The 441,498-nt window shown below is 38.9% G+C and overlaps 2 protein-coding genes, 2 long non-coding RNA genes and 1 pseudogene across 16 annotated transcripts; 2 read left to right on the top strand and 3 right to left on the bottom strand.

Annotated features, from left to right (window-relative positions):
• The first annotated feature begins 2,865 nt into the window (after positions 1-2,865).
• On the top strand, positions 2,866-272,074 carry EML6 (EMAP like 6). Of its 10 annotated transcripts, XR_008995844.1 has the most exons (44): positions 2,871-3,099; positions 3,868-4,594; positions 102,783-102,942; positions 106,309-106,407; positions 109,020-109,088; positions 116,322-116,507; positions 118,118-118,253; positions 140,729-140,930; positions 143,475-143,612; positions 145,343-145,599; positions 147,565-147,777; positions 151,731-151,898; positions 152,812-152,918; positions 157,202-157,320; positions 159,310-159,496; positions 160,890-160,995; positions 177,923-178,016; positions 188,032-188,132; positions 189,420-189,622; positions 192,021-192,132; positions 192,410-192,537; positions 196,730-196,871; positions 199,719-199,871; positions 200,037-200,168; positions 207,039-207,127; positions 210,852-211,028; positions 221,404-221,605; positions 221,704-221,830; positions 248,300-248,378; positions 250,849-250,978; positions 252,380-252,478; positions 253,079-253,099; positions 253,466-253,639; positions 259,276-259,484; positions 260,278-260,435; positions 261,396-261,510; positions 263,046-263,234; positions 264,569-264,741; positions 265,180-265,342; positions 266,855-266,958; positions 267,652-267,805; positions 268,169-268,269; positions 269,899-270,081; positions 270,447-272,074. XR_008995844.1 is itself a non-coding variant. In XM_036925951.2 (43 exons), the coding sequence occupies exons 2-43, from the start codon at positions 4,398-4,400 to the stop codon at positions 269,921-269,923; spliced, it is 5,898 nt and encodes a 1,965-aa protein (XP_036781846.2). In that variant the 5' UTR covers positions 2,871-3,099; positions 3,868-4,397; the 3' UTR covers positions 269,924-272,074. The 10 variants fall into 10 exon arrangements, 7 of the variants coding, with proteins under 7 accessions (XP_057353187.1, XP_057353188.1, XP_057353189.1 ...); XM_036925951.2 differs by having other exon boundaries at positions 269,899-272,074; XR_008995845.1 differs by lacking the exons at positions 269,899-270,081; positions 270,447-272,074 and having other exon boundaries at positions 2,870-3,099; positions 266,855-266,908.
• On the bottom strand, positions 79,782-100,559 carry LOC118932473 (ribosomal biogenesis factor-like; annotated as a pseudogene).
• LOC130682592 (uncharacterized) lies at positions 202,854-243,641 on the bottom strand. The gene is made up of 2 exons (XR_008995847.1): positions 243,145-243,641; positions 202,854-203,772 (listed from the first exon to the last, which is right to left on the bottom strand). It is a non-coding gene; the product is annotated as an uncharacterized LOC130682592 (long non-coding RNA).
• RTN4 (reticulon 4) lies at positions 271,947-344,498 on the bottom strand. Of its 4 annotated transcripts, XM_036925959.2 has the most exons (9): positions 343,677-344,498; positions 317,779-317,835; positions 314,692-317,088; positions 286,335-286,542; positions 282,316-282,454; positions 274,060-274,129; positions 273,502-273,548; positions 273,239-273,297; positions 271,947-272,884 (listed from the first exon to the last, which is right to left on the bottom strand). In XM_036925959.2, exons 1-9 carry the CDS (start codon positions 344,233-344,235, stop codon positions 272,842-272,844), a joined length of 3,579 nt encoding a protein of 1,192 aa, XP_036781854.2. In that variant the 5' UTR covers positions 344,236-344,498; the 3' UTR covers positions 271,947-272,841. The 4 variants fall into 4 exon arrangements, with proteins under 4 accessions (XP_036781854.2, XP_036781855.2, XP_036781856.2 ...); XM_036925960.2 differs by lacking the exon at positions 314,692-317,088 and having other exon boundaries at positions 343,677-344,469; XM_036925961.2 differs by lacking the exons at positions 314,692-317,088; positions 317,779-317,835 and having other exon boundaries at positions 343,677-344,467.
• Positions 344,499-404,728: 60,230 nt separating this feature from the next.
• Positions 404,729-418,555, top strand: LOC118932512 (uncharacterized). Its single transcript, XR_005032812.2, has 3 exons — positions 404,729-404,987; positions 406,457-407,595; positions 418,461-418,555. It is a non-coding gene; the product is annotated as an uncharacterized LOC118932512 (long non-coding RNA).
• The last annotated feature ends 22,943 nt before the right edge of the window (positions 418,556-441,498 follow it).

The following is a 441,498-nucleotide window of genomic DNA, read 5'->3' as shown; positions in this document are numbered from 1 at the left end:
TGGGTGAGCTTTGCTCTGTAAAGCATCACCTATTTTAATCTTCCTTTTTCCTCTGCATATCTTAATTTCCAGTATTTCCTCCATACAGGTAACTTGATTTCTAGTTTTTTCTATTGTTTCAAACATATTAAATGCAAAACTGTGTATATATTAGATTATTTCTTTAGGTTGGCTTTTCTTTTTAGTATTGACCTTTAAGGCCTTGGTATTTTGAATTTATGTCATAACTATGTTCTTATCTGGTAGAGAATCTGCTTCTTTGACATAAGAAATTTTCTTTCAGATGGGGTTCTCTTGCAAATAGTGTGTCTTTTAGGTTTTGGTTTGCTTTTGCCCTTATTTTTCTTGTGCTTACCTCTGATGGGAAAGCTCCTTCCAAATAATTTACTCTGATACATTGTATATGAATTCTTGACTTTCTGCCCACCTTAAGAGCTACAGTTTGGTGACTAGGCATTGCTTTTTATCCATTTATCTATAGCCTAATATTGGAAAAGGGTGGAGTAGGACAAAGGGTGAGAGCTATTGGAACTGAGTATAGACTGTACTAGGGGGACAGGCCTTTGCTCTTTCTTGAGATCCTATGAAATGTCCACTTCGAGAGCCCATTCCATGCATCTGTAAGTGTATTTCACTCCTACATATTTGGCTTATTCCCTTGACTTTGCACAATGCACTGATGATGGCAGATCCTGGTGAAACTTTCTATTTCTGCTCAAGACCCAACATAAAACAACGGGGTCGTTTCCTCTGAAAGAATCCCTTCCCCCCTCCTGTACTGTGCACTTAGCCTATCATTTTACTTTTATAAATTGAAGTATTTTATTGAGAATTTTCATGAGTTGTTCAAATTATTGTATGTCTGTCCTAAGTACTGTTTCTTGAGGCCATTTTTCCCCTTCATTGTCTTAGAAACTTGGAGGAAAATTCTGTAATTATCCTTTTACTCTGCTATAGTTTCTCATCAATTGTTTAATAATAAATAGGTCTATGTCTTGGATTGAGAAGTATAACCCAAGTGGTTAATAGTACTAGCTCTGTAGTTGGACAGACCTGAATTTTGAGTTCTGGTTCTGTCACTTATTGTGCAATTTTGGTTAAATTAGTTATTCTCTCGAGTTCTCAACTTTACTGGGAGGATTTAGTGATTTGCTTAAGGTAACATTCTAAGTGGCATACCCAGAACTTCAACTTATTTAACTTAAAGTACATTCTGGTATAGCATGGTGCTTAGTTATATTAACAGTAACTGAAGAAAAGTACATGTCATGTTACATCCATTTCTATTTGTTTAGGGGATTCAACATACATTTGCATACTCTCTGGAAGATGTCCCTTTCTGGACCAATCCTACTACCTCTAATGTGATAGCTCAAGTACTACCTCAAGCTTCCGTGGTACCTCAAGTACTACCTCATGTTTTGACTACTACTGTTTTCACTGCTATTCCTCTCTTCAAAAAAATAAATAAATAAATCAATGGTTCTCCATTATTTTAAGGATACAGTGCAAACTTCTACATCAGTTCCACTCACAATCTAACCTTTCAGATTTACGACTCTTTCACATTTTACATGAATTTTCTCTTGCGCTAATTTTCTACTTAGTGTCTTTAAATCTGTTTTATTCCATAGGCCCCTAGAATGTTCTTTATCTTTACTTATCTCAATTCTACCTGTATTTTGTATTGCCTCCATGGAGTGTTTCCTAATTTATTTTGGCTGGAAAAGAGCTTCATCTTCTGAATTCTTATATAGAATTTATTCTCTATATAGTTCATTAGCACTGTTTTATGGTATGGCATTATTCATCATTTATACTTTTGCTTATGTCTCACATCTTGTTAAAGCCATGTTTGTTTTTATTTATGTTTTTGGTAGTGCCCTTATAGCTAGCACAATGCCAACTCACATATTTGTAGATTCCTGTTGCCCTCAAAAGAACCTTCAGAGCAACTCACATCCTCTTTATTGCTGCAGGCAGCAACTGCTCATTCAAACTCTAGCACTTCTAATCTGGAAGCTTTCCTACCATTCAGAGGGCTGTATTAAAGCTCCAGGTAGTTGAAGAACTGGGTAAGCAATTACACTGAAAGCGTGGAAAGGACATGCTCCTACTATCCCTTCTATCATTCTTTTGCAGCGTTTGAGTCACTGGGATTTTGTAATCTCTTGCTACAGGTCAACTGTGGCCCCCATTTTAGTTGAATTCATTGTTGACTTCAGCAGTTTTAGGAAAAATGCCACTGGCTTCTACATTTGAGGTTAGTTATTCATGGCGTGAGCACCTTCCTGTTTTCCAAATCTGCCTTAAATATCCAAGTCCTCTAACTTAAGAGGCACCTCATGGGAAGGAGCTGGCTCTTAGGGCAAAGTGAAATCACATTCCCAGCATTTTTCTTAAACGTGGCAGCACTGCACCTTAACATATTTGAACCCACTGAATAAAAAGGAAAACTGAAGGAGGTACAAACTTGGTCTTGAGTAGGCTACAGTAATCTTCGGGGCGGGTGCAGAAAAAATTTTCGAGGTGGGCCGTAGAGATTGCCTTTAGCCCGAACCCTCTGCTCTTTTCCTTAGATACAAACGCACGGGTGCCTGCAGCCTCAATGTCTTAGGTAACGCAGGGCGCTGGCGAGCCATCACCCTCGGTCGCCTTCCTCCGCTCAGCGGGAGAACCGCAGGCACTGGCGGCGCCAGTAACGGCCTCTCAACGGCCCATTCTGGGTGCGCGGAATTCTGGGACTTGCGCTCCCGCTGCGCGAGCTAGCACCCCGAGCCGGCGTTGAGAGGACTACACTTCCCAGGATGCATCCGGGAAAGGGCTAACTTGGGCGGAGAGGGAGGGGCGGCCCCATCGCTCTGGGGCGTCTCCGTTTCTAAGCGCCGCGATCTCGCCTAGTAACCAGCCGCCACCGGTCGAAAGCTGTGCTGTGGCCCCGCCCCCGGAGCCACCGCTGGAGAAGAACCTGTCTTTCGCGGCGCTCCAGTGACGAAGCCCATCCTCGGGTGCGGGAGGCGAGTAGGGGAGGGCAGGCAGAGGATTTTGCTCGCTCGTGCGAGAACCGGGACGTGCAGGCGGCGCCCGCTCCGAGCAGAGGTTAGAGGCCGATAGAGCGAGGATGCTCCGCGGGCGAGGCTGGATGTGGGAGGAGTGCAGGATACCAGCAGGGCGGCAGGGAGCGCGGGCCGGGGTGTGCCTGGGCCAGGCATCACTCGGAACCGCGGCGGCAGATGCGGGGTCTGTGTGTGTGTGTGGGACTTGCAGTCTCCAGTGGTTCCGCGGGCGTTCCCCGCCCCCTTCCCGGGGTAGAGGCGTGACCTTTGAGCCCGAGGGGGACCCGTAGTTAGCGCACACTTTCCTGGGGAAAGGTACACTGTTTTTGCCACTTGTTAATTATTTAAATTCTTCTGGAACGGTAGCATTTGTAGGTGGCGCTTTCCTGCCTCCAACTGCACTAGTGTCTTGTTTCCTCCGATTCAGAAAAAATCGTATGACACTTGCAATTGGAGTTTCTGATTAATGAGAGCTGCTAAGTTCTTTATGGTTTGCTCGGCCAAGAGAGGGTTCACTGAGGATGTGAATTTTAAACACATACACGATAACTAATTGGCGCATCTAAAAAATGACCATTGCACCTTGGCTTAATGGGACAACAGCAAATGTTCTTCAAATCGTATCTGCAACCACTAGCCGGCAGCATTTAGAACATAATTTATATCATTAAGGAGATGGATGACAAGAGAGGAAGGGGGAATAGTTGTCTTTAAAAAAAAAAAAAACTTGGTTTAGTTTGGGGATCATTTTCTTGGACTGGGTGACTTATGCAAAAAATCTGTTCCTTTCCTCCTCGCTCTTGCATCCTAGATATAGACTGTCAGTTTTGGATCCAAGGATAGTGATGGCAAAGCTAACCCCGGCTCCCTGTCAAATCAAAGCTGTCACAGAATAAATCCCGCTGCCTGCTGTGAAGCCCCCGCGCACTGCAAACTTCAGTGAGCAGACTGGGTAATCAGTGTTTGGATATGCAGATCCCTGATTTAAAAGGCGGGGTGACCCCGCCAAGAACCTCTCCCCGGGGCCGAAGCCCGCAGGTGCAGTGAGGCGTGCGCGCGGGTGCTGGCGCCCGCGAAGACTCCTTGCCCGGGGAGAGAGAGCCGGGGCGCCCGGCGGGGTCTGGCGGCCGCGCACCGGCGGCTTCTCTCCGGCGGCGGCGGATGATGGTGGCGGCCGGCGCGCTGGGCTGTGTCTGTGCGTCGCCGCGGAAATCAGCGCCCGGCGCTGCACGCTGAGCCCTTGCAGGTCCTCCGCAGCCCGAGCCTTGGCGAGGACAGACTAGGGGCGCAGGGGCCGCGGACCGCGCGCAGGGGGACCGGGGGCGCTGGGGTCGGCTTATCATGGCGGATCGGACAGCTCCCAGCTGCCAGCTCCGGCTGGAGTGGGTGTACGGGTACCGGGGTCACCAGTGCCGCAACAACCTGTACTACACCGCCGGCAAGGAGGTGGTCTACTTTGTGGCTGGGGTCGGGGTGGTTTACAACACCCGCGAGCACAGCCAAAAATTCTTCCTGGGACACAACGACGACATTATCAGGTAAGGAGGTGGCTTGGGCGGTAGGGAGGGTTAGGTGTGGAGGTTGGAAGGGTGGGGAGAAGGATGACCAACCGGCTTTCTTGGGGTCACCGGGAGCCGCATGGAATAAAGGATTCTCTATGGAAACGCATGGAATTACAGAAGGGCTGCTGAATCTAAGGCCAGGGCAGAAACAGGGGGGTGCCGGTGGGGAGGAAGAGATCTCTTTTTTTCTTTATTCCTGTGGAAGGCTTTTAAATCTCTAAGGAGTTACGTGTCCTAATGATTTTTTGGTGTTCATTCTGCTACAAGTGGAAGGATCCTGGGTAACTATCAAACACTTCTCCTTCCTTCCCTCACCAGGTAAATATAGGACCAATAACCTGAAATGTGGGTATCATCTTTGGGAGGCTCCTCAATAGGTTCCTCAGCAAGCAAGAGCATTAAAAACAATGTTTAAAAGAAATTTTGCTACAGGTAATTTGGAATCTTCATCCCAGATGCTTTGAAACTGGGAAATTTCTGCAGTGGGTGGGGAGTTTTTTCTCTAATATTTCACTTGGCAGTGTTTTAATGCCAAAAAGCATATTTATACACCAAATGGAAGCTTCCACAACATCACTGAGGTTATAAAAGGCTGGCACCTGCTGGACTACAAATCCTAATGGCCAGCCCACAGAAATTACCAACATCTGGTAGTGGATGGCCAGGACTGAGTAGAACAGAATTGGATAAATAGCCATTTTAGGGGCCCTCCCCTCCTAAATAGTAGAGGGGAATATTTTGATTCTTGGCTTGTCCTCTCATCTTTGGATCAGATGCATTTTCTTCCAGCCCTTGTCAGCTTCTTGTGTGACCAAACAAGGTGTGGTCCAGATGCTGTTCACAGGGAATCCCTTTCAGCCTTCAGCAGGTAAGGAAGATTTCCATGTTATGGGAGCCTCAGCTCACAGGACAAATGACTTGCTGAGGATTGACTACAACTGACAGACCATATTTGTACCTTCTAAACTTGTGTGTTCCTTGATGTAGAACAACTTCCATCACATTTTCAGAATATTGCCACTTGTGCTGTAAGTTTGCCTTTCATAATGAAAGAAATGGTCAAGTAGTGTTGTTAATGGTCTAATTTATCTGTGGGGAGAATGATTTAAAAGATTAGCACCCCCCACCTTTAGTGTTGTGCTTATTCTGGAATCTTTTTTTCCCCTGAGCCCTAAAGTTGAAAAACTGTTGCCGAAAGTAAAAACTTAATATTTGAAAATACGGTAAGATATATATTTTTAAAATCTTGACTTCCAGAAGATGGAGATTTTAAGTACTAGGAGCTCTACTGTTCTCAGGATTTGGTGGAATGGTGGAACTGACATGTAAAACTTTTCTTATGTCGCAGATGCCCCCCCCCCCCCCTGCAAATGGTAATGGTTGTGATTAGGGCATCTTTACCTAGTTCTGTGCTGGAGATTTTGCTTCTGTGATTGTGCAAATGATTAACAGCAACTTCTGTAAAGGTTAGATGTTTAAAAATTTGAACTGATTATGTTTTTGCTATTCTGTAATGCAGTGCTTTCCATTACACCATCAAAATAAGATGTAGTCCTTTGGGAGAAGAGAGAGAGTGGCAATTAAACAGAAAATTCCCTGGGATTAAGTAATATTAATGTGACATTTCACTGAACTACTCTGAGGATTTGAACCCCTAATCTCAACTTTTCCTCTAATATGAAAAAAAAATTAAATACCCTATTGAAACTGGAGGTGGGGTTGCAGTAAACAGTTGTTATGATAGGGAGCTGGACTATGGAAATGTGATGATATATGGCATAGTCAAAGAAACACTCAGATTTGAGGAAAAGGTCAAGAATTATTTTCATAACTGGACTAGCAGGAAGCCTCAATTGATGAAAGGAAAGAAAATAAGACCACTGAGCTTCTTGTCTATTTATTTATTGAACAATAATTGATACACGATCTTATATTGGTTTCAAGTGTATATAGCACAGTGGTTCAACAGTTACCCCCACATTATTAAATCCTCACCCCAACTAGTGTGGTTATTATCTGTCAACACAGGAAGATGTTACAGAATCATTGACTGTATTCTCCCATGCTGTACTACCATCTCTGTAACCAACTTATATTATTATTGAGAATTTTTGTGCCCCTTTATCTCCCTCACTTTCCCCACTCACCTACCCCAACCCCTCCCCCATGGTAACCATCAGTCATTTCTCAGTGTCTGTGAGTCTATTGCTATTTTGTTAATTTTGTTTTGTTTTGTTCTTATATTCCACAAATAAGTGAAATCACATGGTATTTGTCTTTCTCCACCTCGCTTATTTCACTTAGCATAATACTGTCTAGGTCCATCTATGTTGTTGCAAATGTCAGGATTTCTTTCTTTTTTATGGCTAAATAACATTCCATTGAGTATATGTACCACATCTTCTTTATCCATTCATCTATTGATGGACACTTAGGTTGCTTCCATTTCTTGGCTATTGTAAATAATGTGGCAATAAGCATGGGGGTGCATATATCTTTTTAAATCAGGCAATTTGTTTTCTTTGGTTAAATTCCTAGAAGTGGAATTACTGGGTTGTATAATATTTTTATTTTTAGCTTTTTGAGAAACCTCCATACTGCTTTCCACTCTGGCTGTACCAATTTACATTCCCAACAGAGTAGGAAGGTTCCCTTTTCTCCATATCCTCACCAACACTAGTTGTTTCTTGTCTTTTGGCCATTCTAACTGGTGTGAGGTGATACCTCATTGTGGTTTTGATTTGCATTTCCCTCATGATTAGTTATGTGGAGCATCTTTTCTTGTGCCTGTTGGCCATCTGTATTTCTTTTTGGAGAACTCTCTGTTCACGTCTGCTGCCCATTTTTTAATCAGGTTATTTGTTTTTTGGATATTGAGGCATATGAGTTCCTTGTATATTTTGGATGTTAACCCCTTATCAGCTAATAGTCTTTTCTTCTGCTGATGGTGTCCTTTGCTGTACAGAAGCTTTTTAGTTTGATGTAGTCCCATTTGTTCATTTTTTATTTCCCTTCCCTTGCCTGAGGAGATGTGTCCAGGAAAAAAGTTGCTCATACATATTATGTTCAAGAGATTTTGCCTATGTTTTCTTCTAAGAGTTTTATAGTTTCATATCTTATATTTAATCTTTAATTCATTTAAAGTTTACTTTTATGTATGGAGTTAGGCAGTAATCCAGTTTCATTCTCTTTCATGTAGCTGTCTAGTTTCCCAACATCAGTTACTGAAGAGACTCTTTTCCCCATTGTATATCCATGGCTCCTTTATCATGTATTAATTGACAACATATGTGTGGGTTTATACCTGGGCTCTCTATTCTGTTCCATTGATCTGTGGACCTATGCTTGTGCCAGTACCAAATCATCTTGATTACTGTGGCTTTGTAGTAGAGCTTGAAGTCAGGGAGCATAATCCTCCCAGCTTTGTTCTTCTTTCTCAGGATTGCTTTGTCTATTAGGGGTCTTTTGTGGCATCATATGAATTTTAGAACTATTTGTTCTAGTTCATTGAAGAATGCTGTTGGTATTTTGATATGGATTGTATTGAATCTGTAAATTGCTTTGGGCATAATGGCTGTTTTGACAATATTAAGTCTTCTTATCCATGAGCATGGGATAGAGCTCCATTTATTTATGCCTTCTTTAATTTCCTCATGAGTGTCTTAAAGTTTTCAGAATACAGGTCTTTCACTTCTTTGGTTAGGATTATTACTAGGTATTTTATTCTTTTTGATTCAATTGTAAATGGAATTGTTTTCCTGACTTCTCTTTCTGCTAGTTTGTTGTTAGTATATAGGAATGCAACAGATTTCTGTGTATTAATTTTGTATCCTGCAAATTTGCTGAATCCAGTCTGGTCTATTTATTAAGGTAGTTCTATCTTTATAATGAATAGTGATGTAGTAGTAAGCCTGTTTTCAGAGAACGGACTTTATTGCTAAATTTTCCATTATGTTTGATAATGGAGTATGTGTAGGTGAGCTGAGTTTTTAACATCCACATATATCTTTACACATAGGAATAAAATTATAGTCCAAAGGTTAAAAAACACAAACTGCAGATCATTCTGTAGTTAAAAGCTATAAAATTAGAATGTTTATGCTGTTATTTTGCTTTATCTTATAAATGTAAATCTCTTATTCTAGTGAAAGCAGTGCACAAACCATATTTGTTGTTATCCTTAGTAATTGGGACTATGAAGTGCCATTTCTTTCATAATTTTATTCCCAGAAATATATTAGATGTTTGGTGTTAATTTGGTAAAGTGTTGGGATCATTTGTGTATTAGCTGTATATATGGACAGGAAAATTGCATTCTTTCATCTTCCCCTCATTTCTGTATTTCCCAGTTATACTACTGACTTTCCACTTAAAATATTGTAGTTTGTCATCGAATGAGGAAGACTATAGCTAGGGTTTTAGTGGAAAAATGTTTTGCTTTTTTGGAATCATTGAGTGAATATTAAAACTTCTAATAAGATAATGTAAGTAATTGCCCATTTATGTTCTACATTAGTTTGAAAGATATGTTCATAGTGCATATAATTCCTACTGCTTACTTATTGTGCTATTTTAACCAGAATATTAACTAGAAAGCAGTCCAAAAATATATTGGTACCACTTTCCATTTTATAAAAGCTTGTGGTCTCTGAGATAATGATGAACTTTAATAATGCAGGATTTGGCACAGCTCATTAGAGCTCACACGTGTCCTCTTGATTTGACTATGTGTTTAAGTCAGATTTTTAAAGATGTTAATATGTGAAGTGTAGTGTAGTGTGATTTATTGGATGTAGAGTCTTAGTTTTATTCTCTGGAATGATTACCCTTCAATACAGAAACAGATTAGAAGATGATGCCATATTTTATCCCTGATATCATTATGACAGGACAAGAAAATGCTTACAGCAGTATTTGCTGTTGAGCTAACAACAGGTCTCAAATCGGGGCTTGAAGGCAAGGACAATAATAGAGACTGGATTAATTACTAACTTGGTTTCTACTTTGAGTAGCAGATTATAACACAGAAATGGAACAAACGAAAGAAAAGGTCACAAACACATTTGTTCTCTGTCACCTCCCTTCCATTTTCACTGTGACTTCAGTTGGGAGATTCATCTCCTTACTCTGGATCCCTGCATTGTTTCTAACTAGTTCCCTGTTTTCATTTTTCTGTTCCCCCTTTTTTTTGTCTCTCTTTCACAAGGGAGATTTTTCTGTAATACTGTTTTAGAGGAAAAGGCACTGACTTTGACCTCACACACACACTCGGCTAAGAACTGTACTGTGTCATTTACTAGACCCATGGGAGTGAGTAGCTTGACCTCTCAGGGCCTTGTTTATGTGTGAAATGGGTGTAACAATACCTAAATTTCAGAATTGTAACTATTAGCAATGATGTATGCAAATGGCTTAGCATGGGGCCTGGCCCTTAGTTGGTGTTCTTATGCTTTTAGTAGTGGTAGTAGTAGTATTTAATTAAACACACACACACACCAAAAATAAAACAATGATTCCTCATTATCCACTGGCTGAAGTTCAACTTCCCTGTCTTACTGTTCACTCTGGCCCTAACCCACCTCTTTACCATTATTTCCCTTTTTAAAAAGACAAATCATAAATTATTTGCCTCCTACTTGCCATACAGTAAGATTACTCTGTTATTTTCTGTCTCATGCTGGAATGATTTATGCCCCCCTTACCCTTCTCCCCCTGTACTCAGTGGTGCAGTGGTGGGAGCATGGACTTTGGAATCAGACATAGGATTTTGAACTTAGAACTGCCACCAGTTGGGGATTTGTGGAAATCACTACACCTCTCTGAGACTCACCTATCTTCAGTAAAACAGCTTCTTTTCCATCAAACGGGGCTTAGAGGTATCTATCTTGTAGCTTGTGGAGATTTTATACAGGTGCCACAACGTTTGGCAAATACTAATTGCCCACTACAGGGGCCCTCTTTGTATCCCATCCTGCAGGGCCCTATCTGCTTCAGTCCCACCTCTCCCATGAGACTTTCTACCATCCCTAGATGAAGGAGTTCCTTGCACTCCTGAAGTTTTGCATCTTTTGTGGTCAATGCTGCTTACTTGATATGTATCATTTAGTGTCAGTCATTCTTCCATTTTGAATATTTTCCTTTATAAATGTATATAAGATCTTTGAGGCTGAGAATGAATTTAATAACCATCACCGACATTTCCTGAATGTAGACTCAGTGCTAAATGTGTGTACAGATTGATCTCATCTGTCCTCTCAACAACCCTGTGATGATGGTAGTGTTGCTGGCCTTAGTTCACTGGTGAGGAAACAAAGGCATAGCGAGGCTAAGGAGATTGCCCATGGCCACGGTTTAGCAGACTGGAGCGTGGGGATTGGAACCCAAGTTTGTCTGATTCTAAAGACCAAAGTTACTGCTTCAATGTTTTGTAGACTCTTATTTTTCTCTGTCATTGTTTTTCCTACCACTGTGCCTTGTTTCTAACCAGAATTAGTGAGCTTGTTTCTCCTTATAACTCTGTTTCTTAATCTTGTGCTTTATTCAATATACAAATATTTAAGAATATTTGAAGGAAATTGCTAGAACTCAGTCTAGAAATGGAGCCATGTTCAAGTTCACTTCAGGAACATCACTGCTTTGAAACAATGACCTGAAACAATAATCTGCTAGAGATAGTACAATTTTTTTAAGTCTCAGTTGTAACATGGCTAAAATAGTCTGGTGCTGCACATACAGTTGAATTTGTTGAATTTGAAGAGAGGGATCTAACAGCTATGGTGGGCCTGGAGTGTTGGGTAAACAGGTTCACATGAAGGCCTGGAGGTGTGATTTCATTTTCTTTAGCCTCTTGACAAGTTTGAGTAAAGGAAACACGGGAAGAACTATAAAGAATCAAACCCATGCGGAGTTGAGTACCTGCTTTGAACCAGACACACACACACACACACACACACACACACACACATCCCACCTCAATAAAATCAACTCTTCCCCAACTCAGAGATATTCTTCTCATTTTACAGGTACAGCTGTGAGAGGTAAAGAGATTTAATCAAAGTTACAAAGTTACTTAGTGGTACGTACATTGGATCTCACTGTGTTCATTGACGAGTATGTAGTGAAAGGTTTTGATGAAAGCTTATTGCCTGTTCATAAATTATCTTACTATTATTAATAAACAATAGCCTATATGTCCAATGACTTAAGATTGATTTATTCTCTAATTTTTTTACATTTTATTCCTTCTCATTTGTTTATTCCTCAAAGACTCATTTCCCATATAGAATGCATCAGTGAACATGACCAAGTTCTTGCCCCCATCTGGTGGGGAGGCCAACAATGAACATGAAAACCGGGTGAATGTGAATTATGATGAGTAATAAGAAGGGAATGATCATAGACAGGAGCTGTGCTGGGTAGGGGTGTGGGACCTACCTTATGGTTTCCAGAGCAGCTCTCCAGGGAGATGGCATTTACACTGATGTAAAGGGGCAGAAGTGAAGATGTGACAGCAGTGGAGAGGTTACCTGCAAAGGCATGAGAATAGGAAAGAACTTTCTATACCCAGAATCCTGGTATAGATTCCCAGAAAATAAGCAAGGTCACCAAATTCTCATCCAGGTCATGAATGCCTCATGGGTGTTGGGACCATATGTCCTAGCTTTCCCAGGACAGTCACAGATATTCCATTCATTTATTGTCATGGCTACACTTGTTCTTGTCATACCATGGGTCTGTTTTTACTTCAGAATATATGACCATGTTTTTATTTGCAAAATATGGTTACTATCTAATGGGTCACTGCTTGAAAAACATTTCATTGGAGTGTACTCTCATGAAGTATGGCATTGGCCCCACCACCAATAGTTAATCAGTGTGTAGATTATACTGTGGTGAGTGACAACTGTTCTACGGCAGCATCTCTAAGTGGAGGCTGTCCTGGGGGCTCTCCTACCCACAAGGATGTGAATCTGAACACTTTTGCAATGTAGGTGCCATTTTTGCTACCAAAAAAGAAAAAGGAAGCCACTGGGAAGGCTGACTCACTGGCGCTGCTTCTGGGGCTGCCTGTTCCTCCAGCAGACGGGAGCCATACAGAAAGCCGTCCTTTAGCCAGCAGACTGCATCTTCAGCAGTCAGGTTCCTCTTGTAGGTTTGAGTTTGTCATGTGTGGACTGGTCTTAAAAGTAACTGAAGTGTTTGAGAACAGTTTTCTCAAATACTGTATATAGGAGCCACCTGAGCACTTGGTAAAATCCAGATACTGTCAGTGAGTCTGGTGTAAGGCCTGACATTCTGAGTTTCTAAACCAGCTCCCAAGTGAGGCCGGTGCTGCTGGTCCACAGGCCACTCTATTTGAAAAATTTTAGGGACTTCGTTGATATGTTTCAGAGCTAAAGAGACCAGTGTTTTCTTCTACCCAAAAGATACTGCCAGCTAGTGAAGCAGACTTTTACTAATATGTGTATTTGTGGTCCATATATTTATTTAATTCTTAAACTAATGGAATCAGTTCTTTTCATTACATTGACACCTATTCCAGTGTTCTTTCTTCTCCAGAAAGAATCACGTAGGCACTGGCTGGAACAAGTTAAGGAGATGGCAACCCTGTCCCTGTGGGCAGGGGAAGAGTGTGTCCACAGCCTTTGTCTCTTGTTTTCTAGTTTCTTGAGTATATACTTAGGAGTCAAATTGATGAATCATATGGTAACTCTATGTTTAACTTTTCGAAGCACTACCAAATTGTTTTCTAAAAGAGCCACACCATTTTACAATCCCACCAGCAATGTATGAGGGTTCCAGTTCCTCCATATTCTTGTCAACACTAGTTATCGTCTTTTTGGTTACAGCCATCCTAGTATAGGTGTGTGAAGTGGTATCTCACCGTGGTTTTAATTTACATTTCCCTAATGACTAATGATATTGATCATCTTTTCATTTTGCTTATCATTTCAATTTATTGGCCATTTGTATATTTTTGGGGAAATGTCTATGCAAATCCTTTCCCCATTTTAAAATTGGTTTGTCTTTTTATTGTTGAGTTGTAAGAGTTCTTTATATATTCTGAGTATGTCTTTTATCTGACATATTATTTGCAAATATATTCTCTTATTTAGTGAGTTCTTTTCACATTTTAGGTGGTATCCTTTGAAGCACATAATTAAAAATTTTCATGATGTCCAAATAATTTTTTTCTTTTGTCATACTTTTTGTGTTATATCTAAGAAACCATTGCCTAATCCAAGGCCATTATGACTTTCTCCTATGTTTTCTTCTAAGAGTTTTATAGTTTTAGCTCTGACATTCAGGTAGATGAGCCATTTTCAGTTAATTTTTATATGTGACATGAGGTAAGGGGTCCCACTACATTATTTTGAATGTGGATACTCAGTTGTCCTAACACCATTTCTTGAAAAGACTATTATTTTCCTATTGAATTGCCTTAGATGCCTACAGCCTCTTAATTCTCCTAGAAGGGTACATTCCTCTCACACAGAAGATATTGAACATTTGGGTGCCAAGATATTGAAACAGTCACTAAAAATATTGACCTAGAAGGCATAGAAATCTGAGGGTTTGTTGCTATCCTCTATTTGTAAAGATGCTGTTAGATCCTATGAAAGATATATAGATTTTTATATTTAAAGAATATACAATTTATACTTTGAGAAACCAGTGCCATAGTTAGTAACTGCTGGTTCAGAGACCAGCAATAGTCTATACATTGGTTTTGTTTACTCCCAAAGATTCTTGATTTTTAAAAATGAATTTATAGCCTTCTATCTTGCTTCTGGAGACAAATCTATTGAGGCTGCTGAAGGGGTAGAGGTGGTATGGAAAGCAGAGGGAGTGGTCAGAGAGGGTGCCTTTTCACCTCTACCCCTTTATCAGCTCATTCCTTTCTTCCTCCAATGAGAGGCAGGCACCTGGATGGCCTCATCCCAGAAGTTGAAGGTTCCAGGATCACCCACTGGTTCTCTGCCACTCCCTTTCCCATCAACATGAAAGAGGGAAGCGCAGACCAGCTCTACATCCCTGAGGTGAGAGAAGCCTTTTCTGGACTGGTAATAACATAAATAAGCTGGTCAGAGAATTATTCTAAGTCATTTGAGAATTACTTTAAAGCATGAGGATTCCTGTTTAGTTTAACTGCTGTTTAATAATGTCATTAAAATATTTTTTCTGTGTTCATTGTGAATTGATTTTATGGGTAAGAAGAAAACAAGATACACAAAGGACAGGATACCTTCTAAGTAATAGATCATCAGTTGCAAGAAACTGAAATTTTTTTAAAGAAACACAAGGAAGGGATTATAAGGTGACAAAAGGATCTTTGGGAACCCAATTACAAGGAGTATGGCTGGCCTCTCAGGCCCTGCATGGTTATCAGGCAGCTAGTCTTTCCCTATTTCTTTTTCTTGCAAGTGTTCCCATGCATCACAGGGAGTCAAAGTTCTGTTCTCTCTGGATAATATATACTTTGATTTTCTATTACTGCAGACTGGTTTCTTAACTCAGTGATTCATTTTGCATATAGCCACAAAAAAGAAAAAGAAAAAGAAAAAAAAAATCTGTCTCTGCCCCTCAGCACATATGACCATTCAGTTTGATCCAGCAAAACCAATTGAGTCAATCTTTTGAGTCTTAATTCCAAATTTCCAGAAAGAGAATCTAATTGCCTTAGCATGTGTCAGGATGCCTACACAGTCCAATCAACTGTAGCCTGGAAGATGGGATCATGTTTCAAAGGGATGCTTCTTTAAGGAAAATTGTCAAGGGAGGTATTACTGAGAAGGAGTGAATGGCAACTCTGTTACAGGAGGTGGATTAGAAAAAGAAGGAAGGCAAATGATTTCTTGATGGATAGAAAAAAGCAGGACAATCATGAGAAATAGTGAATTGAGGGCAAGAAAAGGTAAGGAATGGGATATTAAGAGGGCTTAAATACACATATTGGTGGTTATGAGTTTTCCGTACTTATAAGATGGCATGCCAGGGTGTCTCTGGGGAATGCTGGCCAATGACTGGTGGCTGCAGCCGTGGAGGGCTAGGTGGACAGCCAGCATTTGTCTATAGGGGTGCTAGTAAGGGCATTCTTTCCCCTGGGGTCTGGTAGTAGGGGTGGCCAGCAGAGTGGAGCATGTAGGAATGGAGTCCAATGCTAGTAGACACCAGGGAGGTGGTCTGATGGCACTCACGGGAGATTTTCTGGGGCTGGTACACTCTGCCAGCATGATCTGGGTGGGCTCAGGGGCAGCAGCTATTTACCAGCTGGTGAAGTATTTCCATACTTTACCTGGCACAAATACCAGCGCATACCTGCTGCCGACCAGCCACGGCTGTGAGTGAAAAGGTTGCATGAGTGAACCCTTGGATGATTTAGTGAGCTTAGCCATCAAACAGTATTGAAAATGAATCTTCATAAAGCCAGACTTAAGAATCTACCAAAGGCTCCCCATTGCTTGCAGGATTAGGTTCAAGCTCATTTAGCAGGGTCTCCAAGGCCTGATGCCATCCGGCCCCTGACTCCTCTCCCAGCTTGATGGCCCCTCCCTGTGTCTTGCGTCCTCCACCACATCAAACTCTGCGGTGTCCTGCACCCAGCATCCTATTCTGTATGTCCTCATCCTTGCACATGCCATTTTGCCTGCCAGAAGTGACCCCTCACTTCTCAACTTGTACAGTCTTTTTCTTCCTTCAATCTCAATGCAATGTCTTCTCCCTCTGAAGTCCTACCTGACAGCTCAAACGATAGGCCTTCAAGACTTCAGGCCTTTCTTTCTCTACCCATCTAGTAGGTCACAGTGCAAGTTACCTTCCTTCTATAGTCATTGCATAGTATTGTGTTTGCTGACTTACCCATCTCTCCGCTTGATCTGAGTTCCATGTGTGTCCCTGTGCCTAGCACCTGTCGTGTGCATAGTAACACTTAAAATATTTTTACTTGTTAGTTCTTCATATCTTGAATTATTTGGCAAGAGCATGATGTGAAATAGGGATGATATTTCTATAGAACTCATTCTATATATACTGTCTGAGGAAAAAATCCTGAAAATATATTCTCAGCTAGCACTTAGAGACAAGAATGAGAATCTCTTAGAAAAATATGTGGATGGCAGTAATGACCAATTACTGCATTACTCCTAAGTCAGACACCAAATTCTATTTGGCTTCTTCCTTCTACTGATCTCCTGGCCTAGATGGAAAATAAAACCACTGAAGACATGTTTTTCTATTGAAATACATCCCTGGGTCTTTCAGTGAATGGAGCACACTTTTTGAATGACTTAAAATTTTTTATTGTATTATAAGGAAAATCTTGATTTATATCCCTTTACATTTAGGAAACATGGGGGTCTCTTCAGCAACTTTTGAAAATATGATGGAACATTTGAAAGAGGAATATCTGTAGAGATTGTAAGGTAACATCTGCCAACTCTAAAAGAATTTAAGTCTTCCTTGGCTCAGAAGAATTTCACCCAAAGATATAGAAGTAGGTGTTCGAGGGCAGGCTTTCTGGAGGAAGTGAGTTTTGAAGGGTGACTAGAAATTTGGCAGGCAGGTGGAAAGGGAATAGGGGAAGGAGGGAAGACTAAGGAGAGAAGAGCTTGTGCACAGGCTCGGTGGCGTAAAAGCAGGGTGTCCCGAAGGGAGAGTTATAAGTAGTCCAATATTACTAGATGAATGAGGATATTGTGGGAGATAAAGCTGGGTAAGTGGGGCTGGGGCTAGATCGCTTAGAGATATATGGTTTATTCCACAAATTATGGGGATCAGTCAGTGGATTTACTTTTTTGTCCTTGAGGTTGTAGTCCCTGGTTTTCTCTTACCTCCCTGCCTGACCATTGCCTCCTCTCCTGAGGCCCACCTTTTACATAAGGGGCTCCTCCACATAGCTTATCAGGTTTTCCTGGAAAAAAATGCATGGCCTGAGCTAATCACAAGGAAACAGACCAATACAAATTGAGAGGCATTCTGCAACACAAAACTGGCTGGTACTTGGCAAAAAAACGTCATTTTCATAAAAGACAAAAGAGACTGAGAAACTTAAATGAGACTAAGAGATACAACTAAATGCAATCTGTGCCCCTGGATTGGGTGGGAAGGGATTGTTAAAAATGTCAGTATTGGGACAATAGGTGAAATTTGAAAATGGAACTATATAAAATTGAATATGGAATAGGGAATAGCATCGTGTCAGCATTAAATATTCTGAGTTTGTAGCAATGCAGTTATGTAAGAGAAAATACTTGTTTTAGGAGAGATGTGCAGAATATTTAGGGAAGGCTGCATATTGCTGTCAAATGGTTCAGTAACAACTGCAGCAACAATAATAATAACAGCGTGTCTGTGTTTGTCTGTGTGTATATGTATTTGTGCTCCTCATGGCATCTGTTCTCTCCTCTTCTCATTCCAAGCTCTTTCCTCAAGACCTTTTACCCATTGCCTCCATCCTGCTTCTGTCCTTGTCCTTCCGTTCTATTCTCAACACAGCAGCCAGTTGATCTGCTTGCAACTTAATTGAGGTTGTGTCAATTCTCTTCTTAGAGCCCTCAGAATAAAAGCCAAAGTCCTTAGAATGGCGCTAAGTCTCTGTGGGGATTGGCTTCTTACTGCCTCTGTGATCCAATCTATTTTTTCCCCATGCCTTCCTCCACTTCAGCCACCCAGCTCCTAGCTGCTGCTTGAATAGCCAGCCACTCTTCTGCCCCAGGGCCTTTGCACTTGCTGTTCCCTGTCTCTGGCTCCTTCTTCCCCCCAGGTGTCTATATGACTTTATTCACCTTTTATAGGTCCTTCTTCAATGTCATCTCAGTGAGGCCTTCCCTAACTAAGGTACTTAAAATTCAGACCCCGCCCCAACACATTCCATATTACCTTCCCTGTTTTATTTTTCTCCTTAGTTGTTACTTATTTTGATCCTTGTCTCTCTTCACTAAACTATAAGCTCCATTTGGGCAGGGCTGTTTAGTTCACTGCCCTGCCTACAGTGCCCAGAATGTGCCTGGTGTGTAGAAGATACTTAATAAGTATTTGTTGATTGAATAAACGAATGACTTACATGTGTTGACTTTGGTTTAAGAAAAATTTCTGCTTAGAAAAGGACTTTTTGGGAGGTCCGCTTTGACAGGCTGTGAAGCTTATGGGTTCCAGCTGAGAATAATAGGTTTGTTTGTTCTGTTTTACCCTTTTAAGTATAATATAGATACAGAATAGTGCACATATCATAGTGTACAGCTGAATAAATCCTCACAAACCGAATGCACTGTAACCCTCCCTGGCATTAAGAAATACAACATAACAGCACCACTGACACTGCCTTGTCCCTCTTCCAGGTACAGACCCCACTACAAGGGCAACCTCTGTCCAGACTTTGAATAGGGTGCCTTAGCCTAATGTTGTGCCTTTGAAAGGACCAGTACAGTGTGCACCCTTTTATTTCTCACTCCTGCCAGTCCATATTCTGTTTATGAGATGCATCTGTGCTTCTACATGATTCATCTCAGTTCCATATTTTTCACTGTGTAGAAATACCATAATTTATCCTTTCTGCTGAAGATATGTATTTGAATGGTTTCTAGTTTTTTTGGATGCTATCAACATTCATTACAAATGAACATACACATACAATTCCACGTCCAAGTGGTATTTCTGGGGCATGGGGCGCACACATGATCAGTTTTGCTAGGTGCTGTCATGTAGTTTGCCAACGTGGATACATCAGCTTATACTCCCACTGTTGCAGAATGATGCTTCCTAATGCGTAAGATAAAATACATAAATAGGATTATAAAGACAGTTATTTTGAAACATAGTTATAAAAAGCTTTTAATATGTTGTGATGTATTATGTGTATGTCTTTATTAACTCACACAATGAAAGGTTTAGCAGTTTTAGTAATTACCATGATTTCAAAGTAGTGATGAGTATACATGGTGTTTGAGAGATCTGCAGTAATTGTAATGTGATATGAAAATACCTGTGACTTTGTTGGTCTCCAGGTTACAGGTGCTGCCAGTACTGCTACGGTTTGCTGCCTACGTTCTGAAAGGCAGGAAATACTAAAGTCTGTTACAAGTTAGTTAAAATAAAGATTTTTTAAAGTAATTTTTATTCCATCTAATTACATAAACCCTCCTGAATTCTATTAAGGGTTACATGGGCTCCAGGTTAAGAACCTCTGGCTTAGAGGAACAAAAATGACGGAAAACAAAGATTTGTTGGGTGTCTACTGTCACTGTATGTCATACACTGTATTAGGCACAGGGAACCCAACAGCAAACAATATGCATCTCCTCTCAAAGAACTTCCCATTGTGAGGGCAGAACTCATAAATAAATGAGCAGCTGGATATAGTGTGTTTAGATCTACAGTACTAGCCCAAGGTATAGGAGAGCCTCAGGACATACACCTAACCCATTCATGGGAAGGGGTGGCAGTCAGAGAAGACTTTCTGGAGGAAGGAGCATCATTAGATGCTGTAGTATGGATAAGAGATTGTTGGAGAGAGTCTGGAGGCACTTGAAGTAGTGCTGGTGTAAGATCATTATGGCAGTATGCAAGGAGAGCAATGAATATATTCTGGAGATTCTAGACTCCTGCTGATTGGATATAGATGGTTGGGGAGAAGGACAGTGTAAGGTGTAATGGTCAAGTTTCTGGCATAGTCAGTTGACTGGATGATTGTCATCATTTGCTGAAATCAAATGAGCATGTTCAAGGTCAGGAGGTGATGAGTTCAGCTTTGAACACTTAGACTGAAATGTCTGCGGGACATCCAAGTGATGATGATATGCATATCTGGGTCTCCTGCTAAGGAGAGAACCGTGCGAGTTGCTGCGAGCATGTAGAAGTAGATGAGATAACCCGGAGACCTGGAAAGAAAAGGCCAGGGTTAGGGCTTTGAGGAAAATCAGCTTTTAGGAGATCAGCAGAGAATGAGGTACCTGTGAAGGATGGGAATAGTCACAGGGCAGGAGGAAATTCAGGAAGTGGAGTGCCCTGGAGGCCAAGAGCAAAGAGGGTGTCAAGGAGACCTTCAGCAGTTATCAGTGAAGTGTGACGGTAAGTCTGGAAAGGGCCCAGTGGATTTAGCAATGAGAAGATCAATGATGCATTGCTTTTCCTACATAAACACTGTGAATGGTTATTTTTTTCTCAGTTATACTTTTATCTGGGTTCTAAACTTTCTGTTATAGCAGTTAGAATTCCAAGGGTCATTTCCTTTTAGCTTTACTTTCCTTCTTACATCTCCTTTCTATATTTTGCTCATGCTCCAGTGAGTTTTATGCTGCAGTGAGAATAAGCAGTCATCTCAGCTTAATGACTTTTATCTCTCGCAGAGTCTAGTTCTTTTTTTTTTTGAAAATAAGAGGTGTAGTTACAGACATTGCTTCTTGGTAAAAAGACTTCTAGGTCTGTTATTCTGTATAGAGGTGAGCACAATGACTTTGGCCAGACCATGTTTACCAGTGGCGTGAGCCTACCCTGCTGACAATGAATTCTCAAATCATTTTTCTTGCTTTGAGTAACACTCAGCTTTTAGTCCATATAATAACATATAATGGAAGAGATATAAGTTCTCACATTTTTTATAATTATTTTCTTCTCAGCATGTCACTTGGATTTTTATACAATCTGTATGAGAAAAGTGAGATGTTCAGCTAAATAAGCATGTGTTCAGTGCTTACTATATGAATGGCAGCATGTAGGCCACAGCAATGACAGTTACCCAAGCAGGAAAGATTGAGTGCCCCTCACATCCTCCCTCTTTCACCTCCATTACCAGTGAGCCCTGAGACAGTGGATCATGTCCTGTCCATTTTGCTTCTTCCGTCCTACTTCATACCCCTGTTACCTTTTGCCCAGATGGTTAGAGTAGCCTCCTAACTGGTCTTCCTACCTCTATATTGCTCCCCAAGTCAATCCTCTATTTGAAAACCTGGCTAAACTTTTGAAAATACAGATTTATGAGCCCACTCCCAAAGATTCTGATTCATTAGGTCTAGCTCTGAGCCTCAAATCCATATTTTAAATGATGTTCCCATAGAAATGCAGATGTAGGTGTATATAAATGTGCACACACATGCATAGTTCCTTTGCTATGTCCATTGAGAGGGCCGACAGGGAATGACACATCAACAGCAGGAACACAAGCAGCACCCAAAACTTGTTTTCTGAATACTATTCTCCACAAAAAAAGGATTAGAACTCCTTACAAAATGGTTGATTCCAGACTTGGGGCAGGGAAAACACAATATGAGTCTGGCATAGCTTCTTGTGCTAGATAGTATAGCAATGCTCAAAGAATAGGGGAGGTATTAAAATGACTAAAAGTCAACTTGCAAGGGCTTTCACCGGCCATATCTGGGATAATCTCAGCATGATTTTTAATCTATTGAATAAAATAAAATTTTTATGCATCTATAGTGAAATAAATAGCTAATGGGGAAAATAGAAAGCTCTTCCTTGAGTAGAATGTCAACTATTAAATATAGATGGAATGATGGAGTTAGAGAATCAATGGATGCTATAACTAGTTTGTTGAGGAACATGATATTTACATAGTACTTCACTACAAGATACTTACTAATTACAAAGGACAAACAGTAACCACAGTGGAGAAATCTGGCAGACACTACCTTAATTAAATGATCAAAGTTAACATTTGTAATAATGGGACAAACCAAGTCATTAAAAAAAGGTTCCCCAACTGGTTCTGGGTTCCAGAATCCCTGCACTCTGCTAGCACTGGGATTAGCTTCCAAAAGTACAGATCTGATATCTCCCTGCCCTGCCTGAAAACTTCCTGGCTCTCTTCTTCTGGAATGGTCTTCAAACATTGGGGCATGGCCCCATCCTACCTTTCCGCCATCGTGTGCCACAGCTCTGTTCCCTGCCCTTCCCCACTTTTGCTACCATCCCACCATGCTCCTTTCAGTGCCTTTGACAGTTCCTCCCTCTGTTCCCTTACACAGCCTGCTGCTTAGAATGTCTGCCCTGCCTGGCTGTGGGGCAGATCTGTGTTATCCAAGAGGCAACTCTACTACGCCATCTCTGTGAAGTCCTCCCTGATTTTTTGAGGCAGAATCAGTATCTCTTTCCTTAGTACCCCTACAGCATTTTCTCCATGCTTCTCTTACAGTTCTTTTTACATTATGCTGTATACATTTGTGTGTCTCCCCTCCCCAGCCAGCCAGCCTACTGGCTACTCTGTGTCCTGGAGGCACTGTATATGGGGGGAAAAGCTAGGGCTTTAGAGCCAGTCAGACCTAGATTTGAATCTGATTCTACCACTTATTAGATGTTACTCAGTCAGCCTCAGCTTTTTCCTCTAGACCTACTGGTAGGTTATTGTGCGAATTCAATTAAATAAAGCATGTAAGGAACTTTGCGGAGTGAGTTAAGGAGAAATGAAAAAGAAATCTCATCAGGCTCTGAGTAAGTTTTAAAGAAATATATACATATGAATATTTTACATATATACAATTTCCCCTGTAATCTTGCAAAAATTCAAAGGTATAGTCACATAGCTAGTAAATTGATAGACCCAACTTTGAATCCATTTCTATCTGAATCCAAAGCTGTGCTCTTTCCGTTAGGTGGGGACTATAAAGTAGGAGGGAGAGACAGAGCCACGCTTACCTTGAATAAGAAGCCCATTGTGGAAAATGTTAAGCTACAGTCATAGTCTCTAACCCATTCCTGGAGGAGGTAGTCTAACCATTCATGGGTGAGGAGTGGTGGTCAGAGGTGGTTGGATGGAGATGCATATGAGATAGTCTCCTAATGGGTGGTTGCCAGAATGGACAAGGATGAGATTCATCTCACAGATACCGGGTGGCTGCCAGGACACACTCCCGGTGACTGGCATGTGTGTGAGATCGAAGGAGAGCACGTGAAGTGGAAAGGACAAGTGCCTGAGAGAGCCCTGGGATTCACCCTCACCTTGAAGATCTGAGGAGAGAAAAATGAGCACAGAAGGGCTCAAGGCAGGAAAAGTGGAGGGAGTGCAGGGACTTGGAAGGCAAGGGAGGGACCAAACATCTGTCTCTGGTGTGTTTGGTGGGGGAGGGATCCACTGCGGAGCCCCCTAAGCGATGGACCAGACTGGGCTGAAAGAGGTCGGGAAAGAGCATTTTCATTCAAGTAGTGCAGGGGCAGAACTCGGATTGCTAGAACAGTGAGGAAGAATGAAAATGTGGAGGTAATAGGAAACTGTAGCCTAATTAGGGCAACAGTCCTGTGTATTTGGGCAAACGCTCCCGGATATCTGGAAGATTTAAAAGTCATCTTGCCCATAGGCCCCATCCTGGGAGGTGAAGCGCCGCAGAGACGCAGTCTGTCCCAGCGGGGAATACTGTGAAGGTACAAGGCAGCATCAACGGTGCTCTTCCAATCACCCCCCTCCCCCGCCCCCCGAACTGTTTTTAACCAAGAGGCATATCTGCTTTCATGGAACAACAAATCAGAGGTTTGAAAATCCATTTGTTGTTTTCCTAAGAACAGGCTTGTGATTTCCTCAAATTTCATAGTGATTTATTATTTATTTTCAAGACTTAACACAACATTCTATTTAAATGCTTGAGAAAAAAGAGAAAAAAGAAAGGAAAACAGGTTTTTTTGTTGTTAAGTCTTAAAGTCTATCACACAGCAAAGACTAAATTATGAGTTCAAATTTCACCTAATTCAGAGCTTAGTTTTCTGAGCCAGAGCACTTTAAGTGATTTTTTGTTGTTGTTATTTTGCTTGTGGAAAATGATTATCTATTTATAAGTATATTTAATTCCACATGTGTTCTACTTTCACGTAAACCTCTCTCGAATCAGAGAAGCTAATTCGGCAGCTAGCTTTTTCCTTCTGGGTGCCACAGAGAAGTGGGAATAATATTTCTAGCAATAAATAAATCAATGAACGTATTGAGCTGTGCATGCCACAAGTGATCATGCAGAGGTGCCAGGAGACGTTCCAGAAGTGCTTACAGGTTGTCGTTTGCTGGAAGTCTAAGTTAGTCTCCTCCTGCACCGTATGTATGCACTTCAGAGAGACTGCAGTATGAGCACTGTGTATTTACTATAGCCGACTCTCATCTGAAGTGAACACAAATCCTTGACATTTTCACTTAAACATCCTTAAGAATTTTAACTATGAGATTTAAAAAATCCTTTGTTACATATTGAGGAGACATAGTAACATTTTAGTAAATATGTGTAAAGTATAAAAATTAATTTGAGAACTTTACCAAATGTATCCACTCTGTTGGTGGATAAATGTTTCACTTTTTTCATAATGAGATCACCCTAGACAGTGAATGGACAGTCTAAGGTCTTCATATATTCAGCGGAGGCACTTCACTTTCCGTAACCACAAAAGAAACAGAACTAGCAAAGGGCACCTGTCTTTTCGTTCTAAGTGTGCTTTCTGGATAAAGTAAAAACTCTGCTAGATTCATGTTTGGGTGGTAGCAAATGAAAATAAATAGCCAGACAATACACTGTAACAGGACAAGATCCTGGAAGGTCACAAGTTAGTGACGAGACCTTAAAACTCTATTCAAAAACAAATTTAGATTAGTCTTGTTTGGGGGTTTTGAAAACCCTGATACAGGAACTAAACAAGTATTTGTGAAATGACAGAAAATGAAAGAGTTCTCTATTACATTTCTGCTATCACCCTGCTTGTCATCATGCTATGAGAAGACTAGCATGTATGACTGAAGCCCACATTAACGAAGGAACTTAATTATCATTTAAGACTCAAATGTCAATAAAAAATGGTAATTGTAAGCGGAATTAGAACTTAGTAAATTTGTTTCAGGTTCTTTGTTTTATTTTATTTGGGCCCCAAGCAAAACTACTATACTAATTAATGTGATTGATTTTATGGCATGTTTTTTATCCTTGAGATATGTGAAATTCTGAAAAACAAAAGAATAAAACCTTTAAAGTACATGTGGAAGAATGTTAAACAGTTCTTGCATCTATTAGTATATTCATTTTAATCTTGCTTATACATAACTACATTATAGAAATTTATCTAGGATTACTACTTTATATTAATACTTAGATTACAGAACTGAGCCATTATTGCTCATCTTAATTTTGTACCTGGTTATATTTTTTATAACTTAAAGGTTAAGAAAATTTCACTTTAATATGTGCAAGGTGTTCCAGTAATTCTAGAGGAAACCCATTCCTGTTAGTACAATTTATTATAAAAACTGTAAAGGGTAGAATTGTTTATTGATTTTTGGCAATCCACCAAAAGAAATTATAGCTATTTGACACAAAACTCAGGGGAAATAAACAGTAAGATGACACAAGAAATTATCAAAACTATGATTATGTGGTGCCAAAGAAAGACTCAATAAAGATTTATTTCCTTTTCATACAAAAGTTTGCCCCAGTGCTTTTGGTGGGCATAATTTTAAAATGACCCTTAGTTGAGGTATAAACTAAAAATCACAGGTATTATTTACAAAATCTCATAAGAACCTACTTGGATTGGGAGAATTTGGAATCTGGTTTTGGATTTTTTTCTCCTGTCTAAAAGGCCATAATCTGGCTTGTTCACCATTTTCCTCATATGCCCAGTACAAGGCCTGGCATGGGGAAGACACTCAATAAATCTTTGTTAACTTGAATTGACTCAGAGGCCAGTGTTTATCTACATGTGGTTTTTTGGAGGAACACCTGGACTTCTAGTTTGTCAGCTCAGTGTCTGTTCTGTGTTTCAGCATTATTATGGATGGGGACTTGGTCCAGTATTATGAACATTACTGTAGGAGACATTCTTTTTTATTTTTATTTTGGTATCATTAATCTACAATTACATGAGCAACATTATGTTTAATGGACTCCCCCCATTATCAAGTCCCCCCAACAAACCCCATTACAGTCACTGTCCATCCGTGTAGTAAGATACTGTAGAATCACTACTTGTCTTCTCTGTGTTGGACAGCCCTCTCCATACCCACCCCCCACATTATGTCTGCTAATAGTAATGCCCCTTTTCCCCCACTTATCCCTCCCTTTCCACCCATCCTCCCCAGTCCCTTTCCCTTTGGTAACTGTTAGTCCATTCTTGGGTTCTGTGAGTCTGCTGTTGTTTTGTTCCTTCAGTTTTTGCTTTGTTCTTATGCTTCACAGATGAGTGAAATCATTTGATGCTTGTCTTTCTCCACCTGTCTTATTTCACTGAGCATAATACCCTCTAGCTCCATCCATGTTGTTGCAATTGGTAGGATTTGTTATCTTCTTATGGCTGAATAATACTCCATTGTGTATATTTGCCACATCTTCTTTATCCAGTCATCTACTGATGGACACTGAGGTTGCTTCCATTTCTTGGCTATTGTAAATAGTGCTGCGATAAACAAAGGAGTGCATGTGTCTTTTTCAAACTGGGCTGCTGCATTCTTAGGGTAAATTCCTAGGAGTGAAATTCCTGGGTCAAATGGTATTTTTATTTTTAGTATTTGAGGAACCTCCTTACTGCTTTCCACAATGGTTGAACTAGTTTACATTTCCACCAGTAGTGTAGGAGGGTTCCCCTTTCTCCACATCCTCGCCAACATTTGTTGTCGTTTGTCTTTTGAATGGTGGCCATCCTTACTGGTGTGAGGTGATATCTCATTGTGGTTTTAATTTGCATTTCTCTGATAATTAGCTATGAGGAGCATCTTTTCATGTGCCTGTTGGCCATCTGAATTTCTTCTTTGGAGAAGTGTCTGTTCAGATCCTGTGCCCTTTTTTTAATTGGATTATTTGCTTTTTGTTTGTTAAGGTGTGTGAGCTCTTTATATATTTTGGATGTCAACCTTTTATCAGATCTGTCATTTATGAATATATTCTCCCATACTGTAGGATACCTTTTTGTTCTATTGATGGTGTCCTTTGCTGTACAGAAGCATTTCAGCTTGATGTAGTCCCACTTGTTCATTTTTGCTTTTGTTTCTCTTGCCTGGGGAGATAGATTCATGAAGAAGTTGCTCATGTTTATGTCCAAAAGATTTTTGCCTATGTTTTTTCTAAGAGTTTTATGGTTTCATGACTTACATTCAGGTATTTGATCCATTTCAAATTTACTTTTGTGTATGGGGTAAGACAATGATCCAGTTTTATTCTCTTACATGTAGCTGTCCAGTTTTGCCAACACCAGCTGTTGAAGAGGCTGTCATTTCCCCATTGTGTATCCATGGCTCCTTTATTGTATATTAATTGACCGTATATATTTGGGTTAATATCTGAACTCTCTATTCTGTTCCACTGGTCTGTGGATCTGGTCTTGTGCCAGTACCAAATTGTTTTGATTACTGTGACTTTGTAGTAGAGCTTGAAGTTGGGAAGCAAGATACCCCCTGCTTTATTCTTCATTCTCAGTATTACTTTGGTTATTTGGGGTCTTTTGTGGTTTGGTTCCATATGAATTTTAGAGCTATGTGTTCCAGTTCATTGAAGAATGCTGTTGGTATTTTGATAGGGATTGCATAAAATCTGTAGATTGCTTTAGACAGGATGGCCATTTTGACAATATTAATTCTTCCTAGCCAAGAGCATGGCATGAGTTTCCATTTGTGAATGTCCTCTTTAATTTCTCTTAAGAATGTCTTATAGTTTTCAGGGTATAGGTCTTTCACTTCCTTGGTTAGGTTTATTCCTAGGTATTTTATTCTTTTGGATGCAGTTGTGAATGGAATTGTTTTCCTGATTTCTCTTTCTGCTAGTTCATCATTAGTGTATAGGAAAGCAACAGATTTCTGTGTATTAATATTGTATCCTGCAACTTTGCTGAATTCTGCTATTAGTTCTAGTAGTTTGGGAGTGGAGTCTTTAGGGTTTTTTATGTACAATATCATGTCATCTGAAAATAGTGAGAGTTTGACTTCTTTACCGATCTGGATTCCTTGAATTTCTTTGTGTTGTATGATTGTCGTGGCTAGGACCTCCAGTACTATATTAAACAGAAGTGGGGAGAGTGGGCATCCTTGTCTTGTTCCTGATCTTAAAGGAAAAGCTTTCAGCTTCTCACTGTTAAGTATAATGTTGGCTGTGGGTTTGTCATAATGGCTTTTATTATGTTGATGCACTTGCCCTCCATACCCATTTTTTTGAGAGTTTTTATCATGAATCGATGTTGAAGTTTGTCAAATGCTTTTTCGGCATCTATGGAGATAATCTTGTGGGTTTTGTCCTTCTTTTTGTTGATGTGGTGGATGATGTTCATGGATTTTCAAATGTTGTACCATCCTTGCATCCCTGGATTAAATCCTACTTGATTATGATGGATGATCTTTTTGATGTATTTTTGAATTTGTTTTGGTGATATTTTTTTGAGTATTTTTGCATCTACATTTATCAGGGATATTGGTCTGTAATTTTCTTTTTCTGTGGTGTCTTTGCCTGGTTTTGGTATTACAATGATGCTGGCCTCATAGAATGAGTTTGGAAGTATTCCCTCTTCTTCTACTCTTTGGAAAACTTTAAGGAGGATGGGTATTAGCTCTTCAATAAATGTTTGATAAAATTCAGCAGTGAAGCCATCTGGTCCAGGAGTTTTTTTCTTAAGTAGTTTTTTTGATTACCAGTTCAATTCCATTGATGGTAATTGGTCTGTTCAGATTTTCTGTTTCTTTCTTGGTCAGCCTTGGAAGGTTGTATTTTTCTAGAAAGTTGTCCATTTCTTCTAGGTTATCCAGTTTGTTAGCATATAGTTTTTCATAGTATTCTCTAATAATCCTTTGTATTTTTGTGGTGTCTGTAGTGATTTTTCCTTTCTCATTTCTGATTCTGCTTATGTGTGTAGACTCTCTTTTTTTCTTGCTAAGTCTCGCTACGGTTTATCTATTTTGTTTATTTTCTTGAAGAACCAGCTCTTTCTTTCATTGATTCTTTTGTTTTATCCTTCTCGATTTTATTTATTTCTGCTCTAATCTTTATTATGCCCCTCCTTCTACTGACTTTGGGCCTCATTTGTTCTTCCTTTTCTAGTTTCATTAATTGTGAGTTTAGACTGCTTATATGGGATTGTTTTTCTTTCCTGAGGTAGGCCTTTATTGCAATATACTTTCCTCTTAGCACAGCCTTGGCTGCATCCCACAGATTTTGTGTTGTTGAATTATTGTTGTCCTTTGTCTCCATATATTGCTTGATCTCTATTTTTATTTGGTCATTGATCCATTGGTTATTTAGGAGCATGTTGTGAAGCCTCCATGTGTTTGTGGGATTTTTCATTTTCTTTGTGTAATTTATTTCTAGTTTCATACCTTTGTGGTCTGAGAAACTGGTTGGTACAATTTCAATCTTTTTGAATTTCCTGAGGCTCTTTTTGTGGCCTAGTATATGACATATTCTTGAAAATCTTCCATGTGCACTTGAGAAGAATGTGTATCCTGCTGCATTTGGGTGTAGAGTTCTGTAGATGTCTGTTAGGTCCATCTGTTCTAATGTGTTGTTCTGTGCCTCTGTCTTCTTACTTATTTTCTGTCTGGTTGATCTGTCCTTTGGAGTGAGTGGAGTGTTGAAATCTCCTAGAATGAATGTATTGCATTCTATTTCCCCTTTTAATTCAGTTAGTATTTGTTTCACATATGTAGGTGCTCCTGTGTTGGGAGCATAGATATTTATAATGGTTATATCTTCTTGTTGGATTGATCCCTTTATCATTATGTCATGTCCTTCTTTGTCTCTTGTGACTTTCTTTGTTTTGAAGTCTATTTTGTCTGATACAAGTACTGTAACTCCTGCTTTTTTCTGTTAGTTGCATGAAATATCTTTTTCCATCCCTTCACTTTAGTCTGTGTATGTCTTTGGGTTTAAAGTGAGTCTCTTATAGGCAGCATATAGATGGGTCTTGTTTTTCTATCCATTCAGTGACTCTATGTCTTTTGATTGGTGCATTGCATTCAGTCCATTTCCATTTAGGGTGATTATAGGTATGTACTTGTTGCCATTGCAGGCTTTAGATTTGTGGTTACCAAAGATTCAAGGTTAGCTTCCTTACAATCTAAGAGTCTAACTTAACTCACTTAATATTCTATTACAACACAATCTAAAGGTTCTTTTCTTTTTCTCCTCCTTTTTCTTCCTCTTCCATTCTTCATATATTAGGTATCATATTCTGTACTCTGTCTATCCCTTGATTGACTTTGGGGATAGTTGATTTATTTTTGCATTTGCTTAGTAATTAGCTGTTCTACTTTCTTTACTGTGGTTTTATTACTTCTGGTGAACACTTCCATCTATGGCAGTCCCTCCAAAATACACTGTAGAGATGGTTTGTGAGAGGTAAATTCTCTCAGCTTTTGCTTATCTGGATATTGTTTAATCCCTCCTTCAAATTTAAATGATAATCTTGCCGAATAAAGTAATCTTGGTCAAGGCCCCCTTCTGCTTCATTGTATTTAATACATCATGCCACTCCCTTCTGGCCTGTAAGGTTTCTGCTGAGAAGTCTGATGATAGCCTGTTGGGCTTTCCTTTGTATATGATCTTATTTCTCTATCTGACTGTTTTTAGTAGTCTGTCTTTATCCTTGATCTTTGCCATTTTAATTATTATATGTCTTGGTGTTGTCTTCCTTGGGTCCCTTGTGTTGGGAGATCTGTGGATCTCCATGGCCTGAGAGACTATCTCCTTCTCCAGATTGGGGAAGTTTTCAGCAATTACATCCTCAAAGACACTTTCTATCCCTTTTTCTCTCTTCTTCTTCTTCTGATACCCCTGTAATGCGAATATTGTTCTGTTTGTATTGGTCACACAGTACTCTCAATATTCTTTCATTCTTAGAGATCCATTTTTATCTCTATGCCTCAGCTTCTTTGTATGCATCTTCTCTAGATTCTTTCATTTATTGTATCCTCCACTGTATCTAATCTGCTTTTAATACCCTCCATTGTGCTCTTCGACAATTGGATCTCCGACCGGAATTCATTCCTGAGTTCTTGAATATCTTTCCTTTCCTCCATGAGCATGTTAATGACTTTTATTTTGAACTCCCTTTCAGGAAGAGTCATGAGGTCCATCTCATCTTTCTCAGGAGTTATATTAATTTTACTTTGAACCAGGCTCCTTTGTCGTTTCATATTTGTATATTGTGCCCTCTAGTGTCCAGAAGCTCTACTATCTGGAGCTGCTCAGCCCCTGAAACCATGTCGGGAGTTGCAGGGGAGTGGTATTGGTGCCTGGGTGGAGGAAAGAGCTGTGTCCTGCTTCCCAGCCGCTATGCCTGTCTCCACTGCCTGAACCAGTGGGCCGAGCACATAGGTATAAGCCTCTATGCTTTGTGTTTGTAGTTGCTGTAGACAGCTCTTCCCTCTAGCTGGCCTAATGCCAGGGTAGGGTTTGCAGGTTTGTGAGCCAGGTGGGGCTGGCAGGGATAAAGGCACAGTGGGCTGTGTATCATGGAGGGGGTCCTTGGAGCTGTGTAGCCAGCTAGGGAGCTGGAGCACCTGGAAATTGTGAAAGCTCCCAACCTGCTGTGCAGACTGCACTCAGACAATTTTGTCTACCTGTCTCCTTTCTCCTGAGCAGTAAGCTCTGTGCAATCCTTGCCCCTTTAGCAGCCCTTTTGCAAAGGGCTTCCTTGTTAGGAAGTCTCTCAGACTGCCCGCCATTCTTTTGTCTCAGAGCATCTGGATATGGATCCCTGCTTTCCACAAGTGGTTGGAATCTCAGTCTCTCCAGGAATTCTGCCTGTCTTAGCATTCCAACCCCCAAATCATGAGAGTATCATGCAAGCACCATGAAATGTAGGTTTGTGCTCCCAGAGCAGATCTCTGGCATTAGGTATTCAGCAGTCCTAGGCCTCCACTTCCTCCCCACTCTGTTTCTCTTCCTCACGCCGGTGAGCTGGGGTGGGGGAAGGGCTTGGGTTCTGCTGGGCCACAGCTTTGGTACATTACCCTGTTCCGTGAGGTCTGCTCTTTTCTCCAGGTGTATGCAGTTTGGTGCAGTCCTCTTTCCTGTTGCTCTTTCAGGATTAGTTGTATTAATTATATTTTTGAATTGTATGTGGTTTTAGGAGGAAGCCTCTCTCTCACCTCTCATGCCGCCATCTTTAATCCTCTTGAGACATTCTTATGTATGCTTTCTAGAGGGTTTCATGGGTATTTCTGTAGCTGATATTTCTAGAAGTAGAATGGCTAAGGTCAGAGAATGTATGCATTTTATATTGTGACAGATACTGACAAACTGCCTTCCAAAAGAGATGTACCAGTGTATGTGTAGGAAAGTGACACTCCTCAGCAGCTTCTGCTGATTGGGTATCAGGTCAGTTTTAACTCCCCTGAAGTCAGAAGGAATGTGGAAATTCTATAATTTAAGAAAGTGAGGCATTTATGGATAAAGTGTCTTCTCTTCTGTTTGGTCCTTTTAATGATGATACTACATCTATACATGTAAAGACTCACAGAAATGTGGCTCTCAGAGTGATCCCTGCTGACAAATCTAGGTTCTCTTCTAAGAAATTCTGCTTGGTTCTAGGTCCAGATCAACTTTTTTCCTTGATGGGTCTGCTGAATACAAAGGTAACAATCCCATCACCTGTCTCTTGAACAAGATGGGACCAGTTACTTTACATGGAAAAGACATTAGTTCTGACGGCACTGTGCTTCAGCACAGAGCAGGGCCCTGCCGAGGGAACTCCAGGACTGTCCGTGGCTCACTGACACCACATTCTCACGGCCCGGGTAACCAGCTTGGAAGCCTGGTGTCTGGCTTCTGGGTGTGGTCCAGAGAGAACTCGGGTGATATGCAGATTGGTAATGCTTGGCTCCTGGGAATAGATTTGCTTTGTAGACCTGGAATAGTTGACCTGGAAGTGTACCATTCAGAATGGCTTGATGGCTCCTTATTCACCAGTCAGTCCACACCCTGAGATTCTCACTCTGCTGGTAAGCCATAAGCAGTTGGTGAGAGCAGCTAGCGATTGGTATCACTACCACTGCCAGTTTTTGTGTTTTAAGACTTCTGTTTCATGGTAACAGAACCGTTTAAACTGGCCTGAGGAAACAAAGGAATTTAGTGACTTCTGTCACTGGAAAGTTTCAGATTGGTGCTGACATCAGGTACTCAAGCGGCACTCTCGGTATTCTCTTAGACTGTCTTTCTCCATCTCTTGTCTGTGTTTCCCTCTGGTCGTTGGCCTCATTCTCTCCTTTTGCTGATAGGTTTCTTCCAGGCTAGAGCAATGGGTGGCCTAGTGCTGCCATGGCCATATGGCTGCAGGTTTCCAGCCTCTTTCCTAGAGACCTCACAGGAGACAGAGAGCTTTTCCAGCACCAGATTAAAAGATTCCAGGGAAGCACTCTGACTGGCCTTGCTTAGGTCCTGTGCCCATCCTTGGGACCTACCGCGATATCACAGTTGTCTAGCCAGTGTAAGGGATGGTGATTAGCTGTGCTCTCAGAGCCACAGGGAGGGGGAAAGGTTAACTCTCACCAGAAGAGAGAACGTTATTGCCAGAAGGAGATAGGAATGTTGGGATTCATAAATCAACAGATATTCCAAAGTGGTGGGCACAAGAAAGCCTGGGAAATGATAGGGCATTGAGTTTGAAATATTCACAGCAATAGATACCTGTTTATTATCCTTTTGAATGGCACCTCTCCAATATCTTTTCAGGTTGAGACTCAGGGCCATTTTTATGGTAACAAAGACAATTTACTTGGGTCAAGGGCAGAATAATATGGGACATGTTAAATGTGAACATGTTAAATAGTTAAATAGCATGAAACCATTTTGTACCATTACAGTATCTATCTATGGTTAGCTTACTACTGGGGTGGAGGGCAAGGATTTCTTCTTTGGTTTAATTCCTGAGAAACATACAAAGGCATAGGAGTTTGGCAATAAGCTTGTTCTTGTCGTGGAGGACTGTAATGCAGCATAGAAAAAATGGAAGCTTCTGAACAAAAGATTTCTTTTCAAATCCTGAGTAGAAGTTTCACAAGGAACTTTAGTTATTTTATGCAAAACACAAGGGAACAGAGAGGATTAAATTAGAGCTTCTACTTCTAGGAAAAGAAAAAGATAGAATTACCTTTAAAGAGAGAGAACTTTACAAAAGGAAGGACAAAGGCTCTGCACACTTAGTACACACATCTCGCCCACTCCTGCCCATCCCCAATCTCACTCAACTTTAGAATAATTTAAAAAAAAATCAGTGAAGTTATTTTGTGGAATTATATTTAAAATAGATTTTTTCAGTTTGACAGAACATGTTTGTCCATGTTGTCACACTGTAGCATGTTTTCCTGGTTGATCATGCAAGTTTGGCATGCAGAATATATTGTGCCATTTATTGTCATTTTTTGGCTAATAAAAGCCTTCAGTTTGCCTAAGGCAGGAGGAGGGTATCAAAACCAGGATGCATGTTTTGTAATCAAATTTCAAGAAATAAGGGCACTAGCCCTTGGGATGTCATAATCATACCTGAAATGCTTTGAAAGTTTATATATGACACAGTCAACTATTTTGAAGATAAACTTCAACAATTTGTAACTTAGGCTTCTAAACTTTCTTTTTTTTCCCGACCTTAAGTATGAGTTCATGCTAGATGATCATTTTCAGCATGTCTAGCAACCCAATGTCTTTCAGTTACACTGTGTTTAAATTACACACTGTACTTAGATTTGTTGGGAACCTCACAGAATTTCAGTTCTGCTCTTTTTTAAGTTGTTTTTTTCCCCATTATAGTACCTATATATGCTCATTAAACAAAAATTTGAGAGAAAATTGCCCATATTTTTGGATACCAAATCTCTGTTCACATTTTTATAAACTTTAACATTCAAGTATACATCTATGAAAAGCACACAAATTGTCAGTGTTCAGCTTGACAAAATTTAGCAAATTGAGTAGACTTATATCTACCACACAGATAAAGAAATAAAACATTACTGCATTCCAGAACCTCTTACTTGCCACCTCCCAGTCATTATCTCCTCTTGAAGATACCATCTCTCTTACAGGTAAGTTTGATCTGTTGGTGAACTTTATGTAAACAGAATCATACAGTATGTGCTCTTTTGTGTGGGATTTGACTTGTTCTGCAGTCTGTCTTTGAGATTCATGCATGTAGAAGTAGTTCATTTTTTATTGACATATAGTATTCTATATTATGAATATAATTTACTCTGTTCACTATTTGACATTTGGTTTGTTTCCAATTTGAGGCTACTATAAATAATGCTTCTCTGAACATTCTTATACATGTCTTTCAGAGGATGAATATGTGATTTTCTATTGGTATGCATGTAGATCATAGGGAATGTACATGTTTAGCTTTAATAAATATACTACTAAATAGTTTCCCCAACTGGTTGTATTAATTTACACACTAGCAATGTAAAAGATTTCTAATTCCTACACATTCTTGGTAACACTTAGTATTGTCTTGTCTTTTTTGTTTTAACCATCCTCATGGGTAGTAGTACATTGTGTTTTTGACTTGAGCTTCTCCCATGATCAATAAGGTTGAGCACATTATAGTCAGAATAATGCCACCCAAAGATGTCCATGTCCTAATCCCTGGAACCTGTGAAATATGTGACTCTATGTGGCAAAAGGGACTTTACAGATGTCATTAAGTTAAAGCTCTTAAAATGGGAAGATTGTCCTGTATTATCGAAGTGGGCCCAATGTAATCATAAAGACCCTTGTGGCGGAAGAGTTAGTGGAGAAACTACCACGCTGGAAGCAATGATGGGGCCTGAGAAAGACTTGGCTGGCCATGGCTGGCTTTGCAGATGGAAGGGGCCCGACTGTGGAGGAATGTGGGCCCTCCCTACAGGGTAGAGAAAACAGGGGAACAGTCTTCCCTCGAGCCTCCAGAAAGAACACAGCCCTGAGGAGATCTTAATTTTTTGCCCATTGAGGCTGACTTCGAATTCCTGATTCCAAAACTGTAAGATAAAACATTTATATTGTTTTAAGCCACCAAGTTGGTAGTGATTTCCGATTACAGTAGCGACAGGAAGTGAATACTGACACCTTTTCATGTGCTTATTGACTGTTTGGAAACCCTCTTTTGTGAAGTGACTGTTCCAGTCTTCTGTCCATTAAAATAACTGACTCACCTGACTTTTTATTATTGATACGTAGGGATTGTGTGTATATTCTGGATATGAGTCCTTTGCCAAATCTATATTGCAAATATCTTTTTCCATTTTGCAGCATACGTTTTTACTCTTAACAGTACCTTTTCTTAATCAGAAATGAAGCCCAATTTATCAATCTTATACTTAATAGTTAATGCTTTCTGTGTCCTGTTTATACAAGTTTGGGTTCTGATTTTGTATTGTTGTATACAACATAGTTTCCTTAACTATTATCCTTATAGTTGTACATTTGGTTGTTGCCTTTTTGTTCCTTTTCATAAATGATGCTTTGATGAGTGCTTTTCTGTAAAAATTCTATTCTGGATTTGTGATAATTTTCTTAAAAAGTTGAATTGTTCATTTACAGGCATGCCTCATTTTCTGGTGCTTCCCTTTTTTGTACTTTTTAGATAAGTGAATTTTTTTTACAAATTAAAGGTTTGTGGCAACCTTGGCTCCAGCAAGTCTATTGGTGCTGTTTTTCCAAACGGCATTTGCTCATTTGTGTCTCTGTGTCATATGTTGGTAATTCTCACAATATTTCAAACTTTTTCATTATTCTTACATTTGTTATGGTGATCTGTGATCAGTGATTACAGCTTGCTGAAAGCTTGGATGATGGTTAGCATTTTAGCAATAAAGTATTTAAAAATTAAGGTATGTACATTTTTTTATACATAATTCTGTTGCATACCCAATAGACTACAATATAGTATGAACATAACTTTTATATGCACTGGAAAACCAAAAAAGTTAATTTGACTTTCTTCACTGCTCTATCTGCTTTATTGTGGTGGTCTGAAACAGAATCCAAAATGCCTCTGAGATCTGCCTGTATTTCTGTTGTTTCTTGTTTTCTCTAAAGCTTTTAGGAACTTCTCTTTATTCCTGGCATACTGAAATTTAACAACAACATCTATTGTTCTAACCTCTTTTGGGGCCTTTCAGTCTGCAAATCCATGAGCCTTGTTTCTAGAATGTTTTCTTGTATTGTTGCTGGGATAATGTCTTCCTGTCCATTTTCTCTGCTCTTTCTTTTTCAAAGTCCTTTTAGTAGTTTTGGGACCTCCTGGATTGATCTGTAATTTTAATCACATTTTCCATATCATTGTTATGTTTTCCATTTTCTAGCAGATTTTTTTCAATTTTATTTGAAGTGATGTTCATGGGATGCTTTTCCTGTTTTCCCACTCCCTTTATTCTCCCCCAGTACCCTGTACTTCCTCCATCATAGTACTTATTACCCTGTAGTAGTCATGCATTTACCTCTCACTCTCTTTTTCTATGACTAAACTAAATTCTGGAAGCCCAGGATCATATTACTTGGCTTGCTATTAAATACCCAGAAGCTACCAAAGTATCTGGCCAACACTAGGTGCCAGTAAGTATTTCTTATATAAATGTAATGCTGTATCTTGCTTTAAGGACTTTTGCAGAGATGGATTACAGGTTGGTCTGAGAGTATTGTTCTTTGTCCTGGTTTTGCTGCATTCCAGGTGGCCCTCCTTCAGAGAGTAGTATGGGGTGAGGCAGGGATGCTGCTTCCCACATGGAATGTGTGCATGGTTAGTAAGTCTTCTCTGAGAGTGGCAGAGGTTCTTCCTGTCATCATTTCCACATATAATATGTAAATGGATCACATTCTTAAAAACAAAAAATTATGATGGAATGCTTGGTGCTCAGCATACGACACAGCTCCCTCTATGGCTCGGGGCTCATTCTTATACACAATGAAGCAGCTTCCATTAAGTGAATATTTTCAGTTCCTCTTTCATTTGTCAAATGTGTGACTATAGAAAAGCTGTGGAACAGTCTGTTGTACCCATTGTGCCCTCTTTTCAGGTAGTAAGACCTGACAAGTTCATATTGGATCAATGATAATATGCATACCTGATTAGGCCCCTAGTTTACAGTGGCTTTGACTAGTATTTCTTGTAGCTACCCTCACAATTTGAGTGTAGGAATTTTTTGTTTTTGTTTTTGTTTTGTGTGTGTTTTATAGCTAAATGAATGAGTGACTGTGGTTTTCTGGAGTATTTTCTAGAATGAAGAATAGTGGTGGTAATGTAAGACTGTGGGGAAATACTATAAGGATTCACTTAATTTGGAAATAGCAATAATAATATTTGCTAATGTTTATTGAGTGCTTACTATGTGTAGGCACTCTTCTGAAAACTTTACATGTGCCAACTCATTTAAATCCAAAGAAAAGTTGAATTTGCATCAGTAAATCTTCCTCATCAAGCTGTTAGATGAAGTCTCAGAAGAGAGCATTCTGAATCTGTTTGGCATTGGATCCATTTTAATTATATCCACAGGTTAAGCTGTGCTAAGGTGATAATTACCACTATAATTCTCTGACTGTTTTTGAGTGAACTTGCTCCTAAGTTTCCAGTAATGCCTAGTATTGGCCAGCTAGGTAATTTGGGCCATTTCTCCCAAATGGAAAAAGGCAATTGCCTGTACAACCACAGCTATATAGTTGAAGACAACTGTAAAAGTTAGATGAAATGTAAAAATGAAATCTTCTAAAAAGCATAAAAAAGATAGTAGAATAGTAAGTGATTGCCAGGGCTGTGATTTCAGAGAAACTGAGAATCCAGAAAGGGAGGCTGTTTTTTCTTTGTGGTGTCTCTAGAGGAGGCTGGGAGGCTAGGCTTTGAGGCCCTGAGGGGTTAGGCTAACCAAAGCTGGGCTTTGGTGTGAATCCATGAATCCTGACATATCAATCTTCTGCACTGAGATGCACCCTAGGAATAAAGATGACCTGGAAGCAAAATATCCCTCATGTAGCTTGAGTTCTGGATTACTGTCATTTAAGTAATTCAGAGAAACTTAAGTGAGGAACTTGGCTTGATAGGGTTTCTAGAGACTTAAGAAGAAGCAAACAAAAATTCTCTGTGGAGAGCAATAGCATCCACACTTCAGATTACTTCTACAAATAATTTTCAGAACAGTGTCCAGCCACAATCAGAGATGACCAGGCATGTAAGTAAACAAGATACAAGGAGCAAAAGTCAACAGAAATATTTAGCATGTATTCATTCGGTGACTCAAAAGAGCAGGATGTTGGAGAATAGGGGTAGTAGCAATATTTGAGGATCTAATTACTGAAAATATTCCAGAACTGATACAAGACATTAATGCCCTCATACTTAAGAGGCCAAAAGAATTCTAATCAGGATAAACAAAAAGAAATTCACACCTAGACATATAATAGTGAAACTGCAGATAATCAAAGATGAAGAAAAAAATTAAAAAAGCCTCTAAAGAAAGCAGAGAGATTACCTTCAAAGGAGAACAGTTGGACTGATAGGGGACATCTCAATAGGACGATGGAAGAAAAAGGGGAAATAAAGACATTTCCAGACTAAAAAACAGTATTTACCTCCAGCAGACCCACACTAAAAGAAATTCTAAAGGATATACTTATTTTCCTATGGGTCTGCTAAGGGTAAATCCTCTCAATTTAATTCTAAAGGGTGTTGTTTAGACAGAAGGAGAATTGATCCCAGTTGGAAAGTCAGAGGTAATGGAAAAACTAGTGGTAGATATGTGGATAAATGAATGCTGACTACATAAAACCACAGTAATAATATCTTGCCAGGTTTCAAAAATGTATGATATTTTACAAATGCATAACAACAGCAGCATTTAAGTTGAAAGGTACTAAATGGACAATGTGCTCCACATTCTGTGTGGAAAGATGCTAAAGTATGGATTTACATTAAGCTTTTAGAAGCCAAGAGTATATGTTATAATTTCTGGGGTAACCATCAGAAGAACTTACAAATTAATATATAAAAGTAATAATAAGCCTTTAGTAGAAGATAAAAAATTGCCAGCATAGCTAGCCCTCATCTCTTCCTAGTGTTACTTCCTTTTGCATTTAAGGGAATAAACTTACATATATGAAAGAACAGTTCCTTAACTTGTACTAATTAGGTTCAGTGCAGGTTGCAAATTATTGCATCCAGCTTTTCTCACTGGAAGTTACTTTTATTTTTATTTATTTATTTATTTTTTTTTTTTAAGGAAGTTACTTTTAAAAAGTGGATTCCTTCATCTTGCTAACTGCCTACATGTCCTGAATATACTTCCTAGATTTTGGGGTTTCCATATTCTTTGTTGAAAGAGTTGATATTTTCAGAGTCTGGTATCTTCAAGGTCTCTGTAGTACAATGTCTTCCCCTCCACCTTTTGTTTTGTTGTCTTATTTGAAATCAGAGAATTTTGAGAGAATTTTCTGTTGATATTCCTTTCCTACCACCCAAATTTTATTCATGATCCAAGACTGAAGTTTGAAGGCTGACAAATAAACATAATACTTGGAAATACTTCCCTTCCTTCTTCCCTTTCTTCCAAATGGTTTCCTAAACATTCTAAGTGTAGATGAAGAAATAAGGTAGTTAACTCTCTTTAGGAATCAGTAGAGTCATTATATGCAGCATGATCAAGATTCAGACTGATTCTGGGCCATTGTTCTGATGTATTAAAAATGTTAGTAATTCAGTCTTAGCCTAGTTACCAGTATTTCTCAATTTCCATCATTTATAGTCAAATTGATCTCTGTCTTAGATTTACTTAATGTTTAAATTGATACATATTTTTCTCTGAAAATCAATTTTTAATTACTTAAGTAATGAATGAGTACATTTTCCTTTAAATTTTAGAACATCCCAGATAAAGCATTAGTTTCCATTCCTGGGCTACCTCCATAATCCTCAGAAGTTAATCACCACTATAAGTTTGATGTGTATCTTTTTAGATCTTTATATTTACATATCTACCCAAGAATTTATACAGTATTGTATGTGTTTCTTCTCTTTTAAAATAAATTTCCCTGGTGATAGATGTTTGGATTCTTCTGCTTTTTAAGCAGTGTTTTGGTAAATACTTGCACACAAGGGGAAGTGTCTTTCTAGGGAGATACTTAGAGGTGGACTTTGTTGGTCATAACTATGCCCATTTTCAGTTGTAATACATTCAGCAGAATTGCACTACCAAGAGGCGGCTGGCTTGAAGAGAGCCTGTTTCCTCATGACCTTGCTGGTATATTATGCTATCAGATTTAATTCTCTCTGTCAAATGTGATTCTATCTGCGTTTCTTTTCTTATATGGAGAAGTTTGTGAGTGTTCCATCTTTTCCTCTCACAAGCAAACCGTGACAGCTAATTGCTTAATCTTGCCCTAGAATTTAGAAGATTTTAAAGACGGTAGAGGTGTACATGACAAATACCCCCCCCCCACCCCCAGCCTCTTCCTACTGCTTTAAAATGAAGGGGATATATTCACTAGAAAAAAAATCTGGGACAGATGGAGGTACCCTCTGTCTGGGAGAGCCTAGGAATACAAACTTCCTGAATATGAGGGGTGAGGCTTAGCATGATAGATGGTGATCAGTGATGTATTAATCTGGGAAATTCTGAGCTCAGTAATTAGTGCCTTGAAGTTTATGCTAGTGAAGTTAATCTCGAATTATTTTAAAAACTAGATTTTCAGCTTGTTGGTTTTATGATTTGAATTTCTACTTTATTCTCATTAGTAGTACGGCTGAATGACAGTGTGTCTCAACAATGAAAATTGAGAAACCGCTTTCTATACGGTTATTTCATGAGAATATGATTTTGAGTGGATTGTCATCAATACTCTTAGTTTGTGAAGTGGACTTGTTCAGTGTTATGAATTTGAATTTTGCATAATTTTGTAAACTGGGGAGAACAGGAAATATTGTGTTTTGTTTTTTATAAATGTTTAATTGAAAAAAACATGCATTAAGTACCTGCTTCCCCTAACTTTGGTGGAAGTAGCAGGAAATTTAAAACTGTTGGTACTTCCATGTTTATAGTTACTAATAAGAAAGTCAGATAAGGTATTTTCTATTTTCAGAGCAGTTTACTAGTTTTATCTAAAATATGCTTTAACTGTAAGTGTAATTAGTTAAAATATCAAATATTTTGTTAATCATTTTGAAAAATCACAAAGGCATGGAAGTAGATGTTTATGAATCACATGTAGTTTTATGAAAGTACTTTCACTAACAAATGATAAACTCTGTGGGTATAGCTTGACTTTAATTTGTCTGAAATATAATATGTAAACATTCAAAATGGCTTAAAAAAACTAGTTGTTTGTACCTATACTATAAATTCAAACTATAAGCTATTTTTCAAATTTTTTTTATTTTGGAATAATTTCAAACTTACAGAAAAATAGCAAGAATAGCCCACAGACTTCATCCATCTTTAGTCTGACACATTTGCCTCACCTGTCATCCTCTTTATAGATATACATTATACTGCTTTTTCCTGAATCATTTGAAAGTACGTTGTATACATTATTCACCTTTACACTTAATACTAAAACATGCAACTTTAAGAATCAGTATATATATAAAACCACAATAGTTAGTAAATTCAGGAAATTTAATATTAACATAGCATTATTATCTAGTCTATATTCTAATTTAGTCAGTTGTCCCAGTAATTGCTTTTAAGACACTTTTTTCTTATATGGGTTCTAATCCAAATCATGTATTAAACTTAGTTGTCATGTCTTTTTAGTTTTGTTTCATCTGAAAAAGTGTCTCAGCCTTTTATTGTCTTTAGAACATTGATATTTTTGAAGAATCCAGGCCAGTTATTTTACAGAATGTCCTTCAAGTTGGGTTTATCTGATGTTTCCTTGTGATTAGATTCCGGATATGCATTTTTTGCTGGAGCACCTCAAGAGTGCTAGTGCATCTTCTCAGGCATCACAGCCACACGTGCATCACAGTTGTTACTGGTGATGTTTTGATCATGCTAAAATTGATTATTAAAGTGCCTTCCATTTTCTCTGTTGTATAGTTACTATTTTTCCTTTTGTAATTAATAAGTAATTTGTGGAGAAATACTTCAAGACTATATAAATATCTTATTCCTCATCAACCTCCTCCCACCCCCAGATTAGCATCCATTGCTACTAACTTATTTCTGAGTTTATCATTTTTTAAACTCTATTATTCCTTCTATATTTATCAGTCAGTATTCTGCTTTAATGAAGTGCTTCCTGCTCTTAATTTTTTCAAATTATCCCAGTGCCAGTAGGAGCCCCTTTAAGCTATTTCCTGTGTCCTTTCAACATACTCATACATTTTTAGCATTTTATTATTTTTCATCATAATTAGCTGTCCCAGGTCTATCTTGTACTTTCTCCTCCCTAACCATGGAATCAGTCATTTCTCCAAGGAGCCCTGATTCTTTTAAAACCCAAGATCTGTGGTCATTGCTGCACTAGAATGTCATTGCTTCTTGACCTTTCCAGCAGACAGAGCTGGGAAATAACGTATACCTACACGTTCTCCTAGATAGAGTTAAAAAGATGGAGATATATTATTTTAAAACCCTGAGTTTATACTGACCCTTCCAATGCCAGCGTAGCCCCCCAGCCTGAGTCTTCCTTGCCTTCCTCCAGTCCTTACTTGCATCCCCCTTCTTCCACAGTGAGAGGCCTGGCTCACAACAAATAGTAATACACTTACTCATTTTATCAGTCTTGCAATACAAATAAAATAGTTTCAGGATTGCTACACCCAAGGACTATGAAAAACCTAAAAAGAGTTCAACATTATTTTGCAGTTCTTTTATTTTTCTTTACATTTAGAGTACTGAGAGTTCTGTGTTCAGAAGTGAACTTGGATTAGTTCTGTTTTTAAAAACTCAGTGAGGTAATATATTCATTTTAAATGTAGTTGGGTTCATTGAGTTAACATTCAGTTTTAGGATCCCACCCCATCCTTGTGGACTTAATTTTATTTTTTTGAATATGTAGAATATTAAGATGCTTCTAAAATTCAAGACTACAAAACAAGACTTACTCAGAGAAGTATTTATTGTAAGATTCTTTTATTTTTAGTAAATAATCTGCTATTAAAGAATATTGATAGCTTAAAAATCCAATATAGTATATAGCTAGATGTGTTGTGTTGCTTTTCAGTGGATATGCATGTGGATAGAGGATATCAGTGTCTTTTCTTTAAGACATAGAAAAAAATGTAGAAGTGAAATGCCAGCAACCTAAAGAGTGGATGTAGTTAAAAATGGTTGAGGTGCAGATTGGGAATAACACTGATTTCTTTGGAAAAAGGCCTCAGCAGGCAGGGGGTGCTCAGAAGGGTGGTGGTCTTCTCCCTGCATTTCACTAAAGGGACACACTGGCTCAGGTGCACCTTCAGGCCTCCTCCTCTGCCAGGCTGAGGCTGGGAAGTGAGGGTCCACACCCTCAGCCCTGGGTGCCCCCTGAAACTGTCTTGGTGGTTCTATGCCGTCTTAGGGTTTTGACCCAGGAGTCAGGTGGAAGTTGAGAGAGAAAGGTCATCCTCAGGCTTCTGGTTTTCTCCTTTTTAATCATATCTTCCTGCCTTTTTAGTCAAGGTTTTATTTGCTTTAGGTTGGCAAAATGGCTAATTGTTAAATAACATGTCCAAGGTCATACTTTAAACTCTAAGCTGTATACTTCATTCATTCTGCCATTGGAGAAATGTGAAGAGCAACCATGTATACTGTGTGTCTATCTGCATGTTAAATAAGATCAAGGTCATATAATTTCTTAATGCAAAACAAACTGGTGCAAAGTGGACATGGTGGCAATATTATTAGTCACACATTATGAAATCAGAAAATTCAAATGAGAGCCAGTTAAAGTAAATATGGAATTAATGACATTAGACCAAGAAGAAAAATAGTTGAACTGATAATTAACTCCACATCTGATCCCCCAAATAATCACAAGTAAATTCCTTATGCCTATTGCTTGTGAAACCCTGGGGCACTCCACTTGTATAAGGGGTCTGAGGTGCATTAACCTTAAATTGCACTTGTTTGCCTCTTGTTGCTTATGTAGGTTTATTTGCATTGCTTACATTAATGCTTAGTTATTCAGTGGCTAAAGTTATATTATCCAGCTGTAAAATTCGATTGTTCTCCCTCATCAATAAATAACAAGGATGAGCTGAAAGATGAATTGATTTTTAAGAACATTACCCATCAGTGCAGTGATTAGTTAAATGATATTCTGCCCAGGGCAGAATCAAACCCAAGCTGGGGAAATGTTTTGCTAAAATTTCCCCACAAGTGCTTCCATTAAAGCTTTTAGTGCATTTTCTTCATCTGAGATAGTTGATATTTGATTTGCAGGACATGGGTAAGTCACACACGTGAATTAGCTAATATTTGTGCTGGCAGTGTATATTTGTTTCTATTTCTTTAAAAAAATTTCCTTTCTTTGCCATCATTAGAATATTTTTTTCTATTTCCCACTTTATTATAATAACATTTTCTGGATATCTTGCTTTGAGTGGAAAACTGCCTGTATTTCAAATCCAAGTGATTATAGAAGTTTTGGAAGCAGTAAATATTTTGTTATATTCAGCCTCTAAATTCTTGGGTGTAGTTATATGCACATATAAGCACATCTTTAGAAATTATTTACAAGCTTATTTGTAAAAAGAGAAATACTGATGGATCTTGTAGATTTGCTTTGGTTTGTCATTATTTTACATTGGCTCAGAATTGTTATGAATCATGCAAACCAATAATATTTAGCATTTAGTTATATATCTGCTATTTTGAACTGTTCTCTGATTATTTTATTGTATTAGTCCTTTCTTTTGTAAATTTAAGGGCAAAACATTTCATATGTTTCTCTTAGTGTAGTTCATATAGCATCCAGCACTATCTATCACATAATAGATGTTTAATCATCAATTATTATTTTTAATTTTTAGCAAATGCTTTCACCATTCTTTATATACTTTCTTTTTTAGTTTACCTATGACTTTGAAATAATTTCAGACTTATAGGGATTGTCCAGACGTGGTCACTCTAAAGGTTGACATCAGTGCATTTGGGACCACTTGCTTTCGTGTTCTGTACTTGGTTCCTGTTAAGTGACAGGCTGTGAACTCTACTGCATCTGGACATTGACTCTAAATGAACTGGTGACTAATTCCTTTCTTACACGTTGCTTTTTCTAATATGGAATCTGCAGTAATTCTTAAGGGAACTGGTTAGCATTCAGAGCTCAGACTAAGTTTCTTAATTCTTAGTGGAAGAATTGTTCAGCATACCTCTTTCTACTCCTCACTTATTGTTCTCTTCTCAGTCAGCTCTGGCTGGGCTTCTCTTGCCACCACTGTACCAAGCCTGCCCCTAGTAACATGGTCAATGACTTCCATGCTCACGAATCCAGAGTAGTCATTTCTCTGCTCTTGTTCGATATAGTTGATCATTCTTCTTTCTTAGAACATGTTCTTCCCTTTATTTCTGTGACCCCACACTTTTTAGGCTTCTCCCTGCCTCCCAGTGTTGCCTTTTTAGTATCTCTGCTTGAGCTCTGCTGTTGAACCCCCAGGGCTCTCCTCTATCCACAGTCTCAATTTTGTGCCTGTAATGATCATCTTCATGTTGACGCCCACATTTGTATCTTCAGTCCTGATCCTTCTGAGCTCAAGACTCATGCATCTAACTGCCCACTTGATATCTTCACTGGGGGATATTAACATGACAGTCAAAACAGAGCCTTTGATCTTCTCCAAACCTCATCCCACCTTAAACCCAGTCCTCTTCCAGTGTTTCCATCTCAGTGCATGGCACCACCATTCACTCACTTGTTTAGGCTCCAAACCCAGCAGTCATCTTTGATTCCTTCTATTCCCTCCTTTCCCTTCTTTCCAGCAAGTCCGGTCAGCTCTAACGTTCTGTTCACTCCACTGCTCCCCCTCTAGTGCAAGTCACCATGATCAGTGGCCTAAGCTTTTTCAGTAACTTTCTAAGGTGTCCCTGCTTCTTCTGCCTCCCTGCAGTCCATTTTCTACATAGTGGCTAGAGAGCTTTTAATAATTACTTTTGGGTTGCTCAGACTCTGCTAATGGCATCACAATGCAGATAGGGAAAAAAAATCCAGACTCCTTGCATGACCACCTGGCTTTCTGTTTCTCCTCTTCTTTTGATCCCCTCTGGTTTGCTGTATGCTGACAACTCTTTGGTTTTGTTGGTCCTCAGAGCCACCAAGCTCCCCCTGAGCCTTTGCACCTGCTGTTCCTTCTGCCTGGGTCTCTGCATGATTTCTTTGCATGACTCCTTCATGTTCAGGTTTCATCCTAATTTTATCTCCTCAAAAAAGCTTTTCTTGCCTTTAGGTAGCAATAGTCCCCTTCCAAATCACTATTCATGCCATTGCTTCATATACTTTCTTTATAGAGTATATAAGTATTGTCATCTCCGTCTTCCTTGGCCTACTAGAATGTTAATGTCTTACTGGCTAGCAATCATATCTTTGGCTTACTTTTCATGACTCAGCACACTTGTTTCTTGTTGAATAATTAAACAATGGTCCTATGATCAGGATGACTTGTGTCCTAGGCAGCTCTGCAACATCATGAGGGGCTAAAATTTTAATTTCAAAACCAGCACTGTTTATTGTTCTGTCTCTATCTGTTTTATCTTCTGTTTAGCTCTGCATGTTCTTCCTGCTTCAGGCCTTCATAAGCTTTGTACATGTTTTTCCGTGTTACCAAATCTTTACCTTCTCATGATATTTATGTGGCAGTTGGCCCATTTGTTAAGAGACCATTTTATGCTGTTTGCTGGATGAAACTAGTCTAAGCACCCAAGTAGTTGCTTCAAAAATGGGTTTCTTAACTCCCCTTCTCTCTCCCTACAGAGGTTCCATGAACTCACTGCTTCATGGAGATGACAGAAGGAGTGGTGAAGATAAACTGAGCCCTGTCATCCAGCCTATGTAATTTACTGTGCAAATAATCTGCGTGATACCTACAAACTTTTACAGTTATAATTACATTTTGGGTTCAGCACCTTCTCACCAGATTATCTTAAAGCCCTTAAACTGGACTGGCTAGAAAAGTGCCCTTTGGTATTCTGGTATCCATTCTTTTTTTGTGCTCTGTCTCTGTCATCCTCTGGGTCATATGTCACCTGTAGTGCCCCAGGCAATGATTTTTACTTATACCAGAGCAGATATATTAATTGGCAATATCTCACATTCAGTCTGCAGTTATGTAAAAGCCAGTCTTTAAATAATACAGCTTTTCTGCCTCAACTAACCTTCAACTGTTCATCAGCTGTATTTCTATTGTTAAGTGCATAAACAAATGCAAAGGCAGATAATTCTGGATGCCTTCTGTAAGGCATTCTGAAAATGAATTCTGTAATGCCATTTTCAGAATGCCCACTACAAAGTGCCTTTCACATACTTGTGTTATGTATGTATATGTGTGTTTACATCTGTAATAACATTTTCAGAATGTCTGCTACAAAGTGCCTTTCACATACATGTGTTGTGTATGTATATGTGTGTTTACACACACAGGGCATATGTTGTTGGAGTTGAGACTGTTTTTCATAGTTGTCCAATGATCTATTGACAGATGCAGTGTCCACATAGTTTCTTTGATGTAAAAAATGCCTGTACCCTGGGCAGCAAAACTGTAGCCTGTTTTTCTACTCTGATGACTTCATTTGTGTTACCTCTTCAAGGTGAGGATTTGAATTAAATTGACTAGGCAAGGGAAGCTGAAAATTGAATTAATTTCAGATTTGTAATGAAAAATGGGATCTCTCCTACTCAGTGTTAACTAGAACCCTGTGGGCTATATGAACTAAATTGATAATCTCTCATTAAAATGATATTTTATCCAGTGAAATGTACTGGCATTAAATAGTCTCTGAAATGCTTTGTGCTCCAAGATCACAGCTGCTGATCAGGATTATGGGACTGAGAACAGTTTTCATCAAACCCATATAAGCCACAGCACTTATTAAATTCAGTGCAGTTTTTCCAAGTATTTATGGAATTCCTACTTTATGTTAGGCACTGTGCTGGGCAATTAAGATTAAGGAAGAATAACTCATGATTCTTGTCATCAAAAGCCTTCCAGCTTAATAGCAGAACCAGCTATACATGAAACCAAGCTTCAGGTGACTAGGTTCTTATGTGAGAGAAGTCATGTACAAATATGGATGGAGAGGGGAATAATTTCATCTGATTGGTTTGGCAAAAAAGGAAATAAGTGATAATCAGTGTGGACTTTGATGGATTTCACCAAGCAGAGAATTATCATCCAGGACTGGAAAATACAAGGCATTTAAAGTAAAGCAAAATATTACGTGACCAATTCAATTTTAATTTTAACTACGTTGTTAGGAGACTTTTTTACTTTTAAGGATATTTGGTAATTTTATTCTGAGATAAAATATTTTCCCTGGACTGAGGCTATCGTATTGTTCAAGAGAACAGCAAACATTTATTGAATATCTACCGTGTGCTGGATGCCTTATGCCCATTCTCTGCTACTACTCAACAGCAGCTCTGCAGTGAAGGGAATATTATCCTAATTTGGATGGGTGAAAGGGTATCTCGCCGCGACCCTCGTTACCCAGAATGACTCAGGAGACATGGGCCTACGCAAGAGATTTTATTATCTGAAGGAGAAAGTGGCTGCCCCAGAAGGGGGGGTGGGGAGAGAGAGAGAGAGAGAGGGAGAGGGAGCAGCAGAGAGAGCAGTGGGACAGAGAGAGCAGAGAGAGAGGGAGAGAGAGCAGGGAGAGCAGAGGGACAGAGAGACACAGACAGAGACAGAGACAGAGAGGGCAGCAGAGAGACAGACAGACACACAGAGACAGAGAGAGAGGGCAGCAGCGTGGTGCCTTTTATTGTGGTGGATCCGCTAGGCCCGTTGCCTTGGGGGAGGGTCGGGATGTTTAGAGATAAGGTGGGGTAAGCCCCAGGCAAGCCCAGGCATAATTCTCACCAGCTTATGTGCTTGGGACCATGGGGCAAATGGAGGATATATTACTATATTCTTACAATGGGCAAGGTCAAGAGATGGGCTTGTGGTTACACAGCTAGTATAAGGCAAGCTGGGCTTCACACTCAGGTCTGTTCAACTTCAGGGACCACGTTTCCCCCTCTCAGAACCCTGTCTCTTTCACACACAGCTGCCACAGCTGTGACTGCTGGTTGGTGAAGGTGGTGATTTGGCAGAGTCCATGTGTATTATTTGGGATTAATTTAACCAAATGTTATATTTGGGCAAGTTTTGGAACCAGGCATCTTTCAGTATTTTGTTGGCTCGGTGATCTGAAAGCTCAGGTGCAATGGCTAGCCCAGGTCAGGACCCACTGGCCTGTTCCCTTGTCCCCTTGTCAGAGGGGAGCTGACTCATGGAAGATGAGGCCCAAGTGCTCAAGAGAGTCGAGAGCCCTTCCGTGATCCTGGACATGCTGCCTCAGGAGGGGTTGGCACTGGGCAGCCTCCGTGAGCTAACTGTCCAGCTAGAGGCTGTGGCTCTTCCCTGACATGCTGATGCTGCAGGCCTCTGGCCATACGAGGAGAAATCTCTTCTCTCAGGAGGAGCCAGAGCTGTAGTAAGTAATGCTAGTCCTTAAGGATCTGAAGGCACCCCTTAGCAATGGAGCCCCGCATGTAGCCCAGAGCTGGGAGGACAGACCACCTCAGACAAGCTTCAGGACTGCTTTCACTGGAGCTTCTCGTGTGCCCACCTCTCTCTGTCAAGGCTCTTGGCCAGGCTGTCACAGTGCTCATCTCAGATCCCAGCTGAGTCCTGGGCCAGTAGCCTGACTGGTAGAAGATGACCATTTCTCCCTTCCTCCCCATTGCAATGGGTCACGCCTGAAGGGCTGAGCTTTCTTCCTGCCCTTGTTGTTCAAGACAGGAAAAAGCATTGCTCTTAGTTAGAAAGGAATTGCAGGGCTGGAAGGAGATTTGTAAGTTGACATGTATAAGCTCTTGGCAAAGCATTGCTACATAATTACTTCCCATTTACATTATCTAATTTCTCACATCTCCACGGAAGGAGCCATATCTCTCTGTCCTCTCTTTAATCTCCTAAAATATTTACAACTGGAAATTTCTTTCTTGCAGCTAACTTAAAGTCTGCATACTCTATTTGAACATCCATATCTCCTTATTCTGTGCTGAGAAGAGATGGGTAATATAATTTTCACTTCTCTTAATACAATTATCACTAAATTTTCTCCCAGAGGCAGCTCCGTGTGGTATGAAAGCATAAATTTGGAGTCAGATCTGGATTCAAATCTAATGCTGCTTACTATCAGTTTGATTGTGGCCTCTGGCTTAACTCTGAATTAGCTTCTTCTTTTGTAAAGTGGGACAATATTACCTATCTCACAGGATTAAGTATAAAATGACCCCACTGATGACTGACACAGAGCCTTCTTGTATCTTGTTACTTTGCCATCCCCAAGAAGATGGCTGCTCCCACTCCAGCCTTCATTTCTGCATTCCAGCCAGTAGGAAGGAGAAAGGAAGGGGAAGGGCCCTTCTCTTCTCATTAAAAACACTTCTTGGGAATTGTGCAACTTCCATTTTCATCCTATTTACCAGAGCTTGGTTGCATGGCCATATCTAACTGGTTCCAAGGGAAGCTAGGAAATGTAGTCTTTATTCTTGACATTTATTCATGTGCCCTGCTGACATTTGGATGTTCTGTTTCTGAGAAAGAAGGGGAGTATATCATCTCATAGGTTGAATTTCCCAGGAAGCAGTCTCTCAGACAGCTTGCAGGATATTTATTCAGGAGGGCTCTGTGGAGCAATGGTATTGGAAGAGGACAGAAGGATGAGCCAAGCTTTGATGCAGGCCCCCTCAGGTTGCTCTGGAACTAAGATGGCCAGGCCTTTATTTTCCTGTATTGATCAGTCATTAAGTATGGGCTGGCCTGGGAATAGGTGTGACCTTGAGCAAGGCAACTCTTGGCAACTGAACTGACCCCTGAAGAGACTGACATCTGGAGGCTTTCTGCCGACAGCAACTGGGCCAGCATATTCTACATGGAAGAGGATTCTAGGTGATTCATCTTGGTGTCCATCACAGACGGAATATGAGAGCTAGCATGTTTGCCACACTACATCACACAGTGGTTGTGAAGATCAAATAAAATAAAAGGTAGAGAGCTTTTGCAGAGAACCTGTCTTATGGTAAGTACCCAATCAGTCTTAGCTGTGGTAGTATTTCCCAGAGTTATTTTAATGGGATAGTTTTCTCTTAAAGTATTCTGTGGGACTGAAAGAGTTAGCCATTCCTAATGTAATGATCAAATTTAAGAAATATAGTGTTGTAAAATCTTAAAATTTTCTTTATGTCCGTTGATGTTCAGTTAAGGCCTCTTCTAATGAGTTGTATTAGAAAAGATAGTGCTGACATTGCTTTTGAGTTTGGTTTTCACCACAGTGGAAATATAGAAAGTGCCTTCTATACTTAAGATTCTGTATTATTGGTATTCATTATTTCTGTTAGGAAATGTGTCACATAAAAATTTCCTGCAAATAAGATTAAGAAATGAAAAAAGTCATTCATCATACAAATATTCATTGAGCACATGCTCCGTTGGTGGGCCCATCCCACTCAGTCCAAGCCAGCATTTCTCACCTGTGCCTCTGCAGGAGTCTCCTAACTGGTGTCACTATTTCTACTTTTGCTACCTCTCCAGTCTATTCATTACGGCAGTCAGAGTGATCCCTTATAATTTTTAAATGTTTTATCATTCCTGTTAGTCTCAATCCTCCAGTAGCTGCCCCGTGTATTTGTAGTGAAATACACAGTCCTGGCCATCCCTTGCCAGGCCCTGCCTGCTCTGGCCGTTTGCCAACTCTTTGATCTCATTTCTGTCCCAGCCATTTTTCTCTAGCCATATTGGATTCTCTGCTGTTTCTCAGATCTCCAAGAAAGTTCCTGGCTTAGGAGTTATGGAATTGTTCTTCCTGGTGCCTGGCGTGCTCTTATCTAGGTTTGTGCGAGCCTCACTCCCTCACTTCATTCAGATCTCTTTGCACCTGCTGCCTCACCAGAGGGGTCTTACCTAACTCCTCTATCAGAAGTGTCGCCACTTGTCTATCTGTCTGTCTCTCTCAGCCTCCTTTTTCTTCATAGTCTTTATTACTACTTCAAATTGTATATTTATGTGTTTATTTTTAATTGTCTGTTTCCCAACCACACTGTAGGATCTGAGAGAGCAGGGCTTTGCTCTTTGGATTCCTAGAAGTGTCACTGATCCGGAATTCAGTACATTTTTGTGAACAGAGGAGAGAGTATGTTAGTTTCTGGGAATACAGTGATAAATAAGACAGTCATGGACTCTACCTTTGTGGAATATATAGTCTACAGTTAAGGTGCAGTCTGTGATGAGCATTTAGTAATGTATATAATTGTCCAATCATTATATTGTTCATCTGAAACCAATAAAATATTGTATATCAACTATATTTCAATAAAGAAAAAACTTTTTAAAGAAAAAAAGACCCATTCCAATAGGAGATACAATAAACATGACAGATTTTTCTCTTTTAATATAGTAGTAGATAATTATGGTAAGTGTGTAATGTTGAACTCTCCTTGCATTCTTACGACAACCTTACTTGGTCATTACATAAAATTTTTCTAATATGCTGTTCTTAAAATTCAGTTGTTATTATGTATTTTATTTAGTATTGGCATGTAAGAATTGTTTTCTGTAGTTTTCTACTGCCTCTACCCAAGTTATGGTTATGCAGCCTTACAGGAGGACTTGGGGTGCTATCTATCTACTTCTGGAGCTACTTAAGTAACATAGGAATCCCTGTTTAATCTAGGTTTGGCAAAACTTGCCTGTCAACCTGCCTGGGCTTGGTAACTTCATGTTGGGTAGAAGTATGATTATCATTTTAATGATTTTTGGTCTATTCAATTAGTTTCATTTTCTTGAGTAAATTTCTATAATTTTATTTTCCAGAAAATCTCTCATTTATCTAGATTTTCAAATATCTTACAAATAATAGTTTCCTTAAGTCTTCTTATATCTGTGTGTATCTCCTTTATCATTCCTAATATTGCTTATTTGTATTTTCTTTCATTGGTCTTAAGCTTGACAAAGTTTTATCTACTTTTGTGTTTCAAAAACCACCTTTCATTTTATTAATCAAGTCAAGTTTGTTGTAGTAGTAGTAGTTGTTTTACTCTGTTTCCTTGGGGACTCTTTATTCAGCCACAATTGTGAAAGTGAAGACAGATGTACTTCAGCATGCGACTTTGCTGTCTGCCTCCATCTCTACCCTGTGGAGACCTGGAGTTATCATAGAGTTGAACTTGCTTCTCTTTGCCCTCAGCACTTACTTGGAGGCTCCCAGCTCTGAAGATGCTCCATTTGGTGTACATGTTAAGGCTTTAGCATGGAGCCAAACGTCTTTGCACTATTAGCTAATTATTCAGGTGGAGGGTGGGAGTTGTGATTGTGGGTGATGGGGAGAAGCCTGTAATTGGTCTAACTATTCAGCAGGAGGTTATCTTGATTCTTCTATTTTTTGACTGTAAGCTTGGGCTTCTATTACAATTTTCAGGTTGCAGGTTTTTTGCTATTTAGGTTCCATATACATTTGAAACTTCTGTTTTCTATATTCCAGATATACCTCAAAAGTTTTGATCTGTTAGCACCTTTTCTCAGTCTTCATCAGCAAAAGAAGACTCTAGTGTGATCTTGACAGTGCAGATAAAGCTCTGGAAGCCAGAAGCATAATTATTATTTTGTTTTGTCCTTAAGGGACCCTCATTTAACTTCTGAATGTTGTAGTTAACCATCTGGGAGAAACAGAGTCATTAGCTCCATCCAGCACTGGAATCCTTTCCTCAGCCTGAGATGACAGTCTGTCCTCAGCTCAGTGATTCCAGTGACAGGAGGAGCCCTTTCTAAGTTTGGACATTTCAAAGTGGCATGAAATGTTATATTAATGAAAGTTCACTTGAAAGGATCCACATTTTCTTTAGTAAAAAATTATCTTAAGACTCAATAAGCAAATTATTTTATAATATGATTTATTTACAGCAGATTTCTATTGCTTTAAGTATACTTTCTAAAATGAATTTAATAAAATTATTGGGAAATATTTACCTGTCAACAAATACTAGTACTTCTACTTTCAAATCTAAGTTTGTAAAGAGGGAAAATAAATAAATGAATGAATGTTTAAACAAAAAATAATGTAGGCATTTATCACCTAAACATTCAAAGATTAGAATTTTCAATTTGACTAGACTTTCTCATTTCTCCCCCACTGTTTGGGGCCATTTAGTCATGTCAGGGTAGGAGTTCTTTTCTATTTCTATGTACCTGTGAATCTTTCAATGTTTGGTTTCTTTGGGATTATGTCAGAGTGTGCAAGTCCAGAGTTAATTCTCAAAAGAAAGCGAAATGAAATCAGTTTAAGATGACAGGTGAAGGATTTGTATTAGATTCCAGTAAAGCTTATTAAGTGCTAAAATTTATTACTAAAGAAAGCTCTGAAGCTTATGCTAAATATAGAGAGATGGAGAGAGGAAGAGTGATAAGAGGAAGAATATAGAGTGTTCCTTCTGGGATGATGAGAAAGTTCTATAGCCCCTCTCAAATTGGGGCTGAACTGTAATTCTGATCCCTAAAAGCTGTCACATTTCCAAGTAATGATTATGATCACTCTGCCTGAGATGCTGAAGTCATGCACTAAGTCAGGTCCCACATACTTCTTTTTATCATGGTAAGAAAAAGAGAAAGAACTGAAATATGATTAGAAGTGTGTTGGAAAGAGTAAAGTTTATGTATATTAAATATATATATATAAAACTGAGTAGATATTTTAAATGACAGAGACAACAGGAAGGGAAAATGATTTTTGGCAACAGTCTCATGAACTTGTCAGTGGTAGAACCAGAGAAGAGAACCCAATATTTTTGACATGTTTCTCTCAGCCCTGTCTGACATAGCTTTTTCTTTTAGAATATGCTTTAAAAATAATAAATCTTTACAGAAGTTGAAAAGGTGGAACAAGATGGTTGTAAAACTTTCAAATAATACAGAAATGTAGAATGTGGAATGAGACTCCCTAATCCTGCTTTCTGAAGGTCACTATTGTTATTGTTGGGTACACATCCTTCAAGACTTATCTATGTAGACACAACACATGCATTCAACCAACTGAGAGATACTTAGTTGTTTACAGTTTTTCTTCGTTATAAATATTACAAAAGTAAGTGCATTTTAACCCAAATAATGCAATATCTATTGAAATGTAATTTGAAATGAATAATTAGATATAATCAGAATGATTTCACTCTGTACTCTTATATAAATCTAAACAGTTTACTAGACTGGCTTGTTTAAAATTGTAGTTCAAAAACTAAAGCAATTTTAAAAGTTGGAAAACCAGAGTGATTTAATATCCCCTAGTGTTTAACGTGCATTGGCAAAAAAGGTGTTTGTAATTTAGACTTGCACAGGTTGATGGCTGACTGTCCAGGAACATAGTTGACTTTCAGTGCAGAGATCTTTGCCTGTGCTTGCTCTGCAAAGATGGCAGCACTGGGGTGAGTGGTTATCCTATATCCTCTGTTTACTTCTCCCAGCAATTAAGGAAACTATAATATTGGAGATCTGGAGGAGAATTCAAGGCTAAAAAAATATACAATGCTTATGTCATTCTCCAAGATGAGATATAGCAATTATAATTCTTTAGGGAAATACCTCAAATGTACTATACAATTTTCCAGTGGAATAATTGCACTCTGACTGTAGCTATGGAAAGGGAACTTGAACAAGGTGTTTTCATAGAAACATGATTAAAGGATAGTGCTTAAGAATAAACTGCATTTTTGCTTGTGCATCATGTGAATAATAATTTGAATTTTATGAATTCTGGAATTGCTGTAAGAGGATGATAGATGGTTCATTCTTGCCACTAAGCATTTGATATGCTACTTAATTATAAAGATTCATAGCCTCCACTTTAAAATTTTTCTTTGGCAGTAGGAAAGGAATTGTTATCTCTGGTATTATGGGTTTATATGTAAAGTTTTAAAAGGTCATACTAAACTACAGTTTTCTATATGTGAGGATATAGTACTGAATAACAAAAACAACAATTTACCTTTATTGGGTGCTTGCTATGTGCCTGCACTACTCTGGGCTCTTAAACATTGAATGATCCCAGTAATCTTACTAGATTTACCTATAGTTATCCCCATTGTACACGAGGCATAGAAAGGGTAAATATCTTACCCAAGGATATATTGCTAGTGAGTGACAGGACTGGCCTAGGTGTTGAGAGATTTTTCCGGTGGTGATGACAGATTTGTAATAAGCCAGCTATCCATTCACACATTCTTAACCAGATCCTTCTGTGGCCCATGAATGGCATGGGATTTTGAAATAAGTGGTTTAGCTAACAAGATGCAGCTTGTGGCTGTGGAATGGGGAACATTTTCATTCTCATATAATTGACTCACACAGAAATTAAAATATTACCACCATGCTAAATGCTAAATGAGTCACTTGCCCAAATTAACAATTTTCCTTTACTGGTGAAAATTGACAATTTTCCTTTACTTGTGATAATTCTGAAATGTAATTGTATCTAGATAGTACTGATAAATTATTGGAGTTAGACAATCCTAGATATGTTTTAAAGTTTCGACCTAATACTAAAAAAGCATACAAGTGTTACACTGAAATACATGTATGAATTTATAATACATTTTTAAAATTTAAAAATTAGTTACTATTGAGGTATCTTTACTACTTTTAATTTTAGTACATATAAACACAAAGGTTTATGTATTTTATGCCAACCAAATTACATTCTGTATTGCATAGAATTAGGCATAAAATAATAAAATATTTTAAATAAATCTGTGGTTTTACCAAGTTGTAGTTTAAATTTCTGCCATCATTTTTAGGCACTTGTGTTAAATTTTAACTGAAATATTAGGTTTTCCTTCATTGCTAATCTTTTTCAGTGGTTAATTCCTTTCTCTTGATATTTCTCTAATAGTAAGCAAACCTTTAAAAATATTTACAAAATGTCACTTTATTTCTTATGAAATATTACTTTGTGTTTTTAAAGTCATATATTTGGGAAGCATAATGAAATTAGATTTTAGAGTAATTGACATAGTATTTTGAAGTGCGAGGAAGATTTCTTAGGGAAATTGGAAAAAAAATCCCAATTCCTAAATTGAGATTATTTTGTTTTTTTTCATCAAATTCATGGCCTTTCTTTTAAATTCAAAGGCCCCGTTCTTTTTGCTTCCAGAGCCCAAGTAAGATATATGATTACTTTGATCTTCTGAATACTTTTTTTTTGGCTTATAAATAACTCACTGGATCAAGTTAAATTATTATTATTTTTAGTAAGTTCTACTTCCTGTTTTCTGCAATATGCTTCAGCATTCCTACCTTCATTCCTTGCTCATCCCCACCACCATCTCCATTTTGTAACCTTGTACTTCTTGATTTAAAGCCATAAACTCCACTACTGAGAATGTTTACAGGGGTTATTAGAGGGTTCTGATTAATTGAACTTTTCATTTAGTTGAGGGCTAATAAAAAAAATCTTATTGGAACCCAGGGTTGAAGTTGTTCTAAAATGCATTTTCACATTCCCCACCCCCGCATCCCCCAGAAAGTCTATATACTGAATATAAGCATAAAGGTTAATAACTGTGGGGTCAGACAATATCATATTTCAGACCTTCACTACCACTTGTTTATTGTGTAACCTTTGGTAAGCCCCAGGTGTCTCATTAGTAAAGAAAAGATGAGTAGCACTTGATTTAGGGCTGTTGGGATGATTAAATGAAATAGTCCATGTAAAGGATTTAGCATCCTGCCCAGTGCATAGTAAAAGCCCAGTACATTATAGATGTTTTTATTGCTGTCACTGATCATTACCTTTGTACCTGTGGATTATTCTATGTGATGAGGAAGTTAATATTAATATACATGATACACTGTGTCAATCGGTAAGTCACAACTGATAAAAGTGATATAGTATCACATCCTGCATGAAAAGTGCTTTTACAATGCTGAAATATTACTGACTTTATATCTTGTCCCATGAAACAAGAAATTATTCATATTCCATGGCAATTTATATATATATGCATGTTTCTTTTTATTGTTACAGATATAAGTATGTAGTGGAACAGTGTATTATATTGCAAGCCAAAACCAAGCTTAAGTCTATGTTTTTAATTTAGGCTTTAAAATCTTTTTTAAAGAAATCTTTAGTTACTATTTTAAATAACCCTCAGAATATCACAAATAGTTTTCTGTATTACCATATGGTCAATTTGTACCCAGTCTGTAAAATCCTTTCCCACACCTGGAACAGCATTATATTTGATTCTAGGAGCTTATCTAACCAGATAAGGAGGTGAAATAGGGACATACATCTCTTCTCAATCTGATTTTTTAAATGTAGTTGAATGTGAATACAGAGAAAAATGTCTATGAAGGTAGTTGTAGTTTATAATGAATGAATTGAGGCTAGCTTGACCCAGCTATGACAGAGTTATATATACTGAAAAATTTTGAGGCTTGATTTAAAAATAAAATTGGGGGAAGACCAAATTTTTAAATATGAGATAAAAATCACTCATTTTTTCACTACCTTAAAAAAACTGACTTTTTCTTTTTGTATAACATTATCTGTATTAGTATGTATCATAATATAGTTGTAATGAAACTTCACATGCTATTTTCATGTATAGTATAGAAGTAAATTCACATTGCAATATAATACTTTAAATATCTACATTCTAGTCTATCATGTTCATGTTCTTCAATTTATTGAACTGTTTCCTTAATGTTCCATCTTTACAGTAATAAACTTTTAAATCAATCAGCAGGCAGTTAACTCAATTTTGCCTCTTTTATGTTAAATTAGGATAATACTGATGACTAGAATTACCATGTAAACGAGTATAAATAGTAGTAAAGTTTTCACTACACATTATCATATTTCTAAAAGTGCTGTAATGTTTTACTGTTCCACTGATAGTGAATATGGATAACCCTGCTTTGTCAAAATTGGGTGTCAATGTTTTTTGCAGCCAGGAGTGTAAGATGGCATTTACACTCTAATTTTACTGATAGGAAATAAAAAGATCTTCAGTGCTCTTTTGACCTCTCCTTGGGTGAACTGTTTATCCAACAGCACTATCACCTTCAGAGCCAACATTCCCTGAGTCATTTTTTTTTTTTTTTGTATTTTTTACCCCATATTCCTGAGTCCTAGCACCAGGTATGGTGCTAATGCTCTCAACAGCTAGGAATTTTTATGTTCTCATTTTACAGACAAGGAAACTGAGGCTGAAAGAGGGGAAGTAATGTGCTCAAAGTCACCTAGCTAATAAGTAGTAATTAGAGATTTGAACTCAGGCTATAGAATTCTAAAGTTAAAACTCTAAACTCCTCCTCTATATAGTACAGATTGTGACATTGATTACACTTATACAAGTATTTCCATCAGTCTTTGTCCTTTTAATTTTGTTTTTTTCCTTATTCTACTGTGGAAATGTTTAAATGCATTTATTTTTGAAACTCTCCATTTTAACCTCTTGCTCTATATTTGTCACTTGCTCATGTTTATTTCTTGTTCTGTGATTGGTATGAATTGGACACATGTAGACTAACCCATCAATTTACTACACAGTTCATTATTGCTTTTAAAACTATCTTGCTGAGTCATGGTGAGTTAGAACCCTGGAACTTTTTGTTATTTTAGTTCTATCACAGTATTTATTGAGTCAGACGGAAGACAACAGGATGGTTTAGCATGTCACTGACAAAATTCTGTTACCTTCCTTCATCAAAGATGGCAGCTCTCCTCAACAGGAATGAAGGGTAAAGGACAGGGCGTCTGACACCTGGATACCCCTTACTACATTGTCTTCACTTGTTCCAAATGAGGACCAGAGGAGATGACACTTTCCATGGCAGGTGGGGTGAGAACTGACCTTTGAGAGAGCTCTGCAGCAGGGGTAACACACAGACCTTGGACTGGCTAAAGACAGGTTTGTTTGCAAAGACAAGTTCAATTCTTAAGTGCCTCACTTTTCATAAAGTAAGACATAAATACCATATAGTAGTTATTTTGATTCTATTAAGCTAAGATCATAAAGGGATGAAGTATTATAAGTTTTTTAGGGGATCTTCTATGATTTCATATAATTTTACCTCAGTTTGTGTATTTTGTTTCATCATGATTAAGATCATTAAATCGTTGTATGGGATTACTACATATCTGTGTCATTTGTAAAAATAAGCTATTGAAGCTGTAAACTGAGAATAACTGTTGGACTTAAAACCTGCCTCTACTTGCTGTCCTGTCTAGACCTCTTCTCTACCACCACCCTTCCAAAACAAAACCCAACTCCAGAAGCCTTGCAGAATAATGTAAGCCTTGTTACAGCTTCCCTTGAAGGGATTGCACAGGGGTTTATGCAGCCTATCATTGAACAAAATATCCTAAAATTCTACGTCGTTCATTCAAAGTCCCAGAGTTCTTCCCCAGTCTTGACCCTCTTTGTTTACCATTCGTGTTCATTCCTAACATACCTTCTCTCTCTCTTTTTTCCTTCCTCTCCCTCGCTCCATTCCACCTTCCTTTTCCTCCTTTATTTCTACTTCCCTGCAATTCTCTTCTGACTCATAAACCTCCCTGCTGGGTGCTGCCCCCTGGGAAGTGCAGTCTGGTTTCCAGCTTGAACTGCTTTTCTCCCTGGAAGAGCAGAGCAAAAATCCTGGTTAATTAAATCCTCTGTTGTATTATAGGAGGTGACAAAGAACAATAATGAATATTGAAGGAGCCTTGGTCCTAGAAACAAATAGCCCACATAAGGTCAGTTGTGTCCAGAAAGAGGCCAGGGTGGTCATGAGCAGGAGCATCAATAACAGAGACAAGCTGCCTGTGGCTGTGCAGTGGGCACAGGGAGTGTGGGCATCGTTGGGGGTGTGGAGAGGTTCAGTGGCTGTCCAGAGTGCTGTGGTAAAGGAATTAGCCAAGAACATTCATCGTAGGGAACTTTGTATGCTCTCTAGGATAAATAATTTGAGATGTCCCAAGGTTGGCAACAGAGTGGATGGATGGCTGGACCTTGTGGCTCCTCTGCTTTTCCTAGCTCGCTCTCTGCTCTGTCTTTAAAGAGTGCGGCTCCCTCTTTAAGGCTTTGGTTCAAGCCCTCCTTAGCTGCTCTGGTCTTAACCACCCTAGGGCAGCAGAGAATGCCCTGGGTTGAGGTCTCAAGAGTTCTCGGCAGCAAACAGAATCTACTCTAGGTAGTGTAAGCAGAAAAGTAAAGTGTATTGGGACTTCACCATATTTCTAGGAGAGCCAGAGACCATACAGCCCAGAACAGTTCCCCATTCAGGGGCTGTACTGTACCTCTCCCCACTGCTGCAGTGTGTTGTGGTGAATGAAGAATCTGCTGTGGTCTCTTTGGGGACATAGTTAGGAGGTAGGTGAATGGTTCACAAAAGATAAAACTACAAAACACACATCTCAAAATCTTTGGATTCCTTACTCTCCATTATACTAAGTAGTTTCTGGTGAATAGCATAGGTCACTACTGAGCCCAGATTTCAATGAAGAAATGGAGCAAACAATTATAATTGCTGTCAGTTGCTTGAGCTTCCCTATTAAATCCAGCTGCTCTGTTAAGACAAGCTGATCTATAAAACCTAAGTTAAAATTATGTATGCTCTTCCCTTCCCTCAGAATCCATTGCCACACAAATTTCCCAGGTTTATACTGGCCAAGTGGAACTTGTTAACTTATGTGAGTTTATAAGTTTGCAAAAATATCACCATTCTTTTAGCTTGTAATCCTTTTTCTCTCTGGTTCGACTTTTTCTTTGGTTCCCAGTGCAGCTGGGATCTGACTCTTGTTATGGGTCTGGAAACAACTGGGCAGGTGGAGGTGGGACATGAGAAGACAGGTTCCCCTTGTAAGTACCTCAGGTGAGCTCTTACCTTATCTCCAAGCAAAGCAGGTGTTATTAAAGGAGACTCGGCAGGGCTCCAGAAAGTCATAGATTCTGGATTGTCGGGAGGGGACATTGAAGAAGGTCATTCAGAGGCTGGTAGTGTTTCAACTGACCAAATGCTCTTATTTTCTCATCAGTATCCTTTCATGTAAAAACTTGATACATCCAGGGTCTAGGACTTGTCAAAAAGAGAGGGGAAAGAAAGAAATAAAAATTATTTGTATCTAGACATCAGGTTTGTTTGTTTTTTTAAACATGTTTTAGTGCTGCATTTTTTTTCTTTTTTCTTTTTTCTTAAGGTATTATTGATATACACTCATATGAAGGTTTCACATGAAAAACAATGTGGTTACTACATTCACCCATATTATCGAGTCCCCCTCCATACCCCATTGCAGTCACTGTCCGTCAGTGTAGTAAGATGCCACAGAGTCACTACTTGACTTCTCTGTGCTACACTGTCTTCCCCATGATCCCCCTCACACCATGTGTACTAATCATAATACTCCTCAGTCCCCTTCTCCCTTCCCTCCCCACCCCTCTCCTTTGGTAACCACTAGTCCCTTCTTGGAGTCTGTAAGTCTGCTGCTGTTTTGGTTCAGTTTTGTTTCGTTATACTCCACAATGAGGGAAATCATTTGGTATTTGTCTTTCTCTGCCTGACTTATTTCACTGAACATAATACCCTGTAGCTCCATCCATGTTGTTGCAAATGGTAGGATTTGTTTTCTTCTTATGGCTGAATAATATTCCATTGTGTATATGTATCACCTCTTCTTTATCCATTCATCTACTGATGGACACTTAGGTTGCTGCCATATCTTGGCTATTGTAAATAGTGCTGCAATAAACATAGGGGTGCATTTGTCTTTTTAAAGATGGGATCTTGTTTTCTTTGGGTAAATTCCTAGAAGTGGAATTCCTGGGTCAAATGATATTTCTATTTTTAGTTTTTTGAGGAACCTCCATATTGTTTTCCACAAAGGTTGAACTAGTTTACATTGCCACCAGCAGTGTAGGAGGGTTTCCTTTTCTCCACGTCCTCACTGGTATTTATTGTTCCTTGTCTTTTTGATGTTGGCCATCCTAACTGGTGTGAGGTGATATCTCATTGTGGTTTTAATTTGTATTTCCCTGATAATTAGCGATGTGGAGCAGGTTTTCATATGCCTGTTGGCCATCTGAATTTCTTCTTTGGAGAAGTGTTTGTTCATATCCTCCGCCCATTTTTTTAATCGGGTTATTTGCATTTCAGGTGTTGAGGCATGTGTGTTCTTTATATATTGTGGATGTTAACCCCTTGTTGGATGTGTCATTTACAAATATATTCTCCTATACGGTAGGATGCCTTTTTGTTTTGCTGATGGTGTCATTTGCTGTACAGAAGCTTTTTAGCTTGCTGTAGTCCCATTTGTTCATTTTATCTTTTGTTGCCCTTGCCCAAGGAGATGCATTCAGGAAAAAGTTGCTCATGTTTATATTCAAGAGAATTTTGCCTATGTTGTCTTCTAAGAGTTTTATGGTTTCATGGCTTACATTTAGGTTTTGATCCATTTCGAGTTTACTTTTGTGTATGGGGTTAGACAATAATCCAATTTCATTCTCTTGTATGTAGCTGTCTAGTTTTGCTAACACCAGCTGTTGAAGGGGCTGTCATTTCCCCATTGTATATCCATGGCTCCTTTAACATATTAATTGACCACATATGCTTGGATTTATATCTGGGCTGCCTAGTCTGTTCCATTGGTTTTTGGGTCTGTTCTTGTGCCAGTACCAAATTGTCTTGATTACTGTGGCCTTGTAGTAGAGCGTGAAGTCAGGGAACATAATCCCCCCAGCTTTATTCTTCTTTCTCAGGATTGCTTTGGCTCTTTGGGGTCTTTGGTGGTTCCAGATGAATTTTAGAACTATTTGCTCTAGTTCATTGAAGAATGCTATTGGTATTTTGATAGGGATTGCATTGAATCTGTAGATTGCTTTAGGCAGGATAGCCATTTTGACAGTATTAATTCTTCCTCTCCATGAGCACAGGATGTATTTTCATTTATTGGTATCTTTAATTTCTGTCATGAGTGCCTTGTAGTTTTCAGGGTATAGGTCTTTCACTTCCTTGGTTAGGTTTATTCCTAGGTATTTTATTCTTTTTGATGCAATCGTGAATTGAATTGTTTTCCTGATTTCTCTTTCTGCTAGTTCATCATTGTGTATAGGAATGCAACAGATTTCTGTGTATTAATTTTGTATTCTGCAACTTTGCTGAATTCAGATATTAGATCTAGTAGTTTTGGAATGGATTCTTCAGGGTTTTTTTTATGTACAGTATCACGTCATCTGCAAACAGTGATAGTTTAACTTCTTCCTTACCAATCTGGATATCTTTTATTTCTTTGTGTTGTCTGATTGCTGTGGCTAGGACCTCCAGAACTATATTAAATAAAGGTGGAAAGAGTGGGCATCCTTGTCTTGCTCCCAATCGTAAAGGAAAAGCTTTCAGCTTCTCTCTGTTAAGTATGATGTTGGCTGTGGGTTTGTCATATATGGCCTTTATTATGTTGAGGTGCTTGCCCTCTATACCCATTTTGTTGAGAGTTTTTATCATGAATGTATGTTGAATTTTGTTGAATGCTTTTTCAGCATCTGTGGGGATGTTCATGTAATTTTTGTCCTTCTTTTTGTTGATGTGGTAGATGATGATGGATTTTTCAAATACTGTACCATCCTTGCATCCCTGTACTAAATCCTACTGATCATGGTGGATGATCTTTCTGATGTGTTTTTGAATTCAGTTTGCTATTATTTTGTTGAGTATTTTCGCATCTATGTTCATCAGTGATATTGGTCTGTAATTTTCTTTTTTGTGGTGTCTTTGCCTGCTTTTGGTATTAGAGTGATGCTGGCCTCATAGAATGAGTTGAAGTATTCCCTCCTCTTCTACTTTTTGGATAACTTTAAGGAGTACAGGTATTAGATCTTCACTAAATGTTTGATAAAATTCAGTGGTGAAGCCATCTGGTCTGGGAGTTTTTTCTCAGGTAGTTTTTTGATTACCAATTCAATTTCATTGCTGGTAATTGATCTGTACAGATTTTCTGTTTCTTTGTGGGTCATCCTTGGAAGGTTGTATTTTTCTAGAAAGTTGTCCATTTATTCTTGGTTATCCAGTTAGCATATAAATTTTCATAGTATTCTCTCATAATTCTTTGTATTTCTGTGGTGTCCATAGTGATTTTTTCCTTTCTCATTTCTTATTCTGCTTATGTGTGCCAACTCAATTTTTTTTTTGGTAAGACTGGCTAGGGGTTTATCTATTTTGTTTATTTTCTCAAAGAACCAGCTCCTGCTTTCATTGATTCTTTCTATGTTTTGCTCTTTTCTATTTTATTTATTTATGCTGTAATCTTTATTATGTCCCTCCTTCTACTGACTTTGGTCCTCCTTTGTTCTTCTTTTTCTAGTTTCATTAATTGTGTATTTAGATTGTTCATTTGGGATTGTTCTCCTTTCTTAAGGTAAGCCTGTATTGCACTATACTTCCCTCTTAGCACAGCCTTCGCTGCATCCCACAAATTTTTCAGTGTTGAGTTATTGTTGTCATTTGTCTCCATATATTGCTTGATCTCTGTTTTTATTTAGTCATTGATCCATTGATTATTTAGGAGCATGTTGTTAAGCCTCCATGTGTTTGTGGGCTTTTTTGTTTCCTTTGCACAATTTATTTCTAGTTTCATACCTTTGTGGTCTGAGAAGCTGGTTGGTACAATTTCAATCCCTCTGAATTTACTGAGGCTCTTTTTGTGTATGTTATCTATTCTTAAAAATGTTCCATGTGCACTTGAGAAGAATGTGTATCCTGCTGCTTTTGGTGGAGTGTTCTGTAGATGTCTGTTAGGTCCATTTGTTCTAATGTGTTGTTCAGTGCCTCTTTCTCCTTATTTTCTGTCTGGTGGATCTGTCCTTTGGAGTGAGTGGTGTGTTGAAGTCTCCTCAAATGAATTCATTGCTTTCTATTTCCCCTTTAATTATGTTAGTATTTGTTTCACATATGTAGGTACTCTTGTGTTGGATGCATAGGTATTTATAATGGTTATGTCCTCTTGTTGGACTGACCCCTTTATCATTATGTAGTGTCCTTTTTGTTACTTCTTTTTGTATCTTGTTACTTTCTTTGTTTTGAAGTCTATTTTGTCTAATACAAGTATTGCAACTCCTGCTTTTTTCTCCCTATTATTTGCATGAAATATCTTTTCCCATCCCTTCACTTTTTGTCTGTGTATGTCTTTGGGTTTGAAGTGCATCTCTTGTAGGCAGCTTATAGATGGGTCTTGTTTTTTTTATCCATTCAGTGACTCTATGTCTTTTGATTGGTGCATTCAGACTATTTACATTAAGGGTGATTATCGCTATGTATATACTTATTGCCATTTCAGGCTTTAGATGTGTGGTTACCAAAGGTTCAAAGGTAGCTTCTTTATTATCTAACAGTATACTTAACTCACTTAGTATGCTATTTTTAACACAATCTAAAGTTTTTTTTTCTCCCTTTTTTTTCTTTCTCCTCCAGTCTTTATATATTAGGTGTCATATTCTGTACTCTTTGTGTGTCCTGTGACTGACTTTATGGGTAGTTGATTTAATTTTGCAATTGCTTAGTAATTAATTGGTCTACTTCCTTTACCATGGTTTTATTTTCTCTGATGACAGCTAATTAGCCTTAGGAGCATTTCCATCTATAACAGTCATTTTAAAATGCAGTACAAATATGGTTTGTAAGAGGTAAATTCCCTGAAGTTTTGCTTATCTGGAAATTGTTTAATCTCTGCTTCAAATTTAAATGATCATCTTGCCAGGTGGAGTATTCTTTGTTTAAGGCCCTTCTGTTTCATTGCGTTAAATATATCATGCCACTCCCTTCTGTCCTATAAGGTTTCTGCTTAAAAGTCTGATGGTAGCCTGATGGGTGTTCCTTTGTATGTGATTTTTTTCTCTCTCTGTCTGCTTTATATACTCTGTCCTTGTCCTTGATGTTTGACATTTTAATTATTATATGTCTTGGTTCTGTCTTCCTTGGTTTCCTTCTGTTGGGAGATCTGTGCACTTCCATGATCTGAGAGATTATTTCCTTCCCCAAATTGGGAAAGTTTTCAGCAATTATTTCCTCAAAGAGACCTTTTATCCCTTTTGCTCTCTATTCTTCTTCTGGTACCTCTGTAATGTGAATATTGTTCCATTTGGATTGGTCTCAGAGTTTTCTTATTATTCTTTCATTCCTAGAGATCCTTTGTTCTCTCTGTGCCTTGGCTTCTTTGTATTCCTTTTCTCTAATTTCTATTTCATTTACCATCTCCTCTACCTCATCAAATCTGCTTTTTAATTCCTCCATTGTATTCTTCATTTCAGATACTGTATTTTTCAAAGTTTCTGTTTTTCTTGAAGTCCTCCCTGAGGTGTTGAATATTTTTCTGTAGCTCTGTGGGAATGTTTATGATTTTTGTTTTGAAATCTTTATCAAGAAGACTGGTGATTTTAGTTTCAGGTAACCCTCTTTCTTGTGTTTGAGGCATTTTGGTTTGTACAAGATTCTTTCACCATTTCATTTTCCTAATGATTACTATGGAATAATAGCTTTGTTTAGGCAACTCCCTCTAGTGCCCAGAAGCTCTACTCTCTTGAGCTTCCCAGCACCTAGAGTGATGGCAGGGGTCAATGGCAAGCAGTGCCAGTGCCTTCCAGGAGGAAAGAGCTCTTTCCTGCTTCACAGCTGCAGTGCCTGCCTCCACTGTGAGGGCCTGTGGTGTGAGCACACATGGAGGAGCCTCTTAATTATGTCCCTGTAGGTGCCAAAGGTGAGGCTGCCTTCTGGCTGGCCTGGTGCAGTGGTGGGGGCAGCAGGTTTGTGAACTGGTGCTGGCCAGGAGGAGTGAGTGGCAGGCTGCATATCACAATGGGGGGCCTTGACATTGCATTGCTAATCAGGGGGATGGAGTGCCTATAGCTCCTGAAAATTCCCAACCTGCTGTGCTGAGTGTGCCAGGATGATTTTGTCTACCTGTCCTTTCTTCTGAGCAGCAAGCTCTGAGTAATCCTTGCCTCTTTAGCAGCCCTCTTGCTGTTGGAAAGTCTTTCAATGTGCCCACCTTTCTTTTGTTCTGGAGTGACCAGTTTTGGGTACCTGTTCTCCTCAAGCTGCTTGAATCTCAGTCTTTCTGAGTATTCTGCCTGTCTTTGCTTTCCAACCCCACTAATCTCCAGAGCACCATGTAATGAGGGTTTGTGCTCCCTGAGAAGATTTTCAGGGGTGGGTGTTTAGCAGTTTTGGGCTTCTACTCCCTCCCTGCTCCGTTTCTCTTCCGCCTGTGAACTGGGGTTGGGTGGAGGCCTTGGGTCCCACCAGATGGCAGCTTTGCTACTTTACCCTTTTCTGTGAGGTCTTCTCTCTTCCCTAGATGTAGGCCATCTCTTGCAGTTTTCTTTCAGGTTTGCTCTTTCAGGATTAGTTGTATTTGCTGTATTTTTGTAGTATATGTGGTTTTGGGAAGAGGTTTCTGCCTGACCTCTCATGCCGTTGTCTTGTTTAATCTCCCAGGGATTAATTTTAATAATACTAAGAGTCTAAGCATTTTTACAATGTCATATTTTACAGTGTCAAATTTGTCATGTTTAGTATATGCCTGAAGGAGGGTTATGGCAGATGGATTTTCAGCTTCAGTGGGTTCTGTACCAAAGTCTGGCCCTGTCATTGTGACAATGACTGAACATTCCAGAATGCTGATTCATTTGTTAATTCTTTGACCACCCCATCTCCCACTGACCTACTCTCCTTTAAGTTCTTTTCTCCTTTACCCTGGAATTTTGCCAGGTCATTTTACTATTTGGCAGCATTTCTCTAGTTTGGTTTTCCTTCTTCCACTAGGTTGTAAGCTTCCTGTGGGTAGACAATTAGTGAGTCTCATTGACCACAAATTTACTTCACATACTCTGGAGAAAGAGAAGATGGGATGGAGAGAGAGAACAGTGTAAAAAGCATTCCTGGGCCTCCTGCCTGTCCTTGCAAGGAGTATAAGCCTGGAAGGACTGTCTAGTTTTCTCAGTGGGCCTCAGTACTGTTCAGAGTCACACACGCAAAGATGGTGGCCTAAGGGACTGACCACAAGCAAATTGTAGAATCCAACCCCTCATGGAAGATGTGACTCCCCCATACTTAGTACCTGATAACTGAGTGAGCCCATGTCCCTGGTCCCATAGAGAAAAATGATGAAATACAGAGGAGCAGGTTAGGGAGGTACATCTTCAGCATTTAAGACAAATGTTATTCATTTGGCTTCAGAAGAAACTGCTTCTGTGGAATTTGCATAATTTGTATTTCACGATGCACTTATTAGCAGGGTACAATTATTAGCATTAAAAAGACAGTTCCAAAATCTAGATGAGATGCTCTCATTATCTAAATTTATTAAAAAGATTGGACACTAAATAAAATTATAAATAAATTAAACTGCAATCTTCCCATGTGAGAAAGTTTAAGGAAGTAAAGATTTCAAAAGAATTTGAAAATGAAAAGGCAAGTATGGTGCAAAACTCATCTAGTGTATAAATAAATTCTCTAGGATATCATATATCTATCCATGACATCTCTATATTTAATTTTAACTAAAAGAAATCCCCTTGGGAATCAGTCTGATTAATGGATTATAAAAATAACTGATGAGAGGGAAGATACTTCCTCCTGAATTTCCCTATTCTATTCAGTCTTAAGTTACTCTATTCAGAATGACACAGTAGGAGCATAAAGAAGCTAAATGACCTATTTCTAAGCTAAATATCCTTATAGAAGAGGTAAAATATTCCCACTTCACGTGAAATTCATATTTATGTAATTTGTGCTTTTTGAAGAGCATTGGTTATATTGAGGGTTTTACTTTGGTCTTGGTGGATTTTTTGTAAATAAAATCCTATTCTAAATATGCTTGGAGAGTTCATTAGTTTAAAGGAAGCCTAATTATTTCATAATGAAAACGGAATATATTAAGTGAATGTGCATTCACACATGCAAGCACACACACACATATTGTGGTGACATGAAGTGAATGTGTGGAACAAGTCATTTTAGAGCACTACCAGGTCATATAAGATTAAGTGCATGAGTAAGTGATTCAGTGCTTCTTGCCTTGTAATGCTCCTTATCTTGAAGCTTAAGTCAGGAGGGGAATCTTTTTAAAAGGTAAACTCTGATCTTGTAGGTCTGAGGTAGAGCTAGAGGCTCTGCATTTCTAATAAGCCTCACCTACTGTAATTCTGCTGGTCTGAGGACCACACTTTGACTAACAAGAGGCTAGTGTTAGAACAATAACAACCACAGGAGTTCAAAGAAGGGAGAATTAATATGGTCTGGTACAGAGACCTCTCTCTAACCCTCTTTATCTTTAGTAATATGTGAATAGCATATCTTAATTTCTCTGCTTAGTATATGCATACACATTTAAGCAGATGAATTAAGGTGTCATGACTATATATAGTCTTAGGCCTTAGTATAGTCTTAGTCTCTTTGGGCTGCTATACCAAAAATACCATAGACTGGGTGGCTTATAAACAACAGAAACTTACTTCTCACAGTTCTGGAGGCTTGGAAGTCCAAGACCAAAAAGGCAGTAGATTCGGTGTCTGGTAAGTGCAGACTTTAGGGTTGCAGACTGATGACCTCTCTCTGTATCCTCATATGGCAAAAATGGGAAGGGACCTCTCTAAAACCTATTTATAAGGGCATTAACCCACTCATGAGGGACTGCCTACCTGACCTAATCACCTCCCAAAGGTTCCACCTCCTAATACCATTACCTTATTGGTTAGGATATCAATATATGAATTTGGGAGAGGAAAAAACATTTAGACCATAGCATATATATATATCAAATAGGTTATACACTCTTACTTCATAATTCTTAGGAATAACTCATTACATGGAAATTTGGGGGCAAATTTTGGAGGAAAATTGCAAAATTTTTAGTAAAAAATTTTTACATAATGACACCTATGTAAAATAGGGACTTCTAAGTTTGGGATGAGTATAAAATCAGTAAAGCAGTGAACTTTACATTCTAAATTAATTTTTTGCATTTGTACTGCAGTTGACTTTCTGAAAAATAACCATATTTGATTTCCCTATTTTTTTGAAAACCATCTTTTTATCAGTCACTTTTAAACCTGCATTTCTGCATTACGTAGCACAATCTAATAGATTTGGGTGTCTTGTTTACTTAATGAGAACAGATTTGGGGAATCTTTAAGTTTACAGGAAATCATTTAATGGCTTAGAATTTTTTTGAGTGTTGTTTTACAGCCCAGTTGTCAGTATTCTGAAGTTCCCTAGAGACTGTGTCAGGATTTTGGTCATGTCCACATTTAATTATCTCACTGAATGACTGTTTTGGAGAGTGCGTGGAGTTTTAGGCTCCACTGTATGGTTAGAGGGTACAGTCTGCACACAAGATCATCCCAAACTCTAATACCAACTGCAAGTTTGGGGGTTCCCTAGACTACTCTCAGTTTGGATAATTAGCTAGAAATATTTGCAGAACTCAACTGAAAGCTGTTGTACTCACTGTTATGGTGTATTACAAGGAAAGGATACAGATTAGGATCAGCTAAAGGAAGAGAGGCATAGGGCAGACCCAAGAGGGTTCCAAATGCAGAACTTTTATTGTCCTCTCCCATGTAGTTAGGACATGTCACTCTCCTGGTATCAATGTGTGGCAATACACACCAAGTGTGGTCAACTAGGGAGGCTCACTCAGTCTTCAATATTCAGTTTTTACTGGAGCCCTATAATTGATTAATTGTCTATATGTTTGATCCCAGAGGCCAGATAGACTGATACTGTGTGACTTAAAGCCATATTGTCAGTCTCCCAAGTGTGGTCAACCACTACCCTAAGTCCTATTACGCTTTCTGCAGGATCCAAGGCCCCAAGGCAAACAAAAACTTTCTTATCAGGCATGACATTCTAAGGGTCCATAGATTATCCTCAGAAGCAGAGGACAAAGGCCAGACTTTCTCTTTGAGCAAGACCAAATTTTTCACTACACCTGGGAGTGTTTTCTCAAACTGCTGGGTGAGACCCATTAATGGTAGTGATATCAATTTAAATAGTCCCCACTGACAATTTTACCAAAAGGTCACATTTAAGAACAACACATTTGAACAACACTGGCTTAGAGTAATTAATGTAAGTGAAATTGGATCTGCTTCACTCAACTCCTTCAGGTGAGATGCTGTTGATTCACTCAGCAGTGATCACCCCCTTGTATATGTACCTTAGGGTTTTTGTTTTCCTTGTTTTGATAGAGCTTATCCATTTTTACTAGGGCTTATGCTTTAAGATCTTTTTGTTTTTTAAAACAAAACATACATTGATCTTTACTGTAATGCAGCAAAGATATAAAAAATAAGAATATAAAAAATTAAAGGCAATTACAAATACACTCTGTGAGCAACTCATTTGCATATGTATATGTGAAAAGAACTCAGTAAATTGTAAATAATTTACACATTTTAGTGATTATTTGGTATCCTATGGCTTGGTTCATACCAAACAGCTTATTGCAGTTGGTTCTGAATTGAACCAGTGTGAGTTCAAATTCCAACCCTGCTACATTGTGTGACTTGTACAAGTCACTTATCTTCTCTCAGCTTCAGTTTTGTTATCTGTAAAATTGGGATAATAGCCGATTTTTTGGACTCTTGTGATGATTAAATATAACTAAATTGTTTAACACAGTGCCTGTAGTAGTGTAGTAGATGCTTAACAAATGGCGGCTATTATTAGCATCATAATTTGTTAGACTGTTAATAGGAAGGGGTCTATGGGGAGCAACTGGTTCTTAGTGAGACTGTGCTATGGAGGGGCAGTCTGTGTATTGGGTATAAGCATAAGCTCTGGAACCTGACTGCTGGAGTATAAATCCCATCTCTACCACTTAGCAGCTCTGTGATCTTGGGCAAGTTATTTAGCTTCTCTGGACTTTGATTTCATTGATCCATTTGTCTATCCTTAGGCTAATACCCTATTTTCTTAATTACTGGAACTTTAATCTTGGAATCAATAGTGAGTCCTCTTAAGTTTTCAGGATTGTTTTGGCTATTCTATGACCTTTGTACTTCCATTTAATGGTTTGTATCAACTTCTCAATTTCTAACAAAAAGCCTGTTGAAATTTTCATTAAGATTATAATGGATGAATTTTGGGAGAATTGACATCTTAATAATATTGAGTTTTCCAATTCATGAACATGGTATATGTCTTCATGTATTCTGTAGTTTTTCAGTGTGAAGGAAATGCACATCTTTTGTTAAATTTATTCCTGAGTACTCTATGTTCAATGTAATTATAAGTGTTTTTTTTCCCATTTGTTCATTGTTTGTATATAAAAATAAAATTGATTTTTGTATATGATTTATATCTTATAACCATATTATTTCTATTAATATAGAAATACTTATTATTTCTAGTAGGTTTTTTGTAGTTTTATTAGGATTTTCTACATAAACAAACATATCTTCTGTAAATGGAGACAGGTTTACTTCTTTTCCAATCTTTATGCCTTTTATTCCTTCATTTTTGCTTATTTCACTGCTAGGACTTTCAGTTCAATAATGAATCCAAGTGATGAAACTGACATCCTTGCCTTGTTTTTCATCTAAAGGGGTGCATTCAGTATTTCAACTTCCAATGTTTTAGCTACAGGTGTTTCATAGTTGTTCTTTATCAGGTTGGGAATTTCCATTCCACTCTTAACTTCTGACAGTTTTTATCATGAATGTAACATTTTGTTAAATCCTTTTTTTGTGTGTATCGAGATAATCATATTATTTTTCTGCTTTATTCTGTTAATAAAGAGATTTACTAAGTCAACCTTGCATTTTTGAGACAAACCCTACTTGGTTGTATATTTCTAGATTCAATTTGCTAGTTTTGAGGGTTTTTTTGCATTTATGTGCATAAAAGATATTCATTTATAGTTATATTTTCTTAGATTCTGTTTGTCATGTTTTGGTGTCATTTTTGCTGGCCTCATAAAATAAATTGGGAAGCATTTTCTCCTCTATTTTCCACAAGAGTTTGTGAAAGAATGGCATTATTTTGAGCTTGTTTTAGCTATTCTAGGATCTTTACATTTCCATATGAAAGTTTGAATCAGCTTGTCAATTCTATAAAATAGCCTGTTGGATTTTTGACTGGGATTGCATTGACTTCGTCAGTGTGGGTTACAGTTCATCAGTGAAACCATCTGGGCCTAGTGTTTTCTTTTTGAGCAAGTTTTTTTTATTGTGAATTCAATTTAGTACACATAGGGCAATTTAGATTTTCTCTGTGTGTGTGCATGTGTGTGTGAGAGAGAGGGGTGGGGATTATGGTAATATGGAGTTTTTCCATTTCATCTAAATTGTTAAATTTATTGGCATAATGTTGTTTTTAATATTCTCTCATTATTCTTTTTAATTTCTATACGATCTGCAGTGATATTCCTTCTTTTATTCTTGATGTTGATAACTTTTTGTTCTCTCTTACTCCTTTCAAATCAGTATTTCCAGTGGTTTACCATTTTTATTAATCTTTCTGAAGAACCAATTTTTGACCCTGTTAGTTTTCTGTATAATTTTTCAGTTTTCTGTTTCTTTGATTTCTGCTCTTATTTGTTACTTCCTTCCTACTTATTTTTGGTGTAATTTACAGAAGCCACTTTTGATGGTAATACAGACCAATATTTTCAATTCTTTTTTCTGGCTTTGATTTGACATTTAGGTGGGTCTGAAAATTTGTAACTTCCGAGAGCTTTTTAGTTTTCTAATAGGTTTGTCCATTCCTGCTTTAAGGGATTATTGTCTATTTCCTGGACACAGTTTAGATAAGAAAAAGTAGGCTTTCTCCCCCCTATTTAAATTAGCATTTCAGATAAAACTCCAGTGAGTGAAAAGATTTGTTTGATAATTATGTAAGACTCCTACATATTTTGTTTTTCTGCAAATGGAATCATTAAAGAGAGTGCAGTTATTGGAGAAATGCAGTGAATAAGAAGCTTGGTCCAATATTAGACTTTATATGTCATGATAATTCTGTGTGAATCAGTGTAATAAATTATTAATCTTTGCTATTAACATTAATATTTAGATTAGAGTTTAAAAGAATATCTTGAGTTCATTTCTAAATTGAGTTAACTATAGCTTCAGTCAACAATCTGTAAACCATCCTTCTGTGAGTTCCTGTTGGCCCTTCTTTCCCCGTCTGCAGTATCTATGTTGCAGACCATATCTAAGTTCATTTCATCCTCTCCTTGCAGACCCTTTTGGCTTAGCCCCTGCAACAGCTCTGCTGGAGGTAGATCTAGGCCCTTCCCTGGCTCCCCAAACCCTCTGCCTATGGGCTTGTGCATTGTTCCCCACTTCCATGCATGTGAATTGAGGTTGTTACTGAGCTCCATATTTAAGTTCCCAGAGTCTCTGAAGATCTGGGGTTTGTTCTGCTCTTAACTAGTTACCTTCCCTAATGCCAGGGCCTTGCTCTTGGGCCTCACCTAGTCCTGGGGTCTTGCTCAGCACAGGTTATTCTTCCTGCCTGCCTTGATTCTGGAGCATCATGCCTGGCTGTTCTTTATCCATCTCCCTACCTGCAAGGCCACAGCTCCCAGGGAACCTGGGTTTCCTCTCCTTTGCCTGAGGGTCTGTCCCCTGCTGTGAGCCCCTGCAGCCCTGTCTGTGAGGCTCTTGGCCCATCCCAGTGAAATCCCAGGCTGGTTCATACCTTTCTGCCCAACTTATTCACTTCAAGTAAATGGCAGTGCTTTGTCACATCCTGAGAAATGATTGTTCCAAACTGTATAACTTTAGAATTTTGAAACCTAATAATATTCTTTGATAGTGAAATTAAATATGTCAAATATTTAAAAGTATTTATACTGATTCTGTATAATCTTTTCATGCACATTAGAACTTAATTTCTGTGAATTTTTTTCAGGTGTATAAACATCTGATGCCTGTACCCAAAAGAAGTATTCAATAAATACAGTTTATTTTCATTCACTTTGTTATGTGAGGCAAAAATGTCTCTCAGGGATTTCTAATGGATGACAAATCCCTTTTCATCAAATACTGTTTTATTTAGATTTTGTCAAAATATAATAAAATACCTTATTCAAGCATTGTCTAACTCAACGTACTAGTCCTATCAAATCCACATAGGCTCACAACTTTTGAGGTAATGTTAATAATACTGAGTTAATTGAGAAGAATTGATTAGTCCATACATATTCATTATTGGAGGAAAAATATATCATTGTCATCTCACAACATATCATAATCTTCCTGGCTTACTGAGAGAGAACATGCTCCAGAGCCAGAATGCTTCCCTGTGCAGTGAAAGTGTGTGGGTTGAAAAAATAGTGCTCTAGGGGCTCCTACAACCAGGAAGAGAGTATCTGCTATGGAATAATTTAAGGGGATACTTTAAGGATGACCACAAAGGAGAGAGGCAGACCTAGGAATACTGAAATCACCGAGAATGTTGAAACCTGGCAGGCAAGGCTGATGAGACTGAAGACGCATCCTTTGGCCCTGATGGGGTCTTATTATGGAGCTTACTTATCTGTGTCTTCAGCCTTAACCTTTCTCCAGAGTACTGGGCTGAAATTGCTAACCCTTTGTTAGACTATCTAACGCTGCCTAATACCACATATCTGAAATGGAAGTATTCATTACTCGAGCAGTTACTCACTGGGCCCACTGTATGTCAGGTACTGTGAACCCAAGAGACATGGTCTCTGCCTACAGTCCATCTTCTCTCCCCAGTGCCTGTCCTTCCTGGGTTCCTCCCCAGCTCCATGCTGGGAGTTATCCCCCTGCCCCTTCTACTCCTCCTGCTATCCTGTCACTTGGCTGATCCTTTGTCCTTGGTTTACCTCCCTACCGGTCCTCTCCTGTGCAGCCCTTCTAATACTGCCCTGGTGCAGTGGCTTCCTAATAGCTTCCTTTTTTTTTTCTTTTTTTACAACTGTGGTAAGAACAGTGAACATGAGATATACCCTCTTTACAAAGTTTTAAATGTGCAGTACAGTATTAACTGTAGGCACAATGTTGTGCAGTACATCTCTAGAACTTACTTATCTTGTATAACTGAAATTTTGTATCTGTTGATTAGCAACTCCCCATTTCTCAATAGCTTTCTGAAAGGTCCCAGCAACCCCTCTTGCTTCTCCATTCTCCTGTGCTATGGTTTGCTACATGCATCCCAGAACTCATTGTGTTTGCTTGCTTGTATCTCTCCTAAGGACACTCTGAACCATGTGGGATTACAGGCTATCTTATTCATTAGTATATCCTCAGCAACTACCACAGTGGCATTTAGCGGATACTTGTTGCAGGATCTTTCCTGGAAGGTGGGGATGAAAATGAATGAATGAATATAGAAACAGTTTGAGTCATGCTTTAGAAATGTGTTTTAGTAAATATAGCATCAGCTTTAAATTCAGGCTCCCTCCTTCCCTTCCCTGTGCTGTGACCTAGGGCTCAATTTCCTCGTATTTTCATGGGTATATCAACACTGTATCTTGTGAGGGTTAAACGTAGATAGCATCATTCAAAAGATTATCAAACTACTTAAATGTTGTTATTAAGGCACAAAGCATTTTTTTCAGTGGCCTCCTGTTTTCTTAATTGAAATTTATATGTATAGTGTTTATGCTCAGTGTGGTTGGACCATTCAGGTTCTTCTCTGTCCTACATCCGGATGAGCTTTCCACATACTTCCTCATTCCCTTCTCCTGGCCCCTCTGATGCTCACAGGGTTGTGCCCTAGCACCTTTGCTTACCTTGTTCCTCAGCCTAGATTGTCTACCCACCCCCGAGTCTTCACCTATCTTAGATCCACCTCAAGTGCCACTAGTCTTCTTGAAGCCCCCTGTGTCCCAGGCAGATGTAATCATCTTTCTATTCTCCAACACCATTCAGTACCTTGATTATTTTTCCTTTGATTATACAAAAATTGTTTCTGTGTTCACATTAATGCTATTCATTCATGAATACTCTCTCCTACTGGCACATGGTAAAATTGCATATCCCTGCCCACTCAGTTAGGTGTAGCCATTGACTTGCATTAGCCAATGTAATATGAGTAGAAGTAATGTGTTGTTTAAGCTTTAAATGCCAGTGCATTCTTTTTTAAATTGTATAAAACATTTAATTTATTGGTCTTTTGGGGGAATTTGATGCATCACCATGTATTACAACTGAGCCAATCATCTTATAGCTTCATCAACATTAACTGGTTCATTTTCTGGACCCTGCTGAGGAATCAGCTGTTGATGCAGAGGTTCAAGAGAAAGACCTTTTGAGAAATGTGGAAGTTCCTTTTGTATGTCTATAAAACTTGTATTTTACTCTGTTAACTTTTCATCATTCACAATGTTTATCTTCTTAAGATTAGTGGTAACTGTTTTTGCTTTGTTTTTAAAATTTTTTCGGCTTGCTCTATGAAGCATATTGCTGGACATCTGCCCTTTAGTTTGATCCTGGCCATTGTCTTTGCTACCCTCATGCAGCAGCTCGAGCTCCAGCTGATGCCACTGGCATGCAAAGGATCCAGGGGAAAAGCCAGTGCATTCTTCACCATGTCTTTTTTTCCCTTTGTCTTGTTCAAGATAGTGACCACTCTGCCAGCCTGGGTCCCTGAGACAGCCCCTCTGCTAACTCACTATGGCCATATCGCTTGAAGAAGGAATAAGCCACCAAAACTGTGGGCTTCTTGGTTATTGTGGCATAATCTAGCCTAGTTTATACAGTTGTTTACATGCATGTCTTCCTCACTTGATTACAAATGCCTTAAAAGCAGGCTCTGTGTCTAACTCACTTTGTACCCCCACTCTCTTCTAACCTCCTTACATCTAGTGATTTTATAATTTTACTTGAATCTTCCTAGAATACTAGAGTGAGATCTTGATTTGGGAAGCACTGAGAGTGAATCATATCTTAGAAAAACCATATTACATATATTGGAGTAAATATCCCATTTCAAAACCTTAGGAAGAAAGAAATTTGAGGAAGAGCAACGGGTTAGGGCCATAGAAATAGACTAACTCTGCCACGGACTCATGCACCTTTCTGGTGGTGTCACTGACGAAGGCTGATTTTGTACGTTTTAACATTGGCAAACAAGTTCTAAGAAGACATATATTGAAGCTTTTGCTTTATCCCTACATATATTTTGTGAAGTTATGAAATACACATGCCACATTATATTCTCTTGCTTTTTATTTCTAAGTACATTTTTTTCATTTATAAGCAATCAGTGATTTGCAGTGACTTTAAAATCATTAGTAGGAATTAATGAACTAATGCCATATTGATAGTTTTTTCTAGATTTATTAATGAGATGTCTGTTTTAACATTGATTTATGGAGGTATTTTTTTTTAAATAAAGAAAGGCAAAGTACCTGAGGTATTCCAATTAGATAAATGTACAGTTTCAATAGCACAAATGGAGATACTCATTTTACTGGCTTGAAAAGAAGACGAATGGTTTATATCATATGACTTTCTTAATCAGTCATATCTATGATTCACTAATATACCTTCCCAGCAGCTGGATTTGGGCCTCCATGGCACAGCTCTGTAAGTCCATTTTTCCAGAAGAGGAAACACTTTCAAGGAGTAAAATTCTACTGCCATAACTCCTGCCCCCAGCATTACAGGAATGCACTGTAGCTTCCCCCCACCCCTCTCCCTCTCTCCATCACTGAACTCATGTATATCAATCATATTTGTGATTGATAACTCCCTGGAAGATAGATTTTTACTAAAAGGATTGTGGAATTTATTTTTAAATATCTACAGACTCTTTATTAGAAATCCAATTGATATTTTTAGTTAGAAATCTATTGTTTTTATTTTATTTAAATTTACTCCTGTGCAGTAGAAGTACATGGACCATGATGTCATTATCCATTTTCTTATGGATAGAAATATCACTTTTTTCCTTTGTCTTCTGGTGCAGGTAAACCAACATAGGTGCAATGCCACAATATGATGTGGAGTGAAAGAATGATGTATATGAAGATTGGAGACTGACAAAAATTAGGCTTGGGGTGGAATAATGATTGTGCATTGAGCATTGACTCCCCTATACAGAATTTTATTGTCGTTAACAACCACTTGATCAATAAATATGAGAGATGCCCTCACAAAAAAAAAAAAAAAAAAAAAAAAGAAGGACAGACTTCCAATGGTAAAATAAATTAGTAACCGGGATGTAATGTATAGCATAAGGAATATAGTCAAGATATTGTAACAGCCTGGTAGGGTGATAGCTGGAACCTAGAATTATGTATATAAATGTTCTACCACTGTGTTGTACACTTGAAACTCATGTAATGTAATACTGTGTGTCAACTACCCTTCAATAAAAAATAATTATTAATAAAAAAAAAAAAAAAAAGAATGATGTATATGATAAACACCATTTAAATAAAGTTCAAACACAAACTTATATACATGCATGATAAAACTATACATTAAAAAGACTAGACAATGATAAAGACAAAATTCAGGATAGTGGTGTTTTCACAGGGAGGGAGGAGGCTGTGGCTTTGTGGAGGATATGCAGGGACATCATTGTTTGGAAATGTGTTTCTTAAACTGGATGATGGGTCCATGTATTATTCATTTCATTTTATTTTCCTTTATGCCTTATATATACACATTATATGTTTGCATTAGTGTATATTTGCATTTATATGTTTGAAATGTTTTATAAGAAAAGAGTTGTTTTCTCTTGTAAGCCATGTGTGCTCAATGTCAAAATCATGCATTTTGGTGCTGAGAAGTAATCATTTGATAAACTAGATTTCTAAGAAGAATTCTTAATTGACTGTTGGCATCTGGTAGGTACTAAAAGAAGGATAATATATCTTAGAGGTCGGCAAACAATAGCCCACATGCCAAATTTGGTCAACCATCTGTTTTTGTATGGCCCATAAGCTAAGAATGATTTTACATTTTAAAGTTCATTTGAGTGAAATTTTCACTTTAAATGCAAAAAATCAAAAGAAGCATAGTATTTCATGACCTGTGAAAATTATATGATATTCAAATTTCAGTGTCCCTAAATAAAGTGGTAGTGGAACACAGATGTGTTCATTCATTTACATATTGCCCATGGCTGCTTTTACACTGTATGGCAGAGTCAATAGTAGTGGTAGCAGAGACACTGTGGCCTTCAAAGATGAAGATATTTACTATCTGACCCTTTACAGAAAAAAGTATAATGGAAAAGAAACTGATGTTAGGTAAAATTAGCTCTAAATTTTTAGAATCAGGCAAACCTCCATTTGAATCTTTGCTCAACTCCTTACTAAACAGAGCTCTCTGATCCTCAGAAATTATTTAAAGGACACTGAATGTGAAAATGCCTAGCAAACCAATTGGCATACATTGACAACTTGTTTCTTTTTGAGATCAAATTTCTGGCTTATATTAGCCCAAAGGATCTGAGCAAGACTTCTCTTTGCAAGTTTATTTCAGTCATGTTTGGATAACTTGCATCTATGGACTGAGCTTAGACAAGTCACCTTATATGCTGAGCCTCAGTTTGCCCATCTGTAAAGTGACAAAATAACTATTTCCAAAGGTTAGGTTGAAGATTAGTAATAACAATGGTTGTTACTGGTACTGGCTCTGATCCCTTGCTTACAATCTGGTTATTTATGTGGTAGCTTTCTCCAGAGAACATGATTCTCTTTTGAAATCCAGCTCCTTTTTTGGGGGCTAGCAACAGAGCTGATCTAGAGGCCTAGAGGTCAAGCTGATCTGGAGCTCTGCTACAAACTGGGAGATTCTAGGCATCCCACTTAACTACTCTATGCCTTACTTTTCTTTTGTATTTGAAGGACCAGATAGCTTCCTAGAAGGATCAAAGTTTGGGGCTTAAGTTTTAAAGGTATCACCTACTATTTCATTAAAATGAAGCTTGAATTAAAGAGTACACTTTAGACAGACTTTTTTGGGGTACCTGTTTTAAAAATATGGACATTTTTCATTATTGAACATGTCCTAAAATAATAAATGTCTCAGAAACCCCTGCCACATGAAAGCTTTCAGTATTTTTCTTAAAACTCGCATGAACTGACTCTGATGCTGGCTCAAGGACATAATCTGTCCCTTCAGACAGGAAATTCTCCTGGGTCTGCAGACCCTGGCCACAGCCAGTGTTCTTTGTAGCCTCAGTCCAACCCCTAACATATCAGATATTTGAATGGGTGGATGAATGGACCACCTTTCTAGACAGTGTAATAATTTTGATTCCCAAGCAGTTTATTTATTTATTTATTTCTATTTTTTCCCTTCAGTGGATTAAAACAAATATGGGGAATGAAAAAGGGAAAGAGGTTATTACTTACCTCTACATAGTAGTTGTGTAGGACCCTTAGCTCCAACCCAGCTAGACCTTCCTGGAGGTTAAATGTGATCACATATACAAAGTCTTGAGACAGGAGCTGGCAGAGGATCCCGTTGCAATAAGGGATCAGGAGCTGGAATAGTTATCCTCCATGTACTCTGTTTCCTTGGATTAACTTAACCCTGGACATTAATTTCTGCTGTTTAATAGTTTCTAATTAGAGTTGAAAATCATTTCCTATGACATGTCTGAGAATATGAAGCAAAGTAAATGGCTAAGTCGGCCTGGGCACTGAAGTGTTGCTTACATGAATTTCCATCACTGGAGGAATACTAGTTTTAAAGTGAAGGTTTATTCATGCTGACTCCCCAGCAGGATGTCAGGACTGTAGAAGACGTAATTCCATGTCCTTTTATGTAGGATAACAGAATAGAGATAAAGCTTTTCCCTATGAAACCATTTGTACTGAACAAAAATGCAAAGGAAAATCAGTGACCTTGAATTAGTCTTGTTTGCAGTGTTCTAGGCTTTCAAAGAACCTTTCTTCATTTCTATTTAACATTTTCAATGTACAAACTATTATAAGAAATCTAATCCATAATTTTTCAAAACCAGTATCGCAAATACGGTTTTTATTTTGTACCTAATTTAGAAGAAAAGTATGAGGCCCTATGAATTAAAATGTTATGCCATCAGTCTCAGAATGGCACTTTTAAAAACTGGATTTTGAACTTCTGGTTAATTTTAAATAAATATTTGTTGGTAACTATTAATATTGAGTATAAATGGCATTTTTCATGGTCTTTCTTGTCTGTAGGGTTCATGACAGGATTATGTTCAGGAAGGGTGCCTATATTTTATAATGTGTTCTTTAATCCATCTTATTCAGATACTTGGAGCAATGTGTGTTTACTTATTACTCATTCAACAAATATTTATGAAGTATCCATTAGATGCCAGGCACTATGCTGTTCTAAGGTCATTGATGAAAAAAAGCACTAAAATCCCTACCCTCTTGTATGTTTACATTTACTATTCTTTAAAAATCCTTGTAGAATTAGAATTAATGACCCCAAGGAGAGAAAGAGTGAGGAAGAGATAATCATTTCAGTTTTACTTTGCATATCTAAAAATAAAAATAAATAACTTATCTGGTGTGCTTAAGGCTTTAAATTCAATTCACTTGGTAATAAATCATTTTAGTTGTGATGCTAAAGGCCTTGTCACTTACAGGTAGTATTTGTTAGGCACTCACTGAGTCCCAGACCCTGTGCTAAGTGTTTATATTTACCCCATTTGGCAGATGAAAAAATTGAGACCCAGCGATACAAGTTATATCTTATAACTTCCTATAGTCAGTAAATGGTGGCGTTGAGATTCACACCAAATGCAAATCTATAGGACTCCAAAGTCAGAGTTCTTATCTATCACATACACTCCCTTCAACCATGGTCTGGAGCAGAAATCAACAAAGTAACAACATGTACTCAAAAGAAGATCCCTGATGATGGCCAAATCCAGAAACCACAGAGTTCGCAAAGATAATAATCTAGATGTAAGTTAGACATCAAAAGTTGAAGATATGAAAATGAAATCTTATTCAGTTAGGCTGCATTAAGTATTTTCTGTGTGAGGTGCAGTGCTATGCAATGTGTGTATGTGGATGAAAACACACTATGTCTGAGGGTAGATGGGTGAGTGTGTGAGTGGATGAGTATGTGTGTGTAAGTGTATGGAAGTTTGTGTGATTGTGTGTGTGTGGTGGAAGGTGGCACTATGAAATAATAATTTGCAAATCAGACTATTTGTCCTTAGAAAGAGGCCTAAACTACAGAAGTAGTAGTGGGATTGTAAAAGAAGGGATGAGCCTCATATTTTTAGTAGTGTGCAAGATCAGATAACCTGAACAACCCTCCTGAAAAGAATAATTTAAAGGGCTGGATAAAGTATTGAAAATATATTTTATAAAATTCATTTCTGAGCTAATAAGTCAAAGAATGCTTAGAGGCCAAAAATGAAGTGAAGGTGAAAACCTAGAATGATCAGTCAGTCCTCAAGATGGCCTTTGCTCTGGGGCTTGTGCTGAATGATGGTGTCTCTGGGCTTCCATTGGATAGCCTCATGGGGTGTAGGTGACAGGAGATAAAACACGACATCTAACTCTAGGTGCTGGCATAGCTAGAACCCCGAAGACCTGGATCCATATTGTAATAGTGACCTAGGTAAAAAAAACAAGTCTCTAGCATAAAGGATTAGTGAGGAAGAAAGAAAGAAACTCGAACATTTATGATCACAAGATAGCTCGCATATAGGCCTGCAACACAAATTTAGTCTGCCTGTGTGCTCTGACAAACTCCACACAGTGATTCTTGGACAGTGGTAACTCCAGGTGCCCAGAGAAGCAAATGCAAGTCCTCTGGAGGAATGCATTTTTACCCTGAGTCTCTAAGAATTCCTACAGATAAAATTCGCAGAAGCATGAGCCTTCAGTGAAAAGAAATCACAACATATATAAGAAAATAAGACATCATAAGTGGAAGCAGGAGAAAAGTAGGCAACAGAATCAGGTCCATAAGGACTTTAGATATTTGAAGTGAGCATGATTAATATGTTTAAAATAGTAAAAGAAGGGATTAAAATATGAATTAGGAGCAATGCTATTTAAAGTAATTAAGACTGGAAAAAACTAAAGCTTCAAAATAAGTAGCAAATTAAGCACAATTGAAGAAAGACTTAGTGAATTGGAAGATGTATCTAAATACATTGTCTAGGACAGAGAGGTTTAAAAATATGGAGTATAGAGTGAGGTGCATACTAGAATTATGTATCTGGTGAGAGTGTATAACAAGAACAAGGACAAAATAATTTTTCAGGTAAATAAGAATTTTTTCAGACCTGCACTAAAGGAATGTAAGAGATATATATACTTCAGGTGTGAGCAAAATGATTCCAGATGAATATCTAAGAGGCAAGAGAAATGTGAGTCAAGTAATTAGATAACTAAACATTGGCTGCATGAAACAATAATAATGTCTAACTTGTATGTTAAAAAAACAAATAAAATAGTGGTGGAATTAGAATGTGAGCCAGGAAAGATAGGAGTTAAAGTGTTCTCAAGTTCCTACAGGGTTAAGGAGAAAGATACAGATAATCCTTAGATTTTTATAAGAATGCCTGTTAACATTTCTAGAGTAATCACTGAAAGAATACAAAAAGCACCAACAACTTTTAAACTAGTAGAATGGAGAAATAGAATGAGAAGAAAATAAATTAAAAAAAAATAAAACTAGAAAAGAAAAAACAGGATAAATAATGTATAAAATAAGTGGTAGATGTAAATCTAAACATTTCAGTGATTACACTAAAAACAAATAGTCTGAACTTTTTAGTTAATGGATACAGCTTTTCATTTAGGATTAAGAAAGTCCAGCTCTATTCTTTTGTAATAGATACCGCTACAGGTTAAGAACACAGAAAGGTGGACAGTAAAAATATGAGAAAGATATACCAGAAAAATTCTAGCTGAAAGGATGCTCATATAGCCCAATTAATATGTGATAAAATAGATTTTAAGGCATGACCAAACACTAGAGATAGAGTAAGTACATGATGGTAAAGTTATTTACCAGGAAAATAAGTTCTAAGCCTGTATGTAATCTAATAACATACCCTAGAAAATGTAAAACCAAACTCAGCAGAACTACTTGGAGAAATTGGTCCATCCATAAATGGTGGGAGATATTGGTACTCTTTTCTGTGGTTGATAGATATAGCAGTCAAAAAAATAAGCAAAGGCAAAAAAAAAACCAGCTCAAGAGCCATTTCAGAGGTCAGAGCACAGTTGGGAGGGTTCTGCTCCCCTCTTCTCTTCTGGCACAGCAGTTTTTGGGATCACAGATTCTTCCGTTACCATAGGGCACTGGTGATTACAAGGTAGATGAACCCCACTTTGATCTTTCCAGCTGTTGCCTACATGGCACTGAAGGTGTCTGCAGTGAAGAAAAATGGTGGTGGAAGGGGCCATTACTCTGTAACCATTTCTGCTCAGTGGAAACACAGAGGCTCTTACACAAGTGGAATCTTAAAAAGATCTTAATCATGGGGGGAACTTGGTGATGGGGGGAGTCTAGTAAACATAATGTTCCTCATGTAATTGTAGATTAAGGATACCAAAAAAAAAAAAAGATCTTAATCATCTTTATGAAGTTCAATAACATTTTTACAAAATTGAATCATTTGTGCTAGGCTCACAGCACATATTCCACAGATATAATCCCAGCTGTTCAGAACTGAGGGTGGTGGTCAAGAGTCAAGCATGGACTTCCAGTTCTGGCAACATGTGGGACTGAGGTTGATGCAGGCACATACCTTTCCACCCTCCCTACTCCTCTCCAAACACACATAGATGCCGGGTAAATTATAACACCCCAACATAAAGACAGAGAAAAAACTGAAAGGGAAGGAAAGAAAGGAAGGAAGAGGAATGAAAAACAAAGGAAGAGGAGGCAGGTACTAGTAAGAAAAGAAAAATAAGAACCAAAGTTCTAAGTGCAAGAGTTACCATAGTATGGCACCTCTCATTCCCAGAAGCCCAGGCGGTGGCTTTGGAAGAAGCAATCTCAGGAATACAAACTCTATCTGATCACAATGAACTAAGTCAGTCAATTAAACGTGCAAAACTGGCCTGGCTTAGGAACTGTGGGGCTTCAGATCAACTTAATGCTTAGCCTTAGAATAAACTTGATGGGTTGGACGTTGAGAGTGGCAATAAAATGTCAGGCTCTTTTCTAGGCTTCATCTTTGTCTCATACTTTCATTAAGCCACCTCAGCCCCTCCAGCATCTCCAAACCCCCAGTATCACTTGGATTTAAGCATTTATCTTGGACATCAACAGGTGAAGTGACTCTATTAAAGTTGCCATTGGCAGTGCTTTATAGAATACCTTGCATTTTGGCCCAGCTGGTTAGGGAACTGGTAAATCAAAGGTTAAGTCTGCACAAAGAACCCAACAACTTGAAGGTTGTTATTTTAAGGCACTCTCACAAAGCCCTGCAGTGCTGTAATTTAAAAAAACCAATACTGGCCACTTTTCCATTTAGGTGACCATCCTCAGGGAGAAAGCGCTTTCAGGGTTCTTCTCATTTGGACCATTATGATCTCAAGGATGTGAAATGCAGCTGGTTACCTTTCCCGGTAGCTCTGACTGTAGTCAGAAACGGAGCACCTTCTGAAATGTCTGATGTAGAACATTCTGAGGAAAAGGAAATGATGAAATCACATTGCATTCAACAGTAGAACAACAAGGCATCTAATGGAGCCTTGAGATATTGTGGCTCAGTTGGCATGGTATAGCACAATTGTTAGGCTTGCCTTCCTCCTTCTAGATCCCTTGATAATGTAAACTAGCAAATTAGGACTTACCCTGAAAAGAACTGCGTGCTCTTCTACAATAGAGGTAGAATATTGCAAGAGCAGAACAGATAGAGGTAGTAACATTTTGCCATCTGGCAAGCCACTAGACCAGATGGATTCACTAATGACTTCTCTAAAGTATTGAATCAGACCTGACTGAACTACATGACTGGCATATTTAATTATGCTAAATTAACAGGACTTCTGCCAAATATAACCCTTGATGCTTGAGTCATGCTCCTTGCTTAAAGAGAAATAAGAAAGAGATGAATAGCTCCAGAAAGTTGGGCTTCACGTAGACCCCTTTCATTAGTGAAACTTCTCATTACTGAACTGTTGTTGCCTTACAGTCTTAAAGCAGTATTTCTCTTTTTTCAGAGAATGAACTGTAAGACTAGCCATGCTGATTAAATTCCTTTTATCAGTAACAATTATACTTATTGAGAACATCTGGGAGCTGGTAAATCTGATTTAGTCATCAGACATCCTTTCCTACTTCCTGCCTGTGGAAGACTTCTAAACCACCAGATACATTCATTCTTTTTGCATAAGTTAATCAATTTTTATTTAGCTGTCACTATTTTTTTGTTTGAATTTTTCATTTTTATCTAAGCAACATAGATACACCAGTCAAAAATTACAGAAAGCCTTACAGTGAAAAACTGCCCCTGCCCTGTCTTTTCCTATCCCCAATCTGTTTTTCAAAGGAGCATTTTTAATTTTTATGACTGTTCTTTCTGGTGATTACCTCCACATCTCAAAACAATATGATTAATTGCTATTTCTTTATTAATCCATTGTAGATATCATTGACGTCCTTTTATGATATATGCCAGTAAGTAGAGGAGATAAGCTTCAGTGATATACTGGTAATTGTTTAAAAACCAGCTCTCCAGGAGAAAAAATGCAAGCATATGTGTTCAAAGGTTTGTTATAAATTTTACTGATATGATATGTAGCACACAATTTACAAATAATAATGCAATATATAATACTCTTTATTGTAAATTCCATACAGCAAATCAATTCTCATAGAATGCTTTCACTGATTTTTGCTGAACTTTTGTGTCTGTGGCCAACTTGTGGTTGCATTTCAACCATGATTTGACAAAAATCAGACAAGGAATAAATGCTTGATTGCTATCTGGTTCAGAAAATAAGTTCCTCACAATACTGACAAATGAGTGCAGTTCTGAAATGAATGTTGGTTGAATATTTTCATTTATATTAATAAAATAAAACAACAAAGACATATATCAGAATTAATTATTTGCCAATGAATGTGAGAGACTTCTTTGCTGAACTAGATGATATTTTTTAAATACTGGAGAAATATTTTCTCAATTTTTGTGTTATTAATAGTAATAGCTACAGACATGACACACTTTTAGGTTATTCCGCATTAATGTTTTTATTCTTCTATGTCTTAAGTTTAGGCAATCAACAGAACAGTATATCAAGCCTGATTTGTAGTATTTGTTGATTTCCATGATCTAAATACTTCTACTAGGGTTGACTTCAAACCACTAATAGACATTGAAAACAGAGTTGCAAAGAAAGGGGCAGTAACACATCATTCTATAGTAAATATACCATAGGAATAGGAGAGGATTAAATAAGCTCAAAATTATAGATAATAGTAAAATGTAGTAAAATAATTAGGAGGTGAGTTTTAATATATATTGCCTTTGTTTTTTTAAAATTTATTTATTTATTTTATTAAGGTATTATTGATATACACTCTTTTCACATGCAAAAACAATGTGGTTGCTACATTCACCCCTGTTATCGTGCCCTCCCATACCCCATTGTAGTCACTGCCCATCAGTGTAGTAAGATGCCACAGAGTCACTATTTGCCTTCTCTCTGCTACACTGTCTTCCCCATGATTCCCCCACACCATGTGTGCCAATCATAATACCCCTCAATCACCTTCTCCCGCCCTCCCCACCCATCCTCCCCCACCCCTCACCTCTGGTAACTGCTAGTCTCTTCTTGGAGTCTGTGAGCTGTTGATGTTTTGTTCCTTCAGTTTTGCTTCATTGTTATGCTCCACAAATGGGGGAAATCATTTGGTACTTGTCTTTCTCCACCTGACTTATTTCAATGAGCATAATATCCTCCAGCTCCATCCATGTTGTTGCAAATTGTAGAATTTGTTTCTTCTTATGGCTGAATAATATTCCATTGTATATGTACCACATCTTCTTTATCCATTCCTCTACTGATGGACATTTAGGTTGCTTCCATGTTTTGGCTATTGTAAACAAACATATGCAATGTCTTAGCTATTGTAAATAAACAGAGTGCTGCAATAAACATAGAGGTGCATATGTCTTTTTGAATCTGAGAAATTATATTCTTTGGGTAAATTCCTAGGAGTGGAATTCCCAGGTCAAATGTTATTTCTATTTTTAGTTTTTTGAGGAACCTCCACATAGCTTTCCACAATGGCTGAACTAGCTTGCATTCCCACCAGCAGTGTAGGAGGGTTCCCCTTTCTCCACATCCTTACCAGCATTTGTTGTTCTTAGTCTTTTTGATACTGGCCATCCTAATTGGTGTGAGGTGATATCTCATTGTGGTTTTTATTTGCATTTCCCTGATAATTAGCAATGTGGAGCATCTTTTCATGTGCCTGTTTGCCATCTGAATTTCTTCTTTAGAGAATTGTCTGTTTATATCCTCCACCCATTTTTTAATCAGGTTATGTGCTTTTTGGGTGCTGAGGTGTGTGAGTTCTTTACATATTTTGGATGTTAATCCCTTGTCAGATATGTTGCTTACAAATATATTCTCCCATACTGTAGGATGCCTTTTTGTTCTGTTGATGGTGTCCTTTCCTGTACAGAAGCTTTTTAGTTTGATGTAGTCCCATGTGTTCATTTTTGCTTTTGTTTCCCTTGCTCGAGGAGAGCATTCAGAAAAAAGTGGCTCATGTTTATATTCATGGGATTTTGGCCTATGTTATTTTGTAAGAGTTTTATGGTTTCATGACTTACATTCAGGTCTTTGATCTATTTCGAGTTTACTCTTGTGAATGGGGATAGACAATAATCCAGTTTCACTCTCTTGCATGTAGATGTCCAGTTTTGCCAACACCAGTTGTTGAAGAGGCTGTCATTTCACCACTGTATGTCCATGGCTCCTTTATTGTATATTAATTGACCATATGTGGTTGGGTTTATATCAGGGCTCTCTAGTCTGTTGCATTGGTCTGTGGGTCTGTTCTTGTGCCAGTTCCAAATTTTCTTGATTACTGTGGCTTTGTAGTAGAGTGTAAAGTCAAGAAACATAATCCCCCCAGCTTTATTCTTCCTTGTCAGGATTGCTTTGGCTATTCAGGGTCTTTTGTGGTTCCATATGATTTTTAGAATTATTTTCTCTAGTTCATTGAAGAATGCTGTTGGTATTTTAATAGGGCTTGCATTGAATCTGTAGCTGCTTTAGGCAGGGTGACCATTTTGACAATATTAATTCTTCCTATCCATGAGCATGGGATGTGTTTCCATTTACTGGTATCTTTTTAAATTTCTCTCATGAGTGTCTTGTAGTTTTCAGTGTATAGGTCTTTCACTTCCTCTGTTAGGTTTATTCCTAGGTATTTTATTCTTTTTGATGCAACTGTGAATGGATTTGTTTTCCTGATTTCTCTTTCTGTTAGTTTATCATTAATATATAGGAGTGCCACAGATTTCTGTGTATTAATTTTGTATTCCGCAACTTTGCTGAATTCAGATATTAGATCTAGTAGTTTTGGAGTGGATTCTTTAGGGATTTTTATGTACAACATCATATCATCTGCAAACAGGGACAGTTTAACTTCTTCTTTAACAATCTGGATGCCTTTTATTTCTTTGTGTTGTCTGATTGCTGTGGCTAGGACCTCCAGAACTATGTTGAATAAAAGTGGAGAGAGTGGGCATCCCTGTCTTGTTCCTGATCTTAAAGGAAAGACTTTCAGCTTCTCACTGTTAAGTATGAGGTTGGCTGTGGGTTCATCATATATGGCTTTTATTATGTTGAGGTACTTGCCCTCTATACCCATTCTGTTGAGAGTTTTTATCATGAATGGATGTTGAATTTTGTCAAATGCTTTTTCGGCACCTATGGAGATGATCTTGTGGGTTTTTGTCCTTCTTTTTGTTGATGTGGTGGATGATGTTGATGGATTTTCTAATATTTTACCATCCTTGCATCCCTGGAATAAATACTATTTGATCATGATGGATGATATTTTTGATGTATTTTTGAATTCAGTTTGCTAATATTTTGTTGAGTATTTTTGCATCTATGTTCATCAGGGATATAGGTCTGTAATTTTCTTTTTTTGTGGTGTCTTTGCCTGGTTTTGGTATTAGGGTGATGCTGGCCTCATAGAATGAGTTTGGAAGTATTCCTTCCTCTTCTACTTTTTGGAAAACTTTAAGGAGGATGAGTATTAGGCCTTCACTAAATGTTTGATAAAATTCAGCCATGAAGCTATCTGGTCCAGGGATTTTGTTCTTAGGTAGTGTTTTGATTATCAATTCAATTTCATTGCTAGTAATTGTTCTGTTCAGATTTTCTGTTTCTTTCTGGATCAGCCTTGGAAGAATTGTCCATTTCTTCTAGGTTATCCAGTTTGTTAGCATATGATTTTTCATAGTATTCTCTCATAATTCTTTGTATTTCTGTGGCGTCCATGGTGATTTTTCCTTTCTCATTTCTGATTCTGTTTATGTGTGCCAACTCAATTTTTTTCTTGGTAAGTCTGGTTAGGGGTTTATCTATTTTGTTTATTTTCTCAAAGAACCAGCTCCTGCTTTCATTGATTCTTTCTATTGTTTTATTCTTCTTGATTTTATTTATTTCTGCTCTAATCTTTATTATGTCCCTCCTTCTACTGACTTTGTGCCTCATTTGTTCTTCTTTTTCTAGTTTTGTTAATTGTGATTTTATACTGTTCACATGGGATTGTTCTTCTTTCCTCAGGTAGGCCTGTATTGCAATATACTTCCCTCTTAGCATGGCCTTGGCTGTGTCCCACAGATTTTGCATTGTTGAATTATTGTTGTCATTTGCCTCCATATATTGCTTGATCTCTGTTTTTATTTGGTCGTTGATCCACTGATTATTTAGGAGCATGTTGTTAAGCCTCCATGTGTTTGTAGGCTTTTTCATTTTCTTTGTGTAATTTATTTCTAATTTCATACCCTTGTGGTCTGAGAAGCTGGTTGGTATAATTTCAGTCTTTTTGAATTTACTGAGGCTCTTTTTGTGGCCTAGTATATGATCTATTCTTAAAAATGTTCCATGTGCACTTGAGAAGAATGTGTATACTGCTGCTTTTGGATGGAGAGTTCTGCACATGTCACTTAGGTCCATCTGTTCTAATGTGTTGTTCAATGCCTCTGTCTCCTTACTTATTTTCTGTCTGGTTGATCTGTCCTTTAGAGTGAGTTAGTGGAGTGTTGACATCTCCTGGAATGAATGCATTGCATCCTATTTCCCACTTTAATTCTGTCAATTTTTATTTCACATATGTAGGTGCTCCTGTGTTGGGTGCATAGATATTTATATTGGTTATATCCTCTTGTTGGACTGACCCCTTTTTCATTATGTAATGTCCGTCTTTGTCTCTTGTGACTTTCTTTGTTTTAAAGTCTATTTGGTCTGAAAGAAGTGTTGCAACACCTGCTTTTCTCTCCCTATTAGTTGCATGAAATATCTTTTTCCATCCCTTCACTTTTAGTCTGTGTGTGTCTTGGGTTTGAAGTGAGTCTCTTGTGGGCAGCATATAGTTGTGTCTTGTTTTTTTATCTATTCAGTGACTGTATGTCTTTTGATTGGTGCATTCAGAGCATTTACATTTAGGGTGACTATCATCAGGTATGTATTTATTGCCATTGCAGGCTTTAGATTCGTGGTTACCAAATTTTCAAGGGTAACTTCCTTAGTATCTAAGAGTCTAACTTAACAGTATATTATTATAAACACAATCTAAAGGTTCTTTTTTTTTAATACCCTCTTTTTTTCCTCCTCCATTCTTTATATGTTAGGTATCATATTCTGTACTCTTTGTCTATCCCTTTTTATTATGTCTGGTGACAGCTATTTAACCTTAGGAACACTTCCATCTAGAGCAGTCTCTCCAAAATACACTGTAGAGATGATTTGGGGGAGCTAAATTCTCTCAGCTTTTGCCTATCTGGAAATTGTTTAATCACTCCTTCAAATTTAAATGATAATCTTGCTGAAGAAAGTATTCTTGGTTCAAGGCCCTTCTGCTTCATTGCTTTAAATATATCATGCTGCTCCCTTCTGTCCTGTGAGGTTTCTGCTGAGAAGTCTGATGATAACCTGATGGGTTTTCCTTTGTATGTGATCTTATTTCTCTCTCTGGCTGCTTCTAATAGTTTGTCCTTATCCTTGATCTTTGCCATTTAATTTATTATATATCTTGGTGTTGTCCTCCTTGGGTCCCTTGTGTTGGGGGATCTGTGCACCTCCATGGACTGAGAGACTATCTCCTTCCCCAGATTTGGGAAGTTTTCAGCAATTACTTCCCCAAAGACACTTTCTATCCCTTTTTCTCTCTCTTCTTTTTCTGGCACCCTTATGATACGAATATTGTTCTGTTTGGATTGGTCACACAGTTCTCTCAGTATTCTTTCATTTGTAGAGATCCTTTTTTCTCTTTATGCCTCAGCTTCTTTGTATTCCTCTTCCCTAGTTTCTATTTCATTTATTGTCTCCTCCACTAAGTCGAATCTGCTTTTAATACTCTCCATTGTGCTCGTCAATGATTGGATCTCCGTCCTAAATTCGTTCCTGAGTTCTTGAATATTTTTCTGTACCTCCATGATTATGTTTATGATTTTTACTTTGAAATATCTTTCAGGAAGATTTATTAATTCAGTCTCACTCAGTCCTTTCTCTGATATTGAGATTTTGCTTTGAACCAGGTTCGTTTGATGTTTCATATCTGTATGTCGCACCCTCTAGTGCCCAGAAACTCTACCCTCGAGCTGCTCAGCCCCTGGAGCGATGTTGGGGTCTCCGGGGAGTGGTGCTGGTGCCCTGTTCCATGAGGTCCACTTTTTCTCCAGATGTAGGCAGTCTGGTGCAGCCCTCTTTCCTGTTACTCTTTCAGGACTAGTTGTATTAATTATTAATTATATTTTCATATTATGTGTGGTTTTAGGAAGAGGTCTCTGTCTCACCTCTCATGCTGCCATCTTTAATCCAATCATTACCTTTGTTTTTAATATAATTTATTTGGTTGTAAGTTTATATAATTTAACATGTAACAGTGGCTGGGTTTAGCAAGAAAATTGCTAAGATTTAATAGTTCTTTCTGGTTAGTCAAAGTTGGCTCTTGCATGCTACTGCATGCTTTGATCCCAGGCAGTCAAACTGTATGTTCTTAACCAACCACTCTTTTCTATGTGGTATTAAGGTATTGCTAGAATATAGTTCCATACCAATACAGGGATACTCAACATGCAAGGAATCATATCACCTTAATTCTCATTAGATGTAGTACTTCCCATTAAGGTTGTTGAGAAGTTCAACTTGGGGGACCACTGCTCAACTGTAGATTATATATGGCAATGGACTTGGTAGTCTACCCACATTTCAGTTACTTGCTGGAAGTTACTTCCCCCACCTGGAAGGCAGGGCCCTCTCCGTGGTGTCAGATGAGATTTCAGTCAGTCCCAATTGTGGCACTCTACTGCCCAGTGCAGCATTTGGACCAGGACTAGAGCATAGCCATCCCCATCTGAGGCCATGTACCTCCAGGCCACTGTGTTCAAATAAAGCTATCCTTTGCCTTTTCTCCCTCACAGGTGAACATCCAGTGAGGTTGGGACTCTCCCTTTTCAACTCAGAAAATAGTCCTCCTTACCCACCCACCTGAGTTCATCCCAATCCCCTTGATACGTGTATGTCTCTAACATGAGAAAACTTCTCTTAGTGTTTTCTTCAGGGAAGGGATGGAGAATGCTTTCCTGATGAGACTATTTAAAAAAAAAAAACACTAATGTATAAAGTAATTACTGAGAGAATCACTGAAGCAGCCTGGGCAAACATGAAATGCAGCTTTAAAAACTAAAGTCAGAATTATGAACATTTTTTAAATGCTGTACTTGGAACAAGTACTCAAATATAATTTTTTGTTTTCAGGAATCAAGAATGATTAGTGTTGATAAATGTTTTCTGTTTAGCCTTATAAGCAAGGCTACTTCTTTCCATGACCCTATTAATTCTCCTTTTCTCCCACACAACACATTTGGAAATCTTCTTGATCACATCTGACATCAGAAAGACATGCTTTTGGCCTCTTGGCATGTTGCAGAAACAAATCAATTTCTTCTCCCAGACAGGGTGATGAAGGTCCTTCTCTGCAGTGCTTTCTGTTGCTATGGTAACAGAAGATGGGATTTCCCAATGGGACTAGATTTATATATATATACACAGAGAAAAGCAGTTCTTTAAAAGCTTGATCCCTTTTTTATTGCCATATGCACAATACAATCAATGCAATAAACTGAATACTAAGGAAAAATAGAATGACACTAATCCCTTTTATGTGAGTGTAGAATGAGACCTTCATTGTATTGAGACCCTCAGTGAAAGGGAGTCAATTTTAAAAGTTTTAAAATTATGATATTGTTTGTATAGTTGTAACTATCATAGTTTGTAAAATTTGCTAAGTGCAAATTTCCTCATAAAAGCAAAGAAAAGATTTGGATTACGGACTCTCAAACAGCAGAGAGACTTAAAATATAAGTAAGGAGTATCAATACTTCTGGTCATGAAGACTCACAACACCATGCTCTGGTAAAGAAAATGATGGTAAGTCCAGAGTGGAACAGATATCTTGTGTAATGGTGGTGCTTTCCACTTCCATAATTGTTCCCCTGGAAGTACACAATAATTAGCCATTTCTGATGACAGCTTATCTGAAGGAATTCAGGGCACATGATTCTTACCATCATGGCCCCTTAATGGGATAAGGGGACCCAACCTCCTTTAACCTGTTGGTTGGTCTGAAGGCACCACTGTAGTGCAGCTTTGTAGGCTCAGGGCACTTCTGTGGAAGGAGCAAAGAGCAGTTTTGAAGCATGCAGCAGGGGGTGGATCTGATTTTATATGAGGGAAATACATACATATTATATACCCCTGTCACTTAAATGCTTATGAACTAACATTCTAAAGCTGTGCAGGGATGTGGGAAGAAGGATATACCTTGACGGTAGCTTCAAACCTGCTTATTAAACAAATGCTTCTTTACCCCATTACTGATACCTTAAATTATGCTCTTCCAAACCTGGTGATTAAAGTTTATTGTTTTTTTTTTCACCCTCTCTTATGAGGTTTAAAAAGTGCTATTGAATTGTTTTATGACAAATTTAAAGTAAAAGTAAATGTCACTTGGCTGTGCTCCAGAATGTGCACGGATACTGTCATTCTGTTAAACAGATGAAAGGAGTGAGGTTTCTGCGGAGCTGAAAGGAAGTAACAACTGGCAAAGTGAATAAAGGTTTTGTTCTCTGTTCTTCCTATTCTTGACATGGACGTGGGTAAATAGGAACATTCTGAGTCATTTTAAGCAATCGTGTTGCATGTGAGCCAGAAAAGTGAGGTCAGAGACTCTGGGCTTTTAAGAGGAGAAATAGATAGCATTGTTAATGTATTCAAATGTCAAAGGAGGAACCTGATCATTGGGGTTTCATGGGCTGGGTGAGATGATTTAAAGAACAGGGTAAAGGAACTTCTGAAAAAAAAATAATTTCAATGTGAAATTTTTAATATATATGTTAAATTTATGAACTTTAATATGAATGAATAGAACAAAAATAATCGGGGTAAAAAAACTTCAAATCCATTAATAGGATGTTTTTGGTAACACTGCTAATTGAGTAACAAAGACTGATAAATTATCTTGACATTTGATATTATTTTGATAAGTATTTTGAAGGTGTCTTTAAAGATTGTTGAAAGCTATTTCATCCCACTCCATCCCCATTCAAGGAACTGAGAAAAGTCAGAAATCATGACATTATAGTAAGAACACTACTCCTGAAACAGCAACTTTTAAAAATTCTGGGTGCTTCAGAACCCCAGGAATTGACTAAATATCTCAAGCATTTTTAAAAAGAAGCTGTGATCACAGCATTTATGTCTCTTGAAAGTGTCTCTGACCATCTAGGGGAAATGTGCTCATTCTTGTTTATTTTCCAGACCCTGGGAAGACCCTGTTTTCCTGTACCAGTGGGGAGAGACAATTAAGCAACCCTGATTGAGGGTGTCATTCCTCTGTGCTCAGCAAACACTTACACTTTGATGTTTGCTATAGTGTTCCAGGACCTGTGTACAGTGATGGAAACAGCCCCTGCCCTCATGGACCATATGTCCAGTCAAATGCTCTTCCTCATAACCCTTAGGACTGCAGGCGTGGTGTGAACCCAAGTTTCCCCACTAAAAACTGGGCAGAGTTAAGGCCATCTTCTCCCAGAAGCAGGCTCATAAGCTTCAGACTCTCATGCTACCAAGCTCTGTGAGTTATAAACCCAAGCAAAAAACTTCTGTCAACTTTGTCATCCTCAAGCTTTTCCTTAGCCTCCAATATCCTAAACCTTTTTCTCTCTTTTAACTAACCCTTTCCATCCCCTCTACCCTGTCTTTCCTCACACTCTCTTAGCTAGTCCCCAGCTGGCCTCCCTGTCTCCACTCCTACCACCTCTCACCCACTTGTCTCTCCACTCCACCTCACCACTGCTAGGGTGACCTGCCCAAAATATGAATGTTCATGTGTCCTGCTAATAATTGTCAGTGATGCTCTAACTTCCTGGCCTGCTACCAGGGCTTTCAAGGCTGCCTGGCCTGCCTGCCTATCTCATTTCCCGCTGTTCTCTTTAAGAGACATTGAACTAGGGACTTTGTCTTTCCACATGAATGCCCTTTGTATCTTGTCTTTCAAATAAATTCATATGCTCTCTAAAGTCCTGGGCAGCTGGTCACAACCTCTTCCATCTTTCTACACAGCTAAAGCCACAAAGTGCACCTGTACCTTGCTGGCCTTCCTGGAACATCCTGCAGGTCCTCCTCCCAGCCCAGACCAGGCCCAGCCCACGCCATTGCGTAAACCACTATTATTCAAAAGAGGAGCCTGTTGGAAGGGCTTGGGTGAAGAGGCCAGCTGGCCCGTCACAGGGTGCTGGCAGTGGGGCTGTGTCACGGAGAGAGCAAAGCCCTTAGACTGTTCTTCAGGGGAAAGGCTCAAGGAACAGGCAGAAATGGTGTCTTGCAATGGGTTCTAGACACCTTGCTGCTGTTTGGAGGAGTAGCTGGCCTCAGGGACGCGTGCAGTGGAGCCACGGATTCGGTGTATTCAGGCTGCTGCAGCTTGGCAGATGTCACCCTGGTTTGCAGGGGCCACTGCAGAAATCAGTGACTGCCCTAGGTCTTTCCTCCTCCAGGAAGGTGACTGACTGGTGACCTGTGTATGTGCAGCTCATTCTCTGGTTCTGGCCTCCAGCAGCCCACCCCTGCACAGCCTTTGGGCTAGCATGGGGTCCCCAGCAGTTGGCCGGGCCCTCGGGTAAAGTGTCCCACACTGTGACTCTGGGATGGGCAGCGAGAAATGTGGAGGAGGTTTGGGGTTGGTTTCCAGACTGCCAGACTCTTTACAGATGAATCTGGAAAGAGGGGCCTCTGGCATTGGGAGCCCGGTGTTTCTCATCCCAGGACTCCTGTCCTGCGCCCATCTAGCTCCAGACCCCATGACCTGGGGCTCCTTCTGGGAGGAGCGGTCACGGCAGCAGCCAGCAGCGTCTGGGGCCTAATTCCACCATTCTCTCTGAGCTGCCTCTGATCCTCAGCGCCCATCCCCTCCCTGCCACTCCATCTGGGCCTGCACTCACTGTCCCCACCATCACACAGCTGAAGCCACAAAGTGCACCCTTTGGGTTCCAGCTGCACTCTCTTTGCCTCAAAAGAAAAACAAAAGCGTGAGGAACCAGCCCGCCTCTATGGGTGAGTGCAAATGGAGCGGGCCTCCAGCTTCTGCGGCTGTGCGGGACTGGGAACGCAGAGTGGGCCTTTGGGAACTCCTGGGCAGACCAGCCGCACTCCAGCACCAAGCGCAATGGCCAGACAGGGGATGTCAGTGGGGCGTGTAGTTGGGCGGGCTGCACGAAAGAGGGCGCTAGGCTTGGTGGGAAGCCCCGGAAGGGAGCACGGTGGGAGGAGGGCTGTCGTGACAGCCTAGCCCTGCGGGACCGGGACTACACCGGAGCTGGGAGAGCAGCAGAAAATGGTTTGTTTCCTGGAAGGCAGGCACACTGTACCCACAAAGACATGCATATATTGGTTGAATCAGTATGGTGCCAGTTACACAAATGATAATGAAACTTGAACTGACTGCTTACTCTGGGCCAGGTACTATGCTTAAAATACTCTGTATTCATTATATCATCTATTTTTATATATTATCTCCATTTTATTGATGAGCCCGAGGCAAAAGAGATCAATTAGCTTTTTATTGTATAAACAGTAATCTAGTTTTCCAAAAAAGTGTCCTTTTTTTTTTTTTAAATTCCCAACACCTACTTTCAGAAAGGCACAACTTCTTTACACAGTTTAGAACATTAATTTCTGGGAATAATAATGATAACATTTCTGCCTCTTGACTGCTATAGACTTCTTGAAATTCTGCTTTGTATTTGACAAAGTTTTATTTTGATTGGACTACAGAGAAAACATGCTACACAACCACAAACATACGGATCTGTGATTCTCTTGGTGTCACACTGATTTATGTAAAATACAAATTTTTACTTAAAATACATCCACAGAAATGGCATTTGATTCTGAGACTTCTCCATGCTGTGAAATCCTAATGAGGATGGTAGCCAGAGCTTCTGTAAACAGGTTTAATTAATTCTGAGAAGCATACTTTCTCCTAGCAACAGTATTTTTTTTTTCAAATTAAAATGAAAAGGTAACCTGAAAGTTGAGTAATATTTTCCAAATCAGTAAGTATGACATAAATCAATTACAGAACCATATAGAAGGTTTTCTAGTCATACAATTAGAATCACAGTAGTGTCTGATTTTCAAGGTAACCAAGTGGGTAAGATCGGATGAAATTATTGTTAAACTGTGCTAGGCCTCTCTTTGCCAAAGTTGAACATTTCTGTTAGACCAATCAGGTAATTATTTTGGGGTCAGTTCAGACTCTTGCTCCTGAGATTATTTTATTACATGATAAGAATGAGAAACAAATGTGGGTAAAAGATCAATATTTTCCTAAACTTCGTTCAGTAGGAGAATGTGAAAAGAGGCCTTTTTCTTTTTCAGCCTTGCCTTACACCCAGATAAAACTCTCGTTGCAACTGGCCAAGTTGGGAAGGAGCCGTATATATGTATATGGGATTCCTATAATGTCCAGACTGTGTCTATTCTTAAAGATGTTCATACACATGGAGTCGCCTGCCTGGCTTTTGACTCAGATGGACAGGTCTGTATGTTTTCCATTTCTTTTTCCTTTAATGACTTCTCATAAGTCACTTAGAATCATAATATGCCTAGCATATAGGTTCAGAAAGTCCATCAACCCTTGATGTCTCCCCTTGGCAGCCTCTGAGAATCCTCACCTGTTAGACAATTTTCCAAACTGTGGTCCTGATACCACTGCTAGGAAGGCCCAGTGTTGGTTCTCCCACTCTCACCATCAGGTTAAAAGTCTCCAGGAAGAAGTCATGGCTCAAGCTGACTGGGTTCATTGTGACTCAGCAACTTCGCTTTGTCTTCTACTGTTAGCTTTATATTGAATAGGGCTGGACCAAACCTTTTTCACAGACCCCAAGCCCCAAGCATCTCCTTGGTTCTCTTGCCTGCAGAAGGTAGCATAACCTCCCAATAATCCACTGAGGAGATTCTCTTTGCCTCTTTACCTTGAGGTCACTTCTGACTCCTCCCTTCCCACTCTCCCCAACTCAAGTAGTCACTGATTCATGTGTAGTCATTAGTTTTTTGGTTTTTTTTTCAGTATCTCTTAAATTTATTTTCTTTCCCATTCTGTCTGCCACCATCCTTTAAGTTCCGAATCCGTGTCATGACTGCCAATTTAACCTCTTAACAGGTCTCCACACTGTCAATTTCTTGCTAATACATTTCACCAACTGAAAAGTGTCAGAGTGTTGTTTAAAAACAACAGCTTGGAGTACCTATTGAATGAAGTCCACACCGTGTGGCTGGGCATTCTAGTCCAGCAGACTTCTCTAGTCTTATCTTCACCACCCCCTTACAGTCAAATGGGACAAGTCAGATTCCTCTACCAGGTCTTGCACTTGCACACCTCAAGACCCTTGGTCATACTGTCCTCTCCCACCCAAGTGCCCTATGCCCCATCTTTGCCCCTTAGAGTGTCTCATTTTTCCAAGACACTTCAAGGGTCTTCATGAAGCCTTCTCAGACCCTCAATAAAGTCTCTCCCTTTCCTTTGGACTTCCACTTGGCAGAAAAGATTTGTTAATACATTATGGATGACAATTACATCTCAACTTTAAAAATATTAGAGAGGAATAAAACCATACAGGGGTGGTCCCTGGCTTCCACTGCAGCCCCTCCTCAGCAAGGCTGTGCTTTCCCCCAGGCCCCTCCATGTTCCCAGGGCACCCTTCCTCTGTCTCCCATCCTCTATATTTCTGCCAGTTAATTCTGTCAGTCCCATTTTTGGCAAATTTCTGAGTTAATTTTGTAAGTCCATGCTGTGGAAAGACCTATTCATAGGGGCTTAAACAAACTGAGAGTTTGTGGGGTGTTCAGTGGATTAGAAGACTTGATCTGGTTTGAGTCACATTTTAAACAATTAAAATTTACTTATTTTTTCTGCTATTTTGAGCAAGTTGTGACCATTAACTACTCTTTGCTTTCTAGAACTAGACACATATGTAGACCCCTGGCATATATGTTTTTTTGAATTTACTTTGTAATCTCAGTTAGGATAATGCATACCCTCCACTGCGTATCCATGTCTAAAGAGAAATGGCTAGATAGTGACATTGGTTCAGACTTGTAGTTATTGACTTCCTGACTAAATTGAATGAATGTGTCAGAATGCATATGCAAGTAAATATGTGCTTAGATGTTTACTTATATACACATTCTCTGGTTTTGTTTTTCTAGCAAGCATTCTTCATCAGTTTTTTTCTATAGCATCACAAGAAAAATATAATGCAGCAGAGGGAAATCCAGCTTTCACTCTTCATGTGTTTTGTTTTAGAATCCTGGCTGTTCTCTTTTAGGTTCATTTTGAAGGGGACATGGATTAGAATGGACTTAATGCCACTTAACTGTCAGTTGAGAAAAATAACCTTTCATAGCTTTGATGCCTATTGCTTCAGGTCTGCCTTACTCCATGGACAGAGTTCACTGAATTCAAGTGATATTTAGAAAATGACAAATGGCCCATCACTTCTCAAGCAAAAAAAGACAATAGAAATGCTTTTTAGGTAGCTATGGGGCTTGTCAGTACAAATGAACAGAATAGATTTCTTTTGGATTTTTCTCAATCAAAAAAATGTAGGTTTTATTTTAGTGCCCATGTTTCTGTTAACAGCTTTTTCTATTAAAAAAAAGAATAAACTGAATGGAATTTACTGACTTTGAATTTTCTTATGTGGATAAAAATGAAACCAAGTTTTACGATCATTTCCATTGCTGGAACCTCAATTAAAAATTATGGCAAAGACCCCCTTTCTTAAGGGGCACATTTTAAAAATCTCCAACTGTGTATTTTTTATACTAAATATTCCTAACAGAAGCCATCTTTAGTGAAGAATCCTAAATAATTCCTGCATAACAATGCATGTATGCATTTAGCCATGTCTGGCTATCATTCTGTAGATACATGTGCATATACACATGTGCACACACGCACAAATAAATATACTTGGTGACAAACATAAGCTCAGATATTCATATTTGGGCAATACAATATTTTCAAACTCTTTCACTTAAATTATTTCATTGGCCTATTAAGCAATCCTGCTAGGTATTGTACATGGAACAAATATTTTGCACTCATATTACAGATGAGATAACTGAGATCTGAGGAGGTTAATTTTCCAAGGTCTTTTTGGCTACTTAGAAAGTCAAAAGAGAAGCCAAATCTACTCACATCTAGTCCAGACCTCTGCTACAGAGCGCTGTTTCCCTAGGAGTGGCATCCTGCTAGAAGTGCTGATTTTGGTGTTCCTAATACGGGTTTTTGATACTTTTTTGATTTTGTATATACTTAACATGTGTTGGATTTTCTTTTCCCTTTGAGAGTAAGTTCTGATCTAAATCCAAAGAATTTAGACTGGGAGATGAAGTCCCAGATTACTTCTATTAAAATTATATACCCTTCTTTGGTCATTTGAAATGTTTGTGAAATTATGAAAGTAATGTTCATTTATGGGATTTTTTTATTATGTGCCTGTCAAACCCTTTAATTTTAGCAGTTTGGTGTGGCTCTTAGACTATAGAATCCTAGAGTCTCTTAAATATGACATTAAGATCTTAAATTTAAAAATTAAAAAATTTGAACCTTGCTTCACATTGTTCCTAGGGTTGCCACTGATTAATCAGAGACTTTGTTTTCTATGTTTAAGAAGGACAGATGAGTTGGAGCTTTTAGGTTTTTGACATTTTGGTATATGATAATAATAGTTACCTACTGTAATCTCTTTTGTTTGGGATTTAAGATGGAGTTTGAGAAACATTTTTTTCATATGCCTGGCCCATAGTGCGTGATCAGTAACCATTTGTTGAAAAAAGCCGTGGATAATAGGAAATCTCCCTGGCGTTTCAGATATTAAGTTACTGTTCTTACTCTCAGCGTTTAGCCTCTGTGGGATTGGATGCCAAAAACACAGTCTGCATCTGGGACTGGAGGAGGGGAAAACTTCTGGCTTCAGCCACTGGCCACTCTGACCGGGTAAGAAGGACTTGTTGGGTTAAGCCATGTAGAGTTCATGACTGGGGAAAATATGATATAGCTTCTCAAACTTTCAATATTGTAAATTTGCCACATATAGATTTTTCCTGTGTAGTCAACTTAAAAACTTAGTCTTTAAAAATTAACTCATGATTAATAGCTATGTTGGCATGATCTATTCTAGTGATCAGATGCTTTATTTAATTGCTACTACTTTTCATAGGCAAAACAAATTTTTGATACTGGCATTTAGCATATTCATTGAATCAAAATAAAATTGAATTTGAAAAGATGTGAATATGAAATTATATTTAACGTTTAGATATATTCGTTTAGAAATGGAAATAGTTGTAAACATTTTGTGAATATTTCTAAGGGTATATAATTTTAATTTCAGATGAATGTAATGACAACTGTGAGATTCTTTGTTATATTTGAGAATCTTGAATGTAAATTGTAGCCTACTTATCATCATATTGAAGTCAGTGTGATCAGAAATAATTCCATGTAGTCATAGCTGTCAAGATAGGATATGAAGTAGGCTTATGTATGAACTAGTCAGTATGTATTTCTCTAGTATCTTGCATAATTAAAATAATTCAACTAATTTATTCTGATTTCCTAATTTAAAAATTCTTAATCATTCCTAGTTGTTTTGTATTTCTGTGCAATATAAGTATCTATGCAGATTAGGCCTGAATTATTAAATTCAAGGTCTCTTGCTTAGAGTGAACTCTAAAAAATTTTTAAATGTGAATGATACATTCATCTAGGGAAAATTGTTTTAAGGAGATTCCGTAATTGTTGCTGCATGTTTGGGCAAATTGTACTTGAGGATTAAGTTTTCGGAAAGTCCAAGAGTGACTAGTAATGGAACTTTAGTGTTGGAAGAGGTCTGGCACCCTCTAGTCCAATGCTTCCCACCCCTGGCTACATGTAAGGGAGGTTTAACGGCATAGTGATGGTTGGGCTGTACCCAGGTATTGGTATTAACTTCCTGGCATTTAATTGATATTAACTTAGTACCGAATGAACAGGTTGAAAATATTTGTGATGCTTACATTGTGGATATTACTGTTTCTGCTTATGCTCTGACCCCATCATATCTGGTAAAGTAATGAATCAGAACAAATCTTTACTGCTTTGTTAATGTATTGTACACTTTCCAGTTAGGTGTAGATTGTAAAAAGTGCAATGCTACCCCAGTGACTTCTCTCATACTGAGAACCTAGAATGTTTTAATGAAACACTGTTCTTTTAGAACACTGTTCTCCCAGACCCCATAATTTGTACTGCACATAGTTGGCTCTTTATTAGTGATGCCATTATGAATCATTATTGACTGCTTATGGGCAAATGATTATCTTCAAGATTATTTTAGTGGCTAAAATACTTAATCCCTAGCACTCATTTGTATAATGAATGCTGTATAACCTGTCAAATGATTGTAAATACATTATTTTAATTGACTTCATAACAGAACTGAGGTGTTGTCATTTTAGAGATGCTGAGTCCTTTCTGATCTCACATAGCTAAAATGGGTACTTGGCCCTCATGGGTACTTGGTATTTGGATCAATTACTGTGTTCTTTATGTAGTTCATAGTTGCTCCTTTCTATCTAACCAACTGTTGTCAGTCCTTCATCTCTCTCTGATGAAAGGGCCATATTGCTCCATCCTATGTGATGAGAAATTAGCAGCCTAAGCCCTTTTTCTTGTCTAGACTCTGGCCCTGACAGTTGGTTCTTCTATTAGAGCTTCACAGAATGTGATCTTTGGACCACCTGCACAAGAATCCCCTGGGGTCTCTTTAAAAATGCAGATGTCTAGACCTAATTTCAGACCTAGTAAATCAGAATCTCTCAGGTGGGCCTAGGGAATATGCATTTTAAACAGTTGCCACCGGTGATTTGACACTCGAGGTTAACAAAGAGTTTTCTCTTTCCTGTTCCCCAAATGCAAATAAAACTCCTGCAAACTGTCTGATAGCTTTTCTTAAAGAATAATAAATTGTATTGGCAGATATGTTTTCAGTTCCTTGGAGGACTGAAAATATGGTCAGGTTAAAATGATGACCTAAAGCATTATTTTTGGTAGGCTAAGTTAGTGCCAGATCAGTGCCTGTGCCTTATGTATAGGAATATTAACTTCTACAATTATGAGATCTGTTAGCCATATTGAATTGCAGTTTATTATTAAACATTCTCATACTTAAAATGAAGCATTTTATAATTCTTTTAGTTTTAAAGCTATCTCAAAGTGTCTTATTAGCATTGTGGAGAACTATAGAAAATTAGATTTTAAAAAACTGACCCTAAATCAATCACAGTTTGTTTACCCTGAATGGGTAATGAAGTTAAAAGTATGACACCAGTTTGTTCTCAATGACTGTGGTTAATTGTGACCTCTCTATTTGACCTAAACTATACATGTGTTGATGAAACATTTGTTAGCAATTCCTGACTCATACCTAGAGCCAAATCTTCCACTTTTCATTCTGAGCAGGTAACATTGTGTTCTAAATGTTAGGATAGAGTCTTGGCAATTGGACTGGTATCTGAAAAAAGGCAAAAACACATAAATGACTAACAAAACTTTTAATTTTTTAATAGATTTTTGATATTTCCTGGGATCCATATCAGCCAAACAGAGTGGTTAGCTGTGGAGTAAAACATATAAAGGTAAAGTAGTTATTTAAAAAAATTTTTTTGTACTTTGTGTGAAAAGAATTATATATATAAAATTTGGTATTGAGAAATTGCTTGACTACATTTTTTTCTTTGTTTTTCATTGAAGTATCATTGATATACAATCTTACATTGGTTTATAGTATACAAATATACAACACAGCGGTTCAGCAGTTACACATATTTTTAAATCCTCACCCCCACTAGTGTGGCTACTATTTGTCAACATAGGAAGATGTTACAGAATCACTGGCTATATTCTCCATGCTGTACTTCCATCCCTGTGACCAATTTATATTATGATTGATAATTTTTGTACCCTTTTATCCACCCACCCCAACACTCATGGTAACCAACAGTCCCTTTGCAGTGTCTATGATCAATTTACATTTTTTCCCTTTAATTTAGAGACTTCTTACTTACTTCTCTGATCTTGGAGGAAGCTGACATCAGCTCATAAGGCTGTCTTTCAGAAATGCAATGTAATGCAGTCAACTGACATGCTTAGCAGGCAGCTGAAAAAGAAACTTTATGTGAATTATGTACAAGTTGAAGACTCATACTTGTAGGACTGCATGTTTTCAAAGAGTTCTGATTTTAATTTTGTGAATTAAGTTTTTATATTATGATGAATGCTTACACATATTGCATGTCAAAACTTTTTTTTTTGACATGTTGCTATGTTCTCTTAGTAGAAAGGTGCTATGTTGTGAGAAATAGAAGGTTACTGGTACAAACCAACAGAGGCAATTGGTTTTTAAATGCCTCTGTCTTCCTCCAGACTACACAGCCTGAAATATTACTAGTGGCCCAGGACCTACCTATGGCTATTAACTTCTTTCTATTTTGTTACACAGGTAGCAAAATCAATACCATCAATATCTTTGGCTCTGACATAACAAAAATTTCTCCTGAGTCCTGGGATGTGACCCAGGATCTTCTGTCTATAGGTTTGTAGATAAGATGAATTTAAGTCCATGAGTAAGAGTGTAAGGTTTACTTATATTTCTGTGGGAACAAAAATGGTACTTTTCTATATGAACAGAGTAGATATCTATATTATTCTTCCAATCAACTCCTCGTTTCCCAATTCTTTTGTTCTTTTAGTCTAATTTTTCATTATCCTTTGTATTGTTCCTCCTTAATGGTGAGAAAGGGATAGATGAGGAAATGCTCAAAAATAAACATAGCAATAAACATGCAAGTCTTACTTAAAGACTATTACAAAACTTTACAGAGGAATATAAAAGAAGACTTGAGCAAATGGACACACAACCTTGATTCTGGATGTGAAGTCTCAAAATTATAAATGCAAATTAATTTATATTTAGTACTAGTCCAATTAAAATGTCTTTGTTGCTGCTACCTGACATTTTCTCTGTACATAACTCTAAATTAATCTGGAAGGATAAAAGAATGACAATAACCAAGAACTTTGGGATTAAAAAAGAATTATAAAGAATCTGAACTATTTACTAAAGCATTTTATGAAATTGCAATAATGAAAACGGCACTGTAACTGAATGCAAAGGGTTCATCTCTTGGTGACTGTTAGCTCATAAGACTTAAATGAACCAGATTACAAGAAAGGAAAATTTATTACCTGCACCAAGGGAAATACTAGGGGTAGCCCCCATAGCAGTGCCTCCCCAAAGTACAGGGCTGTTCCTTTATAAGAACAAGCCAGTTCTCACTTAGGTCCACCATGCAAATAAAGTGAAAACTCAGTACACTTCTAATTGGCACAGGATTATGCAAATAAGGTGAAAACTCAATGCATTTCGGATTGGTGTACAGAAGAGGAGTAATGATTGGCTAAATGTCTCAGCCCCTGGCAACAGGGAGGGGTTCTCAAGGCTGTAGTCAGAGGAGCACTTGCTCTCCTGAGACCTGAACATCTTGTTCTGCAAAACAACTAAGCAGAGAATGTTAACTTTCCCTCTAAGTTCCCCATTAACCTTTTTTCTGCCTAACTATGTGGTCACAGTGTAAGACTGGGATAAGGATAAACGAGAAAAAAAAAGAAAGCTGAGAAATGGACCTTAATATGTATGACAGTTTAAAATATAATAGTATCTCTGACAGTGGGCAATAGAACAATTTACCTATTTGGGGGGAGAAGTAATATATCATTACTATATATACCGTATACTAAAATAGATTCTTTAGGCATTAAAGAGTTAAATGTTAAAAAAAACCCTGTAACTAAAGGAATATATCAGTAAATGTTTAACTGCTCTAAAGTTGTAGAAAGACCTTTCTAAATGTAGAAGCAAAGAAAGATACCATAAATTATAATGTAGATTCAACTGAATAAATGTTATTCTACCTTGCACTCCCTGCCCCCATCCCACCCCACAAGAAACAAGAGGCAAACCTTGTTTCCAGCAAAGTAAGCAACAAGCATGCTTATTCTTAAAATGTAAAGACCTCTAGCCAATCTGTAGAATGGACAAAGAACATAGATAATTGACAAAAACAGAAGTATTGTTTGCCAAGTTCTAAATCTCATTTATTTTAAAATAATAATGTTAATCTATCAAAATTATGATTGAAATGTACCCACTGCTGGCAAAGATTTAGTGAATAAACAGTCTCAAACCTTGCAAGTGGAAGGGTAAATAAGTATCAGAAATGAGTATTTCTGGTCTTTCCGTCTAGAAATTTGTCAATATCTATCAATAGCCTTAGAAACGTTGATACTCTTTGAACCAGTAATTTCATTCCAATTTTAGTACATGTGCTATCAAAGTGAGCAAAGACAGTACGGTATCTTGGAATTCAGCCCAAGGAAATTATTAGGAATGTGAACCAAATGCTGATTCACTGCTGAATAACTTAACAACAAATAAAGCCAAACAAAAGAAGACCTGAAAACACCTAACTGCTCCCAGGTGGTGAACTGAAATATGGTATATCCATATGGAGAAATACTATGCAATCATTATAAATTGTGTTTTAAATGATGATTTAATGTTATTAGGTCAAGATCTATAGTCTCCTGGGTGGGATAAATTTGTAGCTTTTTGTTTTTGTCTTTAAAAGTTTAGTATATTTTTGTGTAGGAATTAAATTGCAAGGATATCACAAATTGGTAAACAGTTATTTCTCGGTAGCGAGTTGATGGATGATTTTTAAATTTTCCCTTTTTTAAAAAATTACTTTATGATAACATGTATTACTTCCAAAATAAGAAAAAATAAGTAAGGAAAAAGCAGGGGAAAGAAAGATAATTCTATAGGTTCTACTCTTCAAAGATATTCCATGTCCTACCAGCACCTTAGGGCTTCAAAAACACCTTGTAATCCTTGTGCAAAGACCTGAGAGTATGCTAGCTGAATATAGGTAACTTTTTGCTGTCAGCAGCAGTTGAAGGATCCTTTCTTATGACTTATACAGTCCAACTGAAAGACTCATTAAATTTGATAAACATGAGTTGAGTTTGTACCCATGTGAAGGTATTAAAACTGACCCTATTTTTAATTTGCTGGAAGTTTATCAATTAAAATATTAGAACATTCTGCAAGAAAGACAAAACCACAATTCTCTAGGGATAAAGTAGTGATCCACTGGTTAGAGAAATGGTAAGTGTTCCAGAAAGGGGATGCAATTTGAGCTGAGCCTTGGCAGGTGGGTGGGTTTGGTAGGAGGGTTTGAGAGGCAGCAGAACCAAGGGGAGGGGTTGCACTTCCAGCAAGAGTTCCCAGGAAGAGATTGGTCACCCATGGACTCATGGACTAAGAAGCAGAAAAGTCCTTGGTCCATAGTATGTTCAAAGATTATCAGTGTTTTCATCACCAAAGAACTTCTTTTCTTAAATTTCTTTCCAGGGAACCAATATTTTGAAAGATTTTGGCTAGTAAAATACTCTGCAGCTATTAAATAATAATTCCCTTAACGACTTTTATTATTCAAAGATATGTCTGTCAACATGGGTTTCTGATCAGACTGATGTATAGCAAAGGCACTGCATTCTTTCAGCCACAAGCAGAGAAATACATGAACTCACAATGAGCCAGATTTCCATTAGGCTGTGGCTGCTCCCTGGAATCTGGGACCTTGACCCCAGAGCCACCATCCAACCTGCCTATTATACAGTGCAGGAGCCAAGACCTAGGAGGCATTCGACTTTGAATCCTGATTCTAATTCCCTCTTCTTGATTCTGAGAAAGCTGTTTAATCTCTCTGAGGATAAATTTCTTCCTTTTTTTTTTAAAAAAAGGAGGGGTGTGGGATGATCACTACCTTCTAACTTTGAGTTACATTGAATGATGTGTGGAGCCAGTTGTGGCACAATAATGTTAATTTCTGTCTCCATTTCCTAGAATCACGAAAATGGAGGCACAGAAAAGACTTAAACTCTGGCTCCTGGTGTAGAGCTTTTTCTACTTCAAAATTATTTCTTTAATGACTTTATCTTGGTTTAACTTTCCCCCCACCCAAACCCAGGTTATTATAAATAATAGATTAGCTGCTTAATTGATATAATCTCCAGCTTCTTCCCTGTTTCTTTCCATCTTCAGTTAACTCTTTCAGTCAGTTAATTCTAAAAGCAGAGACAGACAAAGCCTGGAACTTCATTTGAAAATACAAAGAGCTGCTTTTCCTGTTAAATTTGCTAATTGTGTTTTAGCTGACTAATACATTTTTTCTAAGCAAAAACAACAATTTTTACCTAAAATGGAAGAATCTACAAATGCCCATTTAGCCATTCTTGATTAATTTTGTTAAGAAAGAAATCCACAACAAATTTTAGCAGACTTCAACAAATTATTTTCACTCTATTTTTTACATCCAGTTCCATCCCTATCTTTTTTCCAAAACCTGACTTATATATGCATAATTCCAGCCACAAGTTGACTGCAAAAATCTTTGATGCGCTCCAAGAAAATATTTTTCTGTGAAATTTTTGTAGGTAGGATGAAATCCTTTCTGGTTTTGCAAATCTCCAGTGTTTGGCAAACAGGCAAATGACAAGTACCTGAAGTGAATGCTTGAAAAACGGTAGCAGTTGAGTATTTGCTTGGTTGGTTCTACAGCAGATGAGTCTACCAGGTTTGTGGATATTGTTGGACCTTTTCCAGTCTTGAATCATAGGCAGAAGGGACCTTTGAAATTACCTAGGGCCAGATGAACTCCAAGGTACTTGCCAGTTCTCACAAAATTTGCATTACCATCTGTGAATGGAGACTGGAAAAGATAAACAATATCTCTTCATTTGATGTGGATTTAATATGTTGCTACTCTAAACCATCACTGTATTCCAAACAGAAAGTGCTTCTCAAGAAGAAAGAACATTTTGGTGATTGTCCACTTTGTGCAGAAAGTCTTGTACCTCTCCTGGCATTATATCTATATATGCCTTTTCAAAGAATCATTTGACTATCTGGAATGTAACATATTGGGTATTTTACCATCTGTCTAGGTGATTTTATCAGAAACATGTGTGTCTGAGAATAATGGTCTCTATTTTTGTGGTTACCCATCTAGAAATATTGCAAGAACTCAGATCAGAAAGTGCACATCACAAGTTAAAGGGATAATAATTACAAAACAATTACTCTCCTTTTACTCTTTATGGGGAGATATAGTGAGAAAGGAAAATGCCTGACTTAAGTGTCACCACAAATAGCAAGTTCTTTGGTATGTTTGGACAACCAGCATTTGTTTGCATCTAATAGTTGGTTCAGGTTCAGTGTTAATATTTAAATGTTAAATGTGTTTCCAAAGCTTATAGCTATTTTTTCCCCCAGACCTTCTTATTCTTTCCTTATATACTTTAATGCCTTTTCATATAAAAAATAATACCCCAAGAAATGAATCACTGGAAATGAATGACACATTCCTCCTTAAAGAGAAAAAAATCCTATATTGTCTCAAATGGTTGCACAATTGCCTGTCATCCTCCTTAAAGGCCACCTCCTCCTCAGCTGTCTGAGTCCTGGTCCTCGGGTGGTACAAACCTCCCAGTACTGATTCTTTGATCCAGCTCCTCTGAGAGGACCACCATTTTTCTTCTACTGCAGGCACTATTAGGGCTGTCACTGATTTTTTTCCTTCACACATTTCCTGTCACCTGGATTTGCCTAATCCCACTGTCCTGAACTCCAGTGCAATTTCTTTTCTCATAACTGATCCAAATAGTACTCTTGCTCATTCCAATTAGTTCAACATAGTTCTCTCTCCTTGAATTCCCTTGTCACTCATACGTAGTTTGAATATGTTGCCTGAAAAATATCTCTGGCTTTATATGTATCTTCTTAATTCGATTTAAAATTCTCAAGGCAAATATCAAGACTTCAGTATTTTCTCATATATACCTCCCTTTGAGCCCTTACCCTCTGTAAGCCACTTAGCCTTTCTCCCCTAACTTCCAAAGGGATAATATAGCCTATTCTCAACGGTTTTATGAAGATCAAATAAGTGTAAAGGGCCTTAATATACGTGGCAGTAAAGTCATACCAGTGTTACATTTTAAAAAACTGTCAGAGCAAATATTTAATGTTTCTATAACCATGGTAGTCTCCCTGCTGCCTTCTGTAACGTAGCTCAAGCTTCATGCTTAAGGTCTTCCACATGATAAATTATGCAACTCAAACTAAGTCAGTTATTTGGCTATGTGGAAAGGTCACTCATATCCAGAAACATATTTTCTAAATAACATTTCCACAATGAAGATGCAAAACATTTTTAGTTAGGAAGAAATTATTTCTGTATACATCAACAAATTCCTAGAAGATATATCAATGTGTTAATCGGAGGTTGTGGATAATTTCAGTTTTCCTCTTTATGCTTTTCTGAACTTGAACTACATTTCTATTTCTGTATTTTTAAACAGTGAACTCACACTGGTTCTATAATTTGACAAAGAATAAAAAATGTGATGGTACATCTACTTTATTCCAACTCTGAGAACATTGGTATTTTGTATTAAATCGCCAGTGAACAATTAGCAAAGGTTTGGAATTTGGGAACTTCAGAAGTTATTAAAATATATATACAGGTTCTTCTTATGCTGCTTGTAATTGGCTAAAGAAGTTCTGCAGTTCTCTGTTGGTTGCAGCGACACAAGTTAAATGATGTGTGCCTAGTTCAGCTATTATATAAGTGCGCCTACCTAGTTCAAAAAATTATGTAAAATGTACTGAAATACAGGCAAACAAATACCAATAATGTAATACATCAGAATACTCTATCTTTGGATCTATTTATTTAATTCCTTTCTAGTTCTGGACACTATGTGGAAATGCCCTAACTGCAAAACGAGGGATATTTGGCAAAACAGGGGACCTTCAGACCATCCTTTGCCTTGCATGTGCCAAAGATGATATCACCTACTCTGGTGCTTTAAATGGTGACATCTATGTCTGGAAAGGGCTCAATTTAGTCCGCACCATTCAAGGAGCACACAGTGTAAGTATTCCCTTATGGAAATCTGGAAATAATTTGTTAAGTAAGGTCACAAATCTCTATTTTTTCCTGTTGCTTTAGGATTGACAGACTCTGCTAAACGCTCCCTAAACATTCACAAAAGATTTTCCAAATTATTTTTGTTCATCTAAAATAAATATTTCAAAAGCACAATAATTTAGTTAGCTTTCCCCTCAATTATTGACTGGCTGGTTAGTGTTATTAAAATCTGGAAGACTAGTACTGTTTCATCTTGTAGACAAGCACGTTTCAAACTGTAATGTGCCTATGAATCTCCTGGGTATCTTGTTAAAATGCAAATTCTGACTCAGTGGTGTGGGATGGTGTCACTGCTACTGGCCTGTGGCTCATAGTTGAATAATAAGGGTGTAGATAACTATTATTTTCTCATTAGGTAGTAGGATAGATTTTCCTCATGGAATGAGTAAGTGTCACCTTCATGTCTGCATCACAAGCTCTTAAAATGCAAACAAACCATAGATAAACTCTTTCAACGGTCTGCTCTGTAAGAACAAGGGTGAACTTCACTTCTGACAACTCAGCTCTTTTTTTTTATCATATATGAAAATGGTTACATTGCTGTATCTACAGATGGTAACATGGAAATGCCCAGAAGAATGGGAAGATGATATGAGAGCTAAAACCTGTTGTAGTAACTGGGAATTTGGTAATGTTTTTGGAAACTCAATAGACCTTTAGCTTATTGTCTCCAAATTGGCCACCTATTACTCTTAATGTGAAGAAAAGTTTAAGCCACTTATAATGAAAGAGCTATGACATTTTAGATCTTTCACTGTCTTGTATAATAAAGACCAATTTTCTTGGCTTCACCAATTATGAAACAGCTTTTAGGACAAGAAGTCAGCGTTTGTCCTTATGCATAAAAGCAACTGCTTTAGAAACCTAATTTCTCTTTATATTGGATCATATGTCAACATTATACTTTTATAACACTTTTGAATGGGCCAAGTAAAAGATTTTCCTGTGGAAAAGCATCTTTATGATTTGAAAGCTATTTCCGATGTGAAAAAGCATATTCAAAGGATGCTTAGCAGGTTAAAACAAATGTGATTTATGCTTTTAATTAGGCTTGGATAGTGCCTTCTTGGGCTCATTGAGATGCATTTCAGGTACCTTTGTACCTGAAAGGGTGTTTATGTTCCTAGCCTACATATCTTTACTTGGTTATTTTTGGCAGCAATTTATTTATTAGCAATTTATACAAGACACCTCCATCATTGTCTGCTTTTCTTAATAAGGATCAGTTGTCATATAAAGGAATTTATGATCTTCATACCTGATTTAATCAAGGAATTCCTGAATGATTTTTTAAATTTACAAAACTGCCACCAGTTTAGTGATGGCAAAGGAGCACTTGAACTAGTTTGTTTTGGTAGTTATGATGAATTCTTAACCTAAATAACTGATATTGTAAGTGGCTACTTGTTCTATTAGGATTTCAGGAGAGAACAAAGGGTTCTTATGCATTTTTGTTTTGATTTTGCTTTGCTTTGCTTTTAATTCTCAAGACCCAACTCTAATGACTATTTTGAATGACTGTAGCATTGAGTATTATCTGCCTTAACTCACAGGCTGGAATCTTTAGCATGTATGCTTGTGAAGAAGGCTTTGCCACTGGTGGACGAGATGGGTGTATACGATTATGGGATACTGATTTCAAACCAATAACCAAAATTGATCTCAGGGAGACAGAACAAGGATATAAAGGTAAAATATATATTAATACTTATGCATAACCCTGAGTGTTAAAAACAGTGTGAAGTACTGTATTTATATTTGTTTCTCTGTACTCCACCTTATTCCATAAAGGATTTAAGGCAGTTGACATAAATGTGTTGAATGCAAGATAAAAAATATGTTAAAAATAAATGGATACCCCTTTTTCCTAATTTGCATGAAAGTATCTGTATGTACTAGCAATGATCCTGCTGCAAAGATAAATGATATAAGGGTAAAACTACTGAAAGGTATCCTGGGAGATGGGGCTTTCAGTTGTAAAACTGGAAAGTTATAGGCAAATTGGTTACCCTAAATATAACTGCACCCAGCCTCTGAGAAGAAATAAGGAAATAAATAATTGGTGAGAAAACAGGACAAGAAAATTATTTTTAAAAAAAGTTTTAAAGTAATAGTTAACCATAGTTGCAGGAGTTATGAGCATGGGCTCAGGTCACAGGGCCTTGGGTTCAAACCCAAGCTACACCTATTACAGATTTGAGACCTTGGTCAAATTTCTTAACATCTCTGGGCCTCGGGGATACAAAACAGGGATAATACTAGCACCAACCTCACTGAGTTTTATGAAGGTAAAATACACTTGCAAAGTAAAATACACTTGCCTAGAATCGTGCATAGTCAGCACTCAATAAATGTTAGCTATTATTAAAATACATTGATTATGTGTACCTGAGAATACAAAGCAGTTTATATACTTCTTTTTAAATTCCTAAGATGATAGGCTTATTATCTCATTTTCACAGATAAAGAATTTGGGGGTGAGAGGGTTTCAAATGGAAATGGAAATAGGAAAGGCAAGGTGAAGTCAGGAGTGACACCAGCTCACAAGCGCTGGCAGGGAGCCCTGTCCACTCGCTTCAGCTGGGCCCTTGTGCCTTGTGGCTCCTGCTATCAGCACTGGGGAGGGTGTGCTCTGTGCCGTGGGGCATGGTGGCCACAAGATGAAAACTACCTGCTGCTCAGGTGAAGGAGAGTTACGCCCAGTGCTGAAATAAGAAATTTCTTGAGAATCTTGCTAGAGAGGACTCTGACATGAGACCCAAAGGCATCAAAAGGCCTGAACTGAGCTGTTAGTCACTGGGTGGTTGTTCATGAAGCCTGTTGATGCAGGCTGGTGGCAGTGTGGCCACAGAGGTTTTTCCACAGGCCAGATCATGCATCTGTGTTTGGAGCTCTCTTCTGGCCTGGGGTAGATTCCAGAGGACTGAGAGAACAATGCACAGACTACCTATTTTTCAGGCCATCCTCCTTAAATAATGTTGTTTTTAACCAAACTTTCTGTATAATTAAGCAACAGGGAAGTGAACTGGATATTGTATTTCCTACATGTACCAAGAGTCCACCTTCTGTAAATATCTGTTAAATACAAAAAAGTATGTTTTCAGCCAGCCAATCTGGAGATTAGATGGCTGTTTTCTTAATGGAAGCTCAGGATTGTGGGGTGAATATACTTCTGAACACCAGGCATAGGGGTCGACATAGGAAGTTGTAAAATGTAGTGTCCACTACAGTGCATTGACAGGGAGACAGTCAAGGCCTTTAAGTTCTTGGCCAGAGAGTGTGGGCCAGTGTCACTTTATCCAGAAAAATACCCAAGCAGATAAAGCAAGCAAGCACCTATAAGAGCAAAGTAAAATATTAGTAAAGCAACCAACATTTGGCCTTGAATCAGAAACTCCTTGGTATATCCTTTAAGGTAAACTGGGAGCAAAACATATACTTAGATAATGGATGAGTGAAATTATTGGATGGGATTATAGGCCATAAACTAGCTAGATATTGGGGAGCATGAACCAGAAATTGTTTCCTTTTTTGGCAGTCACTTTATCCAACTCATCCAAAAAATTGTATCATATAACTAAGGCATAAATTTTAAAGTCTGGGGATCAGGACAGAAACCATATTTACCCTGCTATACTTTTCTACTTGATACAATATCCCTGATTTTAGGCTCTCAAAAGACAGTTCAGGAGCTGGTTCAGAATGAGCATCTATATACCCAGGGGTTTGTATTGTTTGCACACAGCTAACCCCATTGCCACCTCCTGTTCCCAGGGTCAAAAGAAGACATCCAGGGACACCTTCCATTTTGTATCAGTCTCAGCAGATTCCCCCACACGCTCTCTTGCCAAGATCAAAGCAGGTACAGGGTACACAGCAGACAGGCTAGCCTCATAGATGTAGCCTATAGCGCCTAGGCCTACCTCATCAGGGAGGGGTTAGCATGCATTTTTGGATGGATGACCAGCAGGACAATAGCTTTTATTTCCAAGGGAGTAATGGACTGCTTTTAAGAGGTCATACCAACCACCCTGCAATTTGAGCCCACGGGAGTCATGAGAAGGGGTGCCATTCTCAATTGGTTTTGTTTAGTTCTTCCATTTGGAATGTATTCCTCTGTCTTCTCATTCTGTCTGACTTGTTATTTCTGTGTATTAGGTGGGTCAGCTACATCTCCTAGTCTTGAGGGTCATGGCCTTATGTCGAAGATGTCCTAAAGGGCCCAGAAATGCAATTCCCCCAGTCACCACAACCAGGAGCTGCAGGGGTATCTTCTGGGCCATGTGTGCCCTCCTGATGTGACCAGGCCACCACTGCTGCAGGAGCCCTCTTGCAGGCTGGGCCCCCACCGCAGTGAAGGAGTTGCTTTGGAGGGGTGCTGTCTCAGCTGAGGCTGCCCACTAGGTGTGGTGGGGTGGAAACTGCTTTGGAGGGATGCCAGTTTTGACCAAGGCCACCGGCCAGGTGTGGTAGGGGAGGAGCTGCTTTTGGAGAACCCCCTGCTAGGGCAGGTGGGTAGGGTGGGACAGGTCTGTAAAGTAATACCAGGGTGTAGCCAGGAGTGCTAGCAAGGTAGATGGAGAGGGTCAGAACTGGAGCCTGCCAGTGTCAGGTCAGCTAGGCTGAAGGAGGGTAAGAAAATTGGTGTCTGCCAGCACTTCTGTTCCTGAAGGAAGTTTCTACAGGTACCTGCCCCTCCAGCACATGCCCTAAAATTTGTCAGTAAATCTTCATTTATGGCCCAGCACTTTTTAAGCTGCAGCCTCTGTGCTGGGTTTCAGAGTGAGTGAGATTGTATGCTGGCCCTTGAAGAGCAGAGTCTCAGTTTTCTATAGCCCTCCAGTCCTCCCAGAGTTCAGCCCTGCTGATTTTCAAAGCCAGATGTTATGGGGGTTCATCTGCCCAGTGCAGATCTCCAGGGCAGGGTTGCCCCATGTGGGGCTGGAACCCCTTGCTCCTTAGGGAGGTCCACCACACCTGTGATACCACTTGTGGGTAGCTGTGCTGGAGGTTTGGTTCCTGACCAGACTGTGTCTCTGCCCTTCCTACTCTCTAGAAGTAGCTTTTTCTTTCCATCTTCAGCTGTGGAAGAGCTGTTCTTCTAGTCTTGAAGTCCTTCTCAGATAAAGTTGTTCTGTAGGTAGTTGCAGCCGTGGTGTCTGCCTGCAAGGAGGTGAGCTCAGGAGCTTCCTGCTCCACCGTCTTCCGCTCACTCTGAGAGCAGTGTTTAGATGAACTAAGATGAACACTAAACTCAGAAAAACATTAAGTGTTACGGTTTTATTATAGAGAGACAGTATCAATCAGTTCTCTTATATCTTTATAGTTGAGGTTGAGCTAATTAAGACATTTCACTTCCAGTGAAAACAATTAACCCTACTTTAGACTGAGTGTCAGCCATCTTAGAGATGAGTCATGCTCCCGTTGACGGGGAACTGCAGGGCCAGAGCTGATTCTCAGGGTTCCCTGGCCCCTCCCCAAGTCTTAGTCAAAGAAAATGGCCTTTATAAGCCAGATGGATCGTTCCTAAATCAAGGGAATACTAGTGTTTTATTTGCACTAGTGACTTGTACACCATTTGTGAGTTACTAGATTTTTGCTGACTGGTGAGTCTGCAAACAAGTTTTCACCAACAGCACAAGTTGATATAAACAGGTGACCTAATTCACCTAGGATCCTGCATTTACAGTTCTGAAAGCCAAAAAACTCAGAGTGCCAAATATTTTTTAAAGAGTAACCAGCTTTTTTTTGTGGTGGGGGGGAAGTATACATAACAAAATGTAATGTTTTAACTATTTTTAAGTAGACACATCAGTGGCATTAAGTACATTCACATTGTTACACAACCATCATAACCTTCTGTTTCCAAAATATTGTTTATCTTCCCAAACTGAAACTTCATAACCACTAAACAATAACCACTCATTGCCCTTTCCTTCTGGCCCCCGGCAACCATCATTCTATTATTTGTGTCTATGAATTGGCCTATTCCAGGTACCTCATATAAGTGAATTATATAGAACTTGCTGTTTTGTGACTGGCTTATTTCCCTTAGCATAATGTCTTCAAGGTTCATCCATTTTTAGCATGTGTCAAAATTTCCTTCCTTTTTAAGGTTGAATAATATTCTATTATATATATCACATTTTGTTTATCCATTCATCTGTCAATAGATATTTGGGTTGTTTCCATCTTTTGGCTATTGTGAATAATGCCACAGTGAATGTGGTGTGCAGATATCTCTTTGAGACCCTGCTTTCAATTTCTTTGTATATATATCCAGAAGTGGAATTATTTATTCATATTGTATTTCTATTTTTATATTTTTAAGGAACTTCCATACTGTTTTGCACAGCAGCTGCACCATTTTACATTCCAGGTTCCAGTTTCTCCACATCCTTACCAATACTTTCTGGGGTTTTTTTTGTTTTTTGTAATAGCCATGTTGATAGGTGTGAAGTGGTATCTCATTGTCATTTTGATTTGCATATCCCTAATGATTAGTGATGTTGAGCATTTTCCATAAAGTTTTTGGCCATTTGTTTATCATCTGTGGAGAAATTTCTATTCAAGTCCTTTGCCCATTTAAAAATCAGGTGTGTTTTTTTTGTTGAGTAGTAAGAGTTTCTTTATATATTGTGGATATTAACCCCTTACCAGATGTGATTTGTGAATGTTTTCTCCCATAGGTTGCCTTTTCACTCTATGAACTGTGTCCTTTGATGCACAAATGTTTTTAATTGTGGTGTAGTCCAATTTATATGTTTTTTTCTTTTGTTACCTATGGTTTGGGCTCATATCAAAGAATTAATTGCCAAGTACAATATATCATAAAGCTTCTTTCTTCCTTTATTTTCCTAAAAGTTTTATAGTTTTAGCTCTTACACTTTGTTCTTTAATCCAGTTTGAGTTAATTTTTGTACATGGTAGAGGCTAAGGGTCCAGCTTCATTTTTTAAAAATATTTTTTAAACTAATTTGTCAGAAAAACTTGAACTTAACTTATGAATCTGTTTATTGTCTTCATACATATGAATATTCATATACTTTACTGCAGAAATAGTTGATTTCATGGTGCTGCCCCAGATCCCATGCTGGATGTATTACATGAGTCTAAAACCAAAAATTTATGAAACAAGATTTAACTGACCCCAGAGAATTTCAGATACGTGGGATATTGGAACCCCAAAACATTCTTCAGTTATCATGTATCCATGATACTGATACAGGTACATGTTAGTTACCATGTAATGTAGTTAATGCACTATCAGTTATTTCATAATATCAAATTCTGGAATTTTCAAGTTGGGAGAGATTGAATGTGTGTGTGTGGAGCTTTCACCTTATGGGTGAGTAGAGAGGCTCAGGGTCACTGGCATCAAGGTAATTGTAGGTTTAGGGCTCTAACTCATATCTCCTAACCAACTCCATGACAGCACATTTTGAATCTGATCATTTTTAAGACACATGTATGATCTGGGTAAAATAATGACACTTAAACAATTTATAGTGGTGGCAGTAAGAGCCAGAAATAATCCTTACAGCAATGCAACCAAAATGAATTTACATCTATGGTGATAAAATACTTTGAATTAATGGTTGTAAATGATTATGTCTAAAGAAACACAGCAATTATTCACACAGTATAAGATGCATTATTCACATATTTATCCATTCTTTAAACATTTATTAAGCATCTGCTAAGTGTCAAATACATGCCTAGGAACTGGATAGGCTATTATAAAAAGCATCCTTTATACATTTTATCAGAGATTTTGTGTGTTTATTAGAACTTCCAACACATATTTGTTGAATTGTTGCTGTGTCTCATGAACTATAAACTGAATCCAGAGGTAACTTGCCTGAGGTCAGGCAGCATTCGCTTAGTGTTGAGCAAGAGCAGGAGGCTGAAGTCCTCAGGATACAAGAGGCCTCTTCTTAGACTCCCCACCCCCCCACTGCCCCCTCACTGGTCTGTACCACCATCTTTCACATAGATTACTGCAGTTCCTTTATACCTTGTGTCCCTGCTTCAGTTGTTATCCTCAGGATAGTAGTTTCAGGGATTGTTTGAAATTTACATGTGCCAGATAGCATTATTCTTTTTTTTAATTTTAATTTTTTTATTAAAGTATCAATGATATATAATCTTATGTTGGTTTTAGATATACAACACAGTGGTTCAACAGTTACCCATGTTATTAAATCCTCACCTCCTCTAGTGCGGTTACTATTTATCAGCGTAGTGAGATGTTACAGAATTGACTCAGATAGCATTGTTCTTTTCTTCAAAATCCTGTAATGATTCCTATTTTCCTCCAAAAAAGACTCAAAGTTGTTAGGATGGCCTTCCAGCCCCTTCCCCCTCCTGCCTCCTTCCCTCTGCCCTGGAGTTTCCTGTCTGCTCCAGTCTCTGTACCCCCAGGCTGCTGCCTCTCCCCAGGAGTCTGCATGACCACTGCCTTCCTCTTTTTCAAGCCTTTGCTCAGATGAAGCTGCCCTGATGACCTTATTTAAAATTGCAATCCATTCTGCCTCCCCCATCCCAAGCACTCCTGATCCCCTTCTCCTAGATCTACTTTTCACCTTGTAATGAGCAACATTGTTTACCTGTTTATCGTGTTTATGGCTGTTGTCTGTTTCCACAAGGGCAGGAATCTTTGCTCATTCTTGCCTCCCTTGTGCTTAGAACAGTGCCTGGCATGTGCAGGTGCCCTGGAAGCAACTGCTGGTTGAATGAATGAAGAGTGTGTTGTGTGACTGGTGTGCCAAGCCTTGTGGAGGAGTGCAGGTGACAAGGTCGCGGAGGGAGGAGCGGACCCTGTCCTTTGTGTCAGCCTGCTGCTTTCAAGCTTCACCTCCAAGGGCCAGAAACAGCCACCCATAGAGAAGCTCAGGGGGCCAGTGTCATGGTCAGATCTCCCCCAGACAGACTTTGCTGCCCCGGAGCAGGGGTGGACAGGAGTAGGGCAGGCCTGGAGGTGGGAGCCTACATCATTATTCCCCACTCTTCATCCTGGTGGTTCTTCCTCAGCGTACACTGAAGGTCATGTGGTGCAGTTGCCCCATCATGGTTTTTTCTACAAGAGACATTTGGCATTGTCTGGAGACATTTTTTATTTACACAACTATTGTAAGATAAATTCTAGCTGGAATAAGCAGGCAAAGAGAGGCAACAAAGGGCCAGGTAATTTATTTAAATACGCCCGGGTGATGTTCTTGCAGCCTGGGTACTACGGAGAAGTCACGCCCAGTTAGGGAGGTGGGGCTCTTATAAGGGGTTAGGAGGGGGAGGAGTGGGCAAACTATCCAGAGGGGTGTTGAGAGGTATGATTGGCTAAAGGTGACATAATAGTCAACTAGAAACTTTTTTCCTTCCAAGAGGGAGGAGGCTGACATCTGGGTCTTGGCACATCAGGTTGGAATTCAGGAAGAGCTGTCCCCTTTCCATATATGGCACGGACTTTGGGGTCTGGTCTGTTCTCCCCCTATGGCATCTCTCTGTTCTGTTTGCATGTCCTTGTTTTTCCTTTCTCCAGCCTAACAACTATGAGGTGCTACTGACATTTCTGAGTAGAGGCCAGGGACCCTGCTAAAGACCTTACAGTGACACCTTGCAGTGACAGCCACCCCAATTAATTCTCCAGTGCTAAATGCTAACAGTGCTGTGGCCGAGCAATCCTGGTGTAGATCATTCAAAAGAGCAACCCTCAGGTCTGAGAATACCCTTATTCACGGCAGGGACGGTGTGCACACTCTTCACACTCTTGTTCTCCTGGTCCCTTAAGTGCTTTTCTTACTCTCACTCCCGTCACCTCTGTCACCTCTCCCACTGCCTGCCCACGGTTGCTCTTCAGGTCATGCCTCCTGCCTTAGGTCGTCCTGCTGAGAAAGTGGGACCGTGCGGGCCACTGGAGCTGTGGGTGCTAGTGGTAGAATGTGGTGCCAGACAAGCAGAGGCTGGCAGTCTGCTTCATTCTGGGGTTGACTCCCCTGCAAACACTCTTCCTGAGCCAGCCTTTCGTACAAACCAGCCTGGGTGTTCCTTCCTTGGGGTGGGAAGCTGTGGGTTTGGTGGTGTGCTTCTATCTTTTGAGGTCCTGTTAGGCTGGGTAAGATGCTTCAGAGTTCGTGTGGCTGTAGGATTTTGGATCCATGGAATGAGTTTTAAAATAGCCAGGGATCTGGTAAACAGTAACTTTCATGATGACTTCTGCTGGAAATTCTCAGGCGAGAGCCCTTGAAAGCAGCAGGCCCTGGCCCTTCATGCTGCAAGTAACCTGCACACCAATTTAGGACTAGCCCCTGCCGGCCCATGAAGAGACCCTCTGGCTCCCCAGCAGCTCCCGGTACTGAATGGCTGCTCATGGCAGCCTCTGTGGTAAGCACTCTGCAGGTAGGACCACATTTAATCCTGGGGCCCCAGGCAGGACCAGCTGCTGGACGAGGTCTGTGTAGTCACACAGGGCCTTGTGCTCAGAAGGGCCCTGCGCTTGCTTTGTTCTTGCCACTGTGAAATTCTTAATTACTTTTTAGTGAGGGTTCCCACATTGCCATTTTGTACTGGGCTCCTCAACTCATAAGGTGAATCCTGTTCTCCAGCCACTTGTGCTCGCGAGTCCCTGGGATGCATGTCTTCCCATCCTCTTGTTTCCTTCAGCTTCCCAAACTGCCTTCAGCATCACCCCTAGGCCACCAGAACTGCCGGTAGGGCCCGGAGGCACCTGCCCAGCCTCAGACTCTCCAGGGGGCCTTAGCCACCCACCCCCCGGCCCCAAGGGGAGGCAAGGGGGGGTTATTCAGAGGTCCTGCTGGCCTTTCCACACCCTCTCCCAGCACTCCCTGTTCCACCTGAGGGAAATCTCTGTCCCACTTGCTTTTTCATCTCCTTTTAGCTCTTTACCCAGGGTGCTCCTTAGTGCTGCATCTGTAATAAGGTTAAGGTTACAGGAGAAAGCCATCACCTTGTCTTGTCAGTTTCTGGTGCCGTGCCCTGGCTGCACGTTCCCAGAGACGGGGAATGCGTCTGTGGGAAGAGTGCTTGTGCAGACTTGCACTGCCTGAATCCTCATTTTATCTTCTGCTTGCTCACTTTGGGACTTTGGGCAAATAATGTAACTGTCCATATTGTATTTTCATTATTTATTCAGTCGGTATTTGTATCCCCATCTAGAGCCTGTGGTGTCTGTGGGGCCCATCCAAGTTGCTCAGAGCATCCCCAGGTGTGGTGTAAAGTGCTGGGTGTAGGGCCAGTGATGCTGGCAAGGATCTTTCCTGCTCCTTTACACGGCTTGCTTGCTTGGCTCAAACTGACTTCTCAAAGTTGCCCTTTCTTTTTGCCATCTGCTCATCAGGCCTTGGGCTCTCTGTTCACCAGGACAGAGCTTTCCAGTATATGGCGAAGAGCCACTGTGTTAGAATCCTGGTAATGCAGCCTGGAAATCTGAATTTTCAGCTTTCTGCCTGAGAACACACACTAGCTGGAGAACAGCCTGAAAGTGGTTCTCAGCCCTGAGGCACTAAAAATAGCTCTGCCTAGCCCCTCTCTAGACTAACTGAGAGGAATTTCTGGGTGGGCATTTCTGGGCATCCATATTTTAAAAACACTTTTCTTGTAGATACTGATGCAGAGTAAGGGTTGGAGCAACTGCTCCTGACTCTTTGCTGTGTATCAGGCCCAGAGCACCAGATTTGAGAACAATAGTAAGTACCAGTCCCTTCTGCTGCCAGTGCTTCCTTCTCAGGCCAAGTAACTGGGGAAAAGGCCATTTTATTCTCAAATGGTTTGTTTCTCCTTGTGTGTTGGACCATAGCCTTTCCTTTTGAGAATCTGCAGTGCTAGCACCTCAAAATGGTCATGAACAATAACAAATAAGTGGTAACCCAAGGAAGTAACTGAGACTCAAGGGAGAGTACATGTAGCAACTTCTTCATAGTTGACCCTTCATGCTGACCCTTCTCGGGGCTGGAATCTGACCATATAGACAATAAGGTATTCTCTACTGAGACGTGAACTTAATAAAAACCTGCTGGTTAAAATAACAACTTTTATTTATTGATTAATTTCCTAAGCACCAGACACTGAGTCAAGTGTTTGAATATATGATTACATTGAATCCTCATAGCAAGGCTGTGAAGTGTGGGTGCTAATATTCTCTCCACTTTACAGATAGCTAAACTGAAGATTTAAATGATTCAATAGCTTGCCGTATCCCAAGCTGGGAGGGGCTGGGGCTGTAATGTATATCCAGTCCATGTACTTAACCATTGAATGACCTAGTAGAAAATAAGCAATGTCCTTTAGGTCTGTGTTGATATTCATGAGAACTCACAGGGTACATCTTCCCATGTCCAGATTTGAGAACTGATATAGAGAGGATTAGAAGGCCTCCCACCCTCTGTTCTGAATATAAATTCTGGGCAAAGGTTGTTGAGAGTTTGGCCTCAGCCTTAGATTTTTATGAAGAAGGTGGTTGCTCTTTACTGCCATCTACTGGCTGTCTGGAACAAGCACAGGCCAGAGTGCCGCATTTCTCAGCAGAGTTGGCAGGGAAGGCCACGGTGCCACCTTCATCAATTCAGCAAAATGCCTTCAGTTCATAATATCCATAATATCAAGATATTCCAAAATATGCACTTTCCCAGAAGAAAAGAGCATTTCTGTGGTTATAAATAATTAGGATGGTGTTTTCTGGCTCTCTTTACACTATTGAAAATAACATATTTTTCTGACCCTCAGAGCAGAAGATAAAGAATAAAAGCTAGCTTAATTACTTCCCAATGCAACGGCCACTTTGGCCAACCCAGCTAGGAAGCCATTACAGTACTGTTCTCTGCATTTGCATCAGGGAAAATAAAGCCTGTACAGACAGGAGAAGGGCAATCCTGTCAAAACCTTGTCTGAGATCTGCCATGCACTATGGTTTCTCCAGATTAAGCCTAGAAGAGAGAGTGTAGTTTTCTTTAACATCTTGTTCGCAGAGCAATTAGATTTAGAAATGATGAAAACAGGACATTATTAGGAAACTTGAAATAGTTCTCTACCCATTGAAGTGTCTTTAGAAAGTAATTCCTATTTAAAATTGTTATCTTGGAAGTGAGAGTGGTTTGTGCCCTACCTATCTTTGTAGGTAGACCCCTGGGGGTTGACTTGTCTGATGTGACAAAGTGCAATTTATCTGTTCCAAGAACTGAGAATTTGTGGAGAGCCGCAGTTGGTCTCTGGGAGAAAATGTCCACAGCTCATTAAGTTTATGTTGTAAACAATGAAAACGTAACAACTCCATCTTCTCATTCTCTCTCCCTTTCTGACCCTGACTATATTAAGTCAGAAATAATGTGTCACTTCAACTTCATTGCCTCTGCCATGTGTAAGCTTCTCCCTTAGGTTGGTTAGTTCAGCGGAACCCTTTTTTCCCAATTAAGCCTGCTATAAAACACGGATTGTGAGGTGCTGAGGGAAGAGCAGGGGCAGGATCTTCAAACTCTGGCTCTTGGTTTCTTGTCCTGGCCCTCTCCTTCCCAGGCCCCTGAGGCATTTGAAGATTTCCAGGACACAGTCTGAAAACATAGCGAGGTGTTGTATAACTTTGACTACTTATCAGTCTTGGCTGAGTTGGATGGTTTTTCTTTGTTCTTAAACCTTTTGAAAAGACAAAGCCAGTATTTAAAAAATGTTAACATTTGTCAGTTCTACATGTTGGGTTGATTGCTACAATATTCTTGTACCTTTCTGAATTTGTTCCTCAAAACAAGATGGTAAAAAATAGTAGGGAGGAGGAAGAAAAAAATGTTTGTACACTGGACCAAATACAATGACAAATCTTTGGGAAAAATTTTGGTCTTCAAGCTATTTTATTCTATGGGTCTGGGTGTCCTACTGGAAGCCATGGGGAGAATTGGCATGCTCATGCTTATAGTGGAGCCCTGGATTCCAGGCCTGCTTAAAAAAGGGTGAATCTTTAAAACAATGGAATTACAAAGGAACTGTGGTTTGAATATTTTGATAAGTTATAGTATGTAACACATTACTGATATATATGTGTATATAAATCTGTATACATGCATGTAGATGTCATTTTATTGAAATATAATTGACATACACTAGTTTTTTCAGGAATGCAACATGATTCAACATATGTTCTATTGCAAAATGATCATCACAATGAATCTAGTAATATCCATCATACATAGTTATAGTTTTTCTTCTTGTGATGAGAACTTTTAAGATCTACTCTTTTAGTAACTTTCAAATATACAATACAGTATTTTTAACTACAGTCATTATGCTATACTTATATCCCAGGATATTTATTTATAACTGGAAGTTTGTACCTTTTGACCACCTTTGTACACTGCCTCTCCCATCCCCACCTCTGGCAACCATCAGTCTGTTCTCTGTATCTGAGTTCAGGTTTTCTTTTGTTTTGTTTTTAGGTTCCATATATGAGCGAGATCATAGCATATTTTTCTTTCTCTGTCTGACTTATTTTACTTAGCATCATGCCCTCAAGGTTTACTCATGTTGTCCCAAATAGGAGGGCTTCCTTCTTTTTTATGACTGAAAAATATTCTATTGTGTTTATATGCCACATTTTCTTTATCCATTCATCCATCAACGGACACTTAGCCAAATTATTGAAACAACCTGTTGTAAATAATCCTGCAATGAACCCGGGGGTACATATATTCTTTTGGGTTAGTGTTTTTGTTTCCATCCAAAAGTGGAATTGCTGTATCACCTAGTGATGATTTTTGAGAAACCATCATGCTCTTTTGCATAATGACTGCACATTCCCACTAACAGTGCACATGGGTTCCCTTTTTTCCATATCCTTACCAATACCTGCTGTTTCTCGTCTTGTTTTATAGTAGCCATTAGAACAGCTATGAGATGATATCTCATTGTGGTTTTGATCTGCATTTCCCCGATGATTAGTGATACTGAGCACCTTACATACCTATTGGCCATCTGTATATCTTCTTAGGAAAAATATCTGTTCAGGTCCTCTGCTCATTTGGTAAATGGATTGTTTGTATTTTTGCTATTGGGTTATATGAATTCTTTAATATATTTTGGATGTTAATCCCTTTTCAGATACATGATTTGCAAATATTTTCTCCTCAGTTGATAGACTCCCTTTTCATTTTGTTCATGGATTCCTTTGTTGTACAGAAGCACTTTAGTATGAGGTAGCCCCACTTGTTTATTTTTGTTTTTGTTGCCTTTCCTTTTGGTGTCACTGCCAAAAACTGATGTCAAGGAGCTTACTGCCTGTGTCTTCTAGGATCTTAATAACTTCAGGTCTTATGTTCAAGCTTTAATCCATTTTGGGTTAACTTTTCTGTGTGGAGTAAGATAGTAGTCTGGTTTCATTCTTTTGCATGATGCTGTCTAGTTTTCCCAATACCATTTAATGAAGAAACTGTTCTTTCCCCATTGTATATTCTTGGCTCCTTTGTCATAAATTGATTGACCATATATGTATGGGTTTATTTCTGAGCTCCCTATTCTGTTCCATTGATCTATGTGTCTGTATTTATGCTAACACCAAACTCTTCTGGTTACTGTAGTTTTGTAATAGAGTTGGAAGACAGGGAGTGTGATGCTTCCAGTTTTGTTCTTTCTCAAGATTGCTTTGACCAATCCAAGTTTTTTGTGGTTACATTCAAATTTTGATTGTTCTGTTTCTGCAAAAAATGCCATTGGAAATTTGATAGGAATTGCATTAAACCTATATATTTCTTTGGGTACTATGGCCATTTTAACAATATTCTTCCAATCCATAACACAGAATATCTTTCCACTTATTTGTGTTGTCTTCAGTGTTTCATCAATGTTCCCAGTGTATAAATCTTTCATCTTATTAGTTAGATTTATTCCTAGGCATTTTATTCTTTTTGATGAGTTGTAAATGGTATTGCTTTCTTAATTTTTCTTTCTAGTAATTTGTTATTAGTGTATTGAAATGCAACTAATTTTTGTATATTGATTTTGTATCCTTCAACTTCACTGAATTAGGTCTAACAGTTTTTTGGTGGAGTCTTCAGGGTTTTCTGTATGTAATATGTCACCTGCAAGTAGTTTTACTTCCATTCCAATTTGGATGCCTTTTCTTTCATTTTCTAATTTCTGGCTAATTGCTCTGCTTAGGGCTTTTAGTACTATGTTGAATAAAAGCAGTGAGGGTTGACATCTTTGTCTTGCTCCCAATCTTAGAGGAAAAGCTTTCAGCTTCTCACCATTGAGTATGATGTTAGCTGTGGGCTTTTCATATGTGACTTTTATTATGTGAGGTGCATCCCCTCTATATCCATTTTGTTGAGAGTTTTTTTTCATAAATGGATGTTAAATTTTGTCAGTTGCTTTTTCTGCATCTTTTGTGATGGCCATATGATCTTAATCCTTTCTATTGTTAATGTAATATATCACATTGATTGATTTGTGGATATTGAAACATCTTTGCATCCCTGGAATAAATCCCACTTGATCATGGTGAATGATCCTTTTAATGTATTGTTGAATTGGGTTTGCTAATATTTTGTCAAGGATTTTTGCATCTGTGTTCATTAGGGATATTGGCCTCTCATTTTCTTTTCTTTGACATCCTTGTTTGGTTTTGGTATCAGGGTAATGCTGGCCTCATAAAATGAGTTTGGAAGTGTTCCCTATTCTTCTGTATTTTGGAAGAGTTTCAGAAGGATTGATACTAATTCTTTAAATGTTTGGTAGAATTCACCTGTGAAGCTATCCTGACTTTGTTGGAAGGTTTTTGATTATTCATTCAATTTCCTTACTCATTATTAGTCTGCTCATATTTTACATTTCTTCATGATTCAGTCTGAATGGACTGTATGTTTCTAGGAATGTATCCTTTAAGGTTGTACAATTTGTGGATGTATAATTGTTCATTATAGTCTTTTGTGATCCTTTCTGCATCTGTGGTATCTGTTGTAATGTCTCCTCTTTCATTTCTGATTGTATTTTTATTTGAGTCCTCTTTTCTGGGGATGAGTCTAACTAAGGGCTTATCTAATTTGCTTATCTTTTCAAAAAAGCAGGTCTTTCATTGATCTTTTCTATTCTCTTTTTTGTCTGGATTTCATTAATTTATGCTCTTATCTTTATTTCCTTCTTTCTGCTAACTTAGGCTTAGTTTGTTCTGCTTTGTCTAGTTCCTTTCTAGGTATAAAATTAAATTGTTTATGATCTTTCTTGTTTCTAAATGTAAGCTTTCTTGTTTCTAAAGACTGGGCATTTCAATAGGCTGCCTCTGCCCCTAAAGTACTAAAAGCCCTAAGCAGAACAATTAGCCAGAAGTTAGAAAATGAAAGAAAAGGCATCCAAATTGGAATAGAAGTAAAACTACTTGCAGGTGACATATTATATATAGAAAACTCTAATATCTTGAGTGATCTTCTTATCACTATGAACTTCCCTCTTGAACTGCTTTTGCTGCATCCCATAAGTTTTGGTGTGTTGTAGTTCCATTTTCATTTATTTCTAGGTAATTTTTATTTCTTTTTTGAGCTATTTGTTGTTGAGTAGTATGTTGCCTAATTTCCACATACATGTGAATTTTCCAGTTTTCTTCTTGTGATTATTTTCTAGATTAATACCATTGTGTTCATAAAGGAATCTTGATATAATTTCAGTCTTAAATTTAGCAAGACTTGTTTTATGACCTAACATAATATATCCTGGAAAATGTTCCCTGTGAGCTTGAGAAGAATGTGTAGTCTCTTGCTTTGGATGGAATGCTCTATAATATTAAGTCCATCTGGTCTAATGTACTATTTAAGGTTTATATTTCTTTATTGATTTTCTGTCTAGATGGTCTATACATTTACAGAACTGGGGTATTAAAGTTCCACAATATATAGTATTACTGTCTATTTATACCCTTAGGTCTGCTATTATTTACTTTATATACTTAAATGCTCTTATGTTGGGTACACAGATATTTATAAATGTTAAATCTTCTTGTTAGATTGACATCTTTATATATAACAACTTTCTTTGTCTCTTACTACAGTCTTAAGGCCTATTTTGTCTGATATAAGTATGGAATATGTTTTTCTATCCTTTTACTTTCAGTCTGGTGTATCCTTTCATTTTCAGTAAGTATGTAGGCAGCATACTGATGGGTCTTGCTTTTTATCCATTCAGCCATTCCCTGGCTTTTGACTGGAGAATTTAGTATATGTACATGTAAAGTAACTATTAATACATATGTACTTATTGTTATCTTGTTAATTGTTTTCTGGCTATTCTGTAATTCCTGTGTTCCTTTCTTCTTTTGCTCTCTTCTTTTGTGATTTCATGATTTTCTGTAGTGGTATGCCTAGATTCCTTTATCTTTTCTGTATCTAGTATAAATTCTTGCTTTGTCATTACCATGAGGCTTACATGAAATGACTTATATTTATAACAATCCATTTTAAGTTGATAACAACTTAAGTTTGAATGTACTCTAAAGCTCTACTTTCTAACTACTGACATAATATTTTTAATGTCACAACTTACATCTTTTTATATTTTGTATCCCTTGATAAATATTGTAGTTATAGTGTTTACTACTTCTGTCTTTTAACCTTCACACTAGCTTTATAAGTAATTAACCCACCGTGTTTACTACATTAAATATTCTGAATTTTACTATATATTTACCTTTAGCAAGGAGATTTATACTTTCCTGTTACTAATTAGTGCCCTTTCTTTTTAGGTTAAAGAAGTCCCTTTAACATTTCTTGTAAGGCTGTTCTAATAGAGATGAATTATTTTAGCTTTTGTTTAACTGGAAAACTATCTCTCCTTCAAATCTGAAGGACAACTTTGCCAAGTATAGTATTTTTGGTTTGTATTTTCTTCAGAACTTTGAATATATTATGCCAATCCTTTCTGGCCTGCAAAGTTTCTGTTGAAAAATCTGCTGATAGTCCTGTGGTGGAATCCCTTATATATAACAAATTGCTTTTCTCTTGCTGCTTTTAAGATTGTCTCCTTGCCTTTAGCTTTTGATACTTTAATTATAACGTGTCTTGGTGTTGGTTTCTTTGGGTCATCTTATTTGGAACTCTCTGGGCTTCCTTCATCTGGAAGTCTGTTGCCTTCCTAGGTTAAAGAAGTTTTCAGAAATATTTCTTCAAGTAAGTTTTCTGCCTCATTCTCTCTCTCTTCTTCTGGGACCCCTGTACTGTGAATGTTGGTCTGTTTGATCTTATCTCATAATTTTCCTGTAACTCTGGGGGGAAAATGGGTTCTTTGAAAAATAAATCTTTGAAGCCAAAATCAGTCAAAAGGAGAAATAAAGTGGAAGAAACCCATTTATTGTCTACAAGCAATTGTCTACTCCTGCTTGCTGGTCTCTCTCACTACCTGGCTGCAAAAAAGACCCTACCACACCTCTGCGGTCCTAGTGCATGCTCGCTCTCCACCCACCATCTAATCACCTATTGATATGGAGATGGACTACTTCTCTCCACCCCTTGGAAACACCTGTAGATATGGAGATGCACTAAGGCCGGGTGAGAGATTCTGGAAATACTATGATTTCACCCATATTTCCTTAGGCTATTTTCACTCTTTTTAATTTTCTACTTCTTTTTGCTGCTCTGATTAGTGAATTTCACTGCTCCTTTTTTTTCTGCTTCATTTAGTCTGCAGTTTGAACTCCTCTAGTGTATTATTCAGTTCAATTACTATATTCTTTAGCTCTGTGATTTCTTTTTGGTACTTAAATTTTCAATCTCTTTGTTGAAATTCTCCCTTTGTTCATGCATTGTTCTCCTGAGCCCAGTGAACATCTTTATGACCATTATTTTGAATTCCTTATCAGGTAAATGACTTATCTCTGTTTCATTAAGGTATTTATTTGCATTTTTATCTTGTTCTTTCATTTTGAACATATTCCTCTGTTTGTTTACTTATCTCCATTTTGTTAAAATCAGTTTTTGGAGATTTATCTTGTTCTTTTGTTTGGGACATACTCCCCTGTTCCCTCATTTTCCTTGATTCTCTGTGTTGCTGTCTATGCATCAGATAAAATAGCAAAAGTCTTGAAGAGGTGGCCTTATGTAGGAGATGAGCCTTATTGTCCAACCCTGCCTTAGCTCTTGGTTGTTCTCAAACCTTTGTGATTGTCTCAGTACCTACTTTGTCCTTAATTGCTCCTGATAGTTGAGGGTATGTCAAGACCTTTCAGTGTCCCAAAGGTGATGATCTCAGTCAGCACCTAGTTTGAAGGTGATTTGAAGCCAGATCCTCAGACAGCAGCTTTTAAAGTGTGCAAATATACTTCATTCAGGAGGAGACTGGGAGGTGGGCATTTTTGTTTTGTCCCCCTGCACTGAGCCCTGGAGTGATAACCAGTTAAGAATTATTTCTTTATTTGCTACTGTCCTACTGAAATTGTGAACAGAAGCCCTCCTGGTCACTTGAGCCAGGCTGTCAAGGGATGTGTCCTCTGAGTGGGAGCCTCAAAAACCAAGGTGCTAGATATGTGTACAGGCCCCATTCTTGGAGACACCAGAACCTGGGGCAGGGCAGAGGGAGAGTGAAGATGGCACCCACTGGTCTCCCCAGTCTCTGGAGAGGTTTGCAGTTTGTACTTAGATGTGTATTGAAATATAAGTCTGCCTCTTAGGCCATAGCTATGAAGATAAGTTAATAGGCCTCTTGCACAGAAAAAAATCTCTGTCTGCTGCCTCTCTGCTATGCCCTGGGGGATAGCTGGTTATGAACTGTTTCTCCATTTGTTACAGTGCTGTGGGACCCAGACTATGGGTACTGCTTTCTACCAGAACCAGATGGTGAAAGGGTGACTCCTGGGCAACAGTTACAAAAACTGGGGCACCATGCCTGTGCACACACTCCTTTCTGGGAGATACTGGTGAGCTGGAATGGGGCAGAAGGAGAACACAAAGATGGTGTCCTCTGGTCTCCTTGGTCTCTGGAGAATATCTCAGTAGGCCTCTAGCTGTATGTTAAATTAGATGCCTGCCTTTCAGGCCAAGTTTTAAGACAAGCAGATGGACCTCTTTCACTGAAAGACTAGGCATTTCAGTAGGCTGCCTCTGCCCCAGGCCCTGGAGTATAGCTGCAGTGAGCCTGCACAAGTCCTTTGAGAGCTGCTCATCAGTCCACTATTGCCTTGTGGGTGTGTGGACTCAAGCCCTGTTGGGTCTCAAAGCTAGGTGTTCTGGGGGCTCATCTTTCAGGTGCATGTCTTAGAATTTGGGAGCCAGACATAAACCTTTCACTGCTCAGGGAGACGCTCAGAGCTGTGAGTTCCCTCCCAGTTGTGGTTTGCTGTGCCAGAGAAGGGGTTTATGGCAGATTGTGTCTCAGCCTCTTCTACCCAATTTGATGTGGGTTTTTCTTATTTCCCTGATTTGTAGAAATCATTGAACTAGCTTGGAGGGTTTCCTCTGTTGTCCAGCATTTTATCTGCATTTTGTTCAACAGACTTAATTTTTTTAGAGCAGTTTTAGGTTCACTGCAAATTGAATGGAAAGTATAGAGATTTCTCACTTACCCTCTAACCCCACATATGCTGTCTGTCAACATCCCCCATCAGAGCTACATTGACACATCATCACCCAAAGCCTACAGTTCACATTAGGGTTCACTCTTGGTGTTATACAGGCATACTTCATTTTATTGCACTTTGCTTTATTATGCTTTGCAGATCCTAAGTTTTTTACAAATCGAAGGTTTGTGGAAATACCAAGAGACCTAGAATTAGAAATGGAGACTGAAGATGTGACTGAATAGTTGCAATCTCATGATAAAACTTGAATGGATAAAGAGTTGCTTAGGGATGGATAAGCAAAAAAAAAGTGGTTTCTTGGGATGCAACCTACTCCTGATGAAGATGCTGTGAAGATTGTTGAAATAACAACAAAAGATTTAGAGTATTACATAAACTTAGTTTATAAAGCAGTGGCATTGTTTGAGAAGATTGACTCCAATTCTGAAAGAAGTTCTATTGTGTGTAAAATGCTATCAAATAGCATTGCATGAAAGAAAATTGTTCATGAAAGGTAGAGTAAATTGATGTGACAAACTTCACTGTTGTCTTATTTAAGAAACGGCCACAGCCACCCCAACCTTAGCAACCACCACAGTGATCAGTCAGCAGCTGTCAACATCGTGCAAGACCCTTTACTAATGAAAAGATAATGACTCACTGAAAGCTCAGATTGTGGTTAGCACTTATTAGTACTAAAGTATTTTTTTATTAAGGTGTGTACATCATTTTCTAGACATAATGAATTGCACACCTAATATACTACAGTACAGTGTAAACATAACTTTTATGTCTTGGGCAACCAAAAAAAGGATTTTACTTGCTTTATCACAGTGGTCTGGTACCAAATCTGCAGTATCTCTGAAGTATGTGTGTTTATTTTGTGGGTTTTGATACCTGTATAATAATATGCACCCATTATTATAGTGTCCAACAGAATAATTTAATTGAATTAAATAACCTCTCTGCTCTGCCTATTCATCCCTATGGACTTTTCATTTCATAAAAAAGTTTCAAATAATTTTATATTTGAAAATATTTTTGATAGAGCTATTTAATAGGTCTTTTAACAGAGTAAAACTACTTTCCTGATTAATAAATATTTCAAAAAATTAAATTTTTTTAGAGCCTACTTTTACTTTCAAAGGGGCCCCAACTTGGATGATAAATTACATGGTCTCTATAATTATAGTCTACATTTTACCAGGAGAAAAACTGGTCCCCAGAGAGAGACTCCCTCATGTGTCTGGCCAATCAGGTATAGAATAGAATTAAAGCCTGGTGCTCTGGATTTTTGTAATCTCTATTCCAAAGACACGAAACCCACTGAGGAGGTAACTCAGATCTCAAGGCTTATGACATCCTTACCTTGTTTAAAGTAGTTATGAAAGTGGGATTGCTTCTATATTTCTAATTCAGGCATGAGAAAATTCACTGAGTAAGTAAATAATGTACCAAATAAGGAACAGAATAAATTGCAAGAAGTCTAAGAGATCACAACTCAGTCAGGCAATTGAACACCTGCCTACAGAAGATGGAATACTGTGGAATGGAAGGTTGGATTTAAAAAGGGTACAATGCTTTTAGAGAAGATCTCACAAATGTTTGATGGTATTTTGAGGCTGAAATTAGAGTTTCATTTGCATGTTTCTGGTATGTCTGTTTATCCAGTAAAATGAGTCTAGGTTCTGATCAAATGCATACTAAACTTGCCTAATATGATGATTACAGACTGTAGTATCACTGACATATAAGTTTAACACAGTGTTAGCATCCAAAGATTGAAGTACTTACTAACTTTTACATAACAGATCAGAAGTAAGCTATTTCAGAGAGGGTTTGGTTTTCATAAGGACCAATTTCTCTTATATTCATTTAAATATGTATTTCGAATACATTCTCCTGTAAAAACACATTGTCATTCTAAGACAGGAAAGAGTAATTACTCTTTTGCCAAACAGATCAAAAGGGTAAGGGAAATGACCAACACATGAAAAGAAATGGTAAGTAACACAGAATGGTGTGTGGAATTTATTTTCTACCCCCAGGAATTTTAAGATGTGTTGCTGTTCTGCTTTGGGGAAGGTAGAAGCAAACCAACCCCCAAAGGCCAAGAGGCTGTGAGACCAAAGAAAGAGGCTGACAAGTCCAGCTTGAGTTCTGCATAGGCTTATTGAGGGGATCTTACCCACACAAGTTTGCCCTGGGAGGCCCCAGGACTTGTGGATCTGCACCACTTTGGGTTTAGGGAGACTCAGTTTTAGAGGCAAGGGGAAAGGGCCGACATACAAGGGTGGCGTAGAGGAAGGGTCTCCGAACAGGGCAGCCACCTGTGTGCTCAGGAAACAGGCTGCTGTCCCAGTATTATTGCTAGAATTTAGAACAAGGAGTCCTGCCCCAGGGAATGTTATTAATTGTTCCAAGCTAGATATTATCTAAGGAATACTTGTGTGTCAAAGGGAAAGGAGTGTAAAGGTGATTCATCAGTCAACGTTGCAGATTTGACAAGATGGCTTTCTTCTTGTTCACAGAAAGGTGCATAGATGTTATCCTGGTGAAAGGGAATTTACTTCAGATGTTCTATTTGTACATTGTATGAAGATGTGTTTTTATTTTACTTATTTATTTTTGTCAGGCCTCTCTATCCGGAGTGTGTGCTGGAAAGCAGACCGCCTCCTCGCAGGGACCCAGGACAGTGAGATATTTGAAGTGATCGTTCGTGAGCGAGACAAACCGATGCTGATCCTGCAAGGCCACTGTGAGGGGGAGCTCTGGGCTCTGGCCCTGCACCCCAAGAAGCCACTGGCTGTGACAGGTAGTGATGACCGCTCTGTCAGGTGAGGCCCCAGCATTGGCTGTCATCATGTCACTAACTTGCTAGGGATAACAGATTTATTTGGCCCCAAATTTGCTTGTTACTTAGGAGGAGGATAAACCACAGTGCAGAACCATACAGTTTCTAAATGCAATGTAAGGCATTTGGCTCAGTAACAGTTGGCTTCCTGGTGTACTGTTTTTGCTATCTTTCTTTGGCTCCATCATAAGTGGTGAAAATGCTCTTTGAAGTGAAACTACAATACTACTGGTGAGACTGGCTTCCACTAGCCCTGCAGTTGAAGATATAAGCTAAGCACCCCTCATCTGTGCTAAGATCCTGTCTCCTCCTCCTGCTTTTGGTCCTCTGCAGGGATTGATTCCACAGTTTAGTCATAGACATTCATTGCCATTCGAACTGAAACTCCAATTTTCCAAATTGTCCTCAGCTTTGTTACATGAGTAAATAATTATTTCCTTGTAAATGCCCAAATGGAATTTTGAATATTGTCCTCAGTCAACAGGAAGTGCTGGTTCTTGAGAAAAAATGTGGTTTTATTAGGGCCTCAAGGGTTCTTGCATTTGTTATTCTTGGATAGCAGGACATGCATGAAATGAACAAAATGAGTATGCTTCCACTCTTCCTCTGTTGAAGGACTGAACATGTGATTTAAAAGTGTGAGATGGAGATAACTACACGTGTAGATTTCAGTTATCTTTACTACTGAGTTTTAAGTGTGCTCAAAAAAGGCCAGAAAGAATGAATGATGTTGAAAGGAAGAAACTGATTGATCAAGCGATTGATTACTGCTTTTGGGTTGATAGCTAAAATAGAACATTGTAAACTACTAGACGGTTATTGCCTCCCCCCACCCCTGCCCTTATCGTGTATGTTTGTGACTCTAAGCAAGAGACAATCAGTATACTCATTAATACCGTATATATCAAAAAATAAATCCATTTTTTAGTCTCTATCAAACACTAAAACCTCATCAAACTAAAAATCAGTGGAAATGATGACACTTGTCTCCTCATGTGATGTAATGTTTATTTGGTTTGCACTTCTCTTTACTCACTTCCTCCTCTTCTCTTCCTTTTTCATCCATCCCTCTGAGCTTTCTCTTTACAGTTAGAACAAGGCCAAGTTATCCAAGCACCTGAGAAACTCAACTCATACCCATCCAGAAAGAAATGATTTTAAGAAAGTCTTTGGCTTTTGTATTTTAACAACTGTGTTGAGTCTCAGCATTATAATCATCAGCCCTGACTTCCAGAATTTGTCTGATTCCCCTTAACTATTAATTTGGCTAAAATTTTAAATTTAATTTAAATGTAATTTAACACTGAGTATTGAAATTTAGGGCAGGCATAAGTTATGATTTCTTGAGAAAGGATAGTATGGTTTGCTGAGGAGTGATGATTTTTTCATGCCAAAAGAGCCAAGCTTACATTACTTAAAATAGTACAAGGCTAAAACAGCATGAGATTATGAATAATGGACAAGCATTGAAAGAATACCATAAGCTTTAGGCTGAGCATTGCAGGCTGTCTAGGGGATCAGCCAAGTACTCACTGGGCAGCTCTACATTGTGAGGAATGTGCCCCCAGCCCTCCTGATGGCAGGATGCATTTAGAGAAACTGTATTGCATGTGACTTATTCTTGCCCTTCTAGATTTCTCAGCACCCCTCACAGATACTATTGATTGGGTATTAAGAGAAGATTGTCTTAAAAATCCTAGCAGACAGAGGTCAGATACCACAATTGCAACTAATGTGTAAACCCTTATTAGTATCTTTGAATATTTGAATATTTAGTTCATATTCACTCAGTTTGAGGTACCTGGATTATGTTCCAGGAGCTGCTGAAAACTGTGTTAACTGCACTTGCCCCTTGACCTCCATGTGTCCAGCAGTAGCTGTGCTCCTCATCTGGGGGCACTGAGAAGTCTGCCCAGACCAAGAGTGGACCTATCTGCAGGGGGGCACCGGGGGAGCTTGTGAAGAATGACAGCAGATGACTGTATACAGCCAACTTTGGAACCCTCCTGGGCAGGGTTATCATTTGCTCTTCGGCATCTCAGATACATTTTCTTTCTTGTGAGGTCAATAAATGGAATGTGTATTTCAATCTGTATGTGTTCAAATAACACAGTTACTGGAAGAGTACTCATGTTTTTTAAAAAACTAATAATGGTAGCATTTTGTAGTACTTCTTATCCTATGAGTGTTATTAACAACTATTGGAATAAAGAAAAATTTTTAATTTCCAAAGAGAAAAGTAAGATTTTCTATGAAGTAGAGTTCAATTTTCCCTTATTTTATGAATCTCAGTATCTTTGGAAATGTTACCTCCTTTTATATTTCTTGCTGGCTATTTCAATTGATGAAAGTAAATCAAAGATAAACATCTTCCCAGATGCCCAGACATGCCATGAGGAAGGACACTAGTGTGAAGCTACGGTGTCCTTTCTTATTATCAGAGTAGTGAGCAGGCCTTCCAGCCTTGGGCTGGCTGATGACTGAGAAGTTGGTTTCGTTTTGTATTTTACTTTGCTCTTATGCTCAGGCTGTGGAGCCTGGCTGACCGTGCCCTGATCGCCCGCTGTAACATGGAGGAAGCAGTTCGCAGTGTTGATTTCAGCCCGGACGGATCTCAGTTGGCCTTGGGCATGAAAGACGGCTCTTTCATTGTTCTCCGAGTCAGGCATGTACTGATATTGAAAATGATATTAGAGATGTTCTTCTGTTAAAATTAATTTTCCTGGTCATGTCTGCTAGGACGTCAGGAAAAATGCATTTAGTCTTTCAAATAGGAACAGTATAGATTCACAGTCTTCTATCTGCAGTTTGAAAACCCTAACCCTCTTATGAAAATCCACAGCTCTATGATAACCTATTTGGCAGCACAGCCTGACGCAGTGAACTGATGTGAGACTGTTTAGAGTCTATTAATCTCTTAGTAGGAATAATCATATGTCATGGGATTTACTGCAAAAACATTAATGTGTCTAATACGGGTGCTTCCTTATCTCCCACTGAGGGTGTTACATAATATATCATATATGAACTTTCCAAAACCCAATGAATAATGAATTCCCAAGCTCATCTGGTCCCAAGGGTTTTAGATAAGAGATTGTGGGCTTGTTGTAAACCAAGAAAAGAGGAAGAAAGAAGAAAGCATCCTCCAACAGCAGCAAATTTTTAGAGCCAAGTTTGAGTGAAAGATTTCTTCCACCTACAATTGACAATGAAATGGAATATTTTGTATTTATTAACATCTTATTTTTACTGAACAAAAATTATGACCCACACTTGTAATTCCTCTGAACACATCGGTGGTTGTTTTGGCTTACACATTTTGTCATTATAGGAAGGAAATATAGCTGTAAATTAGATACTGCATGTTTTGCACATAGAAAATTCTGTGTAGCTTTGAAAAAAGCTCTTGGCATGGTTTATTACACTAAATTCACATTATCAGCCACACATAACTTATTACTGAATTGGTGGGTAACATTTTTTTTCTCTGGTTAGTGATGGTATAAAAAGATGGTTAATTAATAGATTTTCTTTTCTTTTTTTTTTTTTTTATGGATTCTCCCCTACAAAAAAAGTTCCCCCCACATCTATTTGATATTTATAGTGAACTATAATGCAATCAAAAAATGCTAGCAGGTGGACAGGAATTATTATGTAGAAGCAAACATTTGACATTATTTATGCCTTCAGTTTGTTTTGGAGTTGATGAAGGCATTGTTACTGGCTCAGGGAACCTGCTAGTCTTAATTGTGTCATGGTTGTAGGAAAAGAACCTCAGTGAGCTGTCAAATGAGGGCAGAAATTTTTACCAGAATCTGATCAGAGAGGATGCAAAGTATTTCAGTGATTTGATGTATGCATTTCTGATCTTTCATAATAAGAGTTAAATAATTACATAAAAATTAAACATTAAAAATATAATTTTCCTCTTTTTGAATTTACTCTTTTTATAGCAATAAGTATCAAGCTTAATAGTTACTGGTTTCTTGTTCATAAAGTATCAAAAAGGTAGTTAATTTTTTTGTTAGCCTTGGTGTATTTTACCTTTCTCCGTGACATATTTTTAATCGTTTTTATAAACCCCAATTTTTTAAATGAGATGACTTAAGGAAAGATAATATATAATTGACCATGAAAGCAAATGCACATTTCATTCAACTTTATTGTTTTTACTTTGGAAGCCCCAAATATTATTTAAAATGTTTATGAATTTTTCCTAAATTGGCCATGAATTAAATAATATTTTGTATCTTTCCTCAAAATTAATCCTTTTATTCATGTCGTTCTTTTCTACCTTACAGAACAATTTTCTCTCCCACACACAAAGTTTAAAATGTGAGTTAGGGTTCCTCTTTCTAAATTTGCTGCTTATCACTTTACTTTTTATTCCTTTAGAGACATGACAGAAGTGGTTCATATCAAAGATCGCAAAGAAGTCATTCATGAAATGAAATTTTCTCCAGATGGATCTTATCTTGCAGTGGGGTCCAATGATGGCCCAGTAGACATCTATGCTGTTGCCCAGCGGTATAAGAAAATAGGAGAATGCAACAAGTCTCTTAGTTTCATTACGCACATTGACTGGTCTTTGGATAGTAAATACTTGCAAACTAATGATGGTGCAGGTGAACGACTGTTCTACAAAATGCCATGTAAGTCCCGCAGGCACTGGGCATCTGTGCAGAGCAAACGTTGAACCACAGATGAGGCTGTCATGGTAGCCTCAGTGCCAGGAAGGTTTTCTGAAACAAAACCCCCAAATCACAAACTCAAAGACAAGATCAAGCAATTAGAACATATTAAAATGAGAAATTACTGCACAACAAAAGATCTCATGAATGAAAAATACAAGGCATAGCCTGGGCCTATACATTTACAACTGTTTCATGGACAAAGGATATATATACCTAGAACATACAGAGAATGAGTAAAGATAAATGAAAGGGAAAGTACCTTAGAAAACTATTTAAAAATACTAAAGACTTGAGGGATCACAGTCCTCATTTACTGTAATGGCTGTAGTCTCAAATCTGTGCTTTTCGTAACTGAAAGCCCTTATTATATGATTATTTAGTGAAATGTGCTAATTAGGATTAACAAAAACACATTTTAATTAGTAAATAATATAACTTTTATAAGAGATTCATAAAAATCTGACTTATATAACACTTATTAGTAGCATTTAGTTTGTAATATTAGTCATAACTAAAAGATTAACTTCGATATTATAACTTTTGATTAATGATTTTTAATGTAAAAGGAAATATCTAATATTGAACATGAATCTTGTCCTCATATAATTGTATCTTAAAATTTTTATTGAAAAGTTTATTTTATCATATAATAATGTATATCATATAACTTAAGCTTTTTAAAGAGTCTTTGATCTATAAAATTCATCAATGCACCATCACTAGGTGCATATTTCTTTCTCTCTACTTTCTTTGCTTGATATTATTTCACATGTATTGTCCATATATGAAAAAATATGGAATGCACATATGTAATTTGCAATAACAAAATAACATCCTGCTCAGTGATAATATCATAACTTGATTTCTCATTTTCCTGTTATTGGGCATTTGGGCTTATTTCCAGTTTCTTTGCTGGTATAGACAGTGCTGCTCCAAATATCTTTGTACAGGTGGGTTTTCCTCTTCTGAGTAACTTGCTTGGATTACATTCTCCAGAGTGGGAACACTGGGCCAAAGACTGTATTCCAACTATCAACTCTCTGATTTTATGGTCTTTTTAATGAATTTTTATGAAACTCCGTTACAGTCCAGAATTTCTGGGTGCTAATTTGACAATGCACAGTAATATACAAGAGCGTCTATTCTCACTGATTCATTATTTGAAAATAAATATTTATTTTGAGGGGGGAAGTATTAATAGTACACTTAATTGTCTCAATTTTGAGTTTTAAAATCATGGTTACCTCTTTCCCAAGCCTTTCTTTATCAGTGTATTTCTTCCTTTGTGGGCTCCGTGGGGACATCCCTGCCAGCTACTGGCAGGACCTGGGCATTGCGCCCTGCAGTTGAGGACAAGCGTAGTACAGTTGTTGGGCCTTTTTCCTTAATCAATTACATTTATTTCATCAAAATTTGGTGGTTTTTTATTGTCTAGCATTTTTTACATTTAAATAACAAAATTCCATTAATTTTTTGCACTAAATTTTGAGCTTAATTTTAAAAAACCACTCTTTGGTTCCTAATATGAATACTAGATGTTCAGAATAAAATTTTTAAAAAACTTGGCAAGATCCTGGTAACTATGATAATATATAATTTAGTAAAAGTCATTTCATCAGTAACACAGAGCATAATATCCTTGTATCTAAATAAAGTCAGGTAAATTTTAGCTTGAGACATTACATTTACTACCGTGATCATTTTCTTGCTCATGTCTGAGCTTTGATCATGTTCCTTCTGAAAAAACTAATGAATTGGTTAAAGAGAATCTATTGTTTACTTGGTTTATAGAAGTTATTTTTTAAAAACTAAAAATTTTAAATCTAGGTAAGAAAAGAAAAAGAAAAGTAAATTAAACTTTTAAAAACAATATACCTTGTATTTAAAAGTAACATTATGTTAACATTTATTCATTATTTTAAGCTGGGAAGCCTTTAACAAGTAAAGAAGAAATCAAAGGGATTCCCTGGGCCTCCTGGACATGTGTGAAAGGTCCTGAAGTGAGTGGAATTTGGCCAAAATACACTGATGTGACTGACATCAATTCAGTGGATGCAAATTATAACAGTTCAGTGCTGGTGTCTGGAGATGATTTTGGACTGGTTAAATTATTTAAATTTCCTTGTCTCAAGAAAGGTAAAGCTAAAAGAAATGTTTTATTGAATAAAGAGTAAACCTAGAATTATGTGCAATATAATTAAGGCTTATTTTCTCTGTGTCTATTCCTGAAGGCTATTCATTTTATCTTTATATTTGTTTTTACTCTTCAGTACTTTAAAATAGAATGTGTTATTAGTGTCATTTTCTTTGACGTTCTAAAATATGTGGTTTTGCAAATTTAAGTCAGAATGTGTTAACAGTTATTACTCACCATTTTGTGATTCATAAGCCTCATGTTTCACATTTTAAACAAGTCATATTATTTATATTTATATAAATAACTATTCATAATTTAAATTACTTATATTACATTAAAATACTGTAATTAAAATTATTTTATGCTTCACAACCAATTGTGCTTATACATGGAAATCAAAGCAAATCCTTTTAGACATATTTAAAATAAACCTTGAAAGTGATTGTTCTGATGGTAATATAGTTTGTGAACCTCTTGTCATAGCACTAATTTTGCAAACCAGATTTAAATAACTGAAATTGTTGAGAGAGAAGTTTGTTTCAAAACAGCCCCTTCTGCCCCTTGCATTTTTTTTTTATTGTTGTTAAAATTTTGTCACTTCAATTTTTGTGACACCTTAAGGCTTTGTAGAAAGTGAATTAATCATGTAATAACCTGGCCTTCTTTGTTCAAAAGTTTAGGCAATGTCTATTCACACATTTTTCTGAAACTCTGTGCCTGCACCCTGAGAATCTGATCTTAGGAAAGTCATCAGTAGGGACATGCTGTTGCCTGAAAAGTCACCTGAACAATTTTTAGATTAAGCAAGGAAAGGGATTGAAAAACATAATCAAAAAGTCATTTTCAGCTAACTGGCAGTTTTGAAGCAGTGACAGTAATGGTACAAAACTGAATAGCAAAACCACCATCACTTATACTTGACAAAATGACTATCAGTTTAAAATGCTGAAGGCACAAAATTACCTCAGTGTGCCTAATTCAAACTCTTTTCTTTCTCCCTAATGGGTCTTTTGAATAATAGGGCATATCTTGTTAGATTGAGTAGTAGACCTGCAGAACATACATTAGGCAATCAAAAGGTATCTGGGAATTCAGATTTTGTAAGAAACAGCATTGAGGTCAGAAGCAATATTATTGGTTGCAAGTCCAATGCTATTAGTCAGGCCTGGGAATAAAGTTAACTCAGTGAGATTTAGCATGTTGTATCACCAAGCCTTGTAGTGTCTAGAAAATAGCAATGTCTGTCTTGGGTTTGTTTATTAGAGTGGGGGTGAGGAGGCAGGGAGTGAGTAGTGCTGTGTGTCAATAGAAGGCTCTCTTATATGTAAAACAACCCTGAGGATGACAGCACACGAGACATTTGAATGAGCAAGGAAAGGTTGACAGCCAGAGAGACAGTATGGGGGGAGAGTAATAATACCCACCTCAGCAATCTGCAGAAGTATACATGTACGCATAGCAAATTGACTTGTTCTACTTTTCATGGCATATGGTTTATAAATCCTGCACTTTCCTTGAATACATTCAGAATTTTGTGACCTTTATGTGCTAAAACTACTGGTGGAGAAGTTTATAAAAGAGTGTTGTTAATGAGAATGGTAACAGTTGGTAAAACTTGTTTCCCTCTAACCCAGGGAATCAGTGACAAGTATTCCCCCCAATTTTTGAACCTATAAACAGCCAAGTATGAGCAGGGGCTAATGATTATGAGAAAATGTGGAGACTGAGCAAACATTATAGTTTTCTATATATTGTAATTAAACAGAACTCAAATCAAGTTAATGGACACATTACAATTATATGTGTATAGGATTCTGTTGCACAGTAATAGGCAGAAATGCTGTTCTGCAGTCAATGAAATGATTATAATTGGCATATTGTTACATAGGCAAACTACTTTGTTGTTCTCATATCATATTGACAGGTTCCAAATCTTAAAATAACTAGGATCAGTACTAATAATTTTCCCTGATGTTGCTTAAACTAAGTCCTGTTTGACCATCACCCCACATACATTGACACAAGGTAAAATCCAAAGCCTTGCACATTCACATTTGCCATGTCTTAACACCCTTGGCACCCACCTTTCTCCAAGAGGAGCCTTGAGGCTAAGGATCTCTATGTTTTACCTCTATGCTGCCTTCCCATTAATCCTTCACATGTGCATATGCATAGTCCTTGCATAACTGTCTTCCATGACAAGTGTCCTTAAACAGAGTAACGGAAGGAGAAAGAGGGCAGAACAAAGAGCAGAGAGAGAGAAGGCCTAATTTTAACGATAATGCTTTTGCAGGTTCTAGGTCCAGCCTCCCAAAGGTGTATTAGCTGACTCTTGCTGTATAGCAAATTTCCCTCCCTCCCAAATTTAGCAGCTTAAATCAAGAAACATTTGTTATCTCACAGTTTCTAGGAGTCAGGCATTCAGGAGCAGCTTAGCTGGATGAGTCCAGCTCAAGATCTCTCATGAGGACGCAGTCACCTGAAGGCTACACTAAGGCCAGAAGATCCACTTCCAAGACGGCTCCCTCACACGGCTCTTGGCAGGAGAACTCAGTTCCTTGCCATGGGAGCCTCTCCTTAGATTGCTGGACTGTCCTTAGCACCTGGTGCATAGAGATCCAAGAAAGAGAGTGGGGAGGAATCTGTAGTGCCTTTTATGATCTCCTCTTGGATGTCACACACTTTCACTTGTGCCATATTCTATTTCTTTTAATTTGTATCAAAGACTTTGTGGACATATTTTTTTCTTTCTTTTTAGCCTTATTGAGATATAATCAATAAATCACACTGTGGGCATATCTGTGAACCACTATAGAAGAATACATTAAATGATCTCCAAGGAGTGTATAAAGGTCAGAGCAGCAAAGGATAGTCTAGCAAGATCCATAGAGATATGGAAAGAATATACTTTGTTTCTCAATTATCAGCCAGCATTTACAGCTGACATTAGTTGGAATCTGTTTGACTTTATTAAATTATCAAAACTGATCTAGACAACTCTTTGAAATAGAAAAGGTTGCTTTTGAGACTCTGGGCTTTCCCCTGCCCTCTGTAACAGGATTTCCCTAGTCTTTGGAGGCCCTGATATAATTGAACCTGACCTGGTCAGTACATGCTCTCAGGAAAGGGTCATGAGGCAGTCATTTTCAGCTTCATATAAATTGAAATCATTACCTCTACAGGGGGTATTTGAACTTTGAATGTGATAGTTGAACAGATAGCCTTTTTCCCCAGTAAAGAGATTTCACTTTAGAGGGACTGTAACAGGTAGGAGTGCTTCTGAAGGGAAGATGGAGTCCTTCTTGGCCCCTGAAATTGCACCTAGTCTTTGGAGTACTAGTCCTCTCATAAAATGGACCCTGCTTATTTCCATGAATGCCTTGATACTGCTGTCTACCAACCATAAACTAGGGACTTTACTACTTCAACCACAGATATAAATTTAAATAGCTTTTCCATCACATTCACTACCTGGGTGTGTTGCTTACTGAATAAAGCAATCAAGAGGAACAAACTTCATTTTCCATCTCTCCACCAATATGACCCCAAACAATAATTTGACTCTTTTTCCATGGATTTATTTTCTGTTTCCCTGTTGCAAAAGACTGCCTGTTTTATCTTGTACTTAGATAAGAATGTGTAAGATATTAATTCTTTAGCACTTATTTTCAGAATCAGTGAAGCAATAGGCATTATTTTGGAACAGGTTAGGATGTATCTTTACCCACGGGGTTTAAATTTTAAGACACATTCTTAGCTTAATCCATATGGGAATAATTGACATATCTTTTGGATCATTTGTCTATTCGTTATGATATATAAGACTGAAAATGATTATTTTCTAATATAGTGAAAGATTTTATTCAAACATGAATAGAAATATAATTTTCTTAACCAAAGAATTCTATTTTTTTTCACGTTAATAATATCCTCCTCAAAAATATCTTTTCAGGAGCCAAATTTAGAAAGTATGTGGGCCATTCTGCACACGTCACAAATGTCCGCTGGTCCCACGATTTTCAGTGGGTATTAAGTACAGGAGGAGCTGACCACTCCGTTTTCCAGTGGAGATTTATTCCAGAAGGTATCAGCAATGGCCTGTTGGAAACTGCACCCCAGGGTAAAACCATTTTTCAAAGTTGGTTTATTATTTTTTTTTTAATTTCAAGAAGGTTCTCTTTTGGAGATAGTCAAAGCAATTTAAAAAATCATTCTTGTAATAAATTTTAAAATAAAAAAAGGACAAGAAAAACTTTTGAGATAAATATGAATCAGTTGGATAGTTTCCTTCAAAGGATTTTGCTTATGCCAGATAGTTGAAGTTTGAAGGTTTATATGAAGAATTAACATTTGAAAAATACATGAATGCATACGTTTCAGCCTCCTTAGGATGATTGGAACTGTCGTGGGTCAGGCTTTGGGGTGACAGAGTAGTGACAGAATGAGGCTCAAAGAATTGTCCACAGTTGGGACTAATGTGTTCCAGTTCAATGGGCATGTAGTCTTTTTACTGATTGTGTTGCCAGCAGAAATCATCAGACAATAAAATGAAAAAATACATGAGGAAATGTTTTCATTGGAGAGGTTCTGCAGTTTTTGACCATGGCAATTACCAGTCAGTCTCTATGGGGACGAAATTGGTGGGCATGTTAAAAGGCTGAACAGGATATTTACTGAACTAAGTGGTTAGGTTTCCTTCTGCTCCTATCTTCTCTTTGGTAAAACCTTCCCTCTTTTTTTGCCCTTTCAAAGCAAGATTTAAAAACCAAAGATATATTATACAATAGTGTGAAAATAAGAAAATAAGTGTCTGTTGGTGAAGGGGGTAGAGGGAGGGGAGTTGTCCTAATCTGTTAATGCTTCCTGAAAGGGGATGGTGGTGTGCTGAATTTAACCAAAAGATGAAAGAATCCACATCAAATGAAGTCTTTGGTGTGGTTATTTTTTATTTACTTTGATAGGTTAGAAGAAAGAAAATATTTTAAGTAGAACTTTGAGCTATTTAGTGTCAGGATTTTTCCTTGTTTCTGCAGAAGGTGGCTCTGATTCCTACAGCGAAGAATCTGATTCGGATTTATCTGATGTGCCAGAGTTGGACTCTGATATTGAGCAAGAAACTCAAATCAATTACGATCGCCAGGTCAGTAAGCAGGGAGTCTCAAACAAATGCCTGATAACCCAGGATATCAACCTCTGGATTTGGCTATTGAACTAAAAATGGCTGGTACTTAGGCAGAAGAGAATCAAGGCAAGAGTAAGGAAAATTGCCTACTTCTTGTCTTTAAATACTGATTAAAAATAATATAATTACCTTATCACAAATCATAGTTTTTTTAAGTGGAAGATAATAGCAAAATTTCAAAACTGATTCCATGGCAATCAGAGTTTTCTGCCTCCCTGGCACCTAAAATTTCAAAATATTTCTTTGCAGAAAAATGTGTTTAAGCTACAGGATTTTTAGTTTTCTTAGTAGATCATGAAAACATGTGATTTCTTTACAGAATAGGTAGCCTTGGAGCTGTGGTAGTTTGTTTGCAGGTGAACTGTTACCCTGGTTTCCCTCTTAACTTATGGAAACCCTTATCCGCTTAAAGTAAAAGGCCAAACAAAATGCACATTATCTCTTCAGTCAAAAATTATCTTTAGTAGAGAAGTTGGGCAATTACTACAAAACCGGGTCCAATTTTTGTAAGTAGACATTTCATTTTAGCACTGAATGGTGAATGTTTAGGAGAGCAATTCTTCAGAGGAATCTGGACACATACTACTTTTTTATGGTGATAATTAGAGATTTTGTTTTCTTTCTGGTCATTTAACAAAGGTATGTGAAGCAGATTCTGTACATGAATGTGAAGTGAATAAGATTTCAGGTTTCAGACACAGCAACTGTCAGTGTTGCCCATGGAGAATTATTTTATAGGCCTATGGCAGCTGCCACGGATCAAGTGTCTCTAAGGGCCAGATACTTTGCTTTACAGTTACCAAATTCAACTCTACAGTAACCCTAAGAGGTTAAGTAATTTGCCCATGTCCACATTGCCTGTAGTATTAGGATAAGAATGTGGATCCGAGCTCCTCTCCAAAGTGCACATTTTATGTACTACTTGGCTTTGCCCCTTAATGAGCTCTGAATTTACCTTTTCTCAGATGATGATATTTTTTTTCCAGCCCTTAGATATCACTCACTGATTTAGTGTTTGAAAAATTAGATTAGTACAAAGGCACTCCAACTGATGGTTTGGGTCAACTTCATGACTAAATCAATTTGACTGAATATTGATCCAATGTGTTATATAACAAAACTAAAGATAAGGATTTGAAAGAAAATTATCAATATGGAAATATCATATAAACACAACATGATACTTTTATACCAAGAGGAAATGGAACTTAAGCAAAATGAACATAGAATTTAGGGAAAAAAGAAGAGCAATTTTCTTGAGAATTTTTTATTTAATAAAATATAGTAAGAGAATGAAGAGGCATAACTATATTGAAATGTGTGCCTGGGACTTATCTGTGCTCCCTGACATCCTACTTTCTAAAACTTTCACCTGTATTACTTGGTTTACATTGTTAATGTTTAATCCTGAGTTGTTCCTGAGCAGGGAGTTTTATTCTGTTCTACAGTTGGGAATCTGAGGCCCACAGAAGTTATGAGACTTGTTCAAATAAGCAGTTAGAAATGCCAGGGTTAGAATTCAGGGCTGTAAAATGGTTGATGAGCTGATGAAAGCATCATGAATTCAGATGAATAATTATCTTTAGATTGTAAAAGATTAGTTCATTGCATCTATAATAGAACAGTAATAAGATATCTTCTGAATTCCTTTTAAAAAAAGATTTCTGTAATTAGTAGTGTAAAACCTATACATGCTTAAGTTACTCTATAAGAAGATATGTCAAAGAAATAACCAATCTTCCTATGTTTTCTTCCGTCTGCTACTTCTATAGCTTTTCTTCTTCCTTCCTAATTACAATCCTTAAATAGAATTAGTGCCTCATATAGAATTTACCGAGTATCATAATTCTTCCAAGTGGTAAAGATACCTCAAGGCAAATGCTGGGCATAGAAGCCACAGGGCATAAATCTGCAAAGAAGTAAAAAGCTAACCTTTTCAAACAATATGGCTTCTCTCTCACTTACCAACTTTACATTTCCCTGTATGGCACCTGGAAGATGACTGGTTAGCCAGAGATGGGTAAGATTCCTCAAGGGAGGAACAACCTAAGACAGGCACAGTCGCAGGGGGGCCATCAGGTGAGAACTTGGGGATCAACAGAGGTGAGGCTTAGAACCTCACCCCCCCTGTTTTGAGAGAAATCTTCTGCATCCGAGGATGTTTTATTGCCCTTGTCTAGCTTGGATTAATAACTTAGCCTATAGGCACACACCTGATCATCTACATTTGCTCTCTTACAGCACTAAACTATGTTTTCTACCTTTATCTTGCATCTACCTACCACTTCAGCATTTTATTTAAAAAAAATAATAATAATAATAAGGGAGAAGTGTGGTATCCACATATAAATCAAGTATAAAAACCAAACAAATATTCATATCTGACCTGATTGTTTGTAGTTCATAATGTGTGATCAAAACTGAAAGTTTCTGTGATGACTGCCCTTGTACTGTTCACCGTGTAAGAACTTACTCACTATGTAAAATTTGTTCACCATGTAAGAACTTGTTTGTTGTGCTTCAGAAGATTGGAGACTGATGAGAATTAGGCTTGGGGTGGATTAATGATTGTGCATTGAGTCCCCTGTACAGAATTTTATTGTTGTTAACTGTTAACAACCATTTGATCAATAAATATGAGAGATGCCCTCTCAAAAAAAAGAAAAAAAAAAGATTTCTGGTCAAGTCCTAAACAGGGACTTAATCACAGTATTTCATAATTATTTTAAAGCAGTATAGTTTGATCAAATGAACACTTTCCTTTATGAAAATGAGAAATTAATAGATTTATTTCATTTTGAATGTCTTAAATTCGTATCCCTTGATAGTAGGGCATAAATGCCTGGTACACAAAAGATTGATTTTTATCTACATTTAAGTTAAATTTTAGGAAACGTTCTCTCAGCAGTACATTTTAGGTTCTAGGTTAGACCAGGAGCTTTGCTTTGCTGTGCATCTCAGAGTCTGATCTGTTATGATGCCTGAGATTATGAAAGGAAGATACTTCCAAGGAGTGATCACCATGATTCATGAGATTCACATTTTGCATATGTCAGAATCATCAAGAGATGTCTTGCCTTAGAATAAATTACAAGAAAATAATTTATTTATACTTGATTATTTCATTTAAAAATTTCCTTTATTTACCAGATAATTAATGTCATATCTTCTGAATATAAATTAAGAAACATATTAGCAAATTAAGAAAAAATTTAAATCCCAATGATTTAAAAGTCATTTCAAGCTTTACTAGAAGAAAATAAAATATCTCATGTCTTCTGTTTTCAATTTTGTTCTTTCAAATGAAACAACTCTTAGTTTTGTTATTCTTTTCTATTGCTTTCCTATCCTCTACTTCATTTATTTCTGTTCTAATCTATTATTTCCTTCCTTCTGCTAAGTTTGAGTTTAATGTGTTCTTTTTCTAGTTTCTTGAGGTGTAATGTTGTTTCTCTGAGAGTTTTTTCCCCTTAATGGATACATTTATAGCTACAGACTTTCCTTTTAGAACTATTTTTGCTGTGTCCCATAAGTTTTGGTATGTTATGTTTCCATTTTCACTTGTCTCAAGTTTTTTTATTTTAATTTCTGTTTTGATTTCTTCTTTGATCCATGGGCTGCCCAGGAGTGTTGTTTAACTTCCATATATTTGTGAATTTTCCAGCTTTCATTCTGTTGTTGATTTCTAGTTTCATACTATAGATAATTAATGCAATTTCTATCTTCTTGAATATATTGAGACTTGTTTTGTAGCCTAACATATGTATTCTGGAAAATGTTCTGTGTTTGCTTGAGAAGAATATATTTTGCTGCTGATGGATGGAATGTTCTGTATGTGTCTGATGGGTTATTTGGTCTGTAGTGTTGTTCAAATCTGCTGTTTCCTTATTGATTCTCCACCTGGATCATGTACCATTGTTGAGAGTGGGGTTTTATAGTCTGCAACTATTATTGTATTGATGTCTATTTCTCCTTTTAATTGTGTTAGTATGTACTTGTCCTTCATATATTTAGGTGCTCTGATGTTGGGTCCATAAATATTTACAATTGTTACATTTTCTTAATGACCCCTTTATCATTATATAATTACTTTCTTTGTCTCTTGTGACTATTTTGGCTTCTTATGTTTTCAAAAACTTGATTCCTGGCAATGAAAGTTTTCCTGAGAATACCAAGCTATCAATGTTTTTGAAACATGAAGAAAAAAGAGTCTCAACTAAATGTTTCTGTTGTGCTTTAAGGTTTACAAAGAAGACCTACCTCAGCTAAAGCAACAAAGTAAAGAGAAAAACCATGCAGTGCCCTTCCTCAAACGAGAAAAGGCTCCTGACGACAGCTTGAAACTCCAATTCATACATGGGTGGGTGGCCTGTCACCAGACTTATCACCAGGCTAAGGGGGTCTGCTCTTCCTGGTACAATCCCACTGCAGGCTGGCTATTCTGTACAGTTTGCACTTGCCTGTGGTTAATATGTTAACCATGATTCTCTGTCCAGTTTTCTCAGTTGATGTCCTGTTGCCCTCACAGTGTGTTTATCTGCATTTTCCATACTCATGTACTTCTGTGATATATATGTTATTGAGGCTCATTGTTATGTCATTTTCTCCGCCATCTCTGCTTCTTGTATCTCCACATCTCCTACTCTATTTAGGTGGCTCCACCTAGGACAATATTTTATTCAAACATTTTGCTCACAGATTCCCAAAATAATTTTGCATTTTGAAAATCATGAATTGAAAAAATTTTGAATTTTTAAAAATCATTTTAAGTTGATATCTAAAAATGTTCAACATAAGTTTAAATGGCTGTAAAGAATATAATTCTAGTGTTTTATAAACACACATATCATTCATTTAGATGGGCCCAGTGGAAACTAAATGCCATAAATATTTGATTACGACTATCACCAATTTTAAAAATACATAAACTTGTATTTCTATTCTACTTCTCCCACAGAATTTTACCCTAATGTAATATTTTTATGCTTGAAAGTTTTTGCTGGTCATCCAACTATACCTTCTGCAAGAGAAAAAATATCTGTAAGTTCAACTTGAATTTAATTCCCTGTGACCTTAAGTCTCAGCCTGTCCAGTAAGGCATCTACTTTTAGCCACTGAGCACTTGAAATGTGGCTAGTCTAAATTGAGTTGTGCTGTATGTGTGAAATACACACTGGATTTTGAAAACTCAGAATGGAAAAAAGAATTTAATATATCTCAATTAAATGTTTTACATTTCTTACATGTGGACATAATATTTTAGGCATACCTGGTTAATTGTTAAAATAAATTTCATCTGTTTCTTTTTATTTTTTCTTAACATGACAGTGACAAAATTTTCCATTACCTATGTAGTTCATGTAATATTTCTACTGGGCAGTGCTATTCCAAGTGTTAACAGTTTTTTTCTGGGTTGAATTATTGATGCAGATATTAGTACACAGCTGACCAAATCAACAGAAACATAGTATGAATTCTGATAAAAGCTATTAAACAGGAAATTTTATTGGAAAAATTCTTTTAATATAGAATTTTTCAACAACTTCAGATATATGTGCATATATATTACTTATTTCTAGAATGTGTCAGAGTTTAGCATTGAGTATATTCCCATTTTTCATTTTTTAATAGATGCAAGCATGAGAAAGCTCACTCATGTAAATAGGTGATAATGGAAGCAGTTTTATCATAGTGATATTATTGAATTCTTTAAGCTCCTCTTGAGTTATAAGCCAAATATATAATTTTGATATATCACACAAAAATTTGGTTTAATGGTCTTATCTTGTGACAGTTCAATTAAGTCACTCTTGTGATTTTGTTAAAAGCAAAGAATTGGAAATTACTTGACTTGCAGAAGGATCTCTTACCCCAGTTGTTGGAGTGGTTCATTTTCAACATCCACAGCATATTTGTTTTGGCATCCCTGGAAGGTTCAACACTCCAGGAACATGCACCCTAGTAAGAGTCCAGATGGGTGAGAGGAATGACTTCCTACTGTGGGAGGAAGGTGATTGTGAAGAGGGAGGTGAAAAAGTAAACATGCCCCTCATCACAGGTATGGTCTTAGCCTGATCAGTTTTAAAGGAAGAGCACATACAGTAGTTGAGGATCTGGAAGCAGATTCTGTTAAAATTTTCAGTGTCCATTTATCCCTTAGAAAGTCATCATGTGATCTCAAAGGTCCTCATACTCCCACTGAAGATCATGTCCTAGGCAACTACTGAGACACCTGCAGCTCTACTTGTGCATGTCCATATCAGCATGTTAGCTTCCACTTCTGACAACTCTTGCTCTGTTCATTTATTGTTTATTCAACTATTGTCTATTTCTTGGATCTGTGTTTCAGTTACAGAGGCTATGACTGTAGAAACAATCTGTTCTACACACAAACTGGAGAAGTGGTCTATCACATTGCTGCAGTTGCTGTCGTGTACAACAGGCAACAACACTCCCAGAGGCTGTATCTGGGGCATGATGATGATATACTCAGCCTGACCATCCACCCAGTGAAGGACTATGTGGCCACCGGGCAGGTAGATATTCCTCCTCTAAGATGGCGGTCTTGCCAGACATAAAGAGGATTTAATTTTGAATGCAGTTCACATATTAGAAATTCAAGAAATACTTGGTAGAAATAAATATCAGGAAGGAAGCAGAAGATTCAGCAAGTGCTGAATTATTTCATGACAGTGGGAGAATCAAACAGTACTTGCTAGCATTGTTGGGAAGCATCTGAGGGATTCTCATCCCAACATGGTGAGATCTATGAATAGGATTAGCTAAAATAATGTAAATTCCATGAATGCACAATCTTAATGTATTTTCCACATCACTATATGCCCAACAGCTGGTATATCCTAGGTACTCAATTAATATTTATTAAATGAACCATCTTTTACTACAAGTGTATCATCTAGTGTAGAGTTACTTCTGTAAAACCTAAAGCCATGTGGGAACTTTGGCTAATTTATTATTTTATGTTTTTGCTGTTCAAAAAACTAAGTTTTATTGGAACAACTTTGGAATGCCTAAACTTTGGCTTGAGACTGTAATTGAAAAGCTTTTCAAAATGCAGCCTTGTATTCAGTCATTTTTTGTGGGGAAGGGAGATCCCTGAGGAGATACCATACCACACTCTCTACTGTAATTGGTGGGAGGCAAACCAGTGACGAACCAGTATGCCAATTGCCACCCCAGGGGTAACTGGGCCTCCAGTGTGGGAGTTGGCCAGATTCCACTCAGTTATGTCAGTGGTTTTTATGCCCATTTTCCCTTTTAGAGATATCACACCCAACAGGGTTTTTTCCTATGTATTATATGTTTACTATTATAATCATTTACTATTATAATTGTAACTATAATTACATAATAACTATTTACTACTGCAATTTTCTCTATTCTTGGGAATTAGTGTGATAAAAGTTCATATCCCCTCCACCATAAGACAGAGTTAAGTCATGAAACTGTCATTTTCTAGGGGAAGAAGCAGAGCCAGGCCTTCTTAGGTGAGTAGAACAATTGAGATGGGTAAAAGAACTCAGGATAGTGCAATGCACAACTGACTTCCTTGACCAAGAAGTTGAGTCTTGTGTGGAGTTGATAGGGCAGGGAAGGGAAAGACAGAACTAACTAACAAAGACAAACCACAGTGGACATTTGAAGTAGAGCTTTAAAAATCCCTTAGCTGGGAGTCAGGTACCGGGTTAGGCTCTACTGGCACCCAATTTGATGCCAGAACAAACCTCTTGGACTCTTCTTGTCTCATTTTCGTCATGTAGAAAATGATAGAGTTGGGCCAGATAATTTCTGAGGATCTTCCTATTCTGCAAACGTGTTTTTTGATTTCTGAGCAGCATTCGACCTCTAAGGAACAAAGTCATTCTTATAATTTAGAAGTAGTTAATGATACTCATCCTGTTGTTTAAGGTTGGAAGAGATGCTGCTGTTCATGTGTGGGACACACAAACTTTGAAATGTTTGTCGCTATTGAAAGGACAACATCAGAGAGGAGTATGTGCGCTGGATTTCTCAGGTAAGCATGTTTTCCACTGGAGTCACTGACAGACAGATCTACATTTACTTAGGGATCTTTTTTAACATCCTCCTAATTTAATTGAGTTCTGTTTGTAATGAGGCTTTAAGTAATCTGTACATCAGTTACCTGATCTTAGACTGAAAATCAGATATTTGAATACCTCACAAAAAGATGTGGCCTTTTGATTGATTACGCTGTCCTTTCCTTATCTTCGTCAGTTACTACCCAGCCCTTGTACCATGTATTGCATTTGCTTCAGTGATTTGAAATTAGGGCAGCTGTTGCTGTTGAAAGACTTAGTTGCAAATGTCTGGAAGTGACTCCAAACATCAATTTCATCTTTCCAAATAAGTGGAAGCTCAGCACTTGTGACTTAAGATTTAAAGAACTAGAGGGAAGGCTGCAAATTCTCTGCAAAGGGCCATTGTATAAACACTGATGTTCTATAAATAAGTTTAATACTGAAAAAATAGAACTGAAGTTTCTATCACCTTAATTTAAAATTTGAACACAGTACCACTAGAATTCTAACTGATGAATAGAATTTTCTTTAGGGTAAGTTCATTTCTTTAAGTTTGAATTGGGGAATGAGGACACAAAAGGTATTTTTACTAGACATTTTTAATAATTCCAATTGTAGAAATGAGATCAGTAAAAATATTCTAAACTTTCTGCAGAAAATTGATTCTTTATTTGTTCTAAATTCCATTCAAATGTTTGATATGTACAAGATATATTAGTCATGAAGTTCCATGACTCCACAACTGTAATCTCTCTCACATGTCCCTCCCTCTCTACTCTCCTTATTTAAGCTCCAACTCGCTCTCATCTGTGTCATAATAGTCATGCCAGTCACTGATTCCATCCCCTCTTTGTCTAGTTCATCCTACCCACTTCTGGAGTCTTCTTGAAGCACAGTGACATTGCCACTACATGGATTTCCCATAGGTGGCTGACTCAAGGCAGGGCCCTTGGTTGGACATTCATGGCCTCCCATGATCTGGCCTCAACCTTCCTTTGGCCGTGTGTTCACCTACTAACCCATTCTTGCTCTACAACTACCTAACAGTAGGACCTAAATGTCCTCTGTCCTTTTTGCCTGTGTTGCTTTGCTCATTTTGCTTCCATGTGTCTGTTGAAATTCTACCATACTTTTAAGACCATGCTGAAAGTTTTCTTCTCCATCCTTACAGGTTGAAATACCTGTCCCTTCACGCACTGTCATTGCTCTTGCCTTATCTGTTAGAGTCCATGTAATGCGGTAGAATTGTGTCAACCTTTCCTCTGCCCATCTAACACTGTAAACTTCTTGGGTAGCAGAGCCCATCTTGCTGACCCCATTGTACAGGTTGTAGTGCTGTGGACATGGAAGATACACCAAAAGTGTAAATGAATGAGATTTTGCTTAAATGTAGTTCGTCTTGCCTTTCACTATTGCTACCAGAACATGACATTGTAAACTAAGCTAAAGTGAAAATTACCTCTACTTACTCTCTGATCAATAGCATGGTAATTTTTTTATTTTGTGATATGGACATTCTCACACACTGTAAACTAATATCCAAATCTGAGTTGTTATATTAATGTTAGAAGTTATTCAGTACTGTCTATAGTTATTGAATTAGTAAATATCAAGGCCAAACAGTTCATACTGTATGCTGGTGGGCATGTGAGGTGGAGAAAGCATGAATATCGAGGGAGAGGGAACTGCTCAGCATATCACCTGCCAGTTGCAAGCCCAGATAATACACCCAATAAAAGAGTGAATACAAAGTCCTAAACTTCCACAAGTTTGATGGGCATACCATTTTTAAATAGGTGTGCAATGTGTACTTGATAAAGCAGTAAAATATAAAAGGAAATCATAATTTGAGTTAAAATATGGTTCTGCTCCAAAAAGGTGAATGAATTTTTTCTGCCCTTTTTTATAGCTCCATTCCTCAATGACTAAACTGCCTATTTCCTAAAATTAACTTTGCTAACAGATACATTTGAGTATACTTAATATAAAAATTATACTAATAAATATGCTATAGAAGAGTGGTAAGACACCCATTACAGTTGTAAAAATAAATACAATAATAAAATGTAAAAGTGTACTAGATTATGGAGAATTCAATATTCATTTTTTTAATGACATTAAAAATTGGCTCAATAATTCTAGTACACAGTTTGGCACCATACAATAAAAGCTATAATTAAAAATGACAACTGTGTGAACTATATGTATTTCATATACATTTCTAGGTATCAAGTGAAAGAGAAAAAAATCGAACTCAAAATAGCATCTATTGATGCTATTCTATTTAAATGGAAAATGTGTGTATGTGTATTAACATGTAAACAGTGTAGCAGGAAATTTTAAATAATATAGTCAGGTCTTTTTATAGACTTAAGTTTTTGGATTTTAAATTTAGAAAAATCTAAAAAACTGTTGTTACTTAAATACCTTTAGAGAAGGGATTAGAGGAAAGTTGATCAAAGATATTAATTATGAGTTAGTAGCAACAAGCTGGTACCAATAACTTGATCTATGCATTTCTGAGAGCTCACATCTCTTCTGGACTTAGTAGTTTTATAGAAGAAAGATCAAGAAATTAAGTGAACTTAGGAATCTTTCTCTTGTAATCTAGTACCTCACATCATTTGGGGATAGAGAAACCAGAATACTCTAGGAAAAGTTTGAGAAGCTGATTCTGTCACTGCTTCTAATTCTTTTTTTTGGGCAAATAAGTATCCAGATAAGAAATATTATCTTCATAAAAAGGATATTTCAGTTTCAATAATACATTCTTCATTCCCCAGGTAATAATCACTGGGGAAGAGCCCATTTATTCAGCAAATGTATTATTTTTGATTGTGGAAAATTACATTTTTGTCTCAGAGTTTAGTACAACTTAAATGCAGAAAGGAAGCTACTTGGTAGTTTTGGAAAGCACTAATATTAAGGACTATAGAGGAAGAACTTTCACTGTATCTATTGTGCTTGATTCAACTGCTATGAGTGCTTACATGTATATGAATTGTGGTTGATTGTTCTTTGTGGTCTCTATGGTGCTTCCTGAAGGTGTGGGCTGAGGCCACTTTGGTTTAATTTATGTTGGTAATATTTGTGTTATAATGATATAACTTTAGCTTTTGTTATATATATTTGCCTTGGTTTTTATTTATGTTTTTATAATTTTATTGAATTATAGTTTATATACAATATTATATTGGTTTCAGGTGAACTTAGTGATTCACCAATTATACGCATAATTAAATGCTCACCATAAGTGTAGTTACCACCTGTCACCAAAGATATTACAATATTAAGAGCTTTTATTCCCTATGCTATGCTTCAGTCCCTGTGACTAAATTATTTTATAATTTGGAGTTTGTATCTCTTTATCCCCTTCACCTGTTTCAGCTGTTCCCACCCTTCCCATGGTAACCAACTGTTCGTTCTTTCTCTGTGTTTATGAGTATATTTCTGTTTTGTTTGTTCATTTGTTGTATTTTTTAGATTCCACATATAGGTTAAACCATAAAGTACTCATCTTTTCCTGACTGACTTATTTCACTTAGCATAATACCCCCTTGGTCCATCCATGTTGTTGCAAATGGCAAGATTTCTTTCTTTTTTATGGCTGAATAATATTCCATCATGTATATGTACCACATCTTCATTATCCATTCATCTATTGATGGATAGCTGCTTCCATATCTTGGCTACTGTAAATAATGCTGCACTAAACACAGGGGTGCCCATATATTTTTTGAGTTAATGATTTTATTTTCTTTGGGTAGATTCCCAAAAGTGGAATTGCTGAGTAGTATGGTATTTCTATTTTTAGTTTTTTTAAGAAACCTCCATACTGCTTTTCATAGTGGCTGCACCAATTTACAATTGCACCAGCAGTATATGAGTGTTCCCTTTTCTTCACATCCTGGCCAACACTTGTTATTTTTTGTCTGTTGATATTAGCTATTCTGACTAATGTGAGAAGATACCTCACTATAGTATTGATTTGTATTTGCCTGATGATTAATGACGTTGAGCATTTTTTCATGTGTCTGTTGGCCATCTGTATGTCTTCTTTGGAAAAATATCTATTCAGGTCCTCTGCCCATTTTTTAATTGAATTATTTGTTTTTTGGAGTTGAGTTGTACAAGTTCTTTATATATGTTGGATATTAACCCTTTTGTGCTTACATTAACCCCTTTGTGGATATATCAGTTGCAAATATATTCTTCCATATGGTAGGTTGCCTTTTCATTTTGTTGGTTTCCTTTGCTGTGCAGAAACTTTTTGGTTTGATGTAGCCCCACTAGTTTATTTTTGTTTTTGTTTTCCTTGCCTGGGGAGACTTCCAGAAAAAATTTCTAATGACAATGTTCAAGAATGCCCTGCCTGTTTTCTTCTAGGAATTTTATGGTTTCAGGTCTTATATTTAGGTATTTCATCTATTTTGAATTTATTTTTGTATATGGTGTAAGACAATGATCCAGTTTCATTCTTCTGGACATAGTTGTCCAGTGTTCCCAACACAATTTAATGAAGAGACCGTCTTTTCCCTATTGCGTAGTCTTTTCTCTTTTGTCATATAGTCATGGGTTTATTTCTGGGTACTCTATTCTGTTCCATTAGTCTATGTATCTGTTCCTTTGGCAGTGCCATACTCTTTTGATTATTACTATAACTTTGTAATACAGGTTGAAATCAGGGAGTGTGATACCTCCAGCTTTATTTCTCTCAAGATTGTTTAGGCTATTTGAGCCTTTTGTGGTTCCATTCAAATTTTAGGATTATTTAGTCTAGTTCAGTGAAAAAATGCCATTGGTGTTTTGATAGGGATTGCATTGAATCTGCAGTTGCTTTGAGCAGTATGGCCATTTTAACAATATTACTTCTTCCCATCCATGAGCACGGAAGAGCTTTCCTTTTATTTGTGTTGTTGTCAATGTCTTGCAGTTTTTGGAGTATGGGTCATTTACCTCCTTGGTTAGATTTATTCCTAGGTATTTTATTTTTGATGAAATTGTAAATGGGATTGTGTTCCTGATTTATCTGTTACTTCATTATTTATATATAGGAATGCAAAAGGTTTCTGTCCATTGATTTTTCTATCCTATTAATTTACTGATTTCATTTATTCTAATAGTTTTTTGGTGGAGTCTTTAGGGTCTTCAATATTTAGTATCATGTCATCTGCAAATAGTGACAGTTGTACTTTTTCCTTACCAATTTGGGTGCCTTTATTTCTTTTCCTTTTCTGATTGCTGTGGCTAGAATTTCTAGGACTATGTTGAATAAAAATGGTGAGAGTGGGCATCCTTCTCTGGATCCTGATCTTAGAGGAAAAGCTTTTAGCTTTTCACCATTGAGTATGATGTTAGCTGTGGGATTTTCATATAAGGCCTTTATTATGTTGAGGTATCTGCCCTCTATACCCACTTTGTTGAGAACTTTTATAATAAATGGATGTTGAACTTTGTCAAATGCTCTTTCAGCAACTACTGAGATGATCGTATGGTTTTATCCTTCCTACAATTTATGTGGTATATATAACATTGATTGATTTACAGATAACCATTCTAGCATCCCTAGGATAATTCCTACCTGATTTCTATGAGTGACCTTTTTTAAAATTAAGGTATCATTGATATACAATCTTATGAAGGTTTCACATGAGCAACATTGTGGTTACTACAGTCACCCATATTATCAAGTTCCCCACCAAACCTCATGTAGTCACTGTCCATCAGCATAGTAAGATGCTGTAGAGTCAATACTTGACTTCTCTGTGCTATACTGCCTTCCCCATGACCTACCTATATTGTGAGTGCTCCTTAAACCCCTTCTCCCTCCCTCCACACCAACCCTGCCCACCCTCTTCCATTTGGTAACCACTAGTCCCACCTTGGAGTCTGTGAGTCTGCTGCTGTTTTGTTCCTTCAGTTTTGCTTCATTGTGGTCCTCTACAAATGAGTGAAATCATTTACTACTTGCCTTTCTTCACCTGCATATTTCACTGAGCATAATACCCTCTAGCTCCATCCATGTTGTTGCAAATGGTAGGATTTATTTTCTTCTTGTGGCTGAATAACATTCCATTGTGCATATGCACCACATATTCTTTATCTATTCATCTGCTATTGGACACTTAGGTTGCTTCCATATCTTGGCTATTGTAAATAATGCTGTGATAAACATAGGGGTGCATATGTCTTTTTGAATATGGGACCTTGTTTTCTACAGGTAGATTCCTAGGAGTGGAATTTTTGGGTCAAATGGTATCTCTACTTTTTAGTTTTTCGAGGAACCTCCATTTGCTTCCCACAATGGTTGAACTAGTTTACATTCCCACCAACAGTGTAGGAGGGTTCTCTTTCTCTGCATCCTTGCCAGCATTTGTTGTTCCTACTCTTTTTGATGTTGGCCATCCCAACTGGTGTGAGGTTATATTTCATTGTAGTTTTAATTTGCATTTCCTTGATTATTAGCATTGCGTAGCATCTTTTCATGTGCCTGTTGGCCATCTGAATTCTTTCTTTGGAGAAGTGTCTGTTCAGATCCTCTGCCCATTTTTTAATGAAGTTATGTGCTTTTTTGGGTGTTGAGTCATGTGAGCTCTTTATATATTTTGGATGTTAACCCCTTATCAGATATGTCATTTATGAATATATTCTCTGATATTGTAGGATGCCTTTTTATACTACTGATGGTGTCCTTTGCTGTACAGAAACTTTTTAGTTTGGTGTAGTCCCATTTGTTCATTTTTGCTTTTGTTTCCCTTGCCCAAAGAGATATATTCAGGAAAAAGTTGCTAATGTTTTTATTCAAGAGATTTTTGCCTATGTTTTCTTCTAAGGGTTTTATGGTTTCATGACGTATATTCAGGTCTTTGATCCATTTCAAGTTCACTTTGTATGGAGTTAGACAATAATCCAGTTTCACTCTCTTGCATGTAGCTGTCCAGTTTTGCCAACACCAGTTGTTGATGAGGCTGTCCTTTCCCCATTGTATATCCATGGCTCATTTATTGTATATTAATTGGCCATATATGGTTGGGTTTATATCTGGGCTCTCTATTCTTTTCCATTGATCTATGGGTCTCTTTTTGTGCCAGTACAAAATTATCTTGATTACTGTGGCTTTGTAGTAGAGCTTGAAGTCGGGGAGCATAATCCCCCCAGCTTTATTCTTCCTTCTCAGGATTGCTTTGGCTATTCAGAGCCTTTTGTGTTTCCATATGAATTTTAGAACTATTTGCTCTAGTTCACTGAAGAATGCTGTTGATTTTTGATAGGAATTGCATTGAATCTGTAGATTGCTTTAGGAAGGATGGCCATTTTGACAATATTAATTCTTCCTAACCATGAGCATAGGATGTGTTTCCATTTATTGGTATCTTCGTTAATTTGTCTCCTGAGTGTCTTGTAGTTTTCAGTGTATAGGTCTTTCACTTCCTTGGTTAGGTTTACTCCTAGGTATTTTATTTATTTTGATGCAATTGCGAATCAATTGTTTTCCTATTTTCTCTTTCTGCTAGTTCATCATTAGTATATAGGAATGCCACAGATTTCTGTGTATTAATTTTGTATCCTGCAACTTTGCTGAATTCAGTTATTAGTTCTAGTAGTTTTGGGATGAACTCTTTAGGGTTTTTTATGTACAATATCATGTCATCTGCAAACAGTGACAGTTTAACCTCTTCCTTACCATCTGTATGCCTTTTATTTCTTTGTGTTGTCTGACTGCCGTTACTATGACCTCCAGAACTATGGTGAATAAAAGGGGAGAGTGGGCCTCCTCGTGTTGTTCCCAATCTTAGAGGAAAAACTTTCAGCTTTTTACTGTTAAGTATGATGTTGGCTGTGGGTTTGTTGTATGTGGCCTTTATTATGTTGAGGTACTTGCCCTGTATACCCATTTTGTTGAGAGTTTTTATGATGAATGGGTATTGAATTTTGTCAAATCTTTTTCAACATCTATGGAGATGATCATGTGATTTTTGTCCTTTTGTTGTTATGGTGTTTGATGTTGATGAATTTTTGAATGTTGTACCATCCTTGCATCCCAGGAATAAATCCCACTTGATCATGATGGATGATCTTTTTGATGTATTTTTTAATTTGGTTTGCTAATATTTTGTTGAGTATTTTGCATCTATTGTCATCAGGGATATTGGTCTGTAATTTTCCTGTAATTGGTCTGTGTTAGAGTGATGCTGACTTCATAGAATGAGTTTGGAAGTATTCTCTCTTCTTCTACTTTTTGGAAAACTTTAAGGAAGGTGGGTATTAGGTCTAATTTAAATGTTTGATAAAATTCAGCAATTAAGCCATCTGGTACAGGGATTTTGTATTTAGGTAGTTTTTTGATTACCAAATCAATTTCATTGCTGGTAATTGGTCTGTACCGATTTTCTGTTTCTTCCTGGGTCAGTCATGGAAGGTTGTATTTTTTTAGAAAGTTGTCCATTTTTTTCTAGGTTATCCAGTTTGTTAGCATATGATTTTCATAGTATTCTCTAATAATTCTTTGCACTTCTGTGGTGTCTGTAGTGATTTTTACTTTCTCATTTTTGATTCTGTTTATGTGTTTACACTCTCTTTTCTTCTAGACAAGTCTGGCTAGGGGTTTATCTATTTTGTTTATTTTCTCGAAGAACCAGCTCTTGCCTTCATTGATTCTTTCTATTGTTTTATTCTTCTCGATTTTATTTATTTCTGCTCTAATCTTTATTATGTCCCTCCTTCTACTGACTTTGGGCATCATTTGTTCTTTTCCCAGTTTCATAAATTGTGAGTTTAGACTGTTCATTTGAGATTGTTCTTCTTTCATGAGGTGAGCCTGTATTGCTATGTACTTTCCTCTAAGACACCTTTGCTGCGTCCCACAGATTTTGCAGTGTTGAATTACTGTTGTCATTTGTCTCCATATATTGCTTGATTTCTGTTTTTATTTGGCCATTGATCCATTGATTATTTGGGACCATGTTGTTAAGCCTCCATGTGTTCTGGGCTTTTTTTTGTCTTCTTTGCATAATTTATTTCTAATTTCATACCTTTGTACTCTGAGAAGTTGTTTGGTACAATTTCAATCCCTCTGGATTTACTGAGGTTCTTTTTATGGCCTAGCGTGTGATCTATTCTTGAAAATGTTCTATGTGCACTTGAGAAGAATGTGTATCCTGTTTCTTTTGGGTGGAGTGGTCTGTAGATGTCTGTTAGGTCCATCTGTTCTAATGTGTTGTTCAGTGCCTCTGTGTCCTTACTTATTTTCTGTCTGATTGATCTGTCCTTTCGAGTGAGTGGTGTGTTGAAATCTAAAATGAATGCATTGCATTCTATTTTCCACTTTAATTCTGTTAGTATTTTTTTCACATATGTAGGTGTTCCTATGTTGGGTGCATAGATATTTATATTGGTTATTATCCTCTTGATGGACTGACCCCTGTATCATTATGTAGTGTCCTTTTCATTACTTGTATTTGTCTCTTGTTTATTTCTTTGTTTTGAAGTCCTTTTTGTCTAATACAAGTACTGCAGCTCCTGCTTCTTTTTTTCTCCCTATTATTTCATGAAGTTATTTTTCCATTCCTTCTCTTTTAGTCTTTGTGTTTGAAGTGCATCTCTTGTAGGCAACATATAGATGGGTCTTGTTTTTTTATCCATTCTGTAACTCTGTGTCTTTGAATTGGTGCATTCAGTCCATTTACATCAGGGTGATTATCAGTAGATACATACTTATTGCCATTGCAGGCTTTAGATTTGTGGTTACCAATGGTTCAGCTTCTTTAGTATCTAATAGTTTAACTTAACTCACTTAGTACACTATTTCAAACACAATCTAAAGGTTCCTCCCTTGTTTTTCTTCCTCCTTCAGTCTTTATGTATTATTTGCCATATTCTGTACTCTTTGTGCATCTCTTGACTGACTGTGGGTAGCTGATTAAATTTTGCATTTGCTTAATAATTGGTCTACTTACTTTACTGTGGTTTTATTTTCCCTGGTGACAGCTATTTAGCCTTAGGAGCACTTCCATCTAGAGCAGTTCCTTTAAAATACACCATAGAGATGGTTTGGGGGAGGTAAATTCCTTCAACTTTTGCTTATCTGGATATTATCTAATCCCTGATTCTAACTTAAATGATAATCTTGCTAGGTACAGTATTCTTGTTTTGAGGCCCATCTGCTTCATTGCATTAAACACACCATGCCACTCCCATCCGGCCTGTAAGGTTTCTGCTGAGAAGTCTGATGATAGCCTGATGCATTTTCCTTTGCATATGATCTTTTTTCTCTGGCTGCTTTTAATATTCTGTCCTTGTCCTTGATCTTTGCCTTTTTAACTATTATATGATTTGGTGTTGTCTTCCTTGGTTCCCGTGTGTTGAAAGATCTGTGCCCTTCCATGGCCTGAGAGACTATTTCCTTCCCAAGATTGGGGACTTTTTCAGCAATTATTTCCTGGAAGAGACCTTCTATCCCTTTTGCTCTCTCTTCTTCTGGTACCCTTATAATGCTAATGTTTTTAAATTAGGGTCGGTCACAGAGTTGTCTTATTATTCTTTCATTTCAAGAGATCCTTTTTTTTCTCTGTGCCTCAGCTTCTTTGTATTCCTGTTCTCTAATTTCTATTTCATTTACTGTCTATGAGTGATCTTTTTAATGTATTTTTGAATTTTGTTTCCTAATATTTTGTTGAAGATTTTTGCTTCTGTATTTATCACACATGTTGGTTGGTATTTTTATTTTTTTATAGTGTCCTTGTCTGGTTTTGGTACCAGGGTGATGCTGGCCTTATTGAATTTGGAAGCTTTTCTTCCTCTTCAGTTTTTTGAAATAGTTTAAGTAGGAGAGGTATTAACTCTTCTTTAAATGTTTGGTAGAATTCATCACTGAAGCTATCTGGTATGGGTTTTGTTTGTTGGGAGCCTTTTTTATTATTATTACTGATTCAATTTCATTACTAGTAATTGCTCTTTCAAATTTCCTATATCCTCCCGGTTCAGTTTTGGAAGATTGGATGTTTCAAGCAATTTATCCATTTCTTCTAAGTTGTCCGATTTGTTGGTGTATAGTTTTTCACAGTACTCTCTAATAATTGTGCCTATTTCTGTGGTGTTGATTGTAACCTCTTTTATTTGACTTTATTTATCTGAGTCTTCTCTCTTTTTTTCTCATTTGGGGCTCTCTCTGCTTCCTAGACTTGGATATCTGTTTCCTTCCCTAGGTTAGGTTAGGGAAGTTTTCAGCTATTATTTCTTCAAGTAAATTTTCTATTCCTTTCTCTCTCTTATCTCCTTCTGGGACTCCTATAATTCAAATGTTTGGACATTTGATATTGTCCCAGATGTTCCTTAACTATCCTCATTTCTTTTTTCTTTCTGTTTGTCTATTTGCATGCTTTCCATTGCTCTGTCTTCCAAGTCACTGGTCTGTCCTGCATCCTATAATATGCTGTTTATTCCCGGTGGTGTAATTTTTATTCATTTGTTGTATTCTTCATCTCTGATTGGTTCTGTTTTATATATTCTCTCTTGGTAGAGGTTTTCACTGAGTTTCTCCACTCTTCTCTCAATCCTGTGAGCATCTTTATAATCGTTAATTTGAACTCTTTATCCAGTAGATTACTTAACTGTTTCATTTATTTCTTTTTCTGAAGTTTTGTCATGTTGTTTTGTTTCGAGTGTATTCATCTGTCTCCTCATTTTATTTGATTTTCTGTGCTTGACGTTATGAATTAGAAAGGGCCATCTCTCTCAGCCTTGAAGGATTGGCCTTGTAGAGAAGGTTCCTAGGTAGAGTGCATATGCCTGGTATTTTTCCCTGGCTGGCTGGCTGGAGGCCTGGTGAATATAGGCCATGGTGTCCTGATGTCAGGGCTTTCAGGGTGAGGTTGGAAGGGGGTGCATGGCAGAGGGACCCAATTAGAGGGGCTCCTGAGTAGATACCAATGGGGCCCATGCAGGTGGGGAGGCAGTGGGCCTAGGCATAGTCTCCAGGAAAGCCCTGCCTCTGCAACTACCAGCTCCATGCCCTCAGTGCAGGAGCAGCTTAGAGTACTCTCCAGGGATGAGTGAATAAGCAGTTCTGTACCTGTGGCACAACCCCCAGCCTGGTACAGCCCCCAGAAAAGCTCCACCTCTGCAGCTTGAGGCCCAGTGCAGCAGCAGTCCAGGTGCTCTCCAGGGGTGGGTAGCAGCCAGCTCCACACTGGTGGTTCCATCCCAGGCCAAGGCGCAGTACCTAGGGAAGGCTTGTCCCTACTGCTGGATGGAGTGCGAGTCCCTGGTGCAGCATTGGCTGGGAGCACAGTGAGAACTGGCTCCAGGGCAGCCCCACCTCTGCAGCTACTGCATGGGAGGCTGCAGTGCAGCAGTGGCTAGCGTACCCTCTCCAGGGGTTGGCACCCACTGGCTCTGTGTCCTGGGGCAGCTACAGCCTGGATGTGCTCTCCAGCTAATGCGTCTGGGTATGGGTGGGGGCTGGGAAGCTGCATAGGCCAAATCCAAAATTGGTGTGTATACCCCACCCCTGCTCCTCTGAGTCACTATAAATGTGGGGAAGGAGTGCAAAAAATGACGCTTGTCAGGTCAGTGATCTGGAGAGAGTTCCAGCCATTCCTTAACAAATGGTGGGTGCTTTGATTCTATAAATCAGTTTTTTTTTCATTTATAGTCTAAATGTACTTTAAAACATGGCTTTTTTTCTATGCCCCAAGGAAGGGAATCTGTCCAGATCCCTCAGCAATATCCCTCCTTCTGCAGGTCATTGCACTGGGGTGGGATTCCCTCTGTTATCACATCTCCATCTCTCCAGCTGTTTTTTATGTGGTCTTTTTATCCCTCCTTGTGCAGAAGGTGCTCCTGCAGTCCTGTTCTTCCTCAAAATGAACTGCTCTGTGTATAGGTAAAGATTTGGTGTGAAGTTGAGAGGAGGTGGGTTCAAGCTCTTGCTATGTGGCCATCTTCTCCCAGAAGTCCTAACTAGTCTTAAACAAAGCCCTGTACCACTTCACAGGCCAAGAATGGAGATCAGAGAGTTGGTATGGTGGTATGGTTGGTGGTATGGGTGGGGTAAAAGCCAAACAGTGGCAGACTGAGAGCTAGACCCTAAGTCTCCTAGATTTCAGTCCAGTGAGAAAGCTGCCAAGCCTGGGCTGTGAGCTGGCAGCAGCTGTGCTGTGCATTCTCCCTCCTTGGCCCTCTTACCTTCTCCTCTCCCTGCCCCCAACCAGGGCCAGTGAGAACTTCTAGCACAAGAGTCCTACCTGGTACACTCAGCATGCTCACTTATGTCTTCACTCTTTCTACCTAACAGCACATGTCTCCGGCTGCCGCATCCCCACTCTCCAGGATAAATGTGGAGTGGGCGTGGTGGTGCACAGAGACGGGCACGTGCCTCAACCCTACCCCATGAGAGGAGACCCCTGTCCTAGAACAGCCCTGAACACACACCTATACAAATAGGAGCAGGAGCAACCATTCTTTCCTTTTGGAAAGTGACAGAAAAGTGCCAAACTGATGGTCATAATGCCAAGAGAGGGGATTATTTAGATTTCCATGTTTAACCATCTAAACAGGCCACCAACATTGGTTATCTAGCTGGTAGCCCCGTCTGGGTGCCTCAGTACCCTCATGTCCACTTATCTCTTACAAGTCAGCTCATTTTTGGGGTGTTGTGAGGACCTACTGATAGTATATTTGTCTCTTATTAGAGAAAGAAATTGTCATGGAAATACAAAGCAGTCAAATGATGAAAACTACACAACAAGTAAGCAGTATACAAAGGGATTTAAATTAATTATTTTTGTCACTGTTCCAAAGCAAACAGAATGAAGACATTTTTAGTCAAAAACATTTCTTACAACATAATCCATAATTCCAAATTGTGTATACAGGAAGGGAAAGAATTTATAATATTTCACTTAATCGAGCAAATCTTTAAATGTGAATTTATCCTCACTGTCTAGGGATTTTGTGCTTGCAGTAAGGAAAGTACTGCCATGTGAATAGAAAACCTGATTAGAAGGAGAAAGTTTCAGCCACATAAATATTTTCTAGTCTAAATATCATCCTCATATTTTTTAAAACCTTCATTGAATAATACTGATTTCCACAAGGGCACCCTTAAGGCTAATTTGATTTCATTGTATTCAATTCTGAAAACTTATGCATTTTTTATGAGCCCTGAATGCAGGCACCAACTTGTAATTGAGTAAAAATTTTTCTCATTCTAATTTGCCCTTTGGTGTTGACATTAAGTGCCTTAGAATTATTTCTGGACTATGTCACACCATATCCATAATTAATACATACTGTGACTGGAAAGATTTGAAAGGACGTTACTTAGACTCTAAAAATATGACTGATAATCAAAAACTCCAACTAACTGGTCAAGGAACAATGGATTTTCAAAACTAAGGTCAGGCATCTATGGGGGGAAGTGAAAACTGGGAAAAAATTAGAAGGCAGCCAGTTATATTTCCAAGCTGTGTGATATGCAGAAATAGTCTATACCTGCAGACTTCACGAAAAGTCACCATCCTAAAGAAGTATGGTTGCTGAGGCACCTCTGGCTTTGTACTGTTTCTTCATTGCTACTCATAGTCATGAATTGGGGTAGAAAGGTGGTGTTACTGTTTAGAAATGTTGATTGGGCCTTGCAAAAATTCTATAAAAAGAAGCCAAAATCAACTTACCCCAAGGCCTTTGTCAAAAGTACCTCCTTAAAAGGCCTTCTTCAGAAAATTTCCATTTTAAGTGTATGGATGCTTGTATTCTAAGGAGGACATATTACTATAGCTACACAGGTTACAAAAGAAAATATTAAATATGGACTTAATGAATGAAGAAAAGATACAATAAGTATAGTCTTTTTGAAAGGAATAATAATTAAAATAATTAGAATTTTTATAGCTATATAACATAGCAGAGTGTCTTTCTATTAACACCATCCATAGGTATATTCCATCTTTATGTTCCTTTTCTATGTCAGTGTCATGAGTACCATCAGCACTCACTGAAAACCAGCTCTGTGAGGATCATGAAGGAAATGTGATATGATTACTATAAGCCTTAAAAGAGGTTATAATCTAAAAAGAGAATACTCCAATAAAAATAAAATCACCAAGCACAGAGGCATGCTAATATAGAAACATAACCAGGTGATACCAAAAGATACAGAAAAAGCAATATTGTTCATAATGAATAGGAAGTCATTACTAGTCTCTTCGCCCAAATGCATAAAAAGATGTCTTGCACAATTTAAAGCTTGGTAGCATTAAAGCATGACAACATGTCATTAATTGTGATTCAGAGGACAAATTTATTTATGGTAGTCACCTGGTGGTGGTTCCGCCCTTTAGGAAAGTGTCACGTCTTCATAGTCACTCTAGCCTAGTAGCTGGAAGGGTTACTGTAGCTTTCACAGCCTTCCTCAGACTTAGTAGTAGTGGAGGACTGGGGAGGATTCGGTTTGTTAAGCCAGACTCTTCCTTTTGTTTCTCTCCTTCCTCCTCCAGAAAAGGAGCACACCACTGTCCCCAAAATGTTGGGGGAGGGTCTCTGGCACAAGTAAGGGCACTCAAAGATTGGGCATTGGGGTGGGTTGTCAGATTTAGCAAATAAAAATATAGGAAACCCAGTTAAATTTGAATTTCAGATAATTTTTTAATACAAGTATATCTCATGCAATGTAAGTTTAAATGTGCAATATAAATAAATATAAATATTGCATGGCACATACTTACACTAAGAAATCATTCATTGCTTATCTGAAATTCCAATTTAGGCTTCCTTTAGTTTTCCTGACAACCCTCCCCAAGCCTGTCTTTGAAAATATCAGTTGAGACCCTGTCTGGACTAGGGAGAAACAGCAGTTTATCACATACTTGTGTGTCTCTGCCCCAGTATTGGTTCCCTCTGTAATTAGAGAAGATACCCTACTAAACGGATGCACAGTGAGATTGGTTGCCTGTCTGCAGCCAGCATGAAGCCAGGGCTGAACTGCTGACCCAAGACATTCCTCCTGTGACCCCAGCTTTGGGAGGAGGCAGCAAAGGAAAGGCTTATTGACTGTACCTCTTCTGTCTTGAAGGGAAAAAGTAAATTAGCTATTTAGATTTTGAATTTTATTTTTGAAATTATTTTGGGTAAACAACCTAAATGTCCACATTATAGTAATCATTGATAATATTATAGATAATATTTAATACTAAGAGAAAATGTTCTGCATATAAGTAATGAGGAAAGATTAGATAATAGTATGTTCATTGTCACCCTGACTTTGTTTTTCGAAAGAACATTTATATAGAGAAACAATTGACAGGATATACATCAAATGTAGGCCTAGAAATTTGGATGCTTTTTAAATTCCCTTTACTCACATTTTGTAAATGTCCTATAACAATCAGGATGTCTTCTCTGACTACAGAGGACTACATTTGAAATAGTAAAACTAAGCAAATAAAAAGTTTTAATTATAAAATCTTTTGAAAGGACTTTTGAAGATATGTTAGTTTCTGTAATGCTCTGATCATGGAGGGTTTAGCAGAACTGAGTTTTTTAGAGCTGAAAATAGAGTCACAAAGCAAAATGGCTCTTCCAGTAAGTGTCATGAGATTTGTCTGTCACAAAATAGGCAAGGTTTTCATGACTTACCTGAGAGACTCCCCACTAGCTCTGTGTCTCAGATTGGAATGCGGTTCAGTGATTAAATTCAGCAGCCAGTTACTATGCATTAGGAAGCTTAACTATCACTAGTTTTGTATTCATCCAGCAAAGTCCCTTTAGTATATAATACATATAATGTTTTGAGCCTAAGTAATATCCATAAGGTCAATTTCTTATTCCTCTTTACTGCATATAAAATGTTTGGAGTTTCATCAAAGAAATGAGTCATTTGACATTTTTGTTGTTTTCATACAGCTGATGGAAAATGTCTGGTGTCAGTTGGTTTAGAAGATTGTCACAGCATTGTGTTTTGGGACTGGAAAAAGGGAGAAAAGATAGCAACAACAAGGTAAGAAGCTGCCAAGGTCTTACGGTGTCCTGCTGATTATCACACTTCAGTAAAGGTCAATAGTTTTCATTTTCGGGTAAGATTTCATCTTCAAGCTGTGATGAAATTCACATAGAAAGCTTAATACCTTTCTATGTTAAGGTAAAAATACATTGCAATATTTCAGGATGATAGAGCTGGCAGAGCAGTTAATGTTTGTTTTGGGGAACTGGAAAATTCTGAAATCCTTTCCAGAGAGGTATTCATCACTTTGCTTTTAGTAACATATGCATTATCTGTATGAAAGCTTTTTACCGGCAGTAGAAAAGCAGCTTTTCTCAGGCCTGTGCCTTGCCTCTTGCTTTTGCACTGCCTAAGCATCTGGTGAAGGATTGTCAATGTCATTGGAGTCAGAATCACCGTTTGTCATGTGGCTGTGGCATGCTGGAGAGGGGGCACCACCGTGTGCATCTGCCACTTGCTCTCAAAGCAGGCAAATTGCTTCCTTAATCTCCCTGTCTTATAAATAGACTTTTCAAGACCAACTGCTGTTTATAGACCACCTGTCCTCCCTTACCCCAGCCTCCCTCCCTGTCGAATCAGCCTTAAGTCTGAACATTACTTTCTACTCCTACTTACATTGGTCTTAGCTGTTTGCCCAGCCATGGTCAGAGGTCAAAATAATTGGCAGCCAGGACCTAGCAATATAATTTGTTGCCCAAGGCATGTTATGATTTTACTTCTTTACTAGTTCTTCCCTGTATTAACCACCTTCCTTTCTATCTTGCAATATAAAATCATTTTTTAAGTTAATGGCTTTAAACCTTCAGTACTCATTTTTAAATTAGTATTTCCTGCCACAATATTAAATATGAAAAAAAAGTTTTTTGGCAATTTGATTTAATGACTGAAATTCTATAAATTGCTGGAGACTCAGAGGAGGAGCAGATGGAGTCTTGACTCCAGGTGACTGTCTTAGGAGAGAAAAAGGAGCTTTTCTGATAACTGCAATTGAGATGCAATTCTTGGCAGCAAATGGCAGCTCATAAATCTGCCTACCAAGTGCTTTTTTTGGGGGGGCGGGGGGTAGTCTCTCTAGTATTCCTCACTGTTGTATCAATCCCTGCTAGTACTCAGAATCAGCTTCTATCAGACCTCTGCTTTCTTCCTAGACCAATACACTGCATCTTAGTTTAATATTTCTGATAACATATCACCTGTGTTGGAAATATTACAGGTAAAGCATATGTCTGCATTCTGAAAGCAAAAACAGACATGCATTTTCTTGTTAGAAAACCCTCTGCAACTGTGGGCAGCTCACCTGTGGTATGCCAGAAACATTAATAGAAATGGAAGAAAGAAATATCCATTAATATTAAAAAGTATGTATTTGATAAGCTTGGAAGTGTTACTTCTGTTTAACTCAAAATGAGCTAACACCATTATATTAATAACACAACTGATTCTTGGAATTGTTCCCAAGCCTTATGTCATGTTCTCAATACAGGACACCTGGGGAATTGCCCTCAGACAAATTTTTTGCAATTGTAACATTAACCTGTGTTTTTTCCAAGAAGGAATGTCAAGAACTGTTACAGTTCTTTGGAAGAATCCTAGATTTAAAAATAATAAATAATTATTTACATAAATACCTATTCACATAAGTAAGTAACCAAACGAATAAAAATTCTGTTTATGGCCTTTAAGTTAGGGTGCTTAGGTAGATAGAAACATTAAAAACAGGGGCATGAAAGAAGTGACAAAGAAAAAGAAGTAACCCTGTACTGATGGTACCTTATTGGCTTCCAGGAGTCTTTGTAGCTCCAGAGAGCCTAATTTTGTCTCAGAGAAAGGCTGACCCCGTGACACCCCTCACTCTGCACTTCCGTCTCAGTGACTGCTAGCATTGTCACCAGTGAGGCTTAGGAGGAACCGGCTGCTGGCAGTCTGCATTGTTCTGGCGGGTGACTGTCCACCAGAATTCCCACCCCCCCGGGGTGCGGCTGCCCGTGGCGGGAGGGGTATAGTCAGTAGCCTTACAGTACTGCAGCCTCAAAAGCCACCATCAGCTTTGACATTAAAATGCACCTGCTTTTTCTTTGGAATCACCCCAGAGAAATTAGAGAAATTCAGAACTGGCACATAGAGATCTTATTACAGATCCTTGAGACTTGATCCAGTCTGTTTGAACAATTTCTTTCATCTTTGCTAGTTTTCAAGGATGATTTCAGTCACTTCTATGACAAATGAATGTTTAGGATATTTTTCCTTTTAAAGTTTGTTCAGATTTTACACTAGTATACAACTAATCCGTTGAATAACTAAGGCCAGCCTCTTGCGGGAAGTAGTTGAGCAGTCTAATATCAGTATCAATCAGGGCACAGTGATGAGATAATTAATCGAGTGCTTCTATGCCCCTTTATTTGTATTTCCATCACTCGGGTAACATGACTATGGGGGACAGTGACTAATCATCTCATGCTTCATCTCAGAAGTTCATGTAGTAGGGATCCTAGGCAAAAGGTAGGGTTGTCAAGGTGCCTAGCAAGAATATGTCCAATGCTAATGTGAAATAGTTATGCTATTTCACATCATGGGGCAAAACATAGGCCCTTGTAGAGCATGTGTGTAGAACCTCAGAGTATGCATTTCTGTATTAGCTTCATTGTTTGATCTATTTCAGTTCCCTACCCTTACATATATTAAGTCTCCTGCTTACCAAACTGGCACTTTCCTATCTCACTTTCCTTTTTTAAAATGCATCTTTTTAAAAAAAAGTAACATTTATTAATCTTTTCTCTGTTCTTGAATACATGACCACTATAGAGGTTAGCACAGAAAAACACTAAGAAGAAAATGAAAATAAATTCATAATTCCACTATCCAACCAACATTTTAGCATATGTTCTTTAGTACATATAATTCTAGTATTTTTTACTCATACTTCTTCATTTATAGGATGTTGTTCCATGCTACACCATAGCTGGCTTTTTTTGTTGTTCACTCACCAGTATGTCATCTCACTTTCTTCTTATTCATGTTACCTGGCTTATTCATTATTATTATTCTGTGTTATAAACCATTTTAAATCTTTTTGGAGATGGAGAATAAATCAAACATTCCTTCATACTTCCTGCTAAGGACTACCTTCACACAGAAAAGGGAAAACCAGATCACACATGGGACTGGGCCTCTGTGCAGACAGAAGGTTTCTGAATGAAGATTTAGAAACTAAGTCACCTGCTGTGCAGCTGCCCTTAGCTTCTAGAAAAAGCACATTCCTTCCCCTTTTCCCAGTGCTTGCTGATAAGAGTTTAAAATGTGGCCCTAAGTGGTGACTTACTTATGACTCAGGCATGAGGGATCATCCTGCTTTAGGGCAGCAATACGGTCTTCTAGTTACTCTCACAATTTAGGACCTGAAACTTTCCATTTTGTTTTTCTGACCCACACAGTTACCTACAAATTTAACAGGTATCCAAAGAAAAGATAACGGAGGTATCCATGGAATGTTCTTTATTTAGATGTTGACATGAACTTAGCATTTACATGCCATCATCACTCAGTTTACAACTTTAGCCACAACAGAAACAACATTTCTGTTTTTATGAAATCAAGAAATTAGATTAAATCTGAAAAGTGCTCCTCAAAGAACATTTGTCCAACTAGCCAAGTGTTTGGCATTGTGTAGACACAAGCAAACAAAGTGATGCTCTTTTCCATCCAGGAAATCTAATTTGCTATATCCGTTCTCAATGTTTATTTCAGTTTTCTCTAGTGTCTAGTCTCTGAAGTTTGTATTAATGATTTAGAATCTGTAGAGAGATTTTCCTCCAATCAAGAAATCTCTGAATGTTTAATGTTTTTCATGGTTATCTTGTTCATTTCTCCTCTGTGTTAAGCACATTTTCTCTTATCTTTTTCTCTCTGTCCTGATTATCCCTGATTCATCCACTGATGTATCTTGGCCCTAATGTCTGCACTTCACCTTTGACTTTTAAAGAAACAAAGAAAGAATGTTCAAAAATCAATTCTTTCTCCTTTTCTGCCTCTCACTGTAGGATCCACATCACAGGCATTGAGATGCTCCGGTTCCGGTCCTTACTTTTCTTTTAATTTTTTATTATGAAAAATTTCAAAGCTAGACATAAATGAAGGACATAGTATAATGAACTCTCTTGTACCCCTCATCTGGCTGCAACATCCTACAAATGGTACAAAGATCCCCTCCTCATTTTTCTTTTACTTTCTTTTTTGCTAGACATTTTAAAGAAAATTCAAGATACTATGTCATTTAACCTGTATATAACTTAATTATGTATTTCTCACCGAAAAGATATTTTTATTTATTTAAGTACGGTTGCCATACAATGTTATATTCATTTCATATGTACAACATAGTGATTCAACATTTATATACATTATGAAATGCTCACCACAGTAAGTGTAGTTAGTATCTGGCACCATACAAAGTTATTACCATATTATTGACTGTATTACCTATGCTGTACTTCACATCCCTGTAACTTTTTTATTTATAAGTGGAAGTTTGTATCTCTTAATCCCCATCACCTGTTTTGCCCATCACCTCACTCCCCTCCCTTCTGGCCGCCACCAGTTTATTCTCTGTGTGAATCTGTTTCTGGTTTGTTTTGTTTTTTTAAATTGTACATATAAGTGACATTATACACTATTTTTTTTTTCTCCCTGACTTATTTCTCTTAGCATAATACCCTCTAGATCCACCATGTTGTCTTGAATGACAAGATTTCATTCTTTTTTATGGCTGAGTAGTATCTCATTTTATATATATACCACATCCTTATCCATTCATCCATCAATGGACACTTAGGTTGCTTCCATATGAAAAGATATAGTTTTAGGAATCATCATTCCATTATCACAACTAACTAAAGTAACAGGAATTTCTTTCTTTCTCTTACCCAATTCATAATCAAATGTTTCTGATTGTTTCAAAGATGAGAGTGATTTGTTCAAATATTCATTCAAACAAGGCCCCTGCATTGTATTAGTTTGCTCTCTTAAGCCTCTTATTTCATAGCAGTCCCCCCTCCCACCTTTTTCATGCCACAGATGCATTTAAGAAACTGGATCACTTGACCTATAGAATGTTTCACATTCTAAACTTGACTGATTCTTCATGGAAGCATTCCAGGCATATACTTACTTTTCCTACCTAGTAGTTAGATCCAGAGGCTTGATTAAATTCATGTTCATGTTTTTTTCTTAATAGTTTTACTGATAAAAATAGCATGTACCATACAATTCACCCATTTAAAGTATGCAGCTCAATGATTTTTAGCATATTTACAGAGTTGTTCAATCACCACCACTATCTAACTTCAGAATACTTTCACCATCCCAAAAAGAACCCCATGCCCATTAGCACTGATCTATTTTCCATCTCTGTGGATTTTTAGATTCTGGACATTTCATATAAACAGAATCAGACCCTATGAGTGGCTTCTTTCATATAGCATAATGTTTTAAGGTTCATCTATGTCATAACATGTATCATTACTTCATTCCTTTTTAATGTTGAATAATATTTCATTTTGTGCATTTATCACATTTTATTTAACCATTTACCAGTTGATGGATACTTAGGTGTTTCTACCTTTTGTCTCTTATGAATAATGTTGCTATGAATATTCACATACATGGTTTTAATTAGACATATGTTTGATTTCTCTTGGGTAGATATCTAGAAGTAGAATTGCTAGGCTATTTGGGAACTTTATGTTTAACATTTTGAGCCACTGCCCTGCCAAAATATTTTTCAAAGTGGCTGCACCATTTTATGTTTCTACCAGCAATGAATGAAGATTCCAATTTCTCCACATACTTGTCAACACTTATTATTGCCTCTCATTTTCAATATAGCCATCCTAGTTGGTATGAAGTGGTATCTAGCCATGGTTTTGATTTTCGCTTCTCTGTTAGCTAATGATGATGAGCATTATTTCATGTGATTAATGGCCATTTGTGTATCTTCATTGCAGAAATGTCTATTTAGACAATTTGACCATTTTTTATTAGGGTTGTCTTTCTATTATTGAGTTGTAAGGGGTTTTTAAAAATATAGATACAAGTCCCTTATAAGATCTGATATGCAAATATTTCTTCCTATGTTCAATTTTTTAGACAGGAATACTTGAGACATACTGCATGTTTCATCACACCAGAGAAACATAATCAGTGGCATATCAGAGGGTGGGGCAGCAGGAGTGGTACTTTACATGTACAAGCAATTGGGCTGTATTATCTGTGGAAAAAATTTAAAAGAATAATGAAACGACTAAAAGCTAGTCTTGTTTTTGTTATTCCCATAAGCCAGCAATTCTAAACAATGTCAGGGGTGGAATTCCTCTCCCCCAGAGCAGACCACTCCTCTAATACACCCCATGATGTACACCACTGTGCAAAATGTCTGACTGTTCTTCTCTTAGTAATACTTAGCTGCATTGTGGATTCTAGTAGTATCAGCCTAATCCTTCCATTATTACCATCAATATATTATCTATGGTTGTAGCATTCATTCACAACTGTGGGCTAAATTGATCATTTAATTAGGGGTCGAAAATAATTTTCTAATTCTATCATTCATTCTTCATATTAGCTAGAATTCATCAATAATTCTTCAATAATAAGTAAATAAAAGTTAGCCCTCATGAACTATTTGGTTTCTCTATAATTCAAACAAGTAGTCCTTTAAACATTAGGTTCATTTGTCTTTTGTCTGAATTTTGCAGATGTTATTCTCAGTTTGTCATTTGTCTTTTGAGATTGTGGTGCTTTTCATCATGCAAAATTTTTTATGTTATCAATTTTATCAGTTGTTATAGCTGCAAGATTTTGTGACATAGTTAGGAAAGTATTCCCCATTCTCAGATTAAAAGGTCATTAATTTCTTCTAATCTGCTATGGCTTCATCTTTACAATTAAATTTCTATATCATTTGAAATTTATCCTAGACCCTATTATGAGGAGCAGATCCAATTTTATCCTTTTTCCATATGGTCATCAAGGTGTTCCAAACACCATTTTCTTTTCCCTTTTAAATAGATTAAAAAAAAATTTTTAGGGTTACAGTAAACAGAAAATATGGAGTTTCCAAATACCCAGTACCCCAGCCTCCTCCAAATCCCCTGCTCACACCAGAGTGGTACGTTTGTTACAATACACAAAGCTACATTGATATAACATTATCACCCAAAGTCCTTATACATTAGGGATCATGCTTGATGTATATTCTATGAGTCTTGACAAATGTGTAAATGTCATGTATCTGCCATTATAGTATACAGAATAGTTTCACTAACCTAGAAACTTTTATGTTTTTTCTATTCACCCCTCCGTCTCCTCTATTATGACAACCACTGATCTTTTTACTGTCTCCATAGTTTTACCTTTTGCAGAATATTTCATATTGAAATTATATAGTATGTAACCTTTTCAGATTGGTTTCTTTCACTTAGTAATTTTCATATAAGGTTCCCCCATGTCTTTTCATGGCTTCGTAGCTCATTTTTATTTTTAGTACTGAATAATATTCCATTGTCTAGACATACCATGAGTTGTTTTTTTTTTTAATCTGTTCACCTATTGAAGGAGACATCTTGGTTGCTTCCAAGTTTTGGCAATTATGAATAAAGCTGCTGTCAACAGCTATGTGGACATAAGTTTCTAATTCCTTTGGCTAAATACCAAGGAAAGTGATTGATGGATTTCATAGCAAAAGTATGTTTAGTTTTATAAGAAACTGCCAGACTGTTTCCCAAAGTGACTGTATCATTTTATATTCCCCCCAGCATTGTATGAAAGTTCCTGTTGCTCCATGTGCTCTGCAGCATATGGTTAAATACACAATTTCTTTTAGAAGTTTTTCTCTTCCCCATTGATCTGAGACCCTATCTTTATTATATACTATATTTTAATACTCATTTGGGTCTCTTTCTGAATTTCTATTGTGCCATTGGTTTTTCAGTCATTTTATATACCAATACCACACTGTTTTAATTATGAAGGCCTTATAAATTGTTTTAATATCTAGGTGAGCTACTCTTCCCTCTTTGCTTTTCTTTTTCAGAGTTTTTCTGGTCATTATTGCTAGTTTATTTTTTCCATAAGAATTTTAAAATCAAGGTGTCTAACTCCAGATTAAAAAACAAACACCAAATTATCTTTTTTACTGGAATCAAGTCAATTTTATAAACAAAGTTAGGGAGAATTTCCATTTTTATGATTGAGTTATCCAACCCAAGAATATGGGATATGTTTCCATTTTTTCAAGTCTACTTTTCTATGTTATAGGTGGGTTTTTTTTTTACTAGTTTGTTTATTCATATATATATATATGAAGTACATATTTCTTGATAAAAATGTGGGTTAATATTTTTGTTTATAAGTAGAGTTCTTTCTTGCATTATGTTTTTCAACTGGTTATTGTATATTTAAGATTATTGGTTCTGTATTTAGTTTTATATACTGCAACTTTATTAAATTATCTTGTTTGTAGTTGTTTTTATAATATTTTCTTTTGAATTGTCTAGATACATAATTATGTCATTTGCAAAAAGAAATAGTTTTACTTCTTCTATTCCATATCTTGTACCTTTAATTTTTTAAAACTTAGCTAATTTCATTAGTTACTATGTTCAATACAATGTTAAATGGTACTGGCAATAATCATATTTCTGACTTTATTAGGAATGGCATTAAGTTAAGGACCTGGCTTCTGAGTTCACACACACACAAACACACCATGAATAAGCTACTGTTTCAATTTTCCATTTTTATAGAAAAGATAATGGCATACAATGTCTGGAGAGCCAGTATGTGTATAGTTGGTCTTGATTGATCTGGGTTCTCAGAGTCAAGGTCTGCAGGGAAACAGAAATGTCTAAGAGATAAGTCTGAAATATCCTGAAATTAATATTCCTACTTTGCTGAGTATTGAGTATTTTTTAATCATAAATGAGTGTTAGATTTTTGTCAAATACCTTTTCAGCATCTGTGAAAATGATATTTTTTCTCCTTATATATGTTAATATGATAAATTGATTATTTGATTCCTTAATAATGAGCCACTCTTGCATTCAGTCATAATGTATAATTTTTTAAATGTGTTATTGGATTGTCTTTGTTAATATTTTAAGATTTCTTATCTATATTCATAAGGGAGATGGGTCAGTCATGTTCTTTATGTTAATTGCATTTCCTTTACATAATGAAAGTTATGTCCTAATATACCAGAGAAGACCATCAAATAGCCCATGAAGATCAGTAAATTCTTTAATTCCAAGGTGATTAATCTATACTCCAAAGTATAGAGTCTCCAAGAAATTTCCCTGGAACTATGGAATGCCAGGTCTGTAGCTCCAGGTCTACAGTCAGTCCTCACTTTATTATTTATCCTTCTGCCTCTCGGGTTATAAACTTACATTTCTCAATGTACAGCATCAGACTCATTAAGTGACACCCTTTCTCTCTCTGTGTATGTGAACCAGGGGCTTCAATTTCTAGTGAATACATTTCTGTGTAAAACTGTTTAACCCGAAGTTATGCCTTTCACAGAAAAAATACTACATTTAAAGCTTCTCATTAATACTACTGCAATGTTTTCTCCTTCCTCCTGTATGAGACCTCAATATCCCAAGAATTACTCACATTCACATTAAATTACTCCATATTCCAAGAATTACTCATTAAAATTAATGATTGCATTAATTTTATCTTATGGAGGCATTCTGATCCATGTTAATATTTCATTAATTTGTTTAAGGCATAATTAAGTAGACTTGGTAGCAATAGTAGGAGCAAGAAGAAAGGGCTCAAACATTCAGAGAAAAGCCAGATCTCATTATTTTAATGTCGACTGCATATGTATTGTAAGTATCCTTTAATTTATTTGTTCTGTTAGATGTGCTTAATGAAAGACCAAATGTATATAATAAAAGTCTATATCAGTACTTCCATCAAAACTAGAATTTTTTTCCCTATTTTTCTCTTACAGAGGACATAGAGATAAAATATTTGTGGTAAAGTGTAACCCACACCATACTGAGAAACTGGTTACAGTTGGGATGAAGCACATCAAATTCTGGCAACAAGCAGGTACTATTGTTTGGGTTTATCATTTATGTGCTTGAGAGCTTTCCTCCAGCTTAAAAAAAAAAAAAAGAAAGAAGAAAACGATCATCACAACCTAGCCTGTCTTTACAATCTAAAATTAAAATGTGCCTTAAGATGTTCTTTCCCAAATCCACTTTGGACTGTCTTAATGTCAAAATTGTGAAACTTACAACACTCTATATGATGCAATGCAGATTCATCAATATCTAGAAAGATTCAGGAAATGTTCTGTGAAAATAATTGTTTTCATATTTAATCATCTGTTCTGAAAGCAGCAATTATGTTGGACTACTGAGCAGGAAATAAAAGAATCACTTTGGTTGGGTGAATATAATTTTCCATATTTTGAAGTTTCTTTTACTAATATATCACTCAAGTTAGCATGTGAATTAAACCCTGACATTACACACTGCAGGTGATCAAAATAAATATCTGTAGATATAATATTGATAGTAAGGATGAGTAAATAAGCATGACAACACATAAAAGGATATCTTATTCCCACTAATGAGCCAGACCTATTATTGGGATTGTTTCTGAATTCTTAGCATCAACTTTAGTACCCAGCCCAATATTATACTGGTCAAGACATAAACAAGCTACCGTTCCAATGCTTCCCACTTTTAAAGAAAAGATAATGGCAGCCAACCTGTCTGGAGAGCCCTCCTGTGTAGAGCTGTCTGGAATGAGTCAGGGTCTCTCAGTGATAGGAAGTGCAGAGAAATGAGGAAAGCTAAGAGATAAATCTCATATATCTTGTCCTACAGTGATTCGTTTTCCTCACCTCAAAGTTGCTATGATAAAAACTGAGGCAAAACATATATAACAGTTTACATTTTACATTCCAGCCAGTGCTATTTTCATTCTTTTTGGTCTGCATTCATAAGGACTCCCCCAGCTTGCTCAGGCAGTTAGTCATCCCGTCCTCTGGCTGGTATACTGTTTGCACTGAACCTGGTTAGATGCATGTCTCATTGGACTGAAATGCATATCTCTCTCTCTCCAACAGATCCTAAGTTCCTTGAAGGAAGGAACTCTTTCATCTTTATGCCCAAGCATTGACCATTATGCCTGACACAAAGTAGGGATTCAGTAAACACTGAATTAGTGAATGAGAAACCTCTTAAAACGTTTTTGTTTATCATGTTTTGCGCCATTTCTATACATCTTTATGTAATTTGGACACACTGAGTTTTTCATTGAAGATGTAAATGCTTCTAGAAGATGTCAGTCTTTAAAAAAGTAATAAATACTCTTGGTCCACTCCAGGTGGGGGCTTCACGTCTAAAAGAGGGATTTTTGGAAGTGCTGGAAAATTGGAAACAATGATGTGTGTTTCTTACGGGCGAATGGAGGATCTAGTGTTCTCCGGAGCAGCGACTGGAGATATTTTTATTTGGAAAGATATTCTACTACTAAAGACAGTGAAAGCTCATGATGGGCCTGTGTTTGCTATGTATGCATTGGATAAGGTATGATATATTGTCCTCATTAGCTTTCTAAAAATTATAAGTTAGTCTTAGCAAGGCCCACACCAGGAGGATGCTTGTGTCTGAAACCTATACTATTTGAATTAGGAAGTAGTTGTCCTGAATGCAGGGGAATACAAACATTTTTAAATTTCTTTTTCATTTATAATTATTTCTTTATGTGCAATTTCTCTTCACCTTTTTCACTCTCATTCTTCCTGGGCTTCACTCCTAAGAACTCCTTAAGAAGTGTTGGGCTAAATGTAGGCACATAGTAGCAGAAGAGTCCTGAGAAATATTTCAGCATTGTTTTCCTCCTCAGTGGCACAATTAGTAGCAGAGACCTGAAAGTAGCAAGTAGTTCAATCATGGTCTCACCCATCAATCTGGCCAAAAGTCATGTTGGTAACCAGTTTGTACCTGTGTAGACAGGTTCAATTTCAAGGAGAGTCTTAAAGCAAAGTCTTCCACTGGCTGTATTAGTCGGGGTTCTCCAGGGAAGCAGTATCAGTAGGATATAGATGTACATTATACATTACACAAAAAGGAGAATTAGTATAAGGAATTGGCTTAGGCAGTTATGGGAGCTGAGAAGTGTCCTACGCCATCTGTAAGCTGGAGGCTCAGGAAAGCCAGTGGTGTAATTCAGTCTTTTAGTCCAAAGGTCTGAAAAGCAGGGGAGCTAATGTTGGAAATCCCAGTCTGAGGATGGGAAAAGATGAGATGAGATGTCCCACCTCAATCAATGAGGCAGGATAAAAAGGGATGAATTTCTTCCTCTGCCTTTTGCTCTGCTCAGGCTATAAAGGATTCAATGATGCCCACCCACATTGGGAAGGGGTATCTGCTTTACTGATTCTACCACTTCAAATACCGACCTCATCTGGAAACACCCTCAGGATATACCCAGAAATAGTATTTAATCTAGGCAACCCATGGCCATTCAATTTGACATAAAATTAACCATCACACTGGCCCTATTTGCACTCAAGCTCATCTTTGTCCTGGTCTGTCCAGCACCCACTTGCCTTGCAGTGTTTTTTAAAATAAAGATCACATTTATCTTCAGTTCTATTAAAACACTTTCTTCAATCAATTTGCCAAAAATACCAAATTTTCATTCATTGCTAGTTTGCTGCTGGTACCAGTTCATCTGTGCTCTCTACCTCCAATCTAAGCCACCCAACACACCTAAGTAAGCCAAGCCTCACTTTGCATTTACCTGTTTGCAGGTAAATATGCTGATCCCTACAGAAGTAGGTTCTTTTTAGATGTGCAACTCTAGTGGTTGTTTTGGTGGTTAAGCTGTTTTATACTGTTAAATTTTTTACTGGTTGATCTGGAAATGTGAAGAAAAATGAAAGCAGAATGCAAGATTTTTGTAGGCCCAGAAATTGATATGATATAACTTGTTTATAGAGTGTTTTAAATATTTAAATATATAACTTGTTTTATTGCTTGGTAAGTTAAGCTGAAAAGTCTTAGGAAAAGACAAGGATTCACAGTGTAACCTAATGTATTTAAATTTGACTTGAGGATTGAATCTCTCCAGGTGCAAAATCTACAATAAAATAAAGATATTGAATATAATCAACTTTAAAAATTATTTCCTTATAAACTTAATTGAAATGCAGTAAACTAAAAGTTTCTGAAAAGATAGATGAATTGTTCAGTATTCTTTTTTAAAAAAGAAATTTTTCCAAGAACAGTTGGTATATATAAATTGCCAGAAAGGAAGACTAGTAAAGCCAAGAAATCATAAGCTTAGAACAGGAATAAAGATCAATGTTCAGTAAAAAATATCCAATATGGTAAGTCTTTTACTTTCCAGGTTTCATAAAATTTAATCTGGATTTTAATTTTGTGGAAATTGATGTTTGCTGAACAAAATAGGATAGTTTTGTTATATAGAGTACCTATATTACTCTTACTAATAAGAAATGATGTTTTCTGTTAGAAGTAAATATTTAATTAAAAAATATTTTGCAATCGTTAATTGTGGTGTTAATTACAGTTCATTCAGTAGGAGTATTTGAGATACCAGAAACTCTGCCGGACTTTAAGGCTAGTCCTATTCCGTAGGAACCCCTATTGTAGTCAGCAGATGGGGCACAGATGCAGCCATGCATGACCCAGATGCCAGTGCCAACCAGTGGTCTGAGGAGAGTGCAGTGGGCACACACTGAGAATGTACTTGATCTTGCTAGGGAAGTAGGGGAGAGAGCTTCTCATAAAATATTATATTAATGTTATTTGTTGTTATCAGATTTTTCTGTCCTCTGTACTTAAGAAGAAAGCATGGACAGAGCTGCTTTACCCAGGGGGAATCGTTTGGAGGCTACTTGGGTGGGTAACTTGTCTTTTGATGTGTATGTAATTCTTCCCATGTGTGCCTTCACAGGGTTTTGTAACAGGTGGAAAGGATGGAATTGTGGAGCTCTGGGATGATATGTTTGAAAGATGCTTGAAGACTTATGCCATTAAAAGAGCAGCATTGTCGACTAGCTCAAAAGGTGCCACTCCTGAATATGCAGTAGGAATCTTTCTGTTCATAGAGATGGAAAAGACAGTATTAAAGTTCTTGGAAAACCATTACCAAATCAAATCTCTTTCTTCCACCTTTAGAGCTCCTAGCACCTGGTAGAAATATCAAGGATGATTGCCTAGTACCTAGTACTTTGGAACTATAAAGACAGAATTTATATAATCATCAGTCTTTTTAGTTTTTATTATAATTAAATGCAATATTTACAATATAAAATACATTATCTCCCCCCACCCCCATCCCAGGCTTGCTTTTGGAAGATAACCCTTCGATTCGTGCCATCACTTTGGGACATGGACATATCCTGGTGGGAACAAAAAATGGAGAGATCTTGGAAATTGATAAAAGTGGCCCAATGACTCTGCTTGTTCAGGTACTGTGTATGTGTTCTAACTGCATTTCAGAGCTGGGACTAGGGGAGGCAGGGGAGCATTTGGGTGCAAAATCTAAGGTTCTCACTCTCAGGGTTGTGCAGGTACAGTGTTAATTACCTATTGTTGTACAACAAATGTCACAGACTTAGCAGCTTGAAACAACACACATTTAATAACATTTGGTTTCTGTGGGTCAGAATTCTGAGCATAGCTTAACTGGTGCCTCTGTTTAACTGGTTTCACAAGGTGGCAATAAAGGCCAGGGCTGCAGTCTCATCTGAAGCTCAACTGAAGAAGGATCTGCTTCCAAGGTCACTCAGGTTGTTGGCAGGCTTCAGTTCCTGGTGGCTATGGTACTGAGGGCTTTCATTTCTTGCTTGCTATTGGCCAGAGGCCCCCTTCAGCTCCTAGGGGCTGCCTACAGTTCCTTCCTACATGAGGTTCCCTGACATGGCTGCTTGCTTCCTCAAAGCCAGCAAGGAAAAGAGAAAAAACAGGCACTGCAGTCTTGTGTAATGTAATTATATCATCACATACATAGAATGATGAACATCTATCCTCTTTGCCATATTTTATTGGTTGGCAACAAGCCACAGGTCGTGCCACATTCAAAGGGAGGTGATTATGCAAGAGCGTGAAAACCAGGAGGATTGTGAAGGTCACTTCAAGAGTCTGTCCATCACAGTCTGCCTCTGGCCACCAATTATTAATGTCTCTACTATATGCAAAATACATTCTTCTCTCCCAAGGTCCCCCAGAACGTTATCCCATTGCAGTATCTGTTCAGAGTCCATAATCTCATCATCTAACTTAAGTCCAGGGCTGGATGAGGCTCCTTAGGTATATTTCCTCTCCATCTGTCAATCTGTAAAACTAACAAGAAAAATGATTTGTTCTGAACACACCAAATGTACAAGTATCTCCTTAGATTTTGTCTCATTCTAGTCTCAGCCTTGATTCACATAAACACATTACATACTCAGTACTTTCATTTTCCCCTCAAGAATTATTTTCAGGTAAAATCAGATTATAATAAACATCAGCAGAATCCTCAAGCTCAAAGGAGTGATAAAGTCTTTCCTGAGGTCACGGGAGTATGTGGAGGTGAGTAGGTAGGTAGCTGTGCGGGTCAGTGATGGATAGACCTTGTTTATAAATGGAAGGAGCAAGGGGAGAGGTGAAGTGTACATTCAGGAGTTGGAGTCAACAGAAAATACATTTGATTATATAGTTTTCAGGGCTTACGTGGGTCTGATACAGGAGCTTCTCCTCTTTCCCGGTCCTGATTCATGCCTTGAACAGTAAGCTTGCTATAGGAAGGATGTACCCCCAAAATCCCTCTGAGAGGGACTCTGATTTGCTGCACCCTGAGAACAGGTCTGCACACACATCATGGCTCAGAGCAGTACAGGGTTTTAAAATGCATGTGTCCTATCCCCACCATGAATACCCTGAATGAGAATCTGTGTTTAAAATAAAAATCTTGTGTTAAAAACAAACCTCAGAAGCCCCGTAGCCGATTGTACTGGGCGGCCAGGAAGGAGGGCTGCACTGAGATGCGTCCTGGAGGTGGGGCCTCTTTGTTCTCCAGCTGCTCTTGCTTTTGTTGTCTCCATCCAAATGAATTGTTTTTTCTTTCTGGCCACGACTTCTTATTTAATTTTATTGAAAAGTGTTTATTTCTTTTTAACCCTCAAATGATGAGACTTTAAACCATTTGCATACATGCTATATTGCTAAATATCTTATAAGATTTATGCTATAATGTGATTTAAACAATACAGTAAGATTTCACTGTTTTCTAATTTTGAAAAGTATTATAATTGAGTTAATGTTAACTATGTGTTAAATTTGACAAGACTTTTCACTTTTTTGTTTTCCACATTTTTATTCCTTTCTGTTCTAGTAAAATAACCACAGGTACCATTTACTGAACACCTACTATGTGTCAGGCAGTACTGTTGTACAAAATTTATTTCTCATCTCCACAACAGATTTGCTCAGTTGAAATTGTTTTATAGACAAGGACCCAAAGCCCAGCAAAATTACCCACAGGCTAAGAACTGCAGAACTCTGATTTAAACCCAGTTTTGTCAGACACCAGAGCCCTTTTTTTTCCCTAGCACTAGAGCAGCCTGTTCTCCAGATGTGTCTCAGCATGGAGACTGCAGGAAGCAGTGCCGAAGGTGTGGTCCCCGGGGCAATGGGCAGGCAATGGAACTGGTGGACACTTGAGGAAAGAGCGGTTACCACCGTCTTCTCTCCCTACATGTGTATCACTCCTTTCCTTCTTCCTCAGCATCTCTTTCCTCTTCTGGCCTATCACTCATCTGTCATTTCCTCCTCGGTAGAACTCAGTAGTTGAAGTCAGTCAGTGTGTCCTGCTGGGGTCAGCCTTGTGCTGTTCCCCCTGAACGGTGGGATAGGGCTTCCTGTTCCCTCAGGGCTCACAGGCCTGTTCTGAGGGAGACAGAGTCAAGGAACAGCAGGGACAGCGTGATACAGACCATCAACTGCTGTGGGGAGATTTCAGAGCCATTTTTCCAGTGTCAGTAGCATGGCAATTCAGTGTCACTTGCACTAGACTGCTTGTTCATTAAGAGAAGGAAAGCTAGGCTGGGAAAGGAGAGAAGTGTACCATCAGGTGAATTCTGAAAATTCCTATTATATGTGCTTTGAACATAGTTAACCCTCAATTATGCAGCTGTTTATTATCAAGTTTATTGGGTGATCAATAGGAAAGTAAGATCCCAAACTCATCTCCACCTGCCGCTCAAGATGCTTTTGGCCTGCTTCAGTCACTGGCCTTTCCTGTGTTACACAGGAATTAAAATAATCATACTAGATTACAGAAATAGAATTTTAAAATCAGTAGGTGAGGCAGTGGTTTGAAAGGGTCTCTCTCAGAGTACCACGACTCTCTCCTGACACAAAACGACCAACAAAGTGAGTTGGTCAGTAAAAGAGCTCTAAGCAGATCCAGTGTAGGGGCAAATGGGGATTGACCCCTGACCTGTCCCCTGACCATGACCTTGAGGGTGGGAGGTTTCTGAAGGGAAGAAAACTAGGGATATAGGGTGCTCCAGCTATCGATAAACTCAGAAACAGTGTCTACGCCCTTCACCCTTCTCAGAGAGGTGAATGTCAGCTCTACTTGGAACTTTGTATTTTCTGCCAAATTGCTGTCTTGCTCAAACAGCTCCTAATAAACTGGAATCATCCAACTCCTCTTTGAAAAGCCACCTGTTCTGCAAAGCATTCCAACTACAAACACCTTTCAGATACCTGTGGATGGTCTTCCTTTTTGATTTCCTAAGCAAAGCCTATTTATAATTAGTCACTAAAAACAGAAATTCAGTAAACAATCTGGTCTCTTTAATTGCTCTGTGTACTAATCTCTTTATGTGCTTTATTGAGTAATAATGTAGGAATCAATTAGTTTTCTCCCTAATTTTTCACTTTTAAAATACTGCTTATATCAGTTTTTATTCTAAGCAGATAGGTGCATTTGTGATAATATATAGGTAGGTGGAATTGGTCCAGTGCCTTTTAAACACCTTTCAGTTCATTGGATAGAACAATTTGTGGACAAACACTGAACTAGAGTGATCCCCAGGACATTTGATGTGAAATTGCACTCTTTATTTCTGCTCTGCCAAATGCTATGCATTCAAAGGACTAAAATTAAATTAATAATATTGCTGTCCAATTCCTCTGACAGAGATAGGTGGTGCTTACATCTTGTAGAATATGGTTTTATTACAGAAAGTGGTTTATGTCATGATCAAAATGTTTTTTAGAAGTATATATGTACCTATATGGACTTTGTTTATTTGATGTCAAACAATAGGATACAATGAGGGCACTTTATGCTAGGCAAAGGGGATTAAACATTCAGATGTTTCTAAGTGGGAAGATGTTTGGGATTATATAGAAAAAACTTATAAGTGACGAGTCCATATTTTGCTTTCTAAATGAATACTTTACCATCATGTAGGCCCAGCTTTAGATTCAAGCTCAAATGGAAAAATAACTCAGTTCAGTTATTTTGGCTCCCAGAAACTCAAACTGTGTTTATTCATATTTGAATCTGTCTGGGATACTCTTGGGCTGACTATGAACACCAGGCTGTAGAAGGATTTGCCAAGAAGCATGAACTGAGTTTATGTTGCCCTGTTTCCTCTCCCACAGGGGCACACAGAAGGAGAAGTGTGGGGGCTGGCAGCTCACCCTTTCCTGCCCATCTGTGCAACAGTGAGTGATGATAAAACACTTCGGATCTGGGAATTATCCTCCCAGCACCGTATGCTGGCAGTTCGGAAACTCAAAAAAGGTATGTGACATCACCTTACTCATCTGTAAAAGTATTTACAAAGAACAAAATGTGTTGGATTCATTCATTCATTCAACTAATATTTACTGAGAGCACTTCTTGTTATATCCCCTAAAATATGTGAAGCATTGGAAATTAAATGTCGCTACAGACAGACGTGTAGAATCATCCTGGAAGGCCGGCCCGATCTGCTGGTGCCCAGCTCTGTTGTTTATTTCATTTTCCTTGTGCTGCACAGACATTTGCCACCTGGGGGCAATATGTCCTTGCTCTCTCTGAGAAGAGGAATTAGAAACATACCAGCTTGTAAAGAATATACTTTATCTTTATAGCTAACAGTCTCCACAACTGATTTTATTATTTAAAAATAATAGTCAATTATATTTAAAAATAGCTAACATCAGGAAATGAGTAAATATGGATTGAATGCCTATATGCATTGGAACTGAGAGGTAGACTAAGAAGTAAAAATTCAGTTTCTATGTATTAGGCACTGGGAATCCCAAGGTGAACAGTCCCATTCCTAGTGTCAGATTTGACCAGAGTCCTAGTGACAGGTGATTCATTCAAACTGGGTAATTTAAGACTCCAAAAAGGGGACTCTTTGTAAAGGAGTGGGTACGATGTTGAGAAATGACCAGGGATAGTGCAGCTAGTAATAGCCGGGTCCCATTACCAGCCCTGGGCTGAAGGGCCAGAGGAGGGAGCAGTTGTTGGAATTCTCAAAATGAAAGCTATGCTAGATGACAGCCTAACAGACTCAGCCAGCATGCAGTGACTCTGCAGCCAGACAGCTAGGGGAATACATACCCCAACCTCCCTGTCCTTTCTTCCTGCTTCCTTCCCTCCCTCCAGTCTCCTGCTCATGCTCCCCTTGGCCAGAATGCAGTCAGCAGCCAGAGGACAAGGAACCCATTGATGCAGTCCAGGCAGGCCAGCTCCAGGCACGGAGCAGGGTGGAGAGTGGACCTGGGAAGACAAATGAAAGATACCTGGCGCAAATGTATTACAGAGGCTCAGAGGAAGGCCTACTGCCAAGGCAACTTCATCGGGGAAGAATCATGACAGTTGGGGGTCGAAAGATTTGTGAAAGGACTAAAGACGGGAAGGATGAGCTTGGGGGTCTGACACTAAAGTACTTCCACTAGGTTGTTTTATAAGTAGATGTGGGGAGTGTGTTCTAGGGGAACAAAATGAAAAAAGGTGTCAAGACAGTAGTAACAATAATGGTGGTGGCTAATACTGCTGGGGCCAGCAACTGTGCTAGCAATTTTCATTTGGTCCTCTTGGGAACCCAATGTGTAAGGCCGTTATTATCACCATTTACAGATTAGGCGTCTAAGGCACAGAGAACTCAAGTCACTTGCCCAAAGTCAAACAGCTACTAAGTGGTAGAACTGAATTCAAACCCAGGCAGTGAGGCTTCATAGAGCATACCTGTGGCCACTGCATGAGGCTGTCTCCCTCTGTTATATTGCTTTTCTTTGTACTGGACTTCTGAGCCTTAGTAAGGGGTAGAGCCAGAATTCAAACCTAGGTCTGATTCCAAAGCCCATGCTCTTAACCCCTAAAGGTTGAAGCATTTGGCTATATATATATATTTGGGAAATGATAGACCCAAGTCCTCATTGTGAGTGACTTCAACGGCAGATAATGGACTTTACTCACTAGGTTAAAAATTAGTTCAAAAGAACTATTGCTAACCTAGAATGAACATTCAACCCAGTTCCCAGTTTCCATCTTTTGTCCCGGTGTAATTATTAATAGTCTCCCTTTCACTGTCAGAAGTGTCTTAGTGCCTGCAGTAAACTCTGTGGTTAAACTGATCTTAATGACTCTTTTCTAGGGCAGGCTTGCCTGAAGTTCTTTTAACTCTAGTACCATGAGTGACTCACAGTAGTTAAATAATCATTTGCTAAATGAATGAATGAATGAACGAATGAACATACATTTTGATGAGGCAATTTGAAGTTATTGGTAGCTGTGAGCATATTATGAACAGTGATAGAAGGGTGTGTGGAAGCTTAGTGTGAAATATTTTGGCACAAGGCTGCATGACTATCCCATCCTTGGGGCTCTGCTTACCTAAGTCTTGACAATAAGAATGGGTGTTGGGAGGTGGTGCATAGTCTTAAACAGGATTCCTATTAAATATACCCCCACAGAGTCCATGCTCATTAAGAAACGTCTCCTCCCTCTGACCCCGCAGAGCAGTAGAAAACATTGTTCAGCTAGTGCTATCAGCCGTATATTGATCAGTTTTACAGATACTTCTTGGGAGAATGTTGTCCATATTCTTTTCTTCTCATGGCAGAAGAGGCAGGAACAAAATCTTTTGCCTCTAGAATTATGCATTATGACCCATGGATTCGAGAATTGGAATGACTAAGAGTAGAACAACAAGGTTCTCTAAAGCCAGTTTTGTGTGTAAGGCATTATATCCAAAAAATAGTTTCTAGAAATTTCATTACAGAGCTCCTGCTCTTAAGCATAACTTCTTTTCTTGGGAGCAAAGATCCTGGTTGTATTATTTCTTTACTCTTTTCCTATATTCGCTCCACTTGCCTTTTGAGAACGTCAGGTATTCAGATACTAAGAAATGAATAGCTAAACCTCAAAAAAATTCGAAAACTTATTTTTAATGTTATGATAACTGTCCCTGGGTTTGGAGGGAAAGGATGTTTTAAATTACAAAGTTCAGTTCTTCTCATAAGTACTGTTTATTTAAAGATACAGTCACGTGTTCACCCATATATGGATAAAATGCATATATGTAAATGTCTCCATCTCTTCATGTGGCTTGTTTGATAGTAAAATCATGGATAATAACAGTGGATTCTTTTATAGGTGGAAGATGCTGTGCCTTCTCCCCTGATGGGAAAGCCTTAGCAGTTGGCTTGAACGATGGGAGTTTCCTGGTTGTAAATGCTGACACTGTTGAAGATATGGTGTCCTTCCATCACAGAAAAGAAATGATCTCTGATATTAAGTTTTCAAAAGGTAAATATGACAGCAAATTTAAAAGAACGTGTTGGGACAAAAAATTGTTAAGAGGGAACTATTTAAATATTTCCTTGACCTATTTTCTATTTTGTAAAATTGAGTTCCTGGAATTAAATTCCTATATAAAATGTTTTGGTGTTAACTGCACATTTTTCTTTATAGATACAGGAAAATACCTTGCTGTGGCATCCCATGATAACTTTGTGGATATTTACAACGTGCTCACAAGCAAAAGGGTGGGCATCTGTAAAGGTGCTTCTAGTTATATTACACATATTGACTGGGACTCCAGAGGTAAAGTATGTTGTGGCTGTTAAAATATAATTTTTGTTTTAAAAAAAATGTCCATTCATGTATTGTTTCCAGAGAGAATGTCAGTAGAGTTTTAGGGGGGAGCCCACAACAACATAAATGACTGCAATTTTATAACCAGGAGGCAGCTGCTGCTAGAATTTTGAGTAATTTTCCAACTTTTTATTATTATTACTATTATTAATTCAAGCCATTGAGTTTTAACACAGTTGAAAATCTGTGATGCTGCCATCACCACAGTAAACCACCACTCTGCCTTTGGGTCCACTATGCCGTGTCCCTGCTGCCTTACTGCTCTCCCTGCCCCACTGATTCTCCACTGTCCAGAGAACAGCCCACAAAGTCTCAAGCAACTTCGTCCTCCAGCAGAGGTAGAAAGCTGCATTCAGTTCACCTAAAGATTTCTGCTCTCCAGAACCGCCCAGCTTACCCACTATCCCCTCCAAGTGATGTCCATAGACTCCATGGGCATTTGCCTTCTAATTTAACAAATCTAGCTTCTACCATGTGCAGTCTTAAGCCAGACAGTGTGGAGGATCCAGAAGTAAGATAGAGTTCCTGTAGCTGTCCAGAGTTTATAAGCTCGTGAGGGAAACATACTTGTACTTGAATGACACAAGAGCACAGATTGGATAAGGCAAGGGAGTCAGATGGTGAGTCATGGGCCATGGTGAGCAGGGGCTCAGAGTGGGCCCAGTCAGCATTCAGCACCCAGGGGGAACATCAGCGCTATAGGGTGGGTCACTTTCAAATCCCATCCTGGGGACTTGGCTGATGTTAGAGTTTGGGGCGGGCATTTAATAACAGGCAGGGTCCCAGCTTTCAAAGAAATTTTCATCTGCTATGGTAGAAAAGCACAAAGAAGAGTGTGTCTCTGAGGAAAGGGCTCCCAGGGGAATCCATGCAGTCCTATAGAAGGAATGTCCTTTGAGGGGGCTCTTGAAAGATGAGCAGAAATTCACCAGATGGCAAAGTCTAGGCTGAGCATTCCAGGCTAACAAGAAACATGATGTACCAAGACGTGGTGATGGGAAGAATAGGGCTATTGAGAAATAGCAGCACTGGGTTGCTGAGGGCATAAAGCCGGGAGAATGCAGAGTGGCAGACCAAGACAGAATGTAAAGGAGCTTTTATGTGACACTTGGGAGAGTGACACCGAGCTTTATCCTGTAGGTATTAGGTAACTCTAAGGGATTTAGAATGGGGCATTGTCTCCCAATCTGGGGAGGGTGAGAAAGCCTGGAATTGGAAGTTGTTGGATCGAGGATGAAAAATAAAATAAACCAGGAGGAAGAGACAATGAGGGCCTCAACCAAAAAAAGTAATTTCAGAGATGCCAGAATATGCTAAACATTTATTGAAGTAGTGGCTGTGGACTGGTCCTTCTGGCAGGCAGGTGTTCAGTTTTAGCTGTACTTGGTACACTGAAATTTGAACTTTATTTAAATTTTACAATCTGCAGGCATTTTGTACAGTGCAATCGATTGGAAGACAGCAAGAGGTACAAGTTCCAACAAGGGCAAAGGGAGGTCAGATAAGTTCCTCTCATTTTAATGTCAGAGCCATGCCAGACACAGCGCCCCGAGGGCTTAGGCTGGCACCTGTGATCAGGTAGGACACTAGCTGCCTGTGAGTCATCTAGGAACCAGGGAGGCCAGGGGGTAATGGAAACAGCTGCTTCCCAGTCGTCGTCTTGATATTCTCTGCTTTATTGTTTATAAAGAAAAAGGAAGTGATATTCCCCTATTTATTCTCTTGGTAACATCCTTAGATATGCATTCTTGGGAGAAAGATTTAGGTCAGGGCCAGCCTCATGCAAACGTCAAATAGAATATGGTGAGTTTTATTTAGAATCCAAGACACACACAATACCTAACACAACATGTGAAATCCCACCACACAAGGACCATTTGGGGGTCAAACCAGTTCTTATTTATATCTTAGAAAGTGAAGGGCCAAGAGAAAATGGGGCATAGAAAGAGTAAGTTTTGGTTGGGAAAATTTCTTTAAAATTATTTTTAGTCATGGTAAAATACACAGAAAATTTACCATCTTAACCATTTTTAAGTGTACAATTCAGTGGCATTAAGTACATTCACATTTTTCTGCAACCATCACTGCCACCCACCTCCACAAATCACCTGATAACACTGAAGCTCTGTATCCACTACACAGTAACTTCCCTTTTCCCCTTCTCCCAGCTGCTGGTAACTACCATTCTACCTTGTCTCTATGAATTTGGTTACTCTAGGTATTTCATATAAGTGGGATCATACAGTATTTGTCTTTGTAAATGACTCACTTCACTTAGTATGATGTTCTCCAGAATCACCCATGTGGTAGCATATGTTAGAATTCCCTTCCTTTTTCTGGCTGAACGATGTCCCATTGTGTGTGTCACCTTTTATTTATCCATTCATCCCTGGTTGGACTCTTGGGTTGCTCCCACCTTTTGACTGTTTTGAATAATGCGGCTATAAACATGGGTGTGTATATGTTTTGAAGACCTTGCTTTTAATTATTCTGGATATATTCCCAGAAGCGCAATTGTTAAATCAAATGGTAGTTCTATTTTTAATATTCTGAAGACCTACCATACTGTCTTCCATTGCAGCTGTACCATTTTTATATTTCCACCAACAGTGTATAAGAGTTCCTATTTCTCCACATCTTTACCAACACTTTTTATTTTCTTATTTTTGTTTTTTTGATATAGCCATCCTAGTGGGTATGAGGTGGTATCTCACTGTGGTTTTTATTTGCATTTGGGGAGTTTTTTTTTTCCATTCCACACATATATAGGCCCTGGATTGGATGCCAGGGATATAAAAAGGTGTAAGTCCCGATGGAAAGTACAAGGTCTTGGCCAGGATCAGTGAGTTGTTGCCGGGGAGGGACCTGGGTGAAGTTCTGTATAAAGGCCCTCAGTGCAGAGCAACACTTTGCAGGAATACAGGCAAACCTCACTGCTTCCATAATTCTGCCTGAAGCCAGCCTTTGTGACCCAACCAGCATTCAGGATAATGGTAAAGACACTGGGAGAAAGGAGGCTGACATATTTGCCAGTCCACCTCTCCTCTTGTCTAACAGTAGCCCCTTTGGTCAGATGAGAGGGTGAGACCAAACAGCTTCTATAGACTGGCAGGATAATAGAATACTTGTAATTTTTAGGAGGAAGTTAGATCATCTGGAGAATACAAGCCAATGTGCCGGTGAATCTTCCCTGGTTTCACTCCAATTTCATTGTTGTGAGGCATGTGTCATTGTGATAATTTTGTGCTCCTGATATCCCAGTTCCCAAAATGCAAGCATGTGCCCTGCTTGCTCAGGAACAGCCTCACTTTTTACAGTGAGGCCTTGGGGGTCTGGCAGGGGTAGAGGGCAGGATTTAGGAGCAAGGATCTGTTCATTCCTTTGATCTTGTCAGAAGTAGTGAACATGTTCACTGGAGTGTCGCTTGAGCCCCAGGCTCACGGGGGTGGGGCACTGGCACAGCCCCAGCCTTGGCAGCCTCTTGTGTCTGTGGTGACCACAGGTCCTAGGAAAAGCGAGAAGCCCATCAGGCTTCTGCAGGAAATCAGCTGTCCTTGAATGAAAGAAAAAAAAACACATGGAGAGAGAAAAAACAGGGAAGAATATTTTCTAGCTGCTATTAGTTCATTTCCAGAAATATCTAGAAATATAGTTCTGTCTATAAGATCTTTTCGCAATTTAAGGTTTGAGTAGGGCATCTCATTCCTATTTTCATTGCAAATGGCCTGATATTCTTGGTACATTTAGTGCCACTTTTAGAATTGTTCTAAATTGTAGATATTACAGTAACTGGCATGATGTGTGTGAATGATTTTGTAGATTATAAAGCTCTATGCACCTGCAAGATGTGGGATTTACTATGCCTGCTGAGTAAAGAGGTCATCTGTCTCTTTCAATTCTCTTATTCTGTGCGAGTAGATATTTCTAGTGAATAAAATGTGAGGATTCTGGAAGAATAGGGATACTCTTATTCAGGGGCAATAATTCATGGCTTACATAGACTTTTGCTCTTTGTTTCTGTCCTCGGAATTATTTCAGTGGTTATACGACAGAGCAGCAGGCAGCATGGAAAAAAAGAGTGGTGACCTAGCTATTTCCTCTCATGCTTTAAAAAAAGTAACTACAGTAAAGAAAATTTTTTGGGGGGGAAACACACCCATAATTCCACCTTTCTAACACAAGAATTTCTTCCCTTCCTACATTGCAAGAAACAGAAGACCACTCAAACGTACTCAGCTTAAACTTAAAAAGAATAAAGAATGAGTTTATTGGAAAGATAGAGGGACAGCTCATAGAATTCAAGAGCAGGAAGTAAAATGTCTCCTGAGGAACTGGCTTTAGGAAGGACGAGGAAATGCCTAGAAACTAAGCAGGCAGTTCCTCTCTCCTCAGGTGGAGAGCCTGAGGCAGCTCGGTTCCGTGTCCACTGTTCTGCTAAGTGCGATATCTGCTTTTGGCCCTTCTCTGTGCACAGGTAGACTTTCCTTAATTCATTTGCAGCTGGCCCACTCTTGGTTGCCCCAAAATACTATCCTCAGTCCTAAAGTCCACACCTCATCCCAGTTAGGCACCCACTGATTTGGCCTCCCAGATACCAGTTTCCCAGGAGAGAGAATTTGATTGTCCAGCCCAGTCTCCATCCTGGCCCCATCTAAGTCAATGTCCACCTTTAGAGTACAGACATGACCTCAGGGATCCAGCCCTCGGTGAGAGGCAGTGCTCAAGGAAGGGACATAGGCTAGGTAGGTACCGCACAGGTGCCTATGGTGTGCACAGCACTTCTCGTGTTTATTCTGTTTACATTTTCTAATATTCTTGCAGGTATAAAGTATTTCTCTTAACTATTATACTTTTTTTTTTTTAAAGTAAAGTATGGTCTTTGAAACTATGGTGTCAGGAGAGTTGTTAGGATTATCTGAGAATTACAATCCTTTGTGTTCTCTGGTATCTCACTGCCAAAAATCATCTAAAATGAGCCACTGAATCAAAGAATGTTTTTTCATTGATTCCTTTAATTCTTTTCCTGGTCCTTTGTTTGCAGTCACTTTGAGAATCTTAAAAATGTACTTTGCATCCTCATGTAATTGTAGATTAATGATACCAAAAAAAAAAAAAACAAAGAAACCAATGGGGAAAAAAAAAACCTAGAATAATCTAATACAGATCTTCTAAGGTGAATAATGTTTATATGAGTTAGTCAGGTTACTGTTGGTTCCTTTCCTAAAATGTTTTCATTTCCCCCCAGTATCTCATATTGAGTGTTTTTTATTGAAAAATGAAACTTTGATATATTGTACATCTTAAACTTATGTAATTTTATATAGCAATTATTTCCCAATAAAGCTAAAAAATATATAATAAAAGTACAAGATACATACATATATATATATATATATATATATATATATATATACTTTGCAGATATATTTAGCTCATTGGAAAAATATGTCATTTTCTTACAATGTTAAAAGGCCAAGGCTAATTTAATCCCCCCCTTTTTTTCCTGTGTGTATGTGCCCATTTTAGAGGAAACATTTTCAAATTCACTTGCTCCTCACAGCCCAGACAAAGCCCCCTCACATCACCATGTTACAACTCAGCAAATTATAAACAATTAAGGTTTTGAGTTACAAAATGAGAAACCTTGTTTGTAATTAGTCACTTAGAATAGACCTGCAATTCCAGCTAGATTTCAGACCTAGGTGATACCCACTTACATGTAAAAGAATGTGATATAACCCAAAATTCTTATTTTGGTATTATTTTTCCAAGAATAACATTTCAGTACTACTAGATGTATACCTAGTTATGGAAAAAAGAGTGGGGGAAGATGTGTTCTTATGTATTTATAAACTGAATTATTTACAGATGAAATAGGATGTCTGGAATTTGCTTCAAAACAATCTGGGATGAGAATATAAGTGGGGGTTCATGAAACAGGGTTGGCCATGTGCTATTAACTGTTGAAACTGGACATTGTACACATAGGGATTCTTTGCACTATTCTTCATGTGTTTGAAATTTTCCATAATTAAAAAATCCTGAAAAAAATACTGGAATGTCTATTTTTTGAGTCATTTAAATTTCAAGCCAAAAAGGATTATTAATGTGGTAGGAGGAAAATTAGGAAATCTCATCTTTTTCAACATTAATCAGAATGAATCCAAGATTATAGTTTTACATCAGACTGAAAGACTGTTTTATTCAACATTTTGTTTTAAGATTTGGATTTCTTTACAAATTTTCAAGTAAGATAGGGGAGGAGAGGGGAATCACCATTTACACAATCACACAAATCACACATTTACAAATCACACAAGTTTATATTGTGTGTCCTTATCTTCCTGTTTCTGAACTTTAAAGGGCAAGTTTTGAATTTAGACCCGAGTCAATGCAAATGCTTACAAGGTTCTCACTTTTGATCCCATAATTCTTGCCAAAGCAGTTTGCTTTTACTACATCTCTGTGCTAGGTGGCAAACATGGAAAAAGAGTAACAAATAGATTTTGTCAAGCTTTGGAAAAATGGCTACATTCAGTGCAACAGAGTAAAACATAGCAAGCTTGATTCTTCTCTTTTTTGAAGGATGTTCATAGTCAGATTTTATGAGGTCTGTATTAAAAAAAAATCATAGCTTTGGGTTTTGTACCATGCCGTGTAATTGCCTTTACATACTTTTCTGGATAATTCAACATAGATTTACTCAATTTATGAGACTTCAATTAAAATTCATCAAAATAGTTGCAACCATGCTTATCACTATAATAAAAAGATAAATGCAGAGTTTAATTGTCTTTCTACTTCATTGTATCATAACAGGAAAATTACTGCAAGTTAATTCGGGTGCCAAAGAACAACTCTTTTTTGAAGCGCCAAGAGGCAAACGGCACATCATAAGACCTTCAGAGGTAACCATCATACACAAAGCTTTTTTAAAAATAGTTCATGAGGATTTAATATTTTATAATATAAATATTTTAATAAAAGCTGCAAAATATTATCCACTAGTATGGGTTATATTTAGTGTATCTTTAAGCTTGATCATTTCTTAAATATGATGGCTTGATCTGGTTTCCTACTTTTTGGTGACTTAGATTTACTGTATCACGATGTAGCAAAGCAATTGGCTCTCTGTTTAATTTTTCTCTGCCCAAAGACAATGACTAAGCAACAATTTGGATGCTACCTGTTACTTTTTCCATTCCACTTGTCCTGTCATTTTGTGCGAAGCTTTTTATAAACTTCAATTTTTGAAACATACTTCTCAATGTTTACTCTTTATAATAATCAACTATCTTCAGCAACAATAATATAATTATTTTTTAAGGCAAAAACTACTCCCAAGCTGACCATCTTAATGTATCAAACTCTTCCTTTTTTCCTTGTTTTCCTCATCTCCATAGCCACACACATGATTTTTTAATTATTGGAATCAAAGCCCAGGTAAAATTTTGAGTTCATAAACTAATGCCTTCCTAAAAGCTCAGCTGCTTTTGAGAGTGACTTCCAGGGTCGCTCAGTGCTTCCAGTAAGGAACGCTGGTGGCCAAGAGGTCACTGCCTGCTTGAGCACTAAGGAAATCCTCTCATCCCAAAGGACAGTCTCGCTCATTTATTTGCTCTGTAAACTTTGATGAATGAAGAGGAAATACTGCTTCTTTAGAGAAAGAAGGGTTAAAGATCCGCTGCTGAGTGACAAACACCTGCCTCTCTAACTTTGGTTTGCCAGTCATTGAACTATCCTAGTACTGCAAAGTACTCCTGGAGATGTTCTGACATGTGTCTGTTCATGTTTTCATTGTTTCTAAAGGGAGTATACTTGCAGTCCCTAGAAACATGAATTGTTGCAGATAATGGCATAATATTGCTTATTGATCAATTGATCTGACTCCCCAATTCCAGTTTATTTATTTCTGATTAGTCCTTATTTTAACTTTTTTATATGTAGAGACTTTTATAACCTGGAATAAGGGATATTTTAATTATATTATTTGTTCACTGAACACCTGTTGAATGTGCCATGCACTTCATATACCTGCATTTTAATCCTCACAACAGCCTTGTGAGATAGTTGTCAATCTCATTTTATAGGTAGAGAAATTAAGGCTGTAGAGAGTAAGAGGACCATGGAGCTATGCTCTTAGTCTAGAATTGTGTGTGTGTGGCTCCCCAGCCGGGACTATGAGGCTTCTCAGATTTCTTCTGTGTATTTAAACATCATTTTACATTACTTCACCTAATTTTCCCTTTCTGTTCTGGTGCTCCAAAACAAGTATATGAAAATAAAGTGCCGTCCAACCGAATGGTGGAGGGGTATGAGGCCAACTAGGGACAGGTGGGCAATTATTATGTAAAAGCATATGTACCAGAGGGAGATTCAGCCTGTGGCTCTAAAGAGCTCATTTGTTACTCTGCAGTGCTCACTTCTTCTGGCAGAGGTCGATCTTTGGTTGGGAGTCCTTCAGCTGATGTTTCTTTGGCCTGGCCTCTCTGGTATTGCCTCTACCAAGAGGACTGAAGAGGTAGCTCATCATTTTAGTCACCAGTGTTGTCAGGCCCTTCAACAGAATATGAAGGATTTTGAAAATCCTCTTTCTAAAAAAAATTTATTTAAGGAACAGCATGATAAAACCAGCACAAAGCTTACCCAGGTAATTGTTAAATATGACAAACATTGAAATTTCCTTTTGAATCCCTCTGATGCAGCACAGTGCAGTTAAAGCAGCACTAAACTGGGAGGCCAATTCTCTGGGCTTACCTTCTCCTCTGCTTCCTAAGCAGGCTCTGATTTAAATGGCCACCTCAGTTGCTTCCTCTTGAAAATGGCGGTGATAGTGAGACATCTCCCTGAGGCGAGGGGCTGTGGGAGAGACCGCCTGAGGACTCCCCTTCCGTTTAAGTCCCAGGGTTTTGAACAAGTTTAGCCTTTTTGGGTTTTGTGGGTTCAGGGGTCATTCTTAATGCTCCATTTTAAATGCAATTTCTGTAGCTTGCAAGTCAGATGTTTGCTGTCCCGGAAAGCAGAATGTCCAATCTGGCCAAAGGCATTCTGCCACAGTTGCTGTAGTATGAGCAATACCAGCTCATCCCCTTTGCTGCCTGGACAGTGAGGCCGGGAAAGGTGCCCCACAGGGTGGTAGCACTGGGGATGAACAAGGACAGTCTCAGGAAGGAACCTGGAACCTGGAAGTAAGTCAGCGGCCAGAAAGCCTGCTTGTAGAGCCAGCAGGGGTGGTTCTCGACTTCTCTTCCTGTGCAGGTCAGTTTAGGACATAAGGGGTGTGGGAAACTCGGCTTATACCTCAAAAAACTAAGGTAACTACTGAGCAACCACCTCAAGTCATCTCAGTCTGTGACCCTGCTTGAGGGTCCAAGCTGCCAGAGCCAGCCCCAGCTGTTTGGCTCAAGTTCCACACGCATCCGGAAGCAACACAGTGTTAAAAGAGTTGTGACTAAAACACGGATAGGACCTCCCCACATTACGACCAAAATCCTGGCTGCATCTTTATCTTGTCATTTCTCATCTAAGCAGGGACAGAAGGAAGAAAGCAACAGAAATAGAGGCAAGGTGCATTGAGAGTGTGCAAAGAAGTTTCAAATCCAAAGAGAGATCTTGTCTTGAATTTTAAGCCCCAATTCTCTAATGATTTTTTTAATTCTCTTTTACACAGGGCTTTAAAGTGCTTATCTGAAGAACTGCAATGCTAAGATGTCTTAGCAGATCTTGAATGAAAGTAAATGAGATCAGATCTCCTAGGAAAGTCCAATACAGTGCTATTACTACTGTTCATTGTTACTGCTTTATTTAAAAAAAGGAAAGAAAGCTTTGGTTTTACCAGGATTTAACCTATATGAATTTCAAATCTTCTGCTCATGAATTTCAGACAAAATAGTTTTAAAGGATAAAAATGTATTTGCCTGGTAATACAATGTGAACAGCTTTTCAAATGTTTAAGGTAGTCTCTCTGGAGCATAAAGGATATTAAGCTACCTGGAGGATCATATTACTCTCTCCTCCAAGGAAGTAGTCCTTTAATAAAAAAAAATTATGTCTTGTGACTTTTTAAAATAGGTTCCTAAATAATTAACACCATTATCAATCTAGCTCAGTGGTTCTCAGTTGGGAGCAATTTTGCTTCCTCTCCTAGCGACATTTGGCAGTGCTTGGGGGCAGTCAGAGGAGGAGGTGCAACTGGCATCCAGTGGGTGGAGGACAGGGATGCTGCTAAATATACCACCATGTACAGGACAGCCCCTGACAAGAATTATCCAGTCTGAGTATCAATAGTGCTGACATTGAGAAACGCTGATCTAGGCTTATAGCTTATACAGTGATAAATATGTAGGTAAGAACTAAAAATTTCATTATTGCCAGATTTCCACAACTCCAAAATGTTCATTTTTATCTAGAGAAATATATATGGATATTTGAAATGCTGGTTTGTTAGGACAGTGCATATGCTGCTTTTCAAATACAACTTAGCACTTGTGCACCTCAGCATACAACACACATGCCTGATGTTGGGAAAGTCATCATTTAGAGCTACTGAGCCTCAAATTGTTTCTTTTACATAAGACAAAAAGGGTTCTAGGTTGTGCAAAAATATATTAATTTTCTTTCTTTTTTTTTAAGATTGAAAGGATAGAATGGGACACATGGACCTGCATCCTGGGGCCCACCTGTGAGGGAATCTGGCCGGCTCATAGCGATGTGACTGATGTAAATGCTGCCAGCCTTACCAAAGACTGTTCCCTCTTGGCCACTGGAGATGATTTTGGTTTTGTTAAGCTTTTTTCATATCCTGTCAAGGTAATATTCATGTTTATTATATATACTTGCTCAGTGTCATTAATAACCCTGAATCTATCTATCTGTTCTATCTAAATGGACTTTTAAGTATTGAAAGCATAAGCAATCAGTACTATTATCTATAATCTCATTTATGCTCTATAAAAACCTTCATGGCCTTTAAGTTAACTAATTTAAATCAGATTCTGATGGCATAAATTCCCCCTTGAAAGGCCTTCTGTGGTCACCAAATCCAACATCTTACAAACCACGAAGTAAGAATTTTCTTTACAGCATCTTGGACTGGTGCCTTTCTAAAGTGTACTAACATACTACTAGACATGAAGATCTTACTACCTCACAAAGCAGCCCAGTTCTTTTCCAAAGAGCTCCAGTTATTAAAATGTTTAGCTCCCTATTGAGCTGAAGGATTTTTCTCTTTAGCCAAAGTTCTACTTTCTGAATCATCACTGAATAATTCCAGCTCCCCAAGAGCTGTTGTAGGAAGATCATATTTCCACTCCCTGGAGTCTCATTTTTTCCAGACTAAACATCTCCAGTTCCTTCAGCCGTTCTCCCATGTGACACAGTTTCCTGCTGCCCCTCCCTCTGAGCACACTCCATTTTAAATGGTCTCATCTAAGACTGGATTCAGTGCTTCAGACACAGTCTGACCAGCTTGGGGTACAGGGGGGACTCATCTTCTTGTTTTGATTTCATACATGTATTAAATCAAACTAAAATGACCTCAACACTTTAGCTGCCATGCTACACAATTGAATCATGGATGTCTTTCCCCAAATTGTTCAGGTTATCTCCCATCTTGTAATTATACAATTGATTTTCTAAAATCTGAGTACAGAACTTTATATTTGTACCAAATAAGATTTATCTTCTTTATCTGGTCTCATTGTTCCAACCTGTCAACATCTTTTAAATACCTTTTCAAAGTATTTACTTTCCCTTTCGGCATTACAAGTGTGAGTTCTATATCCTGGAAACAAAAAGAGGGAGGCGCAAACAATGAAGCACCATCACCAGGAACCCCCATTCAGTTTGACATTCTGTTCATTAATGTGCATATTGAGTTACGGTTCTTCAATCAGTAATAGACATTTAAGTCTGTCTGACTATGCTGTTATGGTGCTCAATTTCTATGTCTAAAACATCAATAACTTGACAAGTATCTTGCTGAAATTTTGGCCACATTGAGCATGTCCCTGGTATCCCTCCTTACAATAAACCAACTAATAAAAGATAGGTGGGTAGTTCACAGTGAACTCCTATTGTTGCCTGGAAATTATTACTTCATTTTCCACGTATTTATCTGCCTTCTGTGTAATAATTCACCCTAGAACTTTCCGGAGGTTGTATCAACTCATGAATCAATATTTGCCAGAGTCTACTTGTTTTCCCTTTTGGATACAGGAACCCTTTTATGTTTGACACCACGTCTGCTGGATTTTAAAGTCCTTAGCTATTACTGACCTTATTTCTGTGGTAACATCCAAAGGTACCTGCACTCAAGTACATGAACTCTATTTTGTCATTTCTAGTTTGAAAAGCACTGTCTTTAATAGAGGAGATAAGTAAATCTGCTTTTTGTTCATATTAAACCATCTGATGGAAGAAGTGTCTCCACCTTTGTCTATTCTCCTTCTAGCCCTAAATATCTTTAAAAACCTTTATGCTTGTCTTAGTTTTTGACTTTACATTCCTAGAACTATTTTAAAGCTCTTTGTGCAAGACTTTTGTATTTATCCTTGCTAATTTGCTCCCTCTTCCATCATTTGTACACTTAAAACACAAGTTCCCTCTGCAGCCACTTCTTTAGATGCCTTTTTCTTTCCTTCTTCATTTGTTAATATCTCATCAGATTATTGTTTTTGGTAACCTTTTCTAAGAACATTTCTGCATATATGTCCAGTGTTGCTTCATTGTCCATCCCAAATTCCAAAGCGACCTGGTAGCCTTCTCCCAATGATTCATCACTTCACCATCCCTTACCAGCCCTTCCTATTTGATCAGAATTCAGTACTATGTAGCAGTTTTCCTTGCAACTTCTAAACTTTTTGAAATGAGATCTTTAGCAAGACAAGTCAACAAGTTAGTGACACCTGGTTTTAGTAGATTCAGGTTTTAGCAGATGCCTACACAGCTAAAATACCCATAGTACTATTGCGCTGTGCTGTTGTAGCCTCTCCTAAGCTAGATTTACTGTTGGTACTGGGAGTTTTATCATCCACATCCCCATTCTGACCAGGTGGGCTGTCAATAGCAGTAATTTCAAAGTGTGTTCCTCCAATTCACAGAGCTCTAGGGAAGTCCTTCAGGGACAATCCCAGGGAACATGGTTTGGGCCAACTGGAGCCCCACATTTGCTTCAACCAGAGTCACTGTGTTTCTTGTTTTATATATTGAACTTCTGTGTAATATTTTTTCAACATTTTGTTGTTAAGATTTTCAAGTATACAGATAAGTTGAAAGAATGATACAGTGAACTCCTAGAAATCCAATAGCTAGACTCTGTAATTCAAATTAAATTAGGATCATCAGAATACTTACCCCTAAATGTTTCAGCATATATATCATCACCTACAGTTCGGCATTTACAGATGGTATTTTTTTTATTAAGGTATCACTGATATACAATCTTTGAAGGTTTCATATGAGCAACATTGTGGTTGCTACATTCACCCATATTATCAAATCCCCCCCACACACACCACTTCAGTCACCGTCCAGCATCATAGAAAGATGCTATAGAGTCACTACTGTCTTCTCTGTGCTATACTGCTTTCCTGTGCCCCCCTACGTTATGTGTGCTAATTATAATACCCATTAATCCCCTTCTCCCTCCATCCCCACCCTCTTTCCCTTTGGTAACCACTAGTTCCTTCTTGGAGTCTGTGAGTCTGCTGTTGTTCCTTCAGTTTTGCTTTGTTATATTCCACAAAAGAGTGAAATTTTTGGCACTTGTCTTCTCTGCCTGGCTTATTTCACTGAGCATAATGTCCTCCAGCTCCAGCCATGTTGTTGCAAATGGTAGGATTTGTTTTTTTCTTATGGCTGAATAATATTCCACTGTGTATATGTACCACATCTTTATCCATTCATCTACTGATGGACACTTAGGTTGCTTCCATATCTTGGCTATTGTAAATAGTGCTGCAGTAAACAGGGGTGCATTTGTCTTTTTGAATCTGGGATCTTGTTTTCTTTTGGTAAATTCCTAGGAGTGGAATTCCTGGGTCAAATGGTATTTCTATTTTTAGTTTTTTGAGGAACCTCCATATTGCTTTCCCCAATGGTTGAATTAATTTACATTCCCACCAACAGTGTAGGAGGGTTCCCCTTTCTTCGCATCCTCACCAGCATTTGTTGTTCCTAGTCTTTTCGATGCTGCCCATCCTAACTGGTGTGAGGTGATATCTCATTGTGGTTTTAATTTGCATTTATCTGATGATTAGCAATGTGGAGCATCTTTTCATGTGCCTGTTGGTCATCTGAATTTCTTCTTTAGAGAAGTGTGTTTAGATCCTCTGCCCATTTTTTAATTGACTTATTTGCTTTTTGGGTGTTGAGGCATGTGAGTTCTTTATATATTTTGGATGTTAACCCCTTATCAGATATGTTGTTTACAAATATATTCTCCCATACTGTAGGGTGCCTTTTTGTTCTACTAGTGGTGTCCTTTGCCGTACAGAAGATTTTCAGTTTGATGTAGTCCCATTTTGTCCTTTTTGCTTTTGTTTCCCTTGCCTGAGGAGATGTGCTCAGAAAAAAGTTGCTCATGTTTATATTCAAGAGATTTTTGCCTATGTTTTTACTAAGAGTTTCGTGGTTTCACGACTTACATTCATGTCTTGATCCATTTTGATTTTACTTTTGTGTGTGGAGTTAGACAGTAATCCAGTTTCATTTTCTAACATGTAGTTGTCCAGTTTTGCCAATGCCAGTTGTTAAAGAGACTGTTATTTCCCCATTGTATATCCATGGCATCTTTATATTAATTGGCCATATATGTGTGGGTTTATGTCTGGGCTCCCTATTCTATTCCACTGATCTATGCGTCTTTTCTTGTGCCAGTACCAAATTGTCTTGATTACTGTGGCTTTGAGGTAGAGCTGAAGTTGCAGAGCATAATCCCCCCAGCTTTATTCTTCCTTCTCAGGATTGCTTTGGCTATTTGAGGTCTTTTGTGGTTCCATATGAATTTTAGAACTATTTGTTCTAGTTCGTTGAAGAATGCTGTTGGTATTTTGATAGGGATTACATTGAATCTGTAGATTGCTTTAGGCAGGATGGCCATTTTGACAATACTAATTCTTCCTACCCATGAGCATGGGATGTATTTCTATTTATTGGTGTCTTTAATTTCTCTCCTGAGTGTCTTGTAGTTTTCAGGGTATAGTTCTTTCACTTCCTTGGTTAGGTTTATTCCTAGGTATTTTATTCTTTTTGATGCAAAAGTGATTTGAATTGTTTTTCTTATTCGTCTTTCTGCTTGTACATTGTTAGTATATAGGAATGCAACAGATTTTATGTGTATTCTGCAACTTTGCTGAATGCAATTATTAGTTCTTGCAGATTTGGGATGTATTCTTTAGGGCTTTTTATGTACAATATCATGTCATATGCAAAGAGTGGCAGTTTAGCTTCTTCCTAACCAATCTGGATGCCTTCTATTTCTTTGTGTTGTCTGATTGCCATGGCTAGGATCTCCAGTACTATGTTGAATAAAGGTGGGGAGAGTGGGTATCCTTGTCTTGTTCCTGATCTTAAAGTAAAAGCTTTCATCTTTTTGCTGTTAAGTATGATGTCAGCTGTGGGTTTGTCATATGTGGTCTTTATTATGTTGAGGTACTTGCCCTCTATACCCATTTTGTTGGGGATATTTATCACGAATGGGTGTTGAATTTTGTCAAATGCTTTTTCAGTGATCATGTGATTTTTGTCCTTCCTTTTGTTGATGTGGTGTATGATGTTGATGGATTTTTTATTATTATTGTACCATCCTTGCATCCCTGGAATAAATCCCACTTGATCATGATGGATGATCTTTTTGATGTATTTTTGAATTTGGTTTGCAAATTTTTTGTTGAGTGTTTTTGCATCTATGTTCTTCAGGAATATTGGTCTGTAATTTTCTTTTTTGTGGTGTCTTTGCCTGATTTTGGTATTAGAGTGATGCTGGCTTCATAGAATGAGTTTATAAGTTTTCTCTCCTCTTCTACTTTTTGGAAAACTTTAAGGAGGGCTGATATTAGGTCTTCATTAAGTGTTTGATAAAATTCAGCAGTGAAGACATCTGGTCCAGGGGTTTTATTCTTCAGTAGTTTTTGATTGCCTATTCATTTCATTGCTAGTAATTGGTCTGTTCAGATTTTCTGTTTCTTCCTGAGTCCGTCTTGAAAGGTTGTATTTTTCTAGAAAGTTGTCCATTTCTTCTAGATTATCCAATTTGTTAGCATATAATTTTTCATAGTGTTCTCTAATAATTCTTTGTATTTCTGTGGTGTAAGTAGTGATTTTTCCTTTCTCACTTCTGATTCTTTTTATGTGTGTACACTCTTTTTTTCTTGATAAGTCTGGCTAGGGGTTTATCTTATTTTGTTTATTTTCTCGAAGAACCAGCTCCTGGTTTCATTGATTCTTTCTATTGTTTTATTCTTCTCAATTTTATTTATTTCTGCTCTGATATTTGTTATGTCCCTCCTTCTACTGACTTTGGGTTAGTTCTTCTTTTTCCAGTTTCATTAATTGTGAGTTTGGACTGTTCATTTGGGATTGTACTTCTTTCTTGAGATAAGCCTATAGTGCTATATACTTCCCTCTTAGAACTGCCTTCACTGCATCCCACAGAAGTTGGGGTATTGATCTGTTGTTTGCATTTGTCTCCATATATTGTTTGATCTCTGTTTTTATTTGGTCACTGTTCCATTGATTATTTAGGAGCATGTTGTTAAGCCTCCATGTGTTGTGGGCTTTTTTGTTTTCTTTGCATAATTTATTTCTAGTTTCATACCTTTGTGGTCTGAGAAGCCAGTTGGTACAATGTCAATCCTTCTGAATTTACTGAGGCTCTTTTTGTGGCCTAGTATGTGATCTATTCTTGAAAATGTTCCATGTGCACTTGAGAAGAATGTGTATCCTGCTGCTTTTGGGTGTAGAGTTCTGTAGATGTCTGTTAGGTCCATCTGTTCTAATGTGTTGTTCAGTGCTTTGTCTCCTTTCTTATTTTCTGTCTGATTGATCTGTCTTTGGAGTGAGTGATGTGTTGAAGTCTCCTAAAATGAACTCATTGCATTCTATTTCCCCTTTAATTCTGTTAGTATTTGTTTCACATATGTTGGTGGTCCTGTGTTGGGTGCATAGATATTTATAATGGTTATATCCTCTTTTTGGACTGGCCCCTTTATCATTATATAGTGTCCTTTTTGTTACTTGTTTTTGTTTTTTGTTACTTTGTTTTGAAGTCTATTTTGACTGATACAAGTTCTGCATCTCCTGCTTTTTTCTCCCTACTATTTGCATGAAATATCTTTTTCCATCCCTTCACTTTTAGTCTGTGTATGTCTTTGGGGTTGAGGTGAGTCTCTTGTAGGCAGCATATAGATGGGTCTTGCTTTTTTATATATTGTGTAACTCTTTGTCTTTTGATTGGTGCATTTAGTCCATTTACATTTAGAGTGATTATCTGTAGTAATGTACTTATTGCTATTGCAGGCTTTAGATTCATGGCTACCAAAGGTTCAGGGACAGCTTGTTTATTATCTAACAGTTTAACTTAACTTGCTTATTACACTATTACAAACACAATCTAAATGTTCTTTTTTTTTTCCTCTCCCTTTTCTTCCTCCTCCACTCTTTATATGTTAGGTATCATATTGTGTACTCTTTGTGTATCCCTTGACTGACTTTGTGGGTAGCTGATTTAATTTTACATTTGCTTAGTAATTAATTGGTCTACTTCCTTTACTGTGGTTTTATTTTCTCTAGTGACAGCTATTTAGCCTAGAAGCACTTCTATCTAGAGCAGTCCCTTTAAAAATAGAGATGGTTTGTGGGAGGTAAATTCCCTCAAGTTTTGCTTATCTGGAAATTGTTTAATTCCTGCTTCAAATTTAAATGATAATCTTGCCAGGTAGAGTGTTCTTGGTTTGAGGCACCTCTGTTTCATTGCATTAAATATTAATCGTGTTTTTTAAAGTAAAATTTATATGTAATTGATATGCACAAATTTTAAGGTTCCTTTTGCTGAACTTTGACAAACACATACACCTGTATGATCCAAATAGCTATCAACAGATAGAAGATTATCATCATTCCAGGAAGCTTCTTCTTGCTAACTTCCTGGTCAATCCCCACCTCCATTCCACCCTAAAATGAAAAAACTATTCCAATGTTTTTCACCATATGTTAGTGTTACCTGTTCCAGAACTTCATATAAATGGAATGATCAACTAGATACTTTCCAGTCTCCAGAACTGTGGGAAATTAATTTCTGTTGTTTGTTTAAGCCACCAGCATGTGGTATTTTGTTATGGAAACTCTACCAGTCTAGGACATCATCCTTGTAGTATTCTTGCACTGAGGTTCACGCCACCAAGCCATAGTGACACCTATGAGATATTACCACACAGCTCTGTCTTTGTCCAAATTCAAGGTCCATTTGTTAGATTCTAATGTCATTCATGTCTTCTTCTTGACCCTTTTCATTGTTATTCTTTTTTATGAGTTATTAGTTCCTCTCTTCCTGGCTTTTTCTTTCATGACAAACGTGTGTCCTTGTATATTGAGTTATATGCAGTTTAAAATCTTCCTGCTTCCCATGCTTTCATGAGTCAGTGGAAGCAGAAAGTTGTGGTAGTGAGTCCTGATGGGTGTTACAGAATTGTGTAGTTTGGCATGATGACCCAGAAAGACAGCTGGTCTTACTGGCTATGCCAGGTCTTTAGGACACTCCTTCTGTAGGCCCTAAGGGAGCCACTAAGCACCCCTGCCAGTCTCTTCTTCCTGGGGGAGGTCTTTGTCCCCTGATAATCACATTGTTTCCAGCCTCCTTGAGATAGACTCTCCTTTACCAGAGCCCACCCATTTTTCCAGTACCTTACATCACCCACCAGCAAACCCAATTCTGTCCTTTGACACCATCCATATAGCTAGTGGATTCCTTCTCATAACCTCCCTTCCCTACCTGTGCCCTTCTGCGATACCAGAGAAGTTAAAATACCGCTATGTCATTTATATTATTAAAGCCCACTCTCAAGTTCTTAGGTTTCATCTCAGAATGTGTCAAAGGTTCTAGAGAATGGTTCTTCAAAAAGGAACCCTGCATGTTAAATTTTACAGAGAAACTATATGTGAAATGTTGTGAACATCAGGTGAAGGTGCATAGCTTTCATCAGAATTATAAATTCCTCACCTAAAAGCAGTTAACAACCAGCATTCTGGAGACATAGTCCAGATTCTCTGTGCTTTCATGAGTCAGTGGAAATGGAAAGTTGTGATAGTGAGTCCTGATGGGTGTTACAGAATTGCCTAGTTTGGCATGATGACCCAGAAAGACAGCTGGTCTGACTGGCTGTGCCAGGTCTTTAGGATGCTCCTTCTGTAGGCCTTAAGGGAGCCACTAAACACCCCTGCCAACCTCTTCCTCCTGGGGGAGCAGCTGCTTTCCTAGAAACGTGTAGTAATTGTGAATTCCCTTTATTGTTCCATGGAGCAGTAATCTTGTTTCCTATTCTGAGAATCTTGAATCACTCTCTGCTGGAAAAATCTGAGCTTTGTTAAATAGTTTCAGTGATTCAGAATTTTTTCTTGCCTTTCCCTCTGCAACCTGATTCTAATCACCTTAGAATATTTTTTCCCCTGAACCTTTCTTTTTGGATTTTTTCTCCCATCCTGTCAAGAAACCCTGTGTCCTCTCATCTAAGTAGAAATGTAAAGAAGCATTTCTCAAGCTTTTCCTTTCTCCTCCCTGTAAGAAACTTGTTTGCATTTAGAGTAGATATAATGGTTGGGCTTTTGCTTCCAGCAGGGGGACCCGCAAGACATTTGGCCACAGCCACTATGACTGTTCTCTTTGTTTCCACGCCTTTTGGATTGCACATGGTCATCCAGTGGTTTCCTTCTGAAATCTTTATTTTGCCCTGCCTATTCTCTAGAAAACGAGAGACTCTGGAGTGCTTCCTGGAAATACTGCCTTCCTGTTTGCTTTCCTAATCTTTCTAGACAAAATACTTTGCCGAGTAGTGGGCGGTTCCACTCTGTTGTCAGGTAGGGGTCAGCCAAATACAGAGAGATCTTGACTAACAGTATTTCAAAGTCACACACTCTCCCGCACCTGTCTCCTGCCATGTGTCTGTGCTGGTTTCAGGTTCCCAGGCATGCCAGCCCGAACCTTCTGGAAGCCACTTGTCCATTACTGAACAGCTTTAATCTGGGATGCCGATGGCCCACTCTTGACCTCAGAAAGTGCATGTGGCTCCCCACATTGCATAAGGTATTCCCTGGGAGTGACTGAGAGGATGGAAAAGCTCTCCCTCTTAAATGACTCCTGCTCGAGCTCTTTTTGCCAATCTGTGGCTCATGAGCCAAAAATGGAAGCTGGTTTCTGGTGCTAGCTTCTTCTTCCCAGAGCTTGTTAGGACTGCCCCGGAGTGAGCAGCTGACTTATATTCCACCCTCATCCTTCCTCACTTAGGGAAAATGTGGTGTGGCCTGGGACTGCCACTCTGAAGAGAATTCAATAAATTTTAATAAACTGGGTTCTATTTATTTGGCTATATTTGTTGGAAAAGAGCTTACTTTATTTTACAGTCAACTATTTGAGTGTTTCCAGTGTTAAAAATTATTTGTAGCATCTGTGGCAGAAACTGTTGTGTTTATTTAAATCTTACTTAAAGCCCCAGGATTATAAGAAGTCCCTTGCTCTTTTGCCACAGCCTGGGCTGTGGTACAAGAGCCACTGTGTGGAATGACTGGGAAGATACTTCTGATCTCAAATGTCAGCCAGACTCACAGTTAGGAGTTTACACTAGAGCCTGTGGAGAAGGCACATTTGATATTTGAAGGGAATAGAAACAAGCTTTTTACATACTTCTTAGGCTTCCAGAAAAAAGTTCTGTGGTATAACATTTTATTTATTGCCTCACAAACTATTGAGGACCTACTAGGAGACAGGTAATATTTTAGGGGAAAAGAGACCTAGTCCCTGCCCTCAAGGAGCTTCCGTTCTAGAGAAATGTAGGGAAATTACTGCTTAAATGTTTTAAGAACTGTTTAATTTGCATCCAGTAAAAGCCACTGTAGGAAACAACATGGATGAAATAGTCCAGAGAGGGGATAATGAGACTCCAGATGGGTTAATTGCCAATTTCTGGCTTTACAGGGCCAGCATGCAAAGTTCAAGAAGTATGTGGGGCACAGCGCACACGTCACCAATGTGAGATGGCTGCACAACGACTCTGTGCTGCTCACAGTAGGTGGCGCCGACACAGCCTTGATGATCTGGACGCGGGAGTTTGTGGGGACTCAGGAGAGCAAGTTGGTGGACAGTGAGGAGTCAGATACTGATGCAGAGGAGGATGGAGGTGTGCCCCCAAATACCATGTAGCACTGCACCGTCCCCCCTTCCCGTCTGGATCCCTGCAGGCCAGCTCCACTCCCCCATGTCTCTCTGTTGTTCAAGGCTATGACAGTGACATCGCCAGAGAGAAGGCTATTGATTACACCACCAAGATCTATGCTGTGAGCATCAGGGAAATGGAAGGCACCAAGCCACACCAGCAGCTGAAAGAAGTTTCAGTGGAAGAAAGGTATGGTGTTGCCAGCTTTGCTTGCATTTGGTGTACTTAATGCAAAGAAACTCATTGCAATCAGTCTATTTTCTTTGCCCTCAAGGTTACTACTTAAGCTAGTCTTTTTTGTATGTGCACAATGTCTTGACCTGTGTACAGACTCGAGCTGGGAAAAATTTCCTACAGCCTCACTATGTGGCAAGGGATGGGTTACACTTGGCAGAAATTGGTTATGGAATTATGACCTAGAATAGACATGAGTTTTGGTGGGACTAGGTTTTCCCTTGCCTAGAGAGGATGTCAGGGTAGATTAACAACTGTCCCAAATGTGATAGCTGACAGGAAAGCATGCTGACTCGGGGTAGGAGGAAGGGTGGCTGTCTGAGGTCCTGCAATAATATTTGTGGTTGTAAAAAAACAATCTTTCATTCTAACCAGGGTCTGTGTGTCACACTGTTTCACTTGGTATACCTTCTCTTACTGCATCTTTACCTGCCCAGGTTTGTTCAGGTGGGGTTGGTAGTTCCAAGCCTAACCAATTTGATTTTGCTCTCTTGGATCCTTTATGTAGAAAGACAGTTTCTGGTATTATTTTAGGCCTTTTAGCTGTGCTATTTTAAGTATTGATAAAAGAACTACGGTTGACACTTGAATAACATAGTGGTTGGGTTGCCAGCTGCCTATGCAGTCAAAAATCTGCATATAACTTTTACACCCCAAAAACTTAATCACTAATAGGCTACTATTGACTGGAAGACTTACATATAATATAAATAGTCGATTAGCACTTATTTTGTATGTTATCTGTATTGTGTATTGTATTCTTACAATAAGTAAGCTAGAGAAAAGAGAATGTTTTTTCAAACTGATGCAAATCTCCAAAAAATTTTTTGATATATTAACTGAAAAAAAATCCATGTATTAGAGGAACCATGCCATTGTCTCAGTTCGAGACCCTGTATTGTTCAAGAATCAATATAGTTAAATACTTTAGCATTTCTTTTTTAAACTCATAATTACTATAGTTATTAATTCATATTCATACTAGAGGAGATGAATATTGAATTAAAATGCTAACATCTAAAAGGAACTTCATGGAATTCAACGGTGTTGTAAGAATTCCCTGTGGGCTCTTCATGTTGTTAAGAGTTCAGTGTTCATAAGTCTCATGATGTATAATTAGATTCAGGTTGTTTTGCATTCAGTGTTTCTGCCCAATAATTATTATTTAATGAATTGGACCTATCAGGCTTTCTGTCTAATAATAATTATTTAATAAACTGGACCTATTAGCTTTACTATTAGGTAGGAATTTAGATACAAAGAACAAAATATCATTTCCCTCTCTTTCTTCAGTCAGTGCCAGATTCTAAAATAAGCTTGATAAATGGTGGGTGTACTATAGACAAGATGATTGAATCATGATGGGGAAAATCTCTAATTCTTGCCTAGTATCTTTGTTAGATGTTACTATGAAATGCAGTATTCTCTTTTGATTAAACAAATGGTAGAGATTTTCCTATAGTAGTCTATACAGTTTATCTGGCCTGCACATTGTTCTTTTAGTGGCCACAAGAGGAAATAATGTTAAAGAACCTAATTCTGAGAATAAAGGGGAAAAAAGGACCATATGCTCATAAGTGCATTATTAAGCCTCCCACCTAAACAATCCAGTCTAAAAACCATTTGGCTTAAACTAAACATTCTATTAAAAAAAATACCTAAGTGTTCCAATTTCACATAACATTATGAAATGAGTTGAGTGACTTGGCTATTATTCCAAGGTTGTTTCTAGCTGACTGGTGCAACCCAGTGCTTTGTCATGCTGAGCTTTAGCCTGGTCACTAAAATGTAGAACTCTAACCAGATTCCTAATTCCAAGCATGGTAGTTGGTTTCTAAACTGAGACTCATCTGAACTTCTCTTTGTCTTGGTGTCTCTTTGGGCAGGTCTGTGAAAATCTCATACCTGCTCAATTTAGGAAGAAGTAGGAGAGGTGAATGTAGAGAGGACCCTAAGAATAGTTTTCAGTGGTTTGTGGGGTTTTTTGTTTTGTTTTGTTTTTGCTATTTTCAGTCTTAAAATCCAGAATTTTTAAGCTCCCTCATTTTTCTCATCATATTGAATTGGGACCTTGTCATACAATAGCATACACAGGATTGATTTCTTTTTATACAAAAGAAAAAAAATGCTTCATAGTATTATGAGCTATAGGTGTAGGCATTTCCATACTCCACTGGCATTTAAAAAAATAATTCACTGGAGTGTAGTGAAGAAAACAATTTCAAGATAAATACAGGGTACAGAGGAATAATCAAGCCTTTTCTGTAGAGAGAAACGTCCTTGATAAGTTAAAAAGCCTTGACAGCTTCAGTTCCCAGAAGGGGCTGTAACCAGCAGGAGGATGCCAGCTGCACAGCATGCTGGGAGCACAGTGGGACCACACCAGGAGGTGGGGGAGAGCAGAGAAGGAGAGTAAATGGTATCTTAATTAGCAGCTTCCATTGAGGCAAATCCTAATCGGAACCGAGAACAAGCAGTCTCCATCAGTCTTGTCAGTAATTTTAAGGGGGACTTGACCTCTGAAATAAGGATGGTAGGCAGCTTCTGAACAGCAGAAGGAAGAAAGGGGTGCCAGGCAGGGTGGGAGATGCAGAGAATTTGTGAGGGAGCAGGATGAGAGAACGAAGGTGGGCAGGGAGGACTCTTGACAATAGCTGGGCAGACAGCTCGTCTGAGTCTGCACCTGGAATGTGAAATGGGCTCTGTGAACTCCAGCATCCTGGCCATGAGGCAGAGACAGAGAAATGCTGGGAGCCCCCGACAACAGGAACACGGAGCCAGGCAGTACCCAGCTTCTTCCTGGGAATATTCAGAGCTGCCACACCTGCTGCTGCACCCTTTGATTCCTTCAAGGCCTGCTGCTTCCAGAGGCAGGGGTCCTCCCTGACCTTCCCTTTGTTGTTCCTTCCTTTGTATATCTGCAGATACCTGGGTGCCTTTCCTAAACACCTGGGCCAAGACAGGCCCTAATTAGATGAATGGGAAACAAATACTTAAGGACTGTAAGAGATGTGCTCTTGGCACGCCTGCCTGGTGTGGACCTATTCTGCCTCTTACCAATGTTTCAGACAGATCTACTGCCAGTTTAAATCCCTTTGCACCTTAGAAACCATGAGATGAATGCAGCATCTGCCATATTGAAAACAGTCCCTTGAAGGCAGTGGCACATTAGCCTCAATCATCATTTAAGCAACTGAATTCTGATCCCTAAAATTTCGGATAGTTGTTCATCTTTTCTACTTAGACTCAGTTATTTGATTTTAAAATAGCTGTTAGGCTTTGAGTTCATGCTTCTTTGTATAATTTCTAACACATTGTGAGTTCTTATTCTTTAGAAGTCATATGATCTTCAATTTCAATCTTTTGAGAAATGGGAAAGCTGACAGAAAGTGGTAATTGCTCCCAAAAGAATGCTGGACTATACCTACCAAATGTGGAATCCCCACAGATGCTCATCAAGTACCCTGGTTCCCCACTCCAGCTTTGCTGCAGCACAATGGGGTGTCTTGCCTCCTGCACCTAGTCACACTTGTCCAACCAATCCCCAACCTTGGGTGAGCCTTGGGGAAGCCTGCTGCTCAACTGTCCTGTGCGGCAGGAGGCAGGGCCACCCAGTTTGGGGAATCCATGCTTTCAGGGCTCACAGTGCTGCACCATCCACCCATCCAGCTGGCTACATCTAATCCTATCTAGAGCCACCTCTCCAAACCTCACCTGCCTCTCAAATTTCCAACTCCAAGCTGACCCACCCACCTTGCTCTCAACTTCTCCCCTCATCTTCTACTTTGCCATGGTTTCTCAATGTTATGACTTCTGTCCATCTGCAATCTTGAAATTAGTATCTAATAAATATTTTAAATATCAGGGAGTTCTTTCTGAGAAGAGAAATTGCAGAAGGGAGGAGATTTTCTAAGCAATTTTAAGGTGCAAAAGGCTTACCATCACCATAGCACAAGGGTTAGTACCAAAATACTGTAATTTGAGTTCAGTAAAAACAGTTCTCCCAAACTCATGAGGTGATAAGATCCCTAAAGTTTGCTCCATATCAGTTTGCTAGAGTTGTCTATAAAATTTTTTCTTTCACCCCATTATCAAGGTCATGCCAAGTTTATATTTCTTTTTTTTTTTATTCATAAGGTCACCCAACCCAAACTGTCCTGAGCAAAAGACGCCTGTTGGCTCACACACCTGAGAATCCAGGGATAGAGAGACTTCAGGTGTCACTTGATATGGGAGCTCAAATCTTGCTGCCAGGACTACATTCTCTATCCATTTATCAGTTCTGCTTCCTAAAGGTTATTACAATTCTTCAAGTAGCAAAATGGCTCCAGTGCCTAGACTTTACTGTCTCTGCGGTTCAAAACCAGCAGGAAAGAACTGCCTCTGATTCACAAATCCCTCAAATGCCTTATGATGTACTATTGGCTCTGTTGGTCACATGACCATCCTTAAAGCAATCACTGTGATCTGGGAATTTGAGCTTTTCGTTGATGATTCCTAAGGAAGTAATCACATGCCACACAGAGACTAACAGTGTCAGCACCTCCACCAGAAGTAAAATCCAATGTGAGTATCAGAATTAGAGTAATTGATTTCTGGATGGACCCAAAACACCAAATGTCTACTACACTTCACCTTTCTTTTGGTTACAGACAAACTCTTAAAATGCTTCAGTTTAATCCACATATGATTGAAAATGCAGTTATCCCTTCCCCAAAGAAAGATATCCCAGTGTTTCAACCAGGTGCTGCATCCAGTCCCACATCTAGGATCTCGGGGAGATGTGAAGCCTTCCCGTCCAGGCCCAGATAAATCCCCTCAACCCTCCTGGGGCCTGCGATAATGTTAGCCATAATAGCAGCCTGAACAGACAGTGATGCAGAGAGGACAGAGCAAGGATAGGTTTCTTAAACTACCATTTGGAAGGAGGGGGAGTGAGACACAGTTGAAGTGATCACTGGTCCATGCCATGCCGAGTCGTCCTCAGCTGGACAGGATAGTCATGGATTCCTGCCCTAGTCGTTTGCATGTTTCCCACACCAGGACAACAATGTGAATGTTGGAAGATGCCAACAGTCAGAGGATATAAAGGTTTTATTTGTTATTATGACAAAAGACACACATATGAAAGTGAAAACATAAAGTAGGAGGTTAACAAAATATCCTCTTAAAGGACCATCTTCCTGAGTCTCCCAAATATCTTCTGGGATGTAAATGATGCCTCGTGGAGTTAGGATTCTGTCAGGCACCAGAACCCTTTCTGGCCTTCTCGGGGGAGAGTTGGTACCCTCACACCCTCTCATGAGCTCCGGGCTCTTCGAGAGGCTCTGGCTCTGCGCTTGGCCGCAGCCCAGGCGACCCGTGACCGGAGCACACCGCAGGGCAGGGAGGGGAGGCCAGCTTGCCGAGGCAGCTTCCCAGAAGGCCGAGTTTCAGGTCAGTCTAAATCCCATTTTTATCATTTGCCCTCTGGTCTCTGATTTGTCATTTCATAGTATCAACTTAGAAAAATATTTTTTACATCTCAGACTGATAACTGCTTAAAATCTCAAGATTATATCAAGTTACATTTTTAAAATGAGTATTTTCTTTTAAAAAAATCAATTAAATCATTTGCCATTCTTTCTACCCTCATTTTTTGATGATAAACCAAGCACCAGTTAATTGCTTACTATTGGTATATATTTCTTTTTTAAAACATAGTTTATATTATTTGTCTCTTGAAGTAGTAGTATAAGTTTTTATAGTGATTTTAATGAATAGTTTGTTATTGTCATTTTTGCATGTTTAAGTTGTCACTGTTTGGTTCAGCAGACCTTTCTTTGGGTGGGTGTATGTAGCTTTTTTATAATATCACTGTGTACTTTTGAAATCATCCTGACTTTTTGACAAAAAGGTCCCACACTTGGGATGCTTGATTTTCTGATTCCAGGCATGGAATCTGGTTTCTATGAGTGCATGTAAGTTTGTTCTCCATAACTATGAGAAGATGCTTATATTGTTGTAGACCTAAAATAGAAAAACTTTATTTTAAGGTCATGAACTTGTTGATATGTTTAATTGAACTCTTTTTGCCTTGTTTTAATAGCCTTTTTGTTCTATCTTTGATGCATCATATTATATATTGTATTTCTAAAGATAATATTGGGTAGTGTTGTTTAAAACTTCAGAAATCTTTCTTTATCTGTTCTAGTTTTGATTCGCGGCTCCAGCTCCTTAAAGTTGGCTTCAAAGAAAACAAAAAAGTGGGTCACCTTATATCTAAGATAGAATTTCGTACAATTGGTAGACAGTGCAAGGTATAACCTAAGTCTTTCAAGCTTGGCCTAAATTCTCTGTGTCACTTGTGTCTCCAGCAAGAAAGAGAGAGTACTCAAAAGGAAGTGATTTGGGGAGAGCTTCAGAGGGACTGTTAGCAAAGGTGTGGGCAAGAGTAAGAGAAGCAAAAGGGACGGGGCAGCACCTTGGGGTAGCAGTGGCTGGAAGCCATCACCACCCCTGCACCTGAAAGGTTAAGGAGAGGAAGCTGTTGCCGGATGTGGAGGCACAGCAGTAGGAGCAGGCGACCTTACAGGAGCTGAGGCTTGGGGACCCACCTGAGGCCCAGCAGGGAGGTATCTGGGAGATCAATGCCCCAGCTGCATTCTCCTCTCACCCTCTGATCTGGTGCCTCTCTTTAGCTGAATCCAGTCAGAAACTGAAAGGCAAGAGAGCCCACGAAGGCCAGCTGCAGAGGGCACAGAGCAGAAGGGGAAGGGTGGGGCGTACATATGAGGGCACATGGAAAATATCCAGCTCACTCTCCTGTAATTTTTTTTTCTAATGGAAACTGGTATTACTGTCACAGAAAAGGACCTCAGGCCATTTTAATCTTCAACAATAATTATCACTTATGAATGCCCTTGAATATAAATATGTATATAGATATTATCTAGTTTTATAACTGCATATGTATAATCAATTAAAGATGCCAGTAAATACAATCAAATCAATATCAAGAATCATTAGAGACATTTAAAAGTTTACCCAATTTCAGTGGAACAAATTTGATGAGCCATAATTTTTACACTGCTATCTGGGGTGTCACAAAAATTAACATATAAAAGGCATTAGCACTGTGAAATTTATATATTTTTAAAATTAATATTTTATATTCACATTACAAGTTTTTATATTCTTGAATATCTTTAAAAATAATGTTTAAACATCTTTGGCTGATCTTCACAGGTTTTTATTATTTTCACATTAAAAAAACAGGAATTAGAAACTTAAAACCATGTGCCAGTATCTAATTTTTTGTATGGAATCAAATTAGCATGCAACCCCAATTTTGTATTCTGTATGATCACCACAGAGGCAAATCACAAGCATTCACTTAGTAACTTATACATAGGATCTAATAATATTGCAAAATGTGGGACATGGCCTTTTAATGAACTCCAAATAAGCCAGCCAACATTCGTCTTCTAGTTTCACCTGGTGGTTCACAATTTATTTTTAAATGTCTACTGTTTGACACAGTTGTCCCTATCTCCTCCTCACCTAATTGCATAGATTAACCATCTGGTGGGGAATGTTAATAATGGAGATTTTTATTTGATATATTTATTTGGAACCTGATTATGATGAAAGGTACGAAATAAACAAAAATTGAACTATTTTTTTGGAAATCAGTTTATAAATACTAACTTTATTTTTCAAAGTGGATGCAATAGCTCAGGGACTGTTTTCTTAATGCACCTGAGTCAGCAGCTTGTATTTTTTCAAGGCCCTTTATTAACAAATGCTGACACTCAGCTTTTGGCTATCTCTCCAGGAATAAAAGAACATGAGACTTAGCCTTTTCTGTATCTACACCATCTTTATAGCATTATTATAGGATTCTCCACTTTTTATTCAAAGAGGGAGAGGTTCAACCCTCCCCCTGTCTTCTCACCTCAGAAGCTGTTTTACTTATGGGTACAAATCAAATTCCTAAACTGAGCTAAAGCATGTTCTTGCCTTCCTCAGAAAGGCCCTGGGCTTGCTGCTAGCCTCTCCTACTTATCTCAGACTGGAAAGGTCATCTCTCCCTTTAAAAAAAGTCTGAAGTTGAAAAGTCAGTATTTAATACTTAAATTGTGTTGTCTTAGCACTGATTTAATGCAGTTTACTTATGAATTATGGGTAACTGTAGAAACTGATATTTATAGTTTCAATTATCAATACATTTTGTCTAGATATGCAGCAGTTTTATGTGGCTGTGAAACATGTACACTACCATTTTCTAAAAAGTTTCAAGAAGCAATGATTTTTATGCACTTTTATCAATCAAACTGTGTGTCTTAATGAAATACTATTTGTTTTCCAGAAAGGGTGGTCCCTAATAAAATTAGAAAATCATTTTAAAATTTGAATCTCATCTTTAATATTTTTTTCTAAATGACAGAGTTGCAAGGTCCAGCTGTTTGTAAGGAGGAATCTATAGTACACATTGTTTTTGTTTTTTTCATTTCCCTCTTATCTGATATTAGGTAAATATCAGTGTATCTCTTTTGTTCTTTTTTTTCCTAGTTTTATTGAGAAATAATTCACATATATTACTGTATAAGTTTAAGGCATACAGAATGATGGTTTGGTTTCCATATACTATGAAATGATTTCCACAGTAGGTTCAGCTAATATCCATCTTCTCATAGAGATACAACAAAAAGAAAAGAGAAAAAATAATTCTCTTTGTGATGAGAACTCTTAGGATTTACTCCCTTAACAACTTACCCATGTACAATACAACAGTGTTAGCTATATTCATGTGATACATTACATCCCTAGAACGTGTTTATCTTATAACTGGAAGCTTGTTCTTGGACCACTTTCCTCCAATTTCCCCTCTCCTACCCTTTGCCTCTGGTAACCCCAAGTCTGATTTCTCTTTCTATGAGTTGGCTTTCTTTCTTTTAAGATTCCATGTATAAGTGATATCATACAGTATTTGTTTTTCTCTAACTTATTTCACTTAGCATAATGTCTTCAAAGGTCCTTCCATGTTGTTGCAACAGTAGGATTTTCTTGTTTTTTATGGATAAATGATATTCCATTGTATATATGTACCGGGACTTCTTTATTCATCTGTTGATGGACACAATTGTTTCCAGGTCTTGACCATTATAAATAATGCTGCTATGCTATGGTGCAGCTGTTCTTTTCAAGTTAATGTTTTCGTTTCCTTTGGTTATATTTCCAGAAGTGGATTGCTGGGTCATATGGTAATTCCATTTTTAATTTTTTGAGGATCCTCCATACTGTTTTACATAGTGGCTGTGGCAATTTACAATCCCACCAAGATACACAAGGGTTCCTTTTTCTCCACATCCATGCCAGCATTTATTCTCTCTTATTTTTTCGATGATGGCCATTCTAACAGTCATGGGGTGACATCTCATCATAGTTTTAATTGCATCTTCTTAATAACTAGCAATATGAGCATCTTTTCATGGTCTTGATGGCCTTTCATATGTTTTCTCTTAAGAAAAGTCTATTCAGGTCTTTTGCCCATTTTTTAATTGGGTTGTTTTTTTTCTATAACATTTTATGAGTTCTTTATATCTAGGAGTTTCATGGTTACAGGTGTTAGATTTAAGTCTAATCTATTTCAAGTTAATTTTTTTGAGAGGTGTAAGATATGAGTCCAGTTTCATCCTTTTATGTGTGACTGTCCAATTATCTCTTCAATCATTTATTGAAGAGACTGTCTTCTGTCTTTTCTCTAGTGAATATTCTTTGCTCCCTTGTCAAATATTATCTTACCATATATGCTTGGGTTTATTTCTGGGCTCTTAGTTCTGTTCCATTGGTCTATTTGTCTGTTTTTATGTCAGTACCATACTTTTTCATGACTATAGCTTTATAGTATAGCTTGAAATCCAGAAGTGTGATGCCTCCTGCTTTGCTCTTCTTTCTCAGGATTTCTTTGGCTATGTGGGGTCTTTTGTGATTTCATATAAATTTAGTGGTGTTTTTTCTACTTCTGTAAGAAAAAAAAGCCATTGGAGTCGTGATAGGGATTGCACTGAATTTAAAGATTTATACATGGCTTTTGGTAAAAATGACATTTCAATAATATTAATTCTTCTAATCCATGAATACAGGATATATTTCCATTTATTTGTACCTTTGATTCCTTTCATCAATGTCTTGTAGTTTTCAGTGTAGACATCTTTCATCTCCTTAGTTAAATTTATTCCCAAGTGATTTATCGCTTTTAGTGGATTTTGTAAATGGGATTGATGTCTTTATTTCTTTTTCAGAAAATTAATTGTTAGTGTACAGAAATGCTACTGATTTTTGTATGTTAATTTTGTATCCTCTGACATTATTGAATTCATTGATTATATCTGTTTTTTGGTGTAATCCTTAGGATTTTCTATATATAAAACAGACATCAGATAGTTATGCTTTTTTCCTTTCCAATTCTGACACCTTTTATTTATTTGTCTTGCCTTACTGCTCCAGCTAGAGCTTCCAGTATTATGTTCAGTAGGAGTGGTAAGAGTGGACAACCTTGTTTTGTTCCTCATCTGAGAGGGAAAGCTTTCAGCCTTTCAACATTGAGTATAATGCTAGCTGTGGGCTTGTCATATATAGCCTTTATGATGTTGAGTTATGCTCCTTCCTTGCCTAATTTGTTAAGATTTTTAATAAACAAATGGATGTTGAATTTTACAAAGGCTTTTTCTTTGTCTGTTGGGATGCTCATATGATTCTTTTCTTTTATTCTATTAATGCAATATATCAATTTGATTGATTTGCATACATTGAACCATCCTTGCATCCCCAGGATAAATCCCACTTCATTATGGTGAATGAATCTTTTAATGTGCTGCAAAATTTGGTTTGCTAGAATTTTTTAAAATTTAGGTATCATTAATGTGCAATTACATGAGCAACATTATGGTTACTAGACTCCCCCCATTATCAAGTCCCCACCTCATACCCCATTACAGTCACTGTCCATCAGCATAGTAAGATGCTATAAAATCACTACTTGTCTTCTCTGTGTTGTACTGCCTTCACCCCCTACCCCTACATTATGTGTTCTTATCGTAATGGCCCCTTTCCCCCCTTATCCCTCCCTTCCACCCATCTACCCCAGTCCCTTTCCCTTTGGTAACTGTTAGTCCATTCTTGGGTTCTGTGACTCTGCTGCTGTTTTGTTCCTTCAGTTTTTTTCTTTGTTCTTATACTCCACAAATGAGTGAAATCATTTGATACTTGTCTTTCTCCACCTGGCTTATTTCATTGAGCATAATACCCTCTAGCTCCATCCAAGTTGTTGCAAATGGTAGGATTTGTTTTCTTCCTATGGCTGAATAATATTCCATTGTGTATATGTACCACATCTTTATCCATTCATCTACTGATGGACACTTAGGTTGCTTCCATTTCTTGGCTATTGTAAATAGTGCTGCAATAAACATAGGAGTGCATCTGTCTTTTTCAAACTTGGCTGTTGCATTCTTAGGGTAAATTCCTAGGAGTGGAATTCCTGGGTCAAATGGTATTTTTATTTTGAGTTTTTTGAGGAACCTCCATACTACTTTCCACAATGGTTGAACTAATTTACATTCCCACCAGCAGTGTAGGAGGGTTCCCCTTTCTCCACATCCTCACAAACATTTGTTGTTGTTTGTCTTTTGGATGGTGGCCATCCTAACTGGTGTGAGGTGATATCTCACTGTGGTTTTAATTTGCATTTCTCTGTTGATTAGTGATGTGGAGCATGTTTTCCTGTGCCTGTTGTCCATCTGATATCCTTTTTCGGAGAAGTGTCTGTTCAGATTCTCTGCCCATTTTTTAATTGGATTATTTGCTTTTTGTGTGTTGAGCCATATGAGTTCTTTATATATTTTGGATGTCAACCCTTTATCGGATATGAATATATTCTCCCATACTGTAGGATGCCTTTTTATTCTATTGATGGTGTCCTTTGCTATACAGAAACTTTTCAGCTTGATATATTCCCACTTGTTCATGTTTGCTTTTGTTTCCCTTGCCCAGGGAGATATGTTCATGAAGAAGTTGCTCATGTTTATGTCCAAAAGATTTTTGCCTTTGTTTTTTTCTAAGAGTTTTATAGTTTCATGACTTACATTCAGGTCTTTGATCCATTTGGAGTTTAGTTTTGTGTATGGGGTTAGACAATGATCCAGTTTCATTCTCTTACATGTAGCTGTCCAGTTCTGCCAACACCAGCTGTTGAAGAGGCTGTTATTTCCCCATTGTATGTCCATGCTCCTTTATCATATATTAATTGACCATATATTTTTGATTAGTATCTGGACTCTCTATTCTGTTCCACTGGTCTGTGGGTCTGTTTGTGGGCCAGTACCAAATTGTCTTGATTATTGTGGCTTTGTAGTAGAGCTTGAAGTTGGGAAGCGAGATACCCCCTGCTTTATTCTTCATTCTCAGGTTTGCTTTGGCTATTCAGGATCTTTTGTGGTTCCATATGAATTTTAGAACTATTTGTTCCAATTCGTTGAAGAATGCTGTTGGTATTTTGATAGAGATTGCATTGAATCTATATATTGCTTTAGGCAGGGTGGCCATTTTGTCAATATTAATTCTTCCTAGCCAAGAGCATGGGATAAGTTTCCATTTATTAGTGTCCTCTTTAATTTCTCTTAAGAGTGTCTTGTAGTTTTCAGGGTATAGGTCTTTCACTTCCTTGGTTAGGTTTATTCCTAGGTATTTTATTCTTTTTGATGCAGTTATGAATGGAATTGTTTTCCTGATTTCTCTTTCTGCTAGTTCATCATTAGTGTATAGGAATGCAATAGACTTCTGTGTATTAATTTTGTATCCTGCAACTTTGCTGAATTCAGATATTAGATCTAGTATTTTTGGAGTGGAATCTTTAGGGTTTTTTATGTACAATATCATGTCATCTGCAAATAGTGACAGTTCAACTTCTTCCTTACCGATCTGGATGCCCTTAAATTCTTTGTTTTGTCTGACTGCTGTGGCTAGGACCTCCAGTACTATGTTGAATAATAGTGGGGAGAGTGGGCATCCCTGTCTTGTTCCCAATCTTAGGTGAAAAGCTTTCAGCTTCTCCCTGTTAAGTATGATGTTGGCTATGGGTTTGTCATATATGGCCTTCATTATGTTGAGGTACTTGCCCTCTATACCCATTTTGTTGAGAGTTTTCATTATGAATGGATGTTGAATTTTGTCAAATGCTTTTTCAGCATCTATAGAGATGATCATGTGTTTTTTGTCCTTCTTTTTGTTGATGTGGTAGATGATATTGATGGATTTTTAAATGTTGTACCATCCTTGTATCCCTGAGATGAATCCCACTTGATCATGGTGTATGATCCTCTTGATGTATTTTTGAATTCGGTTTGATGAGTATTTTTGCATCTGTGTTCATCAGGGATATTGGTCTATAATTTTCTTATGGTGTCTTTGCCTGGTTTTTGGTATTAGAGTGATGCTGGCTTCATTGACTGAGTTTGGAAGTATTCCCTCCTCTTCTATTTTTTGGAAAACTTAAAGGAGAATGGGTATTATGTCTTTTCTATATGTCTGATAAAATTCAGTGGTCAATCCATCTGGCCCAGGGGTTTTGTTCTTGGGTAGTATTTTGGTTACTGATTCAATTTCGTTGCTGGTAATTTATCTGTTTAGATTTTCTGTTTCTTCCTGGGTCAGTCTTGGAAGGTTGTATTTTTCTAGAAAGTTGTCCATTTCTTCTAGGTTATCCAGCTTGTTAGCATATAGATTTTCATAGTATTCTCTAGTAATTCTTTGTATTTCTGTTGTGTCTGTCGTGATTTTTCCTTTCTCATTTCTGATTCTATTTCTGTGTGTAGATTATTTTTCTCTTAATAAGTCTGGCTAGGGGTTTATCTATTTTGTTTATTTTCTCAAAGAACCAGCTCTTGGTTTCACTGATTTTTTTCTATTGTTTTATTCTTCTCAAGTTTATTTATTTCTTCTCTGATCTTTAATATGTCCCTCCTTCTGCTGTCTTTGGGTCTCATTTGTTCTTCTTTTTCTAGTTTCAATAATTGTGACTTCAGACTATTCATTTGGGATTGTTCTTCCTTCTTTAAATGCCTGGATTGCTATGTACTTTCCTCTTAGAACTGCCTTGCAACATCCCACAGAAGTTGGGGCTTTGTGCTGTTGTTTTCATTTGTCTCCATATATTGTTCAATCTCTGTTTTAATTTGGTCCTTGATCCATTGATTATTTAGGAACATGTTGTTAAGCCTCCATGTGTTTGTGAGCCTTTTTGTTTTCTTTGTACAATTTATTTCTAGTTTTATTCCTTTGTGAACTGAGAAGTTGGTTGGTAGAATTTCCATCTTTTTGAATTTATTGAGGCTCTTTTTGTGGCCTAGTGTGTGGTCTATTCTGGAAAATGTTCCATGTACACTTGGGATGTTGTTTTTGGGTGTTGCTTTTGGGTGTAGAGTTCTGTAGATGTCTATTAGGTCCATCAGTTCTAGTGTGTTGTTCAGTGCCTCTGTGACCTTACTTATTTTCTGTCTGGTTGATCTGTCCTTTGGAGTGAGTGGTGTGTTGAAGTCTCCTAAAATGAATGCATTGCATTCAATTTCCTCCTTTAGTTCTGTTAGTATTTGTTTCACATATGTTGATGCTCCTTTGTTGTGTGCATAGATATTTATAATGGTTATATCTTCTTGTTGGATTGACCCCTTTATCATTGTGTAATGTCCTTCTTTATCTCTTGTTACTTTCTTTGTTTTGAAGTCTATTTTGTCTGATACTAGTACTGCAACACCTGCTTTTTTCTCCCTATTGTTTGCATGAAATGTCTTTTTCAATCCTGTCACTTTTAGTCTGTGTATGTCTTTGGGTTTGAGGTGAGTCTCCTGTAAGCAGCATATGGATGGGGCTTGCTTTTTATCCATTCTATTACTCTGTGTCTTTTGATTGGTGCCTTCAGTCCATTTACATTTGGGGTGATTATTGATAGATATGTACTTATTGCCATTGCAGGTTTTGATTCATGGTTACCAAAGGTTCAAGGGTAGCTCCTTTACTTCCTAACTGTCTAACTTTAACCAACTTATTATGCTATTATAAACACAGTCTGATGATTCTTTGTTTCTCTCCCTTCTTCTTCCTCCTCCACTCTTTATAAGATAAGTGCTTTATTCTGTACTCTTTTGTGTTTCCCTTTACTGCTTTTGTGGATAGTTGATTTTATTTTTTGCTTTTAGTTAGTATTTGGTTTGTCTGCTTGCTGTGCTGTGATATTATTTTCTCTGGTGGTATCTATTTAGCCTTAGGAGTACTTGCATCTAGAGCAGTCCCTTTAAAATATCCTGTAGAGGCAGTTTGTGGGAAGCAAATTCCTTCAAATTCTGCTTATCTGGAAATTGTTTAACCCCTCATTCAAATTTAAATGATAATTTGCTGGTTACTGTATTCTTGGTTCAAGGCCCTTCTGTTTCACTGTATTAAATATATCATGCCATTCTCTTCTGGTCTGTAAGGTTTCTGTTGAGAAATATGATGATAGCCTGATGAGTTTTCCTTTGTAGGTGATCTTTTATCTCTCTCTGGCTGCCTTTAATACCCTGTCCCTTTCTTTGATCTTTGCCATTTTAATTATCATATGTCTTGGTGTTGTCCTCTTTGGGTCCCTTGTGTTGGGAGATCTGTGGGCTTTCATGGTCTGAGAGACTATTGCCTTCCCCAGCTTGGGGAAGTTTTCAGCAATTATTTCTTCAAAGACACTTTCTTTCCTTTTTTCTCTCTCTTCTTCTTCTGGTACTGCTATAATGCAAATGTTGTTCTGTTTGGATTGGTCACACAGTTCTCTTAATATTCTTTAATTCCTAGAGATCATTTTATCTCTCTCTGCCTCAGCTTCTCTGTGTTCCTGTTCTCTGATTTCTATTCCATTAACAGTCTCTTGCACCTCATCCAGTCGACTCTTAAGTCCTTCTATTGATTGTTTCATTTCTGTTATCTTCTTCCAGACTTCATCCCTTAGCTCTTGCATATTTCTCTACAGGTCCATCAGCATGGTTATGACTTTTATTTTTAATTCTTTTTCAGGAAGATTGGTTATATCTATTCTCACCCAGCTCTCTCTCTGGCATTGTTTGAGTGATTTTGGACTGGACCAGGTTCTTTTGCCTTTTCATGGTGATAGAAGTGATTGCTGGCAAGTGGCGCATGTGTCAGCTGGGAGAACAAAGTCCCTTCCTGCTTGCTGGTTGCCTTGCCCTTCTCCACTGCCTGTGCTGGTTACCCACACACAGGAAGCAGTCTCCGGGCTAATCCCCTGAGCTGCCATGGGTGGGGTGGCCCTCAAGATAGCCTAGGGCACTGCGGAGGTTCGCAGATGCTCCGGGTGTATTCTCCTGTGAGAACAGTGCCCTTTCGTGCCTTCCAGACCTTGTGCTAACTTTCTCTGTCTGTGCTGGACAGCTGCGCATAGGCAGCAGCCTCTCGGTCTGTCCCAGTTACCTGCGCGCTGGGAGTAGACTCTCTATGGTTGCTGTGGGTGGGGCTGCTCCTCAGCTGGTCCACAGCAATGGCGGGTCAGCCAGTTCACTTGCAGTGCTGGTGCGGGAGAATGAACCGCAGACTGCTTATCACCATGAGGGGCTTCAGAGCTGCGTTGCCACCCAGGGGTTTAGGGTGCCTGAAGTTCCTTCAGATTCCAGCCTGCTGGGCTGAGTGTGCTGGGATGATTTTGTTAAACCCTTGTCTCTTTAAGATTTTTAAAGCACCCGCTTTTCTTTTGTCCCAGGGCAGCTGGCTGTGGGGACCCGCTCGCAGTCTCCGTCTCAGATTTTACTTTCGGTATCCCTAATATCCATCACACCATGCAATGTGTGTCTGTCCACCGGGTGCTGATTACTAGGGCTGGTTATTTAGCAGTCCTGTGCTTCCACTCCCTCTCCACTCTGATTATTTTCCTCCCACCAGTGAGCTGGGGTTGGGGAGTGCTTGGGTCCCACCAGGTCACGGCTTTGCATCTTACCCTTTTAATAAGATGCTGAGTTCTCACAGATGTAGATATACCCTGGCTGTTGTACTATATCTTCTGGTCTTTCTTTTAGGAATAGCTGTATTTGCTGTATTTTCAAAGTATATATGGTTTTGGGAGGAGATTTCTGCCGCCCTACACATGCCGCCATCTTGAGCACCCCTCCCCTCCAGTTTGCTAGAATTTTATTGAGAAATTTTGCATATATATTCATCAGGGATACTGGCTTATCGTTTTCTTTCATAATAGTATCTTTTCCAGGTTTTAGTAATAGGGTAATGCTGGCCTCATAAAATGAGTTTGGGAACATTCCCTCCTCTTTGATTTTTTTTGAAATTTTTTAGAAGGATTGCTATTATTTTTTCTTTAAATGTTCAGAAAAATTCACCACTGAAGCCATTTGGTCCTGGGATTTTGTTGTTGTAGCTGGGATAGTATACATATTTTAAAATAGAAATCCTCTCAGTTAAAATTTTAAATTTGCAATCAGTCTCAATCTTGGGCATTTTGAAAAGGAAAGGTTAGTTAATGACAGAGTTTTATATCAACTTTGTTAGTACTACCATTACCTCTGCAACATTTGAAACCTTTGGCATCTTTCAATTCCCCTTGTTTTTTGGTACTGGAATCTCTGACTTTTACAAAGAGTTGGATAAGTGGGAGTTAAAGGAAAAAACAGCTCCCCTTGAATTTCCTCTTTTGTATGAAATCTCATAAGATATCTAGTGTTTACCTGGAAAGTGTCTGACTGCATTCTGCCAAGGACTTGAGGGAGTCCTTGGCATTAATCCTACTTATGCTGACACCAGTCTGGCCAATCTTCACAATAGGGCAGTGATGTGAATGATGGAAAGATGATAATACAGAAGTTAGAGATTGTAAAGTTCCTTTAGAGGATGTGGAGAGCTATAGGTATGGTACATAAGGCAGGAGCTTAATGACATCTCCCCTGTCAGCGTTATGGTTTCCCAAGTCCTCAGAATGCCCCAACGAAAGAGTCAGTTGTGCTTACAAGAGTTTTTTCTAAGCACAAGAGCCTTCCTTTACCATTTTCCTGAAGCTTTATTTCATATCTCTCTACCTTCTATCTCCTTCTCCCCAAAATTTTTAGGATAATCTGACTATATGCCTACTAGTTTAGGAGGTCTACTATAAAACAATTCTAACACACCCCAACATATTAACCATGAGACTGGGGAAACTGACTTTGGCTTTACCGGGGTTGTGCCTCAGCACGCCCAGGTTCATGTCTGAGGTTTTCTCTGGCACAGTGGGATAGGTTCCTTGGTTATCCTTCTGGCTACATCCATTGTGCTTTCCAAGATCTTTGTCCTTGATCTCTCTTGCCAAACTGAGGTTGGTACTGTGGGGATGACCTTTCTGGGCTTCACTTTATTATCCAAATCTTGTTGGTTGGCAGTCTGTGGATTGCCTTAAGAGTTGAGAAATCACAGGTATTTGCTAGATTTGGGGATTCTCATAAAGTCCCTCTTCCCCAACTAGGATGTCAACTTTGAAAGCAAAATTTCTGATACACTGCTTTGTCTCCAAATTGGATAATAGTGCCAGCACTCAGTAAATATTTGTTGAATGAATGAATAAACTCCTTAACAACAAGATTTAGGTTTATTTCCAGTCATTGATACCCATGCATTTCATATGAAAATCTGAGATTTTTGTCATCCTGTCTTTATAATCATAATGCAGCTTGGAAATTTCTGTCTCTAAGCAATTAGAACCCCTGAGCAGCTCTCACATTATGGTCTCCATCTGGCTTCTGCTTTTAGGCAATTCTAAGCAGTAGCCCGAAGTGGAGAGGCCCTTCTCGCTGGGCTTCATCACCATGGCATTGAGGGGAACTGTCCCCTTTGTCTGGCAGGGAGTATGTGATGATGGTGTTTTGGAGGGAGCCAAGGGATTAGGCAACTCTCCTGCTCAGTCATATTTGCTGTTTACTTCCATGAAGATGGATGAGTGGTGCCTCTACTAGTTTCCATGGACAAGGACTCATCCCCAGGCACCAGTGATCCCTTGTAATACTCAACCATATTTGCCTGATACCCAGCTGTCAGCATCTCACTGTCTTTTAACAATCCTTGTGAACCTGCAGGAAAATCAGGATCCTGAATGGTGACCCTTGTCGTCCCCCTCCCTATAGTGTCCTGTTCTTGGGAAGGTGGTTTGGGCACCCCCAACATATGGGGAATAGCGGGGGTATGTGCTGAGTAGAATCCCTCTCCCAGTCCTCCAGGTGAGGAGAGGAAAGGAAGAGTTTCCACTCCACAAACTGCCATCCCCCACAAGACAACTGCCCCCTCCATCCATCACAGCTCTCGGTATAAGGGAACACTGGTGGCCGTGCCAGAATTATTCTAGCCAAGGAGTCTGCATACTCTGACACTAATATTAGTCCCTCTCATATGTCCCTCTCATGGTTACCATGTGTTCCTTAGGTAACCAACAAGTTTTTACCAAACCAACATTAGAAGCATTCTAAGCCTTTCATAAATGGTGGTCCTCTTATCTCTGAACTAATGGGTCCTGTCACCAAATGACCTCAAAATTCCACTCTAGTAGTAGGGTTTTCCAAACTTTTCTTAAATTGTGTTTAAGGCTGAAAAGGGCAGGCCTAAAGTTTATCTTTTCCTATTATATCATTTCTGAGTCAATTTGCACAATTTATGAACTTGAGCAAAAAGAAAGTCCTAGCAATAAAACTATACACCATGGGTTTATAAAGATTCCTTAGGGGTTTTGTTTATTTTTTTCTTTGTTTCAGCCCCAAATTAATATCTGCCTTTAATACTTGGCTTCTTAAAATATGGGTCTATGACATCAAAATATTTGAAGTTCCTCTGGATTATAAACTTTATGAGACTCTCAGTTCTTCAAGGGTCAACACCATGCTTATCATGGTTGCCACCACACGTTTAGATAGATTTTTCTGAATTGAAACAAACCAGAAAACCACATAGGCAATCAGAGTTTTTCTTCTAACATTTTGTGCATGTTTGGGGACAGAAATCTGCTGTGAAATCCTGCCTCAACTTTTTAAAAAAAACTTGATTTAATCAGTAAATCCACATTTCAATTTTTCCTAATCATGATGTACATGGTGAAGTAGGGCAATACAGGACATAAAAAGGCAGGGGTAAATTTCTGTAAAATGATTTTTTAAAAAGATTAATACACCTAGGAAATCACACTCCTACAGTGTAATTGACTCAAACCCATTCACTCATGAAGATAAAGAATGCATCACCAGAAATAGGTAAGCGTTTTTCTATTAAAGGGAGCATCTCCTAGAAGACAGTGGCAGAATTGGATTAGACTATTTTATCAAGTCTCTGAACATCTTTCAGATCTCCACTGGGAGGAATGGGTGCTACCAGGACCGTTTACCCTACCTGTTGTGTGGTTGTGATGTGGTGACTGAAGAGGTATTTGCAGAACAATCATTAGGCTGCACGATTTGTGCCCCTTGAGACAATGTTGGAGGGTGTAAGGTGTGGACAATCAGGGTGCTTTCTGGGAGTGTGTAAAGCAATAGGCATGCTCTTTAGCCAGCCCCACCACACTCCTTTGAGTTCAGGTCGTACTCTGCCAGGTTCTCCCCCTCCTGCTCCTGTCATTTATCAGCTGTCACTGAGGGATCTGGCTAATGGTCTGCAGGCCCACCCCAGCTCCCGGCATGCCATGGGTTACATTATCACCCGTAGCTCCTCTTTCTCTCAGTGATTTACCTATCTCTCCTCTAGATCTCGCATTCCCAGTACACCTGATCTTCATTAAGACATTCAGTGCCTAGATAGACACCTTCATTTTCTCTAGGCTCATCGGCTCCCTCCTGGCCTCACATTTTTGCCTGCCTAACTGCTATTCTTCCAGTACTTTTGGCTCTTCACCCTCATATTTCCCCTACAACCCACCTCTCCACTCTTCTGACTTAAAAATCACGTGGTACAGATTGCCCTGCCTGGAGTCTGCCTTGCCAGCGCGCTGAGGCACTCTTCCCTGCTCATTCATTTTCATTCTTGACTTTGGTTGGCTCCCTCGGCCACTTCTCAGAATCAAACAGATTTTGTCCCTTCCTCAACCCCCTGTCCAAACCCTCCCCCTCCGCTCTCGGCCGATGGCTTTTCTCCCTTCCTCCACCGATCTAACAAGCCCTGGGCATGACCCCCACCTTGGCACCTTCTTCTCTCTCCTCTGTGCTCTTCCCGTCCTCCACCCCATGTAAGCCAGTCACCTGCTTTTTTCTCTTCTCAGAGGCGGTGAGAGGCATCCTGTTCAAGGCTGGTCCCTCCGCTGGTTCTTGGACTTGAGCCTCCCATCCGTCTGTGCTCCCTCTTCACCCGGCTTCCTCTCTCCTATGTTACTCCCTCCAAAACTGGATCTGTGAGCCTCACCCAAGAAACACATTCTGGCCTTTCCCATCCCCACCCAACTCTCTTCAAGAAATAAACAAATCCTTTGACTGATCTTTTACACATGTTCCCACCCTCACAGTCCTTCCCTTCAGGCTTTGCCAAGTCTGTCCTTCACTCTCTAGCCCATTCCATCTGTCTTCCATCCAGTGGAATTTGTCTTGTTAAAAGGCAGAACCTGCTTCCTCTAAAGTAGCATTGTCCAACAGAAATGTAATGTAAATCACAAATATGATTTTTCTAGAAGCCACATTTAAAAAGTCAAACGAAATGGTGAAAGTAAGTTTAACAACATATTTTATTTAACCCAATATGTAAGAAATACTACCATTTTGATATGTAATCAATATAAAAAGTATTAATGTTATTTCATAATTTTAAAAAAATTATTTTTACTAGGTCTTCAAAATCTGATGCATATTTTACCATTATAGCACACCTAGGACTTGTCATATTTCGAGTGCTCAGTAGCCACATGTGTTCAGTAGCTACCATACTAGACAGTGAAGGTATAAACGTTCTTCTTTCACTGGCCCTCTTGGGGACACCGTCTCCTGACCCCCCCTTGCCTCCCCAGCCTCTCCTTCTTGGTGTCCCACTGCTGCTTCCTTTTCCAGCCCCTCACATGCTGTTGGCTCCCAGGATTTCACCTTTGACCATCCTTTTTTCACCCTACACCCTCTCCCTGATTAATCTCACCTATTCCACCCATTGGCTGATGGTTCCCAAGGTCATATCTCTATGTACTGCTTCTCGGTTGAACTTCCAGCTCTTACAGCCAACTCACAGATGTCCGAACTCTAAGACATTGAAACTAAACTCATCATCTTTCTTCATAAATCGCTTCCCATCTCAATTAATGGTGCCACCATCCTCCCAGGTGTCCAAGCAGAAAACTGGTGTTCACTTGACTTGCTCTTCCTCCTTCATTCCCCAGATCCAATCATTTACAAGATTCTGGAAGTCTGCTTCACCAACATGCCCTTAAATATTCACTTATTTACTTCTGTACAACCACGGCTTTGGTCCAGGTCTTCACTATCCTTCCCTTGGATTATTGTGGCGGTCACTTCAATAGTCTGTCCACTCAGAGCTCTTTCCACTCATCCTTTATGCCCTCAATTTTTCATCCAAATAAATTGATATTCACTTAAAATGGCCAAGTCTGGGATTATAGCTATATTTAATAAAAGGAGGGGGGCTGTTAGAGGTTTCGGTCAAGAGCACTTTCAGATGCCAGGCTCCTTTCAGGGCGCCCACTCCTGCCTCACTCTTGTCTTTCCATCTCCACTTCACCTCTGAGCAGCCCTGCAGGTGATGGTGGAAGACATGGCAGCACACTGAACAGAACCCAGTGGGTTTTGTTTTGATAATAAAACTCCCCCATGACTTTGGAGAATTTTCCTAAACCTGGACTTATCCAAGAGCAGTGGTTCTTAATCTCTCAGATCACAAGTATCTTTAGAAATCTGATTAAAACATGCCTCCTTTCCCCAGAAAAATGCACATGTACAAACACAATTTGGCATGAGTGTTTGGTTTCCTAAGACATTTTGAAAACCCTGGGAGCATTTTATGGTACACTTTGGAATCTGAAGAAAGCTACATTTCCGCTAAGGACACTGAATATGCTAGTCTGGCGAATAGCACTTTTTAATACTTGCATTTTCTGGCTAAGCAAAGCTGAGTTTTCCCACACCCACACTGCTCTTTATAGAAGCTGCTTGCAACAACTTAGTTTCTCACCAGTTTTCTGAGCCTTATTCCCTAGTCAGCTCCCACCTCACCCTCATCTGGGGTTGTGACTGATTTTCAGAAGCTTTCCTAAGAGCCTTGGTTCTGAACCCTCTTCTGTGCATCCCATATCATTCTGTGCTCTGGTCCACGCCTCACTTTGCCAGGCCAGCATGCCCGGGGGTGAATACCTGGGTCCTGGCCACTCTTGGGGGCCTTACTGGGTGAGAGCCTCGTCAGGGTAGCACTCCATACTTCTTCAAGTGAACCTAACTTTCTCTTCAGCAGCCCAGCTGCTAGACAATGGGATTACAGCAGGGACTGACCTTCCCATGTCCTTCCCTACCCCAGAATGTGCCCTTTCCACAGGGGACATGAGGGCACAGTTAGGGACTCTTCCCACAGGTGTGGGGTGAGTGTTCAGCTGGCTGCACCCCAAGCACTTAACACCAAGCTACGTGCTTGAGTGCACAGCCTCTCCTGGGGTTCCTTGCCTCCGCCCTCTTTTCCTTGGCAAAGCTCCTTTCCTGCTCTCTCCAAGCTCAGGCCTGTGCGGACTCCTCTCTCCTGATCATCCAAGTCGCTTGCTCTCTTGCCAGGCTCCCTCCTTAAATTTCTTGCCTGGTGGAAACTCTCTTCTTTGTTTCCTGAGTGGCTGCAAACCCCCATTGGCCCCCATGTGACCCCTTTGAGTCTCTGCTGCTTCTCCCCCAACCCCCACCCCTTGGCCTCCCAGCTCTCGGCCTTGTGGAGTCTCTGCTAATTCCCAGTCGTGCTCACTGCCTTCCTCACTTTCTCATCTCTCGTGCCCGCTCGGAACAACTGGCCGTAAAAGAGTTTATTTATTGGGCTGAACAGTGACCGAGTGTTCTCATGTACTCTACTCTTTTCCACCTCAGCGAAGCTTTTCAGAATCACATTTCCAATGGAATCTAAATCTGGAAGAATTTAGAGCCCCTGAAAAATGCTGAACCTCTGGCATTTGACTGTGTTTAAATTTTTGGCAGTCCCTCCCACGTCTGATGTTATGAGCACTGTTTATAGATGCCTGGAAAGAAGCCTTTAATGCTTGTATTGTGTTTTAACTTGCTTTCCTTTGGAGGCAGGGAATTGTCAAGTAAGTATTCGCAGCACTCTGGAAAAGCCCGGGTGTTTGATGAGCATCCAGTACTGAGCGTTCATGCAGAATCCACAACCGCGAAGGGTCTGTACTTAGAATCCGCTGAACTTGCCACAGTGCAGATTTCTTCCTTTTGCCCCTCTCATCTCCGGTTCTGAAGCAACACAGCTATAACCATATGCTTGTGAAAAAAGAAAGAAACATTCTGACATTGCTTTACCTTTCAGTTTTTAACTGAAAATCGAGGTGAAAAAAAGCATCAGACTGCCTCTCTGTGTGTATATATACAATCTCATGTATATATCAGAGCACAGTGTTTGTGCGTGTATGCATACTCTGTAGACACTGTATAATATGTAACATATTATACAACATGTGTGTACCCTGAAAATGAGCCCTGCCCTTATCTCCAGCTCTGCTGTCATGAGCCATGCTGTAGTCCTAGTGCCTTTTGCTCCCGTCTCAGACCTTGGCTTGCTTTTGTCATACACTTAAACATTCTTAGGTAAAAGAAGAAATCCACGGATTTCATTTGAAAGTCTCACTAAAACAGAAGAAAGAGCAGATGTCCTGGGAAGTGATAATTAATGTGAAGGAAGTGTCTGATTGTGAGAACTGGCAAGCCCCCAGCTTCCCTGTTTTGCTCAATTTGGCAGTGATGACATCAGCCGGGGGTGTCATTTTGCAGAGATGTGCTCTCTACCCGTTCTTCCGCGGTGATTATAATACCATTTGGTTCCATTATCACTTATGATTACATAACATGTTTTGATTGAAGAGTTTCTGAGAAAATAAAGGTATTTTGTTTTTCCCCAGCACAAAAATGCAAGCCATTCCAGCAGCAAGCTGCCCTACCAAGAAACACTGGGAATTATTAGGCTAAATTATGAGCTGAACTTGATTTGGGAACAAAGCATCCATTGTGCATAACTCCTAGTGACATCCAGGAGTATGTTACTGTTTTTCTGACAGCAGGGTTTTCCCCAGCACACTCTAAAATAAGCAGAGTCTTCAAGCACGTTTGTAAAACCACACAGAGTGTGCAGGAAGCATTGACAAGGCTTCCTTTTTTCTCCCTATTCTGTAGGCTCTTTAGTGCAGAGTTTGCCCAGAGACGCCAGGGTATGAGCTTTCTGACTGTGTAGACTGGTGCACTCTTTCATTTCTGTTTTAGTTCTCTGCTAGCATGCTCGGGAAGCATGGTTTGTGCCACATAAGAATGTCTGTTCACTTGGAAAATGCTTGTGCATGAATGAGGTGGTTGCTAATGCAGCACTAAACCGTACTAAATTTCTCACTTGGCTTTGTTTGCTGCTTACAAGGGGATCAAGGTAATTCTTTCTCTTTGCACAGCCCCAGGGCAGGAACTAATGGATTTGGGACATGCTACAGGAGCTGGCTCAGGTTCCCCAACTCGTCCCTGGTTTCCTAAACTCTGAGAAGTCCGATTTAAGGGACACTCATGTTACAAAAAATTGGCCCATTCATCTAAGAGTCCATTAGGGCTTACCCATTATAAAATCTTGTAGTTAAATTTGGAGGCCCAGATCTCTAAAAGTGAGCAGGGAAAAGCAGTTTAACATAGACCATAAGCCTGAGGGAAAGGGCAAAATACCGGTTCTTTTAGTCTTGACTTCCTGTTTGCCCTCTTGTGTAGTGAGAACGACTGGGCACTTGACTATCAGGGCCCATCCTCAGGCCTGACTTGTAAGTCCTACTTCACACAGACGGTGATCTTTGACCACCTAATTCTGAGCAACATTGGCAAATCCCTTCTGGAAATGGCCATTGGGTTCAGGAAGCATGGCCTCTAAGGAAGAAATCAGCCACTCTGGCTTATGTGTTCTCCCTGGCTCCCAGGAGGGCCTAATCCCTGACACTGTGCCTTAGGTGTGGGGAACCCACTTCTGTGCCTGTGAATCCGGGCCTGGTCACACAGACCCTACTTTTGCTGAGGGGGAGAGGGGTAAGGGAGGGGGCCAGATGGAACCCACGCAGGTGGAGCATCCTCTGAGCTGGGGAGGGGAGAGGGGAGCTTGGCACCAGCCTTAGTTGCCTGCACTGCCAAGCAGCCCTGCTGCCCTGGGCTCAGCACTGTGCTGCCTTTGGCCCCTCTGTTCCAGGCCGCCCGTCAGCAGAGCAGCTCCCCAGCCTGAGAAACTCCAGAAGAACAACATCACCAAAAAAAAGAAGCTGGTAGAGGTGAGGTGGTGAAACTATTTTGCTTTTAATCTGATATCCACATTCTAAGATCTGCCTGGTGGACACCACCATCTGCATGTCCCCCGGGTACCTTCAGTGAATCTGAGTGGGTTTGATAGCTCTCCCTTGTCCCCTCTCCCTCCCACACAGCACTGTGCCCCACATCCCAGTGGCCAGGATCACACCCACTGGTCACATTCCTTTAGCCCTCCACCAGGTTCTCTTGGTACTAACTTGAAGATGTCCCATGTCCTTAGAACCCAGTTCTTTTTCCCTGTACCTAGTACCCCTCAGGGTGGAGGGGTGGGGTGGGGGGAGGGGCAAGAGTGGGAGAGCAGGCATTTATTCATGGTCTCTCATGGTGTTTGAGCTTCCGTGTGCCGGGTACTGTGCCACGTACTTCCCATGAAGTGTTTCTTACATTCCTCACACCTATGAGGTAGTACTATCATCATTCCCATTTGACAGATGTGGACACAACAGCACAGAGAAGCTGAGAGACCTGTTAGGCCCTGTGCCCCAAATCACCAGCAGTGCGTGGAGGGGGATTTGAGCTCGGTCGCTGAGCCCTGATGGATTGCAGCTCCAGCCAACCTGCCCCTTTCCCAGAGAGGCCTCCTGACCGTCTTTCTGCCTCAGACTGCCTGCCCTCTCTTATCCATACCTGGCTGCCCAGAGTTAGCTCTTTGAAATGTAACTCTTCAAGTCTCACCCCAGCTGCAAGACCCAGGAGATTCCCACATTGCCAGTGGTTTCAAAACCTTACACAAGAGCCACCTTCTAAGATCTTCACCTGTGATTTTCAATGGCCCCTTAATCTCCAACCCCAAACCCATTACTTAATGTTCTCTGAAGCTGCCTTGGAAACCCCTTTAGAAGGCTCCTTCTCTTCCCTCCCCACACCCCAGTCCCTCCTCTCTGACTTCTTTGTGTAGGCTTCCCTGATGTTCTGCACCCTAAGCCCCTTTGTCCTGTGCACCCCCACCCCCTCCTCCAGAGCCCGTGTCACACACGCTACTGCCATCGTTCCTTAGTCACCTGTCCCCCAACCCCCACTACACTAGGAGCTTGCTTAGGCCAGAAAAATCCATCTTAAATTTTTTATTGGAAAAGAGAGATTAAGTAGGGGGATTTTTCATGGAACACAGTCCAGGTGAGGAAATGTAGTGAGCTTCAGGAAAAATGGGATCCAAGGGCTGAAAAGCCATCAGAAGTCAAGATGGTCTCTTTCTGCCCAGCAGGGCCCTGTGTGTGTCTGATGCATTCCTCTTTTTCTGCAGACTTCTTGAACTACTCTGGTAGATGCTGGGTATTTCCTGGCACCTGAGTTTACATCTCCTCAGTTGCTTAAACAGCCAAGACTACCAGTGTCTCCAATTCTAAATACCTGGGAGAAAACAGCTGGTTGGCCCAGCTTGAGTTGTTTGTCCACCAGGCCTGGGGTCACATATTACACAGTTTCTGGGAAACACATGAGGGTAGGGAGACCAAGGTGGGGGCAGACACTGAGTTGAAAGGAGGAGAGGGGCTTTCCAGGTGAGAGATATTTAAAGAAGCAAAGTCATAAAGACAGGAAAGCTCATGACGTGGGCTAAGTAGACAAGTTAGCTTGACAGGGGGTCCAGCAGATATGCCAGTAGAGGCTAATTGTGCCAACTTAAGGGGTTTGGGCTTCATTTCATAGGCAGTGAAACTCTGAACGTTTTCGAGGAAGGAAGTAGTGAGTTATTATTGGATAATCACTCTGATGTTTGCAGTTGGTGAGCTTTGGAGACAGAAAAGGCTAGAATCAGGAACCTGCAGAAAAGGGGCCCATATCGTCTTAATCTTGGATCCCCCAACCAGCATAGTGCCTGACACAGAAGAGCTGCCAACAATACAGGTGTGTCAGAGGGAGTCAAACCTTATCAGATCTGAATCGGCCACTGTTCTTTGTCATGAAAGACAAGACAGAAGAAGAGAAAGGCTGTAAACCCAGAATAGTATCTTAATTGTTGGGGGGAAAAAAAGCGAATTGTGTAGAATTTTGTAGACAAGCAGCAGAACGAGCATGGCACCTGCCTCAGTGCGTTGCCAGTCCCAGCTGCATCTGGGGGCGTCAGAGCACACCTCGGAGCCACCGTGCGGCTCGCCTAAAGAGCACTTGCCAAGCAGACATACAGCTCCCAGGTAACCTTTACAGGGCATCAGAGGGGCCCACTGGCTCACCTCAGGAGCTGGGAAGCAAATCTCGTTTATTTAGAAAGCTCACTCTAATTCTGTGTTGGCTGTCCACCTGGCATTTCAGGGAACTAAAAAAAGGCTGCGTTTTCTCCCCAGCTAGCCAAGAAGCAGACTGTTTCTGATGAGTGGCTGGTTGTCTCACCAGCCATGCCCTCCCGGGAGAGAGGTGGCTGCTCCCACCCGGCGGGTGTGTGTGCCTCTGCTCTCGCTTCTCTAAGGGTGCTTTCATCTCTGTGTGGGAATGTAGGAGCTGGCTCTCGACCATGTGTTTGGCTACAGAGGATTCGACTGTCGCAATAACCTGCATTACCTGAATGACGGGGCTGACATCATCTTCCACACGGCAGCAGCTGGCATCGTTCAGAACCTGTCCACAGGTAGCTCAGCCAGGAGAAACTGCCTTCTGAATACAGGCTTTTATTTTAGCCCTTTTATGTACATTCCCACTGCTTAAGTACCCCAAGGCTTAAACATTCTTTTTCCTTTAGAGCCATTCCACTCAATTCCAGACAAGTATCATGTTCTAGAAAATGCTCAGGCCCTGTTCAGAGAGTCAAAGTCCTTTGTCTCTCTAACCATGTCTTGGTATTGGCCCTCAGAGGGAGGTGTCCAAGTTTTCATTGGCTTCTCAGGTGCTGAGAGGGTTGGAGGAGCCAGAGAGAGGGTGTGGGGAATAGAGAGATTCCTTACAGATGGTAACCAAGAACAAAGCCTAGGGGAACTTTACTCATTAATTTTTAATTGTGACCAATTTTTCAGCAGCTCATATTTTCAAGTTGTATTGGTTTTGACTATTTAGCCAGATTTGCAATGAGAATGAGAACAATTAAGCAATAAGCAAAAATACCTAAAATGTCCCTTAACCATAGGGTACCTCTTAAATTTAAAAAATAGTTTAAAAAGAAATACCTCAAGCAAGAAGAAGCACTGAGACATTAATTTAACAGACAGCCATATCTTTACCACCAGACTTATATATGTTAGCATTTGACTTATCTCCTATATATCTTAGCATCTTTTTAAAAATTTTATCAAATTTTTATGCTTCCCAATTCTGTGTGCTTGTTCATGCATAGATTTTTAGACAGTGATCACTGGGCATATAATGAATTGTCTTTTAGGGGGAGGAGGGCCTTGAAGTTTTCTGTACATTTTCTCAGTTTTCTAGCACATAATCATCATTTCATTAGCAATGTGCTATTTTCTTGTATATCAAGGCTATCATTTGCCTATTGATTCTTGGGCATTTGGGTGGGTTTACAGTGGCCAGGTCGGAAGTTAGCAAACCCATTTGCCACGATAGATGATAAAGTATTCCTTGTCCTTTCTTCAACTTCCTGTGACATCTATTGAGTTAGGGCTTTTGGAGGTGAAGCTCTCACCTGTGCCATCCAGGTACCAAAGTGGACTGGCGTTTTGATACCACAAATGACTGAAAGGGATTCCCTAAGTACTTTCCTGTTGCACAGTCTTCCCCTTCTCATGAGTAAGTGGTGCCGTTTTGGCTGCTAAAGGATTTCCTCCATTATTGTTCTGAACCCTGGAAGCCTCATACTTGGACTGTGTCCTGGACCAACTTAGGAAGCCGGAAGGACTAAAGTAGGCCTTGCGTGTGTTAGAGAACAGACACCAGCCCATCTCCCCAAGGATGATTCTAAAAGTGAGAGTTTGGGGCTTTAAGCTCTCACTTTCACAAACATTTCCTGCTCACTATAAAGCTCTGGGGTCGCCTGAGAGTCTTCAGGTTCCCTGCTCACCCTCCCGTGTCTCTCTCCTAGGGAGCCAGAGCTTCTACCTGGAGCACACAGATGACATCCTCTGCCTCACAGTGAACCAGCACCCCAAGTACCGAAACGTGGTGGCCACCAGCCAGATAGGTAGGAGGGTCCTACAGCAGCTGAGGTTCTCCCAGCTGAACCGAGATGTCAACTTACTGGCAATTATTGGGAGAGGGAATGGGTGGGTCGCTGACATCAACTCCCTCTTGTTGACTTTACTATTGAGTTTCTGAGCCTTGAACGTGTCTGAGTTGGCACATCTGGTGACTGGTGATTCTAAGGGACCAAAAAGTCAGACCAGAGCTGACAATCCAAAGAAATGGCTGAGCCCTGTCCTTGTGGACTTGTGAGGACAGTTTTTCAGATCCTGAGTGTCAAATGAAGAGCCCCACATTGAAGCCTGGTGATGGCTTTGCAAGGGTAATTTGCAATGTGTGCCTGGTTGTGCCATATCCTAGGAAAGTGCCAGTGACAAATGTGAACCAATTTACATTTGTGAGAAGTTCTTTTTAACTTTGTCATCCCAAAGGCACTTTTTACAAACATCTTCCTGCTTGTTTTCATTAAACCCATATCCATTTTTTAATTTAATTTGGAACTTTCTGATGCTGATGTTGAATGCTTCATTATTTGGAAACATGACTTATTTTGGCTGTTGTTTTCCCTTGACGCTTCCTCATTGCCATTGATCCAATGCAGGTGATGTTCTGGAGACCCCAGGTAAGACTGTTCCATCCGTGAGTAGTCTGAATCTGCACAGCAAGATCATGCCAATGTATCACGTTTGCTGACTGTATCTGGAGAAGGTGCAGATACAAATCATTGACCTCACCAGTTTCCTGTGTATAAACCCCTCCACAAGTGTGCGTGTTGGACACAAATACCCTTAGGACTCTGCCTCTAAAAGCATAGCAGAAATTTCCTCTTGTCTTTTACCTCTGGCCAGGCCAGGCTGTAGGTCTCCTATGCCCAACAAGTGTAACATCCCTGAACACTTGTCTTAAAAATGCTTGTAGCCGAACATAACTGTGGGCCTGGCTCAGCCATTCTCTAGCCTTAGCTCTTTGTTATACCTCCCGCGTTCAGGAACGACACCTTCCATCCACGTGTGGGATGCCATGACCAAACACACGCTCTCCATGTTGAGGTGCTTCCACTCAAAGGGGGTGAACTACGTCAACTTCAGTGCGACTGGAAAGCTGCTTGTCTCGGTGGGAGTGGACCCTGAGCACACCATCACTGTCTGGCGTTGGCAGGAAGGTAAAGGAAGCGGAGCTTTCTGGCCCTCTGGGACGCTTCCTTGTGGCTTGGGCTGAGCTCAAACCTAGATTTGCCCCCACTCCAGAGTCCCCTGCAGGCCCTGCAGCCGGGTCAGCAGCAACCTGCCCTATGGGACCCTGGAGAAGCTGCCCATCAGGTGCCGCCGCGTCCCCAGGCCCCATGCTAGGGGAGCCCTGGGCTGGCCAGTGAAGGGTCCTGGGAGGGTGCCCCAGGGCTAGCCGCCTTTCTCCCTCGCTTCCCTCCCACCCAAACTTCCTTGTGCTCAGTTTTCTTTCTGGTGACCCTTAGATCCTGCTGCAGCCTTGTCGCCTGGTTGCCTCATCACAGGCACTGGGACAGGACCTTACCACCATTGTCTCAGAAAGACATTTTTTTTTTTTTTTACATTTTATCTTTTTCAAAATGGAGATTCACTTATAATCAAGGTTTGCATTGATTATAGCAGGATTTCTTTCTTGCCCTCCCCCAACACACACACACACACACACACACACACACACACACACACACACACACACACACAGGCAGTTACTAAATTATGTCATGATAGAATAAAAGATGTGCAGTCTTCCGAGTATATTCTTAGTTTGGCAAAAGCAGATCCAATTAGTTAGGACATTAATGAGGTCTGTCTCCAGTCAGGCGGTCTGTATCTGGGGCATGCTGAGCCAGGCACACACAGAGGTGGCACTTCTCCAACCCAGGGCTTCTGGAGTCCCGTTCTCTCAGCATCTTCCCATGAAGGTTGGGAGTGGGGCTACAAGGATGGGAGCACAGTGGGAGGTAAGTTCTGATCCCCCCAGGTCCCCCATATGAGAGAAAGAGGTTGGGGACCTGCAGGCTTTATGCTGGGATCACTACATGTTCTATCCATTCCTGATTTTTGTGTTCATCAGTGTGCTAGGTCCAGATCCATAAACTGTATGTCAGGGGTGCAGGTTCATTTCTTGTGATGGCAAGTGACCAGCTGATTAAATAGCCTCAGCCCAGATGAGAAATCGAGCATCCTGAGTGATACTCATAGCACCATAGGGTTGGAAGGACTAGAAGTCTTCCTGCCCAGTCAGGATCCAGCCTGTGGACAAATTCCTCCAGGTGCATTTCTGACAGGCTCACTTCCATCCTCTGCTGGGATGCTTTCAAGAATGTGGCATTATGAACTACAAACAATCAGGTCAGATATGAATACTCGTTTGATTTTTATACTTGATTTATATGTGAATCCCACATTTCTCCCTTATTATTATTATTATTTTTTTTAATAAAATGCTGAAGTGGTAGGTAGATGCATGATAAAGGTAGAAAACATAGTTTAGTGCTGTAAGAGAGCAAATGTAGATGATCAGGTCTGTGCCTATAGGCTAAGTTATTAATCCAAGCTAGATAAGGGCAATAAAACATCCTCGGATGCAGAAGATTTCTCTCAAAACAGGGGGGGTGAGGTTCTAAGCCTCACCTCTGCTGATCCCCAAGTTCTCACCTGATGGCCCCCCTGCGACTGTGCCTGTCTTAGGTTGTTCCTCCCTTGAGGAGTCTTACCCGTCTCTGGCTAACCAGTCATCTTCCGGGTGCCATACAGGGAAATGTAAAGTTGGTAAGTGAGAGAGAAGCCATATTGTTTGAAAAGGTTAGCTTTTTACTTCTTTGCAGATTTATGCCCTGTGGCTTCTATGCCCAGCATTTGTCTTGAGGTATCTTTACCACTTGGAAGAATTATGATACTCGGTAATTTTCGATAAGAGGCATGAATTCTACTAAAGGGTTATAATTAGGAAGGAAGAAGAAAAGCTATAGAAGTAGCAGACAGAAGAAAACATGGGGAGATTGATTATTCCTTTGACATATCTTCTTGTAGAGTAACTTCAGCATGTATATGTTTTAAACTATGAATTACATTGCATACACACATTAATATAATAGGAATACAGCTACATAACAAAAGCAGACCTACAATTACCAGCCATATCCAGTGAAACCAAGTAAACCAGTTAGGTACCCTAGGCATTTGTGAAAACTTATGATGGATATGTCTAACTGAATTTGAATAGTTTGAGAAAAATCAGACAAATTAAAACAACACATTCCTGGGAACTGTTCACATCCCATATGTTCTTTTAACAGTAGATAGTCTATAGTCGCACGATTTTGGAGCACTGCAACTTGCACTTCTCCTAGTTCTTGGTTGAGTTCCAACAGTATAGACCCAGTCAAATTTGTTGTTTTACTGTATGCACAGGCCAGCTTAGGTATCTCCTTCTTCATTCCAATGGCAAGTCCAGGAACCAGTGGGATGAATGCAGCTACAACTGCAATAGCGCCAGGATCTTTGTTGAAGTTTTTTGATGATCATCTTCTGAAATGACTTTTCCAGAGGATGTTGATGTTGGAAGTTCTTCTTCACATCGTATCTTAATTCGTTTTCTGGGTAGCCAAATTAGGCTTTGATCCTCTGTATAAACACAAACAAACCCTTTGCCCACACTTTGATATGACCTTTATACCATTGTGAAGAACCTATTGGAGGCTTGATCACTGTTTTTATTTGGTCATTGATCCATTGATTATTTAGGAACATGTTGTTAAGCCTTCATGTGTTTGTGGGCTTTTTAGGTTTTTTTTGCCTAATTTATTTCTAGTTTCATACCTTTGTGGTCTGAGAAGCTGGTTGGTACCATTTCAATCCCTCTGAATTTACTGAGGCTCTTTTTGTGGCCTGGTATATGATCTATTCTTGAAAATGTTCCATGTGCACTTCAGAAGAATGTGTATCCTGCTACTTTTGGATGGAGTGTTCTGTAGATATCTGTTAGGTCCATCTGTTCTAATGTGTTGTTCAGTACCTCTGTCTCCTTACTTATTTTCTGTCTGTTTAATCTGTCCTTTAGAGTGAGTGGTGTGTTGAAGTCTCCTAAAATGAGTGCATTACATTCTATTTCCCCCTTTAATTCTGTTAGTATTTGTTTCACATATGTAGGTGCCCCTGTGTTGGGTGCTTAGATATTTATATCCTCTTGCTGAACTGACCCCTTTATCATTATGTAATATCCTTCTTTGTCTCTTTTACTTTCTTTGTTTTGAATTCTGTTTTGTCTGATATAAGTACTGCAACTCCTGCCTTTTTCTCCCTATTATTTCCATGAATATCTTTTTCCATCCCTTCACTTTTAGTCTGTGTATGTCTTGGGTTTCAATTGAGTCTCTTGTAGGCAGCATATAGATGGGTCTTGTCTTGTTATCCATTCAGTAACTCTATGTCTTGATTGGTGCATTCAGTCCATTTACATTTTGGGTGATTATCTATACATATGTACTTATTGCCATATGAAATATGGAATAATAGCTTTGTGTAGGCAGCTCCCTCTAGTGCCCAGAAGCTCTGCTCTCTTGAGCTGCCCAACACCTACAGTGATGGCGGAGCTTGCAGTCATGTAGCACCAGTGCCTGCAAGGAGGAAAGAGCTCTTTCCTGCTTCCCAGCTGCAGTGCCTGCCTCCACTGTCAGGGCCTGTGGGCTGAGCACACATGGAGGAGCCTTTTCATTATGTCCCTGTAGCTGCCAAAGGTGTGGCTGCCCCTCCTGCTGGCCTGGCGTGATGGCGGGGCAGCAGGTTTGTGAAGTGGTGCTGGTTGGGAGGAAGGAGCGGCAGGCTGCCTATCACAGTGTGGGACCTTGGCACTGCATTGCCAGCCAGGAGGGTAGAAAACCTGAAGCTCCTGAGAGCTCCCAACCTGCTGGACTGAGTGTGCTGTGATGATTTTGTCCACCTGTCCTTTCTCCTGAGTAGCAAGCTCTATGTAATCCTTGTCCCTGTAGCAGCCCTCTTGCTTTTGGGAAGTCTTTCAAAGTACCTACCTTTCTTCTGTCCCAGAGTGACCCTTTGTGCATACTTCTTTTCCACAAGCAGGTGGAATCTCAGTTTCTCCAAGTATTCCACCTGTCTTTGCTTTCCAAACCCACTAATCTCCAGAGCACCATGTAATGTCGGTTCATGCTCCCAGAGCAAATCTCCAGAACTGGGTATTCAGAAGTTCTAGGCTTCTGATCCCTCCCTGCTCCATTTCTCTTTCTCCCACGGGTGAGCTAGGGTGAGGGGAGCGCTTGGGTCCCACTGGATTGCGGTTTTGCTACTTAACTCTTTTCCATGAGGCCTTCTCTTTTCCCCAGATGTAGGTAGTCTTGCAATGTTCTTTCTGGTTGCCCTGTCAGGATTCATTGTATTTGCTATATTTTCTTATTATATGTGGTTTTGGGAGGAGGTTTCTGTCTCACTTCTCATGCTGCCATCTTTAAGCCAATCCCAGTGTGTTGTTTTTAAATTTGGTTTATGGTATCCTTGGGGACATTGGTTTTAAAACCTCTGAGCCCTAGATAGTGAGATATCTGTTCTAGTTAGTCAAACATGCAGAGAAAAATGTACTACTGTCAGAGGTACCCTTTGGGTCTCCATAGCCATTCCTGGGAATGGAGTCCAGGAGGGAGAGTCTGAGGGCTGGCTGTAGGCCCAGCTACATTAAGAGCCCACCATTACTCCACTAGAAAGCCATTTAAAAATGAATAAATGTAAGTGATGAAGAAGAGGGAAGAATAAAATGTGTGTGAGTAGATAATAAAGGGACAGGAGGTGAGTAAGAGGAAATTAGAACCAAAGCATTAAGGTTAAGAAGAAAATGGAAAGAAAAGAACAGAAGATAAAAGCTAAAAACTCAAGGGCTGAGAAATAGCAATGAGATAAAAATAGACGGGGTTAAAATACAGGCTCAAAAGCTAGACAAGAAATTTATAAAGAGGAGCTAAAACAGTGAAAACAATAACAAACTTAACATTGACAGAGCACTCACTGCATCAAGGACTTCACCTGCATCAACTCTTTCAATCCTCACAGCACTTCATAAAATGGGAACTATTGTTATTCCCAATTTACAGAAGAGGAAACTGTGGCATCAAGAGGTTAAAATAACTTTTCCAAAGTCATTCTATGAATAAACGGTTAAGTTGTGATTTGATTAAGAAAGGTTAAATAGAACTCAGGCAATAAATTGAAAACACAAATAAATGAGACTGAGGAAAAAACTAGTAATTAAATACAAAAGGTAAAGTTTTTAAACTTAAGAACCATGAAAGGAGTATAGGGAACTTTTTTTTTCTAAAGAAAATAAAAACAACCTTGGAGAAAAATTAAAACTGTCTGAAAGAATACAATGTTCCAATGACATTCTGGGGGGTTGAGCTTCCTGTAGGAGGGAGTTCTGTGGTGATCTAGAGACTGGAGGGGGCGAGATAGGGGAGGTCCTTCAGTCATTTTGCCCTTTTTTCATATCTGGAAGCTTCCACCTCCCTGGTCATCCTTTCCAGCTGTGTTCATGGATGCCTGGATGTGGCTTGTGGGGGTTGGGAGACGGTGATGCTAGCAACACCGGCCACGCCGGGAACTTCCCAGACACCCTCTCTCCCCTACCTTGGGCATAGTTGTCTGAGGCAGGGAGGCGGCTGCTGAGGAAGGAAGAACAGGGCTACTTGCCCTGGGTCTCGCTGGGCAGAGAGCCATCCTGCCTGCTGTCCCACGCCTGGCCTGGCGGTGCTGGAAGGCCCACCTCACCAGACTCTCACCCACACAGGTGCCAAGGTTGCCAGCCGAGGGGGTCACCTGGAGCGCATATTTGTGGTGGAATTTCGGCCCGACTCAGACACGCAGTTTGTATCTGTTGGGGTCAAACATATGAAGTTCTGGACCCTGGCTGGCAGTGCCCTGCTTTACAAGAAAGGGGTCATCGGGTCCATGGAGGCGGCCAAGATGCAGACGATGCTCTCCGTGGCCTTCGGTGCTGTGAGTTCCAGCGGAAACTTCCTGAGAGAGGCCCCCGTTCCCTTGGCATGGGCATTGGGGGTGGCCATAGCCAAGAAGATGCAAACAAAAAGCCACTTCCATATTATTTCCTTCACTGGCTTACTTGTAACAATGATTCCCTTTCTTTAGCGCAGATGTGTGAGTGGACTGTACTCTTTCCCCTTTTCTCCCCTAAGATATTAATCAGAAGAGGTAGGCCCTTTACTCAGGGCAGGAGGCTCATTATTCCAGAGGCAGACTGACTTGCAAGCCCATTGAACTTGAGTCAGTCGCCATCCCTGGACAGTCTGCCCCTTCCTCGAGGACCTCTGGCACCACAGTCTGCCTGCTGGCACCCCGTGTAGGCTGCAAGGTGCCCTCAGCCAGTGCACATTCTCTGGGGCACATGGCGGAACCCAGCTGGCTCTTGTTCTCCAGGTGGGTCCTTCCAACTTGAGATGAGCCCAGGAAGATGTCCTGCCCCTTCCCCTGGGGTCCCCTGGGTCTCCTCAAAGAAAGGAAGTTCATTTAAATGCCGAGCTGCACTCAGTGGGGAACTCAAATTCCCCAAACTAACTGGATGGAGTGCATTTCAAAGCTAGGTGATTTCCTCAATATATGCTTTGTGGTTTCCACCAATTCTTTTGCCTTGTCTTAGCACAGAAGGTCGATTTGAGTGCATATTTACACTTCTCGAGCTCTGGCTCTGTAACAAAGGAGCAGGAGGTTGGGAGGGCACCCGCCCGGGAGCCGCAGTGAGTGTCCTGTACGGAAGGTGAACCTTTGCTTACAGAACTACCTCACTTTCACGGGTGCCATCAATGGAGATGTCTACGTGTGGAAGGACCACTTCCTCATCCGGCTGGTGGCCAAGGCTCACACAGGCCCCGTCTTCACAATGTACACGACCCTTCGGGATGGACTCATAGTGACTGGTGGCAAAGAGCGGCCGTAAGCCCGAGTTTTTCTGGAAACAATTTTTTTAATTGTCTGGGGAGAAACAGCTTGGAGAAAGCACAGATTTTCACTCTCCTGTCTTTTCTGCATCAGGGAGATAGTCAGCCATCTCTCCCAGAGGGCCTCAGGTCAAAACCTTCAGAAGTGAAATCCAGAGAAGGAGAGGTGGCTTACTGGTCGTTTAAAAACCAGAGAGGTATTCTTAAATAGACCAGAGTGATTCTGCTGGTCTTCGATGCTACTCTCTGCAGCTCTTCGGGGAAAGGAGGGAGGAAGGAGTGAGGAGAGGAGAGTGAAGTTCCAGCGGGGACGGGGAAGATGTGAAGCGAAGCGGAAAAGCAGGTCTCTTAGTGTTTGATCGAACAAAAACATACCTTGATTTTTTAAATTATAATTCTCTTTCCTTCCATGACAGTGGGATTTGAAAGCATTCTAGAAAACTTGCAAGTTCAAGGGTTGTGATTGCTCATCAGCCGGTTTTAGGAAAGGGACCAGCCTGGAGGGTCTATAATTTCAGGGGGTCAGGGGATATTTTCCCAGCCCAGGGCAAAATACCCTTGAAACTGAAATCAAAGGGAGAAATAAAGTAGGAGAAACCCGTTTATTGCATACAAGCAGTCATCCACTTCTGCTCGCCAGTGTCTCTAGTGAACCGGCTGCAAAAAAAGGGACCCCACCCAACCTCTCCAGTCCAGCTACGCCCTTGTTACCCTTTGTGATTACCTATTGATAGAGAGGGACTACTTCTCTCCACCCCTTGGAAACACCTATTGATATGGAGGTGCACTAAGGCCAGGCAAGACATTCTGGAAATATTGCTATTTTACCCACAATCTGTCTTGCTGGGCCCCGGGTGGCTGGGACCTTGTGAGATGACAGGGAGATGGGGAGTGGAGGTCATGGGGAGGTCTTAGGGAGAGGGCGAAATGCTAAGTTCCTTTTGATCACTTTTAGGACCAAAGAAGGAGGTGCCGTAAAACTGTGGGACCAGGAGATGAAGCGCTGCCGGGCCTTCCAGCTGGAGACGGGGCAGCTGGTTGAGTGCGTGCGCTCCGTGTGCCGCGGCAAAGTGAGCGTGGCTGGGCTGGTTGTCATGAGCTGCCCCCATGGGGCTGGGCTGAGAAGGCAGAAGGGGTGCAAGTGAGAGTTAGTTCAGGACTTTTCCAGTCAGACACTTTCACTGTGCTGGGTTATTGAATGGTTAAAACAAGCCTTCAAGATGTGACTTACTCTGCAGTGGGAGGTAGCTTAGCAAAGTCAGACCTGGGTGTAAACTGTGACTCACCCAGTAGAACTGGCTGTGTGACCTTGAATGTATTACTTAACCTTTCTGTGTCCAGCACACAGGTCATGAAGATCACATGCATTATACATGCACAGTGCCTTTCATTATGCCTGGCACATGGTCACATTCAGTAGATGTTAGCTACTATTATTGTAGATATTTTTATAGACACAGAGGTATTAAATAATTTGTCCATGCCCAAGGTTGCACAGCTGGTAAAGGGGAGAATAAGGGCCACCAAACTGTCTGGCTGAAAGGCACTGGTTTTCAAGTCATACCTGAGCTGCAATCAAAATCAACTTTGGAGTTGTATGGGGTTTTTCGTTTTTTGCTTTTTTTAAAAAATATGGATGTTAAGGCTCTGCCCAGAGCTGCTGAATCAGAATCTCAGGGTCGGTCTTGATGTGTGTTTTCCCTTTTCTTTTCTTCTTTTTAATCCTCCTGGAGATTCTTAGGTGCTTTGAAACAATCCCAGAACTTTTATTTAATACCTTGGGTTGATATTTTTGAATTGATATCAGTCTAAGAATTTGATTTCTAGAGGCTTTCCATAAAGAAGGCAAGCCTGACTTGGAGTCTACTTAATTTGAAATTGGGAGACTTGTTTTTAAATAGATAAATGACAGTCATCTGGTGGGGTAATTAGACATATGGAGATGAAGGTAGAGCTAGGCCCAGAACCTGGGGGTCATCAGGAGACAGATTTTTGTTCAGGGTAAGGAAGAACTTAGAAGGAGTTTGAGCTTTCCAAGAGCAAAACTTGGATGCCTTGCTTGTAGTGAGCTTGCAGTCACTGGAATATTCTAGCAGAGACCAGATGATGGAGAACTCTGGTCTGAAGCTCTCATACAAGGTGGTTGATCAAGAAAAGGCAAAGTGAAGGGGTCACTTAAGGATGGGCGATTTACTTCTTAAAAACAAGACAGCTCTCAGCTCTTCCTATTTTAATTCTAATGCCAGGAAAGGCACTTTCCCAAATTGCTCTAATAGTGTCTTTAAAAATTATTTTATTTTAAAATTTGGCAATATAGAGATTACAAAATTTACAATTTTAACCATTTTTTAAGTGTACAATTCAGTGACATTGAGTATATTCACTTGTTGCACAGCTGTCACCACCATCCACTCAGAACATTTTTCATCTTGTAGAACTAAAGGTTGGTAGCTATTAAGCAATAACTTCCCTTTCCCCTTCCCATCTGTCCTTGGCAGCCACCATTCTACTTTCTTTAAGTTTCTAGGAATGTGATTACTCAAGGTATTTCACATAAGTGGAATGATATAGTATTTTTGTCCTAATAGTGTTTTGATTAATTTAGGGAAAGATTTTAGTGGGAACCAAAGATGGAGAAATAATTGAAGTTGGTGAAAAAAATGCTGCTTCCAACATCCTGATTGATGGACACATGGAGGGGGAGATCTGGGGCCTGGCCACACACCCCTCCAAGGACATCTTCATGTCTGCCAGCAACGATGGCACAGCCCGCATCTGGGACCTGGCTGACAAGGTGAGGGATGGACTCTGCCTGACTCGGATGTCTGCAGGTGGGCCTTGCAGCAGTAGGAGCCCCGGGTGAGGAGCAGTCCAGCCAGAGATGCGGCTGGGGCTGCATAAGGGATCAGCTGCAGATCAGCAATTCAATTAGAAAGCCTAATAATAAAAGAAGTCCCATTCACACACAGCCAGTCCATGTATCTTTAGCTGTTTAACCATATATTTGGATAAGAGTAATGGATAAATATTTTATATACACACACATATATATCCATATATAAATATTTATAGGAGTAATGTAATTGAGAATGATTATTCTCTTGTCATAAAAGAACCCCAAAACCTAAAAAATAAAGAGACAAATCATGTCTTCCCTGGATGGGAAGACTAAAAATGATTTAAAATGTCAAATGTTCCCAAGTAGAACATTTCAGTCAAAATCCCAGCAAGGTTTCTCTTGGAGTTTGGAAGAGCAATTTAAAATTAAAACAAATAAACCTCATCTGCAGTAAAAATATAAAACAGCAAGGAATGGTCTGGAGGGAAAAAGATTAATGTTACTAAACCTTATATGATATTAAAATAAGTTTGAATAATTAAAATACTTGATTTCATTACGAAATATTTTGTGTGTAAAGATCAAAGAACAGATATACAAAAGTCTAAGTATGGGTATTATACTCAAGTTAATTTTCATAATTATTATGTTTATTAACAACAGCAGCTATCATGTATTGAATTCCTGCTACATACCTGATGCTTCATATATATATACATATATAGCATCATTAATCCTTACTACAACCTTGTGGGACCAATATTAATAACACTTCTTTTCAAATGGGAAAAGGAGAAGTAACTTAACCAAACACAACCAGTGACAGAGCCAGGATCCAGGATTTGAACTAACATACCAAAACTCAATCTGTTTCCCCTGAACAACAGGTAGCAATTTATGGTATGGCTGGAGGGTTATTTCTGGCCTGCTGCCTGTTTGTAGAAAGTGAGCCAGGCCCATTTGTTCATGCAGTGTCTCCGTCCTTTTGTGCTACACCAGCAGAGCTGAGTGGTGCAAGAGACCTTGAAACCTAAGATATTTTCTACCAAACCATTTACAGAAAAAGTGCACTGACACTTGCCCTAAAACATGTGGTCTCCTAAAGCTGCTCTAATCAAACATCCTGCCCACCGTGGCTACTCAGGGAATGGTTTCTGCAAGAAGCCGGAGGCTCGGAGGCCTGCAGTGGTACCAGAGGCAGCCTAAATGTGCTGGCCTGGTGCAGGATGTCCTCTGCAGGCCAGCCCAGGAGGCCAACGCTCAGGCAATGCTACTTTGTGTCAATGTAGAAACTGCTAAACAAGGTGAACCTGGGCCATGCGGCCAGGTGTGCAGCCTACAGCCCTGATGGGGAGATGGTGGCTATTGGCATGAAGAATGGAGAATTTGTCATCTTGTTGGTAAATGGCCTGAAAGTTTGGGGGAAAAAACGAGACCGGAAGTCTGCTGTTCAAGATATCAGGTACGCAGCAGGTGGTCTGGGCAGGGAGAAGGGTGGGCAGTCTCCTTTCCAGGGGTTCCCATTTCTAGAGGGTGATGGCTGGAAGGAAGAACACTGTTCTGAGAGTGTCTCCTTCAACAAGCCAACTAAAGAAGGAGACCTTCTCCCAGAGACCTTCTCCCACATTAATTCTCAGACATGTCTTTCCTAATTTCTGTAAGAGTGTGGTAATGGCTGCTAGTAAAATGCTATTCTACAGAAGGCTGCATACTTGCGTGAGATTTCATCCAGAGAAATTGTTGAATTCCATGGACTGTAGGAGAAGCTAACCATATGTGAGTCATGAAGAGAGATCTCATTGTCCTTGAGCATGGGAGGCCCACCCCAGAGCAGACCTGATGCCTGACCAGCCCCAGAGGGCCCTCCTCATGGGCCACGCTCTTGGATTGCTTTTTCTAGAATCAGCCCAGACAGCAGATTCTTAGCTGTTGGTTCTTCCGAACACACAGTTGACTTCTATGACCTCACTCAGGGCACGAGCCTGAATCGCATTGGTTACTGCAAAGATATCCCAAGTTTTGTCATTCAGATGGATTTTTCTGCAGATGGCAAATACATCCAGGTATGTTCCAGCTTTACTGGTATCTGGGGCAACCAATAATAATAAGCAATATTAACGATGGCTTATATTGAGCGCTTGCTGTGTGCTAATTTACTCATCACAGGAGCCCTTTAAGTACGATTACTTTTCCCCTATTTAATAAATGAAGAAACAGAAGCTTAGGGTATTTAAGCAAGTTGAAGTAATAGAACGTAAAATAATAGAGATATCCTCCAGCAAGAAAAGCAGGTAGCATAAGCCCTAATCATCTTTAATCCTCCTCTCACCACCTCCTCTCCAAAGCTTCCTAATTTCTAGTTGTCTGGTGCTGCACCTAATCATGTGTCACTTCTTATACTTTAGTCATTTCAATTCCAAATCCTCCTGGGTAGTGTGGCCCCTTCACACAGGGCCTGAAGTGAGAGCTCATCCCTGGGTCCCTGAGCTAACTGACAAGCCAGCTGAAAACAATGATTTCTCCCGCACACTGAACAAATATTGTGCATTTAAAAGCTGGCCTAGAATTGGATCTGCATTGTGAAGGGAGAGATGACATGTTCATTCATCAAATATTTCCTGAAATAGGCACTATTCCAGGCTTTTGGTTGAATAAAATGTGTCTGGCTTAGGCCTTGGTCTCCTGGAGCTTGCCCTGTAATAATGGATGAGACAAGCATTAAGCATATAATTCCAAAATATACATATAATTACAAATTGTGATTATGTGTTTATGTGCTGAGAACAAAAAGGACAGGGTGCTGAGGGAGCATTTAACAGACACTGAATTTAGATTCCTGTCCACACAAGTGATATTTAAGCTGACTGCAGGATGTGTAGGAGTTAGCCAACAAAGAGGGGTAGGAACATTGTTCCAGGCCATCTGTGTGAAGGCCCTGAGGTGGGAATGATCTCAGCTTATTCCATGAACAGCAGGGAAACCTGGGCCAGAAATACCACAGGGAAGAGGGGACTGGAGATGAAGGCAGCAGCCATTTTCTGGAAAGTGGTCAGGGTTCCTTAGAAGATTCCCAGAGAAGCAAGGGTCAGGTCCCAGGTGCTTCAGTAAGCATCTTTATCATCTGCTGTCCATGAGAACACTTGCCTTACCTCTGTACTAAAGGGCCTTGGTTCTCCAAGAAGGGATTCCCAAACTGGAGCAAGCATCAGGCTCATCTGAAGGCTTTGTTAAAAGACAGATTGCTGGGCCCCTCAGAGTTTCTGATTTGGTAGGTATGGGGTGGGGCCCAGGAACGTGCATTTCAAACAAGTTTCCAGATGATGTTGATGCTCCTGGTCAGGAACCACACTTGGACCACTGTCTTAGGACTTCGGAAATAGAAAATGGATGGAAAAATGTGCTGCTCCTGGGAACTTTGCCATGGGCTGACCACGGGCTTTGCAGTCTGGAGCTGAACTTGGCTTCAGTGAAAAGTCCTAGGGAGGTGGGGCTGTATTCTAGGAAATAGCACACCAAAATGGGAGTCCTTTTGACTGGAAAGAAAGTTGGTGGATATAGATCCCTTCTGCTTGCAGGTGTCAACAGGAGCTTATAAGCGCCAGGTGCATGAGGTCCCCCTGGGGAAGCAGGTAACCGAAGCCATGGTCATTGAGAAGATCACCTGGGCCTCCTGGACAAGGTGACTGAAAAAGACACTTCTTGAGGAAGAGGTCACAAGGGAGTCTCTTGTCCCAGGCTCAGTCTCCCAAGTTTGTGTGTGGTTGAAGAAGACCAGAGACAGAGCTATCTTTGCTTTGTGGGGGTGGGGCCAGGAGGCTTCTTGGTACCAGTTTGGGCCCCTGGCTTTGATCTGACCTGGGTTTTTAAAATGCAAAGTCTCTCATTTTGTGTAATTCATCCTACAAGTCCCCAGCCCCAGCCAACAAGTTCAAAGGGAAACCATCTCCCAGTTCTTGTCTGCGCCCTGGTGCAGTGCACTCAGCCTGCAGTCACCAGGAGGGAATGAGAGGGCTGACCTGCCAGTTAGCAGGGTGAGAAGCAGTGCCTTGCTGACTCGGGAAAAGAAACCATCGACCTGTGAGCTTGAAGGCACCCCCACTCTACTCCCAAATATACACATTCTCAAAAGGACTATAGAGAGGAGGAAGAGAATCAAAGGTGGCGAGTGAAAGGGACTGGTGTTAGAATAGAATAGTTACAGCTCAAGCAGGTGTAGAGTGGTTGGGGACAGATGCTTTCATGCTGGAAGAGCCACTTACCACACTGAGTTACACAGAGTACCCCTCTCTGCCCCGTATCCAGGGAGAGGATGTTTGCCTCCCTGCAGGAAGTCTTCTCTCACATCTCCTAACACTTTTTCCTGTTGGAACAGCATTCTGGGAGACGAAGTCATTGGCATCTGGCCACGAAATGCAGACAAGGCTGATGTGAACTGCGCATGTGTGACCCACGCTGGCCTGAACCTTGTCACAGGAGATGACTTTGGGCTGGTGAAGCTCTTTGAGTTTCCATGCACAGAAAAATTTGTGAGTCCTTTGAGTAACCTCCCTGCACTGCCTACGGGCACTCTTCTTCTGCAGTCTGCAGGACTAGATGGCCATCTAGAACACAGGGAATCTTGTTCCAGACCTGTGGAGATTTGGTGAACACCAACCCATTTCATCTCCCTTTGGAGTGGAAGGCTTGGAAGCCAGGAGAATGGGAGGGGGGGGGCAGAGGGTGGACAAAATGGCCGCAAGTGGGGCAAGCAGTGAAAGGCTGGCTAACAGAGATGTCTGTATCAAACGGGAATCCCATGAGTGAAGGAAGATTCTGGGAAGAGAGTCAAGTCTGTAAGTTGTTGGGAGGAACAAGGTCCCTTAACTGTCTCCATTCACTTTTGCTCACAGGCCAAACATAAGCGATACTTTGGTCATTCAGCTCATGTGACAAACATCCGTTTCTCTCATGATGACAAGTATGTGGTCAGCACTGGAGGAGACGACTGCAGGTACCAACCAGTTAATCTGGGTCCAATTCCCCAGGCCTGGCCCTCACTCCCTCTTCTCCCCACCTCAGGTATCCTGGCACCTCCCAGGGGAATGGGGAGAGGATAATAAACAGGAGACTCAGTGAATCCTAATGAAGAACAGTCTTCCCAAAGTTAAGGTAGTCTCTGGTGACTCCCAGGCCAAATCTTCAGGGGTCTGTGCCCCACTAGAGCTGTCCTGGGATTGGGGAGAAGCCAAGGGCATGTGGTAACTGCTCAGAGCTCGGCTGGTTGGAGGCACAGGTAGGTGATTCATGATGGCTGACTGCAGTAGGAGCTCTTGGACAGCCCATGGCATCACTGCATTTAATCAGGACGTCAGAATGACCTTGATCCATAGGTCTTTTAACTCCTAACTTCCAATTGATCACTAGAGTTCTTAAGATGGATGATCAATCCACAGCCAAGAAAGGTTTAAAAAATAATATTGAGTCTCAGTCACCCTGACAAACAAGCAGGGCAAGAGTTACCCAAATTTACACATTAGATGAGGAGTGAAGCCATTAGGCTCAGTGTTAGTAGCTGAACCTCAACCAGCTATTTGGGCTCCTGAGCCTCGGCTGCTTTTGACCTTAACTGCTGCTCAGTGTGAAATGGGCACATGTTCCACATGAGGCAGGACTGGCCTCCCATTGTTTTGGAAGGATCCCTGGTAGCCTGCTCCAGGGATGCCACCAGCCTCTTCTCATTTCTAAGAAGGCAGCTTTCTTCTGTCCCTCCACCAAGGGCATTTCTTACTTGGATTGTGGAGGACCAGGACAGCCTAATCACTTAGCTTTTTCACATCTAATGTAGTTGAAGGGCTTTATGGCAACATGAATATAGGTTTCTGTTCAGCCCAGAAACTTAGGGGATAAAGTAAAACTCTGATGAAGCAGAAATGCATGCTTTCCTGTTATTTTTTAGTGGTGTGAAGAAGGCTGTGGAAGAGGCACCCATAGACAGTTTCAACCCACTTTCTACCCAAAAGCATTGGGAGGAAAATGGTCCCAAAAGATGCTTTCTGACAACCTGCCCGGGAGCGCCTGTCTCCCATCTGCTGTGCCAACTGCTGCTGGCACTTAGAGCCCTTGAGATAGTATTGACAGCAGCTCCATGTGGAGGAGAAACACCATTTGAATTGCACCAAAGTGTGAACAAGCTAGCAATTAGAGACCTAAGTGAACTGGTCATAAAAGGCTTAGAAGTGACCCTGACAATGTCGGACCCCTAGGCCTCTGCAGCCATGGGAGCCCACTGTGACTCCTGGCTCTGTGCCGAGCACTAGAACAGGCTGTCCTGCTCAAGTGGAGTTGACAAAGCCTTTCAATAGTAACGAGAGTGTGAAGTCACACTGCCCAGGTCCTCATGCTCAGCAGATGCTCAGGCTGCTGAAAGAGCTAAACATAAAACACAGACCTTTTTAAAACAAATATATCTTTAATTAGTGGCAAGATCCATGGTTTCCTTTTTGAAATAGAAACTGAAATGTCCACTGTTATCACCTGAACTTGACAATGGAGCACTTGACAAGATTGTTTAGTTTGGTTGCATAACGGAATTATGATGGTGTCCAGCCATGCAAAATGACTGTTCCATCTGCCTTTTCAGTGTATTTGTGTGGCGATGTCTATAATGCCGGAAACCTCGTCATTTTTTGCTGACACTGCCACCACCCAGCAACTGCAGAGGCAGTGACGGGGCATCTTGTCACCACCCGCCATGGGCAACACACTGAAGGGGTATGAGTGCCCCCACTCTGCGATCTCCAAAACTGTGATGCCAAGAAGAAAGGTCAGTTCTCAAACGTTAAGGCTGCTTGCCTCTGTTCCTGAGACTATACCTACTAAGTACATTGACAAAAAAATCCTATCCAATAATGTAGCCCACTAACAAAATTTAAAGCCTCGGTTACCCTTAACAATATGTAGCTTTTAGTTTGCATCAAACCTTTTACAAAAAAGATGATTTACTATTACGTTTCTATATACTTTAAAAATGTTCATTTTTACAAATTAGTTGGAACAAGACAGCTTAAGTTAGATGCACTGAAGTACCAGAAATATCGATAGCCTCTGTTCTCCACATTTAGCTTTCAAACCAAATGAGCCATGTATAAACAAGTTGAGAAACTTAATTTTTTAATATTTCATTTGCAGAGTTTTATATCCATTAAGTGCCTTTGAAAGTTTCCAGTTGTGTGGGCTGCTGTCTCACCTCCCACAAATTATCTCCTTTCTGCATATGGTGCTAAAACTTCAAAACTGAGGAGGGCTACAGGACCCTCAGCAGATTCCTGGTCTGTCACCCATGTCATGTGTTCATGTCAAGGCTTCCTAAATGAAAGACATCAGTTACCTGCTTAGGAAATAGTGGTTATAGGAAGGTGAGCAGCAAAGAAACGTCAATTCAGGAGGGAGGGTATAGAATGGGTTTTCATTGTGTTCAGTGCCAAACTCACAAAATCCAAAATAAAATTCAAATAAACCTCTACTGCTACAAAGTAGAAACAAAAAATAAAAATTCAAGTGGGTTCAAATAGGCTGATTTATCTTGTTATAAAATGGTAATCAGTGAGGTGAGAAGAGGCTGTAACTGGGTTTACCACTCCCAGAATGGGGTTGACTTGACCCACTGATTTGCTTCAGGTGAAATATATAGGAGAAGCCTGAATTTAAATGTCTCTGCAATATAAATTTCTAAGCCCAAGCAATACTTGGTAAATCAAGCTCAAACAAAATATCTAGCTTAGAGTCCCTTGGAGTTGGTTGGATGACAGAATATGACTTGGAAAATATTAACCAGAAGACATCCCTAACCCACCTCAGTCATACTTCACACTTGGCCTCCCACTGGCTACAGGAGGGGCTGACGGCACACACCGCAAGGAAGGCCCGTGAGGGACTGGTTACTCTGGGCACGTACATACCAATTAGTCCTTCCGGTCAGTAAACTAGAATTCTGGATCTTGAGTTACTGGCTATTTGCAGTTGTCAGTTTAGAGAAAAGGTGAAATGAAGCAGTTTCATTTAAATAGATTAACATTTATCACAGAAGTGCTTCAGCATTCTAAATGGATTAAATCACTCACTGAACTATTTTTATATGCCAAATTATTAATGCCTTACATCAATCCACCAATAGGTTGTCGGGCCCCCAGTTAGAGTCCCTACTCAGTCCTGATTGTTTTCCGTATCATGTGACTGGTGATGCTGAGTGATAACCATGTCTGCCTCTACTGTACCACTGACCTTTCATAATTGGATCTTGCATTGAAATAACCATGTGGAAGAACAAATTGATCAATGATGATATGTACAATTATATTTAAAGAGCAATAGTGTGTGTCCAGAAAACTTCTTAAATCTTATTTGTAAACATTTATATGGTATGATTTTATGTTCACAAATCTTACACTGTATTCTACTATGTTAAAATACTCTACTATGTTAAAATATCGGTGCATGAATTTATTTTCAAAGAATATATAATTTAAAAACATTTTGGTATGTGTCAAATAAATTTGATTATGTAAGGATAGCTGCACTGTGAGCTGAAAGCCTTTCTGAAAGTGTAAGTGACCACTCACTGGTTGAAGCAAAGTCTACCCTTTGTGTATCCATCTGCAGCAGTTTGATGAAACCAAAATACCAAACATATTTTAAGTCTATAAGCTTTATTGATACTTTGCTTTTACAGTTCACAATGCATTCCACATATTTAGTTCAGTACAGCTTAAACCACAATTGTATAAATCAATTTCTTACATAACAATGTTTGATATTTGCACACGTTTTTGGAAGCATTAGATTCAGTCCATAGATTGAGTTTGTGACAAAATTAACTACAGTAAGTCTGTGCAATGAAGTTGAACAACGAGTTCTATGTGCATGACATTGTTTCATGTTGAAAACAGATGGTAGTGCTCCTAGAAATACTTTTTTTCTAGCTTATGTGCTTCGGAACTATACATGTATACCAACGACTGAAATATCAAGCACTGTGGGGCAGCTGGAAGGTAAAGGTCTAAGCTTTGTGAAACACTATACATATAATCTATATTATATTGGCAATTAATATAACAGTAAAATTCACAATATACCTTAGAACATACCAGAAAAGCAAGCTTTTTGCTCCCACTTTAGTGGTATGACCTCGTCTAAACATTTCATTTCAGAGAATCTGCATCAATCTACACAGACCATACACAGTACACCAACTGTGAAAAGGATTTTCAGTTCCACTTTGCAAGTCCCAAAATACAGCAAGACTACCTGCACCAAAGTCAATACACGGCTTTCTCAGATCTTTTTTATTCACCAGTGCCTCACGTAGGAAAGACAAATATGATTAAGTCCATACATAGCAGCTTACGATACTTAAGATGATGAACAACACATGGCAGTCAAGACAGGTAATTTTTCCTCAGACACTGCATTGCTAAAAATAAAGATCTGTGAAACTGCCCTGCAATGTCACGGTTTCATTTTTCCCTGACCCTCCCCCATGTACTCAAATGAATATCCCCTTTAAAGATAATTATTTCGGGCTTTTTCATTCAGCTTTGCGCTTTAATCCAGGGATTTTTGCTTGGAGTCTACATATGAAAAGGAGGGAAAAAAGGTCAATGTAAATATTTTTAAAGAATTATGTTTTCTGCTACTTAAACTACTATTTGTGTATTGCTCAGCTTATACAAGAAATGAACTCCTAAGGCTGTCATACTACAAGCTAGAATTTTGCCTCATGAATTAGATTTAAACAAAGCCTTAAATACACATACAGAAATCAATGATCCAAATGTTAGAAAAAATATCTTTTGGCAACTCTGTCACACTTAAGGTCTGAGCTTTGCTAGTCATTGTGCCAATAAGATGAAAATACTGCACTGCTCTCAAAGTCCAGTAGACCTTATCCTTAGTAGAAGTTGTTGCAGATTTTAAATACTTACTTAGCCATAGCATCTTTAACATTCTTGTTTGCAAGTCCTAGATAATGGTCTATCTGTGCCTGAAAGAGAGGTATAAAGGAGTTACTAGAAAATTACCATTGCTAAAGAATCTCATTAACCATTAAGATGTTCCCACAAACCAAAGGCTTACAATCCCACCAAATTTCTCACATTTATAAAGCTTTGGAAACTGGCACTGGTACATCTAAGTTCCACATTGTACAATGAGCTCTGTATTCTGAAATCTGCAGTTAAGAAATTACCTGATGTCGTTCATAAATAACAGGAATGCTGAAGAGTGAAATCAGAGCTGAAAAAGGAAATACACAACCTTTAGAGTAGACTGGTATGATGTGGAATAAACACTAAAAAGCTATCAAACTGGCAACACTATTTACATAGCCAGGCAATGTTCCTAATGAATGAATAAATACACAGATCTCCTTGATGCACATGCTGGTGGGAGATACTGCAGAACAATGAATTAACGAAGGAAGGCTGCAGGAACCATTTCTGGCTTCAAATCACCCAGCTTTCATAAAATACAGGCATCTCTGGTTCACTCAGTTTACAACTGCACCATCAGATAAGGTTGCGCTTGATCTGGTTCATCACTGTCAGCTGGAGCAGTCTTCAGGAACTAAAGTAGCTTTCAGTGAACAGTGTCAGCAGTTTATTCAAAGTGATCACAACCTCAAACGTACATCTTGTATTTTTCCTACAGTATGAGACTATTCTCCATTACGGTGTCTCTCAGCTCCCTGCCCACGATCTTCTTCCTGCAGTTTTTCTTTACAATGGTTTTATAGACTTAGACTTACCCAGAATCAGTAGTGTCAGTCCATTGAACAAGGCACCAACGTAGGTAAATACCCACATCAACACTGCAAACTGTAAGAAAATAACATTAGCCTATTAAAGACAAAATTCAAGTAAAGTTTCGTAAGCTTTGAAATAAAAGCATCCCATCTAAATGCCAACCTACCACAGACACACTCTTTGGAGACTTGGTAAGGTAATATGGACATTACATTTCTATGTCACCAGGCTCACTTCAGAACTTCAGAATCCTAGTTAAAACAACAGATTTGATTCACTTTCTGTGGACTACATCACCAAGTAGTTGAATCTGTTTTCTCTGAGATCAGAAAAATGCCAAAGGTACACCTTATTATCCCTCCAGTTCTAATACAGCACTTAGCTTTTAAATGGGGAGACTGAAAAAGGCATGGGAATTAGCTATTAAAACTGATTTCAGAGTACTAACAAGTTAAGTGCTTGAAGATCTACTTGAGCTAAATAATTTAGACATTAAAATCCCGGACACCTGAATAAGCAATAATGCGGCAGGGAGTGCATTATCGGTGAGACTAGGTGCAGACACCAAAAATACCACCTCTGGCATTTTATTAGGGATTTGAGGTGCTGTCTTCCCAGTGACATGTTTTAATAGCCAGAGTTAGCCCTGGGAATAAGGCACCTCAAACTTTCATACCTATTAATAAAGCTGACCATTATTACTGTTCTAGCCACTGCCTCCTTTACATATTTAATAAACACTAATATAGTTCTTGTTATATTAGTATTGGACACTGTTTTAAATGCTTTACAAATATAAACTCATTCCTCTGAACACGTTTATAAGATAGGTACTATTGCTACCAATGCAGTGCAGACACTGAAGAGTACAGAAATTCCATAACCTGCCCGAGATCAGATCTCACCATCCCCTCCAGGGACTGCAGTGAATTGACTAAACTCCTACTTGAGCAATCCTGATCTCACAATCTGGGATTATTGTTTTTAATCACCAAATACGGCAGTTTGGAAAAGGTATGGCTTCTAAAAGTGATTTCAAGAATTCCATTATTTCCTTTCCATACTTTAGTTTATTCATGAATGGCTAGACAAGAGGATTTCAAACTTTTCCTCCAGTTCTAAAACTTGGGAACCTCACATAGTACACAAAGACTCAGTGATATGTTTGAAGCAGTTCTTGAAGACTTATAAACACAAAGTCAGCCTGAATCTTATTAAATATTCATCATCAGCAATTCCTTTACTTACTATTAAAAGCTTTTGAGTGTCTAGCAATTGCTTTGCCCTACTTAGTAGCTAACATCATCACAATGGTGATGATTTAGGTCCAGGTAACATGGTATACGTGAGCAGAGGTTAGAGAGGAGTTAGCACCTCCATCACCTAAAGCAACATCAGTAAACTTTTTTCTGGATAGCAAGATAATGAAAATAAACATTTTAGGTTTTGTGGACTGCAAGGGGTCTCCTCTCTTTGAATATTATCCTTAAAAATGTAAAAACAATTCTTAGCTCCCAGGCTGTATAAAAACAGGCAATGGGCTAGACAGAGAGCAGTGTGCTGACCCTTGACTTAAAGTATATCTTTCTTCATGCAGTCACTCATTTAACCAAACTTGGCTGAATGCCTACTATGAGCTGGGTACTGAGCAGTAATTAAGGTGTTTAAAATCTAGTGGGCTTATTTACTGCAGGTTAGGAAGACACTTTGGATTTCTCTACCAACTGTCAGAACTACAAATAGCTACACTCTAGTTACCCATACAACTGAATTTAACTGATGTTCAAGTGAGCAAATGTCAAGCATTCTTAACACCTGTCAAAAGAAAAATCAAAGATTAAATGCTGCCTTGGTCTTAGCAACTGCTATGAAACGACTGGTAGAAAGGCCTGACACATGATTCCACTTAGCAAGCCTTCCCCACCCCCTCACTTAGGTTTACAGACTCCTATTGCAGAGACTAAACAAATTCTGCACATAAGTTTACTACAGAACAACAGAGCTATTTTTATCCATTATCACCACAAGTCTAAGGGGAAAAGAGTCAAACTTCCACAATTTATAAGAAATTGCTGTAGCAATGATACCCCTACCATGACAGAATCAGGTACTCACACACAAGCTAAAAATAAGTCCTAATTTGGTCCTGGACTCACTGACAAGGCCACATTCCCAGTCCACAAGGGAAGAAGCCCTGGACTTCACACCTGGGCTATCAAATATCACTGGACTTGCCTCTTGAAGGACACTTTTCCGAAAAGCCACACTACCCAGAGGCAAAGAGGGGAGAGGGAGACCTCAGATGCCTGTGGAGCCTGGCCGTGCTCTGAGGAGAACAGATACATGCATTCTCCCTCTCAAGGAGGCCCTCCACAGCCCCAGTCCATGGACTGATACCACCTAAGTATTCCAGAATAATGTTGCCAAATTTTTCTATTTTAAGAGAGAAAAAAACAGAAATTCACAGAATTTTTAAATGTTGCACTTAAGTTTGGGTAAAATTTAACACTTCAAAGCCCAAAACAAAAATACTGGGAAAGGGTTTCCAGAGAACACACCATCAGAGGAGAAAGGAACAGTGGTAAGAACTGGCGCCTATAAAGCAACTGTACAATTATTGCAACTGTTAAACAGTAACAGCAGCAACTAGCATTTCTTTGAACATTCATTAGGTCAGTTAACCTCATTGTAACCACAAAGGCTAGGTACTGTTATCATCCCCCACAGAAGAGGAAACCAAGACATAAAAAGATTAATAAGCAAGTTACCAGACCAGAGGTCACAGTGATCTCAGGTTTATCTGACTTGAGAACCTATCTGCTCTGCTATACTGTAAAATCACCTACAGAGTAACCATTAGTAATGGGAATTTGTCAAGAATATGCATGCTACTAAGAAGAGGCAGGAAAAAGGTCAATAAACATTTTAAAGAAACAAACTGGCAACTCTCATTTTGGACCTACACATTCTATGCTATTCCATACTTTGTAACATTACAGCCAGTGCATATTAACTGTGGAAGTCAAAGCTCATCTCTCTTTGGGCAGTAGTGATACTGGAAGAAAGAGGGCCCAAAGTACAGTGAAGTCTAATAAGTACCTACAGAAAGAGGGCAAGGGTCATGCCATGTTTGTCTTTCATCCAGGGGAATAGGGAATTAAATTTAACTGTGTATCACATACCTCATTAAAAAGCTCTGCAGATTTTTTATTACATGATGTCTCAATGCAGGTTTGGGATGGGGCATTTTTAAGGAAAATGAAGGAATAGTGCTTAACACAATTTCAGAAATTACTTTTGCAATTCTGACACTTTCAAACTTTTTCTGCATTTTTAAACATTGAAGACTTACTTTTTTTGACATCTGCAGCCTCATTCATTAGTATCAGTTTGACTTCTCTCTACATTTTCCCCCAACCCATTTCCCTTCTAGTTTTAATGTGAGCCAAAGAAACCAGAAAGGAAACTGTCAAAATGTTTATGTTCATCATCACCACGTGAGAGCCTGTGAGCCAGATGTAAATGTTCTTTGGGTCAGCTATTTCTGGAGTTCTGGACTTTTTTGGCTCACTTTCATATTTAGGATTGCATTCTGGAACATTATGGTTGCCAGGCAACTATAGTTAGACATTTTCTTACTGTTTTAGTGTATATTTTCACTGAGCCCAGCAGAGACTAGCTTATGTTTTTTTTTTCTAAAGAGGGGGATAAGTTGGGAGAAAGTATAGCCTGAGGTTTACAGCTTAATGTCACAACTTTTAAAAACAGCGACTCTGCAGGCAGTGCCCCCAGAAAAATTCAATCACAGTTTCACTGGATGGGACTCCCACCTCTCCCTTCCCAAGTATCAGTATATTTTATCACTCCCCCAGCTGGTTCCAAAGTACAGCCAAGACTGAGAACTACTGTTTTAAAACAAGATCCCCTTTCAAAAATATGTTACATGGAAGGTCAATCAGAGGAACAGAATTAAACCTTAACTAAGTGGTTTAAATGTGTTCAACTATCTTATACTAGTTTTATGGTGGTAATGGATGTTATTTAAACAAGGTTGACAAATATCACTAGATCAAATAGTTACCCAGCCTCTTTCTGACTTCTCAGAGACTACCGTAAACTTACAGTAGACTCTCCAAGAAAAGAATATATACCCCCAGCTTTTGCAACTTAATTTTTCTAGAGAACATTTCTCCTCTACTTCCCCATCAATCATTTTCCTGCACTTTGTGTCTGGCACTCATTGGAACAAACCCACTTTAAGAAATATAACCTTTAAAACCAATCCTGAGGATTGGCCAAAATATTTGGCTGTGGTGAAATTTTATACAAATGTTTAAGTTCTACTGAAATGAATTAGAAATATTTTATCACTGACTTTGCCCATAATATTTGACTAAAATTAATCCTTTGGAAAATGGACTATTGCTCAAGCTATAGACACTTGATATCTTTTTCTAGGACTTAGAAGCTTTTAGCTAATTTCAAAGAAGCAGAACAAATGGAATGATTATGTGAGAATTTAAAGGAGTAATCTGCAGGACTGATCCTATTTTTATTTGTCCAAGTCAGCCACCAGGAGACCAAGACCAGGAAAAAAGAAAACCGCCATCTCACTTCAGATTTTTTCAACAGACCTGATGAGCCTTGGAGTTTATTTCTTTGATCACATTTGAAAGAACAGGCTCATCCCTCACATTGCCAAAAAAGAAAAAGTAACAAGCAAGAAGAATAAATTTACATGCTAAGAATAGTGGCTCTAAAATTTTCAATTTCTGAGGAAGGTGGTTTCAAACAGAAGTGGTAGTATTGTGACCCAGAACCTAGAATTATATAAATTTGAGGACACCAAACATTTATGAAGACAGTAAGCTATAGAGAACTTCTTTCAAATTTTTGTTTAAAAGCTATTATTTTAAATAAGTCACAGAGCTTGAACTATGTCTATTTTCTAAATGAAAAAATTTATAAATGAGCCTAATTCCCACTGTTCTTTCTTGAAATTACAGTGGTTTACCATTTTCTTAGCTATGAATCAGACAATATCAAAGTAAATCCAATCAAAAACTGGTTCCTATAAAATCTTTAAAACTCCGTGTTATTTAACAAGATGACAAATTCATCTAAAACGAGAAAGACTGGGGCTCTATATTAGCAAACTTTCACAGATTAAGATCTAAACATAGGAAATAAATCAGTCTAAAAGGGAAAATCAATTTTTCCTTTACTTAAAAAAGTAAAAAAAAGAATGAGAATTGAAAATGCCATGTTTTGCTTACTACAGGGAGAGAGAATATGACTCTCCTACCAGCTGCTATGGCTAAGACGCAAAAAAAGTACTAGAAGGAAAATCTTTTTTTTTTACCCTAAATGCTCTCTAAAAAAAACTGGAAGAGTGGCAGATGCTCAATGAACTTCCTTTTCTCGTAGGATTACTGTTAAGTTACTTTAATAAAGAGCCAAGTCTGTTAAGTTTTTTATCAGCTTCCTTTTTCAGTAAGACTTTTATGCAAGTTGCCTATACGCTTCTTCAGTGGAAACAGATGGAATCTGTACTGCTCAGTGACATTAAGAAAAGATTTAATTTTAATTAGAGTAAAATTTTAATTTTTAAAAGTGGTTAAAACATAAAAAGAAAAAGTTTTATTGGCATTGGAGGTACCCTAGGTCCCAGGAGAGGAAAAATCCAAAATCATTTAAGTAACTATAAAGTCCCCCTTGTGGCAGAATCCCACAAGGTTTATCAGGGAAGGCACTTTGTGTGCATCTGAGTTACCAACCTTTGTACCTTTCCATCAGGAGAAAAAGACATACCTTGCCTTATTCTTTTCCCTCAACAGATTTTGAGACCTAAATGCAAAGTTCATTCTATGTGTTAATATGTTGAAGCAAGTGTTATTTATTTGGAGCACTGAATGAATCACCCCTGGGGGAAGTCACCAAGCAGCTTTACTTGAACTCTAGGTTTGACAAAAAAGTACCATTTGGGAAAACCATTAAAATAACTTTTCTTCTTTTATTTTTTCTTTTCAAAAGTATTGCTAATTCTTATGGAGAAAAAGTAGTAAACTATAATTCTAATGCAAGTCTTTTTTTCCCCTTAATATTAAGAAACAAAAAAAGTTTTAAAAATATAAGTAAACTTCATAAAAATTAAGTGTTTCAGAAAATAAATCTATCTCATTATGTGCCACTCTCTTACTTTCAAATTAGCCAAGTCACTCAAGGCAAGCATCTATCAAGTTCAGGTTCTCTCATTTATGCTAGCTTCCTCATGAATAACATAATTGATGAAAAAAAAACCTAAGGTAATTTCTCTAAGGAAATTAAAAAATGAGGTTTAATAGCACAATGAAATTCTTTATCTTCAAAAAAACAATTTATTCATAAAATTTCCTCATTCTATTTTCTAATATCTGTGAAAAACAGATTTTAAAGGCTTTGAAAGTATTTAATAAGGCCTCCTCTAACATTTTCTCACTCTTCTAGCTTTGGCAAGTATTTCCACATCTGCAAAACTATCTGTCTAAACATATGACTGTGTATAGATGACAATAAACTCAGAAAAAACAAATAAGGTTACTTTTGATTAACCTGGAGATGGAAACTTTAAACTGAAACTTGTAAAAACTGGCACTTACTGAATCATTCCCAGATCAATTTGTTTTATTTTTAAATAGATTTCTTCAGGAATGCCTCTTCTCTCAAGAAAAATGTTGAATTATGTATAGCTGCCTTCACACAGCTACACTGTGCAAATATGAAGGATGACTTTTGGCTTTTATCTGTTTCAATTTTTAAGTCTATAAAAACAGTGACTTTCCTGTTTGGAGTTACCCCGACCACCTCTTTTGACTGCTAAATGCAGGGATGACTCTGCTGTCTGAAGGCCTGTATCACCATTTATAGATAGTGTTTCTTCTCAATCAGTGCCCACCATCTTCAACTGCACTAGTACCTTTTTGGTGATTCTTCACACAAGTTTTACCCCAGCAGTCAAGCTGTGCATAGCAAGTCTCACTTCAATGAAATAGAAACTGGTTTCTTCTAGGATCCATGTGTACAAGGTTCTATTTCATCACTCCAAAATAGTTTTATTCCCTTTAAAAACTAATCAAACATCCTAAATAACATAACCATGATCTTTTTCAGTTGCAGATTGACATCAGATAATTTCAAAGCACTACAACAGAATAAGTCACTAAATGCAAGCACTCTATAAAAGAGATAATAATGAAAGGAAACTAAATTATTAACTGTTAATGTTATTAGTAACTGAAGTTCCAAAAAATCACACAGCTGAAAATAATGTCTATCTAATGGCTTATAAAGGCTAAGATGTTTTTAAAAGCATTTTGAGCATTTAAGCCTGTCCTGAACAGTTCATAAATTGTTTCACTGAGTCTAAAGGCCCAGTCGCCCTGTTGCTGTGATATCCATGGCTTGCATGATAAATTGATGATATTTCTTGGAAATGAAAAATTATGATAATTACTACCTTAGTACATTTCTATCCAGACTTAGATTGGAAATGAGTCTCTTAAGCAAAAGTCACAGGCAAGTTCTACATAAAGGAAAAGCACTAAAGTCCCATTGCTTGGAGCTCATGTTACATTGACTGATTTAGTGCTTGCTTTCAGTCAGCTTGAACTTTGGGAGAGTTTATTTGCAAGGTGTGACTTTAACAGTAGCTATATAGCAAGATTCAAAAACTAACGAAAAACTTCTAATGAATGCCAACTGAAAATTAGAGTCTCAGGCCCACACCACCCATGACAATGGTCTCTGATAGAACCTTGAAACTTTCAACAATTACCAACTGAAGATGTTTCAGAGTACTAAAGCTTTTCCACAATAAACATTCCAAGAAAGAGTCCAAGATGTGAAACAGCTTATGTGTGAACAAATCACACACAAGCTAAGTAATTAAGTGTTAGAGGCTCTGTTAGGCAGAATAAATCACATCTGACATTAAATCTATTAAGTAATCTTTATTCTTATAATCACTTTAATTTTCTTACTTTTAATCTTTATGATATACAGAAGTATGAATTTATAACTTATCTTCTTTTAAAAGGAATAGTTCTTTCCTCCATCTTAAAACATTTGATTGGATTCTGAATTTTGAAACATAAGTTTATAGTAACAGATTTCACTGTATTTAAAATTTACTTTAATATAGAAAAATAGAATTTTATACTTTTAACTCTTTTGATATTAAATTTTGGGTGTATCAAAAAATGAAAAGCAAATAAACTTACCTTTAGAGAATCAACTAAATCATCAACTAAGAAGAGGCGTCTGAGTTCTTTTATTGTGCAGTTTACATGACCAAGAACAGAATTACTGTATTTCTGAACCAACTCCTCAGATATAGCAACTTCAGATTCCAAATATGCTCTAGAAAACAAAACACATCATAACTGTCACTGGTTGGAGTGACTTTTCTCTGGGTGTATGTAAAAAAAGACATTAATAAAATATTTTAGTAAAAGCCTACTGTTTCCAAATTAAGCACAATAAAAATGCACTAAGCAAGGGGTATTTACTGATACATGCTGTCAGCTGAAAAACACAGAAAAGCTTTGAAGCCAGACTGATCTAAGCTTGAATCTTAAGCTCTGCCATTTACTTGGCTATGTAATTTTGTAAAGTTATTTAGCTTCCCTCTAAACCTCAGTCTCCTAATTTATAAAATGGAGATAATGAAGACTCAATTAGTAAAGTTCCTTAACACAGTCATGCACAAAGCACTCAGTAAATGGTAGTTATTCTTATGATTTGATTTTTTTCTTCAAGTTAACATTATGTTGTCTCATCAAGTGCTCCTAACAAAGGTCCTTTTCATTTCCAAATGCTGTACTACACTCTCTTAGCCTTAATCTTTAGGGGACACTGTCCATCTTAATCTTTAGTATGTCAAGCCTGAGATTGTGAAATTGCTTTCTAAAGTATAGTGGCAATCCCAGTAAAACATATTAGTTACTGTCCATTTAGATATCCAAATCTAGCCTGAGATAGCTGGAACCATTAAACTGAAGAAGACAACTGTCATGGAGGAAATAAGTCATCTGCAGGAATGCAAGGAATTGTTTCATTAGTTATTGTTTTAAAGAAGCGATTTTATCTTGGCAGAATAGAACCAAATCAGAGTGCTAAGCATTCTCTTGTATCTATTGGGAGTAGCTCCTTACCCAGTCCCTCTTCAGCACTTCCCCATGTCAGAGACACTAGTTACTTACACTGGAAATTACATTGTCTGATAAGTCCTTGTCCCATAGTTTCATCTCTGCTATATGTCCCAAATTTCTCCTCATTTTCATTCAGTATGCCATCTCTCTAATTAAATGCTCATTATTTAGAAACTGGAACATTCAGTCTCCAAACTAGTCTCTAATCTGTGTGCACCCTAATTCATTCCTCCAGCCCATGCCAGGTTAGTTTTATTTGAGCTCTCCTAGCTAGTGCTATTTAGGCTGAACTCAGGTGGGAGTCAGGAGACTGCTACTACCTAGCTATGCAACTTTGTAAAAGGCATTTAACTTCTCTGGGTCCAACTCTACAAAATTAGAGAAACAGACCATCCTAAATCGCTTCAGACTCAATCATTCTGTGGTGCCAACTTTTCAACCAGAGCCCACCTAAGTCCTTGCTAAGGACCAAGAATGTGTATCTTTACTAGGACAATGGTCTAGCACATAGACAACTGCTATTAACCGACAAATATCAAGTTATTATTATCAAGTTACAAATGGTCAAAGATTCACATCTACCTTCACATCAGCAATAATTTACTTATGCAGTTTTGAGAAATAATAGAAAAGCTACATATATATATATATATATGTGTGTGTGTGTGTATATATATATAGTGGCTGATATAACTTCAGTTGGTTCTTTGTACTATGCTTTCACTCTTGCTGAAGACAAGATGCCTGGCCAGCAAAGGCAGCGCTCTCCATCAACAACACCCTGTGGATATTTACATTCACTGAACCAACATGTACGTGATACTAATGCAATACTAGCACTGTCATCACTCTGTTTCAATGACCACCAAGTATTAGATATGAATTGTATGATAACATCTTTACTAGTGTGGCTTGAGAACTTGGAAAAACTGTCCAATAGGCTTAAAATGGCATGTTGGCTGAATTCATTGTGTAATGATTATAAAAAGTCTTTGAGCAAAGAATAAAGTGTTTCTAAGGACATAAAGAAGAAAGAAATCACTAGTTTTTTTCCAAAGTCATCTTTAAGATCAAATGATGTATAAAATTTACATTGTAGATGTCTTAGAAGTTTTGGCTTGACAGTGTTTTATATATTTCAATAAACTACATAAAAAGCATACTCCTTTATGATTTGTGGCATGATATAACTCTACCATTTTGAAACTGCAATTTCAAGTTACTAAATTCTAAGGTTGTTTTCCCCTTTGTACATTGGTGTACCACCATCTATCTCATAGAGTTGTCGTGAAAATTAAGTCTGTACATAAAGGCTAGACACACAAGAGCCATTCAATAAATGCTAGTTTCTTTCCCAAACTTATGTAACATCTGCTTCATCAATATGAAAAGAAAGCTAGAGAGAAACAAATCCCCAGTCTTTACAATAAGCAAAATAATTTAGTAGGTCTCTCCCAGTAAAGTATGAAAACGGATTTAAGTTTACCCTTTAATATCAACTGGAAAATGTTCTAATTACATTCTCATTCATGCCCAAATACACATTTGTCTTACCAAAATTTTTATTCACAATCTATTTGAAAAAAAATTCCATATACAAAACAATTAGAGAATACTTGAAAACCACATTTAGTGCAACAGGAAATGAATTCTCAGATTATTCTGAGCCAGTGTTATGGAAACCTTCTTCAAAGAGCTAGGTCTTGAAATCAAACACAGAACCAAATAGAAACTACGACAGATTAAGGCATCTGGGGAGCTAAAAAGGCATGAAAATGGGCACAGAAAACTTTAACAGTAAATGAGAGACAAGATAAAGATATCTGGACTTTATCCAATAATGAACAGAGAGCCCTATGCCTAAAAATATAATAAAAGTGGTATCTGAGGAAAATTAATCTGGTAAGATCTGTAAGAATTGAAGTAATCTGAGGTGACCAGAGCCCAGTTTGGTAAGTGAAGTCCAGCCAGGAGTAGACAGACTTCCTGTAAACGGCCAAGTGGTAAGTATTTCAAGCTTTAAAAGCCATATGGTCTCTGTTACACCTTCTTAAATCTGTTATCACAGCACGAAAACTGTATTTCTAATAAAAATATTTACAAAGGCAGCAAGTGGGCAAAAAACAAAATTTAATTATTTTCTGTATGTGTATGCAACATCGAACTGGGAGCCTGAAATTAAGATACTAGTGGTATTACTGGTAGAAACTGACAAGTTTGAGGAAAAAAGTTTCATTTAAAACATAATGAGTTAGTGGTTGTTAGGGGCTAGATGGGGAGTGACTGCCTATGGGCACAAAGTGGGTTTTGAGTGTGATGAAAATGTAATTAAATGGTGATGCTTGTACAATTCTGTGAGTATACTAAAAACCAGTTAATTTTATAGTATGGGAATTATATCTCAATTGAAAGAAGGGGGGTGGTGGAGAAACATGCTGAGTATAAAGTGAAGGCAGAAGGCCCTAGTTGAGGTGTGTCCCATTAGCAATTAGATCTATAATCTACAGTGTGCTTGTAAAAATAAGGGCACAAGATGTAGTTTAGAGACTAGGAGCTGCTGGGGGGCGGGACGGGGGATGGGAATAAAGGGCTGTCTCCAAAGTAATGCCTTAGGGAATGAGAAGTAAACTAGATAGAGAAGGAGTGGTAAGAAAAGGTAGGCATAATGTGAAAGCACAACAGACAAATATAAACATACATTGGAAAAAAAGGTATTTCTAGTATCAGATAGAATATCATAAGCAATTAAAAAATATAACTCTCACCAATCCTAAGTTAAAGATATAGCTTCCAAAAATGTAAAATTAAATTACCAAATACATACTTCTAATAAATATTACTAACAATTAGTAGAGTGAGGCTAATGGTACATAAACCCAGTCTTTTCCATCATGAGCCTATGATAAGATCTCTTTAGGAGATCTCAAAAGCAGATGCTTCTGATACAGCTTTTTGGCAAAAATTTGCAGTTATCTTTAAGAGTAGAAAAATGTATGCTGTAACTCTACAGATAGAAGAATGAAAGTTCAATACAAACTAATTCTGTTTGCAGTGCTGCCAATGTGTGCCTTGTTTTCCAGACATCTCACCTGAATGGGTGGCCTTCATCTGACTTCTGGATAGCTTGGATCACACCCTTATATATCCTAAAGCTGATAGTCACAGAGAGTAGGGCCAAGACAATGTAGGCCGTTACACTCACAATGCTGAATACTGTCAATGAAAGCAGCAGGAATAAGCTGGCACCAAACACCACTCCAGTCTTCTTAATGTCTCTCCAGTAGAGGAGGTCAACAACTAAAAATTTAAAAAGAAGAAATACAAAATTAACATTATTTTATCCATTTGGATTTGGCACATTTATATTTATTCCACCTATAAAAATAAAAAGATCTATCAAGCAAAACCAAGTCTTAAATGTTAAAGAAAGATTAACTTTATAAGTACCCACTCTAAGTTGCATATTAGTATAATATCTGCATCTATTTTTATGCACCATAAAATGTTTTTCATCCAAATTTATTCCCTACATGTCCAAATCATTCTGGCTATACAAAAGTTATTAAATCTCTCAAGTCAAGCAGAGTACACTTCTAATCCAAAATAAAAGGTTTCTTAAAAATCATCTCAAGGGCTTTCATCTTCAAACAATGCATGATATATATTCAAATAATAGAAAAAAATCTTTACACACACTCACTGAGATACTTCCAAGACACAATATATTAACCTCTAGAAAAATCACTAATTCAAAAATTGAGAAATTAAAACTGTTAAAAACTACACCTAAGAATTTTACAGCTTTGCTTTTAAGAGATTTCTCTTTGAGAAACTTAAAAAAAAAATTGTGACCTAACCTGGCTATGATTACAAAAATTTCCTACAAAGCAAAAGACAGAGGGAAATAGCCTTCAGATTACCTGAAAAGCCACTTCTCTCTAGGAGTAGATAAACATAATGCCATAAAGTTTTAGGTGTCAAAGAAACAAATAAAAACTAAATGTGTTACACGGTTATATACTTTTTATTAATAGTAAGGAGTCAGACAAAGCCTAACTTAGCAAGTTTACTCTTGGCTTAGGGTCACAGGACCACTGCTGGGATCAAATAACCATAGACCTGTGGTCTAAAGATCTGGTTATGTGCAACCCAAGGTGGATTCTGCACTGTGCCAAAAGGCTTCTGAATTCACAGGTTAAACATAATTCATCTCTCTTGGAATTGTAAAAAATGGACAAAGGAGGATATATTCTTACAGTAAATAAGGATATACTCTTGAGTACAATTTAAAAACTTGTTATTTTTAAGGTAAAAAAGGTGACAAAGAAGGTAATATTTCTATGGGCTGCTTTGGTCTTGATCCCCAGGTCCTCTTTAGTATCTGACTTTGCTATTAGAGGTACTTCTGTGGGGAAAACTGTATGTAAACTGCAAAATGTTAGGTATTTCTATGAAGCCCTTTATTACTGTTAGTATACATCATATGAGTGAAGATTAAGATTTTTTTTTTTGAGAGGGCATATCTTATATTTATTGATCAAATGGTTGTTAACAACAATAAAATTCTGTACAGGGGACTCAATGCACAATCATTAATCCACCCCAAGCCTAATTCTCGTCAGTCTCCCATCTTCTGAAGCATAACAAATAAGTTCTTACATGGTGAACAAATTCTTACATAGTGAATAAGTTCTTACATGGTGAACAGTGCAAGGGCAGTCATCACAGAAACTTTCGGTTTTGATCATGCATCATGAACCATAAACAATCAGGTCAAATATGAATATTTGTTTGATTTTTATACTTGATTTATATGTGGATCCCACATTTCTCCCTTTATTATTATTATTACTTTTTTTAAAAATGCTGAAGTGGTAGGTAGATGTAAGATAAAGGTAGAAAACTTAGTTTAGTGTTGTAAGAGAGCAAATGTAGATGATCAGGTGTGTGCCTGTAGACTATGTGTTAATCCAAGCTAGACAAGGGCAATAAAACATCCATGATGCAGAAGATTTCTCTCAAAACAGGGGGGGAGAGATTCTAAGCCTCACCTCTGTTGATCCCCAATTTCTCACCTGATGGCCCCCCTGCGACTGTGCCTGTGTTAGGTTGTTCCTCCCTTGAGGAATCTTACCCGTCTCTGGCTAACCAGTCAGAAGATTAAGATATTTTAAATGTTCACTGCAGTGGCTGAGACACAGCAGGGGCTCAACAACATTTATCTTGTTAGGGAACATTTATTCCATTCGCCTAAATATGATTTGATTTGGGTGCTATTAATTTAACATTCTACATCTGACTTAGAATGTTTTAGCTTAGTTTAAAATAATTTAGCTTAGTTTTCAACTATTTATTTAAGTTTTCCCCATCTCAAGTTTGAACCAACCCTGTCTAAAATATTGACATCAATTTTGTTCTATTCAACTTGTTTCTACTATTGTACCAATATGCTAGCAACTGAGAACTGTCAGAACTTGAAATAGTGTATCTGTGCTGTTAAAATGACATCATGAATAAAAGGTCATATTGAATAAAGAGGGAACAGCAATGCTAATAGTTTTCTGACATTCAGCAAACAATGAGCTGATACTACTCAAGAAACTCAACCTAGTAGAATGAAACTAGAAAATCTGAAAATGGGGACACAGACTTCTTTAAAATCCTGTCCAATTCTAAAATACTACAATTCTAGGAAGATGTTAAGACACATAAAAACAATGTCAATAAAAGTAATACTGCACTGTCATGAGAATTCAGAAAAGGAATAAAATGAAATGTTAAAAGACTTTGTGAAAAAGACAGAAATTGAGCTGGGTCTTTAAGAATGAATAGGATCTAGAAAAATCTAGAGGTGTTGGCCTCCTCATAAGTCTCTGCTAGCAATGGCTCTAATGAGGCAGGGTTTTGCTTTGTTTTGTTTTATAAAGGAGGATCAGGGACATAATGATAAAAATAGCCCCTGGTAACATAATTTTTTCCTGGGAGGTTCCCCACAACAGTGGCTTATAGAAGACAAAGCACTTAGGCTCCCAAGGGATCACCTGCATTCAAATATTAGCTCCATAACGCCCAAGCTGTATGACCCCAGGCAAGTCGCTAAATGCCTCTACACTTTAGTGTCTTCATCTGTGCATACAAGTAGGAATGATCTTAATCACAGATTCTGAGGATTGAGTGAGATGATAACAAAATTTTTCATTAATAAGATAATGAATAGAAAGCAAAACATAGTGCATAGAGTAAAATACTAAACAATGTCAGGATTATTTGTTCTTATTACAAATACCTATTACTATCAGTTTTCTTATTCAGGTAATTTAACAGTAAACATAAAGAAAAGAAAACTTCAACTTATGGTTAACTTGTAAGTTAAATTGTATTGCTGTGTTATAAACACACTACTTTATAAGCACATGGAAAAGAATTTTAAAATACTTAAGTTTTTACTATTACAGGGCAAATAAAAGTTGATAACCTAGAAGAATCAGCAAATATGGTACACCTCAAATCTATTTTTATATGAACAAATTGCTCCTTTATAAAAATAATCTGGTTCTCAAAGTGCTCCAAAACATTTATTAACCTTTAAAATCACAACTGCTGGTTAAGTTAAAATAAATGCAGATATCCTCACTATTCCTTACCGATATTAAAAACTACTCAGTAAAACCTGATTATGAAATAAATGACTGTAGACTTCAGAGGTATGTATAATATAAATTAATATCTAACTGAATTATCTAATATGATAGAGTCACTGTCCCATTTCAATTACTAAATAAGAACTAGTTATAATCAGGTCATGATTTCCATAAAGATGGATATGGAAGAAGGAAATGTCAGTGACTGGGATTCAAGAGACCCATATCCTAGTATTGGCTCTGTAACTGCTCATTTTAGATAAGACTCCAACTTCCCTGGACCTCAGGTTTATTATCATTAGTGAATAAGGCATTCAATAAATGATCTCTCTTTTCTCTTAAAAAACTGACGTGGTTATTGTTGTGCCCAAAGTCACGAATCCCAGAAGACCACCAAGGAGCCAACACCGATGCAAAAGCAAAGAGCCTTTATTCAAGCTAGCTCGAGCTCAATCTCTCATCTACACCAATGTAGTGGCAAGATGCCAGAGAAAGAGAGCACATTTTCCTCAGAACAAAGGTTTTATGGGTTTCCAGGGCAGTTTGGGGGTGGGGGGTGATGGCCGTGGCCCTGGCTGATTGGCTGGGCCTGGGGGTAGTTGGGGGGTGATGAGTCGTGGCTTTGGTCAGTTGGCAGGGTCTAGGGGTGGTGGGTGTACTTCTTGCTGACTGGAGGGGAGAGAGACCAAGCTCCGATTGGGTGAAATAGGATCCGGGTCCCAATTGGCTGAGGTAGGATCTGGGTCTCAATTGGCTAAAATCGAATCTGGGAGCTTGCCCTTTCAGTTATGAACATATCTCCCCAGGAAAGGAAACAAAAGCAAAAATGAAAAAGTGAGACTATATCAAGCTGAAAAGCTTCTGTACAGCAAAGGACACCATCAATAGAACAAAAAGGTACCCTACAGTATGGGAGAATATATTCATAAATGACAGATCCGATAAAGGGTTGACATCCAAAATATATAAAGAGCTCATGCACCTCAACAAACAAAAAGCAAATAATCCAATTAAAAAATGGGCAGAGGAGCTGGACAGTTCTCTAAAGAAGAAATTCAGATGGCCAACAGACACATGAAAAGATGCTCCACATCTCTGATCATCAGAGAAATGCAAATTAAAACTACAATGAGATATCACCTCACACCAGTAAGGATCGCCACCATCCAAAAGACAAACAACAACACATGTTGGCGAGGTTGTGGAGAAAGGGGGTATTACGATTAGCATGTATAATTAGCATGGCATGCGGGGGGAGGGGGGCATGGGGAGGACTGTGCAACACAGTGAAGACAAGAAGTGATTCTACAGCATCTGACTATGCTGATGGACAGTGACTGTAATGGGTTTTGTGGGGGGGGGACTTGGTGAAGGGGGGAGCCTAGTAAACATAATGTTCTTCATGTAATTGTAGATTAATAACAACAAAAAATTTATACATGAATGTTCACAGCATGTTATTCATAATAACCACAAAGAGAGACAACCCAATGTCCATCAACTGAGTGGATAAACAAAACATGGTATATCCATACAATGGAATATTACTGGGCCATGAAAATGGATGAAGTGCTCATACATCTACAACATGGAAGAACCTTGAAAACATTAGGCTAAGTGAAAGAAGCCAGACACAAAAAGGTCACATATTACATAGTTCTGTTTATATGAAATGTCTAGAGTAGGCAAGTCTGTAAAGACAGAAAAGTAGATTAGTGGCTGCTAGGGGCTCAGAGTAATGGAGATGGGGAGTGACTGCTAAAGGGCATGGGATTTTCTGGGGGGAATAATGAAAACATTCTGAAATTATACAATGGTGACAGTTGTACAGTTTTATTAATATACTAAAAATCAATGAAGTGTACACTTATTTCAATTAATATTACTGATTGACCGATTAGAATGAATTCATACTTTATGCCAGTTTAAGAAAGCGTTAATTCTAATTTATTTTTTTAATGTTTCTATGTTTTCAATTTAACATTAGTATTATTTAAACTATTTTCATATATCTAAACTTATTAATAACAAACAGCAATGTTTTCAGATACCTCATAAAATAGCAAATATTGTTTTACAGGCTTGTCTCCCCTTACTAGACCCTGAAGGATTGATGAAGGTCTTTCATCTTTATGTTCTCATTACCTGCTTCATTAATATTTGCTGTACTGTCTGAATAGTGGTCAGATTATTCTTAGGAATATAAACATTTTAATTAAAGCCTATAATATTTTCAAATAAAAATAAAGGGCGTTGTTAAATAAGAACTATAGGGTTAGTAAAATGCTAATTTTAGATTCTCTGTAATTACTTGGTTAGTTCTATTTATGAGTGAAGAGTCTAATGGCTTCTATTCTTTAGAAACTGAAACTAAGACAAAGGGCTTGTATTTAACCTTTTACAGTCCCTCAAGTCTCCTCATATACTGCAGAATAAAAGGTTAATCATTCAAAGTACCCAACTGTGGCCTCAAGCTTTACTCTTATAAATGTGGGGAATGCTTATGGATTATTAAAATAATGGTGATCAGTTTAAATAAAATCTGGTCATTTAGAAAAATGTGATTTACTCCTGCCATTGCTTGCCCACTTTTGTTTTCAAAATAACAATGTAAAAAAACCTTATTTGGTTGTTTTATGCAGTGCACAGAGCAGCAGCATACCTATAAAACTCAAGTTTTAATTAAAAATAACTCACTACACTACAATTTTTTCTTCAAAATAAAAACTTCTGGCCCAATGCAGAGTAAGAAGAGCTGTCTACATTTGGTAATCATAAACTGTCATCTGTCATAGCTAAAAATAGTGCCAGTGCAGAAGTCATCCAATTACATTCTGTCTCAAATCGAATTCTTATTGAAGCTCTTCCTTGAATAGCCTGTGGTCAGGTTTCAGTTTTAAAATCTTTTGTCCAAGGAGAAAAAAAATTGAACTGGCTGGTCCTAAAAATACTGGGAAGACAGGGAATGGCTAAGAAAATACCTACTTTTTAAGTAAAAGTAAATACTAAGTTCTCCTTAATAAGTCAGGCAAAGAATGAGGAAGGCAGTTCAATAGGAAATTAATAAGCAAACAAATATCTAAATATTAGAACAGTTAAATTTTAATTATTTTTTTTCACAACCATAATCTTTGTTAACAAATTATTATATATTTATTAGGAATCATAATCCTTAAATCAAATTCTTCCCATTTGCCAGTAAAAAGTCACTAGAACTCAGAGTTGATCATTTAGGACTACATAGTAAGCTTTTACCTCCACACAGCAGACATTCACTTGGTAATAAATAACAGGTGAAGGTCCAGAAAAAGATCTCTGCAGAGCAGAACTCAACTCAGCAAAAAGTAAGAAGAGCTATTTCATCCTTTGATTTATCATCAGTATGACCCTGACTAGATCACTTAACCTAGTTACCCCGTGTGTAAAATCAGAAAAATGATACCCAGCTAAGAAGTCAGTTGAAGCTGAAAGGATATTTCCTAAAAGGAAATGCTTGGTAAACTAAATACACTAAATAAAGGAATCATCTCAAGAAAGTCAAGCAAGTCAATCAGATATTAAATGTGTGCTCAACTAAGCTCTGATTTTTTAAAAGGTGAATTCATCTTTCTCTGAAAGCACTGCTAACTTGGTTACAGTCCGCAAGTTTCAGGCTGATGGGTACCCTAGTATGTATCTCCACCAAACACTTGGCAGCCCAGTAACGCTGCTGGCCATCTCCTCTTCCTGTAACGAGTTCCTGAAAGATGTACAATTTCAAATCCTTGTCTCTTTCATCACTAAATCTTCACTGCCTTGCTGTGACAACATTTTAGTGTGTTGGCCAAGTTCAACCACCAAACATTTAAGAAAAAGACATATTACATACAATCAGCATAAATTCTATACTCGCGTTTTCTATAACAGCCCCTGTTCTGAGCATGAAACTGTGCTGAATACTTTTGTATACATTATCAGTAATCACAACTCTATATTTATTATTGCATTTTATACATGAGGCAACTGAGGCTTAGAAGTATTAGTAAATAGATTGTCCAAGGTTACAGATGGAAATCCAGGTCTAACCATGAAGGTCTCACTCTTTCCATCATACCACATTTTGTGTTTAAAGGAATGTATCAGTACTCAAGTTTGTTTTTTATCCTACCTGAAGATGCCAAATAGTATTTCAACCTCAATTTAAATTGAGGAAGGGAAGAAATTTACTAATACCATGAGCAGAGAAACCAATAAATTCCAGTAATATAAATTAAACAGTAGTAATCATGTTCTATTTAAACTACAAACGGCTTCTTATAAGCTCTCTAAATTATCTCTCTTTGAAAATAATAAAAATTAGAACTAAACAGTTGTGTGTGTGTGAGACTGTGTATCCAGTTAAGACAACACAAATCAACCACAATGTAAAATTGCCACTCTTCCTAATAATGCAGGATTTTATAAGGTTAATGTTTTGAGTGATGTTGGAGAATTACTCAATAAGAAGGACAGTCCAATAGGTACTTCAAAACAGAATATCTGACATAAAGAGATTAAAGGCAATAAATCCTTGAACATTTTTTGTAAAGGGACATTACGTATGTTCCACTGTGGACGCCATTTTGTGTTACCAAACAAATTTGTGGTAAAAATTACACATCCTAAAAGCCCCAAAATCTGATTCGACCTCTGTTTATTCTAAGAATTTACACACACCTGTGATTATGACCTAAATTTGATAAGAATAAAACTGAAAGTTATTTTAACTGTTGGTTTTATGTTTCAAAATAAAGTCTTTATCAAATCTTTTTCCCTCCATTATTTGCTATGAAATTCGAGTTTAAGTGATCTTTATTTCTTTAAGTATCTTCAAACAGAAAATGCCTCAATACATTGCAGGAAGGTAAAAACTACCTGTCGTTGCTGCCTTCTAAGAATAATCCAAATTTCTGAGATAGAGAACAGTGAGGTTCAATAATCATCCACATGCCTCATGAGTTAAATTCACCAATTTATTTAAATAGTTCATGTACTATCCAATACTTCCTTTAATTCCACATTCTACCTTCAGTTTATTACAAGACAAAATGTACAACAGAAAATAACTCTAACTTCCCACTTCCAATTTCTCTAAACCATGATAATTTTCCCTTTGCAGGAAAATTCATAAGCTAATTCCATTTTCTGTAAGGTAAAGCTAATGATATCTTCTAAGCTTGTTATATACATATTCCAAGCCAATAATTCTTCTTACCCTCACAAACTTTATCTTCAATTGTAAAAGATGTCAAAATAAAGACTCTTCCCATAAAAAGCCTATACTTCTGATAAATTTTGGTAACATGTTTTTTATTTTAAAATACCAGAATTCATAAAGACTTATACAACTGGAAACCCAAAATTAGAATGCCCACTGGTTCAACACATAATTTACTATGGTTTAAATTTTACTTCGTTTGTATCCAAGCATTACAAGAAATAGGCACTAAACCTTAGAAATAGGAAATCACTGCTCCAAATCCTATTTCTACTAATAAAAAACCAAATGGAAAACAGTTCTATAACCCTAGAAACTCAAAAAAATAACTGGAATGGGGAGGGAAACTTAAAGCAAATTACAGGTACAAAAAAGAGAATTAACTGCACTAGTGGATAAACTAGTGTGTTTATACAGATGGTCCCCGACTTAGGTAGTTAAACTTAATGATTTTTCAGCTTTACAGTGGTACAAAAGTGATACTCATTCAACAGAAGCTGGTCTTTGAATTTTGGTGTTTTCCCAGGCTACCACCATGCAGCTGGATAGTCCCTCATGATGCTAGGCAGCAGCAGTGAGCCTAGACCTGTCAGCCATGCATAGAGGAGGATAAACAACCAATGTACTTACAAACATCCCATATCCATACAACCTGTTTCTCACTTTCAGTGCAGTATTCAATAAATAACATGTGATATTCAACACTTTATTATAAAATAGGCTTTGTGTTAGATGATTTCCCCAACTGTACTTAATGTAAGTGTTCTGAGCACGACTAACGTAGGCTAGGCTAAGCTATCATGTTCTGTATGGTAGGTGTATTAAATGCACTTACAACTTAGAATACTTGCAACTCATGATGGGTTTATCCAAACATAACCAAAGTCAAAGGTAATCTGTACTTCTTTAACTTTACACACTGTACCCACTGAATATACTCACTGAATAGCTAATAGTACAAATAATGAAACAAGGTACTCACATCAGAACTAAATAGACTAGAATAACCTACTTTAAATTATTTTAGATTTTTTTAGGTGGGAAAAATACACAAATGAGTGTACAGAACACAGAACACCTGTAATTCCTCACATTCTTATGGAAAATAAGAATTTGAGCAAATCTGTAGTCTGGGAACAGAAATCCCTACATCTATTCCAATGCCCAACTGTTAACAATAGACTTGCAGGGATAGCATTAATATTTGATAATTTTTTCATCTTTAAATTGATTTGAGCTCAAGTAAATGCTATATAGGATAAATATAAGATAACAGTAAATACTGTATTTGAGGAGAGACAATAGTATTTTGGTCTATCAGTGTGTTACATAAATGCCTAAGTGGTGACTCTGAAAATCATGAAGCAAATTTAAATAGGTATATTTATACGTTTTATATACATACACTCAGTAACAAAAATCAGCAATATCCTTGACAAGGAAGAGAGACAGAAAATTTTGCCTCAGAACACTGCTCCAAAGATGCAAAGAGAGGCATTGACTAAATTACACTTAATAACATCCTGTAGCCTAAATTTGAGCAAGAGATGGGATTAAGTGAATAAATAAAAAAGGAATCTATGGGATACTTAGAGACCAGAAGAATTATCTGTTCAGTGCTTAAATATCTCTCATACATTCAAGCATGTAATCTAATCCTGAAGGATGAAGAGAAAGTATAATACTCCTGGCCCTCAGCTCCCACTAGGATTAACCTTGTAACAATACAACTAACCACACCTACCTTCTTTCATGGCTAGTGGGATAGATTACTGACTCTCTTATTGCGGAGTGAAGACCATATAAAAAGCAATACATATCATGTTCAATAAGATCTCATAGTTAAAACTATAAATGAATAAAATATCACAACAGGGGTTATTTTAGCTTTTATGTTTTTCAGTCTTCAGTTGTTCAAATACAAATATAAATTGAAAAATTAAAAAAAGGCCCCATACCACTAACTGTGTGATCCTGAAATAGTAATTTAATCTTTAGTTTTCTTGGTTTCCTTACCCATAAAATGAGAAAGTCAGAATAAATGACTAATAAAATGCCTTGACTGCAGGTATAATCTAAAAATCTCAGATATATATATAAATTACCTGATTAAATACCTTAAGTTGCTTGATTGCACTTTTATGAAAGGGTAAGGAAGGAATGCCTTTTCCTATTTCTTCCATGTGTAACATTTTTTAAATTGTCCAAGAATGTATTATAGGGTTCAAGACAATAAGTAAACCTGGCTGAACATCAGAGCCCTCAGCCTCTCATTTTATTAAGGAGACCCAGTGACAGAGCCACCACTGTTTCTGCCTTCAAGGAATTTATGGTCTAGCAAAAGAGTAGTATCTCATACATTCCCATGAACACCTATCTATATAAAACTGTAACAGAAGCACAAAGTGAAAACGAAGAGATGGGAGTTCTGAGTAATACTGGATTACCTCCACCTGGAAGTACAGCGACAACCTCAAAGAGGATTGTCCTTTGGTAAGCAGAACTTGAATGAAATGAAATCACAAAAGGGGGCATTCTAGACAGAAAAACACAAGCAAATGCAAAGACCTGGCATGTTTATGGAACAAGTCTTTCAATGTGGCTGGAAACAGTACCAGGAAATGGAGTTATTTATACATTGAATGCTTCGTCCAGTACAGACTTTATGAATTTAATTTGAAAAGTTAATGAAAACCCTTTAAGTGCTATGAATAGAGCCACACTTCAGGAAGATTAATTTGCCTGTGACACCACTGGATTTAGTAAAAAAACCAGTTAGGAGTTCTGGTGAGGAAATAGGCATACCCAGACTTAGGTAAATAAAGAAAAGAGAGGATATTTCCACCACTGCTCCCACTACTTATCTATACAAGACTTTATACCATATATAGGAGAAAACATTTGCAAATGTACTCTTTTTTAATATAAACCTGGCTCTCATCAAGTAATTTAAATAAAACATAACAAAATAACTATCTTAGAGTTAAAACCATCAGAAATGCATACAGAGTATTAAATTTTCACCAAAGTTTCAGGACAGACTCTCCCCTACATTGCTCAAACTTTGTGAAATCTTTCTGGAGGGCAGTTTTGCAACATAAACCAAAAGCCTACATACTTATAACCCAGCAACTTGGAAATAATCACAGATAAACAAAGATTTATATTAAATATATTCATTTAAGCATTTGTTTATGCTTGCAAAAACATAAGGAATAATTTGAGTAATTAACTATGAGATTAAAAATAGAAAATTATAACAAATATTTATTATGAGATTAATAGATTGATACCTAGAATATTATAGCCATTAAAATGATGTAGAATATTTTTATATGAAAGGTATTTCCCCATTTAGTGTGAGAAAAATGATTATAGAACAAATGTACCATACGGCTTCCTCAATACACACACACACCATTAAAAATATACACCAAAATCACTGTGAAGTGATCGTTTTATACTTTTTAAATATTTTCTAAATTTCCTGATAGACAGGTAGATAGAATTGCCCTACTAAACCAAGATCCTGAAGAAATATCTAGTGAATGCCTGAACACCAGGTTTCTACTAAGTTTAGAAATGAAAGCAGGGGCCTTAACTGAATCGACAGGTCTCACAGTTGGTTAATACCAAAGTTCTTTTCTCAGGGGTTAAGTGAGGCATTTACTTCAAGCAGCACAACCCCTGCGCCTCTCTACCTAAATGTCAGTCTGAGCATACACCTGTATACACTGACCTTAAGCCTCCGAAGAAATTCAAAGTGGCTTACCAAAGGGAAAGGTCAGGGGACTCTGTAAGACCCTCTGTAAATGACTATGCTCCAGAAATGGTCAAAAGCTAGTTTGTCTTCAGGTGTAATAAAATTCAAACATCTCTGTCCCCATCCTATGGAAACTACTCAGAGAAACTAACATAGCATGTTAACTGCCAAACACGAAGAGCACCAGTAATGGACAGTGTGTTACACATATTCCTAAATTCAACAGAGTCCACAAACACTTCTTAATTTTCATATTAAACAGTTTCTCTGTAGTATTTAACCACCTGTTCTTTCTTGAAAATTCTTTCCCTCAATATCAGTGAACTACAGTATCTTGCTTCTTTTACTGCCCTTCTTTCCTGGTGCTGTACATTCCCACAATGTAGGTTTTAGGATTTCTTTCCTTCATTTTCATTTCTAAGTAAATTTCTTCACAGTATTCATGCCTCACTTTTGCATTCAAGTGCAAAAATATGTAAAAGAATACAAATTATTAATATTGGTCTCAGCCTGAAAGATAAATGTCTTAAATACTAATTAGCAAAAAAACAAAAAAAAACCCAAACTTTTAAAACATTGAAATCATTTTAAACTTCTGTTATACCATTATACTTCACCATCATTAGATAACTGGATGTGTTTCAACCATGGCGTGCCCTTAAAGGGGGGCAAGCAGGGATAGGGAGGTGGGGAACAGCAGGAAAAAATCTGGACCTAAATTTTTTTTTTTTAATGTATCTGGAGCCTAGATTAGATTCTTTCCTCTAATGTCACATACTGCTCATAAAATGAGGAAGAAACTCATTCCAAGGCAGCTTAAGTTTTTCAGTGATTTCCATTTAAGTCATAATCTATAATCTAAAACATTAAAATTAGCTGCTAAGGAAAATACGAAAAATATAACTTGACCAATGAATCAAAAAAATAAAGTTAATTTTATCAAGCAAAAAAAATCCAAAGACAAGCACTAAAAAATATCAGGGCATTCCACTTACATACAAAGTGAGGTTCCACAGAGATATTTAAATTTGATTTTATATTTAATGCCTAAAAATAATCCAAAGAAATCTATGGTATATTCCGGACTACACTGGATCTTAATTTGTCTCAAATTATCTCTAAATTTGTTCAGCAAATAAAGAACCGAAGATGTAATTAAATGGCCTAAGATTTAAATTAACACAGAGCCTTAATAGTTAGAGTAGGCCCTGATGTGACTTCTCACCTATTTTCAAAGCCTGTATTTCATTGTATTGTTATCACTACTATAACTTTTACTTATCAGAAACTAGTGTATCAGTTGACCTTTCACTTTGTAATGCTGTCAGAAGATTAAGAAAGAAAAAGCCTTCTCTTATTTAAATTCACATGTAAAAAAACCATAAAGGTAAAAATCCAAAGTATTGTTCTCTACTAAATTGTTAATAAATAAAATCCTTCCCATGTCTCAATGTGAACTCAATCATAAAACCACCTTTTCCCCACATTTCTTTATTGAATAAATTTTTTAAAGGGTGTCATGAAGGTTACTGTAATTAGCTCCATATGTTGCTTTTACAAACATTATCATTAATCCTACTAGCAATTCTACTACAGAAGGAATTAACATTTTTTAAGAATTATAAAACTTGAATGTAGCCAGAAAAAAAATGACGTGGCATTTCTACTTAGACTACTTAAAAACAGCTCTAATAATTTTTATGACAGTTTATTATAAGTGGTCAGATACACAGCACCACCAGCTCTTTTTTTTTTTGGCACATTTCACCATCTACATAATAAAATACTTAAAAAATATTCATTACAGTCAACAATTTACCACTTATGGGCTTAAATTCTTACACAATGAGCCTTGAAAGGATCTGCTGGGATTTCAAGAGGGAGGAAAGGGGATCAACATCACTGATTGGTTATTACAAGGACAAAGGTTAGTGACTCAAATATAGATGTGCATTTAAAACTACTGTGAATATATTTTAACATTTCGAGATTGACAAAAATATAATGTAATTAAAGGTGACTGGTAGTAATTTAAAGGTTAATCAGATTTCCAAAGAAGAAAATAGGCTTACTGCAAATGCAGTATCTTGCTACCTATAAACCTTTGGGTAGAATTTCAACTACACCAAGTCAGCTTTTAAAAAATACTTAATCACAGAAAATATGTCATTATGGAATACAAAGATAACTATCTAGATTTATCACACCAAAGTGACCAATAAATGAAATATGATAAAACTATTCTGTTTGCAAAGTGCAAGATTATAGAACCTAATCAACGATAGGCCTGCAAAGACTAAACCAAATGCCAATGAAACAGAACAGCATGACATTTCCTCATACACAACCAAATGTAAGAACACATTATGAAATAGCTGTTTTAACCCTTTACTCTTAAACCTAATTTCATAGTCTTCATTTTCAACCCAAAATATATCTAAATTGCAAAGCATATTTGTAGAAATATATTACTGGTCACATAAAAAAACTGAATTGAAGATTAAAAAGTAGATATACCCTTGTCTTTCCAATTTTTCCTCTGACCATCCATCTCGTCACGATCTGCCCTCCAGATGCAATTATCAATTATGCATAACAGAAGAACTGTAAGTGCAAAAATCTACCCCGAGACATGAACTATCCTCCTCCTCCATGGAAGTCTGCAGTCTCCTCTGCTGCACAACTGCAGCAGGGCTGGTCACCTGACGTGTTCTGGGTGTGGAGCAGACTGACGCAGTGCAATCCGTAACTAGGCTACTAATACTCAAGCACTACCGCCTTCCTTCTATCTGTTATTTCTCCAGTCTTCTGCTTGTTGCTCATGCTAAATGGAGCTACTTTTGCAGGGGGAGGGACAGGCTACAAAAAAAAAGTTAAGAAAAAGAGGTGTTTTTTTTTTAGCAGGGTCAACCGCTGAAAATATTTGAAATACACTTAAAACCATGTGTAGTTTTTGGTTGTTTTGTTTTGTTGACAGATGGGTGATTTATGCTGCTGGTTTTCAGTTTAATTTAAAATCCTGAAATCAATGGTTACCTGATAAGATAAAGATGGACTGATCCGAAGAAGGGTAATAGCTTAAATTTCAAACCTGGGAAATGCTGAATCTTTTCTTACTTCCTTGAATTTATTAAGGCTTAAAGCATTCAGCATTTGGCAACCTTAAGAGGCTACGTGCAGAGAATCACAGTCAAATTATTAATGTTTATTGAATATGTACTACTTCAACAGAAAAGGCTTTTATTTAATTTCAGCAATCTCATCTTTCTAATGCAATGTTACTTTTTCTTCTTTTTACAATTATGGAAATCCACAGACTTAGAAATATAAACTTGTTCTTAATCATCACCTGTTCCAACTCAGTCTTTCAATAAATATCTATTAGACACCACTGCAGATACTATTATTAGACTTAGCTTGAGCAGAAATATTCATGTGGTAATTACATCATCTGTCTTGAGAAAATGACATAAGACCAAACTAAAATTTTACTGATAAATACAAAAGCAAATCTATGTACAGAATTTCTGAAATGTGAGTTCAACATTATACAACTGGCATGCATTCCAACACAGAGTATTGCATCTTTACTAATGTCCCACAATGGGCTTAACTGATGTTACCATTTGACTAAGCAAAAAAAGACAATATATAATGACAAATCAGCTCAAAGATTTTTAAATGTGTGCAGCCTATGTACAAAAGCACATACTTCTTAAAACAATGTGGCTACACTGAAATAGGCAAAATACTTTCTGGACTATTTCTTTCCAATAAAACTGTGTGGATTGCAAAACCCTGCAAAATCCTTAATATCAGAAGTGGCCTGAATATCAATGACTCAGTTCTTTCCCTATGTGGCTCTCTAACTCCAAACATAAATAAAGCAATGTTTAAAGAGAGTCTATTATTATCAGCTCAAGAGTTAATACTTAACTTTAAACTTTATTTGCCAGACCCTTGCATAATGTGATACTTGAGAACCCTTTCACCCAGTCATATCATGGCTGAAGATGTCTGCTCTGTTCACACAATCTCCACACAACAGTCTAAAATCCAACTATTCAATAAGTACAAAATGTTTTCAAAATAGTATTTTCTAATTGTGAATTCTTTAAAACCAAAGGCCAGTAAGTACTTTAGCAGTAGAATAAAGCACTCAAAAACAATGCCCAAACATTTTTCAAGTCAGAGTTACTACATTCATAGGAGAAAAAAAGAAGATTTTTTGAGACCAAAATATTTATACCTTTTATACTATTTACATCATCTGGTACTTAGTTCAACAATTTTAAAAAATAGTCTGAGAGAGCAAGAATGTGTAGTAATACCCATTCATCTAAACATTAAATACACTTAATAGCTCCCCAGCAGATTAAAGTCAAAATAGGGGCTCTAAAGTTTAGCCTTACATAGTGATACCTAAATTCTTTAATTTGTATGGTCTTAGCAATTTAGACTAGTAAGGTTTACAGGGAAAACAGCTCAAATAAATTGACATTTTGCCCATTTTTTTCTTAAAAAGTTTTAAAACTATTGTTGCTTTATGTTTGGTAGGCTGAGCAAAAAAGTGCTTAAATTTGAAAATTTGATGGCATGCATTTGTTAAAAATATAAAGCCATATGGGCTATGCTTTTAGAGGATCAAATGAATGAGTATAAGCAAAAAGCCTTAGGACAGTGCCAGTCAAAAAGTAGGCCCTGTGGATTTACTATTCTTATGTTAGAAATAACAAACTACAAGAAGACAAAGAATATAAAGCATGTCTAAGAAAGCTCATACATTAAGCCATTCAGTTCTAAACAATAACCCACTACCATCCAAAACCCAAGTACGCCCCCCACCCCACAACAAAGTGCTGTGTTTTGTACGTAGTTCTGTTATTCTCCAGCTGAGAAAAAATTATGTATGGATGGTTTATGGGTCCTATTCTGCATTAAATCCCAACTTAACAGAGTAATAAAGGATGAATATCTGTTAAAAATTTATCACTTCGTTTTCCTTCAAATATTTAACATTTAATTTTTAAAAAGTCTTTGAAGGACAATTTTCAAATAGCGCAGATACCTCCATTTGCAAAATAGCACTTTGATTATTTGGGGGTAGGAAGCTATTTTTCCCTTAAAAAAGGCTTTCAAAGGAGGGACCACAGAAGTCTCCTATTTATAATACAAGTAACTGAAAGTGCTGCTGAGTTCTAAGTCCCATTGCATCGGGTGAGGGGACTCATTCATTTCCTGAACTCAAAATTAGCCTTACGTAGAACTTCTGAAATAAACTGTTCAAAAGTTCATGTTTGACAGCTTCCCACTCCTCAATGTCCATATCCTCAGTACCTCCCTAAAGCATAACAAAATCCAGTGACAAAAACAAGCATATCCTTAACTCCTTTCCAGAGGGTCCCATGCTCTAAAATTACCCACATATTCTACATTTCTCTTCTCATATCTCAGATCAAAATTCCTTTTCTTAGTGTACTTACCTCATTAGTAGGAAAATTATATGACTCTCCTAAAAGCAAAACAAAAAACCCTTTCTCTATAACCTTCTCATGAACTGTGTGTATTTTTGGCTTGTATCTAAGTAGCAGGATTTCAAACTGCAGGACTGTATTTGGAATAGGCAGCAGCAACTATAATCCCACCTCAGCCAGCACCCCAAGATATTCCTCTTTTTCCATGTCTTTCCTCCTCTCCTTCTGAACTCCAGAAAAATGTATTCTTGTTGTTTGTTCTCTTTACAATGTTTAGATATCAAGGAAAAAAAATGGGGGGGGTATGGTCACTTGGATGGAAAGTGCTACTAAGTTGAATGACAAGTCTTGATAGGTAAAATAATTATTTCTACTTTGCAGCAATAGAGAACAGGATTGCCTTTTTTTTTTAAATAAAGAAACTATTACAACTACACAATGGTTTTTAAATTATTTCAAAATTTAATTATTGTGAGCAATACAAAAGCATGTAACCAAACCTACGTCTCATTACTGAAAGGTTTAATACCATATGTTGTAAAATAATGCCCTCTATGGACAAAATTATAGCACTTCAACATTAACTACTGGATTGAACCTTAAGAAAGAGATAGACTTTAGTATAGAAAAATGAATGACAATACAAGTTAAAACAGCAAAAAAATAAGCATTTTAAAGTTATAAACAATTTCATATAAGCTGCAAAAAATGCATATTAAAATCCATAAAGTGAAAGTGATTCTATTCAATGAGAACTAAATAAATGCTGATTTCTTGTATAATAATCTAAAATAAACATACAGATACACCAAAAGATCCAAAGCACTTTAAAATTCAGAATTAAAAAATAGTGATTAGCTTCTGAGCAAATCTTAAAACTTTTTAAAGTTTTCATTAAAGTACTCAGGTTAAGGGAACTCCTTAAGGTCATTTCATAATGTTCATAATAGCATGATTTAAGCATTTGTTTAAGTAAAATCTGTCAAACAAAATTAAAAATCCTTTTATAAAGTCGTTTTTAAAGTCATTTGTTAGTATGAAGCAAATATTCACAACTCACTAAATTTCTCTGCCTAAATGAGTGTATTCCATTGGTCAGTTATAGAGAATTCCATAGACCTCATTTTCTACAACACTAGATGGCAGCAACACCATGGTACAGCTGAATGTCCAAGCCAAGGTATATAATCTGACAAAAACTGTTTTCTCTGTTTTTTGGCTTTTCCCTAGTATTGTTGCCTGGAACTAGGGAACTAGAGATCAGAGCATTATGGAAATAGAAAAACACCACCACCACCAAAAAAGCATGTAGGATAAAATGATCTCTGACTAGAATTCAAAATCAATTTAAAATATATCAGAATTAAATGTAAAAATGAAACTATTAAATAAGTTAAAAATTGTAGGTTTTTCCTATGTGAAAATTAAAGATTCTAACTAAAATGTAAAGTAGAATAAAAATTGTTTAGAAGACTAAGGGAAAACTGTAACACAACAAGAGCTTGCATCCTTCATATATAAAGAACTTTAATAAATCAGAAAAAGATGAACATCTACATTTTAAAATGGGCAAAGGGTATGAACAGGCAATTCACAAATACAAGTAGCCAATAAATACATGGAACACATTCACCTTCACTAATAATCAAAGATCAAAACAGGAAAATACCATGTTAACCTTTCAAACTGGTAAAGGATTAAAAAAAAAACCGTCAAGTACAGAATATCTGAAAGGACACATAAGAAATAAATTATAGTAGGTGACTTTAGAAAGCAGCAGTAGGTGGCTTGAGGCAGGAAGACTTCCTGTCATTCTACTTTTTTGGACTTTGTATAATGTGGGAAGTATTACCTATCCAAAAAATAAATATCAAGTGTTGGTGATAAAACAGAAATAGATGCTCCCTTACTCTGTGAGAGGGGTAAAAATTAGTCATTTTTCTTACAGCCAATTTTTGTCAAAACTCTTAAAATGCTTGTAGCTACTCACCAAGGGTTTTATTTCTAGTAATTTATGGAAAATAATTCAGGGGCATGTAAAACATTTAAATAGATATTAATAATAGCATTTATGTATAAATCAAAAAGTTGGAAACAATCTAAAGGTCCAATGGTAGCAAATGGACTGGTTAAATTATAATATATTCAATACCAAGGAACACTAAGCATTAAAAAATCATGCAGAAGAATAAAGACATGGAAATGATGGAAAAAATATTGCTCATATTTTTTTAAAAGAGCACAATATGTAGGGTATGGTTCCAATTTGATTAAAAAACACTTATTTCTCACTTCGTTCATAAAGTATTCATATGCATAGAAAATAGACTAGAAGAATATATTCTAAAATACTTACAATTATATATCTGGGTGATATGATTACAATTTTTCTCACCTAATACTCTTCTCTATTTTGCAAATTTGTACAATGAGCATGTATTACTTGAGACTGCTTCAGGTACTGTTGCCCTAACTTCACTGATACTTAGCAGGTCCTTGAGAGAAATTCTGACTACTGAAATTACCGAAACTCCAACAGATTAAAACACTTGCCCAAGGTTATAGAGCTAATGAGTGATTAAGTCAGGATTAGAACTCACATCTTCAAGATGACCCAAATGAGTTCTTTCAACCATAGTATATTTAGCATTATCTATCTTTTATGGTCTGTATTTCATATTTATTTTCAAACTGTATTGAGTCCATAGTAAGTGCTAATAAATCCTAATTTGAAAATGTCATATTTAAATATGATTCCTTTCTTAACATTTTCTAATTTAGCTACACTATACATTTACTAACAGCCTTCCAATTAAAGGTATTTCTACTTAATTTGTCAATTAAATAGCTCAATTTTTCAAGGTACTTAAATTTCTTACCTTTATTAGATTATCTGCTTACTGTCATAATCAAAGTCCAGCTAATAATTATCAAAAAGCATCCTAAATATGCTCACTAAAAATATATTTTAACCGAAATACTAAACCTAAATGTCTGTAATGCTTTGAGAAAGCTCAGACTATATAATCCATTTTTGAAGTAACCAACAAATATATATTAAGCAAACACTATCATTAAGTCAAGATCTCACTGGTTCAGATGGAAGACTAGGTCCTACCAATGGCCTCCCAACAACACAGATGTCCACCATAACAGGGTGACGCAGGCTCCATATGGAAGCAACAGAATGGTACCTATTCTCATGTCCCTACATATTAAATAACATGTCAGAAAATGTACATGGTAACCAACTTGACTTTTTTTAAATGTCTTGCATTGAATAATGTCCCCAACACAACAGGTATGTAATAAAAGCAGCAGGACCTTGGTTATCTGCTAAATTTAGGACAGTAACTGCTCATTCCAAAATGGGAAACAACTGAGAAGGAAACAAAGCCTAGACTGGAATTCTAGTTCTTAACCTGTTTGGAAAAAGACTTTCCTTGTAAAATCAGGTTAAGAATGTAAATAAGAAAGTTAGCCCAATGTCTGGAACATAGTAGAAGCTCTAAAGTATTGTGTTTATTACATAATTTTCTAAACCCTGGGAAAACTACTTAACATCTCTTGGTTTAGGTTTTCTCATCCATACGATGATTCCTTCTTTCAGACTATGGTAAAGACTAAAGAAGAGTATGTGAAAGTGCTTGGTGCTTAGATTTCCCATAAATGGCAGTTTCCCCTGAAACAAGTTAATCAAACTATTTCAAATGAGTATTATAACTACACTGAAAGTGGGGGAAGGGGAAAAAAGGAGGCAAGGGGAACTACTCCAAGTAGCTATATTATATATAATCAAACTTGGACACTCTTAAGGGAGGTGGATTTGCAAAATAATCTTGACCTCTTTTACTATGTTTATTACAGTGATATAAGAAAGCATTCTAAAAACTATTCTACATGTATTAAAGGATTAAACAAATGAGTAAATGTATTGTTAAGTATTAGGAGCCAGGGTTCTCACTATAAAAAGAATATATAAATATGAAATGAGGGAAAAAAGAAAGAATCCTCTAGGAATGGACTGGAATTGGAGGTATCCATAAATATGTGTATGTGCTTATGTTTATTTCTATGTATATATAAGTAACTATTTCCTAGCTTTGTCCTATTTCCTAGCTGGAAAGGCTTAAATGGAGTGACCCCATGGTAGCAAGGAGTACAACTAGCATCCAGTTCTTGATCTGTAATACCATTTCCCACTACAGGGAATCAGGGATCCTTGGAGAAATGGCTGATTACAGGGCTGGGGAAGAATAGGCATAAGAAGAGCCTGTAACATTTTGTCATGTTGGCAAGTAAGAAGTGCTCCCCTCTCGGCCCCAGAAAAGGATGGCTGCATATCCTTGAGCCAACTTGAATGGGGGCCCCTCACACAAATAAGAACAGTAATGAATTATAAACCACTGAGGAGAAAAGAGAAATTCATGGATACATACAGATAATTAGCTAAGTAATTAATGGAAAAGGAGGGCTCTTGCTAACAGCAGAATGAGAAGAATTATTAATAAATGTGAAGGTAGTGTTGGAATTGAAAAATCATCATTTTGCAATCTTAATGGTAAAGACTGAATCAAATAAGAATCATCAGTGGCTACTAAATCTAGGGAGGGAATGGTAATAGGGAGCAGGATATTTGCCTGGTCTTTCAGTGCCACCCCTCACAATGCTTATTAGTTTGTAAGGTAGAAAAAAAACACAGTAATTACACAACAGGGAAATCAGAGACCACCTCATCGATGAGGGACTGATGGATAGTGGGTAGTTCCATGAGAGGGGCACTACATCATCCTAATTTTGGCCATGAATCCATAACCTCAATCTATCTGATTACTAAGAAACATCAGACAAACACAAAATGAGGAAATGTCCTATTAAAAAGGGAAAGGGGAAGCACCTGTGTTCTTCAGAAATGCTAATGTCATGAGAAATAAAAACTAGAAATGTTCCAGTCTGGATCTTGCAGCAGACGACACTCTAAAGGGCATTATTAGACCAACTAACGTAAATGGAATATAAACAATAGATGGGGAAAAAGTATTGTATCAATGTAAATTTATGAAGTTAATAGCTGTACTGAGGCTATGTAAAAGAATAACCCTTTCTAAAGTATTCAGGGATAAAACAGAATGTAGGTAACTTACTCTCAAATGGTTCAAGAAAAACAAGGATGTATTTATGTACCCCTATCTAGTTATCTATAGAAAGAGAATCATTAATGATAAAGCAAATGGGGAAAATGTTAATAAATTTAGATGAAGAACATAAGACATTCTTTGTATTATGTTTAATTCTGTAATTTTTTTAAGTTTTTTGAGGTTATTTCCAAATACAAGTTAATTTTTAAAAAGCAACTGTCTTTAAAAAAAAAAAACTCTCCAAAATGATAGTTTTAAAATCTGTGTAATTCCAGTCCCAGAAAATTTATCATCTAATGTTTTATAAACCCTCCTTGAGCATACATTGGTTTTTCAGTTTAATTCTAAATAAACTTAAATGCTCTAAATGTTTCTTTTCATTTAGTCACTCATGGCCATCTGAGGAAAAAAGGGTTAGATAACCCCTTAGCTTCAAATGAGTAGATTTCTGTACACTGACCATAATATCCATACACATACACCTGCCCCAAATATAGCAAAACAGGATCTGGAAAAATTTCATCATAGTTAAATAAATGAATAAGTCTATGTGTTTTCTCCATTTGCTGTCCGTAATTTTTTCATAGAATCTTCTATGAAGTCATTCCTAATTATGGTAGAGCTACTGAATATACTACTGAATATACATCAAAACATTAAAGCATTGAAAATATTAAATAAATTATCTCAGGAAGTTTTCTCTAATTTATTCTCTTTTCTTAAAATGACATTTGTAGGCAGAATTCAATTTTAACTTGGGTAAGAAAGACTGATTTTGTAAGGGAGACAAGCAAGATATTATGATGCACACTATGATGTGTTACTGATATTTTTGGATAAAATTTGTCATGAAAAAAGTGAATACTGTCTTTCCTCCCATGATAAGGAATTTTATCAAACTGTATTCTTAATGAAATGTAAATACTAATTTTTCTCTTCATAATTATGAACATTTCATTCTGTTTTCTTTTTCACTGTACTTCATTGTGTAGAGGCAGTTTTTAATAAACTGAGGCTCAGGATTTTCTAAGGAAGTTACCTCTTCCTCCCATGGTAGAGCTAGCCTCTCTGCGTCCTTGTGGGTCGGTGGCCTTCCAGTTCAGTCAATATACATTTATATTCCAATATACAATCATACTCTATCTTAAAAACAGAAACCACCAAGGTACCAAAAGCATAAATCTTTAACCACTGATTTTTTAAAAAGTAAAGAACATACATGAAAATCCTGAGCCTAGATTATTAAAAACTGCCTCTGAACAATGAAGTACAGCAAAAAAGAAAGCAGAATGAAATGTCCATAATTATGAAGATAAATTAGTATTTACATTTCATTAATACAGCTTGATAAAATTCCTTACCACAGGAGGAAAGACAGTATTCATTTTTTTCATGACAAATTTTATCCAAAAATATCAGTAATCATCATAGTGTGCATATCTTGCTTGTCTTCCTTACAAAATCAGTCTTTCTTACCCAAGTTAAAAGTGAATTCTGCCTATAAATGTCATTTTAAGAAAACAAGGAGAATAGAAGAAACTTCCTCAGATAACTTATTTAATATTTTCAATGCCTTAATGTCTCAATGTATATTCAGTAGTATGCCCCATTTCTTAAATACTTTATGTATATCATAATTAGGGGTGGTATAAAATTTGTAACCATCTGAGAGCAGAGCCTCTCATGTCATCAGTCTCTTGCTGCACTTTGGTACATCTGACTTGAGTACACTTAACCTACACTTTTAGGAAGACAGGGAAGCTCCTGAACCCTTATAAAATATATTATAATGTTTAGCTATGTTCTTACCAGTCTGTGTCCATCGGCTGACTGAAAGTTGCATGAGAGACTTTGCCTTCACCTTTCCCCCCACTGCACCCCTAAAAAACCTAGTACAGGGTTTGGTATAAGTATTCAAAAGCAACTACCCACCTGCTTATGAACAGTTGCCTATTAATTTTAAAGACAAAGATACAAACAAGTTGCAAAGACCTAATCTAATCCCCTTCCAAAGGAAACTAACCACTAGACAGACGAAGTGGTTGTCAGTGGTCCAGTCAATACTAGAACTCGTGTCGCTTATATTGTTTTTACTGGACATGGAATTTCCTTTCTACGACTTCTTTAGAACACATACGTTGAGTGTATCCAAATAATTTTGTTCACTAATTAGCTGTTGAGATAGTTAATATTAAAAAAAGGGGGGGAGGGTTGAGTGAAAGAAGCATAAGTAACAATTTCTCAGAGAAAAGGCATTAATAACTACTTTTAAAGAGAAGCTCAGCCATTACTTATACTTTCTTCTTCAACCATCCCTACTTAGCCTTCAAAGGCACTGCCCTCTTTTCTTTCCTTAATTCTAACTATTAGGCTATCATAAGTCCTGTGGTTTAGTAAAATAAATCCAAGAAATAGCTGACTCCTGAAATACCTGAGTGCCCCCTCCTACTAGAGGATGGTTGGCATTAAGGTTTGAAAGGGAATGTAGGGGTAAACAAAGAGGGACTTTGCAGACTGTCAGAACCACTGCTCACATCCCCGCTGATCCTTGGTCTTCATCCACACCATCATCACCAGGCTGCTCTAGGCTCTGTAGACTCTTCTCTCTACTATCCTCTCCTAAAACATTTCACTGTGCTGTTTAAAATCCCCTTTCCACTACGAAGCATCTCCCTAACCTTCAACTTCTTCACTGAACATTCCTGTCACTACCTCCTTTCACTAATACCTGGCCCTTACTTGAGGACACCATTTTCCCTGTGGAACTGTAAGTAAGGGAGAGGAGGGGAGGTCAGAACCCTTCTGGATCATTAATGCTGCTTCCAAGACTACTATTGAGAGGCTTTGGGCAAAAGTCTTAGCTATTCAACTGTGACAATCTCTACCTTTCCTTACCGCTTCCATCTATCATTCTGCCAGCTGCTTCACTGCCCTTTATCAAAGTCACTTGTCCCTAATCATCTCCATCACCAAGTCTTCAATGTCATATGTAAGAGCAGTGCAACATTTGGCCTCATGGTTTATTTGACCTCACCTCTTGCAACCTTCGCCCCACTCAACTTTAACCCTGGCCTTATGGCCAAACCCTATAGCCATTACAAGCAAACTGGAATTCTAAATTCAACATCTAACATGCAAACAAACACAGACAATCCTACTTTGACCACAACTTCCTATCATTCTGGTGTTCATATTTTTTTTCTACTATGGCTGATTCTCAGGTCTAAGTTGGACCTCGAGTTTCTTTGACCTTCCACTCCCCTATCTATTAACTCCCTCTCCTCTCCTCTCTACATTTTCAACTTAGGTGCCACAGTCACATCAAACTACTCTCTTGCTCTTTTCCTTAACTTTAACTCACTGTCCTGCCACTGGGCCCATCTAGCAAAACACAACCATGAATCAATATAAGCATCTGCCTTTCCTGAACTCATACCTGGGCTGTTGGGCACAGATAAAGAAAGGTCACTCTATCACACAGATCACCCTTCAACCTTCACTGGTCTCCATGCAGTACCTTTGCTTCCTTTCAGATCTTTTCCACCCAAGCACGTTCCAGTTCATTCTCAGCAAATGAGCTAACGTTCTGCTTTTAAAGAATAACTACCAAACAATTCCCTCAAGTTCCAGTCATGAAACTCTAGCAGTATCAATACCCTTACTTTCCCTTCCATTCACTAGTCTTTTAAAACCTTCCTTTTATAAGCTGATTCCCCCACCTGAATTCTGTATCTCATCCCATCCTCTCCTGACCTTCTACTAGCTCCTTTAATTAAACTTTTACTCCCGTCTTTTAAAAAAAAGAAAAAAAAAGCCCTTCCCCAATCCCAGACACTCCCCCTCAAGCTTGCTAATGCTTTCTCCACATTCTCAAACTTCTTAAAAACTGTCAATATTCAGTACGCACTTGCTCAAGTCCCATTCATTCCTCAACCCTAGCCCTGCCCACTTGATACCACCTGCCATTGCCATGCCAACACCTTCCCTCCTTTCTGACAAATTCTCAGTCCCTTATCTTAACCAAGATCTCTAATATTTGCTAATGTTGATAAATTCTTCCACCTTTAAATCTTTCTCTTCTTTTGGCTTTCCATAGTTGATATCTGTGACTTTAACTACTATCTCTGAGCCCATGGCAATATACAATACAGCCAAGATCTCTCTCAAGAGACCTTGTATATCCATCAATTTTGGATGTCTCCTGGGTACCTTAATACCAACATATTCAAAACTGAATTTTTTATTTTCTTCCCTTCTACTCAATTTATTCTCTCATGTTCCCTCGGTTTCTCATAATGCCATTCATGTATTTGCACTTTCAAGGAACCCAATTTCTGGAGTCATTGTTAACTCCTCCCCTTATTCTTCATGTCCATATCCAGTCAAACACTAACTCGTCTGTTTCCATGCTCATCCCACTGCCTAAACGTCCATAATCTCTTCTAAGATTATAGTAACAATCTCTAAACTGGTCTCTCTGCCACCAAAACTACTCATCTCCAATACATAAGTGTATTCAGTAAATACACAGTAATCATTACATACCTTTATAGAAAACACAGCTTAATTAGAATGCTTAATAAAAAACACATGTACAAATCACCTTACGCAAATCAGGTGGGAAATGTAGTCAAAAGAAAAAAATGAGAATTAGTGCTTCTCAGAAGACTTTCTAATAGCATATCTCAATTTACACTTTTCAAGAAAATGTCTACTACTCAACATGCTAAATTTTATACCTATTACTGGAAAATACTGCATTATATTGAAATATTAAGAAATATGTTTAAAGATTTTTTTCACTAAAAATTTACAATGAGGTAATTTCTGGGAAAATAAAATTAAATACATCTGAAAATAGTTTTAATACCTCTTGCTCTTCACACTATCTGAATACACTCAAGCATAAGAAAAGAAACAGACATTGAAGGCAATTCTAATTTTTAAAAAATTCTAGTTTCAGGGAGCAATATAAAAATGATTAACAAATTAACTGTGTGGAAAAGAGCAAGAGTGATGAGTGCAAGGGGGTAAAAAAAGCACTGAGACTTTTAAGGAGACAGCAGAAAAGAATTATCAATATCATATACTAAACACTATAAATGTAATATATTACACAAAACATTGTGGAATGTTCCACAGTAAGTCACAAGATGGCAAGAAAGCACAAAACACTGTACAGACTAATAATTACCTGAATTTTTACTCAGCTCAGCTGAAAATATAGCAGACGGTGATCTGTTCTCTTTTTGTATATCAGAAGGAAGTTTTTTCTCATCTTCTTTCACAGGAACTTTGGGTTTAACTGTACTGCCTATCTCTGTTTCAGTGGCCAAAGCAGAAACATCTGGAGGCAGTGAGGGTACCTGTGAAACAACTGACCTATCTTTGGAGAAGTCATCTGAGACATGGACTTTATCTTCTTCTTTAGGTTGTACATTTTTAAAAGAAAGGTCGTGGAGAGATTCTTTGCAAGGCAATGACCCAGCTCCACCCTGGACATCAGCAATTTCATTTTTGTGGGATACTTCTAGATCGCTGTATTCCCTGGCTAACTTAGGAGAAAAATCTGTTTTAGAACTGACAAGTGTAGGGAACTCATCTATAATTTCAATTGGAGATGAATCTGAAAATGTTTCACTCTCTCTCATTTTTGCTTCCTTTGCAATAAACAAGCCATCATTTGAATAAACTGTGGTATTGAGCTCCTCCATCTGCAAAGGAATTTTCTCCTTTTTGGTCAATGTTGAAATGTCATCTAATGTATCTTTTGTGGTGTCTAATCTGAGCTGAACAGATTCCAAATATGGCTTTCCCCCAGATGGTGGTGAAGCACTGAGTTTTTCCTTATTTTCATGTGCTATCATTAACTCAGATGAAGTTTCAATGAAATTTTCTTTCACAAGTATCACAGCTTCATCTTGGTTTTGTGGAACTTCAGGTATTGAATCATCACTAAATAAGTCAACTGGTTCAGAATCTGGTGAGGAATCCTCAACTAGCTCAGAATGATCAGGCACTGGCTGTGCAACTTTTGCTATTTCTGAATAATTAGAGAATTCTGGAGTTGGTTCAGTAGAGAGCTTTGTTTCTTTAATTAAATCACACGCAATAGATATATAAGGAGCTTCTGTTTCTTGAACAGCTACATTAATACGTTCAGGCTCTTTAATTTCTTCCTTTATTCCTGATACCTTTTTTAATGACACATTCATGGCCTCTTCATACGGTGGAGGATTCTCAGGCTCAAGTTTTATGCTTTCGTAATTCACCAAAGGAGGAGCTTCTAATGGTGGTGAACTGGGTTGCACTGCAGAAGCACCAGAACTAGGAACTGTGGAATTTAACGGTGCTTCCATAACAATGTCAGGCAAAACTGGTGGAGGAGTAGCTTCCGATTCTTCAAAGGATGGGCAAAGCTGTGCTACAGAGTAGGGCGACTCCTGCATAGCTTCTGATGTTTGAACCAAGTCCATTTTTGTTTCAAAAGCAATCTTTGTACCTGCAGCTTCATTCAATTCACTTTCACATGCTTCCTGTACTAAATCTGGGGTTAGGCCTTCAGGCATGCTTGCCACTAGTTCCTCAGTAACCTTTGATAAATTATCTGTTGTGACATAATCTGTCTCAGAATCCTTTGTTGCTACAAGGAAAGGATTTGATGTTTCAGTACTAATATTCTTCTCTGTTACAATTTGGGCCTTTTTTTCTTCTATTTTTTTCTCATCTGTCTTATTTTCTGAAGTATGATCTACCAGCAAAGGAAAAATGTTTGTTGAAATGTTTTCAGTCACTGTTGTATTAAAGGGAGCATATGTGATATATGCTCCTGAGCCATCTTTGATAGCTTCCGGTGTACTGGGAAAAGAAGTATCATCATTACTGCTTTCACTATCTTTTTCAAGACGGGTTTGCTCAAGGCTATCTGCAAAATATTTCTGATCCACTTTACTTTCCAACTTGCTCCTTATATTGCCTCCTACAGCCACCACATCACTATTTTGATTATCTTTTACTTCCCATACTTGCTCAAATGGTTTGAAATCTGCATATTCCTCCCTCATAGGAGCTCCTCCTGCAATTCCTTTTTCATTAAAACTGTCCTGTGTTTTTTCTAGAGACATAACTTTGTCCTCTATTATCAATTTAGTAAGGGCTACAGGTAACTCTTGTTTATAACAAAGGATGTTATTACTAATTAAATCCGCTTCTTCATCCTTTTTCTTCACAATTATTTCTTTGCTAGGACTTGCTACTATTACGGCAGATTCTGCTTTTGGAGTGCCACTGAATGATGACCCCATTTCTGAATATTCCAATTCTGAAAACTTTGTTAAATCTCTGTCTACAAATGGATTTTTTGCCTTCTCTGAGAACTCTTTAGAAGCTTCATTTGAAGTTTCTTGAAGTGTTCCTCTGGTGGGTAATACTGCTGGTAAATTACCAAGGTATTCATGCTCTTTAAAAGAAGCAGCTGAGAGGGGAGACAGAGAAGGAAGAGAAGCAGCAGTTTCAAGCAGGACAGATGGGAAATCCTCTTGACCAGCAGAAACATTGTTACCTGGCTGCTCCTTCAAGTCCATAATTTTTTCTGTGACCATGGACAGAAAGGAAAGTTAGAGAATGCCAGCGTTCTGAATTAATGCAAGTTTTATGACAGACTCAAAATACTTTTTATAAAACCTGTTACTAAAATTAAATGTTAGCATTTAATTAATAATAATCAAGTAGACTTGAATCATTACTGAAAAATTAAGTGTCAATAAAACATGACAAAATGTCAAAATATTATTGTCAATAAAACATGTGCATGGGTACAGAAGCAATTTATATGCTATGCAAAGACAAACTTTGTGGGAAAAAATCTTAAGTATAATCAACTGAGAAAAGCTATTTCTAACTAGTTTTGGAGAAAGGAAACAGAATTTGAGAAAAGAGTTTGACAGAATAGAAAAGAAAGGGCACTGGATAGCTAAATGGCATAGACTGGCATTCTTTTCAGCTATAAGTAAACTGTACTTGAAGAAAAGGCCTAGTCAATATGTAAATGTAAATCAAGGTCTAAGAATTCCTTACATATTTCCAAATGTTATTCAGGATCTGTCCATTTCTCTCTTGGACATACCATATAAAATGAAATTTCGACTTTTTCAATAGACAAACATTCTGGGAACCATGCCATCTTTAGTAAATTCAAACTACCCTGTACAGACTTAACAAAACTAAAGAGTTAAAGTTAGAATACACAGAGGATAAAAAAAGGCTAGCAGAAAGAACTTGCCTGCAGAGGAGTGTATCACAGGCTCAGATGCAGCAGGAAGAGCAAAAAGTGTCTCATCTGAAAAACAAATAGAATATAACCTCAGCGGAAATAAAGACAGAGTTGGAAAGAGACTAAAGGTAAGAGGAGCAAGCAAGGGTTCAGTTTGTAATGAGTTAACACAAAACTTTATCTACAGAGGAAAAGCCAAGATAGAAAGAAAAAGTAGTACCATTAGTAATACCATTAATTCCAATTAAATTTTCATATATAAAGTTGATTAAATAAAATCCATAGAAGCTACAATTTTTTCAAGAGGCAATAACATGTTTAATGTTTTAAAACTTCATAAGCCAAATTGGCTTTATGATACTATTATTCTCATTTAACATATTGCTTCCAAAGCTCATTTTACTAACATTTTCAGATAGGCAAATTATCTTCTTAATTGAGCCAAAAATTAAAAAGATGCATTTGAATAAAATTAGTAGCTAATCTTTTTTAAATTGGCATACATCCAATTCAGAACACTTTCAGAGAATCATGCATATTCTCTTACATTACAGGTTGTCTATTTTTAAAGAAAAACAATCTGATAGTCATTGTGCACTATTCTTTGAAGATGTGCCCCTGTCCAAGTTACAAGGAAAATACTATCATTAGGAAAATAATTATCATCTCCTGTTTTGTTTAAAATTAACATTGATGGATACTTGTTTTATGTGCTTTTCTTGCAAGAACTCATTTTATTCCTTACAATCCTATTGTTTTAAGTGATGCTATTACTATCCCCCACTTAACAGATAAAAAAAAATGAATGACAGAGAAGTAACTCACTCAATTCAGAACTGGTGAATCTCAGGCAACTCAATACCATTTTCCTATCCACTATATGCTGTATGTTATGGACTTGATGTTTGTGTCCCCCTCAAAATTCGTATGTTGAAGTCCCAATCTCCAATGGGATCATATTTAGAAATAGGGCCTTTGGGAGGTAATTAGGACTACATGAGGTCCTGAGGGCAGGACATGGTCTACAGGATTAGTGTCCTTAAAAGAAAAGACACTGACAAAGGCGGAGCCAAGATGGCGGCGTAAGTAGAGCAGCGAAAATCTCCTCCCAAAACCACATATATCTATGAAAATATAGCAAAGACAACTTTTCCTAGAATAAAGACCAGAGGACACAGGACAACATCCAGACCACATCCACACCTGCGAGAACCCAGCGCCTCTCAAAGAGGATAAGATACAAGCCCCAGCCCCACGGGACCCGAGTGCCTCTCCGCCCAGCTCCCGGCAGGAGGAGAGTAGGCAGAGCGGGAGGGAGAGGGAGCCCAGGACTGCTGAACACCCAGCCCCAGCCATCCGGAGCAGAGTGCAGACACAGTGCATGCACGGGGCCCTGGATACTAGGGAAACAGGGCAGCAAAAACGGTGAGCGGGCACTGGAGGCCGGCGCCTGAGGACAAAAGAAAAGCGAGCGGCCATTTTTTTTTGTTGTTGTTGTTTTGTTTTGACGAGTGCTTTTTGGAAGTCTTAAAGGGACAGGGACCCCAATACTAGGGAAACAGGGCAGCAAGACCGGCGAGCGGGTATTGGAGGCCGGCGCCGGAGAACAAAAGAAAAGCGAGCGGCCATTTTTTGTTGTTGTTGTTTTGTTTTGGCAAGTGCTTTTTGGAAATCTTAAAGGGACAGGGACCCCAATACTAGGGAAACAGGGCAGTAAGACCGGTGAGCAGGTGCCTGAGGTTGGCGCCAGAGAATAAAGAAAAATGAGTGGCCTTTTTTTTTTTTTTTTTTTTGTGGCCGTTGTTTTGTTTTGGTGGGTGCTTTCTGTAAGTCTTAAAGGGGCAGGGCGGGACACTTAGTCCAGAGGTAGGGAATCCGGGGATCTCTGGGCACTCTTAATCCCCTGGGCAGCAGGGAGCACAGAGGCCCCTTACGGACATAAATAGCCTCCCGGCTGCTCCCCCTCCAATGCGACTCCACCATTTTGGAGCAGCAGTCCAAGCCAGGCCACGCCCACAGCAACAGCGGAGATTAACTCCATAGCAGCAGGGCAGGAAGCAGAAACCCTGTCTGCGCGCAGGTGCACAGCACAAGCCACTAGAGGCCGCTGTTCTCCCAGGAGAGGAAGGCCACAAACCAACAAGAAGGGAAGTTCTTCCAGCTGTCATTCGTTCCAGCTCTGCAAACTATTCCTATCACCATGAAAAGACAAAATTACAGGCAAACCAAGATCACAGAGACACCAGAGAAGGAGACAGACCTAACCAGTCTTCCTGACGAGGAATTCAAAATAAAAATCATAAACATGCTGACAGAGATGCAGAGAAATATGCAAGAGAAATGGGGGGAAGTCTGGAGGGAGATCACAGATGCCAGGAAGGAGATTACAGAAATGAAACAAACTCTGGAAGGACTTATAAGCAGAATGGATAAGATGCAAGAGGCCATTGATGGAATAGAAACCAGAGAACAGGAATGCATAGAAGCTGACATAAAGAGAGATAAAAGGATCTCCAGGAATGACACAATATTAAGAGAACTGTGTGACCAGTCCAAAAGGAACAATATCTGTATTACAGGGGTACCAGAAGAAGAAGAGAGAGGAAAAGGGATGGAAAGTATCTTAAAAGAAATAATTGCTGAAAACTTCCCCAAACTGGGGGAGGAAATAATCGAACAGACCACGGAAATACACAGAACTCCCAACAGAAAGGATCCAAGGAGGACAATACCAAGACACATAATAATTAAAATGGCAAAGATCAAGGACAAGGAAAGAGTTTTAAAGGCAGCTAGAGAGAAAAAGGTCACATATAAAGGAAAACCCATCAGGCTAACATCAGACTTCTCGACAGAAACCCTACAGGCCAAAGAGAATGGCATGATATATTTAATGCAATGAAACAGAAGGGCCTTGAACCAAGGATACTGTATCCAGCACGACTATCATTTAAATATGATGGCGGGATTAAACAATTCCCAGACAAGTAAAAGCTGAGGGAATTTGCTTCCCACAAACCACCTCTACAGGGCATCTTACAGGGACTGCTCTAGGTGGGAGCACTCCTAGAAAGAGCACACAACAAAACACCCAACATATGAAGAATGGAGGAGGAGGAATAAGCAGGGAGAGAAGAAAAGAATCTCCAGAGAGTGTATATAACAGCTCAATAAGTGAGCTAAGTTAGGCAGTAAGATACTAAAGAGGCTAACCTTGAACCTTTGGTAACCACGAATCTAAAGTCTGCAATGGCAATAAGTACATATCTTTCAATAGTCACCCTAAATGTAAATGGACTTAATGCACCAATCAAAAGACACAGAGTAACAGAATGGTTAAAAAAGCAAGACCCATCTATATGCTGCTTACAAGAAACTCACCTCAAACCCAAAGACATGTACAGACTAAAAGTCAAGGGATGGAAAAACATATTTCAAGCAAACAACAGCGAGAAGAAAGCAGGAGTTGCAGTACTAATATCAGACAAAATAGACTTCAAAACAAAGAAAGTAACAAGAGATAAAGAAGGACACTACATAATGATAAAGGGCTCAGTCCAACATGAGGATATAACCATTCTAAATATATTTGCACCCAACACAGGAGCACCAGCATATGTGAAACAAATACTAACAGAACTAAAGGGGGAAATAGACTGCAATGCATTCATTTTAGTAGAGTTCAACACACCACTCACCCCAAAGGATAGATCCACCAGGCAGAAAATAAGTAAGGACACGGAAGCACCAAATAACACAGTAGAACAGATGGACCTAATAGACATCTATAGAACTCTACATCCAAAAGCAACAGGATATATATTCTTCTCAAGTGCACATGGAACATTCTCCAGAATAGACCACATACTAGCCCACAAAAAGAACCTCAGTAAATTCCAAAATACTGAAATTCTACCAACCAATTTTTCAGACCACAAAGGTATAAAACTAGAAATAAATTCTACAAAGAAAACAAAAAGGCTCACAAACACATGGAGGCTTAACAACATGCTCCTAAATAATCAATGGATCAACGAACAAATTAAAATAGAGATCAAGGAATATATAGAAACAAATGACAATAACAACACAAAGCCCCAACTTCTGTGGGACGCAGCGAAAGCAGTCTTAAGAGGAAAGTATATAGCAATCCAGGCACACTTAAAGAAGGAAGTACAATCCCAAATGAACAGTCTAAACTCACAATTATCGAAATTGGAAAAACAAGAACAAATGAGGCCTAAAGTCAGCAGAAGGAGGGACATAACAGAGATCAGAGAAGAAATAAACAAAATTGAGAAGAATAAAACAATAGCAAAAATCAATGAAACCAAGAGCTGGTTCTTTGAGAAAATAAACAAAATAGATAAGCCTCTAGCAAAACTTAAGAGAAAAAGAGAATCAACACAAATCAACAGAATCAGAAATGAGAACAGAAAAATCATGACAGACTCCACAGAAATACAAAGAATTATTAAAGACTACTATGAAAACCTATATGCCAACAAGCTGGAAAACCTAGAAGAAATGGACAACTTCTTAGAAAAATACAACCTTCCAAGACTGACCAAGGAAGAAACACAAAAGTTAAACAAACCAATTACGAGCAAAGAAATTGAAACGGTAATCAAAAAGTACCCAAGAACAAAAACCCCGGGCCGGATGGATTTACCTCGGAATTTTATCAGACACACAGAGAAGACATAATACCCATTCTCCCTAAAGTTTTCCAAAAAATAGAAGAGGAGGGAATACTCCCAAACTCATTCTATGAAACCAACATCACCCTAATACCAAAACCAGGCAAAGACACCGCCAAAAAGAAAATTACAGACCAATATCCCTGATGAATGTAAATGCAAAAATACTTAATAAAATATTAGCAAACCAAATTCAAAAGTATATCAAAAGGATCATACACCATGACCAAGTGGGAATCATCCCAGGGATGCAGGGATGGTACAACATTCGAAAGTCCATCAACATCATCCACCACATCAACAAAAAGAAAGACAAAAACCACATGATCATCTCCATAGATGCTGAAAAAGCATTTGACAAAATTCAACATCCATTCATGATAAAAACTCTCAGCAAAATGGGAATAGAGGGCAAGTACCTCAACATAATAAAGGCCATATATCATAAACCCACAGCCAACATCATACTGAACAGCAAGAAGCTGAAAGCTTTTCCTCTGAGATTGGGAACTAGACAGGGATGCCCACTCTCCCCACTGCTATTTAACATAGTACTGGAGGTCCTAGCCATCGCAATCAGACAAAACAAAGAAATACAAGGAATCCAGATTGGTAAAGAAGAAGTTAAACTGTCACTATTTGCAGATGACATGATATTGTACATAAAAAACCCTAAAGACTCCACCACAAAACTACTAGAACTGATATCGGAATACAGCAAAGTTGCAGGATACAAAATTAACACACAGAAATCTGTAACTTTCCTATACACTAACAATGAACCAATAGAAAGAGAAATCAGGAAAACAATTCCATTCACAATTGCATCAAAAAGAATAAAATACCTAGGAATAAATCCAACCAAAGAAGTGAATGACCTATACTCTGAAAACTACAAGTCACTTTTAAGAGAAATTAAAGGGGATACTAACAGATGGAAACTCATCCCATGCTCATGGCTAGGAAGAATTAATATCGCCAAAATGGCCATCCTGCCCAAAGCAATATACAGATTTGATGCAATCCCTGTCAAATTACCAGCAACATTCTTCAATGAACTGGAACAAATAATTCAAAAATTCATGTGGAAACACCAAAGACCCCGAATAGCCAAAGCAATCCTGAGAAAGAAGAATAAAGTAGGGGGGATCTCACTCCCCAACTTCAAGCTCTACTATAAAGCCATAGTAATCAAGACAATTTGGTACTGGCACAAGAACAGAGCCACAGACCAGTGGAACAGACTAGAGACTCCAGACATTAACCCAGAAATATATGGTCAATTAATATTTGATAAAGGAGCCATGGACATACAATGGGGAAATGACAGTCTCTTCAACAGATGGTGCTGGCAAAACTGGACAGCTACATGTAGGAGAATGAAACTGGACCATTGTCTAACCCCATATACAAAAGTAAATTCAAAATGGATCAAAGACCTGAATGTAAGTCATGAAACCATTAAACTCGGGGAGAAAAACATAGGCAAAAACCTCTTAGACATAAGCATGAGTGAACTCTTCTTGAACATATCTCCCCGGGCAAGGAAAACAACAGCAAAAATGAACAAGTGGGACTATATTAAGCTGAAAAGCTTCTGTACAGCAAAAGACACCATCAATAGAACAAAAAGGAACCCTACAGTATGGGAGAATATATTTGTAAATGACACATCCGATAAAGGCTTGACGTCCAAAATATATAAAGAGCTCACATGCCTCAACAAACAAAAATCAAATAATCCAATTAAAAAATGGGCAGAGGAACTGAACAGCCAGTTCTCCAAAAAAGAAATACAGATGGCCAACAGACACATGAAAAGATACTCCACATCACTAATTATCAGAGAAATGAAAATTAAAACTACAATGAGATATCACCTCACACCAGTAAGGATGGCTGCCATCCAAAAGACAAACAACAACAAATGTTGGCGAGGCTGTGGAGAAAGGGGAACCCTCCTACACTGCTGGTGGGAATGTAAATCAGTTCAACCATTGTGGAAAGCAGTATGGAGGTTCATCAAAATGCTCAAAACAAGACTTACCATTTGACCCAGGAATTCCACTCCTAGGAATTTACCCTAAGAATGCAGCAATCAAGTTTGAGAAAGACAGATGCACCCCTATGTTTATTGCAGCACTATTTACAATAGCCAAGAATTGGAAGCAACCTAAATGTCCATCAGTAGATGAATGGATAAAGAAGATGTGGTACATATACACAATGGAATACTACTCAGCCATAAGAAGAGGGCAAATCCTACCATTTGCAGCAACATGGATGGAGCTGGAGGGTGTTATGCTCAGTGAAATAAGCCAAGCAGAGAAAGAGAAATACCAAATGATTTCACTCATCTGTGGAGTATAAGAACAAAGGAAAAACTGAAGGAACAAAACAGCAGCGGAATTACAGAACCCAAGAATGGACTAAGAGGTACAAAGGGAAAGGGACTGGGGAGGATGGGTGGGTAGGGAGGGATAAGGGGGGGGGAAGGTGAAGGGGGGTATTAAGATTAGCATGCATAGGGGTGGGGTGGGAGAAAGGGGAGGTCTGTACAACACAGAGAAGACAAGTAGTGATTCTACAACATTTTGCTATGCTGATGGACAGTGACTGTAAAGGGGTTTATAGGGGGGACCTGGTATAGGGGAGAGCCTAGTAAACACAATATTCTTCATCTAAGTGTAGATTAAAGATAACAAAAAAAAAGAAAAGGAAAAAAGAAAAGGGGGATTACTCCCTGATAGGATAAAACTAACTGTAAATCAACGATTAATGCATGCTTTAAATATCCTTAATTTTGATCACTTAAAGGGTGTCAGATGATCGGCTATGGAGGTACATTTTTCTGATAATATTCCTTTATCTTAAAAAAAAAAGCAGTTCCTGTGTGGTGACCTCCAATGAGTTCTACACAATGGTATAAAGGGCATATCAAAGTGTGGGCAGAGGGTCTGTTTGTGTTTATACAGAGGATCAAAGCCTAATTTGGCTACCCAGAAAATGAACTAAGATACGATATGAAGAACTTCCAACATCAGCACTCTCTGGAAGAGTCATACCAGAAGATGATCATCAAAAAACCTCAACAAAGATCCAGGTGATGCTGCAGTTGTAGCTGCATTCATCCCACCGGTTCCTGGACTTGCTATTGGAATGAAGAAGGAGATATCTAAGCTGGCCTGTGCATACAGTAAAACAACAAATTTGACTGGATCTATACTGTTGGAACTCAACCAAGAATTAGGAGAAGTACAAATTGTAGCACTCCAAAATCTTACTACAGACTATCTACTGTTAAAAGAACATATAGGATGTGAACAGTCCCCAAGAATGGGTTGTTTTAATTTGTCTGATTTCTCTCAGACTGTTCAAGTTCAGTTGGACAATATCCACCATATCATAGATAAGTTTTCACAAATGCCTAGGGTGCCTAACTGGTTTTCTTGGTTTCACTGGAGATGGCTGGTAATTATAGGTCTGCTTTGGTTATGTAACTGTATTCCTATTATGTTAATGTGTGTGCACAATTTAATTAGTTTAAAACCTATACATGCTTAAGTTACTCTACAAGAAGATATGTCAAAGAAATAATCAATCTTCCCATGTTTCCTTCCGTCTGCTACCCCTGTAGCTTTTTTTCTTCCTTCCTAATTACAACCCCTAAATAGAATTCATGCCTCAAATCGAATTTACCGAGTATCATAATTCTTCCAAGTGATAAAGATACCTCAAGACAAATACTGGGCATAAAAGCCACAGGGCATAAATCTGCAAAGAAGTAAAAAGCTAACCTTTTTAAACGATATGCCTCTCTCTCACTTACCAACTTTACATTTCCCTGTATGGCCCCGGAAGATGACTGGTTGGCCAGAGACGGGTAAGATTCCTCAAGGGAGGAACAACCTAACACAGGCACAGTCGCAGGGGGGCCATCAGGTGAGAACTTGGGGATCAACAGAGGTGAGGCTTAGAACCTCACCCCCACTGTTTTGAGAGAAATCTTCTGCATCCGTGGATGTTTTATTGCCCTTGTCTAGCTTGGATTAACACTTAGTCTACAGGCACACACCTGATCATCTACATTTGCTCTCTTACAACACTAAACGATGTTTTCTACCTTTATCTTGCATCTACCTACCACTTCAGCATTTTATTAAAAAATAATAATAAAAATAATAATAATAATAATAATAAGGGAGAAATGTGGATTCACATATAAATCAAGTATAAAAATAAAACGAATATTCATATTTGACCTGATTGTTTATAGTTCATAATGCGTGATCAAAACCAAAAGTTTCTGTGATGACTGCCCTTGTACTGTTCACCATGTAACTTATTCACTATGTAAGAATTTGTTCTCCATGTAAGAACTTGTTCGTTATGCTTCAGAAGATTGGAGACCGATGAAAATTAGGCTTGGGGGGGATTAATGATTGTGCATTGAGCATTGAGTCCCCTATACAGAATTTTATTGTTGTTAACAACGATTTGATCAATAAATATGAGAGATGTCCTCTCAAAAAAAAAAAAGACACTGGATAGCTCGCTCGTGTCTGTGTGACAACACCTCCCCTCCTGCCTCTCAGCACACATGGGGAGATCATGTGAGCACAGAGTGAGATGTGAGCCACCTAGAGGCCAAGAAAAGAGGCTTTGGAATGAAACACACCTTGCCCACACCTTGATCTTGGATTTCCCAGCCTCCAGAGCTATGAGAAATACATTTCCATTGTTCAAACTACCCAGACTATGCTACTTTGGTATGGCAGCCCGAGCCATCTAATACATGAGGATGTTAACCTTGTACAATGTTATTTTATGCCTGCATCTGGGAGATCCTACGCTAAAGATCTTCTGTGGTTCACTCTAGAGAAAGGCCTCTATCAAAATAAAATTAGAAACGGCCTGAGGGAATAACGGAAAGGTATTCCTTTAGTGGAGAGGATCTAATAAATTTGGATATTTCTGTCTGGAGGGAGAAGCTAGACAAGGCCGATAAATAGAAAAAAAAAAAAAAATCAAGGAGCGGTGGCTATCATGAACAAAGGCTCGTCTTCCAAGGGTATTCTCCGTGATGAATAGGAGAGTTAAATTCACCATTTTGGATAAATCCATACTGGGCATGATGTCATTTTTAACGGACTCTTAGATGGGGTGGTGAGAGGCAATCCACAGTAAGCATTCAAAAGGGTGTCCTGGGGTCTCCTGTAACAGAACAACAGGTTGGATAGGCCATTCACCCAAATCAGTAACACATACCACCTTATATGATTTTTATTAAACAGCACATGTGTACACACTTTTTAAAAGATGACTTGCTATGTCATCTTGGTTATATTACAGTTTCTCAGCAAAATGAGAGAATTTGAAAATTCCTTTCAGCTAAAATAATGAATTATAAACTTGTATAAAACTAAGATTAAGGGGTCAAAGAGCAGAACCAAATAATTATACAGCTGCTCCAACTAAATAAAAGGTAGAAAATTCTTAACAAAATGGTTGTCTTTTTCATTTGGCAATGGAGTTAAAAGCCACTAATTCAGAGGCCAGTCTACTTGGAAAATGATCTAGAAACATATGTTGCTATTAAAATTAGAGGGTAAACAAACTACCTTTAAAATTGTACCAAAAACTCTTTAAGTACTTTTTTTTAATGTATCTTTTTTACTACCTAATACCAGAATTTCTCTTACAGTAAAACCATATTCTTGGTACTTGGCCAAGTAAAAGTTGGGGGTAAAAAATTTTTTATAAATTGGTATCTCAAATTTTCACTAAATTTCAAAAAAATAAACCCTTCATTTTGTAAAATGAGATCTAATCCACAATTAACCACAAAACAAGTAAAGCACTTAGAAAAAAATTTCAGGAGAGGTCACTACCATTTGGTCTTCAAGAAGAGAACTGCTCAGACTCCTACTAAAGTACCTTGGATCATGGAATCAAACTTCCTGGGTTCAAACCCCAGATCCATCACTTACAACTGTGTAACCCTGAGCAAGTTATTACTTAGCCTTTCCATGCCTCACTTCATTTGTAAAATAAAGACAGTATTACCTACCTCAAAATGCTGTAATGAGGGAGAGAAGGGGAAAGAAAAAGAAACAGTTCTACCTAAGTCACAAAGCTAGGAAGCCAGAATGCCAGGATTTAAACAGGTCTAACTCCCAAGTTGATATGCTTTATCTTCCGAGGGATGTGTTGATGCCTAAGTATAATTGGTGTAGATTCTTCTTACTTCAATTTTGATCCCATAAAACATGATAGTCATCCAGCAAATACCCTGTAATTATCTGAAACATTTGACAAATTATTTGCTTCTACTTCACAATGTAACATTTATGGAGATGTTAATGCTGGCCAGCCACATTTATTTCAGATGCTATTTTAATACTCCAAACCACCCCTATTAGTTGGTAGAATAGGTGCTACTGTTCTCATTTCATAGATGAGGGAACACGCATAAAGGCTAACTTCCCCAAGTCACAAAACTGAAAAGTGATGGATCTGAGACTTGAATGCAGGGCATTTACAAAAATCCATGCTCTTTTCTTTAACCACTCTGCAGTACTTCATTTCCTGGCCTTTACTATATAAATTTAGAATTTATAAATGACTAATAAGTAAAATTAAGTATTAAAAGAAAATGTTGATTGACAATAAGCTACCAAATTCTAAGACTAATAGAGAACTATAGACTAAAAAAAGAACCAAATGGAAATTCTGTAACAAAATAACAGAAAGTGAGAGAAAAATTCACTAGATGGGCTTAAAAGCAGATTGGACAGTGGAGAAGAAAAGATCAATAAACTTAAAGAAAGAGCAATAGAAAGAAATTATCCAAACACAGAAGCAGAGCTGGGGAGCAGGTGGGTGCCACAGTCCCAGTGACCTGGAAGACAATCAAGCCACTGAAGTATATGCAGCTGGACTCTCCTCGACAAGGCGACAGGATCTGAAGCAGAGGGGGAACACTTCAAGACATAATGGACTGAAATCTGACATTAGTGATGAAAAAATACTAACCCGCACATCTAAGAAGCTCAATGAACTCCCCCCCCCCACAAGATAAACACAAAATCACAAAGTACACTGTAGAAATCAAACTGTTGAGAACCATACAGATAAAAACTTAAAAACAGGAAAAAAGCAGGGGAACATTACTAAGAACGGTCTAACTTCTCACTGGAAACAAAACAATTCAAAAGCTAATGAAACATCTTTAAAATGAAAACAACTGACAATCCATAATCATTAATCATTATTCACTGATTCCATATTTGCCAATTTGCCTACTCACTAAATGGGTAATCCTAAAATCAGTACTAAACGCAGAGAAACAAAGCATTCCTGTCACCCCCCCACAGGTTCCCAGATGCGGTCAAACAAGGCAACTCTATGCCTTTATGTTTCAGCTCTCAAAATGTAAACAAGTGTTCTTTATACAGTCTATTTAGTGCCACATTTTTTTCCCGTATCTGTGCTTTTTGTTGGTGATTTTGCTGTTTAAAGCAGCCCCTAAGTACAGTGCTGAAGTCCTACCTATTGTTCTTAACTACAAGATGGCTATGATGCCCCTCACTGAGAAAACAAAAGTGTTAGATAGCTTCATTCAGGCATGAGTTACAGCGCTGTTAGCCATGAGTTCAGTTGCAAGAAATCAACAATATGTATTAAATAATGCGTCTTTGAAAAGAAACACACCTAAAACAAAGTCTGTTGATCAGTTAACAAAAAAATGTTAGAACTAGAGGTGCACAGGAACCTAAACCTGTATTTCCCCTTGGGGCAATGATTTACATTTGCTAATTTAGCATTTTTTGTGACTTTATAGTAGGTAATTACCACTAATAACAAGATTGACTGTATTCATCTAAAATATCCTTCAAAATTATTATCAGATAAACAAAAGATGAAAACAAAAACTGAAAGAAATTATCACCAAAAGACCTGCACTACAAGAAATGTTAGATGAAGTTTTCAAACTGAAGGAAAATGACACCAGATAAAAACTTGGATCTTCACAGAAATGGTAGACATATGAGTAGATAACAAAATATTCTCACTTCCTAACTTCTTTAAAGAATAATTGATTTTTGGAGGTCAAATAATTACAATATATAATACATAGAATGGAAGACAATAAAAACACAAAGGATGGAACACATAAAAGTATATAAGAATAGCAGTGGATGAAACAGAAAACAAAGGCTTAAGTCAACCATATTACTAATTATATTGAGTATAAATGGCCCCAGTTAAAAGGTAGAGGTTTTCAGACCAGATAAAAGCCCTATGTGATGTTTATAAGACACACAATTTACATATAAAAACCCAGATGGGTTAAAAGTTAAAAGAATGTAAAAATATATTTTATCCAAGCACTTACCCTACACAAAAATTTGAAGCAGCTATACTAATGTCAAGTAAAGTAGATTCAAAGATAGGAATATTACCTTGAGATTACCAGAGATAAAGAGGGGCATTTAATAATGATAAACAAGTAAGCAGACATAACATTAATTAGATGTAACACTAAAGGCATATAGCAGACATGTATGGAAAATGTATGAAGCAAAATTAAGGGAGATATATATAAATCTACAAATTGTATTTAAAAATTTTAACACTCACCTCTCAATTAACTGACACTACTAGCCGCATGCACACACACACGTTATCAGTAAGGATACATAACTTATAATACAACACTATTAGTGAACTAAACCAAATTGACTTTCAGAGAGCACTACAAACAGAATGCACAATCTTCTCAAGTAGACTTAGAACATTCACCATTATAATCATTTCCAGGTCTATAAAACAAGTCTCAATAAATTTAAGAGAACTGAATTCATGCAGTGTTTCATAAATTCATAAATTCAACTGAAATCAGTAAACACAAAAATATCTGACTTTTGCATCCTGCTTGTCTCTGAAAGAGAGAGCTTCTGGGCTTGGGGAACTAGAATGCTTCCACATGCCACGAACCCAGGCCCCAAGCTCCATAAGGCTAGAAGCTCTTTTATTTGGGACCTTGCATTAGGTATCTCTTCACCTGGCTATTAACTCATTTTTTTGAATTTGACAACAAAAGCAAAAATAAACAAGTGGGACTACATCAAACTAAAAAGCTTCTACACAGCAAAGAAAACCATCAACAAAAATGAAAAGGCAACCTACTGAATGAGAGAAAATATGGGCAAATCACATATCTGATGGGGGATTAATATCCAGAATATATAGAGAACTCTTACACTTCAGCAGAAAACCAAATAATCTAAGTAAAGAATGGACAGAGGACCTGAACGGACATTTCGCCTAAGATGACATACAGACGACCAACAGGTACCTAAAAAGATGCCTGGTATCACTGATTGTTGGGGAGATGTGACGCAAAACCACAATGAGATAATACCTCACACCTGTTAGAATGACTACTATCAAAAAGACAAGAAATAACAAGTGTTAGTGAGGATGTGGAGAAAAGAGAACCCTTGTGCCATTTGTGGTGGGAATGTGGATTGGTTCAACCACTGTGAAAGACAATATGGTGGTGTCTCAAAAAATTAAAAATAGAACTACCATATGATCCAGCAATTCCACTTCTGGGTATTTATCTGAAGGAAAAAAAAACAAACACTAACTCAAACAGAAGCCCCCATGTTCACTGCAGCGGCCAAGACATAGAAGCAACCTAAGTGTCCATTAAGAGATGAATGGATAAGCAAATGTGCATACATATATAATGGAATATTACTCAGCCATAAAAATGAATGAAATTCTGCCATTTGTGGCAACATGGATGGACCTTGAGGACATTATGCAAAGTGAAGAATCTGGTGGATGGCAGCAAACTTTGGTGAAACTTCAGGAACCACAGTGACTGAAATGGATAAAGGAACCTACATACATGCACTTGACAACAGACTTTTTACCCTGGGGGGCTCCAAATAAAGAAGCTGATGAGAGCCCTAGTCCAGAGTAGTTTACAGCTGTCAAACTGTCTGATTCCAGAATTGCCCTGTAATTTAAAATATCCACAAAGAAAACCCCAAGCCTTGATGATGACTTCCTTAGTAAATTCTATAAATATCTGAGGATGCTTATGTGAACTCAACATAAAAAAAGCAGAGTAAACACTTTCCAAAACATTCTAGTTTTGGTATTAACTTTTGGTATTATGTATTAATACCAAACCAGACAAGAATAAGAAAATTAATTTACAGAAAAATATCCCTTAAACATGCAGGTAAAAATATTTAACAAAGTATTGGCAAACTGAATCCAGAAATTACAAAAAGTATAAACATTACCAAGAGAGGTTTAATTCCAGGAATGCAAGGTTGGCTCAACATTCAAAATCAAACAATGAAATTTACATATTAATAGCCTGAAAAAGTCATATGATTGTCTCCATATATGCCAAAAAGAATCCAATAAAACTTAACACCTATTTCATAAAAATTCTCAGCAAATTGGGAACAGAAGGAAACTTTCTCAACCTAAGTTAGGACATCTAGAAAAAACAGGTAGCTAACATCATTCTTAATAGCAGAAGACTAAACACATTTCCTCAAGATGCAAAATGAAGCAAGGAATCCACTTGCCTTCTCACTACTTTTACAGCATAAAGATCAAAAGGGAAAAGTAAAACTACCTTAACTTGCAGGCAACAGGACTGTGTAGTTAGAAAATCCTAATGGTTAAAAAAAATCCTTATTATGCCCTACTAGAGTTAATAAGTGAAGTTAGGAAGGATGCAGGATAGATAAAAGAACAGATTATAAAAATCGCTGTATTTCCATACAGTAACAATTAAAAAATGGAAAATGAAAAAATTTAAATATCATTTCAATAGCAAAAAAAAAAAAAAAGAAAAACAAAATACTTAGGGATAAATTTAACATTTGAGGTACAAAAGATCTAAACTACAAGACACTGCAGAGAGAAATTAAAGAAGACCTAAACAATAGCTATACATACATATACATACACACACACACACACACACACACACACAACATGTACATGGACTGGAAGATCATGAAATGTTGCTGGGTGTCAGGAAAGAGTTCTCTTGAGTTTCCTGTGCTTTTTGCACATCTTGCAAACAGGAACTGAGCACTGACTGCCTTTGTTTCTGACTAGCTTTCCAAAGATGTTTATATAGCAAACACCCTTGGAGCGGAGATAGTGTTTTACACTTGAGCAACAGGCATGCTTATTATGTAGTGCAAAATTCAGTTTCTCTAAGCTCAAGGTTCCTCTCCTATAATACAACCCACAGCAAGTCCAAGTGTCACTTGGGTCTCTCCATGTGGCCCTATGGAAATGAGGTTCAGAGAACCTGAGCAAGAAAATGCTAATGTTCTGGCTATTGCCACTGCTGTGAATAATAAAGTCTTTTGTCTCTGACCCAAGCTCTGTCTTCTGCTAGCATCCATGAAACTATGGTAGGCTGACTTGTTAGGTTGGTTTTAGCATAAAATCTCAAATCCTAAGATGTCAATTCTCTCCATATTGATCTCTGGACTCAATGCAAACCAATCAAATTCTCAGCAGGCATTTTGTAGAAATGAACAAGCTGATTCTAAAATCTAAATGAAAATACAGAGGACCTAAAAAGGGCAAAACAATTTTGAAAAAGATAAGTAGTTACACTACTTGACTTTAAGACACTATGTGTTACAATAAAGCTATAGTAATCACAAAAGTCTGGTATTGGCATAGACAAATAGATCAAAAGAACACAATACATAAACATAAACAGACAAACTTAGATAGCCAATTGATTTGACAAACGTACCAAAACAATTCAATAGAGAAAGACAAAGTCTTTCAAAAAAAATTATTCTGAGACAACTGGATATCTATATGGAAAAATACAAAAATCTGGATCTGTACCTCTTGCATAGGCAAAAATTAATTTAAGATGGATCCTAGGTTCAAATATAAAAGTTAAAATTATAAAGCTTCTAGAAGAAAATATACAATGTCATCCCAAACTTGGAGTAGGCAAAGATGTCTTAGCTCACAAAGAGTACTAAGCATAAAAGAAAAAATTGATATTAAGACTTCTTCAAAATTAGAAAATTATACTCATCAAAAGAAACCATCAAAAAATTAGCAGGCAAGCTACAGATTAGGAAAATATATTCATAATGCATATATCTGACAAGACTTTTTCCCAGAATATACAAAGAACTACAAATTAGTAAGAACACAGACAAGCCAATGTAAGAATTGGCAAATCACTTGGACACTTAACAAAAGAAATGTAAGTAGCCAAAAGACATGTAAAAGTCCTCTAGTTCATCAGTCATGAGAGAGATCTGAATTAAAACCACAAAGAGACATAACTACACACCTACTAAAATGGCTAAAATTTAAAAGACTGATATCAAAAGATGCTGGTGAGAATGTGAAGCCACCAGAACTCTCATAAATTGCTGGTGGAAGTAGGATCACTTTGGAGAACAGTTTGGAAGTGTCCTACAATATTAAATATATACCTACCCATGACCTAGGAATTATACTCTTTATCTTAATTCTACTCTCTTTATCCAAGATAAATGAAAACATATATCCACAAAAGGCCTGTACAGTGTTCATAGCATTCTTTTGTTCATAATAGCCACAAACTATAAATAATCCAAATGTCCATCAACAAGTGAATTAATAATTAAATTGTGGTATGTTCATATCATGGAATACTACATAGTAGTAAAAAGGAACAAGTTACCGATCATTGATAAATCTCAAATACACACTGAATGCAAGCAACCAGACATAAGAGAGCACATACTCTATGATTCTGTTCATGTAACACTCTACAATAGGCAAAACACTATGCTAAAAGAAAATCAGTTGCTTGAGTTTGCGGGGAGGACAGAATAAGAACTGAATTTAGTTGAATTCTAAGGCTTAAGGGATTTTTATGTGATGATGGAAATGTTCTATATCTTGACATCAGTGTGGGTTAAATGAGTGAATGCACTCATCATTTTAACAAAATGTTTTTTGTTAAATGTTTTAACAAAACTGTTAAAACCTGAGACCTGTACAGGTCTATATGCATGTATGTAAATTATATCTTAATGAAAATATTAAAATGAAAAAAAGCGTATGACCATTCTTCAAATTTCAGAGAGAGCATCCAAGTACGTAAGGGGGAACCCACAGATGAACTATGAGACTTACAAACCAATCCATTGCAATATGTGGTCCTTATTTTGATTTTGATTTTTTTTTAAACTGTTAAAAAAGAAAATTACCATTTATGGATATTCAATAATAAGAAATGTAAACACTGGGTAGATATCTAATGATATTAATTAGTTATCGTTAAACATGTTGGGGAACTATTTGATTACCAGTGTTGTGGTTATGTTTTGCAAAGGAGTACCTACAGTTTGCAAGATACATAATGAAATACCTATGAGGATGTGGGATTGGCAGGATTGGCCATGGGCTGCTGGTTGCTGGGGCTAGGGATGTATAAACAAGGTTTCATTCACTATTCTGTGTTCCTTTATGTTTGAAATTTTCCATAACAAAAAAATAATTTTTTAAAAAACCCTGCAAAAACAAGAAAAGGCAAGGTAAACATTCTAAAATCCTATCATAGTGAAGCAATGTTAACCACAGTTTTACCCACAACTCTTTTAGCAGACCATTAAAATGTACATGTTTGATTCTATCAATGTTAACTGTAGCTTCTGCAACATGTTCCATTAACCAAATTTTTATTACAGTTAACAGCAGAAAGCTTGCTGGAGTAAGAGTGGGTAAATGAGAAAGTATGTTGGTGAGTGGTAGCTTTTCAGTCCTTGTTCAAAAGTGATGTCTTACATTCCTTTCCTTATAGCAGATCTGTGTTACATATTATAAATGGCCTATAAACTATAACAAAATAAAATACTTGATCTTCTAAATTCTGATTTTCATAATTCACCCCTCAAATTCTGATTTTCATAATTCACCTCTCTTAACTAAAAGTATCTAACAAAATTTTTATCAAGTTGTTTAGTATGATAATTTTTCAGTAAAATTAAAATATCAGAACTTCATGGAATAATAAAACTTTCTATAATGACTATGAATGACTTACACATATTTAATAACCTCCTTCTTCTCTGAGATCAAAGACTCTAGATCTTGAACTCTGGTTAAAAAAATTTTTAACACTTTATATCAGCTTCACCTAGGGCTGCCAGAACACAGGGATAAATAAATTTAATTATAGCATCTTCTAATTAACCGAGTTTACAAGTTATCTGTAAAGTTAGGGGAAAAAATGCACAGGCAGATCTGGAACCCAAGTATGGCTTTTTCTCTTTATACAAAAGCTGTTGACAGGTAGGTAAATACATCATGGCCCCTAAAGTACAATCATAAGACTCCTTTTAACCTTAAAAATAAAGGTCAGTTATTTTACCAGCAAAAATGGGTTTATTCGAAAATAGCAGAGAATTGCAATTTGGGACAAGCAATCTATATGGTAAAACCATAGGCAAGTCCAACAAACAAAGGAGGGGACATTATTTTGTGGAGAAGAATGAGGAAGTCCAAGGGGTTGTTCTGAACTAAAGTCACAACAGAAACAAGAGTTCAGGGTGAGGACTGTCAGTTTCTCAGTGGCTAAACTGCAGGGGTCCTTAATTTCTTATAGGAGATGTAATGTACATCTTTCCTATTTGGGACCTGTCCCTGTTGAAGATTCTCCTGTACGGGTCTATAATTGACAATTCTTCCTGTAATTGAGAGACTCCTATGGCTCTTCCTTCTAACGCCCTGACTCCATTCTACTGAGGGTTCCCTTTATTAATTTTCACATTCCTCTGATTTTAAGACAGCAGAAAGTACAACTAGGGGCCTGTGTCTTTCCCTTAATCTGCTACATGTACCTCTCATTAAGTACAATCTGTAATCACTTTTTTGTCCCCATACTGTGCCCTAAGCCCGGTTTAAAATTTTTTTCCCCAATATAAACAGAAACTGTCAAATCTGTTTGAATGGCAAAACTTTATAAGCCTTTTTTTTAAATCTATTGTAACAGTTCCATCAATGAAAAAAAGCCATTAAAAAACGTTTGTGGGTTTTTTTTAACTAGAGGGTCACTTAAATAGTGGATCTGGAGATTGCTAAAAAGATAACCCAATATTTGGCAGCTACTTACTACAGAGTATAGAGAATGTTTCTTCCCTTCTCAAAAAATTTTTAGAATGAAAAGGTAGGAATACTTCTTTTTAGCAGTCTATCTACATGCCTGGGTAGCCATGAAAAACAAATCTGGAAAAGCCCTATCAGCTAGTATTTTATTTAAACGTTTAACAATGAAAAGTTTGGTACTTATGCACGAACAAAGGGAACAGAAAATATTTCACCCACACTACAAGTGTTTGACAGAAGTGGCATTTCAAACTAGTAAAGAAAATATGGATGATTCCATGAATGGTGTTGGAACAAATGGGAAATAATGTTGAAAAGTAAAATATAACTACTTCACTCTCTAGAACAAAATAAACCGCAGAAGAATTAAGAAATTAAATGTTAAAATGAAATCATAAAAATCATAAAAGTATTAGGTGAAGATGGGAGAAATTTATGCAACCTTAGAGATGGCCTTTTTAAGATCTGCACAAATCTCAACGACTTTTATGACTCAAAGTCATAAAATGACAAATGACTACATAAAAGTTTCTGCACAAAAACTAATCCCAAATGTCAAAATACATATTACAAATCAGGGAAAGAGTTTTAAAGATATGACAAAAAGCTAATTGTCTTACAAGAGATTAGAGTTCCTACATCTACAGGAACAAAAACCCAGATGAATAAGCAAAAGCTGCAATCAGAAAAAATGAATTGACACCTAAGCCAAAAAAATGCTCCAAAATGTAAAATAAAAAACAATTTGCCAAACCATTTACTAGTTAATCGATATACTGTTAGTAAAGGCATAAGGAAAAAGGTACCTTAACACATTATTGGTGGGTTGTTCATCAATCTATGAAACAATTCTTTGTAGTACAAGTTGGCATTAACTATCAACATTTTAAATGCACATACCCTTTGAATCAGCAATTCTACATGCATGAATTTATCCTATAACACATATAACAGCATGTATTCTTGAAGAATATATAAGGGTATTCACAGCAACATTATAACAGAAAAAGCTGAGAAACAACTTAAGAGACTGGATAAATAAAATATGGTATATCCATATACCTTGGATATGTAAATAAATGTTTTAATTAATAAGAATTGGCATTTTTGAGAGAAAATATTGTAGTAATTTCAGAACTACACAAAATATGAAGATCAGCCTTCACCCATAATACCCTATTTATTCAACAAATATCTGATTACCTATACCACATCAAAGGCACTGTGCTTAGCAATGGAGATAAAATGGCATATAGTCCTTTTCCTCAAAGAAAAAAGGTAATACACTCCTTTCCCCAAAGACCATAGTCTGATGGAGAATGGAAACAAGTAAACATATCAATGACCACATATACAATATAATATACATGATAAGGAAAGAATATAAATTAAGGAAATATATACGAGGCAACTTAAAAATAATCACCATTCCAAGAAACAGATAGCCAGCAGCTTAAATGTGAAATTATCAACTCCTCCTTTAGAGTTGAAAAGAATGATGAGGCCATCAGAATGAGAAGACCTTAGCATCAGTTTAGCTGGGCCCCACCATTTTGCATACCTATGTCCTTACTAGCTTTCCACAAAGGTCACATTCACCCATTTAAACACTGCTGATGACTCATGGTTCTTCCCTTACAGTTCCCATCCCTGGTGGTGTCACCCCCAGAGGGACTTTCTAGGGTCTACATGTAAAAACAGGAAGTCTTGATGAATGTACTATACAAATAGTGTATCTGCAATATTTACTTCTACTTAATCAGAGGTTCCAGGGAAGAATCAAGAACTATTGTCCATTTGGTTGGTACTTCTTTTCTGGGCTAGCAAAGTACCTTTAAAATGTGCCATTTAAATTGGGGCCTTCCATCAACAGTGTTTCAAATAAATGATTTTAAGTATATTATGAAATAACCATGCATAAAACAGAGCCAATTATTGTACAATAGATAATATGCTCCTATTTAGAAATGATTTGCTCTTCTGAGTTTACAGGGATATAGTGCTAATATAGCATGTTTTCTAACTATTCCAAAAAATTACATATTTACTGAAGTTTCAATATATATTCATCACCTCATTAGAAAAAGATTTGAGAGAGCTTTCAAGTTACTAAACAAGGACTATAAATTTGACACTGAGCTTCCGAGGAACTAATGTGGAATGTAAATCACCTTATCCATAAGAAGCATACCACTTATTCCCAACTTTTATTCCTAGTTAGAGATCATAAACAGCTTAAAAGAAATTATTCAGAATCTCTAAATTCATCAGTTCTTTACCTTGTTATTTTCTAGATGAAAATGGGAGGAGGACAGGGAACGGATAGGGCATGACATCTCTTGAGACGCAGCTACTTTCTGGGAGAGTCGCATCACTGTCTACTTGGTCTTTATATTAAGAACTGATACTTAAGATTCAAACCATATACAGAATCTTCTAACATTTACAATTTGTGCTCCTATGCCAATATAAATGATCATATGGTACATTACTTTATGAAATACTAATATTTTTTTTTAATTCTCAAGCCATAACCTATATTGATGAGCAATAATCTATATAAATTTCCCTTGCAATGAATAACTTTGGACAGTCTCTGAAAAATAAGCTCCAGCATTTCTTTTCTTTGTATTTAAATCCATGGCCTTCAAGTCCTATCAAATATTTCATAAAACCTCTTTATAACCTAACCACAAAAATGGAGATTCACAGCCAAAGAGATCATGCTTCTTATGGTTTCTTATATTCCCCCTTTCTATTCCATTTTCACTGACTGAACTAGTAAGAAACTACTCACCTCTCCAGACTGCAAAAGCTCTCTAAATTGTTCTATTTTTCTTTCCGACCTATCTTGAATATTGTCACCAACTCATTTTCCTTCCTAACACTGCTTTCATGATACCATGCCTCAGTTCAATAATCTTCAATAGCTTCCCAACACAGTAATTCAGGATAAGGGTGCAAAATAATGAAGTACCTTTATGTTTTGCAAACAACATTTTTGGTTTCTTAATATAAATTACCAAAAGGAAAGGTAACTCTGGGTGGCACAGCACGGATAAAAGCAAGATGATAAAACCCTCATTCCTTAATTTGGCATTCAATACCCTTCAAAATCCAGATTTACGTTTTCAGTCTTAATTCACACTGATTTAGAACATGTCCAGAGACCAGCTCAATGTCACCCTTAATGATAATGTTTGCATTTCTCTCTACTCAATTTCTACCCAACATTTCCCTTGCATATCCTCAAAGCCTAGGATAACCAACCACCTTTCTTTTTTCCTACTTGAAGCCAAATGTCTCTTAGTGAAAAATGGTCATCAAGTGCGGGGGCTTCAGTCTCACTGAATTGCAATAGGGATGCTCCAAACACAACAGCAGACAGCAAAATTACAATTTTGTGAAAGAAATCAGAGTTTAATACAAAAAATAGAGTAAACGACACTGTTAAATACATAGGCCAGCACCAGGGATCTCCCATACTCAGTAACACAACCCTCTTCCAGGCAGGCTGGTCTATATTTGACCAGGCTCTGCACATTTCTCACTTTCTTTGTCTTTATTCACATCAGTCCTCTCAATCCTCTAATTCTTCAAAGCTATGTTTTTGCTCCAAAGTCACAATATAATTATTTAAGGAGTTATGTCTAAAATAAACATTATTTTTTTAAGTCAAACTTTTTACCATGGCCTGTTAGAGATCCCAAATGATCTAGGAGCCCTCTTCTCCCTTCTCACTGACAACCACTCTCCCACAAGCAGGCTTCTTACAAGATTCTCAAATACACAAATCTCTTTTCTGTCTCAGGGTTTTTGCCTCCTAGGAGTTGCTTCAAAATTTTTTATCTCTGCAGCTCAGATCTCACCTACTCAGAAAGGCCTTTCTCAGTGACAACTTACCTATAAAGGGCCCCACACACACATCCCAATTATTTTCCATGGTACCATCCTATTCTCCTGATAAGACTTACCACTATTTATAAAGTTTGTTCTTTATGTGCTTATTATCTGTAGTTCTCCCATAGGGAGCCAGGTGTCTTGTTTACTGCTATACCTTCATAGCCCAAAACAGTGCCTGTGTCCTTGTAGGTAAACAATCATCAGCTGAATGAACAAACTCTGTTAAATCTAGACTCAACTGAAATGGTTTAACTATCCATGACCACAATCACAGTGCCCTGCATTTACTAAAGAACTGAAGTTTCACAGTAGGTACTATCAATACATAATCAGGGAACTATGTAAAGATAGTCCCCTCAGTAGGCATTGTTCTCTCTACTTTGTCTTCCAAAGTTAGTATTCCAAAAGTCAAAATTCCAACAGAATGCTGTCACCTCCTGAATTCCTAGTGTTCAAAGAAAAGGAATCCTCTCTGTTTTCACGCAGCAATTCAAGATGACAAATTAGTATGCTTCTGTTACCTTTGAAAATTTCTCACTACTTTTTATTATTCTACCTCACCTTAGTTTCTCTCAAATGTGTGTTTTTGATTCAGAAAATGAAAGACTGAGTTATTCCTCATCTAGCATCTTTTAGAGCAGTGATTAGTGTTTTGAGTAATGCTTTGGGTACTTCACTATCAAAATGTTATTCAGAAATTTCACAATTGGTTTATTTTCACACCGTGGAGCAGGAATGGATTGAAGGAAAAAATTTCTTCTGTGATCTCAGATTCTTTTTTCATAAAACGAACCATTTCTAAAATCCAATAAGGCTAAGAGTTCTCGGCAGGCAGTTACGCTACCTGACTGTTGATGTTTTATACATTTAAAAAAGTCCTACTGCTACTAAGACACGTTATGTCGCAAAGTAACAAGCTACTTGTTAATAAACTAACAATTTCTCTAAGATGGATTCTCAATCTCTAACCTCAAACAATTTCGCAAGATGAAAAGGGTTAACAAAACAATATTCCTAAAAACATTATACTCAGGTAAATGTAAAGACTTGAAATTATTTACAGCCTATGCAGACTTGTTTCTGCAGTCCTAGAAAATACAACTTCTAAGAAATAGTATTTCTAACCAATACATGAAAACGTCGATTTCAAAACATTTCATTAAATCTCCTGGTAAATCGGATACAAGTTCAACTGGCCTATTCCTGACAAGGAATCTACAGGTTTCCCCTTAAGAATGTCAACTATCTTGCCTTTTTTTAATCTTATGATTCTTATGATGCATTAAGAGGCTAAACCTGTCCACACTAACAGCGATTCCTCACACTGCACATCTGAGTCCCTGGCAGAGCTGCGGCCCGTTGGAAATGCCCAGATGCCATTTCCCCCGGCTCCGTTTAGCTGACGGGGATTCGCCACATCACAACCAGGGTAAGCGGGGGAGGTGGCAGGACTTCTCCAGAACTCTCTCTTTCCCAGTTCGCCACGCGCCACACCACTGGAGGCGCTCTCTCTGCACTGCAGTTGGGTCAAAATGTGGACGTTTTCCACTGGGCCAGCTCCCCACCAGCGCAAGAGGGAGCAAGGGGGTGCGGGGTGGGGGAGGGAGGCGGGAGATGAAGCGCATGGGGGCTACCCAAGCCAGGCGAAGGGTGAAGAGGGGAGCCAGGGCTGAATGCAGGCAAACAGACGAGCAGCGAAACTGCGCCGTTTCCCTAGGAGCAATCCAGACGGGTGTTTGACAAAAGATGAGGGCTCCAAGGCCCGTCCATCCTCACCCTGGAACCAAGCCAGCCAATGAATCCACAACCCTAGGTCCCCGAAACACACCCAGCTCCTACCAGAGTTGGGTGCCTAACTTTGAGACCCAGTGGACTGCGGACTAGGGGGAAGAACCTGGGAGACGGCGGGGGGCACGTGTTCCCCGAAACCCAGACAATGAGGAACAAGCCCAGGCTTCCAGGGCCACCCCACCCTGCTCCCCACGGCTCCCACCAGGGGGGGCGCCTGCGCCCCGAGACCCACAGACAATGCCCGCTCCGGGGAGGAGAAGAGGGCTCCGCCCGAGGCTTCCGGGGCCGCACACAAAAGAGGGAGGGGCGGCGGGAGGGCGCGGCACTCACCCACGGAGCCGGAGGAGCCCCTGCGCTTGGGCGCGGCCGGCGTGGAGGGGGGCGCGGCGGGAGCCGGGGCGGGCGGGGTCCACACGGGCTCGGGCTGCGGGCTCACGCTGACCGGGGGCGGAGGCGGAGGCCGGGCCGGGGGCTCAGCGTCCTCGGGTTGCTTGGAGGTCGAGACTGCGGCCGCGGATGGGAAGGGTGGCGCGGGCCCCGTGGACGACGCCGGGCTCGGGTCCCACGACGGCTGCCGCTCCGAGGCGACCAGGGGCGCGGCCGGCAGGGGCCCCCGGGGCGCTGGGGGCACGAAGTCACTGCCGAAGTCCAGCAGGGGCGCGCGGGCGGCTGGGGCTGTGGGCGCTGGGGCCGCTGACAGCCCGGCGGCTGGCTTCCTCTCCAGCACCTCCAGCTCCTCCAGGTCCTCGTCCTCGTCGTCTTCCTCCTCCTCCTCCTCCTCCTCCTCGTCGTCGGGCTCCCTCACGAACTGGTACTTGAACGGCGGCTGGGGCCGCGGCGGGCTGTCGGAGGACGAGGAGACCAGAGGCGATGGGTCCGTGTCTTCCATGGCTGCCGGGTCGCAGGCGATGCTGCAGCGGCCCCCTCTGCGGGGCACGCTTCTCCTCGGGGCCGCTGTGGGGGCTGGGAGGACTGAGCGGCAGGGCCCAGCGAGCCGAGTGACCTGCAGCGGCGGCGGCTCCCGGAACAATGAGGCTGCTCCTCCGGCTCCGCGCCCGTGATGCGCCACCCGCCCCGTCCCCAGTTGCCGCCACCGCCCACCCAGCGAAGGAGAGGCCAGCAGACTCTCCGCCCAGTTTGGCGTGACTCACCCTCCCGACAGGGAGCGGCACGGACGGCGGGAGGGAGAGGACCAATCGGCTAAGGGACACAGACGATGGGCAACCAGCCGGCCCAACGGAAAGGGAAAGAGATGAACGTGGGTTGGGCTATTGCACTTCCTCTCTCTCACCGGCTGGGGTGGGCTCGGGGGGCGGGGCTTGGCGCTGGTAGCCCCACCCTCCACCTTGGACGCGGCTGGCCTGGCCGGGGGTCTCGGCCTAACCTGCAGCTGGGGGGTCCGTCTGCAGTTAGGGTACTGCGAAAGCGAGCGGGCGGGCTGCTTGCCTTGAGGGCTCCGAGAAGTGTCTGGCTCGAAACCACCGGAAGGGCGTTAACAGGGGGGTGGGGGTGGGGGGTGGGGATGGTAACTTTCCTCCCAGGAAAGGAAAAAACCCAGAGTGAAGAGAGGTACTAACAGGGCCATGAAGGAGGCCGTAAAGATTTAAGTATGCATTAAGTTTTAAAAGATTTTGAAACAAAAGATTACATTTTTTTTCAAACGTAAATTCTCAGACCATCTCATCACTACTACCTTCACCACCTTAAAAAAAAATAAATTGGTCTTGGACAATTTTAGGATCACTCTCAGTCTAAAACTACAGCCTCTGAATGAGGTAGGCAACTCCACTGGGCTGGATATAATCTGAGGACTGGGGTTGTCTATTTGAAAGTCCACTCATGTCCTTCCAGGAGGGTTTTAGGATCTGCCTGCCCCTGGACTCTTTAAGTGGTAGAAGGATGAGTCACCCAAAGAGAGGGAGAGGAGGGAGAAAAGTGGGAACAACGATGCCTTGGAAGGCAAATTCGATTCACATTACATTTCAGTCACCTTAGGTTCATGAGTCAACACTTCAGATGATTCAGGCCTTCTGGGAGTCAGGAAGCCCAATATTCATTTCTTTGATAGGTTGGAGTGAGCGTGATCCCCATTCTACTTTTTCCAAAACTGGAGAGAGGGTTTAAAGAAAGTGTTTACAGACATGTGTCAGCACCCAGAGATTTAGAAAGCTCCTTTATCTCTCTGATAAACCTTTCCAAAATATTTGCTAATCTCCAGCCCTGGAGAGAGGAGAATAAACTGCTTTCAAACTGCTCACCATCTAGGCCTGCACAGTTCAAATACCTTAGTCACTGGCAACTTGTAGTTATTGAGCACTTGAAATGTGACTAGTTTGAAATGAGATGTGCTGTAATTTTAAAACACACACTAGACTTGAGAGTACAAAAAAAATGTTCAGTTTTGTAAGTCATATTTTGGATATATTGGAACAAGTATAAGATACGTCACCTTTTACTTTTAATTTTTTAATGCATTTTCTAGAAAATTTTAAATACATATATGCCTCACATTATATTTGTATTGGATAGCGCTAATCTAAATGATTGCCACAGGGAGTCACTGGTTATTTAAGCAAATTCTCAAATCAATTAATATTATCCTAGCGTTAATTTGGGTATTAAAAAGGACATGTGCAGGTTGGGGGAGGAGGTAGGGGAGATGAATAGGTGGAACACAGATTTTTAGGGCAGTGAAACTATTCTGTATAATACTGTACTGGTGAGTACGTGACATTATGCATTTGGCAAAACCATACAACTGTATAACACAAAGAGCTATCCCTAATGTAAACTGTGGACTTTAGTTAATAATATATTGATATTCATCAGTTTTAACAAATGTACCACAGCAGTGCAAGATGTGAGTAATAAGGGAAGCTGGTTGGGAAGAATAGCATGTAAATGTATGAGAACTTTGCTTTCTGTTCAAGTTTTCTGTAAATCTAAAACTGCTCTAGGAAATTAATTTTTTTTTTTTAAGAAAGGATAGGTAGAACAAGATTCCCTGGCAATGTTACCTGATCAGGTTAATTATTAATACATTCAAGACCTGCAGTACCAATCCTTTGAGTCTGTTTTTCTTTTGGGGGTGGGGCAGGGATTGGGAAGAGTAATGAGAGGTTATTAGCATAGAATTTTGTGATGGGAGGTTTAATACCAAATTAAAAATTTAAACAACAGATTCCAAAGATAACTAAAAGTCATGTTTCAAGTATTTGTCAAAAATTATCAAAAATATACATGATTTTCACCTAACTGCATACACATGCAAAAATATATTAGCAACATTTTATGGTACGAACTTTTTCTATTTTTACAATTTAACTATCAGCAATTCAGTCTTCTTATGCTGTTCACCCCACTATGATTGTTCCGAAACTCCTTAACAGAATATTTTCAGAGGTTTTTCATATATTATTATAAGTTGCTCATATGATATTTCTGCACTATCTGGGTTCCTTCTATTACTAAAATAATCTCAAGGGAGTATTTTTATTTAAAGTATCACAATAGAATTATTAGAACTTTAGTAGCAAATAGCAGTAAATACTGAGTCAATAATGTAAGCACTCTCCTCTGAAGCAGAAGAAAAATAAGAATTTTATACTATTGAGCTCAGTGACTTCTAAAACATAGTGTGGTGAATAAGAGTAGAATTTACCCAATGATCACAGAATGGTCACCAAAACATAAGGAATGGAGAATGCTAGCTGATATACCAGAATTAAAAGTAAAACTAGGTACATATCAGTGTAACTGTGTAAATATCACTCTCACTAACAAGAAAATTCTGATGGTCATTTGAAATGGCTAAAGGTAGAATATAAATTATAGATCATAATAATAGAGAGTAATTATTCAATGAATATGTTTGAAATTATTTTACCAAAAGTAGAAAATTAAGGTTCTCAGACCCTAAAGGTTAGTAACTGTTCTCTCTTAGAACACTACAGGAGATCCACTCAGCTGGGTGAAATTAGATTCTCAAAGTTGGAAGGACTCTGGAAGGGCTTCACCAACTCCTTCCCATTACAAGTCTCTGCAGAAGGTTTTTTAACGTTAGTCATCTATAGCAGATTAAAAATGGCTGAAACTCTTTTGCAACAATTCCCATCCAGAGGTTTGGTCAATTTCCCAAACTCTTTAGAGCTGGCTGTGTGACTTTCTTGACCAATAGAATACCCTGGAAGTAAATTCTGAGCCTAATCAGCAGAGGCACTGCAGCTTCCCCTCGGACTCTCTTGGAATGCCAAGATAAGAGACACATGGAGAGAGGAACCCAGCCGACCAGCAGTAAAGCAGGGGGCCCAGAAATATGAGGCCATTTCAGACTGTCCAGCCAATCAACAGAATCATAAAAACTAATGAATTATTGTTGTTTTGAATTATTACTTCTTGGGATGGTTCATTACACAGCAAAAGCGAAGTGAAACACCCTCTATTTTGTGCTTTATTCATTCAAATGAAATATTTATTAGGTAGTTACTCTGGACCAAGCACTATTCAAGACTCAGGAATATAGCACTGAACAAATCAGACACAAATGTACTTGAACATTTTCAGTAAAGGGAGACTCACTACTTGGGTAAATAGTCTATTCTGTTTCTATAGTATCATACCTTATTGAAGAATGCTGAATTGATAGCTAAATGGGTATACATAGAACAGGTTAATTGTCCTTTATCAGCTATGCCCCCTGAAAGAGTAAAAAGGCCTAGGATGGATATACTCTTGTCTACATATTGCAGGAAGTGGAGTCTAGAGTGGGTACAGCAACCATAGGAGAAAGATGAGAGGTGGATTCCTGACAAACCTGTTTCAAGAGCTATGCACAACAGCTTTATGTCTACTGAAAATGACTTGCCTCCATTCAAGAGCTCTATTGAACTACATTTTACATCTCTATTCAAAAAAGATGTGAAAGATCATTTTAACACTCCTAAAGGAAAATTTAACAGTTTGCTATGTTGTCCCTACCATTGTGCTAGGATTTTAGATTTCATGAAATGTACCTTTTATTGAAATGCAGTTCATGATTTTGGTTAACATCCTGACTTACACTAAGTTAATTGTGTAATAAGAATGTAAATATAAATATTAAGGATCAACATCTTCAGCCATGCCAGTTAAGCATTGACAATTAGTGCTGGATATAAAATTAAATTTTTAGATTCCAAAAAAGAAAATGCATAATAGGCAAACAAAAGTCATTAAAATTTCATGTGATCCTTCTCCTTTAACCTTCTTGGGCCCTCTGCATTAATACTGCATTTCCTTATACATCAATATGAATCATTTCTCTGGTGAAATTATTGTGATTTAACAGAAAAACTATTTTTGATCCAGCAGAAAATTAGTTTTGATTTTAGCAGCACAGATTAGACAAAAATCTGTCCTCATGAGAGAAGAGGCCACGAACTTATTCAAGTTATAAATAATTCATTACAGTACATAGCCTACTCCTCCTAATACCTAAAGATTGAAGTATAAATTCTGTTGTTTTATTTTCAATGGAAATGGAAACGAGGTGTCCAAATCTTCAGAATAAACATTACTCATTCATTCAACTAAAATCTATTGAGCATCTAGGCTCTGGTGATAAAGAATAAATACAACATTTCTTAACATTAAGGGACACAAGGCTAGTTTACTTAAGAATATATAGCTATATAATGTATGTAAATATATGTGTGTACATATGCATGTGTATACATATATGTGTGAATATAATATTCATTTTATATATTAATATACTGTATATTACATATTCATATAATCAATATAATTCAGATAATACACATATACATATTAAATAGAGCAAGGGAAAAAGAGAGAGGAAGAAGCACGGGTACAGAGACTGACAGAGACACAAACATAGACATATTCCAACAGGATTTGGGGAAGACTTCATTAAAGGCACTAATCTTTTAAGGTTAAGGAAGAGGAAAGGCATCTAAAGAAGGTGGAATATCATCTACAAGGCAGGGTGGAGTGAAATTCCAATACAGATTCAAGGCATAGACATCTGGTATAGTTAAGTGGTTAAAGATAGAACTGGAAAAAGGCAAAGCTAAGTACAGCTGTGAAGGATCTCAAACGCCATGCTAAAAAATGAAGGCATTATTCTCTAAATAAAGAGTTATTAAAGGTCTTTAAGCAGGATGATGGGATGACCTGATTGTTAATTTACAAAAATAACCCTGATAGAGGATGGATTATGGATGCTAGAATAAGGAAACAGAATACTTAAGCAATTACAGTATTTCAGGTAATCATCGCCCAAAAACTTCATTATAGTTACTATGGGTTAAGTGAAACATAATACTAATAGTTTGGGCAAAAGTTAATGAGATTCTGAACTAATAGTGTAGGAAATAGGAGAAGATAAATTTGAAAAACACTGAAGAAGTTGAATTAATAAAATGTGGTGACTGATAGAATGGAGGGGTTGATGGAAAAGACGGAAGAAAAGCTGAAATAAGTTTTAAGCTTGGGTGACAAAGTAAACTGGTGCCACCATTATCAAAGAAAAGAAATTAAGAGAGAGAGCACAGAATGGCTGAGTAATGCTGGGGAGAATATAATGACCTTAGCTTTTATATACATTGAACTTGAGCTGCTTGCAGTACATTGGAGTAGAAATAATCAGGAAATAGCTGGAAAACCAGGACTGGAGCTTAGGATAGAGGTCTAGTCTGGAAAGCAGTTATGTAAACCTGTTAGTTAGTTGGGTAAAGGTTTGGGGGAAAATGGTGGGATGGGAAGGAGGGGATGGCCAAGCAGGTTGATGCATACTATCTGCTACCCATGGAAGAAAAAGGCCTAGAATGGAGCCACAGGAAACATTACCATGAAATATCTTTGACATATTGAACAACATTATTTCCACTTAACCTCTACTTTTCCCAGACAGGACAAAACAAAACAAAAAACTCCCTTTAGCTTTTCTTCATGGGTCTAGTTCTTCAGTTTTTAAATAGGTACTCATTTTATCTTCTCCACCTACCTTAAATATTAAACTCAGAACTCAAAAAAGTATTTCAGTAAGTGTTTAGTATAATTATATTTAGCAAAAAATGATCTATAGTAATAGGGACAGCACTAAAAATTTAAACCACAGGTAATCCTTAAACCCTTGTTAAGTGGGTAGTCCAGCCTCTTAGCCAGTAACAAGTAGTAGAATTGCCTGGTGGACTTCTGCCTCTTCCTGTAACCAACTAACAAAAGAAGGCAATGGCTGAAAGAAAAGCAACAAGAGATTAAGCAAGCTCCATTAAATTATAAAATTAACTATGCAATAAGTGATTTTTCTATATAATATTACTTGTGTTTATGAGGTATAGCATTTTTTTAATCAATAGATCTATATTGCTCCTTTTCAAATTGTTTCTACTTTCCAGAGTACCAAGGAACATATTCATCACCAGAAATGTAATAGTATATTGTTCTGCCTGTATCTTTTCTGAAACTTACCATCCTTTTACTACTATAAACTTACTGTGATCTAGCATTTCCATTTTATCTTATTTTTTATTTATTGTCTTGAATAGAAATTTTTCCTCTCAGGTAGTAAAAAAAATGTTTTAAATCATTTATAAATGACAGTGTTGTTTGATGAGTTAAATATGGCATAATGTGTTTATTTCTTTTCCATCCCAAACCCAATTTAAATGTCAGTAAAGCAATAAAAATGTTATTAACCAACAACAAAGACTATGAGAGGAGACAATAGTAGATAAAATATTTCAACATACTTCTGAAATACAAAAAGCAGATGGTAGAGCAGTTACTGACTTAGCAGAGTGGATGAAATTACAACCTAATTATCTCTCAAAGAGCAATATCAGCTAGAAGCAAGTAATTTTATGCCACAGAACCTGTGAGTGGCTCAGCCCTTGGAGGTGCCTGAACTGAAAACAAGTGGATTAAGTACAAGTGGAACCTTTGGCCCCCATGGTCCCACACTGCTCCCAAAAAGCATGCAGCAAGGCTTAAAGCCCTGCTGCCCCACCATTACTGCTCCCCCCGCCCCTGCTGTCCCCTATAGCCCATTCTCCCCCAGATTGGATATTGTAGAATAATTCTGTAGAGTAATAAAATGGCCCCAGAGAATATTCCTTGAAGTATTGGCATTTGTAATACCCCAGTAAAAACACCTGATCAGCCCCACAGTGATGTTTAGTCTGCCCCCTTCCCCTCACACAGCTTCCAGTCCACTTTTTAAATGCTTCCCTCTTAAACATGAAACAAAAACCACTAGACAAAAGCCTTGACTGAAAGCTAAAAATGAAATCAAACAGGAAAAGAAATTTGAGGGAACAGAGACATACAGAATAAGAAAACTTTTAAAAAACTACAATAAATAATTAGAGAGATAGAAGAAGACATCACTTCCATAAAACAAAACCAGAAACAATGAAAGTGAAAAAAAGCAGAGAAACATGAGAGACTTCATAAACTAAAACCAACTGCATGTTCATAGCAGTATTCACAATAGTCAAAAGATGGGAATAACCCAAATGTCTATCAGTGGATGAATAGATAAACAAAATGTGGTATGTACATACAATGGAATATTATTCAGGCTTAAAAAGAAATGAAATTCTAGCATATGCTACAACATGGATGAACCTTGAAGACATTGTGCAAAGTGATACAAGCCAGATATAAAAGGGCAAATATTGTACAATTCCACTTATATGGAGAACCTAGAATAGTTACATTCATAGAGACATAAAGTAGGACAATGGGTGCCAAGGGCTAGAGGGAGGGGAAAATGGGGAGCTAGTGTTTAATATGTATAGAGTTTCAGTATGTGATGATGAAAACGTTCTGAAGATGGATGGTGGTGATGGTTGCACAATAATAGGAATGTATTTAATGCCACTAAACTGTGCACTTAAAAATAGTTAAAATGGTAAATTTTATGTCATGTATATGTTACCACACAATTTTTTAATTTCTATTTTTAAAAATTATTAGAAGTGTTAGAATATAAGTTTGAAAAACTTCCCAGGAAAGAGAAAAAAAAATGGTGTATTAGCAACTAACCAGTAAAAACTGAAGTTAAAAAAAAAGCAATATCATATACAACAGCATCTGAAGAAATGAAGAATTTAAGAATGGATTAAATATGTCCAAGACCATTGCACTGCAAACATTGCTGAGAGAAATTAAAGAAACTAAAAGGACTTCAACTTGATTTCACGATTTATAATAAAGCTACAATGATTAAGACAGTCTAGTATTGGCATAAAGATAGACAAATAGACAATGGAACAGAATACAGAGTCCAGAAGTAGACTCATAGATCCACATTTACACATTTATATAGCCAACTAATTTTGCACAAAGGTACCGAGATATTTCAATAAGGGTAGTCTCTTCAACAAACAGTGCTGTAACAACTGGACATCCATATGCAAAAAGAAAAAAAGAGAATTTTGATCCTTATCTCACATCATATTCAAAAATATTAACTCAAAATGAATCATAGGCCTAAATAGAATGCAAAACCATAGAGTTTCTTGAAAGAAAACTTAGAATAAAATCTTGGCAGGGCTATGTAATAAATGCTTTTGCAAGGGGAGAATGGTACCACTTTAGAAAATCATTTGGTAATTTATTATAAACATACCTAATAACATGACCTAGTAATTCCACTCTTAAGTATTTTTCCAAGAGAAATTAAAATTGGAAACAACCAATATGTCCATTGACTGATGAATGGATAAACATTTTATGGCTTCGGAATTCTACTCAGCAATAAAATGGGACAAACCTGATGTACACAGCATGGAAGAAATTCAAGAAGATTATATTACGTTAAAGAAGCAAGACCCAAAAGCCTGCATACTATATGATTCTGTTTATGTGACATTCTAAAATAGACAAAATTGCCAGGGCTGAGGGCAGAGAAGGAGGGGGACTGCACAGGCAACAAGGGAAATTCTTGGAGTGATAGTGGGGATGGTTATGCAACTATATACATTGTCAAAGCTCACTGAACTGTACAATTAAAATGTGAACTTTACTGGATTAAAATTATATATCAATAGAGCTGATTTTAAAATAAAAGACAAAAATATTTAATACAGAAGAAAAAGATAAGAAAATTAGAAGATCAATATAGGAGTCCTATGAATCACAAGAGATCCAGAAAGAAAGGAGAGAAAAAACACTGTTTTCTATTAATCTAACTTGTCCTCTAGAAAGGTGAACTTGCAGTGTGGTACTTCCTGCTCCATGACAGAGCATTATTTAAGCATTAAGACAGAGCATTATTTTAACTTACCGTTATAAATGTATACAGATTGTTTGGGTGTCAAGAAATGTTTTAAGAGTTATCCCTTAAACAATTTTCCTTCTCTAAATCACCCTCTAGCTCTATGAAATTGATAGAGCAATAAGTAAAATCCAAGTCTAGCTTAAATTGTTGTTTATAGAATTGGGCCTCATTGCTGTTTTCAAGTGGCCATGTACTGTGCAACTTTTTCTTTTCTTCTTCAAGATATTTTTTCTCACTGTTTTTTTAATTCTAATTTATTTAAACTAAAAAAAAAGGAAGAAAAAAACAGTTCACCCATCTCTCCTACCCTCTCAACCCCCAGCTCTGAACCACTGATCTGTTCACTACATTTATGAGCTGGGTCTTTTTCTTGTCTTTTTAGATACACAAAGAAGAGAGATCATATAGTACAGGCATACTTTGTTTTAGTGCCCTTTAGTTTATTGCACTTCACAGATACTGTTATGTTTTTTACAAAGTGAAGGTTTATGGCAATCATGCACCAAGCAAGTTTATCGGTGCCATTTTCCAAAGCATTTGCCCATTTCGTGTCCCTGTGTCACATTTTGGTAATTCTTTCTATATTTCAAACTTTTAAATTATTATTATATTTATTCTGGTGATCTGTGATTGTTGAACCTTGACATTATTATTGTAATTGTTTTGGGGTACCATGAACCACACCCACATAAGAGTGAATTAAATGACAAATGTAAGTGTTCCTACTGCTCCGCTGATCAGCCATTCCCCCATCTTTCTCCCTTTCCTCAAGCCTCCCTATTCCCTGAGACACAACAATATTCAAATTAGACCAGTTAATAACCCTACCATGGCCTCTTAAGATTCAAGTGAAAGGGAGTCACATGTTTCTCACTTTAAATCAAAAGCTAGACATGATTAAGCTTAGTGAGGAAGGCATTGAAAGCTCAGCTAGGCCAACAGATAGACCTCTTGCACCAAATAGTTATCCAAGTTGTGAGTGCAAAGGAAAAGTTCTTGAAGGAAATTAAAAGTGTAACTCAAGTGATCATATTAATGATAAGAAAGCAAAACACCTTTCTTGCTGATAATAGAGAAAGTTTTAGTGGTCTGGATATAAGATCAAACTGTCCACAACATTCCTTTAAGACAAAGCCTCATTCAGAGCAAGGCCCTAACTCTCTATGTCTATAAAGCCTGAGAGAGGTGAGGAAGCTGCAGAAGAAAAGTCTGAAACTAGAAGAAGTTGTTTCATAAGGTTTAAGGAAAGAAGCTGTCTGTAAAATATATAAGTGAAAGATGAAGCAACAAGTGCTGATGTAGAGGCTGCAGCAAGTTATCCAGAAGATCTAAGATAATTAATGAAGGTGGCTACACTAAACAACATATTTTCAGTGTAGATAAAACAGCTTTGTATTGGAGAAACTTGCCATCTAGGACTTTAATAACTATAGAGAACGCCTGCCTTCAGAGCTTCAAAGGACAAGCTGACTCTCTTATTAGGGACTAATGTAGCTGGTGATTCAAAGTTAAGCCAATGCTCAACTGACCATTCCAAAAATCCTAGAGCCCATAAGAATTGTGCTAAATCTACTCTGCCTGTGCTGTATAAATGGAACAATAAAGCCTGGATGACAGCACATCTATTTACATCATGGTTACTAAATATTTTAAGCCCACTATTGAGACTTACTGCTCAGAAAAGGATTCCTTTCAAAATATTACTGCTGATTGACAATATCTGGTAGGCCAAGAGTTCTGATAGAGATGTGCAAGATTAAGTTGTTTTCAGGCCCATTAACACAACATCCAGTCTGCAGCCACGGCTCAATTATTAATTTCAACTTTCAAGTCTTATTATTTAAGAAAGACAATTCATAAGGCTATAGCTGCCATAGACTGATTCCTCCGATGGACTTAGCTAAAGTAAATTGAAACCCTGGGAAGCTGTCACCATTCGAGATGTCATTAAGAACATTTGTGATCATGGGAAGAGCTCAAAATGTCAACATTAACGGGAGTTTGGAAGAAGTTGATTCCAGCTCTCATGGCTGACTTTGAGGGGTACAAGATTTTAATGGAAGTAACTGCAGAAGTGGTGGAAATAGCAAGAGAACTAGAATTCAAAGAGGAGTTGAACAGATGAACAGTTGCTTCTTATGGATAAGCAAAAAAAAAATGTTTTTTTTGAGATGGAAACTATTCCTGGTAAAGATGCTATGAAGACTGTTGAAACATCAACAAAGGATTTAGACTATTACATAAACTTAGTTGATAAAACAACAGCATGGTTTGAAGGGATTGACTCCAATTTTGAAAGTTCTGCTGTGGGTAAAACACGTGGCGGCTAAACAATATGTTTCTAAATAATCAATGGATCAATGAAAAATTAAAACAAATCAAGCAAGACATGGAAACAAATGAAAACAAAAATTTAACAGTCCAAAATTTGTGGGATGCCACAAAAGTGGTTCTAAGGGGGAAATACATAGCAATCAATACAGGCCTATCTCAAGAAACAAGAACAATCCTAAATAAACACTCACAATTAAAGAAACTAGAAAATGAAGAACAAATGAAACCCAAAGTTAGTAGAAGGAGGGACATAATAAAGATCAGAACAGAAATAAATAATATAAAGAAGAATGAAACAATAGAAAAAAAATCAGTGAAACCAAGAGCTGGTTCTTTGAGAAAATAAACTAAATAGATAAACTCCTAGCCAGATTTATCAAGAAAAAAAAGAGAGAATATACACAAAAACAAAATCAGAAATGAAGAAGCAACAGTCACAACAGATACCACAGAAATACAAAGAATTATTAGAGAATGCTATGAAATATTATATGTCAATAAAAGGGACAATCTAGAAAAAACAGACAACTTCATAGAAAAATACAACCTTCCAAGATTGACCCAGGAAGAAACAAAATCTGAACAGACCAATTACCAGCAATGACACTGAACTGGTAATCAGAAAACTCCCAACAAACTATAAACTCCAGAACCAGATGGCTTCACAGCTGAATTCTACCAAACACATAAAGAAGAACTAATACCCATCCTTCTTAAACTATTCAAAAAGTTAAAAGAAGAGGGAATACTTCCAAACTTATTCTGCAAGGCCAGCATCACTCTAATACCAAAACAAGACAGACACTACAAAGAAAATTATAGACCAATATCCCTGATAAACATACATGCAAAAATCCTCAACAAAGTATTAACAAACCAAATTCAAAAATACATAAAAAAGATCATCATTCACAATCAAGTGGGATTTATTCCAGGAATGCAAGGATAGTATAATACTCATAAATCAATTACTATCATACACCACATTAACAAAAATAAAGATAAAACTACATAATCATCTCAATAGATGCTGAAAAAACAATTGACAAAATTCAGCATCCATTCATGTTAAAATCTCTCAATGAAATGGGCATAGAGTGTACATACCTCAAAATATATGACAAATCCACAGCTAACATCATACTTAATGGTGAAAAACTGAAAGCTTTTCTTCTAAGATCGGGAACAAGACCAGAATGCCCACTGTCACCACTTTTATTCAACATAGTACTGGAAGTACTAGCCACAGCAGTCAGAGAAGACAAAAAGGTAAAAGCATCCAGATTGGTGAGGAAGAAATTAAACTGTCACTATTTGCAGGTGACATATTATACGTAGAAAACCCTAAGGACTCCACCAAAAAGCTTGTAGAACTAATAACTGGATTCAGCAAAGTTGTGGGATACAAAGTTAATACACAGAAAGCTGTTGCATTCCTTTATACTAACAATGAACTAACAGAAAGAGAAATCAGGAAAACAATTCCATTTGCAATTGCATCAAAAAGAATAAAAAACCTAGGAATAAATCTAACCAAGGAAGTGAAAGAACTGTACTGTGAAAACTATAAGACCCTGATGAGAGAAATTAAAGAAGACACAAATAAGTGGAAATCTATCCTGTACTCATGAATAGGAAGAATTAATATTGTCAAAATGGCCATCCTGCCCAAAGCAATGTACAGATTAAAGGCAATCCCTATCAAAATTTCAACAGTATTTTTCAATGAACTAGAACAAATAGTTCTAAAAATCATATGGAACTACAGAAGACTCCAAATAGCCAAATAATCCTGAGAAAGGAGAACAAAGCTGGGGTGATTATACTCCCTGGCTTCAAGTTATGCTACAAAGCTACAGTAATCAAAATAATATGGTACTGGCACAAAAACAGACCATCAATGGAACAGAATAGAGAGCCCAGACATAAACCCACACATATATGGTCAATATGATAAAAGAACCATGGATATACAATGGGGAAATGAGAACCTCTTCAACAATTGGTGTTGGGAAAACTGGACAGCTACCTGCAAGAGAATAAAACTGGATTATTGTCTAACTCCATACACAAAAGTAAACTCAAAATAGACAAAAAACCTGAATGTAAGTCATGAAACCATAAAACTCTGAGAAGAAAACACAAGGCAAAAATCTCTTGAATATAAACATGAGCAACTTTTTCCTGAACACATCTCCTTGGGCAAGGGAAACAAAAGCAAAAATGAACAAATGGTACTACATCAAGCTAAAAAGCTTCTGTACAGTAAAGGACACCATCAGTAGTACAAAAGGTAACTTACAGTATGGGAGAATATATTCATAAGTGATTTATCTGATAAGGGGTTAACATCCATAATAGATAAAGAGCTCATATACCTCAACACCAAAAAAACACAGACATTTCTCCAAAGAAGAAATTCAGATGGTGAACAGGCACATGAAAAGATGCTCCACATCGCTAATCATCAGGGAAATGCAAATCAAAACCACAATAAGCTATCACCTCACACCAGTTAGAATGGCCACTATCCAAAAGACAAGAAATAATAAGTGTTGACAAAGATGTGGAGAAATGAGAACCTTCCTACACTGTTGGTGGGAATGTCAATTGGTGCACCCACTGTGGAAAGCAGTGTGGAGGTTCCTCAAAAAACTAAAAATAGAAATACTATACGACTAAGTAATTTCACTTCTAGAACTTTACCTGAAGAAAACAAAATCCCTGATTTGAAGATATATGAACTCCTTTGTTTATTGCTGCATTATTTACAATAGCCAAGATACAAAAGCAACCTAAGTGCCCATCAATATCCTGCCATTTGCAACAACATAGATGGATCTAGAGGATATTATGTTTAGTGAAATAAGCCAAGCGAAGAAAGACAAATACCATATAATTTCACTTATTTGTGGAATATAAATACAAAGCAAAACAGAATGAACAAAACAGCAATAGTCTCATAGACACTGAAAAGTGATTGGTGGTTTCATGCGGGAGTGGTTGGGGTAGGTGGGTGGGGAGGGTGAGGGGATAAAAGGGTACAACAATTTCTCAATCGTAATATAAGTTGGTCACAGGGATAGTAGTACAGCATGGAGAATATAGTCAATGATTCTGTAACATCTTTCTACGTTGACAGATAGTAACTGCACTAGTGGGGATTAGGAATTAATAATATGGGTAACTGTTGAGCCACTGTGTTGTATAGTTGAAACCAATATAAGATTATATATCAGTAATTCTTCAATAAAAAAAAAGAAAAAGAAATGTTCACCAGGAAGAGATAGATTACTTGTTAATTTTTAGTTAACCAGAAATCAAATAAATTACAACATAAAATTCTAGTTGAGATTTTCCTCATTTTACATTACATATCTAAACATATAAATTGTTTCCTAATATAATTTTCCTTGTTTAGGAAGAATCACTTATTTGGAAGTGATATGATATCAAATGAGATTAATATTACATATTAATAACTTTGCTTTTTCCATTTAGAAGACACATATTACATTCTAAGGGTTTTTAAAAAGCATATTCAAAGAAAGCCAGTAAGCATATGCCAGAAAGAATGCAAATGAAATGACAGAGGTAAGTTTAGCTAGTATATTACTAAAGATTACTAGATTGAAATCTTTAGCCCAAAAATGCCACTGGATCTACTCTTACAGAATGTCTTATTCAACTAGTATTCTGTTGGCAGAGTTTCTTCCTAACAGAATCCACTATCACACAGCCAACTCACACAAATAGCACTTTACTAGAACATTTATGTTTATTCATAGTATATTTTATTTCTGCAACTATAAGTCTTTCTAAATTCCACTCATGGTTTCTGTATTTCACCCATCTGCCTTCTACCACTGTCTGCTAACATGATGGATAGGGTGTGCTGAGCTTCCTCTCCAAAGGACTGCCTTTATAGGCAGATTCACACATTTAAACAAAATGAAGTCAGGTAAGATTACACCAAAGAAAATGAATGGATATGTCCACAAAGAGACATGTAAAGAATACTCATAGAAGCTTTATTCATAATATCTAAAAGTTGAAAAAAGAGAAATATTCATCAACAGTAGAATGGATAAATTCATGTAATAGAATATTGTATAACAATAAAAAGACAAACGCCTGCTACACACAATAATATGGATCAATTTCAGAGAGCTGCAATTGCGTAAAAGAAATCAGGCATGTGCACAACAAAAACATACAATATATTTCTGTTTATATGAAGTTTAAAAACAAGCAAAACTGTTGATACAAATCAGAACTACGGTTACTGGGTTGGGGAAGTACTGGCTGGAAAGCAACTTGATGAAGCCTTCTGGGATACTGAAAATGTTCTACAATTTGACCTAGGTGATGGTTATATACATATACATACCTACTTGTGTATATGTGTGTATGATTTAATAGTTGTATGTGTGATAGTATGTATATGGACAATTTCTGGAAGGATACACAGGAAATTACTGAAAGTAGTTACCTCAGACAACTAGGGTATGGAACTAAGGGTTAGGGGTTTCTATAGAGGCTGTTATTTTTCAGTTTATACTTTCTATAGAATTTTAACCTAATTTAAAAGGCTTCATTAATTTTCTCTGTGTTTTTTAAATTGCATTAGGTTGAACCATATTTAATTGTCATTTTTGTAAGTAAAAAAATGCAAGAATATTGACAGTTTCATATAGTTCAACATAATACAAGGAAAAGTTATATAATAACATCATTTAGATATAACTAATTCAGAATTTGAAATAATTTGCATGTCAACATAAAGAGCATAACTCAAACCCAATATGATTTGACTATATATTTGAGTTTACTATTTCTTTCCCAAAAGCAACTGAATAACTCCTTTTTTTCAAATTGACTATAATTTGAACCATTCACATAGTAATAATTGCTAATAGTTCCTGAACTTAAATAGTAGTATTACAGAAATATGAAGAAATCAGAAATTGGAAAATCTGGGGTCAGATCCCAATTCTTTCACTTGCTTTCTGACTTAGGAAAACTGCTTGATTGCTTTGGACCTCAATTTCCTTTAGTGTAACATAGAGAAGATAATGCTTGACCTACAGGGTTATTCAAAGAATTGACTTGTTGATGCATGTAAAAACTATTTGGAAAGTACAAAACACTATCAAATGTAATCATTCTCTTAAAAGAGGAAAGGGAATAGCTTATATTTGCTTTGAAGAGATCAAGTTTGCAATACCCATATTACAATTTATGTTCTTCTAGATTAGTGATCCTCTAATATTTGATCTCAGGGCCCCTTTATAGTCTTTGTAATGTGGATTGTATTAATATTTACCGTAATATAAATTAAAACAAAAGATTTTTAAATATTTTTAAATAATATTAATAAACCCGGTACATGTCAATATAAGTAACTTTTATAAGAAGTAGCTATTCTTCTAAAACATAGAAAAATTAATAAGAAAAGAGACATTATTTTACATTTTTGGCTAACTAAAGTCTAGCTTAATATAAGAAAGTTGGATCCTCATATCTACTGCATTCCATCTGTTACAACATGTTTTGGTTGAAGTATATAAAGAAAATATTGGCCTTACACAGACATATAGTTGAAAAAGAGAAAAGTATTTTAGTAGCCTTTTTAGATAATTGATGATATTTGGTAGTATATCAAAACCCAGTAAGTGGTAGTTCCTTAAACGTTATTTGCAACCTAAATCTGAAATTGGTTCATTAATTTTGGGAATAAAAAGTCCCTATCAGTGAACTTCTCCTCCTCTGCTACGTTAAAATCCACGGGTCTCTCTTGCGATGAACTGCTCTTCCATCCATCCATGATTTGGTATCATTATTCACTGCTGTATTGAAAATATCAGTACATACACTTATTCAGGTCTTTCCAATATTGACACATTTCCTTTTACAATACTAAAAAAAAATCACATTAATTAATACCACCACTCATCAGAAAAGTCTTTTAGTACTGGGAAATAGTCAAACAGATAGAAATTTTCCAAAATTCTGATTTTTGCTTAACAACTCAAACTTAACTTCAGAAAACACTATAGATTTTTTTCCCTTGAAGGAACAAATTCATTAATTTTTCTGAAAAGTTCTGTCAAACACCCATGTTTGAATAACCATAGTTTGTATTTCAGTGATTCTTTCCAGTTAAATACAATGTTCCATGGAAAAAGATGGCTAGTTCAGCTTATAACTCAAACAGTGGCACAGTGCTTTTCCTCAAGACAACCTTCGTACTTTGTACTTAAGTATACAGCCACAAAGTTGTGCCTGTACTTCCCATTTTGTCACCCGGAATATTAAAAATATTAAAAATATTCAAGGGTCAAGATTTAAGGAAATTAATAATTTTTACTGCTTCAGCAAGGACCTTCTCAAGTGAAATTGAGTTTTCTTTTACCATGAGTACATGGCTCTACTACACTTCAGAGCCACTGCTTTGATTTGTACCAAGGTACCAGCAGTTCTCATTACCTTACAATTGCATCATCAGTACAAAATTACTGAGGAGGATGGCACAGAAAAAAGAAAGGCAAATAGGAACCCTCCTACACTGCTGGTGGGAATCTAAATTGGTCCAGTCACTGTGGAAAACAATATGGAGGTTCTTCAAAAACTAAAAATAGACCATGCAACCCATCAATTCCCTTCTGGGAATTTACCCAAAGAAAACAAAATCAGTAATTTGAGAAGATATATGCAAACCTACATTTATTGCAACATTATTTGCAATAGCGAAGATGTCAAGCAAGCCAAGTGCCCATAGATAAATGAATGGATAAAGAAGAGGTGGTACATATACACAATGGAATATTACTCGGCCATAAAAAAGAAGGAAATCTTGCCATTTGTAACAACATGGATGGACCTGGAGACTATCCAAAATAAGTAAGCAAAATAAGTCAGAGAGAGAAAGACAAATATCATATGATTTCACTTATATGTTGAATCTAAAAAAAAAAGGCAAAACAAACAAAGAAAAAAGAAATAGATCCATAAATACTGACAACAGACTGTTGGTTACCACAGGGGAGGGGGTGGGGGAATGGGTAAAATAGATGAAAGGGATAAAGATGAACAAACTTCAAATTATAAAATAAATTAGTCATAGGAATGGAAGTACAACATAGAGAATATAATCAATAATATTGTAGTATTTTGAGATGCTAGTAAGAGATAAATACACTTACTGTGGTGAGCATCTAGTTAATGTATATAATTATTGAGTCATATTGTACATCTGAAACCAATATAATATTGTATATTAACTATATTCCAATAAGAAAAGGCAAATACTATCTTAGTATCATTTTGAAAAAAAATTTGGACCTTTTAGGTTTTCTGAAAGAACCGCGGGAACACCCAGGGGTCTGGGGGCCACACTTTGAGAACTGATGAGAGTTTAGCTAAAAGATGACAGTTCAGCTAAAGATGATTGACACATTTTACCTAGCTCAGAGCCCACCCTAATGAGACTGATTAAAATAGTCAAGATTAGCCCTACCATATTCTAGAAATCAATTATTTAAGATATGTAGTTCTAATCTTCATTACTGAGGTGCAAATAATGCTTCTCATCCATGTCAGCATTTTTCTGGAAAATAAAATACCAAAATTACTTGGCTCTCTGTACCTCCTTCCTCCCCCAAAATCAGAAAGTCCCTCCAATACTCTAAGTACTCCTCTTAATTAGTGCATTAAATTCTGTCATTGTCTAAGAGCAAGCTGAAATTATATGCATGGCCAGAGACCACCTATGCATAGTTCATTAATGTTATGCAAACAGAATTACAATGTGTAGGGGAGTATGGAGTGTAATTGTTTACTGTCCTCCTAGGATAAGAGTAGAAGTTTACTTCTACAAAAATTAACCTGAAGATTTTCTTTAAGACACTTAGGGCAGCTCTTCACCCAGCCATTCTTCTAAAAATAATAGCAGAAGCTCTGACAAAAGCAGTCCCCAAGAGGGACCCTACCAATGGTTCTTGTGGTGCCTCTGGGACCTGCAGCCCTGCCCATCACCCAGACTCCACCCAGACTCAGCATCACTCAGAGAGCAAGACAAAGGGACTGGAGTGGAGCCAAACCATATTAGTTTGATACCAAATGGCTGGGGGCAAACTCAGAAACAGGAATTAAACCAGGGAGGTGGGAAGGATGACAACTGGGGAACAAGGATCAAGAGAAGGAATGAAGAATTAAGCAGAAACACCAGATATGAGGTAGAAAGGGAACACAATTTTGAACTCAATGGTACAGATTTTACCCAAGAGTGGTTTATATAATTTTGATGGGAAATACTGCATCTATGACTAACTGAGAGCCTACTTACCACCATTAACCAAGGCAGAGAGATATGTAGAGCAGGTCCTCAAGCCTCAACCCTAGTGACATTATGAAGGATAAATCTTTGCTTTAAGGGTGGCCCTGTGCCTTGTAGTTTATTTAGCAGGCTCCCTAGCTGCTACCTATGAGATGCCAGTAATACTCCCTCCTAGTTGCAAGAACCAGAAATGTCCCCCAAGCATTGCCAGACATCTTTGGGGAGAGGGGTGGAGTGAGGGGGCAAAATTTAAAACCACTGGTCTAAGTGTATTAATATCTCAGCATATAAAACTCTCCATTCCTTTCAAGGACAAACAGTTGCTCTGAATTTTTTTTCAACGAAACTTTAAAACTATAAGCCTAGGCTTAGCTCCCAGGAATAGTTTCAAATTCAGCCTAGCTCCTACAGTAATAATTTACTGTTTACCAGGAGGAGTGAAGGGTTCTGCTTATGATCTACAAGATAAGATGTCCAGCTCAGAGACAACCATCCTCGGCCCTATTACTGTTCTACAACTAACTCCTTATGTCCCAGCTTCATCACTTCTCAAATGGGTGCAGTAGTGCCTCGCCTACCTTCTGTACCAATGATTATAAGGATACAATGAAAGGAGATGTAAAAGTGCTTTGAAAAGCTAAGAGAAAATATGATCAGGCATAATTGTCCTTATGGCTTTTGCAAAAATGGAAACCCAGTAACAAACCACCTTAAAGCATTTGATGTCTTTTTCTACTTTTAATGACGTATGATTTTGCCTTGCCAGTGCAGGAGTGGGGATCATTTGTCACTAAAAATATGAGTCATTTGCTACATCTGATTCTCTGAAAAATACAACAGGCAATCACAGACTTCAAATACTTAAATGGTAGGTCAACTCTTCTTAACAAATACTAGCCCAAAACCTTCACCATAGTCCCACCACTACTGTCTTATCTGGGACTGTTATGATAAAAAAATGAACAGACAAACAAAAAAAACCCCAGAATCTTTTGAGAGATTCTGTGAACTTATCAGTGAAGGATGGGAAGAAGTTGTAAAAATCATAAACAGTTTAGGAGAGATGAGTCCAAATAACTTTGTGACATAGAGGAATTATAGTAACTGCATTTGCTTGAGGATTTTTGGATCCGAAAGGAGAGAGAAGAGCAAAAAGGAAAGTTGGAAGATTGCTAAGATAAACTTCACTTATCTAAGAACATTCCAGAATGCAAAAAAGTAGAAAAGTTCACCATCTTCTTCCCCCTGTTCCCTGCACTAAATGGTCTCCATTTAGTCTCGGTGTGCATTATGTAGGTAAGCAATTCCTTACTGATGGAACTGTGAGCTTTTATCTAGTTTTTCATTTTTTATTAATTATAAACACAACTCAATAAACACCATTAAAGAAAATTATTACGTGTAGCTATATTTCCTTAGGATATTGTGGAGTTTCTGGATTAAGGAGCATACACATTTTTTGCAGCTTTTCATTCTTGATAATAAACTGTTTGTGGAATTCCCTCTCTTTAGTTATCATGCTGCCGTCTTGCTGCTAGATATATCTGGACCACTTAGCACATGAGTGCATGCCTAATGATACTTGATATACACTCTAATTTTGAAATTGTCCAAAGGAATGTTTACTTGATCTTCAAATCTGGAAAGGAGCCAAATATAAAGATCACAATTACAACTGTCCTTTGTTTTCTTTTTCAGGATTAGCATTTGTGCTTATACTTCTTTAAATGTGCCACATTCATTTCAAATAATGCATATGAGAAGTTGTTAAAGTGTTCTTTCCGTAACTCTAGCCCTTGAAAAGAAGCTCCTTCAGTTGCTGTTCTTGGTTTTTTAATCTTACTCGATTGTCTCTTCTAGTTTCCATCCCCCAATATAATTATTTCTGCAATTTTATTAGGCAATGCTATTAATAGATGAGGCTAATTTTACTGCATGTACCATACATACAAGAACAAGTCAAATCTAGCCATCTTTCCTATAGAAACCATTTTAAATGGAGTTTGTTGCCACATGTAAACTTAGATGACCTTTTTTTCTTCTGCTGGGGATAACCTTTAGCTCATCTCATTATTTGTTTCTCTCTGTAAATATCAAGCAACCAAGAGTATTAATTTCACCATCCAATGTGCAGGTCATCATATTTAACTGTTTACAGTAGCATCTACAAATAACTTTATAGAAAACATACATGGGCAGTAGCATGACATTTAGTCAAGACTATTAGAAAAACAGTAGCAGCAGTTAAATTTTCAAGTGTTGTCCACAGAGGTAAGAGTAGAAAGGGAAAGGGGAATTTGGTAGCAAGTTGATATACTTAAGGGAATGGCTGATGACTGCCTCAATACCCAGAAACTCCACAACATCCTAAGAAAACATAAGTACACATAATTGAAAATGCTCTAACCCAAGAAAGGATTCTGGACATTACAGCAGAGTGCTAATATGTGACATCTGTATGAAGCTACATCATCATGTCGATGTGCAAAAATTCCAGAGATCCAACAGGTGCCACTTTAAAATACAATCTCCAACATTCCCTTTTGTCTTCAGGCTGCTCACATCAATGGTTTCCTGGGAACATTTGCTGTTTCTATGTCCTGAAAATTATACTCTAACTGCTAGATTCACAGGTGTTGAGACCTGAAAAGAACTTTAGAGATAAAGCATAATTTTCTTTACTTAAAGACACTTAAAGACTGATAAACTTACCCCGGTCACTCACTGGTAAGTGGCAGGGCCAAGCCCTGAGCCTCAGTCTCACACGAGACCTGGTGTTCAATCCACAGCACCACACCCCCTTGGAGCCACCTGCCCCTGTCATATTATAGGGTTACATTCATTGCTCGGTTAAGCCAAAGCCCCAGTATGTCCCCAAAGCAGCACACATGCCTAACTTCAATCAATGAACTTAGGTGGTAATTAGTTAACAGAATCCACCCTTGGCACAGTGACAAATCTTCTCTTTCAGATACTCAGTTCTTGAGTGTGATGTTCTTCACTGATTCACCTGCTCTGCAGGACATTGTGAAGTTGATAGTAACTCTAAAGCTGTGACATTGGGATGAACATCATAAAATAAGGAAACAGCCATGTAGAAATAATAGTTTTGCCATATTACTCTTAAGCTGAATAGTGTAGATTTAGAAATGATATTCCAGTTCTTCTACATTATAGAGGTGAGGAAACAGTAACAAAAACACACAATTTCCTATTAGTAAATACTCTTTGCTTTGTAGGAGACTTAAGTCTGTCTTTCTTCCTTCCTTCAAAATATATTGAAAACCTACTAAAAGTACTTGCAAGATCCCATTCTGGGAACTGTGGGCATATAAAATGGGATAGACAATGCTAAAAAAAAAGAAAAAAAGAAACTCCACTTTCACAAGATTTACTGTCAAGTAGTGACACTATTTGTCAACACAGAATTAAAGATGGTAAATTCTTTAAAAGGGGTACATATAAAGTGTGGAAATTTAAAGGAGGGGGTGATTACTTCCAGCTGAGATTAGGAAAGTTTAGGGAGAAAGTGAAATTTAAGCCTACTGAGAAGTAACATTTTAATAGGTAGAAGAGGAGGAAGGAAATTTTAGATAAAGAAATCTAAATGATCACAAAGTAGAAAAACCCAGGACAGATACTGAGAAAAAAAGAGGCTGAGTTCAACTGAGCATTGGGGATAGGGTGAGAGATGGGAAATGGAAAATAAAGTGAAAAACGATGACTGGAGCCAATAAACCTTGTAAGAGGTCATGGATCAGGATGGTGCTGTCACGGATAGAATAAAGTCTTTGTGAAAGTGGGGTCTTAGGGGTGGGTGTGGGGAGCAGAGAGGGGGCTGTGGACGCCTCTGGGATTTAGCAGCTGGTTGCTCTATCAGCAAAAACAAGGGAAGAGCCTGAAAGGTTGCCAAGGCTTCAAATCTCAGGGCCAGGAAGATGATGAGGAAGCCCAGACAAATCTTGGCCTTTTTGGAAGCAAAGAGTTATACCAGCATTAGTGAGAAATTAACTGTGGGTGGCCCACTAACCAGGAAGGAGCAGGTAAGCAGTAGGTCCTCTCCCACCTTCGGGCGGGCAGACAGGGCTTTGTATCCTGCAGCAGGGGTGAGGGACCTTCGTTTTTTTCAAGTAAAGAGCCCAAGTACAAAGAGGTTTATGGTCCTGCAGGAATATTGGCAGTGGGGCCAGGTTTTCTGATCTTTCAATAAAATCTTTTTGTTCTTAGAAAGGAAAACAAATTATTTTGGTAGGGGGCGACATTATACTTTTCTTTCCTATATTCAGATCTCTCAAAAGGATAGACAGTTTTCATCCTCTTTTAAGCTACTACACAAAAGAAAATGAACCCCAAACTCACTCTTTGTCCAATTTCAATGGCATATTTGCAATACAGCATGATATGTGTAAAAATGTACAATCATATTTTGAATATAAATATTCAAATATGTTATAAAAAATTTACTTGAATATAAATAAAATAAAATATAACTAAAACATTTCTGATTAATTTACTAATTGCAAATTCAGAGAGTTGATTTATTTCAACCCAGGGATAGAAAAAAAAGGACGGAATGCCCCTTGCCTTATTGTAATCAAGATGCTAATTCACTTTTATCAAGTACGGTTAAAGGAGGCCTTGGCACACTTAAATTCTGCCTTTTCTTCATGCTGACTTTAAATACTATAGCCATTTTATTCTTCCCAGTAGATGGGTACTTAACTTAGTAGCAGGCATAAACTGAATTTCAGTTTTGATGTAATCACTAAGCAAAAATGTGCAATAATTTGTAACTTTTAAGATTGTTTTTCTGTAATCTCTGAAACGATGGCAGTTGTTTCTCACTGGCTCTACTATTTCCTGGTTTGGAGTACAAGATCAGGCTGATAGAGCTGTATCCAAAGTGCTTGTTAATATAGGAACCAAGATGTATTTGCCTGATTCCTCTGTCTCCCTGGGAGACTGTTCCATAAAAACAACAGTAAGTAACCACCTTTGTGTTTGTTTTCTACACACTCTGAAGTTACAGCACAACTAAAATGTTATGCCAATATATTTATCCCCCCAAAGTCAAGGTCTCAGGAGCGACCACCAAAAACCAAACCACCACATTCCCAAATAGTCTCCTAAAATAGACAGTCCCCTGGTGGGATGCCCTACTAAGCTCAGTCTTGGTGACCAGCCCAATGTCACCACCCCTGGCCAGGGGTTTGTTCCCTTCCCTACAGGACAGGACAGCTTTAGTGATGGAAATGAGACCTGCTACTTCTGTGCATAAGTACACTCCCTGTTTGCATAACAACCACTTAAATTAACACAAACCTTTTAGGAGACCAGTCTATAACTAGTTTCAAGAGCCTTATCTATATCCTTTGACCCAGTAATTCCACTTAAGAAAATGATCCTAAATTTCGACAGAGCTCATCGAAGCAGTTAACAGTTCAGCAAATATGTACTATGCATCAAAAACCAGGTTAGATGTTGGAAATAATAAAACCATTGCTTTCCCTTGAGGACTTTACAGTTGGCTGAAATTTTAGATGTATCATTCACTGAATGCCTACCATGTGCTAGGTACTCTGCTTTATTCACTAAACCTAACAGCATTATGATTTAAAACCCCAGTAACAACAATCAACACATCAACAGTCATAAAGGCAAACAATAGAGAGGTGAGTAAATTATTGTGAATAGGTTGGATACACAGTCCTTAAAAGGGATGTCTATGCCAGCTTGTCACAGCACAGAAAAATGCTCACATACATAACAAAGCAAGATGTGAATTTACAGAATGATCTAAACTGTATTTAAAACACACACACACATGAAGAATAATACCAGTTCTTTTTAAATAGGCAAATCTCTACCTTCATTTAAATAATACAAAATTCAGGGGGATTGTTAGAGGAAAAGTTGTACTTTCATATATAATCCAGAGAAAACACCTCACCCAAGCCTGCGGCACTCACTTTTTAAAAGGATACTAGATCCTCTTTTCCCTAAAAGTCATACAAATTTCCTCTCACCCTCCCGTTCTTTATTCCTCACCTAACCTGTATTAGTCAGGGTTCTTCACAGACACAGAATCAATAGGATGTATATAAACATATATATGTATATGTGTATATATATATATATATATATATATATATATATATATAGAGAGAGAGAGAGAGAGAGAGAGAGAGAGAGAGAGAGATTTATGTTAAGGAAATGGCTCCTGCAGTCGTGGTGGGTAGCAAATCTGAAAAGTGCAGGCAGGTCTGCAGGTTGGAGCCCAGGGAAGACGGAATGTCACAGTGTTGAGTCCAAAACAGTCTGCAGACAGAATTTCTTCCTCCTGTGGGATCTCAGTATTTTCTCTTAAGGCATTCAACTGATTATATAATGTGCATTCGCATAATGAAGGATAATCCTCTTTACTCAAAGTCCACTGATTTAAATGGTAATCACAGCTAAAAAAAATACCTCACAGCAATGTCTAGACGTATTTGACTAAATACTAGGCACCATAGCCAACCAAGTTGACACATAAAAGTTAACCACCACATAACCCTTCCCCAATCTACACAGAAATAAAATAAATTTGTATTTAAGATCCTGTCCAGACTCATCCATCTTTTGATACACATTATTAAAAGCTCCAGCCCCTAACATTAGGCATTATGAGACATGAATAGCATCTTGCTGTACATTTTTGACATCATAATAAATCTAGTATGTAGCTCCTTAAGGTTTACAAATATGTTTCTGGATACATCTTCTGTAATCTTTACAATAAGCCATTATAGTAGTTCTCATTTGGCCAAAAATAAGGCCAGAGAGAAGATCATGACATATCTAAGATTATAGAGCTAATGTATGATAACGCCAAGAAGAGTCAGGTCTTCTGATTTCAAGTTCCTTGCTATCAAATATGTTATGGATGGAAATGTCATAGGTCCTCAAGGATAACAGCTATTTAATTTAATTCAATTTCCCAATTAAACTACATTAGAAACACACAAAGATTAAGGTGCCTGGTTTATTGCTCAGGATGAGAATATAAAGCCGTATAACAAGTTGAGGAATTGATCACTGTCCACATGTAGATATTTGGTTTGTCTTTTAACTTGGATTACAGCATAGCATGCTACTCAGATTATAGGCTTACAGCTCAATGAATTTTCACAAAATAAATAGCCCCATGTATCTGCTAATGAGATCAAGAAATGGAAATGGAACATGACTAGCATCTCAGAAGCTCCTTAGAGAATCCCTCCCAGCCACCATCTTTCCCATAGAAGGGTACTGCCATCCAGATGTCTATCACCATCAGCCAATTTTGCCTGGTATTCAATTTTATATAAACAGAATCCTATCGTATGTGGTTTTTCTGTCTGGTCTCCTTTGCTCTACATTATGCCTGGGAGACTAATCCACTACTTTGTTCAGTTGTGTGTTGCTGTTGTGTGAATCCAGCTGTTTAATGTCACAGAATTTGTTTATCCAGTCATTCAGACGACAGTCTGTGTTGTTTCCAGTTTGGGGGTATTATGAGACAGTGCCGCTATGACCATTCTTGTATGTGAGTCATGGTCCATCTCTGTATGTATATCTGTTTGGTATATACATAGAAGTGGAATTTTAGGGTCATAGATCTGCATACATTCAGTTTTACTGGAAACTGCCTAACAGCTTCCAAAGTGGTTTTACTAATTTACACACCACAGCAGTTGGTGACATTTCCAGTTGTTCCATGTTCTCATTAGTACTTCTTTATGTTATCTTTTCAATGTTATACTTTCACAACACATGGATGTGTCCATAACAATATGTAACATTACTTTGTATTTTCAAAAACTTCATATAAATGGTGTCATGTGGGAAATGTTTTACAACTTGTTTTTGAGATTTATCTATATTGATACATGTAGTCCAATTTATTCTCTTTTTCTGATATACAACATTCTAATTTTTCAAATCTGAATACTGTTGATGCCCATTTAGGCTGTTTCCATTTTTTCATAGTTGAAAAAAATCTGTCATTCATGTATCTCTGTGCCCCTACATGAGAATTTCTCAAGAGGCAACAGCTGGATCACAGTATATGCATATCTTCAGTTATACTAGGTATTGCCAAAACTGCTTTCTAAGATGCTTTTACCAACTTATACTGCTATAAGCAGCCTTCAAGAGTATCCTTTGCTCTATATTCTTGCCAAAATTTTGTATGGTCAAGTTAAAAAGAATGTTTGTCAAGCAGATGGGTATATAATATTTGTAATAACTCTAAGTTTTCCAAATAATTTATAAATATACACACTTGCATTTGTGAAGAGGGAGATGGATTCATTCCCCATCTGTCTTCCCACAGAACCTTTATACTCTTCATTATGTGGGGCCCAAGAATGTGCCTGACCATGCATGCAGATGTCTGAAGATGATGTGTTGAGGAATGCCACCTCAGTCCCTTGTACTGCAGTTTAGAGCAGTTCTCTCAGGGGTACCTGGTGGTTGATGTTATTTTCTCCCAGCTAGTCCAGGAGCTGCTGGGAGGCAGACACAAATTCTATGCCTAGGTTTGTATCCATGAGATCCAGCCCACAGAACTCAATGAGTATTCAAAGCTATGGAGAAGCAAGGGAAAGTGGGAATGACAACGGTTCACTGATTGGTCTGCCTTAGAGCTTAGAGAGTCTGGGGACACATAAAGTTTGTTTATCTAAAAATACAAATCACATATGCATTCGTCTTGATTTGACAGTATTCTTTAATATAAATATTTTTTGACTTGGACTATTGAATGGCATGTCAAAACCTTTACCTCCTCTTCTCATACGTTTTCTTGGAGGACTCTATCTGGAATACAGTCAGAGGAGGGCACTCCCTGGATCCCGTGAGATGGGACTGGTGCAGAATCCTGGGCTGGAACCAAGGAATCACATAAGCTTCCTTAGAAATCATCTCATCCAAACATCTCATTTTACAGAAAAAGGAATAGGAAGACTTGCCAAAATGAAGCAGGAAGTAGAGCTGCCAGGGCCACAGAACAGGCGCAGACCGTGTCCTCCCACAGCGAGCTCGCGGCTCCATCAAAAGAGCAATGGTTCCTGACTATACCCCAGGGATCCTGACACCAGCCCCACTTCCTTCCATCACATAGCCCCTCAGGGCAGAGTCATTAGCCTGGGGTCCATGGATCAATTTTAGCAGCAAGGACAATGTATGTTCCTATACATTTTTCTTGGGTGAGTGTCTATAGCTTTCCTCAAAAAAGTCTGGGAAGCAAGACAGGCTATAAATAACAGAGGAAGGACCATGGAAAAGGAGAGAGAAGGTTAAAAGTGGAGTTCATACAAGGGTGGACCTCAGTCAGGAATGGGTCCTCATTAGGCAACATTTTTTTTAAGGGGCAACTTCTCTGGTTTCTCATCCTCTGGCCAGACCAACGGCACAAGAATAAGGTTATTGTGGGGGTTCTTTTATCTCAGGATGCCACAAAGAAAACAAAAGCCTTCAGAAGAACTGAACTCATAGCACATAATTTATCATTACCTTAAACATCACTATTAATACTAAAATCCAGTACTAATATACCCATTGGTGGCAAGCCACCCACCTCTTTCATCACAGTACTGTTAAAACCCTTCACTCTGGGGTGAGTGAAGGGTTTCTGTTTTGGTTCTGAGGTCACAGACCCTGCATGTATCTTGTTTGCTTCTACAGTTCTTTCTAGTCACATCCCATTTTGATCAGCCCAGCCATTTTCTTGCTTTATCTGCATTAGAGGACATATTAATGGCAGAAAAATCTGTTCCCTTGTCTGCATGTACTTAAAATACAGTGTTTGAAGAACAGAGATGTTCTACTCCTACTAAGCAAACACTGTCAACTGCATGTCTAGTGCTTCAGCTATTTCTGTTTCTAGTTGTCATTTCCTAAATCTGTGAAACACAGAAGCACTTCAGGTATACGTGTCTTCCAAAGCAAAATGCCTTCCACTGGCTACCACTCTTCTGCAAATCTCTGCATTCCTGGTCCTGAGGGAGGGGGTTCTTATTCTTTTCCTTGCTACTGGCCTTTCCAGGTATATGGTAAAAAGATGCTCCTGGGACATTTGGTGCATGGAATATTCTCCCCATTACTAGACCAGTGACTGGGGAGGGGTAACTAGTCTGAACCTTCCTCTCCTTTTCCTCCCCCTGAGAAGCTGTGTGAATATGAGAATGGGCACAAGGTGTCAAGGGCTCTTCAGGGATTGTTAAAGTTAGAAAAGCTTACTTTTTACAGACAAATATTTTCTAAATAGAAATTTAGAAAGTCCTTTTCTGAGTGTTTGGTAGATTTGAATATGTAAAAATGGGTCTAAAGGAATAAATGAAGGCTCAAGGAATTTATAACCATTAAACCAGCATTAGAGGATATGTTAAAGGGACTGCTATAGATGGAAATGTTACCTAAGGCTAAATAGTTTTCACCAGGGAAAACCCCACAGTGAAGGTAGTAGACCAATTATTACCAAGCAAGTACAAAATTAAAACAAAAGTAGTAAAACCAACTATATACAAAATCAGTCAAAGGATACATAAAAAGTGCAGATTATGACATCCAATAAAGTATGGAGGAGGAAGAAGAAAAAAGTACTTATAAGTTGTGTTTGAAAAAGAGCACTCAGCAACTTAATATAGACTGTTACATAGTCAGGAAGCTATCCTGGAACCTATGGTAACCACACACCCAAAGTGTATAATAGAGACACAAAAAACTACGAAAGAGAAATCCAATCATAACACTAAAGAAAACCACTAAATAACAAGAGAAGAATGTAAGAGAGGAAGAAAGGAACAGAGGGGAGCTATAAAAACAACCAGAAAACAATAAAATGGCGATAAGTACACACCTATCAATAATTGCCTTAAATGTAAATGGACTAAATGCACCAGTCAAAAGACATAGAGTGACAAGTGGATAAAGAAACAAGACCTATATATGCTGCCTACCAGAGACTTATTTCAGACCCTAACACATACACAGACTAAAAGCAAAGAGATGGAAAAAAGATATTTTGTGCAAATAATAGGGAGAAAAATCAGGAAGGGCAGTACTTTATATCAGACAAAATAGATTTCAAAACAGAAAGTAAGAAGAGACAAAGAAGGACATTACATAATGATAAAGGGGTCAGTCCAACAAGAGGATATGACCATTATAAATATCTATGCACCTAACATAGGAGCAAGAAAAGATGTTCTACTAGGGAAATGCAAAACAAAACCACAGTGAACTATCACCTAACACCAGCTAGAATGGCCACTATCCAAAAGACAAGATATAACAAGTGTTGGCAAGGATGTAGAGAAAAGGGAACCCTCCTACGCTGTTGGTGGGAATGTCAGTTGGTGTGGCCAGTGTGGAAAACAGTATGAAGTTTCCTCAGAAAACTAAAAATAGAAATACCATGTGACCCAGTAATTCTACTTCTAGGGATTTATTCAAAGAAAACAAAATCCCTGATTCAAAAAGGCATATGCACCCCTACATTTATCGCTGCATTAGTTACAATGGCCAAGGTATGGAAGCAACATAAATGTCCATCAATAGATGAATGGATAAAGAAAATGTGGTACATATACACAATGGAATATTATTCAGCCATTAAAGAAAAAAGAAATCCTGTCATTTGCAACAACATGGATGGATCTAGAGGGTATTATGCTCAGTGAAATAAGCCAGATGGAGAAAGACAAATACAAAATGATGTCACTTATTTGTGGAGTATAAAAACAAAGCAAAACTGAAGGAACAAAAATAGCAGTAGACTCACAGACTCTGAGAAGGGACTAGTAGTGACCAAACGGGGAGGGCTTAGGGAATGAGAGGGGGAGGGAGAAGGGGATAAAGGGGCACAATGATTCACAATCACAATATAGGTTGGTCAAGGGGACAGTAGTACAGCATGGGTAATACAGTTAACGGTTCTGTAACATCTTACTATGTTGCTAGACAGTGACCACACTGGAGGGGGTGAGGTTTTAATAATGTAGGTAACTGTTGAGGGAAGACAAAGATACACTGTGTTGTATCTTTGAAACCAACATAAGATTGTATATCAATGACACTTTATTTAAAAAATTAAAAAGTTAAGTAACCTAAAGTTTCATCAGCAGCAGAATGGATAAAAATGACAAAAAAAAAAGATAAGAAAAATCCTATTTATTAAAAGAAACCTAAGAAACATTTCAACCAATTGCAAAGTATAGATTTTACTTGAATCCTAATTAGAACAAACTGGAAAAAAGTGAGACAATTGAGGAAATGTGCACACAATGTATTATTTGATTATATTATGAAAGCTATAAATATCTTTACATATGAGAATGGCATTGTGGTTATGTTTTTTAAATATTTAGTTTTTAGAGATGCATACTAAAATATTTATATGAAAAGATATACTATATATATACTTCAAATAATACAGGTCAAGACAGTAGTAGGCAGGGGTATAGGTGAGATCAGATGGACTTTGAGTTGATAAGTGTTGTAGCTTAGTGATAAGGGTATGGGTTCATTATACTATGTCCACTCTTGCAAGTGTTGTCAATTTTCCAATATAAAATGTCATGTTTTGTTTTGTTTTATAAAAAGCCTTTTTGAAAGAGTATTATTTATTTTAAAGAAGTCACAGTTATTTGTCCAATAAAATTTAGAATCTTAAAAAAAAAAGATTGTATGTCAATGATACTTCAATAAAATAAATGGGTCTGGAGCTTTCCTGGGGGAAGAGTAGGGCAGGGGTGGAGAGAGCTTGGTTCCTCTGCCTGAGGAAGTCCAGTAGCTGGAAATTCCAGGTGTAACAAGGCCATAGAAATATCCCTAAGTATCCCTCAGGTAGAGTGATCTAAGGTATTTTGAAAATTGGGAGGACAAATATTCCATTTAGCATTATTTGTACTATGATAGTATCACACCACAACCTCCCCACCTATGCACAAGGACCTCTGTCTACAGCAAATCTTTAGTGCAGATTCCTGCACATTCAATAGCTTGACTGAATATGGAAATCAAGGAAATGGCTGAATGTCTTCTCTGGGGAAGGTGTTGCACAGGAATAAGAAAGAGTCCATAAACTGCACTGTTTCAAAAGAAGCAGAAGCTGCAGCCAGAGCTGGAGGCAAATGAAGCCACCTCCTGTCTGTCTACCTGGAAATTCCCCCAAATCGTCTTGAAGGCTTTAGGGTTCCATGAAATATGGATGGGGCTGTGAGCCCATTCTAAGGAGCAAGGAAACTGCAGTTAATGATTCCCCAAGACCGTTCTCCAGCCCTGACCTTGAACCCAGTTGCCTCCTCAATTTCTCCTCTTCCATGTCTAAATAGATAACTGAAATTGGAAAGGACAGAAAACCAAACCTCTCCACCTCCTCAACATGCTCCTCCCTTAATCTTCCTCCTGTCAGTTAATAGTCCACACTGCCCAACCTACAGGTCATCTTTGATTCCTTTCTCTCATCTTCCATAACCAAGCCATCAGCAGGCTCCATCAGCCCCACTTCCAAGACCTATCCCAAGTCTGGACATTTCTCAGCTTCTCTTTACATGTACACTGATCCCATGCAAATATCAGCCCCCATTCCTCAAATGAACTAGTGCTAGAATCTCCTAACTAGTCATCCTCCCTCTACTCTCTCTCGTCCCTGGCATCCTGCCAGTCACCAGGTCTTGCCTAATATAGGTCCCAGGGGTCTCTCCAGACTCCAGTCTTTAGCATTAATCCCGACACTGCCTCCAGCTTAAGCTCCCAGTCACTCCTCAGCATCCTGCAGCAACTATCAAAGCTGCCTGTCTAAAACAAGCTCTAGTCATATCCTTTTTCTGGCCAAATAATTACACTTTGGAACAAAACCTTTCTTTCAGTTGTCTGATAAAGTCCAAGTTTTCCAGCATTGCATTTAGGCCTTTTTCTCAGTCTGACCACAAGTTCCTTTTCAGTTTCATGTCCTACCCTGAGCTCCGGGTACCACACTAGCACTCTTCCCATAACCCCCCTGCACCAAGTGATGCCTGAGGTCTACATGCATTTGTTCTTTAGGGGTTGCGGAAGGGTGATACTCTGATTTAATCAGTCCTTGTTTCAGTCTCTTGCTGTTATTATCCCCACTGATGCTCAAAACTGTCACATCTTTGGCCAGTGGGAGCCTTGATCAGACATTGACTTTAAATGTCTCAGATGTGCTAGTGGCTAACAGCAGACGTTCCAGAGGTAGACTGCCGCAGTTTGAATCACTGCCCTACCATTTATTAGGTATGTGACCCTGGGCCAGTTTATCAACTTACTGTGCCTCAGCTTCCTCAATTGTAAAAGGAGAATAATAATGGAACCTAACTTCATAAGATCCTGGTGAGATTTAAAGGAGGTAATTCAAGGAAAGTGCTTAGAATAGAGCCTAGTACATTGGGCTGTGTCAGGTTGGCTATTCTTATTTTTATTACTAATCTCTCTCAAGCTTTGTCATTGTTGCTCACACTATGGGTCATCTGGGATACAACACAAACTTACATTTATTCACATCTAGTGACTCACTGATTTCTTTTTAGAAAGATGATTCTAAAGTTCTATCTGCAAGATTCATCCCATTCATGTACAGCTTGAAATGATGCAGCACTCACATATTAGAACATTTCCTGGAAAGAAATCCAAATTCAACAAAGCTAATGGCATTCTTAAGGGCCCCAACTACCAACATGCTTCCTGCTTTTTACACTTGTCTGGAAAGGGGTAAATTGGCAGGAGCCAGCTGGGAGTGGCCCAAATGGCGAGGTCAGGACTCACTTTGCACTGGAGTCATTGCCAAGGCATATTTATCTGGTCTTCCTAGTTGTGCACAGGGAGCTATTGGGGTAGCATTCCCCAAAGACCTCCAGCTCCCTTTCTAATCAAACTAGTAGAGCTGTAAGACACGTCCCAGATCACATAAGTCTTAACATTGGTCCTATTTGGAAGCCCATCCATATTATCGAATCTTGATCCATTCAGCCATTTGCACAATACAACCATTTCTTCAGGTTTGAGGAGTTAAACAATTTCAGCCACTGAAAGGTTCAGAATAAAGACAGTGAAAGGCAAGCAGCAGCTCCAGGGATTCTTTGCAGTCCCTTCTATCCCAACAAAGCCTCCAGGCACCTAGCTCTCTGAGCCTGAAAGCCTTACAGAGCTCCAAAGCAGTTATGCCACGGGTTCCTTAAAACAAATGTGTTTGCCATTTTACCTACTTGCATCACTGACATAATTGCACTGTCATTGCATCAGCTTCGCCAAACTGTCTACAGGGCTCTGGCCAGAAATTCCCAGGATGCACCAAGTCTGTCACTGCTTAAACAAAAATTTACTCATTTATTTCACTCTTTGTTTTCTTTTTCTTTCTTGTGTCTTGACAGCACTCTTAGGATTTTTTTTTTTAAGTAGCCATTTGTCATTAATATGCCATGGCACTTAAAGCACTTTAGGGATATTAATCATAATCCAAGTGTTTGTCAACAGGGAAGTGGCTGCAGATAGATGATGGAAAATTCATATAATGGAAACTATTTAGTCACTAAAAATAATAAAGTGGATTTAGGTATTGACATGGTAACATGTTTTTGAGAGAACAAAAAGAAGTTTCAAAACAGCGTGTATAGTAGGATCATATTTTAGGAAAATAATGATGATTGTACATGTTGGCCTATGAATGGAAAAAAATCTGAAGAAAGATAGCCCAAACTGTTAATGCGGGTTGTTTCCAGGGGTGAAACTATAATTGCTATATATAGCTATAGTTCCAGAGTTTCTTATGAATAAGTACTACTTTTTCAACCAGATAAAATATTTTTTTTATAAAATCAATGTTGTTATAACTTGTTCAGAATAGTGAAAGAATCTATCATCAATTGTAATGATATTAGTGAAATTTCTCATGGTAGCTTCTCAGTTGAGTGGTATGATATTAACAAACTTCTATGAAAATAGAAGTTACTCTTAGTACTATTATTAATAGAAGTTATTGTTAGTTACTATAATAACTGATGTATTGATAACAGCATACCTAGCCCTTATTGAATCCAACATAATTTAGTATCTTTTATATATATATATATATATATATATATATATATATATATATATATATATATATACAAAACCAAATTAAATTGAAAACTTTGATATCTTTAGAACAATGAACAAACCACATTCATTCATTAACCGTACATTTCTATTAATGATGTGTACCAGGCAATGTGCTGGGCATTTAAGTACTAGCCGTACAATGGTGAAAAAGACAAACCCAGTTTCTGTCTTCATCTTATGGTGATGAGCTAACCCTATGTATATTGCATATCAATAATTAACCAAAAGAATGACTGCATGTGAATAAATAATAAGCAACTAATTGCACTTCTGTGCAGATTTTTATTGGTATTTTTCCTTTGATAAGGACTAAGTGGCTAAAAATGTATATTTCATCAGCATATTCAAATTTCACAAAATTATCACTCACTGTAGGATACATTATCACATAAGCTGATACTGCTAAGTCAAATATAAATATAAAGAGCATACATTGATGAGAATGCTCCTTTTCTTTCCTACTGGTATTTTACTGATATTTTCCTACTAGTAACTTGAGATGTGACATCTGAATTGCAAAGACACATTTTTTTTAAGTCTCTGGTCTTATTTTGAATTATAAGGTTAACAAGTCAATTTTTAAAGATCATGAACACCAACTTCCTTAAAGATGAGATGTTCTTATTTTATAACCTCAAGTCCAAATTTTACCCACATTTTTTGGTCCTTGAAACAGATGATAATTTAGGGGGAAAGGGAAGGGAGGACCAAAATGTCACATGCAATGGAATTGGATTTGTATTTGTAGAATGAAAATTCCTTGAGGATGTCATCTCCGCTATTACTGTGGGCCAGGGGTCAGCTGTGCTGTAGTAAATGTTTTGGACTTTGTGGGCCATGTAGTCTCTGTTGTGATAGAGTTCAGGACGTGCCCCTCACAAAATATGGCACCTTGGCATATAAAATATCTTAAGCTGAAGGAATTTTTAAAAATAGCAGAAACCGGAAAGTCACACAGAACCTCTCCCCACTTGTCCTTTTTCCCTGAAACAGGCCGTAAAACTCCCAAGTGAAAGGTGGTCTCCCTGTCCCAGGAGGAAAATGACATTATCAGCAGAGGCAGGGACTGTAAGGCTGAGAAGACTGTATAAACAAACCTTGTTAACCCAACCTGTATCTTCCTTGTTATTTCTTCACCATTTACTACTCCTTCCCCAAATCTTTCATCTTGCCAATTCTTCACAAATGTACTTTCCTTGTTTAAAAGTTATAAAACCCTCTTCTCTGGTCACTTCAGGTCTAGTCAACATGTAAAAATTCAACAGAATTAAACGTTATATGCTTTTCTCCTTTAGTCTGCCTCTGCCAATTTAATTTTCAGACCCAGCCAGTGACCTTAAGAGGGTCAAGGAAGACATTTTCTTCCCCTGCTGTTGAAATGACTCAACACTGTTGTTATAGCACAGAAGCAGCCATAGTCTATACATAAACAAGTTGGCAAGGCTGGGTTCCAATAAAACATTATTTATGGTCACTAAAACATCAATGTTACATAATTTTCACCTGTCATGAAGTACTATTCTTTTGATTTTTTTTCAGTCATCAAAAAAATGTAAAATTCATTCTTATCTGGCAGGCCTTACAAATCTGTTTATAGCCAGACTTGACCCGTGGCTGTAAGTTGCTGCCTTCTACTCTAGGCCAGCACTTGATACGCAGAACCTGCTACTTCTCTTTAGTCCTAGAATTAAGGGGTGGGCAGTATTGGGGGAATCCAAGAGATCTGTGAAACAAATCCTCATAATGTTATTTTTCTGAAAACAAATGTAAGCCTCTTTCTTAAGCCAAGAAGTTACTATTATAAAGTACAATTTTAAACCAAGTTTATAAACATTTAAAGGAACAATGAGTTTTAAAAGGCATTTCTGAATGAGAGAGCTATCTACTCTCAATTTTCTTGCGGGACATTGGGGAATAATCATTTAAAAATAAAAACAAAAATGAAGCTGCTTGGATTAGCAGGTGGGAAATAGCATCTCCTTTTCATTTACGTTCCGTTGATTACTACTCATACGTTATTTTTTCATGTTAATAAGCTGTTTAATCTCTTTTTATGTGGATTGCTCATTGCCTTTTGTCCATTATACCATTAGGATATTTGTTTTTCTAATTTATTTTGTGTGAGCTCTTTATATTGATACTACCATTATCTACTGCTACAAGTAACAAACATTTCCCCATTCCCAGTTGCTCTTTTCTTTTGGGTAGGGTGTTTATGATAGTTCATCTCATTATAGTCAAAAGCAATCTTTTCTTTACATCTTATTTCTTTTCTCTTATGCTTAAAATGAAATTCCCCATTTCAAGATCACATAAACATTCAATTATATTTTGTGCTATTTTGGGAGTGTATTTTTTTATATAAAGCTGTTGGGATTTAGAATTGTTTGTTATATAAGTCAGAGATTCAAAATAATACTTTTCTAAATAGCTCACCTATTTTCCTATGTTCAAATCCTGCCTAATCTTTAATCTCAGCTCAAATGCACGTCCTCCACGAAGCCTTTTGGGATTCCCCACTTGGGAGACAGCTTACCCTCCCCTCAATTGCTAACTGCTCCCCCTCTCTCTTCTCCCCCATGGCTTTACTTTCTTGCCCGTATTATAATTATCTATACATATCTCTTCCACTGTATCACACTGTGAGCTCCGTGAGAGCTGGGACAGAACTTTATTCATCTTTGTATCTCCCAAAGCCCTCGTCCAGGGCTCAAACATCTGTGGAAAGAAAGGGTGAGAGACGACAGTGGTAGCCACCACTCCTATGCCTCCATCCCTCTCACAGAGGGAGGGCAGATCAAGCCACACAGCAAGGAAGGGACCACCTGCCATTTCCATCTGGGGCATTTGTGGTGGCCACGAATCCAAGGCAGCTCTTACTTAAACGAGGCTGGTATTTATGAAGGAGGCCTGGCACACTGGCTGAGTAGATGCAAATGAACAGAGACGTCAGTCAGCCTCTGGGAATCCACTGCCCTCATATGCATGAGTATCAGAGTATCTGGGCCGCTCCCCAGACAGATGAGGAATTTTCACCCTTGACCAATTATAATCACAAAAACAGATTGTGAGATACTTCTGAGTGGCTCAGAAAAGGCTCAATTTGGTGCACACACCCAAACAAACAGACTAGATTCTGGACAACCTCATTGTGCCCTCTGGTCTTAGGGACCAGGCTTTAACTAGAAATCACACTCTTCTTATCACATTAAATTCAGTCATATACATATGGCTGCTAAAGGGAAGTGTGATTAAACATTTAAAAATATTGGCCTATTTCAGTTGTATTCCCCAAATTCCAAGCTATAGAGCACTGAGTAATTTGAATTTCTATTTCCTGCTAGGGTGGAGACTGGGCACCAGGGTGAAGGATGGGCCTAGAATTGCATCGATGTACGTTGGGGGGGTATATTGAGACCTGGATTTATTAGGGTCAGGGAGTTCCTTATTGCCATGGGTGGGTGGGTTTTCTTGTTTGTTGTTTGTTTTGTTTCTATGCTGTGTTTTAAGGGGAAGAATCAGCAAGAGTAGCTCCAACGGAGGGACTGGGGAAGGGGTGCTAATAAAAGTTGGCCACGATGCATTTGGAAATAAAAAACCAGTAAGCGTGGTCTCTATCCTTACCTCCACCTCCGCTCTTATTATTCTGATGCCCCAAAAGAAATAAATAATGGACTAACTTCTAAGACTAAATCCCAGAAAACAGTAAGATAGAGGATCTACAGGAACTCTTAGCAGTTACATGCCTCAGAGAATGGTTCTAGGAGCTCTGTGCTAAACACAGCCCTAAGAAAATGGTGAAGAGAAGGCCAAAGTCTGAAGCTTTTTTGAGTCTACAGTATTTTTTGGTGACAGCAAGCTCAGCTGATTACTGCTCTAAGTACCATTTCTGAATTATAAGAAGAGTTGTTTTAAATATACACACTGAACTATTTGTAAATGCACCCATTTGTGAAATATTTCAGCCACAATCCTTGAAAGATTGATAAATTTTGAACTCCTAAAATCTTGAAATTAAAAAAAAAATCCCAGCTATATACCTAAAGAGTGTTAAATTCCTTTTAAAATGCAGTAAGTGTCCAAAATCACAAGCCATTATGCAAAGCCCAACAAGTGGAAGCCTGTCTGGGAGAAAGACCCTGGACAGCTTGAACCCTTCAGTAATAGGTGCAAAGTTAGGGAAATGTCAACACGGATAAAAAATTGCTCAGGCGACTCAAATGCAGCTTCTACTCCACTGGTCACCTCTGGCATTAACTGTACTTACAAAAGCAAATACCTTACATTTCTTTCATGCTGTAGAAGAACCAGGTGCAGTGTTGTGTGGCTAGGTGGGCCTTGGATAGAAAAGGAGTAATTCAGCTTTGATAAGAATGTGTATCCCCAGAATTTCCAACCTCTGTATTTTTATTACAGATATTGACTTGCTGTTCACCAACCATTCTGATAAACACCTTCTAGAAAAGGAAGAGCGTAAGCAAGATGGATATTTTGCTGGTATGCTCTGGAGCAAGTGGGTGTAATTGTGTAGGCACCAGATGACTCCTATCCCTTCTCCCTTCCATTTTCTTACAATGATAGATTTTATCCAAGGTTACAGGAATACCTTGTGATATAGCAGAGCCAAAAAAGGCTCAAAAAATTCTTGCTGATGAAAAAAACAAATATGCTCATACAGCATTTCCTAGTTATTTATCAATAATGCAGATCAATGTCAATCCATCTTATGAGACACGTACTTCCATTTGGATCCTTTTTTATTTGTCTCATTCTTTAAATAAGTGCCAAGTGTATTCACTGCAGAAATAAATCAAGAACTAACCTCAAGTCAGGAAAAGTGGAGAAAGTGGAGATCATTTTTTAGAAAACCAAGCACCATCTTTCTTTTTACTTGTCCGTCTGCAAACCCTGGGAATTTGCTAGCTGCAAAGTTGCTTTCTATTTTCCAATAATTTCTGAGGGAACATTGGAACACTAGCATGAAAAAAACCACTTCACGTTAACCTCACTCTTCCAAAACAGGGAGCTAGTACAGGGATAATGATGAAGCATTTTTTAGAGACATTTTCATATCGCAGGTCCAAATAGACAGTGGTATTAACAGAAACAACTGAATATCCATAGCAACTGTGGAAAACAGATCTCATGGTATAGTCCTTATTGCAAGTCACTTCCTTTTGATACCTTACTCAGCTTCAGGCAGAAATAAACATCTTCCACTCTTGTTCCCATAACCACACCTCAAACGTGTGTGTAGGGTTGTGGAAGGGGAGGGAAGAATTACCCCCACACCTGGATCAAGAGAGCGGCTCTCCTTTCACAGCCACCTTCCACTCTCCACTGCGTGTGGAGACTTCCCCCAGGGACCCACTCAGGAGGGTGTCTGGGGCTGACTGAGCGGGGGAAGCCCTCACTGGGTAATTGGGGTGGGGCTAACCAAATCCAAGCCCCATTGTAGGGGCCAGGTAAGTGGTAAGTGTTAGCAAATGTTAACATCCACCTGACACTTCCTTCAGCCAGACACATTAAACAGAAACATTCACTAAAATCCCCTCAAAAAACATTCTGGACACCCTGGTCATCTGTCCTCCAGCCTGCTGCCTGCCCTCTGCCTTGGTGACTGGCTCAGTGTGACTGACGGAGCCTGCAGGATGACTCAGCATGCTGAAGTCTGGCTCTGTGGGCACGCACAGCTCTAAAAATTGTTTTAACTACCAGAAGCAGCTGATAGCAATGGGCCTCTGGGGACCCTGTTCCAATGATGATGATCAAAGGCAAGTGAACACTCAAGCAGTACCTTCCTGTCAAGAGCTCCTGAAATCAAGGAACAAGGCACTTTGCCTTGTAAAGAACTCAGAGGCTGGCTCTGCAAGGTCTCCCTGTGGAAGAGCTTGCTGAGGACTCCAGGCCAACCTCACCACTGGGCTAAGATGACGATGGTGGTGGTGACACCTCACCACTGGGCTAAGATGGTGATGGTGGATACAAATAATAAAGGCAATACTGACTGAACACAGAGTGTTTGCTGAATGCTTAGCATAGGTAGCCTCATTCACCTGCCATAGCAGCCCTGGAAGGTAGACAGTCAATCTACATTATACAGTTGAGGAAACTGGGGGTCACAGAGCCTAAAGTCAAGTGGTGATTAAGAAGGATCTGGGCCCAGTCCTGGGAGGCTAGGAGCCCAGTTCCCTAACCACCTCAACACTGCTGACTTTAGAAAAGCTGCACTGTCCACATCGATATGGTTCTAAATCCACACATGGCCGGGCGAAGGACTAGGAAGCCCTACAGTCACCTCTGAACATTTTATAGGGTAGCATCTCCCCAGGTACTGCCCTTCCAGCAAACTTGGAGCCAGGCTACGTCTGCTGTGTCTGCAGCAGCCCTCAGAGGCTCTTCCAGAACCCGACCCTGCAGTTCACTGCATCCCTCCAGGCCCAGCCTTGCAGTGTGGACTGTCTTATGAAAACAGATTTCCAAGTGGGTAAACCTTGGAGGTTTGGGGTTGGCCTACACTTCTATAAAAATAGGAATTGAAGTGGTAAGGGTAATTATAACAGTAATCCTTAACTCTCATCTAACCATAGATTGAAGGTCTCCTCTGCTATAGAATTCATCAGAGCTGCTCAGGACTCCGGCTTCCTTGTTTGATTTCTTCTGCAAACCTTCAGCTGGAGTTTGTGGAGCAATAAAATAGCTAAAGGCAAGAAGGGGAAGCAGCAGGAGTCTGGCTTTTTCAAGGATGGGGAAATTGGTTTCTGGAGAACAAGCTGTAGAATGAAAAATTGTGGCCAGAACACGGGCAGCCAGGAAGCTCGGCAGGGGGTCCACAGAGAACAGGCCTGGTTGCACTGTGATCCCATGGCCCAGATGAAACCCCAGGGCTGACATGAGGAGGAGGAGGAAGAGGGCGACCTGACAGTGAGACAAAGGCTCTGTCCTGTGCTATTGCGAGAAAAATAGTAAGGCTCACCACCAAGAGGGCCCCCCACTTTCTTCTGGGAGAAGCAGCTTGGGCCAAGCCAGGGCCTGGGGAAGGGTACTGTCTTCTTTGTGTGGGAGCATCGCTTACCTATAAAAAGGACCCTCACAGCCCCAGTACTGTGGTTTCTGCAGTCTGGGGATGATCAGTCCTGTGTGGAGTTTATCTCGAGCCTCATCAACACTCCCTGACAACAGACAAGGATCTCAGGAGAGGCTGTGGCTACTTTCCTGCTCATTAGCCTCCCAGCCTGCTCAGCCCTCTCCTGGGAAGCTCCTGTCAGCCTGCCTGCTGTGGAGAGAGGAGACAGGGTGGCAGTGGCAGCTGCTCTGAGGGGAGAAGTCACTGCAGGAGTGGCCCTTGCTGCCGCTGGGTGACATGATTTCCCTTCAGCAGGTGGCCTCTCACCCCAGCTGGTAGTACCCAGGGGTGAGGTGAATCAGTTCTCAGCTTGGTTTCATACTGCCCCCACCTCTCCCCTTGAAGGAAGGTGAGGGAGAGGTGACCTCCCATCCGAAGTGACCAGGCCTAACCAGCCTGGGATCAGGAAGCCAGGGAGCCTCCCTCCTAACAGTCTGATGCCAAATGTAGGACTTTCTCTGCCCCCTGGGAATACTCTTGGCCACACTTTTCTGATCCCAAACAGAAAATCAACTACTTCTGTCCCTGGGCCCTGAGCAACTGACCTAGATTGTGAGAGAGACTCTTCCAGGCTAGGCCCATTAGCCCCTCAAATGTCCTCACGAACTTGCTTTGGGAAAACATTTTATTTAAATCTTGACTTTCTTTGCATTGTTGAAAGTTTTATTTTCCTTTTAAAATGCCAGATATACAATTTGTAGAAAAATATAGCTAGACTTGTTCCTGCCAGTCAGCCCTTTTAGAATTACCTGCCTTTACATTAATCTGTAAAACAAGCACAGTTAGAACATGTTGTGATGTCACTTCTTCATTCCAGGACTTGGTGCATTTTTTGCAAATGATGATATTGGTTTGTTCTTCCTACTGCTTTTGTGAATTAGCCTGCAGCTCCCCTATGCAGGCAGGGAGGTGAGTCAGCATAGGGAGAAAACGTGCTTCTCTAAGCAGAGTCCGGAGCTTAAAGGGAATAAGGGGGCTCCAAAGTCCAGGTCATGCCTGGATTAAGGTAGTTCCAGAGAAGCACAGAAAACACACCCATTCAAACTGCCTTTGAACAAGCAGTCCTACTACATTCTCCTCTTGTAGCTTTGGTTGCAGAGGTCCAGGGCTGGTGATAGCATGAAAAAGAGCAATCCCCATTTCCCTCCCTCTGTCAATCCCAAGGGACACCAGAGGGTGCTTCACCTGACAAGTAGCATTAAAGACAGCTTATAAAAGAGAGGTACTTCTTTGCTGTTACCACCATTCCTGCCACACTAACACATACATCTGTGCTTTCAAGTCTCATGAACTTAGGATACAGAAGCCAGGGCTGAGAGAGGAAATTAAAAATTACCCCCTCAATCTACCAAATTATATTCTTGCCATATGGGTTACACTGTGTTAGCTTCCTATGGCTTCTGTGACAGATTACCACAAACTTAAGTGGTTTAAGACAACATAAATTTATTATCTTAAAATTCTGTAGGTCAGAAGGCTGACATGGATCTCACTGGGCTAAAATCAAGGTGTCAGCAGGCCTGTGTTTCCTTCTGGCAGTTTAGAGGACAATCAATTTCTTCACTTTTTCTATCTTCTAGAGATGCCAACATTTCCTCCCTCACGGTCCTCTTCCTCATCTTTAAAGCCAACTATGGCCAGTTGAGTCTTTTCCACAGCTCATCTCTCCAAAGCTGGCTCTCCCACCTCCCTTTTCTTTTAGGAGAACCTTTGTGGGCCCACCTATATAAACAGGTTCCAGGGACTGGGATGTGGGCATCTTTGGCTGGGAAATGATTCTGCCTGCCATACTGGGAAGGTCTTTAGAAATTCGAGAAAAAATAGAAACTGTCATTATCACAAAATTGCAGGAGAAAAAGGGAACAGGTTCAACCCCATTGTCTCTAGCTTTCAGGGCTACTGTCCAGGAGTACACAGTCTGTCCCCAGCAGTCCCCCACCTTCTACTCCACAGCACTAGTCTTTGACATCAGTAGAAGGAAAACATCCTGTCAAGCTCATCCTTCTCTGGGCATTGCTTACTCTCTTACCACATGTGGGCAGGGGAAACCATCAACTTTCATTTCTTATTTGAAATTAGTCACTAATATGCCCTACCAATTAACTGCCAATTCCTTTAAGCTGTCCTTTCAGGACCATTGTCCAACCCTTGAGCCATTTCAACTGCTCGCTGCTGCAGAATCCCAGTTCAGTAATGCATGAGGCATTGGGCCTAGCTGGTGCTCAATAAAGTAACAGCCTAAGACCCTCTGGCATGCATCTAACGTGGCTATCATTGTCATCACCAGCTTCTGTGGTGAGGGACAACCCAAAAAGGGGATCATACAACAGAGAGACAGGACCCAAAGCCAGTCTCACTTGTTTCCTCAGGCTGATTTACAACAGGCAGCTGATAGGACCCTGGCTATGCTAGAAGGCACATGAGAGGTTTAAAACAGTAAAGAGAGAAACACCCAAGAATACAAAAGCCTAGATGTAAAAGGATCGTAAAAAGGGCTAAGTTACTGAGCCTTACACAGAATAGTTAAGAGGGAAGATTTAGTGTTAGACTGCCTCTACCACATACTAGCCATGGGATCCTGGGCAAGTTTCTTAACCTCTTGGGGCCTCAGTTTCCTCGTCTGAAATTAAGGTTAATAATAGAACTGATCATATTGGATCCCAAAACCTGGCACATTGGAAGCATTCTCTAACTGTTAGCTGGAATTATTATTAGCCAGATATTATACTAAGTATTTTTCAAGCCTTTCTTAATTAATCATCAAAACAGCCCCATGAGGTATGTACTATTATTATAATCTCTATTTTTAAGATAGAAGTGAGCTTAAGGTTACATAGATGGTAAGTAGCAGAGCCAGGACCAGAGAGAGCCCAGGTCGGTCTAACTCAAAGGGCCATGCATGCTCTTAACCTCTGCGGGGAGCAAGAATCTAGAGGGAAAGACTGACAGTAACTGTGTCTTAGATGTCTTGCCTCTTCCACATTTTCTAGCATGTGCCTTATACACAGTTGTTGTTTTTATGATGGATCAGAAATCCTGAATGCCAGCATGAAGAAAGACGTGTTGCCTTGAAATGGCCCCAAATCATCCCATACCTGACCCAGTGCCGCACGTTGCCTGAAAGTTTGGTTGAGGCCCCTGGGGGCTCATAGTTCTGAGCATTTACTTTCACAAGGCACCTCCTCCTAAAGGGCCTCCTGACCATCTCCTCAGTCCCATCCCTGGCACAGAGATGGCACAGCTGGAGCCCTGGAACAGTAATTCCAGTCTTCATTTGGCAACATCCTAGGGAATCAATGGTTGGCTAAAAGAGCACCAAGAAATTCTCATTAGCCAAGTTAATTTTAATTTACTGTAACTTTAAAGGGACGTCTATGCTTCTTTGAGGTGTTGCAATGGATCCAAACAATGAGATGTTGGAACAGTTCCACAAAGGGCAAGAATGCTACATTAGACACTTAATGAAATCTCACAGACAAAATGTTGAGCAAAAGAAATCAGACACTAAGGAGGATGTACTTTATGATTCCATTTAGCTAACGATCAAAAACACGCAAGACTACCCTGTGCTATTTAGGGATGCATTTTTAGATTGTAAAAACGCAAGAAAGAAAGGAAGTAATAACCAGAAGTCAGGAGAGTGGAGAAGGAGGTTCAAATTTCACTGGGAAGGGGGCTCCTAAGGTTCTGGCAGGTTCTATTTCTTGACTGGGGTGGGAATGAGGGTTACTTTTATTATAATTCATTTAGTTTTACAGGGGTCCTTTTATATATGCATTTTTCTTTGTGTTCTATTTCACAATAACCAAGACTGGGTTTGGTATGGTTATGTATGAAATTTACAGCAACTGCACCTGAGAGGACATAAAAAATGCTATGGAATGAATTAATTTAGATGAGCTAGAGAGACCTTGAGACACCATCTAGCTCAGTGATTTTTAAACTTCCTGTGCATCAGAGTCACCCAGAAAACATGTTCAAAGCACAGATTCCTGGCCCCCATCCTCTAGAGAATGCGATTCAGCAGGCATACATTCTGGGACTCAAGATACTGAATTTCTTCTAACAGGCTCCCAGATGATGCTGATCTGACCACAGTTTGAGTAGTACTGATCTGGCCTGCTCCCAAAGTTTTGCCCCATCCTTGAAAAGATATCCAAAGAGAGAGTCCACATAATAAAGGATTAAGCTATAGTCTTCAGTCTGTTTGTTAATGCAGATCTATCTAGCTTCTAGTCTTGACAGATTATTGAATCTAATCGGTAGTCTTATGTGAAATAATGTTCTCTACTTGCCAAATACACACACATACACACATACACTCTCAACACGATCAATCATCCAAGTCAGTTTGAACTTGTGGTCATGCAACCAGTCATCAGGAGAAAAGGATGGAAAGGTTCTAGCTCATGGGATCCCCAAAAGGGCGAGCTCTCTAATGCAGAGGAGGGCACAGCGTCACTCTGCTGTTTCCTGTTCTACTGACTGCTGTTGGCCTCCAGCCATCAAATGGGATCACTGCCAATTTATCAGGAAGAAAACAGCCTGACTTCTGTCCTGTCTAAGTTCTGCATTATATTTCCTTGTATGCTACACAAATGTAAAACAGAAGCTAAAATTAGAAGCTGAGGGACTAGTGAGGCTGATGTGTGTGGGGAGAAGGCAGAGAGGAGACATCATAGGGAAGGATTCAGGGCACAACTGCAAAAGCAACATGCAAAAGAAACACAAAGGAAGGGGATGGAGGTGGGAGGCTGATGGACAGTCCAGTTATTACACCAATGAGAATCACTGTGGGAATTTGGGGTCTCCTAAAGGCACCCTGACCTACTTTTTGAAATGTTGTTTTCCTTATTCATCAAAATACATTCTTAGTGAATTGCCATCAAGTTTTCTGGGATTATCCAACATAAAGTTTTAGTTTCTGTGCTGGGGGCTGTTGTCTGTGTCTTCATGCATAATAATGATACATGCAGTTGTACCAGGCTGGTGATGGGTATGAATTTCTTAAAGAGGCAAGCAGGCTGCAGTTTTAAAATGAATCCATCTGAGAAGCTTTGAGCAAAGCCTTGACTTGCTTTAAAAACAGACAGTTCACATGTGCTAGGTGGCTGGCTTCATCCCTCAGCTAAGGGACCAAATTTAGGGGATGTGACAATAAAAGCCTTGGAAGCGAATATAATAATGCCTTCGATTTATGAGGCACTTTCTTCACAGAACCTCAGGCATTCCTAGTTACAGTGTGATCCCATATTCTCTGGGAGCGACCAGCCCAACTCAAAATCTCATTCAGCCATAGTGAAAATTATAGAGATATTACAGGGATCAAAATAACAAAACCAAAAAACAAGGGAGACCAGTAGATACCTCCCCAGGGATCTCCCGGAATGGCCTTGCTCCTGGGCAGGTGGAACACCACTAAGATCCAGGGCATGTGGTTTCAACAGCTGCCTCCCCCACCCTGTGTCACAGGGCTGATGAGAATGTGAGAGGGAAGAGGGCGCAAAACCATAATTAGGCAGGGACGTAGGAATCAGGTCACTGACTAGCCGGCTTCTCATTTCTCCTCCTCTCTGCTGCTCACCAGCCCTGGATGCAGGAGGATGTGGATGGGATTTTCCGAACGCCTCTCCATTTGCTTCTGATGAGCTGGAAAAAAGTGCAGTCAGCACAGGCAGCTGTAAAAGCAAGCCCATGTTCCACTGTGGGCTGTGTGCCTCCTGGACTGGCCCGTGGCGCTGGGAGGCAGGGTGATGAATGACTCCCACACCCTTTGGGGCACCCTGCCCTACCTTGCAGCACCTGAGGAGCAGAGGAGCAGCACAGCCGCATCCCTGCAAAGCAGAGGCTGAGCAATAAGGAAACAGAAGATTCTTGAAAGGAAAGCAAAATTTCCTGACTCTCTCATTTCAGCTCTCCGAGGCTGTCTCTTCTAGCCAGCCTCCCTCCTGCCCAGGCCTCCCCAGGGGACTTTCTCACAGTCTGCTGCTGACACCCAGGCTTCTCACTGTTCCAACACTATGCTTGTGCCCTTTCCACTGCTCAGCAACCAGAAGAGGAACAGGGGAAATCAGAGAACTTGAACCTGAACAAATTAACTTGGAGATGGTTAAATAAATGTCCAAATGAGTTTTCTGTTTCAATGCTCCTCTGACCCCATTCTAAGGCAAGTGAAAAATGCCTGAGTGAAGCCCTGGAGCTCTGGCTGAGAACATAGAGCTGTTATTATTAGAGCAATTGGGAGGGAGTCGTGCCATCTCCGGGCAGGGCTTGGGTGGGCCCATGTGGGAGGCGACTGTCAACAGCTGTTGGAAGCTAAGCTTGTTCATTATCAGCAGCCTGGTGCGCAAAGCGTAAGACAAACGTGGTCTCCAGATTGCACCCCCATAGCTGCAGGCAGTGACTGCTCCAGACACTGCATCCCATTGCAGGGGGCCCCAGAGTCTCCATGCAGGGATGCCTCAACTGACAAGAAGCTCAGAGGCCACCAGGACAGCTGGGAAAATGCCCACGGGGCCACCCAGCAAACAGTCCCAACAGAAGAGTGCAGAAGACAATGCCTTCCCCAGGAGACCAAGCCCCAAACCTGGAACCAGCTGCAGGTCCTGCACAACAGTGCCTCGTCCTGAGACTGTTTTTCACTCATTCACCAAATACTTATTGTGCACTTTCTCTGGCAAATACTGTGCATATGGGACTAGGAACAGAGCAGTCAATGAGACAATCCCATGACTGCTCTCACAGAGTTGACAGCCTGGAAGAAATCTGCACTTAAACTGGTCATTATGCAATGAGTGTTATAATAGAGGAAGTCCATGGAACCAAGAGCACAAGAGCAAGAGTAACCTAAGGTGACCAAAAGGAATCACCTTGACAGGGAAACTGCCATTAACAGATACTATAAATTTCCAACTATTAGGGGTCTCAAGAGATGTCAGCCTAAGGACATCACTGCTTTCTTTCTTTCTTCAGCTAATTAAACACTTAGCTAATATCTACCCATCTGGCACATGCTCTATTTCATTACCAGTCTCTGGGAGTAAATAACAATAATCAGAACACCCATCAAAGTATCCAGAATTCTCTGGGAAGCACAACAGATCCCTTTATCCACTGAGGTCATTATAATCAACATGCTATTATCAGCAGCCATATTTTGTACTCTTCCCCTGACAATGATAATCACCAGGAACCTCACCCCCAAGAAGGTCCAGCCCTTTATGGCCTCATATAAGCACCCTTGGATCAACTAAGAGCACAGGGTGTCCTGGCTAAGCTCAACCCCAAAGACAGAAAAAGTGAGGTGATGACAAGTCCCACTGACTTCCCCCAGCAGAGCAACCAGGGTGAACTTTCTAAAATGTATGTCAGCTGCTGTCCTCTTCTGTTCGAAACCCTGCACTGCGCCCCAGACTAAAAGCCAAAGTCCTGCTGATGGCCACACCGGCATGACCCATCCCCTCATTACCTCTCTGGCTCCCTCTGTATCAGTCATATGTGTCTCCTCGCTGGTCTTCCTGAACACACCAAGCACACTTCTCTCCTCAGGGCCTTGATACTTATCACTCTGTCTGGAAACTTCTTCCTCCATATGACCACATCTTTACTCTGTCACTTCTCACTTGAGTCTCTGTTCAAATGTCACATGACCGGTTTGTAAGTAACACTTTCCCTGGCTACCCTATTTATGATAGCAATACTTGTTTTCCTTCTCTGGTTTATTTTTCTTCATAGATGGTATCACTATAGGACACACGATGTTCTTTGCCATCTGTCTCCTCTGCCAGAAGGTATGCTTCCTGAAAACAGAGGATTTTTTTTCTATTATTTTCTCCCACTATTTTCCAGTGCCAGGCACATAGAACACAATAAATATTCATTGAATGAATGATACATTTATTGGGAAAGGAAGAACTTCATAAACAGGGTTGGGATTTTTGATGTTCCAGATAGAAAAATAATAAAATTCAATTCCTACCTCACACCACACACCAAAGCAAATTCTAGATGGGTTAAATACATGTTTAAAAAGTGAAACCATAAAATGTTCAAATCATAATACAGAAATCTGATTTCAAGATAGGGAAAAAGTTATTAGAAAAGAAGTAAAAACCACAGGAGGAGAAAGACAAATACCATATGACTTCACTTATTTGCGGAATATAAAAACAAAGGAAAACACAAGGAACAAAAGAGCAGTAGACCCATAGACACTGACAATTGACTAGTCGTTACCAAGGCGAGGGATTAGGGGTGCAGGGGTGGTGTTAAAAGGGCACAATAATTTGAAATCACAGTATAAGCTGATCATAGGGACTGTTGAACCACTGTGATGTACATTTGAAATCAACATAAGATTCTGTATTAATGACACTTAAAAAATTGAAAAAAGGAAAGAAAAAGAAGTAAAAAACAAACCATATGGAAAAGGATTGATACACCTGACTACTATAGAAAGTAAAATTTCTATATATTAAATGATACCATAAACAATAAAAAAAGTAAGATAAGAGATTTGCAATATATGGACCTCACAAAGTTTAGAATTTAGAATATATAAAGAATTTCTATAATAATAAAAAATGTAAGTCCCAGCAGGAAGAGGGGCAAAGAAAACAGAAAGGCAATTCACAAAAGAAGAAAAGTGAATGGCCAATAAATTCAGAAAAAGCTGCTCAACCTCTTTAGTAAACAGAGAGACATAAATAAAAGCGATCTTCCACCCACCTCCATTAGATTGGCAACTATGAAAAATCTCATAAAATTGAATATAGATGAAATTTTGGAAAAAATGAGACCCCTCATTTACCACTAGTTGGAGTCTGAATTTGTATAGCAACTGTGGAGGGGAATTTGGCAGTCAGACTGCAAATGGCAAACACCATTCAACTCAGCAATACCACTTGTTCCTGAGAAACCATGCACACATGCGAAGGGGGACATATGTGAGCATGTCCAAGCAGTTGTTTATAAGGGTGAAATACTGGAAGCAACTTCGGTGTCCATCAGTGGGGAATATAGACTATTACATATTCATACAAAGGGAAGCAATACAGCTGAGCTCAGCAAACTTTTTCTGAGCCAGGGGGTAAATGTTTCTGGCTTTGTGAATCACCCAAGTATGTATTACAGACTAGTTCTTCTTTTAACTGACTTTATAAATGTAAAACCATTCTTAGCCAGATTTGCTCACAGGCTAGATATACTCCCAGACATAGTTTGCCAAATGATGTTCTAATAGCAATTAAAATTAGTGAATTGGGTCTGTATGTGTCAATGTGAATAAGTCTTAAAGACAATGAGTGACAAAAACAAATTCCAGAAAAGAATATGTACAGTTTCAGTAAATCTTTAAGTCCTTCAAAATATAAATACATGCATAAAGTAAATCTATAAAAATGTGTATGGAAAGGATATATGAAGTTCTCAGCAGAAGTTGATTCTAAGGAATAAAGAAGGGAAACAGGATTGAGTGGGAAAGGACTTGAATTCTATCAGTAACATTTTGTTTCTTTTATATAAAATATCTGAGGCAAATATGACAAAATGTAAATACTTATTCATTCAGGGTATGGGTACCTGAGTATTTGTCATGTTATTCACTCTACTTTTCTATAATTAACATTTTTTTTCTGAAATACATACAGAAAAACAAAAAAATTGCTAGAGTGTATGTCAAAATTTTACTTCTGCTGTTAATTTCTGCTAAGTGAAATTTCTTATTTTTACTTATCTGTATTTTCTAAATCAATATTTCTAAAAACTGATCTTGTAATGAGAAAATAAAGTTATAAAAAACTTCCGAAGGCACCAGCTTAACTACTGAATATGCCTTATTTTTGGAATCCTGAATAAGGAGATAAATCCTACTTCCCTCTTCAGAGGGCTTGTGTGTCATACCCAAGAAAGCACTTGCTTCAGGGTCACACGAGAACCAGTCATTTGCCTAGACATAAGGCCCAATCTGTTTCTCTGTCTCTTTTCTTCTGTCCAGTGATCACTTTACTCTGCGGCTGGGAAAGGGCTTAAGATGCTGCCCACCACTCTCTAGCAGCATAAGAGAGAATGAGGCTGTGCTGATGGTCAGGCATCAGCGGGAAATCTGCTCCCTTGGCAATCATCACCCCCATGTGCTTATGATCTGCTGACCCCTCCAGAGGCCTAGGTCACCAGACCGTGGGGTAGGGGCAGGGAAGTAAGGAACACAAGTTACTTAGCAATGGTTTCCTCTCTACTCTGGGAAAATAAGTCTTTCAAGCTGTTTATCAGTATGCTGTCCCTGTGTTATGAGTTGGGATGTGTCGGGTTTCCATTTTTAGAAGCCAGTCCTGGTTTCTATGGGTCCCCTGACTTGGAGCACTTTCTGGCTTTCAGTATAAAGATCCTACTGCTTCCCCGCCAAGGTCTGCACACGTGCCTTGAATCAGGGTGGACCCCATGGGTGTGCAAGCTGTGCAGTTGCACAAGGTCTAACTCTCAGATTTGGTTTAATGGTCTGTGGCTGGTATCCTGAAATTCTTAACAGTTTTACTTTTGAATTCATATTTTGAAAGTAAAGTCTGATGAGACACAAAGCATGTGTGAGAACAGAGATACACTGGCACTAGGTACACATTCAGGCCTGTGGGCACTGCAGGAAGTGTAATAAGGGGGAAGGCAGGCCCGGATCTGAGCTCAGATTAGGAGCAGCGGTGGTGCTGATGGCAGAAGCGGCCATTCCCCCAGGGGAGGGAGGGGTTCCTCCTGGAAACAGTGCCAGGACAGTGGGGGAGGCCAGCGTGCCTATCCATCCCCAGAGCCCATTCCCACACCATCTGCACACATACTAACTCTCCAGTCGGAGCACTGGGACAGTTACTGCCTGTGCCCAGGCAGAGAACTTCATCTGTAAACTACTGCAGAATTAAATTGTGCGCATGGACACTGCAATAAAACCTCTCAGAGAGTCATCAGAATTGTTTCGAGAGTTTAGAATCTCTGGTTTTGGCAACTGTTAATAGCACTGCAAAGCAGATCTCTGCAGACTTAGAAAAAAATTTAAAGACCATTGCATTCAACAGAAAGGACATTATTTTCACATGATGCTTCAGATAAGCTAATTATTAATAAGAAAGACAATTCAAAATAAATTTTTCTTATAATGGAGGATGAGGCAATAGAATATATAAGTAAGCATTTTAATTATATCTAAATCATGAAACTGCTTTCAATTCCTCATATGACCTCTTCAAATTACAAGAAATGCCAGAGGACACTTTAAAATGCCATTGTATAAATTTATATTTAAAATTAAATTCAGACAATGAAGCTGATCATTAGCTCTATTTTGAAAACTTTACCAGAAATTTACCCAAGCGTTGTCCCAGGCTCTAAAATATACCTAACATTTCCAGTAACAGTTCTGTCAGCAGAAAGATCCTTCTCAAAATCAGCAATTATCAAAAATTATTTAAGACCTTGCATTGCCAAGCATGACTGTCACTTTCAATTATATCAACTGCAAATGAAGTTGCTGAAAGTATAACTTTTGATAACTTAAGAAATGAATTTGCAAAAAAGCAAACTGGAAAAATCTTATAATCAAGATAGCACATTAAGAAAGTATTATTATTTATTGTATTACATAGTATTATCTGACAACCCAAAAGCTTTTCATTTTATATTTTTGTTTATGCTGTTATTCATGTAATATTATTATGCCTATTGTTTATAAACAAGTTCTTTCTTTAAAAAAATTTTTTTTGAAGAAAAAGTTTTATATTTTAGTACTTCAAAGGCAGTTTTCTTTCCTGCTTTTTGAACAAGGGCCCATTTTCACTTTACACTGGGTTTTGCAAATTATGTAGCCAGCCTTAACCCTGGACTGTTTTTTAGAGGTGACAGAGCCACCACTGCCTTTTGTAAAGAAGGCCACACATCTAACTGTTAGGCAGCTGGTCTTGGGAAGCAAAGTGGCCCATTCAGAGGGACTGGGGAGCCCGGTGCTCCTTGCACCAGTCTATAGCAGAGCAAAGGGAAAATAACACACAGGCCAGTCACAGGCCTCTTCTCTGTCGAGTACAGTGGCACTGCCAGCCCCCAGCACACAGACTGTGCAGCAAGTTATGGCCGAGAGCATCACACCAGCCTCCCTCTCCTCTGTCAGTGTCTTCTCCTTCTCTGGTAAACATTCGCATTCCTTTGAGGACACAGCATGGAGCAGAACTGAATTCCCACGGAGGGAATTCAGCATAGGATATATTATATTTTCATTACTCAGAGCCCAACAGCCAGTTTTTCAGCTTTTCCGTCTAAATCTTCTTTGGTGATATCTGGTCAGATACGCAGAAGCTCTCACAGGGTCACTTCAGCAGGGCTGTCAGAGGCCTGGTGAGGCCCAAAAGCCTTTGCAGTCGCTTAAGACTAAAAGAAAGGAAAAGAGCCTGGGGACAGAAGCTGCTGTGGGTGATATAGTCCACGGTCCTCGAGAACAAGGAGGACGAACAGAGTCCACAGACAAGGCCATCTGCTTGGGGTCATTTCATTTCATTCCACACAAAACACATCTGGCCACTTTCATAAAAACACAACCACAAATAGGATAGTACTCAGGCCACATGAACACTAGACCCCTCTCCAACTTCCACCACCACACAAGTTGACAACTATATCATTTCCTGCTTGTCCTCTTTTCCATTTCCATGCATGTATATCACAAGTTCCTTGAGGACAGAGATCGTATCTGCTTCATGTGTCCCCCAGACTCCAAGTATAACAATGATACTGTTTTTAGAGCACTTATGACCCACATTCTCACTCATTAATTCATCAGTCTTCACAGCCCACTCACCTCCCCAAGTCAAGATAATGCCCATTTTACAGAAAAGGAGATCAAGGCCTGGAGAAGGTCACTGGTTTCCTCACAATTCCACAGGGGCCAAAGGGCAGAGACAGGATTCAATCACAGATCTGTCTGGTTTTTGCTCTACTGCACCTTTGTGGAAAGGGTTATCTCTAAAAGGGCAGGCATCACTCATTTTGCACACTACCTAGCATGGAGCTTTATAAACATGGATACTTCAGTGAGACTCTGTGTTGATGGATTTTTTTTTTTTTTGGTTTGACCTCAGAATCACAGCTCTGTGACTGTTTTTTCTACCACATCCTAAAAAAACTTCTCCTGTTATACCATCTGCATTGTTCTAAGATTGCTAAGCATGTCAAGGACTTTAGGCAGGAAGGGATGGAACTCTCTGAAATTTGGGTCTTCAAGATAGCTTCACATTTTCTGTACCCTTCCTGGGTGGAGTGAGCAGCAACAGTAGGTGAGAGCACTCTGCTGGACTTGCGTCATGGCAGCAGAGACTATCCACAAGCCATGGTTCTGTTCCTTGGTCTTTTAAGATGAGGAAAGTGTGGAGTCGCAGGCCTCCACATCATGGCCACTGTACATGGGCTCCTCTCCTACGTGTCTAAGGCTAAGCAGATTCTGGCCTGTAAGACAGTCCTGACTTATTGCAATCTTAATAAATAGTTTTCACATATTTATAACCATGAGACAAGGAAGGCCTACCTAAGGTACAAAAACACAGAAGTCACCAAGAAAAAAATCCCTGAAAATCTAAATTTTGGAATAGAAGATATCACAAAGATTTAAAAAAAGTCACATAGTACAATATCTGCAGCATGTATAATAGACAAAGGATTAATATTCAGCATATCATTAATGCTTATAATTCAATAAGAAAAAGGTGAATAATTTATTTAAAAAGGAAAAAGAATATTAAGAGACATTTCATAGTAAAAGATATATGAATGGCAAAAAGCAAAGGACAATATGCCCAATCTCACTATAAACAGAAATACAATTAAAATGTTAAAATATCATTGTTTGTTCATCAAATTAGAAACATTAAAGAGACTAATAATATCCACTATTGGGCCTTTAGCTAGACAAACCAAGAAAAAAGAGAAAGAAGACTCAAGTAAATAAAATTATAAATGGAAGAGGAGACATTACAACTGATACCATCAAAGTACAAAGCAACCTAAGAGACTACTATGAACATTTATAAGGCAACAAAAAGGCAGTCTAGAAGAAATGGATAAATTCCTGCAAACAGACAACCTACCAAAATTGAATCATGAAACCAATAATTGAATCATGAAAAATGAGAAAATGTGAACAGACCAGTAATGAGCAAGGAGAATAAACCAGTAATCAAAAACCTCTCAAGAAAGAAAAGCCAGATGGTGCCACTGGTGAATTCCATCAGACATTTAAAGAAGAATTACTGCCAATCCTTCTCAAGCTCTTCTAAACAATAGACCCGAATAGACTTTCAAAGAAGACATACAAAAAGCCAACAAGTACTTTAAAAAGTGCAATGCATCAGTAATCAGGGAAATGCTAATCAAAACCACAATGAGATATGCCTCACAACTGTTAAGAGTAGCTATTATCAAAAACATGGGAGATAAGACAAATACTGTATGATCTCACTTACTTGTGGACTCTATGGAAGCTGAACTCAGAAACAGAATATGTCGGTGGTTGCCACAGACTGAAGGGTGGGGAAGATGAGGAGATGTTGGTCCAATCCAAGAGCACAAACTTCTAGTTATGGGGAATAAGTTCTAGGCATCTAATGTATAGCATGATGACTACAGTTAACAGTATTGTATCATACATATACTTGAAAGTTGCTAAGAGAGATCTTAAACATTCATACCATAACACAATAACAAAATGGCAATTATGTAAGGTGATAGATGTGTTAAATAACCTTATTGTGGTAATCTTTTCACAATATATGTGCCTATCAAATCATCATATTGTATTCTTTAAATTTATAGAATGTTATATGTCACTTATATCTCAATAAAGCTGGAAGTAAAGTGAAAAAAAAAATATCCAGAGTTAAGAGATAGGAGGAAAATTAGGTTACACCATAGTTTAGAATATGCATGTTCTTTGACCCAGCATTCTGTTTCCAAAAGCTAACCTACAGAAACACTTGCACTCAAGAATGAAGAATGTACAAAAGTTTTAATTACAGTACTGCAGAAACGTAGCATTGGATACAACCTAGAGTTGCTTAACAATATGCATACTGAAATCTTTATTTTAAATGTGTATACCCACAAAACTACACCTTTCTGTATATACATATATGTATGTGTAAATGGATAGAAATACATCTGGAAAAATACCTACTAAACTGATAATAATATTTCTATCTGGGTAGAAAAGTGGGTTTGGGACACAGCAGTAGAGAGACTCCTGCTATGAATGCTCTGCTGGTTGATGTTTTTACAAGAAGAAAGTGTTCATATAGTACACATGCAACTTTAAAAAAATGAAAAAGGAACTACCATAGATTCATTTATAGACAGACCTATAAAAATCCATTAGATCTGCCTTCCTTTTAAGGATACAAATAGCCTGACTGGGGTCTACGGAGGACAGGCGGGGTAGAGAAAAGGAGCGACCACCCGTCCAGTATCAGCCCCACCCGGGTGCTAGTAAGTCTTGTGAATTCCTGACACTGTCTCTAGCCTGCACCTTTCTTAAAAAACCTTCATGTGTCTTCCCTCCCTTTTCTGATTTGATTTCACCCTGTTTATTTGTTTGAATAAGGCTGGTCTCCCCTCTGCTACTGTATTCCTTAAATTACAATTTTTATAATAAGACTAGGGGAAAAAAAGTGTCAATGTCATGGCATCACAGGATTGCTGTTTCTAATAAACTCCAAGGATTGACGGATGTTAGTCTGTTCTCCACTAATGTCTCGGGTTAAGTTCCCTAAGAAACAGACTCTGAGACCTCGAGGTTTGCATGTCTGAGGTGTACTGGGAAAAGCACTCGGGTGCAATTCCTCTGGAGAAATGAAGACAGGGTTGAGTGGAGGAAGAAGCCGGGCTGTGAACAAAGGCCTTAGCAGATCCCCAAAGGAGCTCTGGACTTGAGAGGGCCCTTCGGAGTTTTCCCAAAATGAGAAAAGTGGCTGGGCCTTTCCGCCTCCACTGGGACGAGTCGTTGGATGAGGGCTGCCTCTGGGAAGGGAGTGTCACTTTGGCCAAAGCAACTCTTTTCAGGCAGAGCCATTCCTGGGAAGGACTCGGCTGTGGGTGGCAGCAGAGGGACTGAGCACCTCGGCCCTGAAGGCGAATCTGGGAAGTTCCCCGTGTCCAGAGGCAACTGGAGCTAAGGAAGCATTTATCTTTGAGGGTGCAGAAAATGAGGAATGGGTATACATTTTAATCTCCATTTTACAGGTGAGGAAACAAAGCTCTTTTTGGTATGTTCTGGCAGTCAGGCAACAAGAAAGCATGGAACTGGTTGCCCAGGCTGAGGCCTTGCTGATTAGGCTTACCTGGGTCAACTCCCTCTGTAGGACTTGTAAGGGATGGTTTTGAAGAAAAAAATCTAAATTATAGAAGGGGAAAATACTTTGACCAGAAATAGAAAACAATGTTTTGAGTTTAAATGCCCTGGTAATTCTCTCATTTCAGCTTACAGATCCTGAAAGAACTTAGTTCACAGTAAATCAAGTCCATTTCTTGAAAAGAGATGAGAAGTGGAAAAAGAAAGAAAATTCTTTCTTGAAAAAAGAAAGAATTTATGCTGTTCACAAATCTCAGCTGTCTGGAATTAATCCCTGTGGTTCTCACTCATCACTGTCCTGTCAGCCTATTTGATTTGGGCCATTGTGCATGAAGACCACATTCCATAGAGAGTTGGAGCTTCCATCATCCTGGAAATGTTAAGTCTAGTAAGGACACACAGTTTCCAGCATGGAAATGTTTATTCCCGTGTAGCTCTTATTTACAAAGGAAATAGTCGCTCTTTCCCCACAAACTCTGAAGAAATCTGAATAGCCTTGTTTAGACCTTACGCTTTTATTTGGCAATTCTAGATCATTGTGGGTGGATAAAAGGACCTGATGTCAGGTTGCAAAAATAGAGGAATAATTCAGAAGGACATACAGCACTCCAAAAATCTTTATCAGACTCTTGCTATCTTGCTATCTGGCTGATGCAGAGCTCAGCCCCTAATATGCAGTCTCTTCTTAAAACCTCACAACTCTGAGGTGACTACTGCTATATTTGTTTTACAAGTACTAATATTTGTTTTACAGAGAGGAAATTGAAGCCCAAAGAGGCAATTTGCCTGAGGTCATGTAGTTACCAAGTAACACAGAAAAGTTTTTGGTCCAAGTCTGGCTGATTCCAGAGCCCCCAGGAAGGGAGGAGGCTTGCACAGACTCCCTGAGGTCAGCCACGCAGAGAAAAATAAGAGCAACAGTGGAGAAGTATTAAGAAGATCATTAATGCCATTCTTCTGAATAGCAGGTTGGAAGAGAGATGTCCAGAAGCCACATAAAAGTCCTGGGGCCCCATTTGTCTTCACTGTATAAAGAAAATCAGGTATTTAATTTCTTACATATTGTATTTTTAGCACATTTTAAAACATGCAAATATTTACAATTATATTTATTATTTAATACTGATATATACTGTTTTTTAATACAAACAAGACTCAGGACAAAGCAATACCCATGAAGGGAGTGGGATAGGTGAGGAGACATGTAAGAGGCTTCAGTTTATATTTATGAAATACTAGTTCCGAAGGTGGGTGTTGAGTATAACAGTACTCATATTATTATCTATACAAGAGCTACAAAGAATAATATCTTCTGTATTTTGAAATAGTTCATAAAAACTTTTAAAAAGAAAAGTGTTTAGATAAGAAAGCTCATAATAGCTAAGCAGTAGCACATTATTTAAACTTGTACTTGGTGTTTGTTTATTTTGACACTTATTCTAATATGAGGCATAATAAGGCTTAAAAATAGAAAGTACACATTAAAAACTGTGCAGCCCTTTTATAAAGACTTATTATTGGAAAAACAGACTGGTGGATCTGCAAAGGCCAGATCATGTGCCAAGCCTCCATTCAGCCTATTCTAATGACAGATTTACCTGTTATATTTATTGTAAGCCACCTCAAGTTTTCATGAAAATGGGATAGAAATTATAAATACATACATGATGTACATGCAGGATTGACAAGGGTTGTTCTTCTGCTCTGCAGATTTTTTACTTTCCCAGTCATCATATCTCTCTCCAGCCCTTTGCACCCCAGATTCACTAGATCCACTGCTTTGTTCTATCACAAGCTTCCCCTCTGGGAGGCACAGAACAGTAGCCTTCTCCTTGCCAAATACACAAATACAGCCTCTGCTACCTGGCCCCTCACTTGTCTCAGGGCCTATGTTAATCCCTAAGGATTTTTACACAAAAGCAATAGATTCTTGTAAAAATGCCTAGCTCTCTTGGGCTGTAGATGACCCAGATTCCTCCTCCTTAGACTTGAACAGTGCAAGGGGCAGTTGAGAAGTAGGTGCAGAAACCAGAGGTGAAGAACACACCCCACACTCCTTTCAGGGAGTAAAAGCCTGTGATGCCTGAATTTCTGAAGCAGTCCATTCCTTTAAGGATCTGGAGTATCAGGAACATCAGTTCCCCCATCCTTGACTTCTTGTGGCCTCAGGTTTCCTGTGTGGACCTCTCCTGGGAGGACACTCAGTTACTGTGTGACCTCTGGCTCCACATGCGCTGACTGCCCACAGGCCAGTGCACACTGCACAGGAGGAGGTGGTCCAGGCCTTGGCCCCGAGGCAGCACAGCTCATGGGCCACAGCCAGGGCAGCATTTTTAAAAAATGTTTTCTAAAAGCTCTAAGTAATCTTTTACTAATTTGAACAAAACAATGGAAAAAAGATTTTTTTTAACTCAGTTGGGAAAACTGAACACATTATTTATTATCTGATATTTTAAAAATTCCCTTTAATTGTGTTAGGTATGTTAATGGTATTATTTTGTTCTGTCAAAAGTCTTTACCTGTTTGAAATACCTACTCAAATATTTATGGATGGAATGATGTGACATCAGGAATTTGCTGTAAAAATCACCAACAAAGCTAAGTAAAGGTGGGATAAAACAAGAATGGCAGAATGTTAACTTGGAGCCGGTGACAGGTACATGGGGATTCACTGCAGTATGTTTCCAACTTCTGTGTATGTTTGAAAAATTTAAAGTTAAAAATAAATACACTGATCACCTTAGTAGTTAGTTTCTCACACATATACTCTTTTTTTTTCTTTTCAGTTTTTTCCTTTTCTCTTTTTTTCACTTGCAAAAGCAGTAGGTTCTCGTAAAAATGTAAAACAATACAGAGAGCTATAACTCCACTCTCCATTAATACTAGTGAAGACTTGTGTGTTTCTTATAACCACCTCCCTATGCAGGAGCCTGCCTCCATTTCCCCCACTCAGGCCAGCTGCTTGCCTAATTCAGCAAACTGGTGTCCTGGACCAAGTGCGGAGCAGGGAGCTATTGTCACAGAGATGAAGGGCCTGGGAGAGGGGGTAACTGGGTGCATCTCGCCATGCGGTGCCCACACTGGCCTTTTCCAGGGGTTGCCTCAAGGCATTGGCCAACTTGGGGGAAGGTAGATGCATAAACAGTCACATCATATTGAGTATAAGAAGTCAGAGAGAGATGCATAAAAAACCTTTGGTGACACAGAGAAGAAAGCACTCAGGGTGGTTTCCCCAGGAGATGATATTTGAACTGGATCTTGGAGAAAGAGTAGAATTCACCAGGCAGAGCTGGTGGAAGACTTTCTAGGTGCAGGAGAAAGCTCTAAAATTCCCAAGGGCAAGCTATGTTCCAGGAATTGGGAACTCTGAGCAGAGAGGGGGCATGCGATGGGGGTGATGGGAGAGCAGGTTGGAGGGTAGCTGGTGGGCCAGAATGAAGGGTCTGCTGACACCACGGCGAGGGGGTTGGTCCTTGTCCTCCAGACAGTGACACTGCAGAGCCAGGGAAAAGAGCCAGGCCAGACTGCACTTGGGAAGAACACTTGGGGGAAGAGTATTTGGATGATGCCACTGGAGATGGACAACAGAGACTAAGTTCTGAAGAGTTCAGAAGCAGATTGGACAGGAATTGGCAACTAACTGGACATGAAGTACGGGAAAGCATGGCTCCAGGGTCCCTTAATGGCTGGCACCCTTAACACCATCCTCTTTTGCCTGGATTCTGGCTAGAGCCTCCCCATAGGTTTCCCTGTCACCCTGTCCAGACCACCCACCCCACTGTTAGCACAGAGTGATTTAAACTCCCTAATTGTCTCCTACCAGCCCAATTCCTCCAGTGGCTTTCGATCACCTGTAGAATGAAATCTTACTTCCCTTAGGTGGGCACAAAGCCCCAGGAAAGCTGGGGGCCCCCATCTCCCAGCCTGTGCCACCTCATCCTGCCACCCCCTGAGCACCCTGGTAGTTCTTCCTTTCTCCCCCTTCCTCTCTGCCACCTCCCCACCCACACATCACACACACCCACACCCACCCACCCACACACACACCCACACCCACACACACACACACACACACTATAATAGTGCACTGGCTCTCCATCCCCATGCAGCCCTGGCCTGTGTGCCTTATCCCATGGCTTCACTTAGATTTAACAGAAAACCCTCCTCCTTTTCCAGACATAGCTTGAGGGTCCTTCCCCAGAGGCTTTCAGACTTGTGAGCTCATCCCCCATGCCCCTGTGCATGCTGTGCATCACCCTGTATGAACTCCTTTACCCCCATTAATCTGATTTGGTAGTGACTGTGTAGGAAAACTGAAGGAAGGAGAGTGTGTAGAGGGATGAGGCAGACTCCCCAAGGACAACGCTCTGGGCACACACCAGGCTCTCTAACCCAACACAATATGGAAAGAGGCTTAGAAATGTCCTCTCTGGACTGGGTAGTTACCCTGTTCTCTACTGAAAAGAGTCCTGGGGAAGGCTTATTTATCAAGGGGAGAGAAAAAGCTGTATCGAGATAAGAAAAATTTGCATGAGGTCCCCGCCCTTAATATATTAACATGAAAAAAACAGAACATACATACATAAAAGGACATCAAAACACTGGACTGTGAATGATGCCATAAGTGAATCTAGGTTGCCTGTCCTTGTCTTCAGGTGCAAACACTCATACTAGGGAAGCAAGGCCCACATGCATGAAGACATGTGGGAATAAATCAATCAGCAAGTGGAATGATAAATGCCGTAGGCGTCTAGAACAGAGCTGCCAAACTAGTATGCACACAAAATACTCAGTTGAAATGCCTTGTTCAAATGCAGGTTCTGATTCAGTATTCTGCAGTGGAGCTCAAGATTCTGCATTCTCATGTTCTGAGGGAAGACTGCTGCTCTGGGTCAGGCGCCGCTTTGAGGAGCCAGCACCTTAGTGATGCAGAGCACCCTGGGGGCTGGAGAGCGTTCAGGGAAGGCTCCGTACACAAGGAGGGCTGTGGCTGGGATGGAAGGCAGGGTGGGCTGGACAGGGCAGGAGGGGCCTGCTAGGTGGGGTCAGCTTGTGCAGTGATGTGGAACAGAGCTAAGCTCACAGGTGGGGAGAACCACGGGCTCAGAAATCACTATTTCTGAAAATTCTCATTAGACAGCAGCAGGAACTAAAAGGAGCTAAGTTATGCAGAGTCTGAAATGCCAGTGAGGGATGGCAATTTATTTAAAAAGCTGGGGTTAGTTCTTGAGTCAAGTTTTGCTGAGATCATCAGGAAAAGTAGAAGAGTAAAGAATGCATATCCACACAGAGGGTAAGGGGAAATGGAGTACAGTTTCTCTCGCTCTTCCTTCAGGAGATTCAGTTCAGCTCCCTGACGCCAGACCCCCATCCCTTACTCTCATCCCCTTGCCCCATTCTAGGACTTGCTCCCTGAGTCCTTGGCACTAGAAGCCTTTTAACAGGAGAGCTAAATCTCAGATGACCCAGAAACACATGGAAAGAAACCTTCTGTGGTTTCTGAAGAGTCTTTCTTTGTCTCCATGGATGTATAAACAATTCAAGAGCACATGATAAAAGTGAAGGGAGGGGAGACCCACATTAATTTCCTTGAAGCAAATGATAAGCTGGCAGATTTGGCTCTATGGGAGGAGATAAATTCTCCAAACATGGCCAAATGACCCTTGGGATCTGAGCCTGGTACGGATGCAAATTAAAATAAAAACTATATAAACAGCAGCACAATTGCCCCATTCAAGTCTCCTTCATTAGCAGCCAGCTCTCCAGCGCCACTGACCGCAAAGACAACTTCCCTTTCTTCTCTCTTCTAACTAATTTCTAAGCTGGTCAACAAAAGGGGGCTAAGGACAAAGGCAGCTCTAATTGATGAGGCTGTGGGGAGAGAGTCATTGTAGAGATTTGTTTTATGTGTGCAAATCAAAAAGCACATGTGATGTGTCAGACCAGCTGAGAACAGACCTCCTGCTGGGGATTCTGGAGGTGCCAAGGTCCTCTTCTCAAAGCTCATCACAGCCGGATAACAGCCCAATGGTCACGTCCACCAGCCCAGGCCTCCTTGTGCCCAACAGAGCCAGCTTCCCAAAATGCTGCCTTGTGGAGGGGGCCCCCAATCAACAGCCACGTCCATGATGCATGAGCAGCTACCGCAGCAGCCTCCACTCATTATTGCAGAGGACAGTTTATCCATTTGTATTATCTTGGAGCATCATTATGAGGGGTAATCTTTTGCATGAGGAGACACAGTTTTAGGAAAATCCACCTCCAAGTGAACATTCAGGCTTCAGGAGGGACTATCTACTCACAAATCACAGGTTTCCCTCTTTCTTCCCCTTGCATTGGCATTCTTAATCAACCATGCCATTCCAGAAACCTCTTCAAATGACAGAGCTCTCCAGCTATGTGTGTCATCCACGTGCCCTGCTCTCCAGTCATGAAGGTTTCTTCACTGTTCCAGAGTCCGCCACATCCGCTCACCAGCCCACACTCCTGTCCAAGCCTGGATTTCCTTACTGTTTCCCTGCTGTCCTCAACATGGCCCAAAACCTCCTGTATTGTCATTTTTTAAATGGGGTAATTTTCCTCTCTACTAATCTCACAGACTCTTGGGAGACTCAGATGAAATGAAGGGCACGGAAGCAGCTCAGAGCGGTGCACACACGCAGCAGCAGAAATGTCTTGAGGCTGCAGCGCTGGACCATTTAATGACTGCCAAAAATCTCTCTTATTGTGAAGTGAGACAACTGGATTTTCTTTCAGTCCATAGAACAACTGAAGATTCTTGCACATCAACATTCTAACATGTTGAAACGCTGACAAGCAGAGCAGCCAGCAAGAGCCATCCCCCACTTGGCCCCTTAGTGGTTCCCCAGAGTATCTTCCACCCACACACGTGGGGCACTCACTCTGCTTCGCCCTGTTAGTGCTTCCGGCCACTCTACTCTGACAAGAGGGCTGGTGCCTGGGAGAAGGACCAAAGAGGGTAGTGAAGGTGGGAGGGTTTCTTTTCTCTAATTTTTAGTGCTGCTTTACTTTGCCCCTTTAAGGAGATTCCATCATTTAGAAGATGGGTTGTGATTGCCATCTAACCCGTGGCAGCTGCTGCGTGCTGGGACACTGATCTTTCCCAGCTTGGATGCTAAGCAGCAAAGGAGGGACAGAGAAAATAGAGAAATATGAAATGCCTGTGACCAAACTGCTCTTTCCATTTGTTCCCAGCAGTCTAGTATGGTTGTTCTTTTTCCCAGCTGATAAGAAGAAGGAGGTGTTATCTGCCACGGACAGCCCCTGACTTCAGGGGAGGAGAACCCCAGGGCTAGTGATTAAAAGAACATGACCCAGCATTATTTTCCTCTACACATCCAAGCCCTGGCTGCAGCAGCCTAGATGATGCTGTCAAGAAGATGATAATATAGGGTTGATAAGTTAGTCTTAAAAGTCTTTTCCAAAGTACACTCGTGTCACCACTTGTATTAATTCTCTAGGGCTGCCATACAAATTACCACAAACTAGGTGCTAAGACAACAGAAATTCATTCTCTCACGTGTGTGGAGGCCAGCAGGCCCAAATCAAGGGGTCGGTAGCGTTGACTCCTGGGGGCTCTGAAGGGCAATCCTTTCTGTGCCACCACAGGGCGCAATCTGTGGCATTCCTTGGCTTGTGGCTGTGTCACTGTAATTTCTGCCTTCAGCTTCATGTGGCCTTTTCCTTCATGTCTGTGTGTCTTCTCCTCTTCTTATAAGACACCTGTCTTTGGTCTAAGGCCCACCCTAAATCCAGGGTGATCCCATTCCAGGTCCTTATATTACATCTGCAAAGATCTCTTTTCCAAATAAGGTCAGTTTGGACGTATCTTTCAGGGAGACCACTACTCAGTCCACTATAACACCAAACAAAGGCAGAGGGAGAAGATGAGGAAGCCACACCGAGCCTCCATTCAAACCTGCAAGAATTCATGGGACAAGGTAGGGACTGTAGTTACTCAGCCAAATCATAGTAGTAAGGGCCATGGGACTCTGAATGGGCCTACAGTGTGACAGTAGTAGGGCAGGGGAAGAACGGGCCCTAGCTTGAGACCTGCCTTCCACGGACGCCCAGAGGAGGCCCCGGGTGGCTGGAATGGCAGGTCCCAGGGAAAGAGCCAGGTCATCAGTGCTCTCCCCATGCACCCACCCGCTTCTGCCCGCCCCCCTCAGTTACCCCTGCTGGCAGCCAATGGATAATTCAGCTTTTTATTCTCCTGGGGATGTGGGCAAGGCAGCCTATGCTGAGCTGGAAGCTCTCCCAGCAGCCTGTCAGTCCAGGACTTTGCCCTCCTGCCTTTTGGAGGTCAGCCAACTCTGGAGGTCCACAACTAGTTTGTGAGCACAGGATCCAGCACTTCACTTTCTTCTGTTATTACTGCTGATAATTACAGAAGGAAAACCCTCCAAAACTTAGTTCACACAATCTGATACAAGGATCAGAAGAAGGCACACCAAGTACGAAAATTCTAAAAGCTCCTTTCTCCAAGGAAGAAAATATTGAATGCGTCATCATTCCCGACTTTGCAAGGAGCAGTTCCTTAAGATATTAATGTCTCCAAGACATCCGTGCCAATCACGGACATGAACTGAGATGATGTATCAGCGACAGCCACCACGGCAACTGCAGAGGCCTGAGGTCGGAGGCCTCTAGTCAAGGCCACACCTATGGTACGTGTCCGTTTTTCAAGCCTGGAGTCCATTAACTGTTGAAAGTCAAACTTCTCTCCACAGTGCTAGGAAGAGAAAATATCTGGGAAGTGTGGCCTGCAAAAGTTCTGTGGATGAGTGGAGGGGCTGAACTTGAGCAGGTAACTGTTGAGTGTGCACCTTTGTACCTTGTGTTGATCACTCTGCTGGATGTGCAGATGGAGCCATGGACGGCAATCCAACAAGTCCCTGCTTTCGCAGAGTGAGGAGATGCGAAATTATCACAAATAATTGTAATTCTATTTTATACACAGAGCAAGAGTGTGGGCTGTCAAGGAGGCACTTTGCACCACTAACAGATGATTCAAATGGAAACACAGGACGTAAGTACTTTACCCCCAGTGATAAGGAAATCTCCAATGGGTCTCCTCTGAAGGATTCATCCTCCCCCACCCACCTGCCCTCACAGCGGGTGGAGATCCATGCCACTGCAGGAACTACAAATATTTTAAACAAATCTCCACATAGGTTTTGGGGCTGTGTGCCCAGTGAGGCCAGAGGGGCTCCCAGAACCTACCCAGATCCCAGAGGGATACCGCAGGGTAGACAAAAGATGCTTCTGGAAAGACAAACACAAAAGAAGCAGGTTCCCAGGGCTGAGATCAGAAAGTAAGATTCTAATCACCTCATACTGGTTAGAATGGCTATTACCAAAAAAGCAAAAGAATAAATGTCTTCAAGGACGTGGAGAAACAGAAGTCCTGTATGTTGTTGGTGGGAATGTAAAATGATATAGCTGCTATGGAAAACAGTAAGGTGGTTTCCCAGAAAGAAATCAGCATCTCAAAGGTTCACTGCCAACAGCCAAAATGTGGAAACAAACTAAATGTCCCTCAGTGGATGACTAGATAAAGAAAATGTGATACAAACCTATGGTGGAATGTTTTTCAGCCTTAATAAAATAAGGAAATTCTTCTCAGAGCTGAGTAGTTGTGACAGAGATGATATACCCTACAAGGCTGCAATTTATGATCCCCCCTTGCACAGGTATGTCAGCACAAGTACGGTCATCTTGGTATTCTCCACATTTCTGTTCTTGATAGTCTCCTACTGGAAAACTTGAAACATTCCCCTACTGCCTAATAGTCTCACTCCACAGACTGGGCTTAGCCTTATTTGCCCCAATTCTAATTCACATGTTCCAAGGCAAAAAGGCAGTAACCAGACACATGTGACTATTTAAATGTAAATCTAAAGTAATAACATCTGGCCCTTTTTAAAAAGAACTCTGCCAGTCCTTGCTTTAGATTCTTCAGTCCCCTTCTCACCACACCAGAGTGTCTCAAACACCTTACATGGACTACTTTGGAAAAGGGCCAAAACCCCAACAGCAAGCCCATATGCTAAGAACACCAAAGTGCACTTATAAGCACCTATGTGAGCCAGACTCTGTTTTGGAAATTTCATTACATTTAGCCCTCACATCAACTTTGTGAGATAGCAATGATCATCCTCATTTTACATGAGAAAACAGAGACTTGGGATGTAGAGCAAATTACCAAAGTGGCTGAGCCATATTTGAACTTTAGATCTGCCTGTCTGTGCATTTTATCACTGCATCAAACTTCCTACACAATCTGCTGCTTAAACATTTCTATAGAATTACTGGGAAGAATCACATCACTTTTGATAAAGAAATGGTCAGCAGGAACCATGCCAAGTGAATTCACTCTCCCAACAGATAGGAACAGGCTGTCCCACAGCCCAGTGTCACTGCCTTGGTTCCTACGGGTCTTGGAGCATTGGAGGGTCAGTGACATAGAGTTCCTTTTTGAATTCTTGAAGTTGTGTGCTGCATTGAGGGAGAAGACAGGAGGGGACACTTCTCAGAGAACATCTGCCTACTCATAAAAAGACCTAGTGGTTCCCTGACAGCTTATTATTACCCCCCAAATCACATTGTACACATCAATGCTCCTCATCCAGAGAAGGGAACTAAGTTTATGAGGCAGTTCTAGAAACCACCACAACAAAGGACAGTTACAAGGCCAGGGGGTATTTTGTTTGGAGAAGTGGAGACCCGATGGGAGCATGCTACCTGTGTGTCATTTCTTCAGGAAGTCCTACCATAGTGAGAAGAACAGCTTTTGTGTGTCTGTTGAAGTTGAGAATGAAGGCCAATAGTTGGAAGTAACATGGAAGCAGATTTTGGCTCAAATTTGAAAGAATGTTTCAACAACTGAAAATACCTAACAATGGAATGAGCTGTTGAGACGATGAGCCCACCCAGCTCTGGAGATGTGCAAGTAAGAGCTAGAAAATATCTGTCAGGGATGCTGTGGCATAGATTTCTGAAAAGTGTGAAGGTTAAACTAATTCATCTCTCTGGTCCCCTCCAAACCCATAATTCTGTGATGAGACCAGCCTATGGACCACTCTGTGAAAATCTGTGCTTTGAACCAAATTTGCTCTTTCCAACTCTTCTACACCTTAATCACAACATCTCGCTAAAGGCCAGTGCCATTTTCAACCAAGCCTTAGTCACCTATGCTCACAATCTAGGACTGACCAAGTATTTATGATATAATTATAAGAATCATGATCTCTCAGTCTGTCATATGAAACTGATAAGTAAGGTCTCTTGCTTTGTGGTCAGCAGAAGGGAGTAGGTGATCACAATAATAATGTTAACTAATATTTACACTAAACGTTGCCATTTATAGAGGGACCTATGCTCCAGTTAACATTCACAAAAGTCCTTCAAAGGAAGCAAGACATGTTAGTCATTATTATCTATTTGTACAATAAGAGATTGCCTGGTTCCCCACCATTGCAAATGCCTTCGGACCTAATGAATGAATGACACCTTGAAGATAATAGGGATCATGTTGGTAGATACCATTTTGATCAATGCCCTGTGGAGACTAGCTGAAAGTTTAGGACTATTAGTTACAATTTGTTTGTGTTTTTTTTATAATGAAAGTCATCATGATGTGGCAGAAGTGAACGCATTGCTGAGAACATCATGCACTTACAGTATATACTTTTTATGAGCCTACCAGTATTTTCCAGTGCTTAAATTATGGGGATGAGTTTCATATCCTGAGGATGCATTCAGCTGGGGAGGCTGGATACTGCACAAGATAATGTTCAAGGCCCATGCCTTTTAAGTACAGATTGTCATTATCATTCATTGCTCACCTCAGTGGTATTGGATTTTATATCTTGTTTTCCCATCAGGTCAGGACTGAATCATCCCCTCTTCTGTCACAATACTTGCCTTTGGAAGCTTCCGGAAGGAAAACAATGTGCAAATGTTAGTTAACCTATGGGCTGATTAGAGGATGCTTGCAAATCGTCACCTGGAGAAACTCTGCAGCGCTGCTGGGGTTCTATCAGAATGACTGTGGCCTGTGAATAACTGGGGAGAGCTATTGTTGCTGCTAAAATGGAAACACAGCCCTCATCGGAAACATGCCCACTAGCATTTAAGGCAGAAAAAGATTTTAGGTAAAGAATTAGGCAGACAGATATGGGGTAAAGAAGGGGAGAACAGTCCAGGCAGAGGGCCCATTTGAGTAAAGGCAGGGAGGCATGAAGGTGAAGGGCCTCTTCTGTTTAACCAGAGTACTGAGCACCCAGTATGTGTGGAAGCACACCTGGAGGAATAGGAGGAGAGGGCTATACCATGGCAAGCTCCAGAGAGTACTTAATGCTGTAGTCCAGTTGGGTCCAATGTGCATCAAAATCACCTGAAGCACTTGTCAAAGCACAGCTTGTGGGGCCTCAGTTTTTGATTTAGTGGGTCTGGAGGGAGGCCCAAGAATTTGTGTTTCTAACAAGCCCCCAGGTAATGCTGACACTGCTGGTCCAGGGGCCACTCTTTGGGAGCCTCGGCTGTAGTCATTCAGCAGCTGTTTTGAATAGGGAAGTGAGGTGCTCAGGGTTGTGTTTGGACCAGTATGAAGAGCCAGCAGTTCTGTGAGAAGATATGTAAGGAAAGAAATTTGTCAGAGAAGGAATTAGCTCAGGCTGTGGATATATGTTCAGTGGTGAGATCTGATCAAAGCATCTCACTTTTCACCTAGCTGGCAATGGGGACTAAGTGAGATGAATAAAATGACCCCTGTTCCTCACAGAACAATGGGACATCAAAAGTTTACTCAATTACCAGATAAAGCATGCCATTTATAAAGCTCTAGAAAACAACACTCAACACAAAAAATACATTTTCTGAGGTTCAGCTCTTCTAAAGACTTTCGTCATGCTAGTCACCAATGACTCCGCTGGCGGGCAGAAGGAAGGCTTCCTACTTTCATCCTCTACCCCTGGTCTCCTAGGTATGAGAGGGAATGAGAGACTGTAAGATTCTTTCTGAAACATCATTTTTAAGTTTCCCTTCCATCACAGAAATGGCAAATAGAAAAACAGAGGAAGAGCCAAGATGTTCCTCATCCAGGAAACCCTGATATGACCCAAATAGGAAAGTCAACATTGTCTTCTGCTCCTAATCATTAACAAAGATGCCGATCTGACCAAGGTGGGCATATGACTTAGAGCAGAGCAGAATGAGGAAAGAAGGGGGAAGTTTTCTCTGTTTTGTTTCTGTTTTTTTTTCTACCAGTAGTAGGAATGAGAGTAAGTTAGTCTAAATCCTATCCTACTGGCTTATCCTGCTGGTTCATGTAAGAGAGATCTGTCACCATCCACACCAATATATTATTGATGACTAGAGCTTAATGCATGGCTTCATATTATATTTTATCAAGAGGTTCCCAGAGTCAGGTTCTTTGGTCCAATCTAGCTGGAGAAGAATATTGTATTCAGAGGCTGCACTACAGAAGAGGTGACACCCTGACCTAGCAATTGGAGGACCTGCATTCTTCCCCTGGTTCTGTAACTCCAAACTTGGGCAAAATCTTATCTTCTCTGGACCTCTGATTCTTTATGTGGGAGAGGAAGGAGCATTTACCTCTAACCTGGCCAGAGAAGACCAGGGTACAGAAGTTTCAATATAAACAAGAAATGAACTAGAAAACTAATAATCTCATCTGGTTAGAATGAATGAGAGAGAGTCAGCTCTCATTTCCCCATTAGCATTCTTGAGAACATTTATGCCTCAAAAAGAAACAAACACACTCAGTCAACTTATGAAAGATTTCCAAGGAGGCCACAGCACTATTATGCCCATTAAGATCATGAAGGTTGGCCAATCCATACTCACCCCAATTTTCAACATTCTCTGGACTCAACATTCCTTACCCATTGCCCTAACTCTGCCCCCTCACCTGTATTGTATGTATACGTGGCAGTTTCTCTAACCACTCTATCAATGTGGTTCTGACAGCAAGGGCGGTAGTTTGTTTTTCTTCACCTAATCTTTGTTTTCTTTACCTTTCAAGTCTGGGGAAACAAGAGTACAACAGTAATGTCTTTGATTCTTGATTCACCACCTAGAGTTATTCCTGGAAGTCCAAGCTCCCCACTGAATCCCCATCATTCCCAAACATGCCCCTTGACTCCCCTGCCCGTGTGGATGATGGCCCATCTCTGCAACTCTTTGCTGCCCGCATTGGTGGGAGAGGGGTCTGCAGAGCTCGTTGGTGCAGCAGCTGAAGCTTAGGACCCTGCCCCCCGCCTGGCCTATTGCTGCCCCCATTGGTGGGAGAAGGGTCTGCAGAGCTTGCTGGTGCTGCGGCAGGCCTGGCCTATTGTTTGCCAGGTGTCCTGTAAGTTTTTGCTCCTGTTTCTCATCACAGAAGGGGAAGCTTCTTTCTTCGCCAGTGGTAACAGTTCCTATGAGACTATGCCTGCCTCCCAAGGAAATCTGATATTCTCCATTTACAGCTCTGTCTGCAGGTAAGCAAGGCATTCCCACGACTTGACAAGAAGGTATTGAACTCCCACCAACCATGAGATAATGAGGTCAGTATGGATAGGAATGTAAATTTTCTCTTACCCCACCGTAAGTTGCTACTCCACCTATGGTATTAGGATCACCTACTGTCTCTCCTCTTAATATATAATTATTCAAAAATCTTTAAATTTGTTACTTCAGGAGGTAAATTTTATATACTAAAAAAATGCTGCTTGGAATACATCATTCCCTAAGAAGGCTAGAAAGTTGGAAAAATTGAACATTACTATATAGAATTGGTCCTAAATTTCTGCCTTATTATGCATCCTTAAATAACTAAGTATCAAGGTGGTGATCACCACAAATAGAAAAAAGAAAGTCTTACAAATACAATATTGATGGTGATTACATAATAAGAAAATTTTACAAGTATCCCAAAACTCCTCCGAAGAGGTAATGATAGGCCCTGGGGAATTCTGGTCCTGGCAATGCACCAATAAAGCAGCAGCCCACCTCCAGGTATCAAAGGCTCATCTCCCCAAAGTTGTTGCTGACAGTCCAGCCTCTGAAAGAGCTACCAAAATCAATACTGATTACTAGACAATGACATTTAGAGGACATCAAACACTGCAATGATTTGTCAGAGTGCCATTTGCCAGAGCTAAATGCTTGTATTTCCAAATGGCAAACCCTTCTCAGGAGCAGATGTATGACAATGCAGGCCTGGCTGTGCTAAGAAACGTGGAGACTGTTTTGCAAGCTGCTATCGTTAAGCAAATAATAACATTCCTAAAGCTGGCTTCAGCACGTAGGGTAGACAGGTTTCAGCTCGTCAGCCATCACACCCACTGTCTGAAAGCATGGCAGAAAGGAAAAGGAGGTATGCAGTAAAATGAATTAGGGCAAGGTTCACAGCTTCCATGCAAGCTGTTACCAGAAAATTGGGCCTTCTGGATGCAGTGGGACAGATGCCTGATCCCCAGCTCCCTCTGAGACCACCTGCCTTTATCTCTTTGAATGAGTGGTCAATGGGAATGTAGGGGACTTGCTGCATCCCCAAAGGGAGAGGGACTTAGGTATGCAATGAGTCTGCCCCCAACAAATTATTTCCTTTTCTGAGCTTTCCTGTCCTCCAAACAGCTGGGAATCAGAAATATGTAGGCTTCTATACAAAAAAAGAGTGGGTTCAGCCTGACATGGCATTTTGCCAAAAGCCTAGAACAGGAAGAAAAGGGCCCTGTGTTGTGCCCACCACAACTAGTCTAAGCACACACACCTGACACTGTGCTTAGCACCAAGCCCTCTGAAGTCACCCTTTCTGCTAGGAGCTGTCTTCTCTGAGCAGATTCAACTCCTTTGCCCTTAGAAATATGAGGAAAGTAGCCTGAAGTCAGTGGGGTGTAGTGGAAAGAGTATGACTTGGGAGCTGAGTCGACCTCTGTTATAACCCTGACTCTACCACTTACTAGCTGGGTCACCTCCACCCTTTCCATTAACCTCTCTGAGCCTCCATTTCTGTAAGTATACAGGGTGATTAATAATACCTAGTTCTCATATCTGTTTTAAGAATTCAAGATTATATATCTAGCAGAGTGACTGGTTCATAGGAGTTGCTTGATAAATAGTAGCTATCATTATTAGTTACTAATAAATAATCCATTTATAAATACAAATTAAAATTAAGTTTCTTTAGAGAAACATAGGGTTCATTACGTGAGAATGATTAGAAAGGAAGTAGGGAGAAGAGAGATATTGGTGCAAACAGTGAAATGGGCTTCATTTGTAAAGAAAGATTTTTCAACCACTCTGAAACTCTCCTATAGAAAATGTTCACCAGGCCAAAATCCTGTCTCCCTCAAGGTATTAAGAACATGTACATAGTCTTCATTCTCTTTAAGCAAGTTTCCCACAGTCTTGTGATTTGCAGCAGGCAAGTTTCATCCTGTTTTCGTGGGCAGGAGAAACTGAGGTACAAAAGATCACCCAATTCTCTGAGTGAGTCAGAGGCACCACCCAAAAATAAACCCAGGGACATCAGTCTCCATTCTTTCTGAACCTGAACTGTTCTAACGAATGATTCATATTGGTAGAAATCTAAAAAAAAAGAGAGAGAGATTAGTCCTACAGCGGAGATCCATATGTTTTCGTCAACCCCAGGCTAGTCTTCTACGGCACATGCTCCGACACCCTCCTGGGTCAATGTCTCCTCTCTTGGTTGTGTCTGGTCCTCCTGCCCCACAGGGGACCATGTCCACTCTAGGCACCTGCCTGTCCCTCACATTCTGGCTCTTGTACACCACCTGCCCCTTCTTGGGAACTCACCTTTCTACACAGAGACTAATTCAGATAAGGTTCCCCGAATTTAGGCTAAGAACAGGCAGGGTGCCCCTGATGTGTAAAAGCAACCAGCTTCATTGAGGTAAGCCAGTTCTGCTGCTCTGCAAGACTCCATATTGGGTTTTGTGTCCTGATTATTTAGATTATTCTCCCACCTCTTAGTCTCATGCCTCCTGCATACACCCTTGGACAAGAGCCTTCTTTTCTGAAACTTGATATCCTCATAAAGTCCCGAGGGGAATAAGGCTGAATGAAGCCTGTGGCCAAATGGCTGCTGGAAACCATTGAAAAATTCCCTTCTTTCCATGTCCTTCCCATTAGGTGGACAGTTCATGCTTCCACCAAAAGAACTGGAGTCTGGAATTCCATTTTTATTTAATTGACTAGTGTCCTGATCTTGTACATTTAGGAAGATAGTGAGGCTTTTATAAATAGGCACTTGGTTTTGTGTCTAGCAAAGTGACTTGAACATAATAGGGCCAAAAATATCTGTTGAATGAATGTTTATTTATTAGGATTCCCATGCTCTTATGTCTTGCTACTTTTTAAGTGTACCTTTAATTGCTACTTTTTAATTTAAGTGATGATATACCAGCTTTTGTAAATGCAAATTAAAATTAAGTTCCTTTAGAGAAACCATTAGAATTTGGCTATGTTCAGGACATGGTCAGCAGAGAAAAGGCAAGGACCAAAATCATCTACCTTATTAATTCTTTTTCCTGCTGAAATGACGCAGAGCTCCATCAACTGTTGTTCTAGTTCCGGGACCACAGGCATTCCTCTATTCAGGGAGACAGACCAAAACAACTTCTTTCAACAAGTTCAAAAAGCCACAGAATCTAACAACCTAGAGAGGTCTCCCTTGGCCTGTAGGACTGCTGCCGTGGTCACTGTGTCACTAGCAATAAAACAAATATCAAGAGCATTGGCCCCTGGCTGGGGAGATTGCTATAAAATGTATTGGTGCTTGGCTCCTGATTTCTTTTCTTTCCTCTTTTGCTGTCTCTACTGCAGCAGTGCCGACGTTCTGCAACACAGAACTACTCTCTCTCCCTGCACATTCCTCATGCCAATCCTCTTTGTAAATGTTTGCTTTAAATGTAATCTTCAGCTTTACTAAGATTATGTCCTGAGCACACGTTTTTAGTCATTCCAATTCTCTGTGCAGGGAGAGCTGACAGTTTCCTGCACCCTCTATTCTTGCTTTCAGCTCTCTTCCTTAGACTTCCCCAAGCCTCTCTGCTCCGATGGGGGCATTTCAGAGTCAGTGCCCCACAGAATACTTGAGGACAAGGACCACTCACTGGTTACTCCTTCTTGGTATCCTCTATGTGCCTTACATACAGGGGGTGCTTGAAAATATTTTTAGCAAACCAGTCTATTCATTGCTCCCTGAACTCATTAAGCACATACCCATCTCTGAGTCCTTGCTGAGGCTTTGCTTCCTGCCAAAAATGCATTCCCAGTTCCTTTCCATTTATGCAAATTCTGAGCCTGCCTCAAGCCCTCTGAGATCTTACAAAACTTTGTTCTCTTGGCATTTAACATACTATTTTTTTTAAATTAGTTTGTGTCTAGATCTTGTCTCCTCAATTAATCTGGAGTCCTTGATGCTCCATCTAGGCCAAAGCAACTTGCCAGAACCAAAACAGGTAGGCTGCCAAGGTGATAAAGGGGCTCCAGTACCAAAGCTCTGCCTCAGGGGGTATGTCAGGGGTCTTCCAGTTCAGACACTGAGATAACAAATGAAAGATACCCACACAGAAGCAGAATCTATGTGAGCGATTTAGACTCAAAGGCAGGAGTAAAGGAACAGAACAGGTGCAGACGCTGAGGTTAGGATGAGGTCAGTCCAGAGTGATGGCCTTGGACCAGGCTTCTTTGCCTTGACACTGAGATTGAACATCCAGGTCCTGCCCATGCAGGGAGGGTAGCTCGGCCCTTAAGGTAGTGCTTCCAAGCCCTGACACTGATGTTCTGGGATAGGAACTGTTGAATCCCTTATTATATATCACATCCATTCCCACCTGGAACCTAGCAGGGAGTTATGCCAAAAGCAAGTTTTCCATTGGAAGGAAGGGAAGAGGCAGGAAGGAACACAAGTGGATTGTTAGTCCCCTCCCCTCTGCCAGCTGAGAAGGCCAAAGTGAGCCCAGGGCAATAGCCATCCCGACACCCGTCCACTTGCCCACACACCAAGGTGTTCTGTAAAAACTGCCACATCTCTCATGCTTTGGGGATTGCTTTCATCTCTTATTTAGGTCTTGAGTTCCTCAGCAACAAGGAGTTTCTCTGCTCTTTTTTTTTCTTTCCTTATAGATTTTATTTTTTTTTTTAATTAAGGTATGATTGATATACACTCTTATGAAAGTTTCACATGAAAAAACAATGTGGTTACTACATTTACCCATGTTATCAAGTCCCCACCCATACTCCGATGCAGTCACTGTCTATCAGTGCAGCAAGATGCCAGAGATCCATTATGTCCCTTCTCTGTGCTACACTGTTCTCCCCGTGATCCCCCACACCATGTGTACTAAACATAATACCCCTCAATCCCCTTCTCCCTCCCTCCCCACCCGCCCTCCCGCATCCCTCCCCTTTGGTAACCATTAGTTCATTCTTGGAGTCTCTGAGTCTGCTGCCATTTTGTTCCTTCAGTTTTGTCTCATTGTTACACTCCACAAATGAGGGAAATCATTTGGCATTTGTCTTTCTCCACCTGGTTTATTTCACTAAGCATAATGTCCTCCAGCTCCATCCATGTTGTTGTAAATGGTAGGATTTGTTTCTTTCTTATGGATGAATAGTATTCCATTGTATATATGTACCACATCTTCTTTACCCATTCATCTACAGATAGACAGTTAGGTTGCTTCCATATCTTGGCTATTGTAAAAAGTGCTGTGATAAACATAGGGGTGCATATGTCTTTTTGAATCTGAGAAGTTGTATTCTTTGGGTATATTCCAAGGAGTGGGATTCCCAGGTCAAATGGTATTTCTATTTTTAGTTTTTTGAGGAACCTCCATATTGCTCTCTGCAATGGTTGAACTAGCTTACATTCCCACCAGCAGTGTAGGAGGGTTCCTGTTTCTCCGCATCCTTGCCAACATTTGTTGTTCTTAGTCTTTTTGATGCTGGCCATCCTTACTTGTGTGAGATGATATCTCATTGTGCATTTCCCTGATGATTAGTGATGTGGAGCATCTTTTCATGTGTCTGTTGGCCATCCGAATTTCCTCTTTGGAGAACCGTCTCTTCATATCCTCTGCCCATTTGTTAATCGGGTTATTTGCTTTTTGGGTGCCGAGGTGTGTAAGTTCTTTATATATTTTGGATGTCAACCCCTTGTCGGATATGTCATTTACAAATATATTCTCCCATACTGTAGGATGCCTTTTTGTTTTGTTGATGATGTTCTTTGCTGTACAAAAACTTTGTAGTTTGATGTAGTCCTATGAGTTCATTTATGCTTTTGCTTCCCTTTCTCTAGGAGATGGGTTCAGGAAGAAGTTGCTCATGCTTATATTCAGGAGATGTTTGCCTATGTTGTCTTCTAAGAGTTTTATGGTTTCATGACTTACATTCAAGTCTTTAATTAATTTCGAGTTTACTTTTGTGTATGGGGTTAAACAATAATCCAGTTTCATTCTCTTGCATGTACCTGTCCAACACCAGCTGTTGAAGAGGCAGTCATTTCCCCATTGTATGTCCATGGCTCCTTTATCATATATTAATTGACCACATATGGTTGAGTTTTTATCAGGGCTCTCTGGTCTGTTCCATTGGTCTATGGGTCTGTTCTTGTGCCAGTACCAAATTGTCTTGATTACTGTGGCTTTGTAGTAGAACTTGAAGTTGGGGAGCATAATTTCCCCTGCTTTATTCTTCCTTCTCAGGATTGCTTTGGTTATTCGAGGTCTTTTGTGGTTCCATATGAATTTTAGGACGATTTTCTCTAGTTCGTTGAAGAATGCTATTGGTATTTTGATAGGAATTGCATTGAATCTATAGATTGCTTTAGGCAGGATGGCCATTTTGACAATATTAATTCTTCCTATCCATGAGTACGGGATGTGTTTCCATTTATTGGTATCTTCTTTAATTTCTCTCATGAGTGTCTTGTAGTTTTCAGAGTATAGGTCTTTCACTTCCTTGGTTAGGTTTATTCCTAGGTATTTTATTCTTTTGGATGCAATTGTGAATGGAATTGTTTTCCTGATTTCTCTCTCTGTTAGTTCATTGTTAGTGTATAGGAATGCTACAGATTTCTGTTTATTAATTTTGCATCCTGAAACTTTGCTGAATTCAGATATTAGATCTAGTAGTTTTGGAGTGGATTATTTAGTGGTTTTTATGTACAATATCATGTCATCTGCAAACAGGGACAGTTTAACTTCTTCCATGCCAATCTGGATGCCTTGTACTTCTTTGTTTTGTCTGATTGCCATGGCTAGGACCTCCAGTACTATGTTGAAGAACAGTGGGGAGAGTGGGCATCCTTGTCTTGTTCGCGATCTTAAAGGAAAAGCTTTCAGCTTCTCGCTGTTAGGTATGATGTTGGCTGTGGGTTTGTCATATATGGCCTTTATTATGTTGAGGTACTTGCCCTGCATACCCATTTTGTTGAGGGTTTTTATCATGAATGGATGTTGAATTTTGTCAAATGCTTTTTCAGCATCTATGGAGATGATGATGTGGTTTTTGTCCTTCTTTTTGTTGATGTGGTGGATGATGTTGATGGATTTTTGAATGTTGTGCCATCATTGCAACCCTGGTATAAATCCAACTTGATCATGATGGATGATCTTTTTGATGTATTTTTGAATTCAGTTTGCTAATATTTTGTTGAATATTTTTGCATCTATGTTCGTCAGGAATATTGGTCTGTAATTTTCTTTTTTTGTGGTGTTTTTGCCTGGTTTTGATATTTGAGTGATGCTGGCCTCATAGAATTAGTTTGGAAGTATTCCCTCCTCTTCCATTTTTTGGAAAACTTTAAGGAGAGTGGGTATTAGGTCTTCACTAAATGTTTGATAAAATTCAGTGGTGAAGCCATCTGGTCCAGGAGTTTTGTTCTTAGGTAGGTTTTTTGATTACTGATTCAATTTTGTTGCTGGTAATTGGTCTGTTCAGATTTTCTGTTTCTTTCTGGGTCAGCCTTGAAAGGTTGTCTTTTCCTATAAAGTTGTCCATTTCTTCTAGGTTATCCAGTTTGTTAGCATATAATTTTTCATAGTATTCTCTAATAATTCTTTGTATTTCTGTGGTGTCTGTAGTGATTTTTCCTTTCTCATTTCTGATTCTGTTTATGTGTGTAGACTCTTTTTTTTTTGATAAGTCTGGCTAGGGATTTATCTATTTTGTTTATTTTCTTGAAGAACCAGCTCTTGCTTTCATTGATTCTTTCTATTGTTTGATTCTTCTCAATTTTATTTATTTCTGCTCTATTCTTTATTATGTCCCACCTTCTACTGACTTTGGGCGCTATTTGTTGTTCTTTTTCTAGTTTCATTAATTGTGAGTTTAGACTGCTCATATGGGATTGTTCTTCTTTCTTGAGGTAGGCCTGTATTGCAATATACTTCCCTCTTAGCACAGCCTTGGCTGCATCCCACAGATTTTGTGGTGTTGAATTATTGTTGTCATTTGCCTCCATATATTGCTTGATCTCTGTTTTTATTTGGTCATTGATCCATTGGTTATTTAGGAGCATGTTGTGAAGCCTCCATGCGTTTGTGGGATTTTTCATTTTCTTTGCATAATTTATTTCTAGTTTCACATCTTTGTGATCTGAGAAACTGGTTGGTACAATTTCAATCTTTTTTAATTTACTGAGGCTCTTTTTGTGGCCTAGTATATGATCTATTCTTGAAAATGTTCCATGTGCACTTGAGAAGAATGTGTATTCTGTTGCTTTTGGGTGTAGAGTTCTGTAGATATCTGTTAGGTTCATCTGTTCTATTGTGTTGTTCAGTGCCTCTGTCTCCTTACTTATCTTCTGTCTGGTTGATCTGTCCTTCAGAGTGAATGGAGTGTTGAAGTCTCCTAGAATGAATGCATTGCATTCTATTTCCCCTTTTAATTCTGTTAGTATTTGTTTCACATATGTGGGTTCTCCTGTGTTGGGAGCAAAGATATTTATAATGGTTATATCTTCTTGTTGGATTGACCCCTTTATCATTATGTAATGTCCTTGTCTCTTGTTACTTTCTGTGTTTTGAAGTCCATTTTGTCTGATACAAGTACTGCAACTCCTGCTTTTTTCTCTCTGTTAGTTGCATGAAACATCTTTTTTCCATCCCTTCACTTTTCATCTGTGTATGTCTTTGGATTTAAAGTGAGTCTCTTGTAAGCAGCATATAGATGGGTCTTGTTTTTAATCCATTCAGTGACTGTATCTTTTGATTGGTGCATTCAGTCCATTTACATTTAAGGTGATTACCAATAGGTATGTACTTAATGCCATTGCAGACTTTAGATTTGTGGTTACCAAAGGTTCAAGGTTAATTTCTTTACTATCTAAGAGTCTAACTTAACTCACTTAAGAAGCTGTTACAAACACAATCTAAAGGTTCTTTTCTTTTTCTCCTCCTTATCTTCCTCCTCCATTCTTTATATATTAAGTATCATATTCTGTATTCTTTGTCTATCCTTTGATTGACTTTGGGGATAGTTAATTTAATTTTGCATTTTCTTAGTAATTAGCCGTTCTACTTTCTTTACTGTGGTTTTATTTCCTCTGGTGACAGCTATTAAACTTTAGGAACACTTCCATCTATAGCAGTCCCTCCAAAATAGACTATAGAGATGGTTTGTGGGAGGTAAATTCTCTCAGTTTTTGCTTATCTGGAAATTGTTTAAACCCTCCTTCAAATTTAAATGGTAATCTTGCTGGATAAAGTAATCTTGATTCCAGGCCCTTCTGCTTCATTGCATTAAACACATCATGCCACTCCCTTCTGGCCTGTAAGGTTTCTGCTGAGAAGTCTGATGTTAGCCTGATGGGCTTTCCTTTGTATGTGATCTTATTTCTTTCTCTGGCTGCTTTTAATAGTCTGTCCTTATCCTTGATCTTTGCCAATTTTATTACTATGTGTCTTGGTGTTGTCTTCCTTGGGTCCATTGTGTTGGGAGATCTGTGGATCTCCATGGCCTGAGAGACTATCTCCTTCCCCAAACTGGGGAAGTTTTCAGCAACTACATCCTCAAAGACACTTTCTATCTCTTTCTCTTTCTCTTATTCTTCTGGTATCCCTATAATGCAAATATTGTTCCATTTGGATTGGTCGCACAGTTCTCTCAATATTCTTTCATTCTTAGAGATCCTTTTGTCTCTCTGTGCCTCAGCTTCTTTGTATTCCTCCTCTCTCGTTTCTGTTTCATTTATCATCTCCTCTACTGTATCCAACCTGCTTTTAATACTCTCAATCGTGCTCTTCAGCGATTGGATCTCTGACCTCAATTCATTCCTGATTTCTTGGATGTCTTTCCCTACCTCCATTAGCATGTTGATGATTTTTATTTTGAACTCCCTTTGAGGAAGAGTCACGAGGTCCATATCATTTAAATCTTTCTCTGGAGTTATATTAATTTTACTCTGGAACAGGTTCCTTTGGCATTTCATATTTGTATATTGTGCCCTCTGGTGTCCAGAAGCTCTGCTCTGGAGCTGCTCAGCCCCTGAAGCAATGTCGGGGGTCACAGGGGAGCAGTATTGCTGCCTGGGCAGGAGGAAAGAGCTGTTCCCTGCTTCCCCATTGCTGTGCCTGTCTCCACTGCCTTAACCAGTGGGCTGAGCACACAGGTACAAGGTTTTGTCCCGAGCAGCTGGATATGGATCCCTGCTTTCCACAAGTGGCTGGAATCTCAGTCTGTCCAGGAATTCTGCATGTATTAGCTTTCCAACCCAGTAATCATGCGAGTATCATGAAAGCACCATGAAATGTAGGTTTGTGCTCCCTCCGGAGCTAGGTATTCAGCAGTCCCAGGCCTCCACTCCCTCCCTGTTCTGTTTCTCTTCCTCCTGCCTGTGAGCTGGGGTGGGGGAAGGGCTTGAGTTCTGCCTGGTCACAGCTTTGGTATGTTACCCTGTTTGGTGAGGTCTGCTCTTTTCTCCAGGTGTGTGCAGTCTGGCACCGTCCTCTTTCCTGTTGCTCTCTCAGGATTAGTTGAGTCAACTATTTTCTAATTGTATACAGTTTTAGGAGGTAGCCTCTGCCTCTCCTCTCATGCTGCCATCTTTAATCCAATCTCCTCTCTGCTCTTTTTGTACCTACCACTGAGGAACAGGCACCAGTTTCAGCCTCCAAGGTGGGCGTAGAGGGTCTCACTACCCTGCTCACAAGGTGCTCTAGGAAACATGCTGCTTCCAGGTAAGCAAGGGTAGCTGGGACACTTTTGTGGGTTCAACCTTCTGCCGTTGTCTGGTTTCCCTCAGTTATCTTTTTCTCCACTTTTACCCCAAACTATGCCAAGGGGAGCAGAACCCCCCTCCAATAAGCTTCCCCCTCAGGCCTCTACTTATTCCAGAGAGAGGTGGGGTGTGCAACTGCACCCTCATGATTCTTCCCATAGCCATCGGCAGAGGGATGGGCCCTGCACCAGATCCCTATCTATGGCTCCACAAGCCTTGGCCAAGTGCACCAAGGAAGGACACAGCATGAGCAGGACTTGCACTGGAAAGGCCCTGTTATATTTGTAAGACAGACCCACACCCACGGGAAGGGAAAGTTACTATCATATTGTTGTTTTTCCATTGGCTTCTCCCTCTAATCACATGCAAAGTTAGGAAACTAAGTTTATCAGGGGAATTCTGACCAATGAGAACAAAACAAATCTGCATTCCTCACAGAAAGAATGGGAAATGCTGCTCCATTCAGTGAAATCTGATTTCAGATCAACTGAGTGTAGGAGAAAGAAGCCCATGTGACAGAGAAGTGAATTAGAGCAGCCAAGCAAAATCCAAACAGCAAAATGGAGGAAGCACATGGTTACTTTTATAAATAACATGAAAGAGGCAGCACTACGGGGGAGAGAGAAGCTGACCCAGTCACAGCTCAGGGCAGCAGCTCTCTGAGGAGACAGGCAGGTCGAGGCTCACCTTTCCTGTGCCAGGTCCTGCATTATCTCTGAACAAACAAAAGCTTGTTTCTTATCAACTGGAGTGTAATGACAGTGTTGACCCAGCACTTGACACAAACAGAGGATGCCCCTGTGGACCTGGACTACAGCTCTATGTGTAGGCAAGACAGGGACTGCTCCATCCATTATACAGATGAGAAAACCAAGCCCCAGAGAGATTTGTTTCAGGTCTGCTAACTAGGAATATGACAGAAATTGCAGGTGGCTGTGAAAAAGCCAAGCTTACAGCTCCCTGCACTGTCCCACAGGGCTTTGGGCCTCTGCAGGAAGGGCAGGAACTCAGCTGGTAGTCAGTGAGGTAGGTCCCTTGGGCTTCTTTCATCCCTTTTAAACAGGAAGTGAGAGCACAGACTCCAGTTCAACCCCCAGCCTGCCCTATTATTCCAGTTAACCCCCAGGGTTCAACGGACTTTCAGTGACTAAACTGGCTCTGGAACCAAAGGCATCCATTCAGCCACACTCTTTTATGCCAAAGCTTCTGGTTAAACAAATCTAATAATAAAGAGAGATTTCTACCAAGGAGGCTCTACCCAGCTCAGCCAAAGGGAGATAATGGGTGGGTAACAAGCCTTCCTATTTTAGGAAATCTGTCAGTTCTCTATCAGTGAGCCTGGGCCTCTGGCCAAGTCCCTGGAGAGAGGAAGAGTGAGGAGGCAGGGGCAGCTAGAGAACTCGTGTCCCACCGCAGAGGCTCAAGGGCTCCAGGAAGGGCTATCTCAGCCCCTCTGAGCTCATGCTAGAGCAAGACCACTGTGGCCTGGCAGAAACACCACTTGCCACAGCCTGGCCCCGAGCCCACGGGGGAGGGAGAGAGGGTGTGCTGCCCCTCCCCCTAGCAAAGTGTCCAGAGGGGAACAGGCCCAAACACGGCCTCTACTCCTATTTCCTCCTCTGAGAGGAAGAGGTGGCCTCCTGCAGTAGCTGTGTGACCCTGGGCAATTTCCTCATAAAAAAATGACAGCATCACCAACTTCAAAGAATGCCATGGTGACTGAATGAGAGAATGTGGTGGCGCACCTAACCCACCATGCAGTGGTGGGCATGCAGGAAACAGCATACACACCTTCCTCCCATTCTGATTCTCCTGTACCCTGGCCCCTCATAGATCACTTTCTATATTATCAGTTACAACTTTCCTTAAACCCCAAACATTTCTCTCTACCCCAGCCACATAGTCCCATCAGTAGCAGCTTTAGGTCCTTTCTGGACCTAAGTTCTGCAGTATATTTCATTTATCAAGCACTCACAAAGCATTTACTACATACCCGGCACTCTTCTGAGACCTTTACAAATCTGTTTCTCAAGAGTGCCAGCACAAGCCTCACAGGGGGAGAAGTGCAAAGGGAAGGTCAGGCGGCGCCTGGGGCTGCAGGAGGAGCACAGCCCTCTCACTAGTCACCACAGCTTCCACCTCACACTCCCAACACCGCAAGGCCTGCGAATTTTGCGAAGGAAAATTTGGCTACTAACACTTATTTGTCTTTCCAAATTCAGTATGATTCATCTCACAGTATGTTTCAAAGTCTTAGTCAGCAGATTTCTGACGTTAATGTGTTATCCTTCTTTAAGAACTTTCCTTGGCTCGGCCCCTCCCACCAGGCATTCCAAGACTGAAGCAACCTCGAGCCAAAGCCGAACTGCTGCGCAGACTGTGAGCACAGGGCCTCTCTCCTCAGACCTTCTCAGATCAAGAAGAAAGGCAGTGGCAAGCTGAGGGCCCCAGCTGACCCTGTGGGGGCAGCCAAAGGAGGGCGCGTCAGCAGCTTCCAGAGAATGAACCAAGGCAGGTCAAGTTAAAATCCGCACAGGCCCTGGGCCAGGGCAGCACAATGCACTGATTATAGGAAGCAATCTAAAAATCAATATTGATCAGCAGCCAACACAGCACCTATAAAAATAAACAACCACTGGGTCCTCTCCCCCTAGGATCTGGCAGCCACCACCCACTGCTGCACAAACAAGCGAACTTCCTGAAGCAAAATAGTATCCTGGGTGTGAGAAACGATGAAAGACAAATCACCAGGACTCAGGAACAGGTTTCTATAAAGTTCTAAAGCACCTCCGCAAACAGGAACTAACACAAGTGCCCTGAAGGGTTGTCACCTGTTGTGATCATCATGGCCCCTGTTAACTGATGCTAGCGATAAGGAGAGGGCTCCGGGGTCACCACCATGACCTGGGTCATCAAACAACAGTGGCCTGCCTTCACCACTGACACAGCTCCTACTCAACCTCTGGGTCTGCCTGCAGGGTGATAAGGCAAATAAGGGAGCTTTAAAGATGCTGGTTTGTGGATGACAGGAAAGCAGGATAAAAGGAGAGGTGCAGAAGCACAAATTCCTAGCAGATGAGGCCTACCACCGAGCGTTTGAGACTTGGCCGATTCTGCTGAGAAATGGGGGTGGCAGCTTTAGGCCCTTTCTGGACCTAAGTTCTGCAGTATATTTCATTTATCAAGCACTCACAAAGCATTTACTACATACCCGGCACTCTTCTGAGACCTTTACAAATCTGTTTTTCAAGAGAAACCATGCAAGGGTTTTGCTTCTGTCTGCTCCCCTCCCAGCACCCCTCTCTCAGGGATTCTTGAGTTGGAGCATATTATGAAAATCCCAGGGGCACCAAGTTCCCAAGACCCTGTCTTACATTTCGTTTCCTTTTCTATTTCAGCAAGACACTATTTTGTGCTTATTTAGGGATACTTTGCAGACAATTTTCTTTTGAACAAGGGCTGATTTCGTCAGATAATCCAGGCATCTGCTGAGTGCCCACCAATGTATCCTACAGGGAAATGAATGCTGTTGGAGGGTTGATTCATTAACTAAAGAAAGGAGCAAACAAGTATTATACACCCAGGGTTGTGGGTCTGGGACATGGGGACAGTGTGGGGTTTGTCTAGGACCACCTAGGAGGGTCCCCCTTCAGAACAGGCAGGGAATCCTGACCTGCCCCACATGTGGGAGCCCTCTAATCCTATGCTTCTTGCTCTGAGGCTAATGTCCTGAGATAAGGCCCCAGTATCTGATAGCCCCAGGCAGGCATTTGTGTCTTTCTCCATGTAGGGGCCTGAGGAGCTCCCAGCCAGCAAAGATTCTGGAGAGGGAAAGGCACCCTCCAATGAAGGTGGCCCTGCTGATAGCACCCTGCCTGAGCTGCTTGCACCACACCTGCGTCTCTTCCCCTTTCTCCACCTCTCAGGAGAAAGGTTTCTTTTCTGCCGAGCCCACAGCTGATGAGCTTTAAGGCACACAGCCTGACAAGAACTCCCTGGAGGCAGTCCCGGGTGGTTGCCATGGCGCCCTGCAGGGCCACTGGGCTCCCTAAGTAGACCCAGCCTGCAGCTCCTTCCGCTAAAAAGCAGAACATCAAAAAGACTAGAGGTAATGAGCAGGGGCATTGAAATCTCATTTCAGCCAATATATTTCTCGTCAACCCTGACAAGCATTCGATTTCCTTTTATGCTCTCTGTCAACCTTAGAGAGCAGAGGTTAAAATAAAATCTCTGAAGGGCAGGACTGGGGAATGGAGGAAAGTATACAAAGAACCCTGCCAATCCATAAGGCAGAAAATAGGCCCCTGGCACATGGCAGGTACTCAATAGATATCTGTTAAATGAATAAAAACAGTTCAGCTATGCTTTAGTCCTCTTGAACATTTTCTGAAAAGACATGGTCAGTACCAATAATTGGTACCTGTGGTATGTCATGTTCTGCCCTTCAGAATGTTTTTGTGTTATCACACTTGATCTTTGCAGCAAGGGGCACCAGAGCTAGACTGGGAAACATTTCCATTTTGCAGCTAGGAAAACTAAGACACAGAGAGGTAATCTAGCTGAGTGACTCAGCTGATCAGTGGAGGTGTTGGAAAGAGGACTCTGGGCCCTGATCCTGACCCACCCACTCCCACCTCCTCTTATGGCTCAGTCACAGGCTCTGCTCCACTCTCTTCCCTGGACATTGGACATCTGAGAAGGGGCAGGGGACTCAGGCATCCACTGACACCCTGTCTACGACTCAGCTCACTGGGGCTTTGAATAATGAAATATTTACTTGGTGATAAGACCTTACCCTTCAGATCAAATGGCTGCTCTTGTCTGTATTACAATAAAGTAGACCCAATGTCAGTGTCTGCTGCCTGCTGCCAGCTGCCTGCTGCCCCAAATTACTGGAGGGTCATTCACTCCAGCTTGCAGTAACTTCAAGGATTAAATAACATATAAGAAGCTATAAGAAATGTCAAAAAATATGTATGGTCTATGGTAATCAGGTTAGTTGTCAGTGTACTGGTTATTCTCCTTTTGACTCACCTCCATGTGGTCTCAGCCTCAGGAGGCTGGCCCTTGAGGAAGGCAGCACCCTGGGCACCCTTGCTGGCCGGCTTCCAGTTTGGCCAGTGGGAGGTATTTCTTCCCCATGGCCTCCCTGGTTTGGTGCTCTGTCTCTAGAGACCCTTCTCCCTAGGCCCAGCCCTCACTTCCCTTCAAGCACCAAGAGCACCTTCTTCCCTTTGCTCCTTAGTCCTAGGGAGGTAATGGCTCCCCACTGATAAACATCTCTGGGTCCTTCAACATCCATATTTATTCCCTTAACCCTGCCCACATCTCTGTTAACTCCTTTATTAAAGTCTTTTCATTTGAGCCACCTGGATAAATTGTTTTCCTGCCAGACCCCCAACTGATAAGCTCAGAGACCTCTACACCTGTGTCTAATCAGCTGAAAGAGCCATTCGGGTGCTCATTCATCACTGGGAGCAGAGAAACCACAGTGTGCAGTGCTGGCTAACTTATCTTCCACACAGAGCTTCCAATTTCCAAGCTTGCCCTTCCTTCCTCCTCTCATCTTTTTAGAGGCAGTGGCCTAGCTGCAGCACATTCTTATAAAGCAGCTCAGTGTGGGCTCCAACAATATGACATCAGGATGGAATAATACAGAGGCCTCAGAGGTTCTGCATTTTCTGGAATCTAATGATTCTGCTGATCCTGTGGTGTTTGGCAATAGCTATTTGAATTTCAAGATACTTAAGTCACTTCTTTGTTCTTTCTGCTATGTAACTAGTGGCGCCACTAAGACTGTGGCAGAATTGCTGTTTGGAGTAGGTGTTTTAGGGTGGGGGTGCTATGTGGGAAGGGGTTGTTTTTGTTTTTTCCCTTATTCTGGAGGAGTCAAACCATGCACTTGGAAGAAGGTCAAGTTTGTTCGGGAGTTTCTCCTGCAATAGGTCCACAGTTGACCCCTCCTTCAGATGGTGCTCCTTCTGTCCCTCAGTCTCTAACATTACTTCTCCCTCTCACATCAGGGTAGGGGTCTAGTTTGGAAAACTCAAGGCCTCTCCTCCTCTTTGTATTTACCTCCCTCCAACTTCCAGGTAGCTGTGAGCTTCACTGCCACATGCCATTCATTACACAGTTATTTACAGAAGGCCTGCTAGGTACCAAGTGAGGCTCTGGGCACAGGGAAGCAATGGCGACCAAACACAAGAGGTCCCTGCCCCCAGGACCTCACAGTCTAGCAGAAGCGAAGGCAGAAAAGGCTCAGGAATTAACAAGAGCCCTTGGGAGGGGCACATTGTTGGGGAGATCCCACTGGGCTGTGCCTCCTGACCATGAGCATTCTAGGGCAGGTTCAGGTTCACAGTTAGCCTATTTTCCACACGTCGGAGGACATGTGCTTCATAAATAAGTAACCACACCTGAGCTACTATGCAAATAAGAGAAGCTCTGCTCTCTCAACAGCCAGGTTCCCCTTTTCACTAGCCTTTTCTCTCTAGCTTCCACCCTCTGTGCTATATTCACTCTATGGCACTCATTTATCATTGTCTGTCATGACTGAATAAGACAACCAGCCTGGAAAAGAATAGACAATTTGAAGGATCTTTACCTGGAGCAAGAGTTCCTTTTGAGGCCAATGCTTACCCTGGCCCAGTCTCATGCAAAAAAAACAAAAGACAGCTGCTACAGAAAATACCAACAGTAACAGCTAAATCCCTCTGGATTAAGCAAAGGGAAGGGAGGCCAGCAGAATGAAACCAACAGAAAACCTCTTTCCTTCAGTGAACTCTCTTGAGCATTTCAAATGCAGCTCAACACAAGTTCTGAGTCACCTTCACTTACCTCACAGGAGAGCCTTGCAGACAGAAGCTAAGTGCAGCTGCAAGATGGGCTGCTAAGAACTTTCTGATTTCAGAAGGGATTCCAAAATGTTCTGGGGATTGTAATGCTTCATTCCCCCCAAACACTTGAGACTATACCATAACTAACCTCACATCTTGCATTTATTTCAGGAAGGAGGCTCGAATATTCTATGTAGGTGAGATAGGAAACAAAGACCAAACAGGGAATCTGGCATTACCTTTTTGTTCCCATTGCCTTTTGTGAAAATCCTCCAAATCAAAGAGGCATGGATTTTGGAGTTAGATGCTGGGGACAACCTCTCCCCCTTTGGAGAGCTGATTGAGAAAACAGGCCAGGACCAAAGTCCTGCAGGCTAGTAGCTGAGCTAACCCAGGCTTCAGTCCAGTGTTCTGTTTCTTGCACCACTGCCCTGGGAATTCATGCACAAGGTATTGGCAGAGGGCTGAGGTGGAATATGTGGTCACTAAAGGAACAAGAAAACTCCCAAAGGAGGAAATCAGCTGATATTTAGCTTGTCATCTAGGCTGGTTGTCACAAGGCTCAAATTGGAAGCCAAATGATTGGCCTGAGGAGAGCTGAAGGAGGGAGGTGAAGAAGGTGGGGAGGAGAAAAGAGGGAGAAAATAATACATTACAGAATAAACAGAATATGTGACTCTGTGTACTAGAGTGGGAAGGGTTGGACAGGAATGAGGGTAAGGGAAATATGTTCCTGGAGGAGGGGAAAATGCTGCTTGCATAATAAGTAAAGGGTAAAGGCAGTCTCAGACTTGAGTGGATGATAGGGAAAGCTGTCTGTGGTGAACACAGCAATGTGCCCCCCAGATCCCCTTTCCTGAATGTTTGTTCCCCCGTGGTGGGAATGCTGCTGGAAGAAGATGCTCAGCTATCAACTCTCTTTGTGGGGTGCCTGGGCTAACGAAAGCTGCCCTGCCCACGTCATGCCTTCTTTGGATGGCAGCCCCTTCTGCTGACTCATCCATGGGGTAAAAAGACCTGGTCCTCTTGACCCTGCTGGGGACAACTCAGAGGGGCCATCCCAGCTTCCGAGCTTTCCATGTGGCCAGCTGAGTTCTTTGCTGGGATTGCTTCAGAGCTTAACTTCCTCCTTTGCCCAATCACAATTCTACTCTCTTCTACAGTGATGATACTGGAAACACTACCCCAGAAACAGCCTGCACACAAATTGCCATCTGAGTGTCAGCTTTTGGGGGAAATCAAATGGCAACACTGCTTATCTAAGTAAATATGCAGAGCCCCACTGAAGGCAGGGAAAAGAATCTGGTCAAGTAACTCAGACTTATGAAAGAACATTGCCCAAGTCCTGATTTAGAGAATGAAGTTAGGACTCTGTCTAGGTGACAGGCTGTCACCTCACTGCCAATCTCAGTGTACATAGTGAGCCATCCAAGTGCCAGAGCAGTAAGACTGAAAAGGCCATTCCTTTCCTTGAAGGACCATACCCTAGCCGAGCAGGCCAGCCAGAAACAAGTTCAGGCAATTCTTAAACACCTTTAAAGAAGATTCCAAAACGAACCTTGGAACTAGCATCTTTTCCTTGTAAAGCTGATAAACCATCACTATCAGAAATGTTCCCCTGCAATTAACTTAAATTTCTCACTCTCTTTACTAATATCTTTTTATCTTAGGCAGAGGTATAAAACGTTTCTAAGCTTCTCTGTTTAGTGACCATTTATGGTTCATTTTTAATCTTTTCCTCAAGGTGAAGGATCCCATTTGCACTAGTTTTTATGCAAAAGGTCATGCTTTCTTTTTTTAAATTAAAGTATCATTGATATATAATCTTATGAAGGTTTTACATGAACAACATTGTGGTTTCACATTCACCCATATTATCAAGTCCTCACCCCCCCTCCCCAATGCAGTTTCCATCAACGTACTAAGATGCTATAGAGTCATTATTTGTCTTCTCTGTGCTATACTGCCTTCCCCGTGACCTACCTATATTGTGAGTGCTAATTATAGTGCCCCTTAATGCCCTTCTACCTCCCTCTCCATCCCCTTCCCTTTGGTAACCACCAGTCCCTTCTTGGAGTCTGTGAGTCTGTTGCTGTTTTGTTCCTTCAGTTTTGCTTTGTTGTTATACTCCACAAATGAGTGAAATCATTTGGTACTTGTCTTTCTCTGTCTGGCTTATTTCACTGAGCATAATGCCCTCTAGCTCCATCCATGTTGTTGCAAATGGTAGGATTTCTTTTCTTTTTATGGCTGTATATATGGACCACATCTTTATCCATTCTTCTACTGATGGACAGTTAGTTTGCTTCCATATCTTGGCTATTGTAAATAATGATGTGATAAACATAGGGATGCATATGTCTTTTTGAATCAGGGATCTTGTTTCCTTTGATTAAATTCCTAGGAGTGGAATTCCTGGGTCAAATGGTATTTCTATTTTTAGTTTTTTGAGGAACCTCCATACTGCTTTCCACAATGGTTGAACAAAGGTCATGCTTTCAATCTCATCATCATCATCTCTGTAGCTTTCTGTAAAGTCACAAAAGACCCTCTTCCAAATCCTGGTTTGAATATTGTTCAGTTTAATGGTGATGCCAACTTCTCCCTATTAAAGCCAACTTTATCAACTTGTATGGAAAATGGCACTCCAGTACAATAATAAGCCATGATGTATAAGCCAGCAAGGGCACTTACCTAGCTTTCCACTATTTAAAGCAGGCATTCCCACAGCCTGGAGATCCTGACAGGGCTTCTAACTGAAGAAGTAGGAAGAGATCAAGAGGTAGGAAGGGTAAACCTGAGGCCACATGGTTCCTAGGAACAGAGAGGCCACTGTGCCCCAGGGAGCAGGGCTGGGGAAGGGATACTGCAGAAGTGGCAGCTCATGTTTGGGACTTATGTGCTTCTGCCTATGAAAAATCTGAGCACATTAGTTACTTTCCTTTTGCCAAGAATCTTTGAGATATTTAGGTTTCTGAGTTATGAATTGAAAGTGAGACAAGCCTTATTTTGTTATCCTGCACTTACCTCAGGATGCTTTCTGGATCTGCATGGTAAGTAAAGATTAATGCAAGAGAAAGAAAGGAAGTAAATTCACTTATTCTGCTATCTCTGATCCTATTTGCAGAACCACCACCCAATAATTATTATGTTTAATTGTGGATTGGTAGAATTTTTATACTTACTAGGAAAACCTACAAAAATGATTTTCAACCATTTGCCTAGGCCTGGAGACATTTCTGCATCATAACTAATTACAGGGGAGCAGGGAGCACGACTGGCATCTAGTGGACAGAAGCCAAAAGGCCGCTAAACATCCTACAGCACACAGGACAGCCTCTCGCAGCAAAGAACTACCTGGTTCAAAATGTTGATAGTGCTGAGAGTGAGAAACCCTTATTTACGAATAATTTCATGTCCTGCTAAACATAAGTAACCTCTTCAGGAGCTTCCTGCACTGTTGTTTCTCCTCCTCTCAATACCCAGCTGGCCTGGAGAAATTACAGGCTGCTTGACTGACAAGCTCACTGTCTTGTTTTGATGGAGGCAGAGCTGAGGAACAAAGGCAACAAATGAAATCCCACCTACAAGGCGAAAGCAAGGATGACTTTGGCTTATCAGCTCCCTTCAAAAGCTATGTGTTATGTGGGGATCTGTGGGCAGGCAGGCCAAGTCAGAAAATAACAAGGAATTCTCAGAATTATGTCCTAGGACAGGATCTTGTTCAGAGACTCAAAGAGATGCTTCTTACTTTCAACTCTCTAATAATCTCATTTCCCCACTATGAGTTATGATTGAATACTGTATAAGCAGAATATCCAGGTACCCTCTTCAATGGGTTTTGAAACTATCTCAGTGATTTTGAGAAAACAGACTCCCCACAGTCTGGCAGCAAACTGATCAGCCCAGGATATTTTGGGGGATATGTTTCTTAATTTTTTGAAGAATAGACTGGGCATGCCAAACTTTTTTGAAACTAAATTATGGTATAAGTAACAACTTTGCAAGTCTGTGCTTCAAGCTGGAATAGCTTTAGCCAGGACACAAGGGCCTGGTCAAATGTGTAACAGTGTGGGATTGCAGCATAATAGACAGGATCCTACTACAATATGGCCTTTGAAATGTCTTGAAAAGAATCTTATGTCTAGAAAACAAAGCCCTCATCTTCAGGACCCAACTCACCCAACTCACCCCACTCTCACCCCTGCTTCAACTGAAAAGCTCAAAAAAAAGATAGAGTGCTAGAGTTTTAAAACATTTCAATGCAAAGTAACTTTTTTTTTTAAAGGGCCATCTTCCTAACAATACAAATCTCCCAAGAATGGTCCTCCAGGATTCTGGGAAGATAGGGTAAGAAGCTCCAGGAATCTGTCTTCCCACCTACACAACAATTGCACTGGCAGAATCTGTCTGACATAACTGTTTGGGGACTCTGGAGTCTATTGAAAGCCTGCAAATTCCAGGGGAAGGCGTGGAAAGTAAATTGGTTAGTTTTGGCCAATTTCAGTTCTCAGTGCAGCAATAGATACCATCCCTCACCTAAGCCCCATGGCAGGAAGCTGTGCAACTATTCCCAGAGCAGCTTGAGTGCAGTTTGTAGAAGTCAGGTGGGCAAAAAGGACCCTGTCTTCCAAACATAGGGATCTGTGCTCTGATCTCTGATCGCTGCTTCAGACCTCAGAAATGCCAACAAGGATGACACAGTCCACTGTTGTTGTACCTCCCTGTCCTGTGGCAAGCCCCTCCCCATTCCAGCTGAAGTGACTTCCCCGAGATTTAAAGCACCAGTACTCTTTTTTTCATCTCCCTTCATTTTTCTTTTTCCCTTCTTGACAGTCAGACATGAAAGAGTTGGACATTCAAAAGCAACTTCATATATACATGAAATTAGAAAGTCATTGTGCACACCTAGAGAAAGGTGCAGGCTCAGAAAACACTTAAGAAGACCTTAGGTTTGTAGCTCAGGCAGATCCCTAGCAAGAGAAAGCTTACAACAAACAAAAACAGAAACAATAAACTAAAGCAAAAACAGCAAACCCTGGGGAAGGGAGAGAATCTGATTTCCAGAGTTACTCATTGTTACATTCAAATGTTCAGTTTTCCACAAAAAAAATCACAAAGAAATAGGAAAATATGGCTCATTTAAAAAGAAAAAAATACAAATCAACAGAAACCTGAAAGAGAACTGATAGCAGACCTACTAGACAAAGACTTGAGAACAACTGTCTTAAAGAAGCACAAAGAACTAAAGGAGCAGGTGGAGAAAATCAAGAAAATGTCTGAACAAAATAGAAATATCAACAAAGAGAAAGAAAACCTAAAAGGAAACAAAAAAGAAATCCCGGAGCTGAAAATTACAGTAACTGAAATTAGAAATTCACTAGGGGGATTCAAAGACAGTTTTTAGCAGCAGAAGAATCAGCAAAATTGAAGATA

Source organism: Manis pentadactyla, chromosome 2 (assembly GCF_030020395.1).
Source record: "Manis pentadactyla isolate mManPen7 chromosome 2, mManPen7.hap1, whole genome shotgun sequence".
Lineage (NCBI taxonomy): Eukaryota > Metazoa > Chordata > Mammalia > Pholidota > Manidae > Manis > Manis pentadactyla.
This window is presented reverse-complemented; position numbering and strand designations above follow the sequence as displayed.

Excerpts from the sequence above, each read along its gene's own strand:
- EML6 (XM_036925951.2), top strand. The coding sequence starts at position 4,398 with ATGGCGGATCGGACAGCTCCCAGCTGCCAGCTCCGGCTGGAGTGGGTG. Across the intron at positions 211,029-221,403 it reads TTTTTTCATATCCTGTCAAG|GGCCAGCATGCAAAGTTCAA; the intron begins GTAATATTCATG and ends CTGGCTTTACAG. Across the intron at positions 252,479-253,078 it reads GGTGGCCACCAGCCAGATAG|GTGATGTTCTGGAGACCCCA; the intron begins GTAGGAGGGTCC and ends GATCCAATGCAG.
- RTN4 (XM_036925959.2), bottom strand. The coding sequence starts at position 344,235 with ATGGAAGACACGGACCCATCGCCTCTGGTCTCCTCGTCCTCCGACAGC. Across the intron at positions 317,836-343,676 it reads GGGCTCCTCCGGCTCCGTGG|ATGAGACACTTTTTGCTCTT; the intron begins GTGAGTGCCGCG and ends TTTGTTTTTCAG. Across the intron at positions 282,455-286,334 it reads GATGAAGGCCACCCATTCAG|AGCATATTTGGAATCTGAAG; the intron begins GTGAGATGTCTG and ends TTTGTTTTCTAG.